At 43.7% G+C, this 576,716-nt stretch overlaps 2 protein-coding genes and 2 long non-coding RNA genes across 5 annotated transcripts; 2 read left to right on the top strand and 2 right to left on the bottom strand.

Moving 5' to 3' along the window:
- Positions 1-192,058: 192,058 nt before the first annotated feature.
- On the top strand, positions 192,059-220,964 carry LOC135185649 (uncharacterized). Its single transcript, XR_010306543.1, has 2 exons — positions 192,059-192,243; positions 220,666-220,964. It is a non-coding gene; the product is annotated as an uncharacterized LOC135185649 (long non-coding RNA).
- A 30,597-nt stretch (positions 220,965-251,561) lies between these two features.
- On the bottom strand, positions 251,562-254,288 carry LOC135185650 (uncharacterized). The gene is made up of 2 exons (XR_010306544.1): positions 253,563-254,288; positions 251,562-252,493 (listed from the first exon to the last, which is right to left on the bottom strand). It is a non-coding gene; the product is annotated as an uncharacterized LOC135185650 (long non-coding RNA).
- ADARB2 (adenosine deaminase RNA specific B2 (inactive)) lies at positions 252,303-528,929 on the top strand. Its single transcript, XM_064162554.1, has 11 exons — positions 252,303-252,453; positions 254,277-254,439; positions 438,080-438,166; positions 443,765-444,672; positions 481,800-481,914; positions 493,396-493,564; positions 499,786-499,937; positions 512,947-513,115; positions 521,751-521,932; positions 523,765-523,943; positions 525,714-528,929. The coding sequence occupies exons 2-11, from the start codon at positions 254,340-254,342 to the stop codon at positions 525,888-525,890; spliced, it is 2,238 nt and encodes a 745-aa protein (XP_064018624.1). The 5' UTR covers positions 252,303-252,453; positions 254,277-254,339; the 3' UTR covers positions 525,891-528,929.
- A 13,923-nt stretch (positions 528,930-542,852) lies between these two features.
- On the bottom strand, positions 542,853-576,295 carry WDR37 (WD repeat domain 37). 2 transcript variants are annotated; one of them, XM_064162556.1, is made up of 15 exons: positions 576,206-576,295; positions 571,787-571,818; positions 568,026-568,203; positions 565,620-565,716; positions 563,064-563,159; positions 562,828-562,892; positions 559,862-559,997; positions 558,448-558,519; positions 557,520-557,564; positions 555,658-555,734; positions 554,489-554,726; positions 553,848-553,989; positions 548,061-548,195; positions 547,389-547,503; positions 542,853-545,983 (listed from the first exon to the last, which is right to left on the bottom strand). In XM_064162556.1, exons 3-15 carry the CDS (start codon positions 568,161-568,163, stop codon positions 545,852-545,854), a joined length of 1,488 nt encoding a protein of 495 aa, XP_064018626.1. In that variant the 5' UTR covers positions 568,164-568,203; positions 571,787-571,818; positions 576,206-576,295; the 3' UTR covers positions 542,853-545,851. The 2 variants fall into 2 exon arrangements, with proteins under 2 accessions (XP_064018626.1, XP_064018627.1); XM_064162557.1 differs by lacking the exon at positions 571,787-571,818 and having other exon boundaries at positions 576,206-576,294.
- Positions 576,296-576,716: the final 421 nt, after the last annotated feature.

The following is a 576,716-nucleotide window of genomic DNA, read 5'->3' as shown; positions in this document are numbered from 1 at the left end:
CCATAGTATTTTCATCTGACAGACTCTGTACATCTACCAGTCTTTGTTAGAAATGCTTACACAGATTTCTATGCATTACAGAACATTTTTAAGAGAGATTTTTTTTCCTGGACTGAATAAGGCATTCTATTTTATCCAGATAAAATAGCTGTATCTGAAAGGGAGAATGCTGTAAGCTGTAATAGCATATCTAAGTGGCTCTGAGAAAAGAGCTCATTAATTTGTAGCTCAGGCTCATTTTGCACTGAAATATTCATGTAACATCTGAAAGTGTTGTCAGTTAAACATCTGGCTTGCAAACAGAGATCCCCACTCACTGTGTAGAAGTGGTTGTTCATTCCTATCTCCCCTATGATTCTTTACATGCTCAGCCTGGTTTGATGATACCCTTCTGTTTCGTTGCTGTGCTATAGATGCATTGTCAAGGATGATGAGGATTTTCAAAGCAAAATACCTCTTGTAGTGCTATAGGCCAACTTGTTTAGCCTGCAGCATGTCTGTAATGCTCAGGTTGATCATCACTTCTAACAAAACAGTGCCTAGTGACCCTCAGTTGCATTCACATGTATTTCAGACTGGTCGGTGTACTGAAATAAGTAGTAAGTAACCTTAAGGAGAAATTGTCTTATTTGGTCTACTGCTGTACAGCCTGCTACAGCTCACCACTTTTAGCTGGAGTTACCTACTGAAAAAGAAAACAGCTGCAGGTCTCAGCTACCTGTGTGCCTGAAGTGCCTGAGTCATGGCACGGCACTGTTGCCGTCATGGTCTGCCTGTGTACCCAGGCTCCGCTTGGGCATAGGCATGCTCAGCTCAATGGGTATGCAGATCTGAAGCAAACAAAAGGAGGTTACTACCTCAGTTCAGCCTTAGCTGTAAAGCCACTGCTGCTGCTATCCTTTCTTTACGTTCACTGTTGTGCCCTATTGGGTGACCTTAAGCCAGATTTAGGTTTTGCATGATCTGTCTGTTCTGCCCACGCTGCTCTGGGACTTCTCTTCACATCCACACACACTGCACTTTGTCCCAGTGGGAAGTATTGCAATGCTCTGAGGTATTTCATACAGAGAGAAGACACACCTGAGAAGACAGAGGTATCAACATCTGATCCAGTCATCTAGACTCTGATTTTGGTCCTTGGAGAAAAGCAGATATCATGTACCTCATTTTGAAATAGTTGAAGGAATCCTGGAAACCTACCTTCTTTGTGCATGAAAGCCAAACTCATTAGGCTGGGGTGATTGTTTGTGCCACAACAATTGCAAGGTAGATATACAAGCTGGAACACAGGAGGTGCCACCTCAACACACAGAGACACTTCTTTACAGTGAGGGTGACAGAGCCCTGGAGCAGGCTGCCCAGAGAGGCTGTGGAGTCTCTTTCTCTGGAGAGATTCTAAACCTGGATATGTTCCTGTGTGACCTGGCCCAGATGACCCTGCTCTGTCAGGGGTGTTGGTCTGGATCATCTTCTGAAGTGTCTTCCAGTCCCTACCATTCTGTGGTTCTGTCATTAGGTGGATCAGAATCACAGAAACATCCAGGTTGGCAAAGCCCCTCAGGATCACGAAGTCCAACCTATAACCCTACTCTACAAGATTCACCTTAAACCATATCCCTAAGCACCATATCCAAACAACCCTTAAACACATCCAGGGTGGGTGACTCCACCACCTCCCTGGGCAGCTCATCCCTCACATTAGACTCAGGAAAGTGATCTCTACTAAGCAGAAGTCACTGAGATGACTGAAACTGCCTGGCAGAATGGCCATTCATGGAAAATGCAATCTTGGCAAAACTTTCTACCCTAACAGAGGCTAAACTTGTTGTGGGTGGTTTGCTGGTTTCATTGGCTTGTTGGTTTATTTTGCAGGGGGTTGTGCAACAGTGACACCCCCCAGTTAGTAGCAGGCAGCCACCTCAGTCTTGAAACTCTTCTCAGAAGTACTCAGGCGCTGACCTGGAGTGCAGCAGCTCCTCTGTGTCAACAAACCAGATTAGATTCTCTCACCTCAAGTTTCTCATCTGAATTTTCTTGATTTCAATGTGTTGGCTTTGTCTTTTTCTTTCTTAATACAGAAGTTAAGAATTTCCATCTTAGAAGTATGTCTCCTGTTTGGTGTTTCACTTACAAATTATAGCTGAGTTTTTGGCATTTAGGTCAAGCACTCTTTTGAAGCCTTGGCAGGATGAAGAGATAAATGTATGCTAGAAGTATATATGTTGCATCCCAGTTCCTCATGACAAAAAAAAAAGGGAGGCAGGGGAATAACTTCACTGCATCTTTTATGTCTTCTAATGCCCCAGGCTAATATAATCAAATGACTTCTTTCAAGTATAAAGCTATTTCTTAATTCCTGCTTTTGCATTGTTTCCAGCATCACTAAGAACAGATTTCTAAGTCTGCCCTGAGTCGCTGAGCATTTTTTCCCATGATGAGGAATCTCATAGAACAAAATAAATTAATTTATACTATTCAATAATTCATACCAGAAGGAAATTTTGAGAGGATGATAAGTTGTTAGGTAGGTTTTCAGCTCTATGCTTTGACATATCAGGCCTGCTAATAGTTACAGCAAGTGTGTGCTTATTCTTGGCTTTGGAAATGGAAAATCTTTCAAGTGAAGAACAAAGACATAGGTGTTAATGCTTGATCTTGGCAGGCAGAAGGAAGGAACAGCCCATTGAGCTTCACAAAGGCACTGGAATATTTGGCAGTGGGAGGAAACAGAGATTTGGCAGAGGGCAAAACCCGAAGAGATTATACTTTTAATGCAGTGTAAGAGGGATGCAACACTCTGAAAAGCACACAAACCAATACTCAAATTCCTTAAAACTGCTCCCTCTGTGCTTGAAGGGACACTCAGGACTTCTGCAGCACTTTGGTATGTATCTGTGTGCCAGCATTATCCATGCATGTTGGTGCTTCCACTGGGAGGTACCCTGGGAGGCCTCTGCTAGTGCTGGGGGCCTCTTCTGTACACAGCAAGCAGGCATGGGTTGTTGTAAGGCTGACATCAGAGGAATTAATTTCCTAGACCTTAGGCCTTCAGAGGGCTTTCAGATAGTTGTACAGGTGGGTCACATCCCAGGCTGTTAACCAGAATTGGTGATCCAAAGCCCTGCTCAGCAGACTGCCTGAACAACTTCTGAGCTTCACATGTGTGATGTATGCCACTATTTAAGATGGAAAACCTCATATGATTTAAACTGACCCTAGCTCCAGCTTTGCTAAGCAAATCTTCAAGAACAAGTGTGATTACCATGTCTCACTTGGTGTCCTTCCTGCTGCCAGTCCACTCTCAAAATGGGAAGGGGCAGTTAGATGTAAACCACCAGCTAGTTCACAGCTCCTCTAAAGTGACTACTGCTCAGCAGGCTCCAAAGTAGGTAGGTTTGTGAAAAACCACTAGAAAAATCAAACCTAGGAGCCAAAGTTCACAGTCTAGAAGTTCTTTATGTCCTTCCTGACTTGCAATTTTTGGGAGAGTCAGCAAAACAGACCTGAGGAATAGTCTGGTGTTAGGCAGATGGATGCCACTGGATGTGTCATGTGTGGGACTCATCCCTCTCCTCCAATCTCTCACTGCTCCTATCCTGGTTTTGTGCCCAGTTGTCTTACAGATGTGCCTCTGTAACCAGGACTGCTGGGAGCAACACACAGCTTGGGGATGCCTGCTTATTAAAACAAAACCTCTACAACTGTGTATGCTAAGAGAGGAGGAAAGCTTCCTTTCCAGTGCACCTGGTGACTTTGCTTTCCTTTTCTTCCTCAGTTTCTGGAAAGGAAACAGTGCCATTGAGCTGCAGAGCTGCACTTGGGGAGCGAGGGAGAAGGCTGGTGGCAAGCTGTGCTGCTGACACAGTGTCACAGTGTAATGAGGCATGGTGCACCATGCCAGCCATGCGTCAAGGCTGGCAAGTTTCTAATAGCTTGGTTAAGCTGCCCTAAAGAATTTAACTACATGGAAAAGGGTTTTATAGTCTTCTTTTGTTGATAGTGGTTAGAACTGGGTTGCACAAGCAAAACAATCTGGGGGCTTGCCATGTTGTCAGCAGGGTTGTGGTACATCACTGTGGTGCACAGCATCTCTCACAGAAGTCAGTACTTTGAGTCTGGGTCTATTATAACGTTTCACATTAACACAAGTGTGTTACTGTTTTACAGGAGAAGGGTGGATTTCTGGCACTGCCCCAGGATTCACATTGCCAGCTGTGTCTTCAGCTTCAGAAATTTCCTGCATGCTCTATATTTGCTGTTAAAGAGTAAAATATTCCTTGGAAATTGTTTACCAGTTACATTTTGCCATTTTAAATCAGGAAGTGTCTTTAACATAGCATATTTCACGTGAGCGTTTCCTAAACTGGTATTAACCAAAGATGTTTCAATATGTACCAGATGTCTACAGGCCCCACATTGTTTGTAATATGGGGGAAAGCTGCAAGAGCCAAAGAAACTTACCCAACATCAGACTGATGGTAAAATCACAGCTAAGCAGGAGGAGAATGTGCTGGGTGTTCACGATAATGTCCTGTGGCATCATCTCAACTTCCACAGACCTCCAAGAACTCATGTGATGGGAACAAGAGTAGTATCTGTGGCCCCTCCATTCTGGGAGACATATGTGCCTTTTGGGAAGGCAATGAGGGGCAGTGGGAAGCCTGTTTGTTTCCAGACACCTGCCCTTTGTTTCAACTTTCTGTGCTTCAGCTTCTACTGCTGAAAGAGAAAAAAAAAAAAATTAGAGTTTAATATCTCCAAAAAGCTTCTGGAAACTCATCCCTTATTCCCCTTTGCCACACAAGGGAGAAGATGTTTCTGTTAAAGTTGTTAGTGCTTGAGAACTCACTTGGCCCTGTAAGGCTGGGTACACAGAAACTGCCTGAGCCTTTAAATATTAAATGTGTGAAATAGTACAAGAACATCAGCTGGCAGACACCATAGAAGTATAAAGGATTATTAATTGTTACTTTACAAGGATATCTGGAGTAGTTTCAGTTGTTAAATCTATTTAAATAGTTTTCCAAATGGAAAGCATTATGTAGGGGATGGAAATTATTGTCTTTACACTTTGGCCAGCTAGGAAGATTATTTAAAACTTAATTTGATCAGCAGCCTAACCAGGGAGGATGTTGCAGTGTAAAGCATTCTGTGCTTACATGTGGTTCCTTTGAGTTTTGTACACCCAGGAGAAAGCACCAACTGCTTATGCAGGCACAATTGCATTCTTACAAAGTGATTTCCACATCCAGAGGCAGCAGGAGCAGGTGTTTGATGTCACTGCTGTTGGAGAGCAGCAAGACTGGGCTGCTCCACAAAGGAAAGGGAGCTGGGTAGGAGGTGACAGCCAGGCAGTGCCCTCACACACCAGGGAAGCTGTCATAGGGTGCCCAGGCCAGAGGAGCAGAGCACCCAGAAATCTTGAGCAGAGCTAGACAGCAGCCCTGAGCACTAAAGTTCAAAGTACTAAGAGAGAAGGCTGAGTCAGCAAAGAGCAAGGCAGCCTCCTCACCTTGCTTTTTTCTCAGCACTCTTCAAGGTTGCCTCTGAACTTCCAGCTTAAGCTGTGCTCCACAAGTCTTAGTGCCAGTGCTGCTTTCCCCAAGCACCCAGGCCTTCAGTCCTTTGGAAACCAGGATTTGTCTTGAGTGCTACAGGCAGCCCATATTGCACAGAACAAGGAATTCTTTTCACTCCCTCTTAGGTCCAACCATATGCAACCCAACGTGTGTGGTGTCACAGAGCCTGCAGAGCTTAGCGGACGCTGAACCAGCCTGGGTAACAGTCAGACGGCTGAGAGGCAACTGCAGCTAAAGCAGCTATAACAAAGCTTAAGGCAGGTCAAAACAGACCCAAACAAAGCCTGACAAGCCCTGGAACCTATGTTTTCTGTTTACTACAGGCTGTGGCTTGTTGCTATCAGTGGCAATGTGTTTATGGGGTCACAAAGCAACACAGAGCACTCGTGGAAACACCATCTGTGGGCACTTTGGCCATTTCTGCTTACAGCAGCAGATGATTCTTAACTTTCCCTGAGTGTAATAAACATACTTTGTGTGCTAAAGAGAGTGAATATTGTCACAGACCCAGAGAGACTTCTTTCAAATAGGAGCAAACCAGTATTTTATTTTTCCTGTTGTCAAAGGCTGATGAGTTTATTCAGCTACATCTGAACACACAGAGCCATGAATACAGCTGAAGTTACTAAATTACTAGATCTGGGGGCATAAATGACTGCATTCAGTGCTGCCCAGAGCACCAGAGTTTATTTTTCTTGTACTAACACAAAAGAATCAATATTTTGCATTTCATATTAATACAGGAAGGAGGAATCCCCCCTCCCCTCTTTTTTAAAAAGATGTAATAATTTCTAATAATAATAATCCCAAATAACAGAATTAAAATTCTGTTACTATGATTTTGCCTAAGACTGCAGTGACTGCTCTCTATCTAACTTTGTGGCTCTTTGCAGTCCTGCAGACACTATAGTACTCATGTGAGTAATGATGCTCCTGGACTTCCATCTTTGCTCAAGGCTGAAATTGGGAGGCATCTAACAGTTCTGTGGTCTACAAAAGCCTGAGATCTGTGGGAGATCCTGCGTGCTTAGTCCACAGCTCTGATGCCAAAAGTCTGGTCTGAGCTGCAACTTAATCCTGAAGCTGCCAAACTTTGTAGGCAGCTGTTTCTGCCTTTAGGTTACACAGCTCTTCAGAGTTGTTTCTCTTGCATGCCCATTAATAACTTGGCATTTGGCTTACACCTTGCAGGAAAGAACTTGACTCTTTTGTGCTCTTTGTGTCATGTAAAGCCTTTGTTATGTTGCTGGTGCATGTAAGATGCATTTATGGATCCCTATACTGTGTGTAGGTCAGAAGGTAGCACTCCTAATCCTTACACTTCTTTTTTCTCTCAAGATGAGAGTGGTTAGAGATCTGAGCAACCTCAAGAGGAAAGATGCTGAGCCCATACCCTATACCCTCCCACAGAAATGGCAGATGGTTTGGAAATTCCTCAAATGCAGAGGACGAGGACCTCTGTGTCCTCGGAAGTGTTGCACCAGCTGGCACTGGAAGTGCTGCTCACCGAAAGGAAGCTTGAATTTGCCCTGCACAATAAGGTTTTATTTGTATCAAGGCACAGACTCTTGTCACTCTCTTAAGTTCAAACTTCAGTGGCAATGCTGAGAGGCAAGGATCTCCACTGAAAACACAGAATCAAATCTTTCTGCTTTGACCAGGAAGGTTTCTCTCCACTTGTAGCCATTCCTTGGAAAGGAAGGATCGTTGTATTATTTGCACTTCTCTTGCTTCATGTGTGCTGTGTGTAATTGAGAAGGTTAACCAGTAATGACAAGGGAGCAAATACATCTGTTTCACCACTTGACCACTGACAGCTCTTGCTGATGATGAAATTCAATCTACAAATTAATTGTGCACTTTAGCACTGCACAGGTTATTATTAGGAATCTCACTGCTGCTGCCCATAGATATTGCAGTCAGGTTTTAGTACTTCTTTGTGAATGGCTAACTGCTCAAGGCCAGAACCCACACATTTAGAGTCACTGGTTACAGGTGTGCAAATGCAGGAACTGGTAACTTCCCATTTCCTTGTTGCTATCTTGCCTGAATTCCACTGGTAATCCAGTGAGAGAGGATGCAATCATAGGTGCAGCCACTGCTTTGAGCTCCAAGGGAGCCCATAAGGGACTAGCAGAACCTATTGCTAAAGAACCAAAGCCTCAGTCTTTTGTCTCACAATCCTGTCTGACTAAGCAGCATTTTCTGTTCAACTGTGTTTTAATTACATTTGCTGTCTCCTTCCTCTGTCAGAAAGATATTTCAGAGTAAAAATGCCACACTTCATCAGCAGGGGCCACTTCAAATTTTGACTTGATATTAAAATTCCATCTCTCTTAGGCAGCAAACTGTTTTGGTGCAATGTACAAAACAATGCTCCTGTGAAACCTCACCTTGAATACGATGTCTAGTTCCAGTTGCTGTCATGAGAAAGACACAGAGTTGTTAGAGTGAGTCCAGAGGAGGGCCTGGAGTACCTCTGCTATGAGGATATGCTGAGGGAGATGAGTTTGTTAAGCCTGGGGAAGAGAAGGCTCCAGGGGGACTTTATTGCTGCCTGCCAGTACCTGAAGGGATCCTGCAGGAAGGCTGCAGAGGGACTTTTCATGAGGGTGTCTAGGGACAGCACAAGGGGGAATGGTTTGAAGCTGAGGCAGAGCAGGGCCAAACTGGAGCTGAGGAAGAAGTTCTTCATTAGGAGAGTGGTGAGACTCTGGAACAGGCTGCCCAGGGAGGCTGTGGCTGCCTCCTGCCTGAGGGTGTTGAAGGCCAGGTTGGATGAGGCCTTGAGCAGCTGAGTCTAGTTGAGAGGTGTCCTGGGCAAGGTGGGGAGGTTGAAGCAGATGAGCTCTGAGATCCCTTCCAGCCTGAGCCAATCTAGGATTCTGTGGTGTGTGTAGTTTGGGTGGAGGGCAGGCAAGGCAGCCTGCCCCTAGACTGCAAAACCTACAGCAATAAGCCCAGTGTTTGTGGTCCAAGCTAACAGCGTTTTTGTCTTTATTACTGCTTTCAGAAGTATGCCACTTCTCCAACTACCCATTCACAGCTCACTCCTGTGGCACTCCCCCTGCAAAGCTTTGCTCTCTCTGTCTGTAAGAGCACACACAGACTGTCTGGCATGAGATGCAACCAAAAAAAGAGAGACGAATGGGGGGAAAGGCTGAAACATGTGAGCTGCTGACAGAATAGTAATTCCCTTCATTTGTAGCTAATAAATCTGCATCACCAGGACTCTGTCCTCATCTCTAAGTCCTCCTTTCCCTCTGTACTAGAAATCCTACCCCTCTCAGTTGCAACAAATGTTGAATTAATTGTATGTGCAGCTGCTTTCTAATGGAGGGGTAAAGACACCTCTGGGGAGGATGTCTGGAAATGGTAATTTATCTTTTGTTAGCTCTTTTCTTTTTTTTCACATTCATTGTTGGTTGCATGAACAAATGAAAATAAAACCACTCTTGACAGCTGGGCCCACTTCAGCAATGGACCTGTTAATCCTAATTTGGTTCCAGAACTAGGACTCCAGATCTTCTATAGGAACCCATGGCTGTGTGAAATGAGGATAATATTTCCATCTTAGAAATGGATAATTAACTAATAAAGGTTGCAAGGGAAAAGAAAAAAAAAGAGAAGTAATTTCCCTGGGATGTCTGAGGAATACATATCTGGTTTGACAAGTCCTAATAGGAACAGAAGGAGAATATTCATCATCTGAAGTTTTGGCTTTGGTTCTCTAGGGCAAGTGTGGTTGTTGCCTTGGGACTATTGAGTGGGTTTTTTCACTCAAAATGTTACAATTAAAGGGAGGAATTTCTATGCTGTAGCTCTCTTGGGTTTGTTTTTGTTTTTAAATGCGGGTGCAGAGACTACAGCAATTAATACTAATCTGAATTTGATTATTTGTCTCTTCAGCATTTCACTGGATTATGTTGACTTTGTAATTTGATTGCTCCGCAGATGTAAGCTGTCCTGATTGCATTAAAATATGCAAAGGAAATGAAAAACATTGCCAAGTGCTGTTCTGCAGGCAGTTCTTCCTTGCTAGCTGTGAAGACTTCCTTTTGGGAAGACAAAAGCAAAGCATAGCAGTGATTGCACTCTGACGCCAGCCACTGAGTTAGAAAGAATCCCTCTACATGGCCAATAAGTATTTGGGCTGCAATACTTTGGGTTTGGACTAGTATGTCTTATATAACTAATTAAAACATAACAGATGTGAGGTCTGCGATATGCTGCAGTCTGATATTGGAAAGGTCTAATCCCTAAGGGAATCTTCTGCACTAGGCCACTGCTTCCAGAGAATTTCTGGGCATCTGATAGGCACAAAACTTGCCACAAGCACTCTGCTGTGTCATCACTGGGCAGCATTAACTAAGAGCTGCTATATGCTGGGGTTCAGCATAGAGAAGACTCTGGGGGGACCCCAGAACTGCCTTCCAGTACCTGAAGGATCCCACAAGAAGGCTGCAGAGGGACCTCTCATGAGGGTGTCTAGAGACAGGGCAAGGGGGAATGGTTTGAAGCTGAGGCAGAGCAGGGTTAGATTGGAGCAGAGGAAGAAGTTCTTTAGGGTCAGGGTGGTGAGGCTCTGGAACAGGCTGCCCAGGAAGGCTGTGGCTGCTTCCTCTCTGGGAGTGTTTAAGGTCTTGAGCAGCTGAGTCTAGTTGAGAAGTGTCCCAGCACATGGTGGGGATGTTGGAGGAGATGAGCTCTGAGGTCTCTTCCAAACTAAGCCATGCTGTTATTCTAGGATGCTGTGATGATTCCCACTAGTGAGGAAAAACTAGCAAACAAACAAAACCCCACAACAATAGTACTAAAAAAGTTTGCCCAGACCTCTTTAGACATAATTGTTTGAATGTCTCTGTGCCTGAATCTGGAAAGGAAGTTTTAGCTCTAGAGGTGAAGATTGAGTCTGCCAGATTCACCTTCAGATATACCTATTGGCTTTAGCATGGCTGCTCATGGAGCAAGGTCACATCTCCTAGTCTCAATAAGGAAACAAGCACCAGATGCATGAAGATATCCAAAAGACAATCTTAGAAATGGTTTATATTTCATCTTCACTGGGCAGTCTGAGGCACAGCCCTTCCTAGGTGGCTGAGGGATATGCCTGGACACAGAAATGCTCATCCCCCACCTCAAACAATAAAGAAGAAACTGCAGCTTGGGACTTATCCTTACAGACTCTTATATGCAAACTGGAGTGACTGTGACAGCACTTTGTCCACAGTGAGGACATCTGAAACTCTGCCAGTGAAACTAACAGCTGTAATGCTCTTTTTTAGCTCAAAAAATCTCTTAGGAGCATTTTTTAATAACTCAATAATCAGACACATGCACAGACTTTCTAATTGCTTCTACAAGGCCTTCTGGTGTCTAATATTGTATGAAACCACGGTACAGGATTTCAGTTCCTTATGCAAAAATCATATCTACAATTGATAGAAATATTTATCAGGGTATTCACTAAAATGAAAAAGCATTGAAGCAAGTAATAACATTTAAAACAAATAGGAAAGCACAAATGAAATGAAACATCTGAATAATTATACAATATGTAGTGCAGAATAAATGATATCAAAGTTCCTCTTCTGTTTCAAATCGGCAGTGCTGAAATGTGACAGGAACTTGATGATGGTGTGTAACTAAAAATTTAATCCTGTCAAAATACTTTGCAACACACTCACAGACAATTGGATGGTTGCAATTGTTCCTTAATGAAAAGCAGTTGGTTTCTGAAAATGATTAGCTTATTTCATAGCCAAAATCGAAGAACATATGGAACTAGACAAGAGTCCTGTTCCTAAGGTAAACATTTTCATTTACAGAGCAAAGAGAAATAGTGTCTTGCAATATTTTGTAGTCACCTCTTAGTCAGGTTTCATTTTGTGTGTGTGGTGATACAATCCTAAAGGATATTTGATGAAAGCACTGAAAAAAACCCAACAGCTAAGCCGTGCAGAATAAAGCAGACCTGTAGTGGCCGCTTCACGGCAACATAAAGGCAGAATGTGGGGAATAACTGTAGAGAAAAGTCAATAAAAGCCTAAAAAGCCTGTTCCTAAGGTGCTACACTACAAATGAATGTGGGGTCCTAGCAGGCGGAAATGCCTAAGACACACTAAGAGATGTTGAAAGGCACTTCTGTGTTGAATGTTTTACAGTCCCTGAAAACACAGAATGTCATCACCTCACAACATTACATCCTGATGGGCAGGGCTCTATTTCCTGCTGGCATACGTTATGACAATTCCCCTAAAGTCAGCATAAATCCCAAGAGGGAAAACATCCAATTACCTTCTTAGAAATACTGACTGCTTTACTGTCCTGTCTCACTCCCTGCCTCCTCTCCTCTCCTCTCCTCTCCTCTCCTCTCCTCTCCTCTCCTCTCCTCTCCTCTCCTCTCCTCTCCTCTCCTCTCCTCTCCTCTCCTCTCCTCTCCTCTCCTCTCCTCTCCTCTCCTCTCCTCTCCTCTCCTCTCCTCTCCTCTCCTCTCCTCTCCTCTCCTCTCCTCTCCTCTCCTCTCCTCTCCTCTCCTCTCCTCTCCTCTCCTCTCCTCTCCTCTCCTCTCCTCTCCTCTCCTCTCCTCTCCTCTCCTTTTCCTTGGTTGTTTTTTGTTCTGGTGGTTTCTCAGTTGGTTGTTTTTTGTTTGCTAACTTTAGCTTCCTCAGGATGATATGGAAATAGTAGAAGACAGAAACCTTTCACAAGCAATGAATCTTTATCTCTGAGAAAGCAGCAGCAGCAACACATTAAAAGGAGAAAAAAAATTAGTTTAGATATAAAGATGCAGCATTTGATTTATGCGAATGCACTGGAAATAAGCTTCTCTGGATAAGTTAAGGAAGAAAGATTAATGTAAAGCAGTGGATAAGTAGGTCCTAGAGATACCATTCGTCCAGCCACAGCTGAGATACAGGCACTGCAGGCTGCTGCTACAGCACTATATGGCATAAACTCTTCTGAATGCTTTGATTGTTCTAGGAATGCTGATTGGAAGCAAGACAATGAGCAAATGGCATGAAGGTGTAGTTCAGAAGCAGCTGCAGCAAACACATCCCTGGAACAGAATACCGGCATGCTTTTGGTGGGGGTTTGTCAATGGATAGAATGTACACATGGAAAACACAGGCAGAGCTGCCTTCAAGAAGAGGTGGGGGTTCAGCTTATTTATAGCCAGCTTCTCTTCTTGAATTCAGCTCTCAGCCACTTTCGAAGCACTGCCCTGCAATTATTATTACTTATGCTGTCCCTGTCAAGGTGAAACCCACTCAGTTGAAAAAAAAAAGATAAATCCTTCAAAGTACTGAATCTTAACTTCAAATCTCATCCAGCTCTCATGGTTTAATTTTTAGTTTTCCCTGAAAAACTGTCAAAGCACATGATTGGTGGAACCTGAGATGGGTTACAGAATCCACCAAGTCACTCAGTTGCTCCAAAGGCCAAACTGAAGGATCATCTCCAGGAAAATGATATATCAAAAACTGTTTCATGTGACAATGCAGGCAATATTGGGAGGCCAGCATAACCTAACTGCTACTGCACATCCTCTAAAGTGGGGCAGTTGTCCATACGCATATTTTTATTCCTCTTTAAGAGTACCATAGAATTCTAGAGTGGCTCAGGTTGGAAAGGATCTCAGAGATCTACTCCAACCTCCCCACCATGGGCAGGGACACCTCTCAACTGTACTGCTCAAGGCCTCATCCAACCTGGCCTTCAAGACCCCCAAGAAGGAGGCATCCACAGCCCCTCTGGGCAGCCTGTTCCACAGTCTGACCACTCTTGTACAGAAGACCTTCTTGCTACTAACACAAATAGCTACAGACTATGTAGCTACTAGACCATGGCACTAAGTGCCTCATCCAGCCTTTTTTTCAACACCTCCAGGGATGGCAACTCCACCACCTCCCTGGGCAGCCCATTCCAATGGCAAACCACTCTGGGAAAAACTCCTGGCACAACTTGAGACTGTGTCCCCTTGCTCTGTTGCTGGTTGCCTGGCAGAAGAGATCAATCCCCATCTGGCTACAACTTCCCTTGAGGTAGTTGTAGAGAGCAATGAGGTCTGCCCTGAGCCTCCTCTTCTGCAGGCTGCACACCCCCAGCTCCCTCAGCCTCTCCTCACAGGGCTGTGCTCCAGGCCCCTCACCAGCTTTGTCGCCCTCCTGTGGACACCTTCCAGTACAACATCTCTCTTGAATTGATGGGCTCAGAACTGGACACAGTAGTCAAGGTATAGCCTGACCAGTGCTGAGTACAGGGGAAGAATAACCTCCCTTGTACTAATCTTGAGCCTCTGTACTACTCAGCTTCTGGTTTTACTGTGGTGTAAGTGGAGCACAAGAATCTCAGGGAGGTTCCTGGAGCTGTCTTGCAAAGGGGTTTTAAAATATGTCCTGTTTGAGCATACCTCTTCTTCAAAAAAGCCAAATATGTCAGCAGAGGGGCAATGTGGTGATTAGTTCTACCTTTCTATCTTACAGTAATGAATTATGAAGGGCGTTTATTTAAGAAGCTCCTTTTGAAGCTTCTGTACGTGATTGCAGATGACATGTGTGACGTCCAGCAGGCTTTTCTTTTGCATAATGGTCACAGATTATACTTAGGAAGGGTAACATGGAAGTAAAGTGACAGCCCCAGTCGTTTAATGAGAAGTTTATTAAGAAACTAGGACTGATTATCAGTTGCAAATTAAGCATAATGTGAGTAATCAGCAGAGATGTCACATTGGTGCAAGAAAAATTAGAAACGGAAGAATGTTCATCCCTGTGCTAATCATAAAGTAGCTACATCTCATTACAAGATGCTGTTTGTAAGAACCTGGGGATACAGGGCTTGGGAAATGTGCTTTTGGAAAATGTATTGGCAGGCATAGAATCCTGGAATGGCTTAGTTAGATCACATCTGCTCCGACCTCCCTACCATGGGCAGGGACACCTCTCAACTAGACTCAGCTGCTCAAGGCCTCATCCAACCTGGCCTTCAACACCCCCAGGCAGGAGGCAGCCACAGCCTCCCTGGGCAGCCTGTTCCAGAGTCTCACCACTCTCCTAATGAAGAACTTCTTCCTCAGCTCCAGTTTGGCCCTGCTCTGCCTCAGCTTCAAACCATTCCCCCTTGTCCTGTCCCTAGACACTCTCATGAAAAGTCCCTCTGCAGCCTTCCTGCAGGATCCCTTCAGGTACTGGCAGGTAGCTCTGAGGTCGACAACACCTTACATATCTATAGACTGTATTTAATATGTCAAAGGAATGTGGAATTTTATGGAGATTCCATGGATTATCTCTATGATTTAAGGAAAAAAAATTCTTCAGGTTGTAAAATGTTCAGGTTACAGCTACCAGAGAAACCAAGGTTCAGATTGTTACTGAGATCACAAAAAGATGTGATGATTCCTCATGTTCTGAATGCAGCTTTTGGGTATGAGCAGAGAAAGAAATAGTGCTAGAAAAAATGAACTTTTCATCCAAAATGACAGCTGCTCATTTGACCAAAATATCTGCAAATAATATATTTTTTCCCCAGTTGAGGCCAGATGTTTCTGGAGGACACTTACAAAACAAATTTTTAATCTATGAGACAATTTGTCCATGCATATTTCATCCCATCCTGGCCCCAAATCTGCTCATTTTAATCAGTGTTCATCTTTAGGATGCTTAATAGAGCTCAGCAGAACCAATATGTGACTTCTATGTGGGACACCTCATTCTTAGAAAATAGATGTGAGAGCCTCCAATGAGTGGAGAGCTGATAAGCAGGAAAACATCCAGTTTGCCCTAGGCACCCAGAGCAGTCAGACATATGAAATATTTACTGTTTCTAGTTCTAGGGTATTTTTATAAAGTAACTGGATTTTAATTGCTGCAAAGTTTTCAGTTCATGATTTGCTTTCACTTCAGGGATTCAGAATTTTCCCAGCTACTTTGATACTTCTCTAAGTGTCAGCAACTCACCGACACCATTGGTGAATCAACAAGCGTGGTGCTGTGCTGCCTTGACCCAGAGTTGTCAGGAAAGCAGGAGGGCAGCAGGCAGGAGCTGTATGCCTAGCCCATAGAGAGCTCATAGCCTATGGACAAAGCTGTGAATCATGGCAAAAGCAAAAGGGCTAAAGGAGCAAGGAGAGAACAGTGCTAGGAGCATTGCAGAAGACAGAGCTCCTCTCATCCAAAACACTGAACACATTTAGTTCTTATTTCAATGAGAAAAAACATCAGTGATTTGCAACTTGTAATGCCAAATTGATGGTGACAAAATGGCCTAAGACAGTGCAGACCTACAGAGGAACTGAAATGTGCTTTCTCTTCAGAGCCTTGTGAAGCATATTAGTTCTACTGCTCATAAACAAACCAGGGCTGCAGGCTCTTGGCTGCAGGTGGGAGGGAAAACCTGAACTCTCGTTCTGTCTGCTGTCATCATATCGGAGGCTGGTTCAAGCTACACAAAGAAGATCATTTGTACTCTCCCCCATCTCTGTGAATGTTTCCAAAAGACAAAGTGAATGTGAACATTATGAACTAAGTAAAACCAACAGTGCTGATGTTAGAAGCCAGTATTTCCTCTGTGTTGCACAAGGATAGACATTGTCCCAGATAGTTCTCTGAAGGTAAAAAAAAATCATGTGACACAGATCAGCAAAAACTAATAATGCTTGAGGCAAATTCCTTTGAAGCCTCCTAGTCTTTTTGCGAACTGACACAATCTGGACAGCACACTATGAGAAAACAGAAGTGTCCTATTCAGTGACCTTAATGAGATGTCAAAGGGTTAATAAGAAAATTAATTTATCCTTTTAAGCACAAGAAGTAATTAAAGTCTAAGGGAAATCTGCATCATAATTGAAATTGAGTAATGAGCAAGTGGGATGTGAAGGAAAAATGAGTTTGGTAATTAAGACAGGAAGTTCAGTATAACAAGAAGGAATAATGCATTTGTCACCTATGGCACAATTATACCATACTGATGTGAAGTGGGAAAGCACAAGATGAAGCAGAGAAGCAGAGTTAGCAAATGAAGAGGTGGTAGCTCGCAGCTGGCACAATAGACTGCTTTGGGGACCAGTGGTAAGTAGGCTCCTGGTAGCATCAGAGCTTTCAGACTAACAAAACTGAAATGCATTCAAAAGGATTAAATAGTCATTGAAATAGCATTTGCATTAAAGGTCCTGAGTTTATTTGTGCTTTGGACTTTAAGAATAAGTTCCAGAATGAGATGGGCTTCTGTTTTAATAGGATGGGCCAAAACTGCTCTTGATACCTTGCTCTTGAAGCCAGCAGTGACCCCAGTGATGAATCACTTTCTATGTTTCTTATCTGAATTTTCATCCTGGAAGTTTAAAGCAGTGGAAATTTTCATATCTGTAGAAGCATCCAAGCACACAGAGCAGTCTGCAAGACACAGAAAAGCTTTTGCATCATGCCCTTCATTTGCCATGGCAGTTCAGACCAGTGATGCCTGGGTGCAATGAAGACATGAAAGAAATAAGCAGGACTGCATTCTGAGACAACTTTTTTTTTATTCCCAACTTCCAACATAGTTTTCTGTATTACTTAGGATGATTCATTTAAGGCTTGCACAGCAGACCTGCAAGCATTCCTCTTCCTTTAGTGTGCCAACACATGGCATACTTCTACCTTCTTCTCTCAAGAGGTTTTCTTTCACAGGAAAAGCATTGTAAAAGTACCAAAAATGTAAAAAACAGACAGGAAAGCAAGAAGCATCTTCTCAGCAATCAGCTTCTTACAAATAAGGGATCTGCTGTCCTCTGGGAGATGGGAGGGTGCTAAGTAGCACACCATGACAGGAGCAATGGAAATAAGCTGCAGCACAGGAGACTCCACCTCAACACAAGGGGGAAATTCTTTACTGTAAGGGTCACAAAGCACTGGCACAGGCTCCTCAGAGGGGTTGTGGAGTCTCCTTTGCTGGGGACTTTCAAGGCCTACCTCGATGCTTTCTTCTGTGACCTGAGCAAGATTATATGGTCCTGTTCCGGCAGGGGAGTTGGACTCTTTGGGTCCCTTCCCTCCCCTGACATCCTGTGATCCTTTGTCTTCCGAGGGATGGGAGGGTGCTAAAGTGACCGAGACTGTGTGTATGGCCAGGGCCTATATCTTTGTTTTCTTCACCAGCCTTGTCAGCCTTTGTTTTAGAATGTGAAGGCAATTAACCATTTAGTTTAAAATCTAGCATTAGAAATAAATCCAAATAGCCAGGTAAATTGTCCCCCAAACTTGACATCCTCTAACATTTCCAAGAACACAATTAATCCATCTTTGCATTAAAAAAGCAGAGGAAGGCAGAGACCTGTGCATGGACTTTTGTGTTGACTCAGTACTGGAAGAGCAGGATGACCTTTTCTGAATGAAATGAAATCTGCTTTACTTCACCAATCTATTGCTCTTTGCAAACTGGAAATAATACTGAGTTCATGACATCTTTCCTTGTCAGAGCTTGAGCAGCAGTGGGATGAGTTTCTGTGAACACAGCTCTATGGTAAATAAGCATTATTTGAACACATCTATTGTTTAGGACATCAGCATCCTCTCTCAGTGTTAGGAAAAGCAGGATTGCTCTAGATAAACACATTCAGGAAGGAAGTCCAAACAATGATATTCAAACCCCATCAAGCACATAAAAATTAGAGTCTGTTTCACACAAACCATGAGCCAAAATAAATACTCCAAAGCAAAACCAAAGTACCAGTATGCATGAGTAACTATACAAATTATTTTCCTTCTCCTGTGCAGTCCATCATTTGAATTAAGTAATAAGTAAGTTTATGAGGAAGTGCCCCAAAAGTAACATAGTGGCAGTTATGGACACTCTGCTGAAAAAAATGAGATCAAAGGAACTCTGAAAAATAAAGGCTATAAATTATGCTGCTTTTCTCCAGAGCATGTAGAAGAGTTGAAGAACCAAACACCATTCTGCCCTGCCCTACCCTGCCCTCCCTCACCCCCTCATCCATCTCCAGTCTCAAGTATCATGTCAGCTCACATTATTGGTATCCATGAAGTCTCATGTGACCATGATATTCCAGAAGCACATTATAGTCTGTAAGGGCCTGTGATGATAAGGCAAGGGACAATGGTTTTAAACTAGAGCAGGGTAGATTTAGATGAAACATTAGGAAGAAGCTCTGGAAGGTGCACATGCTCTGGATATACAGCTTGTGTGAAGCATGCCACTGCCACTTCTCAAAGGTGCACATGCTCTGGATATACAGCTTGTGTGAAACATGCCACTGCCACTTCTCAAAGGTGCACATGCTCTGGATATACAGCTTGTGTGAAACATGCCACTGCCACTTCTCAAAGGTGCACATGCTCTGGATATACAGCTTGTGTGAAACATGCCACTGCCACTTCTCAAAGGTGCACATGCTCTGCATATACAGCTTGTGTGAAACATGCCACTGCCACTTCTCAAAGGTGCACATGCTCTGCATATACAGCTTGTGTGAAACATGCCACTGCCACTTCTCAAAGGTGCACATGCTCTGCATATACAGCTTGTGTGAAACATGCCACTGCCACTTCTCAAAGGTGCACAAGCTCTGGATATACAGCTTGTGTCTGGCACAATTCTGGTGAGGGAACACATGTAGCTGAATTACCGCCAGGGTCAGCTATGCTGGGTGTTTGCCTCAAACATCCTTTCCCAAGAGCTGAAGAGTGATTTAGTCCTCCTGACTCTTTACCACTGTGTTGAAAGAGAGAGTCCCTCGAGAAGGAGCTATCTGCTCCACGCTTTGAACATCAACAAGAGCAAAAGATGGACGTCAGCTACTGTACTTGGAAGCTAACATGGCCACTTAAATTAAATGCTTCTTTCAGCTGAGAACAGTGGCAGCAGCTGAGCATGATCACAACTGTCTTTCATAAAGCAGCACACAGCAGGCTCAGCTGCACTGCCAATGAGGAACAAAAGGGCATGTGTATGAGGGGCAAAGACTTTGTGAGGATACTGCTCTGAAGTTGTATCTAGCAGTGTTTTTGCTGAGGATAAAATCTTGTTTTCTTCACAGCCCTATTTCCTGAGAATTATTTGCTGGAAACATTCCAACTCCCCAAACTCCTATTCATTTCCCAATCAGCCACCTGACCCTGGAACCAAGCAATGGCATCCCTCAGGTTTGTCTCTTGAATTATCCACGCAGCACTGAGTCCTGTTGTACTCTGCTGACTCCAATGAAAATAATTTTGAACTGGCAAGAGCAAAAACGTTGCAGTGATACAACACTGCACATGTTAGCATATGTTACTGCCTCGGGTATTGTCAGAGAGCAGCCCAAGCATTGGAGCTTGAGCTTCCTTATCCCCTTTTCTGGCCTTAGATCTACACTTTTGCCAAAGGCCCTTCAGTCACACAGATCCCTGTGGCGTTTACAACATCCTACATCATGCTGAATTGAACTATACTCATGAAACAAAACAAAACAAACAAACAAAACAAACTCCAAAACACACAAATAAACAAAATCCCCCCAAACCTAACCAAACCAATAAAATAAGAGCTAGGATGGTCTGGCAATTGCTTGAGCACAGAAAATAAACCTAACAAAACCCATCCTGTGAGGGATCTATTGTCCTAAAGCAACCCAGATAATATTTTATCTGACTGCATGAAAAGAAAGGGGAAATATCTGGGATTAATGCCTGCAGGATTGCCAGTGTGAGATTCATGCTTTGCTGACTACCTAAATTACCTGGCACATTGCTACCCCTGGTCTCAGCTTTGTCTAGGCAAGCACCTGTCATTAAAGGGGCAATTAATCTACTATTCTAAGGTAGAATGAGGTAAGGGCAGAGAAGAAAATGAGATGTGTCATTTCAGTGCCATCGCATCAACACCCAGCAAATGTCACCATCCTCAGTAACATCAAGAGAGAGATTTAACAGGCAAACTTTCATTTTGACCACACATCACCAGATAAGGCGTTGCTCCCGGAGGAGACTGGTTCCACACAACCTGCTGGCTGCTTCAAGCACTCAAGCTCAAGAAAACAAAATGGTGTTCAAACAAAATACGGCATTCCTGAGCAGGAACACTTTGTTTTCTTTATGCTATGGGAAAATGATCATTGGAAGCAAAGAATATAGTAGCTAGCCCTTGTCTTGCTGGGGGAACTCTTGCCTTACTACTGTTGCAGTGTTCCACCACCTTCACAGTGCAGAATGTGTTCCTAGTGCTCAGCCTGAATTTTCTCTAATTTCAAACCTTTTCCCCTCATCCTATCATCTCAGGGATCCTACAGGAAGACTGCAGAGGGGCTTTTCCTGAGGGTGTGTAGAGACAGCCCAAGGGGGAATGGTTGGAAGCTGAGTCAGAGCAGGGCTAAACTGGAGCTGAGGAAGAAGTTCTTCAGTAGGAGGGTGATGAGACTGTGGAATAGGCTGCCCAGGGAGGCTGTGACTGCCTCCTTCCTGAGAGGTGTTGAAGGCCAGGTTGCATGAGCCCTTGAGCAGCTGAGTAGATGAGTTCTGAGGTCCTCTCCAACCTGAGCCACTCTAGGAGTCTGTGATTCTATGTTTCTGTATTTCTGCACAAGTATACATGTGGGTGCTTACATACATGTGTTTGAGTATATACACATCTGTGTATAGCCAGATCAGATATGTGTGTGTGTAACATGTATCAATTTCCTATTTTAAATCGTTTTCTAGCCTTACAGAACAGAAATATATATTGTTTCCCTTGGAATTTGTCTATAATAAGGAGTAAACATACTTCAAGCATTGTCCTTTCTGTAATCCCAGCCCTTCTGTCACTACCAACTCCAATTTCTGCACGAGAGAAATAGACAACAGCTATGAGGAAACCACAAAAAGCAAGTGTTAGCAAAAAGTATTTTCTTCTAGGAAATGGCCAGAAGTGGCTGTAAATAAAAGAGCAGTGTAGATACTTAGATATATAACAGCACTTGCTCACATAATGTGATCTTCCTAAATTTATTACGTCACAAGAAAATATGACAGCAAGAAGTCAGCTAGAGGAACATAATGGACTGTCTTCAAAGAGGATCCTTTCATTCCTCACACAGCAGTAGGTGATAAATGATTCTAATGTCATTGTTTACTATTTTCTTCCCGTTTTATTTTTTTTCCTCACAGCATATCTCAAATCAGAGACTAATAGCCCCCAGAGATAAGGTACTTTGACACAGCTTCTTCCCATTCCCAATGGCTGAAGCTATCAAACACCTGTCACCAACATGAAGTGGGGGAGGATGTGGACATTTTGCCCCTGACAAGTGTTGTATTTTTTGTTGTTTGTTTTTTCTCTTCCCTTCCATATTATTAAAGAGAAGATACTGCTGTAATAAGATTTCTATCACAAAATTGTGTTTGTTTTGTACTTTTGCTTACAAGAATTTTTCCTTGCTAGCTCTGAAGCTGTTAGATTGAACCTCACAAGATAGGAATAGACAAAGCATCTGACTAGGTCTAGACTGAAGACGAATAGCTAAAGAATTGCAGTGACCTATTTTTTTAACTCCAGAGAGCCTAATGAATTGCTGTCATCCTGATTTTCACTTGGATTTAGTAATTCAAGTCACTTGGGGTCATCCTACTTTTAGGAGAATTTTTAAGCATCAGCAATACCTTTTTGCAGCAAAGAAGAGGAGCATCTACTTGAAAGACCTGATCGCTGCCTGCTCAAAGTCCTAGCTGCCACTGCTGATTCAGATAGCTGAGAAGAATGTGCTGCTGAGAGCAAAACCTGAATTCAGTGCAGAACTCAACTACTGTGTACCTGCAGGCAAATGTATTTGCATTTTTTTTTCATTTTCTGTTAGCCAGATGTAGTTTTTGCTTGCGTGGTAGCACTTTTGTAAGGGCAACGTTTCCAACTTTGATGTTCTCGATGTCCAACTTTGATGTTCTCGATGGTGCTGCATTTTTCAGAGGCATGAGTACACATAGTCATAGGAAGCAGGGTTTAATTGTTTGTAGGGATAAATTTTAATAAAGAAATTCCATTAAAAAATGAGACAGGTGAAAATTGCCACGTAAGTGAGCAGGGGGACAGCAAAAAGATCTGTTGAGTTCCAGTGGGAGCTGCTGAGCAGCTGATGGAAAATTTATACAAAAGAAATTGATTCAGGAAAGTTTATAACAAACCTGGAGTCACACATTCTCTTCAGACTTCAGACCCATTTGGTAGAAATAAATGATTCATAAGGATTCTATTTCCACAGCTCCAGCTACAAAGATACTGCTCTAGGTCATAGTGGGACAACATGGCACAGAGGAAACTCAAGAACAGCAGGTTCCATGTGGGACAACATGGCACAGAGGACACTCAAGCACAGTAGGTTCCATGTGGGACAACATGGCACAGAGGAAACTCAAGAACAGCAGGTTCCATGTGGGACAACATGGCACAGAGGACACTCAAGCACAATCTTTCTTACTTGAATTGGCTGAGTTTTCTTTTCTTTCCTTTCCTAATTAGCAACATGTCCTATAAAGGTGAGGAACTTTCAGCTGAGTGATAGGCCAGTTTCAAGTGGGAAGGGTGGTTTCTTGCAGGTGAGACTACAGTCAAAAGGATAATTGTGCTCAGATTCCTGAAGAAAATGAAGGGCTGGACTGTAAGAAAGGGCTAACAAAGGCATGCATCTCAAATCACAGAATTGAAACAAAAAAAAAATGTATATTTAAAAGAACATTAGGCTAACAAATCCCTTTAGATATGTCTGGGCCAAGTCATGTTTCCCATATTTCCTGAGAGCTATGCTTTTCTTGCTCCCTGTCTCAGAAATCTGCAGTGTTGCACTTTGCTATACTGAACACAGGTGACTGCCAGCTTCTAGACCAGGAGGGGGTTGGATGGCCCAAACCAGCTGAAGCACTTAAAATTCATTTGGCAAGCTAAGAAATGCTATCAGGAGTCTCTGATCCTGTCCCCCACAACTTGCTTCTCTTTTTAGCTGCTACTTCCATCTGCTCTGGAGGAATACTGGTTGAAGTTTCCTGTTACAGATAAATTGCAGCTTAATAAGTCTTACATGTCTTAAGCTACTGACACTGGTGGTGACACTCAAAGTGCTTCTCATATCACATGTCTGTAGTTGCACAAACAATGTAAGGAAGGAGAATCCTTGCAATGTAGCTGTTGGTTTTGGTAATCACCTGAGTGCAAACCTGTGTATGTGAGTAAGAGCTTTTGAAACCTAGGAAGGGAACTCACAGTTGTAAACAAAATTAAACCAAATAATCTGTTTTATAAAAGCATTCATATCTCTTTAACCACAAGATTTTGATGAAAGGTAGACAACGGGAAGGACCTGATGTGCTGGTTCCAGAGGAGGGCCATGAAGATGTCAGGGGGCTGGAGCACCTCTGCTACAAGGACAGGCTGAGGGATCTAGAGAGAAGACTCCAGGGAGATCTAATAGCAGGCTGCCAGTACCTCAAATGGGCTATGAGAAGGCTACAGGGGCCTGCAGTGACAGGACAAGGGCAATGATTTGAAATGAGAGAAAAGCAGATCTAATTGGACGTCAGGCTCAACATGGCTCTGGGAAAACCTGATCTAGTGGAGAATGTCTCTGCTGACTGCAGGGGAGTTGGAGTGACCTTTGGAGGTCACTTCCAACCCAAACCACTCCATGATTCTAAAATCTCTTATCTCTTGAGACAGCAACCCCAGTAAGGAAAGTCTTCTAGCTCATTTTCATGCTGTGGCAGATAAACAAATGATTAGTAAATTGTAGGCTTCAAACAGTATTACCACCAGGTCTAAATTTCTGTGCACACAAGTCAAAGGATGATTCTACCAATATCAATAGCTACAAACAAAGAAGTCAGGCCTGTTCTATGCTCTACTTCACCTCTCAAAGTGTACACAGCTTTAAATCTTATTTTAAGGTAAAAATTTCCAGTAGGTTCTGCATATTCCATAAATTAAAGTCATATATGTTTCATATATGACAGCAGGAAGAACTTTTCTCATTACAATCAGTAAGAATTGCCTCAGATTATTTGCTTCCTTTTTTTCCCTTTGGCGTCTTTACAAAGCCATTTAAGAACAGAATGTTTCATTAAATCAGAGGGGAAATTTGCCTCTGAGAAGCTTCAGAATCTTTTTAATCATCAAATAGCAACAAAGAAGTCTGTGAGTATCTTTTCTATGGGGAGTATCAGCTTCTGTGTTTACACTTGCACCCAGGAACAGCAGCTTGGTGAGGCATGCTGCTCAGAAACAGGCACACTGTGTTGTTTTTATTGATGGCACTCCAATACTTTTTTCACTTCCATACGGACAAAACCCATCACAGACTGCCAAGTCCTGCTGTGTGCACTAGGTTGCAGCCCTGGCTCTGATACTGCTCTCCTTGCGTCTAAAGTAACTCAAGCACATTCTCCACATGAATCACGCTGTCCGTGTTGCTTCGCTGGTTTGCAGTGTGACACAGTACATATATCAAGTGGAATTTAGATGGTGTGTTTCGATATTTCATTGGCACAGAAGCTAAGAACAATAGAATTGCCATAACAGAACAGAACCAATGGTCCATCTAATCCAGCATCCTGCCTGAGGCAATGGCTGCATGCTTCAGAGGCAAGCACGAAGGCCTTGGCATGCACACAAAATTTAACCATGGAAGGAAATTGCTTTTTGATTCTGTCTGTTGCTCAACTAATGCTACAAAGCATGAGCATTACTTGTCCCTGTAATTGTTATCCTAGTCAGTGGAACTGTGCATGATAGTCTAATTTATAAATGTCTAATCCTCTTCTGAAATGTGTCACGCAGTGTTGTGAGGGTTACTGGGAACATATATGCAGTGCTAGTGAGATTCCTCTTTTTTTTTCTTCTCCATTTACTATTTCTTAAATGGATAAAAGATCTATCAGCAGATGGTGCTATGGGAGAGAGCTCTGCTAGTTCGGTGCAACCCAGCATATGGGCAATTAATTCACAGAATCCTAGAAGCAACCAGGTTGGAAGAGACCTCCAAGGTCATCCAGGGCAACCTAGCACCCAGCCCTATCCAATCAACTAGACCATGGTACTAAGTGCCTCATCCAGGCTTTTCTTGAACACCTCTGGGGACAGGTACTCCACCACCTCCCTGGGCAGCCCATTCCAATGCCAGTCACTCTCACTGTGAAGAACTTCCTCCTAATATCAAGCCTAGACCTGTACCTCTGGTACAACTTGAGACTGTGTCCCCTTGTTCTGTTGCTGGCTGCCTGGTGGAAGAGATTGACCCCACTTGGCTATGACCTCCCTTCAGGTAGTTGTAGAGAGCAATGAGGTTACCCCTGAGCCTCCCCTTCTCCAGGCTAAACAACCTCAGCTCCCTCAGCCTCTCCTCATAGGGCTTTCCTTAAAAGATGGTTCATCATCAGGTGTAAAGCAGTCCTTTTGGTTTAGTGAAGACAATACCAGAAATGTTGGCTCTCCTCCTTACAGATGGCCAATTTATACACTCCTAGTTCATAGCTTCAGCTGCACTTCACCCTTGATGTCCATGAGCTAGCAAATGTTACTAGCAAAAAATGTGAAGTTAAGGATAGGTCTTGTGGCAATGATTTTCCTATCTGTAAGTAGATGAACAGGAATTTCATACTCAACAAACTAGATTATCTCAGTGTTGTGCTGCACCACAGCAATGAACAATAGAGCTCAAACAGCAAAAATTCATCCAGCAACATGAGCTTTCCATCCCCTTTCCTTGCTCAAGTAATTACAAATTAGATAGTATCATGTATCGTATAAGTGTAAAACATTGTTAGTGATACAGTTTTCTAGTTTCACCAGAAGTTTTCAAACAGCTGAAATAGTGATGAAGAGAGAAGTACTGGACATTACTGAATATCTGGTGCTGTAACAGAAGCAAGGTTGTAGCTACTCTTATCTGCTTGCTCTATTCCTCTAGAAGAGGCTGACTTCCTTACCAGGCTGCGTCCTCCTCCCACTACAGTCAGTACAAGGAGGTGTCAGCCTGTCTTCTCCTTCCTCACTCAGTTCAGTACATGATCAACAATCAGGAGTTGATTTATTTGAAAGGACAAATGTCATCCCCTGGTGATAGCACCACGCAATAACTCTGGGGTGAGGTGTGGAGCAGGCTAATGCCTTCTGCAATCTCTTGAATGGCTGCTGTGTGATTTAGCAGAGCTCCTGTGTCAGTCTCATGTCCTGCACTTCACTATTTTATTTCAAGATGAACTCTTGCTTGAACACTAATCTGGTGAAATGGAAGAAAAATCCAGCTATAGGGATACAACCTGAATTACAAATCCAAAGTGTTTGTACTCAATCCTCTTTCTATACTCAAAAAGTCAAGGAGATGTTAAAGTGTTGCTCTGGATCAGGTAGAAAGATGGAAAGGGCAAAAAAGAATGTTTGCTTCCTAATCAAAGTAGTGCTGGTAGTTACAGAGATTGCCAAAATGAAAGATATGTAAAAATTACTGTAAAAATAGCAGCAATCTGCTTTAATTCATCCAAGCCACAACTGTGAAAATAATGATTAACCAATTCCCTCTGAATATCAAATTCACAATTCTTCTAGCTGATCTACAGACAGACAGCATCTGGTAGTAACCAAGTGAAAATGGATAGATGAATCAGAGTAATTAAACCCTGTGAAAATCTGAGCTTACAGAACACACAAAATATGGGACTTTCATCATCTGCAATAATGGATGCCAGACAGTTCATTCACTTGCTTCTCTCACTGTCTCGAGCAAACTGAATCTTTGGCAAGGAACGCTCAATGAAGTCTAGCAAATCTTCACCAGCCACAGCTTCTCCCCAGATGCTGGTTCCATATCATCTTTAACAGATAATTCAGCAGAAAGACACTTCAATGACTTGTAGATCTGGTTGGAGTAAGTCTCCAAAAGCCAGGTGCTAGACACAACTTGCTATATCTCCTTGGTCTGCACATCCCACAGGGAAAAAATGTTTTCTAACACTAGCTACTGGTCAGAGGTGACAGCAGCACAACTTCTTTTGCTCAGAAAAATATAGTGACTCTTTTCTGCCATAAACAAACAAATGTTTGAGCTTGATTCCTAACATATTGAGGCCAACATTCCCAACCGCATTGAGGCTAACATTCCCAACAGCAAGGAGGCCAACATTTCCAACAACTCTGAGTCCTTAAGCAACCTGGCCTAATGAAAGAGATCTCTGCCCACGATAGCTGATCTTTAAGGTCCTTTCCAGCCTAACTCATTCTATGAATCTGTGAACAGGAGTGATACAGAAAGGGAGACATCTTTCCCTTAAAAGCAAACAAAATGCTTTGAGACCTGTGTGTGCCACTTCAGGCAAATATTCTGACGCCCTGATCTTAGAGATCTTTTCAAACCAAAACAATTATATGATTCTGTTCTATGGTTCAGATTAGGTCTCACCAAACAACCTTCCTCATCATCCTTTATTTGAAAGCTTTTGAAGTTCTTCACTAGAAAAACCTAACAAGCAAACAAAGAAATCCCCAAACCCAAACAAAAGCAAAACAAAACACACACAAAAAAAAAAACCAAACCACCCCAACCTCTGCTGAGCCATCACAAAAAAAACCCGTGATTAATATGTTCCATATGACAGTGGCAGGAGACTGAACTTTCAGTAATCGGACATTCCCCACTTGTTCAGTAGCAACAATCTGTGAGCACAAGAACTTCCAGAGGTATCTTTATTTCCAGTGTGGGGAGATTCATCCATGGAATGTTTGCATACATGGCAAGGAACATCTTGGTTTCTAAGGGCGAAGAAGAAGAGAGTTTCATCTCTTCCTTTTTTAGTTGGTTGGGTTATTTGTTTGAGTTTTTCTGGTTGGGGTCACTACATTGTCTCTGGAATGTACCATGGCAAGTACCATGCAGCAACACTTCACCATCTTTAGGAGTTACTTGCTTTTACTCTATTGGCTTCCACCATGTTTTGCTCCAAGATAACAGATTTGTTTCCCTCCCTGCCTACTGCTTAATAAAAGATCCCCTGGTGGTTTAAGGAAATAGTTTCAGATTCCTTATCCAAATCAAGGATGTTGCTAGGTTTAGATAACAGTTCTGCCACAGCTGAAACAGAGGCACCTCACAGGTCCTGTTTTGGATTCACCCACACTACCACACGCAGCCACAGAGCTGTTCCCCCATTAATACAAATGGAAAGTTACTTTAAACTTCAAGTTTAAATAAAAACTATTTTTAGCCTAAATTGCATGTGCAGGATTCTTTGATCCTGCATGACATCTTTTCACAGAGCATTAGCATAATAAAGAAGAATAAAAGCAGCTGGAAGAGGATGGTTAAGAATTTCTTTGCTGGAGAATTTGAAATGAGGCAGCTGTAGATCCAAGGATGTGAGAGTGTCATTTCCTTCTGCAGCTATTAAGCAGGCTTTTAGCAAGAAGATAGAAGAAAGAAGCAAGGCATCAGTAGCTCCAAAGGCAGGCTGCAGACAGGATGCACACCTTGCCAGTCTGCATTGGCATCTTGTATTAGCTATCTATTCACTGTTGAATACTGTAACCTTCATAGTGGTCAATTCTATATTTCTGTGAGGTCTACAGCAGAGAAAGAGCTCATCCTTGTGCTCTAAGTGCAGAAGCCCTCTAGGTTTCTTGAGAGTTGTCTTCAGAGTTACACAGCTTACAAATGCTCAGACAGCTGCCTCAGCTGAGCAGCTCCAGAGGTAGAGTTATCTTCAAAAGGGAATCAATAAAAAAAACTTCAATTTGCTTCCAGGCCCTTAGGATCCTATCTAGAAGACCTTTATGCCATTACTTCGTTTGAGGCATTTTTGCCATTTTTGTTCACAGGGCATGTTCAGGTGGGGTCTGTGAGACTGCTGTCATTTTGTATTGTACTGAATGTTTGCTGTAAAATGCCCCTGTGCTGTGTGAGGTCTTAGTTTTATAGCCAAGTGACCTTCAGGGGACCGATATGCAAACAGCGAATTGTTGCCAGACAGGTATTTAAGATAACCAATGACTATTATCCTTGAGCAATGGTTATCTTAGCCAAATGATGAACTGCATATTTTTATTGGTTTATTATGCACATACAGCTATGATTACACTCTCCTGTACAGCAAGAAGTCCTATAAATATGCTAAAATGAATATGCTATTGGAATGAATACACACATTTTTTGCAATAGCAAGGCAGCCTGTGACTTGAAGCTGCTTGGGAATGCACTGAGGAGAATGTGAGGAAGGATTTAAAGGGAAAGTCATAGTGAAGAGCTCAAGAGTCCAGGGTTTTTTCCCTAACTCCAAGCTGCCAATTTCACAAGTTACTGAAACATTTTCTAAAATGAGGTAACTTTAAAGTCAACTGAAGGTCAAACCTTATGTCAGAGAGCTGAGTTTGTTCAGCTTTGAGAAGGCTTAGGGGAGACCTTATTGCCATGGACCAATGCATAAAGGGTAGCTACCAAGAGGGTGGAGACTCACTTCTTACAAGGAGTCCCATAGAAAAGACAAGGGGTGATGGGAACAAGTGACTGCTGGGGAGATTCTCATTGGACTGCAGAAGAAAATGTTTCTTGATGAGCACAGTCAGACATTAGAATCATCTCCTGAGGGAGCTGATGGATTCCCCAACACTGGACAGTTTTCAGACTCAGTGTGACAGACTGCTGGGGCCAGCTCATTTTAACTGTACTATTACACTTCTCCCTGGGACTGCTGAAGGCCAGGATGGATGAGGCCTTGAGCAGCCAAGTCTAGCTGAGATGTGTCCCTGTCCATGGTAGGGAGGTTGAAGAAGATGATCTCTAGGCTCCCTTCCAAACCAAGTCATTCTAGGTCTCTGTGATTGTATAATCTGTGAAAGAGTGGACTAGATGGTCTTTGGGGTTCCTTCCAACCCAGCACTCTTTGATTCTGCAATGATATAATTAGCAAATAAGATACTCTGTAATACAGGTCCTTTATCCTGTATTTCTGTATGGAAGCTTAACACAACATGTTAAAGGAAAGAGTTTTCAGGTCATAATCACATGTAAGGCAAATCGAGGTTCATTAAATGTTGCTAATAAACTTTGTCTCTGTATATTCCAGAAATTCAGAAATACAGGCAGCTCATTAGTGTACATCTAGACAAGTTTATTCCGACACTGTAGCTTTCTAAGAGTAGGTGGAATGAAGCTAACAAAATTTCTTCAGCTGGAATAGCAGAATGCTCGCAAGGGAAGGGGGAAAGGACTTTACTATGTCTCCAGCACAAGCAAGAGCCCATTTGGAAGCAGAATTTCCTATCCCTCTTTAAAATAGCTCGTGTGCATGCAGTTCAGACACCTCAATATCTTGTTTGAGAACATCCAAAGAGGACAGATGATAATAGGAAACCAAGCAGGCATTTGGCAGGGGCTTGGCAGGGAAATGCTGTATTTTGATGATCTCTGGTGTCTCTGACAGTGTTGGCTTCTGGTGGCTGACGTCAGCTCTTTGCTTTGTGCCATTCATAAGCACTTCTAGGTGCACAGCAAAGATAGTTGACTTCTGTGCAAAGGGAGGGAATATGGAATGGATGTAAGGAAAGTTTGCTCTGTGCCACAAAGATTTTGTGCTTTTTCAATTAAGCTGCCCAATAAAACCCACATAGAAATGGCCAATTTTGACATTTGAAGAACTGAGTTCCAAGCTGTGTAAAATAAAATCTCTGCAAGCTGACACTTATGGGAGCATCATCATGGTAGGGCTCTGAGTCACAGACATCACAACCTGCTGTATTAACACAAACTGAAAGAAACGTCGTTTTTATTCAATGTGTCAAGTTGCAACCTATGATACCTAAGGAATGGACATGGGAGGGGATGGAGACAGAGTGGGTGCAGAATGGGTGGGTGGAGACAACTGCTGTCATTACCCAGTTGCATTTTAAATGGAGCATAGATTAAAATTGTTAGGAAGAAAAAAATCCCTTTGAAGAATGCATTGCCTTTTTGACAAATAAATGAGTGAAGGCAGTCAAAAATGGCACCCTTGTGCTCAGCCTTAAAGCTCTGTTAAATGTCAACCACTGCTTCCAGCTCTCCTTCCAGCCCATCTGCATTTTGGCTTTTTAAATTTCTCCTGCCATTCTTTCAGCTTTTCCTTTTCTTTTTGTTTGCTTCCTCATCTGTTTCCTTAATATCACAGTGCAGAACTGGAACAAACTCCTAACTTTTTTCTTCACTGAGGAAGAAATAAAAGTTAATAATAAGAAGAAGGAAAAAAAAAGAAACAAACAAGGTGGGGAAAAAATTGACTCTGCTTTGTTCAGAGCTGTTTTTCCCGGACTAATTCTTACACTACCACACCTTAGAGAACTTTCTTCCTGCAGGAAACATAAAAGCAGAAAATACGGAAAAGATTAGTGCCTACAACAACTCCAGAATAACCCTGTGCTTTGTGCTGTTTCCAAGGACGTGGCAGATCTCATGTCCTGTGAATATTTCTCACAGCTGAGGCCAGTCTTTTGTGACAGTACTTGTCCCAACCGGCATAAATTGGAAGCCCTGTTACAGCGAGCCTTGGGCGGCTCAGGGCAAAGTGTTTCCATTCAGGCAGGTCCATTGATGTGTTCTCATAGCAATAGTCAGACTTAACAGGTACTTGCAGGAAAAGACCAAAAAATGATTTTGAATAGAACTAAACTTGCTTTTCCATTCCTATATTTCTTGCATTTAAAAAAACAATCAAACCCTGTTCTGTCTGGACAAATATTCACCTCACTATTTATTTGCTTGTGCATCTGTTGATTTATGTGCAGAAGGATATAAAAACCACATGGCAACAAATGGTTTCATTTAGAACACAGTAAATCATTTCCTCTCATTCTTCTATCTCTCTGCAAGGATGCAGAAGGGTTCAATCCCATACCTACACCGGTCTGCAGGATTTAAATCTGCATTTTCCATTAGAATTCCCTGCAGAGCATCTGGATGGGTTCTCTTCACTGTCTTTCACTGGAGCGATTTCACTTCAGAGATGTAGTGATGTTGTGATACCTTAACTTGGAAGCTGGGCCATTATTTTTTTCATACAGCTTTGACCTATGCTTTGACCTGAGAGATCATCTCTTCCAACCTCTCTATCACGGGCAGGGACACCTCTCAGCTAGGCTCGGCTGCTCAAGGTCTCATCCAACCTGGCCTTCAACACCTCCAGGGAGGAGGCAGCCGTAGCCACCCTGGGCAGCCTATTCCGGAGTCTCACCACTCTCATACAGAAACTCATTAGAAGCAGCCTCTAACTGCCTTTGTAAGACAATATTCACTGGCAAAAAAACCCCAAACAAACAAACAAACAAAAAACCCCCACAACAACACTTGGAAAGCATTGAAATGTAGTGGAATCAAAATGCCAGTGAGAATCTGTGAAGCAGCCATAGATACTTTTGCTTGCTATTGCTTTGACTTAGTTAATGATAATAAACTGTTCCTGACAAATGCTTCTCTTGACTTTTGCCATAGACTCACAGATAAGGTAGAATAAATATGCCTGGAAACAATGTTGCAAACAAGAGAGCCCTTTAGGAAGGACAAGTCATTGATTTGGTTATGTTTTCATTCTTTTGACATTGATTAGAACAAGTGCTGTATGGAGCTGGGTGATACTCTCGCACTGAGAGAGAAAACAGTGCACAACTCCTGCAAAGAGATGTATTGTCCTAGACAGCAAGGCTGAAGAGATAAGACAGCACTGTTATAATCTACGACCTTTTAAACTGGCGAGTTCAGATGGCTTCATTTTTTGATTGTTTTAATAAAATTACCCTAATACAAAATATTTAGTCATTCTTCTTTCTTCAGGAGGTTCCTGCTGCAAAATTCTTGTACATGACTTGAATAATAGATAAGAAAACATTTTGTGAAAGTGAGAAAGAGAATAATTAACTATTCCCATGATCCCCAACTAAAATTAAAATGGATTTTGCAGTAAGCATTTCAGTCCTTGGAAATTATCCTGTCTTTTGGCAACGGTGCACAATGCTTGAGATGCATCAAATGACTTGTAGAAGATTAAGGTTTGATTTACAGAAAAGACATAGTGCCAAAGTTCCCTTCATATCTGGACATCACTGTTCAGTCAATGTATGCATGAAGTGTGTTTACTGGATCATGACTCCTGGTGAAAGCAAAAAGGGCTCAATTCTTACTTTCTGTGGAGCAGACAAAGTAGAAAGAAAAGGAAGTTTGTCCCTGTCAGTCATCTTAGTTTTCTCTATGTAAAGACAAGTTGTCCATCATAAATGAGCTGATCTGTTAAAGGAAATAAGTTTCAGTTTTGGTTGGTAGCAATTTTGACATCTCAAGGTAAATAAAGAGCCTAGAGGAGAAGATTCCTGAGTCGTGGAAATTTTTACAGTGCATTAGTGTGTTGGAATTGGAACTACAGACAAATCACAGAGCATGGCTTTCCACTTTGATTCCAACAATGCCTCCCTGATCAACAGGACTGCTTCTGTCAGACCCAGGAACATTGCTGTGTGGACACAAGGAGAAACTTTGTATGCCAGCACTCAGAACATAAGTTAGGCACTACCTGCTTCATTACTGACCTGCTGATTAGGTGGAAGCAGAAATGAGAAAAAAAATCTTTGCAACGTTGAACATGAGCAAGATCCACTTTTTCCGCTCTATGCTGACACTAGAAGGCTTTTCTTCACTTTAGTGTTCCTCTCTAGAGCAGGGATATGATAACTGCAGCAAGATGAAATGCTAAATCTGCAGAGGAGACCCAAATGTGTTGTCTGCTCCGAGAGGAGCAAAACTTATTTCAGGTACTTCTGGTCAAAATATTTGTTCTCCTTGTGCTAGGCTATATAGGCTTGTCCCAAAAACAGCCATGGGAAGAGGTACCAAAGTATTTGTTGGCTGGGTAGATTCCTCTTATTTCTGAAACAGAGACTTCACTGCATCCTCTTGTCTCTCACCCTTCCAACAACAGAAATTGCTGATCCTGCCCCTTGCAATCAGTGTTATTAATGAACGACCTTCATTGCATGGAGTCACCTCTCTTCTTACAGAGCACACAGCTGTGTGACCAAAACACTCACATTTCAAACCTGATAATGCGGGGTGGAGGGAAGCATACTTTAATTTGAAACCATTCCTGTCCAATTTTAATCTGATTTAGAGTATTGGATGTGATTAAAACTGATTATAAATGAGAAGCTCCTACTTCAATTTACTTGATGCTTTGACCTCTGCTATACAGGATTTATACTTTTCAACAATCTCTCATTTTAAGTCTTAACAAAAGGCTTCCTTAAATCATCCTGCACACATTTGATTCTGCAATCATGAAAAGAGCCATCATTTGCCAGAAGAACCTTGGGTTCAGAGATTTCATTTGCTCATTTTACATATATCCCATATAGAAATCTGTGTGACTTAATCTTCCTCTTCCATTTGCCCTTTGTCGTTGCAGAAAACAAAAGCCAAGGACAAAAGGGGTCAAACTGCCAGCTGTTTTTAGCAGGTCATAGATGCTTTAGAACCCGGCTGCCCTTTCTGTGCTCAGGGCCATAGAAAACAAGGCAACACCTCTGGATGTGGCTGGCTTGTTCCAAGGGCAGGCCTATGCAGAACGTGAGCTGACTACACCTTAGCAGAAGACCAGAAAAGCAGAACAGAAGTCTAACTTGACTTCCTCTGTCACATATTTTCTTTCAAGATTATTACAAGTGTGATGGCTAAACATTGAATCCCTTAGCTGCAGATCATCAAAGACTTCTTAACTTCAGTAAAGGAATTCTCAAGTCACTCAGACTTTAGATTTGCTCTTCAGTAAATAGCAGAGACAACCAGTTTTGGCCCCATGAAATACATAATCTTCTGAAAGAAAGTAGTTCAAGCTTCAGTATCTCAGCCTCTTTTGCATGAGGAAGCATGACACTTCCTTGGGCTTTTCTGCCATGTTCATACTCAATAGTTAATCCTCTGACTATCCCCCGTGTCATAGCAGCAGCAGACTCTTACATCTCTGCTATCTAGGCTCAGTACGCCCAAAGTAAAAATCAGGCTTTGTTTTAGAATAAATGTTACTGTAGCTAATAGCATTTATAGGCTGTAACTCAATTGTTCTCATTTTCTTCTCAGAATCTCACGTGTCAACTAGGATCCAGACTCTTTGGAAGACCGGGGTGCCTCTTTGAAGCTGGCAAGTTCTTTCCCTAGAATCATCATACAATCTTTGAAGCCTAAAGAGCAAAGGATCAGCAAAACAAACCCAATGATCTGGTTTTCTAGTTATGAACATTAATGTCTGCATATATTCACTAGTTTCTTTTGAATATATGTAAAATTGTAGCAGAAACCATTGGGAACAAACCAGACAAATGAGGCATGGGAGTGGGCAGGTGCCTGTTGCGCCTAGAGGACACAGTTTTTGGAAGTGTCTCCAATAATTGCCTTAGATCCCCATAAGGAGTAGATTTTTTGTTTGTATTATTCCTCAGAGAGATTCACATGCTCCTACCTGCTGGAAGCTAAAGTCATCATCCATGGCTGACTGCTTCTCAGGAATACTACATATCTGTTCAATTTTCTGTGCTTGAAGAACAGGTGCTTCTCAAGCAGATATCTGCTACATCTGTTTAGAGGCAGATGAATCAATAAGACAGTGCCTCTTGGGCAGGTAACCATTCTGACCTGCTTGCAAAGGAGGTCACTGTCAAGGGTGCCTCCAGGGCACAGTCTGTTCACCCAGCGTGCACGCCAGCTCTGGGGGCTGGGGGCATGGCAGGTTTGTTTTAAAATGAGCTACTAAACATTTAACTGGACTCAGGACTGCAGGGTGGAAACTTGTTCATGCAACCAGTCAAGTCAATCTGTCTTAAAGGTCACACAGGCTCTGTAATAGCAAAGACCTCATCAGCAGACTATGGAGGTAATTCCTTTCCATTTTATTCATTTATTTTGTCTGGTTTACCCTTTCCTCTCCTTACTTCATCATCTTTTCCCCACAGCGAATCACAGCCTGAGCTTAGACAACATAGAGTAGATCCATTGTGAGGAAGCTACAGTTAAATCTCTCTTTCTTGGGCGCACCATGCAAAAAGGATCCAACCCTCAGTGCCGATGGAAAAAACTCTGAGCTGATTGCTCAGTGCTGGGAGCTCTGCAACCTGGGTCTGCAGCAAAGGGAAAAAGCACAGCAAAATGCAGGACATTTCTGTCTCTCCTCATACAGTTCAGTGGCGTGTCTGGGGACACAAGCTGACAGAGTGGTACTGGGCCTGTGACTGCAGGACTTCCCTCTGTCTGACATTAAGCCTGCATCTTCTCTCTTAACTGTCATGAGTTCCTACTCACAGGCATTGGGGTAAGAGTAGCATTAAAATTTGCTCTTGGCAAAGGCAAGGCAAAGAGGCGTAAGATGTGGCATGGTTCTCCTTGGCAGATGGCAAGTGATTTCTCAGATTGCAAAAATCAGTGACTATAGTGCTTTAAACTTAATCCTTGTGTGACAAAGACACCCTGTCTGCACCCACTGGAACGCAGAAAGGGACTTCGTATCAGAATGTCTAGAGACAGGACAAGGGGGAATGGTTTGAAGCTGAGGCAAAGCAGGGTTAGGCTGGAGCTGAGGAAGAAGTTCTTCAGTAGCAGGGTGGTGGAACTCTGGAACAGGCTGCCCAGGGAGGCTGTGGCTGCCTCCTGCCTGGGGATATTGAAAGCCAGGTTGGAAGAGGCTTTGAGCAACTAAGTCTAGTTGAGACATTGGAGTAGATGAGCTCTGAGGTCCTCTGCAATCTGAGCCCTTCTAGGATGCTATGATTCAGTTTAGCATCATTTAGGACTCCATGCTTTGGCTACTTTACAATATATGCAGTCTGGTGCCTTTGTTGGCTTCTGGTTAATGATCAAAACTGACTGCCCCTCTGCATCTGAATTCTCATTGCTCATAGATCAGACCAACACAAGACTTAACATATCCTAAGAGCCAGAAACACTCAGGAACTTTAAGAGCAGGAGCCTACACACACCACTTTTTGACCTCAGCTGCAAAAACTTTGTAGATAATTCTCCCACATGGTTGCATTCTGCATGACTGGATTAATGAATACAAGAATAATAGGCCTGCAAGGTGATTTACATGCATTGATTAAATGCCAGCAGTGAAATGCAGGAGGCTCTATTGCTACAGATGCTGAGAACAAAGACAGGGAGATTGTAACCACTGGTTAAACAAGTTACTTATCAATGCTTTTTAGCATACAATTAATTTTCTTGTTTTATTAAAAGGATACTCATGTGAAAAGAAAGATCAGAACATTGTAAATAACATTATTTGTCCCTGCCCATGGAAGGGGGTTTGGAACTAGATGATATTTAAGGCTCCTTCCAAGCCAATACTGTGTCCAGTTCTGATGTCCCTAGCATAAGAAGGACACAGAGCCATTGGAGTGAGTCCAGAGGAGGCCGCAAAGATGATCCAAGGGCTGGAACACCTCTGCTATGAGAACAGGCTGAGTGAGCTGGGGGTGTTCAGCCTGGAGAAGACTCCAGTGGGACCTTAGAGCTGACTTCTGTTTACTATGGTGATGAATTCCAGTAAGAACAATGGACAGGGTGGTCACATCTCCTGTGATGTCTGTTGTTTACCTCCCTCTGGGTTGGGAACGGGGTGTGATCTCCAGTTATGAGAGTATTTGGGTGGAGAAGTGAGCATTACCAAATCAGACATTCATTTTTAGTGTCAAAAATCATTTGGGAGGATGTTGAAGGAAAAACAAATGGCTTATAAAGATATCAAATAGTTAATTTCCAGTTGTTCAGAAAAAGAGGCTCCCTGAGGCTTCTACTGCATCTTGGTATTTATTGAACTTTAAGCTACAACCAACAGGCTGGTTAATAACAATTCATGCAGCTGTCAATCTTTTTGACCAATGTCATCAATATTTCACGCTGCCAAATAACAACAATTAAGAACCAGGACTGGAAGAAGCACTTGGGGCAAAAGTGTTTCTAACACTGATGAAATCGACACTGTAGGACAGACATTTCCAGTGGGCACTCAGAGAAAGCCTTTCCTGCAACTTGCTTTTCAAAATGCTGAGAATCAGTGCTCCCTGTAACACAAAGCATGCATGCCCTGGCCAGACTTCACAATCTTACCCTGTAAAACTCAGATATTTGTGTTGAATGCCAGCTAAACTAGAATTGTAAGCTGAAAGCAGTGCCTGGATTCTCACACGGAGCACAACTTCACACACGAGGTTCGATAAGCCCAAGTGCAGAGTCCTGCATCTGGGTCAAGGCAATCCCAGGCACAAACACAGGCTGGGCACGGACTGGCTGGAGAGCAGCCCTGAGGACAAGGACTTGGGGGTGCTGGTGGATGAGAAGCTCAACATGAGCCAGCAGTGTGCACTTGAAGCCCAGAGGGCCAACCAGAGCTTGGGCTGCAGCAGAAGTGCAGCCAGAAGGTCGAGGGAAAAAAGAGCTATGTACCTCCCATAAAAAAAATAAATCCAGTGCTTAGTTTAAGACTTTATTTAAATCACATTAAAAATCATAGAAACCTGTAACAGCCCAGGTTGGAAGAGAATTTAGAGCTCATCTAGTCTGCTCCCCCCACCATGCCCAGGGATGCTTCTCAACCAGACTCAGCTGCTCAAGGCCTCATCAACCTGGTTTTCAACACCCTCAGGCAGGAAGCAGCCACAGCCTCCCTGGGCAGCCTGTTCTGGAGTCTCATACCCTCCTACTGAAGAACATGTTCCTAAGCTCCATTCTAACCCTGCCTGCTTCAGCTTCAAACCATTCCCCCTTGTCCTGTCTCTACACACCTTCAGCAAAAGTCCTTCTGCAGCCTTCCCATAGGATCCCTTCAGGTACTGGAAGACAGCTCTAAGGTCCCCTTGAAGCCTTCTCTTTTCCAGGCTGAACACCTTCAAGTCCCTCAGCCTGTCCTCATAGCAGAGGTGCTCCAGCCCTTGGATCATCTTTGTGCTCCTCCTCTGGACTCCTTCCAACAGCTCTGTATCCTCTTCAAATCCAGATATTTTTATATATATATATGTATTAAAGTGGTTTTTAAAGGGTATCTTTAGAGGATACTTGTGTGTATGTTCTAACTAGAGGTAGATAACACTATAGTCATAATTACACCTACCCAGGATCAGTAAACATCATTAAGTTAAAGTGATGAGAATTATATTAATATAAAGTTATACAAGTTTGTGTGTTGGGTCAGCAAAAGATACAATTTTATTTTTACAGCTGAAGTTTAAAATCTTAAACTTGCCAAGCAACACTGCTTTGAACACCTTTGCTACTAAACATTCTGTTATTAGGTGTGGGGGAGAAGAGAGCTTCTCTGTACGTGTAGAATCTGTTAGAAGATTAAAGGCAATTCGTCTGCCCACACAGACCTGCATTTCAATAAAAAACACACATCTTTGCAAACAGAAAATCTGCAAAAATAAAGCCACTTGTTTATAATTATGAAAAAGAACTGAGAGCTTTCATCTGTGCTGCATTTCCTCTAACGACCTCCTGGTGTTTTATGAAAGCAATCTGGAAGAGACAATTTCCTTGCTGCATGAAAAGCAAAGGCTGGTTTACAGTTACTTGTATTGTCTCAGATTTATAAATTATACCAAAAGCAAAGTCATCTATAGGAGCTAATTTCTGGAAGAGTAAAGGAGAAGGAAAAGCATTTAGGATTCTCTCAGTCTGGGGAATGAGGTGCAGCAGGTTTTTGAAGAACACAGCTTAGTAATCCCTTTACGTGTTCCCTGATTCTGCCAAACTGTTTTCTGCTCAGTGTCTGTTCTCCTTGCGAAGTTCAGAAAGCAGACGTTGGCTCAGATTGTCAGGGGCTCAGCTCTTTCAGAATTAAGATCTGAAGTTGCTGTCACTGAAATGATCTTTAGTGGGAGCTTGACTGTCTCAGGAATGAGCTAAATTTCTCGGTGTATCTATTTATTTATTTATTTATTTTCCTTCCCATCTCTTAGTGTTAGCATTAGCAGCTATTTAATTGATGAATCTGAGTTCTCTACATTTCACAGACATGCCAGACTCTGTCTTGGTAGCATTGAAGAAGAGAGCGAATCTGTTTTGATTCAATATAAAAGATACAGACTGTGTCTGAAGTGTGCTATTTGCAAAAGTAATAGCTTGAGGTTGCAGGAAAATGGTGAGACTGACAGTGTCTCCAGTGCACTATACAGTGCCTCTAATGAAGGAAACAACTGCAGGGTACATACAGGTGCAAGTGCAAGGGAAATAATGTGTCTTCTCAGTCACCAGGCTTAAGACATCTCAGCTCTGAACTGTAGATTCCACTCTGCCCCCTAGTAAGTTCATATGGCTGAGGAGGATCCTAACTCCCTGAAATCATAGAATGGTAGAATCATAGGACGGTTTAGGTTGGGATCTCAAAGCTCAGCCAGTTCCAACACCCCCGCCATAGGCAGGGACACCTCCCACTAGAACAGGTTGCTCAAGGCCTCTTCCAACCTGGCCTTGAACACTTCAAGGGAGGGAGCAGCCACAGACTCCCTGGGCAACCTGTGCCAGTGTCTCACCACCCTCACTGTAAAAGACTTCTTCCTAACATCCAGTTTAAATCTCCCTCTCTGCCCTCTGCTAGTTTAAACCCATTTCCCCTCATCCTGTCATTACAAGACCTTGTAAATAGTCCCTCCCCAGCCTTCCTGTAGGCTCCCTTCAGATACTGGAATGCCCCTCTGAGATCTCCTGGAAGCCTTCTCTTCTCCAAGCTGAAAAGCCTCAAGTCTCAGTCAGTATTTAATGTTTCCTCAATCTCAGCACCAGTTATGAGTTGGTTTCTGGGTCTCCACAATGCACTCAAGAATGAGAATTTCTCTGCCTTCTCAGTGTTTAACTCATCTGCAGCAAGCCCAATGCTTGCATTAACCTGTGAGCTTCTGCCCTCCCAGACAAAGCTGTCTTGGATACTCATCTGTTGAAGGAAGGCCTCTTTGAGCACAGTGAAGGTGCATCCTTCTGGGATCTAGAAGCTGTCTATGTACACAAAGATGCCTTTACTGACTGCCTGGACATAGTGGAGACCTCACATTACTCTGGAGAGTTGCTGCTGTTCTGACAGAATTGTTGAGGTACATTCCCTACACTCAGCTTTGCAGAGCACAACCAATTCTCACTTAATAGACTGGGATAGAAGAAACCTTCCATGTTTAGCTTGCCACAGTTCTTCACCTCTTTTGTGCTATTTTCTCCCACATCTACCTGTTTGTTTGTCTGAGCTACAGCCTGGATCTGGACAGCCTGTTAGAGCTGAAAAATGATCTGAAACCTTGATAATATGTGGAAATATTTTTAGAGGAGCTGTTTCTTACCCAGCTGATGTAAGCAATGCCTTTCTTTGCCCATGTACCTAATAAACACAAAGCAAAGTGATTCTTTTCCTAGAAGGGACATTATCATAATAAACCAATTCTTGATAATTTATATTTTTACAAAGGCATCTCTTCTGGATGACCCTTTGGCTGCTGAATATTACAGTTAAGTTGGTACATGCTGTTAAAAATATTACTCTATTTTGCCTTTAGCAGTCATGCAGCAAAATATTGCTCAGCATGAAAACTAAATGATAAAGATAAGGCAGTTAATAATTGCAAGATATGCTACTCTATCTCCTCTTATTAAAATGAGTAACATGAGAGGATTTGGAATACACATTCTTAATTATTTTTTTGTCTATCTATTGAGGAAATAGAGAACCAACATCAAGAAAACCCCCCTAAAAAATTATTTTATGGGATTAAAATTGGTTTATTTTATTTTATTTTTCCTTCTAAGCTGTTTCCCTGCACTAAGGATCTGGAATTCCAAATGTTTTTTGGGTTTTTTTAGTATTTTTTCAGTTATTGAGACAAAATCAGCATATGCCATCACAAATTCCAGGAGGCAATCTTAATGTTATTCCAAGTGATTTTTTTTTTTAATAGAATCATAGAAGCATTCAGGTTGGAAGAGACCTCCAAGATCATTCAGTCCAACCTATCATCCAGCCCTAGCCAGTCAACTACAGCATGGCACTAAGTACCTCATCCAGTCTTTTCTTGAACACCTACAGGGATGGTGACTCCACCACCTCCCTGGGCAGCCCATTCCAATGCCAATCACTCTGGCAAGAGCTTCCTCCTAGCATCCAGCTTATACCTCCCCCAGCACAACTTGAGACTGTGTCCCCTTGTTCTGTTGCTGGTTGTCTGGGAGAGACACCAACCCCTGTTGGGGTTTGGGCAGTGCTGAGTGATCCGAAATAAGAAAGCATGAGGGGTAACATTAGGACACAGAGGAGGATGTGAGATAAGGAGTGCAGCTTTGAGGAAAACAACCTTCAAGAACTTGGCAGAGAAGGTGCAAAGTTAGCTGAGCGAGAGGACTAAGGGGGCTGGCCAGACAGACTTGCTCCTAGGACGTGTGGACAGCTTATGCTCTGTTGTGCAACCTATCAGAACTATACACGTTGTATTAGCTCTCTATATAAGCATTGCTTTTAGCTGCAATAAAGCCTTGACTTATGCATTGCATTGGTGTCTCAGCATCATTCCTATCCCTGCATGATCTAGGTGACCCTGGCAGACCCCCACCTGGCTACAAGTTCACTTCAGGTAGCTGTAGACAGCAATGAGGTCATATGTACTTCCTAGATATAAATACTTAGTGAATCCTATCCTCAGCTTCTTAGCAGATTCTAGTTTGAGAACATGGCTCCTGTTGCTAAATGACTGAAACTGCATAAAGCATTTGGGCTGCTATCAGTCTGCCTGATGAAACTTGTCAGTGATACCTCTTCTGGAAGCTCCAGTGGCTCTGTGATCTCTGCTCTATGAGCTGTCAAAAGCAACTTAGAATGAGCTGCATGTTGTCCTACTCTGATTTCTTGTTCTGAGGGAATTCAGCCTTTAAACATCATAAAGCTTCAAGCAACAGAAACATCAGAGACTTTTTTTTACTTAAATTAATTAGGAAAAAAATTGCTTGTGCTTCAAGAAGAATAGATCCAGTCCTCTGAAGGCTCCACCAAACAGTAATAGGACCTTGCAGCTTTATGTGCCATAAATGTAGTCTCAGTATATATAACACTTCTGGCCATCTATTATCTCCTAGCAGGGACATCAACAGCAGACCCTATTGCTTCATTATGTTATCAAATTTTAGTAGCTAATTTCTTTAGCTCACAACATAGGTTGTAGAGCAATATTTTTCTTTTATTACCAGTGAAAGAAAAAAACCTGCAGTAGAGGCCAAATCTTTTCAGCAAACACCTTTTAATTTCCTTTAAACTGATTTAGCACCCAGGTTGAAAGTATAAGTCAAGGCATAAAGGTCTTGGACACAGTGCATGATTTAGTCTTCCTTGTGCGTCTTCTGTTGCAGATCTGAATTTCTGGTAAGTACTAACTAGGAAAGAAAATTTTGTGGCTTCTCCATAGTAGCTATGAGAATCCTCTCCTGTACAATCCTGTGAATTTCTTTCTGAATGCCATGTGTGAGGAGCTTTGGCAGAACAGAAAGGGCTTACCTAAAATAAAGTAGAGCCTGCAGAGTGCATGTTGCTGCGTAAAAGGATTGTCTCATACATCCGCCTGCAGCCGAGTCTCACAGCCTACCTCACATCTCGCTGCTGAAAACCACACTTATCCATTCTTCACTTGCCTCACACACATGCCAGAAAATACCACTGCCAACTGCTTCTTCCAGTTCCTGAGTTTTGAAAGGAGCAAACTCCACTGACAGATCTGCCTGATAGAACTGGAAATCTGCTCAGCAGCTCCATCCACCCAGCACTGTCTCTGCTCTCAGCGCACAGTGAACTGCTGCTCTTTCTCTGGGACCACAGTGGCTCAGGGACCACATTTCCCAGCAAGATAGTCAGTCTTCAAAAAGCACTCAGCACAAAGACAGAAACATGACACAATTAAAGAAAATTCTGAAAATCATCTTTCCTAATCTGTTTTGTATAGAATAGGTAAAATTAGAATAATTGTATAGAATAGGTAAAATTAGCTGGGGTTCTTCAGCCTTGAGAAGAGAAGACTCTGGAGGGATCTTTGGGCTGCCTTCCAATGCCTGAAGGGATCATACAGGAAGGATGCAGAGGCACTTTTCATGAGGGTGTCTAGAGACAGGACAAGAGGGAATGGTTTGAAGCTGAGGAAGAGCAGAGTTCAAGTGGAACTGAGGAAGAAATTCTTCAGTACAGGGTGGTGAGACTCTGGAGTAGGTTGCCCAGGGTTGTTGTGTCTGCCTCCTCCCTGGGTGTGCTGAAGGCCAGGTCTAGTTGAGAGGTGTCCCTGTCCGTGGTGGGGAGGTTGAAGTAGATGATCTCTGAGGTCCCTTCTGACCAGAGCTATTCTAGAACCCTGTGAAACTCAGAGCCCAAAGGCAGCCCTTCTCCAATTCTGTGACTTTACAGGGATTTTGAGATGTCAGCTGCTCTGTAAGTTGACAGCTGAAATGCTTAAAAGTTACCTTGGAAACTCCAACAACAATGATATTCTGGGCAGTTTTAATAAATGTTATTTAAAGAGATTTTCTCTTTTCTGTGTGCAATTACACTAATTTGATTGAAGGAGAATTCTGACATTTCCAATTAGCATTTACCACCAAAGGTATGTATGCAGATATGGCAGAAGGTAAACGCGGATTTGAACAACTAAAATACCTGGCATGGCATCATGCCACAGAAGAACAATTAGGCAGAATACTATTGCCAAACCTTTCTTATCCAAAGTAAAAGTCACAGGCAATACCCAGCAGACACTGAAAGCCTCTGTCAAACATCTGAAGACAAACCCAAGCCATTCAGCAAACCCATTAAACCACATTGAAGCTATAATGGAATGCCTGATGTTCCAAAAACGTAGATATGTTTTTTGTTGGTCTGAAGTTATTTTTCAGAGCAATTGGTATTTCATTACTTTAATACAAAATATATAGAATCTGAGAAGGAGAAAGAGGTAGTTAACCTCTCATGGAACTTTACACTCTGAAAGCATAGTGAGGCTGTTTAGGCAGCAATATGTCAATCCTATTGCAACCATGACTGTTGAGGAAGGTGGGGTGCAAACTACCTGGGGTACTCCGGCCACCACTATATGGCTCTGCACTGCTAGATCAATAGTGAAAGTACAGATAGATCGTCTCTGGTGGATCTACATGGAAACAAGAGTCATTATGCCCTCAGAATGAGTCTAGGAATGTTGGTACTTAACTGATTTTGCTGGTTTGTGGGTTGCATATTTTTGTTTGCAACTTATCTTTAATCTACCCATCAGATGCTTGTTCTACAGATAAAAGAACTGCCTTCTTCTGCCGTTGACTTTAAAACTTCAGTGACTTTGACTTTAATTTCAAGTCCTACTTTACAATGAAGATTTCCCAGGAGAAAAAGCAAAGGATCAGAGTCTCTCAGCATTAACCAAAATAGGAAGTGATATCTGTAACTAGGGTATAAGCAATTCGGGCTAATGAAGTTTTCTCTGTGAATTGCCACAGAGGTTTTTATGACAGAAAAGAGACCAGTAATTCCACTGCTGGGCTCCCTGAGAATAAAAATGTGCTGTCTTTTACAGTCTAAATTCAGACCTTATTTAAGTGATAAAACCGAGTCAATGATCACAAGATCTGAATGTGGCTTCATAACCTACTAACAACGAAGTGAAAATCACTTCCCAAAATGCTTCAAGATGTAGTGAATAAAACATAAGTCATGTTACTGTCTTCTCTCTGCACACACTTTGGTGCCGAGACATAAGCAAGGCAAATCTGAACAAGATTTTGCACCTTACACTGCCAAACTGTGAGCAGGATCAGGGCTCAAAAACTAGCACAGAGAAACTCTTCTTTCAGTAAAATCAGCTGAGAGATGTGCTTCTGGGGGTATGGTCTTAGCTTCTCAACATCATTATGAGGCATAACACTTCTCATAGAAGTGAAAATCAGGGATTCTTCATTTTCACCAGTTTGCCCTTTAACCTGGGTAAAAATAGCATTGCACGTTGGGAGGAGGGGAAGAAGGGGAAAAACTCTTCTTTATTGCTAATTCCAAGCTCAGTTGCATCAGTATAGGTTGGCAGTTCTCTAGAAGTCTGTGGAGTTAGACCAGTTTTATAGTAGTCTGGGAGAAGAACAAGGTGCTAATCTGCCTAAAGAAGCATATCAGCTGCAATAAGACTTCAAGTCTTGTTGCACCTGTGCAAAATCGAATGTCATTAGCTTCCCCTCATTTATTTTACTGTTAGGCTTGCAGCTTCTGTGTCCAAGTGGCACACACAAAAATAAAACCAGTTTGCCTCTCTTACATTCTGTATTTTTCCATAACATTACTAGCTTAAAAACTAAGGTGTGGATTGCCTTGGTAAAAAAAGGCAATCTGACTCTTCTTTTTTTCTGCAGAAGAGAAAAAAATGTCTTTTTGCCCATTTAGTTCTACGAATGTATTTATCGTAAGGTAAAAAGTACAGCTGGCTTATGAAAAGAGAGGATGGCAATGGCATTGTGAGGCACTTTTACACAGGCTTTTAGATAGCAATTATCTGAATATTTCTAATGGATATACAGAGCTTCCCATCCCACTCTTTCCAGGGCCACAGGCTAGGTATCATCTGGGATTTTTATTTCTTCTCATGTAGAAAAATATAATAGAATCCTAGAACTGTAGAAATTAATTGGGTTGGAAGGAACCTTACAGCTCATCTAGTTGCAACTCCCTGCCACTGGTAGGAATATCTTCCACTGGATCGGGTTGCTCAAAGTCCATTACAACCTGGCCTTGACCATTTCCAAGGATGGGTCATCCACAGCCTTTCTGTACAACTTGTTCCAGTACCTCACCATCCTCACAGTGAGGAACTTCTTCCTTACTTACACTTGGTCTGATCTGCCTTCTTTCAATTAAAAGGCTTTATCCCTTGTTCTGTCACTCCATGGCCTTGTGAAAAGTGCCTCTGCAGCTTTTTTGTAGGCCCCCTTTAGGTACACGAAGGCTGCTTACAAGATCTCCCTGGAGCCATATCTTCTTCAGGCTAAACAATCTCAACTGTCAGCTTGTCTTAATAGAAGAAATGTTTCATCCTTCTAACCATTCTTGTGGCCATACCCTGGACTTGCTCCAGCAAGTACATGTCTTCCTTGTGCTGAAGGCTCTAGAGCTGGATGCAGTACTCCGTGTGGGAGCCTCACAAGAGTGGAGCAGCACAGCAGAAGCTCCTCTCTTGTCCTGCAGGCCACACTTATTTTGCTGCAGCCCAGGATGTTATTTGCTTTCTGGACTACAAACACATCTTACTGGATCACGTTTTGCTTCTCAGCAACCAATAATCCCAAGTCTTTCTCCAAAGAGCTGCTCTCAATCCACACATTGCCTACCTTGTTTGTGTATATGAGGTGCAGATTTTCTCACAACCTTTCTAGCCATACTCAGCTGATATAAAGAGGAACTGCAGAAAAAGTATACTTGCCCAGTGTCTGCTAGTCTGTCTTGTACCTCTTATTTCTGTATGTAGATCACCAGATTTTTTGACATCATCCATGAGCTGCTGCTGAGCAGCTGGAGGTGTGAGTGGAATTTTGGTTATAGCACCATGGTTGAATATTGTTCACAAGGAGCACTGGGTATGATTCAGACAGATAAATTTGATTGCCAGAGAGCAAATTCTCCTTTCTTAACAATAAGAAAAGCAAACATCAGTTGTAAAGGCTGTTGTAATGAACATGCCAAGAGGAATATTGAGTGCCTGCTCTAACAAAAGTGGAGCTGTATTCTCCTCTGCCTTACAACTTGTCCTGTTGTATATATCATGCAATAGGTGATTGCACTTTTCTTTCTCTGAGCAGCAAGATGCAGAAATGTTTCCCACCACAGCATTTTCAGTTATGGCCAAATGAGTGACAAATCCCACCTATGTGATATTACCTCAAATTCCTGCTGAAGCAGGCCTTCTGCCCAGTGTTTCTTGTGGAATATGCAGTGAGAAAGCAGCAGTCAACTACAGCAATTGGCTGCAGAGAGTCCAGTGAAGAGCTATGAGGATCATTGTAGGACTGCAACCTCTCTGCCATGAAGGCAGAATCAGAGACTGGAGGTGTTCAGTCTGGAGAAGAGAAGGCTGAGAAGGGATCTGATCAATGTCTACAAATATCTGAGGGTGGGTGTCAAGATGAAGGTGCCACTCTTTGGTGGTGCCCAGTGACAGGACAAGGAACAATGGCTACCAGCTGGAACACAAGAAGTTCCACCTCAGATGACAGAGCCTGACAGATGACAGAGTGGTTGTGAAGTCCTCTTCTCTGGAGACATTCAAAACCCACCTGGATGTGTTCCTGTGTTACTTGCCCTGGGTGATCCTGCTCTGCCAGAGGGATTGGACTGGATGGCTTTTTGAGGTCCCTTCCAACCCCTAAGACTCTGTGATTCTGTGTAGTTGTCACAATGAGAATTGAAAGAGTTAAAGTGAAGATGGTATCTGAGGTTTAAGGTTTTTTTAGACTTCTTCGTAATACCTTCCCTAAATTGATTATACGTTTTTACAGCAGTATATAATCAATGTCTCAGTGACAAAATTTAAGTTTGTGTATTTTTAATCTTTATCTTCAGCTCTTCCTCAGTCTTAAAATTGCATTTGAGCAATGAGTCTGCAGGTTTTATGGAATACAATTTCTATTAAGAAGATAAGGGTATTCATTTTAATTGCACAGAAATAGGGTGCTGACATTCTGATTCTCTCCATACAAACAGGAGTTGATGATTTGCCCTACAGAGCTCAAATCCCCATCTACCCGTCTATACTTATTGCTAATTCTCAAGATGTCCTCAGACTAATATTGCTTTTGTAGAAAACCATTTCCTGTAATCAATCACAGCACCTTTCATGAACCTGCTTTGCCATTTATTAAGCACTAAACAAATGGTGCAAAGCAGGTAAATGTTTCTGAATCCAGTACAGATAACTCAAAGCAAGATAATAAATCAGCTTCACATCCCCTGATTATGTGCATTATAATTATGAGAATAACTCTGCTCTAAGTGATAGGGTTAGCACAGAAAATGCAGGGTTAGTGTAATAAATGCAGGGGCCAAAGGGGACAAATTTGGCTAACTGTGCCTCAAAGACATCAGTGGTGACTATCACATTGCGTCCTTTCACTTCTTTTAAGGAGGTTTCTCTAAAGGACTGTGGTCACCTTCTGTGTCATTTTGTCTTTTATAAATATTGCCACTGATAGAGCTTTTGCAAAGGCTGAAAGAAAAGGCTGACATTTCTGAAGAGCATGTAATTAGCTGCACATTAGTGAGCTTTCAGATATCATCTGGAGCAGCTCTGCTTTTCATAAGCATCCGACAGAAGCCAGCCATTGTCAGGAGTATCAGCCTCCTTTGTTGGCGGGCAGCAAATCGCTATGGCTACCACACAGGGAGATTTGTTTTAGTTGGATGTCTGTCACCATCCATGCTGACAGGTGGCAAGATTCAGTCTGGCAGGCTTTAAATACCTATGGAGACAAAGTTCGGGTCAGAAGCACTCACCATGCAAAGGTCATTACCTTGTTGGGTATTTAAATCAGCCACAGAGGAGCATTCCAGCTGCGGCAGTGTCTTACCGGGTCCTGCAATGAAACACCTGAGTGCCAGGCAGCCTCTGAGAACAAAGACATTTTGAGTACCATGGGAGAGGATATTAGGATCTCTCCACTGAGAGGGCACTTGGTCACTGAAACACTGCCGAGGGAAGTGGTCTGGCACCAAGCCTAGGCAGAGTTCAAGGGCATCTGGACAATGCCCTTAATTATATGGCTTAGATTTAGGTAGACCAGTAAGGAGCAAGGAACTGGATCTGAAGACCTTTATGGGTCTGTTCCAACTCAAGATAATCTATGATTCTCTTATTCCATGAGATTAAAAGAAGATATTTTCAGGGTTACTCTGCATGAGTTGTATACTGCCACTGGTAGTTGTTTTATAATCAGTTATAATCAGTCCTTCTCTGAGGAGAAGGACTTGGGGGTACTGGTGGACGAGAAGCTCAACATGAGCCAGCAGTGTGCACTTGCAGCCCAGAAGGCAAACCATATCCTGGGCTGCATCAGGAGAAGTGTGGCCAGCAGGTGGAGGGAGGTGATTCTCCCCCTCTACTCCACTCTGCTGAGACCCCACCTGGAGTACTGCATCAAGTTCTGGAGCCTCCATTACAAGAAGGATGTGGATGTGCTGGAGCGTGTCCAGAGCAGGGCCACAGGGATGATCAGAGGGCTGCAGCAGCTCTGCTGTGAGGATAGACTGAAAGAGTTGGGGCTGTTCAGTCTGGAGAAGAGGAGGCTCCCAGGTGACCTTCTTGTGGCCCTTCAGTATCTGCAGGGGGCCTACAAAAAGCTGGGAAGGGACTTTTTAGGCTATCAGGGAGTGACAGGACTAGGGGGAATGGAGCAAAGCTGGAGATAGGTAGGTTCAGATTGGACATGAGGAGGAAGTTGTTCAGCATGAGAGTGGTGAGAGCCTGGAATGGGTTGCCCAGGGAGGTGATTGAAGCCCTGTCCTTGCAGGTGTTTAAGGCTAGGCTGGATGAGGCTGTGGCCAGCCTGATCTAGGGTAGGGTGTCCCTGGCCATGGCAGGGGGGGTTGGAACTAGATGATCCTTGTGGTTCCTTCCAACCCTGACTGATTCTATTATTCACCATAAAGACAAGCAAAACATTTCCCATTGTCAGCTTTTTGTATCATTCATGAAATAAACCTGGCAGTATCATCTAAGCCATCCACCTTTCCCCCAAGAGGACCCTCAGCCTTTCCTAAACAATTGCTGTCAGACACTTCTCTAGCCTGTTGTCAGCTCTCCCAGTGAGAGACCTTGCACAGGACATGCACACAATGAATCCCAGCACCCATCTGTCCTTACAGCTAGAAATTATTTCTCCATGTCTAACCTGAATCCAATCTCTCATCTACTTTACTCACACACTTGAGACATCTCATTTGCTACTTCTCAGTATGCTGCAACCCCAAACCATTTTGGTGGCCCGCAATACATGCAATAAATCTTGTCAGCAGGACGCTGGGTGAAGGATTACTGGTTTTTATGTACTAAAATGAAAACGCAGAGCTCAACAGTTATGTCTGTTTCTGCAGTTTATCTGCTCTCTCTGGATGGCTTCTAGCACTGTTTCCCAGCCATGGTTATCAGTCTAAAATGTGACTGACAACAGCAAGGCTCCTTAAGCTTCCCTACAGTCACACACCTCAGGTGACACCAGGACTTCTGTTAGCTGTGCCATAGAGAATACTTAGGCAAAGGCATGGCAGGTATGGCCTACAGAAGCCTGCAGCCTTCCTTACACTGGTGTGATTTATTGTCAAGGTTTGTTTGTGCAATTTCTCCTCACAACTCCTCTTTCATGTTTTGTTTGGCACTTGCCTCTGAAGGTCTGCGAAGCAGCAAGTGTCCCTTGTTCCCTGTTATTAGCAGAATAAAGCTATCTTTTATGATGGTTCTTAGGCATAAGTTGGATATACATCATGATAATTGCATTTTGAAAACCATGCTCCTTGCCAAGTCTTTGCTTAGCAAAATTTAAAACTGCATTATTTTCTATACCTCTGTGCAAGAAACACTGCAGTTAGAAAAAATGCCTTTTGGAAGTGGTAGAGAAAGATTTTCATCCAGAGCTTTGTAGTGTGTATCAGTAGGAATTGCAGTTGCCACAGAGCTATTATAGCTATGTCTAGCAGCACATACTGTACAAGTTTCAAATCCTGCTTTGCCCTGGTAGACACCGTGGAATAATCAGTTCCTTAGGAAACTCGTGGATCCTCAAAGGCCGCCTGTCTGAACACACTGATCTACAATAACCACATGAAGGACAGGGGTTTGGCAGAGTCAGGCATAATACTCAGGGTCATTTTTCTTTGTTCATTTAAAGAATTATCATTTCCATAATCAATTATACTTTCAAAAGACACTAAGCTTTCAAAACCAAAACCCTTAGTCCTTCAATATGAAATGGTGACATGGGGAAAATAAAAGTGTATTTGTTAGCATCTACAGCTAACAGCTACATCCCAGCACATCACCAACCTTCCTCACAAAGCCTGGCACTGGGACAGTCCTAAGTGATGCTCTGAAGAAGAAAGTTTGCGCAATGCAGAGCCTAAGCAAACAGAAAATGCCTTGAGAAACTGTGCTTCAAGAGCACACTCTCCCAGCAGACATACTTATGGTATTAAAACATTCACCTGTGCTTCAGGAGGTGTCCTGACTCTTACCAAGTATCTCATTAGCACAATTAAGGAGGCTTTGCCTTTCAGTAGTTAGAGTAATTCCAGGCGTTCACTTCATTAACCAGTCCATTTTAGTAAAGTTGTGGTTTATATATGTGGAAAATAACTTTCAGATTGTAAACCTCTACTCATAGTTGCTAAGCAGCCTATAAACAAATATGAATTCTAAGATGGGACTCTAATAATTGAATCTAATTTGTCTTAAGTGCCTGAAGTCCTGCAGCACATGTCAGGTGCCCAGTAGGTGATGCACAGCCTGCTGACTAAAATGAAAAAGAAGCCCTGGGTTACTGGAGCTAATAAATAACATTGCAGACTTCTGCCATTAAATGCTGCTGAAGTCCTATAGGATAAGAGTAACAGAATCAGCCTTTTCATTCTTTAAAACTGATGCACAGAGGTAGTGATTTAGCATCGACAGCTCTCACATGAGAAAACACCTCTCATTGCTGAGAGCCTCATGGCAGACTGATCTGATGCACCACAGATCTGTCAATAGCCAGCCCCGGTGTGAATGACACATCAGTGTTTGAAGACTGAAAAGGATTTCAGTGCAAAAACTGAAAACAGAGTTTTGCTTTTACCAGGTGAAAATACAAGGAGTAATAACTTGCTAAACAATGCACATGCTCAGGTCAAGAAGAACTTTAGGGAACTGTTTGAGAGAGTCCATCCCAGAGCCACCAAGCTGCTGCAGGCAGCCTGCGAGGAGGGGCTGAGGGAGCTGGGGCTGGGAGCTGGGAGCTTGGAGCAGAGGAGTCTGAGGGCTGCCCTCATTGCTGGTGATAAATATGTGCAGGGCAGTACGGGCAGGAGAGAGACAGGCTCTGCTCAGGGGTGTCCAGTGACCAGACAAGGGGCACTGGGGCAAGCTGGAACAGAGGAGGTGCCATGGGAATAGAAGGGAAAGCTTTTCCTGTGAGGGTGCCAGAGCCCTGGAGGAGGCTGCCCAGAGAGGTTGTGGAGTCTCCTTCTCTGGAGACATTCCGAAGCCACCTGTATGGGTTTCTGTGTGACCTGCCTTGGGTGCAGCTTCTCTGGCAGGAGTTGGACTGGGTGATGTCTGGAGGACCATTCTGTGGTTCTGCCAGCAGGCTACACACTGTCTGTCCATTAAACAAAACACAAAGAGCCCAGGTGTTTCTCACACAACAGTACAATTTGCCACCATCACATCCCTAAGGAGAGGAGTTCCCTTAACATCTTAGGCCACAGACTGTCATTAAGATCCATTTAGACTAGAAAATAATCCAACAGTGCAGTAGGAACTCTTTCATGTTAAAACATCTTTGATAATGGAAATTATTTGCAAAGAACTCGTGTTCCATAGAGGGTAGAATTATTCTCCAAAATCTCGACAGCCCACTTGGCATGGAGAGGGAAGCTCTGTCATTGTTATTGCTATAATCACCTTATGTATAGACTGCCTGTTTACAGGTGAGACAGCTGGGTGTGTGGAGGTGCCTGCTGCAGCTGGAAGTAGAAGGCACTGGACACTGTTCAGCACATCTAGCAGGCTTGGAGACATGACTAAAACATCTGAGCCCACTGCTGCACCTGGGCTTGATAAACAGAGAGCTGAAGCATGGAGAACCCAGAAAGTGCCCAGAGGACATCTTTCAAACACCACTCATGCAGGTCCCTCAGAGTGTGCCTGACACAAAGCATGGGTACTTTGTCCCTTTCCTCACATCCTTCTCTCCCCAGTGCTTCCTGCTTCCTCCTCTCTGTGCACCTGCTCATGAGTTTCCTTGCCTCTCCTCTCCCAAGATATTGCTAAGTACATCCTTTAACCTCATTCTTTACAGCACATGGGGCTCTCTGTCATGATTTCTTACTATTTATCAGTCCCAAGCTTGTCTGCCATACTTGACTGCTCCTCATCTACTTCTGCTCCTCTTTGCCTGTTTCAAGAGCCAACAGAAGAACTGGTTGAGAGCCCCCAGGCTGATTAACATAGACACTACAAACATCCCAAGCTTAGGTACAAATTGGCACGGATGGTCCCCAGCTGAGATCAGGAATAAACTGATCCTCTGGAGGTGCCTGCCACTGAAACAATTTCTTGTCAGCGAGAAAGACAATGTCAGTACCTTGCTTCTCCAAGAGCTGCAAATGTCACCAAGCAAGAGAAATCAGCCTGCTGCAGTGCATGTTTCTGCTGTTACCCCTTGCAAGACTTTAGAGGTCTACAGCTTGTCTTATGCCAAATCAAGATTTTTCTTTTGAGCATAGAACAAAACCTAAATTTTTAAATCTTTTTAAAATGTTCTTAATTCATTTATTAGATTTGTACCTTGCATTTCATAAGGCAATTCCCTAGATTAGAAAGTCAGCTAGGAGAGAAGATTTTCAGTTACAGCAATACTGACAGAGGGTTTAAATCAGCAGCAAATATTTTGACCAAATATCCTACCTTCCAACAAAGCTTTGAAGACTTTTTAACTAAGGGATACTTCCCTATGATATAGTGGGGTCATACTCCACTTTTAGGGCTTAATCCATCAGTGCAGACTCAGAGACAGTTCCTCAGGTGCTGTGGACTAGATCATTCCCTAACATAATGCTCAAGTAAATCTGAAATGGTCCCACTGTTGTCACTGCAGGAAGTCTAACAGTGGCAGCAAGTATGGTACAGGTTTTCTTTTCCATAGCGTAAACATTAGACAACGCTCTGGTGACTGTGGAATTAGGCACTTTTAGATGCTAACTGGGTATGTGTGGGAAACAGTTTTTACTGTGGTCATCCTGGAGAGATATTACTGAAGACACCCATGGCTGTGAATTTCCTACTTCCCATTAAGGTGTGAAGGAATTACCAAAGTACCTTGGTGGTATACCACAGGTCTGAGCTCCAGCCTTCACTCTGGATAAAGAGAAGGGATTAATGACATCTGAGTTCAGAGGAGCTGGGTAAGAGCAAGGGAAATCTTACCTTAAGTGTTCTGAAAGACATGGGCAGAAAGGGAGAGACATTGCACCTCCTAGCAGAGATCTGTGTACATTAGGCAGAAAGCAGTCCCTCAGCTCCTGCACACAGTCTCTTGCAGCTAGACAGACCTGGAAAGCTGCAGTTTGACTTTTGGTCTGCATTAATTCCAGTCTTCTCTAGCTGACTACAGAGCTGAGCAATTTCCTTTGCTGCTTCTTTTCTGCATGGTTGCCTGGATACTCAGTCTCCTTGAGGACCTCTCTGATTAAAGTGTGGTTGCAATTTCGTGATTTGAAGACTCAGATCTGTCATCTAGATACAGACATCCTGCCCCAAAAAACAGCAATTTGTCAAGTGCCTGCCTTAGTGAAGTTAATTAGAGACAAGAAAACTCCATAATTTTGAGATTTTTCTCTTATATTGATTAAGATACTGGATGGGAAACGAAGGCCTGTGGTGTTAACTCACCACTTGTGTAACTGTGCAAGGCTGCACCTTCACACTGTCTGTTTCTACTATGTCCCCACTCTTGTTTAATGCACCACTTGATGGCACCTCCACAGACCTAATGGAGCAGGTCCAGAGAAGGAACATAATGTGATCAGGCAACTGGAACACCTCTGCTACAAGGACAGGCTGAAGGAGCTGGGATTGTGCAGCTTGGAGAAGAGAAGGCTCTGGGGATACCAAATAGTGGCCTTCCAGTACAGGAAAAGAGGCAATGGTTTGAAATGAGAGAAGATAAGATTGAGATTGGATGTTAGGAACAAGTCCTGTATGTTAGTAACAAGTCCTGCATCATGAGGGAGGCTGTTGAGGCCTCAACCATGGAGATATATGTAGGTGAAGTTTGACAGGGCTCTGAGCAACCTGCTCTAGTGGAGGATGTCCCTGCCGACTGCAGGGTGGTTGGACTGGTTGGACCTTTGGAGATTCCCTCCAGCCCAAACCATTCTATGAAACCTATGTGAGAATATCACAAGCTAACCAGGAAGTTGTGACCCTACTTTCACACGGCTGTCGCAAGGTCCACTTCTGCTGTAATGCTTGGAAGGAAGTCACAAGAAGCACAGAACACTGTAGTAAGATAGGAGCAGCACTGGGTTTGTATCTTTCCAAAATCAGACAATTTGTTGGTCAGGGTTTGTTGCCTGCTTTGCTCTTTTCTGGAATTATGAGATATTCAAGACCTAGAACTACCAAAAGTGGAATGCAATACCTTAGTAGACATCATGCCATGAAGTTATCTAAAGCCTGCGGCAACTAATCACCACTTACAAATAAATAAATAGTTTCCATGCAAACAACCCCAAACCTGATAGGCAAAGGATTTTGAAGGTGCCAGGAAATAATTTTCTACAGCACAAAAAATGGTCCTCAAGGCCTGGGGAGTGATGTTTTAGAAAAAGACAGTCTATGGAAATGAGACACTTTGCCAAAAATTGATTACAGTTTATATTTCAGTTTATGTTTAATTAAAATTTCTCCCTCACATCTGGTAAATCTTTGCTGATATAACTTTAGGCAAAAGAATTAAAACACTGAGTCAGTCTCCAAAAAATTAATAAATATTCTGAACTATTTCCTGTCCATTTGCTTACAGCTTGGTGTGAAGAACAGCCAGGCAGCCATGCGTGCAGCCCAGACAGCAACCATGTGCTGGGCTGCAGCAAGAGCAGTGTGGCCAGCAGGGCAAGGGAGAGGATTCTCCCCCTTTACTCTGCTCTCCTGAGATCCCACGTGGGGTACTGTGTGCAGATCTGGAGCCCCCAACACAAGAAGGACATCAAACTGCTTGGAGCCAGTCCAAAGGAGGCCATGAAGATGCTCAGAGGAATGGAGCAGCTCTGCTATGAGGAGAGGCTATGAGAGTTGGAGCTCTGTAGCCTGAAGAGGAGAAGGCTTCAAGGAGACCTTGGAGTGGCCTTCCAGTATCTGAAGGGGGCTACAGGAAGGCTGGGGACTGTTTCTAAGGTCTTGTAATGACAGGATGAGGAGTAATGGGTTTAAACTGGATGTTAGGACAAAATTCATTCCAGTGAAGGGGGTGAGACACCAACAGAGGCTGCCCAGGGAAGTTGTGGATGCTCCCTCCCTGGAGGTGTTCAAGGCCAGGTTGGATGAGTCCTTGAGTGACCTGTTCCAGTGGGAGGTGTCCCTGCCTATGGCAGAGGGTTGGAACTGGAGGATCTTTGAGGTTCCTTTCAACCTAAACAATTCTGTGATGCTATAAGAGTTTTGTAGTGTGGCTGGCCATGGAAGCAGTATGCTCTGGGGTCACTTTAATTTTCTTTGCAATAAAAAGAACATTACATCTATTGCCACTAATAAGTAAAATTATCTGAAGTCTTTAATTGCATTTTCTTTCTTTCTTTCTTTCTTTCTTTCTTTCTTTCTTTCTTTCTTTCTTTCTTTCTTTCTTAATTGCCCAGGACCTTTGAATTTTGTTCCAGCTCTTATCCAGTCATTTTTGCATTACAGCAAAGCAAATAAAGTATCTTTCTCATTTCAGTACATCTTAAGGTATATGTTTTGCTCCTAGGATAGTAAAAATGCAGAATTGTTACAAATCAGAGCTTCCAAGGACATCAACTTTCTATTCTTATGCTGGAACATATTTAATATATGTGCATGATTCTAGCACGTTGCTAGACTGAAGGACAAAGGAACATTTTTATGTCTTTGTTAGGAATAATATAGTGTGAGTGTATTAATTGTATTTAAGTTCTTGATATCAGATTCAGTTTCTCACTTATTCATTTCCAGTCCTGTAACTTGTGTTTAATTTTATAGCTACCATCTTTCCTCCCAAATAAAAGCAATTATGCTACTGGTGCTGAATGCTTAATCTTGCTTCCAACACAGTGAACCAAACAGAAGTAGCTGTTGTCTTCATGTTGCAAAAACTGCAGAGAGAAATCCTCTCTCTTTTGGAAACAGACATAGATTTTGCAGTTTCCTTGTCACAAAAATCTTTATCCCTACATAACAAGCACTGATTCTTCTCCTCAGGCAGGGCAGCAAGTAATGGAAAAGAGTAACGTTGTACAAAGTCAAGACAGAAAAATGTCAGAGGTCACTTACATGTTGGTTTCTTTGTTTGCCTTCAGATAATGTATAATAATCTCTTTTATTGCGTGCTAGACAGAAGGATATGTTTACCTCTCTCATCCATGCCAACAAGTGAAAACCTAGACACTGAAAGCCAGGCATCTAAATAAGCTTCATTCCATCCGGTATAAATGCAAATGCATCTTTCACTTAGGTACTGAGTAGTTTTAGCAAGCAGTGCTGACAACAAAATATTGGTAAAATATCTGCTTTGTGCCTTTTAGATGAGAAAGCACAGCTCCTTCCTTTTTTAATTCCAATTAACTGCACTACTGAGATTAATTTCAGAAGACATTAAGCAAGAAGGTGGCACAGCCCCTAGAACACAACAAGGAACAAAGCCCTAATCAATAGCAATAGATTGCAACGTGAGCAAACCTCCTATGCATGTGCAATAGGACCACCCATTTACAGACCTCCAGCAGATTTGAATGTGAGGGTTCTGATTTCGCAGCCCAAGGTGCAAAGGTGGTTGTGTGGGAGAAGAATAGCAACTTCAAGTGAGAAAACAATCTCCTCCTTACAGCTCTGAGTGATTGGTCTTCAGAAAACTAAATATAGAAAGGTTCAAAGAGGATTAAAATGCGCAGTTACTGAGGGTGTCTGAAGAAGTTATGAAGTGAACATAAAGTTTAATTAATTCAATAGATGAGGAACTGCTTAATAGCATAATTACTTGAATTTATTGCAGATATTTTGATATGTGCAAAATGAAAACTTTAACTCCACAGTTGCTGGGCTGCACGATGCACTCCCATTGCACAGATTATTAGCTTAAGTGTTCACAGTTATTGTCATTTTGATTATTTACTCTGGTTTAGATCTCTCAAACTCACCAAACTTTGTGAAATATGGGGGAAAAAATGCAAACAATTTACTTTCTAGCAATGTGATGCTGACTGTGAGGACATGAATTCAGCTCTAACTTGTGAAGAATCTCTCTACACCTATACAGAAATGATAACTGTGAGATGTTTTACATCTTTCCCTGCAAGTTAGCACAATTCAGTTACCACAAAAAACTAAACTAAAGCACTATCTAGTCTCAACAACTCAGCAGCCTGTGGGTTTAACTCACAAGTAAGATCACCACGTATTTGTTTTGGTTTTAGTTGTTGTGCATTAGCAAAACCCAAGCATTAACATTGCAGTTCAGGATGAAATGTGAAGTTTTTGTTAGATGTGCGTTCTAATACATTCTGAATTGGGATACCAAATTACCAGTTCAGGCTTCCCACTGTTATTTGTGAGCTTTCAATCAGGCCTTGCAAACTTCCTGTATGAGAAACTCTCATTTTCAAAATGCAAGGAGAAGGGTCAGAGCATTCCCAATATACAAATATGGTTACACACATACACAATCTGTGGAGAAAATTTCTCAGCCACTTCAAGGTTCTCTTCTCATTTCTTAGAGAGGAGCCATAATGAAGATGTAAATGCTGGAAAGACAACTCACTTCCACAGGTTTCTTACTTCACATAAGCCCATGAAGAACAAGAGGTGAAATTATTTACCCCTCAGACACTCAAAAACGTGCATCAGGCCTAACTCCCAGAGAAGTCCTCTGAACAAGGGATGTGCTGGTACATCCCTGTCTCCTGTTAGGCACAGGGCTCTGGTGCAGTGCAAACTCCAGCCAACTAAATAATATTCCTTCTCAGCACTAGATAGGGAAGATGTGTTTTAACACAGAACTTAGTGCCTGCAGACTTCAAACTCCTGATACTTCCTGGAGTAAAAATCCTCACTCATCTACTCTGCAGGTCTTAATAGCAAGAGCTAAGCACTCACCTCCTATAAAGAGTATAATTGCCAAATAAGTCAAGGATGTTTCAAAAGATCAGTCACACCCTCTTGAATGAAGTACTTCATATGCTTCAGTTTTAAACCCAGCTCTCGATCCATCATCATCAAGATTAATCAACTAATATCCAAGTATGAGGTAATATTGTGGAGTCAAAATTGTGCAATGCTAATCAAGGACAAGAAGAGTCACGAGAAAACAAAATAAAAGGAACAGAGTTTTCCCCATTTTTTCCCCAGCCATTTGTGCACATCAGTTTTTATTTGCCTGCATGACCTGATTAAGCTGTGACGAAGACTCTCAAATTATGAGTCAACAACAGCCACACGAATTAATGGAACAATGACTTAAAATCAATTTCCTAATTTGCTTTTGCATGACTTCTCCTAAAAAAAAAAAAAAAAAAAGGAAAAAGACACAAATGGTCTCTCTCAACTCAGGGTGCATCAGTTCTGTTTGAATATTGGATCAATGAGTATCATGTTTGTGTGAGATGAAATCAAGGGGACGAAATCAAGGTGTGCATTTAGGAGTTTGTGTAGTTTTCAGATTTATTTTTTAAAGTAAAATTATAAAAACTCTCACAGATGATTTTTGGTGTCATTTTGGCATATTTCTGTTAGGCCAGATGGATTCTAAGTCAAAAGAAGCTGAATTTTGGAGCCTCCTACTAAAGCGGCAGCATTACTGCTATAGGGGGTTTCAGTAGTTTCCTTCAGAAGAATGTAAATAATCTATTTGAAAATAAAATGGAGCTGATTGAGATCTCCCAGTTCATAGGAAAATAAATTCTCTTCAACATCAAAACAGGAAGCCTAAGATGTACTTTCTAGTAACTGATCTAAAACCACACCAGACCAAACCTGAGATTCCCATCGCAGCAAGTGGTGAATATGCTGAACTTCAGGTTTGTAAGTATCAGAGAGTCATAGAACACACTGGGCTGGAAGGGACAAGAGTATGTTCTGTGAGAAGTAAGCTTGAGTGGACAATCTCTGAGCTTTTAAATCTAGAAATTCACTCTGGTTATAGCTACATTGTGGTGTTTTACGTGGCTCAGTGACCAGATCAGAGACACAGTAGTGATGTGTCACAGCTTTCTGCCAGCACGCTGACCCACTCTTCCCTCAGAAAGAAATCAAGTCAGAAATGAAAATGCAACGTTAATCGAGCCTTATGCTGTCAGGAAGTTAAGACAGGGCTGCAGGACATCCTCCAATATTTGGGAAGATTGGGCATCCAGAATGACAACCAGTAGAGAAATCCTCTTGCTGTCACTGTTTCAGAAGTCAGGGTTTTCTTTTCCCTTGCTCCAGCTATCTGCTCAACATTTTGCAAAACCAATGCCCACTTTCTAAATGTTCCTACTTTGTTTCTGTCATTATTGACAGGAACAAACTAAAACTCTGGAACCGAAGAGTACTGCTTCATGGTTTCCATTTCCAAGTTTCTGAGCAGTTCTGCAGCATATTCTTTTGTATATTCAAAACTAGGCTATCAAAATATAATGCCAATTTAAGCCACAGCCATTATTTATATTAGTAGTGAAGGAGGAAAAACGTAGTGGTAAATTAATCTTTGTGCAGCAAAGAACTCCTTAAAATAGGCTTTCAGCATGCATAGTAATGAACTATTGCTATCTCTCCTCAACAGACATCTTGAAATAACTATGTCCAAAGTTGTTTTAAAATCCTTTTCCTAGAATTTCAGTTTCAGCACTGCAAGGGAGGCGGATTCTTCACTTACGACGCTGATCAACACAAGCCTCCTCTTTTATCTTCTGCTTAACATAGGCAACTCATGAATCAGCTATGACTTTTACATGCCTTGCCTTTGACCTTCCCACAGATAATCATAATCATGCTGGGCTGCTGAGTAACAATCAGTTTTCATAAAGGCAGCAGCCTTCAGATTAATCTCATATTATTAATTCTGCAAGTTAAAAAGACAAGCAGAAAGGCAAGATGGCTTTCAGTGCTATTTACTTCCCCAAAAATATTTCCTGTGGATAATAAACAAACAAATTTCCAATCTGGTGAAGCTGTAAATTTGCAGCCTTCACGAAAATTAATTTAAATGGATGTGACTGTGAGGTTGGGATTGTAAAGATTAGGGAGACTCCTGTAGTTATAATTGCCTGTTCAGTTCATCTGCTGCTCTGTCACTCAAGAGCGGCACAGCTGCATTAACAACTCTAATCATAATCTAATTCTCAGATCAAATTCCCATCTTCAATATATCCTTTAATAAAGCTTCCATACCCCATCTTTTAGCCTTAATTATTGCTTCCTGTCTCCCCTGACAACCAAATTAAAAGGTACACACAGCAGTTCTCTAATAACAACCTAGCACAGCTCCAAATGCTGTACTGCGGATTCACACTAACCTTGTGAAGGTTGAGTGGCTTGTGGGAACCAGATCTTTACTGATAGCACAAGCACTGCAAGATAAGAAACACAATTTTATAATCATCTATTGATTTTTCTTTTTTCCTCTGCTAATATGGGAAATTACCTGGGCCAGATTTTAGATTAGAAAAGTGAGGAAAAGGCAATTTTATAGGAAAACTGTCTAGATCCCAACATGTGGACTGGTCTTAAGGCTGAAGTTCTCGACATGTCGGTTGTTGACAGTAGACATTGTACGAGTCTGAGTTAAAGCCCTTTGAACAAGAACTGAGATGCCAAGTCAGCAAGGTACTTAATCAAACATCTGCCTTTTGGCATTTTAATCATCTCAAGTCAATAAAACATTCAAGATGTTTAACACCAGTAAGTAAAAAAGCACTTTTTAAGCAGGATACAAGCATTCAGTGTCATCCATGTTAGATTCTGTTGTGCCTGTTGTGCTGTGCAATGAGAGAATTAAGCTGCTGTCTGTGAGTGCATGAAGATGGTGTTCAAGAAAAGACTGGATGAGGCACTTGGTGCCATGGTCTAGTTGATTGGATAGGGCTGGGTGATAGGTTGGACTGGATGATCTTGGAGGTCTCTTCCAACCTGGTTCATTCTATGAAATTCTATAAGATGGCACAGTCATGCTTCTGAGCCACCAAACTTTCACAATGGACTAACACAGTCACAGGGATCAGCCTCTGGAACTGAACCATCCCCACGGCAGGTTGAGGACTGTAAAGGAGTATGAGAGAGGGTTGGACTGGAGGGGCCATGCTCTATCCTCCCTATAGCAGAAATGTGAGCACCTGCCAGACAGCATCCAGGATCAGAGGGACACTCTATCCTGGCCCTCTCAGGTGGGAGACAAAAGTCCAAAAAAGTGAAAGCAAGTTCATGGCTGTGGTAGAAGCTGAGCAGCCTCCTTGTCTCCCCAGGCGCCTTGCTACAAGTCAGTCAGGCAAATGGGGAGGAAGCTACATCCCCTAGTCCAAGGGGAATAGAAACTTCAGGGCCTTGGGTTCCTTGGTGAAAGAGTCTGGAGTGCAAGGTACTTTCTCTTCCTTCCAGCTGCAGACAACAAGGGATGGAATAGAACAATCCAGTCCATAACCATCTAGCTCCCACACTGGTGCTCCAGGGCAGGAGCCAGGTGCAGGGCTTTGGGTTCTTCAATCACAGATGATTTTACTGGACACCAGACCTGATGGTACTGAGTGGAATAAGCTGACCTGGCAGGGGGAAAATTGTCCTAGGACAAAAATTAGCAGGGCTTTTTCACAGAGCTTTGAACTAGATTCAAAGAGTGATGGGGTTGCAGATGAGCTTGCACCGGTGAGCGGTGCTCTGGTATTAATGGAGAGTAGAAACCCTCTCAGCGATTTACAGTGTAAGGGAGTAAGCAAAAGAAGTTAAGAAGGTTTTAAACAAAGCAGCACACTGTGGTATTGAGATGATTTGGAAATGTAGCAATGGATTTCAAGGGCAGCAACAAAAGTCTGTTAGGAAATGGTTTCAAAGATAAGAGGACCCTGTAAGAATGCCAAACCTTTAAACATGGCAGGTTTTAATTATCCTGATACCAGTATTGATTTGGGTAAGAACAGTTTCAGGGCTAAGGAGACAAATATGTTTGAGAAAGCAGCAAAGGATTTATTTTCCAAGCAGTGTGCTGACCAGTTTTAGTGGCTTGGGGCTATCTTGTGAGTGAATGGATCTTGAACAAATGGGGATGTGGAGAAACAATTTAGTGTAGGCAATGAATCTGAAACAGAAAGTTCAGTGAAACAAAAGAGGGTTGTCATTTAAATGGACAACGTTTGAAGGACTCTGGCCTAGAAATGAATGTGTTTAGTCATTCTTGCTTAGGATATCCGAACGTAAGAGGTGAAAAATGCCACATGACAGCGTGGGTCACTGCTGAAAAAGAGATTTCTTCTGTACTAAGATTTCTGCTGTCATATCCCCAGTTTCAACAAGTGACCTGGGAAATGCCAACGTTTAAAATCCCAGTTGTACTTCGTCAAGATTTTCTGCTGGTCTTGGAGTCTCCTACCAATTCTGGAAGCTGACCTTTTTAACTTCCCAGTGATCACTGAAGAGCCCTTCCTCTTTTTTCCTTTTTTGGGACTGGAAGCATGGCACTACTGAAGTATACACCCAGTTACTGGTTTCCTTACAGCAGACAGCATGGGAGATTAGTGCAGATATATTACTTTGTAGTCATTAAGCTAAAGTAAGGAGAGAGATTTCTATAATTCTAATTCCTCACTCTTTTGTATGTGGTGTTTTTATGACCCAGGTCTTACCAGACCTGAAGCTATCCTGTGTTGGGATCAGGATTTGCAAGAGCTCTTAAACAAACCTTTTAAAAGCACTAGTCCTCTCTTTCTGCAGCATTTGTTTGATGGCAGCAATTACCATATAACTTCTCCCACCCTTGTAATGTATTTATCTTGACAAGACTCTGCAGATGAGGAATTGTGTTACTGTTCCTATTTTTTCTTCTGAAAACAGAAACAAAACAGATGAGATCCATCTCCACCTGTAAAGTGGAAGGATGGTTTAGAAGAGGTGGGTAAACTCTCTTAATAGTCAGTGGACAGAGCTAAGTTGCCTTCAGAGGGCAATTCCTTTTATCATGCTCTCAAGGTGAATCACACACCCTGGCATTTCTCCTCGGTAGAACGAGGCCTTATAACTTCTGTAAAAATAAATCATGACCTTTTTGTCCTTTATCTGGTTCACCTGGGACTCCATTCATAAAAAGAAAAGTGAAATGGGAGTGAGTGAAGACCAAAGTGAGAAGAGCAAGGGAGCTTACTGTGTGCTCAGTATCAGGGTTTACCCTTTGTTGGAGCTGTAACTAAAAAAAACTTGCCTGAGAGGTGGATATCCTAATGCCAAAGTATTGGCTGCTCTGACATGAAGGGCTGAACCCCAGTCTGCTTTTTAAAAATAAGTGCTGTGGCTCAGAGAAATACTTGGAGCTGAAACTTTCTTTGAAATCTGCTTAACATTTTGCTGAAACAGCATTTTTGGAAGTAAAATAGGTGTCTGAGTAACTTCTTACCAGCTCTGCTCTGTAAATCTGATATTAAAGCTACACTTGTGGCTACAGGAAATACCAGATACTCTGAAAGTTTAGAGCAAGGCAAGAGAGTTCAGTACCTAAAACGCAAAAGGTTATCTGTGCTACCCACATTTCTTGTGCTAACAAATTCGGAGTACCAGCTCTGTGAGAAAAGTTTCTTGTGAAGGTTCCTGACACTCATTGTCCTGTTGCTTTTCTTTGGGTTCAGGTTACTCCTGGGGAGATTTTGACTGGACTCAATAGGGAAATGCTTCACAGTGAGCGCAGTGATTGCAACCATCTCCTCAGGGAAGCGTGGGGGGGGGGAGGTACCCAGCATCAGACGGGCTCTTCCAAGATGTGGCTCACTCCAGTGACTGCTTACAGGGGAATGGGGACCCCAGGCAAGCACCTTGAGTCTGGCAGCCCAGCTGAGCTCGATGCTGGAGTGCTGAGCCAGGGCTGGTGCCTAGACCACACATCCAAGCAAGAGCAAGTGACTTCATCCAGATGATACCTTGAGAAAAGTATTCTGCTCCTGTTGCCAACACAAGAATTCAGGATCTGTAAGCTTTAGAGCACCTTTCAGGGGAGTTTTAAATGATCCAGGTGACAGCAATGCTACTATTCCACTTAGGAAAACATTTTGCAGGCATTCCCAGGCAGAGTCCCATTGGGATTTTTTCCTGGACAGCAATACACATTTTACACTTGCTTGATTCTGGCCTGTAATTTTTGATCCCAGTCTATTGTCTTGCAGCAAAGTACCCCTCAGCTCAATTCTCCAGTGCATCCCTTATGATCATTTTTCTTTGCTTGCTTTTCAAAAAAATAGCTCATGTTTCCTTTTTATCTTTTTTTTTCATTTTTGAAGGTGATTGACAGTGATTATCCCTGAATATTCCTCTAGTTTCTTCTTAATCCTTCCTATCGTTCATTCTGTCTTTACAATGAGTTGTACCCTCCAATGCATGAGCAGCTAATTGCTTATTTTTACTCAATTATACTTTTTGCCTGTGAAGAAGTCTTTCTCCTGGCATGCACTGAATCCAAAGGAAAGCAAACTGCTGGTTGTCAGATATTCCTACCACAGAGCACGTGTTTTCCATTGTGCCAGGCTTTGTTTACAGTTCCCTGATACATCCAATCTCTGGATGGTGATCAATAAAAGGATATCCTCCTGCACCTGACTATTTCTGTTTTGATAATACCAACTCTTTTACTTCTCTGCACTCAAAAAAGCAACAATTGTATTCGTGTTCTTATAGAGGTATTCGATAGCTGCCTGGTAGCTCCTTAAGGTTATACTAAAGTGTGATGCTCTCTCTTCTTGAACATAACAAAACCTTGTCCTCTTTTTGCTGTCATTTTCAATAAGCCACCCATAGCCTGCCTTGTTTCCCAGAGAATAAAACTGTGTGGTTCAATTACAGGAGCCGATACTCTGAAGGTTAAATCACTTCACTGCGTCTCTTTTACTCTATCGGAGGAAAGACTTTGATTAAACAAGGCTTTCACATTAGCAGTGATGCTCTATGTTGAGTCTAGCATCTTGGAATGAAAATGAGTATTTGGATTGCCCTGTTTAATCTTTGTAGCATTATAATGTTAGGGTCTCGTAATTTTTTTCCCCAACACATTCATAGCCACAGTGATTACTTTTGAGAATAATCCCAAGGCTACAGCCTTGATTCTTTGAGTTTATAAATGACTGTTATGCTTGAAATGGATTCCATGCTGAGGTGTGAAAGGTGGCATCTCCTTCTAACAGTATTTATTATTCTCATTACTAGTTTCTGTATGACAATAAATATTATCCCTTAAAGTAATTCTTTCCAGAGACCTTTTTTCCTATATTTTATAGCAGAAAATTTGACAAGGGAAGTTCATTTAGCAATTAATAGGTCCACAATCTTTAACCCTATTGTAACAGTCTAATTCTTCTTTAATCATCCTAAACATCTTTTGCTCTCCCTTATCTGCTTTCATTGTAAGACATAAACAAAACCTGTAATTGCAGCTGTGTGTCTGTACTTTACTGGGGCAATATTCCCCAACTGTTTCATACCATGTGTGTGTTTGTAGAGCATGACTCAAATGAGGAGGAGGAGATGTCAGCAATTAAATTGGCAATGTTAAGCAGCACACAAATGCAATCGCTGTGAATCTCTGCATTCCATTTCTCACTGCCTGCATCTCCATCTAAGCAGATTCTTGGCACTCTGTATAGTCACCTCCAGCAACAGTCCACCAGAATTGTTCCAGACATCCTTGGCTTTCTATGTAACCTCTTTTCAGCTGTGTAAATGGTTTCCCGTGTAAATGGTTTCCCATATAAACATCAGTAATGGAACTATGCTTCTTTTACGCTGACTTTGTGCCAACACATAGAATCATAGAATCAGTCAGGGTTGGAAGGGGCCACAAGGATCATCTAGTTCCAGCCCCACTGCCATGAGCAGGGACACCCTACCCAGAGCCTCATCCAACCTGGCCTTAAACACCTCCAGGGATGGGGCCTCAACCACCTCCCTGGGCAACCCATTCCAGACTCTCACCACTCTCATGCTGAACAACTTCCTCCTCATGTCCAATCTGAACCTCCAGCTTTGCTCCATTCCCCCTAGTCCTGTCACTCCCTGATAGCCTGAAAAGTACCCCCCCTGTAGGCACCCTGCAGATACTGAAGGGCCACAAGAAGGTCACCTGGGAGCCTCCTCTTCTCCAGACTGAACAGCCCCAACTCTTTCAGTCTGTCCTCATAGCAGAGCTGCTCCAGCCCTCTGATCATCCCTATGGCCCTGCTCTGGACACAATCCAGCATGTCCACATCCCTCTTGTAATGGGGGCTCCAGAACTGGATGCAGTACTACAGGTGGGGTCTCAACAGAGCAGAGTAGAGGGGGAGAATCACCTTCCTCCACCTGCTGGCCACACTTCTCCTGATGCAGCCCAGGATCTGGTTAGTCCAGGCTGCAAGTGCACACTGCTGACTCATGTCGAGCTTCTCATCCAGCAGTACCCCCAAGTCCTTCTCCTCAAGATTGCTGTACATCCAGTCACTAGCAAGCCTGTATTTGTGCTTGGGATTGCCTCAACCCAGATGCAGGACTTTGCACTTGGTCTTGTTGAACCTCATGAGGTTGGTTTGTGCCCACCTCTCCAGCCTGTCCAGGTCCCTCTGGATGGCATCTCTGCCCTCCAACGTGTCTGCTGCACCACACAGCTTGGTGTCGTCAGCAAACTTGCTGAGGGTGCACTCAATGTCTCTGTCAATGTCACCATCAAAGATGTTGGACAAGACTGGAGACTGTAATGCAATTTTACTCAAATTCTCAGAGTTGTTTCTGAGAACTGTGGTCTGCTTCCTCTATCTACCACTTCTACGTCAGTGTTTATATATCTATTTTTGCATAAATAAGATATTTCTTCCTTTTGTCTCCTTTCCCTTATCAAAAGCAAGACATCTATGTTTCTAATTTCCCTGCTTTATTTTATAAAGGGTTTTTTCTAATTAATATATTGCTTATATTTTCCCTCTTCAGCTCCTTGTTATTTTTTCAGCTGTCATTATTATGGCTCACAGTGAGACCTCCTGAAAAAATTGGTTAACCAGATTAGTCTCTTGATTTCCTTGAGCAGCGGAACAGTCTTCGTATATAAGGGGGATGAAACAAGGATGATGACACCAGGCCTCTGCCAGCCATTGAACTTCTGGAATGAGAAACCTCCTTAGGACATCAGAGCTAACTGAGAGTTCTTTTCTTGGAAAAAATCCTTCAGTCCTTCAACCACCCACAACAGTTGCAGGGTACTACCTGGTGACCAAGGTGACTTCGGCTTTCCATGCTGCTCAGAGGTGAGAACCCTTTCCAGAGTTGCTATCTGTCTTATCTTTTTTCCCCCCATGACTCCTGCTTGACCATTAAAATATATTTGCAGGGTTTCACAGCACGATTGAGTGTAAAAGATTTTGCCAACACTGAGGACATGGCCTTCTCGCTGGCTTCTCTCCCTGCCTTTCCCTTTCAAAGAGGCCTTTGTTTTGTTCTTTTCCCAGCCTAAGAAAGAGGGGCAGGACCCAGACATGGACTTTTGTAATTGCATAAAATCAGCCAAGGAAAGCCAAGTCAGTGCCTTATAGAAAGTGCAGCACAGGAAAAGACAAATGAAACTGATTCAGAGCAACAGATTTACTATAAATCAGTTGCAAAGGTTGAGGAACTTGGCTGCCTTTTTTTCCCCTTGTTGGAAAAAAGGAGACTTTGGGATGAACAGAAAAACAATTCTGAATCTATCAGAAGGATTGATAATGTTCCTAACATCTTTCTTTATGCCATGTGAAGAAAACCTGGAGGACACAACCTACTCACTTCCACATTTTTCATAGAGTGTAAATACTTCTAGAGTGTGTAACATAAAATGACCTCCTGGTAGCTGCCCCACCTGGCAAGCTCCTTCTGAGCAAAGTCCTGTGTCTCGGCTGCAGGACCAGCTGCCAATGCCTATACTCAGAGGAGGGAGGTCTGGAAGGGTACCAAAGCCCCCTGCTCTATCCATCTGCAGCCAAAACCACTGCTCACAAGCCCAAATCTCTGTCAGCTTAGGAACTGACACAGTGCCACATCAGTTTCATAGTTTTTGGGGGTGATTTTGTTTGTTTGATTTCTGTAAACACAGCATTTTTTGGTAGATTTGGGAATATTTTTCTCCTTCTGGAGAAAAATCAGACAAAAGTTGCTTTAAGAGAATACTGCTGACATTTGTGGGTATCCTGCAGCTCACAGAATATTACCCACTGTGTCTGGAGCATCACTTGTGCAAACTTACTGCCCATATGAGTATGTTCTCAATACTGTAAATCTGTAGCCCATATAGGAGGAGCTGTAAACATTTTGTCTCCATTTCATCATGGCACAGCAGCTTTGCTCCCTGGGGTATTCATTTTCCTTAGGTCTTCAGCATAATACTGAACAAGTGAAAATCTTGTCCCTCCGTGGTTGCCTTGCCCTTTCCTGGCAACTGTCAGATTCATACTCCAGCAGTAGTCAGCAGCATGCTGCTGTTTCCAAGTAAAGGACACACATGTCTGTGACACCACAAGATAGGACCTGCTGCTTTAATTAGCGTGTTGTGCAGACTGCAGCCTGAAGTGACAGCAAATATTCCACCAGTAGCCTTTCTCCATTTCAGTGGCCAACACAATTAAAAGCCACTTTAAAATAGCATGGAAAATTAAGTAAGCAGTTTTGCCTATGTAACTGCAGGAATGGGTAAGTTCTGATACAATCACTTGAACTTGCTCTCTGATTGGAAGCATGGAAATGAAGTTCTCTGAAGTGCAGAAAGTGACTGGAACAAAAAAGCTTGATTTCACCTTGATTCTGTCAAGACACCCTGAATTCAAAAGGAACAATAACCCAGGGGATTCTAAGCAGCTCACAAAACCTTCTGCCGTATCACATTAACAAGTCTGGATTTACCACAGATGTGAAGGCTTGGCTGATGTCAGTAGGACACACCATGGTGTGCTGGCTCTGTCCTCCTGCAGACATCACATACAACCCAGCGTTGTTATAGCCCTCATCAGAATAGGAATTTGGAAAATCCTCACCCTGCTTACTGGTGGCCTTCTGCTCAAGTGCTCAGCTGCCACGGTCCCCTTGCTGCCCTTAAACAGCCACCTGAGTCTTTATTCTGCTGCAATATCTCAGTTTGCTGTCTCAGACACTGTGGGAGGCTTCAGAGCCTTGTCCTACCACAATGAGCCCTTACCAAAAGTCCCTTCCCAGCTTTTTTGTAGGTGCACTTTGCTAGAGACTCTAGGGGAGCTTGGATCACTGAGAATTTCTCTAGCTAATATTTATTTTAGATTTCTTATGTACTCACTTTGAGAAGGCTGGGTAATTTGTTTTCAGCTGGCAGTAACTACACCTGTGCTCTCATTAACCTGGGGAACCCAAAATACATTTTGGGGACATTTATTTATAGACTCCAACTTTCCAAGTCACTGCAGTGCCTCAGCCTGTGCTACCAGAGTTTCAAGTGAAGCTGTGTGTGTCTTTCTCTCAACTGGTGAACCAAAACATGTCAATTTAAATGTGTGCTGAGAAAGCTCTTGGACTGAGATTATAAATATTGCAAAGCCAGCAAGCAGTTCCACGTTCTGCATGCACACCCCTCCATACATACATAAAGCTCATACATTAAACTTACATGCCTCCAAGAAACCATTCCACAGCCTCCTATCAGAATTTCTGGATGTTTCCACTAGCAAACCAGCGCAGTGGCCTTTGTGGCAGCCACTCTGTCCCAGAGCAAAGTGCCACCCTCTGTCACTGATGGTGCAGCAGGAGCACACTCATCACTCCTTCAGCCATCTGACCTTCAAGTAAAGCACAGTTGCCTCAGTATGGTGCCCAGTGCCATTTGAAACAACCTCAGGGGCTAGCACATATTGAAGTCTGCTGTGTGCCTTTCCAGAAGATGTGCAGGTGAAATCATTCCTTTCTGGGGGGGGTGGAACAACCCTGAATGCAACTGCAGACATGGCTTGGAGCAGACCCAGGAGGAAGGGCAACAGCTAAGGGTTTGGCCAGTGCCTGAACAACTGCCACTTGAAACTGTGTGAGCTGGCCACATTATAGAACAGGGAAACATCACAGAGGTTCCTGTCTTCTGGGCCTTTAGTTTAGGAGGAAGAAATAAGGAAATGGAAACAAAACAAGTTTTCAGCATCTCATTTTGAAGAATTTCTAAATAGTTCTCTCAATCTCCTAAGCTCTCTGAGCAACTTCAGCCCAAAGCAAGCACATAGCACACAAAAATGCAGCTCAGATTTTCAGTTTGGAAAACAATTGGGAATCAGCAACAATCAATTAAGCAGCCTTAACTTCAGGCATTGCTATCAGTTCCCCTAAATTAACAAGAGACATCACTTCTGACCTGCTTTCATTCTAATTCAGAATGCAACATCCCCAGCAAATAGTTTCTACACTCAGTCAGTAAACAGCAAATGCAGACAGCTATGAATTTCTCCAAGAGAGAAGCAAAGTTGACCTGGGGTAGACATGAGCTTCTAATTCTATGGTGGGAGCTGAAGCTCACTTTATTTTGTTTGCTGTAAGGCATACAGCAAGTTGCAATCCCTCTGCTGCTTAGTGCTTTAACCACTACAATCCAGACACTTTCTCTGTACTGTGCTGCGAGGCTCAAGCATGCTTTGTCACCTGAGAAACTCTTGTTTGCAGTCTCACTGTCTGGCAATTGTTAGAAGCGTTTTGTAGATCACAAGTCCTCTACCAAAAGAGACTTTTCATAGTAGATGATGCGTCTCTCTCCTATTGCATGTGGCTACACACAGAAGGCCACTGTTTATTACTGAAAACAGCAAGCTTTTTTCTCCCTTAGATTACTGAGTTATGATGAATAATTTACTTTGTATATCTACTTGTGATAAGATTTATATATAGTTCTTCAAAAGAATTTAGGTAGAGAGAAGAAAGCAGCAGGAAATCCTCTTACTACAGCACCTGGAGAACCTGGTCCTATGTAGAACCAGGACCCATGACAGTCTGTAGCACACCCCTACATGTTGTATAAGATTATTTCTGCATAAGAGATCTTACATTATGTATGAACTGGTCAAGCAAAGTTCAAAAAGAATAATAGATTGACAGATTGAATTGGTTTGGAGGACACCCTCAAATCTCATCTTGTCCAACCCCCCTGCAATCAGCAGGGACACCTCCAACTAGATCAGGCTGCTCAGGGCCAAAGGATATCTGCTTACATAGGTCATAGAGAAATACTCTATTGAAACAGGATTCTATTATGTTTGGCAGTAAATCTGATGTTTCCTCTTGTCTTCCTTGATAATATATTAAAGTCAAATAAAATGTTAGCAAATGTGCTAACAGCAGTAGAAAGAACACATTAAACTTTCATCAATTACAGTGCCACCCGAGTCTCCTCTTTCAGCTGTGCATTCTGCACAGTCCTCACTGCACTGCAGAATACTACACTCCAGTGACAGTCACAAAATCACAGAATGGCAGGGGTTGGAAGTGACCTCAAAAGATCACCCAGTCCAACCCCCTGCCAGAGCAGAATTAGCCAGGGCAGGTCACACAGGAACACATCCAGGTGGCTTTGGAATGCCCCCAGAGAAGGAGACTCCACAACCTCTCTGGGCAGCCTCCTCCAGGGCTCTGGCACCCTCACAGGCAAAAAGTTTTCCCTCCATTCCTGTGGCACCTCCTCTGCTCCAGCTTGCCCCAGTGCCCCTTGTCCTATCACTGGACACCCCTGAGCAGAGCTTGGTCTCATCCTCCCTACACTGCCCTGCACATCTTCATCAGCAGCAATAAGGGCAGCACTCAGGCTTCTCTGCTCCAAGCCCCGGCTCCCTCAGCCTTTTCTGAAAGAATGCTATTGCTTTTCTGCTAAGCAGGAGGTGGCATCAGAACTTTAGAGGTGATCTTGTTGGCCAGGTGTAATCTTCACATTACATGTTTAGTCACTTGCAGAGGCAGGAAACATCTGAAATTCACTGATCTGTCAGTAGTTGCTTTCCACAGACGTTTATTCTGTTCCCCAGAGCACATCTGTCTCCAAAGTTCTTTGATTCCAAGTAAACTATATTTTTTTCCCTTCCTGTCCCAAAATATCAGTTGTCAACAAATTAGAACAACTCAGACTCTGTGTCAAGATATAAAGTCATTGAGTGTAAAAGACAAAAATCTGCAACATGAAACAGAGTATTTCCCCCTTGGAAAAAAAATGCAGAGGCTGTTCTTCAGTATAACAAACAACTCAAAATTCCATAAATAAATGCAAGTATTTGAATTCTGGGCACAAGAGAAGCCAGCAGAAAATGCCATGAAAGCTGCATTTTAATTTGTCCCTTCTTTGTCTGGGGAGAACTTTTCAAGGTCGTTCGCAATTAGAAGAGCTTTGAACTCTTCCGTGGAGGAAGAGAAAACAAAAGGATTGCCTCAGCTGCAGTTTGCAAAGCCCCTGCATGCCTCCTGCTTTAAGAAGGATGTGTCTTCAACCAGTGCTCTGTGGATCTAGTAACCATTTACCTGACAAAGAATGAACAGACTTGCCGTCACAGCATGACAAAATACTTCTGTCCTTCAGGCTCAGATGAAAAGCACCTGAGGAAGGAGTTTAAGGGGAGCATCTAAACGTGATTTAGGCACCTCAACAGCTTTGAGAGCAATAGGAACAGATATTGACAAGTTCATGGATAAATAACAAAGAGCACGGATGCTTTCTCAGAGTTAAGAATGAAAAGGAGCTCTGAAAAGCAGAAACTTCACAAGATCCTCTCAGCACTGTTCAATACCAACATATTACTATAAGGGAATAAAATACTGAAGAGCTTTGGGAAACAAATATATTGCTACTCCCTGGCCTTCTTAAGTCTACCTTGCAGTATTTAAAGTAATGGATGCATACAAAAGGAGCAGATGATGAAATCCAACCAAAAATTAATATTAAACTGAGGTAAATAATTAATGGGGACCTATGTTAGCCCAAGTTACATAATGATAGGAGTCCCTGATGAGAAACTGTCCCAGCTCTGCCACATGTTTCACAAAGCAGCAGCAAAACTCTGCTATTCAGAACTTTCTAAGTGTGCAGTGCCAAGGCTGCCTCCATAGACCCAACAGAAGCCTCATGGAAGCTTTGCTCACCCTATGGTGATTGGCTAGGGCTGGGTGCTAGATTGGACTGGATGATCTTGGAGGTATCTTCCAGCCTGGTTGATTCTATGAGTCTATGATTCCCTGGGCAGCCTGTTCCAATGCCTGACCAATTCCAATGAAATCCAGAGGAAACAGACATGGTTTGCAGAGATCTCAAAGCAACCTGCTTTTGGAAGCAGTCCTCAGCCATGCCACTCCTGTGCCTCTGCAGCCTGGAGCTTGGAGTAAACAATCTCTGAGGTCCCCTCCAGCTTGAGTCATTCTAACACTCTATAATTAACCCATGACAGTTTAGATGTGCACTACTGAAATCCCTGCTATCAGGCTCTGTATCCTTCTCGGTCTTCCAGAAGACCATTCCCTAAATCAATTATCTGTGAGAAAAAAAAAAAACCAAGTATCCTCTAAATAATGCAGAATACCAAAGGCACAGTGACTCATTCCTTCAGAAGAAGCAAGATTGATTTTGCCTTTGATTTTCCTTGCCACACAGAAAGACTTTTTCCAATTATGGTTAAAAAGGAAACGTTATGGAGTCAACAACTTGGCAAAATATCGCATTAATCAGGAAGTATAAGCTCATTGGAATTCCACATATTATGCTGAAGGAGCTATTTCTGGAGCATCAGACAAGTACTGAGCTACAGAGGCATGTTCTGGAGCACTGATTAGCAGCAACATGTTGATTGTACCATTAACATATTGTTAAACAGGATACTAAAATATTCAGTCTCTCATCTGCATTTATTTTTTTGAAGGAACAATTAGGAGCCTAAAGAGTGGAAATGATATCTAGAAAAATGTTACATTCCATAAAATATTTTCTATGTGGTGTTATCACCACAACCAACTCTTGAACTACGAAGATATGTCTCCTGCCATGGAACTTAGTGTTGCAGGGATCTTTGCTGTAGCTGCTGGAAGTGTTGTCACCACTTTGTTCAGAACATGGAGGTGACATTAATGAACCTAGCTGGGCCCTGCTGTGGCATAATTTGGATCAGCTTGGGCTCTGAGCCTGCCAAAAGGAGTACAGGAGCTCACAGCAGCTTTCCCTTTCCAGGAAAGGCTCAGAAATGGATAACAAGTGGGCAAACGAGGAGATAGAGGGAGAAAGCAATGGCATCAGCCCTTGAGGCTTCTTCACATACACCCTTGGTTTGGTGACCACTCCCTGTTGGAGCTGTTGGTGGTCTATCACTCTGAAAATCAGACCACAGATGGCTTAAGGTAAACATTTCTAATCAGAATGGTCCTGTAGATGTGGCTCTTATGTTCCAGACCTGGGGAAAGGCATGGTTTTCTAGACAGCAGAACTGTAAACCAGATGAGATATTACAAAAGCAACCTGCCAAGAAAACTCACTTCAGCTGAGATTCAGTTGTTGGCTCCCATCAAAGTGATGGACATTTTCAAAGGACTCTGATAACTTCAGGGGTTTATGTCTCCTTTGCATCCCCACACATCAAAGTGAGATACTGGAGTAAAGTTTGAATAACATGCTGGCAGGTCTGTAGGATTATGATAGCATAGTGATGAGTGGGACAGAAAAATATGTACAGGCAGATAACATTGGCTACAGTGCATGAGGGTACAAAAGGAAAATTAATATTAAGAAAATGCAATTTCATAAAAATGAAACAATTGCTTGATAATGTGACAGAGAATAGCATTCTGCTGTTGGTTTTGTAGTGATAGCAGTGAAGCAAATGAGAGAAGTAATAGAAAGAATAAAATAATGATACAACTTGGTTTCCAGGTAGAATAATCACTCAGAACACTATTAAGAATATGGTTGTTATTATTTGTCTAATTTTTCTACCCTGCACGATGGATCCATGTTCTCCCAGTGAAAAAACAGTTGGAAAAAGGTAGAGTGAAAAGATCAATTCTGGTAATTTATTTCACTTTGAAATTCTTTTTTTTTTTCCTTTATCCAATGTTATTCTTAACATGACCTCTGGCAGTGATACCCAAAAGGAACAAACAGCACTATCTAGTGCTGCCCACAGTGGTAACAGCCTTTAAGGACACCTCTGAGAAAGACACTGATGAGGTCACAGCTTCATCTGTGACAGGGAGACAGTATTTAAAGTGCTGTCTGCATTCCTGTCACTCTTATTGCAGATTTCAGCATACAGAGCATTCCCACATCAGCTCCTCCATGTATTGAGCTTGCTTCTAAGCAGTTCTTTGGAAAATCAATAAATCACAGACTGTTGGGGGTTGGAAGGGACCTCCAGAGATTATCCAGTCCAATCCCTCTGCCAAAGCAGGATCACCCAGAGCAGGTCACGCAGGAACACATCCAGGTGAGTTTGAAAGTCTCCAGAGAAGTAGATTCCACAGCCTCTCCAGGCAGCCTGTTCCAGGGCTGCAGCACCCTCACCACAAAGGAGTGTCTCTTCCATGGTGGGGAGATTGGAGTAGATTACCTATCTCTAATGTCCCCAACCTAAGCCATTCTGTAGGATTCTATGATTCTCCTATGGAAGAGCAATAGAAGTGAGCACAGAGAGACAGCAAGACTGACACTGCACTGAGGGGTCTGCATGATGAGTTCTCCAGGAAGTGCTGCAAAGAGCTAAGAGTTCAATAACAAAACCCCAGGTGAGAGAAAATACATGTCTCTGAAACTTAGGTGTGACATCAGCATGGACAATCCCAAGCCCCAAAGAGAAGTCAGGAGAAATACTGCTAACATCCACAGCTTGCCAGGCTAGAGAGCTGAGGGAGAGGAACCTGGTGAAGTTCAGGTAGGGCAAACAGAGGGTCCTGCCCTTGCAGGGGAACAACTGCCTGCACCAGCACACCTGAGGGGTGACCTGCTGGGAAGCAGCTCGGAGCAGAGCGTTGACAGACAAGTTGCCCACGAGCCAGCAACATGCCCTTATGCCTGTGATCCACCCTTTCCCCACAGCCTCATTATGCTTGGAACCTAAGAAACCTGGAGGACTTGGTTTTGCCATGAAAGACAACCCAGGAACTGCTGCAGCCTTTTGTGCACACTGCTGAAGTCACAGTGCTAAGTCCTCTGGTTTGTCTAACACTTCATGGAATGGAAATAAGGATAGGCCAAGAGAGATCCGTTCCTGAGCAGTCACATCACAAATTAACAATGATGACAAAACAACAAGATAAGCTCACATGGTGATTAATATTCATATTGAGCTCTTAGAGTGTGTTTTTCTCTCTGTTAACACAAGATAAGGAATAGGGGGCAAGCACATGATCTCAGCTAAGATGCTTCCTCACAATACTGCTTTTATTCCTACACTGTGTAAATAAGTGGATTGTATATACTCCTGGGATTCATTCTGCATGCAGCTATGGTTTCTCACTGGTACAGAGAAGGGAGACAAGGACAGTCAGAGGCATTAGGTGACATCTCTGGTGAAGCAGCAGGACTAGGCAGGTTCTCCTCCCCTTCTGAGGAGGCCCTGCTGAGACCACACCTGCAATACTGTGTCCAGTTTGGGCTCCCCAGTCCAAGAGAGACAGGGATCTGCTGGGGAGTGTCCAATAGGAGATGTGAACATCTCTGCTATGGAAAAAGGCTGAGAGCCCTGGGGCTGTTTAGTCTGAAGAAGAGAAGGCTGAGTGGGATCTGATCAATGCCTATAAATATCTGAGGGGTGGGTTTCAAGATGAAGGTGCCAGGCTCTTTTTGGTGGTGCCCACAAAGTTTCTGAGTCACAACTGTTGGGAGATAGGACAACACTGAGAAGAACACAGTCATGCCATCAACTTTAGAGCTTTTCCCCAGGCATCTAGCAAAGTACTGAGGTAAAATATCTTTGGCTATGTGTCATGCAACATCATCAGACAATGTCTGGAAGCATTTTTTTCTCAAGCACACTGGTAAAGCGTTCAGTGTACTTGATGTAAACAATGCATGTACAGTGAAATCAGAAACAGCTTCAAAACCACTTCCTGCCCTCAGCAATATTTATGATGCTATTTGATGTTAAGGTATGCTGATACTTAGTTTGAGATTGCAAAGCAGCACATATATTCACTGTTTAATCTGATTTTCCCTTTTCATTTCATTGGCAGGAAATGTTGTCTTTTTTCTAATGTACACTGTTGATATTTATCTGCTCTTGTGAGGCCCCAACCCTCTGTATAGAAAATAACAAAACATTAAGCTAGCTCTCTAAGAAGAATAAATGTTTCCATTCTCATTCCTTCTACTGCAGAAGTCTCTGGCATGTTTACAGCTATCTTTTTTAAAGTTTTCTTTATGTTTTTCATTGCAAGGCTCATTCTAATCTATGTACTAATAACCAAATTCAGATTAGCAAACTCATTACTCATCTTGGATGGGTTTTCCGAAAGTCTGAGATGTCAAAATAAATCAAGTGAACTGAATAAGTATTTACACTGCACCCAGTTGCCTGCTCCTGGCATTAATGATGGTGCTGACATTAGTCTGTACTCATCAGGAGGTGAGAGGTGATTGCTTCTGCCATGCAGCCTTTGAAATGGGTTGATGCACACCATACATGGTCCTCAGCTATGTCTAAGGACCTTTGCACTAGGCTGCACTGGAGACAGATCCAGAACAACTTGCTTGTGTCTTCCATGATACCAGAGCCAAAAGCAAACCCACAAGCAGCTCTGGATCCCAGCTACTATTAGATCATCGTTCTAAAAGGATTAAACAGTGTCCATTAACATGTTTCAGATCAGTGCATCAGTGCTTTGAGTGCTCAGATTTTCCTTAAAAAATAATCTAATCCTGGAGTGTCTCTATATTCATTTAGCTCTGTTAATCTAAAAGCTTAGCAGCAACTGACAGCTGCAAGAAGGACAAACTGCAAGAAGCACGAAAAAAAACAACAGCCAAAAAAATCCACCTGAAATATAAAAACTTCAAACAATAATTGAAGCAATTATGTCTCCCAATAACCCCTTTAACCACCACCACACCTGCTTTCCATCTATCCTTATTAGCAAGTCTAATGCAAGAGATTAAAAACTAGAGACTTTCAGAATCCAAATACTTATCACCAGCTGTTAGGTGCAGATGTCAAAGACTGGAACTTTCAGGTGGGTTCCTCAACGACAAACAACCTGCTGAAGCCTGGGTCAGGTATTTTATCTCCTCATCTACAAGTCATTGAAGAGAAGGCCTGCCTGTCCAGAACAGCAAGGAGTGCCAGTGCCGTGGACAAAGAGGGCAAGTGACACTAAAACAGAAGCAGCCTCGGGAAAATGGATGTCTTCATGGTAAATATGAACTTTCTTCTTCTGAGGTTTATAGTCCCACCCTATCCCATCCCAAGTGAAGCCATTATCTTGTGGCCCATGCTGAGCACTTTCAAAATTAGCAAACAGGTGTTCCGTCTGCTATTTGACAGCTACAGCAATGACAGGCATTGTCCTCCCAGCTGTGGGAACTGGCAACCATTGTTACCAGCCAAAGCCTGGCAAATGAAAGCAAAATTTGCATTCTTTTGCAATTGCAATGAAATTGCCATTGTGCAGCCACTGCAGCCATCAGTCAGCTCTCTGGGCAGGCTATTCAATATCTTTTGTAACAGTGCAGACAGCAGTCCATTTATCTTGTGCACTGACACTTAGCATCAACTTGGTACTTAGTGGATTAGGTAAATGTGTGAACATCATCTCTGCAGCTTCCTGAGGATGGGCATCTTAAGTCTACTATAGTGAGCACTGGGATGAGACTGGAGCACCACTGTGACTCTTATTGCCCATCCTGAATGAGAATGATCTCCTGGCTGCTGCTTTTCTGCACAAGGCTCAAAGCTGAACTTGCACTTGCAACTGAGAAGCTCAAAATCTCCATCCTTGAACTCAGACACCGAAGGACAGATCCACATCCAAACATCCAGGGGCTGGAACACCAGCGTCAAGGCAAACTTTGCCTACTTAGAGGCTTGGCGAATACAGGTTGCCCCCAGCAGCAAGTCCCATGAGTGCTATCTGCTTTTCTACTCAGTTTCTAAATACTGCTACCTGCGTTGCACAAAGCTGCTTATGGACCCCAGTACCCTTCTTTCACAGACCTCTCCAGAGTTTTCTGTGCATTCCCAGCCTAAACTTCAACTCTAGACCAAAACTCGAAAGATTTTCCTTCTAAACCTCAAGTATTTATGATTAATAGTTCCAAGAGTATTGGTGGTACTTTTGTTCCACGGTTCCTGGAAAGACAAATATTGTTTTTTAATATTGCTTTGTCAAGTCCACAGAAGACATTTTTCAGCCCTTTGCTTTTTTGTTAATATGGCAGACCAAGAGTAAATGTCTCCTGATTCAATGAGAAATTAACCACCAGAAAGTGTAACAATAGAGCTGGAATTTAAAACTTAAGTATTTGTAGTAGGAAATTTGTAAATCAAACTGTTTGCTTAACTTCATGTTTAAATATCTCCTAATAAGCAACTTATTTCCACGGTGAGTCTACCATTAACTGTTTCCTTGAATTATTTAGATTTTTTTGAATCTACAGCCCCAATCCATAAATATTATGTTTAGATTGATTTATTTTAGTATTTATACACAGTCTGTTCTTCAAGCTTCTGGGCTTTTAATTAATCTGGATTTGGGGCATAAATTCTTCATGCCTTGATTAATACCAAGCAGGTTTTATTTAATTAAAGAGAGACTGGCGAGAGACATTTTAATCAAAAATTTCATATGCATACAGTACATCTGTATTTTTAATACAGGCTCAGGCACATTAAAACAAGATTCATTCTTTCTCAGCTGTTTGCCTTTTTTGAATGATGGCAGATCTTTGGTTCAAGTGAGGAGTTACCTCCACATACCCATTCCATTCCCTTCCTCATCTCTTTTTGGAACAGCAGGGTGAGAAGATAAGATGCAGTGACAGGAACAGGAAAAAAAAAAACCCAAGGGCAAAGGTGAAATGATCCCAAGCTGAGAAGACAATTGTGAGATATTCCTGAATTTTCTAAAAGAAGTGTAGTAGGATGCTCTTGTCCTTGTAAGTCTTGGTTCACTTCTACTGCCACTTTCTGCAACACTGTGCCTCTGAGCTGGTTGTAGGAAAGAGCCTCGTGAAGATGTGTACCTGCAAGGGCAATGGCCAGCCCAGAATCACAGACTATATCTGGCTGGCAGAGACCTTTGAGATCATCCAGTCCAACCCTTGGCACAGCAATGAAGTTTCAACACTAAACCATGTGCCTGGACAAGATGTGAACTAAAGATGTGTTCTATGTTATGTAACACACAGTGCTACTCTGATCACCATTCAGGACAGCTCTTGGCCTGTCCTGTTCAGTGGAAGCTGGCAATAGCTCTAGGTGAGACACTGGTCCACCCTTGCAGTTCTGAATGATCCACAAAGGCAGTTGCAGGTTGGCTGCACTTCTACTTATGTTTGAACTAGAATTAACAATGGGGTTCTGATTGTTTAGGGCTGTTTCTTATCTGGTCAAAAATGATGTGATGTTCATTTTGGCTTTCAGAAAGATGGGAGTCTTGAATTTAAAACAATGTTTTAAGCGAGATGTATGGCAAAGGATTCTGGATCTGTACTTTTCTCCTCTAACTTCACTCAAACTTTTATATGCGTCCCAAACATACTAAAGTGCTGAGAATTTACTTTGCTAAAGAGAGAGATTCTTAGAAGTGTCACGTGGATCACAGAATGGCTTAGGTTGGAAGGGACCTTAGAGTGTGGTCTCAGCAGGACAGAGCAGAGCAGGAGCAGAGCCTCCGTAGAGCTGCTGGGCACACTTCTTTCACTGCACGCCAGGATGCCGTTGGGTCTCTTGGCCAGGGGGCACATTGCTGTGCCATGGATTACACAACATCTTTGCCAGGCTGCCCTTGTGCACAGAGTGCTTCTGTCTCCCCTTTTTAGCAGCCTAATGTCAGGGTTTATCAACTGTATTGACAGAGAAAATGGTTGCAATGTTCCAAATATCAGAGTCAGACTTCCTGTGTAGAATGGCATTTTGAATTTCATTAATTACTTTATTAGCACAAATTGTTGGAAGAAACATGTGTTCTTGGCTGTTAATTAATAGCTCATTATTATTATACAAATTAACTTGGCAGCACTATGTACCATATATTTGTGGAATAATGAATTACATTAAAGGGAAGCCAAGATGGCAAACACTGAAGTGCATGCATCTATTATCTGCTCCTTACAAATGCATGAGCCTTTCCTAGGGCATTAAACAGGAATCCTAATGAAAGGCACACTGGAGTAAAAAAAATAAATAAAAGAGGAAAGAGCAGGGGAAAGATAAAGAGCAATGCTCTTACAGCTTGGAGTTCTGAGCCCTGCACTGGGAAGCAAGAGCTGCTACTGCAATCCCACAGGCATTTGCTCCTAAATATCTTCCCATAAAACCTGGGAAAGTCAACAACCTTCTGCACAGTTGTGGCAGTTTTGACTCTGACCTGTGAAAGCAGCGGGAGCAATAGGCTCATCTCTACTGCTCTGAGCAGCTGGCCTGGGTAGCAAGCCAGAAATTCAGGGGGTCAAAAGGGAAATCAGCAGACTCTTACCTGTGCTGGTGCAACACAAAGAAGCCCTGCCTTGCCTTGCCTTTCTGCTGCTTGTTTTTTCCCTTTTCACTTCTTCTCTTCCACTTAAACATTTTCTAGTCCAGCCCATCCTCCCACCTTCAACCAGATAGGGCTTCTCAGAGCTCCATACAACCTGACCTTGAATTTTTCCAGGAATGGAAATGGGGCTTCTACCATCTCTCTAGACAACATGTGTCCAGTTTTAGGCTCCCCAGTTCAAGACAGACAGGGATCTACTGGAGAAGAGTCCAGCAGGCTACGATGCAGTTGGCCTCCTGGGCTTCAAATGCCCATTGACGGTTCACATCCAGACAGGGCTGCTGTCAATCTCTGCAGCCTCCAGCCTGTCCACCTGAGCATACAGTAACTGCAGCTGAAGGTAGTCCTTAAATTTCCTCCTCCTTTGCAAGGCCAAACCCTCACTGCTTGTGAGAAGAAAGTTTAATCCCTTTCTTCTTTGACTGGTAAATAAATCTAGAATCTTTTACAGTCCCCATTAATATCTCATAATGATATTATGTATTCTACCTGTAAGAAGTTAGTCTTTCATAATAATATCATTTCTAGCACTATTTATTATTCTGATTGTGCCACACTGATAAGGAAAACCATCATTCACTACATACTGCAAACTCCTAACATTGTCCCAAGAAATCTTCATTTATAATCTTTAAAAAACCTGGTTGGGAGCAGAGTCATTTCTGGTTTATCTGCACTGTAAGGCCCAATTTCTTTTAAAATGGATCCTGAAAATGTTACACAAAAATGTGTGCATTTATATAACTTTGAAACCTCAGAGTGACCACCGAAGAAACAGATCACAGAATCTTAGAATTGCTCAGGCTGGAAGGGACCTCAGAGCTCATCTCCTCCAACCTCCCCACCATGAGCAGGGACACCTCTCAACTAGATCCAGCTGCTCAAGGCCTCATCCAACCTGGCCTTTAACACCTCCAGGCAGGAGGCAGTCACAGACTTCTTGGGTAGCCTCTTCTCAGAGTCTCACTACCCTCCTACTGAAGAACTTCTTCCTCAGCTCCAGTCTAACCCTGCTCTCCTCATCTTCAAACCATTCTCCCAGTCTTATTTTGGAGGATCCCTCTCCAGTCTTTCTCAAGGTTTCCTATGTGGTCAGATGCCTGAGACCACTTTGAGCATAACTGTGCATCCAGGAAGAATATTTTTACGGAAAGTATGTATTGTCTAGTGTAGCTTGGCTTATACTGAAGGAAGGAAAAGAACCTCCACAGAACACCACAGAATAAAATACTAACTGACCAGATATCCTTCTAAACCCTACTTGAGGCTGACAAGCTAATTTTCTAAGGAATCTCGTGGCAATTAACACTTTTTTAGGGAAGAGTGCTCACTGACTTGCCACAGAACCAGGATCTATAAGTAGCATCTCATACTATATTTTGTGCTGCCAGATGGTCTCAGGAAGGGGATACCAGAAGGTAGTGCTGAGAGATATCAATATGGTTGCAGCGATTGCTGTCTATCTATCAATAACAGTTTATAATAGCTTCAATTTCTTAACAAGAGAAAATTAATTAGAGTAGAAGCTCACTCATAACATTGCAGTCAGAGTGTACAACTTGCACATTTCATAGGCAGCAGCTGAGTTACATTTCAGGAAAATGAGAGATTGTGCAAAATATCTTCCTTTGGTGTCTGATCACAGCCAAGCTTAACTGAGATCACAGAGGTAAAACCAAAGCATCACTTAGGGTGATTCTTATTAGTTACAAAATTCCAGCTATTACACTTACTTTATAAAAAGACCCTTCTGCAGAGAACTAATTCTGTTGATATTATGACCCTAGCATAATACTAGCTTTTATTTTCTGTCTTGCTATGTCAGCTGGCATTTGTGAGCCTACAGACAAAAGTAAAAGCTTCATCCTCAAAGAGAAGCTCACAATTACCAACCTTCTCTTCTCCAAGATGCCGAGGGAACAATCTGCCTGATCTCCTGACTTCTCCCCACGACTGGACATTTGAAAAACCAGGATAACTATATAATCAGTCTGGACTTAGCCTAACAGGGCTGTGTGCCAGATTGCCTTTCAGAGTGTTTTGAACATCTTAAAGCCCATTGAAACTTCTTAAAAGTGAAAATGCAGGGAGCTACTCAAGATCTAACAATTCCATAATCCTGCAGTAATGGCTGCAGAATTCCCCATTGTGCTGTGGCACTTACCCATGCTTTCAACAGTGTTTCTCAGCATTGATCTTGGAGAGCAGAGATATGTCAGTGTTTTAATATTTTGAGGAGAAAAGGTTAGATGTGAAAATAGGTTTTGCTTTCTGTGGGAAGTGCTTTACTTTTCACTGGCAGCAGAACAGGGCTTTGTGTGTTCAGAAATGCTACGATGGCATTTTGTGGGAAATCTATTTCAGTTTTGCTGTTCCACTGAGGTCAGATCTTTCCAGCCTAAGGTCTCTTCACCCACACACTCTGAGGAACAGCAACAGTTTCTCTTAAAATATTTGGTTTTCTCTTAATCCCTTGCCCCACAACCCCCTGAAGGTTCTTTTGTAAGTTATCACAAGAGCAAGCTCTTTTGAGTGTTGTCCAGTGGTAGGACAAGAAACAGTGGGTACAGGAGAAGCAGCAAAGGAGGTTCCACCTCAACGTGAGGAGACACTTCTGTATGTTGAGAGTGATGGAGCCATGAGCAGGCTGCCCAGAGAGGTTGTGGAGTCTCCTTCTCTGGAGACTTTCCAAATCCACCTGGATGTGCTCCTGTCTGACCTGTCCTGGGTGATGCTGCTCTGGCAGGTTGGACTGAATGATCTCTGGAGGTCCCTTCCAACCCCTAACATTCTGTGATTTATTTGAAGGTACACATTTGGCTTTTGTTGCATGCAACACAACCTTAGAGCTGCCTTCCAACACCTGAAGGGATCCTACAGGAGGGCTGTAAAGGTTTTTTTCATAAGGGTGTCTAGCAATAGGACAAGGAGGAATGGTTTGAGACACTTTCTGAAAGTCATCCTTTGCTCTTGAAGATTGGATAGGACATTTTTCTGTGTCTTTCTGTGCTGTATTTCCTCTATTTGTATTTTTGGTTTTAAATGCATGGAAATGTAGAGAGTGCTCTTCTCACATATGTTTATATCACAACCATTTCAACTACAAAGTACAACATTTTCCAGTTCAAAGCAGAAAAACACTGGTATTAAAGCACTGGTAGTTCCCTCAAGGTACCCTTAAGCACAACATTTCTGTATTTCCATCCAAGAGAGAGGCTCACTCTACATCTACTGCAAATGATTGATGTTAACTATATGCTGTAGTGTTCCGGCAGGAATCCAGTCCTGCTGCTTCACTGCTTGCTTTAGTTCATGCATTTTCACATGGGTTTGCATAGAACAAGGAGACTGTGCAACCAACAGTAATTTAAGGTTGCATTGAACACAAGTTGCTCAGTCATTGTCTGAAGTGACAGACAGAGTAAAGTAACTATCCTGTTAATTCACAGAATCACTGGAAAAGTCAAAACAACGTCTGCTTAGGCTGCCTTACCCTGACAGAATGTGCTGATCCACCCTGGTTGTCCATTTTCCCTAAGAATCCTGTGTGGATATAAATCTTCATTGTATCAAACTTCTCTCACCTTAGATTTCAAAAGATTTTCTGTTGCCTTGACAGAGTATTTACACAGTTCACAGACTTTCACATGCTGTTTCTAACATAGTCCTCCTATTCTATGAGAATTCAACCAACCAGATTAGACACCATTTACTGGACATAATTTTACAGGAGATGTTGGCATCACTTCCAGAAACAAGGGAAAGGGTCTTTTGGCCACTTAATTAGCAATGTGCTCTTGTGGCCAAGAGGGTCAATGCTGTTCTGGGGTGTATTAGAAGAGCTAAAGTTAGTAGGTTGAAAGAAGTTCTCCTCCCTCTCTGGGAGGCCACATCTGGAATATCTTGTCCAATTCTGGGCCTTTCAGTTTAAGAACAGGGAATTGCTTGAAAAAGTCCAGCACAGAGCCACAAAGATGTTTAAGGGAATGGAAGAGCTTCCTTATGAGGAGAGCTTGAGTGAGCTGGGGCTCTTTAACATGAGGCAGAAGAGACTGAGAGGTGATCTCATTCATGTTCATAAATATGTAAAGGGTGAGTGCCAAGCGGAAGGAGTAAGGCTGAGTTTTGTGATACCCAATGACAGGACAAGGGGCAATGGGAGGAAGCTGAGGCATAGGAAATTTCATGTACATATGAGAAACAAGTATTTCACTGTGAGGAGGACAGAGTACTGGAACAGGCTGCCCAGAAGGGCTGTGGAGTCTCCTTCTCTGAAGACATTCAAAACCCATCTAGATGCATTCCTGTGTGATCTGCCCTGCATGATCCTGGCAAGGGAGTTGGATTGGATCACATTTCAAAGTCCTTTTCAATTCCTATTTGTATCTTCTCTGAAGCTCGTAGAAAGAATTTCTTTTCCCCACTCTAAAGTGGAGGAACGATCTACGTGCTCCATGTTTATCAAAGTGATTGGACAAGGCTGAGAGTAAAACCCTGACATCACACTTCAATATGTGCTCAAAGGCAAGGCAGAGATGTGTAATTCCTTCCATTGAAGTGGAAAGGTGCTCGTTAACACCATCATGGTCTTGCTACACTTTCACCTGAAAGTGCTAATTTTCACAGTTTTTAAGGAGGAGAGGCTGGCTGCTGCTGCTGCTGCCAAGGTGTAACTGTAGTCCCACTGTATTCCTGCTTTTATTACACCCATCCTTTAGTGGCTGCTGCTAAATAGAAGACTTTTTGCTTAAATCTTTAAATAATAAAATTAAATCACTGAAACTAAGGAATATCTTTTCTAGCTACAGGTAACCTTTCCTACTAGGTGTATACATAAACATGATTGAAATAGGGACCACTAAAATAAATGGCTTGTTTTATAGCACCTACCAAGCAGAGCTCTATATGTTTATATAATTATAGAATCATAGAATCATTTGATCCATTTGATCTTCAACAGGAACATACAGGCTTTCTATAAGACTATAGGTGGAGGAACTTCAGCAAGATGCTTCAAGACCTGACATACTACCAAAAATGGCCTAAAATGCAAGGGAACCCCTCTCCTGTGCTCTCCATGGCAGTTTTCCAGCAACAGTGACATCTCTTCCACCGTTCTGAAAGCTCTGGCTGCTAGCCTGTAGCAGTGCCTGCAGCTCACAGAGCAAAGAGTCACTGCTGCTGCAGAATGGCATGGCCTGGTAACGATGCAGACAGCTGTGGCACCTAGCAGTGTTCCAGGTGGGGTTTTGCAAGGTTAATGCAAAATCTCCCTCTTGAGATCTGAGCAGCAGATCTCTGGGCAAAAGAACCTACTCAACAGTAGGCACCCTGATTCTTACTGACCACCCCCAAGCACCTGGAGGTGCCAGCCGTGTCTGGCATCTAGTCAGAAGTCAGCACTGAGCACAAGTCCACCTCGGGAGAAGTGGAGTACTACAAAAGGGTCTTGCTGACAAATGGGTGAGGTAAAGAGGCTGGATCTGTTCACTAGAAGTGTGCCGAACCGTCTCCAACCTTGCTCTCTGACACACACCATTCTGAGCATTCCTTGTCATGCATTGTATTTACTCGGCAAGAGGATGTGTTCTATCAGAGCACAGCTGCTTCTATCAAAGCTCCTAGAGCTCAGAATGCCTTCCTTTTCCCATGAGCACCAGGCTGGCCACTGCTCTCTGCAGAGATTTATCTCCTCAGAGTTGCCTTGCTTGCTCATAAAGGGACAATAGTTCTCTCAGAGCTCTGACACCCTAATGGCTGCCAGTTGGCCCTTTTCTTCTACATTTCACAGGAAATTTTCACACCCCTGGGTGTGCCATTTTTCAGTTGAATTTGACTTCCAGTTCACAGATGGAGAGAGACTCCTGATGAAATCTCTCTTTAAAAGACAGTGCAAGAAAACACATTTCTGCCGTGTGACAGGTTAATATTCTACACATTGATTTGTTCATAGCTTTCAGGGTGTAAAGGCAGAGCCTTTCATAAATTGCAGTCAAGTTCTTTGAGAATAGTATAAGGGAGTATTACTAAGAAAAAAAAAGGAAATGACGAAGTTGCTCCAAGAGAGGCTCCCACGTGTATAGTAAGTAGAAATTAGCCTTATTACTACATGAGCAACTTGGATCTCAAAGGGTGGGAGCTCACAGTCAATATAAATTATGGCACACTCTGGTTATCTATTTTTTTCTAAAGTATTAATCAGTAAAACATATCTTCACATTAATTAATCACTCCTCATAAAACCCAGTGTTCTTAATAGCAAAGCTCCTAGGAATTCAATCTTTGTTTCTCATTCCTTATCTTTACAGCATCAGTGGGGTCAACAGCACAACCCAAACCTGTCAGGATGGAACTGTGACGCTGGAAACAAAATACAAAGAGATGCAAAACACAGAGGAGTCTATTCAGAAAATTGGAGCAGGGTCCTCAACAGCAATCACACAGCAAATAATGCCTTTCTAGGAACTTTGTCAACATCTCTAGTTTCATTTGTACTTGGATCTGGGGTTAGTGATTGTGCTATACACCACCACCCAACGCTGACCTTTCTACAGCCACCTCTTCTGAGTATTTGTCTGACTTGCTCTGGATAATGCTCTACTTAGGCTGTTTACAAACTTCCCATTGTTTCGTTAGCTTAACAGTGATGCCTCCCCCCTCCTCCCTGGACATGTTCCAATCCAGGTTGGTCGAGGCCTTGAGCCACTTGGTCTAGTGAGTGGTGTCCCAGACCATAGCAGTGGTTTGGAAATTTAAGTTCCCTCCCAACCCTAGAGGATTCTATGATCCTCTGCTCACTTTCAGCAAAACTCCAATTTGTGTGCTTATTTTTTTAATTAAATTTCAGATAATTATCACATTCTTAGGAAAATTCTGATGAACAAAAGCTAAGTAAAGGGTAAAAATTACTTCTCTGAATCTCAAGCACTAGACTGAAAGATAAGAACCACACAGGTGTTGATGTGTTTGAGGACTGTATCACTCAAAACACCCCTCCACCAACATTGCATCAAAGAAGCAGAATCATTGTCACATGGCTGGGAAACCCTCTGGTGACCACAGAATTAGACTTCATGCCTTAAGACTGGAAACCTTAAGGCATCCATCTCTTGCTTTTCAGACTCCAACCCAGTCTAGCAATCAGCTTTCAACAAGAGCTACCTATTCAGTGAAGCATAAGGAAAATGCTTAAGTCCAACCAAGCACGGGAGCATATGCTGAACTGTCAAGGAGACATCAGCACATGCCAGAAAATACCTTGCTGTGTACTCTTCAACTCTTGCAGAGTGGGTGACAGCTGTCCAGTACAAAAAGACATTAAAGAGTACACGAAAGCAAGCTTCTGTGTGGTGATGAGAACCTCTGCATTTCTGCAGACCAGGATGCTCCACAGAGTGGCAGCTCAGGTTCATGAAGCATATTTCTCTTGGAGAAGCAGCTTTGACACCAAAGGTAAGTCAAGGCAATTCTTCACAGAATCGTTCTAAAATATATTAACTCCTGATAAATCTTCATATTATATAGCACAAATTTGTGCTGCTGCCAAACATTAGATAGTAAAGCACTCTGATTCAGTTAAAAGATGTAGTGCTCCTGGTTTGATTTAAGGGCATTAAAAGCTATTAAAAGTTCAGGCCAACTTTGATGCAACTTGTGCTCGTTCCATGAACATTTGTTCCACTGCTGAAGGAACAATAAGAGGAGAGAAGCTCTTTTGAATGAATGTAAACAGAGGTTTACTGACCTGTCTGCTATAAAACATGCTGATTTGGAGAGGGGGGGAGATTTAGTTGCACTATTTATTATGCCAAAGACAGGAACCATTTAGAGTCTCATCCTCTATCTGTAAAAGAATTGTCCTCTCTTAGGCATTTATGATTTAACTCATGTAGTAGAGGAATTTTAATCCGTAAACCAGGCAATATACAGGACTCAGTACAAATGCTAACAAGCTTTCCATCGAGGCAGGATAGCTTTTGCACTATCAGAAGCACTTAGATCTGCTAAAAATGAGTTACATTTTTAACAGTTTTTCTTTTTCTGATCACAGTTCAGTTGTTCTCAGTTTTGTTTCCTCTTCCTTGCAACTGTTAACAGGCATGAGAGTCTTATGACAGGCACTGGCAAAATTCTTGCTCTACCTGAAATTAATATGAACAGGAATGAAGTCTTTTCAAGACCCCTATTTGTGCAATCTAAATAAATTCTAATTTAGCCTGTTCGTATTTTCATTTGGATAAAACTATCTTACGCCATTCTGATGTGAAAAGTAAGCCTTAAGGCCCCACAAACTAGATGAGAATTCATAGCCATGCTTAAGTGCTTTGCTGAATCAAACCTTAATTACTAGACCACTCCTGCTATACCATGGTACTGTATTACTGCCCTTAATAAACTCATCATAGATGCTTCCAGACACCTGTGCTTGAACTGCATATATTACAAGGTTATACCTTTAAAAAGTGCTAAGAAATTAGCTTGTGTTTCAGTCATGCTAATCGCATGACTTACTATCAATTAGGTCATTTTAACACAAAAATAAAAAGTAAGAAAGTATGTACACTCTGCCTTTTAGTAGATGATCTCAAATACTTGCTAACACCTTCTGAAACTTCAAAAGCACCTGAAACTCTGAATGGAGGCTGTCAACACTTCCAAACATCACACAAACTCCACACTTCAAGCTTATCCAAGCTCAGTAAAGGAGGATGGACACAAAGAGAGATACCAAGGAATTGTTCAGGACTTATGCCATAAAGTACCAAACACACTGAATTGTAGAACTTTACAAAGCTGTGCATGGTGAATTGATGTATGAAATTATCTTCTTACTTGGAAGGATGTTCCAAGAACAGACTGCTTAGGAGGTGGACAGCACTTCTGGCTGGCACCAGCATTGCTAGGCTCTGAAAGGTATCCCCAGCTTCCATTTGAACAGTTTCATCTACCTTTAGAGATCAGGCCAGCAACAAAAAAAAAAAAAAAAAAAAAAAAAAACCACAAAACCAACCAAAGTTCAGACAGCTACAGTGAGGCCACTTTGCTCTTTCTCCTTTTTCTTTTCCTATCCATGGCAAAACAAGGGAAAGATGTCTGAATCACAAAGCAGCTTGGGAACTAACACTGTGCACCTGTGAGTGAGGCAAGTGGAGTACCTGCGAACAAACACTGTACACCTGATTCTTCTTTATATTTCTGTTGCTGTTTTGTGGGGCTTTGGTGAGTTTGTTTGCTGTTTGTTTGTTTGTTTTCTTCTTCTTGAGGCTTATCATAGAGAAGAAATTGGAAAAAAATAGATGAAAACAGAAATAAACACCTAGAGAAGAGAAGACTCCAGGGGAACCTTGCAGCTGCCTTCCAATAACTGAAGGAATCCTGCAGGAAGGCTGCAGAGGGACTTTCCTTGAGAGTGTCTAGCAAGAAGGCTAGGAGGAACAGTTTGGAGCTAAGGGAGTAGGAGTGCTGTCTATGGCAATCAAGCTGTAACACTTTCTTGAAATAAATTATGCAAGGTGAAATAAATTATACAAGGTGATGGAGACTCATTAGACACATCCTACAATATCCCCAACAGATTTGCTTTAGCTAACATCTCTTTGATCCAAGATAGAGCCATTTAAAAATAATATCATTTGATATAGCTTTTGCCTTTTGGAGTTAGAAAAGACTTTTGATCATTTTTGTTTTTTCTTCCTTTAAACACAAAAGGTTTCACTTTAGGTTTCCATTTACGATGGAAGTGCAGGGAAGGGGATGTAGCTGTTCCTGTATTGCTTCAATGAAAGCAGAAAATACGCTGAACAGGGGGTATCATTCTGCTTCCATCAAGATCTCTGGGGTTTGGACTGTGGTGGAGAAGAGGCAAGCCCCCAGTAAACTGGGAGCAAACCCCCTCTTTGTCAGGAATGCTTTATTTGCTGTTGGCAAAAGCCTCAGTACAGATGCAAGAGGACAGAGTTCTCTTCTCTTTTCTTGCTTCCATCTGCACTTTTTATTCTTGTGGGATTCTTGGAGTTAGAGCAAGTGGTCAAAGACGAAGCAACAAAAGGCCTGGCTGGAAGTAAACATTGCATAGGAAAGTATTTCTCAGCATGATAATGTTGAAAGAATCGCTCCCAAAATATCTGCTGAAGGAAATGAAAGATAAGAAAAGTAATGGCAAAGCAAGCAAAGATGCTGTAGGGAATGAGCTGACTTATGGCATGGGGAAAGTTATAAATCAAATTAGTAGATCTTCACCTGCCGAAAATCAATATAAATCCTTATAAGCTGGAGAGCTCACAAAGTAATTAAAAGGAAGCAAAATATTGTCCTACATAAAGCCTAAATTGCAGGGAACTCGATGCACTTTTAAAGCCACTGATGAAAAAACTATACCAGAAAACTTGCTCCATTTAATATTCTCCAGAAAATGAGGAAGGCAGCAGTGTGAGAGCCAATATGAAATAATCTTTCCTACGTGTCTCAGGAAGATTGTGGCTGTCTCCTCCCTGGAGGTGTTGAAGGCCAGGCTGGATGAGGCCTTGAGCAGCTGAGTCTAGGCCAGAGGTGTCCCTGCCCATGGTAGGGAGGTTGGAGTAAATGATCACTGAGGTCACTTCCAACCTGAGCCACTCTAGGATTCTGTGATCCAGCCTGAACTGCTTTACAGTCCCAAGGCTCATCTGTTTTCTGAGATGGTCTTCTGGATGTGAGCCCAGACCTGACTTTTTGTGAGACAGTTCAGCAGATCTCATTTGAACCACACACGTGGCTGGGGTGATCCTCAATTTCATGCTGACCTTAGTTTGTAATGACAAAAGAACACCTCCTTCACAAGTCCCCTTTTTGACAATCATTTTGTTCAAAGGAGAGGAAAAGCTCTCCAGGCTCTCCTGGCTGCATGATAATGTGCAATTTCTGAGAAATGAATTGAACTTGCTCTCAAATTACACCTCTCTGGAAGAGTTTCACTGAGGCTGCATTCTGGTGGGATGAGGGGAGAAAAAGGAATCTAATTCTTCAATGTTTCACACGTAATTTGTAAACAGGCTAAATTGCCTGTATTTTGTCTTCCTGTTTCATAATTCTTCTCTATTTGTATTCAAAGACAATTCTTCAATGTCTTACCAGGGGTAAGATTTTGCCTTAAAATATTTATGAAGGAAAAACACATATTCCAGAGGAAAGCACTGGCGACTTTACATCACTTCTCATACAACAATATAATGAAACCATTTGTTAATAATATTAAAATCAGAGCAATCGAGCCCAATGATGACTAAAAATGGCCTCAAGCAGAGCTCAAATATTGATTCAGTGGGAAGTTGTACGCCCTTCATTATTAAATCTCTCAATAGCAGCTGAAAACACTTCCTGCTTTGGTGAATTAGCCAAGGCAGGATAAGAGTGACCAAAAAAAAGCCAACCTTTAGAAAAACAGCCAACAAAATACTGAGTGACTTCTCATAAGGAAGTATAATTTAAGTGACAGATTTATCCTTACACTCTTCTGACAAAGAGAAAGAGAAGACTAAATCAAAAATTGTAACCTTTAAAGGTCCTTTTCCCAAAGTCAGGCTTGGATTCCTCAGTGGATATGTTGCAGCAAGACTGCAGAAGATGTGTTTGCCCTGGCAGAAGACCTAGTGCTATTTCTTGCTATCTCCTGTTTGAGCTGCATCACAACCACTGGCTCCTTGCCGGCTTACTGTTGTCAACACAAGAGTTTTGAAGAAAGATGATCCCGCTTTTATAGCAAAAGAATTTCCAAGTGAAAACCAGAATACTGCACTGTGGGGTATGCGTGCACCTTTTCACTCCAAAGGGAATGTGGGTAAGATTAAATTCAAGGAATCATTCGGGAGATAAGTACAAGGGATTCACCAATCCATGTTCTTCTTACAATTTAGACTCTGTCTCTCTTATCTCATTTGGTTTGTTTTGTTTTTCAAATGTCCAACCTCTATGGAATTTAGAGAAGGCTCTAAGGGGACCTTACAGCTGCCTTCCAATACCTGAAAGGATCCTACAGAGGCACTTTTCATAACACTGTCTAGAGATAGGATAAAGGGTTGCCTCTTCCCTGAGAGTGTTTAAGGTCAGGTTGGATAAGGCCCTGAGCAGCACTGGCCTTGCGGTTGAGGCCTTGAGTCTAGTTGAGAGGTGTCTCTGCCCATGGCAGGGAGGTTGGAGTAGAGGATCTCTGAGGTCCCTTCCAGCCTGAGACATTCTAGGCTTCTCTGCACCCTGGTGATGTCTTGGCTTGCATGAATATCTCAGAGCAAGGAGCTGCACAAAAAAACTGAATGTGAAGTGAAAGAATATTTATGTCTCGCTGTTCTGTGTTTGTCATATTTTGATTTCAGTGGGAGGTTTTTCCTACTATTGTTATGAGAAAAGACCACTCCATTTCCACCTCTGTATTATCTACGCTATTGATTACTTTATACATCTTCCTCCCATTTCCCCTTCCTAGTCTTCTGTGCAAAGCACACTAAGCAGATTGGAGGGCTTTAATTTCCATCAGCTTTTCCAAAGCACTCATAGGGAATTATTGTTGGTCATTTCCAGCTGCAGTCATTTCTGCCACAGTCTTAGGGAGTCCTTTATATTGTTGTTCACACATTTGACAGAGGCAGAAATGAACAACTGTGTTTCCAAAACATTTTCCATCAGTTCCTTAATTAAAACTGAGCTCTACAGCCCTTTCAGCTTATTAAATGTTATTCATATTTTAATATCTTCCTACAGCATATCTCTCAAAAATTTTCTTGAGGATCCAAAAAGAGGCATGACAACAAAAGGGCTATTTACATAGTGCTGTTAAATATTGAACACATTCCTATTTGCTTTGTCAGTTTGATTAAACTGTGGTTGTCATGTGTCTGCTAGACAGCAAACCCTAGTATCCTAACTTGAAAAATAATGCTCATCATAAGTGGACAAGCAACATTTCTCTCTAAATCATTTAGTCTGATTCTTACAGAGCCCAGAGCTGAGGAGTGAATGCTTGCAATCATCCTCAGATGTCTGTTCTTTTTTGGGGAAAGATGTTTTTTAATGGAAAAAAATCACAAAGCAGTTTCACATTCTACTGAGGAAATAAAATTGATGGGTTCTCTGGCACGCTGTATCTAAAGAGCTGAAGAAATAGGGGCAGCAGCAGCAGACTGATTTCAAAACGTATGTTAAATACTAATTTGTGTCAGGATATTTTATCTCCTCCTTCTCCTGTTCCCCATAATCTTTTTTTCACAGCATGCTCACACAGCAGAAGATAATAATTAGGCTACTGTGCATTGTCTGTCTCTGGCACACATTAGAAAATGATGACATAAGACTGAGGAACAGCCAAATTAAGTTTTAGAAACTCAGGGTTTGCATTTTCTTTTTTTAAGGTCAAGCAGGCTGGACAGAGCACAGTAACTTTTATTTTACAAAGGATGCAGAAGTTTGGAAAATTGTTTACTTATCAATTTGAAACAGATTTTTTTTCCTGTGAAAAGGAAATATGATATTAAAAATACATTTTTAAAATCAGTCCATTCTGATAACTTGTAAATAAATATTTTGTGATATATTGAAAGAGAGCCAGTGATCCTCAGCAAAGAGGTTTACCGGCTGGTGTCCTCAAAACTTCTCAGCTGCAGTATTTTTAACTCAAGTGCTCTCAGATAAGTGTTAGAAGTCCTGGGATTTCCAACTGAGCTTCAGCTTTTCTGGAAAAAATATCCCAGACTAGTAAATCATGGAAATCCAGGGAGAAATAGGACAAAGTCTGTTTGAGAAGTGATTTTCTCCCCTCAAAGGTTACTCTATCAAACAGTACTTGGTGCTGGGGCATGGTTTCCTAGCTCTGAACAGAGTGGCAATGCCTTTTTAAGGACATCACTTTCACTTAAGGCCATTGTATTCTATTCTGTATAGTTCACAGAACTACAGAATGACTCAGGCTGGAAGAGACCTCAGAACTCATCTTCTCCACCCTCCCCACCATGGTCAGGGACACCTCTCAACTAGACTTGGCTGCTCAATGGCTCATCCAGCCTGGCCTTCAACACCCCCAGGGAGGAGGTGATTTTACAACCACTCAATACCAGAAGGGAAAGATGAAAATGAAACAGGCCTTTGAAAAGTTTGAACCATAGCAGTGACTCAGCCCCATGGATGCGCTTCCTGGTTTCCAGGATGATAGACAAGCGCTTATGCCTATCACAGGGTGATGATGGTAGGTGAGTAGTTTAGGCTGTCCAAGAGCAACACCATGCATGTAGTGCTTGCCAAAGAAACAAAATGTGCTGTGCTGTGGAACCTGAAATATATTTTCCCCTTGACTGTAGCAATGAGTGTTGACACCCAGCTGTTATAACATGATTTATCTGGACCCTGATTTCAGTGATGAGCACAGAAGCATCTTCTTTTGTTCCTCCTTTTCTCTTTGTAACTCATTTTTAAGCATTATAGATAATAACCAAACAAGATGCCAAACTCTTAGCTCATTGTCTGTGTTCATTGTTCCATAATTACATACGAAAGCTAAATTCATGGTTAGAGACTGCAATGCTCTGTTATCAGCACAACAAAACACAGGAGGGAGATTTATAGCATGTGTAATGTTACAAATTGTCCAGACAAGAAAGGAAGTAGAAATAGCTTATAGTGGGACTAGATATTAAGAGTGCAGCTATTCTTTCACAGCCAGATGGTTGTGCAGGGCTATCCAGCACAGTCCAAAGCCACCATCCACCAGTGCTTTAGGTACTTTAACTTTTATCATATGTTCATGCTCTTTTTTTCTCTCCTGAGAGAGGTATGAGAAGTGTATGTTTTGTTTCTGCTTTTTAATTGCCTTAGGGAAAGAATCTGCCATAGACACAAAAACATTTGAATTCATCTTCCTCCAACTGTTCTTGGAAAAGAAACTATCATGTTTGTACAATAAAGGCCAGACTTGGCAACTGTCACAGCAACGGTGCCTTCCCGCAGATCACAGAGTGCCTCAGTCCATTAATGACCTAAACTCCATGCAGCAGTGCCCTTGCAAAACTTCTGTTGCTAGCAAATGTTGAATCACAAACACTCCCAAAACAAATCTGGTGCAGATTAACTTAATTATCTAAAGCTTCTAGGAGCTTCAGAATTTCTAATGAAGCATTTACAAAAGCAAGAAAAGCAAGAACTAAGTGAAAAATGAACACATTTTCCAATCTGAGCAATAATCAAGCTGTGGTCACCCAAGTCTCACGTCAGTATGGCTAGGACAGACAGCCTATAAAGTATATCACAGACAGAGAGTTACTTGCTTTTTATCACAGTCAATAAGAAGTCTCAGGGTCAAGTCCTGGTTCCCTGAAGTCAAGGATGTTTTCATATATATAATTTAACGGTCACAATCAGTCTTTTTCAGTCTCTGCATCATCACTCACAACCTTCTGTTCCATGCCTGTGCCATATCCATTGACTTCAGTGAGAGGACTTCTGTTTTCTTAATAAACTGAACTATGTGCTGATATCAGAGAACATCTCCAGTATCTGTGCTGCGCCTTTGTATTGGCTAAGTCTACACATATGCTGTGTGTCATTTATCCATTGCATTTATACCTGGTCATGCCCGGAGACCCAACACGCTACAACATCTTACATACAACAAGGACAGACCGTGGCACATATTCACAGCTAACATCAGTGTCATAAATGGGGATCATAACTGACACAGAGAATGTAAACAAAGAATTGTATTTCTCTTTCTTGTAATACAATGAGAAGCAGCATAACAATAGAAGACTTGTTTGTGTATGAGGTGTGAAACCAAAACAAGAATCTCTCAACTAAGCACTTCTTTATCGCCTGATGTGATATGTAATTCTCTTTCCTCAAACACATTAGTATGTGAACTAAAATAAATAAATAACTAAATAAGATATATTCTGCAAGATCAGGTTGTTGTGCTTTCATAACCCTTGCAAAATTCGGGACAAATAGCTCTAAATAGAAACAGTGGAGGAAAGAAAGCTAAATTCATTAGATAAGAGGTAAGGAATTTGTTAAGGAGTGTTAATTGGAATAAACCTTGCACTGTAATGATTCCCTCCTTAGTCTATACCTCAGACCAGAGAGGTAGTTTAACCTACAGGGCACTAACCATAACCAGTGGTCAAGGGAATGTTGTGCTGGACCTGCTGTACCATTTGAATGTTTTCTGTATTGAAGAGGGGACCGATGCAGTGGTGTCAATGATTGAGTAATATTTCATGAAAGAAAAAGTGTTCTCTGAATTGGTCTCTATCACGCTACTTTAATTCTCACTGTCTTTCTAACAGCCCTGCCCTATCTTTGTGAATGACAAAGGCCATTAGCTAAACTACAGTAGCAATTCATTACCATAATTAAGGAGACTGCTTAATAGGCCAAAGTCTATGTTTTTCAGCAGGTCTAATTACCTAAGCATTTTGCATGCCCTGGAAATTCACAGTATCTCCCCATCACAAGGTAGATGACCTTACCAAAAGATGCAGGGTTTCCTGATGCTCATTCTTGACATTGTTAGCAGAGCCTTTTGAACAGGGCAAGGAGCAATGGCTCAAAGTAAAAGGGGGAAGATTTAGACAAGATATAAAGAAGACATTTTTTACAGTGAGGGTGGTGAAACACTGGAACGGGTTGCCCATACAGCTGACAGATGTCACATCACTGGAAACACCCAACAGTGTATTGGACAGGGCTCTGAGCAACTTGATCTTGTTGAAGATGTCCTTGCTTGCTGCAGTGGACAGGATGGAATAAATGACCTTCAAAGGACTCTTCCAGCCCAAACTATTTTATGATTCTATAGTTACATCAGTTTATCAAATTGCTTTAAATCATGCATCCAGTCCTCACTTATCAAGCTATCCTGCATGAAACTCCTGCTCCGATACTCAGGATTCAACTTCTGTCTTGGTGCTTGTGAATATTTATACAAACAAATACACCTGGATTATGTTTGTCTGTGTGTTTTATGGCACAGGTGAGGTTGAAGGAGGCTTGAAACAGACAGCAGAACTAAATACTTAGGTCTGAAAAATCCAAAGTCAAAATGTGTTTATTTATTTTAAACAAATGTATTATTCTAAGCAATCTCCTTATTTTGACATTGGACAGCTTCAAGTGAGGTATATTGAACTCTGTGGATATGCCTGCACTGGCCTCTTCTTAAGGCAATATCAGAATACTTACAAAATCATTTCTACTACCAAAGAGCTTGGCCAGCACCTGAGCCACTCTTTTGTCCAAACACCTGACTGTATCTCTGTTTCACAACCCTCTGTGCTGTTGCTCATCCTCAAATTGAAGGTGTTTATAACAAAAACCACTTTGCATTTCTATAGCACTGCCCATCTAGTGATCTCAAAATTCAGTAAAACATTAATTAAGCCTCAGAAGTTGTTGGAGGATAATGAAACTAAATATAATCTAACTAATGTCTCCTTTATTTCACACACAGACATGGATGGGCCCAGTCAAGCTAATAGTTTAGAGAGTTTTTTCCTTTGTTCCATTCTTGGATAAACTCTTTTTGGGCTATACAAATGCCTCAGTCACTGTGGAACTGCACAAGAGAAGCACTAAGAGCAGAAGGAAAGTTTGGTTTCTTTCTTACAGAATGGGCACCTCCCAACCACCTCCTTCACAGGCTCAGCTATATGAGCTCCACTGAAGTCCTCTTACCTTTTCTGTATCAGTTAGAAACATGCCTGCCCTTTGTCTTTTTGGTATTCACAGCAGTGAAGAAGAAAATCAGAAAGGAGTAACTCTTACATAAGCCAGAGCAATCCACATTTCACTTGGAGGTTTATGGCAAGAAGTGCCCATCCAAAGCAAAGTTTTATGTGCATGTAAGTCTGCAAGCTGTTACAAGTCAAATTGTCTTCTCTTTGAAAGAAAAAACACAGATGTTTAGAAACATCCTTTAAATTACTTAGAAAAGCTTATGAAATCGTTCACTGACTATAAAAGAATGATTCAGTAAAGTGCTCATATGGAGCTCCCAGAAAAAGACATAGTTCTAATGTCCAGTCCAGAGGGGAATAAATATCAGAATGCTTGGAATTGTTCAACTCTGGCAAGTGGAGGACCTATACAGAAAACATGCTCTTCTCAAGCACAGGTCTTGAAACCTATGTTGTGGGTATCAACCAATTTCTATTTTGGTACCTAGTTTTGGGGAAGCTGGTTTGGTTTTATTTTTCTTCTGTAAACCTAAGCTAAATTATCTCAATTAAAGCCCAAAAGTTGCCTGAAAGTCTGCCCTGGTAGTTTTAAAAGAGTCTTGAAAGGACATCAGGAAACATTTTGCAATGTCAAAGAAGCTTCAGGTCACCTCTGCTGCGTCAGTTTGTGCCAATTCACCAAGTACTGCACTCTACAGCCTCTGTTTGCTCTGCTCAGAGGCAGTTAGGAGATAAGACACTGGCTGGGATACTGAAGGTGATCCTCAGGCTGATTGATAGAGATCACACAGGCTTAGCTCAGGGACTCTAGCCAGCTTTAAGTGACAGAAATGTTCTCAACATTATCCACTCAACACAATCCTTTAAAGGAATATAATTGTTTTGCTGTATAGACAGGAGGAGAACTTACACCTAAAGCTGTGTGGGTTTCCCTATTGTCTGTCATGAAAGTGTTGGGATATTGAACATAAGCAACAAAAATTAGTTCAGTTTTTAAAAAGGTGTGTCCAGGCTACTGGATGACAATGGGGTCAGATCCTAACATAAAACAAAAGCAGATAACCTGGGCTCTCAGTTGTTCTGTTTAAATAGGGATCTCTGGCAGGATGAAGTTTGAAATTAAGCACATAGAGAAATAAAAGCAAGAGTATTTCACTGGCACGTATCAGGGAACAGGACCAATTAAAACACACTTGATAGACATCTCAGGCTGGAAAGAGATGAAGAAGGAAGGAAAATGGAAAGTTGTTATGAGGGGAAGTTACATGTAGCTAGTACTGTGAGGAAAAGGGAGGCTGTGGTACCTTTGCAGATATCCAAAGGTAAAGGCAATCTTTTTACAAGCCTCACTACTTCTGTGTAAGTAAAGTGAAAGCTGGAAAGCTGAGTTGCCCCTTCCAGTTACTGGTTTGTCTTGCTTCAGATGTTTGTTTCTTTCCTTTAATGGATGTGAGGTCATCATTTTCCTACAAGAAAGGCACACATTTTGAAGTAGATAGTAAACAAGTTCTGAGAAAAGATAGGGATGTGGTATGTAAGTGCCACATCAGTGGAGATGCCACTGTTCAAACAGAGGGATCTGCCTCAAATCCCAAATCTCTTGTCAGTGTCTGTGTGATGGTAGAGCCTCGTCTGTGAAGTGCTGCACAGCTTTGCCAGTCCCTCAAATGTGTAGTGACTAAAGCATGTAGTGACAATGAACCTGAGAGAGCTCAGCTGGGATGAGTCACTCAGCTCCTTTTCTTCATCCACATGTACAGAACAGGACAGGTTCTTTCTGCGTGCCCATTGCCCTTTTGATCCACTCTGTGAACGTGCATCAGGCACAGCCACAGCCTTCTTTATATCTTTATTTAAAACAGAGCTCACTGCAGGGAGGACAAAAGTCCTTTTATTTGCTTATATCCACTTTGACACAGATTTTTGTTCTTTCTTTGGGCTCTTCTCTCTTTTCTTCTCACTTGCACAGACATGGTTTCTGTTTTTCTTTCCAGCAAGCCATCCTCATCCACAGCTTGCCACAACTCTTCTTAAAATGTCCTAGCCTGGTGGAACAGAGGCTTGTTAGAGGCTTGTTGTTTCCTCCTGTTCCTGGGCACAGAGTGGATGTAAGCTGGTCTGAGGTGTCTAAACTGGACCTCTTTCAAACAGGAAACTGGACTAGATCTGTGTCCTGGTTGAACATCTATTGAAGGAATCCATAAACAGCATTAAATGCAAAATCCAGGCTTTGGTTTTGGATTTTTCTGGGGCTTGTGGGTGGGGTTTTTTGGGGTTTTGTTTTGGTTTGATTTGGTTGGTTGGTTTGGTTTGGGGTTTTTTTCACTCTAATAAAAATGGATAAATATTTCATTTTCTACTGCACATTAGGGTCACCAAAGTGCAGCCTTTCGTTTATTAGTCATACTGCTAGAGGTCAATTCTAGCCAGAGAGGAATAAGATGTAAAAAAGGACCTCTGTTTTTCTGGTGAAAGTTCACTGCTTGATTAATGCTGAAATGTCTTAGAATTTGTCATTATTACCCTTTTCATTTTCATTTCCACAACACAGGGAGCTTCACACCCTCTTGAAGTGGTTCCCTTTTGTTCTAGGATCATTTCAGAAGTGCACATGGCATCACCACATTGTCTAATTGCTGCAACTAATTTTTCCAGTCTGTTTGAGCCTTCCTGTCAAGACGACAAGCTGTTTTATTTCTTTCCTTTTGAGGATGTTGTATCATGAGGAGAAAAACATCAGGCATAATGAGACAGAATTATGTTGTAAATCCTCAGAGGGGAAGATATTTTCTGAAAATTCTTGGCACAGAACTTTGGAGAATGACCTAGTTGGTAAGTGGCAAGAGACAAAAAAAGTGAAGTGGCACAGTGTAAGCAGAATCCTATCCTATGGACCAGTAAACAGGAAAAAAAAAACAAATCCTTTGCCCTGATTGCTCAGGAATCATCCCCTTCACATTTCTCTTGTCTTTCATGCAAATGTCTTTACATTGTGAACTGTCTGGTTTCATTTTCTGTTATCCAGAGCAGAATCCCAGCCCATGCTCTTTTTGCCTTGTTTCATGACTGTATATTCCCCAACACAGGATTCTCCTCACCTAGAACCAGTCTCCCCAAAACATATTTTAACACCTGGCATTTCCAGCTGGGGTCTGTGGCAAAGAGTGCACATGGATTTAGTCCACCCTTGCTTGCTTTTTGTCAGTCCATATATTTCTTATAACGTTGAAAAGGAATTGAGCAGCAGTTTCTTGGGATGCAGGAGGAGTTTGTTCTTTCCTGTGGCAGAGAGTTAAGTGTGAGTGCAGAAACCAAGCTACTCCCTACAGAAACTTCCAGATATTCTGTGGCTGGGAAGCAAAGAAAGTGGAAAGTCTCCAGAAGCTGAGAGTCTACAACTTGTCAGAAGACAAAGAGAGAAACACACAGATAGATCTCAGAGGTGCCCGGGAAAAAATGTCTCAGCTATCAAAATGCAGAAGTGGCTGCAACACAGAAGCTGCTGTTCTGAGTGAAACTAAACCTGGCAGGGGGAAAGTCTCCTGAATGGGCTGGGCAGGCAAGATTGCTTTGTAACACATTTTAAGTTCTGATATTGTCTTTTCTGTTTGCCCACAGTTTGAAATGTTATAGTTTATGGTCTAATAAATGCAGCTTTTGATTGATAGTGTTTTCTCTGGTGAAGTCCCCAGGAGGAAAAGCCTGAGCTAAATATTTGCCACTTTCAGCACCTACACCATAATTATACATGGGTCTTCTGGAAGAGTCGGTATTTTTGTCATTCATTACCTAGAGTAAGCTTTAAAAACTTTTCTTGATCTGAGAATGGTTCAGTTGAGGGCAGTTGCTACCTCCTGTCAGTGTTAAGCTTCAACAACGTCTGATGGAATATATCTAATGGGATATATCTAATTATCTAACAGTAATGCTGGAGAGACACCAGGAAAGATTACCAAAGGCATTTGTAGAAGCTCTGTCATAGAAGTTTTTAAAGACATGCTAGACAAGTGACTGTTAAGAATGTTTTTGGTATAAATGACCTTGCTTTGGGCAAAGCATGGACCAGAATATCCCAGGGCACTGTTCATTCTCATTTCTTCTTGCTAGTTGTTGTGGAAGATTGACACACACACAGGTACACAAATCCTCCTGCAATATGACTCATGTAGGAAAAGCCAGTCTAAACAGTTGATACAAGAAAGTGGTGCACAACCTGTCTACCACTGAGTTTACTCAAACCTCCAAGATACACACAGGGTAAAGGACCCGCAGACAATTAACCTTCATGAAAGCATAAAAAAGGCCAAGGCCAGTGTCAACAAAAATATCCAAGGTCAATATGTATCATTCAGCAACTCTCCCAAGCTTCATTAAGAAGATGAAACAAATGGTGCAATATTTAGAGGAGTCTTGATTCTATGAAATATCCTATTGTCTCTCTAGCTTAGTCTTATCACCTCATACTCAACTACTCAAAACTAAAAATCCTGTGGGTGAACTCCCCCCCTCCCCTATGCATATTGTTTTCACAGAGCTTTTTCATAATCTCTGAACTCTTTTGGTATTAGCCTCCTGACAGATAACCAGTTTCCACAGAGATTTCTTCTTAGCTAAGATCATAGAGCTTAAGTTTATCATATCCTACATAACTAAGCCTTCCAGCTAAAGTATATTTATAAAGCTTGAGGCAAACCAGATCCTTTCTTGTATTGTCAACAGATTCATTAAACATGATCTCCTATTTCTTTTTCAGGGGCTGGCTGGGGAGTCACATGTGATGTTCTTTGTCCTTAAATACAAGTCTACTATCTTTTAGTATTAGTGCTTTAGGAAGGGGAATTTGTGTTTTTATAGAGCCTTGAAGAAGGACTGTGATAAAACTTCCTGATAAATCCCAGTGATGACAGGAAGAATGGCCAGAAGAAGGCTACAAAACAAAGGGCAAAATGACAGGACAAATTCAGGAAGAATGGAAGTGAGAGAATCTTTGTAAAGTCTCTGGCTTGGAGGCAAGATATTTTAGTTCTATTTCTGTCTCTATTGCTGACCAGCTATGTGTGTTAGAAACCTCAGCTGGCTTTTTCCTCGCCTCAGCATAGCTCTCAGCACCCCATCGCCCACCTCCTGGGTGAATAATGGTCACTCTCTGCTAAGTGGAATATGAAATTCCCTGCTATGAAGTCACTAGCATTCACCAGGGCACCACCCAGGAGCAAAATCCAAGGGTGGCTTGTCCTACAGCAGCCCTGAATTAATATTTCTGCGTGTCTCTGAGCTTCTGGCAGTTCTCAGTTTGCGCTGCCCTACATGGGCTGTAAAAGCCTTACCTGGGAAGTTGTCATCTGTGCACTAGAAAAGCTGCAGCCATGCATCACTACTATATGTATGGATCACTACACACAGCTAGAGACGTCTATATGAGCTAGGAATGTGTTTTCACATTACAGTCACTACAGATTTGGTTAATACATTCCGAAGTACTGCTTAGCTCATTGTAAAGCTGGCATCTAAGCACGGTTAGTCATAGGATCTGACTGCAGATCCACAGACCAGAGGGGAAAAACCTCCCATCATTTCCACAGTCTCTGAGGAATTCTATCATCTGAGCCACCATCTGAGCTTCCAGTTGTTTTGCCTATAGTCAATCAGGTCATCTCCAGAGCATTTTCCATCATATATAAAACAAACTCTGTGTGTTCTGTACTGCACTTTTTCTCACTCAAACTCCCCAGGCAGTTTAAAGCATAACAATGCATTTGCAATGTATGGCTGGCATTTACTTATTGTCTGCTCAGAACAATTTCTTGCCTTTATCAGGTTTAGGAAAAGACCGAAAATTCACACAGCCTCCATGTGTCTTACACTACAACAGCAGGAATATGGTGTTTTTCTTATCTCCAATGTTGCTTTCACTGAAGCACTGACTAAACCTATTTACATATGCCCACAAATGTCCATCAATCTCTTTACAATAAAACCCCCTTAAACCTTGCATTTTTCTCCTTTGTCTGTAAGCATTTTTTACCTCTTTCAAATATAATTTCAATATATCAAATATCATCTTGTTACAACCTTTTAAAATAGCTAAGCCAGGACTGCCTTGCTCTTTTCACCTGGGGAACACAACTAATAATTTGGCTCTAGCAAATCTGTTTTGTTGAGGTTTTTTTTAAAGCAACTTTAGACAAATAATATCATATGAATTATTTTCCCTGATTTCCCCTGCAGAGCCTTAATAATTGCTTCCTCTTTTAACACCTTCTACAATCTGACAAATAGGCCTTCTAAAAATGGCATATTTCCCACAGGTGAAAAAGATGCTTTTCCTTCCTCTGAGATCATAAATAAGAATGCAAAAAACACCAATGTAAAATCATTTTTTTTCCCTTAGAAACATGACGTTCATCCTGATTAAAACAGACTGAGATGAGAATTGATAAAATAAGATGCGACTATATCAACATATGGAAAACAATTATGGCCATAGCCTTTACATAACTGAGGGTATTCTCATAGGTCACAGAATCACAGAATGTCAGGGGTTGGAAGGGACCTCCAGACGTCATCCAGTCCCACCCTCTGCCAGAGCAGCAGCACCCAGGGCAGGTCACACAGGAACACATCCATGTGGCTTTGGAAAATCTCCAGAGGAGGAGATTCTACAACCTCTCTGTCAGCCTTCTCCAGGGCTCTGGCACCCTCACAGGCAAAAAGTTTTATTTCTGTTCCTGTGGCACCTCCTCTGCTCCAGCTTGCTCCCAGTGGCCCTTGTCCTGTCACTGGACACCCCTGAGCAGAGCCTGGCTCTTTTCTTCCCCTGCTGTCCTGCACATCTTTAGCACAGCAATGAGGACAGCCCTCAGGCTCCTCTGCTCCAAGCTCCCAGCCCCAGCTCTCCCAGCCTGACCTCACAGGAGATGTTCCACTGCTTGCAGCAGCTTGGTGGCTCTGGGATGGACTCTGTCAAGCAGTTCCTTGAGATCCTTCTTGCCCTGAGAGGCCCAGAACTGGAGCAAATATTCCAGATGCAGCCTCACCAGGGCAGAGTAGAGGGCTGAGTTAAGGTCTAGTTAGTCTAAGTTCAAGGAGAAAAGATATAAAAGGAAAGGAGAAGAACCTCTCAGGTGTGATAAATACTGATTTAAAACCTGAGCTGTGTTTATAAGCATGGTTGTAGCTGTGACTAACATTTATTACACCTCTGTGACTGCAGTTTGAAAGTAAATTTGACCAAAAATTCCGTTTCAAGTTGAGGAGAGCTCAGTGTGTTGAATCCAACAAATGGCTAAGGTCTAAAAACTAGGTAAGACACTGAATATTTCCTTTCAACACATTGGGAATTAGAGCTTGCTTTCTAATTGGAAATCCTTTACGATTCGCAGGGGTTTAATGTTAAAATTTCAGTTCCACATACTCAACTGCCAGTTGTTTTCCAGGTTTCATTTGCTGAGACAGGTAAAAATGTGTTTCTTTTGGAACTTGTTTTTCAGTTTGGTCAGTGGATTTAAATGTTTCACAGTGCTAGCTGAACAAGTTACATTTATAAATAATGTTTCTCTGTGTAGTAAAATTAACTGGGAAGTAGAGACTATTCTGTGCTTGTCAAAATGTTTTCTTGATATAGTTCACAGGAAGCCAGTTCACCTTCTGCACCAAACCGGTGGCCCCCATGCATTTTAGGGAACCTGTCATGTTAGGGTTTTGTGCACTGAGTTCAGCTGCCACTGTCTGTGTCCTACTACAGAAGCATAAGGTCAAGGGAGATGTAAAATCTGTGTTTATTTGCAGGAGCATTCTGTAGTTCAGAAGAATGCACTCTGCAGAGAAGAAGATGTATGCTTAAGCCCAAAGATCTCTATCTGCAGGTTAGCTTTAGATAATTTGGCTCCATGATGTTTCCAATTTCATACCAAGCAAATACCTCTTTGAGTCTGACGGTAGCATCAAAACACAGGTTAGAACTTTCTCATACTGAAACACAGTCTTCATAAACTAAGTCTTAGTATCCAATTAAAAGTAAAGCACAATAATCTAAAATTCTCTCCTATTCAATGAGCCTTTCAAGTGATTACAGGTTTCTCAGCCAACACATTGACCATGCCCACTGCTCGACACCAACATATTAGCCAAAGCACATTCATTACAGCTTTTTACAAAGCCAGGCCACTTTGATTTAAAGTCATGCATTCTAATATGTTTTGACAAGTAAATTGCTTGCCTTTTTGCCTTGATAGCCAGCCGTATAAATAATGCATGCATAGTAATAGCTAGAGCAATAATGTAAAAGTCAAGTCAGGAGACACATGCGGCATGTTAATGACAAAGGTGCACTACCCGTTCCACACGGGAAGGGAAATCAAACCCAACAAAAGACATGAGAGAGAAGAGCCCAATCCTTAACCAACCCAGTTTTCAAATGGCCATGGGAACTGCCAGCAAAGGATGGAGGCTATTTACCCCAACCCATCAAATAAAGATGTTTTTGGCTTCCTGAAATACTTTCCCATCTCAGCATGCAGAAGATGAGCCATAAGGCACATCAGATTTTAGGTTTGGAATGATCCTCTTTGTTTAGTCAGATTCTTTGCACTATAACCTTCACTGAGTAGGGGAGAGCTCCATGGCTTAACTAGGCAGAGAGCTCAACAGGAAGGCCTCCAGTCTCCATCTGAAGACCTCAAGAGAATGAGACTTCAATAATGGGTCAAAAGAGGGGTTTATTGACCCAAATACCCTGTGGATCATAGTTTCCTAGAAGGGCTTAGCTTGGAAGGGACCTCAGCTACTCAAGGCCTCACCCAACCTGGTCTTCAACACCCCCAAGGAGGAGCCATCCACAGCCTCCCTGAGCAGCCTATTCCAGAGTCTCACCACCTGAATCACTGCTGATGCTGAGAACTAGATGAGAGTCAAACTACTTTTAATAACTAAACTTATTTTTGTGGTCTGCCCTAGTTTTCTGTAAGCAACCTCTCACATTTTGAACCAGGGGAATTAACCACTGCAAATCTTTCTAGAAAACTTGGACATTTTTTGACACACTCCCTTTTTCTATACCTTAGGGTCTAGCTGTAGAGTCATTGCAAATTATTTAGACTTTAATGACTGCTACAATCAAGTTAGACAAGCCCTGACAGTTCAGACCTTTTCTTCTAGCTACAAATCAGTTGCAGACCTGCTTGCATTCTTTTGCAGCTGTTACTCACAAGATGTTCATTGAGTAGTACAGGCAAATTCTGAAGCACTTCCTTTGGACTGATCATGACCTTGGTAGAAACAGCAGTACAGTGTCACTCACTCCCTGGGAGCTATGGCACATGTTAACAAAGGGCAGAAAATAAATATATGCTGGCACAGGCATTCAGATTTTCCCTTGCTGCACCCTTCAAATTTTCCTACCACACTGAAACATAACTGGGTGAACATTTGCATGCTTGTCACATGAAACTGAAAAGCTTCAGTTAGGTCATTCCTGAAAAGCAGCCTAAAAAGATAATGCCCTGTATAAGACACTGTATAAGTGCTCAAGAGGATTGTTCTACCTGTGATTTGGAATCAATCTGGGAGGCACAAACTTCATTTTGAACAATGTTTCTCCTAAACAATGCAGCCAACTCCAACTGGGAAATCCTTATCCCTAATACAGCTGGGTTATCACACAGAATCACAGATTGTCAGGGGTTGGAAGGGACCTCTAGAGATCATGTAATCCAACCCCCCTGCCAGAGCAATGTCATCATGGGCAGGTCATGCAGGAATGCATCCAGGTGCGTTTCTAATGTCTCCAGAGAAGGAGACTCTTACTCCTAGGAAACCCTTTGGCTAAGTCATGCATATAAAAACAACATTCTGGCAATCACTCTATAAGGTGTGGGGGTTATGATATGGATTTTGGTGACAATCCTTTCCATGGTTGGCTCTTTGTAATAAAGGAATATAAAGGAAAGTCATTAAAAATGCAATTATTATTAATGCCACAGATGCAGAGACATCATCTTTTGTTTTGTATTTTTAGTAGCTGCCAGCATCCATTTCTGATCAGTTTATCAGCATGTAATTTAGCAGCTCCTATCTTCCAGACAAACTGTATGATTAGCTACTTAAATACCCTCATTTTGTTCTTTTAAACAATTGCTATAAAGAGCAACTCTTCCTTGTATCAGCAAATGATTTGAACATGAATTATGTGATGTGTGCTGCACTTACAAATAATCAGAAAAAGCTGATAAGAATGTTTAAAATGTATCATCTTACTGAAACCCTGATGAAACACACACACACAGTGTTAGTCACAGCAATGCTGGATGAGCAGAGTGTCTGCGCATAGGAAACAGGTGCCCTGTCCTTCCCTCCAGCCGTGCCTCCTTCCAGCGGGCAAGGAGCACTATGGAAGAAGGTTCAAGAGGGCTCTTCCCTGAAACAGCCACACATAGACCTAATCCATGGCACCAAAGTGAAAGAAAACAAGGCTGTAATTGCTCTTAGAAGAACCAAATATCTGAGTTTTATAAATGCCACAAATATGCTTTCCAAAAGCATTTGCTACCTTCTGTCCCCCTTTGATCATAAGGGGGGGGTGGATGGGGGGGGTGTGTCTTCCCATGCTTTCCTGCCCTGAATTCTCCTGAAGGTTTCATTTTACCATCATCAATTCTGCAGGTATTTTCAATTAATGTGTTTGTTATCAGAGTATCTTGTAGAATATGTCTACAGCAGCACTCTGCCCACTTTGATTTTCTGACTGTTTTTGACATTAGAGTTAATAGAGTTAAACAGACAAGGGATTTAATTGTTGTCATGTGGTGGCCACATCAGCAGGCCATTTGTACTCTAATCACTACCTCGCCTATCATTCAAAAAACCCCATCTTTTTCTGGATACATTCAACAGTAGATCTCATCAGAGAGCTATATCCTCTTAACAAGGTTTCTATTTTGGATACTAGTGAAAGCAAGTGAGCTCTTATCATCTATATGTGTAATTATTAAGATTTTCTCTTCACCTAGCACTCAGATTCCCCATCTATTTCTTATCAATGAAAATTTGTTCTTGCAGATTTGCTGCCAAAATTTGTCTACTGCCGTTTTTGCCAGAAGTGGTGAGGGAAGTCCATTGATCTCTAGTCAAAGACTTGTATCTTGACAAGTTGAAAATGTTTTTGTTTTGTATGGCCTCCTGAATTGTAACAGCAGAACTGAAAGCTGCTGCAATCTTTTTTGGGTTTGTCTAATTAAGTTAAAATTGAAATGACAAATGAAAGCTCCAGAATTGTTTAGCATAGTGAAGACATTTCAAATGTTGTGATGTGGCCCAAGAGCTCCCCAAAAGAAAACCCTTTTAGATAACATTCCTACAAACAAAAGACCTAACAGTGGGAAGAGAAAGTGATTAATTCTGAGAATTGCAGTTGGATCAGAGGCTACTGAGAATCACTCAGACATTAGCAGGATTGAAGTCTGAACTAATTGAGGTTTGGATTTTAAAGGAATCAAAATACCCCTTGGCCAAATCTGCTTTCTGTCAATGTCAAATAAACAACAACAAAAAGCTTGTTTTCTCACCACTAGCCAAAGCATAGCTGAAATCAGCTGATTTTTTTTTAAATGATGCTTCAGATAACAATTATTTAACATTCCAAGGGCCTGAGAACATATGTGAGACCAATTGACCAGAAAATGAAAATTACAGCATGTCCAAGAGCTTTTATTGCCATCACAAACCAGCGAAAGCAAAATGCTCTTTGTAAAGTAGTAGAGCCCTTAGGAGGTGTTTTGGGAGCCTCCTGTTACTTGACAAATTGGGGGGGGGGGGGGGGGAGCAAACTGAGCAGGTGTAAGAGGAACAAAATTTGCATGTCAATCTGCTGAAGCAATGGAGGGGATAGAAAACCTCGGGAGAGCTAACTGAGCTTACTGTAGCAGGGAAGAGAAAAGCAGCACATGTTGGGTAACATCTGTGGAGGAAGAAGAGGCAAGCAGAAGAGCATCTTTGTTGTAAGAATGCATGGAGTCCACTGAAACACAGCCCTTGTCACAGCCACAGCTCCTGTGCCATCGCAACCTGCAGAACTGGGCTGGTTTACCTAAGCAGAGCCTGGCCAGAGCCTAGAATTGTTAGAGACGGGAGTCACTGCGTCCAGGTTGAAACACACTGCTAGATTGCTTTGTGCCCAAATTACTTTCTCAATACAGTATTGCTGTGTTGCCTTTTGGAGAAGCTCTCATTGTGTACAGCAGAAATCTATTAACTGTATTGCATTTGACACATGCTGGTTTCCATTCCCATGAAAGCCTTCAGCAGAAGGTGCTGAGCAGCGGCCGAGGATTATGGCTGAGACACAGCTCTGAAAGAAAGAACTTCAGAAAATTCTGGGCTGATTCCAGGTCTCAAAGCAAGCATAAATTAAAGTAACAGGAATGATGCATTTCAGAGAGGAAATTTCAAAGTTTGTGCAGTTTGGACAAGTCTTAGAAGAAAGGCAGACAGTAATTTTGCATTGTTACAGCATCTGGAAAGTCCATCCTGAAGCAGTAACATGGCTTCCTTTAATGTTATCCCTCTTAGGTTAGTTTAGGCATGAGCTAAGCCCATGAGGAAGTGGATCTCTGCTGCTAAGTCTAGCTGATTCTATTGCTAGAGCTTAGACAGCTACAACTCATCTTGGCCAAACTTCAGAGATCAACTGGCTGGCAAAAGCCACCCCAGCATGCAACAAATTTTCCTGAAGAAGATTGTTTGCCCAGTAAGGAGAGCTGTTCTTTAAAGCTGACACCAAATCCTATGACAGCTTTAACCAAGCTTTCTCCTTATTAGCCAGTGAAATACTGAAATTCACACATCTACATAACCTCCTTATATTAATCCAGGTTATATATACTAAAATATGCCTCTTAAGTATTACTCTGTGTGCCATTCTAAAAGACTCCCCTGTCACTCTCAAGGATTTGACTGGAAACTGTATTAGCAGAATTCCCAAGGGTTCCATGAAAATCTGCCAGAGGGTGAATACTTTTCATATTTCTTTAATTATTAGGCTATAGTATGGCTGAAACAAACACACTCTTTTGAGGAAAGCAACACATTCATTCTAGAGGAGACAACAAAGATGATCCAAGGGTTGCAGCATGTCTGCCATGAGGACAGGCTGAGGGTGCTGGGGGTGTTCAGCCTGGAGAAGAGAGGGAATCTTAGAGCTGTCTCCCAGGACCTGAAGGGATCCTACAGGAAGGCTGCAGAGGGACTTTTGTTGAGGGTGTCTAGAGACAGGACAAGGGGGAAGGCTTTGAAGCTGAGGCAGAGCAGGGTTAGGCTGCAGCTGAGTAAGAAGTTCTTCAGTAGGAGGATGGTGAGACTCTGGAATAGGCTACCCAGAGAGGTTTTGGCTGCCTCCTCCTTGGGGGTATTTAAGGCCAGGCTGGATGAGGCCTTGAGCAACCAAATCTAGTGCTCACTAGGGAGGTTGGACTAAAAGATCTCTAAGATCTCCTTCTCTATATCTTCTTCCTTTCCTTCTGTCTTCCTCTTTTCATGTCCATCATTTTCTCCTCCATCTCCCTCCTTTCAGCACCATCTCTCCTTTTCCACCATACCTGCCCCTTTTCTACTGCACATTGCCCAGGGAGGTTGTGATCAAGCAGGTTGCCCAGGGAGGTTGTGGATGCTCCCTCCCTGGAGGTGTTCAAGACCAGGTTGGATGAGGTCCTGAGTGACCTCTTCCAATGGGAGGTGTCCCTGCCTATGGTGGGGGGTTGGAACTGGATGATCTTTGAGGCCACTTCCAAACTAAACCATTCTGTTTCCCCTTTCTTCCCCCAAACCCAGAGCACCTGAGTGCTGTTGAGTCTCCTCCCACCCCAGGTGTGACCACTTTGCCCTCCCTGTCCACTCCCCTTTATAATCAGCCCCAGGAAAGGCAGAAGCCCTAAGCTTGCCCAACTGGGCAGAGGGATCTTCCTCACAACATCACTGGTGAGTGCTCGTGGTGCACACTGGGTGAATGGTGGAGGGGATCTAAAGGCCGGGGGGCCTGCTTGGCCCCCCGGCTAGGTAGGATTAGGCCTGATGATTGCTCTAACATCACTTATGGGTGCTGGCTGGGCCTGTTTACTTAGGGTCTAGTTGGGAGGTGTCCCTGCCTCTGGGGATGAGGTTTGAGTAGATGAGCTCTGAAGTCCTTTCCAATCTAAGCTATGCAAGAATTCTATTATATGGTCCCATGCTATTGGAATAATTTTAGTCAGCAAACTATTAGTACTCAGTCTGATCACTGAACAGCTCCTGAAAAGTAACTCTGGCACTGACAGAGCAAGGAGATCACAGAGCCAAGATATGACATATGATTATAATCTCATCATTATTACTTCAACTACTACAAGGTAACAGATAAACTTATTCTGCAGTATGTAAAAAAAAAAAAGGGGGGGGGGGAGGGGAGTGGGCAAAACATCCTCCAAACAAAAACATTACACGGAACTAGCATAAAACCTCAAAAACCACAGCAAGATGAAGAGGAAAAGAAGAAAAGTGCTGCAGTTTCTAACTCTTTCAACCCTCAAAGAGATGTTTGGAAAGGAAAAGACTAAGAGGCCAGGAGGCACTTCATGTGATGTACACATTGATTGAAGATCAGTGTCTTAGTGCTTAATTTCTCATCATTTGTCTTTCAGAGGCAGTGTCATCTGTACTGCCATCTTCTCTGCTTGACAAGTCTCCATGGATGGACTTCAACAATGCTTTGTTCTGCTGTGACAGTGTGGGTGTCATCCCCAATGACGCTCACAGCCATTGCTGAGTCTGCATTTTGACATTTAAGTGTGCTCAGCTGTGAATAGATACCCAAGGTGTTCATTTGCACTCACATTGTATTTTGACATTGTAGCTTTTTTTTTAGGTCCAAGTTCTTCCCTAAGTAGGTTATTCCCAACCAGGGAGGAAAAGTTATTTACTTTTGATGTAAAATTTGATCCCTATTGGAGAAAACAGAACGAACTTAGCATTTCAAAAATGCGGGGCTTTGTTGTAGAGAAGAGAAGTGGTTTTGAGTGGAACATCTCCCTGTGAGGACAGGCTGAGGGAGCTGGGCTTGGAGCAAAAGAGTCTAATGGCTGCCCTCATTCACGTTGATGTGCAGGGTGGTGTGTGGAGGATAGAGACGGGCTCTGCTCAGGGATGTCCAATGACAGGATGAGGGGCAGTGGAGGCAAGCTGGAGCAGGGGAGGTTCCATGGAAACTGAAGGGAAAAAATTATCACTGTGAGGGTGCAAGAACCCTGGAGCAGGCTGCCCAGAGAGGTTGTGGAATCTCCTTCTGTGGAGACATTCCAGACCCACCTGGACATGTTCCTGGGTGAACTGCCCTGGGCTGGATGATCCCTGGAGGTCTCTTCCATTCCCTAATATTCTGTGACCTCAAAGTGGACATATGGGTGTTTAAGTCTGCTTTAGGATCTGTGTGTGCCAGAAAGCCAACAGAAGTCAGTGCCATTAGAATTAAAAATAAATGTTGACGTGAGAATCTGGGTCCAGAATGGTGCACAAAGCTTTGCTTGTAGACAGAAGATTACTATGCCCTTTGATTTCTTCATGGAGCTCTGTAGGTGTGATGTTCATATGCAACTTTAACCGCGTGTGTACATCCATCCCTCCTACAGCACAGCATGGGCTCTTAAAGAACTTTGTTGGGAATCACTGTGAACTCTAAATATTGTCCCCCAACTTTTTTTTGAGACAAGCCATAAATATTCCATCTTGGAAGCACTTATAGAAGCCTCATGCTACAAGTAAGTATGTAGATATATTAATAGTGAATCTTCCAAATTCAATGTTTATCACCTTCAGAGCCTGGACATCAGAATGTACCTAAGTGTGCTCATTTCCACCAGACAGCTCCCTTCTCTTTTCTGCAGGCACTAAGTCTAGATTTGTTTGATGTACAGAAGTAATATCATGAAAATACAATGTGTTAATGGAAGGGAGTTGGAAACTTTGATTCAGTCTTTTATGGAAGAGCAAAACATTTTTTCCCATACAAAGCATAATGGATGAGGCCTTGAGCATCTGAGTCTAGCTGAGAGGTGTCCCTGGGCATGGTGGGGAAGTTGGAGGAGAGGAGCTCTGAACTCCTTTCCAACCTGAGACATTCTGTGATTCAACCTTTCAGATTAAAAGATTCTGGCAGCTGAACTGAACATTTTTGGAGCACTTTTTCATTTGTAAGATGCTTGCCTGAGCAGTAGAATTGTTTTTGGCTTCAAAAATCACAATTACTAATGAAAATAATTGGTGAGCAATCCATGGCAAAGCCTTCATTGATCATCTTGATCAATTGACTCATTCATCATCATGATTGGATAGGGCTGGGCAATAGGTTGGACTGGATGACCTTGGAGGTCTCTTCCAACCTGGTTGATTCTATAATATATGATTTATCTAGATGCACAGGTGTATTTTGGTGTGTGCTACATACTGTGAACTAGAAGTCCTGCTTTATGTATACCTTTATATATTCTGTACTCTTATATGGAAATCTGAAGTTTATATTATTTACTCTTCAGTGCTTTCCCAAGTATAGAAACATTTGGGGCAGGATGGGGAGAGAGACAGATAATGTAAAAATGACAGAGTAATTATCTCAAGAAGGAAATCTCCCACAGTCTGCTATTATCACCAATTTCTTTAGGATGCACTCAGCAAAATTTGACACTGTAATTATGTGATGTGTGCTTTAGTGAAAGTTATGTGACCTCCCTTCAAATGCTGTCAGCTCCAAGTCTGTGCAGACCAGCTGTTTACTTATGGCAGGATTTGGTCTGCCTTTGTTACTTTGCTTTGTGTGTAGGAAGACAGTTAAACATGAGGTGAATCACAGAATGGTAGGAGTTGGAAGGGACCTCCAGAGATCATGCAGTCCAACCCCCCTGTCAGAGCAGGAGCATCCAGGGCAGGTCACACAGGGACACACCCAGGTGGGTTTGGAATGTCTCCAGAGGAGGCTTCAGCAGTCTGCTCCAGGGCTCTGCCACGCTCACCATACAGAAGCGTTTCCTCGTGTTGAAGTGGAACCTCCTGTGTTCCAGCTTGTACCCATTGTTTCCTGTCCTATCACTGAGCACCTTCATCTTGGTGCCCACCCCTCAGATATTGATAGACATTGATCAGATGCCCTCTCAGCCTTCTCTTCTCCAGACTAAACAGCCCCAGGGCTCTCAGTCTTTCTTCATAACCGAGATGTTCAAATTCCCCAGTTATCCTCATCGCTCTCCAGTACAAGCCACAGTCTTTCTGCTTACCAGTACTTATAAGCAACTATAAACACCAAACTGTAACAATTTTCTAGAAGGAGACACTTCTGAAAGTGCAACTACTGAGAGGAGAATTTGGAGTGGAAATATTAACACTGCTTTACACATTTCAAGCAGTAACACCTTATTCCCTCAATGCACATTGTGATAGTTCCTTTCATCAGATCTTGAAACTCTTGGTAACTCTCAGTTGTTTCTGCAAGAAACTGATGGTGTGAAACGTCTAAGATAAAGGAAAGTTCTGCCCTAGCATCTCCCAGAGATGAGAGAGGACATTCTTTCTCTAATTAAATGTATCCTCAGCACATATGATGTAAACCAATTAACTTTTTTTTCTCACTGACCAAGTCCACTCTTTTTGCATGCTAAGGAGACTTTGACATCCCTAACTAATTAATTTTCCTGGTTTTCCCCCAAAGCTCATTTTTATTTCAAGTTGCTGTTGACCTCCACTTCTGATCATAATGACCCTGGTGTCTTTATTCAAAATTAGTAGCGAATAAAGAGAGGACACAGCAGGAAAAAGGGCCCATCAAGAAGACTAATTTTTTAATATAGCTACACAATGCAAAAATGTATTATACAGATGTAGTGTATAAATTAAATTCTTCAGCAAATGAAGCACCTATCTGTGTTGGGTCCAGCACTTGTGTTACAGGATCTAAAGGTACAAGATGCAGGCAATGTGCTTTGAGGGCTGCTTCCATTCAAGTTTCTGTGTACACAACATTGCTAGAGATCTTGGCTCAGAAATCACATCTAATGTCAGCCTGCTCCAATTAACTTCTGTCACTTGTGCCTTGCCTGGATACACAGCCAGTTTCCTCCATTACATTAAAGTCATCAATTATTTAAGCTGGGAAATAAATTATCTGATTTTCCACATACTCAATTTTAATGTAGATTGTGGCTAAATTATAGAAGTTATTTGTGTCTATTGCTCCACTGGGGCTTAAAGGTACATAGCCTGAAAAAGCAAACAAACAAAAGAGTTATCCTGGCTATATGGCTGTCAGCAAGTCATCAGCATCTTCACCCCATGCTTTCCCTTTTTTGTGTGTGGAGTTTTTTCTGCTGCATGATCTCCTGCTGGTGGGTCACACTACCTTGACTACTGCTTTGTTTATCACGTGTCTGGAGTTGACACCAAGACTTCTTCCCTTTGAGAGTCAGTAGCTGGAGATATTCAGCCAGAAATAGAATGAAAGCCTTCTCTGAAGAAAGACATTGTTGCTATAAGCACAGGGAACAAAGCATGAGCTGGAACAAAAGCATTTCCCAACAGCCAGCACTGTAAACATGTGTCTGTTTTACATCAACTCCTGCAGAAGATCTTACAGGCTGCTCAGGAGGCCTGTTTTGTTCCAACACCCTCAGGACATCATTGACCATCAGGCTGGTTTCCTGCTACTGAAGAATCATTACCCAGCTCTTCAGGCTCTGCTCTTTTAAAAACTGCTACAGCCCTGTAGATTTCTGAGTGTCCAGTTCCAGCTTATTTGAAGATTTACTTTTAGCAACCCTCAAGCATCTGGAAAAATGTAGCTTAGGCTGTTTTGAGACACTCTCTTTTGTTATTGCTTTTTATTTCTCTTCTTCACCTTTGCAACCCACTTTGGAAACAACTGAGGTACAGCTAATCATGGACTTCATAGAATCAGAGCTATATTACCAAGAGTTAAATTTGCATGGTAACTCATATGCCACCAGGGACTGTTGAGATTCCACGAGTGACACGTAGCTGTCTAATATTTGACTGCTTCAGAGTTTATGCTCCTATTGTGGTAATGGAAAACAAGTCAATATTTTCTGCAGAGTCTACAGATGCCCTTACATCCTTCTTGCACAAAAGTCCTGCAGGCTCACACACTGAGTGAGCATCTGTAAAACCATTTACATTCTCCATTAATCGTGTTGTTCTTGAAAATATTTTTCATCCTCAGATTTTATCACCTCCAGTTTTACATCTTCCATGCTGAAGTTAAAGATGTTCATTAGATCTCAGGATAACTATTTTAAAGCAAGAAGAATTTTCTCCACCACATAATCCCACAAGACATCTGTCAGCTAACTAGTCCATTATACATCAGTATTAATTGCATCGCAGATAGGTTTTGTTAGCTGCTGTGTAGGACTGACACAGATGTCCTAGCTTATCAGGTAGAACTTTATTAGAAGCCTCACAGCTTTATCAGCATGACCTTTTCCACAAAACTATGTTGAATTACAGTAATTAAATCAATATTCTGCTATTGCTGACTGAATCTGCCATAGGTTTCTTCGATTTGGGATTTTTTAGTTTTGTTTTGCTTGATTTGGGGATTTTTTTTGCTATGACATTTAGGTCAAACAAAGCAGCCTCAAATCACTTAGCTCAACTTCTTAAACCTTTTTTTTTTTTTAATTAGCACAACATTGACATTCTCTCCTTTTTTCTGATTTTGCTTAGTACTGCAGGAATTGTTAGCAATTTTGATAGAAGAGTAAATTTCCCCTCATTTAACTCTTCAAATGTTTGAGGTTTTTTTTAGTGTAAATCACTGTGCTGGTTGAAAAGTATTTCTGTCCTTCACAGATGTTAATTTATAAATGTTTTGGTTGCTGATAGAGTAGAAAGTAGTTCATCATCTTCTTTTAATGTTTTCCATTTCCATGCAAACAGAAAATAGAAGAAAAAAAGTCACAAACTGTTGCTTTTTATGTCACTGGTGGTCTTAGATTCCCATCTGGAAATAGCCATTTGCTATTTCTATGGCATTGTTAAATCCTGAAAGACTTCTACATTTCTTCCTGTTGACCTGAGATACACCTAACAATAAAGATTTCCTTGGTTCTTGCTCTGGGATGTTTTTTAAAGATGTTTCAACTTTCTTTGGCTTTTCTTTGCTAGAAGAATGGTTATGGTATTAGGTTCCTGAACACCACTCAGTAAAGATAATTTCCTATAATTCATTCTGATCATTCAGCTTCATGAATATAATTAACTGGTGCAGCAAATGAAAGAACTTGTTAGGAACAAGTTCTGCACCATGAGCGTGCTGGAACACTGGCACAAGTTACCCAGGGAGGTAGTTGAGGAGACATTCAAGGTGAGGCGCAACAGGGCTCTGGGAGATCTGATCTAATGGAGGATGTCCCTGCTGACTGCAGGGGGCTTGGACTGGATGACCTTCGGAGCTCCTTTCCAACCCAAACGATTCCATGTTTCCATGAAACTCCACCATGAAATATACAGCATGGACAATAGAAGCCTTACTTGAAAGTGGCACTTGATTTGTGAACCACCACAGCTCTTCAAGCAACTAAACATAAGGTCAGGTGGGCACTAAACTGTTAAGATTGACATCCATGTAATTCTGACTTTATCTATCCAACCTGCTATGAATTACTTAATTCTAACACAGTACGAAACAAAGGATAAAAAGAATCTTTTCCTCTACATCAAAAAAGTGCAGCAAAAGGTCCAGGATCTCAAACTTCATCCTGTCCAGATTATTTCATTTTCCCCTTTTAAAAATTCAGTTGTGTACTGCAAGTAATAGGAGCATTATACTGTCTCAGGTAAGGTGATGCATTTGTTAACTAAGGCCTTGCAGCTGAGCCCCCAATAAGGCCTGTGTAAATACAGTCCATGAGAATTCAGTGCAGCTTTGCCCAGTTTTCCAGCCCATCTCTGTTACCAGTTGCTGCTCTCAGAATGTATCGATACTTAAATGCAAGATCACAGGGAGTCAGCCTTGGTAGCCCAACTCCTATGCATCCAGCTCCTTATGACTCTGGTGTTTTCCAACCTAATCTGAACTAATTGTTTTTCAGTGACCTTCGCCAGCTTGTTCTGGCTAAAACTTGCATCCTGGGAGCAATCAACCATGGCACTGAATGCCTGACAGTCAGTCTGATAAAAAACTATTTGATAAGTGCTGAAACCACTTTCCTTCATGCCTCTGAGGCCAAGAATGGAGGGCAGAAAGGAAAAAAAACCTAATGCAAAATTAACAGTTGTGTACAACTCCCGTGGAGATGGGGATGGAAAGACATTGATTGATATCCATCTCTGAGTCATTAGCATTGTTTGTCTTTGAGAAAGTTCTTGCTGGTTTGACAGATGAAGAGACATTGCTGATGAAGAGAAAATGAAGATAACTGGTAAAAATAGAAAGAAAAATAATGAAAGGCGTGCTTTTAAAACTAATTGCATTAAGATTGCTATCGCACAGCAGACGAAAGTTACCTCATCTCTCCAAAACGCTCGATTGCCTCTACACCATGAGCTGCCTGCATTTTACAGGCATTAATAAATGTTGCACAAATATTTGATTTCAGAGTTCCATATTTTGGTAATCAAAACAGATTAGCAGTTTCTGGGTTGTAGAAATTGTTCTTTCCACAAGTGATATCAGATAGCCTCTAAAACAAGCTCTTTATGGAGATGCGTTCTCAGTGAATCTGCACTTCTGACTTTTTGCAGAGCCAAGTCTAGATAAAAAGGGTAAATGAATTTTCTGTATTTACATTTGTTGATCTCTGGAGACTGTGGCTACATAAACAATGCATCATGAATAAACCAGACTGATAGTAGTGGCCATTAAAAAGATATTCCTGGTTGCAACCTCTTTACTTTGCTGGCTAGGCTCTAATTCCACGGATGAAGTGAAACGAGGTTATTTTTGCTGGAATGTTTTTTTCTGATTTTGGAAGTAACTATTATGTTACACTTATTTCCAAGACCCTACTGGGTAAAGGGTTCTGCTTTAACTTTGGTGAGCAACCCCAGAATGTCTTCTAACAAGTTCACTGGATAGTCTAGTCCTCTGAAAGAGGTTCTTGATTCGTGGCAGGTGACCATATCGGGGCTGTGTAGCCTTTGCCATTCCCAAACAAACCGAAATCAGCCTGCAAATAACTGTTTGGTGAAGAGTGCCCTGAGAGTGAGCTCTGCTCCTGATTCTGTAGTTCCTCTTGCCAGAAAATTGGATTTGAAAATATCCTTGACCGATTTTGCTGAAAATCTTATCTTGTATGATCTAGTCCATCTACATATTCTGTAACCCATCCTTCTATTCAAGGCCAAGGGGACTTTGAACAACCTGGTCTAGTGGAAGGTGACCCTGCCCATGGCAGGAAGGTTGAAAACAGATGATCTTTAAGGTCTCTTCCAAGTCAAACCATTCTGGGATTGTATTAGCCTTCACCGTGTATCATGTCTCTGCTTTTCATAACATTAGAGAACCTGATCACAATTCCAGAGTATTAAACTAATCATGCATATTTTATGCAAACATTAACCTTTAGTATTACTCTAACAGCATTAAACTAAACCCATAATGAACCATAAAGGTGGTTTATAACGTGCTGTGGCTGCTTTTTATGAGTACTTTCATTTCTCTCACAGAAGTGTTTTAAACCTTAGAAAGAAATCACATCCAGATTTTTACAGCAGAACTTTATGTAAACAATACTTGGCCCCTTTTTTGAAACACAAGGGTTGTTATTTTACATGTAAGCAAAGCAGATGAAATTCCAGAATAATTGATTTCAGCAACTTTAGCACTTTGTCAAAATGGACATTGTTAAGATCCTACCTGTGGGCTTTTTGCCCAGGCAAATTTCTTGTTCGACTGAATGTTTAATCAGTCTTTTTGTGATTCACTTTAACATGAAAACCTGTACAGAACCTTTCACATTATGCTCCCCACAGCACTGTGCAAGATATACATCTGATATCAGTTATGAAAGAGAGAATTCAGATGCATACACATCAGAAATATTCATCTAAACTAAGTCCATGAATTGTTGTGATAATGCAATGGGACTGGTGAAACCATGAGTATTGTGGTTATCAGCACATTAATACTGACAGTAGCAAATTAATACTGACATTTTCTATCAGTGTCCAGAACCACTTCTACATCTTTTGACCTACAAGTTCCACCAAGCTGCTACAGGCAGTGGAACATCTCCTGTGAGGTCAGGCTGAGGAAGCTGGGGCTGGAAGTTCGGAGCAGAGGAGCCTGAGGGCTGCGCTCATTGCTGTGCTAAAGATGTGCAGGGCAGTGCGGGGAGGACAGAGCCATGCTCTGCTCAGGGGTGTCCAATGACAGGACAAGGGGCACTGGAGGCAAGCTGGAGCAGAGGAGGTGCCACAGGAACAGACAGGAAAACCTTTTTCCCTGTGAGGGTGCCAGAGCCCTGGAGAAGGCTGCCCATAGAAGTTGTGGAGTCTCCTCCTCTGGAGATTTTCCGAAGCCACCTGGATGTGTTCCTGTGTGACCTGCCCTGGGTGCTGCTGCTCTGGCAGAGGGTGGGAATGGATGATGTCTGGAGGTCTCTTCCAACCTCTAATGATCTATGATCCCAAGATTTAATTTAATTATCAACAATTTTCAAGAGGAGACTATGAAATCTTAACTTGTTGAGTAGATAGGCTAAAAACACTGTAGGTCTCTAAAAAGTAAAGTGGAAAATGGAGTGACTTGTTCAGCAGATGACAACATCATTAAATCACTTTTAAAGTGATGATATACCTGTCTGATTTGGGAATGAAGTAAGACCAACTAGGGAAAAAAAATCAGGTCTCAAAGTAAAATCTGATTAGGAGTCTGATCTTGTATTGAAATCCTGTTTCCTGTGTGTAATTGCTTTTCAAATGTTTGAATGCTGAAGGCTGGAAAGCCCCACGCTGTGCTTATAAAGATCAGCGTTTGCCATGCATAGACAAGCTCTCTAGTTTTCACTTGAGTTGTTGCCATCTCACTCACATGCAAAATTCACAATGAGAGGAAGCCATAGGTTATGAAGTGCTACAGAACAATGTCTGTATCTGTCTTAATTAGATCAGGTTTTCCTTGACCTCACAATATTAGAGCATCAACTGTGTTTAACACTCTTTAGCTTTCATATATATGTGTATATAAGAAATCTATGAGTGGTCCTGGGTTTGCCAGTCTTTGAATATTTACACTGAAAGTGTCCACAGCCAAATCCAGAAAAAGAGGAATTTCCTGTGATCTGATGGACCTTAAAACACTGATTTTAAATTTGGGGATAAAATGACTCACATTTAATCTTTAATGAATGCAGAGGAAATGGCCTTCTGTGTAAGCTGAGCTTTATGGTTTTCCCACCTGTTGTAAGTCAAAGAATGCAATTCTAAGCTAAGCGCTCAGGAACACAGCATCAATAAAAAACAAATAGATGATTGGCTCTCAGAATTTCCAAAATTAATATAAAACAAAGAGAATTAATATTGGCAAGAGGGGAGAATGGGGACTGAAAATAAAGGATTGGCAGTCATAATGGTTTTGTAGGATGATGACAATTCAGTTTTGTAGGTAGTAAAGGGAAACTCACACGATTTAGGAGAGAGCAGCAGTGAACAACACAAGATAGAGAAGATTGTTTCAAAGATTTACCACAGCTGTTGAAGAAGGCTGGCACCATGGTCCATCCAAATGACTGAGAAATGGTAGATGGAGTAGAAACAGCCATTATTTGTGCTTAATGAGACAGAAAGTTGAGCCAGTGGAAGGAGGAAATGGAGCAGACCACAGGAGCAGTGCTCACAGCAAAACTCTGGATTGGTATTACCAGATGAGTCCAAGTTTGTTAACCTCAAAATAAAAGTTTACAGCAAGATGGGAGATAGTAAAAGCTTGATGTGATTGTTTTACTGTGAGCATTTCCTCACAGGCTATGAAGAATGAATTAGCAACTTTGAGACAGAACACGAGAAAGGAAACAAGCCAGGAAGTGCCACAAGTCACATACACCAGGCTGGCAGTGTTGCCTGCAGTCAACCAAGAATGCAGGGGAAAGCCTCTAGGGCATCTTTGGGTGGAGAAAGCAAGGCCTACACTTAGCTATACTGAATGGCAGCCAAAGACAAGATATTCCCAGTACTGGCCAGAGACAGAAGATAAACTCAAGAAAATAGGACTATGAGAGAAGTGCAGGTCTGTGGATCTTGTCTTAGAGATGTCACTTCAATACTACCACTTCCTGTCTTTCTATTGTTCCATCAGGCTGTGTCTCACAGAGAGTTCTACCTTCCATCCCTTCATTACTCTTTCTTTTTAAAGCTTTCAATACCTAAATCAATCTTGTTCCATGTATGAGGAGATCTTTATTATACAGGAGAAACAGTCTTTAGCTATGTTGAGAAACATTTCTTCAGCTCAACTTATGGCACAGTGTGGCTTGCATATCCCACAATAATTAGCTAAGGCAGCCTGAATGTTTGACAGAAATTGCTATCCAACTGCTCACAAATGATATGCAGATCAGGAATTAACTTCAGAAATTATTCAGCAAATAATTTTGAATAATACTAAATAAAAGAAAAGGGTAAACTGTTTGCAGGCAATTTGCAAAAAGAAAGGAGAGCAAAATTCAAGGAATAAATTACCCAGCTCTGGCAGACTAGGGCTGCATTAACCCTTTCCCCTGCTTTTCCATACAGAGAGTGATTTGCCAGCACTCTAAAGAGTCAAAGGTTTCTGTGGCCCACATACACAGGGGAAGCTCAAACCAACAAGCTGTTCATGATCCTTTCTTGTAGGGACTATTCTTTCTTGCAGAGACATCACTTTCCCAGTTGGAGTAAAAATGGTTTGAGCCTGTGAGGTCCTTGCTGTGGTGTCATTGCCTGGTCCACCGCACAACTGAGTCGGTGGGTGCAGACAGGTGGGAAGACCTTATCTGCTGGAAGCAGAATGGCTTTGAAAGAAAATGCAGAAAGCAAGCCTCAGTTTATACTCTTTCAGACAGTCAGTCGAGCTCCAGAATAGTTTGTTTCTGAAAAGTAAAATGTTCTATTGACTGAGAATACTGCTAATGTTCCTGGCAAGGCTCCTGTTGAGCCAAAAGACTCTAACAAATTCATTCTAAGAGTCAAAGTAATGGTCAAAGAGCAGGAGTATTAACATAATTTGCTTTACAAGAATTTCTCGTCTTTTTTATTTACATAAGTTAACATTTCCATTCCCATAAATAATTTAGGTATCAGCACAACAGCCATGGGTTGTACAGCAGTCTCCAGTCATATCTGTGTCTGTGAACTTGCTCCTCTATGGGGAGAATATCAACCTCATTTTCTAAGAAAGTAGCTCCCCTGACTGTCTTTACTGAAATGAATTGGTCTTGCTGTTTTAGCAGCGACCAAAAATGATAGCGTCTGTCAGTCTTCATGAAAATCTCTGTGTTTTAGATCCCACTAACAGTAAACAATTTGCTGGAAAAAAAGTAGCTGCAGGATTCACAGCAGGCTTTGACAGCCACTTGTCTTTCAGGAGATTGCCCACTAAGGCTGGGAAAAGTGTCAATGCCCACAGAATGCAAACAGCTCAGTCCCATCAGAGCCCTCGTACATCTGGGTAATTTCGTCAGATGGGCTCCAGACTGAACTTCTGCAGTTCCTTGTAAGAGCCTGACTGCCTTTAAAGTGATATGTTTGAGCTGCTGATTATTCTTTTCATGTGCCACTTCTAAATTACGTCATGACCTGAAGGGACAAAGTTGTATATTTGCTTTTTTATTGTTTTTATATTCAAATTATTGTAAAGTGTGCATTGTAACATTATCTTCTAAACAGCACAGTACTAGCAAGCCGTTAATTACCTGCTACAACTCGATGCATCTTTAAAATGATCAATCTTAATGACATGATACAGTGCAAATATTATTGTTTTGTTATTACTATTAAACTTGTATGAAACCCCTGAACCCAAATAACTCTCATATAACTCCATTCCTTTTATAGTGTTTTATCAAGAGGAATGTGGTCAACAGGTCAAGAGAAGGGATTCTGCCCCTTCACTTTGCTCTGCTGAGACTCCACTTTGAATCCTGTGTCCACTTCTAATGTCCCCAGCATAAGAAGGACACAAAGCTGCTGGAGGGAGTCCAGAGGAGGCCACAAAGATGATCTGAGGGATGGAGCAGCTCTGCTATGAGGACAGGCTGAGGGAGCTGAGGGTGTTCAGCCTGGAGAAGAGAAGGCTCCAGAGGGAGTCTTAGAGCTGCCTTCCAATAGCTGAAAGGATCCTACAGGAAGGCTGCAGAGGGACTTTTCCTAAGGGTGTCTAGAGACAGCACAAGGGGGAATGGTTTGAAGCTGAGACAAAGCAGGGTTAGACTGGAGCTGAGGAAGAAGTTCTTCAGTGTGAGAGTGGTGAGATTCTGGAATAGGCTGCCCAGGGAGGCTGTGTCTGCCTCCTGCCTGGAGGTGCTGGAGGCCAGGTTGGATGAGGCCTTGAACAAATGAAGATAGTTGAGAGGTGTCCCTGCCCATGGTGGGCAGGTTGGAGATGAGCTCTGAGGTCCCTTCAGACCTAAGCCAATCTGTGATCCTATGTTTCTAGGATCCTTTGCCCATTAACACACCAAACGTTTATCTTGTCACAGTCTTTGCAGAGCTAGGTTCTATACAGGATTTAAATAGACTGAGCTGTGCACTGAGCTCTCTGTTTGATACATTTCCAAGTGCTTTGCAAGATGATGGGCAGTCCTCATCAAAGTACATCAGGTTTTAGAGCTCAGTTTTGTGACACAAATTCAAGCACTTCAGGCATTGTAAATGACACCTGATTAGTTTTCATTCTGACAGAAAGCTTCTAGACATTAACAGGATCACAGGAAGTTTATGCCATTTTCTCTCATCACATGGGATAATATTTAACCTCGTATTTAAACCATGATAGCATCAATGAACACCAGGTTCTTTTCCCCAGAAACAGCTAGAGAAGATCAGAGCTGAATTATGCTGAACACCAGGCTGTGATAGATCTGACTTCCAACAGAAAAAAAAAAAAAAAAAAAAGCAAAGAAGAGTCATTAAAGCATAAAAAAAATGTTGAAAGCATAGATAATAGCCAAGTGATACAGCAGAGCAGAAGGTGGCCAGCATATGTCATTCTTGTTGGAACATGTGACACGCTAGTGTTTGTATGTCCAGAGTGGGATTCGGAGAGACACAAAAAGAGCTTGAAGCAGGTTGGTGGGCAGGGCTGTACAAGCAGCAGGTTTGAGTTGGAGTCACTGGTATCTAGGTCAGATTAAATCAAGTGATCTACACCCAGTCTGTCTGACTGCAACATGCAGTGACCACAGAGACAGGACAGCTGCAACAGGGGAGACTCAGTGAGAGAGGGCATATGCCTTATTCTAGATTTTCACATTCCAGTGGAGTGAGTTACCATATAGAAAAACAAATTAACAAACCAACAACAAAACAACATCAAAAACTAACAAGGAAACAAACCAAACAAACAAAATAATTAAACCAAACAAACAAAATGGAAGCCCACACCAAACCTCAAACCATATTAAAAAAAACCCAACTGCACAAACAAACAAGAAAAAGCAGAGTCTCACTTGTAATTTTCCTTCTAAGGGAATGGTTTTGTTCAGCCAGCCATAGTAAGGAATATGAAGAGAAGCCTGAAACAGGAGGTGAACATTCAGCACATCTTTTTCTAAACCTTTCTTGGGCCAGGTGAATGATCTGTTAGCAACACCCTTTGTTTAATGTGGTAATGCTTCATCAGCACTGTAGACACGTAATCTTTGGCAGAAAGAATGAAACATTGCACTTATAAAGGGTTCATTCCATAGTTTATCATTGAATATCTAGAGTGTCCCCTTCCATTTGAATATGCTACCATACTGGCAAGGCAGTAGGCAGGAGCCATTAGGTCTTAACTGAGTCTTCCAAAGGGAAACATTTATTTCACTCAAAGCATTTCTTCCTACACTTACCACAAGAGGTTTCTATCCAGTCTGTATTTTGAACTAAGCAGCTTTGCATTTTCTCATCAAGTCAAATCACATTTTATCTGAGAACTCACTGAATTAAAGAACATGTTGGGTTTTTTTTTAACCCAATATAAGGAAAAAAAAAGATCCGGTCAAAGGACTTTATAGAGATTTAGAGTGATTAGAGAGACAAGATAAATTCACATATGTGGGGAAAGCAGCTCCATGGCCTACAGATTAATTTTCAGGAAGAAATTCTTCATGTTTTACATGGTGCTAAATGTAGTCCTGATGCACTTGGGGGAAAAGAATTTCTGTACATTTTAGTCTCAGGATAAAATACAAACTAAAGACAGTGAAAAGGTCTCCTATGCTGTCACTGGGTCCTATAGGTTGCAAAAACCTTTACTTATCTGCCAGATAGAATCCTGCTTTTGTGCCTGATAGAGCCTCGGGCATCAATGCACAGCAATCATCACTCATCATCATCAATCAGCCATTCAAATGGTCTACAAGACTTGGGTTAATACTTCTGTACTTGAGTGATTTTATTCATACACAAGTGCCCTTGTAATCAAAGCTGAGGCATCTTTTCTGACGGCAAGTAGGAGCCTTCTTTTCTTGAGGGATGCTCCATGTTTTGAATAGAAGTGGTTTTCTCAGTCTGAGGTGAAAGAAAAGTCAGCTGATGGATGCAGGAAAAGCAAATATCAGATCATCACGGGGTGCTGTCCTGTCTTTGTGAGGCCCAGAGGAACAGCTGGAACCTGAAGGAAGTCTGGACCAGAGAGCAGTAGGTTGAGACTTCTACTCTCTGTTTACTGGTTTGGATACTTCTGGGTTTCTTATAACTCTGCTTCTAGCTGTGTAGGAGATGGTAGTACTGATTGGAAGTTTTTTCTCTTCTTTCTTGGCAGGAACCAGGACAAAATCAAGAGGAGGAGCAAGATTCTCCTAACTCTTGTACTTTTTACTGCTTACCTGGAGGAAGGCAGAGTTGCAAGCCAAGTCCCTTTCCACTCTGTAGCCTCTGCCTCAAAAGTGTTTGGTGCAGTTGGGCAGCTTGTTTGTCAATATAAAACATATTTTCAAAGGGCACAAGAGAACAGTTTGTAACAACCAAATATCAGCATCCCCACAAGAGCTCTAGAAAATATGTTCCCTGCTTACTCAAGCATGTCAAATGTAGTCTTTGGTCTGAGGCCACCACTTGCTTTTCCAGCAAGAGGCACCAGAAGTTCCACACCAGAAGTTCCTATCGTAGAGGACAGTTCCCACAGATGCCAGGCAAAGGTGATATCTCTATCTGAAGGATGGAGCCAAGGCAGATTAGCACAATAGCAGCTGTCTACAAACACAGGGAGAGGACTTGGAACTTGCTGACTGAGTTTCTTTTCAGAACCATTCCCCTTCACAAAGATAAGAGTTTGGGCTGTACATTTGTCCACTTCTGGATGTGCCAAAAGAGAAGTGCTGATCTAGCACTTTGCATCTCTCAGGAGGGCCCAAGTGAGAACAAGTGTAAAGACTTAGGCATTGTGACCATTCTCCTCCTCAAATCTCTGGAGATGGCAGGAATACAATGTATGGTAATATCTGCGTTACATAATCCTCTACCCTACAGCAGGGCTGCCGCATGTATGCTTTCATATGTGACTTTCAACTGTTCCCAAAACAGAGCTTGTGTCCTTTGTAACCTTGTATTTTTCCTCAGGTAAGAAGACACAAAACGATGAAGCAGAATCAATGTTAAGAACTGAAGACACAGTTAGTTTGAAAGAGGGTGGTCTGGGACCCAAGATGTTGGCAGTATTGTAGGAAATGCAGAAGGACAAGGAGTGGATGCATTAAATAGAGCTCAGTCATTCAGCGAGGAGCTGGAGTTTCCCTCCCACTCCGCAGTTAAAAATTCTTTTCTACAGCAAGGTCCTTGACTCACACCACAAGCACCTGTCTTAACTCCTGTTTGGAGGAGGAGGAGGGACCAAAACCACCACATGCTGCAGGTTTTAAAATCTCAACATTCAAAGAGTAGTAAATTACTTCTGTGATTCAGATGTATGGCTCTTGAATACCTGAGAGAAGTAAAATGTAACCCTCACTGTTACAGAATATTGCTAAACTGCCTGAAGGAAGCAACTGTTTGGATTTTTTTCCTATCTAGGTCAAGCAAAATAATTAGAATAGCTCAGGTCTGAAAGGACCTCAGACCTCGTCTACTCCAACCTCCCCACCGTGGGCAGGGATGCAACTCAGCTAGACTCAGCTGCTCAAGGCTTCATCCAGCCTGGCTGTGCACAACCCCAGGCAGGAGGCAGCCACAGCCTCCCTGGGCAGCCTCACCACCCTCACTGTAATGAATTTCTTCCTAATCTCAAGTTCCAGCTCAAAGCCATTGCCCCTTGTTCTGTCACTACAAGCCTTTACAAGCAGTCACTCAGCTTTATTGTAAACCTTCTTCAGGCCAAGAAACCCCAGCTCTTGGAGGCTGTCCCCATAGGTGAGATGCTGTACCCCTCTGATCATCCTTCTGGCCCTGATGTTCCTGGTTGGAAGTAGATTATCCCTGTGATCCTTTCCAACTCTAACTGATTCTATGTGGGATGAATTCTAGTTCTGAAAGAGCTCAGAAGATGTATCTGAAATCCCTAGCCACACATTTACTGAACACATTTATGTACAGCTCCTATTCTGTCATTAGCCCACAACAGGTTCTATATCTATAGCACGTGTACCTATCCATCCCTTCCTCTTTCTTACTTATCATATTAGATGTTTAATTTTATGGAACTGTCAAATCCTGACTTTTATATTTTCTGCACAAGTAGAAACAGACACTGGAAGGAGAAATGTCTGCTACTTATGCAAATATTGTTGAACAGCAAGTTTTGTCAGCAGTCAGGATTGCATTGTCTCCATGTAACTAACAAGAGATTTGATGTAACTTTGAGACTAGAACTAAACCAGCTCATTGCTCTTTATTACTATTATTCATACCTTTGCTATATTAGTCTTCTGAGTTTGTCAAGTTAAAGGGCATTCTCATTTGAGAACAAGAAGTGAAGAGTGGAATATCAGATAATACAAATTGATTTTTGTTTATCACTAAAAAATGACAATAAAATCTACCATAATAAATGGCATAGGTAGATTTGATCATTTAAACTTCAGATGGCTGCATGACTTTAATCTAGCAAGATAACTTTCAAGTATTTTACAGTAATTAGAATTAGTATTACCAGGAAAAAGGAGATGCAAACTAGTTATTTTTCAAAATAGCCCTCCAGTAACAGGAGAAGAATACAGCAGGTTCCAAAGATCTCTACAGAAAATAATCAGCGCCCTCTCCCTCTCCCCCCCCCCCCCAAGGATATTTAAGGATTCTTCTTTATAGCTGGAAAATAGAAGGCAAAAGAATGTGGGAAATGCACAGAACATGACTTAGGAAAAAAATAACCCTGCAGAGATGAGTCATGTCCTACTCCTCCTTCAGTGTCACAGGAAGCGTGCCTACTCTGCCTTTCTTTTATTTTTCAGATAGAAGAAGCTACTCCCAAACAAGCTGTGGAAGAGGGAAGCAAAGAATTTAGGACCAAAATGTCATCAGTTTATATGGGCAGAGTTCTAGCATTTTAAGGGAAAACAAAAAGGATGAGCAGCCTTATTCCACTGATGGGAGATTGACTTCATTTTGATGTTGTGCATTGAGATAAAAACACGAGTGAGCCACAATCTTGGGGTGATTTGTTTTCACTTTGTTGGGACAGACCCTGCTAACATGGAGTTATTAGGATCAGATGAGCTGAAAATCCACAGCTCCTCTGTGCAAGTCCAGTTCCGTGAATGAAGCATTCTGGGGAACGAGAGAAAGATACTGCCTATTTATGGATAAATAGATAGGAAACTAAGATTATGTTGTACATCCATCCACCTACCCTCAGTAGCTTGGAAATTATTAGCTAAATTCATCCAAATGCCATAAGAGTGGTTGTCTAAGTCATAATTAATTTTGAGCTTTGTGAGTGTAACTACTGCCTTACAAAACAAGACTGGATCAATGTTTATACTGGAGAAGGCAGCATCTTGCATCAAATGCTGCTCAAAAAATGAATGCAGAGAGAAGAAAAGTGAGACAGGCTGCTGGTGATATTTCAGCAGTCTGTGATGGGTTTCCCATTGACCTGTGCTTAAAGGAGATCCTGAGTGAGTACTCCATAGGGTGAAATTAACCTCATTGCTCTGCAGAGGTCTGTACCGGAGCTATCCACTCTGGGTTGTCTTTGCACTCTGTGGTTCTCCTGACCTATTTCAGACATTTATTTCAAGATGACATAAATTGAGCCTTATCTGGCCTGTTTCTCTCCATCAATTGTGAAGGATATTCAGATGGTTGGCTTGGATGTCACAAGATGGCACAATCCGTTGTTCTTACTAGCATTAAGGTAATGTCTTTCTCAGTGCAGGCAAAGCTGTAGCTTACACAATTTCCATGACAAAGAATTGTACAATTTAATGAAAGATGGTGTAATAAGAGACTTCCTTTTAATTGTTTATCAGTTTGCCCCAGGTAGAGTAGCACGGGAGGGAAGTGAGATAATATTGAGGATAATGCTTTCAGCATAGCAATAATCAGCTCATCAAGAGTTGCAGTCATCCTAGAAAAGAAGCATTTTACATTTTCTGGAACAAGACAGTGACATATAAACTGGAGAGCCATAGGAGAGATGCAACTGACAGATAAATGTTAATAAATGCTAATTATCCACACTATTTTTTTTCTATACGTTACTAATTATGATCATGTAACAACTGCTTTGTTTGTTTAATCCATTCCCATTTAAGCAGAAAGGCTGCTTCAAGAAGGTCATCCTTAAACACAGAAGAATCATTTCAAAACCTTTGCTCAGGGAAGTTTTGGGATTTGTCCCTCCCTTCTTTACTGATGGGGGGAAAATATTTTCTAATGCTGTTACAAACTCAAAGGCAGATGTCAAAAATAAACAGTGGGTATAAAGCAAAAAGAGTGACAGGGAAGTAGAAAAATACTTTCAGTATTCTTCCAGCTCGTCTTTATTAGGTACTCACATATACAAAAAATAACTGAACGTGAGAGGAGTTTAAATATTATAAATGCTCATGGGCAGTTTGTATGCAGTGAGGGAGTAATTTAAAAGCAAGCATGTGAGGAGCAGAAATAGAGATTTAGAGGAATAGAGCCCCTTGTGTTTTTTTTTCCCCTCTGGATGGAAGAGGGAGATGTTATGGCACTGGCTTGTTTTTTTTTCATGTGTCCTATTCCGTATGATTTGTTTAGTTCACATGCAGTGCTCATATTGACCTCCCCTGCTCCACAGTTGTTTGAGACAGGGGCTGTTGCTGGATGAGTTTAGATTGATATAGATTCAGGCCTGTGGCACAGCTGATTTACCAATAAAAACGTCATTTAAAATTCAGCCAAGATCTGTTTTGTTCTCTTTCGCACTGCAAATGCGATCAGTTTTTATTACAGGTGCATAGTTTTCACCCGTTTGGGTCACAGCAGACTAGTTTGTTTACTAGGTGAACAAAATGTAGAGTGATAATAATAGCCTTGTTTCGTGACACTGTCAAACTTGTCATCTGCATTCAAGAGTATCTGCAAGAAAGCCTATTTTCTTCTGCTGTTTGGAGCAGCTTTCACATCTTGCGCTTTAACTTGAGTCTCCTTTCACCAGCTTGCCAGTTTTCTGATCTATCACAAGTAGCTCACCCACTTCACCATAGCACTGGGCTGGACCAGGATAAAAATCTGCTTGGGGCCAATGAGAAATGCCTGTGTGGTTTGTTCTTTAATGTCTTAGTTTCTAACAGCAAGCTCCCAGGCCTGTTGCTGGTACACCTGGAAGGATCTGCCTGTAAGCAAAGCTTTTATGAAGACGGCTGAGACTCTTTGGGTAGAGGGCTGCTGAGCCCAGAGAATGCCTTCCCTGAGTATCTCAAGCCTCACCCTAAATCTCAGTTATGTTCCCAGCATTTCAATTAGTTTTTTTCAAAGCCCTCTTTACTTCACCACAATAAAGCTTCTAATTTTCAGTATAATGTTAAACCCAGCCCAATTAACATCCATTTGTTCTTCTGCTACACTCTCTGTTACTTTAAATCCTCACATCTCCTCCTGGGAGAATTCTAATTATTTTTGCTTTTTGTTCTATTTTGCTGTGAAATTAATGCCTTTTGACCAAGGAAAAGAGTGTCCCTGATAAATACACCAATCTCATTTCTGTAGCACAAAATACATCTGAAAAATCACTGAATACACTGGACAGATGCTTCTGCAGTGGTGATGCACTGATAAGCAGTGATGGGTCCCATTACTGACTAAAAGTGCAGACTCAGGTTGCAATTAAGATACAGATTTAACTGTGCAGTGTCTCAATTCCTTGATTTGGTTCCTGACTAGATATAGATGTGTGATGGCATCTGAGATGCCCTGGGGAGATGGGGATGGGAGGAACCATTGCAGATTTCTGCAGTGTGACATCTGATGAAATGCATGCAGGCATCTTATACAGCACTAGGCAGCTCCAAGGTCCTAGCTCGCACAAAGAGTCTAGAGAGTTATTCAGTAAGCAGATAAAAGCACATATTTTAGGATAAGCTAATTGCTTTCTAATCTGTATAGCTTGATCTCCATATACAGGCTTACAGCCAGATGCCTAATCTTAAACTGAAAGCTTCTTCTAATACTCCTAATTCAATGTGACTCTTTTGTGATTTGAACCAGCCTCTGTGCTACCAAAAGTCAAGCAGAGAAATTTATAAGCTTAGTCCTATTTTCTCAATTATGTATCTACACTGGAATTTACTAATTGCCAATCATGCCTCTGATTATCAACTCAAACGCAGCCTTTTCAAAAGACAGTACTTTCCCCATTTGAAGGACAGATTGATACAAGGAAGCATCCCAGGTGGTAAAAGCAAGGTAGGAAGCTTCATTTTGTCTCCATTACCTCCAACCTAAGAATCTTTGTATCTGTTTTCCTCTGCAGATCCCAATTTGGAGAAGCTAGCAGGGCACAGGGATCTGTGGAATGGGGAAATATCCATTGATTCTGGAACCCAACAGATTTCAATCATATCTCAAATCATGAGGAGAAGAGAGTAGAAGTTTGACAGAAACACATCTGGGAAATACTGGTGGGGAGTGGAGGTATAGAAAGGAATTTGTTAGCAAGACCTATGGTAAGAAGAATATCAGCATACCATGGACAATTTGGGTCTGGGATTTCAGATAGAATAGTTTTTCCACCCTCATTCTATTCCATTTTCAGCAGCACATTTAAGTCAAAAATAAACACTACCATCTGAGTTACATAACTGAAGGTAAAACCCTAGTAGAGAAAGAGCACTCGTGATTTCTGACATGGCTTCAACTGAACCATGGGTGAATTCATAGGAGTTTTAGAACACTGAAAACTTAATGTTAGTCCTTAGCTAACCACAGCCACCCAATGTCACTCTCTTTGGGGAAGTGTGCTCTCTGTGCTCCATGTACTCCTCTGTTTCCTTCTGCTCTGTGAAATGCTCTTCAGCCAGCAGGAGCATCTCTGTTCATATATGACATGCTTAAACTCACAATTCAACTCAGTAAGTTTTTGTTTAGTGCTATGTAGTAGTGCTTAGGCATTTATGTGACATCCAAATCAGCAGACTCTTTCCTGTTCTGGTTATCAGCCTCCACATTCTTTTCTCAGTAACTGTTCATACTACTTTTTCTAATGCATATACTCATGTAAAGCTGTAATAAAAAACTGAGATGCTGAATATTTATTGCTATTTTTCCTAGTTTATTATCCTGACATTTAAAATTGCCCTGCTTAAACTTTGATAAGCATTGTATGATAGAGAAATCAAACTGTGATGTAAGAAATTGCTTCAATTAAATGTCAAAATAGACATAAAATATATTTTCAGAGTCATCTATGCTTCTTTCTAAATACCCTGTGCAGGAGCTGACTTGGGAAGGAGAGGCCTGCTTGGCATCTCTTCTCTACATTTGAGTGCTATTTTCTAAGGCTGGTGTTCTCTACAGTATTTCAGCTTTTGTTCTACTTTGAATTTGCCTTGTAAGAATGAATTTAAGATTTGTAAGAATTTGATTTACATTGTTGCCCTTTTTTCCCTGGTGTCAAAGGATATTTAAATCCATAATGGAGTGTGTAAAAGCATCTTGGAGGGTACCTTCTGCAAACAGAAATTCTTTTTTTCCTTCCCCTTTTATAACTCCTTTCTTTCTCCTTTTCATTCCCTGGGTCATGTCTCCATATTGACCGTTTCTCTCCCAGTGCAGACATTCCAAATACTTAATTTCTACATCTTTGTTTTATTCTGCATATTTGAACTACTCATATAACAATCACTATAGGTCTCTTTTTTTCCATATCTCTTCTCTATCAAACTCCTTAGATCTTCCTTCTTTCCATACATCTTTTTCCTGAGCTTGTGTTTGCTATCTAACTGCATTTTCCCTCCCAAGGCAGTACTACTCCAGCTGATTTCCTTTCCCTGAACTTCATTCCCAGGATTTATCTCCTATTCAAACTCCTTTGTTCCAATTCCTTTCTAATCCTGCTTGCACTCACCGTCAGGCATTCTGTGGTGCCTTGTTGTGTTACCACACCCCCTGCAGCAGACTGACAATGCAATTATAAGAGAAATAAAGAAACTTTAATATCGCTCTGATCCTTCTCGGATTTAGGCTTGCAAACAGAGCCAAAAGCAAAACGGGAAGGGGAGAGAAGGTGGCAGAAGTGGAACAGCTGAGGAGAGACAGAAATGCAAACTAGATAGCACTTCACAGTCTGTTTATTTCCCAAAGAGTGTCTGCTCAGCTGGGTGGCAGGGCAATGTGAGCCACCAGATGTGCAATCCTAACATTGGTGTCAGCAAGAGCTGCTCATGCAGCTTTTGGCCAGCACATCAGGTGAGATCTCATTGCTTTTTCCACAGCCAGAATGCACCACAGCAATTTAGCAATGCAAGGAACTAGAAAACAGAATGAATTAAGTAAACAAAGAGCAGAACTATCTTTTATGAGGACAAGAGTAATGAAGAAACACTCACTAGAGCAAATACCGTAGGAGAAAAGTGGTTGTCTAGCTTGCTAAAGGGAAGTTTAATGACAGGGCAGGTCCTCACTGTAATGAGCTGATCTCTGCTGGCAGAAACACCTTAACCAGAAAGTCCTCCTTTTGCCATGTCCTAATTCTTCTCAACGTGACAAAGATAAAAAGGCAGACAGCTCAAGGCCAGCATAATAATCCTTGCCCTTATAGACTTGGTTCCACCACAGTGAAAGAGTTTCACCTCAGGTATCCCCTAGTCATGTTCCAAAACACAGAGGGCATTTCATGGCAGATTTGTACTTCTGATTTTCTAGATCTTCTGCTATGGCCATTTTCAAGAATTCGGAAGATGAAGACAATGTTTATCGTTTAAAATGATATGCAGCAGTATTGGGAACACTGATCCACTGAAAATAAAAAGGAATTATACACCTTTTTGCTTAATGCTAGTGAGTAGCAGAGATGGCCCAGAAAGGGGGCTAACCCCTGGGCAAGCAATTCTAAAGTCATGTATTATTATATTTATTTAGGGGGATTCAGACAGGAAGATTATTCACCTATTATTCCTTTCCAAAAGGTGGCCTGCTGTGTTGTATGTGACATAATTAACCAAACATTGTAGGATGTTTCAATGAACCCAGCTATGTGCAATTTTCTCCCAAGTGTGATTAAAGAAATGATTGGAGGGCAAATGGAGCAGCTTTTACCAAGACAGCTAACAATGAGCTACACTGAATTCTTGTCTGCTATTAGCCTTGTCTTTCAGGTAGGAGAAAAACACCTTTTAGAAAGGATTCCACGTCCTATTTTAATAATTCCTGAAACATGCTGGTTGGTGAGAAAGTTGTTTTATTTTACTTAATATTTTCACCAAAAAATACGGAGCTTGTTGAAAGTTTCTTTTTTCAAAAGGTCAGCTCAGAAGAAATATTTGCGTCTTCCACAAAGGAATTTGAAATACATGGAGCTGGAGGGTTTGAAAGCTGGGTTCTGTGTTTTGACCAGACCCATTGTAATGAGACACTTGTAAAAACCTTTGGCAAATCTTATACAGCTTTCAAAACCCCTGGCAGAAAGACACTTGCTTGGTAGTTCTAGGTCTTTGTCACTTTGAGGCTGTTTCCAGGATCCATTTCAAGTGAAGTGTGAATTATCAGCATGCTGAAAGTGCCAATGCCCCAGCTAAAGTTGTCCACTGTGGAACAGCTGCCTTGGGTCAGGGATTCAGCCCTGTCAGTAGTCTATTACAGTTTCCAGGCTGCAAGGCTGCCTTTTTCTTTCTCAAATGAGAACCTGAGCCTGTCAGAAGGAGCACATCAGGAACAAGAAGAGGCTGCCTCTTAAAGAAGCAAGCCTCTGCTGAGCAGCCACTCCTAACTTCTGCCAACCTTGGACTTTGAGGAGGCAATCTCTTTCTCCCTGGTCTTTCATAAGAGCTCATATTCCTCAGCTCCAGTCCTGTGCTGACCCAGGCTCTTACTGTTAAAAATGCACCACCCTGTGGCACTTGTCACCAGAGATCATCTGTTCCTGCTCTACACACTCTCACAATGTTAATAATGACAAAGGCACCATGTAAGTTATGGTGTGATCCTTCCCTGGAGTGTAAAAGCCTTTTGCTCATCTCCATTATTTTTGGAGGAGAAGAGACCAAGGTACTATTCTAGACAATTGACTCTCAATTCCACTCCTCTTTTGTGAGGACACTTACTTGTTCCTTTCTGCTTTCAAATTTCACCTTTCTGCTTTCAAATTTCACCTTTATATTTTCCCTTCCACTTACTGCAAAAAGTACTCCAGTACTTTCTGCTCAACTGAAAGTTTTTGTGCCTGAGTAAAGCTCTGTGTTGGTGGTAGGCTTGCAGCTTTAAGACCCTTTTCCTCAGGAAAGAACTGAACATTATTTCCTGTCAGATGAGAACCTGAAGTTGCCTTTAGGAAATTAAAACAATTAAATATATGGAACTGCAAATGTGGTGTTTGAGCACAGTCAATAGCCACAAAAAGAAGCACTTGTCTCTGTCTAAAATCTCAGCCCTTCTGAAAAACAGCTTAAACCCCTACTAAGAAGTCTGGCCTCACTGAGAGCACCTTAGTCCAGGAGCATTTTTTCAGTCTCTGTTGGCTTCTTCTGTGCTTTTGCTTAGAACATTTTTTAGCTAGTGTTTGGTTTTCCACTACAGATTTCAGTGTAACAAATAGTGCAGAGGTTCCCCACAGGAATGCAGAGAGTGTCTACCAGAGTGCTGTAGTCACAGTGAGACAGATCTATGCGCACTGACTTCCACAGAGTATGTCAGCTTTCAGTCACTGAGTCTAACAGGTAGAGAGAGCAGTTAGGAATTTGCTCAGAAAGAAGAGCCTGGAGCAGCCACGTGTGACATCCAGACTGGATTAGAGAAGGAAGGTTATGGAGGCAGGAATTCACAGTGAAGACAGATCTTTTGGTTTCACAGCAGTTAGCTTCACCACTCAGCACCTATGCGCCAAGTTCACAGCCACTTACATTATCATCACTATTCAAACACAAATGGAGATCTCTAAGAAAAATGGGGGGGTAGAGGACTGGAAAAAAGCCATTCCCATCCAAGTCAAACCCATTGCCCAACTCCTGGGTCAGGAATGACATCTATAGGTGATGGCTGCCTACTTTTTATTCTGCCATTTCAACACCTGTGGGTCATTTTTAAAAGTGCCTGCTTTCTGCCAAAATAGCCAGTAATGCTGGAGCCACTGGGCTTTGGTTTCCTCCCACAGGGAAGGCTCAGGGCTCAGTTGCTGTCTTTGATGTTTCCTGCCCTACTAATGACAACCACAGAATTGCTATCTGTGGGAGCTATGATCCAGAGAGCCATTTTGCTACTGCTCTGAGACACATTTAGTTGCATTCCATGAGTGGATATATCACAAAAAGTATAGCCTCAGATAAAGCAAAGCAATAATTCTGCTAACTTGCATTAAAAATGCAGCTGAAAAAAACACTGGTTGAAGGAGGGAAAGCAGCAGGAGCCGTTTGGTGTACTAGCACAGTGCCAAAAGTCCGCAACTACTGCAGAACTGTTCTCTAATGCTTATGTATAAATTAAAGCAGATTAAATCATCTACTATATCCCTCAATCCAGATTCATATTCTCAAGAATCAGTTATGAAAGCTTGTCTGAAAAATGCCCTTTTAATAGAGCTAATCTTGATAGTTGTCAATTTTTGTAATCTCACATTGTTGAGAAAGATTTACATGAGTGCTCCAGGCAGGAGACTATATGTTTTTAAATACATGACCAAGCTAACTGTTTTACTTCCTCACACAACCTTCACTGTTTCTGAAATCCCTTTTTAATATCAGAATGGCACTGGAGGTGCTGAGTAGTTAAAAATCAGGAAAAACTAGACACTCCTTTCACATGCTTTTGAAGCTGCCCTTAGGTGTTCAAACACAGACACATGATGGCTTTAACCACCACTTCTTCACACTGCTTATTTCAGACCTATCATCTCCCTTGGATATTGTGGACCATGTGGTTCTGCTGACACATCGTGTGAATGTTCTTGCAATAGATAGATACACTCTTAAATCATTATTTTTCTTTCATTCCACATGGTCTAGGTGCCCTTGACATAATTTAAAAATACAGTGTAGCAGCACAATTTAAGATAAACCACTACCAATAAGCCAAGCAATTTAAAATCTCATATCCCCTTCACCTTTGAACAAATCCCCCCAACTTACAATTCCTCTCAACCTCCCTCGATATAAAACAGAAAAAAAAACCACCAATCCAAAACTCAGCAATGTGCCTTAAAAATAATTTGAAATTACACTGTCATTCAGCAGTAAAACAGTTTTAGCTGGGCTATGTTATCTATAACATCACTGTATCATAGAAAACAAGTTGCAGAGACCACAGTGCAGACAATGAACTGAAGATACAACTTCAGATAAATGTACAGCTGTGCCATTCTGCATCTTCTGCCTCACAGCTCCCCTCTGTAATTTCCTTCCAGTGGACCTATATACAGCCCTTCTTAAATCCCAGAACTGTCCCCATAAGAAGTTCTCCAGGAGGCTACTCTGTCATTTTTCTAGACCTTCAGCTTTACATGAATTGTGTCCTTATCTAAAGTTGCTGGAGCAGTTAAGAGTCTGTTCACATGACAGGCTCAAATCAAGCCCTTCATGGGAAGTTACACACTGCAGTGCCTGTATCCTACTGACAACAGCTTTATATCACTGTTCCAAATGACCTAGCCACAACAGTCAACCTGTGGGCATTTGACACTTACTGTTCCTAGGTGTAAATAGTGAAAAGATGGGCCTTCCATCATTTCCAGCTTTTATAAGGCTCCAAGAAACCACGCAACATTTTGCCCCTTGCTTCACCTCTAAAACTGTATTCCTGCCACAGGTTCAGGGCAGTGTAACTGAGTGCAGCATCTGGCAGAAGGCCCGCAATTCCACCCAGCAAGTTTATGGTGTATGGAGATGATACTGACACACATCACATGCCAGATCTGCACTCTGGCTGCTTCATAAAAATGCTGCCACCTCTGTGGTTACATTTAACATCCTATATTAACACTAAAGCAGGCCAAACTGCTCACTAAGAACAAGGCAGCCCACCAAAATTTACTGTTCATCAGCCACAAGCAGTTTGCATGTTGTAACCTTTCCTGAACTAGCAATATTTTTTTCAGTACCACGGACTGAGTATCAACAGGTGGATCAGGAACATTTTTCTACATGTTTAGTGCTTATTACTTTGACCATGTGGTCACAGACACAATCAGAGGGTAATTTCCACTGGAAGTTAATGCAAAGGGTGGGCATCATAGTAAAGAATTTGGTTTCATCATCAAGAAATCTTTGTGAACTGATCTTTTCTTGCTCACCTGCAAGGCTAGAACACAATGCAGTACAATTGTTTAAAAGTCAGCCACGGTTTTCCGTTCAGATTGAACATACTTAATTTTTCTTCTGACTTCATGGCTGTTTCTGTCGTGAAGTCTAAGCATTTTAATAAGGAATGTCATGGTATTTTGAGACATGGAATGATTTCAGGCCATGTACAAGATTAAAAATATCCTTCATTAGACAAGTGGTCAGTATGCAGTGGTGGAATGGTCACAACTCTTTAATTTGCCTGTACTCAGGTAATTCTGCTTTCCCCAGAGGTGTGATAATATGTGAAGTGAGACAGGCATCACACCTTGAATGCATACATTCACTGAGTGGTTGGATTTGGAAGGGACCCTAAAGATCATCCAGCTTCAACTCCATGGTATTGTCGGGGGACCTTCCACTAGGCCAGATTGCCCAAGGCCTCACCCAGTCTGGCCTTGAACACCTCCAGGGAGGGGGCAGTTGCTCCCTGGTTTTAATTAAACTGTTCTCCTGAGCCCCTCACCACTATTCCTTCAGCTAGGTTACTATATTTGACTAACAGTTGAACACAAGAGCACTATCGCTGGCTGGGCTGAATTAACATCAATTAGCATTTAAATTGTATGTTTAAATGAGTGCATTAATGAGTGCCTGCAATTTATGACTCTTCTCTCCACTTCCAGCCTTATCTAGTGCTAGAGATTTGTCAGACAGCTGGCGTCAATCTGCCTAATCTCAGCCTTAGAATGCCTGCATACATTTAACTGGCACACACTGATTAACAGATTCTTACAGACTGGCTTTAAATTTCTGATGTGGTTTGACATACATTTTATCAATTGCATCTTATTTTACAGCCACCTTCCAGAGGCCAAATATTACTTGATTTACAACCACTCCCAAGTGTCTTCAGATGTGCTGAGCTTCATGCTAGGCTGCAACAAATTTGGCCCTGTGCTCCCTTGTCCATCCTGCAATTAATCACTCTCTATGCCATGGCATCCATCTCTTCCTCCAAGATGAAGCTCTGAAGAGCAAACTGTGCTACTTGAAGGGTGGTAAGAGTAAAGTACAAAGGAAAATTTCCTGACCCTGACTGCTAATGCCACGAATTAGTTCATTCTGACCTGTGTGCTACAACTTGTGATAAGGGAAATTCTGGAAGTTTAAATTATACACAGTTTCTGTTACCTGAAATAAATTTGTATTAGCACTATATTATGAGAAATAGTTAGTGTTAGTCATGGCAGCATTATTGTTCTTGTCATTGTTATAATTATAGGCATTATTAATTGTTGTTGTTCTATTAGTTTATAGAAAAAAAGGCATCTGTAGAACCTCAAGTAATGAGATAAAAGAGGTGCTGAGTGAAACAAAAACCACTTCAAAAGCTTTTTCTGTCTTCTCTGTCAGTTCTGACTCCCAGGCCAAAAGTGCATCCATTTCTCCCACAGCCTATGAGCTCAGGAGCCCGACTAGAAATCCATCTTCAGTGCATACCTATCCCATACACCCACACAGTATTCAGGTAGCACAGCAAGCCTGCTCAGGGAAGTGACCAGGCAGAGACGAGTGGGTGTCCATGGGATCTCTGCAAGGCAGGCTGGAATAGAAGGCTACCTAGACACAATTAGGGCTACCTTCAAATTTCACTATCAGTAGCAGACATGAGGGTCAATCAAGTAGAGACATGGATCCAGCTCTGGACTAATACTAAAAGACTGTATCAGAATAAAATTTAAAACACAGCTTTGCATATCCACATTGAAATAGAAAGTGCTAGAGACTGTAAAAGCCCTTTCAGACAGATTTGACAGGAATCATTTAAACTAAATTTGTCTGAGGAATGTCACTCACTGCAAGACAACTGCAGTAGGCAGAGACTTGTAGGTGAAGTGTAGCAAGAGTTGTAATTGTGTGATAATCTTATTTTATTCTGCTCTCTGGCCTCAAAGACATTTTGCTGTTCTGTATTTCGTATCTATGCACTGTCCTGAGGACTTTTATTTACACAATAGTTGAAAGTTCCTAAGTTTTCTCTTGAATAACATACTGTAGTGGCAAACTGACTCATCAAGGTTAACCATTCTTCTTGCCTACTACCTTCAAAAATTACGTCCTCAAGAGGAATTGCACAACCAAGTCAGATAGTGTGGGCAAATTTAATTAACTAAATGTCAGAGTCCACAGTTGTTACAGATGACATAAAGAAAAAAGGAGATAGGGCATAACCTTGAGGTACTTGTTATTGCTGCCAAAAGCTTTAAAGTGTTGTTCACCTGAACATGAAGCTTTCAGTCTGTGGCACAATTAATGTATGTGTGTATCACAGCATGTCCCTCAAAACCAGAATTTCAATGTGACGGGTTTTATTCTCATTGAAGAAAGCCCAGGGTATAAGGGAATAAAATACAAAGGGCTTTGCCACAGAAGCTCTGACATTCACACACTCATCAAACAAGATGGATCTGGACCTAGTGCTGCTCTTTAATTGCAACCACAGCAGGGAAGCCCAAGCTTTGCCCAGCTAAGGCTCACCCTGGCAAACAGCCAGCGACCTTGGGCTGGCCACATGTTTTCATCAAATGGTAAATCTGCAGCTATCCTCCACCTTACCATGCAAGATTGCTGCTAGAAGCTAGGTGCCAGGTTAGTAGGACCTAGCTGCCCCAGTCAAGAGGAACTGGGCACAATGACCCCAGGCATCAACCTGAAAAATCTGTGTTTATATCATAGTATATGCTACCTATGTAAAAACAGCTGTGTGCTCCAAATACTGAATAAGTCTATCATTTCCTATTCCATCTGTACTGATATGGGGGGACATGACACAGTGATTGTCCAGGTTTGGTAAGTCCCAACACAGTGCTTAAAAATTCATCACTGGTAAAGCCCTGATATCCTGCTGTTCTTCTGGACCAGTGATATCTCAAGATGTAAACATCAAGTTTAGCCACTTATCTTAAGGGAGAGAAAGGCAATCATTAACTGCAGGCTTTCCAATCTGAACATGCCCAGGGAGGAGGCAGCCACAAAAGTCTCACCACCCTCACACTGAAGACCTTCTTCTTCAGTTCCAGTCTAACCATGCTCTGCCTCAGCTTCAAATCATTCCCCTTTGTCCTGCCTCTAGATACCCTCAGCAAAAGTCCCACTGCAGCCTTCCTATAAGATCCCTTCAGGCACTGGAAGGCAGCTCTGAGGTCCCCCTGGAGTCTTCTCTTTTCCAGGTTGAACAACCTTGGCTTCCTCATCATGTCCTTATAGCAAAGGTGATCCAGCCCTTGGATCATCTTTGTGGCCTCTGGATGCTGAGGCACAAACAATCTTTACAATTTTCCAGAAAACCTCTCAATGAGAGAAAATTTCCCACAATGCAAACTCTTTTGGGACAGTGCCCTTTCTAGACACCCTTTCTTATGCTCTGCTCTGACAGGAATGAGCTAAGAAAGAACCATGAGAGGCAAACATGCACAAAGAACGTTTGTTGTTTGATACATCTTCCACAAAGAGCATTACTGCCTTTGGAGATGTCAAATCATCACAAAAGATAACAGCACAGAAACACTGTGTGGAAAAGGAGGTGAGCATTATTAGAACTCAGAACTACTGAAATAAAGTGGAGGACTGGTACAAGTGACTGATTTACATCAGCTAAAGTTCTTTCTTTGCTGATGTTTTTGATATGTATCTTGAAACGCTCTGGTTATGCAACCTTTAAAAATAATTGCTATGTACACATAGAGTGCTAAAAATACTGATTTCTCATATGCTTAACCTATGAGTTATCCAGAGAACTTTTGTTCAAGAGCAGTGTGGGCTATATATTCATAAGGGAGAATCAAGGAGAGGTGACTGCAGAGCTTGCACTCTACTAGGCCCTGCCTCCATTCCCCAGTGATGTGTTTCTTCTCCCCAGAAGATTCACTGCTTCCCTGATCTTTGCTTTTCCTTCTCCCTCCAACCCAGAAGCACAGAAAGGAGAGAGAGAGGGAAGATCATTAGTGTCTGCCTCACATGGGTGTAAAACCTCTGCAGCAGCAGAGGGAGGTTACCAGGAGGAGCAACCTGTGCGAGGATGTGGCTGCAGTAGCCATAATGCACAAAATCAGAGCCATTTTCTAGTGTCACTTTCCTGCTGTCAAATGTCCCTAAAACAAATTATAAAGCATTAGAAGGTGCTGCTTGCTCCTGCTCAGAAATCCTACTGTTTGCTATTGGGTTGAGAAGCCAATCCTCATTTGGCAATGAGCTTCAAAGGGGTGGAATTATAGCACTGATGTGCAAGGAAATACCTTTTGCTACTTTTCAAAGTGGCTATGAGTGGGGGCACAACATAGCCCGAGCATACAGCAGAGAGGCCGAGCACACAGAAGGAGCTGGGAAGACTCCATGTGCCCAGGAATTCCCTTGAATTCTAGGCAGCTGTCCCAGAGGACCTATTTGTGCTGTTCAATTCAGACTCCCCACTGGAAATGGTCTCCAGCCCATGCCAGCTCCCAGACCTGACCCAGAATTAGTCTGGAAGAAGGATTGTTAACCTGGACAAAACTAACACCACTGCTATTCTAAAATTCAATATAGACAGCCCATGCCAGGTACTCAGGGACATCACATCACTGCACATTGTTTAAACTGTTACATCTCTGCTCCCTGCAATAGCCACGTGACACAACCCTTGTGTACACATTTGCCACTGATACTGTGTGCAAGCAGCCATGTTTTGAGGGGATTCACCCCACCACCAGCCAGCTGGAATGGCTCCAACTGGTATCACACCATGGCAGGGTTACCCAACTCTTAACTTGCTGGAAATGCAAGTGTGGAGAGTCTGGGGTAAGCAACGAGGAGGTGCAAGCGAAGCCTGGCTGTGGCCCTTGCTTAGTTAAACCTAGGCACAGCTAGTGCTTCATGAATGCCCCCAGTGAGCTGTGGACCTGTCCTCTCTACGAGTATAAAAGATGATAGCTACACCCTGGCACTCTGAGCAGAACCCTTCGTCCTATCCAAAAAAAGGAAAGAAAGAAGATTGAGAATGGAAGGTCTTCTTGGTAGCTCAAAGACAATACATTCTAATTAGATTTGTTTTATTCATTCAGGCAGACTTCACTTCCATTAATGTTTTTCTACCAATTCAAGTAGCTGAAAAATAATGTTCTGTGTGGGGTTTTATGTGTCTCTGCTATTGGAGTTAATCCTTCAAGGAGCAAAGAGGATGATGGAGATTCTTGCACACACTCAAAGCCAGAAAGCCAGTTGTGCTACCTACTCTTTTAGATCAGCTTCAAGTCAAATTGTACCAGACAAGTAATTGATCACTCTTAAGGGCTCATGTAATGTTGTTCTTGTTTAGGTCTTATGAGAGTGCTAAAGCTGTCACTTCAGGCTCGATGTTAAGAACTTTGTCAAATTATTTTGTAAAAATTTGAGGGTTTTTATATTTATCATTTACCATTTCAGTGGTTTAAAACAGCAGAAATTTCAGTGACATCGCTGCTGATCTGAGCTAGATTAGCTGGAGAGGAAGAGGCAAAGATGCTGTGTGCAAGCAGTGCTGCTGTACCAGTGAAATGAGCTGCTGGTTAGCTTTGGCTGAACAGTTCTGCCAGACCAGATGTTGTCCTTTGTGTCATCTGCAGTTTTGCTCCATTCTAATTCAATTATTCTTCCCTGTTAATCCTTCTCTTATATATTAATTATTTTCCTACATATTCCTTCTCTTTTTGTGATCTCCTATCCCGTAATACTCTTAAAGGACATGTGATGCATTTATAAGAGCGAAAACTTGAACCCTTTTCTGGTTCCCATTTTTTTTCTGCAGGTTAGAGATGGAGTTAGATCACAGAATCACAGAATGGTAGGGGTCTCTCCAGAGAAGGAGACTCAGCCTCGCTGGGCAGCCTGCTCCAGGCCTCCGCCACTCTCGTAGTGAATTTTATTCCCTTCTGTTCCCATAGCACCTCCTCTGCTCCAGCTTGCCCCCAGTGCCCCTTGTCCTGTCATTGGAAATCACTGAGCAGAGCCTGGCTGCGTCCTCCACACACTGCTCTTCAAATCTTTATCAGCAGCAATGAAGGCAGCCCTCAGTGAAAAAGGCCTTGAAAAAAGTTTCAGATCATGCAGTCTTCGCAACCTTTGCCCAATGCAAGAATTTTCTTTCCTGTAGCCCAGCTCATTTTTAAACATCTCAAGAGATGGTGCTTCCTCCTTCATTTCTACCACAGGTTTCTCTTCCACACTGAATGGATGTTGTTTCAAAAAGCTGATCAGAGCATTAACCTGACTTTTTGTGGAAGATATCCACCTTTCCATTACAGCTGTACATAGCCTCAGGGTAGTGAGAGCAATCAGCGACTATTACATATAAATACCACTTTGTTAGAAGTGGTGCATGTGCTGTTAAAATACATAATTGGTGCCCTGCAATGCCCTTGCCTTACACCTAGGTGTATTCCTGCATATGCTGTAATAAGGCACTCCAGGAGGTATCCACACCATCTAAATGCAGCTGGCCTAAATAGACACTGGCAAAAGGTAGGCACCTGACTCAAGTGCTTCATATTGCTCTCTAGCAGCCTGCTTTTTGCCATTAACCATACAGGGTGTTCAGGTGGCTCATTTTGGTGCCTGAGTTAGATGCCTAAACTTTGTGGACATTAATACCCCACTCTGTGACTTCATTATCTCAGATCTCTGTTGAATGTGCTGTGTATCATATTTACTGACAAATTTGGGTTTAAAAGATGAGAATTACCAAGCTTTCCTCCCTTCCTTTCAGACTTGCATACCTAAACTGTACTTTTTTAGCAAGGAGTTGGCACTTATTTCTTCTGAAATAAATTGCCCTTCCCTCTTACTTCATTTCTGTCCTTCATACTTCTGCTGTATTTCTCAGCCTATAACAATTGTTTCTATTTCCCCTCAGTCTGATGTTAGTGTAATTTGCATAATGACTTTTCTTTGCCCTCAATCTGAAAGTGATGGTGTTATGATCTGTGAGACTTTCAGAAAGTTAAAAAGATAAATATTTCTCCACTTTCCAGAATATTAATATTCTGCACAAAAAAGAGCATCATATATCATAAAGCACATTTTTCTCCAGTTCATGCGGTTGTCACAAGAAGGCAATATTCTATGCTTAAACACATTTATCGCCTCCGTTACTTTTCCTTCACTATTACAATTTTTTATGATATTGGCTAACTAAAAACTTATGATTTGTTACAGATCTTCCAGAGCTGCTGACAAAGCTAATTGCTAAACTGCCACAGGTCTGTGCTCTGGGTAACATTATTAGCTGCCTTTGTGTCACCTCCAATCCTTTTGCACAGAAGCTTTACAAGGCTTTACAAGTGTTAACTCATTGCATTTAACCAAACAAATTGACCATGCTGCTATACGTTGGGGACAAGATTTAGTAATTTGACTGGGTCTTTTACCTGGGAAATTTCAAGGCAACACATCAATTTTCAAAGGTTACTCACCTGCTCTGTTTCATTTCACTCTTCTTTCCCCAGTCTGTTTTCTTTCCATTAAGTCATTTTTGTTGCTTTTCAGTCAATTCTGGGGTGACAGAGCTCATTACTTCTCCTGGACTCAAGGGAGGAATACACTGCATGACCGGTGCCATGTAGCCAGCCTGAATAACTAACCATATTCACCTGCATTTGCATGTGCAGTGGGGCATCTTCACAAAATAAAGTGTTCCCGAAGGCCACCTACACTCTTCACTACTCACATCATGCAGTGAGAAATAGTCCTCGTGATGCAGACACAGGTAGAAGCCTGACAGACCAAAATACAAGGTCCAAGTAACTAATTATTTAGCTCTAGCTGAAAGAATAAACTGAGAATTAATGCTGGAAAGGATTGTTGTTTAAAGGTTGGGTTGCACATTGGGTTTTCTCTTCAGTCAAGCTACTTTTGTCTGCCTTCTTCTATTACCTTCTGTTTCTTCCTGAGACCTTCAACAGTTACTAAGTTTGTTGTGTCAGCATGTTAGTCAATCCTATTGCAGCTTCTATCAAACTGGCAGACTCCAGCTCTGTGGTGGTTTTATGACACGGTTGCTCTGACAGACTGCTCCCACATGATGCTGGAAAACACACTGGCTCTGAGGAGGTAGGAGCACTTTCAAACAGCTGATTTGATGGATGAAACAATCTTACAGAAGTCCATTGTAGTGAAAGCTTGCAATGCTTCTCCCAAACGCATTCATGTTCATCACACCTGTGCTGAAAGGCTGCACGCAGTGTCATCACACTAATTTCAGAGTTCATCAGGAAAGGCAGAAAGCCCAGCTTCCCTGTTCCTATGTCTCATACATGTGCATAAGGGAAATTTCTTAATCAGACCAGTTCTTCTCACAGTCCCTCACCCTGTCTTCTTCTGGTAACAGCCACTATTAGATGTTTTAGAAGACATGTACAAAACAGTCACAAAATAACAAGTCTTTAAAGCTGCTAGAGTATGTTTATTGCACCTCTTGCTGTTCAAAGACAGGTTCGTGCCTTGAAGTATGTTGAAACCGCAATCAGTGAAAAGCTTTGTTGAAATTTGATGTTCCTGCTGTTGTAGTTATTGGTCATTTTGTTAGCTGTTGAAAAGTCATATTTAAGAGTCCTGCTAAAATCCATAGTATCAGTAGCAGCATACAAAACAAAACAGTTTCCATCCAGCCACTTGGAGTTTGCCACCAGCTAAGTCCACTGTATGCACTCGTGTCCTTGGATTACTGGACTGGGTGAAAACAAACTCACAGTTTACCTCCTCTAAACTTCTTATTATCATTATATGTATATATAATTTTTTTTATAGAGAGCTTCTAATTTCCTTCCTGAATGCTGGCGAGCACTTTAAAATATTTCAACTTCTCTGATTGTACCCTGGAAATGTTCAGGATTTTGATTTGGTCTTCTTTTTTTCATTTCCTTCTTCTCCCTCCCTCTTCAGTGTCTATCATGGCAAATGCTAGAAAGAGAGATAAAGAAGCAGGTTTCCCATTACAGGACTTATGGCTTTGGGACTGCAAGGTGCACCAAGAGATAAGAATTCAGAATTAAAAAAGAGCATGATAAGACTCTCTAAGACCATTTCACTCTGAAACTATCTATTCTTGGAGACCTTTTCTGGGTGTGCGTTTTATTTATCAGAGAGTTGTGGTCAGTGAAACTATAGCAATTGGCCAGTGCACCTAGACTGGAACTAGCAAATAATGCATCTGTGAAGAGCTGTTCACCGTGAGTCAAACTCCAGTGAACAAATGGCTCTAAGTACTCCTAAAACATGTGGACTGTGAGGGGCAGGAGAGAAGCAGAGGTTTGTAAATAGCAAAACTTCCTCAGAGCTAGGACAGGGTGGTGAAAGTTCAGCTGTGCACAGAATTAAATGTGTTTTAAGTGTGGGTTGCACCCTTGTGTGAAATGTTTAAATACAGACCAGGATAAGGATATAAACCTCACTTTCCATCCAGCCTGCTCCTCACACACACGCCAGAGCAAATAATGATGTGATTTGAGAGGCATAATGACAGTGTTGTGCCTATAATGCATTTGCCCAAAGGTACACTTGTGCATATGTCTGCTATTCATTTCTGTTCTCTGTTGCGTATTTCCCTCAACTTAATTATTCCATTGATTGTAATTAAGCTCCCTCTAAGCCTGTGAGTGAGGAATGCATTTTCAAAATAAATATGAGCAAACCAACTTGCTTCTGAAGACTTTCCTGAAGTCTCACAGCTCTACAAAATGCAGATCAGGCACTTCATCTGAGCACAAATGCAGTTTTTTAGAGGCTTTCTATGACTATCTATTTTCAAAAGAGAGAGGGAAAACCTGAGGATTTTCAAATAATGGCAATCACACCTATGGCAATTTTTTAATCCATTATTCTTTTTACTTGTATTACATCAGCACCTGTCAGGATGTGGGCATCACCATGGAGATGAATATTCCTTGATGGTAGTTAATGAACAAACTTGCCCAGAAACAAGGCTTATACAGAGACGCCTTGAATGGGCTGTAGAGATGAGCGGGAAACGTGAGAATAACCAGGTAGTAACAGAACTAGCTGTGTAACTAGACATTTTTTGCATGAAACAGCAGTCTCAGTTTGCCACCTGTCTCACCAGCTCAACATTGCAACTTATTTCCATAACTTGAAGAAATACTTTGAATTCTCAAATGTTCATGTAACATTGATCTGCCACAGCTGCACCCCACGACTGTTTCTTTCTCTCTTCCTCTCTGATTCCCCAAACCAGAAGCTGTTCCAGAAAAAACAATGGTGGTGTGGTAGCTCTACAATATAAGCAAGAAATGCTGTGTCACGTATGTATGCTTCTGAGGTGAAGGTGCTGTGAGAGGCCTTCATGATTGCTTAATACCTCAGTATTACCACATCTGCCAGCAGTGCACCAATCCCATGTGTCTGTAATATGTTCTGAAATAGGAACATTTGAAATCTATACATATCCAAAGATTTCTGGGGACAGCCGATGCCAGATTTGAACCAAAACAAAATGGAAAGTTGCTATTTGGGGGTTTTGTCCTCTTTTTTTTCATCTATTGAACTGGGTTTATCCTGACCCATGAGCTTTCTTCCCCTTTTCTATATTTTTGGGTGTTTGTGAGTGATTATTTTTGTCCTGGAATATTCTGTTTCCCAATATTTCTCACAAATCGATGCCAAGACTTTAAGAACTCCATTGCCACTTTTTAAGGAAAGTCAGTCACACTTTCTTGTTTTTTGGTCTTGAGAATATAATCTTTAACTATGATAGTTGTGGGATGATGTTATTTTTAACCAATGGCAGGAGAAAATTAAAAAATACTTCGTTAGTATAATTGCTCAAACTTAATAATGAAATGGGTAAGTCTGTTAAACATATGACATATAAACCTATATTTTCAGAGCATTTCTGTGTTTCCAGTAGGTCTCTTACCTTGCTCCTTCCACGCTGCTGTAGAGAAGAGGCTCGTAAATATTTCAGACTTTCTTCCATTGTGACATAATTTAACATCTTCCTGGACTGACACCTGTGTAAGAGATTTCACATTTAAACATTCCTTCTCACTTCATTTGTGAGGAAGTCAGCAAAAAGGGTGCAAGGAGAGGAAGTCCTCAGAATATTTAAAGATAAAGGCCTTAAGGCCAACTGAAGGCATCATGTTTTTATGAGCCCTGTGCAAGTCACTGCTCCTTCCTCTGCTTCTTCATCAGATCATATCTTGAGCCATTTACATCATCAGGATTTCATGCTGACCTTTCCCTGTTCTCATTCATGGTCTGCATTCTAACCTACTGATTCATTCCCATTGTCTTCACAGATGTGCTGCTTTTCTTCTAAAAACAATGTCATTATTTCTTTTACCTTTTTTGTTAAGCTTGATTATTTTTAGTCCAAGGCAGCTTATGTAATTGCTCAATTGTCCTCTGGGGCAAAGGTTTATCATTTGCGTGCAATGCCCAATTAGTACTCACAAGAATATGGTTATTTTTTTCTTCCTTTCTTGATTTTGCCTATTCTTTTCAGTTTGTAAAGCTGATTGCCAAAAAAAAACCCTAAGTACAAAGGTACTTGGAAGAGGCTGCGCAGGGAGGCTGTGGCTGCCTCCTGCCTGCCAGGTGTTGAAAGCCAGGCCGGATGTGGCCTTGAGCAGCTGAGTGTGACTGAGAGGTGTCCCTGCCCACGGTGGGGAGTTTGGAGCAGATGAGCTCTGAAGTCCCTTCCAACCTGAGCCACTCTGTGAGCCTGTGTTTCCAGGACACAGAGCCTGGAGCGGATGATCTTTGACATTGTGCCGGTGTCAGGGGCCACAAGCTAGCCAAGCGCAGAGGGCCGAGGTGGCATTTTGGGGAGTAAAGACAAAAACACTGCCCACTGCCTGGGAGTTTGAAGAGAGATTCTATTTACAAGTACCTACGTACAGAAGGCATTCAGGTAGAGTGAACACAGTCACAAACTAGGCCACGCTTACCAGATCCAAACCTTCTAGAATGCTCTGCCCCATCCAACCTGCCCTCTGCGCCTCAGCAGGCCTCGCGAGGCACCTCAGCGGCCCCTGCCAGCTCGCAGCAGGCGACCCCGTACAGCCTGTGAGCCCTGCGGGGGCGCCCCGCCGCCAGAGAGACAGAAGCAGAGGGAGGTCAGCGACACACTGCCTTGCCGACTGTGACAGCAGAAAGCAGAACAGAAGAGTGATGTTACAGGGATGTTCCTGGCATGGCCAGGGCTGGCCCTTGGGCACTCTCGATCTCCTTTTAGAGGACTTTGTGGTCTTTCTTTAAGGGCAGCCAGCCCAAACTACCAGAGAGCTCCTCCCCAGCCCCTAACACACTGTGACTCTGCGGTTCTGGGAGTCTGTGAAGTCGGACATGAAACGTACCACTTTAAAGGAGGTAAGGATACCTCATGAAACATACCACTTTGAAGGAGGTAAGGATACCCCATGAAACATACCACTTTAAAGGAGGTAAGGATACCTCATGAAACATACCACTTTAAAGGAGGTAAGGATACCTCATGAAACATACCACTTTGAAGGAGGTAAGGATACCTCATGAAACATACCACTTTGAAGGAGGTAAGGATACCCCATGAAACATACCACTCTGAAGGAGGTAAGGATACCTCATGAAACATACCACTTTAAAAGGAGGTAAGGACCAATATCCACTAATTAGAAATTCAAATTAATTGCTATAATGAGGTGGTTAATATTTAGGTTTAGAAGATGAGCAGTTTACATAAAATTTCTCAGTACTTTGTTCTCAAAAGCAGATGAAAAAAAGATCAAAGCCTAATTTTCTGCAGAAGTTTAGTGATTTCAGAGCTCACAGTAAAGTGCCTGTTTCATTGCTAGCTCAGCTGCCATCCTCCTGAAACTGGGCAATTCCTTTCCCAGATCATTTTTTTTCCCAGCTCAAAACTTTGGCTCTCATATCTATGGACATTTTAAATACAACCCCAAAGTTGCAGCATACTTCACTGGAGTCAACACCACTAGTCCAAATAGATGAATCTTCAGGTTTGAAGCGTTCCTCATAACTCATGCAGTTAATTTCTTATGCAGGAGATTCAGACTGAGGGAATGAGCTGTGGTGCTAGCTTCTGTATGGTTGTGATGGTTTGGGTGTTCCCTGCCCCCACACACCTTAGAAATACCCAGACTAGACTCAGCCAACTCTGGGAATATAAATGAAGCTATTTATTTACAGCTGGCACAATATACAAGTACATATTTACAATATATATAATTATATACAGAAATAGACAAGGTAAAAGGTAATACAGAAACACAACTCCCGTTCCAGAAACCTGAGTCCCCAGGAGGGGCTCTCAACCACCCCTGCACCTTCCCCCCTGCCCCTCTCAACCTTACCCCAGTCCTAAGGAAGAATAGAGGTTCGGCCAAGAGGTTAAGAAGTAAAGGTGGGTTAGGCCAAATGGAAGGTGAGGTTAGGGAGATGCAGCTCAGTCAGAGCCCAAGGCAGAGTGCGAGCCAAAAATGGCGAGTGTTATCTAATGTTTTCATTTCTTCTTCAGCAAGACTCTGAGGGGAGAAGACATCACCATTGTTTGCCTTTCACAGCCTATAATCTAGTTCTTCTCACCAAAACATTCTAGCTACCTTCAAACTAGCACAATGGTTTGGGTTTTATTAGAGCAACAGTGACTGATAGAATTATTCTCTCATCTACCAGAACATAAGCAAGCTTAGATAGTTTTAGTATCTACAGCTAAGTCCAGGGAGATAGTTCAACAGAGGAGCTCAAACTTTCTCAGGCAGCTCTAGGCAGAGGCTTAGACTATCCCTTCACTGTCAACAGCAACCATTAGGGTAACTACACTTAGATATTTACAGATGATAACAGCCTTCTTTGTTGACCAATGTATGCCACCCAAGATACTAAAGTACAGGCTACTCTCTTGTTCCTACTCTTGCTGCTTTTTTCACTCTGACGCTGTAAGCCAGCCAGGAAACCTGCTCATTCAAGGCTGTGATCTATCTTGACTACCTGCACTCTCCCTAACATATTGCATCAAGTCTCATAACTTCTTGGCAAGAGGAATCACCTGCAGCTGTACTCTCGGGATGTGGTTTAGTGGTTATCATCATGTTAGGTTGTTAGTTGGGCTTGATGATCTCAAAGGTCTTTTCCAGCTATGATTGAGAGAAATCTTGAGATTAATAGTCTAATATTTCACTTCACTATCTTTTTGGTAACATTAGTGTCTGTTTTTAGAGATTTGTTTCTTTTCAGGTCACTTGTATGTACATTACCTGCATATTCTTCAAGTATTCTTCAGCTCTTTTATCAGTGCCTTTTATCTAGTCCTTTGCCAATGAACAAGGAAAGAGGCAAGCAGTGTGTTTAAAACTGGAGAAGAGGAAAATACCTCTTCAAAGTCATTGCATCTTAGTACCACAAAGCAGATCTCTTTGCTAAATGAAGGGAAAGGGTTTGGGTTGGGTTTGAGCATTTGTTTGTTTGTTTGGGTTTTTTTTTTTGTTACAGAAGGTCAATTATAAGGAAAAAAACCTCCAGTTGTTCAGACCTGGAAATGCTTTATCAAAATCAGCACTCCTGTTTGCTTCACATTTAGCATCAAGATATATCTTGCTTAAAATAAGAAAAGAAAAGAAATGATGCCACATTTTGAAGCAGAAAGAAAAACAAAACAAAACTCACGAAAATTGTAGAATCCTAGAATGGCTCAGGCTGGAAATGGCCTCAGAGCTCATCTCCTCCAACCTCCCCACTATGCCCAGGGACAACTTTCAACTAGACTCAGCTGCTCAAGGCCTCATCCAACCTGGTCTCCAACACCCGCAGGGAGCAGGCAGCCACAACCTCCTTGGGCAGGTTTTTCCAGAGTCTCACCACCCTCCTACCAGAGAACTTTCTCCTCAGCTCCTGTCTAACCCTGCTCTGCCTCAGCTTCAAAGCCTTCCCCCTTGTCCTGTCTGTAGACACCCTCAGGAAAAGTCCTTCTGCAGCCTTCCTGCAGGATCCTGTCAGCTGTTGGAGTCTACTCCTTTCCAGAGTGCACAGTCTGAGCTCCCTCAGCCTGTCCTCATAGCAGAGGTCCTTCTTATGCTGGAGACACCAGAAGTGGATACAGAATTGAAGGTTAGCAGAGTGAAAACAAAAATAAAACCGAACCAAACCAGCAAAACTCAATAACTGTCACTTTTCCTTCTGCCGGTAGCCAGGGCTTTCCTTCCCTTCAGCAGTTCTCTGAAAGGCGAGGAGATGTTTTAGAAACACATTGTTTGAACACTGTCTGACTGATTATTGACTGCAACTCCTGCAAACACATGGGCTCCAGTGCTGTTCACACATCTTACTAAACGTTGTTACTTGGTCTGGTAAGGCAGTGAGGCAGCCATGAGCTGCACCTGTGGATGCTGCGGAGCACTGTTCCTGTCAGGCTGTCTCATGCAGAGAGGATAAACCAGAGATACTGCTCCGTTGGCCCTGATGCAGATAGGAAAGCTGTCTTCATAAATAAAGCATGCCAATATCTTCAATGATAACAGAATTCTGTCAGCTGACAGGAACAGCAATTTTTGAAGTATAATCTGTACATCTGCTGGCATCCTTCACAATAAGTGCTGGCTTCTGTAAGCAAGAGAAAGAAAGTGCTCAAATAAAAGAGTGAAGAAAGAATGGGGGAGTGAGAATCAACAAGAAGCAGCTTCTTTGTTTTCTGACTGCAGTCAGTAATGTTTATATTTCTTTTGGGAATAGAAGCTAGGAACACTAGTAAGAACTATATCCTGATATGGACAAATCACTGTACAAATACCAAAGTGAAGTCCTGAGGTGAAGTGTTTGCTTATGTTATACAAGCATGAGAACTTATGTTAGAAATCCTTATGTTACAAACATCAGGATGTCAAGAAGGAGAGGTGAATACAAAACTGACCACTGTGATATGCAATGAACTATCATAGCTAATGATAATTGTATTCTTACTGTGATTTAATTAAACTCAAATGGAGTTTTAGTCATTAAATATTTCATCATACTCTGCCCTGCTGAGACCACACCTGCAATACCGTGTCCAGTTTCAGGCTCATCAGTTCAAGAGAGACATGGATATGCTGGAGAAAGTCCAATGGAGAGCTATGAAGATGATGAAGGGACTAGAACTTCTCTGCTATGAAGAAAGTCTGAGAGGCCTGGGGCTCTTTAGTCTGGAGAAGAGAAGACTGAGAGGATCCCATGAATGTCTGAGGGGTGGGTGTCAAGATGAAGGTGCCAGGCTGGTGTTGGTGGTGCCCAGAGATAGGACAAGGAACAACATTTAGCATGATCTTATATTCCTCAATTTACAACAAAATCCAAGGGGAAAGCTGAGATGAAATTCTAGACCTTGAGTATGTGCTTTATCACCATGTGCAGTCATGAGATGTCTCAGTTTTATCCTTTAAAGTCACAGAAAATGTGACTGAAGAAAACCTAAGGGAGCATGCAGAGAAATGTGAATGAGAAGGATCCTCTCAAAGGCATTCTGAGTGTGTGATGACAGAGGCACTACCCAAAATTAGTCACAGAAGACAAAGGAGAACATCATTTTAGACTAAGATCATAGCCAGCTTTGTAATTGATTTTTGTGAATGTGAAATTGGAGGAACAAAACTCTAGAAAGAATTTTTTATTGCACAGAATAAAGCAGAAGAGCAATTCCTAAGAGAAATCTGAGGCAACTGGTCAAAACATATTTAGTGCCACATACTAAAAAGTGCAGATGAGACACCATCAGCTGTGGTATGCTGTAAACCACAGAAACCCAGCTTAGGTATTGTAACATTAGTTACCAAGTCACCTGGCCTTGAGAGAATGGCTCTCTCTAGGAGGGTATCTCTAAAGACCGCAGCAGTTGATTCTCTGTAGGGGCCCAGCAGTCTCCACACTGCAGAGTCTCAATCCAAACACTGTACTTTAAGACAGTTATATTCAAGTGAGGAAATAAAGAGTAATGGAGGAATCAGGTATGGATCTCAGCGTTGTTTGCTGAATTTGACCCTCTGCTATAGTGACACCTCCACCTCTAGTACTGCTTTCAGTTCTGGTGCCCTCAGCATCGTAAAGACACAGAGCTGCTGGAGTGAGTCCAGAGGAGACCACAAAGATGATCCAATGGCTGGAGCACCCCTGCTATGACGATAGGCTGAAGAAGCTTGGGGTATTCAGTGTGGAGAAGAAAAGATCCCAGTGGAACCTTAGGGCTGCCTTCCAGTACTTGAAGAGATCCTGTAGGAAGGCTGCAAAGGGACTTTTGCTGAGGATGTGTAGAGACAGAACAAGGGGGAATGGTTTAAAGCTGAGGCAGAGCAGGGTTAGACTGGAGCTGAGGAAGAAGTTCTTCAGTGTGAGAGTGGTGAGACTCTGGTACAGGCTGCCCAAGGAGGCTGTGGCTGCCTCCTGCCTGGAGGTGTTGAAGGTCAGGTTGGATGAGGTTTTGGGCAGCTTAGTCTAGTTGAGAGGTGTCCCTGCCTGTGGTCGGAGGTTGGATGAGATGAGTTCTGAGATCCCTTCCAACCTGAACCATTCCAGGATTCTCAACATATTTCTACCTTTTGCCAAAATCTAAGAGGTAAAAGTAGAGACAAAAAATGTTTCCCACATCACAGATTCTATTGTATCTACTGATAATAGCAATAAAGGTAATTTGGTGAATGTGATCAAAATTTAGGTTTTTATTACAAACATTAAAATTTATTGGAAAATCTTTAAAGGAAAGAAGAATAAAATGAAATTTGGAAAAAAAAAAAATCCTTCCTTCCCAGCTTTCTCCTCCCAGCTGTTAGTTATTCTCTGCAGCTTGGAAACCAAATATTTTTTAAGTGTTTAAGTGTGAAAAGGTACAGACAAAGCAGCAAGTGCCTCTTATAATTTCTAACAAGATAAATAACTTTAAAAATCTACCTGTGTATGCCAAGAACCTTCTGAATGTTTTGAACATTCAGAACAGATCACTTTTGATGTCTGCTTGAAGAATGGGCAAAGGTTAGGACTTGTTCCTATTTCATCTGAGTTAGTCTGACCATGATGAAACTCATTTGTTCCCATGGCAATGCAGTGAATTCTGTAACATTCCACTTATGTCACTGCAAATGAAGCCATTCCTTTGGTAAAAATATACCACTTGAAGGAAATATCAGGTAACAGACAAGGGTATGGTTCCTGAAGATAAATAATTAATTTCAAAGGGATTTGCAAGTAATTCATAAACTGAAAATAGGTCAATAGATGTCTGAGAGGTTCTTCAAAATATCAGGTATAAAGAAAGGGTCAAAATACTTTACAGGGGATTTGTAAAGCAGATATTTAGTTTTAGTTTGAAGTAACACTTCCTCACCTCTGCCTCAATTTGTAATGGAAAAGAAAATCTGGCAGACCAGAGTTCCAACCTGTGCCACAGCCAGTGGTTTAGGGAAAGCAGCTGAGCACCAGGCAAGGAAGTTTGGAAGTGACTGTGCCCTGATTTCTGACTCAGGGTGCAGGCAAATAGTACCCCAAAGCCCTGACAATTTCTGTCAAGTTAGCTGCAGCCTAATACTGTGAGAGCTGCAGCTTTGCTGGCAATCAGGAAGGTTATTAAGAACAGGTTATATCATTTTGCTAAAACAAACATTACAAATGGATTTCTACCAGACAAGCACAGTTCAGCCAGAGCAATGCCTGAAGACAACCAAAGCTTCAATAACATCAAAATATCTTCGGAGTAAGATCTTATGTCTCAAAAATGAACACTCTTCAGTGAAGATATTGTCAGCAAATTCCTCGATAGCTCTATCTATTGATGAGGGAGAAAGACAGTTGGGAGCATTGATTGACTTCAACTCAGATCTGACCCAGAAGTGAAAACCTTCCAAAGTAAGGTTTCTAGTAGGAAGGTAGTGATTGATACAACAAATGAAAATCTGAGATAGGTAGATTATAAAGTCATGGAATGACTGAGGTTGGAAGGTTTCTCAAAGCTCATCTCATCCAACCTCCCCAGCGTGGACAGGGACACCTCTCAACTAGACTCAGCTGCTCAAGGTCTCATCCAACCTGGCCTTCAACACCTCCAGGCAGGAGGCAGACACAGCCTCCTTGGGCAGCCTGTACCAGAGTCTCACCACTCTCACACTGAAGAACTTCTTCCTCAGCTCCAGTCTAACCCTGCTTCAAACCATTCCCCCGTGTCCTGTCTCTACACACCCTCAGCAAAAGTCCCTCTGCAGCCTTCCTGTAGGATCTCTTCAGGTACTGGCAGGCATCTCTAAGACTCTTTGGAGTCTTCTCCATGCTGAACACCCCAGCTCTCTCAGCCTATCCTCATAGCAGGGGTGCTCCAGCCCTTGGATCATCTTTGTGGCCTCCTCTGTAGTCTGATTTTAAAATCAAAGTGTTATAACCTAAAAAATTAAAAAAAAAAAAAAATGAAAGGGAGAGGAAGGGGTGAAAACATTCAAATCCACCTGAGTTTGCCCAGGTACAGCCTCAAAACCTTCTGCGGGTCATTAATTGTTGCCCTGGCTGCTTCAGTTTCCCCATGTTATCCAGTAGAGATTTTTAACCTGACAAAGTATAGGATAATGAGTGCTTGCATGACACAGAGGAACTACAGAGCACACACAAAATAATGATCCTGTCAGTCACAAAAAAAAGTATTTAGTAGCATGGAGTGATTTTCCAGTGTTGCAGTCGGCTGCCTTCAATGTCTGTTGTCTCCAAGGCTGAGTGAATCACCTTTTAAATATATATAAAGATCTCCTGTGAAATCACTTTGTCAGGAGCTCAGCTGCACAAGGTAGAGATAATCTATATCAAAAATTCCTGACAGGGACTGTGCTTCCATAGCAGGTCTTTGAAATCTTCCTACTCAGTGACCTCAGGCTTCGATGAGTCACTGTAAAAAAGCCAAGCTGCTGTCTGCAGGTAATGAATGCACAGATTCATGCTGCCTCTATTGCAGCTGGGAGAGAAATGAACAGTTCTGTCAATGAAAGCCTGGGAACTTTATATTTGGGAAAAGAGGCTTAACCAAGTCCCACTGATTTCACAGCACATGTAGACTGTCAGATGGGTTCAGTGCCTCTTTCTCTCCATGGCACATATTTCCAAGTCATCTGCACTGCATGTGTGTTGCAAACCCAGTTGTTTCCTTAGCAAAAAGAGTCAGAAGACAGTTTTACTCAGGAGGCTGCACCATGCAGGCAGTATGGATGTGACTAGCCTACTGCATGCAGCCTTAAACTTGAATGATACAGACATGAGCTTGTTTGTCTGGAGCAACAGAGTAAGGATACTCATGCTGGAATGCAGCATTAAGATGAAAGTTGTTATTCTTTCCTCTCCAGTCACTCTTCATACACCATTCACAGAGTCACAGAAAGTTACAGGTTGGAAGGGCCCTCCAGAGATCATCCAGTTCAATCCCCCTGCCAGAGCAGGATCACCCAGGGCAGGTCACACAGGACAGATACATGAAACTGGTCTTTCTGCCAAGGCCCTGCATATGGCTTTCCTCCATCTGCAACCAGAGAAAGGAGGGAGGAAAAAGGAATAGCCCCCTGGTTTCCTTTTTTTCTTATCCAATATAAAATCTTTTCAACTTTGACTGTAGATTAAATTACTCTTAGGTGCTAAATACCACCTAGCAACCATTGCAATACATATGACCAAATACAAATTAAGATTTCTGTAGTCCTTCGTTGCATTAAAATCAACAGGAAATTGTGTTAAAAATTATCTTTTCCACTCCAGGATTTTTTATGGGCTTACATAAGTAGAAAAGATGCAGACAGATTTCAACTAGTGGACTGCATAAGTGAGCTGTGTGAGTTCTCCATCTAAATTAATTTGAACTCACGTTCATTACACCCACTATTACATACTGAAGGTATTAAATCAGGAGTGTAGTCTTCCTAAATCTTCCCTTTATTCAGTCTAGGAAAATAGACAACCCCAGGGGCTGATTCAGCTCCAATAACTCCCTATAACTGATCACTCTGGGGATCACCTGCCTGAATTCAGCAGCTGCCTACAAAGAACACAGCCCACAAAGCAGCAGCATGGATGTCTCAAGGTGGTTGCTGCAACTTAAAAGTGTTTTAATTTGCTCTTTCTCCTAGGAGTAAGGTTGAGGACACAAACTCAAGATGCTCACTCACACTCCATTTGACCAGATGCCCTCCCCCAGATCTAGCTGTGCTGCAAGCCATTGCTGCTCCTCACTGCTCATCAGTGGCTCCCACAAATACCACATCTCGACGAGAGTTCTGCAAATCCACACCACAAGCAGGTAAAAAAAAAGCCATGTTCCTTGAGTATCACTTCTTCTGTCCAATTAATACTCCGCATGGTCTCTCAAGGAGGGAGCAAGAAACCATACCAGAAATGCATTTTTATCAAACTTATGGAACTTGAGAAATTTCCCCATCTTTAAGAAAATTCCTTCTTATCTGCATACATCTAGAGAGATATAATCACACATACATAAATGTGTAGCAGCAGCCACACCTTGGAAATGAAGGCACACAAACATTCCCAAGCAATTACAGGGCCATCTGGTCTCTGTGGGTTGTTAGCAGAGTAGTTAGTTTTATAGTTACAAACTCAGGAACTCAAATTCAAATCCAGCTTGGAAGCTGTGGATTGCACTCCAGTCTGCAGTCATTAGCTGCTCCCAGCCCGAGGGCCATGCTCTACCTCCAGGGCTACTTTGGAAGCAAAACTTTCCAGTCTTAAGGTGCAGTTTTCCTACATTTTCTTTTCCTGCCATGTGCACAGGATTTATTATGCTGTCACAGCTGTTCAATACAAAACCTGTATACAACACATAAGGACATTTAGTTTCTGTATTATTGCGTTTTATGACAGAATTTGTATTTGGTCAGCTGAAGGGAAGGGTAGGAAAAAGCTTATTCTGAAGTACTAAATATCTCTGTTGTCTGAACTGTGCTTCCCCTGTTGGTGCTGAGGAACTCTTACCTACTGACATGATTCAACAATGTGGGCTTTGCAGTTTTCCAGCTCCAGCAGTTTTCCAGTTCCTGCAGTTTTCCAACTCTCAGTTAAGACCATCATTGTGGTCTTAACTGAGAACAGCTCCAGATGTCTTCATGCCTCAGGTATCCAGCCTTGTAGTGCTTCAGATCTTCCATCATCTCTAACATGTGCAAACAATTACCACAGCTCAGGTGCTTCAGCAGACAATTTCTCTGGCCTGGAAAAAATTAATTTGTCTGTGGTGAGTTCTGAATCTTTTTGTAGCCTCTCTTGGAATGCATTGCCCTAGACAATCTCATCATTCAGTCAGATTTTAAGGATCAATTAACTTTGAAACTGAAAAATAGCTGTGTACAACCTGAAATTGTACAATTTCTTCCTCAAAATCTTGCAAAGCTTTTTCTTGAGTCTGCCTAAAAATTGTGCTTCACATGCTTCATTTTTATGTGAAGTGTGAACTACTCCTTGAATGTTGTACTGCACTGTCTGCACACAGAGAGTTAGTCTCTCTGCTTGAGCTACTGAAAACCATTAAAACATCAAGCAGTTCAACACCACCCACTGTCAGAAACAAGGCTGCCTTCTGTCTTCCTTTCTGCTGCTGCCCATTGCTTTTGGTTCCCTTTAAACTTCCTCCAGTTGTCTTCCACATTTCCCAAGGGGTTTAACTCTGCTGGGGTCTCAAACAATTCCTTTCTTCTATTCAGGGTGCAACTCAGTTGATTTCATTCCTGTTCTGCTGATTGGCTCAGCAGCTGCAGAGAGCAGGGAGATGGCAGAGGCTGGCTCTGCCTCTTGAGTGCATTCTCAAAGCCCAGGAAAAAAAAATCTTCCAATTATCACATACAGAAATATCCTAAAGGGAGAGTTTTCCACAAAGTAAGGGACAGCAAAAGACTGGACATAGAGAAGACTGGACAAGAATGTCTGTGGGGAACCCAGAACTGGCAGTGGACTGCTAAGTATCAGACTTGTTGGAAAGAGAGTCAAATATGGCAGTATAAATAACAGGCAGTGTCTTGTCCCTTTCTGCTTTCACAGCTCCCAGGCAATAAGCATCCTTTGGGGCAGAAGAGAGCAACTGTGTCTCATGGGATACAGCAACCTGAGCTGTAGCTGCTAGTCTGTTGAGGTTTGTTCTGCCATCCTTGAAGACCAGCAGCAGGGGAAATGGGCACATCTCATGAAAAAGAAGTGGTATCACTTATAGCGAAACGATACAAAAAGTCTGTGATGCTGTTCTCAGCTTCACCTTCCCACTCTTCTGGGAGTTCAGAAATAGCTTCATTATCTGTAGAAAAGAACTCTGCTCAACTGAAAAGTTTTCCGTTGTTGCCATTTGGTTTTGTACAATATCAGTGCCGAACTGAAATATGTTGAAGCTTTACAATGAGAAAATGGAGGGGGGAGGGCAAGAGGGGCAGGGTTTATGGAAGAGGCAAATAGGGTGGAAATGCAGCACCAGCCTGGATTACTTGGTCACGTTTAGGGACAGGACCTCTTCTTGCATCTGTTTCTGTTTGTATAAATAATTCAACATTCACTGCGTTAGAAAGGTGGAGATTAGCGATGATAAAGGGTCTTGGCTAGACTTCAAGATGCTAACAGAAAATCCCCTTTTCTTAATTATGTAAATCAAAAACTTGATCTACACATAAGAATCAACTGAATCTTGTAGGCAGCAGCAGCTGGTTGCCCTGTGATGAAGGTGATCTCCACAAAATCCCTTCCCTGATGCTTCCTCTCCAAATGACACACATCACCCAGCAGGTGATACATTTTGCAAACACTGTATTTGTTCTGGAAGTCCTAATGATGAGATCCTGTATTGAAAAAAATCTAACCAGTTGTGGGAAAAGCTGGATTTTATGTAAAGTTAATGGATGAAAGTGGAGGAGGCAGCCACAACCTCCCCAGGCAGCCTATTCCAGAGTCTCACCACTGAAAAATTTCTCCCCCGGCTCCAGTCTAACCCTGCTCTCCCTCCTCTTCAAACCATTCCCCCTTGTCCTGTCTCCAGATACGCTGATGAAAGTCCTTCTGCAGCCTTCCTGTAGAATCCCTTCACCTACTGGAAGGCAGCTCCAAGGGACTCCTGGAGTTTTCTCCAGCTTGAACACCTCCAGCTCCCTCTGCCTGTCCTCACAGCAGAGGTGCTGCAGCCCTTAGATCATCTTTGTGGCTTCCTCTGGACTCACTCCAATGGCTCTGTGTCCTTCTGCTGGGGACACCAGACCTGGAGGCAGTACTGGAGGTGAGATTTCTTTGCAACACATATATTTCAAATCTACCAAAACATATTCACTTACAACAAGCATTAGAAAGCTAAGCTGCAGTTTAATACTATGCTTGTGCTTGATCTTCTTAAAATGAGATTTATGAAAAAACATGCATTTGTAGTTTTTTCACTCAGAAATAATTCTTCCATTTTATTAATGAACTTCACAGATACTCTGTTTCCAAAACATCTAGGGCAATTCTTCATTCAGGAGCTGTATCTGAAAGGTTATTCTTTTTTCTCACTGGTGGCACTAAAGTTCAAAAGTTACACTACTTTGGTCGTTATGACAGGACAAAAGGAAAACTATTTGTGCAGTGGTGAAAATGGAATTGAGCAGAAATAATTATCCTCCCAGAAACAGAGGAAAGTCACTTGCGTACAAGACAGTTTTCAAAAGGCCCTGCAAAAGGAGATTTGATTTGCTTGCAAGGAACCAGGGCACAAAATCCCCATGGAAGAGCCACTACTTATTCTCTGTTACAATGCAGGACTGAGTTCCTGTGCAAACACCTGACCAATGCACTTTAGATTCCAGGACATTTCAGTACCCTGCTGTTGTTTTGATGGGAAAGAAGGAATGATGAAACAAATTGGGCATTTCAGTCTCTGCTCCACCTCAACTTAAAACATAAGATGCTGTGAGTGTTGTTCTGCTGTACACTGATCAATGTGATTGTAGCTTTGAAGCTGGCAGAACATCATGTAGCAAAGACATCTTTGATTAATCCCCTCCTGGTTAGTTTAAGTGATAGAAAGCCCCCTGAGGACTTGGACTTGCTCTCCTTCTTTGCAGAGATCAGAGACAAATAGTTTCTTCCTGTGTTATTCTTGTCTTGTGTAAAGAGGATTTGTACAAGGAAGTCCCTGGTGTAAACAGTATTGAAAACTTGTAAAGGATTAAAGCTTCTGTAACGATCTGACCCAGGCAGTTTGTCTTCTAGCAGCCTGCACTGCTGTGCTGGTGCCTGGGCTCCACTATTGAGGTAATGTGCTAGAGAGGATGTTTGGAGATGTGGAAGACAGAAGCCTCACCCATCAGGACATTTGTTTAGAGAGACTACAAGTGGCAGTCCATCCTGCTTAAAGGGAGCTCACTTAGCTCAGTGAGTGATACCCACAAGAGCACACTTGCCTCACATCTGCTGCTTTGCCTCTTCCTATGCCTTGTGAATTAAGCCACGGGAGTGCTAGGGTGGGGGTGAAATCGCACACACATACACACTGAGAGTGATAGGGGTTGGAAGGGACCTCAAAAGGTCATCTAGCCCAACTCCCCTGTCAGAGCAGGATCACCTAGAGCAGGTCAACTCACTGGCTTCTCAGACTGTTCCTGTACTGTTACTTTAAGACTGAAGGGGATAGGTTGTTTTCCTCTATCAGAATGTTGTTCAGTGTCACTTCTAATTCAACAAACAGAAATGCATCTACGACTGTCAAAAGCATCTCTACAGCTCACTGACCTTCAACAACTTTATCCAGTATAAATTCTTCTTCTGTTTAACACTGTCAAAAAGCCCAGCTTTTGCACCTCAGGTACAACTCCAGCCAGGAGCTCATGCTTAGAGCATCTTTCAGATTCATTGCCTGTCTCTTACCAAATGTGCATTTATCAGTTATTCTGTTAGCCAGGAGCCTTAGGAGGAGGTAGCACAATTCCATTCAGTGGGCAGGATTGCTATATAAGCATCCTGCTCATTATTTATTTTTGGAAATACAGAAGCCAAGGGAGCCATTGAAGTACAAGGTTGCATTTGCTTAGAGTAAAATGAGGGAGGCTATAGACAAGAAAGAGATGTGCACTGGGTTCCAAAATAATACTTGAACCAATCCTTTTTCTGCCACTGAACAATTCAAGAAGGTGAGATAAAAGGAGACGTAAAACAATTGATGCTTTTCTATATAAATTGTGAGACTGGAAAAAACTCCTGCCTGTATATGCACACAGAGACCAAATTAAGATGGCCTGGACAAACTCCATTCTGTTTTTGTCAGACCTTTCTACATCTTGACTGAGAAATTTGGATGCAGTTTATTTGCCCTTGTTTGCTGCTGTGTGAATAGGAAAATTCTTTTTATTTTTCATGGAGAAACAAAATCAATCTGTGCAATATTGATGATGATATGGATCAAAAGTGATGCAGATTTTAAATTTACCATCCAACACCTCTAATATAAGGCAGTTATCTTCTTAGTGGACTACCTCTTCAGTCTGTTTTAGTCTGAGTGTTCAGCAGATCCTTGGGTATATAACTGGCCCAGCTCCTGGCAGCATGTCCTCTGGGTCACAGATCTCCTGTGCCTTTTGTGACACCATTTGCATCTCATCTGCATGATACTGGATCTGCCCTACCCTTGCACTTTGTGAATTCACTTTGCTCTTGTGTTGTCTCACCTCTTCACTGCTCTACACCTCAGTTCATTGCTCAAGTGACTCCAGCTCTCACATGGACATCACCTTGGAGTGGCACTGAAAGAAGTGATTCCACCTTTCTACCATTCTCATTTAGCTTATTCCAGTCTTGCCAGACTCAGAACCTGAATCTGCCTCAGAGCAGTCTCGATCACAGCTTACTCATGGATCATTGGAGAGTCTCCAGCACTCACACTCCTTGCCCAGGTTTTGTAACCTCATCTCACTAGTGTCCTTCCCATGGACTAGCTGCTGTTTTCCAACTCTTTTATCAGCTCATTCACCTCATTGTTCTCCCTGCTGACCACACTGTCTCCATTTGCTTCCGTTGCCCTGCTTTCAGTGCTGCCTGGGCACCAGAGTAAACGACTAGTTGCTGACCTGCTGCTGCTGCTGCTGGGCTTTCACATCAGAGTCTGCCAGGCTCCTACATAGGCATGTGTAACGCAGTTATTCCACCACAGTGAAGGAGATGGCTGCAGTGTATTTAACAGAGAAAGAAAACCAAGAAGTCCTTTGGCAGATGCAGAGGTGGAACCAACCAGACTAGACAGAATCACCAGTTACTAAAAATCAGCATAGTTGCACTATTTTATATTTCCAACTTTCCCACCCTTGTGTACAAAATGAGAACATCACCAACACAACTCCTGTTCCTTCAGGGCTTGTATTAATCATCTATATTTGCTCAGCAAAGTATTCAGCAGATGTTTTACTTTAATTCTCACAGAGGTCAGCATATAAGTGCATGTTTAGATGCTTACCATAATAGAATTAGGATGAAGCATCTGGGCCTGAGAAGAAAAGCTGTCTGCAGTGCAAGAAGTGGAAGAAATCTGAAGAGATGGAAATACCAGATTCACTCTGCTTTCACACAACACAAGAACAAGGGAACACAGTCTCAAGTTGTGCCAGGGGAAGTATGGGCTGGATGTTAGGAGGAAGTTCTTCACAGAGAGAGTGATTGGCATTGGAATGGGCTGCCCAGAGAGGTGGTGGAGGCACCGTCCCTGGAGGTCTTCAAGAGAAGACTGGATGAGGCACTCAGTGCCATGGTCTAGTTGACTGGATAGGGCTATGGGATAGGTTGGACTGGATGATCTTGGAGGTCTCTTCCAACCTGGTTGATTCTATGATTCTATGATTCTAACACCTCATCAGAACTGAGTATCAGCATAGCAGATCAAATATCTCATTTTGATGTGCTGTTACAAATTTAGTTCCTTCTGTAAATTTATTTTCTTGGAGATGTTTCTTGGGAGACTGAAATGGTCTGAATATAGATTTCAGTTGCCTTCTCTCATCTGTACTTCTCTTTCTTTTTTCCACATTTGATATACAACCAAAGAAGTGAAAACCAAGAACATAGAAGCATTCAGGAGAGCAATGACAGATTCTCCAGTTGCTGCTGAAATAACTCCCTGAAGATGCTGTGTTATGCTTCCTTTCCATTTTTACTTGGCAATCCTCAAAAGCATGTCAGATGGGCGACCTCTCTCATCCTATCCTTGTCCTCAAACATTAATTAGTTTATGCTTTGTGAGTGACTCCTGCTGACTAGTATCTCTGAAGTTAATCATGTCACTAGGGACATTTGTGTAAGCTTAGATTCTATGTAATAACACTAACTTTAAATGGAGCTGGAAAGTTATTTGGCTACAGAAGTGTGTTGTTTCGTAAGGTTACAAAGAAAGCAAGTTTTCAGACATCACTGGTGAAAGGAGCAGGTCAGATGTGAGCTGGCTTTGTGCTGCTCACCTGTTCATTAGCATCTCTGTTCTTTTGGTTTTCTTCACTCTCTCTCTTCCATGGCAATATTCTATGGTCCTGTTCCCAGTCCTTATTAGAGGGCACAGAGCAAAGCTTTAGTGCAAATTTCAGCAGAAGAACTTGGTGTAAGGAAGAAGAAACACAGGATGAGAGCTTGATTGAGATGATATTTATAGGTGTAGAGGAATATGTCTCCATGTTTTGCATTTATTCTTTGATAGTGCCATCACCTCATTATGGGGGTGCCTATTGAGGTAATGTGCTAGAGAGAATGTTTGGAGAAGATGTGGAAGACAGAAGCCTCACCCATCAGGACATTTGTTAGAATGGCTACAAGTGACAGTCCTATCCTGCTCCTACGCAGTGAAATTATATTCTGAATAGCTTCTGAAGATTAATTTTTTTACTTGGGTTTTGATTTGGGACAGAGAATGTTGGCATTGAAAATGTTGACTTTTGTTGCCTCAACCCTGAAAAGCAACATAAGATCAGCTTTTAGGCAAAAGCTACAATTGAGGTCAGTGAAACCAAAAGCAGTTAGCAGTAGTGGTTCTGGCAGTAAAGCATAATGTCTGTCCCTTCTCTATGGCTCTAAAGAGATTTTAGCTAGGACAGTGGAACGAACACAGATGAGCTTAGAAGCAGTTTGAAACTTTACCTATGGCACCTATTGCCTTCTTTTCACTTTGTGCTTACACCAGGAAGCTGAAAAACAAATCCACTAGAAAGCAAAGATCTTAAGCAATGGTTTTAAAAGAAGAATGGCAGAGAATTTTACCAAGTGCCTGGTGGAAAGCAGAAAAAAATCACCCAGTGTACAGGCTGAAATTGTGTCTAAAATTAGTGGATGGTTCGCTCATATTTGAGATGGAGTAGGGCAGGATATCTGCTGTTCGAGATGGAACACCATAGGACAGGATATCTGCATTTTATAAGCTATGTGGTGTGGCACTGGAAGCGTGGAGGAGCCAGAAAAGGTGCCCTGACTATAAAACTGGTTGTCAAGGAGCATAAAGGTACAGAATGAAACCAGACTAATTCTGCCCCCCGTAGCACACCTCCTGCAGCATGTGTGGGTAACAGAGCAGCTGCTTCCATAGCTAACACTCCCCACCAACGGCAGCATGCAGACTTATGCCAATGTCAATCATTTCTCCTGATGCTAGATCCTAAGTGTGAAAGAGATAACCTTACTTTTGCCACCCTACCAAGTACAGGAAACTAAAATGTCTTCATTTGCAAAATGCTGGTGCTGCGATCCAAGCCTGACAGGGACCCACTGGCAGTGCTGCAGCCAGAGACAGGCTGTGAGACTGAAATGTTCCTCAAAGCCCAATGTGTGAAGTGACAGCGCTTCATGCTTCAGCCGTATGTTCCCACTGCACACCTTTTAAAGGGACAGTGAAGCAATTTCAATCAGAGCCAGTCCTGATCATATCATTATACCTAAATATTTTCTGACTAGTTGCAGTGCAAATGGAATTTCTGCCTAGGAGAATGGTTGGCTTAGCACAGCCTCCAGCAAGCTTGTTTGAATTCCGAGCAGGCGGAATTCCTTGGGAACTCTTGTGCCTCAATATGCTGTTACTTAGTCAAGGTAAAATACATCCAAAACTTCACTCTGTTGTGGTTAAAATTACCATCAGGACTAGGAATGGTACATGCATTTTTTGTCAGACCTAACATGGAGAGAAAGGATTTTCTGCCCTCCCTGTGATACCAAGGACATGCAGATTGTGTTACCCAAGCCTGGTCCCTGAAAAGGAAAATGCTCAGTTAGGCAGAAATAGGATTCTGAGATGGATTTTATCTTCTCCAACTTTACCTGTGTAAAGGCTAAGCTTCTCCCTTATCTTTGATGAGAACTGACAATGAACAGCTATCCTAAACCAAACATCCCTGAAGGTCTCTCAGTGCCAACTATTGAGGAGGCTTGTGAGAAGCCTTCGCCCACACGTTGAGAGCTGTTAATGCATGAAGCTTGGAGACATTCATTCTACCTATGGCCATCATAACAACTTGCACTAATCTATTACTAGCACAAGTTCTTCAGCACAGGAAGCACCATAGCAGATCAGTTTTGCTGCATTTGCTGACTTGTCAGTTTTTCAGTGCTGTGTCCTATCTAGAGTGCTGAGTAATCTTTAGAAATGCAAATCACTGTAAACCTTCACATGCACCTCTGTATTCAAAGAAGCCCTAGTGGTTTACTTTGTTCTGCTTTCTGTGAGGTATGGTCCCCCTTCCAGCAAAAAGCAAACTGCTTTTGCAAGGGCCTTGCACTGATCCAAACAGAAGCATGCACAACAAAAGAGTAGCTGTAGGTAAATAAAAGGGTTAAATAGAAGATGAGGCTTAAAGCACCTGTGCTGTTGGTAACAGCTAGCAATATAATTCCTCTATCTAAAAGTAAGCCCAGTCTACAATTATCTTTCATAGAACATCATTCACAAAGTACAATGACAAAGTAATTCCCTCCTTAAGCTGAGAGACTAACGCTCACCAGGGTCATTAAGGTTGTTTTCTGGGTTTTGAATTTGAATGAAAAATTGCATTCAAAGGTCCTTCTATCAAAAGGTAGGAAGAGTCTGTGTCTTCCTGAAAAAATACTTGCTCCTGCTGAAAAAAAGATTGTTATAGATCAAGGAACTTGAAGAATAGGAATGCTGGCTCCTCTAAATATTGTGTTAGACCCATGAGATACATTGGATGAACTACAGAGCAGAAACCCCTGGATTTGTCACACAAGAGTTTAAGTGCCAGCAGCATGCTGTTCACAGCTCAGCAAGCATTTGTTTCCAAGTTGGAAAGGCAGAAGGCAGGAAAGACAATATGAAATGCATTGCTAACAGTTTACTCTGCCTGAAAACTGTGCCACGTTGGAGGCCAAAGCTCATTTCCTTCAAGCCATAACCCTAACCTTAACCTCTAACCATAAACCTAACCCAGCCCCTAACCCTATATCACATATACCTTATCCTAGGATATATGTATCCCCAGGCTGAGGTCTGAGATAAACATCCTCTCATACAGTCTTGCTGGGTCCCTCTAGTCAGGAGCCTCTTCACACTCCAACAAGGTTTGTAGTTTCAGTGGTCAGAGGACCTGCAGTGACCATACTGGTCACACAGGACAGAGAGGCTCAGTTTGAGCCGGGAGGCTACAAACAGGGTTACAGCTCAACATAAGACAACAGGACCTGCAGGACTGTAGCCACTTGATCCCGTCTCTCACAAAACACATCAACTTCTGAAGGATTATACTTATGGAAAAGCTGATGAGACTGATGCTTTGTACATGGAACATAATCTAAATTGAAGAGATTTTGAAGAAATCTATTTCCTATTGTCTCCAGTAGAATCGGTCCACATGTTATGACAGCGAAAAGTCTTTGAAAAGACAAGCACCTTGAGGCAAAGGCTGCCACTAAGCCTTTGTCCCCATTTACAGGATTTATTAAAATAACATAAAAAGGAAATAATAGGAACCATCATTTTAGCAAGGTGACCTTCAGGAACTTTTCATAGAACCATAATGTATGCAGTCCACAGCCACCTAACCCTGAACAGGCTGCACTTAGAGCTTTCAGCAGGTTGGTGAAGAGTAGGTAAGTTAATTGCTTAATTGCAACTTTATAGAATGGTATTTGTGTTAGATTAATTTATGATTTGCTATTAGAGTGTGTTGTAATGGATTAGTATCCACTTATCAGTTTGTGAACAGCCCTGCGTCCATTACACTGGAACTCACTCAAAGGTAATCACACCAATAGAATAAATGCCCTGTTCACAGGGTAGTCTTTTCACTTAAAAGAACATGTGAGGCATCAGCAAGGACAGAAGGTCCTTGAGAGTGGCATCTGTCCAGTATTAGCCCATAAGATGTATGTGGAGACATTCTAGGCTTCTACTGAAAGCCAGATTTAGCATAATCTTCATCAGAAAAGGGAGAAGCAGATGATATGGAGACTTGGGTCTTAGCATTGCTGAGCATCAGGAGTAACTTCTTGCAGTTTCACAGTCCCTCTGAATAATAAAGAGTGTGAATGGTCAATTAAGTTGATAAGGATACAGGGCATAAGTGCATTTACATCAAGCAAATGTATAAACCAATGTCCAATGTATGCCTGATGGGATATCCAAACTTAATTAACTCCTATCCTGTTCAAAATGGGTGTTTCTAGCCCCCTCAATTGAGATTATCTTTATTGGTGGCAATCTGTCAGTTACCTCTCCTTCTAACAAAGCTTAAAATGTAAATTAAACAATGCAGGGAGAGCACTGGAGCAGGATACCAGGATGAAATAGCTTAAATTCATTATTTAAAAAAACAAAAACATAATACCTAATGTATAGCTCTGCTGGGTTACAAATAGCTGCACCTGAAGCAGCAAAGCCCATCATTTTCAAAGGCAGAATTGCACAGTCCATCACCCCAGCAGTGACAGTGGCACAGCGTGGTTTGAGCCACTGCCCTGTCTCAGTAGCACAGTGCTACAGACCTGTGACACCACTGCTACCCAGTGCTAGGGGTGCTGCACAGATTGGTTTGTGTGGGGAGTTCATGGAGAAGGAGAGTTCAGCCCCTGAATATGCCAGCAATAAATCAACAACTTTTGCCTCAGTCCTGCCTCTCTGTACAGACTGAGGTCTGTATCTGAGGTGTTTGTGTCTTTTCCCATTGTATTGGGTGGGCAGAAATAGCACTGCTAGGTTGCAATTCATCTTATCCTAAAAAAAAATCTGAACTAGGGCACATGTGTAACACCCCAGAAGTGCCTATTTATCTCCTCTGACAGCAAAGAGAGCCTAAGCTTAGATCAGGGGTACGCACTGCAGGCATTTTTACTTTTAGTGAAATCAGCTGGAACTTGGATGAGTGCTACATTTCCAAAGGGTGTGTGGATGTTTTGTGTCCTGATCTCTTTGGCTACACCTGCACTTCATTTAGTCAAACAGCAAAGAACCAGCAATCCACACCTCAGCTACTGTGCACCAGCTCACAGCACGACTGCTGAAGTTTAGGGACTCTAGGAAGTACATGTCCCACTTTATATGAGTGAAGAGCACAGAAAGCTTCCACAGGATACTCGGGAGAGCAGCAACAATGTATTTAGGGTTTACACCCTGGCCTGTCTCTGGTCTGTGCAAGGGATTTAGTGCTGAGGTGACTACTTGGTTTACGTGAAAGCAGCAGCCAGGTAAGGACAAGGATTTTATTTGCTTATGTGTTTCCATATATAAGATACAGAAATATCTTAGAAAACAAGACTTTGGTCATACCCCAGTGGAAATGTTAGCAAATGTTGGCACCACAAACACTAAGACTCACTCTCTAAAGGTGCCTTAAGTGAGGTAAAGGCTTGACATGTACCAGCAGTGCTGCCTGCTGACTTGTCTTCTACTTGCTTCAAGAGGTAAAATCTTCTGTATCCAGGTGTGTAGGACAGGGGGTTCTAGATCAATAGATGCCTTTCTGGTCTGTGAACACATGCTCTGAGGGGTTGTGTGTGTGACAGTCACTCTGGTTTTCCTTACATATATACACACATAGATGAAACAGGCACTATCTCTTGATTCTGGTAACACAGGAATGGTTTTAGGAACAGCTGTTCTCAGCAACAGCAAAGAGCACATCTGTATGTGTAAAGGGAAACATTTATCTACTTACTTTGGATTGTGATTTTGTTTTGATGTGTAGTCCAGGGCTGTAGCATGCAGTTAGAGACAATTCTGTTAACATAACAGATCCAATTCTGATATCTATAGGATGATTATTTCCTCCACTGAAGGCATCCTGGTCTTCAGGATGCACCAAAATGTGTCAGCTGTACAGAACATGAAAGTTGCTCAGAATAACTTGAACAGATCAGACACTGGACTTAGTTTCAGAGTTATTTCCCCATCTAATTTCTTTTATTGAATAAAATTGCAGCAGCAGTTCAAGGTTCAGACATATCTAGGTAGGAAGCTAAGAGGGAAAAATAATAATGAAGAGGAAATACACTTGCAAAGAGAAAAAGACAGAAAGCACTGGTCAAGACAATAGTGACTGAATGCAAGTTGTGGTAGCTGAAAGCCCTCTGCTAGAGTACCTAAGAGCAATTTGTAGAGGCAAATAACATTCCTGTATGCAGACAGAGATGTCAAATGCAATGTGAAGAAATTATTCATACTGTGCAATGTTACCACAAGCAAAACATTTCTATATCTGGTCACTGTATTTTAAAAGTAAAATGACAAAAATGAGGACTGAGAAGAGGACAAAGAGAACAACAGAGAGATTCAAAAATTCCTTTGGCAGCCCTGAAAGGTTAGGGAAATTGTTAGGCAGGCTTTTAAGAGAGAGGAAACTGCATTGAGAGTAAGGAAAAACAACTCTGCAAGAAATCAGTGTTTGAGTGGATATTGCAGTCATACCAGCAGTGCAAGTAAAACCTCCAGAATTAAATGGGTCTGAAGTTTTCTGATCTTCTTTTTAGAGGAAAGAGAAATTAATTCCTTCCATAGCTTCCTTCTACTCCAGCTCCTGCATACACACAGTTTCCAGCAAAGGCAAATACCCAAATTTTTTTTAAAACCCCACCAAGGCATTGCAAAATTCAAAGCTAGGTTAGACAAGAGTTGTCAGGCCAGTCTTCCTTACATGCCTGGGAGCTCCAGAGAGAGCAGTAGGCCAAGTAAGCCACACTTTACAGCCATGTGGTAGAGTGCTCCTAGCATGTGTCCACAGAACATGTCTGGCACACATGCCCGAAGCAAGCCTGAAACTTGCTCATCAGGGTGACTGTAAACCATTCCAAGTGCTCTACCAACATAGTGAGGCAAAGTGTAGGCAACTCACACAAAGGCCACATGCATGAATGGACACCATGCCTAGATGCAGATCGAGTTCCACAGACATCTCTGTAAAGCTAGTTCATAACCTGAGCCTAAATTACTTCTTACATTGGACTTTACTGCCCATTTTGTGCTTAAAAATGAATGGGTTTTTAGTCTTTCATTTTAGCTAGAAATCAGATGCATAAACCTTTCTAAGGTATCAGGCATCTCAACTAGGGTAAATGGATAAATTTACTTGAACTAAGGTAAATTCCTAGAATCATCATCACAGAATCATAGACTGGAATTAAGTCAGAAGGGACATTAGAGATCATCTGCTCCAATCTCCTTGCCATGGGCAGGAACACCTCTCAGTTAAATGCCAAGTGCTGCCTGTGAGGTAGTACCAAGGCAAATTAGGATTTACAATGTAGGAGCTACTTTGCAGGTGGTGATACATTGCAGACAGATGGTAAATTCCAGCTTCCTTAAGTTCAAGAACTAACAAATTAAGTGATTTTCTTTAGATTAAGATCCAAACAGTTTCTGAAGGCCCAAACATTTGAGCTATGTGGAGAGGGAGTGGAACACAAACAAACAAACCAACCCCAATCTAAAAGAACAGAAGAAATTAATATACACTAACCACCACTAACATAGATCTCATAAAAGCCACTGCAATGTTTCCCTAGATTAAGAATTTGTTTTGCAACATTTCCACTCCTTGGCTTTTGAAAGCCAAGTTTCAAAAGCTTATCTCATTGCAGCTTCATTCTATTCTTCATGCCTCAGCCAATCTCAAGGCTTTAAAACTTCTGGCATCAAAATCAAATTTTCAAACAGTTCAGAAAGTGTAAGAAAAGACAAACCACCATGGATGTGTGTGCTGTATTCTAGAAAACTCATGCATTGTGCCCCAGTTCAATTTCCTTTCTAGAGATGGAGTGAAAGCAGGATGCTGACCAGCCCAGAACATGTCCTACCTTTCCTATTAGCCAGGTTTTACAAAGGCAGGCAGTCAGGCATCTCCAAAGGACCATGTAAGATCCAGGGGCTGGATTGCTCTTTTGAGTTACTTCTGGCTCTCACAGGGAATGCTAGTTAGGACCAGTGAACTTTGAGAGGGCTAATTAAGTGAGATAATTGTGGTAAACACATCCTATCAATAAAACAGCAAACAGAGGTAGTTAGTGACTCCAGAGCTAATTCATCATTTGTTAAAGAAGACTTAGGAAACAATGTAAAGCCTTTATTTTTCTTGTTACTAACAAGCAATTAAAACTTCTGTTAGGTTTTTAGCAGTAAAACATAGTGAAATTACAGCAGGCAAGTGAGCTCTTGGCTTACTGGTAAATACCATGTAAATGTTAAACAGAGCTCATGTGGATCCCAACGGGGCTTAGAAGAGGCAGGATTGTGCCCAAACAATCCCAGAGTTGTAGAATGGTTCAAGTTGGAAGGGAGCTCAGCGCTCATCTCCTCCAACCTCCTCACCATGGGCAGGGACACCTCTCAACTGTCCTAGGCTGCTCAAGGCCTCGTCCAGCCTGGCCTTCAACACCCCCAAGGAGGAGGCAGCCACAGCCTCCCTGGGCAGCCTGTTCAGAATCTCAACACACTTTTACTGAACCATATTGTGCTGAATTCTTACCTTGCAGATGAGAAACCCCAGCAAATGAAGAACAGCTATTTTTATCTATTCTTCCCATTTGGGTTTATAATGCAGAGCTCCCAGAATAGTTGGGTGAATAAAGTTAGAAATGAGGACACATTTTTTTATGGGTTTACTCAGCATTTAGTTATGTAGATCGTGGGGGGGAAATGTAAGTGGAAGTAGTGCAAAGAACATATTGTTTCTTTCAGATAAGAAATGTTTTATGAATTCCTATGAAGTGTAAGAAAATGCATAATGAAAAATATGCCATCAGTAATGTAAAATGGAAGGGGAGAAATTGATAAAGTTGGTCCTGCAGCATTTTATTTATGTAAAAGAGCTCTTTCATGACCTTGTTCTGATAAACAAAGAAAAATATTTAAAACATTTTAAAACCAAATCTTTCTGCTTTCACTTTACTGCTGAAATAAGATAGACAGTAATTAGTAACAGATACTGAGTATGGCAGCATATATGAAAGATTTACTCTGACAGTGTTGAAGTCTAGGCTGCAGAAAGGAAAATAAACCCCCACAACTTACTGCTCAGTCCATTCTAAGAATTGCTAGTGGTTGAAACAGTGGGAGCCAACTTGCTCTTACTTATTTCTGGAGGTAATGTGTGCACAGGTGACATAATTTTTATGGCACACTCAGAGATACAAAGAATTGTCTTAGCACATTTGTATTTGGTAAACATGTAGAAAAAAAGCAAGGGCTACAAAGAAAACACAACATGGTCAGCATTTCTGCAGTGAAGATATCCTCTAGTCTTCACTGGGACAATCAGACTGAGACCTGCCCCTGCCAGAGTATGCCACAAGCACCTGTGCACAGATGGGAGGCAGTCTCCATGTGCCAAAGATGTTGTCAGAGTGGGATCAGTTGAAAGAAATGTGATGTCATCAGCACAGAAGGGATGAGCTGTGCTCTGCCATGTTGTAACAGCAGAGGAATCTCGACTGTCTGCTGCAACTCTATTTGTGTAGTGGCAGGCTACAAGAAAATGAACAGGAAAATATCTAGGCAGGAGTGCTCAGAGGAGAAGGTAAACAATGTAGCTCTGGTCTTTACCAATTTTTAGGGCTGTTTTAAGCAGATAGTCTGCTAAAGGACACTTTAGGGTTATTCAGAATACCTGTAGGATGCAAATGTACGTTCTGGCAGCAAAGAGTGGACTTTTCTTGACTTTTCTTAAAGCCAAGAGTCAAGAAAATGCAAACAGTTCATAAATCTGTGGGGTTTTATACACTGCACTTTAAATGCCCCTTTCTTCTTGCAGCCCACCCTATAGATAGGCCTCCAGAGATTAGTGGGAATGGCTGGAAGCTGTAAAAGTGCCTTTTGTGACTGGGTTTTTGCTTCCTGTATAACAGGAGAGTCTGTGAGCTGGAGGTTGTTTTGCATACTGCAGCATTGCAGGGCTAAGGTCAGGGGCTGTGTCTAATGCTGCTAATGAGCTGTCTGTGTTGGAGCCCCTGAGGGTGACCAAAGGGCATTCTTAGATTCAGTGGAGTACAGTTTTGTGAATGCAACCTGTTCAGAAGTAAATAGAACAGATGAGATGTAAATAGAACAGGCGAGATGAATGGAAAGGTGCCTCTGTCTTAACTGCGTTGCTATCAGTTTAGAGAGGGAAAGGCAAAATTGTTGCTTGGCACTGCAATGGTGTTGTTAGAAGTGGTCAGTCTGGGCTCAATATCCAGCTTAGTTCCTGAGGAGAAAAAACAACAAAAAACCAAAAGCATCATTCTGATGCTAGTGTTTAATGTGAAATGATATCTTTGGCTGGAAAGGGGCTTTTTGTCTGACACCAAGCACGGAGCCTTTCTTTACGGTGTTTACTAAGACTTGCCAGGAAAGAAGGCTAATGTAGGGTGACAAAGGCACTACTAATTTTCTGTGAAAAATGGCCTTCAAATATTTTCCATTGTGAATTGAACATTAAACTGCAATTACTTTCGTGAATTTCCTTTTCTTGAAGCTATGCAATACTGATTCCACACCTATCATACAGCAATTCACACACACACACAATGAAGCAGTATAAAGAGTGTTAAGAAAACAATATTATAATAAATAAACATAAGGCTAAATATTTTTGCACTTGTACTTCTTCAAACAAGCCACAGCAATATGAAGCCTGAAATAATTCAAACTCACAGGCCTAACCCAGATGCATCATAAGAAATTATTGACCTCTCTTATCTGTGTAATTTTGGGTTGGATTAATTCTGAGACCTACCAGTGTCACAGATACTGCTCTCAGCTAACCTACAGCTGAAAGATCTTCTTCTCTGCATAGGAGATCAATATATGTTTCTGCCTTTTTACTCCTGGCAGCAGTTTCCTGAAGAGTCTGAGAGAGGGCAAAGTACTGAGATGAGATATTTATGTTAGAGGAATTATTCCCTGTCATTCTCAGCAAGAACAGTAGAAAATATTTAGTTGAAAATAGCCATAAGAAAATGTCCATTTCATGTGTATCTCTAGCTGAGATTTTTTAGAGGAGTCTCTAAAACCTGAAAGAGACTCCAGGTTTTATCAGTTGAAACAAAAACACTCGAGCTGAACACAACCAAATGCTGGAAGTCTTGCAGGCAAAACAAATGGAAATTCAAATCCTTGGCCTTGTGGGGTAACAGATCTTGCTCAAGTTTCATCAGAAAAAAATGGAAAGCACCTCCAAAGGTCTTCTAGTCCCATAGCCCTGCACTGGGCGGGGACATCCTCCACTGGAGTCTCACTCAATACAAGGAAAACAAAACTGGGAACATAAAATGATAAACAGGGAAGAAATGAATCATATTTGCACAAAAGGAGTTACAGAGAAGGCCAGATTAACTCTGGGATTTGTGAGCACTAAAATAAAGGGGGTGAAAATCATTAAAAAGCAATAGAAGAGGGTTGCTAAAGTGCTTACTTATAGACCGAGAGAGCTTAGCGGCAAACCCAAGAAACCTGACAGCATGTCACAGCACACACACATCGGAACCTGGAGTGCTGTGGGAATGTCCCACGTGGGCTAGGAAATAACAGGAATGGAGAGGCTGCTGTGAAAGGAGATCAAGTTGTGAGGAAACAAAGACAGAAAGGTGTAGTGGGAGGGTCCAGCACTGTTGCGAAGGGTAACTCAGGACTTAACTGTGGGCATATTTCAGAGCTCCTCAGTGCGGCAGAGGAGTGGGTTTCAAAATTAATGTGTAAATTGCAAACAAGTAAAGTGAGGTAGATACTTAGGGACACCAGAACTATGAACAGATACTCAAAGCGGGCAAATCCCTGAGCTTTAGTGTGGCATAAGAACATTTTCTGGTTTGTGTAGTGCTCATGACTGTTTGGTGCTTCTTAGTGACTCCTAACATTTGTTTTGCTCTTTTGACTGCTGCTGAGTATGGAGCTGTTATTTTCATAAAACTGTCAACTATAACTCTGACATCTTTTTCCCACATTGCAATCTGTAATACAGAGACTATCTGTGTTTATTTATAATGTCAGGATTTGTCACCAAATGCACTACTTTGCATTAATGAACACAGAATTTCATCTGCCAGTTTGTTCACTTTTATGCTTTTACTCAGTGACATAAATAGCCACACTCTTTTCAATCAATCTGTTCTCATAAAACACACGTTTTGATAACACTCAAAGAAAACCCTGTTTGTGCCCTCTGCACCAACTACATCCTATGACAGTGGGATAAGAGTAAGTTGAGAAGAATGTAGGGAAAAGAATCTTAAGAGAGAAATTTGTATATCTCAGCTTTCCAGGGTTTCTCTTCATAGAAAAATCTGTCTGCAGATTCCCCCTTGTGACCTTGAATGGTACTACTGGAAAGTACAGATCCTCCTGTTGGAATGTCCTGGTTTGAGTGAAAAGAGCACTAGTTCTACCCAGAGGCTTTACCTTTCAGCTCAGTCTCCTAAAGAGCTGCACTTTCTGTATTGAACAGCACTGTTCCCCAGGCAGTGCCACAGGGTCTGCTGCTAACAGTGAGAATGTCCCATGCTTCTGGGCAGTGCCAAGGCTTGGAGTGCAGGCCAAGGGCACTGCTAAACCTTGTGTACTATGTTAAGGGTACAAATTAAAAGGCTGCACCTGTGGGGAGGAGCAGACAGGAAATGTGATCCTAAACTTCACCAGCAAGAGTCTCCATTATGTCATATAGGTAGAGAACCAAAGGGTCAAGCTTCTGCTTCTGAGGCAGCTGTCTGAGAAGGACTCTGTTCTGCCTTCCGTCTCAATCCAAATCTCTGGGCTCCAGAGCCCAAGTCTTGAATCCACCTCTTGAACGTAATTCCCATCTGCCACTGAATCCTGTCTGGGACTTACGCCATAGCATCAGTGGTGACAGTGACTATCTGTCTTGAGAGGGTCAAGCTGGTATTTGTTCCCTATATATTTGTATAGATTGCACTTTATTCTTAGAGTTTTCATTAAAGCTGTTTTACTTTTCCAACTATAAGTCTCTCTCCCTTAAATCCCTTCCTTTCCCTTTTGGGAAAGGAGCACTTAATGGAGTGTGTCTGTCACTTTTTAGTGACCAGCCCAGCCCTAATCCTTGACATATTTATTACCGTCCTATAACACTATCTGAAAGACGCTTTCTGGTAGACTTTTATACATAATCCAAGCATGAGAAACCAAATACACACACACATATGTAAATTCAAGACTTTGGGTGACCCAATTTTACAGCAGGCATTATGTCTATAGCTTGAAGGTCTCCAGAAATTTACTAGCTGAATTGCATGCCTGTAGTGGGATTGCCCTAATTGCTTATCAGCAGAAGGAAAGTCATAGAGGAAGTGCTAAATCCTACATTTCGAGCAAAATTCCTCATCCCTGTTGAAATACAGAACTCATGCTAAGAATTATGTTTTCTAGATTAAAGCACTGTGGAAATGGATTAACATAACTCATCCAGGGAATTCTCAGAGTGGCCTAAGGCAGCAGAATTCCTCTCACCTAATTTTAGAAAATGGTATTAAAGACACTTAAGGACTTTACAAATCACCATCTAATGTTACTGTCAGGAAAGAAAAATACTTCTGAAGGCATGGATCATCCGACCTACCTTAACAAAGAGTGAATCTCAGTTAACCCACCCTCAGCTATGTTGACCAGATCATCAGTGACCACTAGGGGATTTGTGATGATGGGCTTGGTTGGAGCCCATCTTAGACTGAAATGAAGCCAATACTCTGCAGCAGCTATTCTAGGCTGCAAGACATACTAAAGTGCATTCAAAAAGATCATTTTTTTTCCCTAATCAAAATAAATGAGAGAATTAAGAAAGAAAGAAGGCAACAGTCACTGAAGCAAGAGGCAAAGATGTCAAGTAATTTGGTACTCTACAAATGCCACTCCAGTCTGCATTTGGGCAGAAAGAGGAAATCCTGGCAGTCGTGGGATGGTGTTTAAGATGTATTCTGTTCTTCATAGTTTAAACGTGCTTGTCTTCCTGCTCAGCAGGAAAAACATCAGTGAAAAAATGTCAAATGTGGTCTCACTGGAGATTTAGTCAAATTAATTCATACAAAGATCCAATCACTGTGAGAAGCAATGGCAGAAACATTATTGAAATCAAATCTCTTTTGCTAGGCTGGGTAAATGAAAGGAGTGATCTTCATTTCTGCTGCATGGATTCCAAAGCTTGGATTTTCTGTTACCATAGCTGAATTTTCCATTCAGCTGATTTTGATTTTAGCCTGGCTTCTGGAGGAATAAGCATCACCATCATCCTATCCTAGGCTGCATCCAGAGGAGTGTGGCTAGCAGGGCAAGAGAGAGGATTCTGCCCCTTTATTGTGCTCTTGTGACACGTATCTCCAATACTGCCTCCAGTTCTGGTGTCCCCAGCAGAAAGGCACAGAGCTGCTGGAGTGAGTCCAGAGGAGGCCACAAAGAAGATCCAAGGGCTGCAGCACCTCTGCTGTGAGGATAGGCTGAGGGAGCTGGGGATGTTCAGCATGGAGAGGAGAAGACTCTGGGGGCACTTTAGAGCTGCCTTTCAGTACCTGAAGGGATCTTACAAGAAGGCTGCAGAAGGACTTTTCATCAGAGTGTCTAGAGACAGGACAAGGGGGAGTGGTTTGAAGCTGAGGCAAAGCAGGGTTAGGATGGAGCTGAGGAAGAAGTTCTTCAGTAGGAGGGTGGTGAGACTCTGGAATAGGTTGCTCAGGGAAGTTGTGGCTGTGTTGAAGGCCAGGTTGGATGAGGTCTTGGACAGCTGAGTCTAGTTGAGATGTGCCTCTGCCCATGGTGCGGAGGTTGGTGTAGATTATCTCTTGAGGTCCTTTCTAGCCTAGGCCATTCTAGGATTCTATGTTCTTCAAAAGCTAAATTAGTATACTAGAAAGCAATTAGAGAAAAATTAGAGCAATGGAAATTCCACGAGTTTCTCCAAACTAAATTTGCTTTGGGTTTTGGTTTGGTTTGTTGGGGTTTTTTTTTGTTTGTTTGTTTTTTTGATGGTGGTGTTTGATGCTCTTTTCAAATGCTGCTGAACTGCTGCTAAAAAGCAAAGTCACAGGTTAAATTTCCCTGGATTTGTAAAAGTCTTTCCTAACTTTATGGATGTGCTTCAGCGTCTCTTGTCAGATTAAAAATCTGATGTACTTAAAGCATGAAAACCATGAAAGAAAACTAAGTGATTCTGTCACTCTGAGGACTTACTGCAGTCAGTAACACCAGTCTTGATCTGACAAAAACTCAGACAAGCAGGGACACTGAAATGTTCCCAGATGTTAATATTTAGTCATTAAAAGAAGGTTTAAATTTGATTTTTTTTTTGGTAAGTATAACATGACAAAGCTGATCCAGAAATACGAAGGGAGCATCTTGGTTCTGGTATATATTTTGAGAATGGAGACAGACTGCTTAAAGCAGATTAACAAGAAGTACTTTCCCAGATGGAAGAATGTCCATTAGAATTCCCCAGAGTATTGGGAAATCTGCAGGACTACATCAGTGCATCAGTGTGACTCAGTATCTGAACCTACCTTAAATACATCACTATCTCTGAAGAAAAGAGAGTGGGAAGAACTGAGATGCAGAATCAGAACTGCAAGATTTTATGAGAGTTACTTTCCACAGTAATCTCCCACTGCCTGTGTGTTGGGAGCATACCTGCAGGCTAGCAGACTCTTAAGATACAATCACATGGTCATATCTCAGTGTTCCACTGAAATATTCAGTGAGAGGATTTTAAAAATACATACACTTGGGTTTCTTCTCTCCAGCCGAGGACAGAACCCAAACCCATGGTTGGCAGTTCAGCATAAGTTGATGAAGTTGCTCCATTAACTTCATGGGACATGGAGCAACTTTTGCCAGCTGAAAACCTGACCTTATGTCAGCTGAAATAAGGAGAGTAATAGGGAAGTTGAAGACAATTGAGTCTGACAGAAGCCCTGGTCCTGCAGAAGATCTGTATGTCAGACAGGCTCTATTCCTCTGCAAATCCAACCCCATCAGGTGCTTTAACATTTGACTTTGTGCCAGCCCAGGCTTACACACTTGCTTAGCTTGAAGCTTGTCTCCTCCTTTAGCATTTCGCAAGAGCTTGGCCGAAGTGCCTGCAGGACCAATCCCTTGTCCTATTGGAAATGCAAAATTCATGTTAAGAACAAAATCAAACAGGTCATGGCAGCTGACATGAAGGAGAAATCACAAGCTGTATGAAAGTGACTGGCAGGATATTTCTGGTGTCACATCACCAAAAGGCTCATAAAGCTTTCAGGTTCTCACAGTGAGCAGCACCATCTGATGCCAGCTCGATTCTTGGGCCTGCTCCTCCTTCTTCTGGTGTAATTCAGAGACAAGTCAGACATGGCTCAAAAGATTCCAGTTTTGCTTGTTTATTAATTGCCTTTCTCCAGCCCGCCTCAATTCATGGAAGAAAAGAGCCTCATTCTGAACAGTGGTGCATATTTTATCCTCTCAGATTGTTTAGCAACTTATTATGTTGTAAGTTTTTCATCTCTCCCCTGGCATTTCATCCACTGCATTATGGGCATCATCTGAGGATTTACATCCCGAAGCTGTTACTGTGGCTCCAAAGCTCCAAATCAAAACTGAAAAAATGTAGTTCAGCTGTTCATCTATAAATATGCAGCAATTATAAGGAAATAAGGGTCAATATAGAATCCCTGAGAGACTTGCAATAACCTGCACTCACTATATTTAACTGGAGACATGAAAGCTACTTAGTTTCAAGGAAGCATTTAAGTATTACAAATGACGAATTTACAAACCCATGAATTATTGATGAAACAGAAACCTCCCTGGAATTTGAGCAACTTTTCTCTGAACATATTCACCATATTTATGTACAGGCATCTTAACAGCATTTTCCAATTTCAGTTTTGTATTTTTGAATATACAGCAGGAGTCTCTCATTTTGTAAGCATCTGGTGAATTTGCATTACAAGTGTGGCTTGCACCAAGGGTTTTAAGTTTATTGTCGCCACACTCTAAAATTCTCCGGCTCACAACCACATCCAATTTTCCTCTATCCTTCCCACACTGCTCCAGAAGATGATGTCTGGTGTACCGAGGTGTCCCAGGGGTGTGCTGGCATGGGGCTTAGGCAGGTGGAACAGGCATCTTTCAGGAAGAAGCACATGTCCTATTGTCAGCTTGACTTGCAGTCCTTTCTGTCATTCCAGAAAAGATTTCTGTTCTGATTCCCACCTCCAGGGTTCAGACGGAAGCAGTTGGTGCAGCTCAGAAATTGCTGGTGCGACTGACAAACAGCAGCTCTAATTAGCAAATAGCAGCAACCACTTGAGAACTTTCCAAATGAAATAATAGCCACTGTGCAGCATCTGTTAAAGTCTGCAGTGCCTTCAGCTCCACCAGGAAAGGAAAGCACATCCAGGGTCTGCAGGTCTCATGGCAGAGGACTACAGAACATAGGGAAAAGACATCCCTTGTGAGATTATGACCAAAATTCTGCCTTCTCTAGCAGGACAGGCCACGCTGCTTTTTCACTCCTTGTCACCCACCACCATTATTATCTTACAAACTCCATGCCAGCCTAGGCTCTGCTAACCAGAAGGAACTTTGACTGCCCAAAGTTGCAAAAACACTCAAGGCTACATGAGTCATGCACTCCAAGGGATGAAACAACTCCTTCCATACCAGTGGGGAAATTTTTACCAACCCAGGGTGCTGTACTAGGATGTAGAATCAGTCCTAACGTGGTGGCCTAGTAAACAATTCTGCTCACAAGTCCAGTCTGTCTGTGGTCTCATTTACCTCCTATAACAAAGCTCTTGTGGATGGGGGATATGGAGATTGTCTGATGTGTCCAGAGCAAAGCTGCAGTGACACAACCTCACTGACTGTGGCCAGAGGCTTCTTCTGTTGGAACATAAAGACAAAAGCAAAGAAGCCATTTTTTTGTGGCTGGTTTCACATTATAGTTTTAACTTAAGGCTTAATAGGAGTTTCAGTGAACATTTGCTGTAAAATGTGAACAACTTCTGTATTAAATCTGAAAGAACTCCCTCCCTTGGGTCTTTTCATCCTCACTGGTGAATGGCCTGGTAACATTTCCCAATTTTCTCTTGCATTATGTGTTTCAGCTAGTATGTGATATATTTCTGTCCCACTGAGGCAGTCTGGGAATTTGACAGCTTCCTAAGCCATGAAGGAAGGCCAAGGTTTTTCACCATTTCTTTTGCAGCCTCTCCGTCCATTCCTGTCAGACACTGGGAGCGAAAATAAAGTTCTTCTTTTGACAAGTCTGTAATAGATACAATGATTATTGAGGGGAAAAAACTCAGAACAAGCCAGAATCAAAGGATGCTAGACCTTGTGGACCATAACATCATGTTTTTTCTCTACAGGGCAAAATGAAGAAAGCAGGAGATGAGAGGAGATCGTTGCTGTGAAAAGTGCATAAAGTCAATCTGGTCTCTCATTTCTATGGCCCAAGAACTAGAACAGCTGTTTCCCATTCCTACCTCATGACTACCTGAACAATTACAGACATCTGCAGCCTCAGGAGCAGCTGGGACCCTTTGCAGAGCCATGCCAGCCATCCCATAGGGCTGGCTGCACAATGCAGAGCATAGGAAGGATGGCAGAGGTAGGCACGGTTGCTGGCAGGATGCTGTACCTAAGAGGTGAGTTCCTTCAGCTATTCCTGCTCTGTTTCATGGTTTGGATTGCTTATACTGCTAATAACAGCAAAAGAACTAAACTTCACAGGTCTGAATCAACAGAGAAAGGAAAGAAGGTGTGTAAATAGGGGCAACTTCCTAAGGAGAAATGTGTTTGCTGGCTCCATTCATTTTTTGGTCTAATGCTGTATAATTCATCCTTTTGTCTTTCACCTCTTTGCAAGACACTTCCCACAGTGTATTTCCAGAGAGAAACAGAACTGCATGGCAGCAGTCAGTCTAGAATGACAAATTTCCAGACATTCAGCATTAAGACTCTTCTTATTAAATGAAAATTTTCCCAGAGAAACTGCTATTTACTCCATAATGTTTGCTTAATTTCTGTTTATCACATGTGGAGGAATTCTGTAGTTGTGTTTATGATCTCAAATGCTCTGATTTTTCATAATTAAGAGCTTTGTTTATCAAATTGTTGGTGTTTGCACATCACAGCAATGGAGAGAGCAGTGCTGTGTGCACAAGGAGGTTGTTCACAGAGAATCCGACTGCAGGCTGTGGCTGCCTGCACAAGATGGAGCACTCAGCAAAATCTGAGGTGCTGTGCTGGAACATGGTTGTATAACATATGCCCACCCCAGACTTCCTTCTCTTCTTGCATTAGGGAAATCTTTCATTCCAGCAGCAACCTCAGAATTATAAACCCATTTCCTGCTTGATTTAGCACCGTGGGTTTGTTAATCTGGTGTCTAGGATTATCCAATTTGCATGTGAAGCAGGAGTGTTTTCATTCTAGGACCTGAATGAAGAGTTTTGCCCATGAAGTGGAAATGACCTTTCCACAAGACCAAACAATGGGAGAAAATGTTTTCAGTCTGTTACCACTCTACAACCAGGGGAAAGGTTTACATACTTTGTAAGTTTCCCCCTTCTTTAAAAAGGTGTCTGGTGTCTTTCTGCTCTGTGGTGTTAGAGGGAGAAGAGAAGATGACCAACTCAAAGCTTTTGCTTTAACTTCAGCAAGCAAAGGCCTGAATTAACTCCATTCTTCTACTGCATTCTGTCACATGGGGAGTTGTGTATATGTTTGTGGTGTGTTGGATACAGCCAGAGAACAGCACAGGATGCTCCTAATGGGTTTTCTTCAAATAAAGAAGCAGTCTGCTTGAAACTTTAAGTGTCTAATTAAAGGAAATTGCTGTTCTCTTCTGCTGCTACAAAAGAGATGTGCTGACATTAGAAGCTGGTGCTCATTGTGTATAGAGTCACCAGTCCCCCAAAGTACTGCAAGCATCCATTTTGAACTACATACAAACCTATGCAATTGCACTGAAATGTCCTTAATTTCCATGTCAGCCAAGGAAGCTGACATCACTCTGAGCACTGACACTGATGGTGTTGCCACAAGTGAACATTGAAGAGCTAATTAATGGCATCATGTGGTCATAAGATAGCCTTTCACATAAGCTGCACTGTGAGCTAGGCTGAAGTGCAACATCTTCTATTGTTTACAGACATGAATCTTCCTCAATTCCAGAAGAACTTTGAGTCACTTCTAACAATTCTTTAGTCAGCTGTAGTTAGTTTATAGTAGGGAATCACATTCTTTTTAGCAGTAGAACACAAGCCCAACCTCTGCAAACAGTAGTAATAAATCTGTAGATCATGTTAACTTCCGGTGACAAACTGACTCAAACCGACCTGCATTTTCATGAAGCCTCTGACCCAGTTCCTGGAAAGCTTTCAATCTGTTGTGATCCTTCCTGAAAGCCTGTGTGTGCTGTCACCGTTTTAAATTACATGTCCTTCAGTCAGGGCTGCATCAGAGCAGTAGAGAGTGCCAGTGCAGGGTTGATTCATTCTTCTGTTTCCTCCTTCAACATCAGATTCTGCAACTCTCTTTCAATAATTGCAGGTCAGGACTTGAGTTGTTATTTTCCATTTTGGAGAAGGTGACAGTCTCAGGTAGCCTAGAAAATAAGGGTTTGGGCATTTGGGGGGTCATTTAATGTTTCTTAAGATCTTGCACACAAAACCCAGTGGATCCAGCAAACATTTTTGTCATGCTAAACTACTACAGAGGACTTGTTTCTTTGAGATGCCTTTTAGAACTGAAAATGTGAGTAGGTGCTACTGTAGAAAAGGTTTTCTTGTACAGTCATTTTTGCTATTTCATTCATCATTTTACAATAATATACTTTCCATGAACAAATATTTTGTAAAATGTTATTTCTTTTTTCCTGTTTTGCATTCTAGATGTAATCTGGAGGTAGTAGGATAAATTTCATAATCATAGCCTAGGTTGCATGACAGCAGTGTGGCCAGCAAGGCAAGAGAGGGGATTTTGCCCCTTTACTCTACTGAGACCTCACCTTGAATCTTGCCTCCAGTTCTGGTGTCTGCAGCAAAAGGGCGCATAGATGCTGGAGTAAGTCCAGAGGAGGGACACAAAGATGGTCCAAGGACTGGAACATGTCTGCTATGAGGACAGGATGAGGGAGCTGAGGGAGTTTTGCCTGGAGAAGAGGATACTCCAGGGGCACCTCAGGGCTGCCTTCCAGTAGCTGGAGGGATCCCACAAGGAAGGCTGCAGAGGGAGTTTTCATGAGGTTGTCTATAGACAGGACAAGGGGGAATGGTTTGAAGCTGAGGCAGACCAGGGATAGACTGGAGCTGAGGAAGAAGTTCTTCAGTGTGAGGGTGGTGAGACTGGAATAGGCTGCCGAAGGAGATTGTTCAAGGCAGGTTGGATGAAGCCTTGAGCAGCTGAGTCTAGTTGAGGGGTGTCCCTGCCTGTGGTGGGGAAGTTGGCATAGATGAGCTCTGAGGTCATTTCCAGTTATTCTAGGATTCAGTTTCAGAACACTTCATGTACTGGTTTATTTGTAATCATCACCTAAAGCAGTTCAGCAGAACATTCTATAATTATAATATTAATATATTATAATTATACTAATGTAACATTGTTTTATTTTGCACAATTATGCAGTTATAAAATGCATATTGATGCATTCAAAAGGTCAGCATTGCTGTCCTGGAAAATACTTTAACTTCTACTTCTTCAATGGAGGTCCTATCTCTTTGTCTTTTGTTTCCATAATCAGTTGTTAGAACAATACTTTAAAGAGCTGGTTTTGTCTTTGATGATCCATACAGCATCATACTTCAGCAATTTATTTGTTTAATAAGCTCATCACAAGGACCTTCGTGCCAAGAAGCATCGTTAGTCATTATGGAATGGATTGGTATTCAGTGGTGCAGAAATCACAGTTCAGAGTTTTACCTTCATACATCAGACTTTAAGGCTGATGGCTCTGAAAAACACCATTCAGAGCTGTTCTGCTTCAAATGGGGAAGACAAGGTCTAGAAGAAACTTTTTCATCTAATTTCTTGTTTGATAAACTAATTCTTTACTTAATCACTCTGCTCTTTTCTCATTATTTGTTACACAACTGAGTACTTGACTGAAAGCTGAGTTATATGAGCCACTTCTGAAGTAGCTGGCAGAGTTATCCCACTCTGTGCATGATGAGTGAGAGTGATGAGTACAGTGACAGAGTGGATTGTTCTGTCTCCAGGGAGGGTTGTGCTTAGCGAGTGTGGGTTCTGGGAGTGTATTACAGTAACTGCTGGCTTTTGCGTTCCCGTGTAAAGTGAACCCTAATTAATCCAGCAGTGAAAGACATGCTTCATCTGCTGAAACCAGCTCATTATGACAAATGTGAACAGCTCTGGCCAAGGCTCTCTGTGCATACTAACTTCTGCCCTGCTGCTGCTTATTGTCTGACTGACTTAGCTGTGCCTTTTATATTACTGTAAACACATGATTTCTAATTTTTGTTCCTTCCACATCTTTAGCATTCAGATTGGTGTTTCATAACAATCTGCCTTGAAGAAAGCCTTCATTTCAGTACTTTTAACCAGTTCCATCTGTGTAGTACTCTCCAAAATGGCTACTTCCCTGCAGGGCTGGAGTGGTGCTCCCATGGGCATGCAGAATAGTAAGGAGGTGACAGCTTCCAGGGGCGTGAATCAACAACCACTGGGGAGACTAAAAGATTAGTGTATTTATTCAGTGCTCTGTACCTTTGGATTGAGTTACCTTTCTAATAGAAAACGTCTCTAGAAAGCAACTTTAATGGAATGAATACTAACTTGTCCTTTATGCCTCAAAAACTTCTGGGGATGCAGAAGCCATATCAGTTTTGCCTGCAAAGGGCTGAGAAGACAAGCTATCAGTGCCAAGTCAGGATACACTATTGTTTGGTACACACATTCTGGATCCCCTTTCCACCCCATGAAAGGAGTCCTTGCCATTGCACAGTCATGTGTGAAACAATTTGTGAAGGCAAGGAGCAGGTACATCCTCTCTTGCCAAAGGAATAGAGCCCATGCTTTCACTCTTTCTTTCATTCCATGACTATTCAAGGATAAGAAAGAAAATTAACAGAAACAAAAAGGATGCTAGAAAAAAAAGCAGGTGGGAAAATGAAGCACAAATGAAAGTAGCCCCCAGCTCTAGCACTGGTGCTTGCCAAGGCTTTCCTTTCAAACCCAGTTACTTCTCTCTTTGACTTTCCAGGATGGCACCTATGTTCATTTTCCTTCTCCCTTGTCCACTTCTTCTGGAGCTGTTTGTCCCAGAGTGTGTAAGAGTCATGTTCAGAGTGTTGCCAGTGAGATGGTGAACCGTAGCTCATTTTGATCTCTGTTTGGCTGTACCTCATTAAAGGAGCATGTTTTGTTTAAGCAGAGATGAGGTTATTCATAGTAATTCAGTGCCACGGAGAGAAAAATCAATTGTAGGAACATTAAATTTTCATTAAACCTGTTAAATATAACCTGCCAGTGAAATGATCTGCAGTCATGGGGGTTACTGCAATACCACTTCAAGTAGCAGATGACAGTGGGATTAGGCAGTAAGGACTACTGTGCCTGGCTTCAGGTACAGGATAGAAGTGGGGTGGTTTCCCATTGGCAGTCACTCCACAGAGATCCTCAATTACTTAGAGACATCTGCACTTCTGGAGATACTGTGAGTTTGAAATGAGTACTATGTGCAAGACAAGAGCAGATTGGAGCTGTCTGGGCAAAGGAAAATCAGCCACAAGTGATTTTGTGGGATCTGACACATTTTGTAACTTCTGTAGGCCTCGGAGCATCACCTGCTGGTCTCCCAAACTTCACAATGATTCTTTTGATTCTCTGACGTGACTTCATGCCTTCATTCTGGTTTTCATGCCAGAGTTCTAGTTCCCCTCTCCCTGTTCTCTGTTACTCCAGCTCACCATCTAGTTCGTGGCCTATACTTCCCTGGCAGCCATTATATGGCTCTCAGTCCTGTGAATGCTACTCTTATCCCACACTTAGCTGCACCCTGACACTGCTCTTGCCATGTAACTCTGCCTCTGTCTCCCTCTCCTCCCTGCCTCTTCCTCACTCCCATGCAAATGCACTTTACTCCTCTTCCTGCTGCTACTCCTGTTTTTCATTTGTGCCTCTGCTATTGCTCCTCCACTCCCCAGTCCTTTCCTTCCCTTATTTCAGTCACCAGCTAACCTGCATCTGCAAGCCATAGGTAAGACCTTGCTGTAGGCAGTGCTGCTGGTAGTACAGCCCCCAGGCTGCAGTACGGGGTGATAAAACTGCTCCTCAGCCTGTGGCATGAAGGGCTGTGACTGTCATCCAAACAGAGCTTTTTGGATGGAGCACCACCATCATTAAGCTCATGCTGACTGATGCTTATGACATTCCCAGAAGCTCACAGCTGGTCTTTCCAAGTCTAGCGTGTAACAACAGCGTAGCATGATCCTATTAGCTTGAGTGTAAGGTTTCACTCAGCTCTTGCCTGGGGTGTTTTATTTCTGTTTATCTCTTAACAACTGACTGCTTTTCAGCCTGGGATGCATACATGAGATGCACCTTTCTCTGGTTCCTCTGATAAATCATTGCATAGCACTCTGTGGGGCACAAGTATGAGAGCAATCTGAATTCTATTTTACAGTTGATGCCTGTCTCTCTTGTTCTGATAAAGCTGCCAAAGTGTAGAAAATGAAGTAGGAGTACAGAAAAATGTATTAGACCTATTACTGCTTTTCCTGCTTTATGTGTCACAGATAACTACAGTAACACAGCTGCACCATAGGATGGTGTCTTGCTACTTACCTCTTCCAGCCTGTGGAAGAGCAACTGCTCTTCAGAACGAGCCCATGTAGAAATTCACCCTTGAATTCTCTAGGAGAGAAAAGAAATTCACACATTCAGCTGCTAGTACCTTGACATACTCCTCTGCCTGGGCATTTTCTGGTAAAAATATTTGATCTTGATTTATCAAAATGAAACACAAACTGCTCATGTCTTACAAAAGCTCTGCAGTGGATCATATAGAGCTGGGCTGTGGTAGACACCTCTGCACCAGAAGTCAGCCTTCTTAGCATCACTATTTCTTTAAAATAAAGACAAAAAATGACAAAACATGTTGGATTCACTGGCAAACAATCTTAAACTAACTGGCAAGTAGAAAAATATGCATTTCAAATACAACAGCACTGTAAGAAAATCTGATTGATGTCTTGTCTGAGGTTCCACCTTTAAAAAAGCTGAAAGCAATTTTAAGATAATTCTCTCTTGCACTCTAACTTCAGACTTTCATAGAACCAAACCTTTTGATTTGTCTGTGAAAGTCAGACTGAGATAAGTCTTGTAAACTGGCATCTCGGCAAGTCAAGTGATCTGGAACACTTCTGGCTAAGGTAGCTGGGGGTGTTCAGCCCTGAGAAGAGAAGACTCCATTGAGATCTTAGAGCTCCCTGCCAGTACCTGAAGGGATCCTACAGGAAGGCTGCAGAGGAACTTTTCATGAGGGTGTCTAGAGACAGACCAAGGGGGAATGGTTTGCAGCTGAGGGAGAGAAGGATTAGACTGGAGCTGAGGAAGAAGTTCTTCAGTGTGAGGGTGATGAGACTCTGGAATAGGTTGCCCAGTGAGGCTGTGTCTGCCTCCTGCCTGGAGGTGTTGATGGCCAGGTTGGATGAGGCCTTGAGCAGCTGAGTCTAGTTGAGAGATGTCCCAGCCCGTGGTAGAGAGGTTGGAGGAGATGAGCTCCAAGGTCCCTTCCAGTCTAAGCCGTTCTAGGATTCTATTTTATGAGCTGAAGAATTCAAAGCAGACTAATGTCCTTATGAAGCTGTTTGTCTTTGAGGAATTGAGAGTCCTGGTGAATGGCATCTATCTTTCCATCTATTCCTAAGATGTTCCATGTGTTCCTAAGAGTTAACTATTTCCACTGAGTGATAAACCTTTTGAGTTTCACAGGATCAGTCAGATTTAACAAGTAGCTGAAACCTGAGTGTCACATATTGCCCTGCAAACTCTTTGCCCAGTGCCTGGCCAGTGCCTCTGAGGGAAGCTGTGGACTCAAGTCCTTTGCCTACCAAATCCACCTTCAGCTGTCCAGCTAACACCACCATTACACTGTTGCTAACAGTAATTGCCTTTGCACACTGGAAAGAATAATTTTACGGATATATTGTTTTGAGCAGACTTTTCAATTCACAAATATGCTACTCTGGCTCCTTCCAGGCTGTTTTAGTGCTGACCTCCCTGGAGAGTTTCTAAATAGTTATATGATTGTCAGTTTGGGAAAGCAGCAGAATTTCTGGCACCCTAGAGGCAATGAAGATGTCACAGCAGGTTCCATCATTACTGCTTCAAAAAACTGTTACAAACTTTTGATGGATGACACCTCAGAGCATGGGGTCCCGTTGCTTGGTTTGCTTTTAAGAACCAGGAAAGGTGAGCTTGGTGTTTTGTTATGGTTTTTTGTTGCTTAACAAATAAGCTTCTGGCCACATCTCCTAGCTTTTAGCATACTTATCTCTGCATTGGTTAAGTAATGCACAGATAAAAGACAATTTCTGATTTATATCCAGAAAGATGACTAAGTTCATGCAGTCCCCAGCAGACAAGAGCATCTCCTGAGAAAAGAGAGGAATATCCAGCAGTGGGTTTCAATGTTCTCCAATCAGTGGGGCATTTTTAAGAGCATCACTTACCTGCCACAACCTAGACTCATGGATTAGTTAAATGTAAATGAGGCTTCTTGTTTCTGCGTGAATAGAAGGTAGAAGTAGAGGGGTGCATAGCACACATCTTCTGTCAGCAGCAGGGACCCTTCTGTCAGAGAACTATTGGTCAAGTTCTGAATATTTTCTCTCCCCAGGTAGTTGACATGTTTTTAGTAAATTTCCACGTAAGGAAAATTTTCTCTTCCATTTCTATGGGCAGTGAATGAAGCTTCAGTGAAGATTATTGGGCCCTGGCCTATTGTGGATGATTTGCTGTTCCACTTCCATAGAAACACCTGAAGTTCTCTTTATTTTAGTATGCCAGAGGCTGCTTTGATAATGAAGATGCTGGTATTTTTATGCTAAGCCTAGATAAACATGAAGAGAGGCATTTTAGGCCATTTGCCACATTTGCAATAACTTCATTAGAGCTGAGTAAGGCAAACAATAAAACAGATGAACACAGGACATGGTTTTAGTATTAAAAAAATATGCTAAGGTAAATAAGTTTCTGTGTTAAGATGACAGAAAATAAAAGTATAGTAATGCTCTTTCAGGTTTATTTATAATTTGGATATATCCCAACCCATAAAATCATACCTGAGTCTTTTGAACTAAGTCTATTGATTATAGCTTTAATTTCAGCACAATTAAAATGTGATTTAATTTGCTGCCTGCTAGTTTCTGAACTATTTCAAGCTTCAGAGGGAGAAATATTTTTGAAGGAACATCTGTGGTATAATTTCTGTATTACCTGTAGTTTATATTTATCACATCATGCTTCTGACAAGCTGACAAATCCTTGGAAATGCAGAGCTGTTGGAGCATGAGGCAAATCCTTCATGTTGAAGAGCACATTCATGGAAAGAAAATTATCCTTAGGTTCACTGTATAAGTATGAGACTGTAGTTATGTTTGGCAGTTTGTGTGCTAAGAAGCCTGCTGTAGGACACTACTCCAAAGTTAAACTGCTCAGGCACAACAAAGCCCAGTTTGAATACTGCCAGTGAGTAACTCGTGCTAGCAGAGGATTTGAATTGAATCTTTGACTTTGTATCTCTCTGCCTTACAGATTCATAATTTATTCCCACCGTATGTCTCAGTCTGATTCATTGTGAAAATGTAGTTTTCATTTTTGTACTAAATTGATAGCAATTCCTATGGAAAATGAAAAGAAGCTAAGCTTCAGGAAGATGATTTGTATTGAAGAGACCAAAAGTTCTTACTACAGCCATTTTTAAAAGTTGATACCACCCTAAGCTAAAAAAATTCACTGCAGAAGTTAAACTGAAGTCTTAATGTGGGAAGCTGTAGGCATGCCTTGTCCCTTGTCCTGTCCCTTGTTGTTGAGTGTAGTTATGGCTGTATCTAACATCTCAGATCCCACACTACCATCACTTTGTAGTGTAAGTTTATCGTATTTTTTGTGTGTGAAGACCTATATTATTTGGGATGTAAGCAACAGTGCTCCACAAGTGCCCTTATTGTCTTCAGAGATTCCCAAATTGGAATGGTGCTCATGAGAAAGGTGGAACAAAGGGCGGTGTCTTGGGTCTCCTGGTTCCATGGTGCTGTCCTGCCCTGCTTCAGATGATTCATTTCTCCTCTGAAAATATCTGAGACTGAGGTTGACATGTTGGGGTGAGAAGTCAACAGGGTATTTTTGTGACTTGTTCTAAGCATGGCAGGTAGAGGTCTGGGATCTGAACCCTGAGGGCTTTCAAATCCATGGCATTCACTGCTCAGAGACTGCCTTTGGTGCTCATCTTCCCTGTCCTATTGAAACCATGGTGCCAACTCTTGAAAGAAAGAGAAATCTGCAGCCCAGTAGATAATGTAGTGCTGAGGGAGTTTGGGGCTACATTTTCTGTTCCCAGCAGTGTTGTTAAAAACCTTTGCCCAGGAAGGGAGATTATGTACCTCACTCTTTGGAGGCATGTATATGCTCTGTCTTTTGATGAAGACTCCACCTAGTAGCTCTATGGTCCTGTCTTTCAGCCTCTAGGCCCTTTTAGACTTCCCTTCTGCATCTCAATGAGGTACAGGGGCATCCAGAGTCCACAGCTTCCTAAGTTAGAATAAACTTGTAGATCCCAAAGCAAACAGGTGTGTGGGAGAGAAACTTTGAGATCAAGAGAACAGACAGGCAGTGAACACCATCTGATCTGTCTTCTTATGCGACACTGCTCCGAAATCCCTTGAGTGTTTTGGAGATGGCATTTAGTTTTGTTCTGCGAGTCAGTTTCTGTCAGAACAAAGAAGAAATGGAATAGGCAGAGGAAAATACTTCCAAGGAGTGAGACACTGTCAAAACAATCTTCTTTCTTAATTGCCCTCAATTAAAAAGCATGGTGCTGCAATTTCTCAGCTTACCTGATTTCTCCCTGTTTTTCGTGTGCCCTGGACAGAGCTGTTCTGACATTGCAGACTGCCTTCAATACACAAAATCTTTCTAATAAATCTCAGTCTCGTTTCAGATATTGCCACTGTGCTGAAACTGCTCTTGTGAGGGTTTGTAATGAGGATCTGTTGCTTCAAGCTAACCGAGAAGCTTCTTCTTTCATTGTCTTGATTTATCAGCCGCCATTGATAACGTTGGCCACTGGGTCCTATTACATTGCCTTCAGCACCTGCTGGGTTTTTTGGACTTCAGACTGGCCTGTTTCACATCTTATTTAATGGAGTACTGTCTCTACAGTTATATACTGCAGTCCTTCCCTCACTCTGATGCCTAAAGCTGTTGTGCAATGGGATTTGGTGGTGCAATTTACCATGAGAGCACTGTAGTATAGGAAAAGTCTCTCTTTAGTTAATTTTTTAGATCTAGCAGGCACACTTGGTGTACAAGGGTGATAATTGTTTGGGAAGTTACACAGCTGTTTGTTTATGGATCTGTATGGTAATGTAATGTCTAACAACACTTGACACTTGCATGTAACTGATTGGGATTCTAAGACCATATGGTGTTAAACTTGCAGGGTTTGTGTTGATAAAAATCTCTTCTAAAGTGATTTTAAAAGGCAAGATACACTGCTACAAGCATTCTTCCACTCTCATCAGGATGAGCTGAGAGAATGTTGTTCTTCCTATTCATAAGTCATGTCTGCTATACAAACCTTTCTACTGTTTCTGTCATTCCCTGGTATTCATGTGGAGCACATAACTTGGAGCTTGGACATCAGAACATTTGATGTGGAAAACATTCCAGGGGAGAAGTTTGTTCCCTACCTCTGCTCCTTGTATTTGCAGGCCATAGACATCTCCTTTCTGTTCTGGATCTCTGCTTTCAATCCACTTGGTGACATCCTGTGCAACAGAAGTGATATGCTGCTTCTCTGTTGCAGGGCTTTGGCAGATGTGGTGCCAACATCCCTCCAGACTGAATCTGACTGAAACTAGCCCTCTGCATGTGTCATTTAAAGCTGTCCTGTGTTCAGCTGGGATAGGGCTGGTTCTCACAAGAAGCTGGGAGAAGGACAGCCAGGATAGCTGCCCCAAGCTAGCCAGCAGTACAGTGTGTCATACTCAGTACACAATCCAGGAGGCTGGCTGGGCAGGAGGGATCAAGGCTCTAAACGGGCTGAGAGTCAGGTTCTGGAAGGTCAGCAGCTGCACTGTGCATCACAGCCTTTATATATTCCTTTAGCAGTAGTATTGTTATCTCTTCTCTCACTCTGGCCTATTAAATTGTCCTTATCTCAAGCCACAAGTGCTTAGCCTTTGCTTTCAGTTCTCCTTCTCATCCCACTCTGGGGCAAGGCATGAATTAGCAGCCCCATGGTGCTTCATTGGTCCTGAGCCACAACATTTATCTGGAAGTTATGAATTGGGTTTGATATATTTGCTGGGAAACTGCCTGAACATCATTATTAATTAACAAAACAGTGATTGCTTTTACTAATTCATATCTCATGACCTTCTGAGATAAATACTCCTCATCCTGATAATTCTAGAGATTTTTAGTGGTGAGGATGTGAATCTGAGATTTCTATCCACTGATTCGATATTGAGTCAGTCTACACTAGATGGGTTGGTACCTACAACAGAAAGCAGTAATGAGATTAAAAGGGATTGCTTTTTGCTTTGCTTTCTTTTCTTTTATTCTTTTTGTTCATTTGTTTGTTTGTCTGAGGCCATCCCTCACTTCTATCTTAGGTCTCTTGATAAAATTGTCTCTAGCAAAACAGGGGAACCTAAGTATTGCTTACATGACCCCTTCCATTGCCAGGGTATTTTGAGGGGATTTTTTGCTGTCTGCATTTTTCCCTTTCCAGTTTATCATTTTTCTTGTGGACAGCCATATCAGATACATTGATGTAAGAGGGATGGTGAGATTATTTTGCAGTCACATCTGCAAGGCCTCCAAAAAGCCTGTGCTCCCTAGCCCATCATTGTCCATGCAGTTAGAACAATACTTTGCCACATCCATTTTTGTTGTGTGCAAATTCATGGACATTATATTATGAGATGAAAATGCCACAGCCCTAACCCATCCTAAATGTCTTGGATACATCTCACCTTCCTGTATATCTGTGTTCATGGCCACGAAATGCACGTGGACTCCTCTTCCTGCTTGATAGAGAAGTTTCTCCAGTGTGCAAAAACCACCCTTCATTTATAATGGCAGCTTCAGAACCTCCTTACACCTTGTTTTTCCATATAAACCTATCTCTGGCCTAACAGGGCTGTGCTCAGTAGGCAGGATGTCTGCCTTTAATGCATGATGGAATTTCCTCTTTTGTGTTTTCTGATGGATTTCTGCAAATTTTCTTTGCTGATGTAAAAGCAAGGTTTGTGGCTGTGGAGGGCTCCTTACAGAGGACCTGTACCTATGCCTGCCCCATGACATAAAATTGTCAGGGAATAATCATGAACTCTGGTCCCCAGACCACTTATTTCTTAGGTGTAAGCATGTCTGAGAGGCTCCCCTCCAGCTCTCCTAGGCAGCTGGCAGGACAGCATAGCAGGATGCCAGGCTCTGAGGGGGCAGAGCTGGGGCAGCACTCCAACCACAGACCCAGTCAGCCAGTGCTAGCTGCTCTCAGGGCCAGTGTGTGGTTAGCATTGGTGCTTTATTCCTTTCAGACACAGCTAACAAACCTGCATCTTAAGAGGGGAAAATCGTGAGGTGGGAGCCAGCAGCTACTCCCAGAGAAAACCTCAGGTAGTTTGGGATTAAGGATGGGAAACCTGTTGGGTCAGAGGCAAGTCACTGCTGAAAATCCCAGGCAGATTAGAGCCTATTTCTACAGCAATTTAATTTGGTGTTCTCTGAGCTGCAATTGAAAAGGGAAAAGGTATAAAGAAGTGGTATCTACTGGCTTGCCATGCAATGACTCCCACCTGCCTGTGGGCAGAGCTTCCACCCTGGTTCTTCACCTTCAGCAGTGCTAACCAAGCAACTGCAATGTTAACTTACTGTAAGCCAGATGAGACTTCTGATTTTGCAAGATCCTTCTGATAGCAGCCCGACCTTCAGCATGCTAGGGCATTAACTGCATTGGGGGTTTTCCATATTAGAGATGGGCTTGCAGGATGAAATTCAGTCAGCTTTGTTAGGCATTTAGCTCCAGTGTTTTGGTTCAGCCTCATTTCTGCTGCATTACACTTCACAGTTTCCATTAAGTGAAGTGTAATTTTAAAATGTGGGAAGAAGCCCCCTTTTGAAAGCACTTTTGCTATCATCTTTGCATGGCCCTCACTTTCAAATGTAGCAAAGTAAAGCAATGTGGAATCCATTCATTAAATGACACATTAAGCAGGCAGTGACTTTTTTCTATATTGCCTGCAATAAAATATATTCTAAGTACTTCATATTTCATTAAAATTATCAGCCAAATGATTTCCATCTAATGTTATTTCTGCTTTTAATAAAAAGGCCCTGAAAAATGAATAACTGAACATTTTTCCTTCCTTTCTTTCTCTTTTCTACAATTATGATGTTGAAAATACCCCACAAGTGAGGGAATGACCCATAAATTGAGTTATGAAGGTCATATCCTATGAGGAGCAGATATTTTCCATATATCTGTAAAGGTACTACTGGGTGTAAGCTATTTTAAGTCAGGGTGAATCTTAAAGCTGTGCTCTGAGCATGATGTAAGACTGTTTACTGTAATCCCTACTGAATTTGAAGTGTATGTTTGAAAGACCTGTAGGTAATCAATCGTTGATCTTTCTGAAGGTGCTGTGGTCACATTAACTTCCTATCAACAGGATTTGCTTAAACTCTTTAGTTTAAAGTAGGCTTCAAAGCTTTGTTGAAAGCTGGAGCTGTGACAATTAGATTATTTCACCTTGGTGCTGCTCATTGTTTACTGATTACAGACTTCTAAATCAGAGAAATTACTGAATCTGAAAGGATAATTTAGGGGGGGGAAAGACCTTGTAGATAGAATAATTCTGTTTCTTTTGATCTTAAGCTTCTTGTGAACACAGATAAATGTAAGCTTTGCAGCAAGTATCTCAGATGGGTGCCAGACACCCTGGAAAATCTGTAAGGTAGGAGAACAGCTCACCCAGAAGCTACAAAGAAAAGTAAATCCATGAGGTGTTTTGAAATAATCTGTATTTATAGGAGTAAAGATAATTCAGAGAACCATGTTCACAATAATGACACAATTGCTAGAAACAAAGGTTTCCACTTGAACAGTTCAGAGATGTTTGCGTGGCTACAGGAGAGGCACTTTGGAAGTTCTTTAGCTTTTAATAAGGTAGTTAGTGAGGATTGTCTCTTAATTTTGAGTGCTAATGTAATAGGAACAGGTCACATCATAGAAAGGAACTTATGAGAAACTGTTTGCCCTGAAGCACAGCAATGAGGATTAATATAAAGCATGTGGGTTTATCACATAATAATGTGCTATTTTTTAACAGCTTTAATATGAGCTGTAATTATAAGTATCCCATCTGCAGAATTAGGAAAGAATACTGAGATAAAGAGAGGAAAAAATAATATATTTGGGTCAAGAAATTAAAGATGAAGCAGCAAAGAAGAACAATTACTTCTCGGTGCTACAGTTTGAAAGTCACAGCCACATTCCATCCCCAAACTCTGTGAAGACATGCAGACAGCCAAGTACAGACCTGCAGCAGCACAGAGGGAACGGTGTGCTGGAGGAAATAACACAATCAGATGATTTATCTGGCTGGATACTTCTTTTGATGACCAGAAACTAAGTGTTTTATCTTGGATGGTCTTCCTAAGCTAAGAAGTGTTTTTCCTCACTTGTTAAGATTCAGAACAGCGGGGCTTCAGGGGCTGGGGGCTGTCAAAACCCAGGCACTCACTCCCCATTCTGTTTGAATGTCATTTAGCAGATTTTTCACAGACCACCTTAATTCCTTTCTCTCGGATCAGGCTGCTTAGCTTCTGCACCTTACGTGCTGCAGGTGTCCCCTTAGAGATACCGAGGCTCTAACCTCATCAGTACCCTGCCGAGACCTTTATCAGTTGCAGGCAGAGAGTTTTCTGATTGGATTAAAGATTGATTACACGCTAATCACACCATCTAGACAGGCAGACAGGCAGCTTGTGGTCAATGGGATCTTGTAATCAGTGCTGGGATAATAACATGCATACAGCTGGGATTGTTGAACAGCAGGTTTCGAGGCACAACCTCCATACTCCAAAAAAGACCATTTATGTCTTAGACATCTTCAGGAAGAAATGGATAGTCAATTTGCCAACAGAAACCATAGATGAAACTATTTCCCAAAGCATTAAGACTGATAAGTGACTTCACTTCCAAAAACAGTCTGCAGAAAAGTTGATTATCAAGAGAGGGGATCCTGCCCCTTTGCTCTGCTGAGACCCCACCTAAAATACTGCCTCCAGTTCTGGTGTCCCCAGCAGAAGTCAGACACAGAGCTGATAGAGTACATTCAAAGGAGGCCATAAAAATGATCCAAGGGCTGGAGCAGCTCTGCCATGAGGACAGGCTGAGGGAGCTGGGGGTGTTCAGCATGGAGAAGAGAAGGCTTCAGGGGGCCCTTCCAGTACTTGAAGAGATCCTGCAGGAAGGCTGCAAAGGGTCTTTTCTTCAGGGTGTCTAGAGACAGGACAAAGGAGAATGGTTTGGAGCTGAGGAAGAAGTTCTTCAGTGTGAAGGTGGTGAGACTCTGGAATAGGCTGCCTAGGGAGGCTGTGGCTGCCTCCTGACTGGGATTGTTGGAGGCCAGGTTGGATGAGGCCTTGAGTAGCTGAGTCTTGTTGAGAGGAGTCCCTGCCCAAGGTTGGAGTAGGTGATCTCTGAGGTCTCTTCCAATCTAGGCCATTCTAGGATTCAAGAAATGCATGACAGTAAGTTTGAATAGAAGGCTGTGCAGCAACACCTAACACCACTATAATATAATTGGATACCAAATGCATGAGGGTATTCACACTTCCAGAGTGCAGCAATAAAATACATTTCAGCGTTTCTTTGAACTTGTAAACATGGGCAGATAATGATTATCTCGTGCTCTGTTTGCAGCTATAATTACAATACCTGCAGCATGGCAACAGTGAACAGAATCTTAATCATGAAGGGTGGTTACATCGTAGACAAGATTCACCTAACGTTTAATTCATTATCAAAACTGTTTCCTTATACAGTTCGAAGACAAGTAAAATTCAGGACTAAGAGATATTCTGTTTTCAGTTTCTCATTAGGGAACAGATTATTTTTTTAAAAAATTTGTCTAAAATTAGGAGAAAAAATAAACATAGAATCATAGAGTGGCTTAGGTTGGAAGAGACATTAAATCTGTGCTAAGGTATTTAATGTCACACTTGGTTACTCCACAGAAGGGAATGCATCTTATAAGAAAATTGGAAAGTGAAAAAGCTCATGCTGTTGTATATTGGTTTTATTTTTGCTTCTGGAAAAACTGAATTCCTTCACAGTGATTTTAAAATTTAAGAGAGGCTTTCTCCTTTGACATGTTGAAAAGCCTGCAGAGGTTGGTAGATGCATTGATTACTTTATTGTCCTCTTTCTCCATGAATGAACTTTTCCTTTCTTATGTTGTTGCAGCCTCTTAAAACCCAAATCTAAGCTTAATGCAGGGATGAAAATATTCCTTTTCCCCAGGATTCAGATACAGTCAGTGCAAATTTTGTAGGCTTTACTTGAGGATCAGTGAAAATTCAACACCTCACTTCTACCTGAAGGACAGAAATACAGATCTCCTTCCAAACCTCTAAATGAAGATGGTTTCACTCTAAATTGTGCGGCAGCTCAAGTGCTGGAGCCTCTCCCTTTGTAACCTCTAGCACAAACAAGATCTGCCCTACCAAGCCAAGAGTTTCTCATTTTCCTATGGATCAGAAACATTTGTGATAGGTTGGCAAAAGGAATTGGTGTCTTTTTAAAACATTTCTTGATGTGGATAACTGAAGAATCTGAGGGTGAAAATGATCTGTTGAGTGCAACATGTTTAGCAACAACTAAGGAGGAGAGAAAAATGCTACTTGCTGTGTATGAATAGCAGTTATAGGTCAGTGGAGCTCTCAGTAGGTAAGACAAAAAAGGGCCAACTGTGAGAAATTCCATAAAAATACACTTTGCTTATCCTGATTGCCTTTTTTTTTTAAGTAATTAACTAAAGTCTCCATAAAGAAAAGATTCCAGGAATGCATCCATCCACTCATCCCTGCACACTCATGTACCAATATTAAGTTCTAATCAATTCCATTGAGCAAATTCATAATGTGTAGTGAAGGTCTATATAGAACATTTCCATTAAAAACTCATCTGCTGAACAGAAACATCTCTGATGGAAATCTACATCACAGGCAAGGTACTGATTTAAACCATGAACTGTCTATTTACCCTCATTTAGTTACAGATTGCCACGAGGTAATTCATATTTAGCACTTTAACTCAAGGTAAGGGGAAAAGGGAAAGTTGGAAGTCAGCATAAGATATGAATATATGTGATAAAAATTCTATAGCAATGATCATTGCCTCTTAATAGAGTTGTTGAAGGTTAAGGGAGAGGTTTTCAAAAAGAGAAAAGTTCCCCATCATTTAATGTTGTGCTGATGAAATGACAAAGTAATAATTTCACTCAGGGTTGTGAAATTGGTGCAAAGTTGGAAAATTAAATGATAGGCAAGATGGTGTAAAGAATAAAACATCCCTTCCAGAACCCAGGAATGAAGAGCAGGAACTTTCAGCTTGATGGGTGACCAGAGTGAGGTAGGCTCTAAGCATGAACACAGCAAGGAATAAAAAATGAAGCCAACAAGGGTGTTTGCTAACAAGTCCTGAGAAACCTTGTGAAATGCTCGTAGTGATACTGGGAGCTGCACAGGAGGAGTGATCAAGCAAAGTGCTACACCAAGCTGCCCCACTTTGAGGCCAGGAGCTACTTGGGACTGGAGGACAGAAATGACTCTTACCCCTATCCAATCAACTAGACCAGTGCTTCATCTAGTCTTTTCTTGAACACCTCCAGGGACAGCCCATTCCAATGCAAATCGCTATCTCTGGGAAGAACTTCCTCCTAACATCCAGCCTATACCATCCTTGGCACAACTTGAGACTGTGTCCCCTTGTTCTGTTGGTGGTTGCCTGGGAGAAAAGACCAACCCCCACCTGGCTACAACCTCCCTTCCAGTAGTTGTAGACAGCAATGAGGTCACCCCTGAGCCTCCTCTAGGCTAAACAACCCCAGCTCCTCAATCGTTCCTAGTAGGGTTTGTGCTCCAGGCCCCTCACCAGCTTCGTTGCCCTTCTCTGGACATGTTCCAGCACCTCAACATCTCTCTTGAATTGAGGGGCCCAGAACTGGACACAGCACTCAAGGTGTGGCCTGACCAGTGCTGAGTACAGGGGAAGAATAACCTCCCTTGTCCTACTGGCCACACTGTTCCTGATACAGGCCAGGATGCCACTGGCTCTCCTGCCCACCTGGACACACTGCTGGCTCATGTTCAGCTCCTATCTACCAGTACCCCCAGGTCCCTTTCTTCCTGACTGCTCTCCAGCCACTCTGTCCCCAGCCTGTAGCACCGCGTGGGGTTGCTGTGGCCAAAGTGTAAAATGCTGCACTTGGCCTTATTAAATCTCATCCCATTGGCCTCTGCCTACTTATCCAGCCTGTCAAGGTCTCTCTCAGGGCTCTCCTGCCCTCCAACAGATCAACACCTGCTTATTTCCCTGGAATGTGTCTCTGTCCCTATAGTTTTGTTAAGGGAGACCTAGGATCCCTCAGACTACCACACAAGCTCAAATGGGAAAAGTCTGGGTAAGCAAAAGCAGTATTTGTGAAAGCAAAAAAGGGTATCTTGAAGGTGAAGTGAGGCTTGTCTCTTTGGCAATACCCTGTAAAGTAAAGCTGTATTATCTGCAGATTTGCATTTGAAGTCAGCTAACCGAACACATTCTGAATGCAGTGGTGTTAAAGTGCACACCATACTCTGCCCCCAGATGAATATCTCTGTGGAGCACACTATGCTTAATAAAATTAAAGTCCCAAAGTAACCACAAAGGTAAATAATTCATAGTTCTATTTCCTTCTCTTCTGCCTGAACACAGTTTCCTCAAGCAAATTGAAGAAAGAGGCAGCTTGTACATCTTGTGAGGAGTTTAGAACTGCTATGTTCCTTGGGAGAAAAAAGTTGGAGGGCTGGTGTACATCTTACTGCAGACAGCTCACATTGTGTGATTCCTCCCCACACATCTAGCACCAGAACAGCCTTTGCTCCAAGAGAGGCCAAGCCCAAGTGGGACAAAGTCTCTTACTACTCTTAAGGAGAACATTTGGTGGGAATGGTGAGCTTGTGGTAGCCAGTATTGATAAAAAAGTAGCAAGATGTTATTTTAAACCAGAAAAAAAAACATATTCTGAAGCAAAGAACCAGTAAAGCCACAGGGATTTTTTGTTCTCTAGAATTGCTGAGGGGGTTACAGACAAGAGGATCTAGTATATGGATTTGCTGCTCACTATGTTTGTTTGCTGGGTTTTTTTTAAGCTGAAAAATCTATTTACATCCCTTAAGTCTTCAAAGAAAATGTTACTTGCAGAATTGTTTTAGGGGATGCCAGAAATGCTGTGCTATACCATAGTGCAGGGATTACAGAAGTCAAATAAATTTCTTTCCAGTTTCTAAACATAAATTACATTAACTTTTTATGCTTCCATCTTTCTCCTGCTTTTATTAAATGTAGCACCGTGTTTCATGTAGTAATCTCCACTGTTGTGTAATGAAGGCATCTGAGGTACCAGATCCCCGTTGAAGGCAGTCTCAATGGTGTTGAGCTGCTAGATTATGAAAGATTGCTCTTGGCTATCATGGCAAAATTAACAGGTTTTTGTTTGCAAAGTTTATTCCTGCCCTACAAAAGCAGCTGTGAGGAATGTGTAGTTTATTTTACAGTTGATGAAATCGAGACAAGTTTGCTTTGCTTTCTTAAACAAAAGACTGTTTACTTCAGAAGTGTCCAATATTATCACACACAATATCATCATAATGCACTTAGAAATAGTAAGTGTTAAGTTAGAGGTTTGTTTGTAGAGTAAGGGAACTTCCTAATGCAGTCTGGTACACCTCTAACATGAGAATGTACAATGGCCATCAATAAAGAAGTGAGATGAATAAATAGAAAAAAAATCATTACCATAGCATCCTAGAATGTCTTAAGTTAGATGAGCTCTGAAGTCTCTTTCACTCCAACCTCCCCACCATGGGCAGGGACACCTCTCAGCTAGACTCAGCTGCTCAAGGTCTCATCCAACCTGGCCTCCAACACCCCCAGGCAGAAGGCAGCCATAGCCTCCCTGAGCAGCCTATTCCAGAGTCTCACCACCCTCCTACTGAAGAACTTCTTCCTCAGCTCCACCCTAACCCTGCTCTGCCTCAGCTTCAAACCATTCCCCCTTGTCCTGTCTCTGGACACCCTGATGAAAAGTCCCTCTGCAGCCTTCCTCTGGATCTCATTCAGTGACTTCATTTCAAGCATCACAGTTTGGTTTATTTAAGGCAGAAACCACATCAGATATTACCTTGGTCTTTTTTTATTTTGTGGTATTTAATCTAATTTGGGGAGGCTGAGTAGAGTGGAACTTCTGCTCAAGCACTGTCAGGCTTTATGATTTCAGAACAAAAGCTTCTGCTTGTGGGTGAATGCAGACAGTGTCACACATGCCTGCTGCCAGCTGCAACTCAGATGATGATCCTAAGTAATGTACGATGAGCTTTTGTCTTCTCAGTCCCTGTTAGGTTCAGGTAACAGTTCAATCCCCATCAGATGGTGACAAAGCCTGCTCTCTTCATGCTCCTTTTGAGTGCTCAGCAGCATGGTTGAGATGAAATCCTGACTCCACTTCCTCTGTGCACAGGGCACAAAGGAGAGCACCACAGTGCTCAAATCAAGTAGACAAACTTGGGTGTGTTTCTTTGGAACCAGTCTGGGCTTCGTGTTTCCTGCTATACTGTGTATTGTCCCTACTTAAAATAGATTGGAAACACACACACAGAGAGAAATAACTTTGTAAGCATCAGGGCAGTATGCAATGGATTGGTTGCTTCAATGCAAAGGTGCTTTGAAACCAAGCATTTGATATTATCATTTCCAACTGACTGTATGAATAGGTATTTAGCAAGATAATCAGGCTTTTATTTAAAAAGAAAAGTAGCTTTATGATATAGACATCTAACTCCTTCTATGTGATAATGATAAATGAAGAATCCATAGTAACCATCAATAAAGACTTACAGTGAAATGCAGTGGTGGAATTTCAACACAGGCAGTCCCTACTGGCTTTGAAGCATTGTGCAAACACATGAAGCACAGTAAAAATCCTTTGGCTCTGTGACTCGTGGTCACAAACATGCCCTGCTGTGTACAAAGGGCTCACATTGTTGCATCTTTCTCTTGTGAGCACCATAGTAAGGTCTTTGATCCATAGTGACCACCTTTTCCCATAAAATATGTAGGTATATATTATCTTTGACATTTTTGCCCATTAGCTTTGGCTGAAATTAGCCAAAGAACCCCAGAAGCTTTAAGGGGAGAGTAAGAGGAGTAAACACAGAATTCTCAGCAAGCTGGTGGAGGAAAGGATTGCCCAAAAGAGTCTCGGTCAGACAGGAATGAGATGAAGCTCTCATCAGTGTCAATTACCACATAAATTTAGTGATCTGATTCCCACTGGCACATTTTATATTTGTACTGGTGATTTTCACTGACATTTTACTCAAATGTAAATGTAGCTCCATAGAGGCAAAGAAAACTTGTGCATGAAGAATAGTGAAATCCAGATTAATTTTTAATGCTGGGTGATAAGTCTGAACTACTTATTTTACTGCTTAGGATTTGGCATGATCAAATTCTGCGTGATAAATCTATCTCCCAGATAAAACCCATCGCTAGGCCAAATTCCTCTCTGCTTTGAACTCATGGTTTTATTTATGGCTATAATTTGATCAATGATTTGAATAGGAGGCTTTACACCATACATCTGTTATGCCAAAAAAAAAATAGAGTGTGGTTTTTACTGTGTGGTGCATGTGAGGAGCTGACACCAAATGCTCTCATCTATTACAGGGAGGCAGCTCTGCTCACAGGAGGTATGTGTAAATTTAGTGGTGTGTAGTTTCATTCTCCACCTGAGGTGTACTGCTGTCAAAAGAGGCTGCTCCCCTCTCTGCTAATTGCGTGCTCTCCTTGTCCCTGCACTGGATGCAGTAATTAGACTTCAGGATGGGAGTGAGTTGTGTGCACCATGGGTTACTTTTCTGTCACACAAAGCAGGCAGCCTGGACTCCATCGTCCTAAATGGTTGCTTTCTGGCTTTCATTGGTGCTTAGAAGAAAGTAACATGTAACTGGCAGGTGGAAATTGATGATTAATTCTTCCTTATTTTGAGAAGAGAAAGGAAAGGAGAGAATGTAACATGGCACGCATCTTAAACTGACCAAACAGGAGACAGTTCTAATTCTTATGGCTGAACTGTGAGGTCTTTTCAGGTTGTCCTGCCAGACCTTTGTGGCTTTGCAGATGGCTCTGGCCATCTCAAAAACAAAAATGCACCAGAGCAGCTCTGGAGATGCAGCTGGCTCTGGATGGTAAAGCAAGCAGTTGTCTAGGGCAGAAGACTTCTGGGACAAGGTGGTAGAAGGTAACATCAGAAACAGAATTTCCCAGAGATCTTTTTTTTCTAGGACATTTTGACTCCCATAAGTTTTAGTGAGGTTGGAAACCATAGTCCAGAACAGCCACATGTGGTTGAGTTTTAAACAGTATGGAAGTATCTGTGTAATGATGGATCAAAGCACAGGAAACTCTCTTTACAGATGGGTTTTCAGTGTTGTGGTTATTGTGGTTTGCTTGGGTTTTCTCCTGGAATTCAAAGGCAGATTGTACGTTATTCACTTCTGTAACTCAGATGGCAGCAGAGTGGTGAAATGTAATGTTGAGGATCCATCAAAGACTCGGCTGGTAGGAGCAGGACTAAGAAGGTGTTGCTGCAAGTCTGTCTAATTCTGATGGTCTTCAAGCATCTTTGCTGTGGAATATAGAGAAAGAGTTGGACGAAATGCATCCTAGATATTAAAACCCCCTTGAAAAGAGAATAGGACTCAGGGTTAAGAGCTGATGCCAATCAATATGCGTGACAGTAAATGAGAAAAAGACACAGGAGTGTTTCAGAGGGGAGCAGCAGGGACACTGAGCAGACCCTAATTAGGTAGACAGCACTTCCTGAGGCAATCTGAAGATCCTACAGGTGCCACCCAACAGTTATGAAAAGAGGATGGGCATTACTGAGGACCAGAATCACTTGAAACCCCACCCTGTTAAGTTCCATCACTGTGTCTACATCTGAGAGGAGATAAAAGAGAGCAGTCCTCTGATACTCTATGAGACTCATTAAGCAGAAAGATGGAGGGAAAAGTTCAGCTGGAACATGGTGCCAGGTCCATCTGTAGAGCTGTAACTAGTGGAGTCCCCCAGAGATCATTGCTGGGTCCAGAGCTGTTCAGCATCTTCATCAATGACACTGATGAGAGGAGAGACAGCTCAGCAAGTTTGCTGATGACACCAAACTGGGAGGCTTGGCTGATACAGCTGAAGGCTGACCTGGACAGACTGGAGAGCTGGGCACAGAGGAATCAAATGAGGTTCAACAAGGACAAGTGCAGTCCTGCATCTAGGAAGGAATAATAAACTGCACCAGTACAGCTGGGAGGTGATCTGCTGGAGACCAGCCCTGCAGAGAGGGACCTGGGAGTCCTGGTGGATAACAAGTTATCCATGGCACTTCAATGTGCCCTTGTGGCCAAGAAGGCAAATGGAATACCGGGGCGTGTTAAGAAGAGTGTATCCAGAGAGTTGAGGGAGGTTCTCCTCCTTCTCCACTCTGCCCTGGTGAGATTTCATCCTGAATACCGTGTTCAGTTTTGGGCTCCCCAGTTTAAGAGGGACAGGGATCAGCTGGAGAGGGTCCAGCAGAGTGCTACAAGGATGATTAGGAAACTGGAGCACTGCTTGATGAGGAGAGGCTGAGGGATCTGGGGCTTTTTAGTCTGGAGAATAGAAGACCAAGAGGGGATTTAATAAAGGTTTATAAATATCTGAAGGCTGGGGGTCAGGAGCTGGGAGATAGGCTCTGTTCACTTGCTCCCTGGGATAGGACAAGGAGCAATGGATGGAAGCTGCAGGTTCCACCTCAACACAAGGGGGAACTTCTTTACTGTAAGGGTCACAGAACACTGGAACAGGCTTTCCAGAGACACTGTCAAGTCTCCTTCTCTGGAGACTTTCAAGGCCCGTCTGGATGTGTTCCTCTGTGATCTGAGCTAGATTATATGGTCCTGCTCTGGCACAGGAGTTGGACTCAATGATCTCTTTGGGTCCCTTCCAACCCCTGACATCCTGTGATCCAGAGAAGATAGAAGAGAACTGCAGTCTGATGCAGAGAACATAAAGCAGACTTTTCTTCTCTTGCTACAAAAGTGCAATGAATTTCCACTGACCCACAGGAAATTTTTCCAATGGAAAACTACAGAACTAAAGTGGAATTAAATCTACCTAAGGAAGATGTTTTGTTTATGAGCCCCTTTGGTGATAAGATGCCTTGGTCTTTCAGTATTTAGAGGGGTCACAAAGCTGTGGCAATTGAGAGTGTTAGTGATGTGTTCAAAATGCAGTCTGCAGGCATTTGGCTGGACGATGTTTCTCTTTCTCCACTAAGTGCTGGCATCACCAAAAAGGATCACTTAAGAGTGATCTCTGTTGGACTAGGAATCAAAAGCAAATGAAGGTTTCTCTTCCTCAGAAGAGAATGATTTGCCAGTCATGGTCAGAAAAAGGACATAGAGATGTGTTTTGCAGGTGACATGCTATGACAGATCAAGAGAAAATCTCAGTGCATCTGACTGCCTGCCTCCTGGGCTACTCATATCACAGCACACATCATGGGAGCAGCCAAGACGTGCATTACAGCTTCTTAAATACAGGCAGAGAAAAACAGCCACTGTATTGCTACATTTCCCACTACTAGCAAGCCTTGGGTTAAGAGTTTTGTCCTTGGCAGGTTCTCATTTTCTGACATTTGATAGAAAGGGCCATCTGTGATGATGCTTACTTCTTTAAGACAACTCTGTTACAGACTTGAGTGGTTGAGGTTGCAAATCCCCAAGGAAATAAGCTGGGAGAATGTGAACAGAGGCAATGCCACATGTGTAGGCTGCCATTAGCTCAGGCTTCACTCACAGATGAAATGCAAAAGTCCAAGTAAATGTTTACATACATGGGAGTGTTTAAATCACCACTGAAACCTGCACACACCCATCAGGAAAAGCACAGATTTTCACTCTCTGAGGCATCATCTGAATGCAGCAAACAATATGTGTAAATAATTCTTCATGGTCACTCTATCGACATCGTGTTGTCATAAAATTCCTCAGTGGATTACCCAGCAATGATTCCCTTAAACATTTCAGCAATGGATTGTGTCCCTATTGAATCCTGGAGGAGATGACATTGAAGTGCAGGCAGTCAGTATGATCAAGTAAAAATTTTTGTCTTAAAATTCTGAATTACAACAACAATTTGCAAGCAAGAACAAACCTATCAGAATTCACTGATTCTGCAATATTGAGTCTTGTATGTCAAATAAACAAACTACTCAATTTTTAGATCCCAGTTTGGCAGCACCTCTCTTTCCAGAGGCATTTTCTGTGCCTTTTTCTTTTCCCTTTCAAGATTTCACCTATAATTTCTAGTGGAAGATTATGTAGAGAGTGAATTTTCTTTAAATGAAGCAGTTCCTTTTGTTAGCCATGCAGTGCATTTAGACCCTGTGTGCATCCACACTGCTAAGCATGTGTTGTGGAAAGAGCCCTCAGCAATGTACCAGTTTCCTAGGTCTTGTCAGCTGTGTGGTACAGCATCACACTCTGGGAAAAATAGTTGTATAATTTTGTTCAGAAAAAGTCTTCAGGGATATTTCACGTAAAGGGATTTTATTCACTGAGTATGATAGGAGTCAAAATCTCTTAGACTTGTTGCCAGAGCTATTCTTGACTGCCACTGCTGGTATTTTCTATACATACAAAATGTACTTTCCTTCAGAATTCAGGGATGGATTCTTGTAAAAGGCTTCAATAAATGATAGAAATACATTTCCTGCCTTTACATATAATTATGCAAAATAAGGATCTTCAATTTTAAACTTGCTTGTCATTCTAGCGGGGAAAATGTGCTTAAGAAAGGGTAGATGGTATCATCTGCTGAAGCACTGCCGTATAACTAAGGATAAAAATTGGGGTTTCAGAAGATGTCTATCATTTACTGAAAAAGCAGGGATGTTCAGGGACTCAGTCTATTACAAACTTCTGCAGATAGCGTTATTCTGCGCTTGTAGGGAGCTCAGCTCCTCGCTGCCACTCCCACATCTCTAAAGCGCAGGCGAGCAGGATATGGAGAGATTCCACTGATCAGCTGCTAAAAGGCAGCAGCATTGCCCCGAGAGCTTGCAGCTTCCCGGGCGGTTTGCAGGAAGCTCTTCCATCAAACATTGCTTATCAAAGGCTTCAAATTAGTAGATACCAGGATAAAATACCTGCAGTACGAAGAAGAGAGAAAACTTAAACTCTCTTTTCAATGCTTAATTTGCGGGAGTGAAAGTGGGTTAGTGACAGCAAACACAAGGATCCATTAAGTCGGTTACTATTGTCCCAAAGGCTCCCGCTGCAAACACACTGCAAGGTTATGGTGCTTACTGTCCAACAGCCCCCTGAAGGAGCTTGCCTAGCTACTTGCTCTGAGCAGACCTTAGTGCAAACGTAGGGTTTGGAATGCCTGCTAATTTCTTCTCGCCACCCGTGCCGGTGTCCTCACGGGCACACGCAGCTCGGCCGTTCCGTAGCTGAGAGCCGGGAGTCGGCAAGGCGCGGCTGGGGGCAGCGGGCGTTTCATTTCGTGTGCTAGACACATTGCTTGCCGCTTCAGTCACAGCAGTGCTCTCTCTTCAAATAAAATACAAGCAAGGAGGGGAAAAGTTAAAAGTTCTAGGTGGAAAACGTGCTGCCACAATTGTTAAGAGATCAGTGGCAGCTGTTTCGCAACGCTTCGAGAACAGTTAACGTTCTACGGGCAACTTTTGTCTTTGGTGGAGCTGCCTCTTTGACTGCACTGCCCATTGAACAGAAACCTGCCTATGGCCTGAGCCTCCTCCTGCCGAGACTTCAGCACCTCAGTCAAGCGTGCTGCCTTTTGGACTGTTTTCAGCATTCATGGGAGCTCTCCACCACTACTCTGGCCACCTTCCTCTTTATTTCTCACCTGTCCGATAAGTTTTTTGCCTTCTGGTCCATTTCAACCAGCTTGGAGATAGTGGCTGGAGAAAATTAAATTCCTGCGAGTACTGTGAAAAGCAGTAGCGATATGACACCGTTATGAAACTGCTGCCACACTTCTGTGAACATCCTGCTGTCTAGGAAGCTTTATCTGATTTTATATAGACAAAATAATAGAAAAATAAGTGGCTAAGACTCAGACTTGTGAACTGCTGCAGAAGACAGCTGTACAGATGTCTGTGCTGCTGCACGGCCTGCTCCTCCTCATGTTCTCTTGTTAAGGGATTGTAATCTCCCTGGCTGGGGCAGTGCTGCTAACACAAACAGAACTGGGACCCCAATTTGCTTTGATATAGGTGGACAATTTCATGACATGAAGGCAGGAGGCACCTCTGTGCAAGAAGTACAATACCAACGGTTCTCACACCTGCTTTAAATAACTCTTTAACACAAAATATGATGGAAGCCCAGCAGTCTGCTCATTGATGTAACCGTTTAGTTCCAACTTCACAAAGTGGAAGCAAGCCTGTTAACATCAGCAGCTAATTACAGCATTTCCTTCTCCTCAGACACATAAAAGAGGCTGTGAAGTGCAGAAGGGAGAGACTGCAGCAGCAGCAGATTGACGCTCTTCGTTTTAAATTAAATCTGGCTGAAGATGGAATGCGTTAGAGTGGACAGCAGTGATAATAGAGACAGCTCCTTTCCTGTGTCTCTGTATAAATTAACTACCTTTAAGTGCTGTTTGGACAACAAAGCTTCATCAGTTTTCCTCCTAGCTCCACATATGCTGCAATAATTACAAGCATAACTTTATTTACTGCTGGCAGCAGAAGTATGAATAAATGATGTCTCGTTGCTGTGGTCATGTTCTCTCTTTGGCCTCTTCTCTCATTCTGCTCTATCTCAAATCATGTCCTCTGCTCTGGCAGTACTATGAAACACAAAGCTGGCAGATGTCTTGCTGCGTGACATATTTCCCTTTGCACTCAGGTCTTTAAACATTCAATCTGCCTATTTTCTGAAGGAAATGTGAGGCTATGATAGAAAAAGAGAGTGCCTGTACTGCTCATGCAGTGCAGTGGTGCTGTGTCATTGCCTGTGTTATTTCCAGCTGATTTAAAACATTGCTATTTTCCCTTTCTTACCTTCTCAGCCTTCCCTCTCAAATCATAGCACCTTGCCATCAGTACTGAAATTAATTTGGCTGTGACCCTTATGCTTGGTGGATAGATTGATTTTTCTCTTCCTAATTCTTGCTTTCCCTTCCATTACCAAGTCATGCCAGGATTCCCACATGGGTAATGCATCACAGGTTTTAGACAACTGAGTAAAAAAACCCCAAAACAAACCACCCCAAACGTGTATTCTCATGACTTGCAAAGAAGAGTCTAAAAATAACCATATCAAACAGAGGGAAAAGTAACCAAGGAGCGAAATGTAAACAGTGTATCTTGCTAGTTTTGCAAAGGGCATTTAGGGAGCTAGCTGTAGTTCTGTTCTATTACTCTAATGCCTGCAATTATGGTTTTAGATTGTTTTTAAGACTCTCCTTATTTAAGAAGGATGTTAGGCCAGCATATGCAAACAAAGGAATTGCTACTTAAATAGACCCAGTATAGGGGGAAACATACTGTAAGGTAAATGAAGTTGCAAAGCTGTCTTTATCCAGAATACTCAAGTGATATTAAAATTAGATTGAGGTATTCTAATTACAGGCAGTGTTTTGGGGGGTGGCTTTTGTGTGTATGTTTATGTATTGCATTTACTACCTTTAATATGGATTTCCTAAGCTCAATGGGTTGCAGGACAGCACCAAATATATTCTGACAGCAGCAGAGGCTTGATTTTCAGGCACCCTTCATATTCACAGATTCCAGTAAATTTGTTTTTCTCTACAAATCAAGGTAAGGTTCCTAAATATGAGGGAACTTCCTTGTTTCAGGTGTCCAAGCAGGAGCTGATTGGAGCTTAGAGTTGTATTTACATTAAACTTCACTGTAGAGGGTAGCTTGTTCCCTGCTGTGAACAAACACTGTCAGGCACAAAATCCTGAGCAGCTCCTCACCTCCTATATTAAAGCCCTTATCAGGCCCAATGTTATGCATTTATGAGAAGATTACGTTTTACTGTGTTTCAGAAGCACCTTTACCCACAGAATCAGCAGATGCACAGTGCTGTGGCCCCTGCAGAGTGTTCTGGCACCCTGTGCAAAGCCTGTGGAGAGAGGCTGGGAAACTGTCCCTTCTAAACTTTGCTGGTGAAAATGTAGCCTTCCAAAGCCTCACTTCAGGCTGAGAGCCGGCTTCTCTTAACTCTTCTGCTGATCTCTGTGTGATCTCATGACAGCTGCTTCACCTCCCTGGTGTCTCTTCCGTCCTGCCTTCTCAATTGTCCTTGTCCTTGCTTAGTGTTTAAGCTCATCAGAAACACAACTGCCTCTTCCTCCTGCAGCACAGCACCTGAACCAGTTGATTCCCCTTCATTAGGCCCTCAGCTTCTCCAAATACAAATGGACAGGACTTTGGTGATGGCGGTAGACAGCTTTTGACAGGATTTGAATTTGGTTTGTAGGAGTCAGTAAGAAAACTGCCCTGCAGTGAGTTTGAATTTAGAAAGACCAGAGCTATTTAGAAAGACCAGAGCTATTTGGTCAGGGCAATTAGTTTGCTTGTGACCTGAGCCTCCAAGCTCCAACAAGCAACAGTTTAAAAGACACTTAGTCTTCTGAAGACACGTTTTACATTGCACCACTTGTGGAAGGTGGTACTTGAGAATAAATGAGTAGAGAGGAGACATTCTATTCTTTGCAAAATGAGCTGGCAGTGAATAGCAATGATTAGCATGAGTGCTGAAGGTCAGCGGGCCTGTAATCCTGCAGCATTTGGTGTTAAATTATCCTCACTTAGTCCTGTGCTAAATTATTTTCTTTCAGCTGATTTCACCAAACGTTCACAACTTCACAATTAAAGATGATGATGCTTGAGTCTACAGAACAAAGGTTGCATGATCTGAGGGTTTTGCTTAGGTTTGCCAACTGCAGTCTTCAGCTCAGAGTCTGAAAGTGGACGCCTTGAAAAGCAATTTGTTTCACATTCCTTTCTAATTGGTGATACCTAAGATTTCCGATTCTTAGTTTTTCCTAAGATCTAGGAATGTTTGCAGAAGCAAGACAGGTTTTAGGTTTCTTTCAAGCAAAGATTCAGAAGAAGAAACCTACTTTTAAAATAAAAGCACAAGTTCTTTTTGTCTCCTCTGGAAGAGTTAGTGGGGGGATACAGTTTTTCTTAATGGCAGAAACTCAGTCCACAGAGCTCTTGGTGCTATCTCACTGCTCCTGGTTGCTGAACCTCTTTACAGAAAGCAGCCTTGGAGCCTGCCCTGTGCTGCCTCAGCGAGGCGGAGCTGCTTTCCACGCAGTTGGAGCTCTGCTAAGCCATCAGAAGTTCAATGTGAGACTCTGAACTCCCACCTGGAGGTTTCCTTCAGCCACGCCGTGCATCTTGCATGTAAGCAGCAATGTGCTTTTACCTTTGTTTCCCTGGTTGCTCAGGGGCAGCTGTCTGGCAGGTCCATGACTAGTGGCCAAGCAGAGGTGCTAAGCAGAGGGACCCAAACCTGCTGGAGGAACAGTCCAACCTGATCACACTTCATGTGCACATATACTTGTCAATCCCCAACTAGCACTCACCTGCTCCACACTTGTTCCTTTTACAGAACAGGAAGCTACGGAGTTAGCTTCCACATCTGTGGTGCAAGGCTTGCTGTCTTGACTGCATAGTCCAGACTTTTCCCCTTCCAAAGGAGGCCGAGGATGCTGCAGAGCAGAGCCCTCTGTTTTCCCTTGTCCCATTTCCAGCTGTGACACAGATGTAGGTAACGCTTAACTCCTTTTGTTCCTGCGGAAAGCAATACTGTAGATGTGCTGTGGATTGCAGGAGTGCTTTGCTTTGCAGCAGAGGCTGGCAGCCGAAGAGTGTTCTGTCAACCAACACAAAGCACCAGAAAGAAGGGGAAGCTTGCCATCTCCTGAAGGTATACAAAGGGTCCACCCCTTCCATTCTGGAAGAGAATAACATCGCCTCACTGACAGCAATAGATATTTGGGGCTAAACCTCTTTGTATCTTCATTTCTATCCAGTCAGAAGTTTACTGCCAGCTTTCAAGTGCATTCTGTGGTCCTTTGATAAAAGATATTTCCCCAGCACAAATGATTATTTTATTACTGTTGGCAGGCAGAGTGTTTAGCAAGTCATTTGAAGGGGATACTTTTTCAAACTCACTAACTGCACTGGGAATCTCTACGCAGAATCTTAATTTATCCCTTTATACTTCAGATGGGTTTTGAATCTTTCTTTTGAACCACTGAGTGATTTTTCAATCTGAGAGGAGAATCTGAGGAACAATATGCAATTGTCACACACATCAGGCTTCTAAAAAACTGGGTTTGTGCCTTTGATGTAGTCTAGACAAACAAACACGTTTCAGAAACACTGCAGCTCTCAAGCCACTGACTGGCTGATGAAAGTGCTGCCTAATTTTTAAATAATTAGCTCTTGCAGTTTTTAGGATACGAACATCTACAAATGGCAGCTTTCAGACCAAGTAGAGCCAGCCTCCACACACACCTTCAAAGCAGGAGAGCAGAGAGCAGATGCTGCTCACCAAGCCCTACTCTGCAGTCTGGAACATCTCAGTTGAGTGCTGCACTTTTCCACTGCTTGGTGAAAGTGGGCAAACAATGGGGAATGACAGAGGGAAATTAAATTCTCTGTGAACAGGACTCTTCATACCAAACCCTTTCCTTAACTGCATGAATATACTGACATGTTTGTAATATATATTTATTTGAGTGTAAGTGTATTTCACATTGCAATGATCTGCTGGCAGATAGGGATTACTTTCTATCTTTTCCTGTATAACAAGGCTAGTGAAACAGTCAATTAAATTAATCCTCTGCAAATTCAAAGTGGGTGAGAGATGAACACAGCTATAAGCTGTAGAATTTGCAGCCAGAAGATATTGACAGGGAAACAGGTTAGTGCTGTTTGATAAAGAATTAGACACTTAGCCCAAATTGCAGATGCTCTGTGCATAGAGAGCTCCTCTGAAGTCAGTGAGGATGTTGTCCACACTGATTACAGCTCTTTACAAACCTTCATTTACGGGGCAATATCTCTTCCCACTGACCCTTCTTCTACAGAAATGGCTGCTTCCTTAAAATAAAACTTATTATTTCCAGTCTAGAAATAATCAAAGTGAGACTTTCTGTCTTCTCCATGTGAACGCCTTTCCCTTCCCAGCTTTTGTGGTTCTAAAATTATCCTTACCCCTAAAACGCAGCTCCTTTTGGGAAGAAACCGTTGCACTGGAACAGGGATAAGCACTCAGAATTGCCAGCACAAATCTCATTAATCCTTTAACAGAGTCACCTTCATGACTGGATTTCAAAATGGGAAATGGAATGTTGCCTCTTTTATTAATTAGGTGGTGAAATCAATTAACTGTTAACTACTAACTAAATAGCCAATCCTGGAAACACTTCAGCATCTTTATATCTTTAGACCGAGAGTAATCCCACTGACATTGATGGCAGAATTGCATGTTTAAAATTAGACCAGACTGTGTTAGTGAAGCAGAGGTCTTCATTGCAAGATTTCTCTGTAGAAAGCCTGTACTGCCTTCTGACTTGTTCAGCAGTGGCTTTAGTATTTACCTGTAATGGTGTTTACCTGTCTGTATCTGAAGAAAGCCCTACTGAAAATAAGAATAATGTCTGCTGTACTCTGAGACCACTAGATGGGAAATAGCTGTGGGGATTTCATTGAAGAGAAAGAAAATAATGTAAACTACAGAAACCATTCCTGTTCTTATTCCTGGAATGGTTGTTAAGGAGCAATCACTGCACTCCAGGCAGCAGGGTAAATGGGAGGGATTTAGCAAGCACAGGTGAGTTACACCTGTGTGGATATGAGAATGAAGTGTTGCGAGTTTGCAGCTTTTTGGTGTTTGGTGAGTTGGTTTGTTTGCTTTGTCTGCATTTCTGTTTCTTTTGCATAACTCAAGTTCAAAGTGGCTATACTAAGATACTTTGGTACCTCCTCTGCTATGCACTTAAAACCACAAAACCACAGCCTCTGTGTGCCACCCAAAACAAGCCCAGGCTCCTGGGATGAGTATGATATTCTTCATGCAGTGCTCTGAGATTTTCTTTTAAAAGGCCTTAAATGTTGGAGTTTTCTTATTTAATCAGCTGTGATACTTTTCACTCACACAGAATGCAGGAGACACAGCAGTGTAGAAAGTTTGCATTGTGCCCAACGAGAGGCACGCTTTGTGTGTCAGTTAGGGGAAGACTATTTGGCATGGAAAGGTAAATGAGGTGATACTTGCAAAGCCTTGTTGCTGTGAAACAGTTCAATGTTTGATGGCAGATTTACTGAAGACACTTAATGCAGATTATTTTTCTCTGAAAGGGTGTCCATGCTGCTATGGGCACAAGCCAGCAGTTCTGATTCACAGCTTGCATTGGGTTGGGAGGGACCCTCAAATGTCATATCGTCCAACCCTCTGCAGGCAGCAGGGCCACCTATTAGAGTAGGCTGCCCAGGCCACCTGGAGTCTGATCTTGGATGTCTCCAGGGATGGGGTCTCCACCACACCCCTGGGCAGCCTATTCCAGTGTCTCCCCACTCTCATGGTGTAGAACTTCCTTCTGATGTCCAAACTAAATGTCTCCTTCTCCAATTTCAAACTGTTGCCCCTTGTCCTATCACTCCAAGTCCTTCTAAACAGTCCCTCCCCAGCCTTCCTGTAAGTCCCCTTCAGATGTTGAAATGCAGCTCTAAGGTGTCCCTGGAGCTTTCTCTTCTCCAGGCTAAACAGACCAAATTATTTCAGCTTGAATTGCAAAAGTATTTCACATCCTAGAAAACTGCCTCACTGTGTCCCTCAGGTTTCACTTGAGAAAGAGAATTTCCTCATGTATGTCTTGTTACCCATGGTCTGCTTTGTTTGCTTCATGTTCAGCTTTAATTCTGGAGACATTTTCAGCCTGTAAAAGAAGCAAATGTGTGGTAGCCTAATAAGAATCATAGAATTGCAGGTCAGAAGGGACATGAAGCATCATCTGGTCCAACCTCTCTTGGGAAAAGCATGGTCAAGACAAGAGGGCACAGCACCATGTCCAGATGAATCTTTAAAAAGTCCAGCACTGGTGAATCCTCCACTTCCCTCGGAAGAGATTATTCCAGTGGCTGATTGTTCTCGTTGGGAAAAGTCCTTTGTCTTTTCCCTCCCCAAGAGTAACTTGTACCCATAGCCCATCATCTTTTCCATGTGGCTCCTAGAAAAAAACAGTCTCTATCTTCACTGCAGCCACCCTTTCAATATCAGACCACAGTGATAAGGAGCAGCAGAAACTGCTCTGTCATTAGGACCATTCTATTGTTTACAAATCTATCACAAGGAATTGCAAACCAAACCAGGGAAAACATGGCAAACAACACTGTACAGGCTACAGACTGCATTTTGCACCTTTGGACTAAATACTCTTCTAGTGCCCAGACAAGGATGCACCTCAGGAGCAAGATAAAAGCACCACCAGTGCATCCAGTTCCCCTGATCTGATTCCCCTACTTGGCATGGTACAACATCACCCACTGAAGAATGTATTTATTTAGGAGGCTGCTACATCTGATTATAAGACTATCTTTAAGCAGATGATATCTGCTTCACCAAGTATTACTTTACCATTTCTTTAGTGCTGAAGTATAATCCAGTTGTATGTAAATGTCTAGAATACAAAATAGATTTACCCTGACTTAATGGAAGATATTTTCTTCCTTCAGTTATGCTTCTGCAGATGGGGGCTCTTCTGAGTTGCAAATGCTGCTTCTTAGAGTTCTTCCTCTTCACACCCTGGAGGGGCAAAAAGCAGATTAGGATTTTGGGTGTTTGCTGTTTGTTTGGGAAAAAAAGGTTTTGATGAATAGCAAAATGAGAACTGTAGCATGGAGAATAGCTGAAATGGCTTTCCAGCATTGTACAAACAGAGCATGGAAACCTGAAATAAATGAAAAATATTGAGCTATGGAATTGAGACTCTGGGGGAAATTAGGTGCAGTGTGAATTTAATATCCAGGACACATCTTCTAGATGGGATTACAAAGGTCAGCTATTGGAGTGTCCACATTTACCACTCATTATGTCCTTCTCTGTGTGCATATTTCACACCTTAAAGAATTGTCACTGATGGAAATTATTCATTTTTCCAGTGCAAAATAACTTATATCATGTACTGTGTTTACTCACCAAATCATTACATCTGGGCAGAAGGCTGTCTATCAGTCCTGAAAACTCAGATTTCTGGGTTTAAAATGTGTACCTTAATGAGGGAGCTGACAGAGACAGCAGCGTGGGATGGAAAGATACATCCTGCTGATTCAGCAAATTGTTTTTCTTTCCATCCATGTGTGAATTCACAAACTGATGCTCCTTCAGCACTAATTTTCTGTCCTCCTTTCAGCTGCTTGTGTCCCCTCAAGGAACTAATACTTCTGTGGCTACAGGACCCTAAACCTCTAGAGGTATTCCTCAGCAGGTAGTTTATTGATGTCAAAAAAAAAGCCACAGTGAGGAGGTATAAAATAACAGCACTCTAGACAAGATGCTTCATATGTAGAGAAAGAGAGACCCTACCTCACTCCTGTGGGCCAGCTTCCTCTGCCAGCCGTACTTTACAAGAGCTCCGCCTTCTCCGGGGGAAGATGTCTGCTGGCTGTTGCATAGCATCTGACAGCTGGGCCCCCCAGAAGTGTTCTTGCAGGCTGAAGTGGCGGTGGGATGCTTCCCACCTGTGACCAAAGGCGTATCATGGGTGAATTTGTGTAACAAACAGCCAGATTGTGTCCTCCTCCTCTTCATCCCTAGAAGAAGGCCTCTCTGGAAACTCCCTGCTGCACCGCAGCTCTGAATCTGCCCTGAGCATTCTGCTGCCAGAGGTGCTAGTTCAGTACTTGAACTAAATTGAGGCACAGCACAGTCTAACACAAGCAGCTTCAGTCAAACACTGACTGTGTTGCACTTCCAGGTTCCCTATTTGAGAACATCTGTACTCAGGTCTCTCCTTCTCTGATTGCCACATGCTCAATGCATAGTTTGGCCATTTTTTTCCAGTGGGCTTACCCATCCTAGTGAGATAGATCTGACAAGGTCGATTGCAGTGTGAGTTTATACCCGTTATGGGAGTACATCCCATGCTGGTGCAACAAAATCCTGCTTTGCAATTTGTCCCATTCAGGAGCAATTCAAGAACCAGGTGGAGGAGTCAGCTTGTTGGATCTTCCCATTTTGTTAACAGTCAAAGTTGTACACTTCTTCTCATGACAGAGTGTCTCAAATAATGAAATCCATAAGGATTTTTTACTGTTATTATATGTTTCCCCCCTCAGGATGAAAAACGACAAGAAATATATACACAGCACATAAATTTCCACTTCCTTGCCTCGTTTACCAAGCTTTAGCAGAGTATACAAGTGCTGGTAACAGGGATTGTCCAAAGCTGACTGGACCTTTCTTATGCAGGCAAATCATAAAGAGGGAAGAGAAATGTGATGTAGATTCCCCACATTTTCACCTGTTCCAAGTGTATTTGGTATAGGAAACAGTGAGAGTCAGTATTTTCTTTCCCAGTAAAATCAGCTTGCTTTTCCTGTTCCTCAGCACTGGCCCTAAGGGCTTGTTCAGATTGATTAATGAGCTCTGCATGCTCATAGTTGCAGTTTTTTATCATATTAGAGCTGTAGGGTTTTCCCCCCTCTGCAGTAGGAGCAGGTCAAGATCTATGTGTGACTGGTTGTAGGTTTTGCAGACAACCTCTTCCTCTTTCCAGAATCCCCTCCACCATGTACCAGTTTTGTTCTAATTAGCTGTTGCTCGTATCAAGGCTAGCTGTAGAAACAGTTCCTGGATGTAAGAAGAATTATGGATGCTATGTTGTACTCTTCTCTGAAATTCCTGTAAGGTGTGTGATCTGAATGATGTTTGAATTGTGAACTGATAATTCTCTCCCTATAAACACAGGAAATGAAGACAATGAGGGGGCAATGGGATGGGGAAGAGAAAAAAAATCTCTGTTTGCTCATGTAAGCTTCATGTATGCTTGATGTATGCTTGTGTATGCTCATGTATGCTTCACCACAGTAGTCACTGTCAGGCATTCTGTTATCAGGGTCACTTATTTTGCAGATCCAGGGCACTGTTTCTCTTTTATTTTACAGTGATCCATTGAGGCTTTCTCTAAAGACAAGATCTTGCTTTCTACAAGACATTATTTTTTCATAAATAGACTCCACTAGTTTGGAAGTAGAGAGTTCTTTTTGGCTTCAGCAGCCTGTGTTGCAGTTCTGCGTTTCAAGTTCTGTCGTGCTGCTGAAGTAGAAGGAATAATAAAATTGAACTCTGCTAAGCTATTCTCTTTGTCTTACAGGAATACTAAAACTGAGTTACACAGAGCTGTGTATTCCTGGCTGAGTTGTAATCACTTGCAGTGTATTCTTTTTATTTATGGCACACATCTTGGAGAAAGTAAAGAGAAGAAGCTTTCAACAGTCTCTGATCAGTTCCCTTCTATTATTGCAGTAATGTGGTAGAATTCTGTTTTCAGATGTTTTATAGATCCAAAGTATTTCTGAATTTAATTAATGTTTAAGTTTAATAAAATAAGGCACAGCATAATTATTTTGTGACAGTAGTGAAGTCTATTTTCTAGCAGAGTTTGAATAGGTAGCACTAAAATAGCACTAAAATGCATTGACATTAGGTCAGCTGCTTTGCATTTGCAACAATGAGCTCCCATTCTCAGAGAGGATGAGCAACATTCTGCTGGGTACAGACTGTGCAGCTTTATCTTAACACACGAAATGGTTTGAAGCTGAGGCAGAGCAAGGTTAGACTGGATCTGAGGAAGCTCTTCAGTAGGAGGGCACTGAGACTCTGGAACTGGCTGCCCAGGGATGTTGTGTCTGTCTCCTCCCTGTGGGTGTTCAGGGCCAGGCTGGATGAGGCCTTCAGCAGCTGAGGCCAGCTGAGATGTGCGCCTGGCCATTGTGGGGAGGGTGGAGGAGATAAGCTCTGAGGTCACTTCCAACCTGAGCCATTCTAGGATTCTATCAAGTGATTCAACAACAGAAAACAATTAAGAACTGGACAGTTATTCTTCATCAATCAATGATATATGACAGAAAGAAAGAGTTGGAGGTACCAAGATGGGGAGGATGTTCAGGCCAGCAGGTCTTGCCTCCCCCTTTCTTTACTAGGCACAGAATTTACTTTGTTATAGCCATCACGTTAGCAAATAAACCTATCAGTTTTATTGCATGTTGAGCCCTTAGTGTGGGCAGATACAAATACAAACAGTTGGGCTCTCCAGCACTGACATGAACACATGCAGGAAATGAAAGCCAAGCTCAGACACATTCCTTAGGCAGCTAAACCAGAAAGACAAAATACACTGGCAGGTCTCATCTTCCTTTAATGGGATCCAGTATTTGCAATCAGCTGCACAACCTGCTCTGTGTTTCCAGGCTTTGAAATAAGCACTCCACTTGTACCAAGGAGCTCATTGCTTAATCACAGAATACAAACAGGGAGAAGAGAAGCAGTAAATATTTGAGAATGGTAACAAAACTCTCTGTTGTTTTGTTGTAGTTATTTTTTCTCACGTGTATGCAATTTACAACTCATTGTTCTTTAATTTGGGGGCATATCTGCAGTAATCTGTACAACTCCTGGCTTTAGGGCTTCACTTGTGAAGTTGTGTTCAGTATTAATGAGCAGTAAAAATGAGTGCTACTGTTTCTGATTCTCCTGGTATAGAGGTTAGTGAAAATTCATAGAATCATAGAATGGTTTAGGTTGGAAGGGACATCAAGGATCATCCAGTTCCAATCTCCTGCCACAGGCAGGGACACCTCCCACTAGAACAGGTTGCTCAAGGCCTCATCCAACCTGCCCTGGAACACCTTCAGGGAGGGAGCATCCACAGCCTCCCTGGGCAACCTGTGCCAGTGTCTCACCACCCTCACTGCAAACAACCCTTTCCTAACATCTAGTTTGAATCTCCTCTCTTCCAGTTTAAACTCATTACCCCTTGTCTTGTCAGTACAAGACCTTGTCAATAGTCCCTCCCCAGGCTTCCTGAAGGCCCCCTTCAGATACTGGAAGGCCACTTACTTAAAGAGATGTAACAGATGAGCTGAAAATTATAACTGAACTAAAAAAAAAAAATTACAAAAACTCAAAAAGCAAACAAAAATCTGATGAGATTAAATAACCAACCCACCCCATGAACAACTACCAGCAAGCTGAGAGTATTCTCTCTCCGCCTACTTTGTTTGCTCTTGTTTCTTTTCACATGCCATTTCTAACTCAATAATCTCCCACAGTGGCTGTCATACTGAGCAAAGTAGTTAACAAAAACTGAACCCATGCCTGTAGCCCTTAAATTCCCTGTTAACAAGCTGCTGTATAGCTGAGTATAACACATGAGAGCAAAACCAGAAGACCTTCATTACTTTTAACCATGCAAGACATCTCTGTGGCATTTGTATGTGGACTGGCTGCTGCACAGTGGCACAGATGGCTACATCCTGGTTTACTCCGCCTGGGTGTTGCAGCACCTGCAATTTCGGTGTGTGGGAAGGCTGAGGCAGAAATCCTCATCTACTTAACCTAGTTATCTGGTACAGGATGATAGTTTACATGTAATGCTGTGTTTGCAGTGCTGAGTGGCAAACCAGAAAGCTGTGAGCGGTGCTACTGTGCAGAAAATGTAGGATTAACTGGAGGAGGCAATGTTGGAGGAATCCCTCACATTCTTTCTCTTCTAGCTCCATCCTTAAGGAAGATGTTACTCTTTTGTACACTTCTCTCAGCTCCTTTGCCTTTTTTGATGTAAATGTGATGGTTTATGTACACATTGGTTGTTTTCTCTGCTCTAACCCCACATCTATCCAGCTCCTTCCCTGATTACAAACTGACCACTTGTGTTAATACCCCAAGGACTGCTGTGATCACCCTAGGCTTGTATGCTCGAGCCCTCTCTTTTGACCCCAGGCTTTCCCTTGGGGAATCATTTTTACCACACTTTTCTTTAATTCATGTCTATAAAGATGTGTAGGACAGTGTGGGGAGGACACAGGCAGGCTCTGCTCAGGGATGGCCAAGACAAGGGGCACTGGGGGCAAGCTGGAGCAGAGGAGGTGTCGTGGGAACAGAAGGCAAAATTTTTTTTCCCTGTGAGGGTGACAGGTCCCTGGAGAAGGCTGCCTAGAGAGGTTGTGGAGTCTTCTCCTCTGGAGACACTCCAAACCCACCTAGGTGTGTTCCTCTGTGACCTATCCTGGATGCTCCTGCTTTGGCAGGAGAGTTGGACTGGATGATCCCTGGAGATCCCTTCCAACTCCTAACGCTCTGTGATTCTGTGAAGCCTGCAGCTTTATAAGGAGATTTTCCACATAATCTCCCAAGTCTCTATGGAGGTTGTGAGGCAGATCTCCTAGGTGAGTCACTAAAATGGATTGCTACAGACACATATTCCCAGGTGATTTGTAATCAGTGCATGACTTTTATGTATATCTGGCATCAAGGATATAAGTCCAAAGCCAATCTAATTCTTAAACTGTATTAAATGCACTGAGCATTATTGTTATCATTATTAGTACTAAAAAGATTTCCTACTTTTATTTTTAAACCCCAGTGTAATTCTGTGATGCTTCTCCATTTGATTAATGTGCCAGTACAATAAAATAACACACAAAATCATTATTTTGTGACATTAATGAAGTCTACTTTTTGAGCACAATTTGAATAGGCAATTGAACAACACTGCACTGAAACATATTAAAACCAGGTCAGCTGCTTTGCATTTCTAACAATAAGACCACACTTCCATGAAGGGTAATCTTAAACCACATTTTTTTTCAGAGCAGCCAGTACATCTTTATCTTAAAATTCCAAATGTTTCAACAATAGAAGATTGTTAAGAACCAGACAATTATTTTTCAGCACCCATTGATTAATGACTTAGTCTATGACACACAGAGAAAGTGTAGAACAAAGGAGTGCATTATAATAATGCACAGGCGTTAAACCATCTTCATTAATAGGATCTTTTGGGATTCTGCTTAGCATAAACCAAAATATGCCATAAATAAAGTGAAGTATTAGCTCTAAATATCTCTTTAAACTCCTTGATAAAAGTAAAGCTCACATTGTGTCCTTAATCTTGAAAATACTTTGTTTTTCTGGGATTCATACATGGTCTAAACTAGAATGGCAGCAGGGGTTCCGAGCTGTGATTTTAGCTCCGTTCTTACAGGCCATATTCTTCATATTTCATGCACTACACTTGGGATTTGCATTAAAATGTAACTGTGGCATCCTTCTTTCCATTCTCTGCAACAGGAGCATTGAAGGTGCTGTTCAGCACTAGTAGCAGCAGTAAGTTCTGAACATTTAAAAGTAGTTAACCTGTTGAGAGTTAGTAATATAAAAATGTTAAATGTTCCTGATGAGTATAAGCAATAACATCAAGAAAGCACAGCCATAAAGATTCAGCTTTGCTAACACTCAGTTTCAAGTGCCACAACTCTGTGTCTTCTCTCTTGTTCTAATCTGCGAGCTCTTCTGACGACTCCTCATAGAACCACAGAACAGCTCAGGTAGGAAGGGACCTCAGACCTCATCTACTCCAACTTCCCCATCATGCGCAGGGATGCCTCTTAGCTAGACTCAATTGCCCAAGGCCTCCAGGCCTTTTAAAGGCCTTATAAATGTATTTTTCCCTCTGGCAATATGCCTCCTCCCACTGATCTTGTCAAGCCTGCTACTTGTAAAGCGCATGCTCATGTTTGCAAGACTGGAACCTGGAATGTGTTCAATGTGCTTTCTACTTCTTCACAGCTATTTGTGCTCAGGCCTTGTTTGTTCGTTTGGTTTAGAGTTACAAAGTTCATATTAAATAGATTTTTTTCCTTAGTGCCAGAAGGAAGTGGATCTGTTCCCAGTGTATTGTCATAGGGAAAAAAGGGACATTGTGCTTTGAAATTGGTAGTGCACTGATGGGCCTGCAGAATGAAATCCCCTTCATGTGTGCTACCTCAGCTGCATTTTGCTGCATGCTTTCTGCACACACCTACAACAGGCAAGACTTACTAACTGGGATGATGCTTGGGAGAACAACCTGCTCTTGGGCTGAGACCTCTGCTATTCAATAAGAAACGAAAAATACTGGGAAGCACCAAATGAGGGAACCAAATGCGTGTTGGTTGACAGTAAACACTGTAGTCATTATAGTCCCAAGATTTTCAGTTGTATTCAGAGTCCCAAAATAAAAGGCTTCTGCCCCAAAATGCTTATACATGGACAAGATAAGACAAATAGAGGTGAAAAAAAAGTGCAAGTTTCACAACCAGTATGTAGCAGAACTTGTGCAAGAGTGGCTTTAATTGACCAGGCTTTTATTCTTCTGTGTTTGTCTAAGGTGCCTCCATACAGAATTTTTTTTATCTGACTTGAATTCCATTTGGTGCAAGGTCATACATTGTATGCTATAGCTAATAATGGTAATTACTGCCAGTTTCGCCTTCTACCCAGATGTAACAATGCTTTGATGAACTGATTCTCACTTTAATTGCATTAATTTCAATATTTGTATCTGATAAAATATTTACTGGCTGCTCATCTGGCAAGGACATACATGGTTCAATAAGCACAGAGCACATTGTAGTTTGTACATATTTTACAACACTAATTTGTTGGGTGATGTTTAACAGCTGAAAGCTAGGACCTCTTTATCATGCATTGTGTTAGTTCATCAATAAGCACTCATATCTCCTAAACGGTAAGCTGTAGGGGAGAAAGACAAGAAAGAAAGAACAAGAAATGAAAGTGTCTTCTGTGTGCTTGTAGCTCAAAATATAGAGCAGACTCCTGCACACGTCAGCATCCTGACTGTCCTTCTGCTGGTCTGTAACTACTTTGTGCCTTATATTCATTTTTTGTTTATTCTAAAGGCTTTTCCAAAGTGCTTGTACGAGCACAATATCAATGAAAAATTAGAGAGGGGCTCCTTTAAAGACTGAAGCCCTCTCTCCACAGGTTGAGCACTCCTGCATATAAGCAATAGACGCTATCAAGAAGCATTTGGCTTTAACTTTGGGAGCCCAGAGATAATCACCTTTTTCCAAGCCTTCCTTCTACCCTGTCACCTGCTGGAAGCAAATAATGCTTTTATCTTGAACCATAACACTCAGTGACTCTTTGTAATGTTGCTGTTAATACAAGAAGGATGATAGGATAATGAGAGATACACCAAGACTTGATGTTCTAATTCTGAAGCCTTGGAATTTCACTGAAGTCATGCTGGTTTAAGGCTGAGGGTTGGGATAGATGGTTTGCTTTCATTGCTTCTCTTTTTAAACACTTACAATCGTGGTTTATTTTAATTCATAACACCTATTGTTGAACAGTGGTGACTACTTTCTCACTCACATTCTTCTCTTCCTTGCAGCAGTTGCAGAGGACTGCATGCTGCAGCATCTGCTTTACAAAGCAAGCAAACTTCCACTCTTGGTTTGTTCCTCCAGCCCACATATCCATGTGGTCTGACTCATGGATGTCCAGACCAGACCACTTTTACTGGGTGCTCTTTTTCAGAAGGTAGCTGCAATGCCTAGTAAAGGTGGGCCCTAGTTTGTAGTAGATTCTGTGACACCAGAGCTGGTTCCTGACTCTCAGCTTGCCATGAGAGTTTTATTTGTTGCAGATGCATAAATATTCTTAGCAGGGAAATGACAATCATTTGCTCTGACTTCACATTTCTGAAATCCAGTCCAATTCTGAATGCTTTCTCACTTGCACCTAGAGACATTCTAATGTGTCTTCTCCTCCCAAAGAGCACTCCAGTTTACAATCCACCACCAGTTCTTGAGTCTATTCCTAACTCAGCTATAGCTCCATTGCATGGCTTCCCTCCTAACACCTGTTCAGTTTCTCTAGACATTCCTTACATCTCTTCATTTTGGCAGCTTTACTGCGGAATTTCTCCCCCTTGGTCCACGTTTTTCCTGAGCATGCTGTGCACATGCCTACAGACACTACCTGAGGATTTAGCAGTGCTAAGTAGGTCAGAAAGATTGCTTTCTGAGCCCTGTAGATGGTACTCCTGTTTAGATAGTTTTGTGCAACATTTGCTTGTTTGCAACAGTGGTGCTGCTGACAAACACAGACTGCTTGAGCCAAAATATTGCAACTACCCCCCAGAAAATGATCCTACAGTAGGCAACAGATGACCTAGATAAGTTCATTGATATTCTTCATATTTTCCCCCTGCATTAGGAATACATATTCACATATCTATAAACTATGCCTCTATTCTCTATTGTAGCTAATTCTGTTCCTATTGAAGTTTTGCCATAAACTCTTATTGACTTCAACATCAGTGGGAATGGGTTTGTCATTCCTGTTGATTATGTAAAGCCATTTAGTTATCCTTTTCTTTTTATAGTGCATCTGCAATGAACCGTGGATGCATCCATGTAAGATGATAAGAAGGTATCAAACTCATTCCTTTCAATGCCAGAATAGAAATGGATGCTCTTTCAGCTAAGCAGAATGCTGTTACTAGAAATTAGCAGTGTAAAAGCAGCCACATGCCACAGGGAGATGCAATCACGGGCTTCACAGACCAATACCTTGGAATACTTTTTATTTTAAATAGCCTTAAAAATTAAGCAACTCAAAATGCCTTTTATGAATTTGTAAATCTTATTTCACTGTGCCATACATGCTCCAAAGGAAGAAGAAGGTTTTTTCTCTTCTACATAGACCCTCACCTCTCCATTCCAGTGGGCTAAATAAAGTTTCAATGCAACCTGAATCTTTGAGATTAAAAACCTGCTTTATTATTTCCTAGCAAGAAGAATCATGCTGTCACAAGGGGACAGTGGATTGACTTGGAATACCTGTCAGCCCTCAGCAGGGAGGGAACCTTAGCAACAGATGAAATGACAGGGGAAACTACAAGCCTATTTACAAATTCCTTAGCATTTTGTCTGTGCTGTAACACAACAACGATTTCTGACCCTAGTAGCATTACCCAGCAGAGACAAACAAGCTTTGAATTATTACTCTGCTGCAACATAACAATTCTGTTGCTCCGACCCTTGGTGTTGTGCAAAATACAGTAGAACAATAATTGTCAATCCTTCCTATGCAATGTGTTAGATTTGACAGAGGTCAGCATTAACTACGAGACCTCTGGCTGGTGCTCAGAGTGGTAATATCTCTTCTCTAGTTCAGCTGATAAAATGTTAAATGGAATGAATGTTTGCCACGCTTTTGTGGAGGCAAAGATAAAAGCAGTTCTTACACTCTCACATGTTTTTTAATAGACAGAAAACTGATGACAGTATTGCTCAAAGTTCTTTGGTAAATATACTATTTAAATGTCAAAAAATTTCTTTTTTCTAAAGAGAAATGGCATAACTCCTCCTTCCAGTTTGCAGTGTGATTAATGGAATGAGGCCTGGCTGTGTGCAGAAAATGGAGGATTCTGTTACAGATCTTACATGAGTAATACACGAGGGGGAAAGACTGAGTCATAGACTTCTTGTGTCAGCATGTGTATAGAGCAAGCACAGATCTGACATGGAAAAAAATGAATCAGCATGGTAAATGCTCCTCTGGCACAGTGGAGGAGATGGTGGCAAGGTCATCAGTTGCAGCATCTAAGCTCCTCATGTTGTAAGCAGTTGGTAGTTAACATTTAGCTTCAGTCCTAGAACTTAAGCTTTCTGTCTGTCATCTCTGAACATTCTGATTGCAACAGTTAGAAATAGATAGGGCAGCAGGCAGTACTTCATGTCTAAGTGGGAAAGTGGACTTTACACAAGAAGGAAGAGCTGACATACCAAAGGAAAGCACATATTGTTGTTATTCAATGTAATAAAATTATTCCTTTGGGTATATCTGGAGGCTGTGCACATGAAAACAGAGAACATTTAAATAAACAGCAACAAAAAAGACTCCTTATGATTATTTTCAGCGTATTCCCTGGTCTCTGCCCACACAAAACAAACCAGGAACCATACAAAGCTTTGCTTCCCACTTATGCTGTATTGCTGAATATACTATTTTGAATACGCTGTCAGCTCAGGTTCATGAAGACTTGAGGAGGGGGGGGAAAAATGCATTTTTTGCTCAGGAAGCTGTCTGTGATAAAACAGCTATTGCACAATACAGTAATTTGCTACTGAGCTTGGACATCCATTGTGATCTTCATGAAAAAGATAAAACAAGGATGTATTTGAATCCCAGAAATCCAAACCTTTGAAAGATTTTCCTGCAGAACACTTTGAAAGATTTTCCTGCAGAATTTCTGTTGTGCTGGGACAATGAAAGTCTCAAGCAGTTTGTTGTTACAGACATAAGACACTGCACCTCTTCAGGGCAGCAAGTATAAGAACAAAGTGAACAAGTGGAAAACAAACACTTAGAAGATCTCTCAGATTTTGAGCAGCATTTGTATTGTGATTATTCATATGGAAAACGTACTTCAGTTGTGAGTTGCCTTACTGGTTCCATTGGTGGAGTAAAGCACTATTTGTGCAGAGTCTATGTGGCAGGATTTAGGCATCACTTTAGCTGTTTGCTTCTCCTATCTTCTCCCATCTCTGTCCTTGTGTCCCCATACCCCTCACTCTCCCAGTCTCTGCTTCCTTCACTTCCTCTAAACATGCTGGTGACCAAGGCTTCTGTCTTTGCTGATACAAAAGTCTGGTTCTATGGCAAGATAACAAAAGGAGCTACTTACCTAACTGAAAATGTGCTGAAGACAAAAGGCCCTTGAAATGTTTACTGAAAAGCAATTTTCTGAACTTCTGCATTCTGTCTCCTTCACTCTCCCATCTCTTCCCCTTGCCCAAAGGTTGAACTCACCTAGTTTATATCTTGCAACAAGGCTCCCATGTCTTCTGTGATGTGTTTGGTTCTTAAGATAGGACAGCTAAAACACTCTAATTATAAGGTTACTCACCCCTAGTCTTGGTCATTTTGTTCCTGACTGTGAATTTGAAAAGGGGATTTTGAAACATGTTAGCAGACTGAATTTTGAATAGTAAGTATTTGCCTCAGAAATTAAATGCTGACCTATGACTCATGGGATACAAGAGCAGCATTGCACTGGTTGGCCTCCCAGTCCTAAGGAAAGGAAAGGAATTTGGAAGGAAGAGGGAGAAAGGGAGGAAAATTAAAAAGAATAAAAAGGGAAAGAGAATAAAAGAAAAGGCCAAAAGAAAAGCAAAAAGCCTTGCCTTGGCTGCATAGGCTGTGTGTAAGAAGGTTGCAGGGAGCACGAGCATTTTTTTGTGCGACAGTGTGGGTGAGAAGCTCACAAAACAAAGTGTTCTGTAGCCATCACTTTTTTCCCTCCTTCCTACATTTCTTAAGGATTAGCCTAATGTCAAACCAGCTCCCTCTACCCTCCTGTCTCTGAAACAGGCACCTGGCAATTACAGCTCTGCAGAGACGCTGGCTTCCCTTTGTGGCTGTGTGCAAAAGAAACAAAATAGCTGCTTTCATCTTTGCATCTGAGTGTGCTTGGACTACACAGGTACAGGGGATTTTTCTACAAAGATAGGAAGGCAAGGGCTGGTTTTATATCACACATTTAAAAGTGAACTGTGGCTGTGGCCACAGGCCTTTGTGAGCACACCAGCAGCTTGCTCTTAGCTTCACACCTTTATTTCTGCCGAACCACAGAGCACTGAGCAAATATGTACATTTTAGTGCCAGCACCCCTCAAGTGTGTACTCTGCTGGCTGTACACAGATATTGAAGGGGAAAAAAAAAAAAAAAAGGTTATTACCAGGAAAGGTAAAACTGTAGGGACACAATTTAGTAAAGTGTATGGAGCGTGGCATTCAGCGCTCAGGAGAACGCCCAGATACTCAGCTTCTTATCTAAAGCATGTCCAAACTATCTGCACTCCCTGAGTCTGCAAAGCTGAACTGGAAATTGGACAAGCCAGGCTCTTCTGGTATTGCCTGTTTCTGGCTGAGACAGATAGGGGATGATAGCATCTTTCTTTACACACTTCTGTAGCACAGTTAGCCATCCAGGGCTAGCCAGGAAGCACAGTGATGTGCAGGGGTGATAGTGAGGATTCATTTTGGCAGGTCCTCAACTTTGTTCCCAGTGGAGGTCTGGTCTGGTGCAACCCTTTATGTGAGGAATGTAGCCAGTTACTTCTCCCAAAATGCCTCCTTCCCATTCAGGGCTAAGGGATGAGACTTTGTGGACAGCTGCATAGCCTTTCTTGGTGCTGCCTCTTTAGAATATGAGCAACCCACAGATTTGATTCCTCCATAACTTCTCTTACATAACCAAGGCAACAACGGAAAAATAAAAGCAGTGGATTCCACAGATACCAAATCCATCACCAACTGTATGCCTGACTCGTGGATCACCTTCTTGTGTCATAAAATGTGGGCACCTGCCAAAACTGAGCTTTTGTGGCATTTGTCATCATGTTGGAGGATGTAAACCCTGCTGTGGATTCCTCAGAGCTTGGGAAGAACACCCACCTTGATTCAGCTGAAAGCTGAAAGCTTAAAGAAACCAAAAGCAGAGATTGTTTACTGTGCAGAGGAAAGGGAAAAGTTAATAATCATGAATCATTAACTTGGTTTCCTTAAATTCATTTGTAGGTAGACGCATTTGCAAGAGTCAGGTTGGTTCTTTATACTGGTGAAAGCAGGCAGCCATGTTAGATGGTTGAAAGCAAAGTTACAAAATAAATACTCAGCTATGTTTATAGTGCAGAAACTGAGCAAGCCTTTACTTTGGCTAACCAGAAAAGCAGACATTCCAGGGCTAAGGTGAACAAACCCATAAATAAAATTGTCTGGTATTATGAAGCAGGGGGAAGGGATGTATGGAGTGTTCATAAATAGCAGAAAGTATTGATCAGTGATGGTGAAATATCAGTGAACTCTGCAGAGCATTTTGAGTTACCTCCTTGCCTTTGATTAGGTTCAAATGTTAAACTTAATCTGTAAACCTTTAAATGGGAATTAGACCAAAGGGGCTTGAAGACCTGAGGCTTCAGAAAACAGCCACTGAGTTTGATCCAAATGTCAGAGTGAAATTGCACAGAAAGACCTCATAGCACTGGACTTGGAAATTAAATTAAAAATCAATGAACATTTTTTAGCCATTCTTTCTCCCCTTGGTTATTAATGAGTGAGCAAGAGGAATAATAACATCTGGAGAATTTGCTGTACTGAAACTGTATGGAGTCAAAAGCTGCTTCTGTTCCATGCATTATTATTTTAGTTCATATATTGTAAATATTTCTTTAAACTTAAAAATCATAAAATTAGAGAGTTTTATACTTCCTATGGGTGAGTTTTGGCTTTGTGAAAGAAAAGGCTTAAGGATGCTGTGTCTCTTTGGTGGGAAAGCATGGCTTTTTAAACCAACACTGAGGCTTCCCCCTGTTTCTCATAGGATCAGCCCCGATATTCGGCATGGTTTCAGGGACAGCCTCGTTTAGACGACAGCCTTCCTAATCCTTAAGTAACTGGAGTTTTCACCGGCTCCTTGGTCCACTTGGGAGGCGGGCACTGGCACTCCGGATCAGCTGCCGGCTGCGAGGGCTGCATTGTAATGCAGAACAAATGAGGGCTGGATACATGCCCTCATCGCATTCAGCCGCCACTGCTGCCACTTACAATTACAAAGGACAAGAGCAGGAGGCAGTGGAGCAGCGGGGAAGCATGACCTGCCAGCCGCAGCTCCTGTCGCACCGCACTTATTCAATACAGCGCTGCCCTATAATTTCCTATAGCGTTGTTATCTGGTAGCCGTTTACACAGTCACACCTTTATTATGTCCCTGGTTGCCAGCACCGGCTGCTTGTCACATCTATTGATTGTACTCCAGCTGCAATTTGCATGGATCACTCATCACTGTCCTCAGCCAGACCCACACCTCTCGCAGGGACAGATGCCCCTCACAGGCGCTGATATCCCTTGCGGAAGCTGATCCCCTTTGCAGGGACCGATACACTTGACGGGGACAGATACCCCTTTCAGGGGTTGATAGCCCACCCGGGACTGATACCCATCGCAGATACTGCTACCCTTGCCGAGGACTCTGCCAGACTGATTCACCTTGCAGGGAATGAGGTCCCTCTCAAGGGGGCAGCAGCCAGCAGTACCTTGCTGAGGGCTTACCCCAACAGCTGGCAGCCCCAGACAAGAATCTCAAGACCCTTATGGGAAACCCCATACGTGAGGATGTCAGACAGACTGTCCTTGCCCTGGAAAAAGCACAACACTTGGTAAAATCGAGTCAGTGTGAGTGCATCACAGATAACCACAAGGAAGTCAATACTCAGATCCCTCTATGAACTCTTTGCCATTAACCTCTACAAGTTGGTGGTTTAGTGTGGAGGCTTGAGGAAAGACTGAGACACAGGGAAGGAGAAAAGAGACTCACATTAGAGGAATGTCAGTGCTGTCTGTGCTGCACTACGTTTCTATTGCTCTGCCACGATGGAAGAAACTATCAAAAGGTGCAAGTGTCAGCAAATCTGAGGGTGTCTCCCATAAATGCAATTGGTAAGTCAGCTGGCACTTGCAAGGGGGCTAACACCCCACACCTAGGGGGCTGTATGTCCTGAGCTGGGGATGCTGTGCTCAGAACACATCTGTGCATGTGCAGGCCTGGCTGAGAAGTGGATATTTTGCTGGAATCAAAGAGATGCAACACTGAATTCCATTTGTGTTTAAGTACAGATCTGTTGGCTTTGGCTGGAAGCAGGACAGGATCTGATATCATGAGCAGCTGAAGATCTTTGTCTGAAAGCTGTTCCAGTGGGTGCACAAGCAGAAGACAACAAGGAGATCAGACAGGGCTGAGAGAAGCATTAATTGCTGAGTTTCAGGAGGAATATAAAGACCCTTCTGAAAGGTTTGGTGATTCACTTGCACACTCTCTCCTGTACCTTTGTGTTCCAGGGAGAGGTTCTGTGAGATTTTGGCTACAGAAAGAAGGAATCCAAGCTATCTGAACCAATGATGGTAGCTCAGCTGGACAACAAAATCCTCACATTACTGCAGAGCAGGCAACTACGCAAACCTTTTCAAATCCTCTCCACAAGTAGAGTGCAGATAAAAGCAGGCAGAAAAATGTTTCTGAAATTATCTGTGATGGAGTAAAATCATGCATCATTTCAGGAGGGATGCTGAATCAATGCTTATTACTAACAAGTAAGGTGTTTAAATCTTTCAATGGCTGCAGGAAGAAAAGAAAAGACAAGCAAGTGTCTGAGATCAGCACTTGTAACATGAATTTACTTTACAGTGTAAGTTGGAACATGAGCATAAAATGATCCTGTGTTTTTTTAATTGTAAAGTGTATATTCCTGATTATTTTCTATCCCTTCCTTTCACTTTAGGAGATCTGTTAGCATACTGATCCACTCACTTTATTTGCATTTTGCCTTTTTTTTTCCCTCTTGCTGCCTAACACAGCATTTTAAAGAAATTACACTAGTGCACATGAAAGCCACAGCTTGCTGAAAAATAATTTAATGTGAGAAAGATGTTGGTCATTGAGAATTTTGTCTTCCAGGAGAGGAAAATCAGGTAGCCAAGCCTAAAATCAAGATTTTTTTTGGTATCTTGTTTGATATCTAAACATATTTCTGACATGGAGTAAAACCTCAGGTCAAAAGCCCTGGGGTTTTTGACTAACCAGCAAGTGCTGAAGAGCCAAAATTCGAGTTGCTCTGTATAGTTTACTTCTGTAGTTCCTCTGTTAGCTTGTCTTCCTGTGCCCATCCAGGACTCAGTAAGCCAGAGTCTTTGATTTCACCTGGGAAAACAATTAAACTTGATTTGGCTGTTGGATTAATGTGCTGAAAGCCCAAGCTCTGCCTCACTGCAGATAGTGGGGGCTGGCCTAGATGGTCTTTAAAGATCTCTTCCAACCCAAATCATCTCACAATTCATTGATTTCATGAAGCCATGGATTAGCATTTCTACTTTGTGAAATTAATTTGAAAAAAAAAGAGTCAAGCATGCTTTAGTTTGGTGTTCATCATTTCACAGTTTCAACATTAACTAGTACAGAAAAAAGGTAATTTCCTAAGTGTTCAGTATCTACAGTAATGTAAAGTATTAACATTTTATTTATTAGTGCACCAAAGTAGTAGGTGAAATTAAGCTATCAGCTTCCTACACACAGCTGAGTCTGGAGCTGTTGTTCTGGTCCGGTGAAGTGTAACACCTCTACTGCCAGTCAAAAGGTCATGAAAGTCATAATACAACCCAGATATTTACCTTTCACTGTTCTGCAATAGAGAGCAACAGTGTCACTATAAAAATGTACAGCTAAGGTCAAGGCCAAAGGAATCGACTGAGCCCATGCAAGCAGTGGAGCACAAGGCTTGGTGAGGAGAGGTCACCTCTATGTCAGTGGTAAAGCATGGGCAACAGAGGCATGGCAAGCTGCTCACCCCTCTACAGACAGTACTGCATATGGTGACCTAAATTTTGATAGCCACTAATATTGATAATTTTTCAGGAGTCTGAAAGTAGATAACTCAAAAGTAAGGCATGATTGAAAAATGAGCTGGAGTGTGTATGGGCTTCTCAGACAACAGCAGAACTCATCCTGGTACAACTCAGGCCACAATCTCAATCTCTCTGCACAAGCAGAGTCACTCAGGCAGATGCAGAAAGGCAGAGGAAGAATCCTGCTAGAACTTCCTAAAGTCCTGACAGGTTCTGGATCAGGCTATTGGCATGAAACCTATTTTCTATCCAAACTGTCCTCTGAGCTGAAGGAAACTACACTCACAGCCTTCTACCTCAGTATGATAAAGGAGGCATCCTGTACAGCAAACACTACTCTAAATTATGATTTTCCAATATTTGTAGTTTTACCCAGAAGGTTTTCTATAAGTTGTTTATATCCAAGAACAATGGTGAAGATAAAAGAGCAAGAAAGCTTTCTGGTGCTATTTCAGTATTTGCTGAAACTAATAATTCAGTGTCATATGTGATGATGTAGTGAGTCAGCAAATGTGAAATATCTCTAGGGAGCTCTTTGTTCTGCTTTTTTTTACACCCAGTGCTTCTGGTTGTCAACAGAAAAACATAAAATAAATGTTCAGATTCTAACTAAAGTAGCTTACAAATGACACTAATACAGGAAAACATAAAACAAATGTTCACATTCTAAGTAAAGCATCTTAGAAATGTTACTAATACTTGTTGCTGGGGGGAAAAATAAGGAGAAGAAGAAAATTAAGTCAGGCACTGATGTATAATTTTCATTAACTGTTTCCCCCTTTGATAAAGATGTAACAGGATTTCGAGCATGTGAAGAGGATGTTTATTAAACTGATTCTATAACTGGAAATTTATATTTTACAGCCCAGGATTTAGGAGAATATTTTGTATTTTACATAGGAGGAAGTTCTTCCCAGAGAGAGTGATTTGCCATTGGAATGGGCTGCCCAGGGAGGTGGTGGAGTCACTGTCCCTGGAGGTGTGCAGAAGAAGCCTGGATGAGGCACTTAGTGCCATGGTCTGGTTGATTGGACAGGGTTGGGTGCTAGGTTGGACTGGATGATCTTGGAGGTCTCTTCCAACCTGCTTGATTCTATGATTCTATGACTGATGTCATTTCAACCTTCCTCTCCTTTGTATCTCTTTCACTTTTATACTGGCTTTGGTTTCTTAAAAAGAATCTAGGGAGGAACAAGCCACAGCCACCAGATTTTACCTACTTTGAAGACAAAGTCTACTTTTACCAGTTTGGGGTTTGGGATTCAAGGAAAGGATGAGTAATGTCACAGTCCCAGTATTCACTCCGTGCTGGAGGAAGAGGAAGGCATTGTGGCAGAGACATCCACAGCAGCAGGCATCTGAAATCTCTGGGTTTGTGTCAGGGAATCTGCTCTCTTGACAAAAGTAGAGATGGAGCTGTCGGGGATACCCTGCTGCACAACTCCTGGGCTGGCTGGGGAGAGGGGAACCAAAGCCTGCACACACACAGAGAAAAGGACAGTCTCCCCACAGGCACTCATCCATGGTCATGGCCTTCAGTACCAGCCAAGGCCTAACTTCAGGCTGAGGATGTTCAGCGCTGCACTCGTTCTGTGATGACGTCACATTGCTTGTCCTTCTCCGATGCAAAAGTATCTCCTAACTTCTGAGTGGCTGCACTGGGCGGCACGGACACACTGCCCCAGGGGAAGGACTGGCTCAGAAGGTGTATTGCAAGGATGCATGAGGCCTTCCTGGGGGCGCTGAAGGCCAGGCTGGATGAGGCCTTCCTGGGGGCGCTGAAGGCCAGGCTGGATGCGGCCTTCCTGAGGGCGCTGAAGGCCAGGCTGGATGAGGACCTCCTGGGGGCGCTGAAGGCCAGGCTGGATGAGGACCTCCTGGGGGCGCTGAAGGCCAGGCTGGATGCGGCCTTCCTGAGGGTGCTGAAGGCCAGGCTGGATGAGGCCTTCCTGAGGGCGCTGAAGGCCAGGCTGGATGAGGACCTCCTGGGGGCGCTGAAGGCCAGGCTGGATGAGGACCTCCTGGGGGCGCTGAAGGCCAGGCTGGATGCGGCCTTCCTGAGGGTGCTGAAGGCCAGGCTGGATGAGGACCTCCTGGGGGCGCTGAAGGCCAGGCTGGATGAGGACCTCCTGGGGGCGCTGAAGGCCAGGCTGGATGCGGCCTTCCTGGGAGCGCTGAAGGCCAGGCTGGATGAGGCCTTCCTGGGGGCGCTGAAGGCCAGGCTGGATGAGGCCTTCCTGGGGGCGCTGAAGGCCAGGCTGGATGAGGCCTTCCTGGGGGCGCTGAAGGCCAGGCTGGATGAGGACCTCCTGGGGGTGCTGAAGGCCAGGCTGGATGAGGACCTCCTGGGGGCGCTGAAGGCCAGGCTGGATGAGGACCTCCTGGGGGCGCTGAAGGCCAGGCTGGATGAGGCCTTCCTGAGGGTGCTGAAGGCCAGGCTGGATGAGGACCTCCTGGGGGCGCTGAAGGCCAGGCTGGATGCGGCCTTCCTGAGGGTGCTGAAGGCCAGGCTGGATGAGGACCTCCTGGGGGCGCTGAAGGCCAGGCTGGATGAGGACCTCCTGGGGGTGCTGAAGGCCAGGCTGGATGCGGCCTTCAGCAGCCCAGTCTAGTCGAGAGGTGCCCATGGTGCGGAGGTTTGAGTACGTGAGCCCAGAGGTCCCTCCTAGCCTGAGCCATTCTAGGATTCTATGACAAATTACATAAAAAGCAGCAACTTCCTCCTACAATTACAGGTTAGATAATTTCTTTTTCTTTTTCTCCCTGGCCTCATTCTGTCTGCTGCAAGGTGCTCAGTAGAGGCTGCGGGGACTTAGAAAGTTGCAGCTGATAGCTACTGCTGCCCGGGTGTGGGAAAGGCAGAGCTCCTCCTTTGCTTCTGGGTACTTTTCTGCATTTACATCCTGGGTTGTTGCTTTTGGCTCTGCAGTGATTATATATCATATAAATTAGACTGCCTTTTCAAAAGTATGTTTTAAAATAAGGTGACAGAAAATTACAATGAAACACCTTTTGTAAAGTAATAGGGACATCACTGGAACCTAATGAATGTGCTGGGGAAGCTAACCAGAGGTTAATGCAATTTAATATACTTCTCTGATAGTGACAATTATTACCCTTTAGCTTCAATCACTGTCACTAACAAGGTCAGTGACTGGTGCTGGAGGTCTAAAGAAAAACGTTGCAATACTGAACCTAGGTGTGCCTGCAAATGCAAACTTTAGTTAAATTACACTTCTCTAATAACTGCCTTAACACCTTGCATTACTGAAATAACGCTGCACAAGAACTATGCTGCAGTATTTTTCAGTACTGCCTTGCTTTGTTACAACGCAGTTACTGCATGATTACTCTATAAAACACTTTTAGGGGCCCAGAGAAGTTGGTTAAGGTTTCTCATGACACAGGATAGCAGCATCCATTTTACAAGGCACTACAGTCTTTCGTCAACAGCTTAGCAAGTCTTTGCAAACCACACAGCTGCTAGGGGGAGAATGTATTCGTCTTTTAATTTTTGGAGTGTTTCCAAATTGAAAAGATGAGGGTGAAATGTATGTGGTATACAAGCAGTCCCCGGTTATTTAGCTTTCCTTAGTCCCTGAAGTAAGTGTTTGCATCTCTCTTTTACAGATGAAAAAGCTGTCAGCACAGAGAAGTGAAGGTCTTAGTTTTGAAGTCTGGTCACTGTCCTGGACAATTCTGTTCTCAGCTGCCAGATTTTCTAACCTCAAGGCAACTGTGTGATGCAGGTAATGCTGCAGTTCCATCCCTTGGGACATACTTCAGCCACGGAGCCAAAGCGCTGGGCTGGAGACCCATCAAGGGCTGACCAGGTGCCCCTCTCCTCTGCCTGGGTGCTGCCAGAGCCAGGCAGTGCTGGTCTGTGCCGTTGCCCTTTCATGATGCCAGGATGTGCGCCGGGCAAACAGGGCTGCAGCTCCTTGCACTGAGCAGCACGGGGAGCTTTCCCCCAGCAGATATATTGTTCAAGTGATTTATTCAAAGGATGTAGATGGACAAAAAGGACTTTCCAGTATTTCAGTCAAAAACCGAGTATTTAGTAACTAAAAATAATAAACAGCTGTTGTACTTTGAAGTGCCTAAAGAAAGATGAGCTTGATTACCCTTCTGCATATTGGGACACTGAGGCACAGAAACCTGATCAGTGGAGGCTTTGCAGAAGGTCTGTGAACAACTTAATCCCTTAAACTATGACCAATATGAGCTAGAACTGAAGAATCTGAAGGCAGAATGAGGTTTCAGACATCTCTACTCTGGGGAGACTTTCACTCCATGTTTTGGTTTTAGTTTGTTACAAACAGAAGAAATAATATCAAAACCAAAGCTGTTCCTGGGGATGAGCTAAATCTCTGCTCCCCTCATGAGTCCCAGCTGCTGAGATATTTGCATGGCCATATTAAAACATATCTTTCAGAAAGGTTTGTTTCATCCCCAGTGACGGCTGCTGGTTCATGTGGCATATATAGACTTCCTAATTACAGTGATTTGCAGTCTTTGGCACCTAGATATTTTCCCCATTAAAGAGACTATTGTCTGAGCAGCTTTGAAATGCTGGGTGTTGCTTATGGCTGCCGTGGTGCACAGCAAGCCCCCATCAGAGTAGATGGGGGGGGGGGGGCTGGAAAAAAATGTGGGAAAGAGGGAAAGCTTCTCCTTTGGCTGTGGTGGCTTTCCCACAGCACAGAGAGTATTGCATCCCAAATTCTTTCAGTTCTGTTTCAGTCTAATGAAGGGGCAAAAGCCTTTTAGCGTTGCCTCCTGTCATCCAACACCAGTGTTGCTCAGCCTGGGCTATTTCATGTGCACAAGTATGCAAAGCAGACAGTCTGTCTGCAGTAAGGCATTTTTCTAGCAAAGTTGATACACTGAATATGGATCCATACCCTCATCGCTTCATCACCACCCTGTGACGTTTGGCCCCAAAGCTGAAATGGCTTTTGCTGCAAATAGCCACACTGACAGCTCCTTGTAAGTAGGGCAAGAATGGATTAGTGCAGGCATTTTGCAGCAGAAGGCTCTGGAGTCTCACCTGCACAGCCACACAATTGCATTCATGTCCTGCTTTAATGCCCTTGAGCATCTTTAATCAGCCAGATTCTAAGTTTTTTTGTTGGTTTGCTTTTATCCCTCTACCTAGGCAGGCAAGAGGGAGCAAAAGCAAGCAGAAATAGGGTGGGGAAGACAGGAAAACAGGGAGTGGCTACTGCCTACAGGCTTTCCCCTCTCAGGAGCCTATAGGGCATGTCTGCTCCCAAGCAGCAAGTTACAAAGGTCCCTACCATGGCCTGCTGCTCTCAGCATCCACAGCTCCTTAGGGAAAGGACAGCACAGCTGGAAACTGGGGAATACAGCAGCCAGATGGCCTCTTCTTCAAGGCCTTGTGCATATTCTGGGAAGTGCAGAGTCTGGAACTTGCTTCTCCCACTCACTGAGCTGCTTAGCAGGACCTTTTTGCTCCAGGAGGTGCAGCCCTTGCAAATGATGGAGCAGCTCTGGTACATCTGATATGCTCAACTTCATCTTACAGAATTGCATTTCTGTAAGTTCAGCGTAGCTTGGGTTTGTGTTCAGTTTAGGGGGGGTTGTTTGTTTGTTGTTTTGTTGAGGTTTTATTGTTTTGCTCCACCTGTAATTCTTGTAAAATCCTATAATTCAAAATCAAGATACTCAAAATTTCAAAAAATGGGGGAATAAGTAAAAATTTTACTTCTTACTTATCTTACTGCACATGAAAATGTTTGTAGAGAAAAAGTACTGTCCACCCATAACACTTAACAGGCTTAGTATTCAGATTTGGATAACTTTTTCAACTCTGCCCTTACATTGCTTAGACATGGAAATTTAAATGGTAATTTATAAATAAGGTGTGCAACCTGGCAGCCACCTTCACACTCTCCTTCCCCATCACACTCTCTCAGTCATCATCAGTTTTCAAGTTGATAAAACTGCTTGGACTGCCCTTCACTTCTCTTAAGAGATCCTGAGTGAATTGTCACAAAGCCCACAAAGTTTGGACTCTTTGCTTGAGTAGTACCTCTAGTGCTGAAAGAGACCTGCCTGTGTTAAAAGAACAGGAATGTAAGTTTTGATCTACTGACTGGGATCAGTAGTTGTGATGGGTTACAAGAGGTCACAGCTCTCCAGACAGCATAGAGAAGAGTCTTTCACCTCAGGACTCACACCTGAAACCAGTTTAGGAGGGAGCTGTACTGCCAGTATAGTTCAGCTGCTGCCAATGTTGCCTTGATGATGCTTGCTCACACCTGTGCCCAGAACTGAAAAGCAGCTCATGAAATTGTGAACATCCAATAATGGTGTCTGAGAATTGGTGGCTTTTCAGGTTGGTTTGATAGCATGACTTCTGGAGGGATGGGCCATGCCAGCCTATCTTTGTAACACCTCAGCAATTTTGAGAGCATAAGAAAATGTTATCAGAAAGAAAATCTTCAGAAACATTAAAGAATGTGTGCAACTTGAAGCCATTCCTAAAAATTAATTAATATCCTGGGAAGCTCATTTTCTTTCTAACTGGACCTTGCTTCTCTTTTAGATCTCTAACAGAGCACAGAAGAGAGTTTTCTAAAACTGGCTTCTCAACTGAGTGGCTTCATTTCCAGAGTGGTCAGAAGTTGGTTTATATGCGGTTGGATATGCAGTTGCGTTTTGCACACAGCTACAACCTTTTGCCACGTGAGTAGACGAGGGTCAGCTGTGCTTAGGGCAACACAAGCTGGAAGGAAAAAGGGGAGAAAGATTAAAGACTTTAGCTCAAGCTAAAACCAAGGAAATGTTGATTGACTCTCTGGTTTCCCAGAGACAAGTTTTTCACCCAGAAACAGACAGAAATCTTTTTTAAGAGATGTTTATTAAGCTGTGTTGTAGTTCAAAGGTTTGGCTGGAGTGATCTGTATGTTGCAAAGTAACAGTCACTAACCTGCAAAAGCTCTGCCTGATGTGCAAGCCCTGTGGGTCTAAATTCACAGGCTCTTACTTCAGCTGGTGAGGTGCAGGGTGGCTGTTTCCCCCTGTGCTTTGTGCTGCAGAGCTAGAATCAGGGATGCATAGGGCATTCTTACAGTGTGCAACCTGCTCCAGAGATGATGGAACCCAAGGGGCAACATTATCTTGGCACACTTGTGTCATCCAATCCCTGACTTAATGAGTACTTTGAGAGAATTTTATGGAAACAGTTTTCTTGAAATCCATGTAGCTCTGCCTTGCCTGAAACTGGCAGAAGCCTAACCCAGCTAACACCAAGGGTTTCTAATAGCTGGGAGAGCTGCAGTGGAAGTGCTTAGCAGCAGGAGCCAGGTAACCTACATTCCAACAAGAGGAAGTTTTAGATTAAAGGAGTTCTGATAAACAGGGTTTCACTGTGCTCCTCCAGCCGACTACAAATGCAGTGTGCACTAATGATTACATTAATTATTTAGCATATTTTTTCTTGATATTCTCCTGCTTTCCATTCACTGCCCAGGTTTCCAGATGCATATTTTTAAGTCAGATAATAATGTAGGAGGGTAGAGCAGAACAACAGTAGGTCTCCTGGAACTTTAAGCACTACCTTATCTGTTGCATACCTTGGCTTTTTGTAACAAGCGTGTAACGCTTTGTACTAAAGCCTTTCAGAGGAACGCTGTTGTCATCTTCTCTCTGTAAAAGCCCCTCTGCTCCGACACTTTAATTGCACGGTTGCCTAAATGAGGCACTGCAGAGTGTTAACATACGAGTCTGAGCGACAACACGCTCTTTTTTCAGAGAGCTTTTGCCCTTGATAGTGAATTTAGCAGAGCACATACCTTAAAGACTGGAGATTCAAGGGGAATCGCTACACTCAGCCTCTTGCAGAAGGCTCGTGGATACAGGGATCCTTCAGCAGTAACTCATATTGTTTCCCTGGGCATAATAGGCATTGAAATTAGTGAACTAGTTAATAAGGGTTTGGTTAGGGAGGACGGCAGCAGCATTTCTCGGTCTCTGGAAACAGACTGTTCAGCATCCACATGGTCTAGAGCGAGGAGGGGGGGGGCGGTGGCGAGGGGAACGGCTGGCAATCCCGCCTGCAGCCTCCCTTCTTGCACAGCTGCCCCTCCGGCTTCTCGCAGACGAGGCAGCAGGATGTTTTTATTCCCTCCGGGGCCACTCTCCCTCGCTCTCTGCCGGGAGCCGGGCACAGCCGGCAGCCCATGGGGAGCGGAGTTTGGGGGTGAGGGCTGGCGGAGCTGATGTCAGCGCAGGGCGGCGGGAGCTATTGGGCCGCGGGAGACTTTGCAGCAGCAAATCCGCCCCCCCTCGGCCCTCCACCCCCGCACCACTGCCTTGAAAGCGGCCGATGCCCAGCAACTCGCAGAGGTGCAAAAAGTGAGCGCAGCGCCAGCAGAGCCACCGCTCCTCCTGCCCCGGGCATCGCCCCGGCGGGGCCCGGCACGTCGGGGCGGAGGCGCGACCCCTCGCCGCGGGGCTGGGCAGCGCCGAGCTGCCGGCCCTACCCACCGCTATAAAACCGCCTCCAGAAAGAGGAGAAACTCCGCGGGAGGAAACATCTCGGCGCGGTGCTCTTTGGCTGAAGTGCGGGCATGACATCCGTCCTGGGCACCAGCAGGGCGTCGGGAGCGCCGAGCGGGCTGCTGAAATGCAAGTCCAAGAGGAGGAGGAGGAGGAGATCAAAGAGGAAAGGTAAGAGGAATTTATTTTTTTAATTCTTTCTCGGTTTTTTTCTGCCTTCGCCTGCCTTCCGCACGCACTCCTCAGCAGACCTCGGCTGTTCCTGGTTTATTGTCTGTGCATGCCGCACGCCGGCACCGGCCCTGCGCTGCCCCGACGGCCGGTGCGGGGCGGACGCTGCTTTCCCTGCCGCGCCGATCGCCCCCCGGCGGGGTCCGGCCGTGGGTGAGGGGGCTTCGCTCTTCGCGAACCGGTGCCGTTTGCTGCTCTCCTCGCTTGGTTTTGGGTAGAGGTCGAACCTCGCTGAGGTGCTGGCGGGCCCTATCCGAGGTAGCGCGGTGCGGCGGAGCTGTCTCGGGTGCTCCTCTGGTCTCGCAACTGCCGCCAGCCTGGCCCCAAAGTGTCGCCCGTCCCGCTGAGTCCCTGCATTCGGCCGTGCTCCCGAGCAGGACGTGCCCGCGGCGGGCAGCCTTCTAGGGCAGCGCCAGGCCGGCCGGCTGGCCCCCAGACCGCAGTTTCCTGCTTTTGTTAAGTAAGGTTCACCGAGTTTTGTGGGATTGATGATGTTCCCCTTCCCTAAGCACGCCTTTGTTAGGCAAGCGCTAATTGCCGTAAGCATGAAAAGTGAAGCTCCAGGATGTCACCGCGAGCAGGGAATATGTCCTAGATAAAAGCTCTTCGCAAGGCTGCCCTGTTTTCCCCTGTAGAGGGGATCACATATTGCTGCCTTGTTTTTTGATGTTTTGCCTGGAAAAGCCGAAGTTAGCAGGCTGTGAACACTTTCAAGTAAAATCAACTATTAGGAGAATGGCAGAGCTGCCCGGCTGCAATGCATTTGACTGCAAAGGTGCCAACTGAAGTGTTGGCAGTTTAAACAGCAAATACCAGCTTACCTCACCTGTAATTGGCATCACTCTGTGGGACCAACACAAGTTTAATCGGCTGGCTCGGCAGCTGAAGCTGATGCATTGTGTATGCTGTTTCTCCTCTAGAAATTCTGGTTAGCTGTGCTCTAACTACTAATGGTGTTAAACCCAGTAAGCATGGTACTTGATAACTTTTTAGGAAGGTGGCAAAGCAGGCTCTGGCTAGCAACTAGTAAAATGCAGCCAAGTACTAAGTGTTGTATCATTTGGGTAGTATTTTAACTCCTACTTTTGAACTCTCTCTGCTGAGAATTGTCGTAACAAATTGTGACCCGTGTGCAAGTGAAAACAATCAAGGTGCAGAGGTATCAGGTGCGTAACCTCTCGAGCTGTAGCGTGCTGTGACACCTGGTGATAAAGGCTCCACTACAGAATACATTTTAAAGTACCAAGCAAAGGGAGAGCTCCAATACTCAGTCTCTTTAAATCTGCTTGTTCTTAAGTTGTGCTCTGCAGAGTTTTTAAAACTACATTTGTTCTGACAGAACTACATTTCTACCACTTAGCCTAGCCTTAGCTACTCTGTGCTTTGCCAGATGAAAGGAGTAAACCATTAATCCATGCAACAGCAAAAAGGTGCTTTGTAATAAGGTAAATTATAAGGGTTAATTTTGTTTCTAAGAACCAGACAAAAGTGAGACTTGTTCAGTGAGACTTTTCTGATGTGTTCTTTGTTGCTCTGTTTTGCCAAATTAAGGTGGAAGCTGAATGTCCTGGGGGTAAAAAGAGCAAACCCAAACCACAGAAACTTGCTAAACAGTATCTGGGTGGATGAGAGCTGCTTGCAGAATACACAGCTGGAGGTTGATGACATTCTAGAAAGTGCTTGACTGACCAATATCAGTTAGAAAGTGCACTTGACAAGTTCATTGTTTTTATTCTCCAAACGTGCTGTTGTAACCACTTGCCAAATCATGTAGTTGGTTGATATGCTAATTACAGCGAGCAATGCTTGTGTTTGTGTGATTTTGGTGCTTTTCTGTATACTCAGAGCACGTTTCATCAAAACACACATTCCTGTAAATGTTTGCCAGGAAAAAATGCCAGTAACTTAAGACACACCCAGTATAAAACCTCTTAGATTTTACTGTGATACTATTTTGTTTACTTAATATTTTTATGTGGAGGCTTGAATGGTGTCTAGTATAAAGGTGGTATTTCATAAACTGGGTATCCTGGAAATCAGTGAAGACAACATATATTAGGCTTATAAACAGCTATGTCTTTATGAGAATTATTATGGGCTCCACTATTTGCCGACTTTATACATTTAATAGCTTGTAAAAAAATCTTTGTAGAGAGTTGCACCAAAGACTGTTCGCCAGCAATTTTTTTGTTGTTCTTTACAGCAAAAATACTTTCAGTAGATGCTTTAAAGTGTAATCAGGCATGTATGTTTACACATCCACAGAGATATCTATAGACTGCTGTAGACAAAAAAATCCACTCTAGTCTTGCATTGAGTACTAATTTGAGTAAGAAAATGAAATTATCTGTCACTTCCCCACTCTTATAGGAGATAGACTTTTTTGTACAAGTTGTGTTTTGTTTCATGTGCACTGTGTGAACTGTTACTGTGCTTAAAACCAGGCTGAGACATCATCTGATAGAATACCTAGGAATGTGCAGCAATAGAAGCAAATATGTATTTTGTAGTGCTCTTTTCCCCCTTCTTTTTCACTTTCCATGTTTCAATTTTTTTTAATTGGTCCTTGTTAGTGTGAATTATAATTTGGTGTGTCTGAGTATTAAGCACTTTGCTTAATTTCTTTTATGTCTGGATGCTCTGTTTTAGGGGTTTCCTGGAGGCAGAAAACAAGTTCACACAAATAAGCAAAACCTGTCCTCTGAATAGCTAGACTTCCCTGTGTATTTAGGCTGAAAACCAATAAAAGCCCACATACTGCAAGAGACAGGGAAAGAATTTCCACATAGACAAACTGAGTCTTGAAAAGTGTAGGATACTGAGTGATTCCAGTGTGCAGTGACATTGTCCAATAATTAATTTGCATGCGTCTTTATTTTTTTTGCTTATGAAATCCTGAAACCCTTTCACTATAAAGATCCTGCCTTGAAGACTTTACCTTTTAATGCCCATGCAGAGAGTGTCTCCTTGCAAGCATATGCTGGCAGTGTAATTTCGTTCAGTTTTACACTATGTGCAAGAAGTGTGTTTAAAAAGCTAAAAGGTGGATATCCATAGCCATTAGGGTATCCATTGGCAGGATTATTTTTGTTGTCATTGAGAAAATAAGTACGTTAACTCTCCATGGGAAGTAAACATCTGAATTCTTCACAAACTAAAGGAAAAATAAATATTGATGCTTACCAGATTATCTGCACACCCATTTCATGTGAAAGCAGTGAAAGGTATTTTGTGGTTCTCTGTTCAGTTTTAGGGGGATGCAATTCTCTGTGTATAGAAGGCCAGGGGTTAGAAAACCATGCCTAAGGATTTAAAGAAACAGGGTTTACCTTTTTAGGGCTACATAGGAAGTTGTTGAATTTGTCAGTCGTGTGTTTTCCAGAGCTCTGGAACACAGCAGAGTACTGTCACAATTCAGCACAGTGAGCCTGGGACAGTGTGTGCAGATTTCATACCCTGTGGTACAGTTTTTTGCAAAGAAGGCTGTTTTTATTGAGAGAAGTGGTTACGAACAGCCCGGGCAGGAGTGGAGGTGCTATTTAATGGTGATACCGAAAGGGCCACGCTTCAGCAGCCTGCGGCAACTTCTTAGAAACCAACAGACAGAAAGCAGGTAGGAAATGGGTGACTGGACGTATGCCCCTTCTCAGTTATTCTCCAGTAGAAGATAACAAATAAGCCACCTTATTTGTAATGCCATTTTATAGAGCTAGCAATTAAAGTTAATTACTGGAAACAGAGGGGAATCGGGTGTCCCCGATGTGGTAGAACGCCATGGCTGAGGTCGCTGCTGATACAATGAGAGGCAAAATAAAAGTTGACAGAATAAATAAGGACAGCGAGTAGGTAAGAGAGCAAAATTATGGTGAAATGAAATCCCATGAAAAATTAATGAAATAGAAAGATTGTTCTGAGGGTGGAGGGAGGAAACCAGCTTGGTTCTTCATCATCCTGCAATGCCAAAGTAATAAATGAGCGCGTTTCATCTTGGCGAGGTTCAGGGACACAGCAGTTCCTTCCCCACAACAGAATTGCGCCGTGCCTCAAGATGTGTTCTGCTTATCTCGGCCCCTGATGGCGCGAGAGGAAGGGACTGGATTTGATGATAAAATTAAACTGATTAAACCTTTATCCATCATCTAATGTGGTACCTTTCTTTTTTCTTTTCTTTTTTACTATTACCTCCAATTTCTAGTGATCCGTGTAATGACAGCGATTTGAGATAGCATCAAGGACATTAGCTACAATGACTGAACTTAAATTTAGAATAAAAATACGGGATTCATGAATCCATAGCTAAATAGCAGGCGATTAGGGTAAGGCAGAGTAACAGCATGTAGGGGTGAGGACAATGAAATGGCACATTTTACTTTGAGAAAGAAAAAATTTTTGGCTGTACCTCCAAGAATTCATCTTGTAAGCAGACAAGGTTTTAACTGAAATACTGACCGTATCTCACAGAAGCAGTGACACCATTGCCATCTTTTGAACACAGAGATTGTCAGATGCTGTGGTTTCTCCAGTGGTAATGCAGAGGCAGATAAGGCTAGTGGCAAAGTATCATCCTGTTGGAAATTGCTTCATATTGTTTAGAATTTTGTAGCTTCTCGTTGGTGATTTGGGTAGGGAAATTCTTCCCCATGTACAGGCTGTGCTTATGAGTTCCAGTTTAGGTTATGTTAGTGAAGTTTATGAAATCCTTACCGGCAGCCCTTTCTGAAGTGATACCCTACAAATGGAAAACACTGCACTAAAAATTAAAGGTCAGATGAAATTGCCTTGTGAAATACCAAAGCAACTAAAGGTCTGTGCAAACTGTTTTCTTAGGTTCCTTTAATGCCCCTTATGTTACCAAGTTGCATTTAAATAGCTAACATTAGAATATCTGATCTCTGTTAATTGTACTAGTTCTGAATTAACTGCTGTCCAATATGGAATTGGTTTTGTGAGCAGTAATGAACCTGAATTGATCCCTGTGTTTACAGCTAACTATCTCTACAACCTTTCGGGGAGTTTACTGGTTTTAACATGTAAACTGTTAGTCATCTAGACAAAAAAAAACCCTGATATGCCTTGAGAACAATCCCTCCGTCGATGCATCTGTGATAAAACAGACCAGTTTGCTTGCAAGTACATAAGTTCCAATAGTAAAATGAAATGCTTACCTTCCTGCTTTAGCTGACCTTTGTTCCCCGCTATATGAATTTGAAATGAAGCAGCTTACCCAGAGGAGTTTTAACAGCATATTGTGATATATAATCTATTAAAAAGGAGTGCTTTGTTAACTGGCAGAAGCAGCTTGTCAACCTGTACTAATAGGCAGCCCTCCCTGAGTCATAAAATAACCAAACAGAAAACATTAGTTGGATGCTGTTATCGTTGGCATTCAGTCAGTCTGTAATTTCTTACTGCTGGGTTTGAAATGTAAAGAGGTATTTTGGGGCCCCGTGTAAGCAATACTTGCTCTAGACTGAGGGCTGGACATTGCTGTGGATGCTTTAGTAAAAATCTCTGCCAAGTAAAGCATGGTAAGAAGGGAAGCACAGGGCAGGGCAGTGAATAGTGAAGGTATTACGATGTCATTAAAGAATGGAAGATGGATTTTCACTGAACATATTCTGTTTCCTTCTGGCTGTTCTGACTCCCGAACGTGTACTAGAAATAGTGTAAAATTTCATTGGGAGAAGATGGATAGGATTTATACTGTTTGCTTTAAGAAAGAATACAGTAAAATTAAAAAGGGAAAAATTATAAAGTAGTAAACAGACTACTCTGATGTATTCCTGTTGTTTGTTTTGTTTTGGGTTGGGTTTTTTTTTTACTTTATTATTATTTACAAAGACATAAGCCTTTATGGAAACAGGATTTCTGCATGTTTAACAGGAGTAGAAGAACTCTTACTGTTGAAACAGCTTGTAGCTGGCCTGGAGGAATGCATTCACTCAAGGTATGGAAAAAGAAAACTTAGGTGTGTGTAGAGAGTTAAGATATTTGATTAGCTCAGCTGAAATGAGCCCTGAAGAGTTTGCTGTTCACTGAATGCAGGGTTTGGCTGTAGGTAGGATACATTTAAAATGAATTTTTTTTTTCCTAACATGACAATATTGAAAAAATTATCTGACTCCTGACTTAGTTGGCTTGTGTGGAAAGGTGATTTGTAGGTGTAATTGCTCTTGTTCAATGTGAGGCTGTTTGCACAGCTGAAGCCATTGTGCAGCGGTTCAGGAGGTGCCTGTCTGCTCATCTTTGTGGGGTAGCAGTGCACATCCCTCTGCCCGTGTGCCTCCCAAACCTGGGAACACAGCTGAGAGGAGGGCCAGAGCATTTTCTTGGAATATTCCTGGCTGCTTTTTAAATTGCCTTCCTCTCCGTTCCCACTCAACACCCTGCATGATGCATGCAAAAATAGACCAGAACTGAGACCGGTTTCTAGTCTCTTACATGGATGCTCTAGTGAAGTTAGTAGGATAACGCTAAGAAGTATTACACGTCCCATTTCTTATTGCCTCGGAAAAAGAAACAAAGATGGGATAAAAGGAGGTGAAAACAAACTTTCTGAACACATGATATGTTTTAAGCAGAAACCCAGTTACTGGCGTGATTGCTGGTGTGTCCCCATCAGACAAGTTCTGTGTGGTGGGGGATTACCCCTGCAGAAGATCACCTGTCTTTGTGGAAGTGTACCTGGTGGGTTAGAGTTCAGTTCCAATGCTGAACCAACTACTGAATCTCATTTGGGGGTTTTACCACTTGAGTGCTGCTTCTGAAACCTGCAGTATGTACTGATGGTGTTTCTTTTGTGGCTCAGGACTGATCAGTGAGCAGATCTCGGCAAAATAATGATGGTGTGGTATTTCGCCCCCCCCCATTTTCATGTCAGTTTTGTTCCTTGTAAATGGTGCTCACAGTTATTAGCAGTCACCTTTAACTGCTGATGAAACAGCAGAATGAAGTCAAAGCTGCTGGGAAGCCTGTGAAGAAAGGAGGATAATTTAGCAGATATTTTATCTCCATCTTCATAGAAAGAGATTTGCACACAACTAATTTTATGCAATCAACTGCTTCTTACCACTTCCCAGAGACTGAGAAACGGCAATTTGTGGGATGTAGCAAATGTCAACTGATGGCTATCAAGCTATTGCTCATAATGTATTACCTTCTACAAAGTCTAGCCTAGTGTTGCTGCCCCTCTCCTGTATCACAGTATGATTGAAATGGAAACTTCTCAGCATGCTGTAGGGTGGCAGAAGTGTGCTGCTATAGATATGTATGTTTGAGCCTAAATATCTATGAATATATACAATTTTGGATGAAATACAGTTTTGCTTCAGCTGTCTGGCTATATTAAATGCATGACTACAATAAATTCCAAATTGTAGTAGACAAAGTGTCTTAAAGACTAGAGAGTAAAAAAATATTTACATTGGGGATTAATTTGCCTACTATATTGAAGGTTTTTGTTTAGAGATGTAAAAATATAATACATATTGGTATTGTTTGTGTATTTATACACATCCATGTAGCCACCCTCTAGGAATTTGTAGTTTAAAGAAAAAAATACAGACATCCCTGTAGGATTTGTGTATGATCTTCCTCTGTGCAGCACTAATAGTCTTACAGACAAATCACAAAGGCACAACTGCACAAGGATTAGAAGATATTTTATTTTATTTTTAGAGTGAGAAATAAATGAAAGAAACTTCTTATAAGCCAGATTTTTTTTTTTTAGGCTATTTTTGTGTTCTGTTTTTCTAGATACGTTTTCAGAGTAGCTACGTCATTCAGAATGGTGAAAACAGAGGCTTATGCAGGAGCATGTAACACTTATGTCAGGAAACCCTGAACCAAAAAGGTGAATTGGGTCTTAAGTTTCTTGGTGTGCTGATCTTTCTCCAGCTGAATCTTGCAGAACTGGCAGCTGGGATCATAAGGCAGCCCTGAGCTCATGCCGTGTTTTACATCCAAGCCAGTAGCTCTGCCACAAATGGCCAGGCAAAATGCCTTTGGATTCTTGAACAGTGTTTAACTGAAATTAACTTTAATTGACCGATTTCCAGGTTATAATTTTTCTCCTTCATGCCAGTCGTGAATTGCTGTTTGTTTGTCAGTCTGAGTGGTGATTTTGGGGTGGTGAGGGGCAGAGCTCCAATGGTGGGAGTTGCCTCTATTGTTGAACAGCATGGACAGGATTTACATTGGAGCTCAGCTCTTGCTGCTCGTGGACTTAGGAGTTTAGAAGAGACAGTAGAAGAAGGGAGTGTTCTCTAATATCACTGGCAGCAGATCTCCCCAGCTGCCACTGCTGCAAAGATCGCTGATTGATCTGTTTATCATTTATTTATGCTAAACCATCTGATGTGTGCCGGTAAAATCTGCTGTTTCTGAAATCAAGATCCTTGCCTTGTTTTTGGTTCACATTTCTAACGACCAGTTAGACAGCTGCATGGCAGAAGTATGCTTTACCTGGTGCTGTGCCCACACAGCACCTTGTGTGCCTTCAGCTGAAGTGCAGGAGCACAAGTCATTTGATTTTTCTGAAAGAAGTGTGAAACCTTTTGATTTCCTGCGCGGAAAGAGGGAATATCCAGCACTCAAGCGTTTCAGTTCTGCCAGAGCAAGTCAGAAGCTTGTCTTTCTAGGTTAACTTGTACCCTGCCAATAATACTTCTTTTAAAATGAGACTTTAGCTCTGCATTCGTTTGGTTAAAACGCTGAGGAATTTTGGAATCTTTGCATGTGACAGCACAAGTTGTAAACTGGAAGCTAAAACCAGACAGTAAAATACCAATGGCAGCAGCTATCGGAGCATGGTTATTAGGTATCAAAAATAACCAAAACAAGTGGAGATTTAAAACAATGTCCCCCGGTTTTGATTAGTCAGAAGTGAAATAGCTTTCTGCAGTTTAGAAGTGTGGTTTGTAACAGCAGTAGTTGATCAGAACACTGCTTTGTAGTGGGGTAGCCTAGGCACATTTTTAAGCAGGTGATAGATTCTGCTTCAACGGGGTGAGGAAACCGCAGACAAAGGAGTTTAGTCAGATTTTCCTGAAGGCTACCTGTGACCTCCTTATTAAATTTATGCTTTTAGGATGTAAGGCACATTGGGCTGTTTTTCCCTGCCGGTGACTAAGGTCATTCTTCTCTTCAGATAATTTTAAATCATCCCAGTCATCAAGGCCTCTTACTGCCCAGTGATAACAGCAGTGCATGTGTTGTCATACTGGTTGTGTGCTCAAAGAATTTATGGAAGCTGGTAAAATAGCTCTTATGGACAGCAGAGGCCATGTTCCTCCAGTTTGCAGAGGGAAACTGAGTCACAGCAGCTAATAAATGTGTTGCAGAATTAATTGGCAGAAATTCAGGATTCTCTCGCCCCATTTTCAAGTATCAAATTGACGTGTTTCTAGTTGCTGCCTATCTTCAGGTCTGTAGTTGCATCACTGTCAGTTGGGTTTGGCTGTGACAGGCGCCTGGGAGCGCCGCTCGTTCCGGGGCGGGCTGTGCCGTGCTGCGCGCCGGCAAGAGCAGGTGGGATCCCTGCCTGCGAGGCAGCCTGCTGCATTTGTTTGCAAAGCAGTTCTGCCTGGCAGTCTTTGAAAGAGGAGAGCTTTTTATTTATTTATCTGTTCTGTATGTAAACAAGCGCATGGCATCAGGCTCTTCCTTAGTGCTAAATCACGTTTGCTCTTCAGTTCCTGGAGGGCTTTTTGATTTCTCCCAGAACGGCTTGTTATACATGCTGAGGGCAAGGTTTCTGTGGATCCAAGCCTTCATTTAAAAGACAACTCTTTTTTTCAACGTTACCAGCATATTGCTTGACAAGGCTGTTGAATAAATCTATGTATGTAACACACTTCTTTCAGATGCTATCAGAATTTGCCTATGAAACTAAACTCTTACAGATATTCTTTTTTTTTTAAGTGAAGTTTCTCCTGTTACATGAATCACTTCATTTCAGTAGGTTCAAATATTGCCTACATTTTATAGCTTTTATTGCCATTAAAAATTCTTAGTAATGGTACCTACACTTCTGCCCTGCCTGAAGTTCATCAATTTTCTCTATCTGTTTGCTTCTTGAAGGACCAGACACACTGTTCCACTTTAGCTAAAATCACTGTCACTCCATAACTAGAAGATAATTATTTGACTAAAAGGTGGCACACAACTCTTAGATGGGGGGAAAAAAAAAAAAAAATCTGAGCTCTGATTTCTGAGTCTACAGAAGTAATCACTAGTTAAAACAATTTTTAAAAAAGTCTACTCACTACACACTGCTGTTTTGCCTCAGAACATCTCTAAGCTTTCATCAAGAGTCTCCAAAATTAACTGAAAGCAAGGAACAACAACTTCTACACTGTTTGGGCTCTCGTACCATGCTGTTTTAATGGGAATATGATTTAAGCACTGTAGAAGCTGCCTCAGTCCGTTTTTAATGATTAAAGTATAACCATAAAGGCTCCAAAAGGCCACTGTTAAAATAAACCCCAGTGTATGTAACCCTGCAGCTCATTGTATTTGATCGTTAGCACGTATTTGCACTTTTTGATTGTTTTTTCTCTCCCCACCAAAACCCCCATCTCTCTTTCCCCCTTTCTTTGTTACTGTCTTAATGCCTTTGTTTGTGTCCTCACCTGCCACGGCAGCTGTTACTCATACAAATTTGGAAAAGGAAAGTAGCTATGAGATTGGCGGCTGGGTAGCACCAATATATCATCAAAGGTCTTTGGAGCAGCATATGGCCTTGGTTCAGTGAAATCACTTCTTCAGTCATTCAACTGCTGCTCAGAAAAGCAGTGAATAATAAGTAACACGATATTCATATGTAGTTCTTTGTAGGTTTGACCTCTGCTGTGTTGTTGCAGAGACTAGCATCAGGCACACGTCTGCCTGCAGGTGCAGTTCTGCACAGACCTGGTACAGACAATCCATCCGTCATTTCCCCATGCTTCATGGTACCAAGTGACTTTGCACATTGTAGAAGAGTTGATGATGACTCCCTGAAACCCACGTGGCAAAAACACTTCTCATGCTGATCAGCACAGGCCTTGCGTGAAGATGAAGTACAGGTGTGCAGGCACGGCAGAGGCATGACGAGACAAGATGCTCTCAGCACATCTGTGGCCAGAACCGCAGGGTAGCAACAAGACTGTGCCCTGAGCAAGTCTAGGAAGCTGGTTTCCAGCAGCCCCCTGCAGCAGGCAGCTTGTCTCTGCTGAATGCTGACAGCATGTTACATAAATTGCCCCACAACAGCTTGTTTTGGAAACTTTCCCCAGTAATGTAGATTAAGTTGGAGTTTTGTTTTGCCTGCTCTAATGCATATTCATTAGATAAAAGCCCAGACAATTACTGTGATAGTTTCACTAGCAGGTGGAGCATGTTTTAGGATTTGCTAGGCATAGGATTTGCTGGAATAATCTCGGAGAAATTTGGGGGATTATTTTTGTGATGGGGGTTTGCATGAGAAGTGAGAATGTAAGCAGATTTGAAGGTGATTTCATTATGTGTTGCATGAGTTTGCTTTTACCATTTGAAATCTAGAGTAAGTTCATACTTGGAACAAATGAATGTCTGTGAAAGCAGGCAGTAAACATGCAGATAAAAGCTCCCCAAGTAAAAGTTGTGTAAATAGTAAACAGTGCTATTTCTACAGGGCTGTCACTTTGCTGCATGCATTTCCCAAAGCTAGAATAGAACTAGAAAAATCTTTTCCTCATCCTTGCTTGTATAATGTTCCCTTCCAGTCATTATGCACATTAGGGTTCTAGGTTAGTTTCCATTGGGTAGGTAACATTACAGAGAACGTGCACACATCAACAGTGCTGAGGATTTGTGAACAAAAGCACCATTTCCTTTTTTGTTTCCACTGGAAAAGAGACAAGGATTGAGAGCAGAGTTGAGATGAAGAAAATAGGAGCCCAATCTTGTGCTGTTACATGGGAATCTTTATCAGGAGCACCACACCCTACTGCTTAAGAGACCTTCACTCCATAGGTCATACTCACACAGGTGATCACATTGTCTTTGGTGCAGATTGACCTTGGTGGTAATTTTTATAGGAGTTAGGGTCATGCTAACGGTGTTATCAGTACTGGTGCACTACCTAATTAGTTTCAAAGAAGAAAGCAAGGAGGTTTAAACTGCACACTCAGGACAGCACTTTGCTTCATCCCCACAGCACAGCATCAGAATTTACCATTAGAGGAGGTTTAAGAATACACTGGGTTAGCCCCACAGTTAACATCTGGGCTCCCCTTCTGCTGAGTGCCTTGGAAGCATCAGTGGCAGGTTTGTGTCTGGCTTAAGCAGAAGTCATCATGTACAAATGCTAATGATTTCTCTATACTCTGTTGTTACCAGCAGAACTTGAGAGCTACAAATGCCTCTGTTTCTATTCCATGTCTATTTATATACTTAAACAGTTGCTCTAGTGCTGTGCATATTAATAGCCCCAGGTATGCTTCAGCAGCGCATGCAGTAACATACATGCATATGTATATCAGGGACTGAACTCCAGGGAAAGAGCTTAGATCAAACCTTAGGGTTTTAATAAACATTGGGCCAACTACCAGGAGTTCATTTAGTTCATAGCCTTGGTTTTTTCTTTTGTCATTGTAGTTGGGGTTTAACACTTAGTGAGCACGAGGCTGTCATGAGCTACATCATTTTCAGCAGCTTGTGTAGAGATGTTTCTGTGTTGACAGAGCTGCTTCACAGAATCACAGAATGTTAGGGGTTGGAAGGGACCCTGAAAGGTCATCCAGTCCAACTTCCCTGCTGGAGCACGGTCACCTAGAACAGGTCACACAGGAACATGTGAGAGATGTTCAAAACCAAATGGGTTTGGAATGTCTACAGAGAAGGAGACTCCACAACCTCTCTGGGCAGCCTTCTTCAGGGCTCTGTCACCATCACAGGGAAAAAGCTTTCCCTTCTGTTCCTGTGGCACCTCCTCTTCTCCAGATTGCCCCCAGTGCCCCTTGTCCTGTCACTGGACATCTCTGAGCCGAGCCTGTCTGTCTTCCCAGTGCTGCCCTTCATGTCTTTGTAAACAGGAATGAAGGCAGCCCTCAGTCACCTCTTCTCCAAACTAAAAGCTTCCATACTTCCTTTGCCATCCTCCTCTTGTTTTCAGTGGGTTGTTATCACGGTTTCTAAATCCCCTATGCTGTTACAGCTGATTAACAAACCATCAGTATCAGGCTCTGAATTTTTCTCTGAGGCTTGGACCATTTGTAATCTCACATGAAGAGACAAGGTTGAACATCTACCTTGCAGTTCATCTCCTTGCATCTTGATGATTGTTTGCTCTTTATTATAACTGCAGATTTTAAGGGTCAGATGTTACACTCACCATTATCTGAACTCCTAGCCTGCAAATAAATCCATGCAGGTATGCTGTGGGGAAATGGTAAAAGTCAAAGAGTCCACAGCTTATGTTCTTCTGTAAAGTTTGGTACCTCAGACGTTCTATATTTAGGAGTCAGAGAGACGCTGGCTGGGGAAGATAATGCTAGATGAGTTGTTTCTTTAGCAAAAGCTTTCATTAGTGTCTGCTTCCAGAATTTTCCTTGCAAAGATGTGGGATGGAAGCATGCAAATGTTTATGTGTTTATGAAAAGTAGACAAATCCAACATTTTTATCCAGCCAAAGTCTATGGTTTTCAGAAAATGACACTACAGAACCTGCAACTGTAGCAACTGCTGTCAGCAGTGAAAGGACTATTCTCCTTTCGAAGTTCAGGTCTCAGCTTCCCTCAACTTTTTGTCCAGATTTCCATCTGCATTTTTTTTTTCTCAAAACTTCTGCAGGGAGCATTTTTCTCTGCTGCACTTGTGTGGGTTTTTTGTTACAGCTGGGACTGAGATTTTGAAGGATTGAAGCAGGATCAAGTATCTTTTTGGCATTACCTGTTTCCAGCTGGAAACCGTGATGGCAAATTTCTCTTCCCCCCTCACTGGCACACAGTGTGAAGGAATAGTGGAAAAGAAATGTTGCCAAGTTGTTGTATATTTGTCAAGACTGAGAGAAGAATGGCAAATAAAATAATTCCTTTGCTTATCCCATTTACTGCCTTAGTCACCATCTCAAGCACTAGGTAGCAGCGCAGTGAGGATTTCTTTCTCCAGAAGGAACTGACTGTCTCCAAGTGTCACATCATTTATGCAGAAATTACTTGTTTCTCCTTTTCTCCTGCAGCTGCCCCTCACACAGACTTAGCCATGCACAGGACTGGGTTCTCTTTGGCCTGAACTGGGCCAAAGAGGGATATTCAAGCTCTCTCATAATGTAATTTCTTAAATTGGTTAGAGGCCTGGTGGTGCCAGTCAGCTGCTGAGGTCTCTTGCATATATTAATTTCTGTAACTCATGCAATCTGAGCCTTTCAGAGTCTATAAGAGCTCCAAATGCTTCTGAGTAAGGTTAATGTAGGTTTTGGAATGATACTGTAAAATAACAGAAATATTTTCATTACAGAAATAGAGGAAGAAAGAAAACAGCTAGTGTCAAACTTCTTTGATTTATTTCTTTCACAGCTCTCTGTGATCTTTGTAGGTAGCAGATTAAAAAAATAATTTCAAACATGAATAAGAAATAACATGTGGAGAGAACTTCATTTCGGCTAGAATTAGCAATGTGAACAACATGAAGTGCCTTTCTGGGGCTGTGATTCCACCCTGCCAGCTTCTCAGTGCTCAGAACAAGTGTGGCTGTGACCAAAGGAGTCTATGACACAGTTTGAAATTGTCTCCAGAGCTCATTTATTTCTCTAGGAAGAACTAATTGTAAATATTCCAGCAGGCCTTTCTCTTCTGACTGCCTCTTTTCCCTGTTTGATTTTAAGAGCTCTCCTCCCTCAGAGATGTTTACTGACTTTGAGCCTGGTATTGCCCAGACTGCAGTATCTCTGGCTTGTCCTCTTGGCCGCTGTCTTTGAACAGCCATGTGGCAGCAGTGAGCTGACCCTGCTGCAGCTCTAGGCTGAATGTTTGGGCTGCAGTGTTTCTGTAGAAGATGCCATGTCTCGATAGGGTGTAACAGAGATGCAGGACCTCATCTATGATAGTTTGTCCACCAGACAGCGCTGAGGTGAGGCTCACAGGAGATGCTGGCCTGCATTGCTTTCTGCACATGGTCTCCATAGAGTATGGTCGGAAAGCTGCCTTATGAAGAACGCCATCAACTGTATGTGTATGTCCAGGTGTAGCTGGGGGGCTTCAGTTCACGTGCTCATGTGAACCTGAGAGAGACACCTTAGCAGGGAGGTGCACAGCCATGTTTCTTCCATGTCTCCTGCTGGGATGGTGAGAATGCAGTGGCCTGATGATCCTCCCGAGCCCTGTCAGCAGGAAGGACTTGATACTTCTCTGCATTTGAGAGCAGGTTCACACACTTGCAAAATAAGTTTCCACTAAAGGAAATTGATTCTGAAACTGGCAATGCTAAAACTTAAAATTATCTCCTTCTTTATTACTTGAACATATTTTTAGGTGCTAATTCATATCTCATGTGAACGCAGTCCTCCCACTCCTACGCTGAGAGTACTGACTGGAGTCTGAGGGCTGTGTTAAGATTTTCCAGAAATAGGTGCTACCAAAGACTTGGAGTATTTACATTCCTTGCCTTGTATGAAATGCACCCCCTGGTTGTAGGCTTGTACATGGTTTTACAGTAGTGAAAACTGCAGTGTGGGTGGGAGTCCTCTGGGCGTGCAGCCTCCTTTCTGTTAGCACTGGCTCTGCAGGTGGAGGTAGCCTGCATTTGGTGCTGAACCCAGCTCTCTCTGCCTGCTTTCAGGTGTCCTCTGCTGGGATTTTGTGGTATTTGTCTATACTGACAGACAGGAGGGTGACTTGCAGCCTGTGCTCCCAGGAGCTCTCTTAGGCATGCAGGCTTTGCATTCAGTGGGATAACCTGCAAGTGCAGGTGCAGCAGAAATGGGCCTTCACGATCACACCAGAACCATGGTCTCCTAACAGAGAGTGTTCAAATCTTGAGTGTTGTCTGCAGCTATTGTGCCCTTGGCTGACAGATCCATTCCAAGGAAGAGAGACACTAGATTTCTCAACTTAGTGCAGCAGCAGGGCTGTCTCAGGACCTCTGCGCTGGGAAGGGCAGCTAGACCAAGCAGGCTCTGAGTACTGCCAGTCCACAAACAAATGATAAATATAAAAGTCATATGTATGTTTGTCACAGAACAGGGATGGAATTCTACAGCAAATAAAACCTCAGGTCGTTTGTTTTTAAACATGATAAAGTCTCTCATTCTGTGAGCACACTTCATAGACTGATATCATCAACCCAGTAACCACTGGCACTGGAAAAGAGAAAAAAGAAAGGAGGGAAGGAAAAAAAAAGCTGTGTATAGAACTTGGGAAAGATCTGTTTCATACCCTGACATTAATGAGGAAAAAATAAATGAGACATTTAAGAAATGGAAGTCGAATTTGTTGTTTCAATCTATTATTATGGGAGGTTGCAGTAGGTAGGATTAGAAAATGATCGCTGAGGACTGTTATTGGCGAGCTGAATATTTGAAGTCACAGAGGACTCTCATTTAAAATAAGACTATCAGCAAAAGGCTGTATCAATATATGAATGGAAAGGAATCAGATAGTTCTGCTACTGCAAAAAATTAATAACAGAAGTCATTAGCATTAGTGCAGCTTACTTCTCTTTCTAATTTACTGCCACATATCTAGATTAACTGTAAAGTATTCCTGGGTTTAGGACACACTGTCCTCCATTGAATGCTTAGCCTGGAAAGGTTATTAACATTGAATAGGGACTGTTCTCTCAGGAGAGCTGCAGATAAAATGACCAGGGAAAGAAATAGCACAACTTCTCAAATTAGCATAATTAGTAATTATCTCTTAATAGCCCCACTTGGCTTTGGAGACTTGGCACTTGAAATTCCGTTTAAAGTTCAGTGAGGAAAAACAAATTTCACGCTGAAATGTCTCAATAACACAGCTGAGCTGCTGAGGTAATCGTCTGGTTTAGGTAAAGGGAAGGAGATGAACATATGGATAGGGAAGAGCCCTCCTGTAAGCACCGTGTTTGTGTTTGCATATGTAAAGCGCTGCAGGCTTAATGGTACAATTGCCACTTTCTCTGGGGATGAGGGGAGGGCAGGAGGCCGGGTGGGACTCTCCTTTAGTGGAGAGAAATAGATGAAGATAATAAACTAAGATGAGGAAATCCCATTCGTTGTGCACTAGAATAGGGTGTTTTCTTTTGCGTTTCTAGCCGAAATAAAAGCCCAGAAACAAACAAGGCAAGCCGCGGATAGAAACAGCATCCTTTATTGTAGCCAGTGGCAGAACGGAAAGCTGCCCAAACGGAGACGGTTCTCCGACGTTTGACTCGAGGCAAAATTGGATGAATAAGCAAAGGGAGCCTGGTAACCCTAGTTGGTTGTTTTTATTTCTGTGGCAAGGAAACAGATGGTTCTGTTAAGATACTTTTGGCTGGAAAAGAACAAAAGCAAGAGAGGAATACTTGCCATTTTGTATACCTAAAGCCCAGTGCTCTTTATCCTCGGGCAGAAGGGAATTTGTCAGCCCATCCTGATCGAAGCAATCAGCCTTTGTTAATAAGAAGGCATGTTTTGATTTACATGTGGCACAGCTGGTTGAAGCTTTACACTGTTTTCACACGGCGAGAGTTGGTTAGCCTTCCTAAGCTAGCTTGACCTAGGAAGAGAAAGCATTTCACTCTACCCAGTTTGGCAGGCAAGGCAATTCCTGTTGGTGCCCGCACGTCAGTGATGGATTTACTGGGGTGTTGGTTTGGTGGGATTTGGGGGGTTTGTGTGTGTGTGTTTTGGGCTTGGGACTTGTTTTGTTAATTTGGTTTGGTTGGTTTTGTTCGTTGGTCTTGGGGTTTTTTTGTTTGGGTGGGGTGTTGGTTTTTTTGGTTTGGTTTGGTTTTGGGGTTTGTTTGTTTGTTTGTTTTGTGAGGGGGTTAGTTTGTTTTGTTTGGGGTTTTTCTACGTGTGTGTATATATATATAAAGTGCCAGTCTGCGATATCCTGCAGGTGCCAAGTTGAGGGTGTAGTAGTTTGTGCCATACTTGGGCCATCCTGGAGTAGGGTCAGGTGTCCTGTGGAGGAGAGCATTTTGCTGGCTCTGCAGAGCAAGGAACCCATTTGCTGCAGGGAAATAAGTCTTTTGGTGCCATGTCAACACACAAAACAGGAGAGATGAAGATAAACTAGTCTGAGGAGGCTGACAGCTGTTATAAAGCTGATAGGCTGACACACTCATGGCCAGAGGAGGAAAAGGTTTGGCTTAGAAACTGTAATTAAGGCTGGCCAAGGTCCATTAGCTCATCTTCACTAGTAGCTTTGCAACCTCACACCCTATGTATCACCCTTATTATACAGGTTCTAAGTGAGAAATGTGATTAAGCAAGCTGCTACCCTGTGTTTCCAAGGCCCAGCCTCTGAAAGCAATTCAGATGTGTCTACCAACCAATAAAATCCATTTCAGAATTCAGAAAGAGCATGAAGGCAAGGAGGGAGAAGGGAGAAAAGAGATGGAAGCAGATCAGAAGAGAGGGAATGTCATTTGAAAAGTATGGAAATTAGGAGAATATTGAGACTGAATCAATTTCCAAAATTCTAAAAGGTACAGAATTCCAGCAGGTCTGATAAGAATATTTGCAGGCTGACAGAGAAATATTGGGATGGACACACAAAGTCCCTCCTGATAGGCTACATGTGGGCATCTGCTGAAAAGAAAATGCTACAAAAGAGAAATGTCCGCTCCTTGACAAGCTTCTTTGTTGAGTGATTGATAAGTCTCTGCTTTCCTCCTTCCCTGCATTTGAAATTTGAGTTACTGCTTCAAGGCCACAACTATTAAAAAATAATTATCTGTGAATACCTGCTTGAATTCTGCTTTTTCAGTGCATGTACCTGGACCTGGTGAACACTGATTTTTCTTGGTACCTCAGAATGGGTTTTTTAGGGCTTGCTTTTTAGAACAGATCTTTGTCATTTTGCTCTTAAATTTCATCTTGATAAACACAGAAGCAGTTGGATAGTTACACATGACTCTTGTTTGCTTTCAGAGTTCATTGGAAAGTTGATCCTAAATTCAGGAACCCTGGGTTTGGCTTTAGGCTCTGCTGGTTTTTTCATGACTAGGGATCCAGTTGCCTCCTCTCTGCTAGGGTCCACAAGGACAGGCAGACTATGTCCATCACTGTTTATTTAGAGTCTCCATGCTGTGAGCCCTTTAGAGACCACTACATTATGTCTAGAATGACATGGTCCTGATCTGCTTTGGGACCTCGTGGTTACTGTTGTAAAAGTAGCAGCAATGTTAAGTTCTATTTCTGGGCATTGGGGAGGCTGCTTGTGTAACCTGCAGGTGAACTTCCAGAGGCGGCTACTTTAACAGTTGATCTTGTCTGACAGCCATTAATTATTTGGCCTAAATCTGTGATGCTTGACAAACCTTAGCAAGGTGCGAAGGACATTTCTGTTCTGTTAAAACCAGTGCCAGGAGGGAGTGTTCAGCAGCTCAGCCAGGACTGTCCCTTTAAAATGGGACAGAGCAAGGAAGAGGAGAAAGATGCAAAATTACCTGAGCAGAAAAATGCCCGAGGAAAAATCATTCTCTTTAAAAATGTCACTGGGTCATGCTAGTTTCATCAGTAGCATTTAATTGTGTCAAGCTGATGATCTGCCACCTTGTTCCATGTTTCTTTTTTCCTTTCGTAGTTTTTGGAGCCATCAATTTTGGCTATGCCTTAAATTGCTGGTAATGTAGAACAGGGAGTAAGAAGATGCTGTGTATTGCATTTGTGTTGTTTTTAGTGTTAAGCATAAACTGTCGACATAGATCATGGAGAGGAAGTAGCAGTAACTTTAAGTGGGAGAATAAACTGGACAACCTACCAAACCTAGAAGGCCTGTTCTTCATTTCATAAAAGTAGGTCAATGTAGGGTTTATGCTGTTCATATTAATGTCATTCACTTTAGCTTTACTAATAAAAGCTAATGGCTGGTTAAACATTACTGGAACAGGAGATGAGAAAAGAAACTAGAAAAAGATAAATGAGTAAAGAAACATAACATGAAATAAAGCTTGAAGTCATTGGAATGTTCCTATAAGCTTTGTTAAATAACATCAACTGGCACTGGTTTTTGAAGCTTCCATTTGCACCATGCCTAGGGTATAAATGAACTGGAACATAGGGAAAAAAAGTCTTATGCACTTCTTTATTTTCGCATCAAGTATTAAGCACCCAAGAGATAGTAATAATGGCCTTTCTGCAGTCTATCATAACTCCCCTGTCACTCTCAGAGCAGTTATTATATATTTGAGATGACCACGGTCTGACTGTAGCCTGCATGGTTCTGCATTAGCTATGAAGACCTTGCTGGTGTGGTCCCTAATCATTCTGATAGGCAGGTGCTGGCTGGAGGGCAGGGTTGGTGGCACAAGGAATGCTGGGTGATGATTCTGAAATAAAGATAGGAAGGGTGTTACTCTGTTAGTAGCACAGGACATTTCCTGAAGCAGATCTCCAAGCAATGTGTAACCAGCCCCAGCCATGTGCATACAAACACCACTGCATTTTTTCATTTGCCTTCCAGAGTTTTTAATGATTTTGTAATTGTTCTTGTAGTTAAGGTATTACTTCATATTTCTTGTACAGGGTCTTGGAAAATCAGGAGTGATAAGAGAAGGAATCTGAATTCTTTTTAGTTAGTTGCTTTTCAGGCACAGACTGTGCTTTCATATTTTCCTGAAAGAGTAAAAATCTTTCAAAACTCTTCAAAAAGGGTGAAAAAACTTATTCAACTTCACACAAAATATCCCACAGACTTCTTTTCCTGCGCCTTAAGTCATTGTCTTTTTCTCAGCCATTTGTTAATACTTGCAAGAGACCAATTTCACGTGCATGCCTCAGTTCAATTCATGTTAAAATGCAGGGTGGAGGTGTGCCTGAGCATCTGAGGAACCAGTAGTGCTTAGTAGTGCTTAGTATGTTGATCTTAGAGACTTTCCAAGGTCTTGTGAACAGCCCCACTCAGGTCCACAAGCTCTGTGTGAGCTGTGCCTTGTCCCTTCTTATAGCCTGTAACAGCTGTGTGGCATGGGAAGCCTTTCTGCTGAGCTCTTCAGTGCTCTCCTTTCATAAGCCCTCACCAGCCTTGCCATAAAAAAAACCCAAGGGAAAAAAAATAACAAACATAACAGCAGTGCTAAAACTCACTAACAAAACAGGTAAAGGACATGATTTTAGATACTTCAGATTCTTGACCTCTACAAACTGTTTTGTAACCAATGTGTTGCTGCAGTCAGAATGGAACGAGCCAGAAAACAGTTCAGCTTGCAATGGCAGGAGCTGCCAGTTTCCCTTCTGTCTCCCCAGCAAGAAGGCAGCAGTCACTGCTGTAAATCCTGACAGCTGCTGAAGTGCTGTGATGTATGACTGGGTGCACAAGCTAGCACATTGCACAACACAGTGTCCTGTTTATGAGGCTCTCTGAGCATAGGGAAGCAGTTTGTTAAAGTAATGCAGTAAATAACAGAGTGGATGTTTCACTTCAAGGGAATGCAGGAGCCTTGAGACTGCGTTCAAGCGAGGACACTTTAATGTGCATACAGAGCCTGGATTATGAAGACCATATGCCTACCTGTCTGTGGCTTCTGGATTAGCCAGTGATCGTTAGTGCCTGACATCCTGCAGTGAGTGCTGCTAATTGACTAGAGGTGGTACAAGAAAGGAATCCATCTCACTTAATTTGTCCAAAAACCCCTGAGCTCTCTACATCAAAACTTCCTTATACAAATATAATTGTAGGTCTGCAGTGTTCAGGTTGGTGGAAATTGGAAGTGTCAGCATTGCCAAACACCTTCAACTATGAAGTCTCATTGGAAGTAATGCCTTTGCACATTCCTTGGCTGAAAGAAGAGTTTGGACATTGAGTTCAGTGCTGGGAACCAGCTGGCCCCCTACCTCCAGCTGCAGTCAACAGCAGATGCCAAGGAAGGGACTAAGAGTAGGATGAGCTACTCAAGAAGTCTTCTGACCTGTGTGCTTAAAGCAAGAACACTGAGAAGGGCAGGGCTGGAAGTTACACAGCTGTGTTCAGTGGCTACTGGAGAGTGTACATTTTTCCAGTGCTTTTAATATTCTTGCTTAAGCCAGTGGGTTGGCTGAAAGATGAGTAGTGTCCACTTGTCTGCTAGATCCAAGAAATGTTAAACTTGCTTCAGTTTCATACAAATTAGCTGCTCACCAACTCTGTTATTACACAAGCATGTAGCAGCTGCACTGCAGAAACTGATGACAGTGAAAAGTCCTTCAGCTCTCATGTAGCCTTACCATCATTTTACTCAATTGATTAACTGAATCCAATTCTGCTATCAATTTAATTCCACTGTTATCAAAGGTCTCACAATTATTTCATAAGTTTGTATCTTTGGGCCTTGCTGTGTCTAATACACTCTAAAATCAATTATATAAAGAAATCTATCCATTAAAAAGAGGTATTTTAATAGGTATGTAAATTGGCAATAGAAACAAAGTAGGTCTCCTCCATCCTCCCCACCATGGGCAGGGACACCTCTCAACCAGACTCAGCTGCTCAAGGCCTCATCCAACCTGGCCTTTAATGTCCCCAGGGAGCAGGCAGCCACAGCCTCTCTGGGCAGCCTATTCCAGAGTCTTACCACCCTCTTACTGAAGAACCTCTTCAATAGAAACTTCAACTGGCTTTTCTGAAACATTCAGAAGGCAGTAAATAAATAAATACAATTAAGGCTTAAAGAACTCGGTGCCAATATCTAACTGCAACATCATCAGGTGGTGATAGCACTACCAGTCAGTTCTATTAATTGGACAGTATAAGGTTAAAGAAAACGTGGCTAAATGTTCAGTGTCTTCCTCTTTGAAGTGAATGTCTTTGTTTCACTTTTGCCTTTTCTGTTACAGCAGGAGACCTGTACTTAATTGCAACAGTCCATTACTCTGATCTTATTCCCTCAAGAGGCCCTTTATTAACTAACAGGAAGGATGTTTTTCTCTAAAATGTGTCCTCTTGAAAATAATCAATGGCCAGAGAAGTTCAAAAGTGGGAGATTTTTCTGCTCCATCTTTTCTGCTGATATGCACAGCAGAAGAGTTCCCTTTCACCTTTTCTGGAGGAACAAACCCTTCCCCAGGTCTGATTCTAAGTTCTCTAGCAAGTCTGTGAGCATGGTGGCTGCAGCCTGGCTGCACAGGACCTCAGGGGCAAGCCTCTCTGTCCTGGCTTGTGTTATTTCATGCAGTCACGACAGGGTTCCTGCATTCTACTGCTATATAAATAATTATAATGAACTGTGAAGATAATTTCTTAAGTAAATCAACAAGCAGTCAGTTTCAAAGCTGTGCTGCTACTTGTTTTACTCCTTCTGTGTAGATAAACCCAGAGGTGTTCACTTCTCATACCAGTGGTGACTTGTCTATAAAACAAGTAAGCTGGGTGCCAGCTGCCCAAATTGCTCTCTGCTGCTGTTTTAAGAGTGCTCTGTGTTTCCAGCCGAAAATTTTGTCCTTTTTAGTCTGTAAAGGGCAGCAGAGATTCAGTTAGGTGCACAACAAATGTTCTGCTTCCAAAACAGTAATATTGTTTGAATTACTGGATGGGATCAGCAGACTTCTTCTCAACACCAGTGACATAGCTGCAACCCTTAGGAAGGTGCTTGCTTGGGATTTGAAGTTGTCAGGTTGTTGAGAAAACAGGAGACACTGAACACTCCCAAGTTTATCACACCACCACTTGTAACATTGCAGGGCAGTGATTGTCCCCCTGTACTCATCACTGATGAGGCCACCCCTTGGGTGCTGGGTTCAGTTTGGTGCACCTTAAGACAAGTAGGGCACTGAGGGGCTGGAGTGGGTGCAAAGAAGAGCAGCAAAGGTGGTGAGCAGCCTAGAGAATGAGTCTGATGGGGAACTGGGGCTGCTCAGTTTGAGGAAGAGGAGGCTGAGATGAGACCTTATCACTCTCTACACCTACCTGAAAGAGCAATATAAAGAGGTAGGTGCTGGTCTCTTCTTACAGGTCCTCAGTGATAGAGCAAGAGGGAATGGCCCCAGGCTGCACGAGGGTAGATTTAGGCTGGACATTAGGGTCATTTAGATGTGGTGCTTAGTGATACTGTCTAGTGGTGAACTTGGCAGAGTAGGATTAGTAGTTGGACCTGATGATCTCAAGGGTCTTTTCCAGCCTGAGCCATTCTATGATTTTGTACAGGACATAAGCCCCTAATGTCCTGTGACCAGTGTAAGAGTTTTAGAAAGCCCTTCTAACTTGGAGAACATTGTGGCCCAGGCAAGCAGAAAAAGAGAAGGTTGGTAAACAGGCATATAAAATGTTGTGACCCTCTTGACATGTGCAGGGGTATCTTAGCTAGAAAAGCTGTTTCTTTTCCTTTCTAAAATACTGAATCATTTCCCTGACAGTCTGCCTTGCTCCCTTCCCATGCTAAGCAGATGGAATGCTGACAGCTTGTCCATTGGAGAGGGCAGTCTCCACTGATGGAGGACATGTCCATAGCAGATGAATCATCATCTCAGTCTTTGGAACACATTAGGAAATATTAGTGTCATCACTGGAGTTTGCAGCAGCTGCACTCACTGACTGCTCTGCTTTGTCACTGTCTTTAGCCTTTTCCTTGCCCAGCATTTGACATTACAGACATTGACCTGCCTTGGTCTCTCTTACAGGTATCAGTTATGCCAGGCACAGGTGAGATCTTGGACTGTTTGGGTAGCCAGAATCCACTGTATCACCTGCATCCAGATTATGAGGGAATTCTGAATCTTCTAGTTCTTCACGTGAGATGCTGAGTATCTCTTTATTACCCTTGATGTCTGCTGCTTCTTGGAGGGCTATTCTGCTTTGTTATGTTATGAAATGGTAATAATGAGGAGCGAAAAGGAGTTAAACAGAAGTGGCAGTAAAAAGTGATCATCCAAGTTGCTGAAAAGCATTCCAAGTCCTCTGTTGCTTTCACTGGTATCACTAGGCTTGTGATAAAGTAGAAATTGGGAATGATGGAGTCAGGTCTTTACTCATGCCAGGTATGTTAAAGTTCAGCGCTTAGAGTGTACATGAAAACACTTTTCCCACCTCAGCCACAGCAAGGAGGTAATTGGCATACAAAGAAAATTAAAGATCAAATTGTATTTCAAAGGAATTCTGGATATGAAGATTTTAAAATGCCTTTGGAAGTCTTAAGGCATTAAAACTCAACAGGAATCAGCAGCCTCTTCACCGCTCCTTGTCCTTGACTGTTTTGTGTTCCATAATGGAATAGTCATACCAAAAGGATGCAGTGTGCTTGAAGCTCTTTCTCTTTCCCCTATGGACTTGTCTATCTCCTGCCCTCCTGAGTAAATAGCCAGGTCACAAAGAATTAATCTTGAAGAGGTTAAAAGCACCACAGCATTTGCCAAGCAGCCCTTCAGTTTGGAGCACAGATTAAGCAGCTACAACAGAGAGCAGGCCTGATGAAATCGATCATTCAGCTTAGGAGAAATCATAATTAGCTTTCCTGTAAAGCAGCTCCACAGGACCACAGCCTCTGAGGCTCCATGAGACTGCAACAGATCCCTGGGAATCTGGGCTGCTTATCTGGCAGTATGGGTGTGCTCTGGCTCTTGCCTGCTGCTAGGTACACGATGGACAAGTCCTCCTTCGCCCCAGGAGGCTACTAGGCAGGGTTGGGAGGGTCACATTCTTGCATAGCTGCTGCTCCAAGACTTGATCCAGATTCTTGTTCCCAGTGGTAGCCACAAACTGCAGCGAACAAGGTAGGGAAACAGCAAGGGAACAAGTCAAAAACCCAGTTCTAGTTCTATGTCTCCCCAGATCGTGCCCTGTTCTCCCACTGTGAATCTGTAAGAAGCTACTGGGGTGCTCATGCAGGGTGTGGCAGACTCTCCCTCCTGCACCAGTTTTTCTCTTCGTCCCTGCTGGAATTAAAAAATTACTCCTTATGTAATCACTTACACTTGCTTCTAACTTTATTGTAATAGACACTGACCTTTTAAACCACTGAGCCTACAGAGGGCTAAATTACAGAGTTTACTTCCCTAGATACTCCTTAGCTGTCATAATGAAGGAAGTTTACAGTGGGAAAGTGAATGAAGCAAGCATGTTTTTAACCATATGGTAATTATCTGCTCTCTGTGCAAAAGACATAAAGTGTTGTTTACTGGATGTGAAAAGAGCATCTGAGAAGGGATTCCCTGGAGAGGGAGTAAGGGAGATTTGGCACAGTAGCTGCTCTTCAGATGGCTTGTAATAGACCCTATCAATTTGGAATATGCTACTGTTAATCACTGGAGATTGGAGATGCTTGGCACATAATGGCTTAGTTCTAAGGGACAGGTGATTGTCTTGCCAAGCAGGCATTTTATGAAAGCTGAAATGATGTAAATGCACAATTGTTGACTGGGCTTTTAAAGTAGAGATAAAGAAGAAAATGTATAAAATAACATTCTTAACTCCTGGATATCAGTGGCACGTTAAATGAGAAGTTACTCTGCCAGTAGAGTTATTTTAAGACTTATAAGCTATAGACTGTGCTCCTTCTCTTTTAAAAAGTATAACACAGTTCAGATTCTCTTTGCTTGCTTCCAGTAATATATCCTTTGCTTCTTAAAGACAGAGAGGGTGGAATAAAAGAATTGCTTGTGAAAATGTAGCCAAATCATTTGACCTAAGTGGCTGAACCTGATTTGTGCCTAAAATGCCTTAAAACTGCCCAGAACTGAACAGAGAGATTCATCCTCAGACATGCTGAGTGTCAGCTAAAGAACTTTGTTTTATTTTTTTGATGGATTATTTTCAACTTTAATAATTTTTTAAGGCTGCTCTGTTCTGGAAGTGTCTTTGAAGTGATGGGCATACATGCTGCAGAGGAACATTTGCATTTTCAGTTGAGAATGTGTCCCATCAGGCCCTATGTAGTTTTTCCTTTGTATATTTATCAAAAACCTTGTCTACTGGAAAAGAAAAAAGATCTGGTAATCACTTTTATTTGCAGTGTTTAGTATTCAGAAGGTTTCCAGGCTGAGCATGCCAGGTTTAAGCAGTGAGACCTTCAGATGGAGATTTCAGAGGTAAAACAAGAAGCTGAGTTGTATAGAGCTGCTGAACAAGAATGTGGGAGATAGGAGGAAATGGGCTCAACCATGGCAAGATAGAAAGAAAATCGTGTGCCAAAAATGGAGATTGGATCCTAAGACAGTATGATCCTGAGAGGAGAAATGAATGAGCCAGAGGAGAAAGGTCAAAAAGAGGAAGGCTGGAAAAGCTACTGGAAGGTAGGATGCTGTGACTGCCAGATTTGAAGGCAGCAACAAAGAAAAACTTGGACAAAACCTCCTCTTTTTCCTCACTGCTCTATGCTGTCCCTCAACAACTCCTAAAGATGTAGGATGTGAGCCTTAAAGGCCTTGCTTGTGTGAGAAGACCTTTGATACCTATCAGGATTCCATTTGGGTTAGTCACTTGAGTAATTCAAGGAGTAAATTTTTCATGGCAGTTTTTCAAACCAGGCTCTCAAGCCCACTGCACATTTATGGTGCCATGGAAATGAAAAACAATAATATCATCTGAATATTGCACTTAATGAGCTAGATTTTCTTTTAAAATAAGGTTACAGACTATAAGCAGAACATTATGCAGCCATAAATTTCATGAGACTTTTTTTTTAAACACCCCAGTCTATAAAAGTCAATGGCTCACAGAGCAGACATCATCTAAGGGAAACTTTGACCTTTTGCATAATCACAGCCTTCCAGCCTGTCCTGTCAATGCTCTGCTTCCTCTGGCTGTGCTCTGAAGGCCTCTGCCAAGTAATCATTATGGCAATTTCCATCTGCAACTTGCATTCTACTAATTCTGTAATTACATTTAAGCAATCATCTCCTTCACACGATGCCTTTTTTGCATTGTTACTCAACAGCCCTCAGGACTGTTCACCCTTACCTCCAAGCAATCCAGCTTGGAAGACGTGAGGGAGCAGGTTGCAGGTGGTGTGGTAGGAGCGCTGTTTGTCCTGACTGCCAAGCAAACTGAATGTCTTTGCTTAAATGTGAAATATTGCCCTTGGCCTTCTGGCTGCAACTGTGCATTGTTGGCTCGTGTCCAACTTGTTGTCCACCACCACCCCCCTCAAGTCCTTTCCTGCAGGGCTGCTCTCAATCTTATCATCCCCCAGGGCTGGAACACTACTGTTACGAGGGTAGGCTGAGCAAATCATCTCTGGATGTGATAGTTTGGGTGTTACCCGCCCCCCCTCCACTTTAGAAAGGACCCAGACTAGACTCAGCCAGCTCTAGAAATTGAAGCTTTTATACTTACAGCTTAGCACAATATACAAGCAGATATTTACAGTATATACAGTTATATACAGAAATAGACAAGTTAAAAGGTAATATGGAAACATAACAGCCCTTCCAGAAACCTGAGTGCCCAGAAGGGGCTCCCAACCACTCTTCCACCTTCTCCCACCCCTCTCTACGTTACCCCAGACATTGCCTTGTGCCCAAGGAAGAATGGAGGGTCAGTCAGGGGGATTAAGAAGCAAGCGGATTAACCAGAGAGACAAAAGGTGAGGTCAGAGAGATGCAGCCCAGAGCCCGGACAGAGGGTAACTCCTGACTCCCTTATCTATATTTACACTCTAGTTCTTGTACATCTCAGCAAGCCTATGAGTGAAGTAGACATCACCATTGTTTCCCTTTCACAGCCTGTAATCTAGTTCTTCTCACTAAAACATTCTAGCTAGCTTCAAACTAGCACACTGAGGTCCTTTCCAGTCTGAGCCATTCTATGATCTTGTAGTTCTTCAACACTATTTTGCCCTGAATGATGATGTACCTCCATTAGCAGGACTTCTCTTGTAAAGTTCTAACCTTCAGGTCCTCCACTGATTATCCAGTAGTTGGGTGGAGAATGCATGCAAAATGTTTAGCTCTGCTTTGCAATGCAGAGGCTTCAGGAAATTGGCAAAAAATAATTGCAGGAGGTTTTATTTATGCTTCAGGTGAATAAGCCTGACTTTGGGATGTTTGTACTGGTTTGTTGTTGTGTTTTTTTCCTGTAGAAAAGTGCCTGAGAATACTGGATGGGAATGATGGGATTTTGTTCTGCAGCAGTGTGAGTCTAGTGTGGGTTTTGAATGTGAATGTGGTCTCATTGGCAGGGTGTGCACACAGATGTGTGGCATTAACAGAGTGGATAATTGGATATTGCAAATGAATTATCCAAATGTGGTGACTAACAGGATAATGTCCTTAACTGATGTATTCAACACTCCTTTAACATTCAAAGGAAGAAAAAAACACAACCACAATCCAAGCAGTTACAAGAATAAATGTGCCTCTTCACAGCTGAATTTCTTTAATCAGTAACAGCCTAAATTATCATGATGCATTTCACTATATTTAGGTATGCACATATATTCTTACACATAGAATATATCCCTACAGCATTACACATACATCTAGAGAGAGCTACGCTCACAGTATAGATCCTGTTCTGGTAGGTAGATGATGTATATTAAAAGAACAGACTCTAGCAGAGGACCTTGGCATGTTAGAAGCAATGTTGCTCTTACAGCACCATGTCAGAGAAACTCTTGTTGGTTCTGAAGGAGTTATGATGGCAATGTTTAGATAAATAAATCAAAAAGCCAAAAGAGAGGAAAGCTGAGAGTCAGCTCTCAAGGCTCTTGGGTGTTTTCAGAGATATTGATCAGCCAGGGGAGATGCACTGGTTTGACCACTTGAAAATCTAAACAGGAGCTTTTTCCTCCACTTTTTAGAAATCTTTCATTGCTTTTCTTTTTTGTTCACTCATATTATGCAGTTGTCTGTCTTGGTCACATCTCTGCTTTATTTCATACAAAGCTGCACTACCAGAAGAGAGGTTCTGACTGTTGCCAGTGAATTACTGTTGTCAACTCTACTTTGTATAGAAATTTTTTCCAAGCTTTATTTTCTTTCCATTTAGAATTAAATGAAAATATCATGATGAGTTATCCTTTCATGTCCCTCTGAAAACTGGATTTCCTTCCCTTCCACTTTTTGGTTCTCTATTTCTAGGTTGTTACTCATTTTCTTTCCTAAGTTAGCTAAGGTTTCCAAAATTGTGATTACCATGTGTCTGAGCCTATATAAGGTGTCCACCATCCTGGTTTTCACTTGGCTGCTGTGCCTGCAGTGAGTATTTCTAGTTAATGTTTTGAGGGATATTTTAGGGGTCAAATATCCTTCAACTCTTTTTTTTTTTTTCTTTGAAATTTAGCTCCAGAAACAACTTGGGGTTTATCACTAGAGGTATGAAAACTGCTTGTACTACATCATCCAAATGCAAAATAATTTTTCTTGTCGCTATTCCTGTCAGCACAACTAACATTTCCTAATGCATTTGACTGTGCTGTTGATACTTTACCATCTGTAGGCAGTCTGGATAAAACTTAAGATGCATCTCCTTATAATACTTTTAATAAAAAACACACCACAGATCCAATCAATCACAGAATCCTCTCATGGCTCAGGTGGGAAAATGTGCCCAGTTCAGCTATAGCTCACATTTCAGTTTCCTCCTGGTGAATCATAGAATCCTAGCATGGCTCAGGCTGGAAGGGGCTCAGAGCTCATCTCCTCCAACCTCCCCACCATGGGCAGGGACATCTCTCAATTAGACTCAGCTGCTCAAGGCCTCATCCAACCTGGTCCTGAACACCTCCAGGCAGGAGGCAGCCACAGCTTCCCTGGGTAGCCTCTTCCAGAGTCTCACCACTCTCCTGCCAAAGAACTTCTTCCTCAGCTCCAGTCTAACCCTGCTCTGCCTCAGCTTCAAACCATTCCCTTTGTCTTGTCTCTAGACACCTTGATGAAAAGTTTCTCTGCAGTCTTCCTCTAGATCCCATTCAATGACTTCATTTCAAGCATCACAGTTTGGTTTATTTAAGGCAGAAACCAAATCAGATATTACCTTGGTCTTATATTTGATTGTGACATTTAATCTAATTTGAGGAGGCTTAGTGTGAAACTTCAGGTCGAGCACTGATGTCTGTAATTAAATTGTCCCTCACTTTTTAAAGGAATAGAACCTTATTCTACACAAACATTTTACAAGTTTGCTTGCTGCACTAAGCTTCAAAAATAAATTCAGTAAATATAATCTTGAAAATTATGAACAATATTTGGCATAAGGGTCACAATACTTTTAACTATTTGAATTCACAAGATGTACAAGGCAGACTAAGTCCACCAAAGGACTTGCTCCTGGCTGACTCGTATACACCAGATGGATGTACATGCTGTTACATCCACTGTAATGGGTTTGCCTTGAAAGGTGTGCACTTAGGTATGCCAAAGTCCTAACATTGGTATGCAATAGGGAAAGCAGAAGTTTTTACTTCTGGGGTTAGGAGAAAGCAGCGACAGTACTAAAAAGCTGCTAGGCACAAGAAATACGTTTTACAAGTATGTGGAACTGTAAAAATTAATGTGTTGTTATGAGAACCAGTTAATAAAGGAAATTTCTGTCAATACCTGTAGATGACTTGAAATGGAAATTTAAGACATCACATAAAATAGTGGGGTTTTATTCCAGATTAGGTATATCTATATACTCTGTGCGTAGATTGAGCACTCTTAGACATCACTAATGCTGATCTCATGTTGAGATTCTGAAATAGATTGCCATGGGAGGCTGTGGCTGCCTCCTCACTGGGGGCGTTGAAGGCCAGGTTGGATGAGGCCTTGAGCAGCTGAGTCTAGCTGAGAGATGTCCCTGGCCATGGTGGGGAGGTTGGAGGAGATGAGCTCTGAGCCCCTTCCAACCTGAGCCATGCTAGGATTCTATGATTCACCAGGAGGAAACTGAAATGTGAGCTATAGCTGAACTGGGCACATTTTCCCAGCCTGCAATTCACAGCCACAAGCTTTGTGTAGGTGTGAGAGTAACAGAAGCAGCAGGTCCCCTGGACATCCTGCTTCTCCCATGCCACCTGTCCCCTTCTTTGCATTGTGAAGCCCTTGGCTCTGGTTTTTAGTTTCATGAGTAGGAGTCTTTGAGGAAGCCCCAGGAAAAGCCTGAGTACTACCAGAAGCATTGTCATGAAGTTTGTGGGAAATATGGTCCATTTTGAGATGGGCAGCATAAGCTGCTCTAGAGACAAGTTAGGCCCAGAGCCACACTGACTCCTGGCCTGAATGCAGACTTCAGTTATGAGCCAGTTTGTTCCTTTTGCCCCTCTCTCCTTGAGTCTGCCCTGGTTCCCCCATTACCTGCATGGGTCAAGCACTAGATGTTTTTGTCTTTGCACTGCTCTTGGTACTGTCTGAAGCTTCTATGTGAAGCCATATTATAAAATAATAAAAAACGTGTTCTAATCTTGAGATGGAGGAGGAATAAGAGTTTCAAGAATAGAAGTGAAAAATATGTCACAAGGATCTTATTTCATCCTAAGCCATATTTGACCCTTTCATTGCAACCAGCAATTTTAAAAGTCTTAAATAATAACATAGCTGTAACTTGATGATGTGCCGTGAAAGCTTTGCAGTCTCAGGAATATGTAAGAGACCTATCAGTGAATTTTATCATCAGTACAGAAGCTTCGTAATCCTCAGAATGTGCTCAGAGGAGCAGAGGAAGCAGTGTCATGTTCTGGAAACTTCTCCATGAAATGAGAACTCTCAGTACAATGTCATGACACAGCCTCCGTCACAGGGAGAGGTGGCAGCAGCCACCACACTGCCAAGAGCCTTGTTTTATGGGATGCTGCTGAGTTCAACAAAGACTTACAGGTTCAGAATGTGTCTTTGTGGAGCTGAACAGGAAAGAAGATGGTGTTGGTTACTCAAGAGGCAGCAGGCAACATTGCTGCCATTTGGGATTAGGAGGCAGCATCATCTTCAGAAGGTTTATTTCTCATAACATGGAAAACAGAGTCCTTTCCTGAACACCTCTTCTCCACTCAACCTCCTTCTTTGTCATGTTCCCAAGGCCAGACCAGTTCAGGTTGTCAGAAGAAGTGGCAACCAGCTACTTTCATTCACTCTTTTGCCCCAAAACTCTGAGCTGTGGTTGGCCATTAGTAGTCTGCAGTTCCCCAGGGAAATGCAAATCTACCACAATCCAGCCTGTAACTCCATCTGCCTTGGAGAGATTAAGCAGTCACTGTCTAAGACTCTGCAATTCTATGACCTAGATGGTGCCTTGGAAGATGCAATTTGGAAACACTGCTGTTTGTTAGCAATATCTGCTGTTGCATAAGCCACTGAAGACCCTCATCTGTCTGATCCAAGGGAATACCTAAGGAAAAAGTGCAGATGGGCTGCCTTTCCATTCTTCCTTAATAGGAGAAGGTCAAGAGATAGGAATGACTGGACTGGGCACTTCATTCTTTTTCTACCTTGTCAGTGCATTTTAGCCTGTCTAATATAGAGGAACCATGGAAGAATGAGATGGCTTTAGCTCTTTATGGCATGAGAAAATCCAGGAGAGTTTTTGACCAAACCTGTCTGCTAAGACTATTCATTTTGATGCCCATAAAGAAGAGAGGAGATACTATACACACTTTAACATGCCGCAATCAGTTTCTTGTCTGATGTTGGTAAAGGCAAGGTTTTAAGTCTGATTGGCAGGAGAAACCCTAGGGCTAGCCACTAAAGATGGCCATTATCATTTATTAAGCAAGTGTTGAAATGAATTGGTCTTTTATCGTGGTGCAGATTTACAGTGCATTAGGCAATCCATTTTTCAATTTACTGCACTGCCTCTGATAAATTAACAGATGTCGATTGATTTCTTTTTTTTCCCTTCCTTCAGTCCCCCTGTTTACACCTGACAGCCACTGCTTTATAGCTGAGCAGTTATTTGAAGTTATAAACATTATAATTAGCAATTTTTTAATTAGGCTGACAATTAACAGGAGGTTTGCAAAGCTGCTAATTTGACATGTCATACTCTCCACAGTGTTTATGTTAACCACTACTTGTGTGAATTCAATTGAACAGAACTGCAGTGTCTGAAAAATCAATCTCAGAAGAACCCTTTTCCCCACTTGGCTACCCTGATGGCACTTCAGGCAGAGAAGTGGGACTTCAGTGAAATTTTGCAGTGTGACAATTCCAGCAACGTGTTCTGCCAAACTCAGGCATGCTCTGGACTCTGTTACTAGTGCTAAGCTTTAAGTGGTTTATTGTGAGACCTCACCTCCAATCCTGCCTCCAGTTCTGGTGTTCTCAACATCAGAAGGATGCAGAGCTGCTGGAGTGAGTCCAGAGGAGGCCACAAAGATGATCCAAGGGCTGCAGTACCTCTGCTGTGAGGATGGGCTGAGTGAGCTGGGGTTGAGCAGTCTGGAGAACAGAAGACCCCAGGGCACCTTAGAACTGCCTGACAGTCCCTGAAGGGATCCTGCAGGATGGCTGCAGAGGGACTTCACATAGGGGTGTCTAGCAATAGCAGAAGGGGAGGATGGTTTGAAGCTGACAGAGAGCAGGACTTATTTCAAAGGTGATCTCAGTAAAGGTCTCAGGAGTTTATTTGGAGTGCCAAAATATATTGTTCATGCCTCACCTCTGATGTAGGATTTAGCAGGCAGGTTGTATCCTGCTTCAATTCCAAAGGTGGTCCCTGGTGGTGATGTGTCATTGAATTAATTTCACTTGAACAGTGCAGGTTTTTACTACCTGGCAGTCTTACATGAAGTCACCAAGGGATTGTCAGAGATCTGTCTCAGAAATATCCTGTGTTCTCACAGAGTTCATCATTTTGTTTTCCATTTCCTTTCAGTGACTAAGCAGACACAATTTTGGGTCCACAACTCAATATGTTTTATAACTTAGCAAACAGAAATGCCAATTTCTTTCTAGAGCAATTAGACAAAGAGTGTCTTAAAATTGCTGTATGTGAGCAAATGAGGAATCTATGCCAAATGAGTTGCAGTTAAATATGTGGAGCTGTGGTGCTAGATTCTTACTAATTTTGAGCTCAAACAGTTCTCATTAGTTACATGGATAATATCACGATTGACATGAGCTCTGGTGAAGAACTCATCTACTACATCAAGTGGCCATCCCTGGAGGTGTTCAGGAAAAGCCTGGATCAGGCACTTAGTGCCATGGTCTGATTGATTGGGTAGGGCTGGGTGATAGGTCGGACTAGATGACCTTGGAGGTCTCTTCCAACCTGGTTGATTCTATGATTTTAGAGCCCTGTTTGCTCATTTCACATAGTACTGCCAAAGAATGTTTTAATGGGGGAAGTATCCATTTTTTTTCCCCCTCTGGAACCAACACCCACTCCCAAATTAGCAGTTCTCTCTGGGAGTGAATCAGAAAAGAAGTATTGAATTTCGACTAGCATTACTAGGAGCTCATCATCCTTACATTGGTTGGGCAAGGAAGAGTGAGAATTCTGGAGTTTGAAGAAGTCCTTGGGAAGCTAAGAGCCAAGGAGAACTTGAGAGATATGCAGGAAGGGCCTTTTACATGGAATCTTTGAATAGGGAGGAGAAAGGGGAAGCAGCTGTTTAAGACTTTAGGCTCCAACTGGACTTGCCTCCTCAAATTGCTGAGGTACTTGCGGTAGGTGAATCGATTTCTAGGCAGCACACCTACCAGTCACAACTGAATCCAGAAGAAAAAGTCCATCTTGAGAGAAAGTGGAGAGAGGGAAGGGATAAAGGTGGACCTTGAGGAAAGTTGTTAATGTGGAACAGTTAATTCTAGCAGTAATTACCAAAAAAGGAGAGAGTATCCCTCCCTGCCACCCTGTGAGATGGGATCACTGTTTGAGGAGATCTGGAGGCAGCACAGGACACAAGGGTAGTACTTGTGGCACTGACAGGGTTCAGCCCATTGGGGTAGCAAGGCTTACAGCAAGGATGAAAGGACAAGGGGAAAGAAATCCTTGCCATAAGAAGATGCATACTTTGTGAGCAGTGTGGGAGAGTGTGTGACTCCTCAGAACAAGCTGGTTTGTGTCACCATAGCCTCTGGAAGTTCTTGCGCAATGGCAAGAAGGTCCTGTCCCATCAGGAAAAAAAGGAGACAAAGGAGACACTTTGCTAATGAATATCCCAGCAAAGGACGTGAACAACACTCTAATTGAGAAAACTATTTATTTTGAGCTGTTTATTTAAGCACAGGAGGACTCCTAATGGAGCCATCAGACCTCACTCATTGGCTAATAGTTTAATTAGGCCCATCTGGTGGAGGCTGTGGAGAGAACTGTCCCAGCTCTCATATTGGCAGAGAGGTAATTTGTCATCCCGTGGCCCAGTGACTGGCACGAGAACATCTCAAAAGCCAAACAGAAGCTCAGCAATCTGTCTCATGTGAGAATAGCTGAGAGCTATTGGAGGCATTTGTGTGGTTCACCTTGTCACACTGAGGAGAAATGAGACTGTTGTGCAGTATCCTTGAGATAACCTCAGCAGAGGAATTCAGACAGAGTCCCTGAAAACAGCTCTGCCATTGGCAGCCAAACCATACACATAGGGAAAAGATTTTTCTCACTTTTTCCTGACATGCCCTCTTCTGTGCCAGCCTGATACTATGGTGAGGATGTTTTCTGTCAGTCTGTCCAGGACCATACATACTTCAGACAAAATTCACTCCTACAAGGTCTTGGGACAAAAGCATTTCCCTTTTGGGAAGAAGGAACTTGGTGGTTTGAGAAGTCCTGTTTGCACCAACCAAGAGCAGGTTATGGAGCTGCAGCTGAGAAAGCCCTGCAGACCTCACCTGACCATACCCAGCCTGTAAGCTGCTGTGGGTTAATTCAGGTGAAGAAGGGAAACACTTCAGAACTGCTGGGAGTTCTGAGTTAGGTGTTGAAGGTACTGCTGCCTCATCGAGGGTCATACTTGAGACAGCATGGAACAGCACACCAACAAAAGTTGTATCTCGGTAGTATTTATGTAGCACTCTTTGTTACTCTGCCTTCCAGAGTACCCCATGGCCTTTTCCAAAGCACTGAAAGCTCTCACTCTGTCAAAAACTGTATCAGCTTGGTTCTTACAGTCTCATAACAGCAGTGCTGATTAAAGTAGAAGAATCAAAAAGCTCATCCAATGCAAACTTAGCAGTTTCCATTATAAATAACACTGGAAGAGTCTGAGTGGCCTCTGAGGAGGCATCATAGCTTAAAAAATCTGTTAGTCAATAAATCACTCAGCTTTGTAGGTGTCAGGTACCTTTCTTACCATAAGAAGCAGAAGATGGAGGCAGTACAGGGATTGAAAGGAGCCGATGCTGGAAGACTCGAATCAGCTGCAGCACTTGTTTGGATTAATTTAATGGGCAAACAGTCCCTTCTGATCTCTTGATCACAAAGTATCAGCATCTTCAAATTCCTTTTCTGTGTCTGGTGGCATTCACCATCACTTTCTCAGTGTAAGTTCATGCTCTTTTTTTTATGGTGGGACCTTCTCATGAGCTAGACATTGCAAAGCCCAAGCACTGTGTTTAAATGCTGTAAAGCGAGCTTGAGCAACCTGTAAGAGATGTCCCTGCCTGTGGCAGGAGGTTGAACGGGATGATCTTTGAAGGCCCCTTCCAACCCTAAGCAGTCTGTTGTTCTAAGCTGGATTTTGCTTCTATCCTACTCTTGTCTGCCTGTGTATGCTGCTGCAAGTTCACACTCATACATTCATGCTTTACAGATGCCAATTCCTGTGTGTGGCCACGTTTTAAAATGCACACAAGTGAGCTTTAGGAGTTTCAGTCTGCAGATTCAAAACCAGGAAATAATGCAGTTTACTCAAATTCTGCCACTCTAGTTGCCCCTTTAATTAATTTTGCTTCCCATGCAAGCATCATTAGTTTGTATCATTTTTAGCACCATCCTGAAAGAATCAGCAAGTCAGTTTTGTACTCAGCCTGATAAACTGTCAAGACAATTTTGCCAGCAAAGCTAACTGGTGCAGTGCAAATATTTACCAAGAGATTATCTGTTCTTAAAACAAAGTCACTAATCCAGGATGTCTCTTGCAGACATAATTCAGAACATGTACATTGAGCAAGCTGAAAGCATAGTATCAAAAAAAAATGGTTTGCAATGTAAGAGCTTCATGATCATCTGCTGCCTGCAGCCCAATCTCTTCTGAAAGCTCTTTGCTTTGTGTCTTGCTGCATTGTGGATTCTGCTCTGTTTACAAGAGTGGAGGAGACAGTGAGGAAAGTAGAAACTTTTCTTCTGTTTATGTATGCAGTTGGCTGCTATTAACAGGTATTTTTGACTCTTCCTGACTGGTTTGTTCTTCACTCTCCTGTCTCACTTTATCAACACCGTGTGGGACAGTCTTGTTCTTTGTATTTCAGGGAAGTTCTGGTGTGGTTTATGACTGAAGTGTCTCGGTTTGAATTTGTACTGGCACTTTTATGATGCAAATGCTTCATGATAAATACTACTGAAGTCATGCAGCAACATGCTAGTGGAAAAGCACAAGACAGCCTCATGTAGTTTGTAGAGCTTGGAACAGAATTATCTGCAATCATCTTTATGCCAGTAGAGAGGACATACAGAACTGAGTCCATGGAGATGAGAGCAGCCTGAAGCTACAGTACAGAGCTCCACAACAGTCTCATCCCTTCCAGCTTGGACAGTGCAGGAGCTTCTTTCTAAAGGGGGTGGTTTCCGTGGGAGCAGCATCTCTGAGTCCTGGTGCCTCAGAGAGAGGCAAATAGAACAGCTGCCTAACACATGCAGTGAAGGGCAAGAATCGCAGAATCTTAGCATGGTCTGGGTTTCCCGAAGGTCATCTAGTCCAACCCCCTCTGCAGTAAGCAGGGACATCCTTAACTAGATCAGGTTGCCCAGAGCCCTGTCGAGCCTGGTAGTAAGGTAATAGATTACTTTACTATGGGCCAAGCAAAGTGCTGGATTACTTCAGGGAACCCCAAAGTAGATTAAAGGCTTATTTTTCCTCTGAAGAGTGGGAAAAAAAGTTATCAGAGATTTGTTCCCTCTTACATGTTTGCAAAGGCAATCCAAAAGGAAAAGGGTCAAGCTATCAATTTATCTTTGTGGGAGACTCTGTGGTTATTTATCTCTTTTAAATTATGCTTCAAAAGAAATGTGGTACTGCAATAAATAACATTAGGTAACCGTAAAGGGAGCAACACAGAGCTGCCTGTGGCATGTTCCACTCATCCTCTTTATTTTAACCTTCATCAAAATGTGGGGCCTCCATGTTGTTTGAGATAACCAAGACTCTAATATTTTTGGAAGCAAGTGAAACACAGCTGCTACCTAGAGGAAATGGCAGGATTACATTAGCATGATGCATGTGCTGCAACTCAGGGACCAGTGCTGCCCCAACTCGAGTGCCGGATACACACACAATTGCACCTGCACATGTCTCAAAGTGTGGTGCTTCCAAAACAGCCTGAGCAGAGTTCAGTGCTGGTGCACTGAAGGAGAGCTCTGTGATTCCTTGATGAGGATTGGGAAATCACTGTTACCTCTTAAAAGCACTGTGGTGTCTTTAGAGGCTCCTTTTTGTTTTCAACTCTCCAGGTGCTGCAGAGGGGCATATAAGCTTCAGCATTTGTGCTGGGCCAGATCTACTCCATAGTGGATGAATTTTTACAGAGCAGAGTTTGAGAGGTTTTTCACTCAGCACATTTATGAAGAGGTTTGCTTTCCAGAAGGTCAGGTGAATGGCACTCCTGTGAAATTTGACTCTTTCTTAGTTTGACACAACTCGGGCAGTCAAATTCCCTTTTCTTCATATTGTTTGGTGTTTGGAAGCAAATTAAAGGGAATTAGTTAAGACTTCTTCTGGTATCACTTTGCCCTTAAAGCTCTTTTGTAATCATGCTGGCAGTAACGTCCCAATTTATCTTGCAGACAAGTCTAACAACAATGTCATCATTTCAACAGCTAAACAGGCTTTCATACTTCTTTCGGCAGGAGAGAACTGTTGGGATTTTCATGTATGTTTTGCCTCTGTAAAAATAGAAGTTGGAGTGTGAAACATAGATCATCCTTCACACTCATTAGCATTTTAATGGCCTCTCAACTTTTAACAGATCTGATGTAGCTACTAGAAAGATAAGACTGGGTTGTGATTTACGTGTAGGCTTTTCAATCCTGTAGTAGTCAGTTATATTACATTTTACTAAGTGTAATGTCAGGCCTCTGAACTAAATTTTCAGCCCTTTGAAAAAAAATAATGAAGAGGAAGGCAAGTGACAATATGCCCTTTCCAATGGCTTTTCAAAGTGGTAGTTCTGATTTGTTATGTTTGCAAAGCACAGACAATTTTCCCCAACAGAAATAATAATTACTTGTACAGTTTGAAAATGAAAGGTGAATGCATTTCACACAGCTTAACCCTGTAGTGTAACAGCACCAAGCAACAGCAGCAGTCACAGCAGAATGATTGGCAGACGCCATGGTGCAGAGGTTACTGGAAGATTCCTGTTTCATTGTGCTTTTAATACATGGCTCTATGCTTGTATGAGGCACAGAGTATTTGCTTTGGCTTATCTGAATAGCAAATGCCCTTCTGAACATGTACAGACTAACTCTAATGCAGCTATTACACATTTAACTTCTCAGAAGCTATCAGCTCCAAAAGGATCTATCAAACCCAGGAGCACCGTGGCATTGCCTTGAGAAACATTTGTAGTGTTGTAAAGGGTTTGAGCAATCCAAATCCATCTACAGAGTACAGATTGGCAGAGCTTGGCCAGCTGAGCCTCACTATCCGCAACTAGGCTGCTGTAGTCCCATGTGTCATTCGTGCCATGCTCCTCTTGCTTCCCTGCACTTACAGACAGGGCTGCACCTCACCCTGGACATAGTACAGATGGTTAGCATCTACACACCAGCATTGTGTGTTTGCCATGCCCCTCTGGCTCCATTCCTTCACACTCCAGCACTCGCTGCCCAATAGCTATGCATCCTGTAGGATCAGAGCAAGCCAGATCCAGAGCATCACCAGGATCACCAGACAATCCAGCAGAGGAGGTTTTGTTGGCAGGAGCATCATTATTGGCACAGCTGAAATGGAGTCAGGACTTCTGAATGAAAGAAAGATGACTCTACTCAGAGAAATCTCTGTGTCATCTCCATCTGGCAAAGGCTAGGGGGAGGGGAGGTTGAGGATTTTCCAGTCTTTCTGCCATCTCCTTCTAGGCAGCTGTCCACAGAACGTCAGTGCGGAGCTAGGCACCGCTGGCCTTTTGCCATAGGGCATTAATTTGCTTCCCGTGCTGGCTCTGTTACGGGCTAGAAAGTCTCCAGAGGAAGTTGAACAGAAGTCCCACTTATGTGGCTCATTTATTTCAGCAGAGGGACTTTACTGCCACAAGTTTTCACTGTTAATATCTGTGCTGTACCTGCAGTATAGAGGCAGAGGATCTGAACGTGCTGATTCAGTGTTTTTGTGGCTTTTGGTGTGCTGGAGGGAAAACTCCAAATTGTCATTGCTATTTTTAAAGGAAAGAGAATAGTCTGGAAAGTTTCCTCACGTGGCTTGCCTAGTAGATTGGTGATCTTCTGGATCTAAAGATCTGCTAATTTTCCTCAGACTAAGAGGATGACTTGAATGTATTTGATGAGATACTCCAATATTGACTGCAGTTGTCTGAGGATAGTCTTCATGCCCTGCTCTGTTGAACCAGAGTAGTAAAACTTCCTGGACCTGTAGCTCATTGAGCTCATGTTATTACCTCTCCCGTACTTGGAAGGGAGCAGAAAGAGCTGGGCAGCTTTTCTCAGAGAGGATATGGTTTGAAATGATACTTGCACAGTGCTGTTAGAAAGTGCCTTGAATGCACTTTTCATCTCATAGCAAATTAGATCTCTTCCTGGCAGAAAGTTGGACTCTAGAAATGTAAAATGTCTGTGTCCAACTGCCAATGAAAAGCTCACTTTCATGAGGAAAATAATTCAAAATGCTTCTGAGTCATTGTGAAAAATACAGCCCCTGACTGCCTGCTAAACCCTACTGAGCAGAGGCACCAAAGATAGGGGAAATGGCATTGATAGCAGCATGCTTATCACCTCTTCCCTCAGCAGTGCTCTCTAGGAAGAGACAAAGCTGGAGCTGTCCCAAGGAGCAACCCGTGCCTATCTAAGTCACTGCTTGTGCTGACCTGTGGCAGCAGGTGGAGCAGGCGGTAGAGAAAGTTTTGGGGTTTCCGTTTCTCTTTTCTTCAGCCCTGAAGTCTTGATGTAAAGTTGCTGTGATAGATGCAGCTGGCTAAAAATAGTGTGGGTTTTGTGTACCATACAAGCAAGTGAATAATTTTCTGCTGTAAGCAGGGCGCCAAGGGACAGCAAAAACCTGATGGTAATGGCAGGTAGGGTACAATGATGGAGTGCAGCTTCCAGCCCACTAAATCAGTGGCAGAGCACTCGGCACATTTGCCAATGCTGCTGCAGCCAGAGAAGAACTCTGGGGAAACACTTCCTGCATTTAAAAGTGATACTTGAGATATACATGTTTTGTGCTAGAGTTTGATGCCTTATCCTTGCAGCATAGGAACCCTGCAGAAACAAGTGTTAGTTGTTGGTATACTTGTTGTTGCAGCTTCTGCCTCCTAGATTGTCAGATTCTCTGCTTCTAGCCAAGAGTGTGCCATATATATCTCCTCATGAGTGTAATTGTCTTGGGGCATGGAAAGTTAGAACGTCAGTAAATGCTGGATAGAATGGAGGAAGAAGTGAGTTCAGACTTTGCCTCTTGTACCTCTCATGTCATCAGCACTGCATGTGGAAGGGGTTTCATACAGTTGCAGCAGATGAGACAGTGTGAGGTGTAGGATTGTGCTCTGACTTTTGCACAAGGAGGAACTGTACCATAAAGATTCCCATTGCGACACTGGTGAGTATAAAACACAGTATTATTTAGTGTCCTAATGCTATGCCAACTCTGACTGGGAGCAGTTTCCATCATCTGGCATGAAAACCTGATCCTTTTGAAGTCCAACAGCAACATTCCTGTTGACTTCAGTAGACCAGATTTAACTCTGATTGCTGTGCAGAACCACAAGGCACCTGCTGCTCGCTGGATCCTGCAGCACTGGGCTTTTTTTACCAAGCTGACCTCATTTATAGAGTTGCCTCAGCAAGTTTCCTCAGACCTAGAGGAAATACAACTGGAATAAAGCAGGTGCCTTCCTAATTGGAAAGCAGGAGAGGCTGTTATAAGAGGTATTTTGTGCTACATAAGGAATAGAATCATTTCCCTTGAGAGCTTGAATTCCTTTTGAAACTTTTACAGCTTCCTGTTTCTTTGCCTCTGGTTCACACTTCCACATGGAGCATTTCATGTCCCAGAAGGATGCACCTCAGCATCCTCACCAGGCTTGCCACACAAGGGACCATGGAGGAGCAGCTGGGAAGGAAGGCTGCTGTTGGAGGGGTGGTGGCAGCGATGCCACTCATGGGACACAGAACAGGGTGTCATGGCCCTCCCATGTTCTCTGGTGTTAATTGCACGATGAAGTGTGGCTGAATTCCTGAACTTAGTAGTGAGCTGTGAACTGCATCCCGTCTGCAGCAGGATAAGCTAAGAGGCTTACACCTACTAGGTGTGTTTGTTTCTCCCACCACTTGAAGAAAATCAGGTTTTGGAGAATGCTCAGGTCCTTTCCTCTGGATGATGAATGCCATCTACAACCACAGTCTCTTTCATTATGCAGGTAGCTCAGACAGACCTTCCTTTCCATCACATCCCCATTTCAGTGTGCTGCTGTGAACAAAAGAGCCTGTGCCATTGTAGGACTGGTGCTAGACTGTTCACATCATTAGTTCAAATGAGGTTGGGATTATACCATCTGCATTCAAACTTTGCATTGCCTTTACTCAACACCTTTTGGGCTGTTTCTTTGAACACCATTTATCTGTGTTTCCAGCCTGCTCAAACACATCACTGCCTGTCTTGGCTCCATTTAATTTCCTTGAGTTAAACTTTTCTGATTTACTGGGTCTTTTTGTCAAATTTCCTGTTCCACATTATTAGCATTTAAACTTGCTCCTTTTTAAAATCAGATGTCAAATTAGCCTCACGCTGCTCTTTCCCCAAGCATTCCTTACTTGCTACAATACCCTGGAAATTAGATAATTTTCTCTCAGGCATGACACTGGCAGCCATATATGAAAGCCAACTTCACCAGCTGGCAGAGCTCACCATCCAGTTGTTGGCCCCACTGAGTACACATGAGACTCAAAACAGAAGCGCCATCGTCCCCTGGCAGTGGATTTGTTGATGTTTATGAAAGGGATCCATGCCCTGTGTGAGCTGGAAGCAGTTCTTCCCACATCTTCCTCCACCATGGCAACATGCTGCTTGGCACACCAGCAATCCTAGGGCTGGTTGACACCCAACTTCCTGTACAGTGCTTGCTCTCCCAGTGAGATTTGGCTGAAGTCTGAGGTGCTCTTCAGTTCTTAATATCAATGTCCTGCCGGTCTGGCTGCTACCCCTGCAACACCCTCTATCTACACTTGCACATGTTTTGCAGTTTCTCCACTGTTTTTGTTAGTATTTGCATTTAGTGAGGCCCTTGTCTCACAGAGGTCATCTCCCCCACCTCCCATCCCCCAGCTGCATGTAGCAGCTGTGCTGGTGGCAATTCCCCACTGATGCATCCTTCTGAAGATGAGTGAAGGTTGGCAAGCCTGGCACATGTGGCAGCCTGCTCCTATTCTGCATCTGTCCTCAGTTCCCACTCACTTGATAGAGTGCTGGAGAGGTCACAGTGTACAGAGGCTGCTCTGATAGCTGGTGACTGGGCACCTGGACCTTCCTCCCTCATGCCCAGCTGCCTTCTGCCTGAAATGCTTTCAGGGCCAAAGAAGAGCCTTAGGGAGAGCATGCTGAGGTGCAGCTATAGGAAGAAGCAGGCAATGAAACAGCAATTTACTGCAGCCATGTGAGCTGTCTGCCAGCTGTCCCCTCTCTTCCAGAAGGATTTAAGTAAAGGGGAGCCTGTGACACATTTTGCATCATTTCTGTCTAGAATGTTAGATACCAGAGGACTGCATCCAGGATAAGGTTAAAGCTATGGCAGATTACTTGTAACAGGTAACACCGATCATTAAACTTGCATAAAATTGCATCGCACAACAGCACAACTTGTCTGCTGTGGATCAGGCACAGTCAGAACAAAAGTAATCTCATTTACATGTGAGCACACAGGAGCTGGTTCTTCCTCTGATGCTGTAAGCCATTTCCTTTCTAGAGGATTATCCATTCAGTGTGAGGACTTTGTGTGTGCACTCTGCAACAAAAAGTTACAGCATGCAACACGACTCTGTAAGAAAAAGGAGATGAAAGCTGGCCAGAAGTAAGTTACAGACCTGGGCCTCAGATAAGATGACAAAGTCATAGAATCATGGAATTGCCTTGGTTGAAAAGACCTTTAAGATCATCAAACCCAACCCTCAGCACCACATCTCTGCATCTTTTAAAAACCTTCATGGATTCTGATTCAACCACCTTCCTGAGGAGCCTGTTCTAGTGGTTGAGAACCTTGTCAGTGAAGAAGTTTCTTCTAATATCCTACCTAAACCTCCTCTGGTGCCACTTGAGGCTGTTTCCTCTCATTATATCGCTTGTTACCAGGGAGAAGGGACCCACTTTGCTGTAACCTCCTTTCCAGGAGCTGTAGAGAGCAACAAGGTCTCCCCTCAGCCTCCTCTTCTCCAGACTGAACAACCTCAGTTCCCTCAGCTGCTCCTCACCAGCCCTGTTCTCCAGACTGTTCCCCAGCTTCATTGCACTTCTCTGGACCCTCTCCAGCCCCTCAATGTCCTTTTTTGTGGTGAGGGCCCCAAGCTCAGTACTCTAAGTGTGGACTCACCAGTGCTGAATACATACTCTGTGATGCAGACCAGGGTGCTGTTGGCTGTTTTGGCCACCTGGACACACAGAGGCTGATGCTCAGCTGGCTGTCAGTCAACACTCCCAGGATTGTTACGGGCCAGGTGCAGGACCTGGCCCTTGGCCTTGTTGAATCTCCTATGATTGTCCTCAGCCCATCCATCCAGCTTGGCCAGATCCCTGTGTAAAGCATTGCTAAGCACTTCCTCCCAGTTTAGTGTCATCTGCAAACTTACTGATGGTGCACTTGATGCCCTCACCCAGACCACTGATGAAGATAGTATTGGGACCTATCTTGTTTAATGAGCCCTGGCCACCAACTGAATTTGACTTCATTCACCAACACCCTTTGGGCTTGGCCACCCAGAGAGATTTTTAACCCAGCAAAGTGTCCACTCATCCAAGCCATGAGTTTCCCTGGGCTCTTGTATTCCTCCTCAGCATTTTCAGTTTCCCATGTATAACAGAGAAATATTAATTCTTGAGTGCCTTAAGTATTTAAACTCCATGCTCTGTATGCTGTCTTATGACGTATTTATACTTCAGTCTAAGTTCAGCTGGCTGCAATCTTTTACAGGGCCCCCAGATGCTACTAAAATTTAAGTGATGAATCAGTAACTTTGCAAAAGTTTCTGTCACATCCACCAGAGCTCACCCCAGCAAGGTCTGAGATGCCACACATTGGTTAGGCAAGATTTTAAATGGATGCTTAAGGGATCACAGACGAACCTTGCCAATTCACACGGCTTTAATAAAATATATACCAAATAAAACCAATTGAAAAGAAAGAGGTAGTCAGCATCTGGCTGCACTGAGGTTTTAAACAGGAACATTTGGGAGGTGAGTGCAGGAGTCTGAGCTTTAGCTCATGACAGCTTTTGTGCAGACCATTCTTCAAGTTGTCCTCTTAATTCAGATCTATCTGAACAGCATTTCTGGTTTTACACCACCTACTTACATAGGAAATTCTTTTACTTTCCAAAATGTTAGACTTGTTCATCTTGTCTAAGCATGAACCCCATATTTTAAGCTGCTTTATTATGTTGCAGTGCAGTTTCTACATCAGACTTGCTATTATAAGTTATTAGAAATCTTTTCATTTTTTCTGTTTAGCTTCAAGTTGAACACAGTCCTTTGAGAACAGTAATGACAGCAAATGAGACTTGTGAAGAGTCTGCTGCTGCTTTAAAGTGCCTCAACAGTGAGGAGTGGAAAGCTGAGATTCCCTTATCCTATTTATGACCTGCCTCCAAATGATACCTACTGCTGGAGAGGAGGTAATTTAATGCCCATTATTACTACACAGTCCTGCACCTCCTTTGAAGCTGCCAGCTTCAAAATCGGCTCCAGCCATGTGTGTTCATTTGAAACCTTTGCTGAGCTTTTTATCAAAGCGTGACACAGAGCTGCTTTCTAAACATCTTCCCTTTCTTGCACACCCAAATTACCCACTTTTTCCTCATCTAGCCAGAGGGACAGACACTTTGAGGTCCAGGCATATATAGTAACTGTCAAAACATGGCATAAAGAGAAGGAACATAAAGAGTAGATTACTGAGGCACTTTGCTTCCCTTACAGAGTGTGCCACACAGCTGGCATGTTAATTCAATTGTAAAGTAAATTATTTAAACTAATAAGCCATTAACTTCCTGTTTTAGTGAAGTGTCTTATTAAGATGCAGAAACATGGAAATTGGATGCATTTATGAGAGTACAAGACAAAGCTGAGGTTGTTTGTGGTAACAAGTTTGGCTTCTCCTCTGCCTGCAGTCAGAAGAGAGATCCTCAGCTGTGAGGCTGCTGTGACATACAGCTGTCCTCTAGCCCACTGCCTTCATCTGCTGACCTTGGTACCCAGTGTGTGGGCACCGAATGCTTGGCTGCATTGAGGCTGGAGAACTTGCAGAGGTGTTAAAAGCTGTGAGGGAATTTGGTCTTTGAATTTCTTTGTGGAAAGACATAGGAGAACATCTTACAACCCTTAACTTCTATAAGCTGAGTTTTCCCTGTGAGTTTGATCTGCTCTCCCTTCCCCACTCCTCAGGTACTACGAACACAAATCTATTTCTGTCTGCACGGAGCTACTTCGGCTGAATGCTGTTCTATGCCCTGCAGCAGTGCCCTGCTTCTCTGGGGCAGTAGTGGTCAAATGCACCTAGAACATGATTGTTGATGGCTCAATACCAGGGAATACAGGCATTTGTCATGCCTAGGAGGCAAAAAAATAAAATGGACTGTGCCATACGTTCACTGTGTTTTTCAGAAGGGAATGATACAATCCTGACATCTCCCCAGCAAAGTCCATCCAGTGTCTGACATGGTCAGACCCTGCAGATGAACCAGCTGGCCAGCAGGTCAGAAGAGATGGTGATAACTCAGGCACAGCAAAAGGGAAACAAACACTTCAGCCATGTCTAGAGCTCTGCAAAGGGTGGAGAAGGATGAAGTAAAACAGTGCAAAAATTAAGAAAGGAATCGTCACAGATCCTGTTACCCTTTCACTCGGGTTGCTCCTTCACCTGAATACGGACACACAGACTAATCCATATATAAGTCACCTCCTAGGCAGTGCAGTAAAAGCAGTGTGTATCTTTGGCTGGTTTCTTGGTGGCTTCAGAGAGTAAATGAGTGCCAGAAGGTCAGGGAACGTTGCTGTGATAGTGAAAGTTAGAGGGACACGTCATCTCTAAGGATTTGGATTTCTAATTGCAAATCACCTTGAACATTAGCAAAGCTGAGATTCACACAGCAGGTTTCCATAGTTTTTGTGTAGATTATAGCAATTCTGGCAGCCAAATCAAAGGCATCCATGAGAGGGTTACCTCTGCTAGATGTGCTCTTTGTTTATGATATGAAAGGCTGCTATTAATAGCAGCTGTTCCTTCATTTCAAGGAGGATTGTCTCTTCCAATGAAATCCTGGAAGAGATGAGCCTACCTTCCTAATTGCTTCAGAGAAGGAGGAGGACACCTTCTCTTAACAGGTTCCAAAAATGTTATTAAGTCCCCAGTGCTACAAGCAACAAAATCTCATAACTGATCAATGGAAGTAAGGCGAGTCCTGGAATCCCTCACTACCGGTTTCAGATATTCAATGCTGAGTTGCATTGAGGTCCATGTTCTTGCAGTGCAAAGAAGTAATGAAACAAATTTCCATTGGCTCATCAGCAGACAGTAGTGTTCTTCATGTGTGGGACTGGTATGCAGCTGTTGGATCATTTTAGTGATCCCAGAGCTCAGGCTGCTGTACAGGAGATGTCTGGATCAAGAGAGTCCTGTAGTACTACAGAGACTGAGAGAACTGGAGCTGTCTTGAGAAGGCTGGGGGGATTTTATCAACATCTATAAATACCTCAGGGGTGGGTGTCAAGGTGAAGGTGCCAGGCTCTGTTTGGTGGTGCCCAGTGACAGGACAAGGAGCAACAGGTGCAAGCTGGAACACAGGAGGCTCCACCTCAATATGAGGATACACTTCTGGGTGGTGAGGGTGGCAGAGCCCTGGAGCAGGCTGTCCAGAGAGGTTGTGGAGTCTCTTTCTCTGAAGACTTTGAAAACCCACCTGGATGCATTTCTGTGTGACCAGGCCTAGGTGAGCTTGCAGGGACGTTGGACTGGATGATCTCAGGAGGTGCCTTCCAACCCCTAGTGTTCTGTGAAAGGAAAGAAGCAGCTCTCTGAAGAAGTGACAGAGTGTGTGGAAATGTACGAGGAGGTTGAAGTTACAATATAAACCTTAAGTGAATCTGTCCTAATTTCATCTGCCTCAATTAGTGGGAGGAAAAGGGAGGCAAGAACACCATTAAAACCAAATCCTTTCCTGTTATCAATAGCAAGCCTGCTGCATTTCCAAGCGTGTTAGTTGCGGTTAATGTGCAGTGTGTGCTGAAGAAATATTTAAACTATCTTTCAAGGATTTAAATGAAAATTGGCTTCTATAAATACCAATTGGTTTACTTAAATGCAGCCAACTGTGACGAAGAAGTGGTTGGAGGAGAAATAAATCGGGAGGAATTAAAATGCATTTGTTTTGAGAAGCAACTACTGATCTCAGTGAAAAGCCATATTGGGCTGAATCAGAGTGGTGCATATTTGCTCAGTTAGTTGAACCATATTCTTTCCATGTATCAGTATCAGTTCCACTGTTAATGATGTGAATTCAATTAAATGGGTTCAGCAAAACCATAGCAATTAGAAAAAATTAAACTGGCAGCAGTGTTGGTAACACCTAAGTCTTTGATGCGCAAAGAATAATCCCATTGAAACTGATAAAATAAGCACAGAGTTAATCTTGGGTGCTGGACTGAATGTAGCTGGCTAGAGAAGACATCCTGGGTGTGCAGTTCGTGCATGTTTATGCTGTACAGCAGAAACAGTTCAGCATGATGCTCAAGCGTGCTTGGACCTGTTAATAGGTCTGGAGCTGTCCTTTTGACAGACCCATCTGGGAGATGCACTGGTTTGGAAATCTGGGATCACATGCATTGGGAAAAGGAAAGTAGAAGATCAAGGCATACACTGCAAGGCCTGCTCATGTAGTGATTTCTCATATCTTTGTCTTGTTTCTTTTATGTAGTTTTAAACCTGTGCAGAGCTTCGGGTGCATTAGACAGTGGGGTTTTGTGTGACTTAATAGAGACATAACCGAAGTATATCACAGAGCCAAAGATTTAGTAGTGAGGGGAGCAGGTCCCCAGTGTGACCTTCCTGCTCTCTGTCCTCTTCTAGGCTTGAAAAATCACAGCTTTGAGGCAAGGGCACACTGAAGCTCTGTGAGACAGGTATCATCCCACCACTGCCTGAGCAGAACTTGTCCTGGCTGTGTTTCCTTTGAGCACAGAAAGGAGCTCACAGCAAAGTTCTGGCACTGCAGAAACCTGTCGGAGTGGTGCTCTTGAATTCAGGAAACCCCATACTTATCCAGACTGTGTAGGCAGCTTAGGGAGCCGATGGTGACTTAGTTCTCATTCTCCAAGCTTAGCTCCATAGCTCTGGAGCAGCATCTGCCATGATCAGAAGCTTCCAATCACAGTTCTCATTTTGGTGGATTTTTTGCAATGAAATGTGTAGGTAGCAAAGGAAACTGTTAAAAGGGAGGTGCCTTTCTCTGAACTTGGGAAAAATTCCCCTTTCACTTTGATTTCCATATGTGCTGCACCAGGAAAGGGATATGGGAACATTATTCTAGGATCAAGACATTCTGATGTTGAGAGGTCTCTGTCTTGTCTCAATGGGGTGCTAGTGTGCACTTTATATGTTGAAGACGATTGCCACACACACCCTCAGGAAAAAAAAACAATCTGATTTGTCTACCCTTAGTTTTAACAATCATCTTCCAGCACACTAAACTGTGTTGGGATTTCATCCAGTGAAACAATTTTTTCTTCAGATGAAACCTGCCAAGTTTGAAGCCTTGAGCAACTGAGTCTAGTAGAGAGGTGTCCCAGCCTGTGGTGGGGAGGTTGGAGGAGCTGATCTCTGACGTCCTTTCCAGCCTAAGCCATCCTACAATTCTAGGAGATGCCAATAGGGGCAGTACTTTAATCCAGTGTACAAGAATTGCTGCAATAAATCTACATTTATTTTTTTTCCCCTAGATGAGGATCGAGTTACAGAGTTTGCTTTGTAATAATATTTTTCCACTACCACATCCCTTATCCATAGTTTAGCATCACATTGCTCCCACGGTAAGGAAATAACTGAGCAGGTAATAGTGAAGTTTAGGTAGATCCATATAAACCTGGGTCCCTTCTCGTACTATGATGCTCTCTAAGATCTTTTCCAGGTGGCTATGCAGAATGTGCTGCTGGTTTGGTTCACAATGGTTGTATAATGTATTTTAATCTGATACCACAGCTGCCTAGGTCATTCTTATAGATGTATTTCCTAAAAGCCAAATAAATATATCTAATACCATATCATCTAAATGTAATTGGAGGAAGCCACAGGCTTCTTACCTGCGTTAATCAACTGTAGATGAGCTTAATTAATCTCTCAGATCTAAATGGAGAAAGAGAAATGAGAGCTATTTGCTTGAAAGCCAGCGTAGCAGGCTTTGAAAACATAAAAGCTGTCCTGTTTACAGGTAGGGATGTGTGATGATTGGTGCCTTGCTTCAGAATTGTTCATCTCTGTGAAGGAAACACAGTCAAACACTCAGAGCTTGATTTTGTTCCTAAACATAATTTCTCTCCCAAGACAGAGCTTGCCTAGAGCACACCTGTGTGTATGAGGCTCCATCACTAATAGCCCACAGTACTCCGCTTCTTCGCTAACTCTCCATCAATTATTTCCTAGGAGTGGAAAAGTGACCATGTCATTTTTATGAGGATTTTAACAAATGTAGAGGGGCTAAAAGAAAGTAGAATAATAACAGGATATCCTGGTACAATTTCCTTTTTGGCTGCCCCATTTCCCAGCACCTTTATTAGAATCTGAGTGAGTGAGATAATGTTTAAGTAGAAATATATCCACCATGGCTGAAATTCTGGTGAAAAGAACAAAATGTTAATGAGATTTTACACTTGAAGTGTATGGCAACCAAGAGCCTCTTTTTGTAACAGTTTCTATTCATCTCACATTTTGTTTAGGGGTAGATTTGCCAAACAGTGTTATGCAGCTGGAAATCTCAAATTCAGGGAAGGAGGCTTTTGTCTTCTTCCTCTTCCTCCCCCTAGACTTGGTAGCATCCCTGTGCTAGTAGAATCATGAAAATTAAAGCAAGGGGGATAATTATTGTGTCCAGTCCAAGCAGTCTACTGCAAACTATTAGATCTTATTGACTCTACTCAGCTCTGTAATTTGTGCTTAGCCAAAGCCTGCTTTCCAGCAATGATCATTTCAAAGAGCCATAATGACAGAAACCCCACCGCTTCCTTTAGTAATTTTTTTCCAGTGCTTAGCCACCCTCACTGTTGCAAATTTCTGCTTTATTCCTGATTAGAACTCATCTGGCATCAACTTCCAGCCAGTGGTGTTGCTGGGTGCAGAGGTGGATGCCTGCTAGGTCTCTCTCTTTCTGTCACGTAATTGATTTTCCATGAACAGCACACGGTAAGGCTGAAATTAGCCTGGCAAAGCGACAGGAGGCATGTTGGATCAGGAAACCTTCCTGTAAGATATGGAGGTAATTTTTCACACTATTTATTCTAATACTTTATTGAGCTTTGCAGCAGGGTAGTGGATACTCTTTTTAACCGTGACTTCCCCCAGGGCAGCACATTGTTGGTGCTAATACTGAGAAAATATATTAATCATTTGACCTGTGGCACACTCTGCTTTCATGCTCTCCCTAGCACCTTGTCCCATGGTGTAATGACACCACATAGACTCATAGAATCAACCAGGTTGGAAGAGACCTCCAAGATCATCCAGTCCAACCTAGCACCCAGCCCTAGCCAATCAACTAGATCATGGCACAAAGTGCCCCATCCAGTCTTTTCTTCAACACCTTCAGGAGTGGCAGCTCCACCACCTCCCTGGGCAGCCCATTCCAATGCCAGTCACTCTCTCTGGGAAGAACTTCCTCCTACCATCCAGCCTATACGTCCTCCAGCACAACTTGAGACTGTGTCCCCTTGTTCTGTTGCTGGTTGCCTGGGAGAAAAGACCAACTCCCATCTGGCTACAGCCTCACTTCAAGTAGCTGTAGACAGCAATGAGGTCTGCCCTGAGCCTCCTTTTCTCCAGGCTGCACACCTCCAGCTCCCTCAGCCTCTCCTCACAGGGCTATGCTCCAGGCCCCTCACCAGATTTGTCAGCTGTCTCTGGACACATTCCAGTATCTCAACATCTCTCTTGAATTGAGAGAACTCACCATCCCACCGATGGCTCAGACATGTGTCATGCAAGTCTGTGTTCCATATTCAGGGGCTTGTAAAAGCAGTGCCTCTGGATGGCTTTAGGGTCCTCTGTGTGCAGGTACACCCCCTGCTCTGTGTGATCTCTTGTATAGGCACAAGGATGCGTATGCAGGCGCTCTCGGGCACTATGGCTCAGTTAGGTAATAGCATTAGTTTCTAGCAGGAATTGATTACAAGCCCTCCTGCTGCTTTCATTAAATTCATCACTTGTGCAGTTGATTTCTTTTAAAATATTTGCTCTTTAGGTCTAGTTGTAGCTTTTCCCGTGTGGAACTGACTGGAATTTTATAGACCAAAACTCAAGGAATAAAAATGAAACACAAGTTCCACCAGTTTTTATGGCATATGTAGCTAATGGTACCCAGTGCATTCTCATGTACTTGAAAACATCCCATCTGAAAGTCTCTAAAGCCCTTTTCTGGAGACAAGCCAGTGGGTCTGTAAACTGGATCATGACAGATTCCCTGGTCTTGAATAGCAGTTTGTGGTCAGAAGGATCTAGGGATGGCTTCCTAGAATTTTCGAGCACCAGGAACTCAGACTTTGTGCATCCCATGTATTCCAGTCTTAGCTCTTCCTGCTCTCCCACACCAAGGGAATCTATTCCAGCAATCTCAACATCGAGTCTATTTCCTTCAGCTGTTGGATCTGTTCCACCTAGTTTAAATAAAGGTCCTAGCTCTAGACATTTTGGTATGTCAGAAACGTATTTAATTCTGGATCAGAAGGGAGCATATTTTACCATTTCTTGCAGATCAGAATGGAAGGAAAATCTTCTTTTGGAAAATTTCGGGAGAAGTAGGTTTTAAAGGCTTTGCAAATGTATTTTCCTCATGTATAGATTATTTCCATTATTAAGACTGTTAATTTAATCTTGCTTCTAATTATCAGAGATAGTTTCTGATACAAATTGCTAGAGGGCACAGCAGCCCATTACTGCTGCTGTACGTTGCACAGCTGTCTTGCATGTCTCCCCATAACTGCATCATGGATAGAACTTCTAAAGCTCACTGTTATAAACAGAAGAACATCAGCAGGAAAGAATCCATTGCATGTGTTCTGCTGAAGTTGATGATACCTTTTGAAGTTAGAATCATACAATCGGCCAGGTTGGAAGAGACCCCCAAGATCATCCAGTCCAGCCTAGCACCCATCTCTGTCCAACCAACTAGACCATGGCACTAAGTGCCTCATCCAGTCTTCTTTTTTAACACCTCCAGGGACAGCAACTCCACCACCTCCCTGGGCAGCCCATTCCACTGGCAAATCACTCTCTCTGTGAAGAACTTACTCCTAACATCCAGCCTATACCTCCCCCGGCACCAGTTCTAGCATAATACAGAGCAATCAGCAAGCAGCCCCTTTTTTTCTAGTCCGAGAGCACAGTATTTTCTCCTCTGTGGCAAGGTCATTGGCTCCACGCCCATCACCTCACTAATAATTAAAAAAAATGATGTGGAGTGTGTGGGGGTTTTTTTCCCACCGAATCATAGGGGATAGAATTACAAAAAATTGATATTAAAATATCCATTTAAAAAAAAAAAAAACCTTGGAATCTGAGCACAACTCTTTTAATCTCCTCACTTGCCTTATGTGTGTGGGTGGATGGAAAACCCCTAGAGTTTCTGCGGAGTCAAATGTCAGAGCTGTCTTGGATGCACCTTTGGTATCAGTCATAGTTCATCTGTCCCAGATAAAGCAGAATTATTTAAAACATCTCAATAAAACTATCTGTTTGCCTTTCCTTTGCCAAATGGCAGCTTATCGATTTCTTCGCTGAGCTGTTACAGTAGCAGAATTTGAAATGTTTTGGAAACATCCCTTAGAGCCACACAACAATAATTAACAGCATACCAAGTGCTGAGCAGCAAGGAGCTGATAATGACAAGTCTAATGTCGACTGAACACAATTAATCATGGATACTACCCATAGAGCTTTGGATTTCTGCTCAGTTATTATAAAGCACTGATGAGGTCCCCTCTCGATCTTTCACAATGTCTGCACTAAGAGTAGCTCTTCACCATGTGCAGAAGAAAGCAGAAGGAATGCTTGGAGACTTGTCCTTCTTAATGTGTTTACTGTCGCTCCATTATGCAGTTAGTGGCTGGTAGTCTCCAAGGAAGGGAGTATCGGAGGGAAGCAGGAGGAGTTCATGCCTCTAATCTTTCCAGCAGGCAAGACAGCAGGCAATATATATGCACAGTCCCAAGGTGGCAAATGAGTGCCAGGATACCTTTTTGCAGCCTAAAAACAATCTTCCATTGCCCAGCTTTCCTTAGGGTAAGCAGTACTGGTCTCCCCTGTGTACAAAAGAAGTTTGCTCTAGCTTCAGAATTGAGTGTGAAGGACAACTCCAGTCATAGTCAGGGCATCTGACCGATGAATGTGTCTCCATTGGCAGGCTGATCACAAGTCTTAAGTACACCTTTAAATGTTTCACTGAATATAGGAAGTGAAATACACTGCTTGAACCTCACTGCTCCTTGTTGGTCACCAACCAAAGCAAATCATCCTCAAAGACTTAGAAGGAAAAACACAACAAGAAACACATCAAAACACTCGTAAGAGTGAATAACAATGATAGGGTTTTGGTCTGGCTCAAATCTGGGCTCCCATATATAATAAGCAAGTACAATAGAAGTCACCAAAAGAATTAGTGGTTGTGCTTTGAGTAAGGTGAAAATTTTGCTTATGGAGATGATGTTTGGGGGTTTCTTCCCAAGGGTGGTGTGTGTAGTGTCATTAACGTAGAGGACATCTTTAAAGCCAAAGATATGTGGAAGCCCAGTGGTCACTTTCTGCCCTATTACCTACTATTTTCTGACTCCTGGGCTTTGTTCTAAAGCTAGAATTCAGTACAACAGCCCTGAAGACAACGTTTTGCCTTTTGTATCTCTTTGGCTTCAGTTGTAGCTGAACTGAGATACGTTGGTGGAAGCAATAAGGAGAGGCTTTATCAGCTCAGGTGGCTACCTATCGAACATCGATATAGGGTTCCTGTTTGTCCCTTATTTGCCTTTCACTAAGTATCAAAAGAGAACTGCTTGTTCAAACAAGGTGTTAGGAAGTGTCAGTGACAAACTATTGCCATCCAATCTGTTTATTTTTTGCCTCATCACTTATTATCAGTATTTATATCACAGAGCAAACGTCAGGCAGGCAGCAGAATTTTCCATCGTTTTCTTCTACACCTGGAAACGTTATCCCTTTACTTCTCTGAGAGTAGCTGTCGTGAGTCTGAATTAATAACTCTGGATGTGTGTTATGTTCATGGGGGACATTAAGTCTTCCAGGTATAATTTTCTGTAAAGAAAAGTCATTTTATTTCTGGCTGAATAGGCACTCTATCACACCACCCAAGTCAAACAAAGTTATTATTTGGCTTCTCGCCAACATGTACAGTATAGAAAGGTCATATTTTTAATAGCTTTGTACTCTGTGGTAATCAAATTTGTAAGCCTGGAGAAATAAACTCCTTGAATAAATCAGTGCTCTGTGTGCGTGTGTAACCGCTGCTGTTCTCTTCATAGGGTCTCTTCCTCTGTGCTGCAACAGCAATGCAGGCTGGCTTTGACTCCTGCCTTGGCTATTAGCTTTGTGCATGACGTGTAGTGTGCTGCTGATAGAGGAGCAGGGCTGACTCATTTCAACTGCTTCTTGCTGAACTCCAGATTCCAGGACTACACCAAAGGATATTCTTCTGGATCAGATGTCTGCTGATAGGCAAACAAGGCTCTGTTCCAGTAAACCTGGGTGCACTGAGTGTAAATAACTTGCTCAAATCAACAGTAATTAGAAAGAACACCTGCTTTTAAAAGTCATTTTTCTTCTGCTTGACTGGGCGCTGCATTTGCAGAAGTGGGTGCTGATTATGTGCAAATGCAATTTCTAAGGTTTTCTTGTCTTTCATTTAAAATGCAATCATGCCCTGCTCTGCATCAAGAACAGCCCAGCTCAGCTACTGCTCAGCAGCACCTGTATGTCAGAAAAGAGATATGGAACCTTGAGAAGTCCAGAGAAAAAGAGGAGGTTTTGCACCAGCTCGTGGGCTATCTATCTTCTTCAGCCTTAGATTAACCTGAGCTTTTTGTGATTTTATAACAGCACTTGTTATGAATTGGCTTAGAGTCAAGGTAGTGTGACTGGGGAGAGGAGATGAATTATTAACCTCTAACACAAGGGCTGGGAATTGGGGCTGCCAGACAGGACAGTTAGTGGGATGTGTATTGATGGCTTCTTGATGAGGAGTTTTTTGTCTGTTTCAGAGTAGCGAAGGCTAGTTCCAACAGCCACACTGCTTAGGCAGTGATACTTTTCTTGGTCGTTCCTTTCCTTGACCTTCCCCATTTTCTTTCTTGAAATTTACCTTTGCCTGCAATTTCATGGCTGAAGTTTGAAGTCTACAACTTGCTGCTGTAGTTGTTGACCTCTACAATAAGGCAAGACTTAGATCTTAACCCTTATTTTAAATTTCTCTTTTTAAAATTCCTTATTTTAAAATGTCTCTTACATTTCCTTGCTAAAAGTGGTACTAAAAACCATTTAGTGTTTAGCCAGAAAATGTAAGGAATATTGTCATGGAGACAGAAATCTTCCTCGCCTGTTACAGATTTGCTACCGTGCACTGCTAGAGCTGGGCTTTGTGTTTTGCTTATACAACATATGCTACAAGCCCAAAATACCTAAAAATGTTAATTTCATCTGCATTGTTCAATCATATGGTGGCCTTCCCTTAGTCAAAACTAAACAGAGGTGTTGGAGCGAGTCCAGAGGAGGCCACACTCTGGAATAGGCTGCCCAGGGAGGCTGTGTCTGTTTCCTCCCTGGGGGTGTTGAAGGCCAGGTTGGATGAGGCCTTGAGCAGCTGAGTCTAGTCAAGAGGTGTCCCTGCCCATGGTGGGGAGGTTGGAAGAGATGAGCTCTGAGGTCTCTTCCAACCTGAACCATTCTAAGATTCTGTTGTTCCTTGGCCCTGGCTTAGTTCATTTTGGAAATCCCCACCTAGAACTGCAGTGCATTTTCAGCAGTCAGGTTAGAAGCCTCCTTCAGTGTAATCTCCTGGAGCCTCTCATGTGCTGTGCTCTGTGTGTGCTGTGGTTTGATAGAATCCCTCACTTGTGAAACTTGTGCTTTCCATAAGCACTGGAGAAGCACCAACTTGGGTTACCTCTGTTGAACACTGCTCGGCTTACGGCTGGGTTCCAGCACATGATTTGGCAGGACTCAGGACTCCCCTCTAGAGAGACACATTGCTGAGGGCCTGATCTGGGCCCTCTCCTGCAGCCAGTTTCATGCAGCAGGAAGCTCTAACCCAGCAGAGCATCTTGCTTCATATAAGTTCAAAGCTGTCAGCTTGCAAATGCAATGGACTGGAGGCCTGCCTTTGCATTTTGAGTAAGTAGGTCACAGGAGCAGTGGCTTTTGTGAAGTGAGCCTGCATAACTTAGGAAATTATCATTTGTGGAGAATTAAATGAGTGCTTTAAATGTTTGACGAAGGTTCTTCAGAAGTTGAATCTTTGGGTGTGTATTGAAAGATGAGGAAAATGTAGTGCATTTTGAGTTTTACTTCTTCATTCTCCAGTTTATAGCCATCTCTTCATCTAATCCTCTTTGTTTTTTGTTCCTACTAAAACTTCTTAAACACAGTCCCAGAAGCAATGCATTTTAGTTCAGTGTCATTTTTCCCTCTTTCTTCAAAGAGAAACTTGTTCCTGTACCAATGTTCTGTGGTAGATTTTAGAAACTGTCAACAAGAAATTTGTGTCGTCACATAGAAAATAGGATTTGCCTAAACAGAAATAGCAGCATATTCATTGTGTTTGAAAGCAGACATCACAGAATTTGAACACATCTGTAATGGTGTCATGAGCATAATCACATGTGAAGTTCTGTGAGTCATTGCCATGTTCATAGTAATGCCCCCACTGTCTTGGTGGTGGTTGTTAATCATTCTCCTCAGCTGCAGTTACAAACACTACACGATTTTGCCTGAAGATAAATGTAAACTTGTACAACTTTGTTCCAAGGTGCTTCAGGACTGGACTGAAATCTTTGAGGAGGGAATTCATTTTTCCATTAAGAATGAGGGAAGTCACCTTCTGGTGCTTTTCACAGTGCTTTAGATCTCCGAGCAAAGATTTGAATTGGCAGCAGGCTGATTGCAGATACTTCCTCTGTTTTGAACAGAGGGCTCCAGGTTGTGACTGCTCTGCAGGCAGGGTGGTTGTGTGCAGCCAAACAAAGAGACATGACACTGACACATCACTCGTGTGGCAGCTCCTTTCTGGGGAAGGTGATTTATTGCAGCCCACTTGCAAGGGTTACTGTGGATAGACTCAGTGTATGGCTGCAGCATGAAGCATGTCCACTTTTGAGATGTGTGGAAGCTGCTGTGCTGTTTAGGCTCTGACTGTATGGTCAGTAGGTGATACACCCATCTTTGGGAGCAGGCCTTGTGAGGACAGGTGTTGGGCTGGGGAACGTTTTCATACCTTTTGGCATTTCTCTCTGGAGGGGTCTGTGTGTCTGTTCTCTGCTGACTCGTGTGCTGTATCTGAAATGTTACATCCTGTCTCTGCCTTTTTCTCTTCTCTCATGCCTGCTGTTTCTTCTCTCCTTGAACTGGTGCAGCAAGGAGGTTTGCACATTGGTAGTGTTATAGTCCCAGTGCAACCAGTCAAGTAGTTGGACTGAAATGACAACATCATGATGAACCCACCTTTAATGCTTCCCAGCAAAAGCTTCCAGTGTCTTAGGGATGCCATCTCAACCAAATAAACATTACAAAATAAAAGAGAAATTAGGCCATCTTCTAAAACTTTCATCCAGCAAAGTCTCATGAAGAGCAAACTGAGATCTTCACCTGCTTACACATGCAGAGCACAAAGGATTTTGTTCACTCTGTGCAGTTGCTATCCCCACGCAGCAGCTAGAGCAATCAGAGAACTGCAGGCTGCTCTCCAGGCTTGTGACCTGGATCTCCTTTGGGCAGTGCCGCACCAGACTTTTGGCCTTTAAGTTATCAAGATGCTATTCCAACATAGTGACGTGGAGATCTGAAAGGCAGGGCATTGTGTTGGTGGCTGGAAACGTTAGCATTTTTAAATGATCTTAGGCATTGTCAAACCTAGCCTGGAACAAGCTGTAATTTGTAAGCTGTACACTGCCTGCACTCTGGTAGTGGTGAAAGTGGTCAAAAGATTGTTGGAAGCCATGAAGGAGAGGGGCAGCAAAAGGAAAGGGGCCTTAGCTAATTAAGTCAGTAAAGAATAAAGGAAGGCCACTTGAATGTTGAAGCCTGTGTGACAACATACCTTGTCTTTATACTCCTTTTAGAGTTGAAGGAGGGCTATGTCACTGGAAAGGCAGGCTGGGTCGCTGCGAAAACATCAGTTAAGCCTCAAAGGAAAGATTCAATGAGCATAAAAGTCACCAGTACATGAATCTGTAACTTTGTAGGATAAAAAAAGGAATCAGGTGCTGCATTTTCCTGCCTCTTACAAACCCTGTCTCATTAAGGGTGGTTCCAAGGAAGTGATGGTGGAGAATTGAGAACAACAGGCTTGAGTATAGCAGGAGTTTAGAAGGGAAGCACAGGAACAAATAAGCAGGGAAACCTGCTGCAGATCCCAGTGAGATGGCACAAACTGGCAGAATTGTGCTCATTATGTGATGAGAACCTGTGGTATGGGCACTGACTTGATGGAATACAGGGAAGAAAGCTAATGTGAAATTTCCAGAGCCACTGAAGAGGATGAATGTGTGCACAACCCTCTAAAATTGCTGCACGGTCCTTGACCTGAACAGTTCCACCTTTTCTCTTGTTTAATGCCCGTAATATAGTTTGCAGTCACTGAAACTAAACCATCTTGTTGGAATGTGCCCAAAGTCAACCTCCCCACTACCCATCCTGATTCTTACCTTTCCCCCAGTCCAGAACAGAAAGGTCACAACCTTAACTCCTGTGAAATGACAAGGATATAAGACTTTCCAGTGTTTGAGATGTGTTTCAGGTATGTTCTTTACAGAGTTTTAATGGCTTGTGCTGCTCTGGGTGGCTCCCTACAGGGGTATCCGACCAAAAACAGTGGTGAGTTTAGTGGTATGAATACATATATATATTGAAAGGCAGGCATGTAAACAGTTTTTCACAGTGCCAAATCCATGATCCCGCTGCATATTAAAGGCTGAGGTCAAATCCTTTTCTAATGTATTTTGCACAATTCCATTTGAAGATACTGTGAATAGAAAGAGAGAGACAACACTATCAGGACCTGCCTGCCCCTGCCTTCTCCAAGCGCTGGGGCCAGGGTTTAGAGCACTGAGCAGCAATGTAGCTAATTGCCTGTAAAATTCTGATAGGCTTCATGACAGTGCAAGTGATGTGTATCTAAACTGCAAGAGAAATCGCCTGCTGAAGCCTTAATTGCAGGAATTTGTATGGCTACAAAATAAATTGCTCTCTTAAGACTTCCGGCAGCCTTGTGTAAGGTACCTTACATAGACATTTCAGCAGGCCACAGACTCCAGCCTGGCAAAACCATGAGTGTGAGATCTGGGAAAGAACCACCATACTCTGAACTAAAACACCTCCACGAACAAAGCAAAACAGGAGTTGTGCTCTCAGCCAGAACCAAAAGCAAACGTGGTTATGAATGTGCTTCTAACTGCTGGAATCATGCTGAAAGCAGAGGTGTCTGAGAAGGAGGTGTTTGTGTATACATGAGTCTGAGAAACACGTGGAGGCACAAAATGGAAAGGGTAGAACAGAGAAAGAGCTGGGGGAGCCACGGAGGGGATATAGGGCAAGGTTTCTTGTGCTTCATTTCCTTCCTTTTCTATGTAAATAATATTGGTATGGCAGCATCAAGACAGCAAATGGTTAACAGGCCAAGACAAAACCCACTGTGACCGTCAGGTCTCTGTGCAATCATCAGCAGAACTAGCTATTCTAGCCAATTTAATAGCTTGAAAATGAACTCATTAGTGGTCTTTTATCAGTGGAAAAAAGTCTATTAAATCCGGATGTGTGAAGAAGCAGTACGGAGGCTCATTTCCATCCCACTTGTGACCTGAACAAATCAGAGAAATACTTTTCAAGGAACAGGGTCAGGCTTGACTGCAAGAAGATATTTTCTACACACAGCACCCAACTTGTATCTTTCCTCCAAGTTTCTGATGCAGTTAATTTTAATTTACAGTCTATTTGTCACTCCCCACATCTCTCCCTCTCTCCTCCTTCACAGTGCTGCTGTCATACATAAACATGTGGACTGTTTATACTTTATAAAGAGAAAATGTACCACAGTCTGTTAGACTTCTTGATATATCTGCCCAGTGATAGTCGTCTGCCCCTGATAGCCTCTGGACTCCCCTTCTCACTGATTGATGCAGTAAGTAAAAATTCAGATTGTTGTCTGGAAACTAAGGACCACAGCAGAAGGATGTTGATTTACATCAGTTTGGGACCTAGCCAGAGCTACAGGCAGAGGCAAAATGTACTCCAACCTTTTTTCTGTCCCTTTGGTAGATAGAAAGCCAAAGGAGACGTGCATGAGATTGTACTTCCCTCCCAAGAGGCACAAACACTGTGTACGCCAGGACACTTACGCTCCTCTGGGTCTGTGTCTTTAAATTATCTATAAACAGCAGTTTCTGTAGTCTTTGCTTCTGGCACGATGCACAAAGTTGAGTGAGCAAATGGACCTGAGACTGAAACAGATCTGGGAGGGTGCTGTACGTGTGGGGTAATGCTGTAAGGCCACTGCCTGCCTTTTATCAGCAGTCCATGGTGAGCTTTAAATCTTTAGCCTGGAGGAGACAAGCATTTAAGGACTGCTGTTGACAGAAAAATTCACAACTTCTCCTGTCTTGGCATGGATGGGGTAATTGTTGTTACGGGACCAACTCTGACAGCAGCTGCTTCAGACTCCACTGAGACACTGCTTTTCCACAAGGAGTGGTTGCATCATTCCTAGAGAGCTTTACCCTGGCACTGCTTACGTAGTGCAGCGAGACTGCCTTCAGCACTGGATGCAAAAGGCTGCTTCACCTTTTCCTTCCAACTCTTTGGTCAAAAGTTACTCACAATGGCACTAAATAGCTTTTGTTGGTTTTTTGTTGTTATTTATTTAATTCCAGGCATTTTATGCACAAATATTTAAACTTACATTACTTAATACTATACTAGGATTACTTAATGGCCTTCTCATCGTGCCCTGAAACATAACCGTGTTGTTCTAGTCTTGGGTCTCTTATGAGTAGAAAATCCTAGCTATGGTAAATTCCTTCAAAACAATGCTGGGGTTTTACAGTGAGACCATGAGCTACTTTGAGACCAGCAAACTCATTTACTGTTGTCTGTTAAGCCAGGCATGAATCACAGATCTCTAGGGTGAAAATTCACTTTATTAACCCCCTGGGTCACCCAGCTACCAAGGCAACGGCTTTCTGCAATGAGTAACTCCATAACTAAAGCATCAGCCACAGGAAATCCAAATCCCTTGATTAGAACAGGGGCTGGCAAACCTCAGCCCAGGCTTGTAAATACTTCCTAGAAGTTTGTTTAGCTCTTAGCAGAAGCTGTTCTCCTTCACTTGCTTTGAAAGGAGCAAAATTTTTCCCCAGCCCACCTTGCCAGCCCAGAGCTGACCTGATAACTCGATTGGCACAGCCTTGGGCTCCCAGCACACCATGGCACTTCTCCTGGCAGTGCCTAGCATGCTCTGTCTTGCGTGCCCGAGTCCTGGGGGATGCCCAGGAGTCCAGGAGGTCTGGGCATCTTATTAGCTTGTCTTGTAGATAGGGTCAAGTTTGATGAGAGCTTAGCATGCGCTGTATTGAGCATCAGAAGAGGAGACACTGGGGATACTTTATCCCATGCACTTCAAGCTTAAATCAATCTGGAATTAAGACTAAGAATTTCTGTAATATTTCAAGGTAAGCAGAGGTCTCATTTACCTAGGAAAGGAAAAGGGTTCCATCCTGTTACGTGCTCTGCAGCCCGGTTTAATTGCTATGTCTCTCTGAAAGACACGGAAAAAAGCCATGGAATTACAAGGTTGTGGCAGGTGATTGCAACAGGAAAATGTTGACAAACAAGTGTCTACCTGATTTCAGGTGTTAGGTTTTATGTCCTGTGCAGCAGTAGATGTCCTGCAGCACAGGCAGGCTGTAGTGGAGCACTCCTCAGCAGGTACCATTTTTACAGAGCACTGCTCAATCTGCTCTCTCACTGCAGATTTTGACACACAGTACATTTGTTTGTAGAACTCCACTGTGGTTTGCTTAGCACATCTATAGACCAGCAGATGTCTGCAGTTGTTGCTGAGAAGTAATTTTATGTTATCTGAAGTCCCATTTTTGTGTTCCGAAGTCTTTCTCCACACATGACTGGGAATGTTAAACTCTCACAAAGCAAGGAGAGAAAGCCATTTAAAAAGCAGGCATACAGATAACACACTGGCTTTTATGTTTTGTTCTCACAAAGTATGTACTGTACAAGAAAAGAACATGGTCACCTATCCCCTGACTGCAGAACTGTCATTCCTAATTCATTTATACAGGGTACTTAAGATGCCTTGAGCAAGCTAAAATAGCTTTAGAGGAAAATGAATCTAGTTTGACTGGGGAAAACTAGTTTGGTTTTGTTCTAGAAATGTAACCCATTTGTTAAAGAACGAGGTTATGCAGCCTTTTTTTAGGCCTATTCAGGCAGACTTAATAAAACCCTTTGCCAAGTTTTCACCTCCCCATGGAGGGAGGATGGCAGCACAGGCAGCCCTCAAGTATGGTGCAGGCCAGAGGGATGGGGATTGTTGTTTACACTCAGTTTGGGGCTGGCCTCGGCACCACTGTGCAGAATGATGTGTAGCAGTCACAGGCAGTCATCCTTGCCTGCTTCCAGGAGGGAGACCCAAGCCACCGAGCCCCAATGATGGCAGAGCAGTGGTGCCAGAATTGGATGTCTGCTGATAAAGCAATCATGAAATGAAGGAGCAGGTCCCCTGTGCCCAAGAAGATAGACTGGGCCAGCAAGGTTACAATTACTGAGCTGCTTAGGAGTGAGTTTCCCATAATAACTCTACAGGACACTACTGCTGTCCCTAGCTGAGCTAGGCGTACACCTCGGAGGGCAGAGCTTAACCTATTCTCTGCAGCAAAGCTGCTGAAGAGCTGTGCGTTGGCTAAGAATGACTTCTCAGCTTTGTGTTCTTTTCTTCTCCCGTCTCAGGGAGCCCTGTTCCTGTGGCTTTTTTGTGCTGAAAGAGTTTGACTTTGTTGCTCTGTGAATAGAGATTTAAAGCAGTAGTTTTCCTAGGGACACCAGTGCAAGTATTTTGTGGAAGTCTTTTGCATTAAACTCATCAACTGGCTCTTTGTTGGGCAGGGGAGAAGCACAGCACTGACATGCAGGATAGTTCTTTGTTTCTTGTTGCTCTAGTTGCAGAAGTCCATGCTCACTGCACGGGGGTTGGACCTAATGGGTGACCTTTAGAAGTCCCTTCCAACTCAAACCGTTCCATGACTCCTTGTAAACATAAGTGGCCTGTGTATGCTAGCACAGCTGCACGTGTGCCCAGGCTGTACAAGAGCTGATGTGCAAGCTGAAGTGTTAGAGAGCAGCAGGATTAAAATGGGTATTCTTTAGACAAAGATCCTCTATTCTGATTTGAGTCCTTTAAGATACCCATATTTAGACATCATAGCTTTAAGACCATGATGCTTATAAAGAAACACATCACACAAAGCCTGACATGGTCAGGCTGAAGGTCAAGTCTTAATTTTTAGCAATTCCAGATTTTGAATGCGATCTGGTGTCATTTTAAGATGGTTATAATTATGTAAGTGCTCTTATAGTTTATTGTCCTATTAGCATCTCATTATCGTAGTAATGCCAGCTACACTAGCTTCAAATCTGTTTTCTCTGCTCCCTGTGCTGCTGACCAACTGATTGTTGCCAGTGCAGTCCAGGACATGCTTAAGAAAATACACCTTTTGTTCTGCTTTGATGAGGAGTGAGCAGGAAGCCTTTGTTTGCCTGATGAGATGGGAATGAATTGTTGCATAAATCCCCAAACAATGGTGAATTTCACCTCACTGTGGAGAAAAAAAAAAAAAAGAAAACATCTCATTAGTTTTCTGCTGTCATTTCCTGCAGGTTATTAGCTTTAGAGCACTGCTTTGAAGTGTCCTGTAGCTGAGTTTTACAGGAAGAAATGGGCTTGGAACTTTTGAAGGATATTGGCGTTTTTCCTTTAACAAATTAGCAGCTGAAGGAAGTCAATTGGGAAAAAAAAGTGTCTCGTGTTGGCTCCCTGCTCCATGAAAACGCTGTCCTTTAGGCAAGCTCTTGCAGGGACATTCTGTCTCCTGACTGTCAGCACTTAGACCTCAGAGAAGCACTTACGAAAAGCTGAGAGAAGCAATGTTATTCCACCAGTCTGCAGGCTGCTGTAAGTATTAATATGGCCATGTAAAGATTCCTAAATAAATTACAATGATAGTGGAAAGGTGACAGTAGCATCATAGTGACTTACATTGCTGAGATCCCAATGTCAACATTTTCTTGTTCAGAGAGATGAATTTCACAGAGCTGCTACAGCCAGACACAGAAAATATAGTAGCTGTGCCTCTTGTGTTGCCTCTGTCTGCTAGGACAGCTCTGAGAAAGTCATTGCATGATTATTTTGATTTAAAGGAGGGAGAGGTTGTATTTTTCCTGTGTAGAATTGTGTCTATAGGGGGACAGTTTATGTAATGCTGCCTGCGTTTCGGACCAGAAGAGTCTTAAGACTGCATTCATTTCATCCGTTGAGTAGTTTTGATGTTGCAGTCTTAATTGGAGTGGTCACTACAGCACTGAATGTTCTCCTCATTCCTGAAAATTATGTTGGCATAATGAGTTCACTCTGACTGTAGCCTACCTTTTTTATAGCCTCTGTGAGCCCTGGGTAGCAGGTTCTGAAAGGCAGGCTGGCAGGTGTTGTGTGCCGGAGGAAGCGAAGCATGTACCTGCAGGGCAGTGTATCACTCCGCCTTCATCTGAGCTGCACCTTTCAGCATCACAGTCCAGCTGGTAAAAACCACACCTGGGAGCACCCATCTCAGAGATGCTGCTGAGGCTGGTGGCCATGAGCAGGGGGAAAGCACATCACAACCTTGAGTGAACTCAGCAGCTCCTGAAATAGCCCTGGAACTGGGGCTTCAAGGCTGCTTTCCCCATAGCAAAGTGGGACACATTAGCTTTCAGCTGATTAAAACCCATCCAGGTATCTCACCTATTGAGTCCTAGTGCACTTTGCACTTTATTCCTATGTTGCCCACCAGAGTATGAAATGGAGAATGTGGAGAGGAGCAATATGAATGAATTCTTAACTGTGGTTGGAAGCCCAGCACCAAGGTGCAAGAGCAGACACGCTGAGATTCACTTTCCACCAGGCCTTTGTTCTATTATTCTTTCTGTTTTCCTGCTCAGGTAACTGTTACCAAGAGTGAGCTCTTTTTGAACGAGCCCCTTGTTCATTCATTTCAGTACTTTCTGTTTTCTCCTGATGCCTGCTGTGGAAGGAAACCTAAGGAGATTTCATTAATGAAGCATGTGAAAATGAGCCAAGTGGACAAAGTAAGCTTTTAACCAATTTTCATGTTTTTTGGTTGTCAGGATTGTGGAATGTAGTTTGGGCAGATTAAAAGCACATATAACCTTATCCCAGATGGCAACTGAATTAAACTGAAAGTGTTCAACAGTTTCTGTAACACCTACCACTTACATGTCTGCTGTGAGTCAGGAGCTGATGGCTTTTGGGTCACTAAGCTCTGAATGAGGAATGCTCACATGCAATATTGAAAGAATCTGTAGCTTCAGGAGTGCAGCTATTAGCAACTCCCTTGTCTTAGTAACGTTTGAACAGACAGGGCCAAGTGCAGGGTTCTGCACTTTGGCCACAACAACCCCAAGCAGCGCTACAGGCTGGGGACAGAGTGGCTGGAGAGCAGCCAGGAGGAAAGGGACCTGGGGGTACTGGTACATAGTAGGCTGAAGATGAGCCAGCAGTGTGCCCAGGTGGCCAAGAGAGCAAATGGCATCCTGACCTGGATCAGGAACAGTGTGGCCTGTAGGACGAGGGAGATTGTTCTTCCCTTCTACTCAGCACTGGTCAGGCCACACCTTGAGTACTGTGTCCAGTTCTGGGCCCCTCAATTCAAGAGAGATGTTGAGGTGCTGGAGGGTGTCCAGAGAAAGACAACAAAGCTGGTGAGGGGCCTGGAACACAAAACCTATGAGGAGAGGCTGAGGGAGTTGGCATTGTTTAGCCTGCAGAAGAGGAGGCTCAGGGCAGACCTCATTGCTGTCTACAACTACCTGAAAGGAGGCTGTAGGCAGGTGGGGGTTGCTGTCTTCTGCCAGGCAACCAGCAGTAGAACAAGGGGACACAGTCTCAAGTTGTGCCAAGGGAAGTCTGGGCTGGATGTTAGCAGGAGTTCTTCACAGAGAAAGTGATTTGCCATTGGAATGGGCTGCCCAGGGAGGTGGTGGAGTTGCCGTCCCTGGAAGTGTTCAAGAAAAGCCTGGATGAGGCACTTAGTGCCATGGTTTGGTTGACTGGATAGGGCTGGGTGCTAGGTTGGACTGGCTGAGCTTGGAGGTCTCTTCCAACCTGGTTGATTCTATGATTCTGTGATTCTTTAATGTCTAAGAAAGTACAGAAGAAAACTCCAGCAGTGTTCCTGTGTGGATTAGAAAGGGACATACACCTTAAAAACATTGGTCCTGTAAAGCAGAGAAGGCTGAGAGATTTGTGAATACTATGTTCATTGTATGACTGGTCCTGTGGCTCACAGCAGCTGCATATGAAGCTCAGTCCTGCCAGCAGCTGGTTGCAGACATGAGGACAGAGCATATGCTGCTCTGAATAGTCCCACCACCCACTGACCAGCAGCTAAAGTATTTCCTGAGCTGCCCATAGTGTTTGGTACCACTGATGGAATAAAGGGGTAAAAAAGTATTGCATAAATGACTTAATTAGTGAACATAAATTGTCCATCTTAAGGCTAACTGGTTTGGTTGCACAACCCCCCAGAGTCCCTTATTTCACAGCTCTGAGTTGGCAGTATATGAGCTATTCTTTCCAGAGCTGCCTTGCTGCAGCTATCCCAAGTTTTACTTGATTTATGGGTCCATTCCTGCACGTGCTAAATGCCCTCCACTCACAGTGTATTGGGTCCCAGTGAAGGTCACCCACCTGCTAATGCCAGCCCCTGAGGTCACTGCTTCTCTTGCTCACTATGCCGTTCACTCAGCCTGGCTTCCCGTTTCAGAAAACTGTGCCTGTGGTGCTCCTCCTGTCCTACCTCCTCGGTAACACTGAGTGTCTCAGCATCTCATCTCTGCGTTGCATAGTGCCTTTAGAGCAGTGATCAGACCTGCAGATCTTCCCTAGCCTAGAAAGCTGTTCCTGTTTAGAAATCTGTTTGGAGGATGTTTTCAACCTCCTGAAGGTAGCCAAGATTCCATTTTTAGCTGGTGTCCACCAGTGTATTTTACTTTCCTTGCACAAATGCTTCAGTATGGGTCCCTATTCCCCTCTTACTGTAGGTTACTATTTAATGAGCTTTAATAAGCTTAGATGCTGAGATAGATAGGTTCTGCTTCCTACATTTAATATAATGTGTTGCCATGGAGATAAGTTCTTCTCTGTCTGACAAGTGACAAATAAGCCAAAGAAGGCATTGCCAAAACAGTTCAAAGATTGGAAATGTGACATTAAAAAAAAGTCTTTTCACCACTAAGCTAAATTATTTATTTTGCCACTCTTTTTGCTGTTCTATTTTATCTTTTCTTTCTGGAACCAACTTTAACATCCCCACTCCTGCTAACAGGACTGGCATGCATGGCTCTTTGGAGCCTGTCCCAGTTCTGCTTCCTGAACTGGATTACAATGTACTCAGTGATGGAAGTGGCATTCATCTCTCTTGTCTTGCTCTCTGATCCCTCATCAGTAAAGACTGAGAGGCTTTTCTTCATCGCAGATCCATCACTTGGGTTTTTTGTCATCCCATATCTAGCGGTTCAGTGTGCAGCACTGTGGGAATGGTACCAGCTGGGATAACACAAGCTCGTCTCCTTCTGGGGTTTACAGTCTCATTGGTTTAGCTTGTTCTTGGTACTGCTCTGAAGATCTTTGCCATTGTGTAACTCTACTGGATTAGCAATTTAGAGGGATTTTTCTTGGAGTGTGCTAGTTTAATTGGTTAGTTTAATTGAATGCTTCATTTAATACATCCACCTGTCAGGGCAGAGCTAGACAGTTGCCATCCTGCATGCCTTCAGTCCTGTGCTCGAACACCGGAGTAAGAATTATTCTCTCTTGCTTTACTAAAGTGCTCAGGAGCACTGCCATTGATGAACCCCTACCACAGCACTGAGGCCAAGGGAAAGCACATGAACAATGGGAGCAGTGCATGGAGCTTCCCCAGAGAAAGGAGAGAGAACTGTGGTGATGCCAAATGCTTTCAGTTGAGCACTGAGCCTCACAGTGAAGGATAAATTCTCTGAGTACATCATTCATTTCCAGTTCACAGAGGCTCCTGCAGGGGATGTCTTACTGCACCAGACACTGCCCTGCCTTGTGCCTTCCCTCTTTGGTATGTGCATGTCAGTACAATGCACTTGTCTCCAAAAAGCGATGACTCTGATGTAAATACCAACAGTCTCAAGGAAAATTCTGGCAGACAGGAATGCAAGTGGCAGAATGTTCAGAGCAAACCTAAAATTCTCTCCTGCCCTGCTAGGGAAGCTCACAACTCTCTTTATTGCATATTAATTTGGGCAAGTGGTATGATTTGAGATGTGGAAGACACATGGGTCTGAGTGGCAATACAGGAATAAGTGACAAGTTGTACTTTCCATATGCTTTGGTAATGTTGTGCTAACATTTTTAAATGCAAATAAAATTTGTAAACATTATTTTTTGGGTATTTGACCTGAATATTGAGGGCTTTCCGATCATATTCTTTTAATAAGCAGAATAATCTGTCATATACCTGACAAGATGTTAGTTTTTCCCTAGCTGCATAATGTAAGCAGAATAGGAAAGTCATTCATAGACTGGTTGCTGCTTTATTCTGGCCTCCATCTGAAATTGCCCTAAGTTGACCAAATAATTTTATGTCATGATAAGTACTCCTTTGAAATATCTGGGGTTTACCCCAAAAATCATCTAAATGTTTCAGAGGATCCAAATTCAAAGTAGGAAAAATGCAGCTAGGTAGTCAATGAAGCTCTTAAAAGTGCTGCTTTTAGGTGTTCTCCAAAAGAAATGGGAACACAGTCTCAAGTTGTGCCAGAGGTACAGGTATAAGCTTGATATTAGGAGGAAGTTCTTCACAGTGAGAGTGATTGGCATTGGAATGGGCTGCCCAGGGAGGTGGTGGAGTTGCTGTCCCTGGAGGTGTTCAAGAAAAGCCTGGATGAGGCACTTAGTGCCGTGGTTTGGTTGATTGGATAGGGCTGGGTGCTAGATTGGACTGGATGATCTTGGAGGTCTCTTCCAACCTGGTTGATTCTATGATTCTATGGAATAAGAGAGAAATGAGAATTAAGGAGCAAGGGAGCAAGAACAGTGGGACAGGAAAGTGTTGTGTGAGAGGGAAAGAAGAACATTTCTCATTTTCACATTCCAGAGTTCCTGAGTATTTTTTGTTTAAATTTAATTAGTCACATGAAAGCCTAATGGTCCCCATTAGTAGCTATTCTTCTAAGCCTTCTTTCAGTTGTGAATGTTCACATTTTTGGAATTGATTTTTCGTGTCTGAATGTATCAGTTGAAAACATTTAGTTTCACTTGGCTTCACATTGGAGCCATTAAAATTCTTGCCATTAGCTTCCTTACCATCAGCTGGAAGAAATTTGGAGAATATTCAGTGAAACTCAGCTGAGATACTAAAAGACTTGGCTTATTTCAGGATTTCTTGGGAATGTTTTACAGAAGAATTTTATGTATTTCTTTTTTTAATAATGGTCTAAATTATATGTGGAAAATATTCTGCTTTGTTTTTCATTGAGCAGTGTTGCTGTGCTAGAGTAAATCATCTTTAACCATTAAAAAATGCAAGAAAAAGTTGTGTCAGTCAACTATATTAACAGCATTAATGATGAAGCTGCATCTGACTGTGACAGAGGCTTCTCACTTTAGCATTCTTCTGTATATGTTACTATTAATCTAGAGTGTATATTAGGATATCATAACATGTTTTAAGTAGTGGTTGAAACAAACTCCATGGGGTCACCAGTCCAGCCTCCTATCAAAACAAACCTTGGTCAAGGCTGGATTGGGTTAGTGTGGATATGTCTGGCTGAGGATGGTGCCTCTGCAGCCTTGTTCTGTCATATTTTTCTATAGAGACTTTGGCTCAGTCACCTTTGTATATCCCCTTCAGGCAGTCACAGGTAGCTACTGGGTCACCGTTTAGCCTCCTCTTTCCCAAAGCAAGCATCTTCAGGTGTCTAGCATCCCATGCTCTAGGCCCTGGAACATCTGTGTAGCCTTTTGCTGGACTCTCCCCAGTTTCTCCGGAAAACTCTGTAACAGTGGGACAGAAACCTGAGCACATGTTAATTTTCAGCTTCACCAGCACCAAGTGAAGCTGGATAGTAACTACCCTGACCTGCTCACCAAGTTCCTTCCAAGGCAGCCCTGTGTACATTTTGCTCTATTTGTGATGAGCACGCACTGTTGGCTGACGTTCAACTCAATGTCCATCACTGCCACAGGTCCTCAGCCAGTCACTTCCCAATAGGTAGTGCTGGTGGTGCAGAAGAGTTCACATACTGAACCCCAGGAGATTCTCCAGGTTTTCCACAGCCTGGTTTCTCCAGCCTTTACCTACTGGAGGAGAAGGCACTCACCCTAATTTGGGATTATCTGCAAGGATGCAGCTCTGCCTGATCCTCTGGCTTGTAAGAGAAGGTGTCACACAGGCTAAGCTCCACAGCAGTCCCTGGGAAGTTTTAGACCAAGAAGCTGCTGTCATGCAGGCTCCATAATGTAGCATAGCTTAGCTTCACTTTGCAGAAAGGGAATTGAAGAACACCTATAAATGACATATTGTTAATAACCTCTTGCATTAGAGCAGAATTGTTCTTCCTACAGCTCTCCTGAGCTGGAAGTTCTTTTTCTCCTTACTTACATGAGTGGATAATCTGTTCTTTCACAGTTTAACTGTAGTAATCAATAGTATTAGAAAGGCTTCACTTTTTGCATTGAGAAGTCATAACTTGGAGAGAGCAGAATCGATTTTTTTTCCCCCCAGCCTTGCTAGCTATTAAGTATCATCATTTTCTTCTCATTTAAAGAAATTCCTCTTCTGTCTATCTAGGTTCAAAAAGCTGCTGTGAAACATTATTAGTGTTTAAGAAGAAGCATTGAATATTTGTCAGGAGCTTCTCTGCTAGCAAACAGCAAGTTTGACATCTAATCTGTCCACACTGTGTTTTAGTGTTTGCCTTGTGCTAAGAAAGTGATCTGGCAACTAATTACCTGCACAGCTTCAGAGAGATCGCCTGTGCCAGCTTCAGTGCAGGTTGAGTGTATCTCTTCCGAAGTGCCATCATGCTGAGAGGGATATGTACAGACCAGACTGGAGCAAATGTGAGTCTGAATGGCACAAGGATGTGCAGCATGCACTTTCCTCTCTGCTTATAGTCAGCAGACTTCAGCCATGGCAAGATCCAAGCTCATATTTTCTTTGGTTTTGATAAGGAAAGAACACACACAATCAGAGTCTGCTGGGGAAACTGTGTAATACATGGGAAAATTCCACACAGCAAAGGAAAGAGGTAAACTTTGCTCCTGATGAACACAGGTGGAGTTCAGCTTCTCTTCAGGGCATAGATATGTAGCCCCAGGCTTACTTGGACAAGAAAGGGCTGCTTGGGCAGGTGTGCGCCATTAGCTGCAGGAGAGATAAGACTCCCTCGCAGCCTCTGAGCTTACCATTTTGCCAGTAACGTCGCTCCTCTCCTGCCAGGGAAGGATGCATCCCCCTCAGGTAATGAATACAAGTGAAGCTGCCCAGTCTTCTCCTGATTTCTCTTTTTCTCTCTGACTCACACACATCAGCTTCTGGGGGCAGGCCTGATGGTGACATTTTAGCAGTAGCAACAGGGCAATACTCACCTTTCACTGAAACTGTTGTTTGGATACCTGCCTAAGGTGAAGCAGTGGCTGCTTGCCTGTTAGATGGCTCTGTCTTCCTAGATGTTTGGAGCACAAGAGCCCTAACCTGAAGGGCCTGCGCAATCATCTAACACTTCTTTTGCTTCTTACAATTTGCTGATGACAGCAGAGGGATAGACTGACTCGGTGCTCCAACCAATGCTGCAGCCATGAGACAGGTTTACTTCTAGTCTATTAAGTCTTCTGGCAGGTTGCATATGGGGAGGGAGTCTCTTGAAGAGTGAGCAGGTGGACTTATCCATCATTGTTTAAAGTTGGCTCAGGTTCTTTTGCAGAGCCAATGCCATCTTGTTATCCTGGGTATCTTGGTAGCTTGAGGGCTGGACAGTCAGTCCATGTGATTTCTCCCAGGATTCACTTTTGGGCTCTTTGCTGGTTTATATCCAGCTGCTTGCTTTCAGCCATGTGGTTAGGCTGCAGGACTAGAGCCGTCTCCACTGTGTCAGTGATGAATAACCAACCTGCTTGTCATTCCCCCCAGTCACGCCAGGAATGCTTTATGCTGCCCTTGGCAGGTGTTCTTTGACGGAAAACTTGTAAACTAGTTAGGATAAAAATCTTATCACAGAAGGAAACATCTCTAGTCCTAGCCTCAGGCTTCGGTCAAAATGTTTTTTCACAAGCAGCATGGGAAAGCCTGGGCTGCCTCACCTTCACCAAGGCCAAATGCTCTTCATTAGCAGAAATACCAGCAGTGCTATCTTACCCCTGGAGGGTCAAGTCTGGGTTCTGAGCCATCCTTCTTGTACAGACTCATTTCTGAACTAGCTCAGCCAAATCAGCAGGAGTTGAACACTGTGAGAAACCAGCCCATGGGACTGGGACTGTAGTCAGCTGAGTAAGGCTAAGATGCCCAGTGAGCTGCCAGAGGCTCTGCTTTAGGTCCTCAGCTTTGTTTCACGTAGTCCTCAGTCATTGGCACTATCTTAGACTTTCAGAATTGTTTTAGAAATTACTGGCAAGATCAATCAGCTGGAAGAAAACAGCACTGTCATTTTGATCCACGTTCTGGCCCATGCCTCTCTGTCCTTCATACTCTCATAAACAGCTTGATCCAAGAGCCGCCTCTTTGTCCAGGGCCTGATGAGCAGTAGGAGAACTTGCTGTAGTTTCATTGTCCTTCATCATAGCTTTGAAAGTGTTTCCTTCATCATCATCAAAGCAGTCTTCTCATGCATCTGGATCAGAGCAAAAGTGTTCTGAGCCACCTTTCCTTCTCTTTCTGTAGGTTTTACTTCAGTACTTGGGAAGCTCCCTGTGTTTACAAAGGACTAAATAAGTGTATTAATCTTCTGCCTAATTCTGCCACTTCTCTTTTACCCGAGAGTGCTTGCTCATTTCCCTTTATTTCAAAACAAGAACGGGAAGCATTTCTCTCCCCTGTCTCGGGCGGAGCAGCACTTAAAGGTGTTGCTGAAGTTGTCCCCCAGATGTCACCTTGCTGCTGGAGTCTGACAGGGCAATTGTAGCTCCCCGAATGGATGTGTTTCAGGAGTTGCGTGTGTTTGGTAAACATCTTTTTTAAAAAGGAGTGCTCTGTCTGATGGAAGCAGCCCTAAACAGCAGGGGGAAGGGAGCTGCTCTTTATCTAGCAGAGTGCAGGCGGATACATCTCTGCTGATCTGCAGGGATTATGGCTCTGGGTGATCTCCACAAGCAGCCTGCTCACCATGTTGCTCATGGCTTCTGTAATCAAATCTCCAGCTCATATTGCTTGTGGCACTGTTTTGGTAAGCAGAAGAATTGTCAAGAGGTGAACTAGGAAAGGGCTCCTGAACTTTTCAGAGAATTGAGTATGGGAAGAGCATGGGTCCTTGGAAACTGCCAGGCTGGGCTCTGTGTGCATGAGGAGGCTGTCAGTGCTCTCCACCTGCGTTGTTATGCTTAGCCGTTTTCGCAGTCGCCAGGAGGTAACTAAGCCTGAGCCCTCATGTTTCTTTCACGTTGCGGTGTCTCTCTTGACTTTTCCTTTACAGTATTGTGAAAGGAAAAAAATGATGCATTAAGGAAACATTTTGCTGTCTCTAATCACACAAAGGGTAATAATATTTTTAGAGTGACAGGAAAAAGCAAAGAGGAATAGTGTAGCTGAAAGCTGGCTTGAACGTTCAGCAGAAAAATGAGGCTTGGGATGCATCAAATTTCTGTTTAGGCAAGTTCAAACTAATTTTATGAACCATTCACCCAGCTCAACTTTCTTTTTCTGTCTCATTTTCCTTTACCAGCCAAAAACAAATATAGCAAACATCAGTAGACCTTGAAAAACACATTAAAATTGAGCACAAAGCTCCTCCTTTCTTTCAATATATCTCAGCTAAATTGAAACACTTCTATATTTTTTTAGATGACAGCTTTCAAGGAAATGCTTTAATCCAGTCTAAGAAATTTATGTCGTGGTATATTCTAAAATATGTTGTAGAGAGCTATTAAAAGACATCTTCAAAAATGGGAAGCAGTACTGCCAAGTTGTTTAAAGCTCTGCATGTGTTGCTTTGTCTTTACAGGTTGTTAATTGTAAAGTTATAAACCACTAAGAATCTACAGTCAAAGGCATTCACAATGATGTTAGATTGAAATGTATACTGCTGCATTTCTGAGAACTCAGTTCCTTGCTTGCTACTGCTTTTTGGGTGTGAATTGATGTTTCCATCCCTAGGAACAGAAAAGGTTTCATGTTAGTTCCTTAGGCCACAGCAACAGCCAAGCAGACTCAGTGACTGCTCAGTGCCATTACCATTAGATGGCCTTTTGTATGAGCAGATCTGAGTTAGAAAAGCAGATGCTGTTAACTGGTTCCAGAACTCAGGCATGTGAGTAGCTGGCAGCTTGACTTTAGAAGGCTCTTCAAAATAATCTGTTTATGCACTGACCTGCACAGGAGCTGCTGGTGGGGAGCACACCCATACCTTCATCCCACTGAAAACAGGTGTAGGCACTGCCTGTCTTAGCCAAATAAGCAAACAGCTTGGCCATCAGGCAGAGCAATGTGCAGGAGCTGTTTGAAGCCATCAGGAATGGGTGGTGGAGCTGGCTCAAAGCACCTCCACTGTGTGGTCACTATCAAGATGCAGGGTTTGTTTCATGAGTTGCTGATAATCTGTTATGTGAGTTGGCGTGTGTTTCAAAGAAGAGGAACTAGGACATACTCTGAGTTTCATGGGTCAGTATCCTTCTTTGAAACATGGATTGGTTACAGGAAGTACCAGCCAAAAGTAGTGGCTTGTGTGTGGTGAGAAGAGAGGGTTCAGTTGCTGTGGTGAAAGCCACAAGGTCTGTGTGAGGGCTCTGCCCTTGCTGCACTCCCAGAGCTTTGCAGTTATCTTCACTGGGATCATGATTACACATTCAGGCTGGCCTCTCATGGTCAAAAGATGGTGAGGAATGTAAAAGAAATGAGACAGATACTCATCTGATGCCACTGACTGGTGCAGGTAGGTGAAAGCCTGAATCATTGCCTTAGCTCATGTCGTTTGGAGACTTAGTTCTGAACACAACCACCTTATTACAGTTAGGACTGGTGATAGTTGCAGAGCATTGTCACAACTGGTGCTGTGCTGCTTAGATATGAAGACAAACTTCACCTCCTTAAATGAGAAAAATGCATCCTCCACTGGGGCTGCCCAGCTTCTTGGCTGGATCTGAAAAATCTGCCTGCCCTGTCTGAAGCACAAGGCAGCCTGTTCAGCACAAAATTCTTACCTTCATCTCTTCTCTGTCCTGTCTGCAGAACACACCAAAATCAGCTCTGCCAAAACTCACCTGGTGCAGTGCTTCCAGTTCATTAAGATTTTGTTATGACACAGCCATCTTTCTGAACTCTATAGACTGAAGAATCACTTCAGTTGGTTTTATTCCTTGAAAAAAAAAAGCTGGAATCTATCCTTGGTTCCTGCCTGAATGAGGGGTTAAGACATTAGTCTAACTGGGTACTGTGTTAACCACCTAGTAGTGTAGGCTTGGGGCATTAACTTTTCCAGAGGGTTGCTAGAATTTGCTAGCTAAGAACAAGCTCAGCACACTTTCCCTTCCAGAAACTTTTATATTTGGTCTTTACAAAGTAGCTCAGTGAAAATCAGGGCAGAGCCATGAGCACTGAAAGGCAGAGATCTGATCATTCAGCAAGCAAAGTGTTGCTCTGATTTCTTCTAAAACATGGCTTTGATTGATACCATGACTGAAAACTGCTCTGTGACTGATGGCATTTCAATGGTGTCTGTGAAGTGGAAGGACCTAAGGCTTCAGACCATCCATCACGTGCAGATGTTTACTGCAAGGGTTCCCATTCCTATAAAGTGATTTTCCTGGGTGGGTTACAGTCGGAGCAGCAACATTCTCCTTGCCACCCAAACTCAGTTAACTGGAGAAGTACAACACTGCCAGCTCTGATGCTCTTCTCAAGTTCAAGGTTTATTTTAGAATCTGTAAAATGTAAAGAGCAAGGCCACACTGACATACAGAACATAGAGGTGATGCAGATGTATCCCCTGTCTTCTCAAAAGTCTGTGCTAGAGGGGATCACCAGAGATCACTTGGTGCTCTGTTTAATCACAGCAGGAGTGGGGTTTGGGTTCATTGTTGAGGTTAGAGGTGGTTATAGACTGGAAAAGAAAGTTACAAGTTTCTTTTCTCCAAGCAGACTTCATCTCTAGTGAGAGGATTTGGTTACCATGGAGTTAGGTGCTGTTAATGAAACACCCCTCATAACCCACCAGGGACTTGCTCTTGATTTGCCGCTCATGTAAGGGCTCAGATGATGACATGGATAGGCCCACGATAAGCAGAGAGCACAGGCAAGGGAATTTATTTGCCTTCATATTCTGCTGTACTTTGTTTGTGATAAGTGGTGCAGTGCTATTTAATTTGTAGCTATTATGAGCAGGGCTGATAGATTTTGCTTTTCTTCTGTAGATAGCAGAGTGCACAGGCAGGATCTGCTATAGACAAAAGTTCAAGAGATTCACTGGGATCCTGCAAGCTGTTGGGTCCATCCAGGCTAGTCTCCTGACCATCAGATTGTTACACAGCTCCTGGCCATATCTCTAGCCAGGGTGAACTTTCCTCTAGAGGTACAAATGTACTTCTTGAGGAAAAGGAAAACATCCCACTGTTGCTAAAAATCAGTGCTCTGTCAACTCCCAAAGCACATCTCACCTGGTCAGAGGCAGCTTCTGCTTCAGGCTGTCAGAGCAAACACCTCCTTAGGGGTCCACCCCTGCTAAAGAGACTGCAGACAGGATAGTTTAAAGGGTCTGAGACACCTGTAATAAACAACTTCAGAGAAAAGTGCCTTATTTCTCTGGAGATGTAGGCACAGTGACAGTGTATAGGATCAGAACTTCCTGTGGCATTGCTGCATCTCAGTTCAGAGGCATCACGACGTTGTCCATGTAGCCCTCTAACAGATGTTGCCATTGCTGGTAACTGGCCATGGGCTCTGTGCTGAGTTTGTAAGCCCTCCAGACTGAGGCTTGGTAAGTTTGCTCTGTCTGAACTCCTGACCTGCCTGCAGCTTGCTTTTCCCTGCTTTAGCTGTGCCAGCAGATTCTCTACCTGGCTGGGTGCCTGTGGCTAATTTGTTTTACTTTTGTTTATCTTTGTGTGGTACAACCATAGCTTTATATAGACAGCAGTAATAAGAATTTATGCTGTATAGAATATTTATGGCTCTAACACAGCGATGTCATGCAGAGAAATGCAGACTTGGTATGATAGCAGAGGCCTTGGGAGAGGGAGACACAGGAGGGGCAAAGAGTGAGACAGAGCATGGGTGGGCAGTAAGGACCCTGTGGCTGTAGACAGCTCAGCAGTGATCAGCTAAAGAAATGGAGACATGGAGATTGAAAAACACCTGGGTTTAGAGGTGACTCAGAGACCACAGAAATTGTAGCTAACGTAAAAGGCACAGGTAAAATGTGTGATCACATTGGGGTGTGTGGGGCTGCAGAGCAGCAGAGAATGAGCAGTGGTGTGAAAGCATCTTACCAAACATACAAAAATGACTCCGCTTTCCCAGGTGCAAGACTCAACACAAAACCAACATCTCCCCTACCTTGGCACAAGAAACACAAAACCTGAATGACAAATTGTTGAGTATTTTTCTTTCTGGCATGCCACGACCTATGGACTACAGCTTTAAATCCTGATCTTAGTATTCTTGATGTCTGAAATGGCCTCTTCTTTGGTGGAACCTTTCATAAAGGAATGGGAATGAGAAGTTTAGTGTCATTGCATAGGCTGAAGTCAGAGCAGTATTTCTAACACCTAAGGTACACTAGTTAAGATGTGGCAGGGTCTGAAAGAGCAGAAGAGGCTTCTAGTTCTTATTCTGGGTACTAGGTTGGTACAGAAGTGAGATGCTCCCAGTGTGGTTCAGTGTCAGCTGTGTGTCTGGAATCCTGCCCTGTCTGGGTCTGCCTGCAGCTGGGCAGCGTGGCCGTGACTGAACTGTAGCTGATCAGGCTTTGGCCTGAAGATGAGGCATAATTAAGCCAGTGTAAGATTCCCCAGAAGGCAGTAGAAGCATTTAACAGGCTACAGCTCTTTGGCATTCATAGCACAGGAGGAGTCTGATTTCTCCTCAGGGTTGCCACCCTGGGAGGTTTGATCTGACGTAGCTGGGCAAGATCATGACCTCCAGAAAGCTGTGCTGTGCCTCACAGAATTCAGCTCTAAGGCACAAAGCCAGCTTCCTTCTCTCTGCTCCTGTGCAGGCACCAGCCTGGATTGTGGCCTTGGCTCACGTGCAGAGAGCAGCAGCAGAAAACAGTAATTCTGTCCTGCAGAGGCAGCAGTGCAGGAGTTCTGCTTTGAATGGCACCTCCCACACCAGCTACCTCTCTGCCTCTCATGCATGCAAGTCTCACACATCCCAGAGCAGCGGAAATGTTTTTGCCAGTTCTCACGGACTCATCTGTTTGAGCCAAAGGTGAGGTGAATGTGTCTAAAAAGGTGGGCAGCAAAGGCCACCCAGGCATTTTCCTATCTCGAATGAGACAGCTCTCCACCTGGGGCATCAACAGAACAAAAATGATGGCCAGTCCAGGGCAACTTCCTCTGAATGCACAGTGGTGGGATTCCTGCTCTCCTGGAGGGAAATGGCTGATCCAGGACCAGTAGTGACCCTGCTCTACATGGCACTGTACAGAAGAAAATGTAGATGCTTCAGGAGATTGCAGCACACTCTGCTGTCCCACTAGGGCTGTGTGCCTGCATTGAGTGAGTGAAAGAGAAGAAACAAAAGGAGTTATTTGATTTATAATGGCAGCTAAAAACAGCTGCAGAATGGCTATACTACTGTGTATTGAGTTGTCTTCTCTGGAGACATTCCAGATTCACCTGGATGCCTTCCTGTGTGACTGTGCCCTAGGTGCTCCTGCTCTGCTGGGGGAGTTGGACTGGATGAGCTTTTGAGCTCTCTTCCAACCTCTAAGGTTCTGTGATTCTGTGCATAAATTTACTCCTGACAAGATTTGTACAATGGGTCTAGAAAGCAATTATTTGGGCTCTGGGAGATAAAAGTAAAGGTCCTGCACTGACACAGCTTTATGGCATCAATCTAGCTGGTCTAGAGCATAGATGGGGCTTCCTGGAAGACATACTGGTCCAGTCCATGAAGATTTACATAAACTTTTCTGAGATGGAAACTACACAGGATGGCAGGATGCTACACAAGAGAATCCCCTGCACAGACACCTAGCACAGTTCCCTTGTACCTGAAGGGCTCAGGGTATAAGGGGGCTCCATCATTTTCTGTCTGTGTCGGAGTGATCAGCCACTCCTTAATCCATTTTGCCCTCTCATCATCATGTAAATGAAAGATGGCATCTTTCTGCAAGAGGTTGTTAGGCTGTTGAGGCAAATATTTTCCATGTGAGTATATATGGGCTTCAGAGTCCAAAGATATTCTCCATCTTGCTTACAGCCAATAGAGAGAAAAAACCTGTGGGACCATACTCAGGAATGAACAGAAGCCTCTGAATATATAAAGCAGCATTCTTACTAGACTTGATATAATCAGGTCAATAACTTGGGAGCAATGCTACATCGTGTTTCTGCTCCTTTCTTCTTGGGGGGGTGGTAAATCCCTGATACAGAGGCAGCTGTCTCTGGATGAAACACAAGTGAGATATTTCATTTATAAAATTAGTCCAGTGTTGGTTTTAATTGGAACTGTCTTTTGGTGTTTTCCACTGCCCATATGCAACAAAAAAGACTTCATGAAACAGTCCTGAGGAGGTAAAAATGCTCTCATTTGAGCTCAGCTGTTCCAATTTAGTCTCCTCTGAGCTGTGTTTTTTCCCTCCCACTGTCGTGCTGGGAGGCAGCAGGATGGAAGGCTGCGGAGGAAGGCTCAAGGCCATAGCGCTTCGCTCGCATCTGACCTCCAAGTACAGGAATGTGCCCTCAACATCTGTCTGCCTGCTAATGGACATAGGTAAAGCTGGCAGTGTGCTGATGACAGCCAATGGAGTGCACCTTTAGACATCAAAATGCCTTTTAAAATTTAGCCTGAAGTATTTAACCTCTAAGCTCCTAAGAATCTCAGCCTTGGTACTCTGTGTGCACTTAGGCATTTCTGGGTCTTTTATCGTTGGTGTCGTTAAACTACAGGACAGTGGCAGGTGCCTCTGGAGTTGGAATGGTAGGATTTTAGATCTTCTAAAATAATTGTTTAGAATTCTAAAGCCATGCTGGACTTCTGCTTTGTAGTTCATCAGCTAAGCATCTTGCAGCCACTGTACTTCATCTTTCCCAAAAAGGGTTGTCAAGGAGGTTGGGGACAGGTAGGGGTTGATCTCTTCTTCCAAGGAACAAGCAATAGGACAAGAAGAAATGGCCTCAAGTTGCCTCATGGGAGGTTTAATTTGGACATGAGAAAAGATTTCTTCCCCAAAAGGGTTGTCAAGGCCTGAAACAGGTTGTTTAGGGCAGTGGTGGAGTCCTCACTCCTGGAAAGGTTTTGAAGCCATGCAGATGTGGTACTGCAGTGCCCTGGCAGTGTGGGGTTAAAGGGATGGACTGGATAATCTTAAGGCTATTTTCCAAGCTAAATGATTCTATTGAAATAACAGGTAATATAAATCAGTTCAGGTAAATGCTTCTAGGTGTGTTTCACAGGTAATTCTGGTGGGGTTGATTTTATTAAAATGAAAATGGGTCTGTTTTTATCGGGGCATGAGAAGCTAGCATAAATTAATGGTTCTGTTTCTCAGCTCATTAAAAAAGTAGCAGCTCGATGTTGCATTGTTACTGCTGATTATTTCTGCAGTGAGGAAATTCACAGCAATTCCTTGCAGGCAGTAATGATAGATAATCAGTGGTTTGAAAGATGTCAGTAGAAAACCCTGGTGAATGGAGGAAGTTAAACAGTTGTAGTATGGCCAAATGAAATACAAGATACTGTATACTGCTATGGATCAGGAAACTATGTCTAGCAGCCAAATGCCTGCTCAGTGCCACATATACAGGAGTGCTTGTGAGCTGTTTTCTTTACTTAGCCAAAAGGCAGTATAAGTTTCCATCTGCTGTGTGCCTGTGACAGCAGTGTACAGGAACGTGACCAGTTGGTTTACACAGGTGCTGTGCTTGGACACTGGGACAAAATCTAGTATTGTCTTACAGGTGTGTTTAGAATTCAGCTGAACCCAGGATCCAGTGGCACATTTGTGCAATCCAGAAAGAACAGTGAATAGTTCTGCAGAGATGAGGAGAAATGCCACCAGAAAGAGAATTGCTGCATCAAGACTGGCTCTGTTTGCTTGCTTTTCCTGTGATCATATTTAATCCAATGTAAGGAAGCTCTTGTGTTTGCTGCTGGAAAATTACAGTTCTTTCTCTTACAGCAAACAAGGTTTGTTTTACTGTGGCCTGTACCCAGATATTGCTTTATTAACTGAATTTTATTGTCTGCACTATATTAGTTCCATTTGTTCATCATTCTCCCCTGCACGTCTGTGTTGCTGTGGGAGCTCTGAGAAAATGTGTAGAGAGGGAGTTGCTGGTTGTCTTGTGAGGCTGTGCTGGGATGGTATTAGGCTTTGGAGACAAGGAAATCATTCCAGGGATTCTTGTAGAATAGGTCAGGGTTCATACCTCGTAAGCTAAATAAAATAAAAGTAACTGGACAAGCAGTTGTGTTGTGGAAGAAGACATGCCCAAGGTCTGTGACACAGGTTTACACAGCGTGCTGTAACCCTGGCACTCAAGTGCCTGGCCAGATCAGGCTGCAGCCATTCTGGGCCTAAAGACAGCCTGCAGGAGCTCTCTCGGGTTCCCTCCGGTGTTGCTACGAAAACAGAAGTGAACATCCTAGGCCAGCCCCTGTACGAGGAGGTGGCTTTATAAAGCACTAATTGCTGGTAAGGCAAGAGAACACATCACCCCAGCTATTACTGGGGGAACTGGTTCCCTTCCAAAGCCATGCCCTCAGCCACCAGGAAATACCACACTATTTCTGAGAGCCCACTCTTTGCATTAAGGGCCTTCATTCTGTTGTTAAAGAAGGGTTCCCAGCTTTTGTGACTTGGCAGCAGATGGTCATGGTGTTGCACTGACTATGCCTCTCCTCCAGCTGGAGCAGTTACAGGCTGGCTTTTGAGCAGGCAGAGCCTGTCCTGGGCTGAGCTGTGCAGACACACAATAAACTGTCCTAAAATAATCCACCCAGAGCAATAACTGCCACACATTCCCATTCCTTTCCTCTCCCAGATTAACAGTTCCAGTGCAGTAGTGGGCACAATCCTTGCAATTTAAAGGCAGAGAGCCCAGGCTGAGGCCTCGAGCAGCTGAGTTTAGTTGAGAGGTGTCCCTGCCCATGGCAGGGAGGTTGGTGTAGATGAGCTCTGAGGTTCCTTCCAACCTGCACCATTCTGGGGTTCTCTGATGGCTTTCACTGCATACCTGCACAAATACAGCCTATTTGTTTGCACTGGTCGCTTAGGCCGGCACACCAACCACAACATTTCACTCCCAGGCACACAGCTGTCTCTTCACAAGACATTTTTGGTGACAGTGCCTCTATCCAGAGTAGTTTTTGATACAAGTTGGAGTTCTTGACTGATGTAATGCAGGGAGTGGTACCAACCTCACCTCCAGGAGAGGACAAATGAAAAACTACCAGATAAAATAAATTAAAAGTGAAGAGAAGGACTGGATGTGGTTGGAGAGCCATCACCTCTGGAGGGATATTTTTCTTTCTGTACTGTGACTCTCTCTTTGTTCTGCCTTTACTCTGTGTGCAGATTCATGTGATTTGGTGCTTTTCCTTTTGAAATAGCCTTCCAAATTGTGTGGCACTTGCCTTTAACCAAGTACAGGGTTTCTTCTCTGTACAGAACAAGTCAATCTCATTCAAAACAATTTCTCCTTTCTCCTCAGCACACATTTTACAGAAAATTATTCCTAAGTATGCAGCTTTTTGCATGAGGGAACAAATATATTTACATGTTCTCAGGCTCTTTTATTACATAAGCTGGCATCTATGGACCAAGAAATGGTGAAAATTAAAGACTAGCTTTGGATCGTGTAGAAAACCAAAGATGCTGTAATGACTGCTTGTTGGAAATGGGTGTTGCCTAACTCATTGTCATGGTAATTACTCTGGTGTTCGTTCTTTTACCTGATAGTTAGAAAGTGTGGCATTCAAGGGGATGGCTTATGATAAACTCTTTCAGTGACCAGTAGTCTCCATGCTTGAGAACTGAAGGTTTAAGTCCTCCAAACAGATAAAAAATAGTATTTTTAAAAGAAAATTAATAAAAAGGCTTAAAATATTGACTGTTTAACCTGACCTGTCTGCAGAGGTGTAGCTGGTTTGAAGCACAGTGTATTACAGTACCCAGGCAGTCTTTTCACCTGAGGTTTCATAGTATTTTTTGAATGTAAGAAGAGTTCCCCTTGTTACCAGAGGCAGATGTGTCACAGCTGTTGTACTAATTAGGAAATCAAAGTTTCATTTACATTTTTAGTCCTCAGAAAGCAGAGTTTAAAGACACTTTCAGGCATTCCACCTGCCTGATGTTTACTCTGGCAAAGGGGAAGTTTTTATAGTCGCATCATAGGCTTGAAAAACATTTTCCTTATCTTCATGTGTTGTTAGAGCAGGCCTAATACCAGGAGAGGGCAAGGGAATACTGACTAAGCACAAACTGTTGCCTAGTGCCCTACTAAATACAGTGAAATGAGGGAAGAAACTGGTTTCTGTAATTGTACTCATGTCAAGATTTAAGGAATTTGTTAGTAGAGACAGAAAAAATTCTTAAGGACGGCAACACGAGTTTTTTGCACTCTCTGACCTTCCTGGACTGTTTGGCAGGTGTTTCCCATATAGTTCAGAGCAGGATCAAAACCTCTGGTCTGGCAGAAACTGTCCCTTCCTTCAGAGGTCTGTGAGCATGCTAAGGACAGCGCAGACCTCACAGAAAACACCTCGTGGGATGATACCTCCAAGCTCATCCAGTCCAACCCTCTACTCAGCACTGCAGGGCAACCACTAAACCATGTTCCTGTGCACCAGCTCCACAGGCTGCTTGAACATCCCCAGGGATAGTGACTCCAGCACTGCCATGGGCAGCCTGTTCCAATGTTTGAGAACCTTTCCAGTGCAGAAATATTTCCTGAGATCCAGCCTGAACCTTCCCTGCTGCAGCTTGGCACCATTTCCTCTGTTCCTGTCACTTGCTATCAGGGAGAAGAGACTGCCCCCTCCTCACTCCAGCCTCCCAGCCTCCTTCTCAGAAGCAATGTGCTCGTGTCCTTTGGAGCCTTATTCGGAGCTGGCCTTTTCCAGCTGAAGTGACACAGGCAGTGCTGGTGCCAGCTTAATGGATGTGCCACAATGAGAGAGGGGCTCCATTAAACCAAAGTACAGCCTTTTAATTCCCTGCAGTCCTCAGCACTCACTTATCACTATCTCACAGCATCCTACATCCAAATCAATCCTGCCAGCTGCTTGGAGCTCTGGTTGTATTTAATTTAGTTAGTTAAGCAGCACCTCGACTTCTCCCTCCCAACCGCAGACAGGTTCCATTCAAGCTCTGCTGAGTGGGCGTTTTCTTCCCTGACATGAAAGGGCAGCCAATTGGTAAGGGGGAAAATGAGATTTAGGACACTTAGTTCATAAGAGAGGGAGGAAAATACAGCAGGGCGTTGAGAGTGGTGTAACATTTATAATGTGTGTTTAACTCACACACCTATATCTGTACCTGGAGACATGGTAAAGGTATGAGATGAACACCATCTGGCAGTTTTTGAACCATTGGCAGTCTGCAGTTCTGTGGCAGTTGCTAAGACTTCATGGGTGTTAGCAATTCTTTCCTCTTCTTTTTGTTGGGAAGAAAGAAAAATCTGCCCCTGGAAATCTACCAAACCCCTAAACCTAAATATTTTACCATGAATGTGAGTGATCTGAATTCAGATTTTTATGTGCCCAAGCACTCCTTGATGATTTTGAGCGAGTGGCTCAGCAGCTGCCACTTAGAATGCTGCAGTCCTCCACCTGTGAAGCAGAGCTAGATGGGTTTGCTTTTAGGCCTCCATGTATTGTAGCTCGCCCAGGACTCTTCTGAAGTGTGAGCTGGCCAGGGATATGTGCAGCACCTACCAAAATTAACTCTGAGCTCTGTTTTCTGTTCAGTCTGCCTGCTTGGATCCCCTCAATACCGGTCTCTACAGAGCTGTGACCCTGACATAGGGGATTATAAAAGAGGATTTAACTGTGGGAAAGAGTAAGAGTGGCTGTGGCAGTGGTAGAGGGTAGCGAGTGTGTAGCAGCGGGACAGTGCTGCATCCCAAGGGTCCTGAGGAAGTTTTGCCTTCTCAAAGCTGTTTCCTAGAGAACGATACGTGACGTCTGCGGCTTGCACTCACACAGCAGAACAAGCCTGAGCTGGCATGCAAACATTTTGCTTGAGGGGTAGACCACTGCTGAGAGGCTTTTGCATCACTAAGGTTTCAGGAAGCCTTGAGGTGCAATACAGCAGCTCAGACTCACCAGTGTATTCATCGTGTTTGTGTTCCTCACAAAGGGAAACGTGTTTGCCTTCGTGAATTTAAACTCAGTACTAGCTCTTTAACTTTTAGAAGATAACAAGTTAATTCACATCCTCTCCCCTGCCCCACGCCTTCCTGCCCTGGGGCACTGACTGCAAGAGGGCAGCGGCTTCATCCTGGACAGCCACTACTGGCACTGGCAGCTGAAACGGAAAAAAAAAGGGGGGAAATGTAGTTCTTAGAAGATAAGGGGATTAGGTTTGGGTTTTTTTCTTAAAGAAAGCAAGGATCTCTTGGCATCTGCTGACAAATCTTTAAGCACAGTTATGGCATTCTAGCTGCTGCAATCAACAGACAGGTCCTTCTGCACGCAGTGTTGTCCACGCACCCTTAGGAGATGATTCTCCCTAAGACCTCACTGTCCGTGCAAGCCAAGGTGAATGGCAAACAGATTTTGGCATTCATGCTGAGTTAGGGCTGTTCACTTTAGTCCTGTGGCTGTGTCCTGAGTTTAACTGATTAGATTAGAGGTTCCCCATGGGACTGTGGGATAAACAGCTTTGTATTACTTAAAGTTCACAGAATTCAATCTGCTGTTTTGATAGATGAGGTCAGAAAATCTTTAAAAGATTATACACACAAATAGAGGGTTTGGTGCAAATTGTTCCATTCCCCACAACTGTTCTATCACGATGCCTTGTAATTTATTCATGCCAGGGAGCAGCGATGGATGATGTAAATTGCATTGTTATTCCATTTTGACTTCAAAGGTAATTGCAAATACTTTAGTGCAAGGTGGAAATACAGGGATAAGGCTTGGCAAAGTGTGGCAAAATGGCTTTTTTTTTTTATTATTTCCTGGAAGCAACAGCAATTATAAGCACAGATCCATTCCTCTGAACAAATGTGTTTCCTAAAGAGAGTGAAAATGTCACCGTTTAGGAATATCACCTGAGCACTAAAAGGTGCTGCTCTCAGACACACACTGGGGTGAGAGATGATGCATGGAGATATTATTTTGTGAGCCAGTGGTCCTTTTCTCAAACCTTAGCTCAAGAGATCCACAATTAATAGTTCCAGAAGATGAAAACAGAGGTTCTGACATAGAAGTAATCATTTTGTAAAGCCTTCTCTTGTGCATCTCTCTAGGGATGGAAGCTTAGAAATACAAATTGGAACTGAAAAATAGAATGTAAATAAACCAGGCTGAGACAACTGAGCTGCACCTTGCAGGGCTGCAGCCATCCCCAGGATAATTTTCATTTTAGTGACCTTACACTTGTCTTCATTACTATCTTAAAGAACTGTTTTCTAGCACAGTGTTATGGTGTATAAGCTGCCCGTGCAGTTGACCAGGAGGGTTACAGGGCTGTATGCTCTGGCAGGAGAAGTCTCTCATCCAGAACTCAGCAGGGCTGACCAAGCTCACTAAGCCTGTGAGCTGTGTCCCAGTGGCTTTGCATTAACAAGCCTCATTGCTCCTCTGCCAGTGAGGTTGATCTTTGTGAAACATAGATAGGCAGAAGGTAGCAGTGGATCCTCAGATGTTCCATAGACACACTGTGTGAGGCCACTAAACTGAAGGTCTGTAGACATGGCCACCAGTAGCCAGGTACTCAGGTCACCTAGCACAGTTCCTCTGCTTACTATGCAATGTACTCAGACACAGGAGCCTGTCTTGAACCAAGGGTGTGCTGGTAAATCTGAACAGATCGACTGCTTTGCTGAAAAGAAAAGAACAAAAAAGAGGGACAAAGGAAGCAGAGGGCTGTGAGGTGGCTTGCATGACCTCAGTGAAGAGCTGCAAATCCAGGTTCTCATCTGCTCATGCCCCCAGTGTCCCCTGCTGCATGCAGAAACCACACTGCTGCCTGCCTTTCCTCCGTTGTGCTGGAGAACTTGAGTGTCCCCAAAGTACAGCTGGAAAGCTGTGAGGGAGCTCAACTTCCTTTTGCTGCTTTAGACTTCATCCACTAGAAGATGCCTCCTTTTAGGCTACACATCTAACTTAAAGTTACAGTTTACATGCTGAATCGCTTTGTAAGACATTAATCTCTCCAGTCCATGGACTTCTCAGCCCCAGTGCTCACTGCCTGGGTTGCACACTGCAGGCAGCCTCTGTGCAGGATGGTACAGTGGCTCTGTTCCTGGTCAGGCAGAGTCAGAAGGCAGGAGAAGGCACACAGCAACAAGACACTTTTGGTGACTGTGTCCTTCCAAAGCCTGCTCCCACATCTGATTCCTGCAGTGACTGCCAGGTAACACCAGGAGAGGAAGGACCTTCTGCAGCATCCTGCTTTTGTCAGTGTGTCCCTTTGCTGAACGGGGCTGGTGCTAGGTCACTGCAATGCAGAACTGTCTCTACTGAGGTATTGTGTTGGGTGTGAGGCCTTGCAAGGGCTATAGAGTGGGCAAGAAAGTGGAAACCTAACTGTCTCTTCCCTGCCTGAGGCAATGCTTCCAGTACACAGAAGGTAGTGGTGTGTCCCTATCAGAAGCAGCTGTCTGCCAGCAGCACAAAGAGTATTGTTCCTTCTGTTTCTCATGGAACAAAGGTACATGTGGGAATCACAGGATGGGATAAAGGAGCAGGGAGATGGCCGGGAGCTAGTGGGAAGTGGCAAAACCCTTATATTCGTTCTCTTCCTGTGATAACTAAATTCATCGCTTCTGATACAGAAAGCGCTCCTCTGGCCAAGCCAAGGATCAGAAGTTTCAGATTCAGTTAAAAAATTGCATGTTTAATGTCTGGTTTCTCTGTGCCATGGAAATGTGAGACTCAAATGAAAATGCACCCAGAGCAGGCGAATTAGCAATGCTTTAGAAAGTGTGAAACCACAAATTATTCTGGCAAACCTGCTCTCCCCCGCATGTGCAGATAATGTGCACGCTGATGCAGCAGCCAGCATAGCCCATGGATTGCTGTATTACCTGCAGAACACTCAGGCTGATTAGGACCAAGTTTAATTTGGTACTAATCAACTCCAGGCAAGTGGACCGCGAAATTAGCTTGACACATTAATTTTGTGTTTTATAGTAGGCAGCCCTGCCCAATTTGCCCGCCTGTGCTAGACCAATTTTATGTCTTATCTATATATGCTTGAATATCTGTGCATGTATAGAAATAAATACAAAGCTCTTCAGCTGTCTTAGGCACTGTTGACATGATGTAAGATGTTGCACTTTTCCTCTGGACTACAGGCAGTCCCTCTTGGGCCACACGTTTAAAGCATCACACGTTCTTTTAGTTCCAGTCTGCTGATGGTGCTAATGTTTAGTGACAGTCACTCAGTACTAATGATCACCTTTGGGGATTTTCAGAGTGCTTGCCTCTTGCTGGTCATTGGTGAAATGTAATCAATAAATCTGCCAGCCAGGCTTTTTCTCTTGCCTCTCCTGTTGGAATTAAGTGAACATCACAGTAACAGATTTGTGATGGAGTCTCCTTGCCATCCCGAGACCTTCTGTACATGAATGATGCTGGTGGAATGGTTAAAGTGTTCCATAAAATGGTAAAGACATGGAAGAGAACAGATTAGTATTAACATCATTCTTGGACACAATTCTTAGCTGAAGAAAAGGGAGGAAAGATAAAAATAGTTTAAAATGGTGTTGTCTTTGGTTCTTACTTTCCTCCTGATGCACCTGCTCCTATCAGCTCTTCTCTCTGCCACTCATGTCTGTGCTAGCACAAAGGACCAGTCCTTATTTTTCTTTTCCTGCCAAGTTGGTCCAAACAGTTCTTCTTTTCCACTTTGAAGTGGTGTGTTACCATGTTTTATCAAATGTAATTTATCAGTGTTATCAATAAAGAGTTACTAAACTCTTATCTGGATAATTACAGAGTCCTAGAATGCTCAGGTTGGAAGGGTCCTCAGAGCTCATCCACTCCAAGCCCCAGCCGTGGGCAGGGGCATCTCTCAACTAGCCTTGGCTGTTGAGGGCCTCATCCAAAACGACAGAGGCACAGGGGTGATGTCATTGATGTCTACAACTACCTGAAGGGAGGCTGTAGCCAGGTGGGGGTTGGTCTCTTCTCCCAGGCAACCAGCAACAGAACAAGAGGACACAGTCTCAAGTTGTGCCAGGGGAGGTATAGGCTGGATGCTAGGAGGAAGTTCTTGACAGAGAGAGTGTTTGGCATTGGAGTGGACTGCCCAGGGAAGTGGCGGAGTCGCCATCCCTGGAGGTGTTCAAGCAAAGCCTGGATGAGGCACTTAGTGCCATGGTCTAGTTGATTGGACAAGACTGGGTGCTAGGTTGGACTGGATGATCTTGGAGGTCTCTTCCAACCTGGTTGGTTCTATGATTTTAAACCACAGCCCTCAGTACAGTGACACTGGTTTCCATGAATGACTGTAAGGGTCTCTTGTCTCCCCCGTTGTCTCAGGCAGTGTTCAGATAGGTGATCGTTTCCCTTGGAGCTGAGAGTGCTGTGCCTTTGACCAGAGGCACAGCAACCTCCTGCAAAGTACCAGGAGGAACTTCCATGGAAGGTTAAAGCTTTCTTCAGATTTTTATGCATTTTGAAGGAGAACTGCTTCTGGAAGACAGAAATCTGTCCTTAAGTGCTAAGAGGTAGTATCATTTAGAGCTGCTTTGTGGTTGTGTTCAAAGGCTGTGGGGCAATGGCTAGCAGCATCATGTGTGATAGTTGAGTGCATGTTTCCAAATGATTGTGGCACTGTCATAGAGGGAAAGCTCCCAGGCCTCACAAAAGCAGCAGCGAGGGGAAAATATCAGAATAGCAAAGGGTTTATTTGTCTGCCTTCTGCTGCTTTGCTTTGCCAGTAGGGAAGCAGAGAGTTTGTCTTCCTGTAGCTCATTAAGCTTTTCTGAGGGCTGACAATTTAAAAGCTGAAATCTGTGACTAAATAGTTACCATAATTAAGGTCTAAATGTGGTCTAAAATAGCTACACCTAGGGAAGTTGTGAATTAAGGAAAAAATAGTCTTCTCATGGCAGCCACCTCCTTATCCTGGTTGATTGCCTACCATGTTCTTCACTGCACTCTGAGCAACCAGAAGACAGGTGGCTCAAGCACTTGTTCTTCCTGTCAATAACCTTCCTAATGCAAGCCCTCTGAACACCTCTCCCATAGAGAGCTGCAGCAGAGGAGCACGGAAACTGCTGCCCCAGCCAAGCATCATGAGCTGCCCACATGGCTGGGGTCATGTTGTGCAGGTCTGGCTGCCTGCAGGGTTGTGACCAGGAGACTTCTCTTTTACTCCACAAGGCTGCTGGTTACTCCTGCTGCAGGACCCAACTCTCACCATGTCTGTCTTGTTAGGTGTGTGGGCACCAGAGAGAAAGCACAGTATCAGAGCCATGGCAGAGAAGTAGGAGGTAGGGGGCAATAGGTTGCAATTCCCTGAGCTTGCTATAAATAGATGGGAAGTTTCAGTAACTCTCATAGAAATGACTCACTCTGCTTAGTGCCTGTAGGATGAGGGTCAACTTTTTGGCCAGTTAAGAAATGTAAATGCTATCAACTTGCAGACAAACCACAGTTGTGCTGAGTAAGGAAAGGAGAGGAAGTGCAAGAGATGTGATGAGTTTGTACTGGCTTAAGGTGTTCTGACCAGTGGTGCCCCAACTCCTGCAAGGCCAAACTGAATACCTTGAAGATTTAGGCCTGTTCTGACATCATTTTCTTGTTCAAGCAACTACTGTAATTCTGCCAACAGAAACATCTTAGATCCCACGTCTTTCTGAACACATTCATCACAAATATCATGCATTTTTCTTAAGCCAAAGGTAACCAAATAGTGAAGCCCCAAATGGCATATGTGTAATGAAGCCTCTCAGAAGCAGAGCCTGGGCACAGGCTGGGAGCATATGTACATGCGAAATGTGCAGCACCTACGTTTGTGTTCTGTGGCACTCCTCAGAGATGAGCTCTGCCACACGCATGTGAACAAGGAGCAGATGGCTTCCAAAAACTACTGCTCTGGATGCTCTTAAAATACATCCCACAAGAAGTGATTCCCCTCTTCTGAGGAAAACTTCCACAGTTTTTCTGCCTGTGTACTCTGATGTTTTAATAATTTTTCATCCACGTTTGTTGTTGTTAAGGGTTAGAGCTGGGTCAGCCACTGGCCAAGGGGCAGATGCTTCCCAAAGGGAGGAGAAAGGGAGTAAGGGAAAGAGATGTATGATTTGGAAAAGAACACTAGACTCCTTTAATGAAAATAATAGCAGTAAAATTACATCTGTGCAACTACATGCCAAGCCAGTGTCAAACTCTGCTCTCTAGTAGCAGTTAGTCACTGACACCACTGATGCTGTGGCAGAAGTCCTGGGCTGGACTGTCTGCCCAGGTGGCCAAGAAGGCCAGTGGCATCCTGGCCTGTATCAGGAATAGTGTGGCCAGCAGGACCAGGGAAGTCCTTCTGCCCCTCTACTCAGCAGTGCTTAGGCCACACCTTGAGTACTGTGTCCAATTTTGGGTGCCTGTTGAGGTGCTTGAATGTGTCCAGAGAAGGGCACCAAGACTGGTGAGGGGGCTGGAGAACAGCCCTGTGAGGAGAGGCTGAGGGAGCTGGGGGTGTGCAGCCTGGAGAAGAGGAGGCTCAGGACAGACCTCGTTGGTCTCTACATGATCCCTTAGCTTCACACTGAATATGACATCTATAGAATGGAGTCACTCACTGGTCAGTTTAAGGTCACTTATCCTGCCCAGGTGTGGCCTTTTACTCTTCACCACCACAGAGTACACAAGATGGAGCAGTGACCTTGATGTGCACACCAACCTTTGGTACTACCTAGCACCCTGGAGAGTTAGCACTGTTGTAGGCAGGCACTGTCTGCTGTTAACTGTAGAAAGTGCAGCTCTTTAGGAGAGGCTGAGCTGAAGAGTAAAGTCAGTGAGCACAATATGTGCTGTTTTTACCTGGGCCAAGGACAGCTATCTGGACAGGTTAGCACACTGAGGCCACTCAGCACCCAAAACAGCAGAAAGAAAAGCTCCTGGCCAGAGTGCAGTTTGCCATGGGGAGACCTGCTCTCCACCAAAGCAGAATGACCCTGGAGGGTTAGACACCAACATCAGTGCTGTTATGTCTTCTCAGAGCCTCCTTCTCCTCCTCTCTTTGTGACATGGTGGATTTTTTCTGCTCCACAAGGGAAGAAATACTGAGATTTTAAAAGCCCAATGAGATAAACATTGCCAAGGTTACTTCCATTGCTGCATCCTACCATGAAGTCTTTAAGGAAACCATGACAGCATCACTCTGAGATGGCAGTGCGTGACCAACCCTGTTCACCTCTGCTCCCACTGTGCCCCAGCTCAGCCATGCCAGCCACCTTGGCAGAGGGGCCATCCTGTAATCTGAGTTACTAACGTAGGCTGGGTTAGAAATACACCTCCTGGGAAAGGAGAGAGTTGTACTTAACTCATAATTGTGACTGGAGCAGACCTGCCATGGTGAGGATAAAGACCATGCATGGGAAGAGCTTCAGCTTGGTTTGTCCCTGGAACTCTCACCATCCAAAAGGTCAGCAAAAGAAGCTGTAAACAGCAGATGATTTATTTCTGCTTTGTTACCAAAGTGTTTCTTTTTGACAGTGGTGATAAATTCCCTGACAAGTGAGACTTCTGACCAGGCCTAAATCCGTGTGTGATGTAACACTACTGTGCCTTGGGGAAGAGCTGTAGCTGGGACAGCACCGTGACACCACCCCACAAGCATCACCCTCTGCAGCAGGCACCTGCACTTGGTAGGAGCCACACCAGGCATAGCTCTGGGTAGACCTGTCCTTGTGATCCTCCCGGCATGGCTGTTAGGAAAGTAACGACTCGCTGCTGGGCTGGGGTGTTGATGAGCAGCACAGCAGCGCTGTGCAAGGCTTGGCTGCAGCTGTGTGATAGGCAGGTCCATTCAGGCTGCTCCTTTCTAGTTTGTCTCGTTTGGGTTTTGTCAGGCACAGAAAGTCCTGCTGCCAACACTCGAGAGGGCACAAGGAGAGTAAAGTCAGTTGATCACAGGAGTCAAATAGGAAATACTGATGCGATCAGGCCCTGGGACTGAAAAATCCTCATTAAGAGGTTTTCATTTTTTATCACTTCCATTCAGCCCTGTCACTCTCCTTTGATAGCTAGTGGAATTGACTTCAGCTGAATAAAGATTCCATGGGAATGCAGTGAGTGATGGATTAGCCCAGGACATGGGAGAGGTATTTTCTCTTTCCAGAGCACTTTGCTTTGGTCTCTTTACAGATGACAATTACAGCATTAGTGCAGGCTGACAACACTACAGGGCTGCAGATATTCCATGAAGTACTTGTTCTGGGTTTCCCCCCATTTTCACCATCTGCATGTATGCCAGCCTATTTTGAATCCAGGCCAGCATTCTTTTTGCCCAGTATAACTTTCAGAGTTGCAGCAATTATAAGCCATTGAAACAAAACAATTTATGAAGCGCAGATGCCAGCTGATAACATAAATCAGTGCTTGTGCTGTGTTACTGACTGGACATTCATTATGTAATTAACAATTAGAACAGGCATTCCTGCAAGCCAGTCACATTTATATAGGGCTAAACTTCTTCCCCAGGGGATAAATTAAGAAAGTGCAAAGGTGCACACCTTGGGGGAACCACAAGGAGGTCGAATTTGAGGTGGGGTTTCCCATCTGGTAATGACACAGAACTTCTGCAGGAAAGTCTGTCTCCAGCAGTGTAGGACGTGCTGGGAGCAGGCTGGAGCCTATTTCTGTATAGGTGATGACTTATTGCTGTGGATATGTGCATAGGGGCAGGCCATAGCTCGGGCTCCGTGACATAGGCAGCATGCACAAGGAAAGGATTTGCTCTCGGCTGCTGCTGTTTTCACAGGAGCGTTGCAGATTTCCATGTTAACATAAGAGGTATTTCCATATGCTCTACACTTTATTTGCAGTTATCCATCCTGAGGCCATCTGTCCAGACCTTAAAGGACAGACACAGAAGCAAAGAATGATTTGACCTGTTCTGAGAGGGCATTTTGTAGGGGAGCTGACTTCATATAGACATGCCTGTGTTAACAGAAAAGCCAGTTCCACTGTAAGCTGACAGCCACTGAGAGAGAAACTGTTATCTGCCCATCCTGGGAGGGCCGATAACAGCAATCTTCATCGCATCTAAAACCTGTGCTGAAAGATAAGGGAAGGAATTAACACCCTTAGAAAAGAACATCATTGCAAGCTTCTAGCAGGTAAATCAGCTTTCATTAATGTGAACCATGTTCATGAGACGTAAATCTCGAGCCACCCCCATTTCCTTTGTCTGACCAAACCCCTTTAGGCCCAGTCCTACACATAAAAAGGCAAGGGTTCCTAGATGCACCTTCATTTTGCTTCCCTTCTCTTCCTTTCTCTTTTTTCCTCTTTTTTTTTTTTTTTTTTTCATGTAGAAACCCAACAGGGCCTGGAAGCAGATACCTGTAACAATTTAGCTGTGCATCAAACGAGCATGTTACATTTTTTTCTATCATAAAATAAACCAGAAGAAACAGCAAAATGTGCAGTTACAGTAACGGTGCTTGTATGAAAGCAAGGAAATGCAGAGTTAAGTGTCCTTTAACTCAGCCCCATTGTGTCTAGAGAGATTGCACTTTGCAGCACTTCACTGTGCCACCATCTCCTTCCCTGTAATCCCAAACACAATGGGGTGAAGTAAGAGTGGAAGGAAGCATTAACTCTTTGTTGCTGTGGGTGCTGCCAGACAATCTGGTGATTTCTGTAGTAACTTGCTGAAAAATAATCATAAGAAGGACACAGAGCTGCTGGAGTGAGTCCAGAGGAGGTCACAAAGATGATCCAAAGGCTGGAGCACCTCTGCTGTGTGGACAGGCTGAGGGAATAGGCTGCCCAGGGAGGCTGTGGCTGCCTCCTGCCTGGGGGTGTTGAAGGCCAGGCTGGATAAGCCCTTGAGCAGCTGAGTCTAGTTGAGAGATGTCCCTGCCCATGGTGGAAGGTTGGAGCAAATGAGTTCTGAGGTTCTTTCCGTGATCCTATGAAATTGCTAAGTCAGGGCTTGGTAGTGCCCTGGGTGTCCAGTGTTGTGGTTAAGAACAAACCCCACAACCCCTCAGCCAAAATGTTACAGCACAGCCTTGTTTTTACTCTTTTTATTCCCCTTGAATAGTGTCTCTCGTATTGCCAGCCCTCAGGCAGCAGGAGTGTGAATATTTCATGCATATCCTTATACACACAAAAATTTACATCCATAATACATTATAGATCCTTTTATTTCCATACATGATATCCCACGTGGTGATTTCTTTTCCAGGAAAGGACTTGTGGAAAATGGCAAGTCTATTCTGGGTTCTGACTGTAGGCAATATGCTGCTGAGCTGCTTGCCACCACAAGTGGGGTATAAAAGAAGCTGTTCACCGGTTTGGTGCAATAAAATGTGTTAGTGGGGTTCAGAAGCAGCTTCCACATGCAGTGCAGTGTTCCTGCAGCTGCTGGCAGCAGTTGCTAGAGCTGCAAAAGCCCCGTGCTGGCTTAAGCTTTTGAAGTGGCTCATCAGGGATCCCAGCTGTCCAGTTGCTCTGCAGACATGGGCACCCCCAGTCTGCCACACCTGACCAAGTGTGCACCTGAGTAGATGCTCCTGTGGGCTCCAGAGGGAATGAGAGCAACACTGGGATCTCTGAAGAGCTCAGCCCAGAGCTTCCTCTCCCGAGATGATGGCTATCCCAAAGCTGGGTGCCACAGGATTGGCAGTGGAGGCGAAGGTGGCACATGAGCTCTGGGACGTGGGGAGTGAATCAAGGCCACATGGAGCCCTCCCTAAGTAGCTAGGGGTAGATCAGAAAAAGCTGGTTGTAGGCTAGTTACTAGGCCATGCTACTCAAGGCTTAGCACAAGACCCTTCACATAACTGTTCCCAAATCAGCAGCTCAATTGTCAGTGTGTGCTGCTCACTCAGAGCTCCTGCCACAGCCTCACAAAGTCAGACTGCAGGTTTGATGCCAAAGTTCCTGGTTCTTTTTATTTCTAGCATCCAGTTTAACTTGAGACCCCTCTGGCTTTGAGGTGTATTTGTGTGACTGGGTACTGAAGCATGGGAAGATGAAGTGACTTTGTCAAGTGACTTTCATTGCTTGAGTAGGTCTTTCATTACTTTCACGACTGTGGTAGGGCTAGGAATTAGACCTTGATGTTGAGCATTCAGAGGAGTACTTCTCTTCCCTAATAACTGAGTGGTAATGTACTGCATTTTTGTTTGGACAATTCACATTTGATTTTCAGTTCTTCCATCTTCAGAGAAAGGAGTGCTCTGGATTCTGAGCACTCAGCTTCTGAAAGTATGCACGCCAGTGTTCCTGTCAGTTAATAGGTGTTAGAGGAATGGAAAACGTCTGCTCTGATATGCACCTTTACAGCAAGGGCTGAGACAGGAGGGGAAGTGGCAACTTCATTGTTCCCATCTGAGCTATTTTTCCCGGTGACTTTTTCTTGTGCTTCTTTTACAGGTTGAATTCAACTGCTGTTTAAGCATGTGTCCTATATAAAGGGCATAATGGCTGGGCTGAGAATAAACATTAAAGAAGTGAATAATCTTAAAATAAGCAGCCAGGCATCAGTAATTCACTTGATGCTTAGTGCAGGAATATTAATAATGACTGGCGTGCTGGAGGTTGATGTAATCTTCCACTGAAAAGCTGGTTTGCTTCCAGTTTTATTTCAAGGAAAATAATTGACACTTAAAATTTTGCCTTTTCTGCCTTGCTTCCAAATCTCTTACAAGTTAAGATAGGGAAATCCTTAGCAGTGATCTATGGAGCTTTTTACTCCCTAGGTCACACTCCGAACACAAATCAGGTAAAACTGCTGAGGATTTGGTGGCAGCTCAATAGTTTACCCAAAAGCAACTGGAGGCCTGCTGCCAGTTGCTGGGAAGCAGATGTCCCTGGTGGCTTCTGAGGGCATTTCCTTGCAGAAGGACTGGTGTTAGCAACGGGGAGGGGGGGCAGTATACAGAGTGGCCAGACCACTACTGTGTGTGTGTTTAGCCTATAACCCATGGTGGCAATGAAACTTTCGTTTCCACGTCTGTCAGCCCAGAGCATTTGATGAGCAGTATTACTTTCTAGATGGAAGGGTCAGGCTTGGTGGTGCCAGTGTTTGCAGCAAAATTCAAGGTCAAGGCAGAGTCCTTTGCCTTGCTTTGCACTAAGGGTGCTTCCAGGTGCTGCCTGCCTTCATAACAGCAACAAGACGGTTGACATCACTTCTCCAGCAAGTGGAAATGGCAAGCGCTGTGCTAATGTGCTCACAGCAAGTGCAAGATCTCAGTGAACAAGAAAGATGTGAACAAAAGGTTTCTGTTTTCTTACTTGACGTAAGAAAACATTTTTTGATAGGTCCACATTTCAAAAACTCTCCATGATCTGTTAGCTTTGTGTGGAAATGTATCTGTCTCCTGGCACTCTCTGGCATCTGATATACTCAAATCCATTTTTCTTCAATGAGAATTCTTTGGGGAATAACATGTTTAACAATGAGTACTATCACCTGTAGATTGCTGAAGTTCTTCATTGGCCTCCAATTAAGCTTAAGATTACTGAGAATGCTTTAACTGATTTCACTTTAAAAAGGCAAAAAGCAGAATTCCACTTCTGGACATGATAGAAATTGCTGGGAAGGGAATGGCCTGCTTAGTCCTCTTTCAGTACCTAGTCTGACTAGCTCTCCAGGAAGTCTCTGTGGGCTTATGTGATTGGTTTATACACTCATTAGTTCTGTTTTGCTGATGAGATCAGTAATCTTAACTCCTTGAAATTCAGCCCTGAAGCTGAACAAGTGAAACCTGCTGTTGTGGAAAAGGGTCATTGGACAGCAAAACCAGCTCTTTCTCTAGGAAAGGGAGAATATCAAATAGCTGGGGTGAGGTCTTGCTGGTTTTGATCTCAAAGAAGGTATCTTCACTATTGGTTCAGGCTTCCTTTGACCTGAGATGGGCTGGAAATCCACTTTGGTGATCACGGCCTACTTCTGAAGGGTGTAGCTTGGGGCACTTGCCATCACTGAGCTGTGCCCTGCCCTCCATTTGGCTAAACACATGCTCTCAGTCTGTTTGTCCAGCTTTCTATGCAGATTTGCAGTGATTTGGGCAGCATGCACCCCTTGCATGTACCACCTCCCTTGCCAGACCCCATGCTGATGTAGCACAGGTGCCACCAGTGTCCTCCTGCCCACTACTCTTGCAATGGGGCAGAAACTGCAGCCCAGGAGGAGGGAGAAGGCTGTGGCTGGTAGTCGCTTGCTTTGGCCTGGAAAGATGTGGCCAGGCATGTCTGCCAGTTTCCCACCTTTGTTATTTGTTTCTTACATTTGTTTTCACTTGCACATTCTCCAGACATTGCCTTCTAGTCCATAATCATTCCCTGTGTCTGCACTCCAGGGGCCCGGTGCCAAACATGAACCAGGGGATAAAAAATGACTTCTTTTTCCCATTGTTACTGACAAGGACACACACACACATACCTTTACTGAGTCCCTAAACAACATCAAGAAAAAAAATAGTAAAGAGTGGCTGCCACTGCTCAGTTTAAATCCAAACTGTCTGTTAAACCTCTAATTATCAACTTGCCTTGTGGGTAAAATGGTACCATTCAATTATTGGGTTTTGTTGGCTTGTCAGCTGCAAAACACACATTATCACTGCTTTTCAAACCAGCAAAAAGAGCAGAAACTCTGCAAATTGCTTTCTAAACGTAGTTACTTTAAACCTCATCCTTCTCTGCAGCTCTCAGCAATTGTGTAATGCCATGTTGCATGCAAATGGTATTTAATGTAGGTATTCCAATTATTTGTTTGGCATTATGTAATTTTAGTGAAATCATTTTCTTTGTTGCCATCTCTCACATGGTTCAGTTTGACACATTCAGCCTAGCATGTTAAAAATAAGCACACACAGACCTACCTGCACACGTTTTATCAAGCCACTGTAAATACCAGCAAAACTTGTCCCAATGCTGGTTACTTCTCTGCAGCTGTGATGAGGGGGGAAACAAAACGAGCTCTTCAGGAATGATCTCAGGGCTGACTGTATTTGACAGGGGGGTTTATGTAGTTGTTTACTTAATCTGGGAGGATATAGATGCGTTGGTTATCAGTGATTAATTTATTTCCCTTTGCTTGTGTGTGATGCTGGCAGTCAGTGGCAGCAAGCACCACAGCCCACAGTGGCTCTGTGGCAGAGCTGCAGTGCCTGGAGCTCCACTGCTCCTGGGAGGGAAGACTTACGCGTTCACATCCGGCTTGGCTGGGAGACTTTGGATGTTTCACTTCCTTAGCTTTCATTATTCCATTCACATCATGTGGAATCTGCTTTACTGAGGTGGAGGGAACTCAGGATGGAGGATGTTAAAACCTCTCCTACCCTTCTCAGACTCCTCCCTTTGCACAGCCCTGTGAGTGATCTCTGCCATAAGCAAGGATCTACAACTCCATCATTGGTGGCAAATTTAGCTTTTACTGAGCTCCTAATTTGTGAGCAATACATCTCACCAAGGTGGGCGAGTGACAGCTCTGCTTCAGCCTTTCTGTATCATATATTGCTTCTGCCACTCTGTAGGACCCTGCAGGCAAGGATTCCGGGGGAGTGCTTTCTTTAGTCATTTTTACAGTATCCCAGCACACATTAAGGTAGAGATCAGGGTTCTTTTAAGGATGCTGGCATCCTTCTTCTCCCAGTGAGAAATTTCCTTGGGTTTATTTGCAAAAAGGAAGCTACATGTGTCTTATCCTTCTCGAACCAGGTCTTACTCTCCCTTTCAAATGTTAAAAAGATTTATTTATTTATTTATTTATTTATTTATTTATTTGGGGGATGAAGCTGGAATTACCATGCAATTCTGCTTTAAAAAGCTACCAGGGAAATTTTCAGTTGAAGGACATAATCTATTGCTCATCTTGTTATGAGAGGAAATACTTTGCTGAGAAAAGACTCAGTCCTTGAGTTGCCAATTAGAAAATCTGCTTGCCTTAGGCAGGCTGTAAGGAGAGTATTTCAAGGCTGGTTTAACCCCTGGATGGGCTTCCCTTTTAGCTCTCATGATGCTGGAATGAGATGATATTTTTCCTGCATGAAGCACAGCAAAGCAGAAGTACACACAAAGTTTCCCCAAAGTTTCCATCTCTGATCATTGCCTGCCCTTCCTCAAAGACAAACGAGGGTTCGACTTCTATTGACTGAGAGAGACTGCAAGGGGTCAGAGGCAAGGAGATGCAGCGAGGCCAGGCAGCCAGCAGAGGCGAGTCACACCTCATTAGTAGGCATGCAGGTAGGAGAGCTTTAGATTTGTTTCGGGCCCCTTGCAAAGGTGCCTTGACAGCTTGAGTTATGCTGACAGCCTCTCCTCAAAGGGAACGAGAGTGTCAGGCAAGAGAGATGAAACATGTTTCACTGTCACCCTCCACACAGCGTAAATGGATGGCCCAGCATCTTGCCATCAGCGACGTTCCCATCTGGGGAAAAAATGGAAGAGTTGAGTTTGATGTTATAAATCACCATAATTTGTTACAATTTCCAAAGACAAATATGACAGGGTGGAATTACTTTCCAGTGCTGAGACAGTCATTTGCAGAAGCCATAAAGTGCCAGTATAAATCTGAGGATGAGATATATTTAATCTGAAGAAACAGAGCACAGTATCATCTCAGTATATTGTGTTTACCAAGAACTTAGCCGCAGCGTTGCCCTGCTGTGGCAAGCTGCTCATTTCATTTCACCCTTTGAAATCAAAAGTACTGTTTTATAAAAATGGTAATGACATAGGAAGAGTCTTTTGTATACTTTGCATTTGCTCCATTGAAAGGCAGAAATTCCTGCTGCATCCTCCAAGAAAATGATGCAGTGCTCAGTTTTGAGAGCAGGAATAGTTTGGGGGTTAACAAGTGAGATTCCAGGGAGACAAGGCACTGTTACATGCTCGGCTGGGCCTCTTCACAGCTGTTCCTGTTTAGCAGCTCTGAAAATAACCAACCTGCTGATCTGCCATGCATTTTGGAAGTGTCCAGATCACAAGCTTTACTCCCCAAAGCTGTATCTTGAAGCCCTTTTTTTCTCTCTTCATTGATGAGCACATAATCCAAGGAGACATTTTGAAGACAAGTTGTTGGAAAAAAATCAGAACTGAATGGAAGGTGTTGAGCTGTGATGTGTTTGTGGTCACAGTCTAGATCATTGATTTTTGTCTCTTCTATAAGCAGACAGCATCAGCAGTGGCACACAGACAGGAATGTGAGTGTTCAAAGTGTAGAAGCTGAAACCGAAATTGCTAATCATTGACTATATGTTCATGGAGAGGTTGCTTAGCATGTCTGTGCCTTGATTTAACCTAACAGGAGGACATTGGTAAGCTTCCTCTCTCTTATTGTAAAACTGAGTGGCCTCTAAGTAAAAGGATCTCAAAAAAAAAAAAAAAAGTGTGAAGTCCTTGTCAATATTACTCATTTTAGTAGAAATCATTATTTGCCACATGAGAGAATGCTGGCATATTATGCATCAGGCTATTTAGAAGGCCAGCAGATAGGAAAATAGGTCTAAATGCTGACTTGGAACTTACTAAGATAAGCCTTCTCCAAGCCCTAGGCTGTTGCTTCTCTAAATCCCAGCATTTTTAAGTCAGTGAGTGGATGGTGCTATGTTCACCCATTGCACATTTGGGTGTTATCAGGAGAGAGATGAGACACGTTTCAGTGTTGCAGTTGCTGCTGAATAAATCAAGCCTCAGTGATGCAGTGTGATGAGATGAAAATCTCACAGCCTGCCAAGTCACTCACTCAGACGTGATCCAACTGGATCACCCTCTTCACAGCATGCTCTTAGCTGGAGCTCTCCGTGTGTCAGCTTGCTGTCCTGCGAGAAACTGGCAGGTGTGAGCTCGTTGGAATGATAGCAGCGTTAGGATGTGTTAAGGAGAAAGGAGTGCTGCTGGCCTCCCTCTGTCTGCTGGCCTGTGGATGGAGTTCGGCTGGTTTCAGCCCTTCAAGGCGTCATTCATGAAATCTAACAAGCACACCCAGGCAGCAGTTCCCTCCGCAGTCTGAGCTGTTGTTACTTGCTGATTTCTGGAGCTCTGCACTTGTCAGTGTGTCCGGTACACAGCAGTTACAATGCAGCGCTTGTTTTCCTGCTTGTATTATCGGTGGGGTTTTCTTTTGTTTCTTAAAAGAGGAGCTAATGTGAGCTGCCACTGCCCATGAAAAGCGAGGTGTGCCTGTAAAAGGCTTGTCTTTCAGGAGCATGCCAACTGGCATGGCTGCCTGTGCTAGGGGACCTGCAGTGAGTTTGTAATCCCGCTTCGGAGAGAAGGAAAACCACAGGAGCAGAAGGGAAGAGTTTCCCTTTCCCTGCTGAGATGACATGTCAGTAGTATGTCTGATTGCACAGTTAGCTTCTGGTCTGCTTCAGATGATGCTGACATGTTTCCCATGCCTCTTCTGAAGGTATGCTGTGTCTGTGTACAGGAGGAAAAGGTTTGTAAAGTAGTGTAGACAAATTAACAGCTGATTTCCATCCTGAGGCAGAGGCTAACACAGGAGAGGTTCGACACCTCCTCCTGTTGTGTATTGGGCACAGAAGGAAAGAAGCAGTTCAGCATCTCTCTGCTCAGCCCCCCATTTACAGCTTCACTCTAAGCTTGGGAACACTACTAAACTAAACATGGAAGAAAGAGGTGGGCAGAGGTTACACTTTGTTCCCTGCAGCCTGGTTTAGACTGCCTGAGCAAAGGTCCAAACCCCTGCTGTGGTTCAAGCCCAGCTAGCAGCTGAGCTCCACTCGCACAACTACTCCACGACCACCACGCCCCCCCCCTCCCCGGTGGAATGGGAAGGAGAAGTGAAAGGAAAAAGCCCCAAGCCCTGTGGGTTTAGATAAAGAGGGTTAGAACAGTAGAGATACCATGACACACTGCACCTTTACTCCTGACAGGAAAAGAGAGCAGGCAAAACCAGAAGAGGAATCACAAGGGATGGCCAGGGAACAGCCACGGGCTCAAATGCCCCCTTTTACACCAGCCAGCCCACCCTTTATGTGACAGCCATGGCATCAGCCTGCTATTAAATACCCCTTGACTGTTTCAGCTGCCTTGGCTCAGTCCTAGCTTCTTGTGAAGGAACTCAAAAACTTAACCCTACCCTAGCTGAACCCAGCACAACCGCAGGAGCAGCGTGGGGTGGGGTGAGAGGCAAAGTGAACGGTCTGTAAGTGGCCTGCCAGCACCTGCAGATTGCTTTAGCAGGGGGCTGCAGCGGGAGGAGTGGGCTTCTGAGGAGTATCTGGGGGCTGCATGGCAGGGTATCTCCTTTCAGATAAAAACAGGCTTTAGCAGAAGAAGTGGTACAGCTGGAGCCTGCCCGTGCCTTGTCCAGCGGAGATGGGCAGGGCTGGATGGAGGCTTGCAGTTCTCCCAGCGTGACAGAGAGAAACACAAAGACAGCAAAACGTTCAGAGTTCTCTGCATTTCTTCCTCTAAATTTTCTTCCTTTTTCGCCTCCGCACTGACCTTCAGGTTGTACCAAAACAACCCTGGAAACATTTCAGTCCACTTTACTGTGAATGCTCCCCGAAGAAAGCAGCTGGAGGTTTCCTGCGCGGTGGGGGGGAGGTAATCAGCCGACTGGGGCACCCTGAGGTGCAGCACAGCCATTAACGGAAGGTGATAAGGGCACAAAGCGCAGCTTCTGCTGAGTGCCACCGGCCGCGCACTGCGGTGCCAACTGTTCCCCTGCCGCTCCCACCTCCCTATCCCCTCCGGGCTCAGACAACCTTTAACTCCCGAGCTGGCTCTGGGATTTTTTTTGTTCTTGACGTCTTCGGTGTTTTAACAACGAAGTCCTTGCAGTTGTATCACTTTGTGCGAGCTGTTACAAAGCTGCTGGCAGCGTGGAAATGGTTTGCGGGCGATGTCATCTTGAGGAAGAGGGAGCTGTGAGAGCAGGGAGCAGTCCGTGAGCTGCCACTACTGCTCTTCAGAGCACTTGGGGTGACGAGTCGCTGTCAAGCGTCGCTGGTTGGCTGCTGCTGCTTCGCCAGCTCGGGCTGGTCCTGCTGGCAGGGGATCTTCAGCTTCTCAGTCACCTGCTCAGGAACATCTCGATCTTTCTGGTCGATAGGGACTGGATTACAATCCCCGCTTTCACCTGGCTGAAAACCACAGGCAGTGACAGCTTCGGAAGCATGCAACATGGAAACGTTGCCCAGTCGCCACATAGCCACTGCATCTCTTTCTCCTCTGCTCCAAAGCTGTCCTCTCTCCTCTCTCACACTGCTGTCAACAGCACTACTCTAGAGGAATGCAGTTCCTTGCGAGCCGTTTCTGAGCCCTTGTGAGGCAAAGGGAATAGATGAGAGAGGAGATCCCAGCCTTCCAGGGGGCTTCTCTTGGTTCAAAGACAAAACCTAGGGAGGCTGTCACCTGGTAGAGCATTGTCAGCAGCAGGAGGCCCCTGTGGCTCAAGAGAAAGACAGCTGCACAGCTTTCAGAGGAGAGGAGGAGCTGAGGCTATGTGGCTTGACTCTCAGATCTGGTGGTGAGTGTCCCACTGCACATCTTTTTCCATCAGTCTGCACTGGGGGTGTCCTGTTAAGCTTTCCTGTGCTCTAGGGCCAAACTCAGTTCACAGTAATTTAATTTAATGCTAATTCAGTACCTAGCAATTGTGCAGTCACTCTGAATGTGCCCTCTCATCAGTCTGCTAATAAAGAGCATATTCTGCTCTGAAAATTACTGGCAATGTGAAGTCCATTAGGGTTCATTTTCTTTGGGGAATCCTGTTTCTGTCTGTGGTCTGGCCACAGGAGTTCTGCAAATGAACAGTTTGCTAGGGCAGGATAACCATATCTGAGCTACAAGAAACACGTTTTGCTTCTGAGAAATCTGAATACAGAAACGCACAGGCTGAGAGGAGGACTCTTCTAGGTACCCTGAGCTTCTCAGCTGCTTTTGGTTGTGTGACACAGGTTGTGACAATGCAAACTGCAGAAGTGAATGAGCTCCTCTGTATTAATGTTTCTCTTCCAGTGCTTACTATTTTCTGTTGTGCTTTTAGTGTCCCTAAGGATCAGATATCAGAAGTTCCTCTGGTAGACCTTTCTGCAATCCAGCAGATCTTCCAGTTAGCAACATGTTCATTATATGCAGCTAATACAATATGGATTTGCTCATTCCGTTCCACTGCTCTTTCCTGAGACCCTCTGAACAGGACTTTCCATCTCAGAGTAACTCACAGACCCTGCCTGGACATTGTAGCTTTCAATAATCAAGCTAAACAGCCAGATACCCTAAGCAGTAATATTGTTTGCCTACTGCTATTTAAAAAGCCTCAAAGAGGTGGAGCAGAGGGGGCAGATCTGTTCTGTGTTCAACAAAGTATTATCCTTGAGAAGCAGACGTTGCAAAGACATTGATATATAAATGGATGATAAAAAATTGCACTTTTACCTATTTAGGAGGTGAGACTGAGGTGACACAGCTCTCTTACAAGTAACTCTATATTCCAGAAGAGTATGTAAGGAAAAAGGAGATCATCTAGATTGTTACAGTTAGTGTAGTGTCCTTAAAGGTCCATACTGAATGTAACCTCTGCATCCATAGACTTGGGGTATGGGAAGCTGTCAGGTGAACTGCACTTACTGCTATGAAGAAATGGGCTGGACAAAACAATGAGCGTTACCCTTCTCTAATTCTTCTGTCCTTATGGTGTCTGAAAGCTTTCTAGGGGTGTGTGAGAGTCTGTAAAACACAGATTAAAAGCAGGAGGGCCTAAGTGGAGTAGTCATCTCAACCCTTGTGAAATGAGGTTGTGTCCCTCTTCACTATGCCTAAAAGCAGCTTTGTCCAGCTCCCAGTCTGCATCAGGGACTATATGTGAGTTGTTCACAGCCACAGAGGACCCAGTGCCATCCTTTGCCCTATCTCTTACCATCCCACACCTGCACTCTTCCATGCTCTGCTCTGTTTCCACCTCTGAAGAGCTCTGCTGTTGTACCAAGTCTGTACTTCTCTCGACATCATTGTGTTAGAGTCACAAAACCCCAATTCTGCACATAATAATTGCTTGTTTCTGTGATCTACATAAATCTGTGGCAGTAAAGCACAGAGATTAATGTAAGTGAGACAAATTAGCCATAGGCATCTGGTCAGGCAGGTCATCAGATCAGGGGCATAAAAGCTGCAGGCAGGTCAGAAGTTCAGGTGCAGGAAACCTGACATCTTGAGTCATACACTCGGTAGAGAGGAAAGGCCTGTTTCTGACAATGGCAATACCTAGCACAAGGTTACAGTCACTGGTGGTGCTGTGAAATGCATGGTTGGGGTAGATCAGCCTCTGGATTACTGCAGCCATGAGCTGGAAAGGTATTAGCTTTCTGCTGTGCTACAGATAGCTGGTGTAAAGTCGCTGTGGGAAGCATAGAAACTCCCCAGAGTGTCTTAACCTTTGTACTTGGCAATAAACACAACACATGAAATGTGGATTATTCCTGCAGAAGCATAATCTGGGCTGACCCACCTCATTGCCTACCATCCTCCCAAAGTAATTATCTTAGTCCTAAGAAACCAGGTGTTCCTAAGACTTCACAAATGATGGGGTTTATTTCATCTAATATTAGAAATCTCTACATCTACATTTCAGCTAGTCCCCATAGGCTCTCTGTTTCATCTGCAGAAGAAATAGGCACTTGCAGTGCTGCCCATTTGAGCCCTGGGTTCTTTGGAAATTATGAAGGCAAACAGAAGAATTTGATTTCCTGTACTGCCTACAAGAGGAGGTAACTAGCACAAGATGAATCCTGCAGATGTCTGATTCTGAGTGAGATGAATAATTCCCAAAGTGTCCATTTAGAATACATTCCACAATTCCTGGTTTAAATTCATGCTTGGGAACTCTGCATTGTCCTGTGCTTTGCACTTGGGAAGGAAAGAGACTCACATAAAATTAGCAAAGGGCAATAGACGATTTCAGCAGTCAGAGTTCTTCTCTGCTGTCCTGTTTGCTCAGAGAAAACTTGCTGTATGTATTTGTGGTCATCCCCTCTGTAGCAGAGAGGTGGATGTCTTCCCCAAGGCGTGTATGGGTTCAATTTACAGTATCAACCTAAGCAAACAAGTAGGCAAATACAGAAATACTGTTTCTCAAAGGACAAATCATTACACCCTCTGCTTCTGAGATTTGGAGAACTAAGCCTGCTCTGATAAAAGATGTATGGGGACAAAAAGATTTAGCACAATTATGTACTGAGCCGGCATCCCAGGAGAAATAACCAAAGCAGAGGCTAGCTGGAAAGCCCAGAGGGTTTGCAGCTGCAGCTCAGCAAGCCCAGCAACTGGCTAAATTCAGAGCTCATATATCTGAAAGAGGGCTAGTAGGACAACATGTCCTGGCTGTGACAGCCCTTTGTGAGGAACTTGCAGCTAAGCCGTACTTCCCATGGATTTATAAAGCTCAGGGCAGCAAAGATCATCTAGTCTGACATCCTGTAGACCACAGGACATTAAATTTCTTCCAGTTAGCTCTGGGTTCAGCCCAATAACTTAGGTCATTTGAGTCTTCACAATGTTAAATGGTATTGTGCCACAGAAAGATGTTCAGTAGCCTGCTACTACTTAGAATTATTCAATAATAAAGTGTGGATTAAACAGCTTTGCAGTTTAATAACTGGTTTTGAAATTCCATGAACTCTGAAGAGCCTTGCTTTTATGGAGGAGACATAAATTTGTCTGCACAGCTTTATTTCATGATTTAAGTAGCTCTGTTTCACCATACAGTTACCTCTGTCTTCTAGCAGTGCATCTACCCATACCTACCAAAATCTGCAAGTCTGCTCTGGAATCCCTGGGATAGATTTTCCTTGGATGTCTGCTCCTGCAAAGAGAAACTATGCAGAACATAGAAGTTTCATAGAAACTCTTCTTCTCAGTACATTTTTTTCTTCTTCTTTTTCTTATGATGAGGTGATTGGTACCTTTCTGCCCTCTCAAAGCAGAACACATGGAAGGCTGTGTTGGTTTATGGCTATTTCCCTATGTGCTTGTAGTGTTTCACATTTTGGTCCAATCAGAAATGAGACTCTCGGTTTACAACCTTTTGGTCATTCATTTTTCCCAAGTCTACAAACCACTCCTGGGACAAATTTTCATGCAAACTCCAGCTATTGACAAGGATACTGGGGACCTTCTGTCTTCTCCAGATGTCAAACGGTAGCACATAGTAGCGTGTGTCTGCCAACATCAAGTCCTTATCATGTTGTGGTGATCTTTTAGAGTGGTGTGCAAGTAAAGGCTTAGGTGATGCAGAAAGTGGTCTTTGTGGGACAATGAATGTAAGAGCAAGGAAAAGAAATGGTGAAATGTGATTCTTGGCAATGTAGTAGGAAAGTGGTGTAGAAAGCTTGGCCAATTCAGTGCCAGTGTAATCGACCAAGTGTGGTGGAAGCTGCTGGCAGAACAGGTACTGTTCACAGAGCTCTGTCATCCCAGCTCTCACTTCTCTTGGAGGAATAATGGCTGTGACTCTGTTCACCTGATGTGCAGATCTGGCTTAGACCCAACATTCACCAGTTTAATGGGCCAGCTAAATAAGTGCCTGAATCCCCCATACGTACCATACAGACAATGAGGTGTTTCCAGAGGCCTCCAACAGGAGCTCCTTTCTACCAGTTTTAGGTAGCTGAACACAGGCAGAGAAGCTGTACCCCTTAGATCCCTAGGAAGGTAATGAGAATAATCTGTTTCCCTCCACTGATTGCATTAGGATCTTACTCTCTGTAGGCTGCTTCATTAGGTGCCTGAAATGTAAGGGAGCCTAGATGTTCAGGTTAGGTGGGTAGGCTCCTATAATCAGTGTGTTCTTACCATGCGCTAATTACCTCGTGACATCTAACTCCAGATAAAAGCACAATTTTAATGAGCCTGCACTTCGTCCACTGGTGCTTGGAAGGCACCTGTGAAGGTTGTTGTTTTCTTCTGCCAATGGACTATTTGTGGTAGTCAAAGGCAAAGCAGCTAGCTGCCTTGGATCCATTACAGCAGAGCACTGACAGGCTTCATAGCTTCATATCTTTCTTCCCTGAACCACATTGTTAGGGGATTACAGAGCTTCTCTGAAGTAAAAGGGAGCAATGGCTCCTTTTAAATTCGACTTGGTATTGTTCACATAACCCAGGAGAGGAATGATAATTAGTAGGTAAATTAGATGCCTCTATCTGCATTTGTCCTTGGAGAGATACTAGATACAATTTTCTAGCAACCTCGTTAGGCTCTTCTCATTCAGTGGGCTGGATTACAAACCAGTGCGAGAACCCAATGGGTGTATCACATAACGAAACAGCTGCTAGGAGCAAAACTCAGTGCAACAGCCAGCCAGCACACCGTCTTGCTTTGCCCTCGGTAACATCACCACACAGCTACCCTGTGCTGTGCCATAGCAGACAGTGAGGAGATGCTGGAGACCATTGGCAGGTTTCTGGTTTCCTCACAGCCTCCTGAGAGCTGAGCAATGGAATCTGCCTTGCAGTGCATTGCCTCCTTGTGGGAAACACCTCAGTATGCCACTGTAAACTAGAAGTGGTGACTGTTCTGCAACTCCATGGCATAGAGCTGTCAAGTTTCAGATTGCTGTTTAGACAATGCTGTTGTGGTGAATGAGTTAACAGAGGAAGAGGTTTACACTTTGTTTTTCAAGCCAGCCCTGCAACTGAGACCATCCAAAGGCTGGAAATACTGTCTTCAGACTCTCTCTGCAGACTTGCTGTTATAATACCATGAGAATAGTTTAGTCTGACATGTTTTACTTCCCTTGCGGTTGTCTTGGTGCCTGCCCCAGCTGGTTATGACAGCTCAGCTTGCTCGCAACAGCTCTCTGAACAGGGTTTGCTAGATCCTATGCAGGCATAACTACAGTAATAACTGTCTGCTAAAAGGGAACCCAGTTTTAGCAAGAAAAACGCTTCCAAACCACGTCACTGGCACAGCTTTGCACCGTAGCTGACAGGCCAGTGCTCTGCCTTGTCACTGTGCTGAAGAGACCTCGTCTCTGGCAAATGCAAAATTGCTTTGGCCATCTGAATCCCAGTGGTCTGGCAACAAAGCCATGGTTTTTACTTCTAGAAACTGCATAAGTATAACAGGGTTGGAAAAGGATGACACAACTAAAGGAATAAAACAAGTGCTTTGTAATGGCAGGCTGAGAGTTTGTGATGGTGGTGGGAAAGGGATAGGCAGAACATGAGAAGCAAGACTTTGTTCTGAAAGAGAGAGGTAGTCTGACCAAAGCACAGGAAAGGGCTTCATGTAAGAGGCAGTGAAGTTGCTGCCAAGGAGGCAGATCTCACCAAGGACCTTTGAGTGACCTTATGCAAATGGCTGTTTCTCAGGTCCTCATCTGTGGAATGAATGTAACTTCTCTACATTACAGGAGAGCTTGTGTGAAAGACACATCTTGTAAGCAGGCTTGGTGATGAGCTGTGTGTGTACCTAAAAGACCAGGAAGAAACCTGCTCAGGTGACATCTTATTCTACTGCTTTCTCAAGGTCAGAATCTCTTAAGAACCACAAATCTAATATTTTGCCTGCTGGTGTAGATGTTGTTACCCCACAAGATGCTGATAAATGATCGAGCCTAAACCTCCAGCACTTGCTGGCTAATGACTTACCTGAAGCAAGATCAATTGGAACTGAACCATTTCAGCACATTTTATACCTTTTAAGTGAGTCTTTGGTAAGGAATAAGATTCCTCCACTGAAGAAATTATAACTATGTTTTATTAACCTATCCATGTAAATTCTTTATACCCAGCCAGAAGGAATATTTGAAAGTGTTTTCCAAAAATGAAGACTTAGGATTACATTTGCAAGATGTGTGACTCATCTGCTGTAAAGCCTTCACTCCCAAATCACTTAGGTGCTCACAAAACACAGTTCTTTGGCTACTTTTCTTTACCATTTCTGTCTGTAATATAAAGCCAAAGTATATTTCTTATGACAAAAATGAAAGAGGACAAGTGCTGCCTTCAAGCTCTGACAGGTTAGTTTCTAAGGCTCATTGTCATGATTTCTTTTTGGCCAAGAGTATACCAGGATTCAAACTGATTTGGTATTTATACAGACAACACAAATATTTAGATTGTAGGAGATTTTAGAAGTGGTATAAATCCTTGTGCTTCTGGGCCCAAGCCAATCTCTAATTAATGAAGGTTAGAAATAAACCCTTAGGAAACGCTGCTCCATTTGTACAGCAAGTTTTGAGCTCGTTGCTCTCCAGGTTTTGGTATTGGGACAAGCCTTGGCTAGAAAGACAAGCGATCAGGATCTGTGGTGAGCTTGCTGGGTTTGTTGCTCGTTGTGTATTTATCACACAGACATTTTGAAGTCCCTCACAGTGTTTCTGCATTGTCCCCCATTTTCCGGTCTGTGCAGGCTCTTACTGAGCAGGACAGATGCTCTCTGTACTCCCAGCAACACATCACTGTTTCTTCCCAGCTACATGACCCAGCTGTCTTCATTACATGCCTGATCAATAAATAATAGCAAGAAGAGGGCAAGTGAAAAGCACTCACTTAACAAGGCTTTTTCTGAGGAAAGACTTGATTTCAAATATTAATAGATAATTACATTGAATTCATTATTTCCAGAGACTATAGAAATCCCATGGAGAATTGCAATTGCTTCACATTGTGCTTCCAGCAACCCATGCTAATGACTTCCATGTTTCTAAGGTCTGCACAAGCAGCAGTGCTCCCCACACGTGAGTGCCTGTCCTCCCTGCTGCCAGCTCCACAGCTGGAAAGAAAGGAGCGTTGCTCCCGGGTGCCAGCACAGCTCACGGATAGGCAGTGTGCAGCATGCAACCCTAAGCCCCTGTTTGACACAACTGCCCCTTTTTGTCTGCATGCCACACACTTCAGTCTGACAGCCACAGCTGTTCTGAAGTATTTTCAACTAAGTTATTTCCCAGGTAGTAGTTTCTCAGTTCTAGAGAGAACTTTTTTTTTGTAAAAGAAGTGTTATGCAGCATTGATCAGGTGGTAGAAGCTTCAGCCAGGGCACTGGGGACATGCATTCAGCTACTTGCTTTGCCTGATTTAGGTCAGGGACCCTGCTTCTCTGAGGTTTTAGATGAGTGACCAAGTGGCTGAGCTATCAAGGCAATCACTTCTGCTTTCTGGCCCTATTAGTATCTCATTAGTGAGTTAAACAGAGCAGCACATGAACCAGGGGCTCCACTCCTCTGTGCACGCCAGCCTGTCTGATGCTTGGTGGTCAGGATTCCAGCTTCTCTGAAATACCTCCAGGAGATCTGAACTTCATCCCACTGGGAATGAGTTGTTTAGAAATCTCAGGAAGTACAATGAGCTAAAAACTCTTTCTCACTCGTTTCCAACTGTGAATTCAAGTTGTCATCTTGTGTGCTGATTTTTGCCGAGCTGGAACTGCAGGAAATGAGGACTCAAAGAGATGGGTGCTGTGGGGCCTGGAACCACTGCTGAGACAATTGGGTAGTACACGAGTCTCATATGAGAGCAGGCAGAGGGGACCATACAGCAACAGAAACAGTCTGCAAATTCAGTTTTGCATTTAAGAGGCTTAACAACCAACCAAAATGTTACCTGCTTGGGCTTCTCAGTTTTGGTAGAAGAGAGTGGCATGAGTTGAGTGGCAGGGCTGCAACCGGGCGTGTGCCAGGCTATAGGCTGTCAGAGAAATGTGCGTACACCTGGCATGCTGAGATGTCCTCTCTCCAGTTTTTCTTTAACCCTTCTGTGAGTTAATCATACCCATTAACTCTGTGGAATTGTCAAGGCAAGCTGTAAATGATGTAAGAAATGGAAAATGCTTGCCCACTGCACAGGGCTGCACTTTCACTGCTGCAGTGTGCTCTTTGCTGTGCTAATCAATTCAGACAGAGCCACAAAACCCCACCAAGCTCAGAAGTTTTGGATAAAAGGAACTAAAAAGGCAGAACACCAGCATTCTATTTTGTGGGATGATTTAGTGATTTAGGCATCTGATCCGAAACACAATGAAACCATGGGTTTAAATCCCCGCTGGGTTCATTTCATCCTTTTATCTCTCAGGAAGAGAGAAATTGAGTACTCTGCCGTTCTGCTCAGACAGATTCCCAAAGACAAAGTCTTCTACAAACAAACAAAACCAAATTCTTCATTCTGGAATATTTTGATGCCCTAATTTTTAGAACCACTGCTCATCTTTGTTGCAAAAGCTGCATCAGTGAAAAACTAAAGACAAAGAATGTGCATACAAAACTCTTCCACTGCTTTGGGAACTTCATTTTAAAAAAATTAGTCTCCATTTGAAAATCTGGAAGAGCAAACATCTCCAGCACAGCAGCTCAGGAAAACTGAGGCACATTAAGATGCAATACCATAGGCAACTTTGTAGCTTAATCTCCTCCTCAGTGAGGTGCCATTCAGCTGAGAGAAGCAGCAGCGTTTCACTTTTGAGTTTCCACATCCTGTACTTCTCCCCTTACTCGTCCTTTATCCTGCCTTCCATTTTCCTCCTGTTGAAACCCTCTTTTCCCTTGTGGCCTCATGCTCCTGTGCTTGCATGGGAGCAGCTTGGACAGGAGAGACAAACTTTGCTAGTAACAAATGCAGCTGCATAGATAAAGACCTGGTAACAGCAGCCGAAACCTTCACATGGAAGGCAAAAGCTACCTGCACCAAGGATGAAATGAAAAGTACATCCTTGTGCTTAGCACTTCAGAAGATTTCCTTGGGTGGAACAGCTTTTGTCTCGGCCAGAAGCAGTGTCATCCCCTAGGAAACAGTCTTCCTCTTGGAAATAAAGATGTATTTAGATTACAGACACTTCCAGTAATAGAAAGCCAAATCACAATACAAAATGTTGAGGTTAGAATGTGATGTCTGCTTTGAAAGAAGAAGGATCAAATGCTTAGCAAGGCTGAGAGTGTTCTGTCTGAAAGGCATGCCTTTGCAAGAGGGAGAAAAGCAGTAAAAATAGCCAGTGCTCACAGAAAGGGTAAGGAATTAGTCTTTTTCTGGGAGAAGATCTCTCTGTACATCAGGTTAAAATAAAAAAAACTGGAGCAATCAAAGAGGATTTTTCCCTTCGGTGTGCATTTCCTTGGCAGCTGTGCTCACTTGTGGGTGGTGTTAAAGTGCTTTACTTTTCATTGCAGAGAAGAGAGGAAACAGGAATGGAAGAGACCTCTGAAGGTCACCTAGTCTGTCTCACTGCCCAAAGGCACAGTCATCTGTGCTGACATCACCTGGAGAGGTGCTTTGCTTTTCACATGCCCATTAAGACAGGCTCCCAATTAAACCACATTACACTCAAACTTTACTAGAGATAGCACAGCTACACTGTCTTGGGAGTTCTTGGAAGGAAATCCTGTCAGATTTTGGTTTCTCCTTTGCTTTTCTGCATTGCTGTCTGGAAACAGATGTTGGTAGGCATCAAACAGAGAGGTTGAGATGGGGTGAGCAATGCTCTTCTCTGTGGCAGCAGAGAGACCAGCCAAGGGGTCTGCAGTAGGAGAGCTGCTGCTGCCTGCAGTGCCAGCATGTTGATGGCCATAGCTCCCAAAATTAGCACCATGGCCCCAAGCTGTGAACCCACCGAGGACTCAGTCTGACAACAAGAAGTGACTGGAGGGAGGAGGTGGCTGAGAACTGAAATAGGGATGAAGCTGCTGGGATATTTGGAGAGGAGACTTTCAAGTTGCTCCTAAGACCAAGCCAAAGGCATAGCTGTGCACTCTGGGGACAGTTACAACTGACTGCTTTCTGCTACTTGAATTGAGTTGTGCACCTTATGCACATGTGCACTGTATTCATCTTTGTCCTTTAAAGATTGCACTTTCTGCTGCTTTCTGTGCGATAGTTTGTTGGAATCAGAGATGAGCAAAGACCTTTTGTGAAATGGAATCAATTAGGGGCAATGGCTTTAAACTTGAGCAGGGTAGATTTAGGTTAGACATAAGGATAAAGTTCTTCTCAATGGGAGTGATGAAATACTGGAGCAGGATGCCCAGAGAGGTGGTGGAGGCCTCATCCCTGGAGACATTCAAGGTCAGACTTCAAGGTCAAACTTGATGTAACCCTGAGTAGCCTACTTTAGTTGGAGGTGTCCCTGATGACTGCAGGGGAGTTGGACAAGGTGACCTTCGAGGGTCCTTTCCAACCCAATGCAGTCTGTAATTCTATGAAGTAGATGTACAAGTGACAGAAAAGTAACATGATTACAGTTTTCAGCTAAGTTAGTTTTCTTCAGTGGAATTAGTTAATTATAGTAACAATTCTGCTTTCTGTTTTAAAAGTTATCCTGTTGTTTATTTAATTTCTTTGGATAGCCTAAGCTGTGAGTGAGAGGATCTCACACACATCCTTTGCAGCTGATCCCAGCTCCTAAAGTTTGAAGAGAGAAAACCTTCCTTGGCCTCATGGATTACAACCAAATAAAATCAGCACCGACTAAAACCTTAGGAAATAGTCAGAGGGGCACCTGATGAAATGTTCTCTGTAGGGACATCTATGACAAAGGAAATGGTTTTACCCTGTGTTTGGACAGAAGATCAGAGCCACAGTGCATAAAATTTCCCCTCGTGCTGCTGTAGGATTTTATGTAGACCTCCTTTCAGCTGCAATTTGTGAGTCTGTGTCTTAATGTCTGCTCTAATGAGAAAAGGGCCCTCAGGATGGTGTCTCCCATCTGTAGCAAAGAGAAGTTCTATCTTTGAGATGCATTTGTTGCTGCTGTTGTTTTTTGTTAGGACATAATCCAAGCCCTTTTAAGTCACTGTGAAAACTTTAGTTCCTCCCTGGAGATGAGGATCCACCATGTGTAAAATCTCTTAGGGTAATTTCATTGTGTTTCTTTCTAATGAGGCTGATCCTTTCTAGACTTAGCATCTTCAGGAGTATTTCCACTCATCTTCCTCTTTTATTGTCAAGCCTTTAACCTGCCTGAGTCATGATCCTTCTAATTTTTCTTAGCATAGAAAACCCCTTTCTAAGTATGTTTCTCTACCAGTATCAGCTTTGGAGGACCAGTTTGCACAGCTAGAACATGGTGGTGTTTTTTGTGACACCACCATGCTCACTTTATCAAAACTGGTCCTTACTAGAAAAAGTATGAGGAGAGAGAGGTTCTAGTGTGGACTCCAGAGGTGGGGATTTTGGAGTTGTCTCGAGGGATTGTCACTCTACATTACTGCTGCCAAGATGAGTTAACTGAAGCATGGTGTATACAGAAATGCCTTTTCCACTTAAAAGACATAGGGGAAAATAGATGTAAGTGTCATGTCAGTGGAAGATTTATTGCACTACTGCTATGTAGAGACTAGAGGAGACTGGAGGTAGGATGCTCATGTGCAGATCATTGCTTTTAGAGCTGCCCAGGGTCAGTTATTTAACTCACTGGTACTGAGGTTACAGTTTTGTCATTACTGGGTGTTAATGAACAATTTTGCCATTTAGTCCATGGATTGGTCCAATACTTTGCTGGTTTGCTGGCAAGGAGACAATCCCAAACCATTAGGAGATTAATTTCATGCAGTCTAAACCTTTTGCATCTAGTGGGCTGCTCAGAAGAAAAACAAACCCACTTCAGAATACTTCTAATATGCAGTCTCTGAGTGAGTTTGCTATGCTGCTGGCCTAGCATCTGCTATGGTGTGTTAGCTGTTTTCTTTAGTTCTGGATTCAGGTAAAATGCTCTGGACTAAACCTGATCTCAAAGCCTTGTGACTGAATGTTGCACATGTGCTTCTGCTGGATTTCGCTTCGTCCACACTGCTCATCCAGATCCACAGCTGCACAGCAGAGACTCCAGACCCTGAATGCATTTTACTGAAACTGCATTCATAAATTCAAAGTAATCTCCTGATCCTTATGAGATCTATAAGCCACTTGCATCCTATATTGGCGTCCTGGTAGCACCTTTGGCACAGCACTGAGCTTAAGCACACTTGATAGACTTTTAGCCTGGAAGGATTTATGCACATGAACTATGGACAGGTCTATCAACCCCAGAACTGCCACAGTGCAGGACATCAAACACTTTGTAGGGTCCAGGCCCAAGATCTCTCCAAGCGTCAGTTTTCAGATTGGTTTTTGGGGGGAAGAAAAATACAAATATTAATCCCTCTCTTGTTTCAGTACAGTGCTACTTCAGTGACTTCAGGCTGCCTGCAGTCTAGCAGAGATCTCTGCTGTCGGGGAGCTTTACAGAGCCAGAGCAAAGCCACACAGAGATGCTGGGAGGAAGATGAGGAGCATGGCTGAGGAGGGTTGTGATGCAGCTGATACATAGAGAAGGACAGGTTTGAGCCCTAGCAAGCAGAGTGAGGAGAAAGAGCAGAATGAGCCATAAATACTGAGTGCAAGGCTCCTGAGAGAGGCAGTGGAGTCTGCTGGAAGGTTTCTGTAATGACTAATTGGGGAGTTGACTGTTACTTGTGAGGTGATTCTGCCAGATAAAACCCCCACACACACAGCCCATTTAACCACATCTAAGCATATTTCCAGGACAGCCTTGTCTTCTTGGGTTTAAACACATTGCAAGGTATTTAACTTTACAGAGAGCTTCTTTAAAGCAGCCTTTCAAGAAAAGACCACTTGTTTTTTGTTTTGGGTTTTTTTGTGTGTGTTCTTCCTGAGATTTCATATGGGATTTGACTCTTAGATGCTCATATTTTCTAACCATGCAAGCAGAGCCCCATTGTAGCTGAACTGCTTTTCAACAGCTAAGGATCTGTCTATAAAGCCAAACCAAACTTGAAATGAAGCTCAAAAGACATACTACCAACTACACTTAGTCTGTGACCTCTAGCATAGATTTCACAAGCTCAGCATAATACAGAATTCAGGAGGGGGGGAAAAATCAATTAAATGTTTGAAAAAAAAGTCAAATCCCCAAAGTCTCAAACTTGACAAAAGTGGTTTAAAGGCCTGGTGGCATCCAGCTGTTTCCATGGTTTCACATCCTGTGTTCCAATTTTTAGGGTGCTGTATATGATGTGAAAGCAGCCTGGAAAAAAGTCTCCATGAAAAGTCTTTTTTTTTTTCAGTTCCCTTTTGGTTTGGGTTAGTTTTTCTCGCAGAAGCAGGAGCTTTTTTTTTTTTTTACTGGATTTTGGTAGGGTTTTTCCCTCCCTCCTCTCTCTGAAAAAGCTTTGGATTTTAATTTGGATTTGAACACTTCAAAGCCCTCAGAGATCATGGGACAGTTCTCACTGTAGGCAATAGCAAAACTCTCATTGCCTTTGGTGGGAGCTGGATTGCACCCTAAGAAAGAAACTGAGGGGGAAAAGCATCATCTTTTGCCCACCTGCCTTTCCCCCAGCAAGGAGCTCACATAACCACCCCCGTGCAACAAACTTATTAAAAGCAAACAGTGCTCTTGTGCCGCAAATCCTTCCGAACACAATGTTTTGACTAAATGACATTTAGCAGTGTTGTAGCTGTAATGGTAAAGAAAACACTGGCAGCTCATGCTTAAACCTCTGTCCCATGGTGAAACTCATTCCCAATATCCTGTGAAAATTCTTTGAAGTGTTTGTATCCAGGCTGCCCCGATGGATTTGCTCAGAATTAGTTAATAGTGCGAAAGCATTGAACTGAATTTATCGGTTACGGTCTCTCATGATCACATAGAAAATAAAATTAAAAGGAACCCTCTCTAGAATACTTTATCAGGCTTGGTAATGGCATCATCTCTGACAGGGAGGCAATAAAAGCATATTACTGCCCCCCTGATGGAACATGTTTACAGGCAAAGTCAGAGATTGATCAGTCTATCTGCAAAGTGGTATTTTCCTGCTATGCACTCATCTTGCTGCTTGCAGGAGCTTAGTGATTGACTAATGCGTGACGAGAAAGGAAGGTGTGAAGGAGGATGCAACCATCGACTCCTGCTCAGGTTTGTGAGGAAATTTGGGAGTCTTCTCTACTCCCAGGCTGAACTCACTTGTTATATCAGCAAAGTTGCTGGCCCAAAAGGTCATAGCCAGCAATGCAGGTGGTGTTGTCCTGGGTTTCATGCATTTCCCAGTGAGCTGTTTTCAGTGCAAAAGGGTGGGGAAGATAAGAATGAGAAAAGAAAGAACAATGTAGAAGGAGACTTTCTTAAGATCGTAGCAAGGCCAGGAAAGAATTCATTTAATAGTGCCATAAGACCATGCTGAATAACATCTCTTTAGCAGCCACTGTTGTTTTTCTAAGGTGATCTTGGGATGTGGTGGGCATATTTCCTACCTGTTCATACTCAGACACTCAAAATGCCAAGTCCTAGTGACACAGTTTCCTTGCATCCTCTTGCAGATTCCTTCTGGTTGCAGTTCTGCTCATTCCAAATCTCTTTCAGCCTGCCATTCCACCTGCTGTATCTCTTCTTTCTCCAGTTGCCTATTCCATTGCTTGGGCTGAGGTGGCAGTTTCTGTGGTGCATGCCTAGCAGTGTAAGCTGCACCGTGCCTGCTTTCACCGCTGCTCTCCCCAGCACCAGCCCAGTGCTCTGTTAGGAACAGACTGGCCTTGCTCAGAAGCTTCTCTGCTTTTATTCCCTCCCATTTATGTTTTCTGTAAAACTAAGCAAAACCAAATGATGTCTTTCTGAGCCACTGTCTCGATATGTAAGTCAGACATCACCTGGAGTGTTTCACAGTGCCTCTGAGCACAGACCAGACCCTTGTGCTTCCCTGGCCCCATTTCTCACCCTGTCTGTCCTTACAAACTCAGTGTGGCAGTGGCTGCAAGAGAGAGTTCTTAATTTTTTTTTTTTTTTCTGATATGATTCTCATAAATAATAATAGCTCTATGATTAGCCAAGTAGAGCAGAGCTGTTACTGCTGTAAAGCTCTTTTCTTTGATTTCATCAAGCCTTCCTCTTCCCCCATGGAGAAACCTTCTGCATCTACTCAGCCCTTCTGTGAGGCTGTGTCAAGGGGTAAACGGGGGAGGTGGGCAGCCAGGAAAGGATGGGCTCAGGGGCACAGTCTTTGAAACATGAAAGTATGTGGCCCAGCAGTGGGAGCAAGACAGGATGATATGTATCTGGTAGAGTATAACAAAACTGGAGAGGGGTCAGGAATCAGGGCCCGAGAGTAGCAGCTTTAGGAACCGGTTTGTGTGGAGGAGAAGCTTCCACATGTTGAACATTTTTAAGTTCTTCACTTCCTGTTAGCTTTCTGAGTGTCTGAAGAGTCAAAGGGATCACAGTTTTTGATTAGTCATTCCTGTGTGACTGTTCCTGTATTAAGGTCCAACTGAATCATTGCATGACTGAAGTAAATAAGACATTAAAGATGAACCAGGCAGAGGCAGGTGGGAAGAAGGAAAAGATAGAAAGAACTGATTCAGACAACATTTACCTTGGCATAATAGATTCATTAAGGTTTTGCCATCATCTCAACTGGGTTGCTTCTGAGTGCTCACAATATGTCTAAGGTAGAAATGTCTTCTTCTAGCTAACCAAGAGGCTGCGTCTTCTCCTGCCACATGGCAGAAGGATCAACCAGCCTGGTGTTTGTCACCTTTGTGTTAAATTACTGACCATTACTGTACATGTACAACATGATGAAGAGGATCCAGATGGTCCAACACATGGTGACCTGTCACATCAGCAACACAGACTGATGAGTTGATCAATGCAGTTCATCACAGACCACCCTGGGCTCCTTGTTCAGGGCTGTGTTTTATTTTTAAGACCTGAATTTTCATGACTTTCAACTCTGGTTCTTGACTCTGTTTCTCACTGTGCTGATCACCTGTAGCAATAATCATCTATGGTAAGATGTTCTCTGAAACAGCAAATGACAGATGCCAAAGGCTTCAGCGAAGATGACAGAACCTTCTAAATGGAACCCAAACAGGAGTCAGGGCTAAACACAGAATCATAGAATCAACCAAGTTGGAAGAGACCTCCAAGATGCTCAAGTCCAACCTATCGCCCAGCCCTATCCAGTCAACTAGACCATGGCACTAAGTGCCTCATTCAGGCTTTTCTTGAACACCTCCAGGGATGGTCACTCTACCACCTGCCATCAAATCAGCCATGCTCCTGGCAGCACCTAGAATAAGATGCAGATCCATATAAAATACTTATGTCAGGGTGTGACTTCCTAGGCTCACAGTCTGGAGGGAAATGAAAGAAGAAAAGAACAGTGAAAAAAAATGTATGAGAGGAACAATCAAAATTCACGTTCTACTCCCAAAGTAAAGGGGAGGTTAGAAGGACATAAGAGAATCTGCTGCCTTCTAATATTTGCAGACTTAAAGCTCAAGTCCTTTGAAACAGTGGCTTGGTAGGGGAGAATTTGGTGTAGTTATCTTAATAAAGGGGTTTAGGAAATGTAGAAAATAGAAGCCTTGAAAACATTTTTAGATAGAAGCTTCTCAAAGACTATCGTGAGGCTTTTGCTTTACCATTTTATGAGTACCCCACAGTGTTGTTCATCATCTGCAGAGCAAGGTTGTTGGCTCAGACAAGTGTCATTATCAAAGACAATTTTCACAATGCATTTAAAAGCTTCATTAAGTGCGTGCTTGACAGTAATATTTGCCCTGCTAGCTTAAGGCACAGGAATACAGATCCATAGCTGACTGCTCTTTCAGGCACAAGAGGTGAACATCCATCTCTGACCTGCAGGTTGTCTGAGTCCATCACACTGCCTGCAAAACACAGGTCAATGTGAGTAGGTCTGTGTGGCAAGAACTTTCTACTACTGAAAGCTTTTCAGCTAAAAAACAAACACAAAATTACATCAGAACTGGAAAGTAAATTAATCATTTTGGTAGAGCTCTTTCAATCAGCAGATAGCAGCAGGAGAGAAGATAAGGGCAAAGTTATTTTAGTAAATCAGATCTTTTTTTTTTTCCTCACCCCACACCGTGGCAAAAGGTGACCAGAATCACAGAAAGTTATTTCTACTGTTTAACTGGGAAAGCTAAAAGGAGTTTAGAAGTCCAAATTCAAAACCATTTGAGGGGGATTTGGTGACTGTAAAGGAAATGAACAAGAAATCAGAGTATGCAAAGTCCACTTTGTCTTGATGAAAGTAAACATGCCCAAGAAAAAGATGTTCTACAGCTTAGCAGCAGTGGTACCAGACAGCACCCTCCTTTTTGTAATTCTAATAGCAGCATTTCCCCTTTATTTTTCCAGATCCATTCAGTACATTGCTTGCCTTTGACTCCACCTATAACTGCAGAGTTTGCAACCATTGCAACATGAGGAGGCTGGAGAAAGGCAGTTGCACAGTGGATGACACAGAGAGAGCTGTGGCAGCTGATGTGACAGTGCTAATCCACTCAAATGACACCAATTTGTTGCCCTTTTTTCCACAGTATTACCAAAATAGCCTTTGCTGCCATTTGTGAGGGAAAAGGCCCTGCTCAGAAAACCTGCAGGAACAGTATGTCTATGGCCTTTGCAAATCTTTATAAGCGGAGTTTTGTTTTCTGAGGCTCAGGAATAAACCCACCAGAGCTTTGTCAGCTAAAGGTCATCTGTCAGCTAAAGGTGCTGGGCCTTAACTTTGCTGTCACGCTGTCAGAAGTTCACGCTGGGGAGAGCTGCAGTTGCAGGCTGCTTTAGCAGTTTGTCACTCCAGCTGGTGGAGACAGTAATGTTTCTGCCCAGCTCAGACTTTGTTATGGGATACTGGAGCAAGTGTCACCTCTGCTAAACTCATCACTGTGAGTGCTTGGGGGACCTGTTTGAGATGCTTGTTGTCATCACAGCTGATGAAGATAGGTCCCAGCTGTCTTGAGATAACACTGTGTGAAGTCATTCTGGGTAGCCAGAAGAAAGCTGGGCTGGTATCCCTGGTGCTGAATGGCATCAACACTTAGTGTTTCACCTGATTTTAGATGTCCACACTAAGAATGTCCAAAGCTGAGCTAGTGTCCCCTTAGTGTTGAGTGACAGCTCATCACAGTAGTCAGTCAAGAGAAATAAGCACTTTTCATGTGGGATTTACCTATTTTATTTGACTTATTTGACAGGAGACCATTTCTGACTCAGCTTGGAGTATGTTGACACTTAGGTGAGAGCCAGTGGAGCATCCCAGGGTGCTTAATTGATCTGCATGGGATTAAGCTGGAGATGAGGCAGGAAAGACTGCAGTGTTCACAGCAACACTGGACACTTCAGTTTAGGACACTGCATGTCACCCAGTTCTCACCTCTGTTACTTGCTGGCTGTACAATAGCATTGCTCTTTGTCAGGATTTGCCAGTGAGAACCTCAACATGAACGTCAGCCTCTCCTGACCAGGCTTGTCCAGACCAGTCACTCATACTCTTCCATAAGCTGTCGCTGACCATGACCCTGTTGGATGTCTAGGAAGGAGCACAAGACTCAAGAATGGCTACAGCAATTTGCTGTTGTGTATTCTCAGCTTCGTGTGATCTGCAGGTCCAGATCATGACTATCTGTATGACTTAGTCACTCCTGTTAGAGTAAGGAGACACGGATCTGCTGGAGAGGATGCAGCAGGGAGGTGGGAGGATGATTGGGAGACTTAAACATCTCTGCTGTGAAGAAAAACTGAGACACTTGGGGCTGTTCAGTCTGGAGGCTGAGAAGGGATGTTTATACATATCTGAGGGGTGGATGTCCAGATGAATATTTCCAACAAATAACTCTAGCAGAGTGTTCAAGAGGTGCTCAAGGCCAGGTTGGATGAGGCCTTGAGCAACCTGTTCTAGTGGGAAGTGTCCTTGTCTGTGGCAGTGGGTTGGAACTGGATGAGCTTTGAGGTCCCTTCCAGCCTAAACCATTCTGTGATTCTATAGTGCCGCTGTCAGAGCCTAATAACTGTGCCTCCATTTTTTTACATGGAGATTTGGATTTCCAAACATCTCCTGCAAAATTCCCTCCTCAGTTACACGTTTGACAGGGTGTGCAAAGAATGAGAACATGTCTGGCTGGGCATACCAGGTTTTGTTTGTGTCTTTCTGGTAAGCAAAGGGTCATTTTGGAGGAGCAAAAGAAAAGAAGCATGGAGAGGTTTGGAAGGCAAGCATTGAGTGGTGGATGTGAGGGAGCCCAGCATGCACTGTCAGAGTGCTGGATGCAGGGAGAGCAGCTTGCACTGCTCAAGCATATGCTGCTGTAACAATGGCTACAGCATCTACAGCTCTGCTCGAGGCACTGCGCAGTGGCAACCTAGAGGGCTGCCATCTGTCCCCTCTCAGGCGAGGGAAGCTTATCTTTTCACAGGAATGGAGCTGCAGTCATGTGGGGCTGGGGTTTCCTTGCTGGGTTATGTTTTTAAGAACGAGTGGCTCCATCACCCACTGCTTTGGATCAAATTCTAAGTGTTCACAGCTTGACTACCATGTTCACGTTCCGGCCATCAGCCTCACGCAGGTACCCAAGTCCTGCTGAAACAGTTATGATCTGTGTGGCACTATGCAAAAGTCCTACACTGACAATGTGTTCTGGCTTCTGGGCTCAGTCTTTTTAAAGTGACTTAAGGAAAAATAATTTTTTCAGGGATAGTAAATGGCAGAGAAATGCACTAGGTGACCTCCTGAGGTCCAGCTCTCCTACTCCGTGGTTATACAATAGCTAGAGTTCAGGCTCAAGGCTCCTCCTGCTTTTGCCAGAATGTCTTTCTGAGGCTCTGAATAAAAAATGGTAGTGAATCAAAAAAGACCAATGTAATGCTCAGAATGTGGCTGGTATGTCTGATGTTCCTGTACCAGTACCCAGGTCACCGCTTATGGTGAACCTTTGCATGTTTTTCCTGCCTCCTTCACAGAAACGTTGGTGCATTCAGACATCATCAGTGACTTCCCAGCACCCTTCTGCTTACAAACACAAGATGCTGCTGTCACAAAGTACAGAAAAGACAGAGGAAGATTAAATACTGCAGCTTCAATTTACTCCAAAGTAACAGGAATTACACTTAAAATAGGAGTTGTAATATTTTTGCTTTCACTGCAAACACTGTCTCCCTAACCAGGTCATCTGAGTGTATCAGAGAGAGGCTCTCTTCCGGAGGAGATACAAACCAACGGGGGAAATTAAGGCACGAAGATAATAGTGCACATCAGGGGAAAAGAACTAAGCTTTTGCTTCAAAAACATTCCTCAGAGAATGGTCTAGTGGGATTTGAAGTTTTCTTCTGAAAGTAGGTAAAAGTTAGAGCTTTCATTTGAGCTGCACTTTGTGTTTCGTCTTCATTTCAACCCACAGCTCAAAGCAAAACTCCAGGATTTGGGCAAACGAGCAAAAGCCTGTAGATGTACATTAAAATATCACGTGCAGAAGTATTCCAGTTAGGGCCTCAAGAGACCATCCCTTTCGAGACTGTGTGTGACTTGCAAGGACTTTGTGAAAATGCCATCCTTAAACATCCTGTCTGGTACCAGGTAGCAGTGAAGGGGCAGGACTTCTGCTGCAGTTGTGCCTCATGCACGTTGATGTTGGGGAAGGATGTGTAATAAATGCTACAATAGGAATCATCTCCTCAAAAAAGAGCTGTCCAGTAGCAATACAAATGCTACACAGGCATGAAGGTTTGGTCAGTTGTTTTAGTGTATCCTAGTTGCACTAGAAGCATGTTTGAGTATGGTGATAAAAATCACATGGATGTAGAGATAAAGGGCAGGGGGAACAAAGTCTGTGGGGGAGTCTCCCAGTTCCCCAGCAAGCAAGGGAAAGTTCAGAGAGATGTGGAGAACAAAACTTTCTGTGTGCTCTATTAAAGAGCACAATCACGAAAGCACAGGATGTTAGGGGTTGGAAAGGACCTTGAGAGATCATCAAGTCCAATCCCCCTGCCAAAGCAGGATCACCTACAGCAGGCCATACAGAAATACGTTCAGGAGAGTTTCCACAGTCTCCAGAGAAGGAGACTCCACAACCTCTCCGGTTAGCCTGTTCCAGTGCTCTGTCACCCTCACCATAAAGCTGCATCTCCTCACATTGAGGTGGAACCTCCTGTGCTCTAGTTTGTACACATTGTTCCTTGTCCTATCACTGGGCACCAGAAAGAGACTGGCACCTTCATCTTGGCGCCCTTCTCTTAGATATTGACAGACATTGATAGGTTCACCTCTCAGCCTTCTCAAGATTAAACTGCCCCAGTTCTCTTGAGTCTTTCTTCATAGGAGAGATGTTCAAATTCTGTAATCATCCTCTTATGCCTCCATTGGACATTTCCCCAGCAGAATCCTTTGGCTACTAAAACTAAAATAAAAGAACAATGGTCCTGTTTCAGCTCAGGAGCCTGAACCTCCAGGAAGCAGCTGGGGTGGAGGAGTGCCAGGGAGAGCTGCTGCTGAGGACAGAGTGGATTTTGGACACTGGTCTTCTTCCCATGTGTTGAACTTTTCAAGGCATCAGGCACTCGCCTGGATGAACAGGAATGTCTTAGTCTAGGGTCCTTGCCTATCTTTTGAACTATGCAGGGGTGTGAGAGGTCTTGGTGTCTTCATCAAGCTGAGATTCAAGTGCAGAAGTGCTGTTTCTTACAGAAGAACATCTCATGGACTCTTGTTCAATCAGGAAGAGTCTGACAGGACTCAATACATCAAAAAGAGAAAACGTTCCTTCTTAGAAAGGAAGTCAGGTGATAATTTGCCATTTAAAAATGTAAAAGCAATACCCCTGGAGAATTGTCCATGAGCACATGGACATGGACACATGGGTTTTGGGTTGATTTGCAGCTGTTCAGAAGGTGATGATTTCTGGGATGATTTTTGTTTATGCTGCCTCACATCTACTGGAAAAAGAGGTTGTTGGGATTTTATCTGCAGGCTTGTTTGCTTACAAAAAGGCTGAAAGGGAGTTCTGCTCAAAACCAAAGGTACTAGAACAGTACAGGAGGAAGACTCAGGTCCTGTTGTGCTGCCTTTGACAGGATCTGTTTTGTCCTGTATCTGAAGACAAAAGATCTGCTCTGTGAAAGCAACTCTTCCTGTCAGTAGTGCCAGTCTGCCAGTGCCTGTGCCCTTCTTCCACTGCTACTAAAGCTTCTTTTTCCCATTTTCCCTGGACCTATGTCTTCCCCTTTGTCTTTTTTTTCTCTCCTTTTTTTCTCTCTTTTCTTTTTATCCCCTCCCTCTCTTCCCCCCCCCCCCCAAAAAAAAAAAAAAAAAAAAAAAAAAACCAACACACAAACCCCATTCTACAATAGTAGAAGCTCTTTGCAGTTTACTGGTTCCTTTGGTCTGCCTAGTTTTAAGAGTTTTTCCTTTTGTGTGGCCCTCATGATCAGATAGATAACCTAGTCCCTAGTCAGCAGAGGTTCATACAAGATGGGCACACCGAGAATGGCCCCAGGTGCATGGTCCTCACTGATGGCACCCCCCAGCTCTCTCCTGTTGGAAACTTCCTCAGAGTTATTCAGTGATGTGATGGTTTGGGGGTTACCCCACCCCCCCACACTTTGTATTTGCCCCAGCTAACTCAGACGGACCCTGGGAATATAGATGAAGCAATTTATTTACAGCTAGCAGAATTTACAAGCAGCTATTTACAATATATACAGTTATATACAGTTATATACAGAAATATACAAAGGATAAACAATACAAAAGCACAACTCCCCTCCCAGAAACCTGAGTCCCCAGGAGGGGCTCTCAAACCACCCCAACACCTCCCCCGGCCCCTCTCAACCTTACCCCAGTTCTCAGGAAGAATAGAGGTGCAGCCAAGAGGTTAGGGAGCAAGGTTAGTAGGAGCAGGGTTAATGAGATGTGACCAGGTCTAAGGCAAAAGCAAGAGTGAGAAACAAAATGGAGAAAAAGTCTTTCTTCTTCCCAGAGTTCTCAGTGTGACTGTGAGAGAAGTAGACACAATTGTTTTTCATTTCACTGCCCGTTATCTAGTTCTGTTACCAAAACATTCTAGCTTGCTTCAAACTAGCACAATCCACCCCTTGTCTACTTCGCTCAGAGTATCGCTGAGAATTATCCAATCTAATCTAAACCAATATTTACACTAAAACAATATATACAATTCAGTTCACACTTCAATCAGATGTAGGTGATTCAAAAGCTCAGAACAGGGACTCCCAGGTGACGTTGGGTTCGTGCTCACGTACTGTAGATTCTATCGTAGATTCTCTCAGTGTTGGGCGCCGATGTTACCTAGAACAGAAAACTCCTAACAGCTTGAATTTAAACTCTCTCAGCTAAGGTTAGATTTCTCTGTGGAATACACTGGATTTCACCATTCTCCTGCATTACCCAGTATGTATGACCAGGACCTTCAGCAGAAACCACCCCTCGGACAGGTTTCCCTTCGCCCGAAGGAGAAAATACCCAAACAGTTTTCCCTAACAGATTCTTCTCACGTACAACAGGAACTTTATCACCGTCTACTGTTTGGACCAAATCTGATTGTGCAGGTCCTGCTCTGTTTACTGAACCTCTACTATTTACCAACCAGGTAGCTTGTGCTAAATGTTTGTCCCAGTTTTTCAGAGTTCCACCCCCCATGGCCTTTAGGGTGGTTTTCAGCAAACCATTGTAGCGTTCAATCTTCCCTGAAGCTGGTGCATAGTAGGGTATGTGATAGATCCATTCAATACCATGCTCTTTGGCCCAATTTTTCACAAGATTGTTCTTGAAGTGAGTACCATTGTCTGACTCGATTCTCTCTGGAGTTCCATGTCTCCACAAGATTTGTCTCTCCAAACCAACAATAGTGTTACGTGCAGTTGCATGTGGAACTGGATAGGTTTCCAACCATCCGGTGCTGGCTTCTACCATCGTTAGCACATACTGCTTACCAGAACGAGATCGAGGTAAAGTGATGTAGTCAATCTGCCAGGCTTCACCATACCTGTACTTTGACCATCTCTCACCATACCATAAGGGCTTGATTCGCTTAGCCTGCTTAATAGCAGCACAAATGTCACAGTCATAGATGACTTGGGTGATAGCGTCCATGGACAAGTCAATTGACCTATCACGAGCCCATCGGTATGTTCCATCTCTGCCTTGATGTCCAGATGAGTCATGGGCCCACCGAGCTAAGAACAGCTCACCTCGGTGTTTCCAATCAAGGTCAATGTCAAGTTCAGAGTTGGTATCAACTTGAGCAATCTTAGCAGCTTGGTCTGCCTTCTGGTTATGTTGATGTTCCTCAGTGGCTCTGCTCTTAGGCATGTGTGCATCTACGTGCCGCACCTTCACTGGAATTTTCTCCAGCCGTGCATCAATGTCCTGCCATAGATCAGCACACCAAATAGGCTTTCCTTTCCTCTGCCAACCATTCTTCTTCCAGTCCTTCAGCCAACCCCATAGAGCATTGGCTACCATCCACGAGTCGGTGTAGAGGTAAAGGATAGGCCAATTCTCACGTTCAGCCACATCAAGAGCAAGTTGAACAGCTTTTACCTCAGCAAACTGACTGGATTCTCCTTCTCCATCTTTCGTTTCGGTAACTCTCCTGGTTGGACTCCAAACCGCTGACTTCCATATTCGCTTGTTCCCAACAAGACGACAGGAACCATCTGTGAACAAAGCATAGTTCTTTTCCTGATCAGAGAGATCACCATAGGGAGGAGCTTCCTCAGCACGAGTTATTTTCTCCTCTGGAGGTTTGGAACAGTCTGTGCCTTCCGGCCAGTTGGTGATCACCTCCACCAGACCAGGTCGATCAAGATTACCCATTCGTGCTCGTTGGGTTATCAAAGCCATCCATTTAGACCAGGTTGCATCTGTGGCATGATGCGGTGATGAACCTTTGCCCTTGAACATCCAGTTAAGAACTGGCAGTCTAGGAGCTAAAAGCAATTGTGACTCAGTTCCAATCACTTCAGAAGCTGCTTTCACTCCTTCATAGGCTGCTAGAATATCTTTCTCAGTTGCAGTGTAATTTGTCTCTGAACCTCTGTAACAACGTCCCCAGAAACCAAGTGGACGACCACGTGTCTCATTTGGAGCTCTCTGCCAAAGACTCCAAGTTGGACCATTGTCACTGGCAGCCGTGTACAGAATGTTCTTAATGTCCGGACCAGATCTCACAGGTCCTAAGCCCACTGCATGGACTACTTCTCGCTTAATCTGATCAAAGGCTGCTTGTTGTTCAGGTCCCCACTCGAAATTGTTTTTCTTACGAGTCACATCATGCAGAGGTTTGACAATCTGACTGAAACCAGGAATGTGTAGTCTCCAAAATCCCACCACACCAAGAAAAGAAAGTGTGTCCTTCTTACTGGTGGGAACTGCCATGGTAGAGACTTTGTTGATCACATCCTGAGGAATGTAACGGCGACCATCCTGCCACCGCACTCCCAGAAACTGAATTTCTCTGGCAGGTCCTTTGACCTTGTCTCTCTTAATGGCAAAACCTGCTTGCAACAGAATGTCAATGATTTTGTTACCTTTCTCGAAGACTTCCTCAGCAGTTTGGCCCCACACAATGATGTCGTCGATGTACTGGATGTGCTCTGGAGCTTTACCTTTCTCCAGTGCATTGTGGATGACTGAGTGACAGATGGTTGAGCTGTGTTTCCACCCCTGAGGCAAACGATTGAACTGATACTGGATTCCTCTCCAGGTGAATGCAAACTGAGGCCTGCACTCCTTTGCTATGGGAATAGAGAAGAAAGCATTAGCAATGTCATGGTAGCTCTGGGGTAGAGTGCTTGCCTGCCGTGCAAAAGGTCCCAAGTTCGATTCCTGTCTAGACTCTGTGGCGTTGTTTTTTTGTTATCAGTGTTTATGTTAGTGGTGGGAACACTGGCCGTGTTCCCAGAACCTATAGAGGAGGGTGGAGAGGCTGGCAAGGGGGAAGCCGACAACTGTGTTCCCTTGTTTTGCTGTGAAAGAGACTGCTTCTGAGACACAGAATTTTTCCTAGCTCTTACAGAAGCTGGTTTTGAATTTTTCACACATAATGCCAAAATTAATATGAAATTTAAAACTACAAGAGCCAGTATAATGCCCAGCATCCCTGCCATGCTCTGTTTCGAGTAGAAATCCTTGCAGGGATTTGGCATTTCAGTTTGGGGCTGGATGACCCTCATGAGAGCAGTAGATAAAGCAGACTCTCGATTGATTGTAACATTATTGACAAAAACTCTTGTAATATCACTAGTAATATTCTCAGTGACACTAAAACCAGCATAACCAAGAATAAAATCACCCCAGCTCCAGAACATGTTTGAAAGCTTAACTTTAGCCTTCTTAAAAACTACATGAAGCAAGAAATAACCAATTTGATCTTTGATCCAGTTGTACACAAAAAACCAGAAAACAGGCCACACAGCAATCCCCACCAAGTACAATAGCTGCTTGATTAGCTTCATCTTAATTCCCAGAGCTGATTTCCACTCACTGAAATATCTAGCCCCACGTTGGGAAAGCCAATAAAAAATGTGATGGTTTGGGGGTTACCCCACCCCCCCCACACTTTGTATTTGCCCCAGCTAACTCAGACGGACCCTGGGAATATAGATGAAGCAATTTATTTACAGCTAGCAGAATTTACAAGCAGCTATTTACAATATATACAGTTATATACAGTTATATACAGAAATATACAAAGGATAAACAATACAAAAGCACAACTCCCCTCCCAGAAACCTGAGTCCCCAGGAGGGGCTCTCAAACCACCCCAACACCTCCCCCGGCCCCTCTCAACCTTACCCCAGTTCTCAGGAAGAATAGAGGTGCAGCCAAGAGGTTAGGGAGCAAGGTTAGTAGGAGCAGGGTTAATGAGATGTGACCAGGTCTAAGGCAAAAGCAAGAGTGAGAAACAAAATGGAGAAAAAGTCTTTCTTCTTCCCAGAGTTCTCAGTGTGACTGTGAGAGAAGTAGACACAATTGTTTTTCATTTCACTGCCCGTTATCTAGTTCTGTTACCAAAACATTCTAGCTTGCTTCAAACTAGCACAAGTGAATAGATATGAATTATTTCTCTGCTACTCTGGATTAGGGTTGCAGCAGGGGACAGAGACAGAAGAAGGGGTTTGACAGTGCCAGCCAGAAATCCCTTCCTTAGTTTAAAGTCACTGGCCAGGAGGGAAAGTCTGCAAGGCAGAGCATTCCAGCTTGGCAGAAGCTCCGTGCCTTTGGCGTAGCACAGCCCTTGTCACCTGCCAGAGTGGGCTTAGAAACCACTCAGTTTATGAAACTAAACCCTCTTGTTTGTGCATTACTTAATCACTGCAAACCTGCACATTACTGTTGTCACATGGCTGTGCTGAAAGGAATATTTAAAAGGAAGCAGAGCTTAAGGGTGAGCTAGGGTTTGGTGATCTGCCAAGCTGAAAATAGCATTTAACAGGCTTTTAATCTATTTCATAGGTTATTGTCCCCATGAGTGCTGTTGAGAGTCCACAGATAAGAAAAATGAGAACAAAGGGTTATTTTCACTTACAATTCAACAGCTGCTGGTATTATTACTGTGTCATTGGTAATCAAACAGAGGTACACTAATAGTTGTGTCCTTTAAAATGCAGTATGCAGTAAATATTTGTTGATTTCAAAAGAAGAAGGCTGTAGACATCACCTGGCTCTTTCTGTCAAAGGTGGCAGGTTAGATGCTCTCAGAGCCAAGCAGCACCAAATGCCTGACTTCTGTGGAAGAGTTTGTTGATCTCTGCAAGATTGCTCAGGTTGATTTGCACTGGGGAGAAACATAGATGTTTGAAGTAAAAAATGTAATTAAAATCAAGCTTAAACATGTGGGTTTGCCTTTGAATCCTAATTTGTAGGTAGTGTATAGCATACTGGTTTGTACCTTAGAAATAGGCAGCGACCAAAATAAGCCTCTGCTTGCATCCCTCTGACTTGGGGGGACACACTAGGGTGAGAAGAATGACTGTATCTCTGCTCCTCATCTCGGCTGAGGCTTTCCTCACAAGAGAGCAAGGCGTTCCTCACACCCTGCAAAGGACAGTTGGAGCATCCAACAGGATGTTTTCCTCCACATTCAACAGCACAGAAAAGCTGCTAGAGACTTTGCTCTGCCTTGTAAGGGCAGGAGAAGGGACAAGAGAATTTCTGGAGCCTGGTGGGCTCTTTTGCTTTCAGTTTACCTCTCCTGTGGAAAAAGTGATGGAGTGTAGGTTAAGATGGCAAAAGACTTTGCCTTCCTCTTCCTCTGTGGCTGCTGTTGTCTTCTTGACTTGCTCATGCTGCTTTTGAGTGTCATGTCCTGGAGAACCTGAAGCAAGACTAGATCAGGCTGTATTCGTGGTGCAAACTTAGAGGACTGGGCAGGCCCCAGCAGAGAGAAGTGATGCTGAGTGGGATCTGCTGCTACCTTTGTTGCACAACAGGCTGTAAGGTGTGTGAATGTGTTTAACTTGATGCAGACTTCCCCACTGGAGCTACCTAGAGTCAGAAAGGAGAATGAGGCATTTCTAGTGCCTGTCATGGCACTTCCTCATGCAAAGAAGGGTCTCAGTAGAGACAGATGAGTTGTGTTACACCCATGGTGTGCTGTAAAGTGTAAAGCAAACACCGAGTAACTGGCTTAGATGAGTTAATCAATTCTAGATATGTCAAAATTATTTAGGAGACTTTCATTTTCAGAAATTACTTCAGCACATAGAAGTCTTTATGTTATTAGCAGTCAGTAGGATTAAAGTTCTGAAGATGGCATTTAAGCATGAGAAACACTGCGTGCTTATGAAAACGTTCCCTAGAGCGGCTTGCCTTGGTCACAGAGCAGCACGGGCACAGCTCTGAGCCGCAGCACAGCACCTTAGTGCCAGCCTGGCTTTGCTCACCAAGGGCACCCACTGCCCGCTCTGTGACAGCAGAAACTCTGCTTTGAGTCAGGGCAGTTTGTTTTCTTCAAAATATTGATTATTGAGAGATTTTGCAGTCTTTGAAATTTGATATGATATACTAATACCACTAAATAATAGTAATACAGCAGCAGGCTCCAGACGGTGCTCCTGCTGTGTGCCGGGCTGCATGCAGCACTCACTGCAACTTTCAGTAGCCAGGGATTTTCCCCCTTAATCATTCTTTGGTTGTGTGAGTGAGGAGGGTTCCGACAGTAATAAGCTGAATCTGAGCTACACATCTGCTTTTTCAGGTAGTGTTTGTTGCAGGGGCAGCACTGGGATTTTATTACAGCCAGCTCTGCAGGTGTTGATGTATGAACACTGTCACCCTGCATGCATCAGGAGAGAGCCCTGAATGAGCTGAGAGTGGCTGATACCCATGTGGCAAATGATTCAGCGCAGATCATTACATGCATTGGCCTCTTATCTCCTCCACGACGTGTGAGGCTGAGAGTGAGCTGTCTCTTTACTCCATTCTTTATTTTTGCTTAGCTCAGGGTTCTGCCAGCTGAGCAGCCTGGAACAAAGCCTAAGGAGCTGTTTCAGGTGTGCAGAGGCGGCAGTGCAAGATAGCAGCACTCTCAGCATCTCCACTCCTGCTGGAGCACTTTCCTTATCCCTCTGCAGTGACAGGAAGGCATGAATGCTGCAGGACATCCTGCTGGCAAACAGGGATGACTTCCTGTCTGTTTTTCCTGGTGAGGCTTTTTCTGGGGCCTTTAGCAGGCTTTGCAATACAGTGCTTCAGAGGCAAGGTCTGTTGCCATCATCCTATGCATCTGTTGCATCTTGCATCTGAGTCAGTTTGAGCTCTGTGGCAAGCATTGCACCTTCCCCTGCTGCCCCCAGTAAGCAAAATAAGCTGGTTTGTAGGTCAGGAAAGTGTAAGCAAGATGAGGTCGTTTTCCCCAGGTCGTATTTGAAGAGCAGTAGCAGAAATGGGAATAAATAGAGAAATTGTCCCACCTACTGTTTCAGTGTCTCAGCCACCTGAGGGATGAACTCCATCAGGCTGGAGACTCTGGGCCTTGTAGATGGATGTCTATTTCTGAAAGACCTCTAAGTGGTTTTGTGCAAACTACTTGGACAGGAGCTGGTGCTCCAAGCAACACCTGTGGTGCATTGTATGGTGTTTCAATGGCCATCCAAGGGCTAGTTGCACTCATGCCAGCAGTGCCCAGCCATCCCAGTGGGGGGTTGGAGCAGAGGTTAGCCAGTTGGGCAGCTTAGGCTCCTACATACATGCCATGCCCTCAGGTCCTGGGCTGTTGTGCTCCCTGGCAGCGTAGTGTTGTCCTCAGTGCAGCCAGGCCCTGGGCTCCTGCAAACTGATAGCGTAGGCTGATTGTGGTGGAAATAGGCCAGGTGAGTCTGGGTCGGAGTGTGGGTTTGTGTCTCTCACAATGGGCTTCAGCTTTCAAAAGCTGGAGGTTTTCTGCTTGTCAAAAAGAGCAGACAAAAGCTCCATCTCTGACAAGAGCTCTCTGTAAGCTCCGGCAGCTGTTTCATTTCATCTGTGCCCATGAAGAAAGCTGTATTGTGGAGCAGAGTCCAAAGCTTTTACAAAGTTATTTTGAAGGCATATTTAATCTTCAACATTTAAGTGGCTTATCCAACTTGTGTCAACCAAAATCGGCTTTTCTTATTTCGGTGCATGGTGTCCCTCGGCCAGTCACCAAAACTGCTCCGCTGAGGCAGCACTTCTGGGGACGGCAGAGGAGCCAGCCTGAAAGCAATGCCACCGAGAGCGTAGGTGTGATGGCTTGCTGCAGCCCCGGGCAGGGCGTGGGGCTGCTGCCACTGCCTGTCTGCTCCTGTTTTCTGGAGTTCAAATTAAGGCCTAGGCAGACAGCAGGAGATGAAGCTGGTGGCCGTTTCTCAGCCCTTGCATGACCACTGCACAGGCCTGCCGGGAGCTTTGGCAGCTGGTTTGTGTGGAAGGACAAAGAAAAGCCCATGTCTGGCATCATAAAGAGTTTCAGCTAAGAACGCATAGCAAACAGCCTGGAGATACTTGGACACATCCCACTAGCATCCTGCGCAGCTGTAGCTACTGTTAGAAACTGTCTATTGTGGGTAGGGTTAATTTGCTTCCTAAGTGCTGTCTGCAGTTCCCTTCTTACCCAGCCAAACCCGCCCAGACACCACTGCGTGCGGGTATGGGCGTTACTGATGGGGGCTGGAGCAAGACACCACCTGTGGAGAGCTAAACAGGAGGATGCCAAAACAGTGAGTGTGATGAAATATGGATGAATAGATCCCAGGGGAGCATCTTCTCCAATTAGACATGTAACTTGCTCTGGAAGTGGAGGAGAAGCTGAACAACAGAGCTCTGCAGTCAGCTGAAATCTCTCTGTATGCATTGAGGCTGATTGTTTGCTGCCAACACCTTGCAACTCACTGAGTAATAGCAGCAAATAATCATCGTTTGTGTAGCTGAGCTGGGGAAATGCACATTTAACACCCTTCCACAACTCCCCTAATGCTGTTAGGGCGTTTGTCTATTTTTAAACCAACTCACAAAGGCAGTCCCTGAAGGTCACTCTTTAGAAGGCCTTAATTAAGATTTCTGCCTGCAGCAAATGGGATGAAGTACGATGCATCGCGCTGTAGCAGCCCAGATACAGATCATTGGCTACCTTGAGCCAGTCATGTGCTATCAGCAGATATTACCATTTTCTGATCATCAAGGATCGTTTTACAACGTGAATAAAAAACCAGCAGCATCTAGGTTTTCTTCAAACGTCCATGAAAAGGCAGAAAAATGCCTACTGTCGAGGCTGAAAAGTGTTCACTCAGGGAGTGAAGGTCAAATGGAGACGTATGCTCTTCTAGTGACAGGGAAATGCAAATCTTCCTGCCATCATAAATATTAAAAACAATACTGTTTAAAAGGTCTAATTTATTTTTATTGAATTAATTTCCTTCCATCTGTGTTTCTGCTCTGTCCCTCTGGAGCTGCAAGGGCTATTTTTCTCAAACCAAGGACAAATCCTCTGCCTGCCAAGCTTCAAAGTTCAATTTGGATGAATTTCCAAATCAGAACTTTGAAGCTCTTTCTTTTCAAACCATCTAAAGCTCTAGGTATGGTCAAAGGCAAAGCTCCTGTGCAGCACCCCATTGCTATGTCCATCTCTTTAACCCCTTTACTCAGTTCCAAACCTTCCCTGCAGGTGTTTCTGGGGAATCCCCTGTGCACATCCATGGGGTTGCACACATACCCAACAGCCGCTCCTTCAGAGACAGCTGCCGTCAGTGCCACAGTAGCCAGCGTGGCCCCTTTTGAGTTTTCCAATTCCCGTTTCTATTCAGGAGCAAACACACAATTTTTGCCAAGTAAATATTTTAGTTCCTGTCCTAAAGAAATGATTTCCATAGTGAAAAGGAGCTCTTTCTCCTCAAGAATAGAGTCTTTCCTGTTCAGATATACTCCGGAATGCTCATTAGTTGGAAAAACAAAAGCAATTACCTGCTGCCGCCGGCGGTGCCTGTGAAACCACGATCCTATTGCAAGGAGTGAGGAAGACAGAGGTGCTTATTAGTGGAATGTGTGAGTGGTTTCATTAACCACGAGCTGAACCCAGCCATTGCTCTGAAGCATCAAAAGGTTGACTTGTAAGGGACACTTGAGTCAGAGGCAGAGACTAGAAAAATTCACACAACTGCTGACCCTCTCTCCCCATGCAGATGGCAAGGCAGAGTCAAAGCAAGCCCCTCTGGCAAGTTGGTTGTGGAGTTTGTGTTCAGGTGGAATTAGCTGTTGGCAGAACAGGACAATCTCCATCTCCCCAGTTGGAAACCAGTCAGGTTTCCAGGGGGAGGAGGAGAGAAATCAAAATCTTTGGTAGCTGCTATCTACTCCTTTCCACTCTCTCAGCAGTGCTGATGTCTGGCTCCATCTCGAAGCAGAAATTACTAAGAACTAAAGAAAAAAGGCTTTGCTTGCACATCCTTCATCCTAGGCAGAACTGTCAGTCCTGGTAGGATTTCATCTTGCATCTTTACAAGGTATGGCAGCATACGTGGCCTTGAAAATGTGAGGGTGAGTATCAGCAGTGGGCATTTTTAAATGCCTGTCTCGAAACACAAAGCAGACAGTTTTCTTCCTTTCCCAGCAGGCAAAAGGCTCTCGTGATCCAAAGCAGTTAGAGACAGGCGGCAGCAGCCTTTCAAAACAATCAGGAGCACGGCAGCCTAACTTCCTTCTTGCCTCTTTCATTATTTAACTTCACTGTCATGTCGAGGGAGGGTTTTAGTAAATTATGTGCTGCAAGGATGATGGATGATAGATAGGTTAATAGATAGATAAATAGATAGGAAAGTCTTCACGGGAGCAAGAGGCAGTTCACCTCTGACTTTCTTGCATGTCACTTTTCAAGCAGATTTTCAAGGATTTTTTCCCTCCCCTTCGCAGCGTAAGAGAGAAATATAGCCTGCACATGAGAGATAATATTGTCCTGGGAAATATCCAATGGATTAATGTATTTCTACTGAAGCTAGCAGGAAATTGTGTTTCAGTTTGTGCTTATGGGCTTATTGTGAATACGTCACGTTGAGAACAATTTGTTAAACAAGAAACATAGGGTGTTAAAAAAATCAAGCCAACGGTGGCAGGTTCTGTAAGGGGCTTGATGTGTATCTGAATTGCCAATAACCCCCAATGCCAGCCGCTGACTGCCTTCGTTCTTGGTTTGTAATGAAACAAAGGAGCCTGTGGGGTTTGGGAGTTATTTATGGTCCATTTCTAAGCTTTTCTACATAAATTATTCCAGTGCTGTACTCTAGCAAACAGCCTTTTAGTGACATCATTATAGACACTTACTTCTGTACCTTAATGAGGTAACAAAGCTTTATCTGCAAAGCAGTTACTCCTGAACAAGACTTACCTTTGGGACTGGAAAACTCTGAGCAGGAGCAGGAGCCTTGAGAGTCAGGTCTGAGTCAGAAATGAGGGGGCACAGTGGATGGATGGTCCTAATGAGTCAGAGCCCAGGGAGACTGGGTCAGTAAGAGGTTGAGGTAAACAGTGTACCCAGGGTCAGCCACTTACATGTGGCCAGGATTTGATAGAAAGTGGCTGATATTTTGGGTTCGTTGGTCAGCCTATCTTAGTGTCTATTCCCCATTTGTAGAGCGTGCTATAGATGGGACCCCAGACTTAGTCACTGCAGCCTCTGTTCAGGAGCCTTCAGCAGCAAGTGGGCTTGGCAGCTGGTGCTTAGAGCCTCTCCTGGTTACCAAAGCAGACCTTGCCCTCTTGGTGGAAGTTCTATTTGTATACATGTGGTATGAAGTCAAGGTAACTCCAAGTAAATAACAATGCTGGACACCTATGTATCTTCCTGCCTAGCAGGAGCTGTGTCTAAGAGGTTTGAGGGGCTTGCTTTGAAAGTTTAATGTTTTGCTTCAAGCCACTGACAGCCAATCTGCTGGGGTTCATGCAGGGGTGTGTGTGTGTGTGTTGGGTACCAGTTCTTCTGTGTAGGTGACAGCTTTAAATGAGAGTTTTTCCTTCTACTGATGTGTCTGATCCCGTTTCCATAGAAACCAAGGTCAAATAATAGAAGAAAAGGTTAAGATGTATTTTTTCTTAATTATTTTTAACTCTTCTCCTTATTTTCCTCTTTTTTCTGTCTATTTCCATGGAAGAGAAAGACAGTAAGTTCTGTTTCTGTCTGTTATTTATGCACCTGTATGTGGATGTAAACACACAGAGACACTTCAGGGAGGCTCCAGAGGGCCTTTTTATTTGGGTGTCTAGAGATAGGGCAAGGGGGAATGGTTTGAAGCTGAGGCAGATCAGGGTTAGGCTGGAGCTGAGAAAGAAGTTCTTCAGTAGGAGGGTGTTGAGACTGGAACAGGCTGACCAGAGAGGCTGTGTCTGCCTCCTGCATGGGGCTGTTGGAGGCTAGGTTGAATGAGGCCTTGAGAAGCTGTGTCTAGTTGAGAGGTGTCCCTGGGCATGGCAGGTGAGTTGCAGTGGATGATAGTTGAGGTGTTTATGGTGGACTCTGTCTCAGCTAACCTTAGGCATGGGGGCTGAAGCCCTTCATTCTGCAGTAAAATGGCAAGGGAGGGAGACATTTCCAGGGAAGGCTACTGTGTCCTAAACCTGTCCAGGGGTATTCAAGACAGTTCACTGAAATATGTATCTGTTAGGAGGGTAAGGCCAGATGAAACAGTAGGGTAGGAGTTCAGATATAGACACTGAACAGTGCATGAAGGAACTGGATAGAGATGGAACCTGTATTGGAAAATCTTCCTTATAAATGTCTCTGCACTGAAAACAGTTGGAACCAGTGGAAACAAGCATCTAAATGGCAGCCAAGGTTAGATACCAGAGCTTGTGCTTGTAGATGTAGTACCTTGTATTAGCTGCATCTCATGTTTACACTTCTTATGTCCTTTCCTGGCAAAAATAGAAAGTGTTTTTCTAGATCTGTCCATACAGAATATTTTCTTCTCCTGAACAGCATAGCAAAACATTTTTTCTATGACAACAATTAACTGATTTGGGGGGATTAAAAAAAGGGAAGATGAAGTTTTGTCTTTGCTTTCCTTCTTGATGGCAGGAATTTCTATACCTTGACTTTTTATTTTATCCTGAAACCCATATTGCTATCAAGGGCACACTCAATCAGTGTATAAAAGAGCAATTAAGTTCCTCTTGGGTATCAAAAAGTAGCCTGGTTTTCAGCTGGAAGTGTGCAGACAGTCCCATGTCAGTGACACCAGAGATGTGACCAGGTGAACAAGGTAGAGAAATATATGTGAGGGGTGACATTAATCCATGTAGGTCCCTCAGGTTTGCCAGGAGTCAAGGGAATGCAGGTGGCAGAGGGTGTCCCCACACTGGTGCACAGCAAGAAGCAAGCAGCAGTCCTGGGGCAGTGGCACCAAGGGAGTGCTTCACTTCCTTAGCATGTGAGCCAGAGGTTACCCCTGCACCTCAGGCTCGACAAGGCCAAGAGTAAATGCAGACAGTCACAGAAAACAGGCAGAGGTCAGAGTCTGTAAGTGTCCATTAGCTGCTGCAGACAGGGATAAACAATTCCCTCTGTTTCTGGGTAAGTGTGACAGAGTGCTGGGATTGGTTGTCAGTCTGACCCGAAGCCCCTTCCCTGTGTTTCAGCTTTCGTCCTGAAAATACTCACTTGGGTCAATCTTTGATACAAGAAACTAGTTAAGGTGAGTGTCATCAGATCACTGAGCTGGAACAGTGCAGAAAACCCTCTTGCTTGCTGAGTGAGCATTAGGCTCAGCTAGAGCCAGCGCAAGGGAGCAGTGCAGAGAGCTTGTGATGAAATCTGCATCGCCTGAATTTTGAGGTGGTGTCTGCTAATTAATTGGATATGCAAGTCAGGATTTTCCAGACACTAAATCAACTTCATAACAGGTTACTCATTAATGATTTCAGAGTGCTTTTCCATTATTAATAATTATTTGTACAATAATATGACATCAAAAGCCTTAATAAATGTAAGACTTCATTCTACTGGACACTCTGCAAACAACACAATAAGGGACAACCTGATAAGTCCTGTTAGAGAGCTGAGGGAATTGATCAGCACTACCTGAAAAGACTCTGTAAAGGGACTCAGCTGTGGAAGAATGCTCCTCATGTTTCCCACAGAACTGTCTGATTGTGCAGAAGTGTCTCAACCCTATTACCAGAGGAACCATTGGACTCCTCAGGCTACCCAGAAATACAGAAAAAGAGGAGCAGAGACGGGGCGGGCATCACCCTCGAGTGAGGGGAGAAGGCAGGTGCTGGTAAGCCTGAGGACATGGCATTGCCAAGCAGACAGCCTCAGTACAGACCAGGAAGGGCAAACTCCAACATAAGGGATGTCTCCTGCAAGAGGAAATTACTGTAGCTGGAGATAACTCCTCTGGAATAAAAACAGGGTTTCTTCTCCCTTTGGCCCTGAACTCTGCAAAAACCCACACAGCTGCTTTCCATGGCACTAAGTGCACAGCGAATGTCTCTTGTAAGACAGTTCAGCTCACGGTGAGCAATGCTAGTGATCAGAGCAGAAAACAGGCAAAACTCCATCCTGAGGCTCATTATTAGATGGCTACTGTAAAACTGTAGCCAAGATACTGTATTTGCAGAGGAGAGTCTGACCAGTGGTTCACAGTGACATGGCAGGACTCATGGAGTGGTGTGAAGTGCTTTGGCTCTGCTAGACAGGTCCTCACCCCATCCTACCATCTTAACTTTGCTGCACATCACAGTGCTTTGGGCTTTGTGGGGTGTGTTTAACTCCACATATCTTACTCTGATATTCCTTATGACAGAGGAAAGGTAATCCTTTCTAATTCTGATGAATTTCACAGGATCTTTTCTTTGCTTTAAAACTACTATAATGCTGTAAGCTTCAAACAGAATTTGCATTTTTCAGACATTTTAGGGAGTCTGTGTTAAAAAAAAAAAAAAAAGGAAAAGGATTGTTTCTGACAACCATCCCATCCTAACATATTAAAAACATATTGCCTGAGAAGTGATGATTATAACTAGCTGGCACTGTAGCGCAATACATTAGTGTGCTAGTCTTTGATTCCTCTATAATTATAGAATGAAAGCTTCAATCCCAGCTTTGGGTAAGCACTTGAAATTACAGCTGAGGTAATAAATTGCTGGTCCTCAATGTCCTAGCCAGACAGATTGCTTTCAGTTCATAAAGAGAAATTCAGTGTTGAGTCAGATGCGGATTCCCCAGAGACCTTATTGTCTTCTGTTTAAACCAGTAGCTGAGCTAAAGGAAACACCAGAATATTTTACAATGTTCCAACGTAAGGAGCAATTCTTGTTTTCAAAACGAAGCAGCACCAGTGCTGCCTCAAACTGCTCGCATTGTTCACATTGATTTTTGTTTTACACATCCCCAGGAACAAAATGTACCAGCTAATAGATTGGTTTTATTAGTTTCCCTGGATGCTCTATCCTTAATGGGTTTAACTCTTCCATGAAGGTAACGTGCTGGGCCCCTTGAACCTGCTGATGGACGTTAGATTCAGTCATTCTATCTGTAGGAATCCTGAGAAGTACACCAAAAGAAAACAACCTAGGGCACACTGCAAGGGCTTCTTGTTCTGGCAAGTCTGGTCCTCAGACAAATTGTCTTCTAAGGGCTGTTTCTGGAATGTGAAATAAAAATAGGTATCGGTCCTAAAGGTGAACTTCATCCTTTTAAAGCACTGCAGAACACTCTGGATGGGATCCTTTTGGCATGGTCTAGGGCAATATCTGGCAATAATGCCCCTCCAGGCTGAGAAAAGCCATGGGTGCTCTGCATCTGCTCAGGCAGAGCAGGCTCTTGTGCTGACCCAGAAATGTGTTCTCTTAATCCCACATTTAGATGTATCATTAGCTCCCTGATCCCAAACTGAGTACATTCAGTGGGCAGGTCCCCAGTGAAAGTCTTGGTTCCCAGTCTAAAATGGTCCCAGTTTTCACAGCAGTGTGAATTTGAGATCAGCATCACTTCAGAAGCCAGAGGACATGAGGGTGACTCAAGCCCGACTTCCAGCATCAAACTGGGATGCTCTGGTAGTAGCTCTTGGAGAGGTGATCACAGTTCTTTTGCCTTGAAGGCACAGACTTGAACTGATCATGGAAGGCAAATGTGCTTTGGGTGTATTTCCTGGAAAAAAATATTTCCACCTTGTTCTAATTAGGATTCAGCATCGGCAGAAAGGTCAAGAATTAATTGGGTGATGAGATGAACTAACTCTCAGAAACAACCAAATTGGTGCTGAAATATATTTGTGCAATGCTTTGAGGAATCATGCTGAAGAGTTCTTAAAGGACATAGGAAAACTTAAGTGCCAGTGGAGCTTGCCTGTGAGGGTTAGCAGTTGCTTGGGAACTGGAAAATACACCAGTACTTGAGTAGGCAGGCATCTGCCTCACGGAAACTTCTGGCGGGTTAGATTAAGTGAGAGCCCAGCTAAGGACACTCTTTACAATGCCAGGTCCTGTATTAAAATGAAGTTTACATGGCAGAATTAGCTGTTACTGGCTCTGAGCAGCTCATGTATTGAATCTTTCACCAGAACTATTTAATAAGCCCCACACATAACTGCAGGTATAATGCAGAACAATCTTCAAAGATTGAAAACTCAATTTTGAAACTGCAGAGACTTTAGATACAACTTTAGATTTGCAAGGTGGTGCCTTGTAGCAGCAGTGAGGAGACTCTTCTGAAGAGGGGAACTGGCAGAACAGTGTGGCCAGTCTGCTGTGGCACCCTTGCAGCCATGGAGAATAGCTTGGTGGTGTCTGCTGTACACTCTTCACAGCTGGGACCACTGAGGCAGCTGGGCCAAAAACATCCACACAAATAAACACTGAAACTTGCTTCAATCTTTGTGTTCAGATGCTTATGGACAAAGGCTACTCCAAGAGAGACCACAAACAGCCTGTGCATGCCCCAGGCATGCCCCTTGCATGCAGTCACAGTGGCTTGCTGAGGTGTTTTTGTGTCTGTGTGACTTGGTTTAACAGGGAAGGTGGTGTATTTTGCAGGACAAAATTACAGTACAATTACTCACTGAACGATTAGTTCAGCTCTTGTTTCCCCCTTGTTTCTCCAGGCAAACACTGGTTGTTGCATGCAGAAATGAAACAGTACTACTCATCTGGATGCCCTTTCACCTGAAAGATCTTTCAGTAGCTACCTGATCAAGTTAAAAGATCAGAGCATTATTCTAGGTGAAGGTAACTATAGAAGTTACATGAGAAAGGAAACAAAACCCCTAATCCTTTGAAAATCAATATCCATTGTTTTTCAACATATTAAAATGGACTTGGGAGCTTATCTCTTTTGATGTTAGACTGGCTAGGTTTTTGCAGTGTGCTCCTAACCTCATTGTTCTCTTAATCTGGCCTGGGTGGAAGCCTGTGCTTCATAGAACAGACAGAAAGCTGCTGCCTTCTCATACAGAAAAACTGCATCTGCAGTGGAAAGCTTTGCTGCTTTTCTCTGGGTTGAGATGTTTGTCAGAGTGGTGGAAGAAGACACAGGAAACCTGTCCTTAAGTCTGTGAGTTCTGAAGCCACAAACAGATACATTCCAGGCTCTCGAGATTTCTTGACACTTAAGTTTTCCAGTGAGAGAAAAATTCTTTCTGCTCAGGTAAATGGACTAATCACACTTCTGGGGTCAGTGGTTTGGGGGTTGCTTTGGATTTGTAAACAAGAGCTTGCTGGAGGAAGGAAGGAAGTGGCACAAGAGAGCATTTCAGTTACCACTGCAGGCAGAAACATCCACACTGTGGTAGCCTGTTCAATGGAGTGAGTGAACAAGGGAGTGAGAAGAAAATGATGACACCTACTCACGAGGTGAATGAGTTTTTACCTATTGAAAATGCCTGCTTTGACTAACCTTGACTTTCTAGCTACAACACACACCCCAAACTAATAGAACCTTAGCACAGGATTATTTAGGTTGGAGGGAGTTCTGGAGATCATCTTGCACGACCTCCTGCTCATGTTGCTGAGTCAAGTTTTGAAAACCCTCAGAAACAGTCTTTGCACAGCCTCCTGGGCTGCCTAATCCAGAGCTTTCCAGTCAGATTTCCCTTGCTGTAATTTGTAACCCTTGCTGTCCAGGCATCTGCTCTTTGCCTTGCATCCATGAATTAATGTAGAATATCACATTCTTGCCTGTCTCAAGATGCAATGATTATAAATAATAATTTTATAATTATTATAAGTTAATATTTTTAGGGTGTACTTTATCTCTTTATAAATTAGACATCTTAAGTGGTTGAAGGAATCACGCACTAACAACTCCTCTGTCTCCTCTGGTATCCTCATCATAAGAAGTGTTCCTTTCCCTGAGGAGAGCAGGAAATCTCCTCTGTTAATTTCTGTAGACAATAATGTGTGTTTGTGAGCAGCTACATGGGTGCACATACAGCACCAGGCAGCTTCCTGGGCGCACATGGGACTGGAAAGTGCTGCCAGATCTCGTTGCTGAGTGTAAAGACAAACACTGGTGCTAAGAGCTTCTGTAAGCTTGCCTATGTGCAGCAACCATGTGAGATAGGTATCAGTTTCATCCCAGCACTTACTGTCCTGTGAGCAGCTTGAGCTGATAAGATGCTGAAACAAGTGATCCAAAAATATACCTTAATCCTTCCCTGCTCCTTTTTCTTTGAATGACCTTTAGCTAAGCACCTATTAAGTTCATCTTTCAACTTTAAGTACAAAAATAGTAGGGGAAAAGTACAATTACTTTTAATCACAGGCTTCTAATTTCAGATAAATGAGGTTAATATTTTGTTATCATTCTTCAGATCTGCACATTTCTTTCAGTTTACTTAATTAGAACTCTGTAATTAACAGCATATGGAATGAGCATTAGAATAGTTGAATGAGCATACAAAAAGAAAATGCCTTTTCCAGCATGAGCTTTCTCAGAAGCCACCAAAGCGTCTCTTGTAGTGTTTCAGTTCCAAGTACTTCAAAGAAATACCTTCCAATAATGAGTTTACTCTAGAGCAAAACTCATCTGTTATTCCCTGTGAAGACCAGTCCTGCTTTTCCTACTGACATACTCTTGCTAGTGACTTCCATGGCAGCAGAACTGACCCCTGTAAATAGAAGTCCTATTCTGCAAGGATGTTTTGGATAACAGCATGTGAGGAAGAAGTCTAAATTCAACAAAATAAATGGATGTGGCTGACCAGGTTTTATATTCATCTCTTAAGCATCTTTGTTTATCAGTCTGAACTGCACTGTTCAGACTGCTAGATAGCTGTTTCTCCCAACAAAGTTTGAAACTGGGGGCAAAGAGGCAGCTGAAGCCGTGTGCAGTGCTGTGCTTCAATCCAGTTTTCACTCAATGCTGACTGTCTTTTGCCAGGAAGGTTTGGCAGCAGGTTAGTAGGAAGTACTTGCTTTGTGCATGGGGTTGGTGCACTCTGGTCTTGTGATGGAGAGCTGCAAAGGTATTGGCTGAGGATGTAACAGGGAGTCTCAGAAGGCAGGGATGTTGCCCTTCATCTTAAGGCCAGCTGAGGTGTTCTGCAATGGTAGCATGTGAAAGAAGGAAAGCAGAAAAAGAAAGCTGCCCTTGAAAAGTTCCCATGAAGCTAAGAGTGTTCGTGGCTGCCACGTTAGAAACACTCTGGGGTTAGCTCTGCCTTATCAGTATTTGTGTCAGTAGTCCCCCAGATACGCCACCATATGGAGCCCAGTGCTAACAACGCAAGCCACCCAACAGTGCAAGGCTTGGGTCTTCCCTTTATCAACAGTCCTGACTTCTCAGTGTCTTCAGTCAGCAGCTGTCCCTGGCGGCAGCAGCCTCTGGCAGGCGGTTCGGAATCTCTGGCTCTCTGCTTGCCACTTTAGCTGTGCTGACAGGCTGGGAAGGATCAGAGGCAGAGCAGCTCCTCTCTCCTCCTCTCCTCTTGGCTCTGGACGGCCTACACCTGGCCGACCACTGCACAGTCACAGCCTCCTTTCCCCTCAGGCTGGATCTAAACCCATGATCTTTCTGGGGTTTTACAGCCTCAGCTTTCCTCAAGCAAAAAGATTTCAGTAGAACCCTTAGCCTGGCACTGTTTTGTCTGTGACAGTAAGATTTTTTTCAGAACACATCAAGACTATAAGAATTCTGAAAGTAAAAATCTAGTGGATGAGAGATCATTTCCAGGAAAATATGATGTCTGGAACTCCAGCCAACATAGTGCCCCTTACTGTGTCTCTTCCTCCTGAAACCTGCAAGAGGTGGTGCCTTAGAATCAGAATCAAGCAGGTTGGAAAAGACCTTCAAGATCATCCAGTCCAACTTAGCATCTAGCCCTATCCAGTCAACTAGACCATGGCACTAGGTGCCTCAGCCAGGCTTTTCTTGAACACCTTTAGGGATGGTGACTCCACTCCCGTGTGTGGGTGGTGAGATTCTGAAACAGGCTGCCCAAGAAGGCTGTGGCTGCCTCCTGCCTGGGGGTGTTGAAGTTCAGGTTAGATGAGCCTTGAGCAGCTGAGTCTACTTGAGAGGTGTCCCTGCCCATGGCAGGAGGTAGGAGATGAGCCCTGAGGTCCCTTCCAACCTAAGCCATTCTAGGAGTCTGTGATTCTGTGCTGCAAGGACACCTCTAAGTTACAGCAGGTGTTCCTTCAGTTTCAGGGGTCAGGTTAAAGAGGAAGGAGAAAGTGCTGTTGTATCTAAAACTTCTCATGGATTGAAGTTCTGGAGCTACACTGCTACTGTAAACAAATGATAACAGAAAGTCTGTGTGACTTTACCCACTTCAACAGAGCACACAGGACATGGACAGAGAATAAAGGGACATGAGAGTATCTTTAGAGTATCAATTAGATAAAGAGAAGGTCGAACCAAAATAGACTTCCTCTTCTTTATAATGGACTTCTATTCCATAAAATACTGAGTCAATAAATTAGATTGAAACTCTTTGGTCTTCTTGTAATTATACATCACAGATTATGCCATCTATTAATTATCCATGAAGAGATCCAGTAATATAATAATCAGAACTGAGTTATGCTCTCTAGAAGCTGAATCTCAGTCTTCCAAATGAACTCTTTTTCCTGGAAATTGCAGTATTTTTTTCACTATTGCTGATATATGGGTCCAGATGAGTGCCGTGGGAGGGGTGAGTGTTGTGTTTTCTAAAAGGCAAAGAGCACTGACACCATTAATGAGGCCTGTTCATTTGTTCCACTTGGAATACCATATACAGGATACACGTTGCTTAAACCCAGGTTTTATATCTGGGATCATTCTCCACAATTGAGTTTTAGCAGTTGGATGGCATTTGCTTATGCTTAGAGATTTGCATGCCCTCCTGCAATACCTTTTCTCTTTTCTTTTTTTTTTTTTTTTTTTCTTATAATGCCTGGAGGAAAGGACAAATAACCTCATTAACAATACAACCCAGGGAGGTCCAATGAAGGCATTGCAAACAACTGCCCTAAGAGATCTCAGATTGTCACATTGTGGCGAGATGAAATGTTAATACCAAGAGTACAAACACTTTCTCCAGCTCTTCACAGGAGATTAACTTTCCATCAGCAGCCTAAGTTCAGCTGAACCTCTGTGACCCAGAATCCACCACATCCTTTGTTTACTAATGAATGTGGGAAGGGACTGGTGCTGGTTTATTGTTTTGGAATGGCAATGACTCCATCATTTGCAAACCTAGGAAAGCAATCAAATATTATAGCCACTGGCAGCACCAGTCACAGTAAATTAGCATTTTATTTCCTCATCCATTACCCAGTCCTTAAAACATTCCAAATTAACATTTTAAATTCATCACATTGCTGTTTTTTAAAGTAATATCTAATGAATAAATTCCTGCCAGGTGGTGTCTGATATGCAGCTGGCAAAAAGAAATATTGAAGCAGCTGCACTTTAACAAGTAGCCTTCTTTTCACCTGCTAACAAGCATCTGTCAGCTGGCTGTATGGATAAGCGGGACGTGGGCTCTGCTTGTAAATAAATTGTACCTGTGCGCATCGTGTGGTGCAGCTCTTCCCTCTGCAGGAGGAAAACGAAGGGGAAGGACCCCGTTAAGAAACTCTTTCCAAAGCGTTTCAGGTTTGATGTAAAGTCCTGCTAAGCCTAGATCTTCTGCAGCCCCTCTAATAAAGGGAGACCTCTGGTGTCAAAGCCTCTGAAGGACAGAGGGCGTTGGAGAATTTTGAGAGGAAAACAGAGGTACCACTGCTTCTTGAGGGAGGTGAGGCAGGAGCTGTGGAGGTAAAAAGGGGAATTGCTAAAGCAGAGACCTTATGTTGAAGCAATTGGATTTGGTCCTTTATGAAGACCATCTCAAAGCTGCCCGTTTTAAGAGCTGTTTCCTGGCTTTTCAATGGATGTGAAATTTTGCAGGAATTATTTGAGGGTTTAAATATTAGTTCCTATCACAGGGACACTGTGGCCCAAACTCCTCATTTGCCAGTACAGTCACCAAGCTTCTCTCTGTATCCTGGCAGGCTCTGATTATAGGCAGCCCACAGGGCTCTTTGCTTTCTGAAGCTGGCTCCTACATTAACCAAGCATACTGCTAGAGACTGGTCTGGGTGCTGCTCTGAGTTGCCAGACTTCTGCACATTTTGAAGGGACAGAAGACATTTAACTGAGGCAAGCATTGTGCTTGCTGTCTCCAAAGGCTTTATTTGTAGTTACAGAAACCTAAACTCTGGGGACAACCCAGAAGCTTAGATAGTGTCCACCACAGGAGGACATTTCAAGTCGTTCCTACTTTTATTTACTCACCTGGAGTCTGGGGAGCACTAGCTGCAAATATGTGCATCATGAAACTGTGTAATGTAAGAACCTTACTGGTTCTGCTTGCCTGCCACCTCATGTGAGTCCCCCTTCTCCACTCTTCAGCCCAGCATGCAGCCAGTCACCAGCAGCACCAGCCAGCCTGGAGAGACCTTCCTGCAGTGCTGCAGGGAGCTGGCCTGGCGAGCACTCAGCTGGAAGCACCACCGGTGCCCTGGAGACAAGCGTCACAGATTTCAGAGGTCCCAGTGGGCTCAAGGCTTCCACACTTCCCACAGCATGCTCTCAGGGCACAGCAGACAGTTTAGAACTCCTCAACTCACAAAAACTGTGTCACGGAAAAGCAGCTTTGAATGCATATAAAATGAGAACAAAATAGAACAGGAAAAGTAATCAGACCACAGAGCAGGTTCCCAAGTAATTTCCAAGTGTGATAAAAAAGGGCTGGAAAAGCCTGGTTGTGCTCTCCATATGGCAGGCACCTCTGCTTCCATCCTTGGCACCCTCTGCCTCCTTCAGCCCATCTCATTTTGGTGCCATCACTCCAGGCTCCCTATAAAAAAGTTATGCTTGGAAAACAGGACAAAAAGGTTTCCAGGCCCCAGTGGTGCTTGGTTGGGAAGCTTTCTGCCTAGGACTGGGACACTTCCATTGCCACTTAGAGAAGCAGGGACCTAGCACAGATTCCAGAGGAAGCCCTGTGAGTCACTCCTGCGTGGTGGTGTTAACTGGTGCAACAGCTCAGGGCTGGCTGAGGAAAAAATTGTTGTGTTTAGTTGTTTTACTTAGGGAGCTTTGCTTTTGGCAGGGAGGGTTCAGCTCCACAAGGATATGAAGCGGTCAGTGTTACAGACAACAGGCAGATGTGAGGACAGAAATCCAGTGTAAGCTTTCTTGTCTTTTTGCATAACAAAGTGCTCTGTGACCTCTTCCTGTATAGCAAGCTGCTAGCTGATAAAGCAGATTGTAATAAAAACATTGCCCTAATAAATAGGAAAAGTAGCTGAATTTGTCCATGTGTGACTTCTGTTCTCATGGTCAGTTATATTCCGGCAAAAGTATCAGGTCCTGAAGGTTACTTTAAATAAGTAGGTAATTTAAATGCAACAGTTACTTCCTCACTCTTGGTGGTTAGTTTTAATCGGACCTCTTATCAGGGCTGTGACCTCCTCCTCCTCTCGCACAGCATCCTAAGGCACACAGCAGGGTCAGTAACTCTTAACAGTGTTGTTCAAAGGCTGTCCAGACTTCTCTAAATCTGAGCTGAACTAAAAGTTCCCTAAAAATGGTTTCTTTTAGAGAGGAAAATGACTGGTCTTTGAGAAGCTGGAGAGTGTAGAATTTTGCTTGCAGAATGAATGTATATTTTTTTCATTGGCACCCATGAATGCATGGATGTTCCGGGGAAAGTATAGGCTGGATGTTGGAGGAAGTTCATCACAGAGAGAGTGACTGGCATTGGAATGGGCTGCCCAGGGAGGTAGTGGAGGCACCGTCCCTGGAGGTGTTCAAGACTGGATGAGGCACTTAGTGCCATGGTCTAGTTGACTGGCCAGGGCTGGATGCTAGGTTGGACTGGATAATCTTGGAGGTCTCTTCCAACCTGGTTGATTCTATGATTCTATGGTTGAATAGTCAAAATTCAAGCAAAGAATGGTGAAGAATTAGAAGTTTTAATAGATTAATGACCCTTGCACGAGCTCCACCAGCTTGATAAACAGGCACTCTGGTTTTCAAGCTGTTTCATCCCAACAAGTTTCCTACCATCAGAAGTCCTATGCTTGCTCTTGTCTTACATGGGCTATAACCCTGCTCATCTCTCCAGGGCATGGTAAAATTGAGTTTAACCTGTGTTCAAAAATATTAGATATAGATCAATAGATTGACAAACACAGAGCGCCATATATGCAAATCCCTACATGGGAAACTGGGCAGCTTTGCCATGGGTTCAGCAGGGTGAAGTTTTCACCCATCATGTTCTGAATCTTGCTAAAACTGGTGTGGAAATGAAGAGGCAAAAGTGTTTGTAGATGTGAGGTTGGTTGTCTTGCAGAGGCAGCAGTCTGAGCTAAGTCTGTTCTGCAGCCAGAGGAAGCCTCTTTGCTTTATCTGAGCCCTCTTAGAGCTTTGTTTTTCATTAGAAGCAGATCAGTGTTCAGCAGCAGAGTGTATTTTCTGTACAGTGTCATTTGTAACCACTTAGCAGCTCAAGAAGCTCAGCAAGCTATAGGCATAGTTCACCGCCAGCTTACTAGTAAAGTGTAAGCGCGGTGCCCACAGTCCATTAGAATTCCACAGTTTGTTAGCTCTCCCGGGTGTGTTTCTCTCAGTTGTCAGAGCTGCACAGGAGGAAAGGGGAGAGAGGGAAAGGGAGAGGGAGAGGCTTCTTTCAGCAGCAGCTGGCAGCAGTGCAGGGCTAGCACAGTCCCTTCTCACTCCCGCCGTTTGCAGTGTCTCCTGGGACAGGTTCAATGTCACATAAGTTAAAGGTGGCATGATCAGCTTTGATCTTGCACTGCCAGGGTTTACCCAGCCATATTTCAGTGTCAGGGAAAGAATGAGGTGACGGATCACCAGATGGCATTTGCAGCACAAGTTCTTTTGACCTGGCAGCATCAGCATGCAGGAGTGCATCATACAGGTTATGCTTGGCCTTTTCTCATGGCTTTGCCTTCGGAGGCACCATTAAATTTTCATCAAACCCCTCTGAAGAGAGAGATGCCATTTGTAACTCAGCAAATGTGAATTAAGACATCCATGAGAGGTCAGATGCTTTGGGATCACAAGCAGAGGGAAATGGGAGTTGTTTGCAAATACAAACTCACTTAGGTTTTTTGTTTTTCCAGACATTCCAGGACTCAGAGGCTTCCATATGTAGATTTGTCTAGAGCTGGGATTATCAATGGCTGAGGGCTTGCACCACTTGCCTGTTCAGTTATATTTCAATTGTAGGGAACTCTGCCATTCCCCACACAGCCCTGGATGATAACAGCTGCTTTATCTAAGGTTGTGCCCTCTCCACTTTGTCATTCCTCTTTTCAAGCTCTCATTCAGTAAAAGCTGAGTTTAAATTCTGGAGTTTGAACATTACTTATGTTGCCCACAGAACCTTCATTATTATTTATGAACTCAAAACTGTAACTTCACCTCAGACAATAATTCAGCATCTCAGACAGGTTTCCTAATGCTGTTTTTGTGTAATTTATTGCAGCCTTGATATTATTTTACTATTAAAATATAATATTAGACTCTACTTTGAGTATGATGATTTATATTTCTGTTTTTAAAGCTGCCTGTCTAAGTAAGACTTGGAAGGACATGAGCAGAAGAACAAATTGGTTTATGGCTCCCTGTGATGATCTGTTATTTATCCCAAGGAAATGCAGCAGAGTTCCTTTAAGGAGAGTGTGCTGTTTATAATTTGCAGGAATGTTGTTGGTGTAATACATTTTTATTCCCCCAGTGTTGTAGAAGGTGATACAGGAATCAGTACATGTCATTTACACTCTTTGGAAGGGGCTCATGACCCTTTCAAGCTCTTGTCTGCTGGAGATGACTGGTTTGCCCACTGGGGAGACAGTGCCACTATAGTTTTCTTGCTGTAGGTAGCTGCTTTCTCGCTCTATGTAACTGCTCTTGCACTTCATTCTCAGGCCTGGCTCAGCATTTGGACAAGGCTAGGAAGGATACAACCCACATACCCTCCATGGTCTTACTGTGGCCTTGTTAAGTGGCACAGCTTTAGCTAGTGCTCTCTGCATGTCTGTGTTACCAAACTGCTCACAAAGGTCACGGTTCCTACACTGGCAGCTTCATGCATGTCAAAAGCTGAGCAGTGATCCAACCCTGGGCTGTTGTTCTAACCAATCTTTTAGCCCAAGTCTTCAGACAGCTGCCAACCCTCATCTGTGCTATCCAGGCAGGTTTTGAGAGTCTCCAGAGGAGGAGACTCCACAACCTCTCTGGGCAGCCTGCTCCAGGGCTCTGTCACTCTTACCATACAGAAGTGTCTCTGCATGTTGAGGTGGAGCCTCCTGGGTTCCAGCTCGTATCCGTCGTTCCTTGTCCTGTCACTGGGCACCACCAATCAGAGCCTGGCACCTTCATCCTGACCCCTCAGATATTGACATTCATTGATCAGATCCCCTTCTCAACATTCTCCTCTCCAGACTAACTAGCCCCAGGGCTCTCAGCCTTTATGGAAAGCTCTATGTGAAGGAGCTCTTGTAAGCAGTCTGTAGCATTTGACTGTCAGCCTGTGCTCTGTGCTGAGAGCAGTACAAACCCTTCGTGTTCCAGTGCATCATGTTTTATTAACAGTATGTGTGAGTTATTCCCAGTGTTTATCCTAAAGTACAGCGATTCACTAGGTACTGTGCTGGGATACATTTTGGTGTAGAAATAGCCAGTCAGAGACACATTGTGTTTGGAATCTGGATCTCATTTATCTTTTGTAAGTGATTTTTTTCCCCTTCTTTCTTTTTTGTCCTATTTAGGCAATAAAAGGAGCAAATTGTGTCTTAGCACACTGGTACAATAACATTTCATCTTAGAAATAGCCTCACCACATTCCAACAACACATTCTTGCAGGGAAATTTTGCAGTTTTAAATTCAGTCTCCAGGAGAAATCAGTGAAAAGGCAAATTGAGTGAGATTATAATTTAAAATAGGTAGCTAAAGTGTCATTTAAGAGCAGCTATCAGTCTAAGGTGTGTTTAAGTTTTCTTTCTTTCTCACCATTCAGCTGCTTTTAGGCCAAAGTAGTCACTGCTGTCAGCAGTGAATGACTCCTTCTCTGTTATTGATCCTGCAGTAACAATTAGTGGCTCCCAGGCTGTTCTGTTGTGCAGACACAGATACAGCCCAGGCAAGGCCTGGCAGTTAGGCAGCCCTGGCAACGTCTTGGTCATTATTTGCAGTATGGCTCTTCTCTAAGGTCACTGTGGGAGGCAGACCACGTTGTGCTCATGTGTGGCAGCAAGGAAGGCTCCCTGCTCTTGCTGAGCTGCTGATGTTATTAATGACCTGTATCCCATTTTACCTTTTCTTATTATATATGAGCACGAATTTAATGAATTTCAGACTGCCCTGTTGGAGAAAGACCTCAGGTCATTTGTTTAACTGCATGAAGTCTCCTCCCAGGGGAGAAATGGGATCCAGCAATGAATTATGTGCTCAGTCAGTGTGAGAAACCACATCCAGTCATCAGCCATCCCGCCTCGTCTCTGTTGCACAAAACGTTTCCTTCAGAACCACGGACAAGGGAAGCAGTGGTGTCCAAGAAGGACAAGTGGATTTTCCTGCTAATGTGGTCTCTGTCTCCTAATCCTAGCAGGAGCAGGAGTGACAACATCAGTGTCCTGCACAAATAGCAATCAGGTGGTTACCAGCCCAACCCATACCCTGACTTTGGGTAGTACAGGCTGTTGAGGAACAGGTTCAGCTACTTCTTCATGTGCCTCTTGGTCCTGACAATCCATATCCAACACACACTGGAGATCCTGTGGTTAACTCCTTCCTGCAGGCATTTATGAGCCTGTGTAAGCTTTGCTTCAGCATAGCTGGATTCTGTTGAGCTGAAACACTTACAGTTTGAAGTAAAAAGGCATCAGCCTTGTTTCCATCATAGCCACACTGATTGCTTCTGTATGTAGGCTTAGAAAACTTCAGGCTTATTTCTTCTTTTTCAGAGAGCCATGCTCCAGCACCACTCCCACTCTGATTTACTGCTACAACTCAGTGCAGGTTGGTAATACTGGCAGTTCAAAATGAGTCTGAGCTACAGGTGTGGCACTGACACTTGCTCCACTGAGTGTGTGGCTCTGAGACTGGCTCTAGTGAGTGCTTTTCAGTGACTTGTTTCAGAATAGTAGAATGGAAACCTGGAAATCCTTTCATTTCTCAGTTTTAGGGAAAAGGATGCTTTTCAGATAGATGACTTCTAACATCTCTGATCACAGGCAGCAGTTTATTCCTATGAAGAGAAAGCATTACATCCTGCAAATGTATTTATGCAAATATGTAATTTCCTCATTTTCCACTTTTTCTCTCCCAAATTTCATAGCTGCAGATGTGGTGAGATGAATATAAAGTTCTGTGTAGCGAGAATTGTGGAGCTGGGTGTAGAGTGTCTTCTTAAGGCATCTTATCCTTGAGGAAGTGTGTAGTCACTAATAAAACAACCTGAAGCAGCTGCATTTCCATCCTAGAATATAGAATATTTGGATTTAAATGAAAAAGCTGATTTAAAGGAGTAATGTAAAACTTGAAATGACAGTAAGGTCATTCCATCCCTATGGGAAGTTTAGATGTACATGGGTGTGTTCATAAAATCAACCAGCTTGGAAGAGACCTCCATGCTACACTGGTTGATAAAAGTGGTCAGATGTTACCTACCGTTGCTGATTTTGTCTCTGTCTTTACCAAATGCCCAGTGGGATTTCAAATATTAGCTCTAGGTAGCTCACAGGTGGTCTTTGAACAGGAATAAAACATCTGAAAGTACAGGAAGGCATAAAGCATCTTCCAAAATACATTTAATTCCACTTCCCAGAGAATAGTTTCCTGTCTCTGGATTCTCCACAGGTTTGGGAGTGGTGACTGGAGCAGGAGGTAAAATGGTGATAGATGCAGTAGTAGGGAGCACAGTAGGTGCAGAAGGAGGTGCACCATCATGACATCTAGACTCTCCTTTACTGATGGTGCTCAAAAGCAGTGCTGCCTGCTGTGCAGACTGCTGGTGGCTTACTGTTGTGTGCTGGTGTTGCAACCCTTCAGGAAATTTATGGGCATTTCCTGAACCTGAGTGACTCCAGAAGATCAGTTCCTATTTGCCTAGCAGCGTTCGTTCTGTTCAGACAAGATGCTGAGCGTTTGTAAAGATTTATATCTGCTATAAACTGATGTTCTATTAGAAGAGATTCTGACTAGTGCAGTGAAGCTAAAATACCTTCCTGCCTCTTGGTGGTTAATAAATTGTTTCATCCAGTTTCAGCTAACATTTAGGTGGTGAGCAGGACACATGCACCTAATCAGCAAAGCAGCCCTGGCAGCTAAGTGCTGCTGAGAGCCCTTCTGCATGGCCCTGCCAGTCCAGGCAGGCAGAACCAACCTCTCCAACCCTCCTGCTTGATGTGTGTGGCTGCCTCTTGCAGCATGCATTCAAATGCCGCTCTGAAGTACAACCAGGAGTGGCATTCAGGATATAATCCCTTCAGAGGTCAGAGTCCAGAGACACCAATCGATTCTTGTTATTGTACATGCTCTATTCATCTTCCAGCCTGGCCTAGAAAGAACTTGCCCTAAAAAAAAAAAAGATAAAAATTAAGAAATGAAGGTGATAGAGAAGCAGGAAAGTGGAGAAAGCTGAGAGTTTTTTAAAGAAAAGAAAAGTGCCCCTTGAGTCCTCCCAGGGTGCACCAGGTTCAGCCTATGGTACTTTTGTCGTTCTGCATTCGCTGCAGACTGACAGCAAGCAGGAAGGGAATGGCAGCATCAGGTCCATAGGTAACTGTGGTCCTTTCTCACAGCTAGCAGAGATTAGAAGAAACCCTAACACACACAGTCCCACCAGAATGAATCCCTGCAGGAAGAAAGGGTTTTCAGAAACTTCTGTCACATCAGTTTTGCACTAAGGCAAACAGAAGCAGACAAGTAAGGAATTTTCAAACAAAGCTGTATTTGTTTGACCCTGATGGAGCCAGTGTATGGCACTGGGGAAAAAATGTGCCCAGGCTTGCCATGTCCTGTGAAGTTTAAATCAAATGATGCTAAAATTGGGTTGCCTCTCAGGTGCATGGCTTGTGCCATCTGACTTTGGCTTTGACTGTAAGCAGTATCAATCAAGTGCTTTCTAAACTGACCCTAAGTTTCTGTGCCACCACATGTAAAATACACAGAAAGTGTGCTGGTGAAAGCTCTTCTAATCAGATTTTCTCCCAAGGCTTTGCAGTTATACAAGGACTGGAATGTGTAATAGAAAGACCTGAGGGGAGAGACGAGAGGGAGGAAAGTGAATTCCCAGCAGCTCCACTGGGATTCTCAGATGAGAATAGAATTTCTTTCTGGTGTGTGTATAACTACCTGCTGAAAACCTGGGAAAACATTCTCCTGCTATGTGAAGGTGTCTCTTAAACTAGCAGGTAGGAATGGGGGAGCCAGGCACAGGCACTGCTGGCCTGCTGACACCTCTGACTCACATTTGCAGGTGTTGCCTGAGCACCTCCAGCTGCCGCTGTTCAGAGCAGATTTAGCAGTGGAGTCTTCATCCATGAAGATGTTCCAAATCTGACAGGACCTGGTCCTGGGCAGGTCTCCAGAGGTCCCTGGGAAACTCAAAGACTGTGTAATGAATTCTGTGACCACAAGGCTTAGTTCTGAGCCAAGATCGAGAAGTGAGAGACACGGCGTTACTCTTATGGTGAAGGAGGAGGCAATAAAAGTAGTTGTTTTGTTTTGTGTGTTACAAGGTTATCATTTTGACATAAATGCAGGGCCCAGCATAGTGCTGCTGGCTCTCCACAACAGCTACCTGTTCACTGCAACCAGTTCTTAGAAGATAATCTTATTTGATGCACTCCACACCTCTGTGTTCAGCAGCCAACTGAAAAGCCTCAATCCTGTAAGAGCACTTCATTATCATATTAGACTTTCTGTGAACCCACCTGCACTGAGGACTCTTCAATCCTCAAGTTATTCAGTCCAAAATGTGCTTTGCAGTCAGGGAAGGCTGTCTTAATTTGAAAGGATTCTTTCAGCATACCTGTTGTGATTTACTACGCTCCTTGATTTACCTTTTTTTTTTCCAGACCAAATTAAAAGTGTCATACACAGCTTTAGTGAGGGTTACCCCACAGGAGACAAGAAATAGATTTGAGAAAGCAAGGCACACTGGCAGCATTTTGATTCTCTGTCATCTAGGTATTGGCAGGAGTGAGGAACATGCTCTTCTGCCACATCTGGCTGCAGATCTGGGCCTGATTCTTGCACTGTTCACCCTTCTTGCAGATAAACTTGGTCAGGATGATCACAAAATCCTATATTGTCTTAGATTGGAAGGCATCTCCCTGCCATGGGCAGGGACACCTCTCAACTAGACTCAGCTACTCAAGGCCTCATCCAACCTGGCCTTCAACACCCCCAGGCAGAAGGCAGCCACAGCCTCCCTGGGCAGCCTATTCCAAAGTCTCACTATCCTCACCCTGAAGAACTTCTTCCTCAGCTCCAGTCTAACCCTGCTCTTCCTCAGCTTCAAACCATTCCCCCTTGTCCTGTCTCTAGACAGCCTGATGAAAAGTCCTTCTGCAGCCTTCCTGTAGGATCCCTTCAGCTATTGCAATCATTGAGGTATTGCACCACAGCAAAGCAAGCAGCTACCTGAGTATGATATAAAGTCAAGGTAAAAAAAACCTGAGGGATAGTGAAAGACAAAGGCTTGCCCTAGGCTCTCAAGGAACACTGAATCTTCTCCTGTCAGTTTTTCCTGATGCAAGGAAAACCAAAAGTACTTCATTAACTACAGACAGTTTAGTCCAGTATTTCTGGAAGTTCCATGCCAGCTGAGTAGGCATGGCATTGCTTCCACTGTGTTTCAGAAGCTTTCTCATAGTTCTGATAGCTATTGATGTTTATATTGCCCAACCTTAATGGAACCTGGAATTTACACCTTCAAAGAGACCTGTGCTCGTCTGCCACAATAGCTCATGACTGAAGAGAAATGGCTTAAATTAGTCACACAATCAGAATCTAATGCAATAAAGCATTTATGATAAGAAAATTTAAAAAAACAGGCTGGAAAAAAAATTACATCCAGGACTTTGATTAATTGGCAAGGTGGTGAGGTAAAATAAACAGAACTAATCGTAAATCAGGAGGCTTTTCAGAGGACGATCAGCCTGGGGAATGATGGGAGCAGGCGTTCTCAGCCTACATTGATCAGCTCATGCACACACCAAGGTTCTTTTAGCATCTTCTCCCTGCCTAAATCAATCTCTTTATGGTCAGGTTCCCAACATAAAAGAACAGCACACAGAGGCAGGTGTTAAGACCACCCCATGCACAGCACCAGCAAGTGCGTTTTCTGTCCCGTAGAAGCACAGAGCACTCCCCTGGCTGCAGAGCAGATGGACACATGCACACGGCCAGCCAGGACAAGCAAACTGTCTCCTGCTCAAGTGGCTTGGTTGCTTCTTTCAAATACAGAATGTCTGAGGAGAGATTACGCTGAAATTCCCACTGATAAAAAAAGAAATCTAAAAGGGAAACAAATGGAGCAGTGATGATCCTGGGAACAGCTGGTGGCTTCTCCCAGTTGGTCCCCAGTGGCCAGCAGCCGCAGTTTGTGGCTGGTCTTGTCTTCAGACGTCTCAGGGCAAGCAAAGCGCGGCAGGATGACAGATAGTCCTTCCAACAGATACTGACAAACAAATTAGTGCAAAGATGCTTTTCATAGCCTGCCAGATGTGTTGAGTTCTATCATATGGAACAAGGAATGAAAAACTGTCTCTGCCCCATCTGTGCTTTTCCAGTAATCACTGATGCACTCGTTGTGGAGTGGAAGGCGCAGTAAACATTTGGACTGGGTTTTACACTCAAAATAAATGACACATCCCAGGTCTTGGCCCCATCATTGGTGCCTAAAGCTTTTATATTAGCAAGAATACCTGAAATGCCTGGGAGAGAGAGATGTTCAGGAGTTGGAGTATTGTCCTGGTGATAATTGAAAAATTATGCAAATACCGAAAGAAAGGTTTATGCAGATCAGAGCAGACTGCAAAAATGCACTTTGCTTCCCTTTGCATGCAGGGCTTCCAATCTGCCATAAAAAAGCAATAGGTTAAAGAATTACTGTTTGGATCTACAGCATCTCCTCTCTTGGGCCTTATCTGTCCTCAGACTGTTAATTCAGAGGCTGGAACAATGAGAAGTGAGGGCTCTCTGTGGGTGATTGAAAGGCACAGGGCACCACAGCACCTGCATTTCTAACCCGCTGTCAATGGCACCAAGACCTCCCAGCAAAAAAAGCCCTTTGTGAGGGTTGTCTTTCCTCTCAGAACAGAAAGCCACACAGGAGGTGTGGGGATGATGTACAATAACCTCTGCTAAATATCCATAACGAGGGAGTGCAGACAAAAGAAGCTGAAGATCTGGTGCACGCCTTCTCAGCTGGGGTGAGCTTCACTCACCTTTAGCTGTTTTTCCTTAGATTTAAATGTTGTGTGTTTTCCCTACAGTTTCCTCCCATAAAATAATTTCCTAACAGCTTACAGCTAGAAATCTTGCATTTGCCTCTCAGTGTCATCATCTTCTGTGCCCCGACCTGTGCATCAGCAGAGGGCCTCACATGGGGATGTGAGGGGCTGTAGCCACTCCTGCCCACATCCCATCCCAGGTGATCCCCAGGCTGCAGCATTAAGGATGGCATTCAGCAAACACTTCTGCCTATCCTCTGCCCACCTGTGACAAGGAGACTTGCAACCAATCTTGTGGCTCATGGCATCCACTTTGCAGTAAGTCTAAGATCCCAGAGGAGGTCTCTCACTGGCTGCGTTGCCTGTGGATGCAGATTCATGTACACTCTTACCTCTGCAGCCAGTCTCAGCCCTGCAGACATCCAAGCTCTCATCTCTGGTACCACAACACTCAGTCTCTCTTTCTTTTCACTGCTCTCCCTTTCCTCCCTCTGCTCTATTGCACAAGCCCCTTGTTATTGTGTGAGGAATAATCTGTGTCTCTGGAAAAATCCATTCTGCTTTCTCCTTTTTGGTTGGTTAGACAATTATTAATCCACCCTCTTGTCACAAAATAGCCACAGCCACAATAACAAAGTCAAAATATCATTTCCCCATAATATAGTATAATCTCTGCCTTTTTTCTCTGCCTTGCAGATGGTGCACCTCTTAGCACAAACAGCACGTTAGCATACTGACTCCAGATGCACCAAATACGTACAAATCTTCACATTTTCTCTCTCTCTCCCCCCCCCCCCCCCCCCCGTTCGAGTGTGTTTATATATATTATCCTTGCCATTTAATTTCCCCAGCTTTTCATTTTGATTTCTCTTTTAGGGCAACACAGACTTGTCATAATCCATCTGGGATTTTATTCTTCATCATACAAAAATGTTGCTTGAAGGCCAGTTTTTACTTGGCATTAAGAGACTGAAGATCAGCCTAAATCAGAGTTTTCTAAACCTCTTATAGCAAAATCCCTTCAGTTGTAAATGTGTTGTCTCAATAATTAGATAAATACACCAGACCACTTGTTACCAGGCTAGCACAGGAATTAATTACATTATTTCCTGACACTGCCTGCGATGAGCCAAGGCACCAGCAAGTAAGAGGCTCCAGTACCTGTTTATCTACCTCTGATGTTGTAAATAACTCTGGTTCTAAAAAGGGGTGCTGCCAAAGGCTCTAGCAGAAGTAAAAGGCATTTAAACAAAGAAATCTGGGAATAGGCTGTGTGGAGTAAAGGATAAACTGGATCTATATTGCATCCATAGGTGAGGGGGGTTTAAAATTCTCATTTGATCGTTTGCAGAAAGCTTCTGACTTGATTGTGAAATGTTTTCTCTTGTGCTTAAATTTCATGCCACAGATTATTAAAAATTGACTTTGCAGTATTTATTTTACTTATCTACCACAGGCAGGCTGTGCTTAACCATAGATTTTGTGAATTATTAAATTTTAAATGCAATTTGTGTTGGATTTTCTACTCCAGTTCCGTCTGCAGGGATGTGCACCTCCAGTCCCATCCCTGAAGCGGAAGCGCTTTGATTCATCTTTAATCTGAACAGTTTTAAAAGTGCATGTTCCAAGTTGTGAGACATGATGAGAGTCTCCAGTGTAATGCTTAACTAACTGCTTGTTAGTTTTAACTTTTAACATCTGATGAAAAATAACCAGTTTCAGTAGGTTACTTGAGCCACAGTGGCACTCAGTGTCGTTCCTTCAGTCAGAGAACCAGAACTGTTTTCCAGCATAATGAGAGGCTAATAAAGGTCACTCTGCCCACAAAGACAAATGCATCACTATTAATTTAACAGGACCAGTGCTGCATGCATGCATTTCAGGTACAAATCTCTTTAACTAAAGCTGGTTGATGTTAGAGGAAAGGCAACTGAATAAATCTTCAGGATTTAAATTAAAGCTGGGTAAAGTTACAAAACTGAAATCTAAGTCAGGAATCAAACTGGTACTAGAATCAAATTAGATTGTAACTAGCAAACCTGAATTACCCAATAAAAATACATAAGGTCTGAACTTTAAAATAACATCTCCAAGGGCTGGAACACCTCTGCTGTGAGGACAGGCCAAAAGAGATGGAGGCATTCAGCCTGGAGAGGAGAAGGCTCTGGGGGGACCTTAGCACTGCCTTCCAGTAGCTGAAGGGCTCCTACAGGAATCCCAGAGAGACTTTTCATCAGGGTGTCTAGAGACAGGACAAGGGGAAGTGGTTTGAAGCTGAGGGAGAGCAGGGTTAGTCTGGAGCTGAGGAAGAAGCTCTTCAGTAGGAGGGTGGTGAGACTCTGGAACAGGCTGCCCAGGGAGGCTGTGGCTGCCTCCTGCCTGGGGGTGTTGAAGGCCAGGTTGGATGAGACCTTGAGCAGCTGAGTTTAGTTGAGAGGTGTCCCTGCCCATGGTGGGCAGGTTGGAGGAGATGAGCCCTAAGGTCCGTTACAGGCTGAGCCATTCTATCATTCTGTGATTCTATGATCTACATGTTCTTAAAGATCCGTTTTCCCTTTGTAAACTCAAGGGCAAAGCTGAGAGGTTTGTGTGCTGGTTCCGGTGGGTTGGGTTGTGCCACTAGACATCTAGAAAGATATTACCACTTTTTCAGGATATTCTTGGACTTCTGCTGTAAATTGAGCCTCTGTCTAAAGGAGGAAAATTAGGAATGCTTGCACTGAGAACTGATAAAGACCTTTGCTGCCAGGTGAGGTGCATTGTGCCCTTTCCCATCATACAGAGGGAAGCAACTGACATGCAGCAAGTATCCTGTGAAATAGGTTGTAAACAAAATGGATCATAAACAAAAGGAGTAGAAAATACTCTAGGTACAAACCTCTGTTCTAGCTAAGTCCATAAGAACAAACTAAAATGCTGAGGTCTGGAGGTGCTCCATGTTGTAATCAATGCCAGATTTCAAGGTGAAATGGTTTTAATTATACAGAGCATTGGCAGGATTAGTTCATTTGGTGTTGACCTCATTGGGCTTTGTTTGTTTGTTTCCTGGCTGACTGCAAAATTGACATAATTATTTACATGAGGACTTTTTATTTTAATGCCTCTTTCCTGTGCCACAGAGCAAACAGTGAATCCCCATTGTCCTGCTGAGCAGCCTGTCAGAACAAGGCAGCATGTAAGAAAGAGGAAAGAATGGAAAGAACCCTTCCCTCTTCTGCTCCTAAATTGCTTGGGGAAAAGCTATTCTATTTTTTGCCTCTTCAGTAATACTTTAGGGCAGACCTTCAAAAATAAAAGAATCCTTATGAGTGGAGAAATCCTGTTCTGATGGGCTTGCAGGCAGCATCAGGGATAGCTGTGCATCCTCACTCAAAACAGGCTGTCTTTCTAAACACAGACTCTCTGCTGCTCCTCATAATGCCTCCATTCAATCAAATCTACCTCTCTTCACATCTCTGTCTGGCTCTGGTTTCTCTTCTATAAGTCTACTCATAATGGTTTTAAAAACCTGTGAGGTGGTCAAGCCTTGCTCTAAAATAAATAAAAATGTATTTCTCTTGGACATGGGCAACCTTGTTTTAAACATGAGTACCTTAGCTGAATGCCAGAGACACTGAGGTGTAGGTGGATCCTCTGTGTGTTTAGGCATTTGGAAGCTACAGTTTGCAAACTCAATGCCTGTAATTTGGGAAACCTCAAAGGTTCCATCAAATGTGTGCATGTCTGCGTGCAAAAGTGATGTGTGTGTACACTCCCTCAGAGACATCATCCCTAGCAGATCCCCAAGGGTGTTCATAGGAGCTAATAAACATTGTTGTCATGTGCTAAAATCCCTCTGGGTGACCTTGGCTCTTGTTTGTGGATGGCAGGCAGCTTACAGAAGAGATTTTCCAAGCTGCGGAGGATTGCAGGCGTATCCATTAGAAGTGAGGATTCGTGGCATGGCTTTGAAAATTTCAGAGCATCCTTGTGCCAGCTTTTTCTGAGTCACACCTTGAAAGCAGCTTACAGTGTTTTTTCACTGACGGCAGTGCCCAGCAAAAGGACAAGTCTACACAGAGGGCTATAGATAGTAGCATTGAAATTAGAATGTTACAGAAAAGTCTCTGTCAGCAGAGTCCTCAAAATAATACTGTCCAATGACCTTCTTCTGCACTTAACACATTCTTCCTCTTTTAGGTTGGATATCTTTATTTCTTTCTAATTATGCCACATGTAGTAATGTTACCACCAGGAGCCATAACGAGATATTTTGGGTTGTGCGCTCTGAGTCATAGGCTGTTAGTAACGAGAGAGAGGCTGCGAGCCCTTGGTACTACCCCAGTCTGGACATGAGAAAATGCAAAATATTCTGATCCATAACATATGTCTCTAACTAAGCTGTTAGAAACAAACAGTAGAGAGGTGCTGGGAGCCTTACTGGTGGAGCTATAGCAAATGCCGCATGTTCAGGAGCCCTCTTCTGTTGCACTCTGAGCCCTGTTGCACCTTTGCCCGTGGATGTGCCATTGGCAGTCAGAATTCTTCCACAGCTCATTCCCGAAGGTCATGCTAGCTAACCATAAATGTGTTTGCTCCCCAGAGCACTCTGCAGATGCAGACAGTCATTACAAGTCAAGATTGAGTGGGGTTCATCTTATCTGACCTCAGGCATTGCTGTGCTAAGCATCAAGCTGACCAGGTGAATGACTCAGGGGCAGTCAAGGGGTATGTTGTGGTTTAGTTTTGAGAGGCCCGCTGGTTTTACTCACTAGAAAAGGAGGTCCACTACCATTTATCAGGAGCAGAAGTCACGTCTTTCTACACAATAAAGAACTTAAGAGTATTGCTGTAACTTCTCAAGAGATTCAAACCAGGGATGTAGTCATTCAGTCCAGACCTCCAGGCCTCTTCAGCAGCAGCCTGACTAGAGACATGCCAAGCGAAGACCTAATACACATCTGGTTTGGAACAGAAACTCCGCTGTACTTACTTCTGTGAAGAATTCTGCAAGTTAGCCCTGGTATTTGTTAGTAGTTTCATAAAGAGATTTGGAAGTGAGGCTTACATTTTAAATGTGTTTAAGTTAGAATTGTGAAAATATTCCTCTTTCAGCTCATGATTGGTGTGTGTAGATCACTCCAGCACTGTTTTCAGTCCATCAGGACACTAAGTGTATCTGCCAAGAGTCAACAGATAGTGACCCTTGTTTTGTGACTTTTGATACCCTTATTGGGTGACTGGAGACAGGTCATAGTAGAGATCTGCAGAACAGTTCAGGGGACTTCAGGGATCAGTCATCTACCAAAAAAAAAGCACTGGAAAACTGCAGTTTGCCTTAGGTGGCTGGTTACACAGCGTGAGTAGTGAGCAGTCACAACAAATAGTTTGCATAGACTGAAAAGTCTCTACAAAGTGCATTTGAGCAAATTCTACTGACAAGTATATCTGGAAGAACCAAAATCTGATACAAACAGAAGAAAAGGCTTAAAACCACTGAGCAAATAAGGTACAGATCACACTCTCAGCAGTAGGCATGAGATCCCAAGCTCTGCACATATGAGTGACACAGACCTCAATCTACAGCCTGAACCCCTTACAGCATCAGGGCCACATGGAGCGTGACTTTATGTTCTTCCTGTTCCTTTGTGGGGAAGAGATGGCTTTGTTTTTCTCCATTTCTTTTTGATTTGGGCAAGTGAATTTTTCACTAGTAAGTCATTTGTGGAAGGCAGAGGTCACGTTGCACCTCTGAAGTTTTGTCACTCAGGGCCAAGGAAATGAATGATGGGATAGTTTGCATTTAAATCATCAGCACTGGACAATTGCATTTATCCTGACAACCAGCTATACAGGCTGAAAGCAGAAGAGTGAGAGCAGGCCTTCTCCCATAAAACTCTGCTCACTGGAGATTTACTGTGTGGCTACTTCTGGAGACAAATTGCCATCTTTCCTTTCTCACTCTGTCTCTCTTGCTCTCTTTTGTTAACAAATGTGAGCAAATCTATCCAACTGAAGCTTGGCCAAGGCCGAAGTGCTTCAGTTTGCTTAGCACATGTGCTTCTGGACACTGAATTGTCCTGAACAATCGAGTGTATTGGAAAAGTTACTAGAGTTGCAATGCCTCGGTGTTAAGGCATGGCACCCCAGAGGCAGCCTCTGTAACTCCAAATGCACTGCACTGTGCTGGGTTCAGAACGTGAACAAGAATCCAGCAAAGCTCAACAGAGCAGAGCACAACTCATTTCTGATACTGAAGAACTGAGGTCATGAGCACTGTTTGCTATACTGACCCAGCTTCTGCCTGTGGCAGACACTCTGTGGGATGCTGGGCTATAGGCTGACCCCGTGGTTGCTCATATGAGCCCGGTGCTCTTCCCATATCCTGGCACTTGTTATCACAGGCACACACTGGCTCCTTCAATGCTCCCTTTGCTGTCACCTGCCAGCAGAGGATCTGTGTTTGGGAGGCTGATGCAGTGCTGCTGGGGCTGTAGGCATGCAGGGTCTTCTACAAAGTGGTCAGGAGAGAAGCCACACGGTAGCAGTTCAGTGTCTTTGCTGCTATTTTAATCAATGGGCTTAGAAGTCAAGCAAGGACTTTGCTAGCACGGTCATCAAGTGTGTGATGCTGCAAGGAGTGGGCTCTTGGGTGGGCTAGGGCCTGTTGTAACTGGCAGTGGAGAGGAGCAGCATTACTGGTAAATGTTCGTTGTTGTTCTTCTCTACATTGAAAACTCACTGATCTGATTTAAAGGTTAAAATGTTTATAGAAGAGCATTAAAATATAGGCAGAAGAGGAATTCTATGTGCTATGTGTGTTAAAAGGTCCCTGTGGGCACTGATGGGTGTCTTTGCCCCTGCCTGGGCCCTGGAGGTTCTTTCCACATTGACCACTCTCGAGGCTGTCAGTCCCAGCCACAGAAGTGACAGGCAGCCTGCAGCCCTGCCACAGCCCTGTCCTGAATGCAGTTACTGTGTTTCACAAGGTTTTAGTGGCAGTGAGTAGATCCCCTCCTGCAGTAGTTTTATTGCTATGTAGTGATGTTTCTGGCCGTTCAGGGGAGGACTGCAGTCATCTTCCCCCATCAGCTTGTCTCTCCTTCGTTAGGAGCTCATTATCTCTGGCAGATCCTGGATCTTTTGAGTCAGTGCAGTTCAGATAAACCCTGCTTTACCAGCAAAGAGGATTTTCTTTGCTTTTGTGGAAAGAGGGAAGATGGCTCATAAGAGGGAATCAAAGCTCCTGAGTTCACATGACTAATGGAGTTAGATACACTTGGAGAGTGTGAACTGTACGCTTCTCGTAAAGGGGCCCTCTCCTGACCAGCATTTCCTGTGCCACAGAGAAGAAAGTCTCAGACTGCTTTTGCATTTTAAAATGAAAGAACAGACCATGGGAGCTGTTTAAAATTATAATATCTTGCTGAGATCAAAGGAGAGGGGAAGCAAATGCATATGTACTTCTTTCTCGGGTACTGCACCAACTATTTAGTAGAACTAATGGAGCCTCCTCTAGTGTAGAAGAGGCAGAGATTAGCCTCTTCATCTCTGCTACCTGCACAGAGTCCAAAAGGATTAATAATACTAAGAGTGAATTTCAGCTAGGAAATAGGATGGAAATTCTCTCTCCATCTATTTATCTTTTCATCTTTATTTCCAGACTAAGTGAACCATGGTTTTCACTTTCCCACCCATTCCTACTTTCCCCTGGTTATTTCTCAGTAAAACCAGACTTGGAAATACCTAAAGCCCCTGAGAAGCTTTGCCTTTGTGGCACTGTTGAGCAGTTTGCATGAAAACTGTGAAGGACTAAGGAGTCTGAATTGTCATGACGAAGTTGTGGAATCAGATCCTTACCTGGTCTGAAGAAATGTTATGCCACTGACCTCAGCTGGTGTGACTCTGTGTGTGTTCATGGACTTTGGTAAAGCCACGCTGTTGTGGAGGGGATTTCTCTTATTCCTCCCCTGTTAGGGGGAGGTGAGACATTAATTTGAGGTGGTATTAATTTTTTATAAAATTATTTATTAGAATTGATATTTACAAATTTGTACCACCCCCAACCACTATGTAATTAAGTTCTTTGTGCAAGGTTATGAAAACAGTTGGGATATATTTACAGGGATTGGATTATTAAATGGAAATATTAAATTATCAACAACTATAGACAGAGAGAAAGATTCCCTTAGGCTTAATGCCTCTTAACAACTATACTGTCTGCCCAGCAGGGGCTGAAACTGTGTCTACTCTTAAGACAGAGGTAACTTATATTACAAAGGAATTAAAGCTTGCTTAAATGTGTTGCTCTTAAGTATTAATCATTAATCACCCTCCCGGGATTGTGTCACAGCGTGTGCCCAGTATTTGGGTCTTGGTGAAGCTGGAATCTGTCCTGGCTTGCAGGGGATGGTAAGTGTTCCCAGTCTTTGGGGTAAACAGGATTTCTCTGACCTTATGTCCTGGTGTGAAGTGGTCTCTGCCTCGGTGCTGCTGCTTCTGGATGCCATGTGTGTCCAGAGATGATCAGCTGACAGGATTTCCAGGTGCAGGAGGAGGATTTATCCGTGCAGCTTCTGACACAGTCATCTGTACAGCTAGCAGGCTGTGTCTGTAGGTTAGCAGACAGTCTGGAAGGTCTGCTGGGTCTGGATCTTTCCAAGCTTACAGGACAGCTGGCAAGCAGGGTCTATGCCGGGCTGCAGGGAGACTTGAGCTCCATAGATAAATGCAAGGTAGCAAGCCAGTATGTACAACTGCTCTAGGCTTAGGCAGGGGGCTCTCGGCTCCCCATATATGTATGGAGTGCAGGTGTGCATGCGCTCTGCTTCTCAAAGGGCTCACAGACAGCTTCACTGCGCCTTGAGATCAGTGCAAGAGGGCTGAGCCTCAGTAATGTTTGCAAGAGAGGGCCTGACCCTGTGTCTAGGCCATGCAAGCAGGTCAGTGCTGCTGGGTGGATCAGAGAGCTGAGCTTGAATCTCTAAGTCTGAACCTCTGAACACATGGTGCTCCTTTGCACCTCTCTTTATAGACTCTGAGCTGAGATTTGTGGCTCATTTGGCCATCTGAAGTGACCAATCAGGCTGGCAGTAAGCCCAAACCTTACCTTAACAGGCAGTATCTGTTTGCCTGGACCCTCCCAATAGGGGATTACCTGGGCGGACCCCAGGGGTACACGGACTGGGCGTGTGTTTGTTACACGACCTGTTTACTGCCATGGGTCCTGGCAGAAAAACATGTCCAGGCATGTAGAGGCATAGGAAGGCCTCAGTTTTGGGGCTGCTGCCCCTCCACCACACACACAGGTTCACTCCAGCTGAGGGTCTGACCCAGGAAATTAGGGAATCTCATCCAAAGCAAACTAAACTTCTGTTGTGAGTTGGTCTTCAAGGGAAAATAATTGCTAATTCAATGACTCCCACTGGTTTTCCTGCTGGCCATTCTGTGCTGCAGAAAATCTTTGCTTTTAACTGGCAAATCAAGAGTTCCCCCAGCAGCTTCAATACACAGAACATCAGAGGTGCAGGAGTGTATACATAGGCCTCCAAATGGTACATATTAGAAGGCAAGCCCTAGAGTCAGTCTGTGCAGCAAAAGTGACATATTCAGGAGAAATCTTCCCAGTTAGACATTGTACCTTAGTGACCTATTAGCTTTTTCAGTGAATGGTGAAGATAACCCTAAAATCCTGGTTTGGATGGGCCTCGGGTTGACTTGTCAGGGTTGATTTTGTGTAGAAACAGCCTGAAAGAGCTCACTGGGACCTGTTTTCGGCAAACCAAAGCAGTAACCCTGGCATTTGTATTGATACTGCAGCACCACTCAGACAAATTAGCCCTCAGAATTGCAGAATTTGGAGCTGAAGAAAGTAAGCAACCTGCTCAGGAGGTCACAGTTCTGCTGTTTCTCTTGGCAACCACCGAAGGGAGATGAGCAGAAAAGAAAGGCGATAAAAAGTAAATGGCACTTTCCTGCTAAGCTAATCAGTTCTGTTTGAGAACTGAGAGCTGTGCCAACTGCAAATCAATGCACTAAATCACTTTGCTTCTCGTGCAAGCCTTGCCACCGTGGCAGCTGCTAACAAGGGAATAAAGAAAACTGTTATTGGATATTTAGTAGCCTTTTTAAGTGCTTGTGTAAAATAACGTATTTAATTTAATGCAAAGTTATAAATGTAATTGGAGTTTATGGACGTTATAGCAGGGAAGAGAAGAGTGAGAGTCCTTTCTGAGCAAGGAGCTGGTTTCTCTTCTCAGACCATCCTTATCAAACTCTTGTCTGCAGTGTTGAAAAGCAGCTTTCCTATCAGAATTTAGCACTTCACCAGTTTAAGGGGTAAACACTGACATAATAGCAATATGCCTCCCATCACACGTGGCTTTTGCCGTGTTCAAGTTACAGAAGAGGACTAACACACACTTGCTTTAGGCTGAAATTAATGCACTCTAGTGCTATAGGCTGTAATGACTAAACCTGCCTTGTCTATAAAGCAAGCCTGTGGTGACTGCTCCAGATGTGGGTATGTACCAAATCATGTGTAGGTGTAATCAGATAATCCCACTTAAGACAAAAACAACTGCGCCCAGTGGATTTGCTCCATGATGTAATGTTATATACCTTTTTTATCCTGTTCTTCTCCAAAGAATTCCCCAATAATTACAATCTTTCTTGTTCCTAGCTGTGACTGAAACTAGTCCCTTTCTGTGACTGGTTTCTGGGAGCTTTCCTTAATGTTATTAAATTGCTTATGAGAAGTTGTCTTTCCTAGAGAGCTCCATTTCTGCAACAGTCTCAGAATTCTCTTAGCCTAAAACAGAGGACTCGGATCTATGAGCTCCTGGTTTGAGCTGCTGGTGCACACGCAGAGCAGCCCAACTTTGTCATCATTTAAGTCATCAATCGTAGCTGTGCTTGATCTAAAATCCCCACAAGCAAGCAGTAGACTGCCTTCTCTTTAATTACATCAACCCTCAATCAGCCCAGAGCAATGCCATCCTTGGAAGTACTAACTCTGACAGGTAGTACTTCTGGAAATGCCATAAAAATGCCAGCAAAGCAGCAATGGCAGAGCAAATAAGCTGCCTCATCTTTGGAGAATTATTGGACTGTACTAACATTCAAGGGTACAATGTCAGCACAATGCAGAAAGAGTTAGATGCATAGCCCCCATTATTATTGTTGATGGGAGTCAGGTGTCAAGTTCCCTTTGCATCAACCTGAAAACTTAGCCCTCATGGTGAAGCTTTAGCCAACTTTTCCTTTGTCTCTGCTCTAAACAGAGGGATGAGTTTGAAGTCATTTGTGTTGCAATAGAATACAGCCTGGAAAGGTAAAGAGAAAATACTAACAGAGTAGCAATGATGAACCTGATGCTTTCAGACTGTGTAAGCTGTGATGGAAGGCTTAATAAATATTAAAGGTTCATGCCTTAACAGGTGGAATTGGAGCAGTTACACTGTAGTAAATGGCACTGTAATACCAGCAACACCTGGGCCAGCCCCAGGGCAGCCCCTCACTCAGCTCCCATAGAGTCAAGAGGGAATTTCACTGCCTAAACATTTAAATACCTGGCTCAGTTAGCACTGACTTGTGTCAGTAGTATCTTGTCAGGGGGCCTGCTGAATCTCAGCCTTTGCATACCTCCTTAATTGTTTGCTCTCAATAAGCACAGATACCCCAGCAAGAGCTTCCTCAGCTAGAATGGCAGTGCCTTTAACTTTCTGCCCACAGACAAACTGGTTGACACAAGGCTGCCTGGTGGTGTAAGAGGTAAAGCAGGGCAACGTTCAGGTTAAATATGCATTATTGTGGAAGCAGGAGAGAGAGAAGTCTCACCTGACTGGCTTACAATAAATGAACAGAGAGCAGATTGAAACAAAAAACCTTTCATCACTAATTGCTGACTAGACCTTTCTGCTGCAGGCCACTCAGTTCCTAATGTTTAAGTAGTTACTAAGTTTGGGAAGCAAGGGGGGACACAGCTCAGAGGAGGGTCCTGACAGGCAGCTATTTCGCATTCTGGAGGGTAGGTGAAGAGCTATATCTGTGTATTTGCAGGCACTGCTGCAGGCTGGGGTGTGGAATCTTAGCAGTAGAAAAGCAGTTTGTGTTGAGGTGAAGCACATCATTGTGCCTGTGTTAGGTGATGTCCGAATTGAAACTATCATCTTGTAAAGTCTACAAGAGATACTCAGCTGTTGGTCTGTACTGCACCTCTACAGACACCCCATGTAATAACTCCTCATGTTTGAAATCCTTTGAATGAGTTTCTGTGACGTTGTGAAAGTCTGTAAGCATAAAGGAGCCTTGATCCCTCTTTTGGTAACACACCACTCCAATTGTTATCCAAACCTGTGTGAGAGTCAAGACCTGAAGCAGTATCAGGGAAGCTCATCAACAGCAGAGCCTTCCTGGGGGGCAGGGCATCTCCCTCAGCACCTGGTGATCCAGACACAGGCAGTGATGTCACCCACCAGAGCACAGGTCAAGACCCCCCTGGCAAGGGAGGGTACAAATAATGTCTCCCAACTTTGGACATCTACCAGTTAGCCTTTTAGGCTAAATCTGTAGTCCAGGTCTCAAATAAAATCATTAGGCACCTTCTAGGAGGAGGTTATTGTACTTATCTCAGCAAGCATTTCTCTGTAGACAGTAATGCCCATGTCTCATCTTTTAAGGTGAAGTCAGATCAGTCCCTCCTAGGGCTGTTCAGATCCTCTTACAGCAGGGGATGACTGAACTTTGAGACTTAGAGTTTGGAGAATTGAGTTTGCCTTTAACAACTCAGCCCCACCTTAGACTTTGTGTACCCAAACAGACTGCTGGTTTCAGAAGGTGGTGAGCTTTGCACCCTCCAAATCCCTCTGCTTGCAGTCCTGAGATGCAGCGTGTAGTAGTGTCTACAGAGGCAGCTGCTTTTCTTTCCCCAGACCTCAGCTGCTCTGGTTCCAGGCATCACTTCAGTACCTTTGCTAGCTTTGGTGCTCGCTCTTTGGCACAGACCACTCATGTTTCACACAGGCATCACTTAGTAAACAAGTTGAAAGCAGCAATGAGCCAAAGTGAGCATTATCAATAGTGTTCTCTCCCAGTTTATCCAAGTCTCCTTAAGTAATGCAGACTTGCATGTAGACACAGCCTAATGAGAAACTGACCTGGTCACCTTAATCCTGGCCAAACTAGTTTCTCATGTGGCTGAAGAAGCACCTCAGCTTGCCTCAAGTGTGTAGACAGACGCTCTTTGATAATAGTGTTTGCTGTGCAGCTGGCATAGCATCTAATAGTCAGCGTGTTAATCACACACATTTACTGTGTGCTTAATAAATCTACTGGCCATTTTTATGAGCTCCATTGCAAGACTTTAGCACACAGAGCAGAGAACTGATGGTTATTATGTAATTATTTTCTCTCATGATTCTCCTGTTTACTAAAATGATGACATTCCCTCCCCAAAAAAAAGAGAGGGGGGGGGGAGGAGGGGAGAAGGAGGGGGAAGCCTGCCACAGTGTACAGATTGCAAACTAGAAATATTTGCAAAATGAATGTTCAGGTAGCATAAGAAGCTTGCAAAGAAATAATTTTAAACTGCCATCTCCAGGCCCCAGCCATATCACTTAGAAAATACATAACATAGTACACTCCACAGGCAGACAGAGATGCACATAAACTGATAATAACTCAAGAGTGTTTATCTCTGTGTGTCCTCAATCAAGGCACCAGGAGAGAAAAACACTCTTGAAACAAAATTAAATAGTTTTAGATCTGATTTTGCTAGGCTGAACTAGATCTCAGATTGATTTCAGTGGAATCAAATAGAAAGCAACACACACACACACACATTACCTCTAGTATAAAAATCCATCAACTACCTTCTGGTTTTACTTACTTTGTTCTTTACCAGAAGTAATAAGAAACTAATATTTCAGGACAAAACATGCTGCCTCCTATAAATGGTCTTTCATGGTAAAGGAGCTTGGGGTGGGCTGTTACAGAGCACTGAAATACAGCCTCTGAGGTTTGTCTGCTCTAATTCCTATTTACATCCACACTGAAGCTGCAGCTAAACTCACTGTATCTATTCTGGAAAAGCAGGGAAAGAGACCTGCAAGACATGTCCCTGGGCAAAGAAATGGTGTCCCCAGATGCTGCATGCACTGGCTAAGGCCCGTGATGTGATCAGCTAAGCACATGGCAGAGGACATGTCCTGTAGCTCAAATCACATTGGATGGATCTATATGGCATGCGTGGCTTTACTGCTGACCCTTTCTGCTTCCTAAGGGGTAAAGCAGAGTTGTTCTGACCTCACAGTAAATGACCGTGGCTGTGTGCAGAGGGCCTGGTGGGATGCAGGGCTGCAGTGTCCAGAGCACAGGGCATGAACCTGCCTCTGTATGTTAGAGGTTGGGTTGTCACTGGCAAAACATTTCACATAGCTTCCACAAAAGCTTCCCAAGGGTAGCAGTTCTGGGTCAGTTAACAGCAAGAAGAGGATGCACACAACTTGGTTAGTCCAGCTGCCAGCAACCCTGAGCTAACTGATGCTTCACAGTCAGTGTTCTATGCAATGCTATAATGGCATAAACTGTTACTGCTACTTAATATAATGGCATTTCAGAGCTCTCGTCTTGGACAAGGATCCCATTTTGCTAAGCACTGAACAGCAACAGAGCAGAAAGATATCCTCTGCCCCATGAACTGGAGAAATAAACGAGAGGGGCAACAAGCAGACCTATTTACAGCAGACCCCTGTGCTTGGCAGGCCACTGTTGACTTCCAGGCAAGGCACAGGGGTAGGTGCTTGGCACATGGGCATGGCATCATCCTGAGCAGCTTGTTGCCCTCTTTCATGGCTCTGAATTCACGCCTGTGGCTTCTAGCTTAAAGCACAGCCTGCCTCGTGCAGCTGAAAGCCTTTGCCTGACACCCTATCCAAATGTTCCCTGGCTTTGGCTTGCCTTTGATTATCAGACAAGAAAAAATGGTTCTGTTATTGCGTATCATCACTTCAGGCCCCCGCTGAAGCAGAGAACAAAACCACTAATGCTGAATACTTTGTTCTTCCCTTAATCCAAATAGTCCCTTGTCTCTCTCCTTTCAAGAAATATGTTGCAGGAAAAAATAAAATTCTTCCTCATCCAGAAGTTTTTCATCTGGGCATATTCCTATGCTTTCCTTACTGTTCCCACATGGGGCAGGCTGGAATATCACTGCAGATGTCTTGCATTGAAAACCCATTATAAAAAGCAGATCTTCAGTAACTGTCCACCTGAGAGGCCACACTCTCAGGGGTGCCAACTGACAGATCTGCAAGCAGTGACACACCTTTTAACCCTTTCCTGCCCTCAGTACAGACATCAAAATTCACCCCTCCTGAGCAGTTTCTTACTCTCTGCAAACCAAACAAATTATTTAGGACTGGTTCATAATGCCCACATTGTGGTTTTGGAGAATACTATTAAAGAAACCTCTGGCAAGTAAAGTAGCTCATGGTAGTCAGATTATGAGAATGAAACTAACTGAGTAAAACATTGCTAGTGCTGACCTGGCAGAGCACTGGTGGCCATCTGTCTACTCCTGCTTGTGTTCAGAAGTTGCATTTCAAAACAGTTATTAATAGTGCTCATTAGCTGCCGAGCAGAAGAGCATGCCACAAGCTTCTGCTCAGAGATGAGCTGACATTAGCAAATACTACTCACTTTTCCAAGTTTGAGCTACAACCTGCTGCATCACCTCAAGGCCAAGGGGAGGTTTTTTCTGCTGGGATCCACAGGAATAAGAGAAAAACTGTAAGGGATAGACCCAAGGACAGGTGCAACACCCTGCCAATGCCAGCCGTCTCCCTACAACTCTCCAGCACCAGTGGCTCCTTAACCTCCCCTCTGGACAATCTGCTCCAGTGTTGCACCATCCTTACTGTTAGGAAAGGTTTGTAGTGCTTCAAGTTAATTTTTCCTGCTGCAATTTAAGGCCATTACTTCGAGTTGTGTTAATGCAGTTTGCTCCTTTCTTCTATGCAGCAGCTATGTATTTGAAGGCTGTTGTTCTGACCCCACTCAGTCTGCTCTTCTTGAAGCTAAACAATTTGTCCAACATGTGTAAGGCCTGATCTTTAAAAGTGTTGAGCTCCTGCTGTTCCTGTGGCTTTCATTCAGGTGACTGAGACTGAGAGAACTTCAGCACATTTGATGATCAAGCTGTATTGTCTGCTGCCCTTTAAATACAGATAAGTATGAAGGGCAGGAGTGCTGTTTATAGCCCTGTTTGTGTATCCTTGTCTCACAATAAAGGCATCTTCCCAGGGCCTGGGACCAGTCCTCTGCATCCCCAGGGTCAAGGCAACTTCACAAAAAGAGCAGATTTTAGTGGCAACTTGTCTGCCTTACATGCCAGGCTTTGCTGATTCACATGGATTAAAGAATTTCCTGGGTTTCATGTAAAACATATTTTGGCTGATGGGGTTTTATTTGCTTACATGATTTGTATGGCTGCTGTCAAAACAGTGCTGGCAATGATTTTTAACTATTTGCTGTTGTTGGAAAATAAGTAGATAACAAGCATGAACTGAAATTCTTTTCTGTCCCAAGACAGAGGACAAGCAAAGTTCTACTTGGCCTCACTTGGAAGGATGTTTTTGTAGTGAACACACTACAAAATAGGGTGCTATCATCCTGCTGTAGTGCTGCAGGGTGGCTGAAATAAATCTTGCTATCCCTGCTCTTTGTCTCTCAATTTCCATCGCAAATACAGCTCCCTTTGTGTCCACAGAGGCTCTCATGAAATCACTCCTTCATGTCACCGTGGTTCTTGGTGCAATTGTGATGCAAGCAGTAATAGCTGCCTGTGTTGGTTCTCACAAATGTAGGGTTATGTATTGCTGCCTTTCTGGAGAAAATTGTGTTTGAAATGTCTTATTTTCTTCTTTGAGACACTCTTTCCTGGCCTTGAAAAACAATTTCCTCAGACAAAGGCAGAGAGCATTTACAATTATAAAGTGAAAATAGCCACTCTAATTTTGGGCTACCACTTGGTGAGTCGTTTTGGGGGAAAGAAAAAATCATGGAAGGAGAAGAGAGTGAGAGAAAAAAAGAAGTGAGAAAGAATGAAGGAACAGAGGGACCACACTGCTCAGCAAGCAGTGCTTTAGCAAACAGTGACAAAGTGTTCACTTAGCAAAGTCTTTTGGCTAAAACATTCATAAATAGCTTTACTCTCTTGGTTCATGACATCACTGCAATGCCTTAATGAAGCTGCAATTCAAGGAAGCTAATTTGTGCTCTAATTGCATATTAGTCTGGGCTGAAAGGTTTGTGGATGGAAAAAGGGTTTTCTTCAGGCAATTTTTTATTCTACTTACTGTATTTACTTAACAAAGAGCTTTCAGCTTTTACTGTGCTTTTTCATAATAGAGTTGAACTGTGGTGTTACCTGGCTAAGGGCAAACATCTGCACTCATTTTTGATGGATTCTGATAACAGTCTCCAACAAGATCAAGGAATGTTTGAAAATGTAGGAAGAACCAGGCTGAAAAGCTAACAGGTGTGCTGCTGGAAAAGTTCAAGAGCTCTTCCACTGGAATGTCTTCCAGATCAGTGGTACATCAGCAGCCAGGTAGTTTAAGGAAATCCAGATAAATACTTTCTCACCAGTAAAGAAAGTCCACATTGAAATGATTTTTTTCTGTATCACTTCAAAGAAGACATTGTTGGTTTGGCAGATGAAAGACCAACGTTGTTCACAATGTGCAGGAATCAGAGCGTTTCTGCCTAACTGAGGCTTGCTAAGCACAGAATGACTTCAGAAAAGAACTAGGTCCTTCAAAGCACCTTTGTAAGGTCTGTGTCTGTTTCTTCTGCTACCTATGGAAGGCACTCTGTTGGTGTTGGCAAAGTACCCAGAGTTTGGCAGGAGGAATTCAACCCAAACTGCACAAAAGCCCCAAAGGAACTAGTTACCAAACTAAACTGGGCACCCATCTGCAGTTTATCCCTGTGCCTGGGGTCTGTGCCAACAGCAGCCTTCCCCTGTAGGGAAATTCTGAGCCTGACTCTGTCCTGGTATCTACTGCAGAGGCTGATGGGGGCAACTCTTGTGCTGGCTACTGTCTGCAGGATAGGCAGAAACTGTTGATAGAAGGAGCTACACTTAATGTAACTATGAATAGGAAGGATTTCACACATGGTTCTTATTGTTTGGGCAGCAGCTTCCAGTGCATGACATCAAAGTTTTCCAAAAACCAAAGCTGTGGTTCCTAGGAGAGTTAGAAGCATTTGCAGCCTCTTTTGCCAGCAGTGCTTGAGCTTTCTCTCAGACTTCTGACAAGATGTTTTCACTTGAGGAGAGTGTGGGGTAGAGCAGAACACAACATAAAACACTGAATCTCTGTGTCTCTTCTGTTTTCTTCTAGAAAAAGTAAGCATATTGTCAACCTTTATAGCCCCCTTCAAGTACCTGAGTCCTGGCGCAGCCACCATGGAGGATGAAGACAATTTAAGTAAGCATTAGTCTCTTCTCTTAATAGACAGACTGTCAGTGAAGTTTAAAGAGAGCTGCATGGGCTAGGGCCAGTGGTGCACAGGAGGTGAATCTGCAGATACTGGGAGGCATAAGCCCAGTCCTCCTGAAAATGCAGGATTCCCTGATGATGCAAACGTGTTCTCCACCTTCCAGTAAAGCAGGGCTCAGACTCAGCTCACCTGCTCAGTGCTATCCTGTGCAGAGTCTGCCAAGGAGGAGCTGTAGATGCTGTGTCACTTGTGCAAAGGAAAAACATTTGGAAAAGGAGGTGTTTACACTCAGCTTTACAGGACTGCACAGCTCCTTTTGCTTTCCTTTTTATGTTTCCTTATTTCGCTCACTTGCTTTTCTCACAATCCCTAAAAGAAAGGATGTTTTGGTGCTGTGTCTTCCCTCTTGATTACAAATTGTCTTTTGCAAAAGTAAAGACTGATGGATGGAGCCATGAAGTTGAAAAACTCTTTTTTTTTTATATGACCTGGAGAAAAGGCATTAAAGGGAAGGGGAGAAAAAAAAACAGGGAGAGAGGAGAAGGGAAGGAACGAGATGCAATTGTGAAGAGATGTTTAGCTAGGCTTGAAGAAACTAGAGATAACCCAAAAAATAGCCACCGGATTCTCCTGGGCCCTTACACCTGACAAAAGTCATGAACACTCCCTGAAGCTGTGACTGCAGAGCTGGAGGAAAGTGCTGCTGAGTTGGTAGGAGTTGTGAAGTCTTCAAAACACTCAGGACTGAGTAAACCCTGAGTATGCCCTCTCATAACTGAGAAGCAACTGTGTGTCTTACCCAGCCCTGCTTATTGTAATGGTTACAGCCAGGGAGGGGAAGCTGCTGAGTGTGACATGGCCATCACACCATCCTGCCGCACAGGGACAGGCAGGGTTTTGCAGGCCTTAGCAAAGGAACAAATCAACAAAATCCCTGAGCTCCTTCAGAATTGGTCCTAGGGAGGCTACATTTTCAGGAAGAGCTATGGGAACTGCATGGGAAACACTGTGCACAGGGTGAGCTTCTGCAGGCACCTCCTGCCTAATGTTTCCCAAATGTGCTACTTACTTATTTTTAGGTAATGTAGGAAGTTTGCACAAGCCAAACACTGTAACACCATCATCTTGCTGCTGCTGTAAAGCCAAGACTGCCTCATGCCTGTGCTGGCTTTAAAATAGCTCCCACGGACTGGGGAAGCTGTGTTTTCTGGAAGAGAAATAGCAAATCTCACTGTTTTTGGGGTCATCCTGCCTAGACCTCTCCTGGGTCAGGCATACTCTCCACTGATAAGGCAGTGATTTGTTTCTTGGCACACACAACACATTTTAGGTGTTACTATTAGAATCTTTAAAAAAAACCCCAAGCATTAGAAGATTGATTCAAAATGAGCCATGTTTCAGTGTTCCCATCTAGTGTAGTTATATAAATTCTGCTGCTGTCTAAGGCAGACATGTGCCTGGGTGGTAATCCAGCATTTTAAAGAGCCTCAATGATTTGCTCTGAGCAAGCAGACGAGTCTTAAAATCATAGAATGATAGAATGGCTCAAGTTGGAAGGGACTTCAGAGCTCATCTATGGTAACCTCCTGCCATGGGCAGGGACACCTCTCAACTAGACTCAGCTGCTCAAGGCCTCATCCAACCTGGCCTCCAACACCCCCAGGGAAGACGCAGCCACAGCCTCCCCGGGCAGCCTATTCCAGAGTCTCACCACTCTCCTGCTGAAGCCTACCCCTGCTCTCCCTCAGCTTCAAACCTTTCACTCTTGTGCTGTCTCTAGAAACCCTCTGCAAAAGCAGCATTCCTACAGGATCTCTTAAGGTACTGGAAGGCACCTCTAAGATCTCTCCTCTCCACTCCTCTCTGCTCCTCTCAATTTTCAACTACTGATCATTAGCACTGTTAGTGTGGTTTATAATCCATGAACTAATACTAAAAGATGTGTCTGAGGTGATACGTGCCTTTGGAATAGAACTTGGGGTAAAGCCATCATCAGTCTCCAGAGAAGACCTGTGAAGGCAAGTGCATAAAGGGAGCACTCCATTCATTCCCACAAGTCAGTTGTAGCTGAGACTCTAGGAAATGTCACACAGCATTAGAAACAGGAAAGTGAACTCTGTACATTGTCTTCAAGATTTTCTGTTAGTGATGCACTGAGAAAAATGACATTTAAATGGAGATGCTTCCCTCAGTACCTCTTTCAGCCACCCAGCAAGAAATGTACTCAGTTTGAGCTTGTACCTGGATCATCATATTTCTTAGACAGCAGCAGAACTGTCTAGTCCTCTCTGGAGCCCAGCAATACTTCTGATCCCAGCAGTGGGCAGGAGCAGGCAGTGATGTGATGTGCTCTCAGAGCATGCACCCTTTTATTGCTTCAAGCCCACTGTCTCTAGTGCTTGGATTGCATGAAGCAGAGAATAATCATTCCCTGTTCTCCTTGCCTTTCATGATGTTACAGACCCCTGCCTGTTCCATGGATGTCATTCTATCCATGCTATGCCATGACATCAAGGCAGACTACCACCAAATTCAGATGCTTGCAGATCTAGAGTGTACCTCTAGCAGGAGCAGATGGGGGGTCCTTGTGCAATGCTGCCGTTTCCACAGAGGGTGTCTGTAGAAAAAGCCAATGGTGATGATCCACAAGATGGATTTCAGCCTCTGCAACAGTCTTGTAATATGAATCCCAGCTCCAAGTTCAGTGTGTTCAAGTGTGTTCTGTTATGAGCCTGTTGCTCAAACTTCTTCTCAGCAGTGAGGCTCCAGAGCTTTTGAATCAGAAGTTTGCTATGCTACAGACTGCAGAGTCTCTGTCAGTATCACAGCTCTTCAAGAATGTATCACCCCTCGTAATTCAACAGTAACCATGCCAGGCAGAGTGAAGATGCTGCCTACCACCTCTTTCTTTCCATCCTCCTTGGAAGTTGGCTTGGCAGCAGAATAACCTTCAGCAGGAACAATATTATCTCTTCAAATGTAGCGTGGAGTATCGGATGGCTAGTTCAGCAGAGCCCTCATGACCCAGAGACAGAGGCACTGTCATTATTAGTGATGCATTGGAGTTCTGAAAAGCTCTTGATGAGGCAGCCTCTCTAGGTTAACTCTACTGTGCATAATGACCAGAAGGAGAGAAACATGAAAGAGCCGACAGAAGGCTGGGGAGCAGTGCATAAATACATTTCACTAGCTGCTTTTCTCTCTCTCATTCAATTACTGAAGCAAATACAAGACTGCAGTATCTCCTCTGCTCGTGAAATGGCAAAACTCAGTGAAGTTACCTGAGGAGATCTCACACTGCAGAGATGGGGGCTTGTTTCAGAAAGCTTGCACAAGAAATTAGAAACTATTGCCAAAAAAAGATATTTTTCTTTCTCCTTTTTTTTTAAAAGTCCTTCCCATTGCAATTTTATTATTCTCCAACCTTTCATCACAAGAGAACCTTCCTTTATTATCTTCTCTTCTTTTTCTTCCCCCCCCCCCCCCCCAAATGTAAAGAACATGTTTTGGGAATTCAAAAGCAAACACATTACAAAGAGATAACAGAACTGAAAATGATCCTCAGTTTTGCATTTTGCCTGTGTGCATCCTCTGGCTTAGCCCTTTCCTTTTAGTGCTCTTCATTTCTAAAATTGCTTGTGATTGTTCTATTACAGCTGCTTACAGTATTTCTCTTACATAGCTTGGTGTCATTTGCCTGCTTTGTCTGATTTTCACGCTAGAAGTACATGTGCCACCATTAGAGAGGTAATCTTGTGCCTGCTACACAGAGGCCTCATAAAAGAAACATTTCAAAGACCTCCTATTTCAAAGATACCTGAAAGTATAAAGTAATTTCACATTGCCTGGCAGCTGCCAGGTATCACACCAGCCCATCAGGCTCGCAGACTTTCCGAGGCGCTCACTGAATTTAGGCTGCCTCTGATTTACGTGCCAGGAATGACTTTTGGCCTGCTGCAGCTCCACGTGTAGGCTGCGAAAACCAAGCTGTTTCCTGGTGTTTCAGGAGCAGGTCCTCTAGAAATCTGGTTGCCTGCAAGGCTGCTGGCATGGATTTACTTCACTGTGACCAGGCCAGAACACAGCACACATCAAGGCGTGTCACCATGGCACACACCTGCTACTGTCCATGTGTCCTTTCTGCCTGATCTCTGCAAGTTTTACACCTGCAGCTCTGCAGGTTTTACACTGCATTGCTGCAAACTCCCTGGGCCCAAAACCTGGACTAGAGACTATCAAAGACAGAATCTAAGGCAAACACCTCACCTTTATTTTACGTTGCTGTGATTTTAGTTAACCACTCTTCTAGTGAGGGTGGTTCAGGCTTAAGAAAGACGTTAAGATCACATCACATTCCTGGTCACAAATCCATGGTTCTGTGACTATGGAAGAAAAAACAGATGGAATAAGACAATATGAATTATAAACACAAATAACCCCTCGAGTTTTCCTATTCAGTGGTGCATAATCAATACAAATTCTTTTCAAACCTGAATGTTGTATGAAGCAAGAGCTATCTCTCTTTTCATGCTTCCTGACTACTATGTTATTATGCACCATAATTGGCTCTGTAAAAACCTATTAGGTAAGGTAAGAGAGAAGGTGTGAAATACAGAATGAAACCTGCTTCCTGATAAAAAGTATCTCTGAGTCAAAATGTTTCACTTGTATTTTAAGAAATGAATGCATCCAAAGAAGTGTGCAAGTGGATGTAAGCACTAGAAAGGGTCACAGTGGGACATGGCTGGCTGAAGCCATTGCCAACTTGAATAGGAGAAAGTTAAATCTGGCAGTCCCTGCCCTCTCATAACAGAGTTTCCATAAAGAGAGCTGTGAACTCACTGCCACCAGAGTCCAGACCAAATTACTGCTTCCATTGCTGGGACAGTCTGTTGGGTCTTTTCTTTGGCCAGATTCATGTTGTTACCAGCAGGAGCCCATGGAGTGAGTAGAGCTGGTCAATATATTCACAGAATCATAGAATCAACCATGTTGGAAGAGACCTCCAAGATTATCCAGTCCAACCAATCATCCAGCCCTATCCAGTCAACTAGACCACGGCACTAAGTGCCTCATCCAGTCTTTTGTTGAACACCTCCAGGGATGGCAACTCCACCACTTCCCTGGGCAGCACATTGTCCTGTTTGTGCATCCTTTAGGAATTGTTTCCAGTAAGGTTTTGAGAATCATTCCCCCACATTCCATACAGAACAAACCTCAGAACTTTGCAAAGTATTCAGTCTTTAGCAGCAACTACCTGGTGTGAATGCTCCAGCTCATTTCAGTCACATGGCATCAGCCATGCTTCATCTTTGACAGCAGCCTGTTTTCAAACAGGAGCCTCGTAACTAATCCAAGTACAATTTAGGGACAAGTGAATATTCAGGACATGCAGAAAACCTGTGGCATAAATAATAAATCAACTATTATACAGCTAGTTGAGGGGAAAAAACCCTAGAAGGGCTGAGCAAGGATATCTATCATTACCTTTTTTGTTCTTTTGTTGGCTGTTCTGCCAGCCCTGAGCATCGTGTCAGTTGCTATGATGACAGCTGTAATGTGAGGCTTTCTTTCTTTACTGACAGGTACCAGCAGTGCAGAAGTAAAGGAGAACCGAAACGTTGGCAACCTGGAGGATCATCCAGTATCCTCTAATGAGAGGGCAAGAGGGGGAACACCTAGCAGTAAGAGGAAAAGGCCCCTGGAGGATGGCAATAACGGCCATTTCTGCAAGCTCCAGCTCATCTGGAAGAAGGTCTCCTGGTCAGTGACGCCAAAGAATGCCCTGGTCCAGCTGCACGAGCTCAAGCCAGGTTTGCAATACAAAATGGTTTCTCAGACGGGCCCAGTGCATGCCCCGGTCTTCGCCGTGGCTGTGGAGGTGAACGGACTCACCTTCGAAGGCACGGGGCCCACGAAGAAGAAGGCCAAAATGCGCGCAGCAGAGCTGGCTCTGAAGTCGTTCGTGCAGTTCCCAAACGCCTGCCAAGCGCACTTTGCCATGGGCAACTGCATCAACCCATCCACGGACTTCACCTCTGATCAGGCAGACTTCCCAGACACCCTGTTCAAGGAGTTCGAACCCTCTGCGCACAGCGAGGACTTCTCTGTCTATGACCCCGTCGACAAGGAGCTGCTCTCCACCGCCTGCCGGCACGGCCGCCTGCTGTGCCACACACTGGACCTGATGGGCCACAGCAAGCAGAGCAGGCACAGGGCAGCCTGCAAGGCAGAGAGCGAGCAGAACCCAGTGGTGCTGCTGAACGAGCTGCGGTCGGGGCTGCGCTACGTCTGCCTGTCGGAGACGGTGGAGAGGCAGCACATCAAGAGCTTCGTGATGGCCGTGCGCGTGGACGGGAGAACGTTCGAGGGCTCGGGACGCAGCAAGAAGCTGGCCAAGGGGCAAGCCGCGCAGGCGGCACTGCAGGCCCTCTTTAACATTCGGCTGCCCAGCCACATGCCCAGCAGGAGTAAATGCCACCACTTGCCACAGGTGAGAGCTCCCGGGTGGTCACCACCACGGTAGAGGAAGCCTCTTTGTGAATGGGATTGGTGTTGCTGTAGCTGTTGTTGTTCTGCCAGGTAGTTCTGATGCTATAGCAAATGCCGTGCCACAAAATAGCCCTTTTCCCATAGGAAGAGCCAGATGCCACACACAAAAGCTTGAGGATCGTATCCTGCAATAATTTGGTACCATTTGCAGCCCTTTCCATAGGAAGCACTCCAATGTGTCACTTTGCTGCAGAGAATGATGGCACTGACTCAGGCAGGAGAGTCGGGTGCACTGCTGCATCTCTCATGACAGAAGGGAGCTCATAACCAACGGGGTGCCCCAAAGCCTGCTTTTACAGTTAATTTTTCATGAGGACAGTGCCCCTCAGAGGAAAGAGCAGTGACAAGGAATGTGCCTGTGCCAGAGCAAACTCTCTAGACAATTCTGCCACTGGAAAATTTAAGTGGTTTTGTTTATTATGGCCTTATACTTGGGGCTGTATTTTTCTTACTTTCAAAGGTGCCTCCAGCAGCACAAGGGGTAGTGAAAGCTCTGAAGTTTTCCTAGAATAAATGTAGAGGTTACAGAAAATATAGATGTGAGGTACACACTTTTTACGTCAACGTTTCATGGTTGCTCATAAGGCAAAGGCTATCTTAGCATCGCTCAGGCTTCTGTCAGTTTTCTCAGTTCAAAGGAAGGCACGATTTGCAGACAGTGGGGAGCATTATATGGGCTGGAGTCATTGCTTTATTTGTTTGTCCTATCATAAAGGGTTTCATCCACCAGCACCAGGAGCTGATCTACTACTACAAAGCTCCCTTTATGGAGGGAGATGGTAATGTCCAGGATTTAATGCAGAGCACTGAGAGTCGCTCTGCTGCTGGCTTGCTGTGCGACCCTAGGCAAGTCATTTAAAGCCAATATGCCTGTAATAAAAATGGGCATATTATTTGAAAGAACACTTCAAGATCCTTAAGTAGTGTGTAAATGCAAATTATTGGTAGCAATTCTCATTAACATTAGCAAAGATGTTCGTTAGATGTCCGAGGAGTTTGCTAGGACGTGACTCCTTTAGGTAATGTGATTGCCTGCAGGGTCTGGTGACCAAGTTTTCTTCCCCTGTTTCAAAACAAAAGTAAACATGAGAAATGTAAATTTTAAAATACAACATAATCCCCCACCTCTTCCTTTTAACTCTGCTTTGTAAACTCCATGAGCCAGTGGGATAATAACATAATTTAATAATAGCTGTGATCTTCACAGAGTGCTTTGCAGGCATATTGGAAGCCTTGGCCAGCCTGCAAGTTCTGTCTGCCAGTACTCCTCCAAGTGAGAAATCTGTGTTGTGCCCTGGCAGAATTCATTCTGGTAAAGGATGGTTTGTTCTGATGAATGCCAAGCCTTTCCCAGGGAGATCTAGCACTTGGGTATAGTGAGGAATCTCTAGTCCCATCCTGCTGGCTGCTTTGCTGGCTGCTTTGCTGTCCCCCACTGAACCTTGCATGAATTCATACACATGAGAACTTTCTAATGTAATAATTTAAAGACAAAACAATTGAGATTGTGGCTTCTTTGCTGCCATCAACAGTGCTTTGTTCCACTTCTGCGGTCCTCATGCAGGTACAGTGATGGCTGGGGCACCTGAGCTCTTGCACACCTGTAGAGTGAATAGTAGGTAGCCAAGATAATCCAAGGACCAGCTGAAACAGTCACACAATTTATCAGCTACTGTTCTTCCTCCAACCAGGAGTCTTATCTGTGTTATGCCATTGAAGTGCAAGGTAAATGCTATTGGTGGTCTGAGGCTGGGCATACCATGCTGAGCAGAGTAGCCAAGACAGAAGCCCAGAGATCTGTTAAACTAATGGCAGAGATAGAGTGAGTTGTGAGAGGGGCAGTTACATGTTACTGAGTCTCTACTCTAATTCAGTGAATATTGCTCCTCATTTCCTAGCATACTTGGTCTGCACTGCTGTAGTCCATCCAATAATATGGCATTTCTTCCATTAACAGCTTTTGTGAAAGTCTGACAGTTGTTTCTCCCCACTTTGGCAGCTGATGTTGCTGTATTCCAAACAAGGAGACAGTATCAGAGGGTGCAGCCCTAATGAGTCTGCGCTGGTAGAAATACGTCACAGCTCCCAGGTTTCCCAAGTGCAATGTGCTGAGCACAGGAGATCAAGGTGACCCCCAGCTGCATCTGACCAGTGTACAGCTTGTTTTTCTAATCTTGTAGTCCTTCTAATCTATCTCACTCAGCCTGAACACCATTCTCACTGCTGTAGAGCAAACCCATTAATTAATATTGCCATAACAAATTAGCAATAGAGGGATGTTTGAATTTCAAATGGTCCTAAATTAAAAAAGAATAGGTGTGAAAATCACATCCACTCCTCTTTGAAATGGCTTAACACTGCTGCTGTTGGTTCACATCCAGGGCCTTCAAAGCAGCAGCTGTCAATTTAGTACATGAAACTTCATTGTATTTTGTGTATGTATCACAGAAAAAGGAACACTTTTTCCTTTGGCAAATAAAGATAACCATTGGGCTCCAGTTAAATCTCCTATTTGCCAAAAGCTTCCTTTGCTGGTCAAAGGAACCTTAGCACTCCCACTGCCATTATTCTTTATGCTGAGTGAGTCAGGGATTCCAGTGTCACTTGGTGAGCAGTGTTGTGAGAAGAGCAGCGGTGTGCTGGGGAAAGCCCCACACCCTACACCTCTCATGGCAGAGCCCTGTTTCTCTGTGTTCCTGTGGTAGCAGTTGTTGCTGCATGCTTGACTTCATTTCTCTCTTGGTCCTCACCGACCACCTTCCTTGTAGCCACGCCCTCTCACCTGTGTCACAGTGAAGTTGGGCCTCAGGCTCCAGTGACAGGTTCGACAGTGCCATGGAGGCAGGGAATTAATGTGGCCAAGTTAGGAATTATAAAAATAGAATTATTTTATTTTCCTGGAACCTTGCCCCCAAACAGTAGACAAAAATTAGTTTAGGTTTATTTACAGATTCAGTTCAATTGGGAATTTCTTCAAAAAGGATATTATAGATAAATTTAGATATTTAGGAAGTCAGGAAATTGAAAAGGCTAAGCTACAAACACAGCTTTACCCCAAAATCAATCAGGGTGAAGCAGAGAATGAAGGGAGCAGCGAGTCTTACTCACAGAGGTGAGATAGGTATTCGACAGTGATCCCTTGCTGGATTCCTCTGCAGGAGCAGCCTTCTGACACTTCAGGCAATATCCAGTATTATAGATCCACGCAGCAGAAGCCCGAGGTGAGTGGCAGAGCCACCAAACTCAGAAATGTCTCGAGCTCTTCCTCCAGGAATGGGATGATTGTGGAAGATACTGCCTTCACAGTGGCAGAGGAGAGCCAAAACTGCTAGCGTCTTCCCAATTTAAAAGGCAGTCAGGAAGTTGGCTGCTGATATGGTCCAAGAGAGGTCGGTCTGGATGCTGCTGGCAGCTCTCTCAAGGGACCCCAGGGCTTGCCAAGCCTGCAAGTTCACACAGAAAGATGTAGAAGTGAGGAGAACCGTCCTAAAGCAGGGACGGTGTAAAACCAAGAGCCATACAAAAAGGCAGGAGCAGTCCAAAACTGGGGACAGTCCAGTCACGGCAAGAACCTGTTCTGTCAGTCACTCTGTCAGGAGCTCTTTCAAAATGGGGAACTCTCAAGGCAGGTACTTTTTCCTGTTCTCCCTTGCTCTGTTTATCCTTTTCTAGACAAAGTGTCCATTTACCATTCATACTGGGCATGAAAACCCAGCCAAGCACCAGCCTGATGCCAGCACAGGCTTCCACATGGGTCAGCTCACGTGCGGAGAGGCACCTTTGGCTGCCTCCCTTCAAGCCTGCAGGGCAGGGGTTGGGGGGGAAGCAGTTTTCACACCTTCTCCTCTCATTCAAACCTGCGGCGGAGGGAGGGGGAGAAGAAGGAATTGGAGGTACCCTGGGACAGACTGGTGCAAAGAGGGGCGGCACACAAGCTGGCTTTGAGCTGTGAGAAGCTGTGGCAGCATGTTCCTGTGAAGGGCTTTGTCTGGTTAGGTGGCTAGACATAGGTCTTTATAACCTTCTCTCTGTTCTCCTACAGAAAGGGAAACAGCTGATAGGTGTCTGTGTGGCTCTTGGCAGTGAGGTGCAAGAAAGGGACATGGTGGGGACCAGAGAGATGTCTCTACAATACAAATAATGTTTGATTTTCAGATATCTATTTTCTACTCTGTAGGTGGGGAAAGTTGTTTTTTATAATCAGAGCAACAGGCAGGCAAGACATTTATAGGATTACAATTTCTTAAGCCAAACAATGGCAAAAGAACCAATTTAGAGGCACAGCATTAGTGCACTGAATACCCTTATTATTATCCTGGTTGCTAATAAGATTGCAATCACTTCTAGGGTCACAGCTGAGGAAACAGGACCACCTCCAGCCCCTCATAAAAGATGATTATTGCCCCATAGAGGTTACAGCCTGAGCCTCAAATGAAGAAATTACTGTATTTTAATGTATACAATCCATGCAAGATGAAAAGGAGCTGCAGAAGGTCTGCCTGCACGGACTCACAAATTAAGGGGGCAGAAAGGACTCTGGTCACGGCTCCCACAGCAGCAGGACATATGTGTGGATGCGCTAAGAAGTTTGCATGTGACAACCAGGCAGCACTTCAAAATAGTACAGGGCTTTGCATCAGCTGGGCTGCAGGCACACTCCAGCTATCTGCTGCAGAGAGAATTGGCTGAGTTGGTGTGGCCATCAGCACTCTCCATACCTCTTTCTTTTGCTCCATGTCTGCTGTACCCTGTAACTCCCTGCTCACTCCTGGCCATAGATAGCTCCAACAGGATCCCCAAAAGATTCACCTGCATTTGTGGCTAAGTCTTACATGATACAAAACATGCTCAGGCCTTTCAGAGCATTAGGTACCTAAACAAAACCCTTATAAGGAAGATGTTACAGTGTAAATAGACCATTCAGCTAATTGATAAGACTTAGGAGAGCTTTAATAATGGTTACAATCAGTTAATTAATGGCTGATCTTCACTTAGAGACATTAAACATAATTTTAATACCTTCATGGCAGAACATCCTTAAGGTCAAAAGGCATTTTTCTTAGGTGTATATATACTTTCATCATTGATGTTTATAAGCAACCCAAAGCTTTTCTTCCTCTCAGAAGAGGAAAGCCAGAAATATCTTATTTTCCCTTAGAAGGACTCTGAAAAGCCCTTTTGGTTAGAGTGCATTTAGAGTGGGGTGAGTCTGATTCAGCCACCTGCCTTGGTGGCTGCCTACTATCTCAGTAGTTGGAAATATTCCACACTGTTCACATGTCTGCAGAACCAGCATCTGTTTTCTTCCCTCCAGAGTCTGGATCACTCATTAACTGTGGCTAGTGAGACACGGCATGGACTCTGCTGACTCCTGTCTTGCCCACCAGGAGCCAGCCACCTCACCTACTGGGGAGGCTGATGGTGTGGATCTGATCTGTGAAGAGTTAGCATTTGTGTGACCCATTATGGTGAGACAGTTTGTGCAGAGCCATTAGGGCTCCAGCAACAAGCAGAGCTAGTTAGTACATGAAAGCTGAATCCCAGGCTGGTGTCATCCACACATAAAACTTCCTTCTAAACTAGGCACTCACAGCTGTCAGAGTCGCCGTCGGTGCTTTCTGGCTTCATAAGTGAGCTAGGGACACTTCAAAAAGCTCCCGGCAAGCTGGACCTCGTTAAAGCCCCTGCTTCATCCTGGACCAGCATCCTGACGTTGTTTATGATGCTTCATTATTACCTACTTAATACAAGCCATGATCGTTACGCTCTGCTAAATGGAGCTGTAGTACAAGCGCCTGGAGTGAGGCTTGCTTTGGTCGAGTTCCACACAAAGCCTTCTCTGCTTGAGCTGGAGTGTTACAGTCAGGCCCAAACTGCATTCTTTATCTTATTTTATCTGTAGTCACATCTAGGAAGCCTTAATTATTCAAACAGATTTTCCCTTCCGCGTCCAGTGTCAGCAGCAGGCTCTGCCATTCATTTTACGACGACTGCCTCCCTCTCGTGGTCCCTGAGCCAGCCGTGCTGCAGGTAGAGCAGAGCAGAGCAGAGCACTGCGCAGCAGGCAGGTCGTCGGGCCTGGGGAGACAGAACACACTGCCGGCTCCCTCGGGAGAGGCAGCAGCTCAGAGCCTGCAGCTTCCCCAGTGCCACACGCAGGAGCGGGGAGAGTGGCGACGTCTTTGTCCCTTGTCTTTTGTTGCATCCGTTTGGCCTTTCAGTGGTGCCTCTGTGTAGTAGTGCTGGAGAAACCCAGCCTTTCTCCTGCCTCTCCATCTCAGCTGCTCCAACGCTCATGCCTGCTGCCCTCTGGAAGGATGATATACGTACACGTAGACACCAAACAGCGTGCACGTTGTAAAATTCCATAGGTGGAATATATTTAGGGCTTAATCTTGGGAATGGTGAGAATTAATGGGCAGAGTAGGCTTTGGACTTCTTGTAGTGGATGTAAAGGATGTGTTTAGACGTTTATACAGCCAAACAAAGCTGGAGGATTGGCTCATGTGCTTTGGAAGAAGAAAATCCATTGTTGTTCATTTACTGTTTATATGGATGTCTGCAAATGAGTTTGGCTCTCTAATTGGAGCAAAATTCATCAGATCAAGGCTTATTTTATTTCTTTTTTCACATATGTGATGCATGATGTCCTGTTAAGACAAAATATTTGCTTACTCCTGAGAAACAGAAATGGAGATAAATATGTACATTCCCTGGGAAAGTAGATAAATTGTCCATTTCCTCTCACCAGAAAGTTTTTACAGTGACAACAGTCAATATTGTCTATGTCTCATGATATCCATCAGCTTTCTAGGCATAAAATATTAATGCATCCATAAACCTTTCCTCCTCTACCTTAAATACTTCAGTGTTGCCTTTAGGCAAATTGATGTTGCTTTTCCATCCTTTCCACTTTTCTGACTGAGAAGTCAGAGCTTCCATCCAAAGCAAGCTAACCTGCTTGTCTTCTGAACTGGAGTAGACGTTTGATAGGAAAGCACCTACGAGTGATTGCTCTTAACCTGCTTGTTATCACATCAGCCGCAGACTCCAGTCGTGTAATCAAAGCAGAATTCAGGCAATGGTACCTTGAAATCAGTGCTACACTGATATGTCACCCAGACGAGCCCTTGCCACTGAGGCCCCACTGGTGCGCTGTGTAAATTCCTTGTGTGCTGCTGCTTCTTATGCTCTTTATCCAGTTCACGTTTTAAAACTAAAGGTGAAAAGAGAACATTCCTTGAACACAGGCAAGTGACCAGAATGGATGTCCTTTGGCTAGTTCAGAGAAACAGCCCAAGCATCCCATGATTTCTGGGTTCTTCTGTTCATGCCATTTCCCTGCTGAGTTCCTATTTTTAAGCCATCTTCTATGAGCCGGGCACCACTGCTCACAGAAGTAATTGCAATCAACTCCTTTCCCTCTTATGTGGGTCACTGCTTTATTAGGTTAAACACACAGGATAATGTGAGTCTCCAAGGTCTCGTGGGGAGGGTGAAGGCAGCAGCACTGGCTTCATTTCTTGTTTGATAATTAGCTTTTATCCAAATCAACTCTGCCCTATACTTTTAAGGAATAATCCTCTCAGGGATGTTGGAGAACAAACTCATTAGTCCTGAACCAACCTCCTCTTTTCTTCCACTCTCCTGGGTGTATATATACACAAGTCATTCTAACCCTCAGTGTCTGAAGGCCTTTGCACACTCATCATATGGACAACAGTTCTCAAGAAGATGAGAAATGTACTCTTAGGGCTTGATTGCCCTAACACAGAGAAACTGCGTTCAAGCAGTGCTTGGAGCAGGCACCAAACATGTTTGTTCAAACCCCATGCCGCTACACAGAAACCCTCTGCAAACCAAGGCAGTGGCCATCAACATGCAGCAGCCAAAGAAAGCTGAGCCAGGAGGTAATAGGGAGCAATGGTTGATATCCTAACAGGCATAAAGCTCCTTGAAGGCTTATGGCCACAGCAGCAATTAGAGGCAGAGGAGCTGACTGATGTGCAGCAGAAGATACAGATAGTGTCCTAGAATAGTACTTAGAGTGGCTTATAACAAGGTAACATGGAGAGAAGTCCATGAGGGTTACCATTCTGGAAAACATCCTCACAGATGCTAAAGGTAGTTACCAGCTCCCACACAAGGGAAACAATAAAGCCCTGCCTTTTTCCTATAGATCATGGAGCTTGCAGCTCGTCCCAGAGAGGGTTAATCCCTAGCCAGGACTGACAACACATTCAGATGTCATGTTTTTCTGCCTTTGGTGGCATTGCACATTCTCCCATCAGTGCTCAGCCTAAGGCCACTCAAGGCTGTTATCCTACCTTGAGTTACATGGACCTTACCAGAACATCAGGCATGAGTTCCTGACGCACAGGTTATCTTTGACAGTTCTGGACTTGTGTCCTTGAAAATACACCTTTGCCAGTGCTGTAGCATGCTGCTGCTCCTGAGCACAAACATCTCCCTCTTTCTCTGATGCTTCAGGCATGGCCTAAACCGTCAACGTTTAGTCTAGCAAATATCTCAGCATGACTGCATTTGCCCTTCTACTTGGTGCTGTCTACTAGAGAAGGTGGTAAGATGTGTTAACATGCATTAACTCATTAGTGGTTCACTCAAATTCAAAACAGTTCTGAAAAGCATATATGAATCCTCAAGTAGCAATTATTTTTTCACTTCCTTTGTGTGTGTGTGTGTCCAGGATATTTTTGGTCACATTCACAATAATCTGATAGGAGATGCCCTCGGCTTTTCCAGGGCAAGACCCTTCAGCTGCATGTTTTTACATTTTGACTTTGAGGGAAATCAAAGTGCAGGAGGGATGAGGCTGCTGCTGTCACCATGTTCTGGAGAACATTGACAAGAAGAAATTAACAGCATCCCCCAAAACACTGACAAGCTACAGTGCATAAATTTTCCTTTTAAATGCTCTATTCCTAAGCAAGCAATGTCTTTCAGATTCACACTCTTTGGTGTAGTTTAAATTTCCCCCCCCCCTATAAAGGCAGGACAGTAAATTTGATGTAGATTTTCAGAAAACTACAGCTTTGCATCTTTTTTGCTTTGAGATCTGTGAACTTAAGAGATCGGATGCCCTCCCTCTCTCCAAAAGGGAAAAACATATATAGTCTCCTTTATATATCAAAAATCAGGCACAAAAAAGCCAAACTAGAATGTCCTTACAGGCAGACTGGCATCCTTGCCATGTAAATGAGCTGCAAGCACATAACTGAGCAAAGCCCATGGAAGAGTGGGAGCAGTTTGTGCAGATCGGAGGGATCCGTTGGGGACCCCTCGATAACGACAGGTCAGCAGCAAACGGCAGTGAGGCTGAGCTGAGCAGCGGGAGAGAAAGAAACATTGCAGAGGCAAGCTGGGGGGAAAAAGACTTCCAGGCTGCCTTTGACAGAAATTGATCCGAGCAAATTAACCACTCGTACTGTGGTCGTTAGCAGCCTCTTGTGGTTTTCTCTTCCCCCTCTCGAAATGCGAGATGCCGGCAGGGAGATCAGCGCCGGCTGTTGGTGACTGGCGTGCGGGGGCAGAGCTGCTCCCAGCTCCAGACTCGAGGGGCAGGTGGTGAGAGGTCAGGAGCAGAAGCCTAAAACGTACAAATTACTCCAACGAGGAGCTGGGGACAATTTTGGAGGGGTGAGAAGCAGCACTGACACCCTTGATGAAAATTAGGCAAAAAAATACTAAGTTAGGGTGGGAAACTGTTGAAGTTAGAGCTCAGTCCTGAAGTGAAATCCTTGCAAAGGTGCACACAGGGAAATGCTTCCATGGGAGCTGGGAGCTGTGTTTTGCTACCCATGCCATCTTCAGGGAGCTTATGTCTTTGCACATAGCCTTGCTAGAATTACAAATACTACCAGTCCTTTTTGTGGCTAGGAAATTAAGTGAATAACTGAAGTAACATGAACTAAATTTTCTGTGCTGTATGTGGGCATGAAGCCACACAACAACGTGGGCAGCTAATACTTTTATTCCCTATTCCCACCGGCATAAACCAGAGCAGGATTTGAGCCTGTGGATTTATAGTGAATAAAATATCAAACTTACCCTGAAATATTTTGCAGCTCTTTCTCATTCCATCATGCAGCTGATAAATAGCTAATCTGCAGTTCAGGCTTCTCTATTTAAATAAGCACAGTAAAAAGTTGAGCTATCTCTGCCTGAACTACTTCAGCTGCATATCCTTACTCTACTGCTTCTGGCACCTATTAAATGCAATTCAGATATAGTCTTGTTTTCTACTGGTATTTGTTTCTCTCTTGACACAGTTGGTATCTGCTCTTGCTAAAAGCTTTCAGGCTAGAAGAAAAATCTACTGTAAAAAGATTCTTTAGTAAGCATAAGTAATCAGTGCTAATGCTAGGAGAGCAGAAGATGTCTTCTGTGTGAACTGTTAGCCACACCACTCACCTGCACCATTGGAACTGATGGGTTTGCAGACCTGGACCAACAGAGGAAAACAGAGCTATGTCTTTCCCTGCAGCACAGCAGACAGGCAAGAGAACTCTCAATTGGCCTCATTTCTGCTTGCTAGCTCACCTGCTTTCCGAGCTGCTTCATGGCCCACTGGTGCCAGGCTGCACACCCAGCTGTGGGCAGCAAACTCCTACCCCACACACAGCCAGCCCCATGGCTGCCTGTGGCACAGGGTCACTCACAGCTCCCAAAGTCCTCAGCTTAAATTCTCTTTGCTGGCTCTGGTTATCCTGTTGCTGGTTTCCATTTTCCTCTCTGCCAGCAGAGCTCAGCTAGGCAGGAGCGGTCTGGGAGGAAGCAGGCAGCTGTGAGAACCACTGGGTTACATCTTGAGTCAGATGTTAGGGCCCCGTCCTTGTGCTAATCGCTTGCATTAGAGCACATTAACACAACTGCACTTGCAGCAAGTGAAGTGAGCTGTGCAGAGGCACAGAATCAAGTGCAATAATAATATGAACGTTTTTAAAACAATGTGATTGCTACCTAATTAATTAATAACTGGTTACTGATTAAAGGGGGAGCATTTAGGGCTAAATGTGTCCTTGACAACACTAACGGGATTGCTTTAGCACTGATTGTATTTTACAATGAGACATATAAGTGCAAATAATTGCTTCCACTATATCATGGAATTAGTTCCATGACAGTTCAGCTGATTACTTCAAGGTTTTATCTGTGTTTTGTAGCTGCAAAATCTGCTACCGCTTTGCACCTTGCCAGCCAGTGGCAAAGCGCTCTTGTCTGTTTACATGTATTACATGTAATGTAGCAGGAGGACCAGAATCAATACTGGAGATATATACAGCAGCTGCATCACAAAGGTTGCCAGGCTTGGAAAACAGCTGATGAAGACTTGAGGTAATGAGCTGAAACATCCTGAAGGTAATTCCTAACAGCACTAAAGACAATAATATACTTCCTCTGACATGGGTAAGCCTCTGCAGGCTGGAGGAAGCATATTTTTTCCTGGAAGAGAGTTCTGTGGTCGTGAGAGTTTGAATGAGCTATGGGATGTACCTTACAAGTGAGGACTGGCTCGTAACTCAGGAGAGGTGGAACCTAAATGGAGTCACAGAGGTCATTCTTATTTTATCACTGGAGGAAATATGCCCCATGTATCACTCAGCCTTTTCACACATTTAGTTACAGGGGTAATTCTGGAAAAAAAGTTGTTGACCTTTTTTTTCCTCTTGTATTTCATGAACAGAAAGCTTTTAAAACAAAGAAATTGCAGAGGGCCCATTTGCCCTTTGAATCCAAAGCAAGGCTTCTTTACAGGGTCCATGAGAACCCTGCTCTTCTTCCTGTAGGGTACAGGTCTGTTGGCCAAACATTTTTGATCTCTTTCAGTATAGCTTTTGCTGCAACTGCAGTGCAGAAGCTAGGAGGACCAGTGAAGCGGTCAGAGGAGTTTGCCTACCGTTTTATCTCCCTTCATGGCAGCAGGAGTTCGTGTGATGTGGATATTTCTGCTGAAGAGATTTGTGGGCATGCTTTCAGGTTGCTTTCCTAACAAAATTAGCTTTCTGTGATCAGATTGCTGCTGCTCCTACTAATCCTTGAGACTGCACAACTGTATTTGGTAGCAGCAGCTATCTCAAGACTCTCAGTCCCTATCTGTAGAACAGAAAAATGAGAACTTTATAGAAGCAAGAGCAACCCAAACTACTCCTCCTCAGGGGACAATGCAGTTTCCCCTGAGGCAGCAGCCAGCAGATTGGGCAGCACGTTGACAAGACATCTATTTGATCCTGTCTCTTCTCTTCTTAACACAAGGGGCCTATGAGTCCTTTCTTTGAGAGGTACAAATCTGTTTGAATTTGCAGAGTCCAGAGGGTGTAAAAGAAGTCTTGGGCTTCCTAGGTGCTTCCTTATGGTGCATGTTAATTCACTATTTCTTGGTTAAAGTTCCCCAACAAACTGAATTGCTGTAATGGTATTGCTCTGTCTGAGGCCTGAAACAGATGTGCTGTGATGCTTCTGAGTTTGTTCCCTTTGGAAGATAAGTGAACTTTTTCAGATAAAATGGGATTATGGGAGTTGTGCAAAAGTGTGGGCAACTGGCAGCCTTGTGTAGGCCTTGTTCTGGCCTCAGCACCAGGCAGGAAACCTTTTGCTGGCCATGTAACACTGATACAGGTACCTGCAACTGCAGCCAGTACAGGAGCCCACAGCAGTGGAGGTCTGGCTGTAGCATGTGCACAGCTAGAGTCTGTGCAAAAGCCACTTCTGCCACACTTTGGCAGCTCCCTCCACCCTTGTCGTGCCCTGAGAAGGCTGGAAGAGCAGTAGTGGCAATTGCTGCAGTGTCAGTGGGTACCACACCAGAGGCATGATGTCTCTGCATCCTCTCTTGGGTTGCCTGGCTGCTGTAGACATCTCACAGGTTGTATGGAGTGGTGCATAGCAGAGGTCTTGCTCCTATGACACATACGTGGGCACTCTGGCATCAGTTAGCTGTCAGTGCAGGAACACACAACACAAGGGGCAGATGTCTGTTGGGTGCATTTGGACTTGACTATACTAATTAATTATTTTCATATAGAATTGTTTTTCTCTTATATTAGGTCTGTGAGGCTCTTCATGTTTCAGGCTGTAGAGACCAAAGTAGCAGGTGACATTGAAGTAAGCAGTAGGGCACAATCCTACTGAACCAGGGAAAGTGCATTCCAACGGGTTCCTTATGGATGGAGAGGCTGAGCCCATGCATCAGTCTGGGACAAAACTGGAAAGGGCAAATATGTGAACAGTCATCACAGTTCTTGATTGGTGGGGCCAAGGGAGCAGGCAAGAAATAAACACTGTTTGGCTTTTTTGTAGCTATGTTGGCAACCCAGAATTGATCATCTGAGTTCAAATGCGTGCTGGTAACACTGAACAGTTTGACTGTTTGACCCTATCACAGGGGAAAAAAACCACTTCTTGTATTCAGACTAATTTATTTATTTTTCTTTTGTGCCCATTGCCCTTTGTCCTGGCACTGAGCACTACTGAGAAGATTCTGACTATCTTGCTTTTATTCCCTTCCTTCAACTGTTTATGCACACTTATGTATCTACCTGAGCCCTTTCTTTTCCAGGATGGAGAACCCCATCTCTTGCAGCCTCACCTCACAGGAGAGGTTCTCCAGTCTCTTCATTTTAGCAGCCTTTAGCTAGATTCAGTCCAGTATGTGCATCTCTTTCTTGCACTGGGGAGCCCAGCACTGGAGCTGGCACTCCAGCCATGCCTCACCAGTGCTGAGCAGAGGTGTTGCATCATTTCCCTCTACATGCTGACAATGCTTTTTCTAATGCAGCCCAGAAGGCTGTTTGTCTTCTTTGCCATGGCTCAGTCATCTTGTTGTCCACCAGGACCCCAAGGCCCATCTTAGCAAATCTGCTCTCCAGCTGGTTGGCTTCCAGCCCATTTGAGTGCGTGGGGTTGTCGTCCCTAGCTGCAGGACTTAGCAGTTCTCCTTATTGAACTTGATGAAGTTCCTGTCAGCCCATTTCTCTAGCCTGTCAAGGGCACTCTTGAAGGCAGCACAATGCTCTGGCATATCAGCCACTCCTGCCAGAGAGGTATCCCCAGCCAGCTTGCTGAGAGTACCCTGACCCACCATCAGGATCATTCATGAGGACGTTAATAGCTGTGGATGTGTTGAGCAATACCGAGCCCTGGGGTATAGCACTAGTGGCACACCTTCAGGTGGGGCCCATGTCACTGCTCACAGCCCTCTTGTCCCAGCCTTACAGCCAAATTTCAGTCCCCTGAAGGCGAAACCAGGCGTTGTCTGCTTGCCTGTGATGCTCCCATGGGAGACAAGGTCAAAGGCTTTGCTAAAGCCAGGGTAACCAAGGTGCAGTGCGCTCTCCTCAGACCCCAAGCCAGTCACCTCATTACAGAAGACTGTTGGATTGCTCAGAAACAATTTCCCCTTCATGAATCAACATGGGCTGCTCCTCAGGCCCCTTCTTCTCCCTCGTGTGTTTGGAAATGCTTTCCAGGAGGATTTTGTGCATGCCTTTCCCAGGTATGGAGGTGAAGTTGTCAGACCTGTACTCTACAGGATATTCCTTCTTGCAGATCAGAGAAATTTGGTCTCTTCCAGTCTTCAGGAATCTCTCCCAGTTAACACAAGCAGGTTAGAATAGGGAGATTTCCATTTGTTTTCCCTCTGGTCTGCAGGCTACTGAGCTCATTTCAGGAAAAGCTGTCCTAACATTTTCATAGACAGTGCTGTGCTGGAAGCTGGGTGAGATCAAAACAGTCCCTTCTGGCTTTAAGATCTCTGAGTTTGCAATTGCTCATAATTCTGTCAAGTCAAGTACGACTGATACAAACACAACCCCTGTCTTGTGGAAATTGATCCTGTCTCTTTAGCAGGGTTCTTTAAGAGCCCTAAACACTCTTGTTAATAATGTGTGACAGGCAACTGTGGTGGGGATGCCTCATGATTGCTCCTTATGCAATATCGTGCTGGGACTGCAGACCCGTGCTCTGCTGTTTATGTTATCTGTGCTTGACTTCAGACATGTTTTATTGTAGTGCTTTAAAATGGAGAATTGAACATTTTATCATATTTTCCTGCCAAACCCCTTGTGTCTATTTTTTTTCTTAAAGAATTGTTTTTATCATCTATCTCTTACTGCGTATCACAGCATTATCTTCACCTGTTAAGGGGGAAAAATGAATGGACTTAGAGTGTACAACAGAGTGACAGCAAATCACAGCATGGATGTTCCCTTCAGAGTGACAGTTATACCCCAGACAGCATAGTGACTAAATAACTCATTGTGAGAAACTCCTTCCCACAGACAGTTGTTAAATTGAAGGTATTACCACAACAGAATGTAAGAATTATTGCCTGTGCTGTGGTCATTTTTCTTTAGGTAAGGATATTCACCTCTTTTTTTCTTTTTCTTTTTTTTCCCCTGCTACAAGAAACAAACTGAAAGAACCACTCCAGTCCTCAGCACCATTATGGTTTGTACTGACCTGGTATTTTCACTATAAATCCTGTTTTCCACATGACATCAGGGTTCATATGCAGTCCAGGCTTGTTTGGGGAAAACATTTTTAATGCCCTTTGAGGATTGAGCTGAGCCCTTCCGAAGTTTACAGGAGAGTGACAAAAAAATGAATTATTTAATCACAGAATTTCTTAAATTGGAAAAGATTTTCAAGATCATCGAGTCCAATCATTAGTTCATAGGATCATAGGATGTTAGGGGTTGGAAGGGACCCAAAGAGATCATCGAGTCCAACCCCCCTGCCAGAGCAGGACAATCCTATCTAACACAGATCACAGAGGAACACATCCAGACAGGCTTTGAAAGTCTCCAGTGAAGGAAACTCCACGACCTCCCTGGGGAGCCTGTTCCAGTGCTCTGTGACCCTTACAGCAAGGAAGTTCCCCTTTGTGTTGAGGCTGAACCTCTTTTGCTGCAACTTACACCCGTTGCTCCTTGTCCTGTCCCAGGGAGCAGTGAGCAGAGCCTGTCCCCCCTCCCACACTTAAGAGAATCACCCAGATTAGGCTCAGCCAAGCTGGAAATCAGAATGAAGCTTTATATTTACAGCTTAGCACAATATACAGCTTTGCATTCTCTTTCAGATGCCAGTGTTAAAGTGGTATCAGGATCCTGGCAGAGATTAGGGACAGAGAGAAACTGAGAGGGCTGTTTGCAAAGCTGTCCAGAACAGGGAGCAGCCCAAGTGTAAACTCTATTCACCTTTACCTTGTGCTGCTGATGAGTATGATGAGAAGATACTTCCCATTCATCCATCAAAAACCTTAGAGCTGCTTACACACAGATCTGCAGAATGCATGCTGTGATTGGCATAAAATGCTTTAATCACCTGCCTTTCAGATGTAGCCTGCTTGTAGGTCTTCACCTGGGAGTGCAAGACATTTATCTCAAGTGCAGGCTGATAATAAGCATCATGAATCTTCCCTGGACTTTCATGCCAGGCTTTCATTGAAGGCAAAAGCAATTCCATGTGCTGAAGATCCTACTGCAGCATACAGACCCAGCCACTTCTGGGGGATGACACTCTGCAACTTCAGCCAGAGCCTTATTGGCAAGAGTCATCTTTTTTCTCCCCCAAAAAGCTTGAGCCAAGAAATAATCAATGAGTACATAAAATGTGCTGGTGTCATTAACACCCAAAGAGAGACAGAGGATGTCTTCCACAAGAGTCCTCTGTAAAACCTGCATGGCTTCATCTTGCTTGGAAAGGAAAGAGATGGCTGCTGCTTCAGCACACTGCAAAGCACAGCCTGTAGAGAAGATCAGAAACACACAGAATGGTCTTCTGTGGTGTCAGGAGATGAGCAGCACTGCCCGTTTGGAAATGGAGAGTCATTGCATTGCCTTCTGCTTCTACCCATAGAGTATTTTCTTTCCCATTTCAGCAGTAAGGGAGGGAAATGAACTTCCATCTAATATTGTGCTGTTAGCCAGGTGAAAGCCATCTGGGTTGTGATGGATTGTAGTGATGTTCACAGGCACTCCTCATTGCAGAGGTAGGCAACAGGCAAATCTGGAAGGTAAACTCATGTTCTAAAGCAAATCTTTTAAAGAGCTGTTATCATAAAATCCCAAGGAGGGATAGCAGGTGTTAAATATGTCTAGAAATAGTGTCTGTACTGAAATACCTTCCACAACTGGTATTGTCAGGCACGTTCCACCAGCCTGGTCAGACTCTGACTAGTGGGATTCTTTTCATCGGCACCCCTGGAATTCAGTCTGACATCAGACCTGAGGAGGGAGGCAGGCAAGTGCATTCTGTTTGCGAGACTGCCAGGCTCTGCTGCTTCTCTGCCTGGGCTTTGCAGATATTTACAGTGAAGGATTTGCTGAAGATCGTGAGTCTAAAATTCAGTGTATTGACACCTTTAGAATGGAGCCCAGTTAAAATAAGTGCTAGACAGTAGAGTTCCTATAGAGTGAAAAACCTCCAGCATTAATTACCGCTGAATGTTTGTGAGCACCCAAAATCCTGACATAAAAGCTGTAATTTCTATGCAAAGCAGATAGGATGATTGAGTTATAATTAAAATGGTAATTATACCCTTAATGCTCTCTATTTGACTTTTCAAAAACCGTTATGCTCCAAGAAAAGCTATTTAAAGATCAGAGGGGAAAAAAAAACTACGTTTGAAAAATGAATGTATTCAAGCCATTCTAGATCTTTTAAACCCCAGTTATTGATTTTTACATGCTTTCATCTGCAGTCTGAAACGTTTTCTTCATTTATTGCGGTCGATGGAAATAATAAAAAATCATTGGGACGTGAAGAGCTTAAATGAGCACAATATTCTGCAGGCTGAGATTCCACCTGATAAATATTTGGGCTGTCGGAGAGCAGGCACGGGATTCACTTGCTGACTCAAGCCTGGCCCTGCTCCTCGGCCGGGTGATGCCAAAGAAGGAGCTGGTGGGAAGGGCTGCTCCCTCTTCAATCTGAGGCTTGTTTCACTGCCCCCAGCATGGCACCAGTGTGATGGTTTGGGTGTTGCCCGCCCTCCCACACTTAAGAGAATCACCCAGACTAGGCTCAGCCAAGCTGGAAATCAGAATGAAGCTTTATATTTACAGTTTAGCACAATATACAAGCAGGTATTTACATTATATACAGCTATAGACAGAAATATACAAGTTAAAAAGTAATACAGAAATGCAACAGCCCTCCCAAAAAACAGAGTCCCCAAGAGGGGGACTCCCAACCACCCTTCCACCTCCCTTCCATCTCTCTACCTTATCCCAGATTTTGCCTTATTTTCAAGGTGATTCTGGAGAATTGGCCAGGGGTGTTAGGAAGCAGAGGGATTAGTTACACAGACAGCAGGTTAGAGAGAGAAGGGCAGGCAGCCAGAGCCAGAGAGCAACTCTGTTATCTATGTTTGTGTTCTTGTTTTTATACATCTCAGCAAGCCTATGAGTGAAGTAGGCATCACCATTGTTCCCTTTTCACAGCCTATAATCTAATTCTTCTCACCAAAATATTCCAGCTAGCTTCAAACTAGCACAATCCACCTCTGTCTGTTTCACTCAGAGTTTTGCTGAGAACTATCTGTCTAATCTAAACCAATATTTACAATAATGAATAATGACTATCAGAAGTTCAGCTCACACTTCATTCCAGCTATCTCAGATGTAGGTGATTCAAAAGCTCAGATAACAGGAAATGGTTTGTCTCCTCACAGATGAGAGAACAGAGACTCCCAGGTGTGGCATTTCCTTCAGCTCCTCATGGGCTCCGTAGGGTCCTGCAGCTAGCCATCGGATGGGCCTGTATCAATAGTTAGTGATGCACGGCTTGCTGGGAGGCACAGGAGCCGCTGGCTGCAGCTGTGGGGCACCCAGGATGCTTTGCACTCACCCAGCTACAGTGGGTGCCTAGAGCTGCAGGAAGGGGTAGGAGAATTCAGCCCAACTGGGGGGATGTGCCTACAGATCTGAGCAGGGAGCGTGCAGTACAGCAGGGCTGTTTGTCAGCCACTGCCAAGCTTGTGGTATTCTGCACACATGCACTCACTTGCCTGTGCAATTAGTATGTCCAAACTGGGCTTATGAGCATCTTCCTTTGGTTTGGAGTTGGTGCAGCAGTTCCTCTTCTGCTTTAGTAAGCACTCCTCTGAGGAAGGCTGAAAGAGGGCTCAGTAAGCTAAAAACATTGCCGTCTACAACTACCTGAAGGGAGGTTGTAGACAGGTGGGGCTTGGTCTCTTCTGCCAGGGGGACATAGTCTCAAGTTGTGCTGGGGGAACTATAGGCTGGATGCTAGGAGGAAGTTCTTCACAGAGAGAGTGATTGGCATTAGAATGGGCTGCCCAGAGAGGTGGTGGAGGCACCTTCCCTGGAGGTCTTCAAGAAAAGCCTGGATGAGGCACTTAGTGCCATGGTCTGGTTGACTGGATAGAGCTGGGTGCTAGGTTGGACTGGATGATCTTGGAGGTCTCTTCCAACCTGGCTGATTCTATGATTCTATTTACAATGACATCAGTAAAGATGTGCAGCTGTAGATGCTTGGGGTTGTTTTTTTCTTTGTAGCATTACTCACCAAAAGAGGTCTTTGCCTCCGTTCATTTGCCTCGTGTAGCAATCACTTTGGTCTTTGGGACTTTTTCACTTTCATTCATCTGCAAATGTGAGTGGAAGCTGTTCCCTGTGTCCCAACAGAAGCATGACAGGCAGGGCAGAGGGCAGAAATTTCGTTGTTTTTAGCAAATGCACAGCAATGATTTCCTCATTTCTCTCAAGCTTTCTCTAGCATGAAAAGTCCAGGGATTTCACTGCTGCTGATCAATTTTCTGCTGTCTTGTTCCACCATGGATGGTCATAAGGGGCTCTGGGAAGGCTCTGAAATTGGGCTAAAGCTGAAAAGTCATGGAAGGAAATGGACTTAGTTCCTGCTGTGTCCAATCCCTCCTCATCCAGTAGCTGAAGCCAGGACTTGTGTCCATCTCTCTAGTGGATAGTCCTCCTGCTAATCCATTATATTCATCTGACATGGATGATCATGTTTTCCAGCGTAGACACTAAGTGACACCCTCGTCTGGGTGTGTGGCAGGTCACAACTCTGCCCAATGCCAGGTTGTACTGCCCAGCTCCAGCACTGCAGATCTTCCCTTCTCATGCCCAGAATACCATGTACCTACCATGCTCAGGATCCCTCTCTTCTCCTGGCAGACTGGAAATGGTAGCAGAAGAGAAAGAGGAAGAAAAGCACATCTGAAGGGTATGAGGGAAAGGTGCCAGCAAGTGAAAACAAGATAAACCTTAGTAAAGAGAGTTAATCAGAAGGGCAACAAAAAGGGCAATGAGCAAGTAGCATTTGAGAGCTGGTGGAGAAATCTGAAAGGAAAGCCAGGGAGCAAGGGCTGTTGGCCTTTCTGCAGGAAACCTCAGCACAGCTTTCCTGCACTGAGTGAACGTGCTTCCATAGCCCATCTCTTGTTCCACACGGTGCTTTATAGTCCGTCTGCATTCCATAATTGAGAGCTGCTATTTGCAATCCCCTGCAGTAAGTTCTGAGTGACTGATTTTTAGTCATTGAGACTTTTAGAATCGTACTAGTTAGCAAAAGACATGCAATGAGCATACATCAATGCCAGTTGGCCCGAAAAAATGTGTTGGTAGGCAGCACTGATAGCCATTAGCTATTCCAAATTTCTACAGATGCAGACTGAAATGAAATGCACAAGCACTTTTTCTTTATAAACTTTGCATAAAAAGTTGAACTCATGAATTAGCAGAAATGCACCACTTTTAAAGGCCCAGCAAGTCCAAATCAAAAGTTGCTTGAGTGGAGGGACAGGTTTCTATGAATTCCTCCAAGGTTTGGCACAGATTCCGAGTTCTTTCCATATGTAACAGAGCCAGAGACTGGGAGGGAGAGTTTGTGTGGGGAAAAGGAAAGGCAAAAACTTTCTAAAGCAATCAGTCAGACAGAAATTGACTTTTTGGAATGCTTCACCACTAAAGCCAAAGCCTGTTGGGTGGTTAGCTTCAACCATGTCCACCTGGATGTGCCACATGGAAAGAGATGAAGCTCACTCCATTCTCAGCAGTTGTGGTTGCTTTGCCAAAACTGGCACAGACATGTGCCACTCATTAATAATTGCTCCTTTTTTCTTCATCTTCTGCCATTCCCCACCCTTCAAGCTGGGATTTTACATCTGAGGCTTTCTAAAGTAGAATTCTCAAAGCAGACTGCATTGTGCTTCCTTCCAGGGACTTTGCCAGTCCCTTAAGAGAATTTTAGAAGTGTATTATGAATGCTACTGGTTCCTCAGCCATCCTGGGGAAGAACAAAACCCACCAGCTAAGGGGGATCTTTCTCCCTTGTTGTCTCTTACTCTGTGTTGTGTAGAATACCTGTGAAGCTGGTGCAAGCTGAAAAGGCATTTCACTCTTGCTGGGTACTGAACCAGAATCAGAATCAATCCTTGGTGTCCCTAAGCCCAGGTAGGCTCTTTTCCCCATAGAACAACTCATCTTTAGTGGCACTGCTGTTACAATCTGTGCTGGATGTTTACACCCAAACACCGCTTCCCAGGGGCTTCCTCTGTCCGGTGATGAGCAGGCGAATGTCTGCTCCTGGTGGGACAGCTATGTCTCCTCCCCAGAGAACTCGTGGCTGTTGATTTGCTACCAGCCAGTACACGACACAAGGAGCAGCTGCTGCTAGAGCCACATGCTGGACAGTGTTTGCCCTCCCTGCTGTGGGGTGTGGGCAGCATCACACGTCTCCAGTTTCCCAGCAGGGCAACATTAGCACCTTGGCCCTTTCCTAAAAATCCAGGGGGACAGCGATGAGAGAATGGGTTTGTGATGTCACCTGCCACTGGTGCTGAGCATGTGGAGTGGCAGGTTTGATAGCTGAGTTGCAGACACGTGTTCATTTTGCCTCTGACATGGATCAGCTGTCCCAGCACCATGGTGTCAATGCTTCGCTTTGCCATAGAGACTTTCATACTGACACCTTGAGAGATGTGATCTCTGGGGTGCCACAGGCACATCGATGCAGGTAGGAAAGCTGAGGCACAGGCATTTGAAATGGTTGCAACGTCTGGGCAGGTGTGTCTTAGCTACATCAGAAAGCATTAGGTCCTTATATCCTCATCCTCACGTAACATAAAACTACAATCTTACATCTAGTTAGAGCCTGCAATGAGACTGTGCTCTTCAGAGGCTTCCAACAATCTACCTGTGCAAGTGTGATGCTTAAAGCCCCAGAGGCTCAGATATGTTGTTCTTTATGGCATGATGATGCATTTTGCAATGGCACCGAGTTCCCTGAACTTGTCTGCCAGTTGTGCAGCTGGAGAGATTTCCCATCGTCCTTGGACCTCTTTGGGGAGGGTTTGGTTTGTGGCTTGTTTTAGCTCTAGCACAAAAATACTTGTGACAAAATAAAGGTGATAAAGCCTGAGACATTAAAGTTTGGCTAGAGAATAAAAGGTAACACTGCTACATGCCTGTCACTGAGTCCTCCAACAGTTAAACCCTCTATGTGCTAGAGAAACCATAAAACACATGATACATGGCATGGATTCTAGCAAAACAGTTGTTGAGCTGTGTTGGAAATGTCAGCTAAAAAAAGCCTCCTTAACTGCCTTTATATATATTAAATGGTAGGCTGCAATTTGGTGTGACATATGCAGAGATATATAAAGTAAGTGACAAAATACAGCTGCACCACATCATTTTAGCCAGCAAGGCTAAGACTTTCTTATATGTTTTCCAGGTCATCGAGTCTGTGATAATTTCATTAGCTGCTGAAACATGTTTTTCCTGTGTCCCAGGGACAATGTTAAGTGTACAGGACTCCTGTTATTGGCAGTGAAAATTAATATCTGGGACATTCCAGTAGGATCTGGGCATTTGACTACAAAAGCATGGCACTGTAATGAATGTAGAGCTAAATGGGATTTAGGAGAGGGGATTTTATTTCATTTTCTGGTGCAAGGAAATCACTTTATTCTGATCACTTGCTACTGGTACCTATTCAGTGTTACTGCAGCACTGCAGCTGGATAGAGGTCTGATTTCATCTGCTGCTGAGAGCTGGGAGCTCTGAGCTCCCTGTGCAGGCAGGGGAGTGAAATAGCTCCTTGTGAGAAGAGGTGGCCTCATCAAGGCCGTACTCAGGGGTCTTGTGTGTTTCCATGGGCTGACCAGTGGAAATGAAGCTATCTTCTGAAATGTTCACCTGGCAATAACAGCCCAAACCATCCAAGGAGAGGCGAGAAGAGCTCCATTTCCTAACTACCTCCCAACACAGCCAGCTACTTGGGGATCACTGCACTACTTTCCATCAGCACACCCTGACTCTAGGGATTCAAGGTTGCTATGCTTGACAGAGGGACGTTGCAGCTCACTGTGCCATTCTGCTCTGGGTACAGTGTAGTTTTACTAACCGTTGTGCCCTTTCACAGCCCAGTCTGAACTGAATCATCTCTGGATTGTCCATGAAAACCCCAGAACACAGATAGAACAGATTAATATGCAGATCAAGATTGAAGAACATACTGGATTCTAAGAAGAAGGAAGAAGCAGCATAAGGAAGAGGACTATAAGGAAGAAGAAGTGAAGAACACCTGGCTGCAGGGGACAGGGATGCTGTGGTACAGTTGTGTGGCCCAGCCTTGCATTGCTCAGCCATTTGTCAAGACACGTATCTTGGGGCACAATGTGGAAGTGGCAAGAAACCATCAAAGAGAAGAAAGTGGCTCTGTGAAGCTCAGGGATGGCTTGAAGGCACACAGCTCCAGTGAAAGGACGTTTTGGCTCTTTGATGCAAGAACCACAGGAGCAGGTTTCACAGCTTGCTGGCCTTGCAGAGCACTGTCTGCATCTTGCAAAAGAGAAGGTGCTTGGTTGAGCTGTCTTTGCTGTATCTTCTTATTACTGCACAGCTTCACAGCTAACCAAATGTTAAGATGTGGTAGACCATCCCCCATTTCCCCATCCAGAGATGGCTTTGCTTTCTCTCTCATCATCTCTTTTCTTTAATCAGTTTCATTTCTAAACAGACACAGGAGTGGTGTGAGTCAGAGCAACAGTGCTCAACCTTGGCAAGGGAGCTTGGGAGTTTTGATGTTTTGCCACTTGCAATCAATGAGCACAAGTCTGATGCTTTTAAATTCCAGTCTGAAGCTTCCTTCCAGTCACCCTTCAAAGCACAGGAGCATTTAACTCTGCAGTGAGGAAGGAACAAATGGCTGGCCAGGTCCAGCAGTGTGTTGTGTCCCCACGTTCACACAAACACAAGATTTCATACCTGTGCTGCTCTGAAAGAAAAACCACAAACCCCTTCTAGAGGAGGCTGCACCAACCTGCTCCTCACCTGTGAGAATGAACCAGCCAGATTAATTACCTGACAAAGTCTGGACCGCAGCTGTCAGCTCACAACAGGAGTAGAGTGTCAGTAAGAAACAAAGCTGGAGACAGAGTGGAAGGGCCTTGTATTCACCAATCTCTGCTTTTTTCCCTTTTCTTTTTTTTTTTTCTTTTTCTTTTTTCTTTTCCTGTCTTCTGAGAACTTTCCCGTTGTGACCATCACTTATTATTTGCTTTGCAATCACACCATGACTCTTTGGCCCTAAAGCATGTCAGCACTGGTGTATGCTCTGCCCGGTTGCGGAGGAAGAACATTGCCAACCTGAAGGCTACACAGTTGTAACAGAATTAGGAACACTAAGGAGGTGGCTGCAGTACTAACCAGGGCTGAAATGACCATAGTGGCATGGGCTTGCTATTGGTTGGAGCTTTTTACTGTTCCTGCTTTTGTTGAAGCTCTCAGAGGTGGCACCAAGAGTAGGCAGTTTTTCTCCTGGTGTAGACCAGGAAGACATCCTCTGTACTTGTGTTGCTGAGTGCAGGATCTGGCTGCTCTCAGCTCGGGCTGCAGGGTCAGTGTTGGCCATGTCTGATCTGGCCTGCTGCTCATTCTCCCATATTGCCTGGGTGTAAAGCTAGGCACTATGCAGAGTGGAGGCATGGGCAGCACAGTGCTAATCCCTTGGTGTGTTGGGCCATAAATTGAAATCAAACAATACCTTGACCCCCACTTCTAATGAAGGAGTCACACACATAGATCACAAAAATGTGCCTGTTTTAGGAGTTGGAAACTGAGGCAAGGTCTGATGGCATGATGGCATCGGGCTGCGGGAGATCCAGGCACCAGGCTCAGAAACTCAGCCCAAATCCCTGGACCTTCACCCGCCTCTTCTCCACCTTCCTGTCAGCCTCAACAGTGCTCCTTTGCGCTAATGCGAGCATAGTGAAGAGGGCACCATGAACTGCTGCAGTTTGAAGCCTACAGACAGAATTGGGAAGGGTCTTGATGAAATGTTTGCAATGCAGGCAAGGGCAGGCTAGAGCCAGCTGTGAGTGCATAAATCACTGCTCAGCCTGGAGGTGCCTGAACCACTACCCCAGCCCTTACACCTCCAGTTGTTTGCAAAGCCTTTCCCTACCCAGGGGGCATTTCCAGTCAGATGCATGTAGAGATTCTCAGATTAATTTGATTTTCGGGGAAGGCAGGGGGATTGAAGACAGAGGGGGTTTGTTGTGTGTATTTCTCCCCTCCAAGCTGCCTTTCATTGCACATTTACTAGTTCTGGAAGACAACACCCTGCTGACACTTAGAGAAGCATCAGTGAATTAAGTCTGTTGTACAGGCTGCAAAGCCATCTGGACTTTTTACTGAAAAGGTTGGACATGGTTTTAGGCAAGATTTTATCACATCCAAAAAAAACCCTTCTGCACTCAGTACCTCTTCCAAGGTTGATGTCACATTATTTTTTTTTCTTTTGTTGGTTGCAAAACAGAAAGAGTTGACAAATGGTTGGAAGGCAGTAAGGATGGAGATATAAATCTCTAGAGGAAGCTTTGTCAAAGGTAGTGGAGTATAAACAAAAAATAAATTAGTTTTGGTGTTATCAGAAACTGGACAGACTTTGATTTGTATAATAGTTTGTCTGAGTTTCCAGACCACCTAGGCAATGCTTCTGTGAGGCTAAGCACAAATTCACTCAACAGAAGGGGAGGGAATGGTTAAACCCATGATCACAGGAGGAGAAGGGATGAGGGAAGACAAGAAGACAAAGGTGCAACGGGAAGTAGCCTTGAAATCCTACCCTTCTTTGCTTTTATCTTTCTGGGGTGCTCCCAGCACCATGTTTTACTTTGCTGTCTGTGGTAGCCAGCTCTGGAGCCCAGCTCCACCCCACTGCTCAGATCTTGACAGGACAGGTTTACAGACTGTGGAGGGGACTGCAAGGCTTCTGTGCCAACTCCTCCTTGTTGAGGAGCCCTGTGAGCAGTGCAGGAGAGAGAGAAACATGCTGAAAACAACTGACTGGAGCGTCCTTCAGATTATGTGTCTTAGCAAGTGAGTTAACATCCAGCCGTTACCTTACCAGCACGGCTTGGTGACAGAGTTCTGCTTGTCCTGGGAGCTGGCTGTGGAGCTGTTATTTCTCTGTTCTCTCTGGAATGCTGTCTGAATTTAGGGAAGCTTTATTACTCCGTGGTCGTATGCAGGAGCTGAGTCGTGTAGTGCCAGGCACCTTAGAGATCCTTTGATACCCCTCCAGAAATACGGTGCTGATAAAAGAAGTGGATTCATCAATTCGCACGGAAAGGTCCTGTAGAGGGCAGTTCACACGGTCCAGGTCTCCTGGCCAGCCCTTCCCTGGTCTTTTGCTTAAAGACAAGCTCGCTGAGGTGACAGGTTTTGCCCAAGAGTGTTGTCACAAGGCTTTAAAAGGCTATTCCCAAGTTCTAGGTGTGGACACTTGGTTAGGAGTTTCTTGACTGGAGGTGGAAGGAGGTTTAATAGGAAGCAATACTTGAGCTTCAGACGCAGGTTCTCAGTCGACACAAAACAGTAAAACTCTTTGTTAACTTCAGCAATGTTCTGTTAATTGCTTGCCCAGTAAGGGACAGTAAGTCCCAGGGAGACACCAGTTTCAGCCCTGGCCCCAGGCACACACCAGTCCCAAATGGCTCTGTTGGGTGCCCTAGTGGCAGTCAGGACTCAGCCAGAATCATGGTTCTGACTGTCCTGGCACAAAGCCACCACAGCTGATGAGAACTGTCCCTGGTAATTCCACGTTTGAGGAGAAGCCCAGAGAACGGTGAGGTAACACAAAATGCAGGCTGCCTTAGCACTGCTCGCAGCCAAGGGAAAGGTTGTTAGCAAGGTTACCGCTGAATGTGGAGAATCATTACAGCAAATGACAGCAAGATCTGTAACAAGGAGAAAGGGAAAATGCCTGTGTCTGTACAGCCATTGCCACGCAGTGCATTGTGTGCTTCAGGAAGCTGAATCGTGGTCTGCTTGGCTGGCATCAGCAGCTCAGAATTAAATTTGTTTTGGACACCTCCTGCACCCTGCTTTGTCTAAGAAAGCATACATGTGATGGAGAAGGCTCTTAGCAGTGCAGCCTCGTAATGAGAACCATAAACACACAGGCATAGATTTTCAGAGTGATACTCGAGGGGTTTGAGCAAGCACTGCTTGCTCCCTGCTTTGAACCTTTGCCCAACAGCTGCTAACTGCTTAGGCTTTGGGAAGAGAGTGGACCTGAAAAGGCCAGGAGTATTGTGTGAAACATGGGGTTTGCCACCATTAGTTTCCAAAGGACATTCATTTTCATGCACCTGAGAAAGATGAAAAGAGGAAACAGGAATCTGAAGAGGCATTTCTCAAGTAAAGCATTGATTTTGTTAGAGACATGCTCCTAATATGAAGCTAAAATCTGAGTTGTTATTGAGAGCATCAAAGCCTTTTGACAGCGTTAACTGTTCCTAGGCACTGGTGGCCATACAGAGCTTTTAGCTAGTTAAAGAAGAGCCATTCATGCTAATTCAATGTCTGTGGTGTACAGCAGCTTGCCACCTGAGGCTTGGCCTAAAGTGGGCACGAGACTGCAGAGCCAATGCTGCTTCACTGGTCTGAATTATTCAGCACTCTGCGGGAAGAAGGCTTTTGGGTTAAGGATCAGTAAAAGGAAAAAGGCAAACAAATAAGCCCTCCTTTCTGGTCTCTGTTAGCAGGTGCAGTATTGACTTCAGGAATGATTCTGTAGAATTGGAATGGGTATTCTTCATTGCCAGGGCAATAATGCAGAGCCGTACTCAGAAGAAGCAAAGCTGGAAACTTAGCATGGCCTCCTTTAGAGGCCAACTGCTCCTGTCAGTCCTCTAACTTCATTGAAGTGGTTCTCATTGGTGGCATCTTTTTAGAGCAAGATGAGTGCAGACAGCAATGAATCAACCTCAGATAGAGGGGCTCATTAGTTAGCATCCACTAATGTGATTTTAAGGATTCTAATTAAACCTATATGCAAAGTGTTTTCCTACTAAATAGGAAGTTGTACTTTTTGGAGGAGCTGGGGCATTTGGATTTGACATTATTTCCTTTTCCAATAGGGATGCTTATTTCATCTGTTCTCTTTTCTTGCAGTCACTCCAGGGATTTCTGAAACAAATAAAAAGATACATCATGTTAAGTTTCATTGATTCCCTTGTAGTCAGGGGATATATTGAGAAAACAGAGCAATTTTTTTTCCCTGAGCTTGTAGAATAAATTTCTGTTTGATCATTGTATTTCCTACTGTTGCTGCAAATGTCTTTTGAGATAGTGAACATTGATTAATCTCATTTACAGGGTCACAGAGGAGAACTTGTACAAATTCAGAGGCTTTTGCATTGTAGCAGAGCTCACATCATAGCTATCAGTTTCTAAATGTGTCCCTCCCTCCTCCAGTGGCCCAATGAGACTTGCCCCCTCCTCATGTCAAACTCAGTATTTGTGTGACAAAGCTCCATACTTTAACAAAGGCTTCCGCAGACATTGGCAGTGGTGGCTGAAAAATCCCTCTGGAGAGATTTAGAAGAAATTTACTGGGAAGCTTTTGTGTTCCCTAGTAAAAGAGTTTCAGGTACAGTAGAGGATAATGAGCTTGCATCTAGCCGCTCAAGAAACGTCACAAGTGAGAAGTCTGTTGCAGGCTGTAGTCATTGCTGGAGTATGTGCTGGATGCATGAATCTTCATTTCCCTGGCCATGCTGTGTCCTCCCAAGCCCAGCATAGGCAGTGGCTCTCATGTCCATAACGCCCTAGGGGTACTGGAAACTCAAAACCCAAGTGGGTGGGAGAAGGTCTTTGCTATTCTGGCTCCCATTCGTGGGTCTTTTGAGGTGTTTTGTTGTTCTGCCACCTGCCACACAGGGACTACCTTCAAAGTCTGCCTTGTACAGTAGCCAGCATAGTACTGATACTTATGTAGTACATGATAAGCAACAGCATGGAGGCAGATGTGTTTTATGGGGCCTGGGAAACCAGCAGAGTAATCAGCTTCCAACCAAGCTGAGGGCAAGAGAGGAAAGTAGCCAGCAAAGGGTCACTCTGAGCCCTGCAGGCCTGTGCACAGCCTAGAGGAGTTGGCCAAGGTCAGCCAAGCCACTGAGGAGTGCAGAGCAAATCTGGGATGTTTGATGATTACAGAAGTAAGGAGTTCATCGTGGTAGCTCAGCATCATGTGTAGCTGAAACATTTATAACAGAACTGTGAACAGACAGGGGGGTTGGTGAGAGTGACTCCTCTGACAGAATCAGTAGGTGATTGGCCTCAAAAAGGCGAGGCCATTCAGTGCCAGAAGTGCATGATTTGAGTTTCCATCAGAAGCTCAGTGTGGGAAGCTGTACCTAGCTGCTGCCTGAGCAGCACACAGCCAGTGCCCCCTGAAAAGCAGGGGTGAGAAGACTTCTCTGAGTTGGGGTGCACACAGGATACATGAATGCCATCAGCTGGAATGAAAGTATACAGCCAGACACAGTCAAACCTCATCTGTCTGAGGTAAAGGAAAGCCCATATCTGCTGGCCCTGAGGGTGAGCCAAAGCCTGACATAATGATCAATGCTGTAGGAGTTATGATCAGAGAGCAATAATTACTGCACATCTCAGGGAAAGAACCACAATGAATTTCCTGGCAGTGCCTTGTTCTTTGAGTAGTACTCCATAAATGTCTGTGCATGCTGAAGGGAGGCTGAGTTATGAGGAACTGTGGGCTGCAGCCTCCGGTCTGGCTAGGGAAGTCCTTGCATGGACTTGGAGAGTCTCACCACTATTGCTACCACTTGCCTCACAGTTCCTTTGAGTGGTAAAAATTGTTCCCTTTTACCTCTGCAGGAGTGGGCCTCGTGGCAAAGCAAGTGCTTTGCACCAAGGCTTCCAGGAAGCAGAGCAAGGAATGAACTCAGGCTGCAACCAGCTGGCTGTGACCCACTGCCCTCCTTCCTTCCGCAGGCTATCCCTGCCTGTCCGCTACTCTCGGTCCTCATTCAGCCCTGACCAATGTGCTGGAGGAGCTCCTGGTGTTAAACTGATGCTAGAAGACTGATGTTGGAAAGTAGCCCACAGCTCTCAGATATTACTCTTCTCAAGGCTGCATCTTGAAGGTGATGTAGTACCTGGGAAGAGCCTGACTAATTCATTGGCTCAAGGGTACAATCACTTAGCAATGAATCTCCACCCAGCTACAGCAGACTTATTTACAAGCCTGGGAAAAGTGTATCGTGTAGCAGTTTGCTGCACACCCTGATCAAGAGCAGCCCCTCAGGATTGATATTCTCTGTGCTGCATTTTCCTCCCCTCCCATTTGTTCAGTGAGACTTTCCTGCAGGAGGAAGTACCAACTCCCACTATCAGTGAGTGCCGTTTCCCCCTCAGCTAGCTGAAAGAGCTGGGTGTCCAACCCCGTTTGTCTGTGAAAGGAGTTGTGAACTTAATTCAACCCAATCTTCATTCCTTGTGTTCAACATTTACCCCCCAAATGTCAGTAATTTTCTGGAAAGCAAAGTGCTTGAGAGGCAGGAGAAACAGAGCCCTTGGTGATATCTGTATAGCAGGATTTCTTTTCCCATCCATATGCAAATCTAACCTTTTTGGTATTTCAACCCTATAAACCCTAAGACAGGATTTCAATAGAAAATGTTTACTAAAGGCTTTCTCCTTTATAATCTATTGATTTTCATATCCTTACGACTTCTGTTGAATGTCAGTTTTACCCTGAAGACTCCCATTGCAAACTTGAACACATTTAATTATTTATACCATTTGAAATATTAGTGCTGAGGAATGACTAAAAGTTTTTAGTTCTGTAGTGGTATGATCTAAAGTTTGCTTTCCCTTTGTGAATAACACAAGCAATTTGATATGGTAATCAAGGGCAGATGAATACTTCAAACAACACAGTGCTCTTCTAATAATAATGACATCTATTTTTCACTCTTCCAGCCTCCTTGTGTGTATTACAATATAGCTCATTCGATGCTGCAGGCTCTCATAGGCAAAACTTTAGTGTTGTCTCTTTTCTTTCTTCTCCCAGGCAGCTGACTAGGAACTGTTGCTTCCATCGGTGCCAGCAGGCATTTAGGCAAGGTGCATGGTTTGAGTGGAGCCAAAATGTGCCTCTCAATGTGGATCTAGCTCTCTTGTTTGCCTTACTCATAACACTCACTGTAGTAGTCAGATTGAGCAAGAAGTTGATGTCAAAGAAGTTGCCTGTAAGACAAATACTGTTTGTGGAGGAAAATCTAAGTGGAGACCTATGAAAGCAAGGATTTTGATAGCAAGTGAGCCAAAGCAGGGGTTCTGAAAGGAACTCAGCACCTGAAAGGTCTGTTCTTCCCCAGAGTCCTTCTTTTCCCTCTCAAAACACAAGTCAGTTTGGCATGGCTGAGCTCACCCTGCCCAGCCAGGGCACAGGTGTGTTTGTACTCATCCTTGCCAGCTGGGTCTAATCTGGAACATCTTCAAGTGGCATTTTGCATCAGATCTCAGCAATCCAAAGAGATTTAACACCCAAACGCAAGTCCCCCTTAAGTCCAGCACTCAGGCTGTATTTGGGTGCTTGATCTGCCAAGTGCTTTGGTAAGGATGGTCAGACTTCTGGCTGGCCATAGCTTTTTATTTTCTCCTGCCCTGTCCCCACTGCCCCAAGCTGCCATTTCTGCCATGAAGTGCTCAGTGCAATTGCATGCACCTCTGTTAATTGCACTGAGTCTTTCTGTCACAAGGAAAACTTGTACTATTCTTTTCCTCCATATGCTGAAATTTCCCCTTTTTCTACTATCAACCTGATACTTGTTCAGAAGCTGCCAAGATATATTTGGCTCTTGTATTTACTCCAGATGGAGACTTTTCACTCCTATCTGGCAGTAGGACCTGTGATATCACCAGACACAACTTTTCTCTGAGATTCATTGTTTTGGTAACAAAGATTTAAAGGATAAAAAAGAAAGAATGGTTCCTTTTGTGTCTGTTTTTTAACATCTTTCTGATGGCAGATGATAGCCTCATCTGTATCCTGAAGTTTGACTTTGGGATACAACACAACAGCCACCAGCAAGTGGATTTTTCTAGTTTTCATCCCATCAGGAATGATCACCTGGATATCTGTCTTTCAGTGTCCTGGGATTATTCTTTAATAGCAACACATACAGTTGGCAGCTGTTACTAGTGGTGTTCCCCAAGGATCAGTGCTGGCCCCAGTCCTGTTCCGTATCTTTATTGATGATCTGGACGAGGAGAATGAGTCCAGCATCAATAAGTTTGCAGATGACACTGAGCTAGGACCAGGTGTTGACCTGTTGGAAGGTAGGAGAGCCCTGCAGAGGGACCTGGACAGGCTGGATGGGTGGGCAGAGGCCAACAGGATGAGACTGAACAAGGCCAAGTGCAGGGTTCTACACTTTGGCTACAACAACCCCAAGCAGTGCTACAGGCTGGGGACAGAGTGGCTGGAGGGCAGCCAGGAAGAAAGGGACCTGGGGATACTGGTAGATAGGAGCTGAACATGAGCCAGCAGTGTGCCCAGGTGGGCAGGAGAGCCAGTGGCATCCTGACCTGGATCAGGAATAGTGTGGCCAGCAGGACAAGGGAGGTTATTCTTCCCCTGTACTCAGCACTGATCAGGCCACACCTTGAGTACTGTGACCAGTTCTGGGCTCCTCAATTCAAGAGAGATGTTGAGGTGCTGGAACGTGTCCAGAGAAGGGCACCAAAGCTGGTGGGGGGCCTGGAACACAAACCCTACTAGGAAAGGCTGAGGGAGCTGGGGTTGTTTAGCCTGGAGAAGAGGAGGCTCAGGGGTGACCTTATTGCTGTCTACAACTACCTGAAGGGAGGTTGTAGCCAGGTGGGGATTGGTCTCTTCTCCCAGGCAACCACCAACAGAACAAGGGGACACAGCCTCAAGTTGTGCCGGGGAAAGTATAGGCTGGATGTTAGGAGGAATGGCATTGGAATGGGCTGCCCAAGGAGGTGATGGAGGCACCGTCCCTGGAGGTGTTGAAGAAAAGCCTGGATGAGGCACTTAGTGCCATGGTTTGGTTGATTGGCTAGGGTTGGGTGCTAGGTTGGACTGGATGATCTTGGAGGTCTCTTCCAACCTGGTTGATTCTATGATTCTAAGGCAAGAAACTCTCTGGAATCTATGATTCTAAAGTAGCAGGAGTAAATGTGCCAACTCTTATCTCAGTGTTGTATACACCAGATTTGTAACCAGTTTTGCCTTTGTGTAAACACTCTCTGTAGGCAGAAGTACCGTCACTGATTTCAGTGCCCATGGACAGAGCAAACCAAACAGCCTCTGTGCCGTATGGTAGAGAGGAAGGCAGCACTCTGCACCTCTTGTAGCTTCTGGAAGCAGATCTGGAAACTCCATACCCAGCTTTGCCACCAGGCCCGCTTGCAGGAATGGATCATTCAAGGCCCTGCAGTTATGCTACATTACTTACATCAGTCCTTAGGGTGTCAAATTTGACAGGGCTGAGCAGTGCATCTCTTGAATTCTTATTTTCCTCTGTCTTCAAAACTAACCCTGCTCCTTTTCCTCCATTCCATTGTGCTTTGTAATATCCATTCAGAAACTTGTGGATCTTTCATAATAATGATGATGATGATCTATTATGATATTATATTTCTTATTACATATATTCTATGTCTATCTGCTATAAATAATAATCTCGTTATGATAACAATATGCTGATGTGGTAGCAGTAAGCCTGCAAGTTACCTCTCAGGTTAGACTCTGTTTCTGGTGTCTATCCTGCATCTGGCTTCTGTCCATGTATGCCACTCTTTGCTTCTATTCATTTCACTGGCAACATTTTAGGCAATGGATTCAAGAAGCAAACTGCTTGCCTGGTTTTACTTAAGCCAAGAGGCTTCCCGTGTAATGAATGTGCTGTTCTTTACTGCCTCGGATCACTCCAGATCAGCAAATGCCCAATTCCTTATCGCCCCTAGGTGTTATCTGAAGTCACGTTGTTATTTTGCTGTTAGTGAGTCTCTTCACTCTCTGGCTTTGGAGCCTACTGCCAAATGAAGTAAAGAAAGCCCTGGCCCTGGGGATTTCTAAATCCAAAGTTAAAAGTTATTTGTTCTATTTAGCATTTTTTAAATGATTCTTTTAGGAATTGTATGTGCCTCAAAGCTAATTAACTCTTAATGAGCACAAAATGCCCTGGGATGCAGATTTGGAGGGCATGCTGGAAGTTTAGGCATGGATTGGGCTGCAGCAGTGCAGGAGATGAAATGATGATTTGATGCTTTTTTTTTTAAGTGATGGTGCAGATAGTTTTATTGAGAGACTTTTTTTTCTTTCTGCCTTTGTAGTCTAAATAAAGCTGATCAGATTTTCAGTCCACCATATGGGACCCAGTTCTCCCAGCCCTGCAAAAATCCTTTGCTTTTCCATTATGGATGAAGTCCCTTTTCTGTAGGGAAAAACAAGTTCAGGAGCAAACTTTCATGTGATGAAAGACAGGCAGCGTTCCAGTGCTGAGCACTTAGCCAGAGCACCAGGAAAACTGAACACCTGGCCGTGCCCAGCTCTCTGCTATTCCCCTGGACCAGTCCCTCACTCTTTTAGTGCCTTCACTCATTCATCTGTAAAGCAACTATAATTGCATTTATATCACAGGAGTGCCTTGATGCTTGACAAATGAGAATTGACCCAAAATTCATCCCTTCAGAAGCGCTGTATGAACAATATCTTGCTCACACAGTAGCTGTGGACAACTAGATTAGAAGAGGCATAAACACAGTCCAAGTGAAACTCCATTTAGGAATTGTCAAATCATTCTTGATATTTTTTCTTAGGTTTCATCTAATTCTAGTGTAGATTTTCCCCAAAATGGGTTATGTGGCTCTTTCTTTTGCAACAAGACATGTTATATCAAACTGTGTTTTGGAGCAAATGGTTTGTTCCCAGAGCAATACCTTGGAAATCTGTGTTTAGCAAAACAAAGAGCAATTACTGTGTCAAAGAAATCCTATCCTCTATGTGTTGGAGCAAATTGCAATCACTTACGAGGATTGTACACGGGGAAAAGAAATCCAGGTTTTATGAAAAGGGGGCTGCCTAACTGCTGTTATGTTTTATATCATTAGGGTTTTGTGTTTGCTGTAATAATGTTTAAAAATGAAGCTGACTTTCTGTAACAAACTGTAGAACATATGGTGTGCAGCCTGCAGAGGCTCTCAGTGGCAGTACCATTACTGCTAATATTTGGGAATTAGAAGCTGCTTTCCTCTGAAAGATAGCTCTGTGTCCTCCTAGTTCAGAACACTGCTTTCACCAACGTCTTTTCATCACCTTTAACAGTTTGGGGAGAAAAGCAGTGGATCTGATCTTAAGAGAGGTTGAATATCAGATTCAGTGTCTCCTGCCTGTGTGCAATGGATCCCCTTAAGGGAACCAGGGGAATTCCTGTTTTGCCAGGACCTCACATGCAGCTTATCCCAACAGCAGGAGGAAAACTGGAGTCGCTGCTTGGTCGAGCCACTTTTCCTGGCAAAGGTGCAGTCACTCAGGGCTAACCAGATTGCAACATGCCAGGAGGCCTCTGTCAGCATCACAGAGTGAGTTCCAGCCCTCAGGAAGTGCTCCCAGCAGAATTTAGGTACCCGAAGTACAGCTTGGTTTTGCACAAAAAAACCTACAGCCAAAAGAACTGCAGAATGCTCCTCTGTATCTTTTTTTATTTCCAGACTTGCAAAGCACTTTAAGAGCAACTCATGCTCACAGAGAGTGTTCCTCTGACTTATCTCCAATATATGCTTGAAAGGCTCAGTGCCAAAGTGCAGAGATTAAGTAAATGAAAAGATACTGAACATTGCAGCAAGGAAGCGGTCCAGCTGGTGGTGCCCTCAGAGCTGGTTTGCATTCATCCATATGCAGTCTGCAGAATACATTTTTTAGACCTTTTACCCTGCTTGGCTTCAGTAATCAGCTTCCCAAGGCTCTCCCTGGAGACTGGACTCATTCAGACCTGAGGGTGCAGCCCCCACAGTCTCTAGAGCCTTGTCCATGGGAATGTTTAACCTTTCAACAAAGCTGCTGTGCCCAGAAGCAAACCTAGCAGACCCGCACCTCACCTCTGCTGCACACCAGCATCCCTGCTATGATGTGCAAGCAAAGGCTCCCTTTCCCCTCTTCCCAGTGGCTGTGGAGGTGGAAGCAGGACAGACCATGGTACTCTCCTGACAGCACCAAACACATTGCTCAGCTGCTGCTTCACCTCCTTATCTGTTATCTGTTTAACTCGCTCCAATGCAGAGAAGGTGGTCCCTGCCTGTAACTAAGGCCTGAGCTGAGCTCTCAGGCTTCATGGGCTGGTGGACATTTTCAGTGGGCTTGTGAAACGTTCACCTCTTCAGCTTGCTACAACAGAATGCTTTAAGGACCAACGGATCTCCTGTGAGCTGATCCTGGACCAGCATCTAGGAGACCACAAAAAAAGTCAGTCTTAAAGCCTACCCTTCCCCAGTGATGGCAGTCAGAGCAGAGCTCTAGCTTTAGTTTAGTTCATCTGGCCATCTCTGAGGGTGATGTGGATAGTAGAAAAAGAGGTGCTCCTTCTATCTTTGCTCATGTAGGTGTTGTTTATTTGTGAGAGGAAGGTCTCAGCAATTGACAGCAGGTGGCTAATCTGCAGAAGCACCTGGGTTCTTCATTCAAGGAAGTGAAAAAGCTCTCTCTGGCTGTGTCTTGCAGGATTTTGCTGATTCCATATACCAAATGGTTGCACAGAAGTTCCAGGAGCTGACAGACAATTTCACTTCCATGCACGCACGCCACAAAACTCTTGCAGGCATTGTGATGACCAAAGGTAAGATACCCTCTCATTTGTTTTTCTCTGGTGTTTTTCATGACTAATACATTATTTACCTGCTCCATGGTAGTGAGGGGTGACTTTACTCCCCCACACGAAAAATAAATAGTAATGCAGGGAAAAGAAACATTAAATATTTACATCTCAAGTAAGTTCACACAAAAGTGTTGGTAACAGAGGTAAAGATTTATTCATAAGTCTGTCCTTACACTGCTTTGTTTACAGGACAAAATGCAGAGTGCTCTGGGTTTGCATTTCTGAGTAGGTAAGGGATTTTTTAAGTTCCCAATAAAAAGTTGCTTATTTATTAATTGCCTTTTAAGATCTGGAAGTGCCAAGATCTTGTTGCTACCTTGTTTAAGCCTACCCTAAAACTTTGGGTATGATTGACAACAAAAGCAAGCCTCAGCTCGTTTCCTTCCCAGTCAAGAGAAATAAACTCAGAGCAGGCTGAGTTTTCAATTCTGCTCTGGTCTAACCACATGAAGTACTTCCCAGCAAAGCCAGGATTTTATATTCACTCCTGCTGAGCCTTACCTAACGGACACATTCCATAGGGAAAGCTTCTGATGCATCTGTGGCATAGACAGTCGGTCAGTCTGTCTGTCTGAGCACCCGTGCATAGTCGGTCGCTCTGGCCGGCTGTCTGCGTGAGCCCCGCCTGCGTAGACGGTCGGTCGGTCTGTCTGTCTGTGTGAGCCCCCCTGCATAGATGGTCGGTTTGTCTGCCTACGTGAGCATCCCTGCATAGACGGTCGGTCTGTCTGTCTGTGTGAGCCCCCCTGCATAGATGGTCGGTTTGTCTGCCTACGTGAGCATCCCTGCATAGACGGTCGGTCGGTCTGTCTGTGTGTGAGCATCCCTCTGCTGGGACATCTTGGTATTGATGAGGATGTGGGCGAGGGAGGTGCTGCCGTAAGCTTCGTTCTCACCCAGATGCATGGAGTAGTGGCTTGGGTTTAGAAATGAGAAGCTAAGCTCGGAGGGGATCTGCATGCATGTTTAGTCCGGCCTGGGCTCTCCTTCCTTTCAGCAATTACATTAGCTACATTCAGCAAGCACAGTTGTGGGTATTGCAAGGCAGCAGGATGGAGGCAGGATTATCTGCTGGATCTTTTCCAACCACAGAACCTAAGCACACCTGAGAGCTCTGTGCAGAGTAATTATTCACTATTCACTTTTTTATGTGAAAAGAGTAAGCAATCCTCTCCTGAAAGTAAAGAAATTGACCTAAAATTCTTTTAGACCTCTGGCTGAAACTGAACTGCCTCTCAGCTGTAGGTGTTGGAATGGTGCTCAGTCTGCCCTGGTTAGTTATTTGTTGGCGTTACTTTAGGCTCTGGGAATAATGGATGAATGTTCCCTACTTTTGAGGACTGCACAGACAAGGTGTTGTACAATCACAAAATATGGTTCAGAAGTCCTGTAGACCACAGGAGAACAGTAAAAGGGAGAGTGTGATTGACTTTGGGGTGTGAAAGATGGACGCTACACCTGGGTTGCAAGCTGCCTTGCCATAGGTTTCTTGCCTGTGGCACTCATCAGATTTAAGCCAAGTGTTGTAACTTGTTTAGAGGAGCTCTTTCCAAACAGGACCACAAGAAAGGACGTTCAATTTGCCATTTTTAAGAAGCTAAGTTACAGGGTCCAGGAACTGTTGCTTTAAACACTTTCTGAGGGACAGCTGTCCCCAACTCAAGTGTCTCTGTTTGATTTTCTTACACTCAGGATCTGGTTTGCCTGTGAGGATTTAATCTCATTCTGCCTTGCTAAGGTGAAGTGCCAGGGAACCCATGGCTCCTGCATCCTAGTTGGCCCAGACTTGCTTCAAAAAGCACAATGGAGCTGGCATAGCCTCACTGCTTTGTGACCAAAGGAAAGGCTTAAAACCCCACACTATGTGGGAGAAGTCACCTAAAAGACTCACAGCTTCCAGAACTGTGGCTACTGAATGCATGCAGTGCAGTACTAGGGAAAGAAGGGGCACAGCTGGATCCCTGCCAGCCTTTCTGAGTGGTTGGAGCTGTCTGTGTCTCTTCTTTGGGGAAGGGGCAAAAGCATCCTGCCACTGTTTGGTTTTTGGATGAGTCCCATGCCCTTGGTGGGGTTTTACACATTTGTGTTTCGTATTTCATCTTAGTCAGCATTAAGACAAATCATAATTTTACTTATGTTCACCAAACATTTCCCTCAAGGCTTCTTTTGTAATTCTGAATTCCTTTTATGAATTCCCTCAGTCTGGCAGCCATCTCGTTCATCAAAATCATACTGCTTTTGTGGAGCTAGAGAGGAAACCCACAGATGTGAAGTGATTCATGGAAGATGCAAAGGTAGAAACAGCCTTTTCTTGGTACCATTTCCAGGCATTATCTGCCAGGCATGGCAGGATTAATCATTTGCCGTTTGTGTCATTATTTTCTGCTCTGAGGTTGTAGATTCACGATTTGCTCCCCACCATCGTTCCCAGAGGTAGCGAGGATCTCGCTGTGTCTAAAGATGACAGGGACAAGTTTTCCACTTCAAACACTCGAGTCCCAGTTTCCTGTTTTTTTTAGCACAGAATTTGGCAGAAGAACCCTTAGATCCCTGTAAACAGTTTACTCAGGACATCCAACCCCACTCCCCCCCCCCCCGATCTGGTGATGTTTTGCTGTGTTTGGTACCACGCACACCCATAAATGGCAAAAATGGATTTGTTTTTCCCTTCGTTTCCATTTAATGTCATCCTGACTAGAAGCAGATTTATCTGTGCTTGTCCAGTGTTCAGACAAAGCCAGTAAAAAGCACAATGTGATTCTGTGATAACTGCTGTTGAGATAATACAAAATCTCTACAGACACAACAGAAGTGTGCTAGATTGGTTTTCTTTTCCTGAACTCTGACATTTTTTCTTACCATTTCAGTTTCCCAGGGAAACCAAAGAGAGTTACATTTGGACACTGTAATTGACTTATGCTGTAGCACCCAGGGCAAATTCCAAAGTATGAGGAGGAGGGGGGAAGGTAGAAAATGGTGTTATTGACTGACTGTGAATGTTCTACAGTAATAAATTGCTAGTCAGAAAAGCAGGCAGCCCAGCGTATTTATCTGTGCTGTGCTCTGAACTGGGAGGAAAGAAATGCACTGCATTAAAGACAATAGACCATAAAACCTATTTCTGGAAGTACAGTAACAAGAGGACTAAGGAGGATTTCTGTCCTTTGTTGGGTGTGGTAGGAAAGTGCAGTGACCAAAGACAAGGAAAAGACTGATGTGCTGAATGTCTTCTCTGCCTCAGTCACCAGCAGCCAGACCAGCTCCCTGGGAACAGCTGCTCCCAGAGAGGGGTGACAAGGCAGGTGATGGGCACAGAGCACAGGTCTCATGAGGGGCAGCTGAGGGCACTGAGACTGTTTAGCTTGGAGAAAAGAAGGCTTAGGGGAGATGTTATCACTCTCTACAACTCCTTGAAAGAAGACTGCAGTGAGGTGAGAGGTGGTCTCTTCTCCCAACTAACAGGCAACAAGACAGGAGGAAATGACCTCAAGTTGAGCCAGGGGAGGTTTCTATTGGATATTAGGAAAAATTTCTTTACTGAAAGGGTTGTTAAGCACTGGAACAGGCTGCCCAGGACAGTGGTGGAGTCCTCTTCTCTGGAGGTATTTAAAAGACATTTAGATGTGGCTTAGCAGTGACATGCTTTAGTGGTGACTTGGCAGTGCTAGGTTAATGATTGGACTCAGTAACCTTAAAGATGCCTGGAGCTAATTTTCCTCATAGTGTTTTGCATTTGTGGCTAAAGCATGGATGCCAATGCCACTTTGGCTGTTGCTGAGCTCTGTTCCACAGGCCCGGGTTGGGCATCTTTTGACTCTGCTCTGCTGCACCCTCTTACAAATTTGCAGGGAGGAATGGTCTTCTAAGCCAGTTGACACAGTCAGGAAAAGGGAAGGGCAAGCATGCTGATGCTGTGTAACGCAGGGAAGCAGCTGCAAAACTGCAGCACTCCCACATAGCTCCATCTCTGCTTGCAGGCACAGGGTGTGGCATGACGGAAGGCCAAAAAAGCAGCTCTTGCAGGAGAGGGCAAAGGGCATGGTCCTGCCATGGGTCACTGAGCAGAGCAGTTGGTTTCACTGGTGCACATGTCATCGAGGAGAGCATGGATAGTTCTGCCTGTTCCGTGCAGCTGGCAGGTAGGAAGCCTCAGCCCAGGGCAGTGCAGGGTGAGAGGTGGAGGTGTGAGCTGCAGACCAAGAGCTGCAGAAGAGGCTGGCAGCACTCGCAGGATTTGTCTTTGCCAGCTCTGAACGTACCTGGGCATCCACTTGTGCTCTAGCTGAGCCACTCAGTGCAGAGATGGCCTATCCTTGCAGTCCTCCCTGCAAAACACCCTCCCATAACCACTGTGAACGAAACACGATGGATATTTAAACACCATTTCCCCATCTGTGTTTGTCCAATCTTAGCAGCTTAAATACTGAGAGAATTTTTTGGTCACACTTCCTGTCGAAGCGTTAAGAAAGTTCCTTCACACCATTCTTAAAGCTTGTAAGCTGATTTTTCTCTTCAATTTTCTTCTCATCTTTTTTTTTCCCAGACTGACAATCATTTTGGTATTAAAAGCAAGCTAGGAGGTCTTCTGAGTTAACTTGTATGAAATAAAGATGAACTGGACAAAAGGGCCCTTAATAGCAATTTCATGCTGTGCTGAAAGATGGGGAATTATCATCCATATCTTGTGGAACGGATCTTAATCATTGCTAAGTGGAATAACAGAAAAAAGCAGAGCTGCCAATATGTCTCCGTGGATCTTTACAGTCGCATTAAGACTCGTAGAGCCTGACGTCTGAGCACGCCCAGGCACACTGATGGCAAACTGGCTCCTGATCCCTAGTTTAAATAGGAGAGCTGTGAGGTGGTCAAATGCAGGTCCTATGTAGGGTATCAACCTGCTTTACTAGTCCTCACCTGGGGAGAGCAAAGGGGGAGAGCAGCCTCCCTCAGCCTGCCGCTTGAACTCTTCTTAGCGCACCCCAGGATGCCATGGCTTTCTCGGCTACCAGAGCATCCTGCTGGCTCATGGGGAACTTGTTGCCCACCAGGACTCCCAGGCCCTTCTGCGAGCAGCTGCTTTCCAGCAAGTCAGTCCCTAACCTGTGCTGTTGGGTTCTTCCTCCCCAGGGGCAGGACTCTACACTTGCCCTCATCCAGCTTCATTATGTTCATCTCCACCCAACTCTCCAGCCTGTCCAGTTCTTGCTGAGCAGCAGCACAGCCTCCTGGCATCTCCGTCACTCCTCCCAGCTTTGTTTCACCAGCAGAATTCCTGAGGGGCACTCCAGCCCTTGGCCCAGGTCACTGGTGAAGACATCGAACAAGGCTGGACCCAGCACTCACACAGTGTTCGTAGGTCACTTCCCAGAGGTTCAGACACCCAGGTTTTGTGTCCTTTGCTGCTGCATGAGCCTCCTCTGCAGCCCTCAGCAGTTTTGCTCCTGTTTGCTGATTCCTCTTCACTTTGGCTACCTCCTCTCCATTGTTTTCTGGCCTAGGAAATGCTCCTTGTGAATGAGGCTTATTGGAAAGGCCTGAAATGGATTTACATGAGAGTCCTTTCTCAGGCACCCGACAGGGTTATCAGTCAGTTCCAAACTGGCTCATGTCAGGAAGGGATTTTTCTTCTGGAGCAGAGTCTGACATTTTTCCACAAAGAAACACCCCGTGCTATGGGGGAAGTTTACTGTGCCTGGCTGTGAAAGGAGAGCCACAGCTGCTCTCAGACAATACCCTGCCTCTTGCTGCTGGCACAGAGGGATCAGAGAGCAGGGCAGAGAGGACTGTGCCTCTGTCCCTGCTTGTTCACTGACAGAGATGAAGAGCACTGCAGAGAGTAGCCTTCCCTAGGCAGGTCAGGCAGAGGAAGGATTACCTAACACATTAGGAAAGGAAGAGTATCCCAGCTTCTGGGAGGAACCCTCCACGCCCCCTCTCTACACAGAAAGGCAATAGATCCACTTCCACATTATTTGCAGTTTGACATCAGGAAAATAAATCCTTGCACAATTCCAGCATTCCAAAGACTACATTTCACTTACATCCCTAAATATCTTTAACCTCACTACTAGCAACTTCTTTATTCCTAATATCATCATATTTGCCTTTTGTTCCAACTTCTACTACCCTTGCTAAGCCCTTAACATTCCTCCTCCTTCCCAGTTTTTTTATTCAGCCACCTCTTCACATCAACTGCTCCCCTCCACCTCAGGGCTGCTCCTGGGGACAAGCTACAGGCTGCAGCCAGGGTGCTCACTGAAGTCCCAGGCTCCTGTTTTTCACCGCAGTGATCACAATCATCACCATTGGTACACTGGAAAATGGAGATGACAAACTGAGCTGCAGCAGCTTATGTCTGGCAGACAAATGCTTGTGACTGACAGCTCTTCACCCCTTTTGCAGAAGTGTTTTGTGGGGGACAGTGCCCACTCCCAGAGTGGCTAGTACAGCCCACAACCTGGCACTGCAGTTCCCCTCAGTGCTCTGCATAAGCTCAGGGACTTGCCTGAGCACACGGTGGTGCAGGGCTGTGCCCACAGCATGTTCCAGCAGGCAGCCTCTCCAGTATCACTGCCTTTTCATGTCTTGACTATCTCTTATTACAGAATTAAAGCCATTCTAAGGATGTGGTAGAGCTGTCAGGGGAGAAGATAACAGAAAATAGTGCAAGATTGTCATGTCTACATAGCATCAAGAAATTTTACTTCCCTAAACAAACCTGGAACAGTAACCAGAACTTACTCAGCTATGAGATGTGATTAGAGCTCTTTTTAAGCTGCCTTGAAAATTATTCCAAATACATTTTTTTTTGCAGATAACAATGGACAATCCTTTTGACTGATTTGTTCTAAAAGGCAAAGAAAGAGCATAAAATTATTGCTTATCAAAGGAAGAAGCAGCACCATTTAAAATAACGTGAAATTGCACCACATGAATTATTCACAAGGGCTGATGTTACACTATCATTATTTCTGACTTGCCTTTTTACTGCATAGGATTTTGTGTCAGTTGTTTCCAACCCAATAAAATAGGTGCTGGGGTTGAGTGTTTTTTTCTTTAAGTTAATCAAACCTGATTTTTCTGGTTACTTTTCCTGATTTCAAGTGGCTATATTCCAAGCAGTGATCTTCATGGCATCGTGTCGAAGAAGCCAGCAGGGTCTGAAACATCCAGTGAAACAGGCACTTGCACACTGCCCGGTGCTTCTCTACGTGTTGAGATGCCAGAGTGTGATCCCAGCTGCATGCTGGCATTAGCAGTTGCAGACTTCGTCCTGTTGGATGTGAGTTAAGCTCACTGGGTGTCACAGGAGTTCTCCAATATATAGGCAGTGAGATGTGGTTTTCTGATTGCACCTCTGGCAATTGCCTAGGGACTGTGATTTTGCTTTTCCAATACATAAATGTGCAGGGCTATAAATTCTGCATTATGAAAGGTCTCAGTGATTGCAGCACGCTAGAAGTGAGAGTTAACTGTTCAGGTTATCAGAAGCATGGCTTGGACTAGCCAAAGCTCTCTGGTTTCTTGGTAGAGCTGTGTCTCATAGCAGATGAGTGCCAGCAGTCTGTGCCCATGGATGTGACTGACTGTAAAAGTACAGCTCATAACTAGTTCAAGAGATGTCAGCAAATTCTCCATGGCTAGCTTCTCTGCTGAGCAAACCTTCATATTTTTCCCTGTATGGTCTCTTCTGTCAGCATCTCTCTGAATCTATTGCAAGCTCTGTGGCTGCAGAGCAGATGTTTTGGGAGAAGAGATAGGGAAGGCAGCATTCATTGCTTGATGTGTGCCCATAGCCCAGCTCAAGGTGAAGAGCCCATCCCTGAGCATTAAGCTCCACACAAACAGCTGTCCTTCATTGCTGGGGGGAATGAACAAATTGTCTCCAAGACTTTAAGCATTAGGAAAAATTCATTTTGAAAGACCTTTAAATATGTTTGTAAAGACACTACTTTTGCTTCATTTGCCACCTCACTATGTGATTTGCACATGGTTTGGTTACCTGTAGCAAGAGAAATCTTACAGCAAGCCTCTGTCTGTAGTGGAAGGCTGTACTTCTGCTGGCTGCCTGCAGCTCTGCAGAGTTCATGAGGAGATCCTGACTATCCAAAAGTAAATAGGCCAGATGAATCACCTCTCAGCAAAGTTCCTCTCATTTTCTATACAGAAAGTCTACAGCAATTAGCTCAGCTAGGGATATCTAACTCCAGCTACCCAGAAGAGCTGAAGTGAAACCTACCACTGGTGTCAGCAAACTGAGCATATCTTACAGTAAAGCATCATTGTCTGTTCATCAGCATGGAAGTCTGGACTATGACACTCAAAAAATGAACATTAGCAAGGTCAAGTTCCCCCTGTGTGATGCTAAGGGGACATCCTGTCGAGTAGAGACCACAGGGTAAGGCTCAGGCTTTCAGCAGAGCACCAGAAAGACTCCTTCCCTTGCCTGGTCCTTAGACTGAATCTGTGACCAAAGCCAGTGGGTGCATTTCTCTTCTCTAAGGCAACTAAGCAATTTGCAGCATGTTAGAAAATGAAACATGGCAAATTCCCTTCCTGCTCTCCTGGCTGTCCCTGTCGACAGGACCCAGCCAGTATGCTGACACAGCTCCCCAATTCTCTTTCCCCTGCTCCATTTCCTTTCCAAATTGAAAACTATTAGGAGTCTTTAGGCAAATAATAGAAACCTACTGCAGGTGCCTGTTATGGATTGCTCACTACTTACTCCTAACCTAATATCTCCTCAAACATTACTTTACAGAAGGCAGCCAGGGAAAGAAATGCCTCATGAACTCTGACAATCAGTGGATTAGGAGTTAAGGTCATCCTAATGATGCCCATTTCTTCTTGTCTGTCGAGTGACCTGTACACAGTTAAATCTGAGATTGGGTCCCCTCAAGAGGAACATATGTCTTGCCAGGAGCAATACTCACCCAGCGTCATCTCCTGCTCTACACCCCAAAGCAAGGAAGGTGGCACATGGCTGGTGGTGCCAGATTAGTGCCAGTATGGGACTTTGCCAGGCTCAGCACTTTAGCTTTCCTAGGCACAACTTGGTGATGTGCTCCATCTAGTTTGGCCACATGTCTGAGGTTGAGTTAATCCATGTTTAGAAGGTAGCTTGACATTCCTAAACAGAAAGCACTTGAGAGATTTGAAGGATTCCACAGGTAACATAAAATAGAAAGTAAACATTAATAATCAGAGTTAGTAGTGATTGGGTTTATGCAAACCAGACAAGTATACAGAAGTGCCTGTTAAATCTGAATCACTGGAGCAAGTATCTAGACTCCACAGAGTTGGAAGTGCTGCCTCAAATGGCAGGGTTCAAATTTGCCTTCATCAGCTAGGTGTGATTGCAAGAGCCCTTCCTCCTGTGGCTCTGGCAAGAACATCAGATGCTTCCTGGTGCACAGCCTCCAGGCTCTGTGTACACAAAGCAAGGCATGCACCAGAGCAGCTTGCCGGCAGACACTGGCACCTGCCAGGGTGTTGCAAGTGCTCCTCACCATGCAGCACTGAACGATGCTGCACTGGGCACAGATCACTGTCCCCACTTGACTCCCCAGTGAGGTGTAAATATTCCAGAGCTGGTGCAGAAGGTGTGGGCATCTGTGTTTCCTGAGTGCCATGGTAGTGAGGCATAGCTCTTGGGTCTTTCTGTGTGGGGGGAACAGGATTGTTGTTTGTCACTGCAGATGGAAAACACATGGAAATTTTTGATGTGTAGCACTCAGAATTGTCTGAAAACTCTTGGACATCATTTCCTCCAGTCCCAGGACACATCTAAGTGACATTGTGCAAATGTGCACCTTGCCAGGGCTGGCAGACACCACAGGCTGTGTCCACACATGGCTACCTACTGGGGGTCCATGGAGCTGAAAGCCAACCTATAGAGTTAACGCACCAAAAATGAACAACCCAAGCACTCTTGCTGTTATTGTGTGGGTGGTCACAGTGGTAGCAAACAACATCAGAGGGATTTAGGTTGTTGCTGTACCATAGATGCTGGGAGTCTTCCTGTTTCAGTTGTGAATAAATCCAGATTTCACAGGAAATCCTGAATCCCTTCATCGTCTTAAACTCCTACTGGAGAAGAGAAAGAGTTACCTTTATTTATAGAGTAAGTGTTTGAAATGATAAAAGGCATGACACCATGCACTGGACTGAGATGGGTTGACTAAGATACAGCTCCTGGAGATGAGGGGAGTAGGATGGTTTCCCCAAGAGCCCGATGTTCTGGCTGCAAGGTGAAGGGGGAGATATGGGGCAAGGTGGGGGGGCATTAGGGGTATGCTAATGTAAGGAGAAGGAAGCAGTCAGTCTTGCTGCCTTGAGAAAGAGTATTGATGAACGTCCTTAGGTGCAGGCAGAGAGGCTCATGGGCCTTGAACAAGGAATCACCCCTGGTGCACTTCTGCCATGCTGAGTAACATAGAACTCTGTGTACACTGGTAAATAGATAGAATAAAATCAGCTGTTTCTTGCCATGGACCTTTCAGCCAAGGAGAGTGCTCTGTACTGTTCAGGGAAGCATACAGCACTCTCTGAAATGCTGAGTGGGGCTCAAACATCTCTGCTGCAGGCAGTGTCCATTGAAGTAGCTGGTATTAGCCCAGACACAGTTAGCAGAGGGACATGTGCCTTTTCTGAGATACTTGTTATTTTTGTCATGAAAGCAGTGACCATAAAACAAAGTGACATCAAAGCAGGCTCATGTTCAGAGGATAAACACCTTTCTTTGTAGGGAAGGAGCCATTTGTCCATCTCAGCTTTTTATGTAGTAATCAAACTAGAATAAATACAGACGTTTTGCAATTGCATTTCTCTACTGCATTCTCCCATCTGCTCCTGTCTTCACCTCCTGGGCTTTTGCCATTGCCAGCTCATTCCCTGAGCCCTTGGTGGGAAAGGCACCCTAATGGCTGCTGTTGGGGAGGTGAAAAGGAATCTGGACTGAAAGTCAGAGCTGGTTTTGTTCAGAGATTTTTAAAAAGCAGCATCAGAAGTGTTACTTGCATTTTATTTAGTACTTAGAGTGCAACAGCAATGAAACTTAACATGACAGGGAGTGTGCATTCCCACCAGAAGATGTCTTCAGCAGCTCATAAAACCCAGGCCGTTTATCAGCCCTGCAGGAGATCTTTATTACCTCCCTACGGCATATGCTCTCCTGTGATGTACTTATTGATTTAACAAGTAAACTTGGTGGCAAGCTTTTATCTTGGAATTAGCATCAAGGCTGAAATAGAGCCCTTGTTATTCTAATAACACGGAGCCGTGAGGTTCCTGCACATTCTAAAGGCCATGTCATCACCTTAACAAGCCTCCATTAGGGCTGTCTGGGCTGCCGCATTCAAGCTGGGCTGTGAGATCTTCAACAGTCCTCATCTCATACTCACCCCTGGCAATTTCCCAACCCTTTTGTTTTCCTTCCTACAGGTCTGGACATCAGGCAAGCTCAGGTTATTGTGCTGTCATCGGGAACCAAGTGTATAAACGGGGAGTACATTAACGACAAAGGGCTTGCGGTCAACGACTGCCACGCAGAAATCCTGGCCAGAAGGGCATTTGTTCACTTCCTCTACTCACAGCTGGAGTTACACTTAAGGTAACTGAATTCTAGTGATGCTTGGGGAATGTTACATGGCCTTCAGTGGAACAGATCCATCATCTAGACCTTCCAACTTTTTGTTTCTTTGTGGTGTTGTTGTTTCTGAGTCTTAAGCTGATGAAGGGCCAACACAGTGCACAGGAGAAAATGAGGGAGTTAGATAGGGTAGAGTATTGAGTCATGAGCTCCTTAGCTTCAGCTGATTCTCCTTCAGTAGCTATTAGATATGACTCATAAAGTTGTTTTTATGAAGCCTGATGATTTTGTACAAATCTTTACATGCAGGCTTATTAGCATCCTTCACTGGCTAGAGACTGGAAGGGGGTCATTTTGCTCGCTGCAGTCATCTCCTGTCTTCCTTACTGTTGCTAAAATATCTCAAGGAAGTGATTTATTGATCATTAATGCCTTCATTGACTCACTAGAGAGCCAGTGAGTGTTAACAGCACAGATAACTTCGTGCCAAAGTGCAAGATGCTATCCGTCACTTCTCCTTTATGATGTTTGAAAACATTATAGCATTCTTACAGATAAATTATTGTTCCTGTCTGCACCCACACCCACCTTGTTACCATTGAAATGGTTAATGCGTCATATGCTGCTTGGGAGCTGGTAATAAGTGGAGTACTGAGGAGGCCTCTTCTGGGACTTCACTAGTCCTGTCTTATCAACAGTCTGGGAAAGGCTGTATGGTGCTTTGTTGCAAGCTTGTCAGAAGACACCAAACTAAGGAGAACCAGTCAGTATGCTTGAGGGTTAGGCTGCCTTTCAGGCAGGCTGAAGGACTTGGGTCAGCAGGAACTTTGACAGAAAACTCAACAAAGCCAAATGAAAAGTCCCCCAGCAAGAAGGACAGAACAAAAAGAACAACCTGCAGTAATGCTGACTGGAGCCTTACTGGCTGGGGAGCAGCTCTCTGCAAGGGTCAGGTTTCACAGGCAGATGACAAGCTGAGCCTGAGATAGCAGTGTGCCTGGCAGCAGACTGGGTCAAGCTGTATGGAGAGCCAGCCCAGGGAAAGTCAGCACTCCTATTACTGAGCACTCATTAGACCACATCTACAATACCATGTGCAGTTTGGGGTTGACCAGCACAGGAAAGACGTTGACCACCTGAAGCAGGTTCAGGAGATGCCAAAGTACTCTGTGAAGGGTCTGAGGGAGCTGGGCCTGTTCAGCCTGGAGATGGGGTGGCAGACCCAGAGAGCATGTGTCAACAATACGAGGGAGCTCATGCTATAAGCTCCTTTTGACTTCAGAAGGTTTTGCATCAGATCAGATCACAAAGATCAGTCAGAGAAGGGCTGTATTGCTCTTCTGAGTGATATGATGCTGTTGCACTGGAGCAGTGTTAGTAAGAGTGATAGTTCTTTTCACTTCATGTTGAGGACAAGAGAGTATATTGAGTAGATGAGCTGGGCTAACAAAGAGCCTTGAAGGGTTTAATCAAAACCAATATTCTTTCTGTTTCAATCTGAATTGCTTTCAAGTCTACATTAAATTATGTTTTCAGCAGTGTAGCAGCTCTAGCACTTGCTTTGTGCTGCAGTCTCTTGGGAAACAAGTGCTACAGCTGTATCTTAAACTGTTGTATTGATCCACCTCCCTAACATGCTCAGTCATATTATTATTTTATTTGGATCAATGTTAACAGTCTTTTGTTAAGAGAATTCACAGAGCAGCACAAGCTGCATTCACCATAACTTCAAATCACTCTGTTCAGCCAAGAGCAGGCACCACTGCTTCCCTGGCCAGCACATGTGATCAAAACCTCCACCAGAATTACCGAGGCTAAGCACCTTTGAAAGACAGAGCTGGAGATACTGTGAAATCAGATTTTACCTCCTTAAAGTCCATGAGGAAGTAAAACTGTGTGTTCTGATATGTTCTTCTAGTCTAGGCTTTATCGGCTACACTCAGTTTTATGCCATCACCAGGAGCTTTGTCACACAGTGAGGAGATGGTGTTCAAAATGAAATGAATAATGCTTTTACTGTGCACTAAAGTCACATTTACCCCTTTTTCTCTAGAAAAAGAGAGACAGTCTCCACTGGCAGTGAAATTGCATGACAGACTTGTTACCTCAGCTCCACTGGGATTCCCTACTCAGTAGCTCCTCAGGCTTGGGGCAAACACAAATCTGGCTTCTGCATTGTTATGCATTTACACTAATCTAGCCCAAACTAAAGTCCCCTTTCGGGTCAGTAACTTGTACCAAGACATATAAGAACTGAGATCAGAAAGATGGTTCCATAGCCCCAAAAGAGAATGAAAACATGGCTGTTGCCTCCAGGAGTTTGCCTTTTCCACTTCTCCCTATGGAACAGCCAAATTTGTTCTGCTGAGAGTATCTCCTGTTTCCACATCCCTTCCTCTCACCAAGCATACCCGCTCAAAGTGATCTCTGCAGCTGGATCCTAGGAGCTCCCAGTGCAAGAATTATTTTTCTGCATAATGCTGTCCTTGAAAGGGAAGCATTTTTCCAGACTTTACAAACACTGCCTTCGACCTCAGTGGAAACAAACCACATTCTCACCTGAGTGTCCCATAAAAGCTTCAAAGAGCAGGGACCAGCAGGGTGCAAGACGCAAGGGCCAGGAGAGAGAATTAATGGCAAGGAGAGAGTCACTGAGTTGGATTTACTTCTTGAAAGCTCACTTGAGATATGTGAAAGTTAGGCAGTCAAGTGTGAAGAAGATGCTCAGCCTGCTTTTGTCACCAGTGAAGAGAAATGAGCACCTCTGAAGTGGGCCTTAGCAAGGCTCTGTTGTGGGTGAGACAGATTGCCATGTACTGGGGCAAAGCTTTTACGTGTCTGTAACAAGAGCACAGGGTGCAGACTTCTGCAGGTGTTAGAACTGCAGAACAAGCCCATCTACAAGCCAAAGTTGCAGCAATATGCAAACTACAGGGTTTTTTTTCCCCTTTTTTTTCATATTCCTATCTGTTAGAGATGTGACATCCTTGACTTCTGTTAGGAGCGTTTCAGAGTAGGGACTTTATCCTCTCTATGAAGTGAGAGTGGCAAATACTTCAAAAGGAAACTTTCTTTCAACAATTCATTGTCTAGACCTTGAGTTAAATAAAAGCTAAAAGCACAACTAAAACCTGTCAGCTCCTAACCAGTCTGATTAAAACCCTTAGCCCTCCCAGATTTCGTTTTTATGACAACCATAATCCTCTCCTTTCTCAAGACTTTCACAAAAAAAAAAAAAAAAGGATGAAAAGTGAGAAGTGAATTTTGTGATGTACAAAAGGACAAGAAAGACCTTTTCAGAGGCTTCTTCCTGAACATCGTCATCAAAAAGTACACAGTCGCCATAGTCTGATCCTCTTGCAGTGCTGACAGTGGAATTTGGGCTGATTTCAGTGGGATTATTTGTGCTTACTGGCCAGTAGGGAAGAAGATAAGATCCAATTCTCCTGTCATCCCGTCCAGTTAAGGTTTTTTTTCCAGGAGAACCAGCTGCCTACTGTACATCTACTATTCCTTACTTTTGTCCACTAGCCTCTTGGTGAGGCTCCTTCCCTTTTATGCCTGCTGTTAGTTTCTGTAGGATGGCATACTGTAGTGTGTAGTACTAGAAACTTCCCATACATGGGTTTCTCTGCCTAGAACAACTCCTCTGCTGCTCTTGTGGAGAGCAAAACCGAGTTTCAGCACAGTTAGACCCTAAGTATGTGTTTCAGGATCTTCCTGAAAGCCAGCTCCAAACACATACATGCACATCTTACACTAAATACTGAACTTCAGCACAAGAGTAAAATTCAGTACATTCTCAAATGTTCCTCTCCAGTTGGCCTCAAATCCTAACTCTCCCACAGGCATTCATAATGGGCAATGATTTAGGGACAAATTCTGCTCTTTTAGCCACTGCCAGCATGTGGAAATGACACTTTCGTGGCACCACTTGAGTGACAGACCTTTGTGGGCTCCCTCTGTGGTCTCCTCACTGCTTTGTGTGGATGTGAACGGCTGCGTAAAGTGGCATTGCCAGGGACCTTTAGTACAAACTCATTCTCCCCTTCACAGCTCAAAATTGCAATCCCAGAGGGAAGACAAAGTGTATTTGTGCTGAGGGAGAAGTAACTTTGCTGAAGTGCATCTCCTGCTCCACCTGGACTATTTTCACAGTGCCCTCGGGTCCCCTTGGGCTTTGAAGACACTCAAGCATCCCTCTGCCAAGCCATGACAGACAGCATTGTGCCCCAAACTTTTATAATCATGTTCTTGGAGTGTCATTATTGCATGTGTTCAGCCACTATGTAGAGATCGATCTCCTGTTTGAGTTCAGCCCCTAGAACTGCTCCAAAGCCAGGAGAGGACCATATGTGATACAGAGGCTCTCAGCCTCCTCAGGGAAGAAGCAAGCTGCCTTGCCCTCCAGCCCTGCCATCTATTTTTGGAGCAGCTCTCTGTCACTCAGCCCATCAGCCACACTGGCCACAGATCCTTCCTAGGCCTCAGGGAGAGAAAGGAGAGCAAGTTAATCAGTGAAAACAATAACCAGTGAAACCAGCATGGGCGTTGGTTGCCATGAACCCCTGAAATGGGGCCCAAAGAATTACTGCTACATAGCAACTGTTTCCAAGTACTGCAAGCTGCCCCCCCCCCCCACTGTGAGGTTTCACATCATAACAGCAGGCATTGTGAGTGTGGAGCTTTGCATTCTCTCAGCTGATTTGGCAGCAAATCATTTAAAACTAGCTGCAATTGCACTGAAGTCCAAGCAGCAGGACTTGCAGGTACTTTATGATTTCAGAGGCTTGTATCAGGGCGTTAATATCATTAGTGCAGTTGGGAGATTCCACCACAGCCAGCAGAAAATGAAGGAGCTGCATGTGGCAGCTCCAGCTCAGCAGCCGGTGTGGCTCCCTGTGCCTGACAGGCGAGCTAATGTGCCTGTAAATTCCTCCTGACAGCAAGCGCATCCCGGCATCAAGAGATGACAAAACACCCGAACCACGCAAGAGTGACAGCCAAGCAGCTCCAGCAGCACAGCGGCTGCACCGGGAGAGAGCAGGCAGAGGCAGCTCCCATTAAAGCCAGGACTTGTGCTGAAGGGACGGCACCCTGCTCCCAGTGGTGGGGAGCAGAGGAGCCAGCAGAGATCGCCCTGCTTAATGGACTGTCCTGCAGTGAATTAAACGGGCAGGGTTCTGGGTTGTTAAGAAGCTCCAAGGAAAACCACTGTTTGCAGGGGTCACTGTGTTCAGGGCCATTCCTGAAAAAAAGACCCCCGAGCTTTTGAAGGGAGGGCTGGGGCATCAGAAGGAAATCATTTCACCCTAATTTCCCCGATCACATTTTACCTTTCGCAATAAGAACCGCAGCCATGCCCCAAGCCTGCGTGCTGGAAGCAGCTGTCTGTTGGGAAATCACCAGCAGCTTCCCAAATGTCAGTCAGCTGAGGAGCCGCTCGGCAGCACAGCCTTAATGTGAGCTGTAGCAAACTGCAGGACTGGGAGACTCTGGCCTCCCGGGCAGCTGTTGCTAATGGAATGTGCACTGCGTCCCCATCTAGCTGCTGAACCACTGTGAAGATAAAAGCTTCATCTTAATGTCTCTTTTTCAACTCGGCTGAGAAAAACCCACACCAGCTTTGTGCTCACTTCTCAGAATGGCTTCTGATTGCCAAAGATGCCAGGTGACCAAGAAGACAGTTGTGGTGCGCTCCTAGGTGGCTCTGGTTGGATGGGGAAGAAAAGCAATGCCCAGAGGGAGAGCAAGGAGGGTTGGCAGAGGTCACAACATCCAGGTGCTTCCTCCTCCTTTTCAGTAGAGCACATAAACACCCACTGGGGTGCAGTGGTGGTAACAAGATTTAAGCACATGCCTAGGCATTGTGATGAGCAGAGCTGGTTTGGTCACCTGAGAACCTGGGATAACATTTCCCTTCTCCATGCATCAGAACCTCCTTGAAATCAGTGAGTTTCTGTATCCGTGCACATGAGGGAAGAGTTACCCTTCAGAGACCCACATTTCATCATTAATATATATCGCAGGTAAGCAAACCAAAAGCACTGTGGCAGCTTTGACCCCCTTCACGTGTTTCTTGGCTTGGACGGGCTCATTGCTTTTCCCTCGTTGTCGGTAGGTGAAACAGAGGATGCCAGGTGCCACCAAAACCAAGCCAACAGCGGGAGAGAAGCAGAGCGAGCGAGCAGCAGTGTTTCTGATTTGCCATGTAACTCACGGCCCCCCTTTTGTGATCGCAGCAAGCGGCGAGAGGACTGGGAGCGCTCCATCTTCGTGCGGCTGAAGGAGGGAGGCTACCGGCTGCGGGAGAACATCCTGTTCCACCTGTACGTCAGCACCTCGCCCTGCGGAGATGCGCGCCTGCACTCGCCCTACGAGCTCACGGCCGGCCGTAAGCGCACTGCCCTCCCTCGCCCTTGCCCCTGCCGCTCTTTCCCCCTCCGCACTTGCTGCGTTTCAGATCCGGCCTCTCTGGCTTTTCGTGCTCGCAGCAATGCTGGGCTGGCAGCGTGTCTGCGCAGCTGCCGCTTGCTCCCCTCTGCTGGGGGGAAGCAGAGCCGGGCGAGGCACTGGGAGACCGCTTTGTCTTCCCTGGTCAGGAAACACCGTGCAATGGCTTAGATTGGAAGGGACCTCAAGGATCATCCAGCTCCGACCCCCTGCCATAGGCAGGGACACCTCCCACTAGAACAGGTTGCTCAGGCCTCATCCAACCTGGCCTTGAACACCTCCAGGGAGGGAGCATCCACAACCTCCCTGGGCAACCTGTGCCAGCGTCTCACCAAATATGTCCCAAGCAGCCTGCATTTCCTGCTAGGGAACGCAGCCTCAAGAGTAAATAAATGCCTCTGGAGGGATCTTCCTCATCAGAGAGATTTTTGAGGCCACAGCTGTGGGCTGAGTGCTGGCTGGGGATGTATGGAGTTTCCTCAGAGTTCAAGCAGTGTATACAGATTGAATGGCTGTGTTTACACTAAGCCCAAGCTGTCCAGGCTGCAGTGGAGTCTGCAGTAGAGCAGTGAGATATGGTATGATATGTGATATGGCACAGGAATGTAAAATTAATCACATAGCACACAACGATGTAAATTCCTCACAGGCAAATCCATCAGTTGGTCATTCCACTCCTAGCTTTTGTTTGTACGAGGTATTTATTAGGTGGTGTTCTCTCAAGGCTGTTTTTTTTGTCATGTGTGAAGCAGCATCTTGCTGGGGTGAGTGAGCAGGATGCACCTATGCAGAAAGGGAAGATGAAAGGATTCCTGTGATTGGTCAGCAGGGTTTATAAGATGAACAAAAGCAAGTACATGTTTAAAAGGCAAACAGCAGATCGACAAGTTGCTGATGAATAACAGAATTATCATCGTAAAAACAACATCAGAAATACAAAAGGAAGTGCCTATGGGTATTTAAAAAAATGGTTTTTTTGGTCTCCCACTTTATGTCTGTTCCAAGAAATAGCTCTAGAAAGGCCCTCATATTTTCCAGCAGCAGCTTCCTGGGACAGCCCTTACTTGACATCAGAAATGGAAGCACCAAAGTCTGTCATTATTTCTAAAATGCAGCCCATTCTCAAGAGTAGCTGAAGGGTGCCCAGGATGACTTCTGCTCATTCATGCATGGTGAAGCAGGGCAGCTGGCAGCCAGCTCTGCCTATTGACATGCAGCTGAACCCACCCCTGGAGGTCAGGTGCTTGCCTCATAGATTGCTTCAAAAGCAGATCAATTTACCAGCCAATGAGGGAACGCTGCTGTGGGCACCACTAGGTAGAGGAAGCTGTGTTTAAAAATGCATGATCACACAACACCTGACACATACAGTTAACTTGTAGGTGGTCAGGAAAACACTGCCCGTGTTGGCTCCTGCACTGGTTATTGTCCCAGTGCAGAAGCTGAGGCAGCAAGGGCGCTGTGGCTTGCCCAAGGTTACACAGGGATTCAGTAGCAGGGCCTGAAAGGGCACCACATCTGGTTTGTAATTTAAGCAGATTCTACTGCCTTTGTCCTGCGTGCCTAAAATCATTGAGCACTGTCTAAAAGCCTTTGAGCTCACACTATCCCAGAGACATCTGGGCAGATAACTACTGTATCACGTTTATCATTTGGATCTCTTTGTCACTAAAGAAATAACCTTTCTTTCATCCAGTAATGACAAGAAGCTCCAGATGAATGCTATTTAATTTCTTAAACAACAAAGAAGCCTCTCCTCGAGCTAGTGCAAGCCATCCAGTGTTGCTGATTACTCTCTAAAGATGCATTAACATTTCAAACCGCTGCCGCTGTGGTTTCTGGGTTTGCTAAGCAATGTGATAAGCCTCTATCAATACAGGGAGGGAGTCAAATCCACTTCTCAAATCTCCTTCCAAAAAATTCCTATTATCCACCGTGTCTTCCTGGCACCCTCAGGGAGGCCTCACATCTCCTCCATATGAGCTTTGTTGTGGTGAGGGAGGAGATCAGCTGCTGTGCACTTGAAGCCCAGTTCACTTCTGGCTGGAACGTGCAGGGTACCCAGGTACCAGTACGTGTGAAAATCTGACTTACCGTGGTTCATGTGAGCAGCTGCAATGCAGAGGAGAGGTCCAGGGAACCCACAGCCAAGCAGGAAAGTAAGAGATTAAAGCCAAAAGGCTAAAATCTTGCTTTGCAATGATGTCCTTCTTGGATCAGAGATGAGTTGACTTGTTTGGTCACACATCCTCAGCAAGCCCTAAAAGGGAGGAAAATCCAGCTGGACCAGGCCTGCTCTGAGCATGGAGGGGCTTTCAGACTTTTTTGTGCCTATAGATCAGGAGGCTGGAGGAGCTTACGAGGGGTAGAAATTAAATTGCCACTTTGGGAGGGGCAGGTACAATCTAAGAAAGTAGGGAAGGAGGTTGAGAGAGAGGTGCAGAAGTAGGTGAAAGCAGGAAAGGAGATCAGCCAGGATCAGTGGCATTGCAGAAACGGGAGGATGGGAAATGCCAGAGGGGTTTCAAGCAGTTGTGAGAGTTCTGACAAGTTGTCCTGCCCTGTTCTCTCCAGATAGTCTCCTTCCTAAGGCTCTTCATCATTTTCCAAGGTCACCCAGAAGGCTGTAGCACAGCTAGATGGTAAAGAGGCAGCATGATCCCAGTGTCCCCACAACTCCTTCACACATTCAGCTTCTGCCTCTGCTTCAGCTTAGTGCTGTAGGTCCTGAATCTTGGGACAACATCTTCTGGTACCTTCTTGCTTTGTGTCCATCTGGATTTCTGACCTCTGCTGAGGGCAGCACTGCGGCAGCAGGTCAGTCTGAGTTTCTTGAGAGTTTTGAGGGGCTGACGTTTCCTCATTACAGCACACTTGCTCCAGCTGATGAGGTGGAGCCACGGGAGCAGCCAGCCCCCTAGTACTTGTTGCATATTTTACACCTTCTTCTGAATCTAGGGCAAACCACGGAATAATCAAGCCCTCGATTTGCTAAAGTGCCTTCCTAGGTAATTTAGGGCTTCTTGACTCCTTGGCTTTTTTTTCAAGAGTCTCTTGAAAAGGAAAATGAATTGCTTTAAAAATTGAGCTAATAAATCCTCCAGTTCCCGGCAGGATTTTACTTCATTGTCCATCTTTCTTCTAGAGATGTGCTCTCATTTTTTTCACTACATGGATTGCCAGAGACAAACAGAATCTGCCCCGGGGCTTGTCTCCGTTCTTCTCCCCTGGGGTGCTTTTCTATCTCTTGCTAACATGCTGTATTGCCTTGTACCATTGACTCCTTGATAGCCCAGCTCCTGTTTCATCCCACGCTCCCTTTAGGTCTGAAACACACCATTGCGTCTGCTCCACATGGGGTCTTCCTCCTGCTTGCCTATTAACCTACAGCTGTGCTGAAGCTCTCATGCACACATATTTGACAGAGCTCTCATCTAAGCAGGAGCCACTTTCAGCCAGGTGAGCTGGATCATTGCCTTGGCAGGTGATGTGATGGGGTGAAGATGTCCACTGCATCTTTCAGAGAAGTTGGGGAGCTGAAGAGTACCCAGAAAGCTTGCGCTCTCTACTGCCAGTGTGCTTTCACTGTACAGACCTGTGCCTTCCCTCCGTGTGACTCTGGCTGCCAGGTTTTACATCCCATTCTCTGTTAACTCCCAAATCTGGGGCTGCCTGGAAGCAACACCCCAGCTCACACCAGAGAATCAGCACTCTGTGTTCAGATGGGGCTGTCCCAGATTACATCAGTATATAATTCTTAGGCCAGAATCCTTGGAAGTCATATCCTGAGCACATTGGCTGGAGAGGACTAGAAACAATCAGAGGCCATCTAAGGAGCCTGTCCATCTCCAAAGCATTGACACAAATCATATCCCACAACTGTCAGGATACTTTCAACCCCAGAGCTCTGCATTCAGAGTCCTTCAGGAAAGTGTCACAATGGAAAGATAGATGCTCATGGCAGCAGCTGGGCTAGAATCATTCCCAAAAGCTTTGGGTTTGGGAATGATTTGGGTAGGGTGAATGTTACTGGCCATGCAAGGGGAGAAAATCTCTGCCTTCCTTTTGTCAGTCCCATGTTTGAGTTAAGTGGACAAACTGTGTGAGTAGGTGATCAAGGGGGGGAAAGAACCATCTAAATAGCTCTGTGATCTGAAACTAATTTAGATAACTTTAACTACAAGAAAATGTGGATCCAAAGAAGCTGATAAACAAAACTGGAGGGTAAGCACAGGTCGCCCTGGGGCTGGGCTGCTGCTGCCTCACTGTGCCGGAGCTGCAGGAATCACATTGCTGCGGCGCGGCTCTGGCCGGCTGCAGCTTGGGAAACCAGAGTGGAAATTCGTAGCTATTTCAGTGCATGGAGCAGCTTCCTCCTAGGCTGTAAAGTTGATTTTATGCTGATGAATAGCCCATCTGTGGAACTGGGATGAAGGTGCATTATTTTCCTATTTTTCATATGACTGAGCAGAACAATACCTTGGGGGATCTCAGAACAAAATTATCATAGAGAGCCATGCCCAGAAGTAAGGGGAAGGGAAAGAAATGCACCTAGCACTGTGGGCTGCAGCGCTGAACACTGCCTCGGGAGAAATAATCCTAGCACTGGGTGAGTTATTGTGGTCAGTCCAGATTGCTTTGTTATGTAAAGGATACTGCAGAAATTGCAGACACAGCATGAGGCTGTTGGATTACTGCAGGGGCTGGGGAACTGGTTATTAAAGAAGGTGAGGGGAAATTGTCCTTTCACTTTATTAAGATCAGGCTGGGATGGATCCAGAAGGTGTGAGCACAGCACTCTTTGTCAGCCTCCATTGAGATCAAGCCCTGTTGAAGCAATGGCTCCTTCCTGCTTGTGCCACTGGTGCAGCCTCAATTTAACAAACACAGAGGAGAGGCAAAGACTTCCTGCTAACTGGAAGCTGGCTTGTCAAGGAGCTTGTGCCCCTGCTCAGAACTGTTAGCAGCTGCCAGGTTTATGTGTAGCTCAGTCCTCCCAGGCTGCTGAAATGCTGCTTTGGTGTGGCTGCTTTCACTCAACTCAACTCGATAGGGAAAGCATGGTGTGGGAGGCCAGGCTGGGTGAGGCATTGAGTCTAGTGGAGAGGTGTTTCTGTCCATGGTGGGGAGGTTGGAGTAGATGAGCTCTGAGGTCCCTTCCAACCTGAGCCATTCTGGGATTCCTTCCATGCCTAGTTCAGGAGAAGCTTTTTCATTCAAAGCAGCTTAGACTCAAATAAATTGAGCCTGCACTCTCCAAGTCATAGATCAGGACTCCAGTGGATTCTCTCTCAGCTGAGCTGGTCATCTCCCTTTCTTCAGTCGCTGTTTCAAAACTTTGTCAGAACTGATACATCCTGAGAAAACACTTAGGCTTTGACAATGCATTCAACATGTCCCAGTTTCCTCTCCTTGTGATCTTGGCTGCTTTTGCCTGTTTGGCTTTTGTTGTTTCAGGGGGAGTTTTAAAGTAGAAAATCAGATTTTTGAGAAGGATGTGTCAGCACAGTGTCTATCTGAGAAAAGAGAGAAAATGTGCTGAAAAATATGGATTGCTCAAAGCCAGCATTGGCCACAGCTCTGAAAAGCTTTCATGTAAAGCAAAATGTGGGGTTTAGGATTCAGGAAAATAGGTTTCTACAGCTATAATCAGATCCTAATTTTAACAGAATGCTTGCATTGCCAAAGGGAATTGCACTGTATTTATTGATTCTGCTTTGTTATGAATTTTGCTGCTTTGTAAAACACTGCATTTGGGCACTGTGTTGAGATGTGATAAAAAGGCTGCATTAATCAGCAAAAGGCCATGGCTGAGAAGCTTTCAGAATAGTAGTAGAAAATTCTACCAAGAAAAGCTGTTTGTCCCTGAATTTCTTCAGCCCAAGGAATAATGATGTCTGAGGTTCTCTGAGGTCCTCTGCAGGAGGTTCAAAGAGACTTCATGTTTCTAGATACAGCTGCCCCAGTTCCACCCCCAACATCCCATACTCTGCTGGAGTTAGGTGTCTAATCACAGCACGTATTTTGGGTGGAACTGATCAAAACTTAGCTTGGAAAAATCCCTCTGAGCAAAACCTACATTCAGTCAGATCTAATTTGGTTTCATTTACCCTTTCACCAAGTGGGAGTCACAGGTAGAGCTCATAAGCTCAGTTGTCAGGCAGCTCCAGGTCCAGTTAAGATCTCTGGGGGACTTTTGAGAGCCCTTAGACCTGTGGAGAGTTTCTTACTATCTTATGAAGAGAGAAATCCAAAGGCAGCTGTGTAAGAATGACAAAAACTTCAGTCTTAGCCATGGCTCTGCTGGTACTTCTCTAGCCTTGAGCAGCTCCCCTTACTCTGGCCATTTCTATTTCCCTTCCTGTACAATGGCAGCAAAAGGTCACAGCTGTCACAACTTTGAAGAAGAGTAGCTAATGCTCAGAGTAGGACATGAAACTGGAAAACAGTCTGTATTCCCAGCACTATTCCATCATCACTCAGAATAATGCAGTAATTGCAATCCCTAGGTTTTCAAGGCCACCGGGAACCACTGCCTCATGACCTAGTCTGAAATTCTTCAGCCAAGCACTGCAGCACTTTACTTGCTAACTTCTACAGCTCCAGAAGCTGAGGCTGAACTAGAGTATGTCTGGTGATACAGCAGGAGCCACAACCTCCCCTGGGGGGTTGAGTATCTGTCAATCTGATGGACAGATTTCTGCTGTTTCTGACTCGCAGGGTTCATTTTCTGTTTTCATGTTTTGCTGACTTCTTTCACAACAGTTTTTTAAATCACTCTTGAAGATTTCCATTTCCCAACAACACAACAAAAAACAAATCCCAAAGCCACATGCATAACAGTATGGTTTGTTGATAAGAAAGGGTGATGATGAATAACACATTGCCTTTATGTTTGTGTAAACCTTCTGATTTAAACATGGCAAAGGAGAGAATTAGCACCAAGTGGGCAGTTGGCTCATGCTAACCATTTCATAGAATCAACCAGGTTGGAAGAGACCTCCAAGATCATTCACTCCAACCTAGCACCCAGCCCTGGCCAATCAACTACACCATGGTACTAAGTGCCTCAGCCAGTCTCTTCTTGAACACTCCCAGGGATGGTGACTCCACCACCTCCCTGGGCAGCCCATTCCAATGCCAATCACTCTGGGAAGAACTTCCTCCTAACATCCAGCCTATACCTCCTCTGGCACAACTTGAGACTGTGTCTCCTTGTTCTGTTGCTGGTTGCCTGGAAGAAGAGACCAACCCCACTTGGCTACAACATCCTTCCAAATAGTTATAGACAGCAATGAGATCAGCCCTGAGCCTCTTCTTCTCCAGGCTGCACACCTCCAGCTCCCTCAACCTCTCCTCAACAGGGCTGTGCTCCAGGCTCCTCACCAGCTTCATCGCCCTTCTCTGGACACATTCCACTACCTCAACATCTCTCCTGAATTTATTCACACAATAAATCTCTTTAAGAATGGGGAGCAGGGGGGGAGAAGGAAGATGCCACAGTGCTACTTAGCTTAGGTGACAGGTGAACAACTGCTCTCTTGCTGCTGGGGCGTCTTGCTCTCCACACACAGCCTCCAGCCACTGCCCTGCCTTTGCTCAGCTGCTGGCCTGGGCACCAAAAGCAGCTCCCCACACTGTCAAAGGTGAGCTGACAGTTTCTGGACACCAGCTAATGTGGCTCTGTGACTGGTGACAAGGCTCATAAAACTTCTGAGGCAGAAGTTGTCCCCATCAGAGAGTGCAACAGTGTCAGCACAGCCCTTTGCCAGGTCTCAAGACTGATGTGTGACTTCCAAAGTAAGAGTGTTATACATCTGATAATCTTAAAGTGTTTGAGTTGTACTTTCCTTGATTGCCACATGCACTAAGTCCTAATTCCACGGGTAGATGTAGTGCTTCGGGCTTCAATGTCCTGATGTAGCGCTGGTGCAGAGCAGGCTGGAGGCTGCAGCTGGAGCTGGTAGGTCACACGAGGACTCTCCCCGTGCAGAATTCAGTGTTGCTCTTTGTTACTTGTAACTCTTGGTAGCAATGGTGCATGACTTTGTTGCCAACACGTTGTAGAGAGAATTTCATCTGGTTAGATTATGATCCCAAGGGTTCCTCAAAGCAGGTATTACAGAAAGCCATGTAGGAACTCGGATCTATTTCTCAGGGTTGGTTTGGGTTTGGTTTTGCTTGTTGTTTGTTTGGGTTTTTAATATATTTATCTTATTATTTTTTCCTAAGGGATTGAACCTTGCTGAGGGTTTACCTAAAAGCTAATCCAATGGCAAAATGGGTTTCATGTGTTAGTGCCATTCTTTACTCTGGCAGCTGGTTCCGTGCAGGCACCTCCTAGGATGAGCATTCAACATTCAGATTATGACAAAAACAATGTCAAATCCTTGTAAAACTGCTGTGCTATCTGGACACAGGAAATTCTGCCCTCAGTGATGATATCTGGGGGCATTTTGGTGGGCCTGGATGAAGAGTTTTCATTAAAATACAGGAGTTTTGCTGTGCTGCAGTACCATTCTCACACCCTTCTGCAGTTACTGTCTTTAACCACACAGCTCAAACAAAAAATCATCCTTTAATGAATGTGTGTTTTAAACAACTAAGGACAACTAATGCAGCAATTTCCTTTCTGTTCTTTTGGACTCAGACTTCAATTTTTTCCTAGCACTGATTCTTCTTAGGAGAGATGGATTAGATGGCACATATTTATGAGCTATGCACGGCCTTTGCTTTCACACCTTGCCTGTACATCACTTGGAACTACTGGTAGATGAAACAAATATGGAAGAAACATAAAGATTCAAAACATTGTTTGAAGAGTAATGATGAAGAGGAATTAAAATATGCTGAAGGTAGCATCTTTTATCAGGTCACGGTATAAGTGATTGCTATCCAAAGCCAGCATTTCAGCCAGGAAGGATGCAGGAAGGAGGGAAAAGGAAAGAAGTTCAGTTCCAAATGTTCATTGCAGTTCCACAAGGTGCAGGTGTTGCAGGCTGTGTGGCATTCTCAGATAAAATACATACTCAGTATTTGTATATAGGGCTTAATGGCAGGGTCCAAATCTGAGAGCTGGGCTGAACTCTGCCAGAGCCTGGTAGGTGGTGCATGGCTCTGGCAGTGAGCAGGCCTCCTCTCGAGCTGCATTCAGATGCAGTAGGCCCCCTGGTTTATATTTAAAAGGCTTAATTTAACTTCAAGGAATTAATCTCAATGTGCTTTTAAACCATACAAGCCAGCTGTTTGTCTTCCCTCTTGGAAGGATGCATTCTGTGCTCACCCCCAAGGCAGGTCCATAGACCACCAAATCAGACCCCTGCTTTTGCATGCCTAGCCCTCAGGGTGATGAGTTCTGCCCTTAGAAGCTACAATTCAGCTTTGAACCTTGTGAGGGCATCTGTTCTTTTGTCCCTAAGTTTGAGCTTCATTCAGAATACCCATGAAGTTTCATGCTGTCAGAAGCTGACTTGTTGCATCTTACCCTCGCTCACTCACTGCTGGCCACCGAAGGCCAGCAGAGATTTCGCTGTCCAGCCACCCTGCCCAGCAAAGCACACCGCAGAGCATTCTGTGTGCCGTGGTGCTGACTCCCAGCAGCAGGAGCAGTGCACATTTACTCAGCGTCTGCTTAAGCAAAGTGCATCTCTGAGAACCAGCAAAACACAAAGGCAGGCAGTTGTTAACACTTCCCTTTCCAGCCCTGTGTTTCAAGCTGCTCTAAGGAGGCTTTATAAACTGTTGATGGATGGAGAGTCCAGCAGTGAAAAAATGCAGGCTAGGCTGTTTTATTTCTTCCTTCATGAGGAGAGAGCTGCCTCCACTGAAGCAGGGAAATAGAAAATGAACCTCTGAGGCAGTCATGCAAAATTTCAGACACAGCCTTACTCGTGTGACTCTGTTTAATCACCGTCCATTTCCTCTCCACTCTTTAGCTAAATAATAAATATGGAGTGGCTTTTTTCACTACCACTTGAGGCAGAACTGGTCCTGGGGAAAATATGAAAATAAGAGATGAGCCTTGAAATCAGTGGGTTTCACTGATTTTAAATGCAGGGCACCTGTGTAAATTTTAATCCAATAATTAATAATCCAGTGCCTTTTATCCCTGGAACTCTCAGGAGTAATTTCCACTTCTGAGTATAGCACACATCATAAATCCACTCCAAATGGTTTTTAAATTTGTCCTTTCCAATTCGGGTTTGAATTGACATTTTGTTCTGGTTGAAGTGGCATCCTCAGACATCTTCTCCCCTGCAATTAGCTGAGATTAAGCAGCTGGAGAACAAGCACAGCAAAGATCGGAATGCTCAGTCACTGATGCTTTGATCACATTGAAGAGCAGAACAGCAGTGGGCTGTAGTTTGTGACTTTAAGTTGCATAAATAAATAAACTTGTGTGTGGCAGGCTGTGCCAGCAAGTGGACTGCATGTTCTGCTGCTGGCAAGCAGCCTAAGTCCTTGAGTCTGTCTGCAGCTTCAGTGCAAAACATGGAGCCTCAGATACCTTCCTGTGCTACCTGATGGTATGCTACGGAAGAGTGTGTTCCACTTGTGGGCCTGGGCTCATGTCATCATTGCCAGTCTGGAGGTAGTCCGAGGCTTGGGTGATTGGTATTTTATGCAGACAGTGCAGATCAGTGCTTTGGCATGTGTGTGCCGTCTGTGCCCGTGACGGCAGCAGCCGGAGCTGGGCACTACAGCACGGTGTTTTAGTCACACCCTATCTGGTGAGTTTAATAGCAGCTGAGCGGCTAAAACCTCTTATCAGAGCAGTGGAAGTGCATCCCAGGGTGAGCATGGACTGGCCACAGCTGCCTGAATGCTATCAGCAACTGCTGCCTGCTCGGCTGTGCCCTGGGCACAGCGTGGGCAGAGAGCAAAGCTTAGCAGATGGGCAGAGTTGCCGTGACGCTGCAAACTCAGGAGTCCTGTGCACTTGCACACTTCCCAAATGCTTTGGGAAGCTTCAGGGTGCAGCTTCTGCTAGGGCCGGGATGTTACAACAACCGAGCCTGGAGTCCTTTGGTCTTGGTGCTGCCTTCGACCCTGAGGGAAATGGAAAGGATACAGGAGACAACTGGAAAATCAAACAAGCATTCACTCCCCACCCAGACTCACCAAAATGTGTCTGATCATTCTCCCTCCAGATTGTTGACCTGTGCTTTAAATCCCCCAAGTGCTCAGAATGCTGTTGCTGCTTTTTCTTCCCCTGAACTGGCTCCTTATCTCTGTCAGTACATTGTGAGATGCTTTGCTCCTCACCAGGTAATATTTACATGGTGAAATCAAAGTCCGCTAAGTGCTGGGCTTCTCATCCCGTGCAGTTCCCTCCTGGTTACACATCTCCTTACATCTATGCAAAATGTAGCTACATCCCGTGGTGAACTGCCTCAGAAAGAGTTATTTAGGAAAGCAGTGCACCCCCAGAGCAGGTCAAAGCAGGAATTAGAGAGCCAGAGTAATGTAGAGAGGGATGGGAAATGGGGGGAGAAAGATGCAGCAAGAGGAAATATGCTGGGGGAAAAAAAAGAGAGATGAAGAAATAAACACTAAAATTTCACTTTGTCCTGGGGGATTTCCAGCAGGTGGACTCCTGTGGTAGATCTTCATTGAAAGGATAACATCTGGTTTTCATACACAGTTCTTGAGTAGTATCTTTTAATGAATGTGGAGAAGGAGGAAGGATCATTATCTTCATTATACCTGCAGGAAAGCTTAGGAGAAGAAAACTGATTTGCTTGAAGGCAAACTTTCTACCAGTCAAAACAGCAACAGCCTCTTGAGATGCTCTTCACTGCTTCCCTGGCAGAGGTCTGTCTCTGCTGTGCCCTCAGTTCTCAATGTGAGCAGACCAAGGCAAAGTGATTTTGCTATCCATTTCTTGCTGTTGCTCAGCAAGATGTTTGCCATGCAGAAGTGATCACTGCCTCCCTTTGTTGTCCAGATTTCATGGTACCTTCCTCACCATTGTCATTTAATAATAGAAATGCTGCTTGCCACTGATGTTTTCAAAAAAACAAATCTCCCTGCAAAGTTCCAAGGAAAATACAGACTAGTTCCTGGCCAGATAACCCCATCCTCTCAACAACACTGCAGGATGTATCACAGACAAGAGGGATTTCCATGGGACCAGCACACGTGAGCAGCAATTTGAGGGGTGAGGGATCTGAGGCATCTCTGAGATTGTGGCATTTTTACTTACATTTTCACTTGTCCATTGGCTCTTCCCAGATTCTTTCAGAACGGAGTTTGAGAAGCCACAATGGTCCCAGTCTAGTGGTTACTGGAGTGTCTCACTTCGTAAGCTGGGCACCAGGACTCCTCACATCCCCCACTGGGATGCCACTGCTGGTGCAGGTGGCATTGCAATACCCACTGTCTCTTAGGCTCTGTTCCTGAAGCAGCACTAAGAAACCCGGCAGTGTCTGCAGACATTTTGGATATGATGGAGCCTTGTTTGGGTGGGAACTGGCTCTGACCATGGCCCCTCAATCCATTTGACTCCTAGTCCTGCCCACTGGTGGCATACAGACTTCCAGCTTGAATCTTCAAAAAGCAGGAAGGAAGTGAAGGAAGGGTGGGTCCTCAGCCACCCGCCTGCTGGCAGGTCACAGCTGACTCTGTTCTACACATCTTCGCTACCTTCACTAATCCCAGGGGGCTGAAGCCATTTGTTTTCCCTTCCCCTTCTATAGACCTTCTTTGGCAAAAGCAATCAACTGCTTCCACCAGAGCCCTCAGTACAGGAGTTCTAACTGCTGTGTGGGCCCAGCCATGCTAGCAGCACAGACTTCGCTCCACTTCACTGCTTTCTAAGGCTGTAACCTCATCTAATTTTGCATCCAATTTAAAGGACCTCCACAGGTGGTTCTGTAAACGCAAGCTTTGGCAGCCTTTCATTTCTGAAAATGTCTAATAGTTGCCCTTCTGTTGTTTGTTTTGCCCAGTGAACAGCAGCAAGCACATAGTGAGAAAATACCGCGGGCACCTGCGCACCAAGATCGAGTCTGGAGAAGGAACCATCCCGGTGCGGTGTCACAACGCGGCGCAGACGTGGGACGGCGTGCTGCTGGGAGAGCAGCTCATCACCATGTCCTGCACCGACAAGATTGCCAGGTACCTGATGTGTGCACACAGCAAAACTCTTTGCGTGTGGAAGTGAAGCTTGATGCCACCGAGGACTGTGGCTACTGGTGGGGAATAACTGCCAGGTGCTGACAAAGCCTGCAGAACAAAGTCTGTCATTCTATGCAAAAGGGACCAAGCAAATAGGTTGGAATGGAAATAGGACATTTCCCCAAATTCTGCATGGGTCATTAGTTGCTTTTTACAGTGTGACAAAAATATAAACTCTCTTTGCAGTGTTTTTGCCAATAGAATTTCAGTGTGCAAATAGAATACCTCCACTCTGCTCTTACTGGATCGTTTAGCCCAAAACTTGCAAGCCACCATCATGTAGATGAACTTAGCTCATCTGCACCCTGTTGGATGAAGTGCCCTAAATGCTGCTAGGAATAGTTCTACTATTTTGAATGTCATAGAGTCATAGAACCCCACAATGACTCAGGTTGGAAGTGACCTCAGAGCTCATCTACTCCAACCTCGCTGCTGTGGGCAGTGACACCTCTCAACTAGACTCCTTGAAAATGCCACTGCAGAACTCTCATGTCACAGCTCCCCTCTGTTGCTTTCTGCTCTGTCCTGTGAATACAGCATATATTTATGTAGAATAATTGCTGTATAATGCATATTTCATCATTATTCCATGGTGGTACACAAAATGGACCATGTTCAGCAACCTCAGTTTAGGGTGGTGGTTGCAAACAAGTGCTGTGTGTTTGGGTTCATGAACATTAGACTGTTAGTGTGTATCTGTACATATTTGACAGCATTAATTGCAGTGTTGTACCAATTACTGCAAATTTTAATCTTAATTTGCATGGGAACTCAAATGGACACAGGATTTTCCTAGACAAAATGCATATATATATCAGCAATCGAGGGCTGGCCATTGGTGACAACACTGCTGGAGAGTTTTAGCTGTGTAAATTGTATGCAGAGCTTGGCAAAGAACAGTTAAGAAGAGGTTTGGTTATGTTACCCTCCGTCAGCTCCACCCCAAATGTCATCTGACCACATTAAGTACAATCTACGATCAATTTTTATCCTCACCTGTAAGGGAGGGAGATCAGTGATTTCTTTAGCTGACCTTTGCTTCAACACATACAGAGCCAGTTTCTGCCTTCCTCACCTCTGCCCTTAGAAAATACAGGCAGCAAAGGAGTTCAGTGAGCAAGAAGAGTGCTGGGGGGAGCCCTTTCTCCTCTCCTGCCCTCATGAAGAGATCATTAGGGGGGTTCTGTGCCACACTTCAGACCCCAGTATTTGCTGTGCCACACAGACAGTTGACTCTAAAGGTCTGCAGGATGCAGGAATCTGGCTGTAGTTGGGATCTGTCTTGCAATCAGAAAAAAAATAAGGTGAATTTCATGTTTGAGTAAGCAAGATTTGACAAAAAAAATGTATTTTATTGCTTGTAAAATCCCCTGAGGAGCACTGGGCCATCAGAGAAGGTTTTCTCTCGAGAACCTAGCCAGTAGCTGCTGCAGTATGCAGCATTCTGCATTCTTTGCAGAGGACACTGCTGCCAGAATATCAGAGACTTAGGAAAGGGAATAATATCCTATAAATCATGCATCTAACAGTTTATGAGTTTATGTTCTTTCTTGCTCACTGGATAGCCATAAGCAGAGAGTGGGTTAATCAGGTTTATTTGGCATTTAACAGTTCCTTCTACTGCCACCAGAAGTTTGGGAGAATTCAATGCTGGGTATGCAGTAGTCAGGCTCTGTGGCTTGGCTGAGACGGGAAGATCAGCAGCCTGGTATCCTATCTGTTCCTTCACTGAATTAAAGCACAAACACTTCTAACATGCACTTATTTGGCTCAGACAGGGCATTAGGAGGTGACTGCATTATAAAGAAGGTCAGGCTAGATCTTGGTGGTTCCTCCTGGCTTTAAAAATCTATGCATTTATATGTGCACATTTAAAGTTTGGGCACTGTGAATCCCCAGGAAACCCACCTGAAGAGAGCCTTGACTGCTCCACTCACAGCTGCTGTGGCTCTCATGCTGCAGCTGAAGCGAGGTCAGCCTCTTGGTGCCACAGATGTTAGACTTTAAGTCCATTATTTCCACCCAAAGTTCATTAGTTACCCTGAAACATAGTATTTCAATTTTCATTTTCCTCTGCAGCCTACACTGTATACACTTGTGAAAAAGCAGAAATATCACCTGCAAAATAATGCTGGAAATGGTCTGCTGTTGGGGGAAAGGCTTGTGACATTCAGTGTTTGTTTATGCTAATCATAACCAGTATTAAGACTTTATTTCAGCACCCCATACCTCAAATCCTGGGCTACTCCAAGAAGAAGAGCAAAGGGCTGGAGCAGGTTGAGAGAAGGGCAACAAAGCTGGGGAAGGGTCTGGAGAGTAGGGCTGGGGAGAAGCAGTTGAGAGAGCTGGGGGTGTTTAGTCTATAGAAGAGGAGGCTAAGGGCAGACCTCATTGCTCTGTGCAGCTCCCTGAGAGGACACGGTGAGGTGGGGGTTGGGCTCTTCTCTGTAGTCTTAGGTGATAGGAGAGGAAATGGCCTGAAATTGTGCTAGGGGAGGTTTAGGTTGCAGATGAGAAAAAACGTCTTTGCTGCAGGAGTGGTCAGGGATTGGAACAGGCTGCCCAGGGAGGTGGTGGAGTCCCCATCTCTAGAGGTGTTCAAGAAACCTGTGGCCATGGCACCTGGGGACATGGTTTAATGGCCATGGTGGTGCTGGGTCAGTGGTTGGACTGGACGAGCTTAGAGAGCTCTTCCATCTGGAACAATTCTGACTCTCTTTTATATACTCACTTTGGAGAGATGCCTGTTTTCTGGGCATCAAACTTCCATCTCCACACTGTAATGGTGTTAGACACACTTTAAATGCACGAGCTGGGGCACTTGTCCTTTTCCAGAGGCCCCCTTTCAGGGTGCAGGCTTGGGATTTGCAGAGTGCAGTGTGCAGGATTTGGAGGGGAAAATCCTCACAACCACTGTCTTTATACATCAAATAAAAGCCAGAATTTAGTGTTTATTTTGTAAGCTTTGGCCTCAGAATTGTTTTCTTACTGCTGCTTCTCAAAAGGTCACCTTCACAAGGCTGTGTATTTTCTTGCCACCAGGTTAGCGGTCATCCACTTCCTTGTACTTCTCAAAAACAGTGACATGGAGCCCAGAGGTTAAATAAGACCTTGAACATCAGAATTATGCCTCACCTGCAAAATAACACAAGCAGTGACAAAGGCCCTCCAAACTCTGCCCTACATCACTGTTTATTCTTGTCCTGTGGCTAAAGTCTGTGGATTATTTGGGCTCCAGAGCTAGAGAACAGGAAGGAATCTTTACTGAGAATGTGGTCAGGGTATTGCAAGGTAGGGTGGTCTTAAGGTGCTGTTTCAGGATGTGGCAGTGGGAGTCTTAAGTAACATTTGACAGACTGGGTTGAGCATGTGAAGGTGAATTTAAATGTAGCATATAAAAATGCAAGCCTGAAAGTTGGTGTTGGAAATGGGTGTTCTTAGATCTGTCTTAGTGTTAGCCTGGCAACCAGAGCCCTTGTTAACAGAAGGCTGAGCTTGACAAGGTAGCTCATAGGAAAAGCTACTTCAGAGACTGCATATTAATGTAAATGAAAATCAATTAACACAGCCAGATCTTCAATTAGAGATGATTTGTGCACTTGATTTGTAATTCTCTCTCTTAACCCCTTTCTGTGTAACTGAGATTTCAGTTTTAATCTTGCACCACAAGGTATGTTGCAGAAAACATCTATAAACCACCTACTGTTAAAATACTGATCAAAAACTAATGCACTGGTTCCAGTTTCCAAACCAATAATAGCTAAATGGTCACATAAATAGGAACACCACAGGTGTTCTGCTGAGCACAGGCCATCATGAATAACAATTTCTGTTGTGTAAAGCATAGCTGGGAACGCTGGAGATAGAATCACAGAATCAACCAGGTTTGGAAGAGACTTCCATGGTGCAGGAGGTTACCAACATGCCAGGTGGGTAAGAGTTAAAGCTCCTAATCACAACCCAAAAGGCAACCTCTCTTGTAAGAAGTCAGAGCAGAATAAGCTTTGAAAATCAGCAGCAGTGCTTTCTAATGGGTGAGGTTTTCACAGGCACCAAAGGGACCCTTGAGCATCACCAAGCTTCAGTGGCAGGTGGACACAGGTCATTGGGATGTTTGGAAGCCCTGTGTGGATTTATCCACATCTCAGTCTCAAAGGGGCCGGAGAGCAGGAGCATGTCAGCATTTGGCTGTCGGTAGGGTGCTATGCAAACCCGCACTGGGAGCACTCAGCAGAGGAGCTCCAGGTGCCACACCACATCTCAGTGAAGGCTGAGGAGCCATGTGCAGACCTGCGGGAGGCTGCAGCCCTTTGCGTCCCCGTGGGTTTATCCTAAGCCACCTCCTCCGTCATTTTGTCACTGGTATGTCCATGGGAGGGGCTGCAGCCAGCTTGCATGGTGAGAGGATGCTGCAGCCTGCAGCTTTGGAGGTTCTGATGTGCTTATGACTTGGGCACACATTGCCCTGCACATCTTGCTGATGGTTCCAGGCTTCCAGGATGTCAGAGCTGTATGGAAGTGCTGGGGGGCTCAGCCCCAGCATGCCCAGCATCCAGGGCCCAGGGAGCACAACATCTAATTAAAGAGAGGCTGCTGCTCCAGGATGCCTCCCAGTTGGTCACTGGCATTTCTTTGATTGACAAACAGGCACCAATCTGTTTATTCAAGGATTATCTATATTGAAAGCTGGGTGCAGGATTTGCTCTTTGTAAACAGTGCAGCAATATCTGCTGTTTGAACAAAAGGAAGGGTATACTTTCCTTCCATTTAAAGCACCAGAAGCTCCCACATTTCAGTGAGAAGGGGAGACATTTGAGTTTATTGATCTTGCTTGCTGAAGATTCTAGTTTTTAAAAACAAGATATGTGAGTAAGGGAGCAGTGGGTTGATTTTTCACTTTATTGGAAGGGTTATTACAAAGCACACAGCATCTAAGTTATTAGAGAGATGTGTGCCCTTGAAAACAGCCCTTAAAATCCCCCACAATTAGGAATACTCTGAGTGCTCCAGCACATTTCCTCATAGCAAGAGAAGTCACTTTGATGGATTGAAGATCCAAAATGTAACACTGCATTGCTCCCAATAATAATTTTATTTTGCAAAGCCACATTTGAAGAGAGCACTTTGTTACAGATGGGAACACAGCTACTTGCACAAGCCTGCATCAGGCTACAGAGAAATAGCTCCTTCAGAGAGGAGCAGCCTTCTTGATAGCCTCGCTGCCGCGCAGACAGAAGTTCTCCTGTCAGCTGCCTGCAAATCACCCTGGGGATGTTCAGGTATCAAAGGACCGAGCCGGTGCCTCGGCCACGAGTGTCGGGCAGGGGATGAACAGTGGACAGAATGAGAGACCTCCCCTCGAATATCTGTAGTTAAATCTGTTGTTTACACAAGATGCTGAGCTGGCTGCCCTCCGGAGTGACTGTTTTCATCCATAGAACAGAAGCAGAATGAGTAACGGGAAGCTTCCCCCATCATTAATGTGGTTTTGCTGTGCTCTGAGGGGCAGGAGTGGCAGTGCAAGGCTCCTGCACTGGCCAGATCAGGAGCTGGCCTCTTTTCCTAAGACTTGTGCTGACTTAGTGGGACACGAGGCTATTTTCCAGAAAGACACTACTGGACAAACACTTTGCCAAACCTAGGCCAGGCTTGAAAGCAAAGTTCCTCTGCTTTCTCATTCCTCTTTTCTAAATGGGTGTTGCTGAAACTCTGCTCTGTCAAACTGGGAAGTAGCCAGCACACAGGTGGCAGGGCCATCACTCTCCTCCCTTTCCTCCACCACAGTGGGCATCAGCCTTGTCATTGCTCAAGAGGGCCCAGCAAGCAGTCCCCACCAAATACTGCCTTCTGAGTGTCAGCACCTTCGCCGATTGTCCTGCCTCCCCCTGCCCTAGGATGCCGTCTTCTTCTGGGACATCTCTGTACACCACCTGCTACCCATCAGGCACGGCCTGCTCTCATGCCCCGTGCCTTTGTTTTTTCAGCCTGTCCCCAGCTTGTCTTGGATTTTCTTACACCTCGAAGTCAATACCTGTCACAGCTGACAGAGAAGTTTCATTGCCCTACATTCGCCTGGCTCTTCTCTTGGAATGGGAGAACAGGGTTGCCTTGAGGAGCAACTGTTGTGTTCAGGCACTGCAGACTCCAGCTCTGCCTCCAAACAACACATCAGACTTCAGCACGTTATGGTGCCTTTCTGCTTTAGTTCCCCAGGGTGCATAAAAATGGAGGTTTCACTCAGAGCAGCAGTGTGAGAATTAGTTAATGTTTGTTAAATGCTTTTTATACATAGGAGGTGACCTGGTTGTGTTTGTCCTATGGTTTCCAATAGTGTAATTCCACTGACATCTGAGCCCCTTTGAACAGCAGGATGAACATGTTCAGAATGAGAAAGAGAAATCTCTCTAAGGAAAAGTTACAAGTTCCATGTAAATAATTCAGATTAGATAATTATTATTACTTTGTCATTTCTGATCTGCCCACAATCCCATATTTAGGTGAATAACACTCAGCTGATTGCTCGTGAGGTGCAATACTGCTCCAACTGCAGCTCTGCTGAACATATGTTGCTTTTCTTTCAGCTGCTTTTTCCTCTCTTTCAAACAAGGGTTTGTTGTAAAGGAGATGTCAAACATTGAAAACACCATTGATGGCTTACAAGCTTCATGTGGACAAAGATACCACTGCCTAATGTTTTTAACTCCCCTCAGAAGCTGGTTGGAAGCATGGTCCTGTTAGTTGAGCTGCACACCAGTTCTTAAGCATGAGCTGTTAATTTTGCATCATGATAAGATGTAGTGGGAGAGGCAGCTTAGCTCTCGCCTTCCAAAGCCATGTTATTTGCAGCAGTGACCACACTTTTTTCTTCCCCAAATGAAGTTATGCAAATCTGATCGGCTAAAGTAAACGTTTCATAAAACCAATGACTGTTTAAATTGTGGGACTAAATTGTTTGTATATAAATATTACCTTTTATATTCCATTTGAGTTTTATGTAGATGAACACATTACTTTAATGACCTGCATTTACAGGGGGAGACAGGGAGAGTCTGACTCTGAAATGCTCAGCAGCCAGATGGCTGCCTTTTCTTGCATGAGATTAAAAGATGTTTCTCATTCACAGCCCTGCTTCGGAGGCAAATTAATACAGCAGCTAAATTGCTTGTGTTTGTGGAGGAAAATGTAAAGAGAACTTTTTTAAGCAATCGGTGTCACAGGTTCCTAGAGCATATTGCTCTCCAGGTACAGCATGCCGGCTTTAAACATTCAGTAATTAATGGAAAGTATTCCGTGTTAATTGACTGCTTCAGGAAGAGGAAATCTAATGAGTCCTTATTAATCATGAAAAGAGACACGCAGCACAGAGGCGCCGCAATAATCGCACTGGCGCCGCAGAAATGGTAATTAATGGAGAGAACAATGATGTAAGAAATTAGCTACATAATGCTTGCTGCTGATGGAGATTGGGCTTCAAACACATTAGTTAGCATGGCAGCCACTGGATGGTGCCTTCCATTGCAGGCACCTCTTACCTCTGCCTTCAGTCAGCCACAGAGCTCCAAACGCTGCCCATGTTTGGGTTTTTAATGAGCCAAAATGGGCTCTCTGAAGCTGCACTTTCTGAAGTGGCTTCAGGTTGAACTCCTGAACTCAAAACTATTCAAACAGACTGGCAGCATTTGACGCACACAGAAGTATTCTCCAAGTGTGAGAGAGTATTTCAGTATTTGTCTGGTGAGGAACGAATTCTTGTTGGAGAGGCTGAGCTAAATCAGTAAGCCAAGAAGATAACTCAATAATGGTTTCTTTCCTCCTCTCAATTCTTCCATTTTTTAACCAGTTTCTTGCCCACTGAAGAATTCAGAGTGAGCATCCTGCCATGTTTTTGCTGTGTTTGATGTAAAAATTTAAATACAGAACAAATCTGGCAACTAATCCAGCATCAGTGGTATGGAGCTCACAGAAATAAGCAGATTGAAGGCCCTGAGGTTTCCACCATCACTGTTGCACCTTTAGGACAGCAACAGGGTGAAACATCCCCATTCCTGAACACTTTAGAGCAGGTCAAACTATTGGTTACTAACAAATTGCCTACAAGTGTAACTTTTTTCTCTTCTGGAGCAAGGTTTGATTCTCTGGATGTCTTGATGCCTGCACGACCATTTGTGCAAGGAACTGTAAGCCTGAGAGATTAGATTGCTAACTGAAGGTAGAAGAATAGAAGCACTTATTTTAGCTCTGGCATTGTAAGCTGTGTTACAGCCGTGCTGAACCAGTGTTTGGCCAGCAGGCAATGCTCCTGTGCAGAGCAGCTCCCAACAAGAGGCCTCTCTCTGCAGTAACACAAGACAGAAACACCTTGCTTAAGTCAGGGGCATCACAGTCATCCAAAACAACTACAGAGGGGGAACAGTCCATGAGTTAATACCCCAGCAGTGCAATGCTCCATGAACAGGAACACTTTCATCTCTCATCCCCGCAGCCATGCACTGGGCATTCCTGATTTTCCCAAGGCAGTGCTCTTATGGCCACTGCTCCACCCATGTGTTTCACTGCCTCTGAATGTCTTTTCCAGGTGGAACATCCTTGGGCTCCAGGGTGCTCTCCTCAGCTCCTTCATCGAACCCATGTACTTACACAGCATCATTGTGGGAAGCCTCTATCACACTGGTCACCTTTCCCGGGTAATGAGCCATCGAATAGAAGACATTGGTCAGCTGCCAGCTTCGTACCGGCGCAATCAGCTGCTTCTCAGTGGTAAGCAAACACCTGCCTGCAAGATGAATGATCCTCTCTCCCATCACTAATTGTGCCAGTCACCAGCAGGAAAGTTTACTTGTTTGTAAGTAAACCACTAGCCCGTGGCTGCTTTTTCCCTGCAGAGCATGAATCTGCAGAATGAAGAAAATGAGGCATTTAAATCCAGTTCCTTTTTCCCATGCAGTGAGCACAAAAAGCATCAGTAGTGAAGACAAGCTGGCTAGGAGAGCTGCTGCTGTGCAAAGGCTGCTCAGAGAGATAAAGTGTGTCTGAGGAACAGAGTTCTGAAAGTTCTCAGTAAGCTTTGTCTCCCTCACCGAGTGCGCACACAAGTGCATGGAGTCAGGAGGGGCAGCCCCCATGTCTCTGGCCCCATGCAGCCCTACCATCCGTGCCCCTAATTCAGAGCCCCTGCTCCTTCACCACTTGCCAGCCACTGTGCTCAGGGCAGATGGCTGTGAAAGGGCTGCTCCTCCGTGCAGGAGACCCTGCCTCCTCAGCAGGGTTGGGGGATACCTTGCTGCCACCCGGTGAGGCTGCTGCTCACAGTGTCAGCAGCTCCATGGCTTCCAGCTATATTCAAGGCTACTCTCATTGACATCATTCCTCTTTACCAGTTCCTATCCCTACCCTGTATTTCTGCTCCTTTTATCTCCACCCTCCCAGACTCCACATTCCTTAACCACCAGCCAGGCAGGAGCTCTCCAGCCTCACCCCAGCAAAGTCCCACGATCCCAACTGCCTTTAGATCATCCTGAGGCACCACCAGCTCTGCACAAGATTAGATCCATATATGATTTTTGGACACTGGTAATTGTTCAGGATTCCCTGAGACATCATGATTACAAAGATGCATGTCAAGATGGCAGCTTTGCCTTTCAAAGTCCTCTAAGTTCCTAAGTCAGGAGAGGTCTATTTTAGCCCTTATCTATTTCATGGGGTTTTTTGGGTTGTTTTTTTAATGTGTCCTTGTGACAAAATCTGATGAGCTGAGGCAGAGGTGCTAGTTTAGCCACTGGCAAAATTCTCAGGTTCTGGGTGTTTCAGAGCATCTGCTTCAGTGTAACATACATGTATGTGTCATGAGGTGAGCAGGTCAAGAGGCTTACCCTAGCTTGAACAGTTTGGCTCTGTATTTTAACTCTTCAGTGCAGCCAGCCAAAGATGGTGCAATGGAAGTGCGCCAGAACCTGTGCTCCATACACCTCCATCACAAGCTCCCTCCTGCCCCTCCTGCCCTGGTCCAGCATTGGCACACCTCAACCCTGTCTTCCTTCCCAAGCCACATCACGGGAGGGAGGGCAGGACTCCGAGCTGGGTGGGAAGCACACACCCGCACCCCCTTCTCAAACCTGGCTGTTGTTTTGGCACAACAGCCCTGGCTGCTGAAGTGCTGTGTTCTGGACTTCCCCTGCCAGCGGCGGCCACAGCGGTTAAGACTAGAGATCTGCTATTCCAGACATGTGCTGGGCCGTAAGAAGCTCACCTGGAGAAGCTCATGACAAAAGTGTTTTGCTGCTTAGTTCCTTTCACCAAAGAGCTTCCCCATGACAGCCCTTCAGAAGGATTTCACTTGGTGCCCATCACATGGCCACCAGTAGCACACACCACAGCCTAAAGCCATTCCTCGTGGTAATGAAAGGTTCACCTGCAGGGTGGGAAAGGATCCCTGGAAACTGCTAAAGGATGTCTCTCTGAGGCCATTTAGCCAGCAGTGACAGCACCCAGTGCAGTGTTCAGTGCCAGCACCTGGTGCCATGTACAGTGCCAGCATGCCTACCCAGGCAGGACTAGCAGCCCTGGGTGTCACTGATGTCCTCTCCTGCCAGGGGTGACCCATGCTGACGCTCGGCAGCCCGGGAAGTCACCTGGCTTCAGTGTGAACTGGATCGTGGGGAGCACCGACCTGGAGGTCATCAATGCCACGACAGGGAAGAGGACCTGTGGCAGTCCCTCTCGGCTCTGCAAGCACATGTTCTTCGCTCGCTGGGCAAAGCTGCATGGCAAGGTAGGGCCAGTGCACAGACAGGGCACTGCCACCAGCCCTACCCAGGCTGGTTCCTATCCCAGAGTCGCATTAATCTGCTGTAAGGAGACTTGTTAAGACCTGTCCAAGAGTTCCTATAGACTAGGAGGAAACAAAGACAATGAAAAAAAAATATTGCATCCCAGAACGTTTTTCCTATTGGGAACTGAGTGGAAAAGAAGATGGCAGAGTGATGTAGGGAATTCTGCAGCCACTGCCACCAACAGTGTCATTCTGGAAGGCAGACAGGCAGGGTGGGGACACATGAGGACAAGCCCAAAGGGGTTGTTCTGCCATGCAGAAGACCCCAGAGAAGGAGACTGTTTGGATTCATCCCATCTCAGGCAGTGGCAGGATCTGCCCTAGCAGGGACCCTGAGCCAGAGGCAGCATAAGGGACAGCCTGGGCTACATGTCCAGGGCTCAGTAACAGTTTGATGGTACAGGTCCCAGCCTATTTCTTGCACAGCAGGTGGCATAGGAAATGGGGCAAGAAGTATTCTGGCCACCCCTAAAATGGAGTGGTCCTCACAGGAACAAGATCCTGGGATAGGCTGGGCCCCAGGACAGGCTACGGCCAGGAAAGCTAAACTGCCCCTGGCTCACACCAGAGATGGGGTTGGGGTGATCAGAAGTAACTGGTGGCTGAGCAGGGCACTTTGCTTTTGGCAAAATGAAGCAGTTGATAGTCTCATCAGTGCCCACCTCTGGGGAACATAAAGGGCAGCTGGAAGGAAGTCACTGCTAGCCAGGCCAGCTTGTGACCCATGACACCTGGGCTGGCAGCTCTGCCCTCCCTTGCTGGCAAGCCTCAGTCTGAGCAGCCCCACTATGTGCTGGCACCACATGGGCTGCAGCAGTTCATTTCAGGCTGTCCTTTAATCTGTCTTTCAGCATCTCTCCTTTGGAGAGAGAGGTGTTTGCACACCAGGCTGTGCTTTGAGACTGCCTTCTCCTGCAGGGTGATGGTTTGTAAGGCTGGGTGTTCAGCCATCTGCTCACTCTAAGGCATTTCCCAGGCTTTGCTTTCTTTCATATGAGGTCAAAGCCTTACTGCTGGCCCAGCACTGTTAAGACTTGGGCAGGACAGAGGAGGTCCTGTGTTTGAGGGTGCTGGCTCCCAAGTGTGTGCTTCAGGTGAGGAGAGGCAGTAGCCATGTGGCACTGTCTGCTGAGGCAGCTCCTGAGAGGCAGCTCCAGTGTCCTGACAGAGCACCAGCATGAATCCTGATACCTGATTTCCACTCTGCCATGAGCAGGTTTCACATCATCTCAGCCAGTAACAAATTAAAGAGGGAAAAGAGGAGAGTGTGGGAGGGGACCCTCTTTCTTGTGTCTTCTTGGAGTCACTTGGAAACACCAAGCAGCTCCACTTCCCAGCTAAGCTGAGCATACAGCTGTATTTCTTCCCCTTCTCATCCCCAAAGACTGTCTGACGTGGGCAGTGGGTTTTCTCCTTTGTAAACTACACTAAGGCTTGCTGCTGCCTATGCCCACTTCAAGGCAAAGCCATTTACCTCGTTGCTCTTCACAACGGCTCAAAACCATGTTGCAGACATTTATAGCTTCCCTAGTTTTCTGTTATTAAACCAAAAGCAAACACACAAAGCACAGTGATAGTTTGTTTGTTGCTTGTGAAATGTGGACAGGAAGATTATGCAGCTACTGAAGCCTCCTGTTTCTTTTGGCTCATCAGTTGATTATTTTCATTATGATGTTATTTTTTTCCCCTTCCCTGATTTTTGTTCTGCAGCTGAGCACACGAACACCAAGCCATGGAGATGTGCCACCAGTGTACAGCGAGGCAAAGCTGGTGGCTCAGACATACCAGTCTGTCAAGCAGCAGCTGTTTAAAGCATTTCAGAAAGCTGGGCTGGGCACCTGGGTGAAGAAACCCCCGGAGCAAGATCAGTTCCTACTAACTGTATAAATCACTTGACACCTTTGCTACGTGACTGGTTTAAATCAGCTGGAGAGAAGGCTAGGCAGGACATGTGAGCTGAGAGAACTGAAGCAGTCTGAGATTTAACAGCAACCTCCATGGGACATTTGCTTTTAATTCTGTACTGGAAAACCGTCCCTAGGCCTGCGTCTGATGCACTGAACTCCACTTCAGAAAACTGCTTTGTCATAGGCCCTTCCCCACCCCCACAAAGATTCTGCTTCTCCCCGGTTGTTGCTGACTGGCGGCATTAGCAGGCCACCTGTCTGATCTCAAACAGTCTGTTTTCCTTCACACGGTCACCACTGTGGACAATAGTGAGCAAAGATGAAGCACACGGTGTGACAGCAGGCCTCAGAGCATCCGTAACCACCCACTACAAGGTGTCTGACCTCTATGCAAAACCCCTCCTCTGTTAGCTGCCTAAATCCATGAGAGAGAATTTGGACCTCAAAGGGATGCAGCATTTGTAGCTCCATTTCCCACTGCTGTCGCTGAGCACCAAGCTGGCTGTCAGGATTCCCTTGGTTTTCACAACTGGTCCCTCTGGCGCCTTGAACAAACCAATTCTCACCAAATCCTCCAATCTAGCCACAAGTTTTGCATGCTGCAGTTTTACTTACCCAGACCCAGTTCATTGTTGGTGCCCTTTAGACACCAGCCTGGGTGCAGATGCTCTTCAAGAGAGCAATTCAACTCTGCTCTGCAGGGATTGCCAGTGAAGACCACTGCAACAATGCTCCTGGCTCCAGAGCTTCAGGTAGCTGCCTACAACCAGGCAGGCTAGAGCCACAACCCAGAGGCTCATATTTCCAAGCTTCTGACAATCCACAGCTCCAAATGAAGTGGGTGTGAGCTCAGGATGCTGGGTTGGGCAGCTGCACCTAAGACATCCCAAACAAAAGAGAGTGCATTTGATGCTTGGCTCTTTCCTGCCTCCATTTCTCCACCTGTCAGCCTGGGCTAACCACGCTTAACCTGCTTCACATTTAAGAGGCTTGGCAGGACTGCTCTGGTCATACACAGTGGTGTGAACAGATTCTGTTCAGATACAGAGATTCTGTCAGGCTTGTGATGAGTTTTACTTCCCTGTGTAGTCCAACTGCTCTAAGTGCAAGAGGTGCAGCCATAAGCTTGGGTGAGGCCTCAGTGAGTGCAAGAGCTGCCAGGTTCTAGCTCTCTGCAAGTGCCCAGTGTTGGTGGTGTTCAGCTGCAGCTTGGGAAGCAGGTGGGGTTTTAGCTAGGAGATGAGTAGCACCCAGTAATTAAATATGTTCTCTGTAACTGTGGTTGGGTCTGACGCAATCCTCCGTGAACCATCCTGAGCTTCATCAGCAGGCAGAAGGTAGTGGTGGGAGAACTGGGCTTTGCTAGTGCCACCTCAGAGCCAGGGCCCAGGGCGTTTCTTTGCCCTTGGGTTTCTCAAAGGACAGGATTTGCGGGTATGTAGCTCCAGTTTTCTTTCCACCCTGGGAGTCTCTTTGCTTCTGTACATACCAAACGCTGCTGCTGATCTGTGAGCATTGTCTCGGTGCTGTCTCAGCACCGGCAGGCTGAGTCCATGGTCAAACAGCACAAGGCTCCCACGTTCCCCACAGCACGGGGTAACTGTTCCTATCAGTAACGATACCTGCTCTTTGTGTAGGGTTTGTTGTGTCTGGAGAGCCATATGCAGTAAATCCCTTGTTTCTTGATGCCCACCATAGAGTAGCTACAGTATTTTGAGGAGATTTTATTTTTAGATGATGAACTACAAGATGTATCTATAGTGTCTTGTATAAAAGCAATTGTGATACACTAGAGTTTTTAAATTAGATGAAACAAAGCTCTCCCCTTCAGAAGAAGACATTCCATGTTAACTACCAAAAACGTTTTCAAAAAATACCCTTAGAGTAGAGATAGTTTGAAAGAAAAATAAAATAACTGACTCTGGGAGGTTTTGGTGATGGAGCCATTTTGTGGCAAATGCTTTGGTACTGCCCTGACCGCTTCGGCAGCTCTTCTGGGTAACATTCAGGAAGCTTTGGCACCTTCTGGAGCTTCCCAGAACCTCCAGATGGCCCTGCCCTCTAACACAGCTGTCACTGGTACTGACCTCCAGTGCCATCTGGGCAGCAGAGGTGCCCAGAGAGGCAGCAGGTGGGGAGAGGTCAAGCCCCATGACTGGAGGCACAGGAAAAGCTGTGGGTGACGCTGGCAGTGGTGGTCCCAGGGACTCTGGCTGCTCTCACCAAGGAAGAGAGACAAGAGGGCAACCAGGGAGGAGAACCTCATGCAAACATCAGAGGACAGGGAGAAGCAACGTTCTCCTCTCCCAGTTAGTCCTTGTCTAGCACACAAGGGACCTCAGTGGCTCCTCCTTACCTCTTTCTACCCTCATTCACCCTCTGGCCAAACCTGGCATGCCCTCAGCTCAGCTAAAGCATACAACTCCACAGGCTGCTGCTGGAGCTATTGTCAAAGCAAAGCACCATGCCTGGCTGGCTGTTTTTAAGGACAAAAGTTAAAACTGGTGAGACTGAATTGTCCATTGTTGCAGGAAATGGGTAAATGCACCCTTGGACTCAGAACCAGTTTAGCAGCAGGGACCAAACCAAGTGCCCGCTGCAAGCAGGCATCACATGAGCTCATTGAAGACAACGGAGTTGCACTTGCTTGGACTAGGGTTGAAAATTACCTTAATGTCTACTTCTCATTACGTGCAGAGAGAGAGTGTGGTGGGGCCACATCCCGGAAGCACACCTGCCCTACACACAGCATTTCCTGAAGCAGAGGAAGCATTGCTCAGTAGTGCTCCTTTAGTGCCGAGGCTGTACACACACACGCATGAGTGGCTGGCAAGGCTGTACCAGCAGGGACGTTTGTAATATTTGTACAAAAACACAACCAAGACAACAGCAGAAGAAAATAAATCTGAATTTGCATATGTGAATTTGCTGCTAAGTTCTGTACAGTGCACTTCAGTGATACCTGATAAGTGAATGTTTCTGTTAAGTGAATAAAATGCCAAGTAAAATTGTTCTTCCACTGCTTGTTGCCCATTCTTCTCTGTGGCTTGGCAGCCTGTCTGGATGTGCTGCACAACGCTGCTGCGCCTTTCTGCACAGCCCTGCTGCAGCAACTACAGACAATGTGGTCTTACTCTGCTGGGAGGACAGGCTGAGGGAGCTGGGGTTGTTCAACCTGGAGAGGAGAAGACTCCAAAGAGACAGAGCTGCGTTCCAATAGTGGAAGGAATCCTACAGGAAGGCTGCAGAGGGACTTTTCATCAGGGTGTCTAGAGACAGGGCAAGGGGGAATGGTTTGAAGCTGAGGCAGAGCAGAGTTAGACTGGAGCTGAGGAAGAAGTTCTTCAATAGGAGGGTGGTGAGATTCTGGAATAGGCTGCCCAGGAAGGCTATGGCTGCCTTCTGCCTGGGGGGTGTTGAAGGCCAGGTTGGATGAGGCCTTGAGCAGCTGAGTCTAGTTAAGAGGTGTCCCTGCCCACAGTGGGGAGGTTGGCATAGATGAGCTCTGAGATCCCTTCCAACCTGAGCCATTCTAGGAGTCATTACAGGAATCACACTCCTGTATTGAGAGATGGACATGCCTGCTCATGTACAAGCAGCCACACGGGGCAAGGGGCACAGCCTTACCCTGAAGAAGAGCGAAGTTGGTCCATCTATAATTTGATCAAGCTTACTCTCAGAGAACTTTCTTCATACAAAATAAACACACTTTTGCCAGCTGTTGCTGTGGGGAACTCACTGTGTAAAGCTGCTTAAGAAAATTCAAGCAGTGAGCAAAAGGTCACTATACCTCTATGGAGTTCTTCGTTGGTGGAGAGGCCTTGGTTTAGTTCTTGCCTTAAATGATCAGTATTCAGCTACAGCAGAGTAAAAAAATCACACTGAGCCCAAAGGACAACATCCACACAAAGGTTTAGCCTCATTGTATGAGCATCACCTGGTGCCCTGAGATGGTTTCCCTTGGCCAGTCCACAGAGAGAGCACTGCTGTTAACCAAAGCCTCTCAGAAGCACCCTCTGTCAAAGAAGAAACACATGCCAACAGCAAAAATGTTCTAGAAAGAGATCTCCCTGCTGCCCTCCTTATGAAGCTTTGGTTCCAAGATTAAAATGAACTCAACAGTTCACAGGGAGCCCCACCACTTCTCCATCCCCACAGGGCTTTGCTTGCTCATGCTGAAGAAGTCACTGCTGGATCCAGCCAGACTGTCCCAAGTGTTTTGTTTCCCAGCTCAATAGAGCAGAGGCTATGCATGCCTTTATTTGCAACCTAACACTTTGCTGCAGCTGCATTTCCCTAGCTTGAATCTATGCTGTTAGGTATTTGGGCAGAATAAGGAGGCAGAGTGAGAAGAAAGCCTCTGCAGGATGAAATGGTCCATGTGCACCATGAGGTGACTCAGCTCAGCCACTCAAGGGGGATTTTTGCCTTAAGTCATACAAGCAGCAGATGCTTAGTATTTGTAAGTCTCAGGGTGCATCTGCACATGTAAATTTTACTGCTGTAACTGGACAGAAGTAGAGCAAACCCACAGTCTACAGCCTTGGACACAACAGTCACTTCCCTACCATAAAAATACCCCAAATGGACTGAAGTTCTACCATCAGAAATGCAGGTTTGTGCTCCTATCCACCCTCAGCTTGCCCTTGTTTTTGTGTTAAATACAAATACTCAAATTCTTGCCTTGGCAAAAGCTACACATAGCATTGGCTTATCTCTGGAGGGGATGTGCAGAGGCCAGCCCAGGTACAGCTGCAGGGAACAAGCACAGTTTTGGCCACGAAGGCCACGCATGAAAGTGAGGAGATCCCTACAGGGGCTTTCCAGCAGACCGGCAACCCCTCAGCCCACTCCTGGGCAGTTTGGCCACAGCTGAGTTCACAGCAGGAAGCTCCCAGCCTGCCTTCTACAAGAGCAGCTGCTACTGCCCAACCGTGGCAGACACCACGGCATGATTTGGCTGCTGAAAACCAACCAGGAAGCAGTCACTAAGGTACAGTGGATAGAAGGATCCCTTGTTTAATCTCAGCGAGTTCAGAGACTAACTAGCAGACCAGCATTTGAAACTCTACAGGTGCGCCCCCAGCGCTGTCAGGCACAGTTATTTCTTTGCCAGCTGTACACTGGAAAAACAACATCATAAAACACGAATGAGCTGAAGAATGGACTCGGAGAGAGCTCCACAAGCACCTGCTTTCCAAATAAAATAAACAAGCCCTGCTGCTGCAGTTAGCCCTTGACAGCCAGGCTTGCGTGTCGACGAACGGCACAGCCGGTTCAGAGCTTTTTAAGCCTCTTGATTCATTACCTTTGTGCCTTCTTTCCAACCCTGAGACTTGACTACTTTAGCCGGCTGCCGCTTGATCGCCTGGACACCCTGTTTTGTCTGCAGCTCTGGGTGAAGGCAGAGTACATCTGAGTCTTTTAAACTGCTGTAACAGTCGGGGTGCAAAAAACAACCCCAAACCAACACACAAGCACGTGCAGATGCAGATGCAGACACAGACACCTGTATGGCTGCTTAGTACTCCAAGGTGTGGCCTTGGAGAACGCAGCTTAGTACTCACTGCCTTTTCAGCAATGGAATAGTTCTGCTCACATGCTTCCTTCAGTCTGACTTGCCTGGTAATTAAGTCCTCTATTAGAGAAGTTTATGTTCTATTTTATCAACTTCCTTTGCAATATAGAATTACTTCCACCAGACCATTAAAGTCGTGTTCTGCTGTGGAAAGAAAAAGGTCCTGTTCATTCTCTTCTGGCCCTGAACAGATGCCTTCAAAGCCTATACTTCCATGAAATGATCCAAACCCAGAGACTCCTAAAATCATCAGCATTCCATAGAACAGTGGGACCTGAGCTCCTAAATCTCAGGTTTCAATGGGAGATGAGGTGATATTCAAAAGGGACTTGGTAACTTGACTCTGTCAAGATCTGAACCCCACATTGCTGGGTTCCAAACCTCTGCTCCGCCTCTGGCATTAAATGTTCTCTAAAGCTTGCCCATCTTCTTCTGTGCATGCCTCTGCTTAGCTTCTTGGTGTGTTCTCTGGTGCTGGTATGCACCATGCTTTGACCTGTCCAGATACACCTCCTTATGGTAGACTCAAAGCCTTTACAAGACCACATGCCTGCAAAACAGGAGTCATTTTGCACTGGGTGACTCAACTGACAAGCTCCTCAAGCTACTATCTAAAGGGACAGGCAAATATCATAATCACCAGGAGCTCAGGCACTCCACAAAAGAGATATTTCCTGTTTCTTTTATTTTCACACTGTGCAGAAAAGGTTAAACTATTTGTTATTTTACTTTAATAACATGGCATGGAAGAGAACAGAAAAGCCTTGATAACATAGCTGGGCTGGGGACATGAAGCAGACCTGAGTTCTGCTCTAGGTTTTAACCTCTGAAGTCAGGAAGAGACAAACAGGTTAAGATCTCCAGAGGGGAGAGATCCTGCCCTCCAGGCAATGAATTCACAGCACACAAAAAACTATCCTCCTCGAAGGATCATCTTCACCTTAACCACTTCATGAACTCAGAGGACAGGTGTTTAATAGGGATCCATTCTCTGAGCTTCCAGAATAGAGTAAAGTGGCTCAGTAAAGTGATTCAGACCACTCAACGTCTTAAGAGACGTGGAGAACACCACCTCCTAAGGGTCTGGCCTGCCACCACTGACAGGAGAGGGAATCTGGACTCCTGCATCTGTGCATGGGAAGGTGACTCCCACTCAGAAAGTCTGCAAATCATTTTAAAAACCCTTTTTGTCACAGGGAGCTGACTTCAGAGTGCTGATACTGTTAGGCTGTAAGGCAGGAGTACAGCATGTAGATTAGATATACAGATATAGCTCTAATAGACTGAGCTGCTTGCAAAGTCCCAACATTTGCAAATTGTGGAAAGCAGTGCTGCAGCTGGAAGGGCTGGAGGCTGGCTAAGTTAACATGTACTGGGCATACTTGGCTTACCCTCAACATGACTTTGCTGTCATTGAAATCAGAAAAAAGGGTCATTACTGACTGTAAGCAACAGGGTTAGGCTGATACTAAACTCTTATTTCTACTAATTCCATATGAACCTTTTTTTTATGCTAAAGCTTGGTTCCTAGCCCTGACACGTGGGTGTTCACTGGAAAACCACAGCCATCCATCACTGCCTCCCAGAGCTATTTTTTTCATATCTGACCCAGTAACTCTTTGACCCTCTAACAAGTGGAAATACATTTGAAGAGCCTTTCTCATTATTTGAAACATAAGATGTGCAAGTTCAGCTCTGTTTTCTGCGTGTGGCTTTCCTAAAATACACTGGGATCTTCTTGTTGGGTTACTTAAGGGGGTAAGGAAGAGATCAGAAGTAGCTAATTTGCCCATCTCTTTGTCTCCCTTGAAGAACTGTGGCAGAAGTGAGGACAGAGTCGTTCAGAAAAGAAACCCTTTTTCAATCAAAGGTGTGAGACAGAGATCACTCTGGCCCAGCAGTGTCACTGAGCTGTACAAACCAAACCATTTGGGCTGCCTCCACTCTGGGATCGCCCAACAAAGGCAAGCCTCCCTCACCTAAACACACATCTGCTGACTTCAAAGGACTCAGACTGGCATCACTGCACAGCATTCAGTTTATGAAGGGAACTGGGGGGGTTACGGTCAGATGAAGAAAGGCCCCTGAGGACTCTTCATGGTTCTCTCTCCTTGTGCTTTCACATGGTCCAGCTCAGTGCTGAGCACCGCAGCAGCCTGCTGGTGTCTCCAGCCACGGCTGGCTGCAGATTACCCTGTGAAACGACACTGACCTGGTGAAGCATCTCAGTGCCTATAGGAGGGGGAAGGGGGTCCCATACTTTATTCCTGCTGCTAATTCCTCTCCTGTCATCATCCTTCCTCCCATTTCCATGGAGGAAAAGCTCCATCCAGCCATTGCAGGTAAGATGAGACAGAACTTCATGGGAGAACAGACAGGACAATTTAGTGTGGTCCCCCACATATCACAGCAGTTCACTACCTCTGTCCCAAGACCAGCTTCTGCTGCTCCCTGTCGACTTTACTACAATTTTCCCTGACAGAAGGCTACAGAAGCATGTCCCAGACAAACTGTTTTCAGTGTTAGAGTGCCCCCAAGGTTAGGTGCCTATATTTTGGTGTATCAAAAAACCCCACCACACTAAAAGCCTACAAAGATAAAGCACCACTGAGGTTTTTAGCACTGCGTAACTGTGTATATATTTATGTATAGGTTCCCAGTGGCAGTTCAGCACTTCAGTGACCCTCATGAAGGTGAGGTACAGAGAAGCATCAAAGGTGGCGGGAGCTGGGCTTGACTCTTGTGGTTTCCTCAGCGCTTCTGTGCACAGAACTGATCTGTGTCTGCATCTCCCTGCCTCCCAGCAGCTCTCTGGCATCCTCCCTGTCTCACAGCTGCTGTGTTTAGGTGCAGCCTGTATTTTCTCAGCACCTTCTAGTCGCCATCCATAAGGTATAGATGAAGTGCTTGGCTCCAGGCGTTGACATGGTAATCAAACCATTAGCCTGGGGGAGGCACAACTATTCACGGCTTTGGAAATGTTGGTTAAACTCCAGCCCTCATCAAAGAGATGAACAGCTACTGTCATTCCTCTAACAGCCGCATGGTAACCAAAAGGAAATCAATCTGATGAAGATAATTAGGTCCCATCTCCATCAGCACACACTTAGTGCTGTTGGGTGCAATGAGCCTCCTGTGATGGCAACGTGATGCTGCTAGCACAGACTCAAATCTTTCAGCAGCACGAACCAGCAACCACTGAAATAACAAGTGGGGTGTCACTGACAGAATGCCGAGTCAGCACAATCTGACAGATGCTAGCAGAGGCCTCCCCCGGCCCAGAGAGCATCGTTTTAGGACCTTGCCTGGGCTGCTAGACATGCACAGTCGGGTCCTGGATCTCCCACAGGAGCCTGCTGCTGTGGAGCTGTGGGGATGATGACCCTGAGGCTGGTGCTTTGACATTTTTCCCAGGTGGAGCTACTGGTCTGTGGCCCAAGCAGAAAATGACCTTGGGCAGAAGCTGCAGAGCAGAGTTTATGTGCAAGGCACCAAGAACACACACCATAAGCACACCAGGAATGAAGGCTGTCAAACACACCAGGCCCCGGCAAGGTGGGGGTTCAGAAATGCCAAAGAAGAAACTACCTGAATTATTCCTGTGCTCAATCACAGCCTCTGGTATTCTCAGAGGAAATATTGTGAGGAACAAGCAGAACAAATGACCAAAATTCTTGTGTAATGAGGCCTGTGTTAACTGTCCCACTGAAACCCAGAAGGTACTACTGAAGCACAGAGTCTCACCATCCCCACAATGACTTTCCTTAGGTCTCTGCCTCAGAGGTACACAGATGCAGGGAACTCTGGTGAAGGGGCTTCTCACTCACCTGGAGGTGAAATGTCCTCCACTGGGACCCAACCCAAAGCTAAACCAAACCGCCAGCATGCAACGTGCAGGAGTATGAAACAATCCTCCCTCAGCTCTTCCCCACAGTAAGCTCAGCACCCTCAGCCTCTCCCCAGCCAGCAGCCCGTCTACCGCCTTCCGTGTCACCAGTGCTGAAGGCTTCAGAGCAGCAGGAGGGATAAAGGATGGATTTTCCTTCTGTTTCAGTGGGACAAGTCATTATCACTGGAGCTCTGGGAGAGCTTTTGCTGGCTGCTAGGCTATGGGATTTCAGAGATAGCCACCCTGTGAGTAAATCGGCTGTAACACACACACACCCCCTCCACGTGAAGGTCACCTGGGTTACCACGACCAAAGAGCAGGGTGGTGAGGAGCAACATGCCTTCAGAGCAGAGTCTGGGCAGCAGAGTCCTTCTGGCAGGGCTGAGCATTTGCTATTTGCCTGTGGTGCAGGGAAGGGGTAAGGAAACATCTGGAGTTCCTCTGGACCTGTTACTTGGTCATCTGAACTGGGTTCCTCTGGCAAATGTGCACACAACAAACCCCTTGCACTTTCCCCACAGCACAGCCCCGAGCTCGCAGTGGGAGGAGGACTGGAAGGCAGAGGCGGCCACGGCGTGAACACAGCAGGGCACGGGATGGACATGCCAAAGCCGTGCCCTCAGCTCAGAGCGCACCGCAGCCGGGTCCGCTGCAGCTGCCTCCCGAGACAGCCCCCTGCTGGCAGCGAGCAGTAACAAGCTCTCCCTCCTGCCCCCACACCACTTCGAGATCCCTAGATGAAAAGGTACTTCAAGTGCACAACATTTTTGCTTATGAAGTATTTAAGGCACATCAGCTCGACTCACAGAACTCATTTTAAACAAATGAACAACCTTTGAAAACATTTTATGGACATTATTACCTCTGCAGCTGAACTTCATCTCTTTAATTTAGTCTTCTGTTATGGTCTGATTATTCTCAGAAAGAATTAAATTGGAGGAGGGAAGAAATGAAGGTATTCCCTGGAAATCCTTTCATTTTATTAAAGCCTCTGTTATTGCCTGTGTTGTGTTTGTCCAAACCACTTGTCAGGATTTCATTACTCCAATTTAAACCAGCAGCACCATGTCCAAACGTAGTTATGACTGAAAATGAAGGTGCTCTGCACACCTCTCTCTCGGGCTGAGCTCCCACAGAGCACATCTTCCTCCACCAAGCAGCACACTGCAGACAATGCTGATGTGCTCAGAGCCTACAGCCCCAATGTGGCAGTGAATCAGGCAGAAGTTACCCTTTTTAAGGTGGGAACGACCAGCCCTAATCAGTAAAACCTGATCAAATGCCCAAACCCATCTATTGGACTTTAATTTCGTGCTGAAAAACTGCTAACAAGTGACTGTTTATGATCTGCTAGCTTACATTTTTCTCTTTCTCGGAGCTCTGCACTATTTAGCCGTTAGAGGAGCACAAAACAGGCCTAATGGCTATGTTACAAGATTTCTAAGGCAGCACTGAGGTCTGTAATCTACACAGAATATCCCACAGCTGAGCTTAAAAGTGTGGAGTGCCTGCCACTTAGCCTGGGACTGAGCAGTGATAAACACCCAGCTCACAGAGAAGAAAATAAGTATAGGAAAGGTGGAAGAAAGGAAGCAATTATATAGGTAGCTACTTTGCTTTTTGTTGACCACCTCCCCTATGCTAGAAAAACCACAACAGCTTCCAAGGCTTCAGAGCTGCCATTTTGCTGAACACAGCAAAACCTGTGATGTAAAAACACAGAAGGCTTTGGAATCAACCTTGTGATTGTGCAGCTGATTCTACAGCTGTCCGGCTCACTCCTCACTCACAGGGAACAGGCCAGCTTGGAACTTTGCATATACGTCTATGGAGTTTATGTTGCAACGTAGGTGCCTATCAGCATCCCAGTGTCTCTCTTTTGGAGGGAGAGATGAACTCTCTCTCTCAACACAGCACCAACACAACCTCTTGCTGGCACAGGCTATCAGCCCAGGTAAGGTCTCAAGTACCCAATGCAAGACCAGAGACATTCTGACGCTGGGCATGGTCTGGGGCAGGCAGCAGATGCCCAGCAGAAAGGCAGAGGCAGCAGTGCAGGCTCTTCCTCTGACTGCCCCAAAGCAGGGATTGAACGAGGCTGTGAGCACGGCAGGGATGTAAGAGAGTTGCAGGCATGGCAGTGAGTGAGGCAGTGGGATTGCTGCTTACACTCAGCTGCTGCTCCTCTTGCTGCTGGCAGAATGCTTAGGAGTTTATCCTGTTTAGGGAATTACAGAGCAAGAGCTTGGCAGACTGGACAGCATGAGACAAAATTGGTCCATGAGTTTACAGGGCAAGGTTTAATGAACTCTTAGAGTCCGTGGCGGGCACCAGTGCCTTAGGTGTTAAACATGTTTGTTATTGCTCTAGCAGGTCTCGGTTAGTTAGAGTTCACACGCGTTCTGGCCAAGGTTTTTGAGGATATTTTTGTTCTTGTGATGCAGAAGGCTTTTATTGGGAGACTTGACCAGGTACCAAGGGCAGTATTGGACACATTACTGTGTCTGCAGTAAAGAAAACGTCTCATAAAGTGGGTGATGCTTTCCACCCATACATTGCTCTTACAAGTACAGCTTAGACTGCCCAAATACACCCAAGTGTCAGGACAGTTCCCTTCTGAAGACAAAAGTAACAAATTCAGCATCTCATCCCACCAGTCCTTGGTACCGTCACCACCTCATGTCACCAGCACCTCAGCCCTCCAGCCACAGCAGAGGCGCTACGCAAGGCAAGCACCAGCCTAGAGCCCGTGGGCAGGGCAGAGAACACCCTGGGCTTGCTAGCTTTCCAGACAACGGAACTGAGCCCTTCATTTCACTGTTTCAAGTGGCAATCAACAGATCTCCAAGCAGTGCCTGCACGCTGCTGCGATCTAACTGCTTGCATCTACTGTCAGGCAGACATCTCGGGCATGGTTCCTTCCCCAGAGAGCCGCATTTGGGCATTCGGCACGCACAGCCCCACCCAGACCAGCACACTCTTAACCTAAGGCAAATCTAGCCCTGAAGAGCAAGGTAGTCTCTATTTAATGAAAGTTCTATCAAAACACTAGACATGTACTTATTAAAAACCAGAAAACAAAGGGTTCTGTGCCCTCAAAGCAGCACAACTGCGCTTACGCCATTACCTTCTCCTAAGCGCCGTGGAGGAAAGGTTACCGGAGGCGGCCCGGGGGAAGGGAGGCTCCTCGCGTTCTCCCAGCAGGTCTAAGCCACGCTACAGCCCGAGAGCTTCTGAGATGTTTCGTTGATCGCATTTTTCACAGCCGAGTACCACGGCTGCCCTGGCAGACCAATTATGCTCCCTTACAGCGTCCCGCAGGCACATGAATTATGAAGCGCAGCAGCTTCGCCGGACTCCCCGAGAGAACTTTCCAGACCCTGTCTCTGCGGCTGCGTGTCTCAGCGCGCCCTCTGCTGGCAGCCGCTGCTCACAGCGCTCTCTGCGCTCAGCCGCGCCCGGCCGGGAGTCAGCCGGGGCCAGCAGCTCTGCTCCCCGGGGGATACGGGATTTCTGAGGAGGAGACTGGGGAAATGAAATAAAATCAAGGGGGGTGAGTTAACACCAGAGGGGAACTGCGGCAGAGCTGCGAGAGGAGGGCATGTCTTATGTGGACGCTGAAATTGCTCTCCCCAGCCCTAGGGCAGAGGCTCCAGGAAGGGTCAACAAGAGTGGCTGCTGGTAGTGGTCCCACTCTTGCCCACCCAATGGCTCATCAGTAAGTCTCTGACACGGGTAGGAGAAATGATTTGGTGGCACTATCAGCACCATTTTCTGGCACAGACCTGCTGCCCTTGCACAGCCTGAACGTTGCTCTTGTTCTCAGAGTTTTCACACAGCTTGGTGCAGATTTACCTTTTTGAAAAGTAAACTGGGGGAAAAAAGAGAGATAAATACAAAAAATTAAGAATTCAGCCTTGAATGTTATTTATTAAATGACACCACTCTAGGGGCAGCACCAGAGATCTCCTCATTTAACACCTTTTAAATGTCTGTAGGTTCCTGCAGAACTGCTCATTTTTAAACCAGTTCTTTCCACCAACTGGACCAGGGAGCATAAGGGCAGGAAACTGCCACCTTTTCCCTGCGGAGTCATTGCCAATGAAGAACAGAGTTGTTTCCTTCCCAAGTGAGGAAAGGGATCAGTGTCTCTCTCAGATACCTCATGCAAATCTGCTGTTCCTAATGGAGCTGCACCAGTCCAGGATCAGTGTCATAAGAGAGAGATGGGCTCTCTTGTGGGGGAATGGAGAGGCCCTATAGCAGCTCCCTTGGCACACAGTTTCCCATGTAAAGCCCTAGGACAAGAGTGTTTCTCAACGTGTCCACAAAGGCCAATCACTCAGTGAGCACAAGACACTGTCCCAGTGCCTGCAGCTTTCTGATGGTGAGAGCTCAGCTGCAAGTCTGGCAGTTCCTCATGGACCTAAGAAACAAAGGACAAGCCCTACCACTTTAAACTCTCCTGGCATAGGTAGTCAGATCCCCTGGGACAAGGAGCTTCCTTCTGCAGCAGCAGCTGCTTGGTAGAACACTCATGTTCTCATTCTCCTCCTCACTGCCTCTTAAAAGGTCCCCAGAGGAGGATCCCAACTCATCAGTGGAGTCTCACATTCTTCACCCAGACTGGCCCAGCTGCTGGAGGTCACCCCTAGGAGTGATCCCTCTATTCACTGTGCCATGTGAAGCACAACTGTCCACAGCCTTGACTCCAGGTCACCACACAAACACACAAGAAAAGGTTTGACATTGTCCAAGACCTTACGATAAGAAGAAACAAAGACTAAGGGGAAGGGGCAAGACTGGGTGACAGCAGCACCTTTGCTATGCTTGGGCTGTGTGCTAGGCCATGCATCCTTAAAGCCCAGCTAGGGGAACAACCCACCTGCTGCACTTGCAGAGAAATCACTCCATGGTGCTCATCAAGTACTTTGTGTAAATTATCCAGCTCTTTGGCAATTTCTTCAAGTCAAAAATTGCCCATTTGATGGAACTACAGGACTGAAAATCTGTGCTATGCCAAGCTCAGCTGGGCCAGCACAAAGGTTTGACTTCCAGGACCAAGGTCTCCATCTGCATTTTGACAAAGTCTGCTTCCAGCAAGAGCTCTGTAACTTGTTGGCAAGGCTGGTGGTGTTTAGAGGTCATTTGTTCTGCTGCATCTGGAGAAGAGGAGATAACTTTAAATACTTGTAATCAGCTTATTAACAAAGTGGATCAGAAGTTAGATACCATTTCTCCTATGATTTTATACTTGCAAACTTCAGCAAAACAGGCTAGAGAAAAAAATCAAAAGTATATTAATGAAAGATCAAGATCACATTAAGCTGGATTAAAATACCTCCACATGTTATCAAGTCTAACAAGACTGTGTTGCAAGGTGGAGTGGATGTCCAGATAAATTAATCTTGGGCCTTCAGTATGGGCAAATAAATATAAAGCCTATTGACAGAGCAGGTTGCCTGCAGCATCACAGAAGCTGATTAGAGAAAAGCCTGACATGGACTTGTCCACGTGCTTGGTTTTACTTTTCCCTGCCCCCTTCAAGTCACTTTGAGATAGGAAGACACTGAAGGGGGTAGGAAAAACCCATCCTCTTTTAGTGGGAAGAGGACATCTCAGTGGTTCTGTCTTTCTCATGGGAGAGCAGAAATGTATTTCAAAGAGTTTTAGATGTTTTGAGGCAATAACTCAAAGGAGTAGGATGAGGCTCTTGCAAACACTTGATTCCTCACTGAGGCCAGCAGCACTGCATGGAGATTGGAAGAACCAGAGCACACTTGGATACTTATGAGCCCAGCAGTCTCTATACTGATATGGCACTCCTAGAGCACTCAGAGCAATGTGCAGCAGAGCTGCAAACACAGCAGGTGCCTTGCCAGGGGAAACTAGAAGGGATGCTCATCCCTTTGGCAGAGCTGTTGTAACCAGTAACAGAAACATGCTGTCTTCAGTGAGGAAATGAGACCCACACCCACAGACCTTACCTCCAGGTGTCATGGAGCTGAATCACACCAGATGCTCCAAAAGAAAGCTGGCTAAAAAGTGCTGTCACCCCCCCTGCCCCACAGCCAGCCCCTTCTTGTCTCTCACGGATGCTGTCTTTATTCAGTTTCTTTAATCTTCTAACTCTGCTCAGCTTAAGGACTCACACCTACCACCTTCACACCCTCTCACTTTCTCCTGTGCTTTCCATGCTGGAGCTGGTGTGCTCTTCCCTTGCGGTCCTTGTCCCACTTCCCTGTGCAGCCACCTGCAGCTGCTCCTGGGGGATGCTGGATGTGGTCACCAAGGGCCTATCATCAGTATCCTTGCAAACACCAGGAGTGAAAAGAGATTTGCAAGAGGAGCAAAGAGCATCTGAAAAAAAGTTTGTTCACAGCTCAGCAGAGTTACACCAGGAACTGACACCACATAGCTTCAGCTTTCCAAATGCCAACTCTAAGTAGACTTAGATAACCATGGAAGGGTTTTCTTTGATTTCACCAAACCACACATCTGTGCCCAAGAACTTCTCAGTACATTAATTCAGCAACATAAAATAGATACAGAATTAGGGTACAGCACCAAAATTAAGTTTCTAGACCCATAATTGGGGCCATGAATCTGATTTTCCAAACTACTAACCACCCAGCAGGCTGTGCAGAACACTGATGGGAGCTCAGCACTTCTGAAGGGTGCATCACAACAGCATCCAACTTCTTGACAGCCTTCTGGCGGAGAGTTTTCACAAGCATCATGAAACATGAAAGGCCAAGTCAACACGTCCTGCAATTATCCGCACTGGAAAACAGCATCGCTATTCCCTCTGCCCTGAAACTGCTGCTGAAAAGTTTTGCCCTTCATTTCTCTCCCTTTTCCCTAACACATTAAACCTCTACTTCAAGTTTTCTCCACGCTATCATCCTGCTTTCCAACGTGTTTTCCTGTGTGCTGTCAGACTGTACCTTACTGTATGCTCAGCAATTACAGCCTCAGAGGATACAGTGCCACTAAAATACTGAGTCTCAACTTTCCTTCTGCACAATGCTGATCTCTCACCTTGCAAAGATTTAACAAAACCTAACGAGAAAGTAAAAATGAAATTTCTGCCTTTGGAGATACCAGAACTGAAGGCAGTGCTGCAGGTGTGGTCTCAGCAGAGCAGAGAGGCAGAATCCCCTCCCTGTCCTACTGCTCCTGATGCTTTGGATGCAGCCCAGCACACAGCTGCCTGCTGGGCTGCCAGCAATCATTGCTGGCTCACGGGGAGTTTTTGACCAGTTGACACCCCCAGATAATTCTCAACGCTGCTCCTGAGCCACTCCTCACCCAGCCTGGATTTGTGCTTAGAACTCCCCCAATCCAGGTGCAGGATTCTTTTAGCAGACAAGAGTTGAAAGTGGCAAAGAAGATCCTCTGACTACTAACCAAGTGAAGTACTAAGACGAACAGAACTCTAATGCAACACAGAAGAACAACAACTTGCAAAAAGGAATTGTTGAATGTTTTAATGCATTCTGAATCATAATGAAGAAAAACATTTTACATCTAAAAACAAATTAGCAGAACAATAAAAAGTGGTTCCACATAACTTAGAAAGTTATTTCCAAAAAGGTAGTTTTCAGATTTAGGCAACAAAGATGTTTCATTCCAGATCTTTCTGACCGTAGACACAAAGTGTGAAAACTGATGTGCATTGCTTGAGAAAGACATAAAAGCTTGATTTTGCCCAGTGATGAGTGATCTGTGAAGTTCTGCACAACACTGAAACTGTAACTCTCCTCCTTTTATGAAATGCTGGACATTGCTCAGAGCTGAAAAACACTCTTTAGAACACTCAAAGGCATGAAATGTTTGCCACGTGTCTGGTCAGTGCAGCATCATTCACTGCCATGCTCACATAGGATTTTCTTCCAAGGAGAGTGACCCTTAACCCTGGGTACAGTACATGAAATTAAGCTAAGTGATAGTGAAGTGTTAGCTGATTTCAGCATTAGCCTGCTCCACAGAACATGGCTCTAGCACCTTGGTTGGTTGGTTTTGTCAAAGTGAAAGCATGTAAGCATCCCACTCCCAGTGCCAGAGGATGGCCCCTCTGGTGATATCAAGAGCTTGCAGCACTGATGGTTAAACTGCATAAAGTCTCTCAGTACTGTGTCACATATGGGTGAGAGAAGCTTCAACGGACAGCTTAGCAGGACTAAAACCAGTGACCTTCACACCACCTCAGGTAATAAAAGGACACTCATTGCTCAAGACACATGAAGGCCATGCTGCAGAAGCTGCTTCTCCAGGCTGGAGAGACTTGTTTATCTTTTTTTAACAAAATCAACCTGTATAAAGTTCTCTCCATTGCCAACTAAAACAAAAAGTTAAAGAATAACACTTGCAATCCAACATCAAATGGCTTTACCCATGAGTTAAAAACCTAGGGGAAAAAACAGTGAAAATAAACTTTTGACACCATCCTGTAACCCTTGTTGTCAGAAGACTTAAAACTCTGCAGCTGCTCCCTGCAACCTTGCTACCGTGGGTATTTTAAGATTACTTCAGTAAAATTCTGTATATATCTTGTATCTTAAAAAAAAGAGAGGAAAAAAACCAACAGAAAAAAACAAGGGGTCAAGCTATTATATTATGATGCCCTTTACTATAAAGATACTATATACATCCTCCATTCCTTATCTTGAGCTTCTTCAATGTTACAGTTCAAAACCAGTCTAGGACCCTAGTTTCCCTACAATTCCTCAAGGATGCATTCTTAGTCCCATCCCATTGCACTCCAATACCATTATCTGTTAGTTAATAGAACAGTTAACACATCTTAATGTCACTCTAAACAATGCTGCAGAGGACAAGAGCACAGCTACAGCTTCACAAAGCCACAATAAAGAGATAAGAAGTTCCTGACACTTACCTAATGCCGACCTCCCCCAAACTCCCATTGTAAGAGTGCATGCTTGGCTCCCCTCAGCCTTCCTCTGGCTCTGTGCTATGTCAGACAGGGGCACTGTCTCCTTTTAGCTACAGAGCAGTGGCCGTCTGAAGCAGTCGGTTTGTTCTTCTGAAGACATCTCACACAATCGGTAGCCTTGCTAAAACACCCTACCGCCAGTGCCAAAAAAACGTTAAGGACAGCAAAGACTAACCCCAGAATAAAATCATTTGGAAAGGAGCAGAGAGATCTGTGTCAGTTAACCCCTTCTGGAACAGAGTAGGAACCAGAGCTGCCCTTGCCACGGCTGAGAACGGAAAGATGACGGACAATGTTCATTGATCACACTGCTCCATTAGCTGTATGTGTTAATTATCCTAAGGATCACATTTGGTATGGTTGTCTTTCCTCTCATGTCAAAGACAGGACTTCAGCCACAGACCAAAAGTGCTTTTTTTCTAAGCTACAGAGAGATTCAATGCATCTTGACCAACATTCATTTCTGAGGTAGTACTCATTTACTTTGTATTGCTGGCTCAAAATAAAACCATGGGGAGTGAACACCAAAGCAAAGTATGCTCAGTGCACTGCACACCAGAGCAAAGTATGTTCACTATGGGTATGGTTAAAAAAAAATTAAGAAAAGAACAAACAACCCTCAAAAACACTATTTCCTTTTTGGGCAGGTCACCAAAAAGAAGCAATCCTTCTTACAAAGGTCAGCTCACATTCACTGGTAGAGTCAAACTTTCATAAATGGTTTATAACAATAGCTATAAACTAAAGTGCTTCAGAATTTGCTTGACTAGATTTCAGTGATTAGAATCCCAATGCTCTGGATCTTTGCTAGTAGGAAACACCACGAGATTTTAGAGTCACTTTATATAAGGAGGGCAGAATGAATACTTTTCTTTTTCAAAAGTACAAAAGTGATTTCCAAATAAACCTGGCAGTCTTTACTCACTGCAAGTTGCTTGCATTTTCCTTCTCAGTTCGACTGTTTCTCCAGTAACTGGAATAAAAATGGAGTTGAAGTTGCGCTATACTGCAGCACTAAAAAGGTATTCCAAATCATATGCAGACAGGAAAATGTTTACCATCACAGACATAGTGAAAGTCACACTTCATTTCAAAGTCACAGCCCTGCAGGTTCTTTTTAACACAAGGCAGATATGTATAGTCATGGGAAAATGTAACAGACTGCTATGCACCCCACATTAATTACAGAGCTTTCACATTCATGTCACAGACATAATGCCCTACTGTGCAGCTATTCAATGCTAAATAACTTCGAACATTTATGTGCTCTATGCAACAGGGAACACACTGACCAGTGGATGCCAGAATAGAAAAGTTCATACACCAGACAAACTAATTGTTAAAAAAATCACATTTTCTGTACAACCCATGCAAACAGCACAATGTGGGAACAAGAACAAAGCTGCTCAAGTCTCCGCTAAGGAAGAGCTTTTACAGCCACAGCAGACCAATGTTTGAGAAGGTCTGCCAAGGAGAGCAGTCCATGGCAGCAGAAACTGCAGCCATTCCTCCAGCATCTCATTTCTCTTGTAACAAAGCAGGGATGTTGATGTTCCACCCGATAGCCTGGCGATCAAACCCACAGGTGAAGAGGTTACAGATCGGGTGGTCCTCACACCATGCCGAGCAGCACACCATTCTTCTGTGGCCCTGCAACAGTTCAGGAGACAGCAGCATTACTGATGGCAGATTTTGAAAGCTTCTATCTCAACAAGTTAGTAGGAGCTAAAACACAAACTCACTAAGATTCATGGGGGTGTCTATAACACTGGAGAACCCTAAGGCATGTTGCTAGTCATCTGCAAGGTGAAAGGCTTTGTCACAAGGAGGCCCCTCTAACACCAGCACTGGATCCATAACAAGAGAAGCACACAAACAGGTGCACCAAGACTGTGGACATTTCCAAAGTTTGTTTGCTACCTAGTTACATTTTATTCACAGAAGCAAATGGGAGTTTGATTTTAGCATTTTCACTTACAAAATCAATCCTAAAACAGAGAGCTACATGCTGGCAATTACTCTGTTATAAACCTGCAGAATAAAGTGTGCATCACCCCCCTAACACAGAAAGGATGATGCGACAGAAAGAGGAATGCCACACTGAGGAAAAGCAATGCCTTATCTATTGCTCAAGTCCAATAGCAACAAAAGCGCCACAAGGAGAATTCTGACCAACATTTAAGTCACAATTCAATTTCCCATGATTTCAGCAGTGTCAGCCTAAATGGAAATACTGAAGAAAAAACCCAACAGATTAAACAACAGACTAACAAACCCCACTTAATTAGAAAAAGACTAAAAAATCTAAGACTGAACAAGGCTTAAAACCCCTTCCTCGATTCTGCAGCTACTGCACTGGTGTATCCCATTAATAGCACTTAGTCACACCTGCTCCAGTTGTAATGTTTGCCATGCCAAAGAGCAGCACAACACCTGATGGCTGCAGCCATGGACAGCTTAGCACCAAATACCAGGAACACCTGTGTGTGAGCATGGAAGGGAAAACACCATGCTCACTGCCAGTCACAAGGCAGGTGCACAAAACTGCCCACCCCTTGTTTCCATTCATTACTTTATGTAACAAATTAAACACTGGGTTCCTGGGGAGAAAAAAACAAACTACCAAAACCCCAAAACTAACTGGGAAAAGAATCAAACTACCAAAAACCCAAACCTAACAAACTCAAGCCACCAAACAAACAGAAAACCAGAAAAACCAAACCAAATAAACAAAAAAACCCTAATTAAAATAACACACAACGAATCACTTCTCTGCCACAACACACACATTTGCAGCACTCTCTCACACATTCCCATTGCACAGACATTAATTTCACTGGAGGAAGGAGAAATGTGCTGATGAAAAGCACCTCAGACATTCTCAGCTCCAAACAAAAATCCCAGTTCTGGTGCTCGTTTGCACGGGGGTCTTTTTCAGCACTACCAGCAGCACAGCGAGTGTCTTTCAGTAGCTGTGCAGTGCAAGCTAGAGCTGCCAAGGCCCTCTTACCCTGAGTTCCAGAGTAGCCCCTCTCAGGCTGCCAGTGCCAGTTACCTGTCTGTTGCTGCGCGGCAGCCGTGCCAGGCGCACTCCGGACATGTCAAACAACCGGACCTGCCGGTTGTCGTGGGGCAGGGCAATGATCCTCTGGCCAACACAGACGTTAATCCTGCACGTGGGAGACAAGAGTGGGTTATCTGCAGAGCAGATACACAACTTGACACTACAAGTTTAAGATCGTGGCAAGTGACACAGCTGAATCCTTCCCCGATCAGAATTCACGGGTGAAAAAGGTACCCCAAAACCTACACCCCACACAACAAAGCCCTGAGAAGCAGGACCGTGTAGGCACTGAAAATTAACACTGACTACAGCTGCACCTTATAAATCTATTGCAGGTGACCTCAGAATCTCACAAGCCTCAGCTTCAACTGTAATGACTAAAAGCCAGTGTACATCCAGTGACTATTTCAGCAGGAAGGCATCATCTAGTCCAACTGCCTGATCAAGTCAGAGCTGGCCACAAAGTAAACCACCTTAACAAAGGCCCTCTTCCAAAGGCTCTTAAGCACTGCTCTCAGAATTCTGTTCCAGTGTTCAGCCATTCTCTTGGTACAGAGATGTTTCCTACTGCCCAGACTAAAACTCTCCTGACACAACTTTGAACCATTCCTACATGTGAAAGAAGACGACTGAAGAAACTCAGTGGCTCAGAGACCTGCTTACCTGTTGACTGCAGAATCTGTACGAATAGTTGCTATAGGAGACCTCATGTTTTTCAAGTCCCAGACTTTTACAGTACGATCATCACTACCAGAAACAACATTGTCTCCCACAGTGAAAACTGCAGATGTCACAGTGCTAAACAGTCAGACATAAAAAGAAAAATGTCAAGTTCTACAGTTCTTTATTAAACTAGCATCTGACTTAAAGATCTGTATCCTATTCCTGTACCCCCTTTAAAAAATGTAACTCAACTTTTCTTTTTTTCAATGAATCTGAAATACTGAAACTCCAAGTGGGTATTTTAGAATAAAAACTATTCTAACAAGAAGCTGTGTCACTTGAGGTACACAGGACTTGACTGGCCCCAGTGCTCAGTCACTCCAGAGGCATGTCTCATATTCCCCTGGCCCTAACACGAGCTAAATATGTCCAGCCTTGAAACTTTAATTCACTTCTGAAGTTCTGTATTGATATTCACTAAACTTCTCAGGCAACCACAACTGAATTACTAACATATAGCACAATTCTTCCTCTCAAATGTTTTGAGGCCAGTAGCCAGGTTCTTTCCCTCTCTATCCAAGAACTTCTGCAGAACTACTGCAGGCATTTGTCATACACAGAACAGACACTGAGGTGATTCCAAGCACCCAAGATGTAGCTGCAGCTATTTTGTACACACCCCTAGACACGACTGTGATGCACGCACAGAGCTGCCAGTGTAACTCCACTAGCAACAGCTGCAGCAATATCGTAATTCATTTCTGTTCATTCCACAAGTAGCTAAAGTCTGAGAGTCAGACGAAAAACGGCAAGCAGTAGTAGCAGTAAGAATGATCAGTTCTTCAGATTTGACTCATGTCTCTACATGCAGAAGGCCAGCCACAGAAAGACTCCTAAGAGTATTTCCAGCAATTGGAAGCGCAAAGTACTCCTTTCAGGAGGGATTATCTAAAGATTTTTATGAACTAATTTTATTTTACACGTTATTATCTTTGTATTCCATACTTTCAGAGCACATTGTACTGCCTAGCTCAGATGAACAGCTCTCCTGATGATGAGCTGGGTTTTTTTAATCTTTTACCTATTATTTAATATTATCCAATTAAAGCTGTTGTACTACTATTTTCATTTCAATACTGCCTGAATTCCCAGCTCAAACCCAGTTCTTTTCTGCCCACACAATGCACTAACAAAGAGGGTTTGTCTCTCGCTAAAATCATCAGGGAAGGCCTCTCAGCTGTTCCCACAGATTTCACTGAATGACCTCTTTTGTAGCCTGGGTCATGCACATGAATTGCTTCGAACTCAGCCACTTTAATTGAAGCTGTCAGTTGTTGCAGTCACTTGGGTTGTTATGCAGAAATCTGAATTCATGTCCTGTCCAAGCTGTTGATTGAGATTAGCACTCACCAGGTCACAATGGACCGGTTTATGCAAGCCTCTTAATTTAAATTGACACCAAATTAAGTTTTAATTAGGATGAAGACCCACTTTATTCATGATACTAACTTTTCTAATGCACTATTTGAGTGCAGCTAAGCTACCGGGGAGTTGATTACAATAAGAACCAAGAGGTCTCTTCACCTAATCGTCTGGGCTTTAGGAACCAGAAGTCAGAAAGTTGAAATGGACATGAAGGTCACAACTGATGAGTCTCTTTCCTCAGGCACCTCCACACTTGGAAAGGAGACTCATTCACATAGTGAGAACCAGGGCTGGTGCCTTCTTAGCACTGAATTATCTTCGACCAGCCTGACTTCCACTAAACTCTTGGGTTTTGGTATTTTTAATTCAGATAAAATAGTCACAAGAAGAAAGGCCATTTCCTCCTTATAAACCAAAACAGCATTTCAGCCCGACCAAAAAGAGAAGGTAGAATAAAGGGAAGCAAAGTCTGTGTGGAAAGAAAGAAGCTGGCAGAGCAACCAGTACACAAATATCTTCCCAAAGTATTCCCTTCCTAAATTAAAATGCTTTTCCTGCATTTCCATGTGGCTCGTTTTGCCTTGTTTACACTCACACTTGTCCTCAGTTTGTTCCAAACGCAGATGAAATTGTAGCTAACATCCTCCTGGCTAAATTAATAAAAAGTGTCAACAAAGGCTCATCAGCCTCTGTGTTAATGGAATGCTAGAAGACATTAGGTTTTTAATAATTCAGAAGGATGACAGGTATTGTAGGACGTTTAACAAAAAATCCTGGCAAAGAGGAAGCAGTCTTATGACACTTCAAACTGTGGGTCCCACAGGGAGTTTGGTGTGCTACAACTATTCTCCAGAACAGCTTCAGCCTCGCCAAACTGCAGCAAAACTCATTTATCTTGTCATAGGGAGCAGCCGAGCGTGCACTGCCAGCTGACAGCGTGGCACTTCCTCACCACACACCGCTGCCTGGCCTCCAACATCCTGCTCCCTCCGTGGGTCTCAATCAACAGAAATGCTGTAGTGCTAGCACTCCTCATTAGGCCCAACAGCTGTCTCCCCAGTCACACTGAGACACAAAACTGTTTTGCATAACAATCTGCTGAAACTTCATACATAGAGGAAGGGGAAGGAAAAAAAAAGCTGTTGGCAATGTTGGACCATGAAACGCTGATGCAGAACCTTTACTGGCAATGTACCAAAGAAAAGTTAACTCTGCTCTTTCCATTTGGATTTGCAACCTGTACTACGACTTAGGCCTGAACACTGTCAGGCAACAGGTTTTTGTGCCTGTGAGCACTGTTAGCACTAATCCTTGTGTGGGGCGAAGCTCCAGAGAAATAGACAAGAGTTCAGATAGGTTTCCACAATACACACCAAACTGTAGCTAAACAGCAAAATCTGAGTACTCAAATACATCACTCTTTTTAAGTAATAAAATTCAGGAATGAAACTTAAAGCAAATGCTATTTGGGACAGTATCTCCTGGACAAGAGTTTCCTTTCTTTTAGGGGAACAAAGTGTATCCCTGCACAGAGAGCCTGCAGCCTAGGAAGAACCCACAAGCTGGGTTTAAAACCTTCAGACACAGACAACAGCTCACACATTTAAAGGGTGATGGAGTCCCAGGTGAGAAGCATCAAGTTTTGGGGGTGCTAAAGGCACTGGATTCCACACAATTCCCAAAGCCTGCTTGCAGATTTCTCTCCAAACATCAGCAGAGATTTTTCCTCCAACTTAAAAGGAAGAACAAACCATGATGGAATTAACATGGGAGGAGAGGGCTCAGAGATAACTGTTAGCACTTTTTTTAGGGTTTAAATCAACACTGGCTGTTCCAGAGAGACACAATTCATGGTACTTACATTGCCAGCATCTCCTTTTCTCACTGTCTTATAACTAAATGATACAGGATTGAAGGACCCAGACACATACAACGCCCAACGTCGGGTACACAAACATCGCCCTTCCCAGCAGCTTGAAGCCTCGATCTCACTTCTCGCATTTCCTCACCCAAGAGCTGCTCCTGGTGACAGAAAAGCCACGGCGGACACCGAGGGGCAAGAGTCGCAGCCGCCCGCTGAACTCAGGGAGGGTCCCGCAGCTGCCTCGGCTCCCCCCTGCGCCGCTTGCCGCGGGGGGGCGTGCGGCGGGGTGCTGGCGCCCCCTGCTGGCCGCGCCGGGAGCACTCGGCCAGTGCGCCCCCGCTGCTGGCTCTCTGCGACCGTCCCCTGCGCGCACGGGCGCTCAGCCCCGGGAGAGGCTTTGGACGCTCCGGAGGAACGCGAGCGCTGGGCAGCACCAAATGGGGCGCGAAGGAACCAAACAACCTCGAAGCCACGCCCTGCTCGGATTCGGTGGCGGTTTAGATCCTTCGTGGGTAGAAACGAGCGGGGGGGGGAGGGAAGGGGGCTGGTGAAAGGGCCTGGAACACAAACCCTATGAGGAGAGGCTGAGGGAGCTGGGGGTGTGCAGCCTAGAGAAGAGGAGGCTCAGGGGGGACTTCATTGCTGTCTACAACTACCTGAAGGGAGGTTGTAGCCAGGTGGGGGTTGGTCTCTTCTGCCAGGCAACCACCAAGGGGGCACAGTCTCAAGTTGTGCCAGGGAAGGTCTAGTCTGGATATTAGGAGGAAGTTGTTGCCAGAGAGAGTGATTGGCATTGGAATGGGCTGCCCAGGGAGGTGGTGGAGTCACCATCCCTGGAGGCGTTCCAGAAAAGCCTGGTGGAGGCATTTAATGCCATGGTCTAGTTGACTGGATAGGGCTGGGTGCTAGGTCAGACTGGATGATCTTGGAGGTCTCTTCCAACCAGGCTGATGCTAGGATTCTATACAGGGCAGTAGGCCCTGCATGCTGGCCTCGTTGTTGTGATGTCTGGCACCTGTCTAATGAAATGCATGGGGGGGTGGCGGGGAAAAATTGCTCTGAGTTCTAGATAGCTATTCATCAAGTACTACCTAGCAACAGGCTGTTAAAACTCAGGTGCAAGGACTTCATCAGCACTGATGACAGTAATACCCAGGTTACAGAACTGATGCCAAGAGCCTATCAAAATATTTTAGAATTGGTGAATTAGTCATTGTTTAAGAAATAAAGAAGTCTTGTGTATGTGTTTTCCTGTCAACAGATAAAAGCATTTCCTCTATGCTGCTGAATGTGAGAAGGCTGCTACAGTGTTGATTTGAGGGTAATTTAAAAATCATTTGCTAATAGGAAGTACAATAGTGGACCAAAAATAAAATCCCTCAAAGCCTCTCAACTGCAAAATATCAAGCTCCCATCTACCCTGTGACTGCATTCCTCAGTGAAATTCTCTTCTTTTGTGACAGAATCATCTCTTCAAAAAAAACAGGGAGCTGAACTACCTTAGTCAATCAACAGGAATTTCAGTATTGAGGCTCTCAGAAGTTTGAGTGTATTTGGTGAAGAAAACCTGTGTCAACACTACAAACTCATACATTGCAAGAACTACACAGAGGCAGACAATACAAACAAACAGTAGTATGAAAACAATTAAAAGCTGCAACAGAGTGACCAAAGAAGTCGCTCAAGGTCTGCTTCATTCATAAAAAATGCAAGCTACACCTCTGCATTAACAAAAAACTAGAAACACGGATAAACATTTGTGGTTTTGTTTGGAGCTATGACTAACAATCATCTTCTATAGTGAAACAGTCACATTCAAACATTCAAAAATCTTTACAAAAACATTTGCTTCCTTGGTTAAAATACTTCAAGGCTGCTCCTGCATTTTCTGTGTTTCAAAGCCCTGACCAGGGGAACAGGAAGTGTAGCCAGAATAAAAACTTAAAGCCTGAATCCATAACTAAAAATGTTTCACCAAAGCCTATTTAGACAAAACATGGCAATCAGTGCCCTTACTTCAATTGTTTATTTTATGTACAAATTAGAAGTTTATCTTAAAAGAGTAAAAATAAATACAGCCTTTTTTCCCCCCACTGGTGCTAAATAATAAAGAAATAACCCTCATTTCACAGTGAGTATCATGACAAGCAGAGGCAATCCACTTTAACTGCATTACAGCAGTACACCTAAACTACACCTGTACATAATGTGAAAAACAACCCCATACCTTAAATTACCTTTAATTGTAAAGAGCTTTAGCTAGACTTACCATATAAGCAATATCACACCAAGAGCCCTGGCTGGCTGTTTTGGAAATTAAGTACTGCTGTGTTACATTTGAAGGACAGTTAGGGGTTTCTATGAAAATCAGTCTCATAAAACAGGGGAATGAGCTTAGTACCTCAAAAAGAGCACAGGAACATTTTTGCTCAGATTAGCAACCAAATACGTTCATACTTTTGGAAATCATAAAAACCTGTGAAGGAACTGTCACTTACTCTGTGTGGCCCTGAAAGACATTCACAGAATGGATAGAAGGATCTCTGAAATCCCACAGGCGGAAGGTGGTGTCACGGGATGATGTCACCACAAGCCGCTGGGTGGGATGCGTACAACAATGAGTTAGCTCCTGGTCATGCCCTGCAATCACAGGTGAGAACATGACAGGTCATGGAAATAAGGCTTTTCATTTTCACACATATGCAGAATGAAACACTGTTTTTCAATAATCATACTGGACTTTAGTGTCACTGCTGCTGTGAGAAGCTGGAGCCGTGTTCCCCAGTACAACCCCCTCGCTACTCACTTCCCATCGTTACTGAACAGTAGCAAGTTATCGCTGCTTATGGTGCCATGAACAAAAAGCATTTTGCAAGAGCTACAATTTCACTACATTCAGTTTAAAAATAACTACTTTCACAAGTTACATTACAAGTTTAAAAGAATGCAAATTCATGCTCAGAGAATTTGCAAGGCTGGAATTTTAGAAACCATTACAAGACTGAGCAGCAGCTGAAGTCACCTACACACTTGCATTGTAGTCCAAACAACTTCATCTTCCTGATGTTTTGGTACATACAAATAACCCCATGTGTAAAAATTCTGCCACCAATTTATCTTTTTGTGAATGAAAATATACCTGTAAGAGAATGGACAAGTTCAGAAGTCTCTACATCATACAGATTTGCTGTCCTATCCCATGATGCTGTCACAGCTTGCTTCCCTCCAACAAGCCAGTCAGCTGCTATGACCACTCCTTGATGGCTTTTGAGTGAAGTTAACGGAGCTCTGACAGTGGGACAATCACTAGAACCATCTCCATCTCCATCAGGTTCGTCTTTATCTGAGATCTCCACTTCATCTTCTCCAGACATTTGCTACAATATGCAAGAGGAAAAAAAGGTTTAGATTAAAAGGGAAGGGATGTTTCTGTTACATGGTATAGTGCAAAAGCTTCTTAGTCTCCTTAATACAAATTTGGGTGACTTAATTCTGTAGAACGCAGTCTTGTACAGGTACTCACTATCAAAAACTTGGTTGGAGGAGTAATACCAGTGGGCTAAACACAGTTGAATTTTTAAAGGTAGCAAGCATCTAATGGAAGACTATTTAAATCTTTGGTAAGAGCATCATTTACAGCTGTATTTTTATCTGTTAGAATCAAAATGCTGACAGCAATATTTGTCTGCTGCTCAATACAGTCATCACGCAGTGCTGCTGTAAACAGCACACAAAAATTCTTTTGCTAACCATCATGCAAGACAAATATGCTTTTCTTTCACGTTATTTGGACATAGAAAAGATAACATTTGTCCTGCTCTTTCAAAACGGAAATGCCAAACTGAATAAACTGAATCAAACATTTTCCATTCAGAGATACAACAAAGATATCATTAAATAAATGCCAGAACCGTAAGTCTTTAGCCATCATTTTTTAATTCACAGCAACTTTAGCTACTATAGGTACCTAATTAAGTTAAGCTACAAAAAAAGTTACCTAGTTTTTAGAGGAATATTATAACCAATTACTACCACAAAAAATTACTGGAGAGTTTACTACCTACACACCTATTAACCTGTTCGTGTACTTGTAGCTGCATATTCCATTCTGCACCACAGAGCTTTGAAAACATGAAGCGAGTCTTGTTTGAAAGACAGGCTCAAATACCTGACAAACTAAAACCTTCAAATCCCGAAATCATGCCATTTTAAAATTATGTATAAATTTAACAATCACTCTTATCATAAACCCTGTATCCAATGAAACTGCTGTGCAATTAGTTTAACTGCAGTTAGTTGATTGCTTACATTGCAGTCTGCAGTTGGTTGAGGGGTAGGCAACTGTACAATGTATCTCCAGATGTGAGCTGTCTGGTCTCCAGATGCTGCACAGGGAGAAGAGAGGCCAAAAAAAGAGAGGCACTAAACAGAAGTATTTCCATGGACAATACACCAAACTTTAACACTACATTTGTCAACACTGAGTTGCATGTTTTCCTGACAGATACCATTGTGACCTTCTGGTATGCAAGTCTCAGTATCAATGGTTACTTTCCTGCCTTTCCTAACGATAAGGATATAACCTATTAAGCTAATGCTAAGTAGCTACCAAGTTAATCATGCCTGCAGTGAAAACACCCAATTAAATACTACACGAGTAACACTTCCTCACATTTGAAGAAGGCTTTTAATACATTAACATGTGTCATCCTTCATTTGTTATTTCTCATATTACTGAGGTGGTTCTTCAGTGATTTCTTCTAGTAAATGTTTTTAGCCTGTTTTTAATAAGAAACCTCAAAAAAAAAGAAGTGTGCAGCTAGCTATTCTGCTTCTGCCTTAGGCAACCCAGCTTAACTAGCGCTGGTTTACAGCTCAGCAGGTGCCAACTGAGCTTAGACTTCATTAGTTTTTTGAAACAGATTTATCCATTATTACCTAGGGAGAAACTCAAGATTCCCCCTGCTATGGACAGAATAAATATGTTGTAATACACAGGGGTAGTGTTGACCGTTCTAGACTGAGAAGGAAAACAGTCTGTTATGAATATGCACAGCTCTGACAAGTGCAATGTACAGAAAAGCCCCAGGAAAAAGATCTTACCTAACAGATGAGGTAAGAAGGCTACAAAAAAGGTCAACCTGTTATTGTTTCTGGATCAGGGAGGAAGACTTTTTTTTTTTATTTCAACCAGATCTAAATCAATCAACATTGAAGAACTTTCAATGACATAGTCTGCAGAAGCACCTCTCAGCAAAATGAAAGATTTTAGCTACGGGCAGCTTTTGTTTGGTTGGTTTCTTATCAGTTAGTTTATATAACAACACTGTTTATGCTACTGAAACAATGGTTACAGTTACCATATGAGAACAGGAAAACCCACACAGCCAAACTGCAATCACTGTCAGCCTAGACGAAAGGCATTCTACTCCCTACCTTCCTTTACAGTAGTCATTGTAGATGAAGAAAAAGCAGTGCTTTAATTTCTAACCTCAGTAATGATTATTCTCATTCTACAATGATACAGCTAATAGCAAACTGAATCTACATCTATTTAGTCCCAAAGCTAGTGCCCCAATAGCTAGAGCATACCAACCATAGTATTAGGCAGTTTTCAAAGCCAAAGGTGCACTGACGGTATTCTCAGGCCCTTTAGGAACTCATGTTATCCATGCCTGGTGACTGTATTATTTGAATTCCTCTCAACAGTACCCAGTATAATCTCTCTAATTTTTCCAGGGACTGAGGCTGGACTAACAGGTCTGTAGCTCCCTGCATCTGCCCTCATGCCCTTTCTGAATAACACTGGGTGTCCAGCTCACAGACAACAGGGACATGCCCAGACTTCCAAGACCTTCAGTAGACTATAGCACCTGATAACTCCTTCAGTACTTTGGAGTGAATCCCACCAGGCCCCATGGATATGTGAACATTCATCTAAGTTCAGGTTTTAAGTATCTTTTCAGAGCAGCTAAGCAGAAAGGAGTGTTATGACAAAGAGCATGGAAATATCTAGCTCCGATTTGTTATGCCTTGAAGTATAAAAGTAATTAAACACACAAAGATGCTGACAAAGGGCTAGGGAGAGGGGCTACAACCAAAAGGATGCTAGGGAATGACAGCTGCTTTTCCATCATGATTAATATAGCACATGAAAAAACTTCACATACCTGTAAGAGCCACTTGCTCAGTTGGATGAAACTTTATGGAATTTACTGTGTGAAACAGAGTAAACTTTTAAGGTACTATACTAAAACAATTATTCCACAATATTTTATCACTAAAAGATGAATATAGCAAACTCTTAGGTGAGATAAAGCACAGTGGTATTTGAGTACAGAAACCTGCATACAATCAAGGGAAGCAGCTACAGCTGTTTTAAAACAACCTATAGTTTCTAACAAGTTATTTCAAGAACCTAGTGTAAGTATTTCATGTTGTAGAGGAATAAACAAATCACATCCAAATGATCATGTGTAAGCTAAGAGGAGATAATGTTCTGGACTTTTGTAACGACAATTCTGTGTTTGTAACTATTTCTAACCTGACAAAAAAACTTACCATGTATGACCATCAGCATTCTGATTCTTACTTAAGATGGCAAGAACAAATGCCTAAAACTTAATCTTCAAAGCAAGATTCTACTAATACACAACAAATTATGCATCAAGTCATGTACCAAGCGAAAAAATACAAACAGATGTTCACCCAGCAGCTGCCTTTTGCATCCTAAACGTAACACAGATCCTGCAAACCAGGTATTTTCTGATTACTTAAGCTTCTCTTGTTCTGCATATGTGTAAGACCTCAATAAATTCTGACATTTGTCTTCTGAATGTGCTAAGTGTCCCTGCAAGTTTCTTTACATGGACTTGTTTATTCACGTAGCATTTACAGAAGTGCTTTAACAGGGTTCTCCATGAAAGAATCCTCCTACAAAACATTCTCTCTATGAAGATTAGTGGAACTGCACAACCAATTCATTCATGGTTTAGGCAAACCTTTAAGTGAAACTTCATTAAACATTTTTGTAGCTGTACAAAACACATTTTCCCCTCCCACACTGTATCCAGTTTTCACAATAGGCTCTTATCTTACCTGATCCAACATGCCCTACATACTTGACAAGGCACTTCCCTGTTTCTATGCTCCACAGCAAAGCAGTATGATCTACAAAGATTAAAAGGCAGTAGGAAATATTGTTACAAATACATGTTTTAACCAAATCAACAAATAAGGTAGCTCCAAATGCAGAGCATACCACACAAAATAGATTTCAAATGCAGCGCAGACCAAATTCTCGAGTACCACCTTATACACAAAAAAGGTTTTGCTATTTTTCATAACTTAATGAATATCTGCCCCCAAAAGTAAAAGTGCTGTCCCAATTGGTTTAATTTGCTCTAAGTGCTGCTATGCTTGCTATTTTGCCTAACTTGGTTGTACACTTACATAAAATGCCCCATCTGTGTCATGAGATTCAGAAAGCAAAGAGAAAGCACACAGTGGTAAAAAAGTCAGGCAATCACTAGAAACAAGAGCTCTGTTTAGTTCCTGCACAGAAGTCCTAAATGCATATAGATCAATGCAGAGCATTACAGAAAACTTAAAGAAATCACTCCAATGCTACTCCCTTATCCTTCCACATTCCAAAATAAAGAACAAATTACAGGTATCTGTAACTGGGAAGAACCTTCAGGATGATTTGAAAAATGCTTCCAAGTTATATCAGGACAAAGACAAGATGTGCCACACAAACACAAAATGTACACCTCAGAAGGCACAGTTCAGTTCATGAAGCAGAGGGTTCTGGTCCATGATACTTATGTCCATGAAGCATCCTCAGATTCTGCTCCAGTTTTAAAAGACTGTCACTTCAAACTGTCATGTTCTGACCAGCTATGGTTTATTTTCCCAAATTACACATGCCTCTAGAGTGATTTTTGGATCATAATAGATTTGGCGACTTACTTATTAGTACCTGTTCCCTCCCATGTGCAAAGGAAGAAATCTACTAAGTTACTAGTAACTGAAAACTAAGGTTTCTAGCTGTCCCCACATCATTAGGCAAAGTTGGATAAGTGTGAGAATCCAATATGCAAACTATGACTGAGCCTAGAGCATCTCTAAATCAAAGGCTAAACAATACTATGATAGAAACTTGACAGACATCCTGTGTACAGTCACATGCAAGAGACCTCTCCAAGTAGGCAGCTCCCCCCACACCCATTTGCACCATCCAACAGGCCAAAACTGATCCTAAAGGCAGTGTGACCTGTGTGGAAGTTAACTGGCATATAGTTTAGAAAGATCAGCAGGAATGCCTGAAACCTTTCAAGGTGAAATGCATTTCAAGGAAACTCCAATGCAAGGGTTTTTTTCAGCTAATGAACATCTTTCAATCTTCTTTCAGTGTGCAGCTAAGTATTCAAGTACGCTTTTGATCCACATTTGCTATAGCTTAGGGACTAAACCAAGATTTTCTAAAGATTTGAGCAACACAAAACTTTACCAGCAGATGCAGTTCCCAACACCACTGGTTGAGTTTTCGCGACACTGACATCCCAAATACCATCCCTGTGGCCAACGTATTCCTTCACCAGTTGACAGATTGCCCTTGATGTTGTAGTTTTAAAACTGGATACAATCTGAAATAGCAGAGACACCAACATATTTTTTCCACATTGACCCAAGATAATTACTTATCTCACAAATACAAACAGATTATTCTTCATGATTCTCCAGTGTTCTGACAGTTCATTATTGTTCCAACTTTGACATCTGATGGTAGGGAAGTGAGCTGGGATGCAAACATACCTCTTAACTCTTTGTTAATAACATCCTCCTTTTTTAAAGGACAGCAGACAAACTGTTCTGTGGTATCGATGGAAGAACAATGAGTTGTACAAATCCAGTGTGCACATCTCATTCAGTTTGGGTGTGTGAGGATCATTTAAAAAAAAAACAAACAACAAAACCTCTCAACACTTTCTTTGCCCATTCCCAAACAAATATATGCGATAACTTAAAGACAGAGAGTGTTATCTACTGTAAAGGCTTTGAAAAAATACCTGATACATAACTGTAGTCAAATCCAGAAACATTCCCATTTAAAATGTTCACTGCTCCGTAACTGCACAAAGCTAAATTCAACATCAACCTGAGCCAACATATTTGTGTAATAAAGCTTTTGTTTTTAAAAGATATGTCTGACTCATCTAAATATTTTATAAGCACATTCCCTCTAAGTCAGTGCTATCAAGGAAAGCAAAGAAGGCTCATTAAACCCAGATTAGTACCTGCATATGTAACACCAAATGAAAAGAAAGAAAAAAGCCTCAAAACCTGGTAGAACTGGAAGGTACAACAGCACAGGCAGGCTGAAAACACTCAGTATCTGCAGAAATGACATGCTACATTTTTAGATAAAGTGAACTGCAATATTTTTAAATAAAGCAAGAAAGTTTGTCTTGCTAGAGCACTTCCAAAGGTGACTGCAAGCAGGAGTTGTGAAAAATTACTCCAAAAGTGAAACCCACTGTTAGAATACCCTATTTTCACTTGGCAGGTCTTGAAGCTCCTAAATGTTCTTTGAGGAAGACTGTCTGAAAAGCTTTGCTAAAAGTGAGACAGAAAGCCTTCCACTTATCAATGTTTTCTCCTACATGCAATTATGGACAGGTTAAGCTGAAACCTTTAAATGCTTCAGTACAAATCACATAAAACTTATCTACAGCTTAGTGCAAGTTAGAAAATTAAGTCTGCATTTCAGATATAATAAACCAAGGTTAAAATCCCACTAGTTTTTGGTATATTAAAACAAAATCATAAGTATGTCATTAAAGCAAATTACTTTCAAAAAGGTTTCTAAAAGTTAAAGACTATCTTCAAAAGCATCTCAAACCCTGAGCACGTCAACTTTCCAATGATGAAATGATAGCACCCTATTTGAAGTCCAAATTAACAACTAATAAGTGTTTGGCAGGAAAAAGAACAATCATTAAGGATGCACTGAAATGAAAATGTGTTAATGGTAAAGATTATTAATTCAACCATAGCGCAGAGCTTCATAGGCTCTGAGCACAATCCTGATGGTGCAACTTTCACAATTAATACAGTCCTCCAACTAAATGGAGTAATCTATGAGAAGCAGAACACCACAATTAATTAAATGGGTAAAGATTAATAATCGAAAGGGAAGTTTTTCAGCTTTCAAGCCCACATTCAAACCATGCTTGCATTCTGTCTTTCTAACGAGTCAAATTCTCATGCAAAAGCTTTTCAGGAGAAATCTCATCAAGAAGCACAGATTTTCCAAAGCTGCTCGACAGTGCTTTCATCAGTCAGGTAATGGGCAGGCTGCAAAACTCCTTGGAAGCATTAGCAGTCCTGAATTAATGCAGAGCACACAAGGGTTCAAGAACACTCCCTAACACTAAATAACCTGATATAGTGTACAAGTTTTCTCTGCATTGTCTGTTCCTCTTTTCTGTTGTCACGCACCTCACGTACCAGTAATCAGATAAATTAAACAGTGCTTGGATTGTTTTGTTGTTCCTTAACCATATAAACAATTTTCCAGGAAGGAAAGGAAATAACTAATATGTAATTTGCTAAAAAGAGGTCTCTGTACTACAGAAAGGTTTTGCAGTTACTGCAGCAGATCTCAAACTATTATCTACAAACATAAAAAAGTGAGCAGTCTCTTTGTGGGACAAGAGACAAAGGGTTACAGCTCTGACCCTTCTGTAGGAAGGAAGAAGTCATCAAAATAAATCCACTCCCATGAAGAGCAAAAAAGTTTCTGGACAAAAATCCTCTCAATTTCAGCTTTCCTCTCTCCCTCCAGCAAATTCTGACTGAAAGGTATGGCAAGAGCTGTATCAGCACATTTGAACACCTGCTGGTTATTGACTGAGCTAACAAAACATTTGTGATGTCTGTAACAAAGTATTACATTCCTCGTGTTCCACTACTTGGGACTACTTTCCTGTACATGCATGTCAAAATATTGGGAAGCAAAGCTGATACCTAGAAGCCTCCACCTTAAACTTCCCAGCTTCCCATGCTGAAGCTGTAAGGCCCATCTGCCTTGACCAGGACAGAAGATGAGTGCTACATTGCAAGCAAGCCAAAGATGACAGGCATTTAACACCAGCCTGAAAAAAAACCAAACAAATATCCCCCCCCTTAAAATAAACCCCCAAAACCACTCCCACCACTACACTAGAGAAAGTACTACTCCATAACTACATAGTAGGTGTACTGACATGACATCACTCCTACTAATATGATGTTTTCCCTATTTGAGTGACCTCCTTAAAGAATTTGCAAGTCATTAACTCCAAGTGAAAGGCAGAGGCAGGTCTACACAGTGGACTGGGAAGAATAGGAAAAAAAAGTCTGAAAAACAGTAAAATGAAAGAGAGACCAAATAAAACACAGTAATGAGGTGTAGAGGTTTCATCCATCCCCTACCTTGCTAGTAGATGCCTTGTAAGTTGTCTTCAACTTCTGAGAAAGCTGACTGGTACTGTGACTGGCTGTTAAGACACAGAAATCCAAAGAAAGATATTTCAAATTCATCATTACCTTAGTTGTGTAAGTAACTGGTATTAGCTCCCATCAACAAGAGGTTAAGTTTAGGCCAAAAAAAAAAAATCAAAAAATGCTAATTATAAATATTAGCCTAGGATTCTCTGTGATTCTCTCACCTTTTGTTTTCAGTTGTCCTTTGCTCAGCTCAGCTCCATCAATGGTCTGTCCTTCCCCTGCTAAGCGCTCATTCAGCGTATCGATCTCTCTGCGTACTAATAGAAGCAAAAATCACATCAACAGCATTTACAACACCATTAACATCCTCTTTAGCAACTGTTATGGCTACTAAGTGACCTATTTTATGCTGAGGACAGGAGAAGCCACCAGCTGTAGCTTTAATAAAGCAGGTCTCATCAAGACATAAACCAAGACTCCTGCTGATTTTTCCAGCAATCAACCTTGACCCAAATTCCAAGGAAAGTACTGGTGGCTTCTAATTACTGTTACTTTTACTAATAAATGTAGCTAAGGATTAGTAAAACAGCTTCTGTGAGATACACTGCACACCTGTACTGAATCAAATCCAACCAAAGACTGAAAACCTGCAGCACCACAAATATTTCAGCCACAGAATTAGTATGTCATTTCTCTACATATTGCAACAGCACCCTCCCCTGCACACCTGCCCATCGTTACAGTTTCAGTAAGAAACAGTGAAGCACATCTGTATTTTTAGTATCTTGAAATACACTAACAAATGTAGACTGATGTGAAACTTTGCAGATCCAACTGTTTTAATACACTACATACTATCCAAGTGTTTTCACTGCAGGGCAGACAAAGCACATATTTGCAACAAGAGCACGCTTTCCTGATAATTCCTTATCACTTTCACCAAGGCCATTTTGACACCAGACAGAGTGATGGCATGACTAAAACAAATTAGGAAATTATTTCCAGTGGCTGGGCTGCTTTAAAGCTGCTCAACTTCACTCTGCAAAAACCATTTTCAGTGGCTTACATTTTTTTCCTCAAAATCTGAGCTGATATCTTTAAAAGTTCTTCTCAGGTGAAATCTTCCTGCAAGGCTTCAGCCAAGCAGTTTTCCTACTGTTCTTAAGACTTTAGTCTTGGTCTGTCTTTTGACAAATGTTTAGAGAAAGGAATTCATTGCCTGGCTTTCAGACATGAGAGAACATGACATATCAGGAGCACAGTTCTTGCCATTTCTGAGAAATTCACTGAAGTCTCAGTTCTAAGGACTAGAAAGGTCAGTTTACCTTTCCATACCACACCCAAGTGCCTGAAATGAGCAAAGCAAGGTTCTCTTTCCTAAACCTTTATGGAACATAAATAATTCCCTTTCCTAAACCTAAATGGAACATAAGTAATAGGAAAGACAAGTAAAGGAGGAGATGGGCATGCAGGAACAGATAACCAAAACAACAAACAGCCAGGCAGATACAAGAATTGCCTGAAAGGGAAAGAAAAAACTAGAAATCAGTTGTAATCAGTGCAAGGGAATGTATCAAAAGCCAGGGAGAAAAATCTGCCACACAAGCCAATACAACACTTGTGTTGGAATTACACCAAGAACCAAAAATAACAGACTGAGCACCAGAAGAGAAAAAGCTTAGGAGTTATCAGAGTGGTGGAAAGAGACCACAGAGGCCAGGAGTGAACTAGAACTGTGATGTGAAGAAGGTAAGTAAGAAATAGAAATGCAATGGAAGGCAAATACTCATGCTCTGAAAGGTACAGTCAAACTCAGCACTTGCTTTCTGGCAAGCATTTTTGACAGCTGAGGAGGGAAACCCTCTTTTTCATGCTACCGGCCAGCTTCTCAGCAGGAGGCTGAGAACTCAGTTGTGCTAATTGTCACTAAAAATTGTGTAGTGTTGGTGACAGCTTTTAAACAAAACACTCTCCTGTTTTAAGAGAATAAAAAACCTGCACATTTTCAAAAAGCATGCAAGAACTTTAACACAATTGTTTGGTTTAACTGTGGGAACAGATTAGGTGTGGAAAAAAAATGACCTGGAGCCAAGTCAAACAGATTCCACAATTCAGAAGCCAAGCCAGGCTTCCAAAATCCAGCAACAAATACTGAGCAGAGGCTTTACTGTATAACTTACTCTGGATCCTTTCACACCACCCTGGACTACTTCCACCACTGCACTCTCACTAGATAGATAGCACCTTGTGCAGCTGACACCTGGAGTTTCCATCTGAGTGCTCACCTTCAAAACTCATGATGGTTGCAGGTGCTGGTTATGCAGTGTATAAGCAGCGTGATCCAAAGCCACCACATTTTACATTCTTTCAAGTAAGACACTTTTTCAATTTTGTTTACTAAAGTTACATCATTAAAATGAACCCTGTAAATAAACAGCAAAGCCACCATCTTCAATGGCTGAACAGAGACGCCACCAGATGAAAACGTTATGTAGAGAGCCTACAATGACCAGGAGACAGACACTTCACTTTCCCTGCTCAAGAATCAAGGAGGACAACACACATCAGTTCTCACTGCCTGTGTCAAAGAGCTAAGGAAGTGATTTTTCTGTAAAGGTACAAACTCCATCTTTGGCTACAAGTTCAGAACAATTCTTTAACGCCTCCAAGAAAAGCAATGCTAATTACACAACAACATCCAAGGTTAAGCATCTCAGTTGGTGCTAGTTTATCTCAAACCCAAAGAATTCATTAACTGCTGTGAAACAGATACTCACATTCCAAGTTTTCAATATACAGGTTTTCAAATTCCCGTTCTATTTGTCCAAAAAGCTCAAGGAGTGTATTCCGGACAGAAGAGGGTAGTTTTGAATCCTAGGAGACAAAACACAGGCGTTTCTTTTTCTCTTTATGTACTTTTTATGTAGCTACCCTTCAATCATAAACTTATTTTTAACGCTCTCTCCATCTCCCAACAAGCAGGAAAATGAAAACTACTCCTGGTGTAGAACACAAAACAAAAAGCCCAGTGCATCACAGAATTATTCATTTTTACGTACCACCCAAATTCGAGGGAGCTTTATTGTTTAACGCGAGTTTAAGGATGCTTAGTGCTTGTTCTGTTCTTCGGTTTGAGCAAACCTAAGCCGAATGACGCTCGCCCCATTCCGACACGCAACAAGAGAACAGCGTGTGCTAGTAGCCACCAGAGGGCAGCACAGGCCTTCAGCAAGCCAGCATCTGTCTCTCACGTTTGGTTCATCCAGCCGACACTATGGCCTTCAGAAATAACTAGAAGCATGCCATGATCTCGAACTTACAGTTACTTCTGCATACCCGTTTTAAAGAGAAAGCAAGAGAAACCACACATAGTCCTCCCATAGAGCACGTGTGCTTTGTGCATCACTCAGTTTTACACCAGTTTCACAGGTATTTCAAGAAGTGGTACTTCTCAGCACAGCTGCTTATGCCCCTCTAGGATATTTCTTTCCTCACCTGTATCACCCTTCAGACAGTACTTTTCTCAAGCAGAATGTGAAACAGATGTCGATTAAAATCAACTCGAAACTAAATGGATTAAACAAGAATACTATGCAAATGAAGCACTATTAAAAGAAACACTGAAGTTAGAAGAATTCTTTCCAATTCAGTTACCCAGCAATTCCACACAATCACAGACTGTTAGGAGGCAGAAGAGACCTCAAAAGGTCATCTAGTCCAACCTCCCTGACAGAGCAGGATCACCTACAGTGAGGTTATGAAGCAAATTACATTATCCTGCAGCTTTCATAACAGAAAAGATACTAGTGAAGGTCTTCAACCCACTACTCAGACCCTGAAAGCACTAGCAAATCTAAAGCTATCCTAAATTAACCAGCATAGTAAACCACATCCACTTCCTTTACTCTCTTTAATGTTGGCATTATTTAAATTAGCTGATTAAAGTACCATGTAACAACATTATCTGTTTATCTGAAAAAGGATTTAGCTAGAGCTCATGTGTTTTACAGCTTCACTGTGAAGGGGTATTAATACTCTGCTCATTAGGATCTGTCACTGGCTGTTTAGATGATACATTTAGAATATTTACAAATTAAGCATAACACAGAGAGTTTAATAAGAATACTAAAACGGCCTAAAATGTTGGGTTACTACACAGAAGTGACAGAATGCCTTTGTCTCTTCTTAGCTGCCCTTCACCGCCTTCCTGAAGTAGGGCTGCAGCAGTCCAAATGCATGAAACAGCTTTCTATTCAACTTCTAGATGGCTTATAAGCAACTACTTGTTAGTTCTCAGAAAAATAATGCTGCAATTTACTGAATAACAGGTTTTCTTCTAAATGTCACAACACTGAGAAAACCCAAGGTTTGCCCTTCAGAGTATCTGCAGTCAGAAAGCGAAGTCTGTCACAGGCAACTCTCTGATGAAAAACAGGTTTTGCATCAACCTTGCCAGGCCCACATTAACACTGTGTAGCCTATTTGACAATAAATAGTTTTCAAACAGATACTTGCTTATCTTTGGCAGCACTACTTCACTATGCCCTATAGGAGCCTCACCTACTGTTAAATCTCTATGTTTCTGGCTGAAACATTCCAAGTGGCTCAGACTGTGTTCATCATAGGCTGACACGATAAGAAAACTACAGAAGCTTCTGGTTGTTGTTCTTTCCCTTAAGCTTAATACAAATAAGATCACACTTTCACTTGACACAAATTTTTAGAAAGTGACAAACAAAAATACCCAAGTCCAAAGCCTTAAGTTAGCTCATGCCTGTCAAGGAGGCTGCATTTGTTTCCTTTGTGGAAAGGACCGCAGCAGAGCATTTTCTCTAACACCTCCCCTATCAGAGCCATCATAATACTTCAGTTTATTCACATTCCTGGGTTACTACTGTACCAAACTCAAACTCATTAAATTAAGAATTAGTCTTTGAATTTAAGGATGAGAACTATTAGCAAAACTAATAGTCTGTTTCTTTCCATTTTTCATGGGTTTATCACTCCTGGAGGAATACACAAAAGCCAATTAAAAGCTCCATGGATCTGAACGCAACCTGAGGCAGCATCAGTAGTCTCCAAAGACAGTCAGCACTTACAAAGTTTGCTGTTCCTGCAGCTTTAGCGGGCACGTTTCATTCCTTAACTTCTTTTCTTTCTTATGGAAGTGACCATTACCTTACCTGCCCTTCCAGCATGTCTCTCTGCAGTCCTGCCCGCTCCTGCTCAGAACTGTTGGTCCTCCGGATGGAAAGGCTGTGCGATTTACGTTTCTGCTTTGCTTGGCGAGCAGATGCACAACTTCCACTTTCTATGGGCATTACTTCAAAAAAACAGCTTCACAGAGGCTCCTATGATAAACTAAGAACAGTTTTGCACGTTACAAATTGCTTTGCCAAACAGACCACAGTTGAATATTTCCTTCCCAAAACATTTAGTTCAACTAAACTCTGGAGTTGTTTAGGTTGTGATTAAGAAGAGATCCCTATAACTAACAGCTGCTCTTCAAACAACATCAAGTTCAAAAGCACATATGCAAATACAGTGGAATCATGTCTGTGTTATTTATTCATTGGCCAACAAACCTCCACAAAAGGAAAATCAATTCCACTGGCTTGCTCATTTTGGAGAACGCTAGCAGAGACAGCCCCAAAATGCTTCCAGGAAAGAGCTACTATGCATACAATATTTCACTGAAACGCATGCAAAATCAAAGCCCAGCTGGAAAATGAAAGCACACAGACATGATAATTTAGGGACACTGTCAGGTTACAAATTTATTATGCAACATTAAGGGTTAGTTTACAAAATTTAATAGATGTACTTGTTTACAAGTAAGTAGAAGCTAACTTTAATGGGTGAAGTTCTGAAAATTACTTTCCACCAATTTTGGCAGCTGATTTTCACTTTCCTGATAGCAAAGGTGCCCATGAACTCGGAGGAGTGAAAGTGTGCCTGGCTCACCAGGCTGCTAGTGCTGTTAATTTTTGTCAGCTAAAGCCAAATATGTATTTTAATATCCCTAAAAACACCTGACAGTATCACTAATGGATATTACCATGCATGATCCACTGCTTTCCCCTGTTTAAGAAAAATCAAATGAAGTTTCATTTCTTGTGTAAAGGTGGAGAATACGTTCTTTACTATCAAAATCATGGGTTTTTACAAACATTTCATTACTGAATTATTTCTTTCATTTAAACCTGATATTCAATAAAAATTGCTTTTCATTTCATGGGGTATCACTTGTTAAACATTTCTAATGTTTTCGGATTAATTCCTCACAATTTTGCAATCATGTACATAGAGAATAAAATAAACCAAAAAATCATTCTCCAGCATTCATCATTTCTGAAACAACAACTGCAACTTAAAATATAGGCAATAGTCTGCAGAGAAATAGGAGAGCAGAGTAGGCAAAGCTAACAAGGCAACTGAGCTTCCTTTTAAATAAGTCGACCAGAGAGAAATTAAATCAAACCCAGGGCCACTTCCAATTTAAGATCCGCCAACACACCGGATCTCGAGCTAGGAATGAGCACCATCACTATGAACAAGATTAGGCATTAACCAGTCTGGTGGCTTTCACGTGGTCTTTCCAGCCTTTTAACAGATCATAATGCCAAGGAAAAGCATACCTTGCTAAAAACACAGTATGCATCATGAATACGAACAGCGTCAGATTTGCTTTGGAGACTGAATAATGAAAAAATATAAAGATACATACATTGATATCAAAATGAGACCAGATATTGTTAAGGTTTTGATGCACATCCATCCTCAAACTTTCTCATTAAAAAATCTGGTATTTTAATTAGCTCCTGGAACACACAAGTTCCAGTAACCTGACATCAATTCCATAGCGATCTAAAATAAAATTAAGGTTGCACCAGTATCTTGTACTGCACTGAAATGATTTTGTTCATTTCCTCTGAATTCTGTGTAGTTCTCCTCTGCACCTAATCCCATCAGAGCTTTTGTTCTGTGATTAATCAGCAGTAACTAACTAGCTATATTCACAAATTAAAGACAAAAGGAGAGAAAGAAGCACCATTAGGTAATTTCTTATTGACTAGGTTTCTTTTTGCACTGTGGCTAGATCCCTCTACGCTATAAAGGCAGGATGGAAACTCTTAGAAGCACATCCCATAAACAAGCTGTTGCCAATTTCCCCAGCTTCACTAAGGATCTTCCTGGTTTTGGACATGCAGTCAAGAATTTGTAATAGGTTTTCAGTGCTGCTCACATTTCTGCTTCTCTTCCAAACATGATCAGATCTCAAATGTATATTCATCTCTCTTCCACCTTTCTTCCTGCCTCCCTTGGGAACCACTCTTTCATTGGCTTTTGGCTTACTGTTCTCTGCAGTGTCTAGGATTACTTTTTAAGGCCTAAAGCACCAAACTCTGTGTGCATACACAGACATGGTAAAATGCTTTATATCTATATACACACACTTACATATTGTAGTAACACAAATTAGGTAACACTGCTTCATTTAAGCTCTGTGACAAAATGCCACCTAATTGCCAGTTCCTGCCAGAGCTGGCTGCTGAGCTCCAGCTGTATACAGAGATGCTACTGTGGTTTGTCGTACCAGGCTCTGGTTTAGCTGTGTTAACTGCCATTTGCCCTTTGTTGCCAGGGCACTTCACTTGAGAGGACTCTGTCATGAAATACCCTTTACTGGATTGCTTCATAAAATGACATGAGTGCTTTGGAAAGGTGTTTTCAGCAATGGACATCCATCACTTTTCTGGTGGTGCAACCTGGGCCAGTGTTTGCTCACCTCATTGTAAAAGATGTCTTCTTTCTATCTAGTATAAACCTTTCCCCTTTTAGTTTAAAACCATTACTCCTTGTGCCATCACTACAGTAAAAAGCCTCTCTCCATCTTTCCTGTAGGCCCTTTTAATTACTGACAGAACACAGTAAGGTCTTCCCAGAGCCTTCTGTTCTCCAAGATGAACAACCTCAACTTTGTCAGCCTTTCTTCATAGCAGAGGTGTTACAGCCCTCTAGTATTTTCAAGGCATTCATCTGGACATGCTACAACAGGTCCATGTCTTCTTTGTACCACCGGCTAAGATAGAATAAAACTGACTTTCTGTACTGCAAGTCTGCATTGCTGCCTTGTGTTCAGTTCTTCACCAGTGTCCTACAATCCATCTCTGCCAGACTGCTTCCTTCCCTCAAGTGCATCAACTGCACCACTCAGCATGGATGCCTACAGATTTGGCAGCTGTACATTCTAGAATCTCAAATTTAAAGGGACACAGTCAAATGCATCAGATGATGCTTGTACACAATGAAATTCTCACATCAACTACACAGAAGTTTCTGTTTTCATAGCTCATAAGCAAACAGAGACATTTAGGTTAGAAACACCTCCATTACTGGATCTATTCGGTAAGCAGCACCTCACCTGCAGCCAGTGGCATGGACAGTAATGGCACTTTCCTCATGCACCAGCATGACCACATCTCTCATGCACTGTTCTGGAGAAAGCAAGCATGCACACTCCTCCTCAGGCTCTGCAAGAGAGTGCACACAGCCACAGCAAAGCTGCAACCAAAGAGGCAACAAGCAGGCATGTAGGAAGGAGAAGCTGAAGGGGACTAGGTTCATTGCCTTTAATACTGTTTTGAATTTCACCAAGTGGCCTTGCAGCCTTTCAGTAAGGGAGTGACAAAGAGTATTTAGAACTAGGATGTAAATTCTGGTTTAAGAAGTGACAGTGTCCCTTTAAATATTTAAACTTTACAGTTTCAGAACTATTTCAATGCTAAGTGCAACAATAAGAAGCTATAGGCTTTTCTAGAGTAAATTTCACAAAACAGATCCTTGGCAACATGATGCTTAAAAATTAAATTAATAAGGTGCTCATTTCTAGCAGTTACCTGATTCCCCTTATTATGCAAGGTTTTCAAACAATGAAAATTACCTGTCCAGAATATCAGTGTCATGTTACATATCCTATGAAAACCATATTAAATATTGATTAGTGAAACAGTCAGTAGTATACAAACCAGTCAGTCTTTCACAATTTTGAAACTTTGTAGTTAGAATACACCGGAGACAGGAGAGGGGAGTGAGGGAAAACACCAACAAATGTCAAGGTGAAGAACCAAAACCCAGTCAAACAAAGAGAAAATGCTTCCAAATGACCCACTACGTATTGCCAGTCAGATTTAGTTATTCATAACTTTTGAGTGTTACTAATGGATTCTAAAAATAAGTGTGGGGCTCAAATGAAGCTGAATTCACAGAAGCTAGAAATTCACGATCACAAGTTAAAAAAAAAAAGCTGAACCTAAGTACTTTTCAAGAAAATGAACCAACAGAAAAGGGGGTGATTGTTGCAGTGCTAAATTACATCTATTAACTGTGGCACTTCACAAATACTGCACTGTTAAAACCTGAGCTTCTGAGACTTACTGAGTTACTCTGTTCAATCCTTTTGGAAAATGCTACCTTTGCATAGTGTCCTTCACACAATCATCTGTCAAAGCCTCAGGAGAACCCTGCCACAGGAATTTCTGACAAATTCAATCAGCAGAAGTAGAGGAGAAAGATGTCCTAGAAAACACCAGCCCACAGGTGGTTACTACTTTCTCAAAGAAAAGACACATGGCTATTTCAGTTACCCTGGTTAATTAAACTCACAGCAGATTTTACATTGTGTTAAATTACAGTTCTGCCACCTACCTTTCTCTAACAGATGTTAGCATGTGTTCAGTCACAGGAAATATTTCACCAGAGTAGCAGTGAAGAACAGATGTGTAACTAATTACTATTTTATTCAGCTACAGCAGAGAAATGACACCAAACAGAAGTACAGACCCTGGTCTTACAGGACTCAAAAAACTCACTGCAGCAATCAACTACTTCTACTTGCCTCCTGTTTCTGCACTTGAACACAGAACAAGCAGACTGCTGAAAGAATTTCTGGAGTATGCATGCTGCTAGGGCCAGGCAGAAAATCTGTTGTAAGAAGTGTCAGAGCAGAAAGAATGGCTACAGTACTGCATTTCCTTTTTTGTTCATTCAGGACACAACACTCAAGTCTGCAAAGTGAGAGCATCAGGAAGTTTCAGCAACATCCCTTATGTAAGAACTCCTCACTCCATTTTGTTTGGAGTTTAGCAGTAGTAATACTTAGTAATTAAAGGACCATGTCAGAAGAAAACAAAATATTTAATAACAAGAGTACAGAAGTAATTTTAGCATATTCGTATGTGCTCCTAAATCTCTTTCAAGCATGGCTTAGAATCACTGATGAGCGTGCTCAAACCTTATGACTCTAGCATTACATTGATTTTCCCCCTAAATTTAGTGCAATGTACTTTCAAACTGGGACTTTCCTCAAAATGTAAGAAGGGAAAGCATCCACCACTGAAAAGCTGATAACCTCCTTTTGACACAAAGCATAGCAAAGAAGATGCACCAATGAATTTTAAGTACCTTATACAGCTGGAAATCAACAATAAGAGCTTTAACACACTAGTAAGCACCTACCCTGAGCAAGTTCCTAACACAAACATCCAAGCCTGAGCCAGCCCAGTTCTGCTGCGAGCAAGCTTTGATCTTCCTAATTCAATTATGTCAGCAAATGCTGCAATCACACCAACATGCAGTCTGCCAAACAGCCTGCTAAAGCTAGAAGAAACTAGACTCTCAACCATACAGACCTATTTTAATTAATACTAAACAACAATAATTATCACACTTGGATCTTTTTTTTTTAATTTAGAATATAGAGGATATCTGCCTGGGTCACCAGATCAAGAGCTGTCAAGTGAAACTGCTGATATCCTGAAAGCATGCAACTCTCCTTTGACATCTGTACCACCTATGCTCACTGAGCACGCTCACTGTTTCAACCTGTTTAGATGGTACAGGGTACAAAATTATGAGCATACAGCATACCTGGGTTTATCAATCAGTATTGGTTAGCTGATTTCACTGAAGAGTAAAATTAAATCCTAAAATACATGACGTCCTAGAAGGAGGCTACTTCACTTCCTTAGCTGTTTCACAGACATTTTAGCTCCCGTTCCTGTGTAACAAATCCCTCATTGCCTAGAAGTAGTCTACATGCATGTATGCACAGGAGTTCAGGGTAAGGAATCCTAAGGAAGTCCAAGAGCAAATGCAGTTTAACCAGGTATCTAAGGAAGCACTGCACCACATTCAGAGGCTAGAACCTTATTGTGCTAACCTCTAAACAGTGCTTAGGCGCTTAGGTCAATGTACTAGATAATTGGTATCACGCTTTCATGCAAGCTATCATTTCTCTTCCTTTGGGACAATATTACATGCTAGTAAATCAGAATCTTTCTACTGCTTCAGACACCAGCAAAAACATGTAACTTTGACACAAAATGCACTTAGTAAACTTTTCTGAAGGACCAATAATCCTTGTACCAGCTTGAAGCATGGCCTTGTCTCACCATCCCAATTCCAGTGCATTCCTCAGTGCTGAGAGATTCTCCTCCCAGAGGTTTGAAGCAGTGGCATCCAGAACAAGTTATCCACAAGACAAGCTAGTAGCCTCAGCCCCAAGAGTTCATTCCATGACACAAAATGATCCAGATTTCATGCCAAACATGTAATACTGAACATCACCTAACTTCTTACTTGAGGCATGCTAGTTCTGGCCTGTTGTAGAAGCCAATTCTTCTTTAAAGACACTATCACCACACCCACAGAATTTCTCCCGTGCTCCTCCCAACACTCTCAAGCATTTCAGTCCACCAAGGAGACCGCATCCTTTTAAAATGTCCCACATTTGAAAGAAAGATGGTGTCACTACGTTCTAGGGGCAGTCTGAGAGAATTGCCTTCAGATTTATCATGACAAACTTAGTTTAGGGACACATTTAAAAAAAAACACCAACCAAACCCCAAAATTGCAGTGGCTTCTGCTTTAAATTCTGATCTTTGGTGCACATTGCTTTCCTTTAAATACCTGCAACACAACACACAAAGCTACATTTAAAGTTGCCTATGTTAGGGCTGACACCGGCACATGAGCTCTTATCTTAGCCACTCATGAGGAAACACGCTTAGGGATTCTTGAGATTACCAGCTCGCTTTCTAAAAGATCACCTAAGAAATGCCAACAGCAGCCTGGCTTGGGAAACAGTTTCAGGAATTTGCTTAAGGAGAACAACACTGCAGTGATGTTGCAAAAACTGGTGCCTGAACAATAGACATTTGTGTAATTTCAAGGTGCACTCAATGACACTGAATCACTTCAAGGAAGCTGCTCCGCCAGTTCTTGAGTAAATCTGCCATGGATTAACGTTACAGAAAGCACGCTTTAAAGTGCTGTAGCAAAACAAACTTCCACAAGCTGGAAGATGAAGCAGGAGGGATAGAAACATATAGAAAAGTTTCTCTTTTCTCACAAGCACCAAGATGTCATTGAACAACGGTTCAAGGCTTAACTTGAAAAACTCTTCCTTGCCTTTGCATAAGCTTATTGTTCTTTAATATCCTTTCAGAACTGGAAGCTAACATCTAGTCAGCCCCTTAATACACTAAGCATACTACATCTTGCCTCAAATTTGCTTTCATAGGTTTTACAGACAGAAATACTGCAAATGGCTCTTTACAAAGATAACTTTTACCCATCTCACAGACAGTTCCAAGTCATCCTCTCACTGCCAAAGGCCAAATCTACCCCATCCCTCCAAAAATGGCACTCACCATCCTCAAGCAGCTGAAGCTCAATTCAGGGGATTTGGGAATGTAACTTTTCATCTCTAAGTGTGACACCTTCTGAACTCTACCTGTAAACTAATGAGGTGCTACACTTGGCCTGTCTTAGACTAAGCAGTAACACAGAGTTAGCGAGCCGAGCCTCCTGAGCAGACACACTTGTGTTCGCTCTCTGCAGACCTGAAGCCATCCCTACAGCCTCGGGCTGCAACTCCTACAGGGAAAAATCCTGAAACCCCAAACCCACCACACAGACCGAGAGGCAGAAGGGCTTCTTCTCGATTATTTCGGGTTTCAAGAAAGAATGTGGAAGTCACCTCGAGCGAAAACACACAGAAATAGGGCAGACTGGGAGGGGGTGCCGAGGCAGGAGCCCAGCTTCACGCCACGGGCCTGGCGAGGCGGCAGCACAGTGCATATAGTGCCCGCTGCGCATCCCCGAGACCCCCGCCCCGGCCCTCCCGCCCCGGCCACAGCCCCAGCCCTTCCCCGCAGCTCCGGGCCGCGCCGCGCCTGCAGCCCCTGGGGACAGCCGCTGCCTCCGGCCCTGGGGGCACTCGTCGGGCCGGAAGATGGCGGAGGGTCCGCGCCCCGCGGAGGGGAGAAGGGCGGGGGGCGCAGCGGCCCCCAGCACTCACCTGTCAGCCACAGCCGGAACGGCGGGCGGGAAGAGGCAGGGCCGCCAGCGGCAGGGAGAAGGAGAGGGGCAGGGGGGGCACCGGCAGCAGCGGGCAGCCCGGTGCCGCGCTCCAGCAGGGACGCGCCGCTCCGGTGAGGCGCCCTCGCGGCCACATCCGGCGGCGGGCGGAAGCGGGGGCCGCTATGGCGACGGGGTGGCGGTGGGCAGCGGCCGCTCGCCGCCAGCCCGGCCTCCTGCCCGGCGCCCTGCCCGGTGCCTCGGGAAGCTCACCAGAACCGGGCACAGGTCGCCATCGGACAGCTCGCTCGGGGGCGTGCCGTAAGCGCTGGGAGATCGGGCCCACCGGAGAAGCCAACTGGCCGGAGCAGGCCCTGCCAGACCGCGAAGGGCGAGGACGAACGGCAGCGCTGCCACCAGCCCACCCACCCCTTGCTGGCTGGCTCTCAGCCCGGCCTCTCCTGGCTGTTATTTCGTCTTCACGGACGCCCGAGCGGACCACCGTGGGCTGC

This window comes from Pogoniulus pusillus, chromosome 23 (genome assembly GCF_015220805.1).
Source record: "Pogoniulus pusillus isolate bPogPus1 chromosome 23, bPogPus1.pri, whole genome shotgun sequence".
In the NCBI taxonomy this organism is placed as follows: Eukaryota; Metazoa; Chordata; class Aves; order Piciformes; family Lybiidae; genus Pogoniulus; species Pogoniulus pusillus.
The sequence above is the reverse complement of the archived record's forward strand: the minus strand, read 5'-3'. Positions and strand labels throughout refer to the sequence as shown.

Excerpts from the sequence above, each read along its gene's own strand:
- ADARB2 (XM_064162554.1), top strand. The coding sequence starts at position 254,340 with ATGACATCCGTCCTGGGCACCAGCAGGGCGTCGGGAGCGCCGAGCGGG. Across the intron at positions 493,565-499,785 it reads CAGCTGGAGTTACACTTAAG|CAAGCGGCGAGAGGACTGGG; the intron begins GTAACTGAATTC and ends TTGTGATCGCAG. Across the intron at positions 521,933-523,764 it reads CAATCAGCTGCTTCTCAGTG|GGGTGACCCATGCTGACGCT; the intron begins GTAAGCAAACAC and ends CTCTCCTGCCAG.
- WDR37 (XM_064162556.1), bottom strand. The coding sequence starts at position 568,163 with ATGCCCATAGAAAGTGGAAGTTGTGCATCTGCTCGCCAAGCAAAGCAG. Across the intron at positions 554,727-555,657 it reads AACCAACTGCAGACTGCAAT|CAAATGTCTGGAGAAGATGA; the intron begins GTAAGCAATCAA and ends TGCATATTGTAG. Across the intron at positions 548,196-553,847 it reads GTCTTTCAGGGCCACACAGA|CACTGTGACATCTGCAGTTT; the intron begins GTAAGTGACAGT and ends CTGACTGTTTAG.